The sequence below is a fragment of the Perissodus microlepis genome, chromosome 17 (genome assembly GCF_051167445.1).
Source record: "Perissodus microlepis isolate ML-2025 ecotype Zambia chromosome 17, ASM5116744v1, whole genome shotgun sequence".
NCBI classification, from domain to species: domain Eukaryota; kingdom Metazoa; phylum Chordata; class Actinopteri; order Cichliformes; family Cichlidae; genus Perissodus; species Perissodus microlepis.
In genome coordinates this window covers 14,372,642-14,917,525 of record NC_140477.1, presented here as the reverse complement: position 1 = coordinate 14,917,525, position 544,884 = coordinate 14,372,642, and the positions used below count along the sequence as shown (strand labels likewise).

The window sequence follows — 544,884 nt, the reverse complement described above, 5'->3', positions numbered from 1 at the left end:
CACTGGGACACTTCACTGATCAGATGCATGAAAAAAGAGTTTTCTCTGGTTTTATTAAGCAAAGAACTGTAAGTGTTGTGACATGAAGAAACTACCCAATGCCATACCAAAGGTTTTTCAGGGACAGTCAGGGTGGTCAGGGTTGAGGAAAAGTTGAACTTGACATCAGACTTGCCTCGAACAGAATAACAACCCTGAGCAGATAGTGAAGACAGCAGCTGGGCTTGTTAAGGAGCTGCCCCACGAATGTCTTCGACTGGCCCACTCAAAATCTAATCAACTTTTAGGGAGACCAAAAAGTGTCTTTTCACAGATATACTATCCAACCTGGTGAAAAGTGAAAATCCTATCGTCCCATACCCAAGAAGACTTGAGATAGTAATCAGACTCAGGGGTGTTACAACTAAATACAGAGTCTGAATATTTATTTTTCATTATTAATAGAATTGCAAAGATTTCAAAACAATTATTGTGTTTTATTATGTCATTATGGGTTTTAAAATAAAATAAAGTAATTAATTTAAATAATTCTAGAGCATTATAGGCTGCGTTATAGCAAGACTCAAAGGGGTCTGATCATTTTATGAACACACCTGAAGTTGTGTTTTTTTTGCCTCTGTGTTGTTGTTTTTCTTCCATTCCATTTTTGTTACCTACAGTCTTTTCAAACCCCACGTTTTTCACTCTTTTGTGAATGCTCTTAACTTTGTTATTTTCAGAGACCATTGTCCACACCGGCCATCAATCCCATGTTTGCGTTTAATGCTCATCTGTGGGCTGCTTCAGCCCCAGATGTCTTCAGAACAAATGAACATGTGCAAACACAGAGAGAAGGACGATCAAAAGAAAAATAAACAGGTTTTGACCACAGAACAAAATGGAGCCACAAAAATAGCAGCATGCAGACTGAAAGAATGACGGACCTTGTTTTACTTATTCTAATAAAATAATTATTATAGTGAGAATGCGACGTCTCCATATGTGATTATTTTTATTGTGAGTGTTGAAGCTCAGGGATTACATATGGCTACAATGCAGTTATAATATTGTGGCTTGAACAGTTCCGATTTTACCTAGCTGTAATAAAACATATTCAGTTGTTTAGGCACAAACTATATTTCCAGTGTATTTACAGCGTGACGATAACTGAAAATGTCAATATGATGCAAATTTTTATCCAGTAAATACATCTTATTAAAAAGTTTGTCCAAGGTATCTCAATATAAAGTAAATTGTGCAGCCCTGGACTTTCAAAGCAGTCACTTTGAATAATCCAAAGCCCCATCCTCTTGTTTAAAAGCCGATGCATCTGATTTACATTTAATTTGCATATATCTTTGTTTTAAAACATACTCATTGTGGTTATGGGTGACCAGTCTCAGATTTTCAGTTTTTAGCTATTGTTTTCCTGACACTGTGGTCTCTTCAGCTTCAACATACCGAGTCACCTGACAATAAAACTTAGACCTTGTAAAGGATTTTTTTTTTTTTAAGTGATGGGCTTCTAGGGAGAGGAGTCAACTTGAGTTCCAGATGGCAGCGCTGATATGAGAGTTAAAGACCATTTTTAGGTTGACTGCTTTCAAGAGCAAGTGACCCTAGACAGTGTTTTGCATGAAGAGATGTGCCAGGTTATGTCACATGCAACACACCAGCTGGACTGCAACCTTAATAGGACACCATGAGGGCTCGCCATTGCCTTGAGGTCTGCCTCAGGGCATTGTCTGAGCCTAAAGGGACTTAAGCACTGCACTGACTTTTGTGGCCGTAGCTGTATTAATGCTGAACTCAACTGTTTACTTTTTCGGGCATTTTAGCATTATTTTGATCAGCTAAATTGCAAAGTAGCCCCAAAGGCTTTGGACAAAGTTTTGGTTGGAAAGCACTCTTTCTGCTGCAGTTGTACGATTCAGGAAATAGGTTGTTTTTGTTTTGTTTTTTTACACATACTGAGTCTCCTGACTGTTAAGAATTGACCTATGACAGTGCCCTTATGTGATTAATCTCACCTGTGAATACTCGATCTGCTGTTGTTGCACTAGTTGCATAAATGTCTTTGTAGGTGAAATCGCAAAGCTGTAAACACAGCTCGCTGCAACAGCACAAACCAAATTAGTTAGGGATGCAGCAGAGGAGAGGATTGGAGTTGGGGCGCGGGCTGTTTTCAGTTTAATCAATCATTCCCACTGAAATCCAACTTTGGAAGAGGGGGAGGCGAGCAGTAGAGGCTGGGAATATGTGGTGTTTTGCTAGGAAAAGGAATCTCACTTTTTCCCCTTAAGGAGCTGCACTGAGCCAGCTCATTTTTCACCTGTGTGCGGCTCATTCATTCATTAGGCAGAGAGATAGGGACGTATACAACCGATCTGTGGAGCTGCTTCGTTACTCTCTGAAGCTGGGCAAAATCGGACCACGCTGTGGAATATTTAACCCCCCTCCCCCGCGTGCTTCCTCCTCTTCCTCCTCCCTGCCATGGGAACGACGTGTGTTCAACAGGGTTTGGGTCTCTGCTCATTATAGAGGCATGATCATAACTCAGTGATGGGTGCTTGCTACATGCTGAGAGAGCAGCACTTGCAAAGGCAAAGATATGCTGATCCAGTGAAGGCACTGCTGCCCTGAAGAGATAAATGAGAGATGTGGTTTTGACTGAAACGTGATCACGGAGGAAGACAGAACACCTTTCCATAACGGCATGTATCCACTGAGATGTTCTTTCCAACCCTTTAAAGAACAGATTTATTAAAGTTGGCTCAGTTCCCAGAATATCCCAGAATAAAAATAGAGGATTATTCTTTCCAATGTATTCAGTTTGTATTGATTAGCACACTGAGACAGCTTTATTACTTATGCATTTGGTGGTCAAAGGTCTCTCGATTAGCCTCCAGTGCATTAGAACAATGAACATAGCTGCAATGTGGCTATTAGGCATATCCACATCCATTACAGCGGGTAATATGGATGTCTTTACTGCCTCCTTTGGGAACTTGCACTCAGATTTTATATTGCAGTTTGGTAATTGCCCACTGTTTCTAGATAATTCTTTATAAAAAAAGTAGGAAGCAAAATAATATGAAGTCCCTTCTAACAGGTAGAAATCTCCAGCAGAACCAGGCTCAGGGAGGGGCGGCCATCTGCCGTGATCGGTTAAGGTGAGGGGAGGAAAATGGAACAAAAGACAGAGCCAGAGATTAATAATAACTAATAATTAAATACAGAGAGGTGTATAAACACACACTGGGTGAGAAAAGTGACTGAAGAAGAAATACTCAGTGCATCATGGGAATCCCTTGGCAGCCTACACTTATTGCATCGTAACCAAGGGAGGATTCAGGGTCACCTGATCCAGCCCTAACTATACGCTTTAACATAAAGCAAAGTTTTAAGTAGAAACAGTGTCTGTCACATGTGTTACTACAATCATCATAATTATAGTTCCTACAATTACAATAATTATATACTATAATGTGTACTAGCACATTATAAACTCTTCATTAATGAATGAATGGTAAGTTTATAGTTAAGGAAATGTAACACTGTAATTATAACCATGTTTACTAACAGGTTTATATTTCATTTATGGTTATTATAAAATGTTTGCTTATGAAACTTTGTAAACATTTTAGAAGTGCTGTGTAGTGCAGCCATAAACACATTCATAACCGTATCTGGCATTTAATTTAACAATAGTGCGAGTGGGCTGGTGGGGTAGCGATGGTGTAAAGCAAAAATCTGTGAACCTGTAAACTGACATTTGCTTTTGGTTTCACTGACTGTTTAGTTCTGTTTTCACTATACAAAACTATTTAAATAGATCGAAGAAACGGCAATTTAGCTGAAATATGACAAGTTAGGAATGAGTTCAAGAGGCACTATTTGACTCACAATACTCACAGGAGTGAGGACTTCCTCACTGACGAGTTGTAAAACTCTTATATAAAAGCACAATTGGCAAATAATAAACAGTTATGCTCATGCATGCATTATCACTTACTAGCTCTGGCATAGTTCAAAATACAATATATAATTCATACATTATGTATTCATTAAATTAATATTTTTAATTAACCAACTAAAAACATAAATAAATTATAGTTCATGTGTAAAGCCAGCATGTTCAGTTCAGCACCCAAACTCTAAATATGAAACCATGCTGTTTTAATAGCTGCTGTATTCAAGTTTAGTTTTATCATGCTCAAATAATCAAGGTCTTTCCTGAAAAACATGCTTTCTGAATGGAAGCGTATGTTGTTCTAAAACCTGTATATACCTTTCAGCATTATGTTGCCTTTCCAGATGTGCAAGCTGTCAAATTGCTGAACACTCATGCAGCCTCATACTATCAGAGATGCAGGCTTTTTGAACGGAGCACTGATACCAAGCCAGATGGACCATCTCTCCTTTAGTATGGAGGACGCAGCACCCTTTTTTTTTTCTCAAAAAGAATTTCAAATTTCAGCTCATCTGATGACAGTTTTCACTTTAAATGAGCATTGGCCTAGAGATTTCATGTGTTCTTCTTTGCATACGCACGCTTTAACCTGCATTTTCAAATAGTTCAGTGAACTGTGTACACAGACAGTGATTTCTGAACGATTTCTTGAGCCTGTGTAGTGATTTCCATGAAAGAATCGCGCCTGTTTGTAATGCAGAGCTGTCTGAGGGCCTGAAGATCACAGGCATCCATATTGATTTTTGGCTTTGTCCCTTGCTCACATAGAATTCTCCAGATTCCCACAGTTTAGTTTTTTTTTCTTATTTTGTTTTGCTTTTCAATTATATTATGTAATATGAATGATTAGATATTCCAAGTGTTCACAACTTTATGTCGAGGAGCATTCTGAAATGGTTGACTCAGATTTTTGCAGATTGAACTTCTGTCCATTTTCACTTCTGAGAAACTCTGTCTCTCAGATATGCTCTTACTTAATCATGTTATTGAGCTGTTACGAGTTAACCTACCTAATGTTCACTATATAAATAGCATTCATTTACTCTACATGTTAATGTAATGTTTTATTGATATTTCATCCTCCAGCCCTGCAAACCCTTGGCATTATCTCAATGAACTTGTGCAACTTGTTTAGTCACCTGAAATGGTTTTCACTTCACAGGTGTGCCTTGTCAGGGCTCTTTTATCGAATTCCTTGCCTTCTTAATAGGATTTGGACCATCAGTTGTGTTTCGTCTTGATGCATGCGCAATCATCCAGGTAAGTAAAGACATCAGTTGTGTTGTGCAGAAGTCAGGTTGGTACACAGCTGACAGCCCTATTTGACAACTGTAAGAATTCATATTGTGGCAAGAACCAATCCTAAGAACCTAAGAAAAGAGAAATGACGGTCCAAGAACTAAAGGTCAGCAAGTCTGGAAAATTGCTAAAACTTTGAATGAGTCCCAAAGTGCAGTTGCAAAAACCATCAAGTGCTACAACAAACCTGGCTAACATGACGACCACCCCAGGAAAGGAAGATCATGAATTTTCCCTACTTTGTTTTCTGTTATGATTAATAGACTGTGCATAAATTATACAAGTGTCTAATATTTTTTTCATGAAGTTCCCCAATAAAAGTGTTTGAGTCTTATTAGTCTCTAAAACATTAAAACTTTCTGTGTATATGTGAACGTTTTCATATTTACTTAATTAAAGGCATATGAATAAACCACTGCAGGTGTTGGCTTAGACAGCTCCGACAAGTCTGAACACATTATTTCAAAGAACACATTGTTGTTCAAGTAATACTGGCAAAAACTGGGAGAAAAAGTTCTTTTTTCAAATTTCCACCACTTATTTCAGCAGATAATGGCCATGGAGGATCTCTGCTCTGCAGTGACTGCATATAAGCAGGATGCCAAGGTGAAAGCAGGCTCGTGGCAGGACTGGCTGGTAACTTGTTGACATCTGTCATATGCATTTGTTTGTGGAACAAGGCTTTGCCACAGGAGAGACAGATACTCTCCAGAGAGTGACTGAGCACAAAGCCCACTCTTTTTCTGAAGAATGAGACACAGGTCTGCTGATATACAGACTCTATACCTGCACATATGGCTGACTCGTGGACGGAAAGCGAGGGCAGCTCAGTTATTCTGAGATGGTCTCTTTATCTCCTATTACCGAGTGATTTCTGGGGATTTCATTGTAAACGAAAGCACAGCAATGATTTATCTCTTTAGACTGCCGTGATAAATGATGCTTCGGTGTAAAAATACTATTTGTGTAATTGGATCATTCTTTGGCCCCTGTTCCATAACTCCTCCGTCAGGCTGCTGGTAGAGTTATGTGCACTAGTGGCAGGTAATGTTTTTCATTATATGCCAGGCCAGTTTTATATATAGAAAATGGGTAGGAAGGGACTGCGTCTAGCCTGCAGACATTTGCTTGGTTAGTCCCTGTAGGTGCATTCAATATTGATTGCTTGAGAGTAGAGCGCTATCCTCACAGAAAAGCTGCATATGTACTGTACGCGCAGAGTGGAGATACTTGGTGTTCTCGCTTGGCTAAATTTAGAAGGCAAAGCAATACTCAACATGACAACCTCCAAGCAGAGGTGCCATAGAGTACACTTTATAGCTATGGAGACACAAACAAACACAACTCCATCATAGGCCTTTGAACACAAAGTAAAAAAAACAAACAAAGACTTGAGCTTTGCTTTCATCACACTCAGTATATATTTTAAGTCTAATTGGTTTTCAGCTGCTGTGAAGGTAATGCCCTCTGCAACTACTTCAGCGCGCATGGTGACAGGGTTGGTGAGGTGAATAAATTAAAGCATGAAGATGCACCTCCTAGGAAATGTTTGAGGGTTCCAAGGCTGTTATGTAAACAGCCTGTCGGTTGATTTCAGACGTCTGATAGCAGCTCACTTCCTCAGATAAGATTTCCCCGAGCCTCAAGAGAAAATCGTACCTGCATATTTATCTGTCCATTAGTCTCTGTCTCTCACCTCATCATCTTCCATCTCCAGGTATCAGTTACACCACAGAGCATGGTAAATATTTGAGATTCCCCCCTGCCAATGAATCAAGTCTCATTTTCAGAGTAGGTGGGCATATTCTGGAGGAAAAAATGACAGTGTTTATCTCCATTTTCAGTGCTCTGCTGCATGATGGGCACACTCTATAATCTAACAGATTAATTCAAGGCAAAAGTTCCCGATTTGCATTCCTGAGGTTAACTCTCGTCTCATCCGATTTTCCCTTTGAGCTTTGATGAATCTGCGGCTGAATAGTAATATTTTTTTTTCTTTTTTCACGCAGTTAATGTTGGATTAAATGAAAGAGTTGTCAGTTTTGAAGAGCTGGTAGTTTTTGGCTGTCAAAGTATCCTGCATGGTTACTGCCATGCTCAGCAAGCGATTTTTCTAATCAGCACATCTCACATGAAAATAATTAAACCAATCTCTTCCATATGCACTCAATCGTGAAAAGAAAAGACATGAATGTGAAAAACTTGCTAAGCCCGGTTGGCTCATCTGTGTTACAGAGCTTGAATAAACAATATGGAGTTTGGACAAATCACCACTGATCTCAACGCACAGTATATTTTTGTGTTGTTGTCTTAGGTGACACTAAAACAATACTTTAGAAATGTGTTTGTAAAGACCTTCTTTGAGGTCTTAATTCTTCTGTATTTTTTCTCATCCTCAGATGAAGCCTTTGTAATATTTTTAATTCTTTTTACAGTATGAATGGTGCCATGCAAATACATTTTTGTGAACAATTTTTAGGCACCACAGCTGAATCTGGGTTTGTCCTGGCATGAGATAAGCTGGATACTTACATATAATAAGGATGCTCAGTGGAAACCCACAGAGCAGGCGAGAAAAAAAACCCTGGAGAAATGCATCAAGTCAGAGGAAAAAGTGTTTGGTCAGCAGGAATAAAAACGCCTCTGATTTTCTTCTTTTACACGCTCATTTCCCTCTCCTCAAGACCCAGTTCAGGCAACATTTAGCAAAACCTGTCATTAAGGAAAGCAGGATTTCTAAAGCTGTAACTCACCCAGATTTTGCACGGTGTTTAGACTGGGCAATTTGAGTGATTCACAGTTGAACAAGGAAGATGGGAAGAAAACAGCCTTCATACCTGGGGCAGCAGCCGGTCTTCTGCCCACACAGGTAATTACAATTATGTAAATGAAGCACACAGTCGAGGCCTGGAACAAAAGCAATGCCACATATGCAAACTGAGAGCCTGACGCCGGCTCACCTGTACATGCAGAAGCAGGTACATCCAGCGAGGCAGATTAATTATCATTTTGTCGGAATAAACAATTAGAACAGCCTCTGCAAAATCACGAGCCTTTCTCTGGGATCAAAAATCACTCTGTGAATGGCTTGCAATCTTCTTTTTCTTGTTTCAGTATCCGACTGCAAGATTGCTTTAGCAGGAAACTGAAGGGTGGGAGTGGTGATTAAGAGGAAAAAGAGAAACCTGGCAAGGGGTGATGAGTTTTGGACAGGAACCTGATGAGGCTCAGGTGATGAAAGGATGGTGTTCTCTCTAATTCATTAGTGGGCTAAAGCAAGATGCAATGAGGTGTTCTCTGATGGCACCATTGAGCACGAAGCGTGAACATGCTGAATACAACATTCGGTCACACTACCACTTTTCAGTGCTACATTTGAAGTCTGTTTGTAAAGCACAGCCATTAGGCCTAAATCCCTTTGTTGCATTCACTCCCGCTGAGGCCAGTGCTTATGATGTGAGGTGTGTTCACATGAATTATAAGAAGATGCGTGAAGGTTGCTCTCCCTTTCCTATTGTTTTTGTATGAGTGCACCTGATTGGATGAAAGAGTCCTATGGGCCAACATATATTTTGCTTTAGAACTAATAGAGAACTACAACTTGCATTCATTCTCTGACAGCAAAAAAATGACATTGCCTTCCTGTTTTTACTCCAGTTTGAGTGAACCATCAAGTAGCCATAAAAATGTTTAATGTTTGGTGTTACGACCCGGCTCAAAAGCCGCAACATAAAAAAAGATGAATACCAGAGTGTTAGTGAGAAGAGGTTTTAATCCTAAAATGGCAGAGCAGGCTGGCTGAACACGGCTGGTACCACCAAGGCACAGCTAGTGAGGCTCTTTGAAAGCCTGCCTCAGGTATGTTTTTATCAACACCTGACTAGGTGTGGCCAATTAGCACCAGCTGAACACACTGAGGAGATTAGGGGCTACAGAGGGACGTAACACCTCCCTCAAAAGTGTTCCTCTAGGACCCCTAAATTTCTTATATGCCCCCCTGAAGCCTTCAGGTCCTTGACCCACAAACCTGAAATAAAAGTAAAAGCTAACAGAAGCACAGTGTTCACATTATAGTTGGCATCTTTAAGCATGGATGCCCCTGCATGAGGATTTGAACACACACAAAAAGTAACATGTGACCAACACAAAGGAGCACAACAGTCACAAACTCAAAATGATTACTTGACCTGCTACAACACAAAACCAAAAGTAGCAACAAATAACCACAACCAAGTGATCTGTTGTCTCCACCACACAAATGGTCACATACAAGTGGCCTCATACCACAACAAGTTACTTTAATCCACAAGGTTCAGTAAAGCAAGCATACTAGTGACCAACCACAAAATGGAGAGCTATGGCCACACAATGATCACATCAAGGGTGGCTCAGCACCCCTCAGTGTTATTGCCATCACCTGGCCAACAACACTCACAAGTGATCCAACAAAAGTAGCCATATTCCCCACAACACTAAAGGTCACAGCACAAAACACTCACCTCATGAGGATCTCATTAGCATCCATCAACACTGACATATTAGATGCACACACGGTGTACACACTACGCCAACGTAAAAACGACCTACCTGCCTCAGCTACAGGAGCTTAATTAACGAATGTCTTAATCCCCTGCCAAGTTTGGTGCCGCTGATTCACACGAGCAACTCCCAACCTAAAAACAATAAAGCCCTAACTTCACCTACCTAGTCTTCAGTGGTGTACCAGGCTTTAAACGCAAACTTACACAGAAAGTGAGTGAGACGCACAGAAGTGATGGATCCTATGGACACATAACCCGATTCCTTCAGATTCGGCAACTGTTTGTCACAAACAATGCCTGTTAACTCTATTTTTGACATTAAGCTGCATAAAGAATATAAAGAGGACAGGAAGTCACAGAAACACTGCTGGTGGTTGCTGATTTTCAAAATAAAAGACCATGCACACTGTATGCTGTGCTTCTGAAATTCAGAGTGATTCGAAGCAGAAGGGAACAAAACTACATCAGAGATGCAACATTGGAGGCATGCATCCAGTGTATTCCCACGGTAATAGAGAACATAATGTAGGCCAATTACATCCCAGCAGCTGAGGTACAATATTCCTGGAGCATCTGAAGAGGGAAAAATCATTCAATTATTGTGATATATCATTGTGATATATTATCAGCCCAGCTTTACAGTATCACAGCATTCAAAATATAAATATGACTAAAAACAGCGTCCGTGTAAGCACTAAAGCATTATACTGTGTCTATACAGTAGGTATAACTTTTCTCATTCATTGGAACTGAGGTACACTGAGATGTATTAAATCTGTACTGTCACTTGTTACTATGAGACAGCAAACTCTTATACTGCAGGATCACATTTCATTTCTCTATAACTGATGCCTATTGAAGCTGTCAGGATTTCAGATCCCAAACCAAAATGATTTCTTACACTTTTTGTCCGATGATTTTGTATCATGGTTACTTCTTTAGCGCAACTTCCTGCTGAGACTAACCCTACTGATTTACTGGGTAACAGAAATCAGACACAGGATTTTAGGAAAAATCCCTGCATGAGCTCAAGGCACAGCTTGCTGCGCTCATACACGGGGGCTTTTCAAATTCAAGCTGATGGTTACAAATTGAACATTTATTTTTTTTCTCTCTTAATTGTAAGATTTTCAAATTTAATTAAAGCATTTAAAGCAACTTCTGACAATATACTTTTTCTTAAAAATGTCACAGTTGGAAAAACAGATATTACCATCTGACTGCCTTTCCTGTGTTGCCTATAGTACATAGATTCTTGCTGAGTATTCAGCTGACTGCTAATGAGCCCATCTCCTGTTAATTTAATTTAGAGCGTGGGCTCTTCCATGTAGCCACCACTGTTTCTGCTGCAGGGCCTTTAATCCCTGCACAATTAATCTCTGGTCTGCTGTTGGTGTGGCACCTTTGTTACATCCTGTCTTTCCTGTCTTACATCCTTGTGTTTTCTTGTAACCCAATGCATTAAAATTTACACAATTAAGTGGTCAGGTAACTTCCCCAACAAATACAACAATAGATAACGAGGATCATCAGGCGATCCACACCAAAACTGTTAAAAGAAGCACTGTGTACTACTCGGTGTGTATAATTTCCTGGTAGAGATGCAATAGGATGTTGCGAAAGGCATTTCATTGTTTTTAATGACACTGACTCTTATTGTGAAAGTAATGATCCTTATCTACTGATCATTTTCATTGTCAATGGCATTGTGTCTTCAGCATGCCTGTGGATTGTTGAATAATCAGCCAAAGTGGACTCAATGTGCATCACCTTGAAAAATAACAGCTGAGCTGGAATACGAAAAGAAGGTCAACACGCATTCTCATTTTCCTTCTCATATTAGAGTAAATGATCAAAAATGTGAAATTTAGGTAGTATTATCGATCATAATCTGTCTGCCTGAACCAGAAATCACACATCCATCCTTTTCTCCTCCTTATTTTCAAGGCAGAGCTGTCGCTTTGAAAAAAAAAGCACAAGAATGAAAAGGCAAAATGTAACTGCACTTTTAGAAAATCCCATTTTCTGCATCATTTCCATATATTTCCAAAAACAATCATAACATCACAGATATATCACAGATTTTTTCTGGCAAGGCTTTACTGTTTCCAAACAGGGCAGCTTCATATCCTGAAATTGCTACTATTTCATTTTGCTGCTACATCAGTCGCGCACTGAAAAAACTGAGTTGATATTTCTTTTTGGCGTCATATACTGTTGTGTTCGCAGCCACAAAGGGATTGATGTCTTAACTGATGTGAAACTCGTTGTTTCGTGCAATACAAAGTTCATCCGCTGTGCCGAACAGTGTGGTGGAGATGTGCTTTGTCCTCAAGTGGAGTGCATATCCTAAAGGCGTGTGATAAATCTCTCTTACAAGAATCACTTGAGCCTTGGATACAATTTATGCCTTTTTGTTTTGTTTGTTTGTTTGCTTGTTTTTTTCTGTTTTTAGAGATCAACAATCAAATCCTAAAAACAGAAGATCCCACTTCTGTAGCTGTAGAGGCGACTTTGCCTCTTTTCAGACCTTATACATTCATTTGAATATATGCAAAGAAAAGAAGTGACTTATGGAAATTGTCCGTGCCTTCTGTCTTTCTTTTCTGATCTCCCTTTGGGGTGGGGGACTGTTAACAAAGCCAGAATGAATGCTGCTGAAGTGAGAAGGAAATGTTAATGCATGAAATCCTTTTTCGGCTCCCCTCTCTCCATAATGCTTCTCAATTTGCTCAAACTTTTCTCAAAGAAATTGGGTGATTTTCATTTTGCTCTTGAGTGAGGAGCTTGGGGAACATGCCTGTGTTAATCTCTTCAGGATTCCCTCTGTTTAACCCCTCACTGAGACATACTGACAAATGGGTTTTTCTTCTTCCTCTGTTGCGCTGAAATAAATCATTGCACCCGAGAAAACCAGAGTGGAGTTATTATTTATCCTTGGATTAATTTATTATCTCTAAAGCCAATTGTATTTCATTGCCTTCTCGTATATACCTGTTTCGTTATGGCCAAAAGTATTTTACGGTGAACCGCTACAGTTAGCGTCCTGTGTACTGCATGGTGTGGACAGGCTGATCAGCTATGTCATGTGACTTAATGTGACTTGGCATTAACAATGGTCCAAAGTGACAACTGTGGTTGTTTTTGTCGTGAGCTTGATACTATTCATTAATGACAGGACCAACAATCCAAGCAACAATATGTCCCCTAAAGCTCCTGTAGTAGAGCGCTGAGGGGAGGGAATGATAAAGTGTGAGAAGGACCCAGGGGTTTTGAATAAAAAGAGATAGAGGAAAAAGTGAAAAAGAGAATTCCACCCATGATGAGAACCACAGCTTGGGGCGCACATCGCTCACATGTCCACCAGAGAATGAAAGTGCGGCCGCCTGATTTGTGCCTAATAAAGTTGTCAAATCCTATCAAGACTCACATCTACCATATAAAGCACTGGCCCCCAGTCAGAGCTAGTCAGGGGTGATCAGGGGTAGCCGGTAGTGGACAAAACCTCATAGTGATAGATGATGTGATAGCACTGCCTTATGGAAGTGGAGGCCAGATGATAGAGGGTGAAATGGGTGAACAATTGACAGCCACGGGTGTTTCTGCTCAATTTATTAGGAGCTGTAAGCATCCAAGAATTATAGTGATGATCCTAGTCTCCTGGTAGCAAATTCATCACAGACTCTGTGAAATGAACAAGTCTTGGAATATATTTTCTTCACACCTCAGTGCCTGAAAGCCCACGCTCACAGTGGCTGATAGGTTGGCATGAATGTGGTACACATCAGTGTGCCTCTGCTTGCAGACAGGTCCTGTTCTATGCCTTCCCTATTTCCTCATGCCCACACTCCCATTAAGGAAGGCTGTATCTATGGCCTGACCCCTAGGGGGAGGCAGTGCATGGTGTCAGAAGAAGCAGCACATGTCTGCCCACAGAGGACACACTGACCACTCCCTGTAACAATGACGAGTCAGCCTCAGATAGATCAGACCAAACAGGATATTTAGAGAATTAGCTACTAGTGGTCACCATTTGACCCCGAGGGCATCAGGATCTTAAAAGCTTCAGGTCCTCTTTAAGATCATTCAATCACAGTTCTAAGGTAGACTTTTTTTTAGAAAACCACTGACAGCTGAAGTGAAAATGTTGCTTTTTAATATTAACTTTAACAGTCAAATGTTTCCACAGGTTGCCTGTTGAAAACTACAACCTAGAGCTGTTATGCTATTAACTATCTAGCATGACTACCCATTGCTCATACAGTAATATTACTTTATCTCTGCATTGCAGACTTTGACAGAGATTTAATTTCTCTTGAGATTGCACTCAATAGCTCATGGGTCTACCAGATGGAAAATTATGTACTACTAATGTTTCCTCTGCCCCTAAAACACAACACGCTCTCCCGCAGTTACCAGTTTTTATTAGTCTTCCAAACTGCTTTTTTTCTGCTTCACAAATTCATCCGAAAGAGTTTTGCCTGAACTCCCTTTATCAAAAGTTTTCAAATTGTGAAGCTGAAAAACCAGATGATGCTCACCCTTTCTGTCACAATACATTCCCAGTTTACAAACCCGATTTGCTCCATGTGCAATATCTGAGAACAACAGGGCAGCTGTGATTGAGAGGGTTGTCTGAGGTCTAAATCAGTCTAGGGTGGCACGTTACAGGGAGTTAGGGAAATTGCTTTCATCTCTAACTTGGTGATGGTGTTTTTTTACATTAAATCTGTGATGAGACACACATATTATAACTTCAGATTCACAAAATGAAACAAAAAGTATCCTGAAGTTGGGAGAGTTGTATAAGCTACTGGATCATTATTTTTTTATATATTCATATGTAATATAACTGATAATAAAAAAAATACCCGAAAGCTGTAATAAAACATATAAAAATAGTATACCCTTGAGCTGAAATATGAAGTTTCTGCCTAATCATGTACAGGTCCACTAGTGCTGCCTCAACATCTCTAATCTGTGTAGGCAGGGGAAAGACCTCTGGGGGGATTTCTACATCAGGAAGTCAGCAACAGATCGTTTAGGTGTAGCCCAAAAGCCCATTTGGCTTGATATAGCTTGATTTGATTAGGATATGGTTAGCTTGGAAAGCACGATGACTTTGGTCTTTCTTTCTCAAGCCTTTCCTGAACAGTTTTTGTAATTTGATTGGGTTCAAAGTCATGGTTGAGGGACAAACTTGGTCCAGTGAGATTGCCATGTGGGTTTGCTTGGTAAGCTACAACGTTTACGATCAGTACCCAAGGTTACACAGATGACCATACTGCAGCAGCTTCCAGTGCTATTTATTTCAGCTATCAGTTGTTTTAGTATCTGTTTGGCGCAATGAGTAATCTGTAGATTAACCAAGGAGAATTTTCTCTGGCTCACAATGTAACTGCTTTGGCTGCCTTTTAGCACTCTCATTAACATTGTTTCTAACAGCAGCAGGTTGACTTTTTCAACAAAAACAAAAAAGATCAAATGAACCTAAATACATTTGCAGCACCAACGAACTTTAAACATTATCATTAGCTGGTGATTGAAATCCGTGTGTGAAATTTGACACCATCCCAAGCTTGTTCAATCAAACTAACACACAAATACAAAACTGTTGTCCTAACCGACCTATCACATTGAACACTGAGTTTTCAGATGAATATTATATTTTATAATATATTTAAACATTGAGAAACATTTTTTAGTTTTTAGTTATGTATACCTAAAGCCATCATTATTATTATATTACTATAATATATAGTACATTTTTGAGGAGCATTCAACTTGCAAGGGAATTTCGCAGATCTTACAAGCTTATTCAATTCAGGTTTATTTCTATAGTGCCAAATCACAACAAAAACCACCTCAATGCACTTTATACTTTAAGGTAAAGACCCTTCAGTATTCTGGAGAAAACCCTAGCAATCAAATGGCCCACCAGGAGCAAGCACTTTGTGATAGTGGGAAGGAAAAACTCCCTTTGAACAAGAAGAATCCTCCAGAAAAACAAGAAGGAGCCAGCCATCTTTTACAAGTGAATGAGGATGATGATATGAAGCTGATGCCTAAGTTCAAGAAGGAAGATTTGTCATCACTCATCTGCCTGCTTTCCTGAGTTCAGCTGACTATCGCTTTCCCACGTTGTCAATCTCAACACTGACACCATTACTCTAGTCCCGTCATCTTCTTGCTTGCCTTTCTTGAGCCAATCAGCCTCCACTTTGGTTTAAATCTGTGCTCTCCGTCATTCTCCATTTTCAGATTCTCTTTCGTGCAACCCACTTCCTCTATGAACCACAAGTAAGCCTGCAATCTGAGAGTGAAGTGCTCTGTTAGCCTAATATACTACGGTATGGTGTGGTATGGTCTTTAAGACATGATGGGGCTTGAGCCCTGAGATAGAAATAAACTCATCAATTATATACTACAAGGACTATTGAGGATGAGTGTGACCTAATGTTTAATCATCCACATTTCATTATTTTGCTCTTTGTTACAGTTACAACATTAACATTTTTCTTCCTTTATGATTTTTTGGTAATTCAAATTATTTTTGCTAGTATTTTGTTAATTTTTTGGTGGTTAGGGAGCAAGCACAGTCTCTAGGGGGTTGTTGTCTTGGGAGTTGCGGTGGCCATTCTGTTGGACTGAATAATGAAAATTTCTGATTCTGATTTTAAAGTTGTTATTGAAATGTGTTGCTGGGTTTGTTGGTCAGTGCCTATTGTAAGAAGTAATTAGATTGGAGGAACAATTCTGAGAATAGCTTGGACCTGGAGGACATTAAATACAGTTTTCAAAAAAAGAGAGAAAAAGAGCGAGAAACAAAAATCAGCATGAACTTAAAGTGCCACGCAAAAGTTTTGAGCAACCCATTCTAACACACTTGAAATTCAGTAGTTAGTATGAGCACCTTTATTCTCCAACACAACCAGAAATGTCTTAGACAAGCTTTGTTGTAATTTCCTCCAGAGGTCTTCTGGGATGTTTTCCATGTTTGAAGAACATTCCAAAGCTCCTCTTTGTGTTTTGGTTGCCTGTATTCCAGATGATCACACTCTGGGAAGGTCAATCCATGACAAAATCTGAGGGTACCTTTCAACATTCATAGGTCCATTAGTTTTTACAAGATCCCCCAAATCACTGGCTGAAACCCAGACTTCAAACATGGCAGAGCTTCCACTATGTGGATAGATGGCTGTGGATATTCACTGTACCTCTCTTCTGATTTCATCTGCACATACGACAATTTAAATCAAAATGTAAAATTTGGATTCATCACTTCTTAAGACCTGTTACCACTGATTTTTTACAGTTCTTATGTAATTTGGCACGCCTCCACCCTTTTCCCTGTTACCCTACCTTAAGAAAGGCTTCTTGACAGCCAATATTTCAATGAGACGATTTGTAATGAACCGACGAGCAAACCATAGATGGATGAACTGAAGGGTCACATGCATCTCACAGGTCCTCTGTCAGACATTGCAGTGAAGATGTTGCTATATCTTACGAACATTACCAGAGAAAGTCACAAGGAAACTCTGGCTTCTTGTAAGTAAAATATAAAGAAATGATGGGCAGCTCAAGACTTTTGCACAGAGTGAAAAAGTTATTTCATGGTTTCTAAGAGGTCTCTCAACTCACACCTTGTTGCACTGCCCCCCAGTGTCCAAAAGGTAAATAACTGCAAGCTTAAAGTAGATATGTATATGTGGATGTAATTTTTCATTGATAGATAAACATACACACCAACATAAAACACAACACAAAACCCTCCATCTATTCTGATAAATATGAGGCTACTGATAGTACTGATAGTACTACTGCATTCTAAAGGTACATAAACTTGTATGACTGTGTTTCTTTTCAAATTCTAAATATTTCTCCAAGTAGTTATCTCTTTTTGCTTAAAAGGAAGAACAAAATTAAAAAGAAAAGAATATTTCAAGTGGGAAAAATTACAGTGTAATTAATTGATTCCACTTACAAGCTGTATCTGTGTATATAAAGATTGACATAACGTCTTCATGATAAATCAGAAAAGTCCTTTAAAAAGAGCTACTCAGTGTAACTCTGTTCATTTTCACTCTGCAGAAAAAAAGTCTTCAGTTCTGGGGTTTCTGGGGCTTAGGTATGCTGAGAATTTAAGATGGTATGCATGTATACAACAGATGAAAATATACTATCTTCCATTTGGCAGGTTATAGAATATTATTTTTGCTGCAGCATCTACAGCATAAGCAGTTTTGTATGAGATGCTTCATCAAAATGTCAGAGAACTTTTTTATTTGCCGCTATCTCCAAGCTCTCTGAGCTAAGTGTACATCGTAGTACTCTTTTTTTTTTTTTGTCATGTTTTATGGCTGCAATGTAAGTTTATCTATATGAATACCAGACTGAATAATGTATTGTGGTCAGTGTCACCAAGTAAAATTTTCTAGGGCTGAAATATTAGGCTAATATGGCCAAAAGAGTGGTCACTTGAGCCTGTCTCCTAAAGAAAGTCTATCCCCACAGACCTCCATGTGAAAATAACCAACGTAAAAGCAAAGACTTAAAGTTAGGAGTGAAGCACGGTAACTTTTACAGTCATCAACCACTTGAAAGTGATTAACAATGAGGTAACTGCATCTATGGATGTATGTTGCTAACTAAGCTTGCTAGCCCTAGCTAGATAACTCTCCATCTGATACTGTCACTTTTGGCTTCAAACCACCCAAAATGGTGCTAGCTGAAAAGTTAAGCTTAGTCTTTAAAACTGGGGGTCATAAATTAGTATGTGACATCAGAGTGACTAAATCCATTTTTTACATACAGTCTATGGGTTTTGCACATTGTCATAAATCGTCTGGATTCAGGAGTTCTGCGGAGAAGCTCTTGCAGCTTGTTGCTTTGTCTTCTGGCCATCAACTGCCCCATTACCATTTTTATTTGCTCTCATTTCTCTAATTAACCTTGTTTTGAGCATTGCAGGCAATTATCTATCTGTAAACTCTCTCAGCGTGTCTCTTGTATTTTTTCTACTGAATACTCCTGCTCAAAAAAGTAAGGTTCTAAGAATCGATCACCGTCTTCCTTTATGTTCCTTTATGGTCCTTTATGGTCCTTGCTTTGACAAGTGAAAACTGTCATTATTGGTCTTTTGAGCTGCTTGTACATATAGTGCCCTGATCTTCCTTAATTAATGAACCTTATCTGACTGAAAAGGTGTGACTTTCTAACAGCATACAGATTTGTGTACAATTTAAAGTTATTCTTTAAATTTTGAAATGTGATTGTTGTAGACTGTATGCTCTCCCAAGTCCTGACAATGTTGGAGAAGCAGGTTGCTTTAGCAACTGCTGTCTTTGAAAACATACCTGACATTTGGGTGATTTTCAGTGTGTCCCCAGGATTGTGCTGAGACTTTAGTAGATACCTTGGGTGCCTGTGACAGTGACAGCAGGCCTCACTAATCACATTAGATTTGGCTATGGCAAAGACAAGGCCATGTACAACTAAGATAGATGGATTAAAGCAATTTAGCAAGTATGGATTACCCTTCACTACAGTGATGAGCGTGATAAGGATGGTCTCGAAGCTGGATTCTCAAACTCTCCAGCTGTTAGTTTGTATTGTGTGTGTGTGTGTGTGTGTGTGTGTGTGTGTGTGTGTATGTATATATATATATATATATATATATATATATATATATATATATATTTATTTTTAATTCTTCGTCCATTACATCCTGTTGATGTTAGTACCTGCACTGGCAGAACAAATTAAGATTTTCTGCTCCAATTTTGACAGGTGAGCATTTGGTTATCTGTAATATAAGCATAACTAGTGATCTGCACTACATACTGTACTAGTGCTGAGATTCATTTTTCTTCTCCAACTTAATTGTTGTTCATGCCTTTATTTCATCTTGTGTAGATTATTTTGATTCCTTGTTCACTTGTCTCAACAAAACCTCCCTGGAATGGCTACAAGTTGTTCAGATTGCAAGGCTCCTAACTAAGCTCCTGTGATCAGGGGGTTTTCCACATTGGCCCCAAAATTCTAGAACTTTCTCCCTCTTAGCCTGAGATCCATGGTTTTAAACTGTTTTTTAAATGTAATTTGGGTGGGGGGGTGGGGTTTTTGTTTTTTTTATTTTGCAGCAATTTTATTGAAACATTTTGTGATATTTATCTTCAAAGTTGCTTTATGAATAAAATGTTACTTATGTATGTAGGAACCAGTGTTCCAAAAATATTCAGCGAGACTGTTCGTCCCCAATTTTCTGTCCTGTAGAGGAAGGTGCTGCCTTTATTGGATATCACTGTGGGGAATGAAACTCCAAAAATAGTCAGTTTTGAAGGTTCTCAGACCTTGGTATATGAGGTATGATGACAAAGTTCTAGATGGCAGTTTGGTGTGATAGTTACCACTATCTCTACAAAGCAACAATCTACCAGCCATTGACTAACCAAGTGTGTCTTTCTGTGTGGGGTTGGCATTCTTCTCCCTGTGTCTGTGTGGATTCTCCCTGGGTAATGCACCTTCCTCCCACTGTCCAGAGACATGCATGTGGTTAGGTTAACTGGTGGTTCTAAACTAGCAACAGATTGGTGACCTGTCCAGTGTATAGCCTAGGCTCCAGTCCATCCATGACATGAAGGGGATAAGTGAAATAAATGTACCCCTTCCACTATGGCTGCTACTTCTAGATTGCTGCCTAGAAGCACCTCTCTCCCTTCTGACCATTATCATGTTTGTTTTTGTGATTTCAATATGGACTTCAAACTTGTGAAAAGAGCAGCCATCAACTTCTGTGTCAAATTGACCTGACTGTCATGTCAAGAGAAATCAGTCATAATGAGAGTTGGGTCTCAGGCTATGACCCAGAGAGAGCAATTATTAGTGGAAGAGCTAACGGTGTCCGAACCCGAAGGTCATCCGACCAGGAATGCAAGCAGGATCATGGTTGTTTTTGACATTCATGGGTTTGTGCACTGTGAATTTGTCTCCTGAAGTGAAACTTTCAATGCATATTCTACTGTAACATCCTGGGAGAACATTTGGCACAAACAGCCTAAATTGTGGCTTTTGCCATCACGTGTCTGCTCACAGCCCTTTGAAAATGACTTTTTTGACCACAATGGCAAATTTTGTGCTCACCACCTGATTTATTCTACTAAATATGGTTCTCTGCAATTTTATCCTCTTTATACCAAAATGAAATTCAAGGTTAAAAGTTCAGACTCAACGGACGCAGTACAGCACTGGTGAAGTATCGAGGTTTGTGCAAAGCAGCTGCTCAGTTGTTGGATACACTGGAAAAAGTCGATTTAACGGACTGTTTCAGAAAGATAACTTGTTAGTTTTTGCTGGAAATCAGGGACATTATTGAAAGAAGTACAAGTCTCTTTTCTTCACAAGATCAAGTCTTGTACCACTGAGTCCAAGGACTGGTGAGAATATTCTTTCAGATTCAGGTAAATAGATTCTGATTTCACAGGTTAAGTTCTCATTGATTTCCTCTGTTCTCTCATAGGCTTGGGTTCAGATAAGGGGTATTTTATTTCTATTGGCATTGGCTTGGGTGAGAATTTCTCTACAGGGCAAGAGTGGGTCAAGCCAGTATGTTTGGAAGGCAGACGCACTAGAAAGGACTCTGTGCTGAAAGAGGACGGGCAAGGCAAGTTTGCAAGTTAAACTACATCACTGTTTAACTTAACAATACAACAAGGAGTGGAATGACATACCCACGGTTACATTCTGCATATGATTATAGAAGGGAAACAGGTGTGCCAGTGGATCTGGGGAAGTCACACCCATTGCTGGAAAGATTTAAGCAGAGTTAGACAGAGAGAGATAGTTAGGTAGGTAAAGACATAGAGAAGGTGAAACAGTACCCGAGAAGATTGGGAGGGGGGATAACAAAAAGACTAGTTATAAGTAGGTACCAAATTTAAATCAGGTTTTGACTTTTATGGGGACTGCACTTTATGATACCACAGTCCAGGCTTCGTTAAGCATTTATGCAGGGAATGACACGCATTAATTTGAGACCTACATTAATAAGGTCTACACTAAACTTCTATTAAGATATTTATCATTTTGTATTGAAATTAAACTTCAGGGGACTTAGATGAGGCTGAATATCTAGAACAGACAAGTGAGTGAAATATTCCTTCATCAGTATATGAGTTTCAGTTGAGTCAGTGCCACATACTCTGGCCCATCTGGTGTAATTAAGACTCCACCAGATTTGTATTAATCCACAGATAAAAAATAGTCCACCATTTTACAAATTTACACCCCCCCCCCCCCCCCCCCACACACACACACACACACACACACACACACACACCCTTTTTTAAATTGAAACTCTATATTTATAACCTGATTTGAAAGGCTCATCTTTAGGGCCAGTGCACTTAAAGCCGACACAGGAGTAGACAGAGACTATCCAGAGATAAGTTAAGCATTGCCTGAGCAGTAATGTTTTTCCTGCATCTTACATTTAGATTTAAGGCATTTAATGTGAACCAGTGAACAGCTGGAAACTGGTTTTATGCAACATACTGTCTGGCAGTGTGGTTAAACCTTTTTATGGTTTTATCTTAGGAGAAACATAAATGGAAAATGGGATTGAGGTAGCTGATTTACATTCACATGGTGAGGGGATTTAAATTTGAGATGCTAATCTAGAGTGTCAGTCTGAAGTTAAGTAGAACACATTTTTTTCCAAGCTTGATAGGCTAAAGTGTTATTATTTAAATTAAAAATGTACTTGTGGAAGTTCATGTCTATTCTTTGCTAGATAGCGTTCAACAAAGTGTTCGTGCACAATTAGAGACCCAAAATGTACAATTTCAACTTTAAAGCATCAATTATAATCTCTCGGTGAGGAAAATAGTCCTCATAAAATGGCAGCATTTGATCCATGAAGGAATGTCTAATTGACTTACTGCAGAGGTTATTTGAATTAATTATTATTCAAACTGACTGTAATGGCTGAGTGTTCTTGTAGTTATGGGGAGGTATATGTGCACCATTGACTGAGTATTATCCCCATGAATGTTTTGAAAAGCTAGAGAGGAGGGAGACTGTCTGGACAATTTAATGGACACTGTTGCATAGCATATTTCTGCAGCCTGGGCTGCTAATAGACTGAAAAATGGAGGTGCCATACTGTCATGCCTATGGATAGAATTACTTTAACATTTCTGTCGGGTGGAAAATTCCACTCTGGTGCTTGTACATTAAAGAAATGTGCAGCACTCTCACAAATTTGGGCCTCCCTTTTGACACAGCTAAAGTATGTTTTTATGTTCTCTTTAAGTATTACAAATAATGATTAATCTGAAAACCTGGAGGATTTTATTAATTTTCTATCCAGCTGTGGGTCATATGAATTGAGGATATGTGATGAAATGCTTAAGCAGTACATTCTTCAGCACCATTAGTATGCAGATGTCATCATTATAACCGTGAATACTTGCAACTGACTATAATTAATTTAGACTTCACATGAATTTGTAGCCCATTCTGGGATTAATTTTAGTCAAGTTCTGTGTGTCACATTAGCATGGCAAGCAGGGGAAATCTGGGCAATACTCATCTCTGTCCTTATTAATTATTAGGGTCTAAAATCTGTTGCATAGACTGGAAAAATCTGATTCTTATTGTCACTTAAAACGGTTTTAATAATTGTGTTTCAGCTACAAGGTCTGTAATATATAGATGTACATATTGGAGAGATGATGGATACTATGCGAGGTACAGTGATAAAGGAAAGAGGAAGGCAGAGCACTTAAATTTAACCAGCAGTATTTTAATTCACTATAGCATTTTCTTAGAATTGTATCTTTTACTGGTATCTTTTTCGTCTAGACTAGTTCCAGGGAAGTGATTTCATCAAATGAATGTGTGACAAGACTTTTGTCCTCACCTATATTTCACAAAGATGGTGCATTGGAGATTGGAGATTGGAGATTATACACTTAGTTGGTTTCACTGGAAGAATGAAAGCAGATGTAGGTGTCTCTAGTGGCTTAATAAGCAAAGAGGCGGCTTTGAACTTATTGCTCTGACCTTGAGCCTTTATAGATTAAGGTTATGTAATGATTGATCTTTCTACCCCTTTGGAGTGTTGCTTTCTGCAGCTGACCCTATTCATCAGGAGCTGATGGAGCTGTCCTTAAATGGCATAGGTCAGAATACAGATAAATATGCAACACATGCTGCATTTGTTTTCACCACTGCCTTAAAAAGTAATCATGCACAGCCATGCTCACGTAATAGGAAACATTCCTCAGGGATTTTGATCCATATTGGCATGATAGCATCACACGGTTGCTGCAGATTTGGCTGCTGCACATCCCATTCCACCACATCCCAACGGTGCTCTATTGGAGATAGATGTGGTGACTGTGAAGCCATTTAATTACAGTGAATTATATACTTATATACTTTAATTATTTATTTAAGCCAGGATGGGCCAGTGCGTTCCTATTATTTATGCCAAGCTGACCTGACAACGATTTTACAATCTTTTATTGTTCAGTTCTGCTGAACCCCTGTCAACTGCAGCCTCAGTTTCCTGTTCCTGTTAGCTGACGGCCAGTGTAGTTGTCTGCTCTTCTGTATACTTTGGTTTTAACAAGTAACAGATGTGAGTTACGGTTGCTTTTATATCAGTAGGGCCATTTTCTTGTGATCACTGGCATCAACAAGCCATTTTTGCCCAGAGAACTGCCATCCACTGGATATATTCTCTGTAAGTCCTACACATACTTAGCAATTTCTGAAATACTCACAACAGTTTGTCTGGCATTAAAAATCATGCCATGCTCAAAGTCACTCCAACCACCTTTCTTCCCTATTCTAATGCTTGATTTGAACTTCAGCGGGTCATCTTGAACAAGTCTGTATGTCTAAATGCGCCGAGCTTCTGCCATATAATTGGCAGATTAAATATTTGTGCTAGCAAGCAGATGAACAAGTATACCTAATAAAGTGGCTATTAGGTATATGTGACGTCTTTCTTTTTTATATATCTTCAGGTGTTTTTTGTGTTCTAATAATAAAACCACTTACAGGTGAATAAAAAAAAAAAAAAAAAAAGACTGCTTTAAAGTGGAAATAATGTAGCTCAAACCCAGGCTGTGCTCTGAATAAAAATGAAACTTATGTTGAAGGCCATGTCGGTTCACAGCAATTTTGAGAAAAACGAATATGGTGTTTGGTCATAGCTATTTAAAGACATGTGAAACTATGATTTTAACTTCCCTTGGTTACTGTGGCGCTATGGCTTAACATGACAATGTAAAAAGAATGTAATATAGTTTGCATTTGGATTTTGTAACTAGGCATATGTGTTTGTTTTCTTACATCGTTAACTATAGTGGAGTTGAATGTTTTTTGTCTGTTTATTATTTCTATTATTAAAAATTTTCAGTTAAACATTTCTGAAAAACAGTGAAAAGGTGTATACTCAGTTGTGAAGACAAAGTGCGAAAATACATAAATGCAGAACCAGATAAGGAACGAATTTCCGTTTTACTTTACATGGTAACAAAGAAGCTTATTTAATTATAATTTTTTGTATATGTTTATTCAGGAACTGTAAATAATTGTTACAAATTAGGGATATTCAAAAACCCTGACGAGTCATATGCGTTGCATTAAGTAACTCCTTCTTCTTATCGTCACAGAACAGCATAAACTTCTCCATAAATATTCTCTTCCGGGTAACGGCATCGGAAATATTTCTGGATTGCAGAAAGGCGGATACCTGTTTGCTACTTTGCCGTTTAGAACTTTTCGTGAACCATTTTTCCCCGTCACTCGTCATTGAGTCGCCATATCGAACAAAAATTATTATTCTGAGTATTTTTATTTAACTGAAACTGTGTTAGCCTCGGCGAGAGTAGTAGTTTTCTAGCCTCAGCTAGCTAACTTTTAACACACTAGCAGATAAGTTGTCAAACCCCCGGCAGTACAACACCGAACCGACAACAAAAAGATGTGCGATAAAGATCTGATTTGGACACTGAAGACCGGGGACCTGGATGAGGTCAAAGCCACACTGCAAACGGTAATTTAGCTGTTATTTGACTTGCCCACTGTTGTGCATTTTTGACTACTGGCAGCATAGCTAAGATAATCAACGCTAGTTCGTAGAGCTGCTAGCGAGCTAGCGTTAGCTGGAGTTGGGCAATTTTAAGTTAGGTAATCCAGAATTGAAAAGCTGTTGGGACATTCTGGGTCTGTAACATTAACGGTAATGTGTGCACCTTTAAACTGGCTTTAATTCGTCTTACGGGTAACGAGACGTGTTTAAAGTTAATCCATTATCACTTTCCGCTGAGAGCAACTTGTTGGTTAGCTAACCAACTATGGTATCTGTTGGTACGTGACACGGGTAACGGCTCTTGACACCAGTAACAATGTTACTGTAACTGGGTGTTTTAAGCACAGTATGTACGTTACTAGAAAACGCATATTACAGTCTTCTATAAGCGTGTTGTTAAGAGAGCTGAGGCAAATGTCTAGCTATATGCTAGCGGCTAATCGAGCAGACAGGGCCAGTGTCTAGTCAGCTTTAGTGGGCGGTGGTCTCAGCTGTAGTCTAGGAGATGGAGGCTTGGCTAATAGCAGCAGCAGCGTTCGTTAATGCCAGCATGCTCTTTTTGGAGTAGCCTGATGAGAAGGTTTCTGCCTATGCTTACCACGCAGAGATGTTTCTGTAAAACAGCTACCTTAGGAAACACGCCTGCATTCGGATTTTGTAGTTGGGTAGTAGCTGGATAGTTTTACTGCCACATATGATTTACACTCAGTTGTTTCCCACAAATGACTAACTGAATCTATATTTGCTTCCTCATAAAGTACAGCTCACTAATGTGTTTAAATTGTAAAATGCTAGTTTCCAATGTAAATTTTACAATACGTGAAACTACATATAGTTTTTGATCAAACTCTTAAAGACTGATAATGCTCAGGATGTTGGTGACTTTTGAGAAGACAGAAGCGTTTTCTTTTTTCTTAGTGTCTTATTCTATTTGTTTCATCAACTATTAATCACGTGTTTGTATAAGTGACTGTTTACATACTCATCGTGATCGTCATGGTAATTTGGTACTTTAAACTATTTATTTCAACTGTTCTTTTTCCAGGGTGGAATAATTTTACAGCATACAACTTTCCACACAGGGTCAAAACTATACATACTGTCTCAAAGTATGTGACATATTTTAAGATTCTCTTACATACAGCAAAAGAACAAAAAATTAATTTATTTTTTAGGTTGTCTGAGGTAACGCTGTACTTGTTCAACTTGGCACCATAAAGTGCTTGCCACTGTTTCTATGTAGTCACTGATATTTTTTTTGTTTTGTTTTGTTTTTCACCTTGAGTCTGTGACGTCAAGAAAAACACAAGTTTTTAGACACAAATAACTGTCCTGTTAATAATATGTATTAATCAGAGGAGCTTGCAAAGAAAAGCGTCTGGACTTCTTTAAGTTGCTTGAATACGTTTCACCTCTCATCCGAGAAGCTTCTTCAGTTCTAAGGTCAAATGGCGGAGAGTCCCAGATTTGTCCGCCATTTGACCTTAGAACTGAAGAAGCTTCTCGGATGAGAGGTGAAACGTATTCAAGCAACTTAAAGAAGTCCAGACGCTTTTATTTGCAAGCTCCTTTGACTACGATGACCTTGGATGACTGAGAACCTTCACAGACAATATGTATTAATGTTACAGACAGGCAGGACTGATAATTTTTGCTGCCTAGTTCCCACATTACCATTATTATTATTTTATTAGTAGCCATACCGAATAACCTTCAGTGTTCCTGAAAGGGCAGCTTTAGTGACCTCTTCAAATTCCTGACAAATTGTTGTTCAGTGTTGTGCAGATCAACTACTTGAGCTGCCAGTGTAGGGAGGGACTGTGTGAAGTTTTGTGTGCGTGTGTTAACTGCAGGAGGCGAAGACCGCACTATAAGAACTGTTGATATAAACCACCACTACAAATGATTGACATGAGCTCATGATTACAGTTGGTGACTTCTGAGAAGTGAGGTTTCTTGTGTTCAGCTGTAATTGTGTCATTGACGAAACATGTAGATAAAAATAACTAACCTTTTTCTATAGTATAAATGGAGCTCGTTTAATTTTATCAACCACTGAAAGTAACATTTAAACATTTTTAGAGAAGTTTGAGGTTTGATATCAATCAGCTACAGGACTTAGCAAGATGAGGTGTAAGGTGAAACATTGTGTTCGGTATGTTGAATTTGACCTACAAGGATGTTTTTGATAAGGCAGTGCTGCGGTGTGGATTCTGTTTCAGAAATATCTAGTGGTAATAAAACAGAATTTGTGTGCAACTGACCATGTTCATCTGACCCCAAGAAATGGCAGAGAGTAAAAGGAAATGTGGTGGTTTGTTTTTTTCAAAATGTAACCTTAAAGTTTTAGGTCTACATAAAACTGGATTTATTTTATGTACAAGATTATATTGAGTCCTTTCACAACAGTTATTTCATGAAACTAAATATATATGTGTGACATTACTGCCATATTAATTCAATGTGTCTGCTTCGAAAAATTCATATTTGGAGATCTGTAGCAGGTTGAGTCTTCATTTTATGCTGTCATGGTAAATACTGTAGCAAATTTAATGTAGGAATTAGAGTCAGGAGATGACTATAATATTAATAATAATGTAAAAACTTGAGGTCATATGTAATCTCATACAGTTTTGATATCAATAATGCACAGTATTTGTCGATGCTGTTTGCCTAGTCTGTCCATTTTATTGCTATCTCATTAATGTTGATCTTAGTTGCCCCAGGAGAACCAACACCTGAGCCTTCATCCCCAGCTCAGGTGTTTATAATATGAAGGTCTTGTGTAACAAGATATTAATGCATCTTCTAGGGCTTCCTATGCTTCTATATTCTCGATAGTATACCCATTTTTCTGAGCTGATGAATGCTTTTCTTGCTTCACTTCCCTTCGTCCTTATACAGGCAAGTAATTATTCATATACTTCTGGGGAAAAGTCAGGACTGACAGCCCTCGCTGGGACCGATTTGTGTTTTATTATGGGTCCAAGCAGCAAAAAATGATTTAATAGATGTTACCTTCTTTTGAAGGGCTTTGATTTGTGTTTTCTTTTTTGTTTTTGTTTTGTTTTTTAAACTAAGACACAACATACTGGCTTGTGGCAATGCCACGTTAGGCAATCTCATCCCTGTTAATGTGTACTTTTTCCCCTTCTGTAGGCTGAGCATGTGAACCGGACCCTCGATGGTGGGAGGAAGCCGCTGCATTATGCTGCAGACTTCGGTCAGACAGATGTGGTGGAGTTCCTCATTTCTAAGGGGGCAGATATCAATGTAAGAGTTACAACTATCTCAGCTTCATTCTTTTTGCGTTAATTTTCCTACTGCTCAGCACTACAGTGACCACAAAAATAACAGAGCCTGTGTCTCCTTCCTTTGACTGTCTAATGTTTGGTTAGAAACAAACATTATTTGTTTCTTTAAACAAAAGCAACCTGGCTTTAATAAAACGGGGTTTATCATATACATTTCTACCCACTGTTCATTGGCTGCCAGGCCTCAGCAGGGGTTTTTTATGGGTCATAGTGGGCTTCTCATGAGTGACGCACATAACCACAATTGATCCGCTTGCAGTTAGGGCAGTGAGTCTGTGTTGCCTTACTTAACAGAGGTCTATACATTTCCTGTTATGTTTAGTAAATTAAGCCCCTCTTAAAAAAAGTTCAGTAGTAGTTCAGGTAATCTTTCTTTCGTGTGAGGCTAAAACCTCTTTGAAAGCCCCAAATTTTCTATGCTAGAAAACCCCTTCTCACATTTAACCTTGATGGCCCCTTGAGCCTTGTAGTTTCAGAAGGTGTGGTAGTGGCCTGATTCAACAAAAGTCTTTTAAATTGGTTTTTACCTTGAAAGCATCATGTGTTAGTAATTTACAATAAGACATGGATGCTTTAACTCTAATAATCAGGAGTAGGAAGTCTCTAAATCTTCCTTGCACAGGAAGACACACATCAGCACGGTGCATCTCACCCTTTGCTTAAAATTGGTATCTGCAAATCACAAGACTTTTTTTTTTTTTTAAACAAGATTTTAAAAGTGTAACAATATACAATCTTTGCTTTCCCTCCAAAGACCAAAAGTCTTCTTCTTCTCACTCATTCCTCTCTCATCCTCTTCTTCCACAGGCTCCAGACAAACATGGGTTTACTCCACTGATGACTGCCTGTTTTGAGGGTCATCTCTCATGTGTCAAGCTCCTGCTAGAAAAGGTTGGTGCCCTGATTGCGTTCATGTATGCGTATGCAAGCATCTGGACAAAGGAGTGCACTGGTGTCTTTCACCCACTAGTGCATGCTGACGTATCAGTGGTTCCATGTGAGCCATGAGTGCTGATGAGGTAACTCATTGGACAAAAAGCCCTTTAACACATTTCTATGGAGGCTGTGCTGGAATGTTCATAGAGCATCGCAGACTGTCGCTGCTGTGCACTTGCTTTTTTGTTGTTTGTTTCTTTCATTCATAGGAGCACTGCCGTTGGCTTCATCTAAGTCTCTGCTCCATCCCTCCACATTAGCCTCCCTAAGGTGTTTAGCTCTGGAAGTACCTTAAATGCTACTTAGGTCCAAAAAAATACATGCTGCCATGTGCAGATCTAGTCACAGCTGTGAGGAGAGGCACAGAACAGAGTCAGGCACAGCTGGCATTGGCTATAACACTACAACATAATAACAGGAATACTATAATAAATGTCCAATCTATCCAGCGTCATCTGGCCATAGAATACACATTTCTGCAGTTCCTTCACAGTTAGCTAGACAGACTCATTTGTAAGTGGGGAGCTTTCTTTTACAAAGTCAGTGTTTCTTTTTGCATGTCTTACCCGAATGTTAGACTCAAAAGTATATGCACTCCTGGCATAATGACACATCTTCTACCCATCAGGACAGCTGTAGCTACTGTTTCACTACAGTCCAAATGAGCCCGACTGCAGTTGAATTGATGGCCCTGTGGAGGATGAATGTCACACATTCATTTTAACACACACATTTCTTTTTCTGTGTACCCCTCCACTAGGGGTGGGCGATATAAACGATATACGATAGAAACGATATAAATTTGGCCAACGATAGAGATTTTGGCTATACCGCTCTATCGCGATAGCGCATGTTGATGATGTCATCAAGCTGCGCCTGTTTTGGTCGAAAGCATCCCAGCGGCTATAACCATTATCATCTGCAAATTATGCCGGGCGACAGTCATAGCAAAGAGATGAAGCACTTTCGAAATATGGGGAAAGCGAAAAACTGCGCTTCCTCCACTTCCGTAACATTGATTCATTAATGTTGAATTCTCTCGTAGCTGTTCTATTCCCATGTTGTTGCAATATATTAATAACTAACCTCGTATTGTGGATGAATAATCTTAGTTGTTCTCCTGACTGACGTTTGGCCCGTGTATAGCATCCTGCTATACGATTGCATTTGTCCCCAACCACCAGAATCCCTCACGTTAACTTTTAATGAGTGGAAAAAAAGTTGGTGTTCATCCTCCAGCTTCACTGTGCTAATGTTATGCTAACATAGCTGTGTCGCTAGCAATCACGTAGCACAACATTATATACCAGGTAGTCCAACTTCAGTAACCCTGCAAATGCCACTGCTGTTTAGTTTTCTGTCTTCATTTATGTTGGAAGTGGTAGCAGAGCTGTACGTTTTAATTAGTTTCAAAAATCTCTCAGTCAGAACATGGTATGTCATGTTTAGGTGTAAACTAGCGAGCTAACTTCCTGTTAACTTCTAACTCTGTTAAATGTAATAAATTCTGTTTTCATGGACGCATGGATGTTAAACTTAATTGTTACACCTGATAAAGCAGCAACGCTGATGATTTTATTAAAGATTAAGGAATTTAGACCGTTTTTAACTCTTAGTGCTCGTTTGACTTTGGGACCTGAAGGGGGACGGCGTTTTGGACCCAGATTACTCCGCAAAGCTCCTCACTACGGCAGCCGTAATGCTCTGACAATCCATCAAGCAGTGTGGCTTACCAAAGTTGTACTAAAACATTTAACAGATTTCTGCATGCCAAAATCGGTTCGAGGTCAGTAAGCACAACCAGAATTCACACATAAAGCACACTCTCGATTTTCGAGGAAATTAAAGGATTTTAAGTGTGCCTTATAGTGTGGAAAATACGTTATACAGAAGAAAAGAATATATCGCGATATATATCGTTACCGCACATGCTTCAAATTATATCGCGATATGAATTTTAGGCCATATCGCCCAGCCCTACCCTCCACCTTATAACACTCATGATGTTTAAAAGAAGCAGGTAGGTATGTAGTTGACTGGGTCCTCTATCTCGTTACATGTTTATTATTACATTTAAGTGGGGAAAAAAAGCTTATTTGAACAATGATGCAAAGAACATGGATGTTTCAGTCGGACAGCTTAGCTTTGTAAATGTGCTTCAAACAAATTTGTCAATTTTCATAGTTTGGCTTGAAATTTGGAAAATGACACAAGTACACCACCACTGATTGAGTGGAGTTTACATTGTGGAAGACTGCATCATGTCATGAAAAAGCATCATTCAAAGGCTGCTCCAGACTGTTATGTGTATATGGGAAGAATTCAGAGAGAGAGTGAGAATCAGGGGCCTGAGGGTGAGTGAGCAGCTGTCTGTTTCCAGCCAGGCTTAATGAGGCAGGGTAAATGAAAGCTCCTCTACACAGTTGTTTCACAGTAGCATCAAGTAATGGGAAGTGGGGAGGGGTCACACTACAGAATGGGGAAGTCACTTTTTGCAGTCTTTACAATCTCATTGCCAGCAGCCAAACAGACTTTTTAATAGGTTCACAGGTTGAATGGGACTTTGAAGAAGGCATTTGAAAAGAGGAAACCATAATCTGTATATGGGGAAACAACAGTGTTTTTGGTTAGAGAGGCATGGTTGTGGTATGCTACACCAACTGATTTCAGTTAATCAGCTGTATTAGTCCTGCATTTTTGGCAGCGCAGCTGCAAACTCTGTCCTGCCTATCAACAAAGGCACCAGAATCTTGTAACTAGTCAGCCAAGAGCGGAAGACTGTTGTCAGCTGGCAATCAGCACTAAGATAAACTGAAGGAAATAACGGACAGGAAAAAGAAACTATATACAGCAAGTCATTTGCTATAAAAGTTGCTAGCATGTCAGCACGCATTTGACATTGCATGTTTCTGACTTAAGTATACATTTGACTCAGAACTTTTTATTCCTACCATAGACCATATTTATATCCAATGAGCTATTATTTAAGCATTGAAAGATGACACGTTATAGAATGATTGCTTTGCTGAAACTAAGCGGTGTACTTCAAGTTAAGATCTGAGCTGTCACTAGATGATGCATTTAATGTCCCTAAGAGTGTTAATATCACACAGCCACATTTCACTTTCACATTACAATGAAAAATTTGGGTTTTAAAAGCTCATTTTGTCTCTTTAAAAAAAGACTTCATTATTGGCATTTATTTTCCTTAATTTCTTCTGCTGCCAGTCACAGATCATCCTTCTGAGAGTCGGAAGCTCCTCTGCATTTAAAATAGGCAGCTGTATCATGTAGTGCCTCATCTTTGTAAATCAAAGACCTTTAGGTAAGTTTTGTTTTAGAGAGGGATGAAAGCACAGCAACTTAAGAAAAGGTGTGTGAGTGATTTATTACACAAGAAAAATGAGTTTTGTTATGACAAGGACTATGACGAGGAAATATGAATAATTTTACGTTGATTGTCTTGTTTTCATAGTCATTGTAGATCACAATTGTAAATTTAAACTGAAGTCTCTTGAATTATCCAGCTACTGGTAGACTTTCAAAAAGCTAGTATCATATCAGACAAGACAGGTGGTCCTAATTCATCACAGTTCTTGATTTTATAATAATTCCAACTAAGTACCATCAATAATTAACACTAGATGCTAATAGTTGCCACAGGGAGCAGGTCTCAGTATATCCATATGACAGCTTTGAAAACTTCCCATGTATCCCAACATGAGATTAATAGATATTTCAGAGCTACACCAATGATAGTGCTAGTGTAAATCCACTCTGTCTGGCAGCACCTGTAGCTGTGCACAGCTGCCACATTGCACTGGATAAAAGGAGCCCACTGAGAATACTGAATTGTGACTGTTGGACTGTCAGACATTCTTGTGTTGGCAGATTAAAAATGGCGTGGTTCCCTTGTGCATCATGGAAGCTGACCCCTGCCCCCAACTGTGTGCCGTGTTGTTGTTGTTAATGAATTATGAAAGGCCATTATTACCCCAAAGGTGACCCAGCTGTAAGATCCTGGCCAAGAGTGCTGACTACCGCCTGCAAAGACCAGCCAGTTAATTTTAGGTCAGCAATAAAAGGGCGTACACACAAATACACACACATTTTTCTTTTAATGGAAACTTGCTATTGTCTAGGAAGAAGTACAGTACTGTTTGAAGTCAGTTCCTGTTGTTTTTGTGTCTTTTACATCCCTAAAGGTTTCCTCCTTTTTTCTCTCTGCCCTTTATGCAAAGAATGGATGGAACATTTATCCTAACTGTATAGATAATATATATACACACACTAGTATAAAACATCTTTCACTTGTCACTGAAGTGTTTTTGTTTTTTGAGGGGGGTAAAAGTGCACACTTGCGGTCTTTATTGCTTCATATGTTGAGATTACCATAAATTTATAAAAGGATTTGATTTCCCACCCCCCACCGTATCCAGAGCCTTCCTGGCACATCCTGTCGTAATACATGTATTGATCTTATCCTTATCGCTGGGTGTTAAAAATTTGCCCTTTTAACTGCTCAGTAATGTTTGATTGCAGACAGCAGGTCAATAGTCTGATGAAAATCTTGTGCTTCAAATAGGTTTTGAGTGAGGCTTTGGCTCAATATTTGAAGACTTATGCATTCCATTCACAACAGTCATAATGAAAACTTAATGGACATTTTGGCATGTTGGTGGCATTACTGACCCACTGCTGCTTTGTATAGCTGTATAATCCAGGGTGATTATGTATCTTATTTTGACTGGAGACACGCTGGGAGTCTATTCTTGTTCATTAGTCTGTGTCTCTATTGGCCATCAACGTCTTTGACTGGCTAGTGTTTGGACAGTGAGGTGATCATGTGGCGTCATTATTCAAGTTGAGTAAAGCTCATTACTCTAAGTGGTGTCAGGAGCGTGCCAGTGAGCTGCTTGGCCGTTGGGGGTAGCGTGGTGTATCCTGAAAGGCAAAAAAAGGAAGACTGTGCCAGCACTATTACTGGAACTCGACCATAAATACTGATATTAAGCATTATCTCTGGCATGGTTCCAGTATACACTTTTTCGCAGTATGTTTGGTGATGAGAAGGTAATGATTATGTGAATGGTAGAACCTAAAATATAGTGGTACAAATTATGCAGTTGTGTTTATTATATAGAAGGCTTATTTGTCGCCAAGAAGGCAGTGATTATTAGTCAACATGTAATGCTGTTTTTTGCAATCTTGATGAGGTCTGTAGGGTTGATTAAGTTTGGACTGAACCAACAACTAATGACCTCTCCAGAGCTGGAGAAAAGGGAAGTGATAAAGAGAATCATCTCCATTCCTCTCCTCTTTACTCAGTAGTAAGACTGGGCGATATATCTAGTTTTTTAAAAAGATTGATTGATTTTTATACGAGATATAAGATGTGACAATATCGTTTATATCGATATAGTCTATGTTGCGTTATAATTACACTTGTGGAGCTGCTGGTTTGCCTCTCTTTGGTCCACTTTTGTCTCTACGCAACGTTACTCTGTCCCGCCTCTCTCCTTCACTGAAAACAACTCCCCCTCCCCATCGCTTCACCAGCAGCCAACGTCAAGATGCTAATAATTTTTTTCTGAGTGATTTTTTTTTTTTTTTTTTTTTTTTTTTTTAAAATGTACATCTACACTGTATGTTAATAAAAGTGCCTGTGTGACATCTGCGACACATAGCTTTGACTAAGAACTCCCTTTTTTTCTTACTTTATTGGTTTAAAAAAAATATTGAGGTATATATCGTATATCGCCATCCAGCTAAATAATATCGAAACATGAAGTTTGGGCCATATCGCTCTACCCAGTAGCACATCAGAGTAAGAGATTATGGTAATTGGTTATCAGGTACCTGGTATGCATGAATCTGCATTTTCAGGGAAAGTTAACTGACAAAAGAACAAAAATTGTTTAACTTGTTAGAAGGAGTAGACTTTGAAACTGTGATAAATGAAAAAAGATTAAAACATTATTATCAGAAAAAAAAATGTGTTTTTTGCCTGGCAAGCTGCCCTATCTCTGACAAGATGAATTACATTGAAGAAACCCTTTGTTTATTTGCAGGTAAGGTAGGGGAGGGAAGGATTTTTTTTATTTATTTTTTGGAAATTGAAAGATCTGGCTACCAAAACCATCGTTTTGTTTTGGGGTTTTTTAACACTGCAGGATTTGATTAAAGACTCAATTTCACACAACTTCACTTAAAAAACGTTTGTCATTGTTTATTTTGTAGTTGATAATGTACAGCTTTTGTGTGAGATCAATTCTTCATTATACAATGAAGACTGGCCCCACTTAAATTTTTTTCTGCACAGACAACCAAATCAGTTATCATTTTGTTCATTAGTGAGCTTTATAGAAGCTGGTTGTCAGATTTTGTTCCCCTTGAAGAGAGCTGTTCCACTGTCTCTCCTTGCATCCATGTTTTATGTCCCAGCTAAGACAAGTTAGCTGTCAACCATCATCATTTTTAACAGACATGGGAGTGATGTGAATTTTATTATGTAATCCTTTGCAAGAATGCTTAAAAAAAGACAATTTCATAAATTTAACTTAATATCTCTAACAGACATGTTTGATACAATTAGAATAATCAGATAAAATGTATAAAATTCACATTGAAAAAGTGAGAGAACAGGTCTCACTAGTCTTCATACTGCAAGTGTTGCATAACAGAGCTCTAACATGTTTAACTAGAGTGTTGACAGGAGCATTATGCCAAGAAATGTGAAGTATGTTCCGATGGGGGGGGGGCCCTATCTCTCATTTTGTCTTCCATTTCCTTACCAATTAGAGCTGTAGATGTGACAGGTTACCAACTCAACCCTGGTAAATCCCTCTCCTCGCTTTATGCTCTGTTGCTCTTGTGGCATGGAATTTGCTCCCAGATAACCATCCTCCTGCTACCGGGTACTCGAACTGGGGCACATTGTTTTTGATGCCCTGTTTCTCTATGCAACAATAGCCTCTCTCTGCCTTGGTTCTGTAAGCTCTTTTGCTAAGAGGCTAAACTTGGCAAGCTAAACAAAGGGACGCGTTTCCACTGCAAGGCCTTCCACTCCTACTTTGCCATTAAGTCTGTTGTCACTACAAATGCATTAAAACATGTGGCCTGTTTCTTTCTCTCTCTCTTTGTTTTTGTGTGTGTGTCTGTGTTTTTTGTCCGTATTAATCTAAATGGCTATGTCTTCTCCCATCTCCTTCACATTGATTCTGTTATCCCTCAAAGCTTGAATGGATTTGTGTCTCAGTGTGTGTGACTTCAGCCCCTCTTAGTCATGCACTCCTTTCCATTGATCTGATGGCCTCTGAATGTGGCAGCTTTATGTCTGAATGACCACCCTCACTTTTCTGTAAAGATCTTTCATGCCACAGCCTTTCTGCTTCCCTAAAGCAGTCAACTAAGGGAAAGTCTTGTCCTTGTTGTGTTCATGATTGTCCTACATACCTTTCCTGTGTCCCTGAGTATGCAAGGGTTCGACTAATGTAAAATTCATAATCGGACCGTGAATGCAAGGCTTTGTTTGGACGTCGGCATGCCTGCCAGTTTGTGCTGGTTCTGCACTATAATTGAACCAAATATACATGCCTCCTCCAGGTGGACTACCTGCAGCTTAAAGAAAAGTATAACAATAACTACACAGCCACAGTGTCAGAGTCAGAATACACATATTATCACAGCTCAAATGAGTAAGGGGCTAGTCTAAAGTAAGTCTTGTCTCTCTTCCTTTGGCAACTACCGTAACTTTAGTCTGTGAGTTTTTCACTCGTCTTTCTCAAAAAGTGAAAGATGCATTTGTACACCAGAACAATTGAACCTGTGAGATACTTTATAACTAACTTGGCCTCTTTTCAGTTGAATCTTATCAACTGATTCCTGATTTTAATGATCTTGTTCATTAGGGATGTGTATGCATCTCTTCTCTCCCCCCCTCCCCCCTCCCCCCTCCGACTGAGCTTTTCCCATTTCTGGAACAAACCTCTTCTGATTTCGCTTTAGCTTGGCTTCCAAATGCATCTACTCAAGGCTCAGTGCTCGGCCAACAGTTTTGTTTTTGAGGAGTACACAGTTCATCTCTGAAAACTAAATCACAGCTGGTGCAATTTGTGTCCAAAAACTATGCTTCGATTTTAATCCCTTGTTTTGGTTTCCTTAATCTTCCCAGTTCTTCAGATGTGGGTAAAACGAATAAGAAGTGTGTATGAAAGAGTTTGGGTCTGACTAGTTCTGTATGGCTCTTAAGTAGCCACGCAAGCTTTGGACATTGTTCACGGCGGCGTTATCAATGCAGTATTTGACTGTCACGTTTGAGCAGATGTCACTAAAGTTTGAGGCACCAAGTAAACATTGTGTCCCCTCTCCTCCACAGGGAGCTGACAAAGACCAAAAATCACCAGACGGCATGACTGCCCTTGAAGCTGCTGCTACTGAGCCCATAAAAGCTCTGCTCAAGTAAGACACCACAGTGTGGGAGGTGGCTGGGCAGCTGTATGAACGGGCACTCAAATGGATGCAGTGATCTCCTGAGAGAAGATGGACTTGCCCCTTTGACCCTGATCAACCTCTGTCTCAACAATGCTTTTGTCTGTTTGTTGGAGGTTCATTTTGTCTGTCTGGTGGTCTTCCTTACATTGTAATTTCTCTTTTCCCCAGGTTTTTGGGATAGGATTTTTTTTCCCCTTAGTCCTCTGTTTTTAGCCATTTAACAGAAGGACTCGTCAGTTATGTCTCCCTTAGGGACCAAACACTTGGGGAGTGCTCTTGAACCTGGATCTTAACACTGCTCAGATTAGTAACAGACTCTATAACACAAACACAAAGCTTTCATATACGAGTAAATGCACATCTTTTTTTTTTTTTTTGCAGTTGTGTTGTAAAAACATACTGAAATTAAATTGTAATGGATCAGTAGTGTGTTAATATTTTTACAACTTCACAGTTTAAGTATTTTATGGCCAGGGTTTCTCATGAACATTACTTGCACTGTACTATACTTGATAAGACTAAAAAGATTAAGTTTAATTATGTTAACATTTCATTATGTGTGGCCTCTTCCTGTACTTTAATTTTTTTTATAGATAGATCAAATTGTCCCTCAAATCTAAGCTTAATATTTTAGAGATGTTGGCTGAGGGAGGTGCAAAGGTCAGATTTTTCTTTTCTACTTGGTGATGTATCACTTACATATCAAATGGTGTTTTATCCACAAATTTTACATCATTAAGGTATTCTCTATTCTTTGACCAATCACCATGCTGGCTAACTAGAATGACTTGAATGTTGCAATTTTCAAACGTGTTACTCAATCCCTTTTGAAGCAATGTTAACAGCACATAATAGGATTAGATATTTTAGAACTTTGTTCATTTTGCCGCCCCTGGGTGAGAGTTCAGAGCAAAAATTCCTTTTCCCTTTTTTTTTTTTTTTTCCTTGCAGCTTCTCTGAGTATTTTGTAACTAATGGGCTCTAGGGGTTGTAAGTGATGGGTTAATGGGGGTCAGATTTGAAAGTTGTTGGTAGGGTTTTTTTTTTTTTATTCCCCTTGCCTTGTTCGTTTTTTCGGTTCAAAGCCCTGCCTGTTTTGCTGCATGTCAAAACTGCCTCTGCTTTTATGCTATGAAATGGTCACTGTCCTCTTGGTTGCTTTCAAACAAATTACAACAATGCAATAGACAAAAAAAAGAATGCTCTTGCTGACTTTGTTGTGACAAAAGTCTGTAAAAACAAATAAAAATATAAAAAAAAAACACATCTGTCATCAGTATCCATTTTCCTTGTAAACTGGAGAGGGAAAGGGCAAAGGACTGTCAAAAAGATGTTTAAGATTAATGCTGGGTCAGCTGTGAGAATGCTTTCTTTATTATCTAAAGCAGAAGCACATTTTCTGTGGCAAAACGCATTCCCTTAAATTTGTCATATTTCTGTTGTGCACTGTGGTGACCTTTAAGTTGGATTAGATGAGGGCATTACTGTGATTTTTATGCTGAATTCACTCAAGATGGGATTTGCTGACACCACAGTGCTGCTTGTAACAAAATCTTGTTGAGGTGTTGACTTCAGCAGAATGTTTTACCAAGAGGGATGCTCTTCACAGACTTGTTGATACGAAAACCACATTTATATGTGTGATGCAGCCATCAACACCTCAGCAAACATCAAAGTGATACGGTTCTATATTGGTGTTTTTAGGATTTGAAAGTTAGTATTACATAAAATGCATTATCTTGGGACTTGCAGAAACTTAACGTAATTTACTGATTTGTTCAATCAGCACAAAGAGCTTTCACAGTATAATGCCAAGTAATCAAACAGTCATTGATTGTCCAGGTAAAACTACCTTACCTTAAATATTACCTGCTGCATGTGTTAAAATCCTTGTGGCAGTAGAGTCAGCGCTACACAAGTAATGGCTGTAATAGAGTACAAGCACAGTAGACAGGATGGACTCTAGTTGCACTCATTTCTCTAACTTGTGATAATTGGTTAATAGAATGAATGAAGATCTGTAAACAAAGTGGGATAATTGGAAAATGAGCTAAAAATTTGAAAGAAAGAACTAGTGTGCCTCTCCTTAATAGCTAATGTTAGAGTGCTCATCATCTTAGGCAGCTACACTATATTGTGAAATTATTTATTCACTCACCCAAATCATTGAATTCAGGTATTCCAATCACTTCCATGGCCACAGGTGTATAAAATCAAGCACCTTTGTGAAAGAGTCGATCGCTCTCATAGCCTGAATGCCAGTGTGGTACCATGATAGTATGCTACAGCTGCAACAAGTCCAGTCATGAAATTTTCTCACTACTAAGTATTCTGCAGTAAACTGTTAGTGGTATTTTGACAAACTGGAAGTGACTGGGAATGACAAAGTCAGCTAAGAAGTGGTTGGCCATGTAAAATAACAGTGGGATCAGTGAATGCTGAAGTGTATAGTGCACAGAGGTTGCCAACTCAAAACTTTTGCCAGTGTTCTACTCACATGGTGTATAATGCATGTGTGGTGTTGTTGGCTTCGAATGAGGATATAGACAGGTGGTGAAAGAAATACTCCCAGGGATCTGCTGACACTCCTTTTATAGGGGAAACAAAGTCTAGGACTAAGGGGGATGGCTCGCCCATCACTAGCAGCGAGGTTACCGAGATAGTTAGCCAACTTGCTGGTGGGTCACTGGAGTGGGTGAGATTGGCTCATATTTCCTTAAGGTCTAGGATATTGTCCAAGTGTCTCGGTTGACACACCTCTGCAACACTGCATGGAGATAAATACATAACATAATTAAACAATAATTAGATAATTTCCTCATGGATTAATGAAGTATTCTGATCTGGGGACGGTGCTTCTGGAGTGGCAGACTGGGGTGGTGGTTCCCATCATTAACCTCCTAAGACCCGAACTCTTCCACGACATGCATTTTTAATTTCTCTTTGATATTTGGGAATATTGGGGCCCGATGAATGTAAAAACAAAGAATTACCAGATTTTTTTTTTAACCTTATTTTTGTTTCTAAGAAAAAGAAGATCCACATATGAGGATATTCGTTTAAAATTTTGATAGAACAGTAGCAGCATAATGTCCTCGTAAGTGGATATCAGGCCCATGTAGAGCAAAATTGAGTATTTTAGTCTAAATAACCCAAAATGTGATGTCCACATATGTGGACGCCAGGTCCTAGGAGGTTAAAAGGGAAGTTTGGAGGGTGTATGCTGATTATAGGGGGATCACACTACTCAGCCTGCCTGGAAAGGTCTACAGTAGGGGCATCTGCCTATTAGTTGAACTTAGAGAAGGCATTCAACAGCATCCCTCAAGGTATCCGTGGGATATGTCATAGGAGTATGGGGTTTCTGGCCTGTTGCTATGAGCCTTTTGATCCCTGTACCCCAGACTGAAAGGTTAGTATGCGTTGCCAGCAATAGGTCAGACTTCCTGGTGGGTGTTGAACTTCACCAGGGCTGTCCTTTGTCAGCAGTCCTGTACATATTTTTTATGGGTTGGTCAACAGTTTTCACTTTGGTGTTCTCAAGATCTTGTTTCTACTTTTTTTTTTTTGCTGATGTGGTTCTGTTGGCTTCATCAGGTGGTGGCCTCCAGCTTGCACTGGAGTGGTTCGTAGACTAGTGTCAAAGGGCAGGAATGAGAATTAGCACCTCCAAGTTTGAGGCCATGGTTGTTGTGGTGAAACGTGAGCATAAAAGCAAAGCTATTGATTTACCTGTTGATCTACACAAGTTGGTGAGGGACTCACTAGAGCCAATACTCCTCCATATGGAAAGGAGCCAGCTGAGGTGGTTCCAGTTTAGAATGCCTCCTGGGCAGTGTTCCTAGTATGTCTTATTGGGAGGAGGCCCCAGGGCAGACCCATGCTGACAAGAATATATCTTTTTGCTGGCCTGAGAATACCGTGTTGTTCCCCTGGAGGAGGTGGCTGGGGAGAGGGAGGTCTGGGTTTTTCTGCTTAGATTGCTGCCCCTGCAGCCTGGCCCTGGCAGGAGATGGATTGATGGATGGCAAGCCTCGTATAGGGTTATTAGGTGAGAAAAGGGGTCTTGCCATACTTTAATTTTCCTTTTTCCAGTCTATTTATTTTACATAAACAAAAACTGTCATTCCACTGTTATTTAGTATAATGGGATTATATGAATAACTGCAGTAATTTACTAGTACAAGGAATATCATGCTGTTTGACAAATTTTACCTTTGGTTTTTCTTGTAGCCTTGGGCAATCTAATCAGTATTTGTGAACTTAAGCAACTCTGTCACAAATATAAAAAACTGCACACTCTAATCTTTGTTGCCATACCAATCTATCGCCTCGAGCAATTCCATTATGAATCATGGACTGATTTTGACTCCCACTAGATTTGTCTGAATGTCTGGATTCAAATAAACTCTTTATAATAACAGGACAGTCAGTTCTGATACAGAAAATGCACTCATCCGGTCATCCACCATCAAATTATAGCAATCATACCAACTATTGTCATGGTCAGTTTCATCATTTAGTGTGACAGCCGTATCACAAATTAAATTAACATTTCATCATACCAAAGGCCAAACCATTGTACACAAATGTCAGTGAAATTACCCTTAATTATGATTGAGTACTGCTACATTATTCAGCATCTACCACTGTCTGTAAAACAAAGGTTTTTGGATCACAATCCTTACCCCAACTTGACATAAAACTACTCCAAAAAAGTACTAAGCTGTTGTTCCTACATATAAATTAAGTTCAGCCTTAGTGTGACGTGGCACTGGTGTTCATCTGCCTATCTATAAGCTACTTTCCTAACTCCTCATTATTAACAGCAACCAAAGTGCACGTCGTGGGTTAAATTCCATCTAAGGTATTGTCTGAGTTTACATGTAAATGAAATTCAAACTGTTTACATTCAGTCATTCAGCCAGCAGGATCCTCATATAAAAACAGCTCCATTATGCTACTGGTATCAAAAACTCCCCGGGGTATATTCAAATTAAACATCATCGGCTCTGTATGACAATCTCTCACATTTAAAAAAAATAGTAGCTACTTTTCACAGCACTTGATTGATTTTTTTTAAAGATTACTTGTAGAATAAACTTTAAACTGACATAAATTTTGAAGAAAACCATCACTCATAAAAAATGGACATTTCTAGATGTCTTGTGAGTTATTTCCTACACATTTCCGTCTATATTAATGTGAAACACTTGAGCTCAAGCAGAATTGAAAAGTTATGCAAGGTTAAACACTGCTTGTTTACACGACGAAGGTTAGTAATGATGGACCTGCTGGAAAAACCTCGGGGACAGAGCAAATAAGTATGTAACTGAGTTGTATCCTGAACTGAAGAGTTACAAGAGATCAGGTCCAGTCAAATGAGCACATCTGGAGGGAAGGTGGAGACTGAGAGATGTCACTGAAAGCTGCAATGCTTTATATAACAGGAAAGGCGCATGCCTCTGTAGGCCACTTTCCATGTTTGCATGCTCACGCCTGCGAACAAAGACAAATCAATTATTGCCGTGTGGGCAAACGTCAAGATAAAATGACTTGGCCACATTTTGACAGCCTCATCTCCATGCTTCCACCCTCCAACCCGTACCATCTTATTTCTGCTCATTTAAATCACTTTCAAAGTGAACGACCAGGAAAAACTGAGGTCCGCTCTTGGCTCTGGGCTGACAGTTACATTCTTGTAATTTAAAAGAGCCAATTTTTCCCTTTGTCTTTGTCGCGCCAGCAAATAATATTGAGGGCTGCAAAAGAAAGCATGCGATTCAGGCTCGCAATAAATGTCAAATGAATAAACGGCAATACGTTTTCATTTGATTTTTGAATTGTTCGCTACAGGCTGTACAAGATCCCCGGACAATCCACGGGCTTTCAAAACAACACTAATCCTGTTTAGGGTTATTAGTTTGGCCTTGTCACTCTGTATGTGGCACAGTGCTCCTGTAATGTGTTAATCTGTCACCTTCATTTCATTTTTTGTATTTCTTTATTCTACAAATGTAACTTAAAATTCACACAAGTTTTCCAAAAGTCAGAAAAATCACGAACTCACTTCTTGACCTAGGTTTTTTTAACGTAACCAATAGTGAGATTTTTTTCCACGAATAATTATGCAACCAGTGTTTGCATTTAAATAGAAAGCAACACGTAAGAAATAATTAAAAACATTTGTGATAATGACGGATTGCCAGTCAGGGGAAATTTATACTGTATCAGTCACGTACATTCAGGAATAGAACCTAATTGAAATCCGAGCGTCTTTACAGTAATTACGATAATTAGCATGTGTGCCCACGTATACGCGTGAACAAGTACACACAAAGACACACACAGTCTCTCTGACTGTCATGTGTTTGTTTTTTCCACACACAGAGAATTTATGCAGAGCTACCCTTGTGATCAACCAGCTCAAAATGGTGGTTAATGAAGTGGCAAATCCAAATCATTAGCATAATTAATACAGACTCTGATTGCCTTTTGGGTACCTCTCTCTCTCTTTTTTATAATCTATTATTGACTCCATGCCTCATGCATTATCTTAGCTTTTAACTGATTTTCAGCAAATCTATAAGTTCTTTGTACTTTTTCAGCAGTCACATGGCCTGAAGGCAAGCCAACCATGAAAACAGCTATCAAATCAAAAGGATGCAATAAACTGATGCTCACTCACCAAATGTGTATTTTGATTAAACAACTGAATTGGGGTGATCCTGTGTATGTTGTTTTCGAGAAGACTAGTCTAGCTTTAGGTGCAGTTTTTAATGGACATTTAGGCTTCATAAGGTTTTTGCACTGAGAAGCGGCTTTACCCCCTGGTTGCAAACTAAATTATATTGTAAAGCATGTCGTCTCCAGCAGCCTAAAGATAAAAAGGCAGTATTTCAATTCACGGTTCACTGTCTATTCCCTGTAGCTCCAATTTGTTCTTGTCAGCAATTTGTTGTTTTGTTGAAACAAACTCCTGATTGAAGTCACTTACTTGTTTGCCTTGAATTAAAAGTAATTTCTTAGCTAAGTTTATTAGTAATGGTGGATTCTCGAGTAAAAAAAAAAACTAACAAAGAAAAGCACAAAACAGGAAATACACCAAAGATTGATTTTAATATTAGTTTGTATATATTTAGCTATTAAAAAAAAAGGGTAAAACTTTGCTTGAGAACAAGTTCATCATAGTTAATACAATCAGTTCAGTTGGAAAGGTGACAAAGTATAAACAAATGTGATGCATACACAGACTTTCAGCCATTTGTTAGCAGGTGTATCTTTCTAATATTTCCAAGGTGTACATTTTTCTGGAAATACTGTATGAATAAGTATGTGCAGTAGAAGGAAGACCTGCAGGGATATTCTTTCAACTTAATTTTGGGCAAAGTAAATCACTTTTTTAAAAACATTTGACTAGCAGATCTAGATCCTAAGCTGATGAATATAGCCCCATGTTTACTAGTTGGTTTTAAAGTCTTAATGCTGCATTCTGCCTGCTGCTGTGTTAGTTTTCAAAGCCAGAAATGACCACATTTGGATGAGAAGGTGGAATGCTAATCAGAGCTAATAGGGTTAGCAAAGTTGGTTAGCAAACTGTATTCATAAATTTCACTGCTGCTGAATCTTTATGGCACACAAATAAAATGTAGCAGATCATTCCAATTATTTCAGATGATCTCACTCACCAAAACTGAAGCACAAGTTAGAGACATGTGTTCAGAAAGCTCTAGTAGAAACAAGGCAGAAAGGTCAGTGACGCAAATTAGCAGATGAGTCTTAGGATGGGCTACGTCTCCCCTTGTCTTGACAGTTGACAGTCAAAGCAGTCATACCCCTTAATTTCCGCACCTCACTAGTATTCAAATGGATGTGTTTTTAGAAGAAAGAAACCCTGTTGTTAAAGAGGGAACTTTTATATAGATGCTAAAACCATTTTTGCACCAAGCTGTACAAGCCGTCCACTCAAAATGCTCTAAAGTTGGTCATTTTGGAGTCTATGGGGACTGATTTATGTTTCGAACCTGATTCAAGTGGCCATTAGATTAAGTGCATTTTTTTTGGCACTAATGCATTGGCTTCATTTTTAGGCCCCAAAAGCTGTCATTTGTTCTAGACATTTAATTGTTATGTCCCAGTGACCACTGAAATTGAAGTTGAGGCTCTCCCCCTAATTCATTTAGATAGGGTCTACAAAAACTAAAACGTCCCCCAAAACGGCACTGCCTAAATGACTGCTGAGGCGAAAGACTTGTTCCTAGAAGGTGTGTGAGTAAAAAGTTTAGAGGAGATTCTATTTAAAATATTTAATGCAATACAGACACATTCATATGCTTTTCTCACCATTTATTCTTCTCATTTACACTTTTTCTTTTTAATAACATCTTCTCCAACTAGGGCAGTGGAGCTCAGAGGCAAGGATGCAGGTCACCAGTCCACCACAGGCCTAACAAACTGAGACAATAATTCACACTCACATCCACACCTACGACCAATTTAGAACCACCAATTAACTAACATGCCAGTCTTGGGACTGCTGGAGGAAACTGGAGCACCTGATGGAAAACCCACTCAGCAACAGGAAAAAACATCTTCAGCTGACCAAGTAATAGAAAACTAATCCCCCATATGTTGTTTAGGATAAATCACCCAACAAGAACCCTGTCAATTATGACAATGTGTAACATTAAAAGCAAACAAAGCAAAACCTCTGCAGGAATGTTCTGCAAGCCTTTAGAGCCTACTGAAGCGCTGCATATTCTCCAAACTTTAAGTGGCCACAAGCTGGCAGTAAACTTACGAAACTATAAGTACCAGCTATTTTTATATTTAGAGGAACTTAAAGGAGCTGTGGATAGTGTCATGCAAATTTACTGTGTGCATTTTGTTCTTGCATCTGTATGAAGTGAAACTGAGGAGTAGAGGAACTGATGCGTGGAGGAGAATTTTGTCTTCATTAAAATTTATCTGAAGTCAACTTCTGCATTTTGAATTTTCATTTGTCAGCTGTCAAATGAAAAAGTGGCGTGGGCTTCTCCACAGAAAACCGCAAAAGACGTTTAAAGCAATCAGTAGTGCTCTCATATACATTTGTATAACCATAATTTTGTTACAGACTGTTTAATTATCAGCCCTTCTTTGTTTGTACTCCAGTGAGCAATGAGCTGGATCAAACCCCACAAGATGCGTTGTTGCATATTTTTTTTAGCTGAACAGCCATTTGCAGTAAAATCAATGTAACCACAATGCTTGTAGGAAAGTTTTAATTGGAAATAATAGCAGAGTCATTATTATGTTTTGTCGACTGAACTGTTGATGCTGGTGTAAGTGTGTGGGACATTTACGTTTTTGGCCAATTTGAGCCAACTGAGTAGCTCTTAAATGCCTACGTGAGTATTGTTGCTAACCATGTCCATCCCTTTATGACCACAGTGTACCCATCTTCTGATGGCTGCTTCCAACAGAACGTTGCACCTTGTCACAAAGCTCAAATGATCTCAGACTGGTTTCTTGAACATAATTAATTCACTGTAATCAAATGACCTACACAGTCACCATATCTAAATCCAGTGAACACTTTTGAGATGTAGTGGAACAATATATTTACAGTTCCACTACATATCCAGCCAAATGAATCTGCAATAAAGTGGCCAGTGAATGTAAAAAGGAGTGATATTGTTTTAGTCAGACAGCTTGTACAAGGTAGAGATAAGGAGTCAAGAACCTAGGACACAAGAGTATAAAACACATCACTTTAAACGGTAAAATAAACATTAATACACGATAACTGATACTCTTCTGTATTTAGTTTACCTCTGTTTGCAAATCCAGCTGACTCTCTCCACAGTTCCAGGTAAACATTGATGCAATAAACCTCCGAAGCATTAAGATCCTGTAACAAATACAGGGAGTGCAGAATTATTAGGCAAATGAGTATTTTGTCCACATCATCCTCTTCATGCATGTTGTCTTACTCCAAGCTGTATAGGCTCGAAAGCCTACTACCAATTAAGCATATTAGGTGATGTGCATCTCTGTAATGAGAAGGGGTGTGGTCTAATGACATCAACACCCTATATCAGGTGTGCATAATTATTAGGCAACTTCCTTTCCTTTGGCAAAATGGGTCAAAAGAAGGACTTGACAGGCTCAGAAAAGTCAAAAATAGTGAGATATCTTGCAGAGGGATGCAGCAGTCTCAAAATTGCAAAGCTTCTGAAGCGTGATCATCGAATAATCAAGCGTTTCATTCAAAATAGTCAACAGGGTCGCAAGAAGCGTGTGGAAAAACCAAGGCGCAAAATAACTGCCCATGAACTGACAAAAGTCAAGCGTGCAGCTGCCAAGATGCCACTTGCCACCAGTTTGGCCATATTTCAGAGCTGCAACATCACTGGAGTGCCCAAAAGCACAAGGTGTGCAATACTCAGAGACATGGCCAAGGTAAGAAAGGCTGAAAGACGACCACCACTGAACAAGACACACAAGCTGAAACGTCAAGACTGGGCCAAGAAATATCTCAAGACTGATTTTTCTAAGGTTTTATGGACTGATGAAATGAGAGTGAGTCTTGATGGGCCAGATGGATGGGCCCGTGGCTGGATTGGTAAAGGGCAGAAAGCTCCAGTCCGACTCAGACGCCAGCAAGGTGGAGGTGGAGTACTGGTTTGGGCTGGTATCATCAAAGATGAGCTTGTGGGGCCTTTTCGGGTTGAGGATGGAGTCAAGCTCAACTCCCAGTCCTACTGCCAGTTTCTGGAAGACACCTTCTTCAAGCAGTGGTACAGGAAGAAGTCTGCATCCTTCAAGAAAAACATGATTTTCATGCAGGACAATGCTCCATCACACGCGTCCAAGTACTCCACAGCGTGGCTGGCAAGAAAGGGTATAAAAGAAGAAAAACTAATGACATGGCCTCCTTGTTCACCTGATCTGAACCCCATTGAGAACCTGTGGTCCATCATCAAATGTGAGATTTACAAGGAGGGAAAACAGTACACCTCTCTGAACAGTGTCTGGGAGGCTGTGGTTGCTGCTGCACGCAATGTTGATGGTGAACAGATCAAAACACTGACAGAATCCATGGATGGCAGGCTTTTGAGTGTCCTTGCAAAGAAAGGTGGCTATATTGGTCGCTGATTTGTTTTTGTTTTGTTTTTGAATGTCAGAAATGTATATTTGTGAATGTGGAGATGTTATATTGGTTTCACTGGTAAAAATAAATAATTGAAATGGGTATATATTTGTTTTTTGTTAAGTTGCCTAATAATTATGCACAGTAATAGTCACCTGCACACACAGATATCCCCCTAAAATAGCTAAAACTAAAAACAAACTAAAAACTACTTCCAAAAACATTCAGCTTTGATATTAATGAGTTTTTTGGGTTCATTGAGAACATGGTTGTTGTTCAATAATAAAATTATTCCTCAAAAATACAACTTGCCTAATAATTCTGCACTCCCTGTATAATAAGTACAGGAAAATCTTTTGCAGGGTTCATATTTCAATAAATAAGGTGGTTTAGTGTGCAAGTCCCTTGCCTAGTATTCATTAAAAGCTTTAAAACTCATCTCAAACTCATCTCTTCATCAGATTACATTGGAGTTTTTACATTTCCCTTCAGGCTTTAAAATGGCTTAAATGTAACTTTACACTTCATTAGTATGTGTGAATCATGAATATGCAAATTGATCCCCGCCTCTATCCCCACTCTCCCCTTCACCACTTACCGGAGCTCAATCATACTGCTCAAACTGCCCTAATGCCATTTTCATACATGAACTCCGGACAATGTCATGTTAACCAGGTCACGACCAGTTGACCTTTTACAGATCCTGCACGAAGAGAAGGACATCATCAGCTTCAGTCATGTTATCGTTGCTGGGAATATCATGTAGTAGGGCATGCAGGATGCAGAGCACACTTTCACTTCCACTTGCTTGCAATGAAATGTTACATGCACTTCCTACATCAGGTCAAATCAGCACAATCTGTCATTGCATGGGTTTTGGATCAAGGAGCTGGCAGGTTCAGGATCAGTTCAAGTCCCATCAAGTCTAATTTGATAGCGTCAGACTCGGTTGGGTAGTGCCAAGAAACATTTCTGGCTGCAGTCCATGTGTTAAAATGCCACACAGTAACAATGTGGAGTAATCCATCCGCACATAAGTCAAATATAAGCAAATTTATAGGTTGCTTGTATAGGTTGTGTATCTTAACTACATAATCAAACATCAGGTAATGTCTTAAATAAACATTATTCCTGATCGCAAGGTCTGACAAGGTAGGCTCACCCATTAATTTAAGGCAATTGTTTCCTTACATATGTTACTCTCATAATGTTTCTGTTTAGTCACTTCCTGTTTTATCTTGACATCTCTGTTTCTGTTTGACTTTCTGCCATATGGGTTCAGCCTGTTTATGAAAGCCCCTTGCTGACTTTTCTTGCTTTGGTTGATGACTGATAATCTTTACTGTACATGTATGATTCCTGCTTGTTGTACAGTAGATTGGAGATTTAGATTTTTTTTTGGAACTTCCTCTGCCTCTCTGTGTGTCCTGCATTTGGGTCCAATTCCTCTGTGATTGTCACAGAGGAGTATGAAACGTTGTCTATCTGAAAGTTACTTGTCAAGATAGTGTTTCACTTCCATGGAGGCTGGAGACAGGACCACAATGCTGAATTGCTGTTAAACTGCATTTTAGAATGAGCGGGGCATACGATTTATAGCAATAGTCTGAGAAAAATTTAAAAAGCATTTGCAGAGAGAAGACTCAGACAATCGAACCTCAAGTGCAGAGGCTATAGGCTATAAAAGACTGCTCTGAATCACATTTCTGTCACGTAAAATACAAAAAAATAAAGCCAAAGTGGGTTACTTTTACTCCTGACACCACAATTGGATAGCTGAAGATGAAGCAAAGTGCCACCTGCTCCAAATATTGGTTGCTGTTGTGACAGGTTAATGGCGGAGTGAAAATTAGTCATGAAGAGCATGAATCAATGGGTTTTCTTTGTCTGGTGCATAAACTGTATATAGAAGACAAAAGCAGCCTCTGGTCTGAAAGGATCAATGTGGATGTGCCTTAAACCTGCATTCTTTCTAATGATCAGCAGACACTGATACACAGAAGCCGACACTTTGGTTCACTTGATTTATATCCTTGTGAATACTGTACTAATGAGTTTATCTTCCTGCCGTATCTTATCATAATTCAGCAAGACTTTCATATCATAAATTATGTCCCCTTTGGAGGGTAAACTAGCTGATATAATACGCTATGGCATGTGTTTTTTTATGCTCAGTTTTTTATGAAATAAATGTAAGTTTAAAGAGAAGGCCCACAGGGTCCACAGTAGCTGTACTGGCCTTCGTGAAGAAGAGAGAGCTGAGCATAAAAGCGTATCTGTCGATTTTTCTTGTTTATATATATCCAATACCCTCAACAATGGTCATGAGTTTTGGTTAGTGACCGAAAGAACGAGGTCACGGACACACAGAGCAGAAATGAGCTTTGTCTGAAGGGTGGCTGGCCTTTCCCTTAGAGAGAGGGTGAAGACTTAAGTCATTTGAGAGGGATGCTAGGGTGAGCTGCTCCACCATATCGAAAGGGGCCATTTGAGGTGGTTCAGGTATCTGGCTAGGATGCCTCCTGAGTGCCTCTTGGGTGAGGTTTTCTTATCCAACTGGGAGAAGGCCCAGGGGTAAATCTACAACACTAGAGAGATTATATCTCTGGGCTGGCCTGCAGAACATGGATCGATGAATGGAAATGTAAGCATAAGTTTCCACCTAGCTCTCAAGCTATGATTCGCTCTCACCTAATCATTTCTGTTGTTTCCTGTTTAACTTTTTAAATGTACTTTTTCGTTTCAAGGCCTTTTTGGCTGTGTTGGTTTTGATGACAGATTTAAATGCACACTTCTGTTTCACTGTTCTCATCTGCAGGGTTTTAGGCAGAAAAGCTCACGCCAAGCCTGCCAAGCACCAAACACCAGACATTTGGTGAGCTGGCTCTGCTTCTGTTGGCTTGTTTTAAAGTTTTCTACTTTCTAATGCCCAGAAATCAATAAATGAAACTTCAAAAAGTGGCCATTCCGAGTAATTTACAACGGCTGTGAACTTTCCTGGGCAACTTGCTGTACCATACTCTGTCACAAAGACTTAAGAAGGACTTCGGACTATCAGCCATTCAGCTTAGTCACAATGAGTAAGGACACTCCAGTGGAGTGCTAGTAACTGTAGCCTGTGGTACTGAGAAATCTTTGAAAGATCTTCTTTGGTTTTCCTATTGATTCATTTATTTTCTCAGGGCGCTGGTGTCTGTCCTTGGCACAGTGTTAGAGGGAACTGAGTGACTAATAGTACAGGTAGCACTTGAGGCTGAGACCAAGTCTATAACGACAGGGCTTATGTCTTCACTTGTGTTGTCTAGTTTGACTAATGTTAGCATCTGCCATGCTCTCATCTATTATGATCGTGTCTCTTCTCACCAATAGATGACAGTAAGTCTTCGTCTTCTCCCCCTTCTTACTAAGGAGCAACTAAGGAATAGAGAAACAGAATTCCCGAGGCTCTCTACTCCCTGTTATCCACTGTGTTTAATTATTAGGAATCCACACATATTTCTTCTATTTTAATAGGCGTGTCTGATGTTTGTGGTCCTCACAATGCAAAAAGCACACCAAGAAATTGCTAAGGAACAAAGAAAATACTCGTGCAACACAGAGAGAGAGAGAGAGCGTGAGACAACACTCAGGATATGCAACAATATGACAGAAAGAACTTTCTGGAGCTTAATCATCAAGGACCACTGTGGCCTCCATGGCAGAGTGCTGCCTCATTAAGAGCAGCTCAGTAAGCACATTAATGTCCTTCAGACACTGATACACTTCTTAATAAAGTAGCTCAATTGCAGACTCTTGTAGTGGGACACTCTGACAAACATAACAAAAGCCTGGTCTGGATTTAATTTCTTTCTTTCTTTCTAATGAACACACAGACAACACCATGGAGAATTATCCAAATTTCTCAAGTTTTAAACCTTAGCAATGGATCTTAATGACAGTCTCAGACATCACTTCATGATCAGGTAATTCAGTTGTAAACAGAGGTTTTTGTTAATTATAATTTTTTTTAATCATAGTTATTATGTTAATAAAGTGTTCCAATGTTTCACTTCCTTTTATACTGGCTGGATCAATTAAAGTATGGTGAACTTTGTCTTTGCAGTTGGTTCTCTTATCTTCTTGTGGCACACTCATTCTCTGTATCTGATCACGGTCCAGGTCAGTGATTTCACTTCAAGAAATACTACCAGGGCCATAATAGTGGGGAGAAAACTGACTGTCCAAGGCCCCAGTGGTGGGAGGGGTACTTGCAAGTTTGTAATGAAAAGTTTGTTTTTGCTTTCAGTTTTTTATTCATTAAATTTAATTAAGTCATTAGTGTCATAATTAAATTGCCTAAATAAATCAGCTGGTGGCTGAACTTTGATTCCACACAGTAGTCAAGGCTCTCTGATGCCACTTTCTCTTCTTAAAAAATAAAGTTAAATGGTTTAGTCCACTCTGCACTCTGGCTCGCCTGTAAAAACACAGCTAATTTATTCTATATAGGTGATTGCGCTTGTCTTTGCCTTTTCCCAAGAAAGCAAACTCAGGATATCAAAACAGAAAAGAAATGAGAGGAGGGAGAAGTAAACTGAGGAAAGTCAGTGTTTAAGAAGTTCCTTTCAAAAGCAAAGCACAGCTGACATCAAGTAGCATTATCCTTTGCTGTATGTTGCATCAACTGTTTGGTAAGAAAGGTGTTTTGAGGAAGCCAGTGTGTTTGAGAGCGATAGAATAGGAATTTAAAATACCACCATGACACTGTGTCTTAATTTCAATCACCTAGGCATGCAAAGAACAGGTCGCTCTCAAGACCTCAGTGAATGCCAGCATGGTACCATGATAGGATGCCACCTGTGCATCAAGTCCAGTCGTAAAATTTCCTTGATACCAAATATTCCACAGTCAAGTATTAGCTGTTTTATAAGAAAGTGGAAGCACATTGGAAGGACAGCAATTCATCTGTGGATGCTGAGGAGCATAGTGCACAGAGATTGACAACTTTCTGAAGAGTCAGTTGCTCCAAATCTCCTAATTTTATGTGGCCTTCAGATTAACTTGAGAACAGTGCGTAGAAAGCTTCATGAGATGGGTTTCCATGGGTGAGCAGCTGCTATATTACCAAATGCAATGCAAACTGTTGAATGAATGATGTAAAGCACGCCGCCACTGGATTCTAGAGCAGTGGAGACATGCTCTCTGCAGAGATAAATCACTCGCCTCTGTCTGGCAATCTGATGGATGAGTCTGGGTTTGCCAGGAGAATGATACTTTTGTCTGACTCCACTATGCCAAGTGTAAACTTTGGTGGGGGAGGGATTATGGTTTGCGGTTGTTTTTCAGGAGTTGGGGTTGGCACCTTAGTTCCAGTGAAAGAAAAACTCTTAATGTTTCATTATACCATAAGAGTTTTTGGACAATTTCATGCTCCCAACTTTGTGGGAACAGTTTGGGGATGGCTTCTTTCTGCTCCAACATGACTGCACACTAGTGCGCAACACAAGGTCCATAAAGACATGGATGAGTGGGTTTGGTGTGGAAGAACTATACTGACCTGCACAGGGTCCTGACCTCAACCCGATAGAACAGCTTTGAGATAAATTAGAGCGGAGAATGTGAGCCAGGCCTTCTCATCCAACATCAGTGTCTGACATCACAAATGCACTTCAGGCATAATGGTCAAATCCACCATGAAAGCACTCTTAAACCTTGTGGAAATCCTTCCCAGAAGAGCTGAAGCTCTTTTTATTTAACACTATGGATTAAGAATGGGACATCACTCAAGTTCATATGTGTATGAAGGCAGAAGAGAGTATATTTTTGGCAACATAGTGTCTTATAAATAATATTAAATCTAATGTATTCTGCTGCTTTTAGACCTACTTAACTATGGTAATGTAATTATAGCGTAAAGGTTTTATAAACCTTAAAAATGTTTGGACATGAACTTTCACAAATATAAAGATTATTAAATTATTTACAGGTATTTTGGCGTTTCCTTGGTGACCTGGTTTGACTTCTGATAGGCCTTAGTACCAAAAAGTAGAAAATAGTATTAAACTGTAAGCAAGAGTGTGTCTTTGTAACAGATAGTGATTAAAAACATGTGAGAGAGACTAAAAGAAGAAAAGAGAGTGAGGAAAATGAAGTTACACTGACAGTGGTGGGAAGAATGAGGAAAGCACAGGCGGTGGGAGAAAAAGTGTTAGAAAACTCAGACTGGATCTTAGGCTTTTTTTTCTCCACAGCGTGGGGATTATTAATTTAAAAATGACTGATGACAAAAATATGAAAATAATTCAATCTTAACCTTGATAAACAAGCAAAAGGCATTTAATCATTAATACAAAATCAGAATCTTTATTTTCATTGGAGCAATGACAGGCTTATAAATATGAGGTGAGAGGCAGGGAGCGCCCTGGCTGGTTGTGAACTTAACATGCAAGCTCCACACAGCAGAGTCCTGGGAGCCTTTTTTTTCTGTGAGGTGAAAGTGTAAACCACTACACTAGTTGGCACAGGGTGCACGATAGCTGACTAAATTAGACGTTTGCAGGAAGAGCGTGTTTTTGTCAAGCTCAATCTTGGGAAGATCTCGGTCATGTGGTCCCACTGGGGCCAGTAACAGAAGCTGCTGCTTATAGTAAAACTGAAGCTAGTGTGTGTGTGTGTGTGTGTGTGTGTGTGTGTGTGTGCGTGTGTGTCAAAGGACCAAACCGTCTAAGCTTAGACTATCAATTCCCATATTTTCACATACAAAAAAAGCACAAAGACATGAGGCATAGTTCTATTCCATGTGATTTTTGGAAAAGTGTAGACTTGTTGTCCTCACACTTTTGAGTTAATGCTACCTGCAACACATTAAATCACCACGATAGAAAACCTGTGAAATGCAAGATGAAATTACGAAGAAAAAAAACAACAACAACAACCCCAAAACAGTCCAGTATTTTGATCATAACTGCTCAGATCTCCAGTTGCTCATTGTGCTACAGAAATGAAGACTCCCTTGTGTGGCATATTTGTGTTTGTTGTGGAGTGAAAATGCTTCTAAGACTTTTTCATTTGTACTTCTTCCTTTGCAAAACATATAAAACTGTACACGTAACTATCATTCCAGGGAAAGGAATGCATTTGGAGGAAAATCAAATCTGCCGCATCTTTAAGAGAAGTTGTGCTTCAGGCTAACTTTCTAACTTTTCTAAACAAACAGTCTGACAGGCATATGCTTGATGCCATGAGGTGAAAAAGTGTGCAGATCAACACACATTTTTTGACATTGGCAATTTTTCCAATGCAGCGCCATTAAAGTCTAAAAGGAGATTTTTAGTGTGCACCACCATCCCCATTTGTATGAACTATACTACCCTTCCCTTTTCTGGGAGGCAGTGGGGAGGTAGAGCGTACAGCCCGATCCGGCGGGGAGGTGTGGGAAGCCAGATCGGGCGCCCCTCTTCCGGCTCTCCTCTCTGCTCTCTCCTGTCTTGTCCCTTTTGTCTTACTTCTCTCTATCACTTTTTCTATCCCTTTGAAGAAGTTAGGCCCCATAAATGCTTAAGAGGTAAGTATTTCTCAGTTGCAGTGAATAGATAGAAAATAAACTTTAGGAAACTAAACAGAAGAAAGAAGAAGACAAATAACAATTTAACATAAACCAGTGACACACTCCAGGGCCTGATCAACCCAGGCAGGGCCTCCTTGGATGAGGGTGTCTAGTGATAATAGCCGAAACACCTGATGAATCCAAGGTCCACTACTGATGATGTGTCCCAAATTTAAAATGATAATCTAGATCGATCTCTAATCTCTAAACCTAACCAAGGAAGGAAAATGGCAGATTAGTATGGGTAAAAAAAAAAACGAAAGTTGAGGCACACAATGATGTGAGCTGCTGGCAAAGTTTCTGGGCTGCCTTTCCTCATAACAGCCATCCCTCAAGAGTCTCTCCATCTAAAGCAATGCATTATCACCCACATAGCAAAATTGGTATGGTCCGGATCTGGCCCACACAATGTGCTTACACATGGCCCACATACCGCATTGTTGTTAAATAAATAAACAAATACTTCAAAGAATGACGGCCCTTCGGGGGCCCAGATCTGGTTTGCTAAAGGTGGCCCACACACGGGCCAGCACAAGGCAAGCTGCAGACACACTGGTGGCCTTTTGCTGGCCCATGTGTGGATTACCTCTGGCAAACCTGGTCTGGGCCGCCAAAGGGCCATCATTCTTTCCGGTATGTGGGCCATGAGTAAGTTGTGTGCAGCCACGGGCCAGTTGCAGACACACTGCTGGCCCTGTGCTGGCCCAGAACAGTTTCGGTTCTGGCCCAGAACAGTTTCGGTTCTGGCCCAGAACAGTTTCAGCGCTGGCCCCAGATGTCAGCCTAATGTGTACCTTAATTAAGCCATGTAATAACAACATGTGTATAATAGTGCAAAAGTAACATGACAAAACTCTGTTCAGACAGTGAATGGACTGATTCTTATATAACATTTTTCAACTCTCCGAGATTACTCAAAGTGCTCTATACAACATGCCACATTCACCCAACCACATACTTTCTCTTAACTGAGTGCTTCCTAACTACTTTCTTACACATTCACACTTGCAACATGCAGACTGAAGGAGCCAGGAATCAAACCACTAACCTTCCAATCAGTAGGTGACCTACTCTAACTCCTGAGCTACAGCCAGGCACTGGCAAAGATGAGTAAACTCTCACTAGGTTTTGGATAAAGTGTAAACTCACAAACCTGTCAAAGCTGCATTTGAAACATTGGCTACCATAGCAGTATAGTATTGCAACATGGCATTTGGGTCTTCTAACTAAAAGAGAAAAATAGGAACATAAATAGTGCATCATTGCCAGACCTGGCCCACATCTGGTTGACATACACTCTGCCATGACACCAGTCAGTCAGAAGTGCCAGCTTGATGCCAGATCCCGCCCAGACCTGTTTTCTATGGGCTCAGGCCCATAGAAAACAGGGTGCAAACAAGCATAATCAAGACCAAACCATGCCAGATATGGCATACCATCACATAAACAGTGGCGTAATTGCCAGACCTGGCCCATATCTGGATGACATACGTCTTATCATGCCAGAAGTCAGCCAGCAGTGCCGGCTTGATACCAGATCTGGGCCAGACCTGCTTGCTATGTGGGCAGGGACTGTAACATCTAGTCCTTTTAACTGAACCCCTTTTACGTTATGTTTATTGGATATTTTATTTGGTGTTTGAACAGCTTTCTATTACCTAACTAGAAAAATTTGCATTTCCTGCGAAAATGCAGTGTGGATGCTTTAAAGCTGAAGCTGTCTGCAAAAACTAGCTGAAAAAGCTGAAAAGTTGCAGAAATTGTAAAAACTTTGCAGAAGCAAAGGAACTTTGCTAAAATGGAATAACTTAGCAGAACTGCAATATCTTAGAGGAAACATAATACTTGGCAGAAATGCAATAGCATAGCAGAACTTAGCAGAAATATTGTAACTTGCCAGAAACATGATAACTTCTCAAAAATACAAGAATTTAGGAGAAATAGTATAAGATAACAGAAAGAATATATTTAGCCGAATACTTAATCATTACAGAAACACTATGAGTTAGAAAAATAGTACAACATAGCAGAAATACTGTGATTTACCAGAGACACTGTGATGAACTATGAATATTGTAATTTTTAATTAATACTATGTTTTAGCACAAATACTATCATTCGGCAGAAATACTATAATTTGGCAGAAATACTATGTTTCAGCACAAATACTCTGGTTTAGCACAAATATTATAACATAGCAGAAATACAATTATATAGCAGAAATGCTATATTTAGAAAGAAAAATATAATATAGTAGAAATACTATGATTTAGCAGAAATACTAAAATATAGCATAATAACAATGATTTAGAACAAATACTATGATTGAGCAGAATAGTAATAACTGAAGTAGAAATATTGGAAAAGTAAAATGACAAGATGAAAAAAAAAACGGAACATGATTAAGTTCCCTCAAAACTAATTGTTGTTCACCTGTGAAAAAAATAAAGAAATAAAAATAAATAAAAAAAAACAAGAAGGAACAGCCAACAGATACACAAAAAATCAAATATGTATACACAAATGCACAGAGAGAGAGACACACGGAAGGTCTATGCCAGTCAACCAGTCTGAATATATTATATTTTTTTCCAACAATGAGATGCTGCTCTGAAGAGGGTCTCTCTCTCTCTCTCTCTCTGTAGCACACACACACACACACACACACACAAACACACACACACACACACACACACACACACACACACACACACACACACACAGGGAGAGAGAAGCAAGTTTTCAGTCAAGCAGCCTGGGAGCTGCTGAATTTGAATCCACCAATCAGAGAGGCTGTGCACTTTTTCCCGCCAAAACAGGTGCATGCAGCACAGAGAGACACAGGATTTTTGCAGTCTATTTCTCATAGTGACGACTCCCCTCAAACAAATGACCATAATTTCCTAACCGTAGGGGCTAGAACGGTCATTCTTACACCGTTTTGTTCAGAAGAGATTGGGGAATCTTCAAGTGTTGACAATTTATCATTAAAATATGAATTTTTAGAGATATATGACATGGATGACTTGTTGACTTAGAAGCCACGAGTTCCCCAATATGCAAATTTGAATGCCTCAGCCCACATATATGATTGGCTGGCTGGGAAGCCGTGCAGGCCCTGATTTGTGGATTTGAATTCCTCAGCCCTCAGATATGATTGGCTGGCTTAGAAGCAATGAAGGCCCCAATATTCAAATTTGAATGCCTCAGCCCACATATATGATTGGCTGGGAAGCCGTGCAGGCCCTGATTTGAAAATTTAAATGTCTCAGTCCTCACAGAGGATTGGCTGCCTGGGGACCTGGCAGAAATATATAGAAATAGTATGATTAAGCATAAATACTACATTTAGTAGAAATACTATGTTTTAGCACAAATACTATAAAAAGCAGAAATACTATATTAAGCAATATAAATATCCTATAAAAATCCTATAAAAAGCAAAAATACTGTACTATGATTTGGTAGAAAAATTATAATTAATCAGAAATACTATATTTGGCACAAATCTTATAAAATAGCAGAAATAGTATGATTTAGCACAATAGTAATAACTTAAACAGAAAAATTGGAAAAGCAAAATGGACAGCTGAAAAAAGGGTGAGAGAAGTAAGTTTCTAGCTCAGTCAAGCAGCCTGGGAGCTGCTGAATTTGAATCCACCAATCAGAGAGGCTGTGCACTTTTTCCCGCCAAAACAGGTGCACGCAGCACAGAGAGACACAGGATTTTTACAGTCTATTTCTCATAATGACGACTCCCCTCAAACAAATGACCATAATTTCCTAACCGTAGGGGCTAGAACGGTCATTCTTACACCGTTTTGTTCAGAAGAGATTGGGGAATCTTCAAGTGTTGACAATTTATCATTAAAATATGAATTTTTAGAGATATATGACATGGATGACTTGTTGACTTAGAAGCCACGAATTCCCCAATATGCAAATTTGAATGCCTCAGCCCACATATATGATTGGCTGGCTGGGAAGCCGTGCAGGCCCTGATTTGTGGATTTGAATTCCTCAGCCCTCAGATATGATTGGCTGGCTTAGAAGCCATGAAGGCCCCAATATGCAAATTTGAATGCCTCAGCCCACATATATGATTGGCTGGGAAGCCGTGCAGGCCCTGATTTGAAAATTTGAATGTCTCAGTCCTCACAGAGGATTGGCTGCCTGGGGACCTGGCAGAAATATATAGAAATAGTATGATTAAGCATAAATACTACATTTAGTAGAAATACTATGTTTTAGCACAAATACTATAAAAAGCAGAAATACTATATTAAGCAATATAAATATCCTATAAAAATCCTATAAAAAGCAAAAATACTGTACTATGATTTGGTAGAAAAATTATAATTAATCAGAAATACTATATTTGGCACAAATCTTATAAAATAGCAGAAATAGTATGATTTAGCACAATAGTAATAACTTAAACAGAAAAATTGGAAAAGCAAAATGGACAGCTGAAAAAAGGGTGAGAGAAGTAAGTTTCTAGCTCAGTCAAGCAGCCTGGGAGCTGCTGAATTTGAATCCACCAATCAGAGAGGCTGTGCACTTTTTCCCGCCAAAACAGGTGCACGCAGCACAGAGAGACAAAGGATTTTTGCAGTCTATTTCTCATAATGACGGCTCCCCTCAAACAAATGACCATAATTTCCTAACCGTAGGGGCTAGAACGGTCATTCTTACACCGTTTTGTTCAGAAGAGATGGGGGAATCTTAAAGTGTTGACAATTTATCATTAAAATATGAATTATTAAAGATATTTGACTTCTAATGCACCATAACTGAGTAGAGCAAAGCAAAAACTGCCTTGACTTGCCCTCAAACAACGCTTTCTAACTCTAAATCTATTTGGAGTATCAATATCATTCATTCACCGTAAGAGACAGCAGGCTTTGGTGAACAATCATGGAAATTTTCAGGTCTCTGTGGAAATCCATTAAAAAGATATGACAAGAGAAAAAAGTGGTTCATTTCCAGAGTTTGAAATCTGAAGAAATCTGAGCGAAGGACGAATTTCCTACCCTCAAACAAGTCCAACTCATTTCAGAACGGTAATAGGTGAGAAAATAATTCTTGAATTGTGAGCGTCAGGAGTGTCTGAAGATATACTGGGACAAGCCTTATGTCTTAACTTTGCTTCGTTAAGGAGATATGACGATTCGAATATGCCTCTCATTACAGAAATCAAGCGGTGATTTTGAACAAGCTCTCCATTGACTTTCTATGGAGAGTTTTGCGACTTTGTGTTGGTCTGAGGAGATTTGCCAAAATTCTATAAATCCCACAACAATGATAGTGACATTTTCGGAAAGCCAGCAAAAATACCTACGTTTTGATGTATAATTTGTGGAAGTTGAGTGAAAATTGAGCAAGTAGCAAGAAGTTGTTCGGACATGAAGAGAAGACTGCAAAACCTTCAGTGGCACACTGGAAGCCAAGTGCATAGCAACCATAACAACGCATGTATTTTGTGAAAAATCACAATTTTGCAACTGAAAACTTTAAGAGGCATAAAAGTAAAACGGTAAAAGATTTGAAAAAGCTGATTTATACCTGAATAGCCCAATAATTTGAGAACATTTTAAAGTTTGAATGGTTGTTCTACGTGAAAATATGAGGAAGTAGTTAAGTTTCAAAAACAAGCTAATTTTAGCAGAATTGCAGAAGTTTCCCATTCATTTCAATGGGACAAATTAAGCTTAATATTTTAAAAAGTATAATAGTGAAAAATACCAAAAGACATAGCACACATTAGCAGAAATAGCAGAATAGTTTAAAATTTGAACGGTGAAAATCGGCTGAAAATTGTGGAAGTAGTTAAGTGCCAAAAAGTGTACGGAAGTCCCAAGAGGAACTCAATAGTGTGGATGCTTAAAGCATCTACACAACTAGACAAATTTGCATTTCCTGCGAAAATGCAGTGTGGATGCTTTAAAGCTGAAGCTGTATGCAAAACTAGCTGAAAAAGCTGAAAAGTTGCAGAAATTGTAAAAACTTTGCAGAAGCAAAGGAACTTTGCTAAAATGTAATAACTTAGCAGAACTGCAATATCTTAGAGGAAACATAATACTTGGCAGAAATACAATAGCATAGCAGAACTTAGCAGAAATATTGTAACTTACCAGAAACATGATAACTTCTCAAAAATACAAGAATTTAGGAGAAATAGTATAAGATAACAGAAAGAATATATTTAGCCAAAAATACTTAAACATTACAGAAACACTATGATTTAGAAAAATAGTACAACAGAGCAGAAATACTGTGATTTACCAGAGACACTGTGATGAACTATGAATATTGTAATTTTAAATTAAGACTATGTTTCAGCACAAATACTCTGGTTTAGCACAAATATTATAACATAGCAGAAATACAGTTATATAGCAGAAATGCTATATTTAGAAAGAAAAATATAATATAGTAGAAATACTATGATTTAGCAGAAATACTAAAATATAGCATAATAACAATGATTTAGAACAAATACTATGATTGAGCAGAATAGCAATAACTGAAGTAGAAATATTGGAAAAGTAAAATGACAAGATGAAAAAAAAAAACGGAACATGGTTAAGTTCCCTCAAAACTAATTGTTGTTCACCTGTGAAAAAAAAATAAAGAAATAAAAATAAATTAAAAAAACAAGAAGGACACCCAAATATTAAGCTTAATATTTTAAAAAGTATAATAGTGAAAAATACCAAAAGACATAGCACACATTAGCAGAAATAGCAGAATAGTTTAAAATTTGAACGGTGAAAATCGGCTGAAAATTGTGGAAGTAGTTAAGTGCCAAAAAGTGTACGGAAGTCCCAAGAGGAACTCAATAGTGTGGATGCTTAAAGCATCCACACAATAAAGAATAAAGAGAAACAGGAACTCAATAGTGTGGATGCCTTAAAGCATCCACACAATTAGCATTCCATAACATAATGGGCATTATCCAGCAGCTGAATGCTGCATTAATGTCAGAGTGACCTGCTAGTTTGAAGAAAGGAAGCTGCAGGATCTTGGGAATCACTGAGCTAACAGTGAGCCATTGTGAAGTCAGAGAGAGGGATTTTCACAGGGGCTAGTTATTAATCATTTCCTGCAGTTGTATTTGTTGAGAAAGTGGAACCAGACCTTAAAAGACGCATCGCCACCACTGCACTCCATCTTTCCTCTCAGTCCTCTCAGATCACCTTTACCAGACAGCCTTTCTCTAAGTTTAGAGAACTTGTCGATTAAGTAAGTTTAAGCAAAGGCCATTAGATTTCCAAAATATACCACCTATTCCAGAGGAAGATAGTGAGGTTTCAGGCTCATATCAGGAAGATTCATCGATACAGAGGCCCAAAGGACGTCCACTCAAAGCTGTCAGACAGTTTGCAGCCAATTATAGGGCTTTTTTCAAATTATCTCTGAGTCCTAAACATCCCCATGCACTGTCAGAGCTGGCACTAGCCGCAGTTGCTAATGGCTGCTGGCAGCTGGGGCACTTGTTTAACCCATCACCAAAAGGTTCTCAGGGGGATTGATTATGCTTGTTTGTATCTGTCTCCTTTTTCTTTTACTTGCTGGTGGAATTAGAGGGAACCGCTATGCAGACATGTCACGGGTGTTATAGCAGACAACCAAATGGTGGACCGGAATTACAATGTCAAACCCACCCGATTGGCTTGGGGTGCAGAAATTAAAAAGGAGGAAGTAAAGTATTTACTTGCTCCAGGGGTCACTGTGCACAAAGTGACAGCATTGGAAATACCTGTGCACCAGTTTTCCCTTTTGTTCGGCACTGAGAGTTGAGGTTTTCCTCCCGACTTGGGGGGTAATTCAACTGCAATCTTTAGAGATGAATAGATTACGTGCACTCTATTAACCTTTTCCTTTACCCCAGTCTCTTACCGTACACTTTATGAATATCAGTCCTGCATCTTAGCTCAGTACTAACTTTAATGCAGCTAATAGATGGAGAAAAATTGAGAAAATTGACATAAAAAATCACCTTTCTGTATCAATGACTAATGGAAAAAAGGTCTGCAGGTTAGGAATCTTGTGCTTAGCAATTAAAGTCAGAAGTTTTGCATGTCTGCTTCTTATAAAGCCTCAGGTTTTACGTGATTATAAAAGAGCAAATGTGTTGGTTTGGGCCATTGGATGGGTGTTTAAATTTTTTAAAAGAAATTCCTCTTTTAATCACACAATTTTGCTGTTGTTATCATCACTGAGGCTTAGGAGTGTTATTAGTGCAGGGCTGGTGCGTTACTAAACCGCTAATCACTTTTTAATGGATGATATGCAAATTAGACATGGATTTCTGTGAATTTGTTTGTTCTCCTCACTACAAATATTCCTTAAATGAACCCGAAGAGGCACGCTGAAGCAAAACAGTTTCAGAAACGGAAACTACTTTGTTACAAAAAGGCAATCAACCAAAAAAGTATGTTAAGCAAAATAGTAACGTGAGGAAAAGTTTTTTTGGACAAACTCAGAATAGCATAAAGAAATGATCACCCAGGCGTGGCACAATATATCATCAAGAACCACATTTAAAAAAGAGACTGAAAAAGATTTCACAGGAACGAATAATTTATTTTCCTCGTCTTAAAGTTGCTGAAACTTGATGTCATATGCACCATGAACTTCTGTGGGATCAATAGAAATTAAAGGTTTTCTTTAATGTGTTCTGAATTGTTTTATGCCTAATATTCTAATTGGGTGACAAATATGACTAATAATGCACGGGTGTTTAAAACTTACCGGTTACATTACCGGATTAAGACCATTAAAAAGTAATATGTTACATTTTCTCACTACCTACTGAAGTAAAATTTTAGACTTCCTCTGCATTAGCAAAAGCAAATTAAATAAAGAACTGTGCATGCTTTGTTGCCCCAAGGGTGTTTCGCCTGCTGTACATCTACAGTACTTCTGAATGTATAAACTTCTAGCAAATTGCATAGCTGGTTAATATTGGTATCATCTCCTGCATCACGTAACCATCAATATGTTCATTTCCCTCAGGGTGACAGCTTTAGCCAGCCTCATTAACCTCCTCAGTGGGCCACCAGTGTGCTTAGCTTGCAGGTGCTTCTTCATATTTAAAGTAGACCTCTTAGACTTGGCAGACACACACTTGCCACCCAGGTTCGATTTGCATTTCATTGTGAAACTATTTTTGTCCTTTTCACCCGCAAATTCCTAATAATGTGACTACATAGGCAATGTAAAGACTGTCGCATCTCTGCCATCTTTCTAGCTGAGGACTGACATTAATGTAGATCAGAGCAACCAGGCAAGGTATAAGAGATAATTAGAAACAAATTAGTTGGAAAATTTCTCTTTTTTGTTAGTGTTGCAAAAAAAAAAAGAGAGAAGAAACTGAACTACTGTTACAACAAACCAGAATGTCAATGACGTAGTAGTTCATCTGGCTAGCAATCCATCACAATTCACAGGTTATTGTAATGTGTGAAGTACAGAAAGAAAGTGATAAGTTTTGTTGTCATTCTTTGGCTGAATTGCACAAACTAATGAAAGTTAAAATCCAATGAGAAGTCAAAGAGACTCACACACAGTCATATCCAGGAGAAATGAATGTTGTTCACCATCAAATGAAAGAGTTTGGGTTAAGGAGTATTACTACATGTCAGTATGGTCAGAGGAAGTATGAAAATATATAAATGTATCAAACCATTGACTCTATTTCTGATGTTTGATCTTCATAACGTGGGAGTCAAAAAAGAAAACCAGTTCCTCCATGATCATGACCAATAAGATCACAATCATTTCTTCAGTTTTGTACATGCAAAATATATCAACAAACAGAATCTTGTAAACAAAGCCATGGCCCTAGAACTTGGCCAGCTCTCACCTACCGTATGACATTATTATGCGATGAATAAACCCAATGACAGCATTTAGATGGCAGAGCTGGCCTACATTAAATTCATTTTATAAACATTGAGATCCACATCAATACTCCTAGGAGTAGTGATTCTTTGAAAATGGATGTAATATTAAAAATCTGACCTTGACCTTTAGCACAGTTTGGGTGAAGACCAATCGTGTGATCATTTCGTGTAAGTTTGATTAAATTCGGAGAAATTCTGCAGGAGAAGTAGTGAACTTAACAGATGAAAGACTCCTTTCTTTGGCCTAAGCTCATCAGCTCAGAGCTAGATAAGTCAAAAAGTAAAATTGATACACTATAAAATTTGGTGCTGATGACAAATTATACGAATGTCAATCACAATTTCATTCCGTTTGTGCAGCTGTGATTAACTCTTCTATCTTTACTGGTGTGTTGATGTTATAAATTGTACATTTATCAATTTAGTAAATCTTAGAGTTAATTAACCAAATTTTGAATAGAGCAAAACTGCTATCATACAGGATGACACCAGTTCAGAATGATGATGTAGAAAATGTTGCCAGTGAAGTCCGTAACTTGTTTGACATTACAACAAATTGTGTTTAACAGGCCCTCTGAAGCATCATACCAGGATAATAAAATAAGACGCAACAAGTCAAAATTATGAGTCAGTTTGCCATTTTCATCTAATCAGAGTCTTCGGGTTTGATGATCAAAAGCCTTTCTTTCAGGCTGATGAGAGATTTGAGGAACTTTTAAACAGAGCAAACTTCTGAGCGCTGGTGACAGAAACATCTTCATTTACATTTCCTGTATTGCTATTTGAAGATGCTCCACAGAAAGTAATTGGGTATGACATTTATTTTTCTTAAAAGGACACTTCAAAGGGACTTTCTCACTGTGCTTCACTCTCCATCCTCAACATGGTTTCCTCTTGGTGTTCTGTTAACTTTTATTCACTTTGGTGCAATGACTTTACTCTGAGTGGCACAGACAGAAGGGATGAGACACTGTTTTCCCAACCACCCTTCTCTTTTGAGATTATTAGTTTCTGAAATAACTTCACATTAATTCCTCATGGTCCTGCCATCTGGCTATTATCTTTACAAGTAGTAGACAGAACTGAACAGCAGGCATAGGTTTCTGGCAGGACTTTTTTTTGTTCTCACATTTGTTATCGCTTTTGGATGCCCAGAATTGTCCTCCCATATGGAAAAGAAGTAGAAAAACCATATAGTAAATGCTTAAGGTTTGTGTAAGACTTACATGCCTAATACTATCGTGTACTTGTGGCCCATTTGGCATTTTTTAATAAAAAGTATTGACTCATTTTATACATAAATCTTACATTAATGTTGTATTAAAATGGATTATTAGGAAGCTTTGCACTCCATTTTAATGCAAAATGTGTGCACTGATGGGAAGACGTCAGTATTGCCCAGATTTCTGACCGCTGAGGCCATGACACGTCATCAGGTGTAATTATGGTAAGCAGGCTGTTGAATTTAACACATGATCAGCCTTCTATCCTAGCTGTAAAACTAATGGAGCGCTAATTAGGGCTTATAGCCACGGTGTAGGTCTCTCTGCCCAGACATTTGCCTTACATGTGTCACATTTATCACTACAACTGGTCCATTAAGCTCCACCATTACTTCTCAACATCTGCTATTTCATGTAAAAACAATTTACGCTAAAACCTCGGCATAACTCGGGACAAATGGCAATGGTGCTATAAAGGCAGAAAGTTCCAATGTTGAAGTTTGTATTTGAGGAGTGGGTGGCACAAAGATAAATTTCACTCGTCTATCCTCACTTCAGAAGGCAGTGCTTTTTTTTTTTTTGACGGAAATGGGGACTGGCTTCAATCTCCTGGTGTTGATCACTGCTCTGTGCTTTCAGATGAGATAACATAAGGAAGTAAGGAGAAGAGACCAGCAGGAGGAAGAGGAGGAGGATGTGTCTGCTAAAAATAGAATTTAAGATGACTAAATGGAGAGATAGCATCCGCTAGGAGGACTGAAAATTATGGTAAATTGCACCAGTTGTAGAAAGTGATTAGCTATGAGATTTCTTGTGCTGGGAAACTGCCACAATTTACTGCCCCAACATTACCAAAACATGACAATAATAACATCAGTAGCGCATGTCCTCTAAAGTGTACCTTGGCTGTTTGTTTTAAGTTGGTTTTATTCCTGAAAAGGAATTAAAGACCTGATTAAATGAAAAATACCTAATACCATTTCCTACTTGAAGCATTCCACATGCCCAGCTACATACTGTAGACTAAAAGGTAAAAAGTCTGAACTGCTTTGGGGTCAGTTCTATAGCCCTGTTATTGGCATGGCTAAACATGGCTAAAGCAGAACGGACAGCTGAACCAAATTAGGCTGTGGACATCTCAGTATTGCTATTTGTGAAAAACAATATGATGCAGTTGGCATATATTTCTGCAAAAATACAAATAAAAATAGTATCTGCACCATTTATTTAAAGCTGAACAGATTATAAAAGTATCACTATATGTTGTGACCCAATTTTTTTTTTTTTTGCTGCAAATCTCAACTATTTACACTCCATTTATTCAAAATATGTGCCTTTTCTAGAAAGTTTTAATGGTGGGGAGGAGGTAGGAGTGGGGGTGAGGATGACGCACAGGTTGAAATAGTTTACTTGTACTGCCTGTCCTTGCTCTCATTATATCTGCATCTGGACCTGTCAGAGTTATTTTGCCTATGGTTTATGTTATGCCTTAAAGTTTGTTGACCTATTCAAATATTTCATTAGCAAGCTACTAGCAGAACATATCACAAATATATTTACAAGCTGGGACAGCTCAACTAATGACGCCAATGTTGTTCTGGTAGTCTTTTGAATGCCTATTTTTAACAGTTCTGCAGCACAGGCTTAGAGCACAACATTTCCACAGATGAGAAGTCTGAAAAGTCTTAATCAGATTTCTATTATACTCCCATCTTTCTTTGGTTAATAACAATCACAAAATGCTATTTTTTATTAACTAGAATCAGTCTGACTACAAATAGTGCACTCAACTCAAATTTCTAAATGTGCATTGTCTTGGTTTGTGCACAAGACAACTGCAGAACATACTGGAAAGAGTTTAGTCTTTTATAAGGAACGCTTTCAGTTTAACAACTGCACCAGTTTGAGAAAATACAGAGATTATTATTCAAGGAAGGGACTTCAAGTATGCTTTTAAAATGGGACCTCAGATGATTTACATTACAATCCAGCACCACAGCAAGCAGACTTTTAAAAATGATAACAATTCAATTTGATTTGATTTATATAGCACCAAATCTCAGCAACTGTCCCCTCAAGGCACTTTATGTTGCAAGGCAAAGACTCTACAATAATAAAGAGAAAACCCCAACAATCACATGACTCCCTATGGCCAAGCATTTGGTGACAGTGAGGAGGAAATACTTCCTTTAAACAGGAAGAAGCCTTCAACAGACATGGTACTGTGAGGTCATTAAGACAAGATGGGACCTGATTATTTTAAGATAAGATGGATCCTGTATGGGAGGATATATAATGTATATTAAGAGTAATATCTCAGCCGTTGAGTCTCAGGATGTCTATGTATGAACTTGGGTAGGTATTCTTCAGTGGCTGAGAGTGGGACAGGCAAGATCTTCCAGAAGTGAGCCAGGTTGGCACACCTATGGCGGATTCTGCGACAAAGAAGGGCAAAGGTAAGCACACAGCTAAGGTGAGCAGGGAAATAATAAATCATCAATTGACTAAGTGGCCCAACTAATACTGCCACTTAACGCTCCAGCAAAAAGTGGAGAGTGAGCCTGACAGCATATGACTACTTGCACTCATGCTGAGTGTACTCTAATATTTCTTGATTGTCAAAATGCAAAAGGATCATCTGAATGGGAGGGTTGTGGCTCCTTGAGCAAGCTCCATGTTCCTATTAGCCCTCCACAGGAGTAACCTGCAAATCGGGCTGCTACTACTAAGTAGCTTCCAGGTATCAATACCTGTTAAAGTATGAGTATGATCAGGAAATTTGTTTAGCAAAAATTTACTGTAAAGAAAAAAACTAGTTAAAATATGGAATTGGTTTATGCTTTTGGCAAAAACAATAGCTGTGAAGTGAGATAGATGTAAACAAATAGGGGGCAGTTATAACACTGGCAACGTGCCTTTTTATCTCAGGATGTAAATGTTGTTTCTATGTGACATTTCATCATTTTCAGTTAATACTTTGCATACTACTGGGCTGACCACATTCACCTCTAAGACAATTTCTATTAACTCCAGAGAGCAGGTCACTGGTTGTTGTTTATCACTGCCTCTGGAGTAAACACTGCTAAACTTTCCATTTAAATTATAATAACCTCGGACTGAAGTGGTGAGATCGTCAGTGTTGCTTTGTTGTTAATGCTTTAAAAAAAATAAATCCAAAGTCACCCACTGATTAAAAACTGCATCTAACATACAGGCAATGTGTGAAAATATCAGCTGAGAGTTTTGCTTAGGGAGTGAGCTTTTAAGCTGAGCACATCATCTGTGCTCTTGTTTACAAGATTCTGAAATAGGTATGGAGAAAACAAATATGTCTTCTTTCTCTTTTTTCTTGCAAGTTTGAAAAGTCGTGACAGCTTCAGAAAAAAGGTGTAGTTCAAGAATAGAAGGCCAAATGTCAGGGGCTGGGTCTGTGAGCCAGCATTTTGAGTTTATTTTGTATTTTTTAAATCTTATGTTATATTGGAAATATGTTAAGTTCTTGTGTTGTTATTATTAGTTAGGATTTAGTTGAGTTTTAGTATAGTTTATGTTTCACCTGTCTTTTCTGTTTGTCGTGTGTTTTCTCCTCATCTATGTAGTTCCCCCTTTCATTTCTCTCCTGTGTCCCTCTCTCGCTCCCTCTTTCTGTCTCTTGTGTCAAGCTTGCATGCCCCAGTTCATGTCCCTTCATGTTTCCCGTTTTATTTTGAAAGTCTTGTTTCCATGTTCAGTGAGTTTAGTTTTGCTTCCCCTGTGGTGTCATGTTCATTTGTGTCAGGTGTGTTTCCCCAGGTGTTTCCACTTCCCTCATTGCCTTTCTGTGTATTTTAGTCCTCTGTGTACCTCTGTCCGGTGTCAGGTTGTCTGTTATTCTCACCTCTTGTTTTATGGCTGTCATGTTTCTCTAGTCTTGGTTTTCTCATGTTTAGGTTTATGGTGATCATTAGAACTTTTCCATGTCCTGCGTTAGTTTTTTTCCCAGTTTAGGTTATTGTTTAGTTTTTCACCTTTGTGTGCCTTTGCTTTTCTTTTTGTGGTAGTTATTGGCCAAAATAAACAGCTCGCTTTTTGATCAACTTTAGTCCTGTCCCTTGTGTGTCTGCATTCAGGTTCACGCTCCTCAAACACATCGGCCATTCCCAACGTGACACCAAGGCTCCTCTAAGAAACTTCCTCTGTTGATACAAATACAATAAAGCACCAGCATGCCAGATATTGCAAAACATCTCGTTTTAATGCCTGGCTACCTTTTCATTTCATGAGCTGATTTCCAACCCGAGCTGTAATTCTCGCCTTTTTTATAATTAAACAAATATCATATCTGTCCAAAAGATGCCAATAAACAAACTCACTAATGAAAAATCTACATTTCTTCTTTCTGCATCATGAGCCAGTTCTCAAGGGGTGAAATACTGTGAGCTCACTGCTCACAAAAGTTTAGTTAATAAAAGCTGCCATTATTTCATCTCTCTTATATTTTCTCTTCAGTTCTAAAATATTGTTTAAGGGTTTACAGTTAAATAATTTGTAAAGACTGCCCCTGCTGGCCCAAATCACCTGATTAATCTTTAACTGCGGACTCAGTGGGCAAGGCAGGGAAAAAAATGCAAAGTTTGAAATAGTTGAAAGCAGCAGTACTCAGAGCAGAGCAAGGGCTGACAATTATTGATTACATGTGATGGAGAGCTCATTTGGAAAGGTTGGAGCCACGTTGCCCACCGGGAACTTCGAGTCATTTTGTTTGTCTAACAAGCTGTGCAGCCACAAGTTGGTAATTTTTCTTCATTAAAAAACAAAAACTATATTTGTGATTTATGTTCAGTGCACAGAAGGGTTGCACATATTACCATAAAAATAGATACAGGGACATAATTAGTCAGACTTAACACACATCACAGGTGACAGTTATTTTCCCCTGGCCTTGGATTCGTGCACTCAGGCTCACAGACAAACCTATGTGAGTGTTTGTGTTTCTTTATCTAAATAGCCCCCAAGCCAAGGGACTTTTCTATCTGCTGGTAACAAAGTCATCTGACCTGCAGAATGAATTTCACTGCCCTGCTCTTGTTTTATTAAGGACTCGCATAAGATAGTATATAGATAGATATACTTTCTCAGTAGCCTGAGTGCTTAAATGCTCTTAGTGTCTGCATTTGATCATCGAGGTATGTCCGATTACAAAGACAGAGGTTAGTAAATAGACAATTGGTACAAAATGGAGCAGAATTGGCATACAAACAGAAAAAATTATACACTTTTTTAACTTTGTTTGGGGACCACCAATTTCCTAGCTTAAGCTTTAGCTAAATGGTATCCTGTCCGTCCTCATTTTCATCCTCTAATGCCGTTTCGTGCTGGGCTGGTTGCTAGAATAAGTACAATTTACAAAAACAATAAATAAATGAAGTGGACCAGCATTTCAAATGTTACTGACGGATCCCACAGTTTGGGAGCAGGCACCTATTGTACCATCCTTCTGATAAGCAGACACTCTCTAGCTTCTAAGTCACTTGAAAAAAGTGAAAGGAAAACCAAAAAAGTGAAGTTGACCATAAACAGTGAACTGAAGGGTGGTACGTAGTTCATGGAGACTGCAGAGTTGATTGATAATTCCTTGTACTTGCTTGGGAATGAAGCTGGATTTACAGTCAACACAGTCCCAGGATACATATGTTTAAGCTCGCCACCCACTTTGTTGGATATACCTGCTCAACAATACAGAGTAAATGGTAAATGGCCTGTATTTGTATAGCGCTTTACTTAGTACTTAAGGACCCCAAAGCGCTTTACACTACATTCAGTCATCCACCCATTCACAACCACATTCACACACTGGTGATGGCAAGCTACATTGCTGCCCTGGGGCGCACTGACAGAGGCGAGGCTGCTGGACACTGGCGCCACCGGGCCCTCTGACCACCACCAGTACGCAACGGGTGAAGTGTCTTGCCCAAGGACACAACGACCGAGACTGTCGGAGCCGGGGCTCGAACCGGCAACCTTCCAATTACAAGATGAACTGCCAACTCTTGAGCCACGATCGCCCCATAGCCACAATCGCCACAATCATCCCAGAGCTCTAACCAGCCAATCACATGGCAGCAACACGATGCATTTAGACATGCCTAAGCATGCTATTTGAAGATTTTGAAGTGGGGAGCATCAAAATTGGGGAAAAAAAGGTTATTTAAGTGACTAAAAGTTAAATGGTTATTGGTAAGATGAGCTGGTCATAGTATTTCACAGCGATCTATTGGTTTTAGAGAGAATGGTCTGAACAGATGAGCACAGGCTCAACGCAATTATCACAATTACACAGTAGAAGACTGAAAAATCATTGCGTGGACTCATGAGTCCTGTGAAATTCCAATGGTAGGGACAGACTTTGGTGTAAACAACACAAAACCTTTTTTATTTTCCTGGCACATTCTGGACCTTCAGGAAAAACTGAGCATTGAGAAAACACCATAGTCTACCTGGGCATTGTTGATGACCATGCAGATTCCTTTATAACCACAGTGTACCCATCTTCAGATTGCTGTTTCGAGTACATAACGCATCAAAAAACTCAAATCATCTCAAACTAGTTTCTTGAACATAACAATGAGTTCACTGTACTCAAATGGCCTCCACAGTCATTAGAACACAATCCAGTGGAGCACCTTTGGGACGTGGAAAATAAGAGATTTGCCTCATCGATGTGAAGCTAACAAATCTGTAGCAACTGTGTGATGCTATCATGTGAAGATGGACCCAAATCTCTGAAAAATATTTCTACCAGCTTTTTGAATTTGTGCCACAAAGAATTAAGACAGTTCTGAAGGCCAAAGTGAATGCAACTCTAAAAGCAAGGTGTACCTAATGAAGTGTCCACTGACTGCATGTATGACATGGGTTTATTTACACGTGTGTTTGATTTTGCCCACTGAAATACTAGTTATTAGCATTTCAAAATTCATGATCAAATGCCATTCATCTTCAAGTGGTGGAGTTGTGGTCTGGCCAAGTTGACACTGGGTTTTTGACAGGTCACCAGTTCATCTTCCTGAATGAGGAAAAAACACAAACAGCTCATGTTGAAGCGTCACAGTTCTTGACAATGACCTGACCTCAAGTTGCAGTAATTACAAATGGAGCCGTGTAGTGCAGTTTCCAGGCAATGCTCAATTCACAACATCAGTGCCCGAGGCCAGCATGTAAGTGCAAAATCTTAAAATGTTTGACCTAAAATTAATGAGAGGTGCCTGAATAATTCATTAGTTTAATTCTGTGAGTCTTGACCATCTGCTAATTTGAAAAGTCAATGTTTGTAGGTCATATTATACTGAATAGTGCAAAAAAAGCCAAACCGTTAGAAGCTGCTATTTAAAGCCCCCCAAACTGTTCCTCACTTCCTTCAGCCAGCCTCTTCTCTCAGCACATTCATAAACAAAGTTTATGGTTGGAAGGGCTTTTAATGAATGGAATCTAAATAGTCTGGCAACTAACATCTGTTGCTAAGATGGTAAAACTTTTCTTTGTTTTTCATGATCCTTCCTCTATTACTGTCAGCATTGTCAAAACACTGGGACAGTTGCTATCTTCGAACACCTTTGCTGAGATCTTGACTCATCTTTGCCATGTTCCCTTAACTCAAACCCCCGTTTGTCAGCAGCCACTGGCTTTTAATTGCACAGGGCCTCAGCTTTGGTAATTATGTTGTCAAGTGCAAGAGTAGTGAGTGCAAATAATGTGAATGGTACAGCGGCTGGTCTCTCTCTTTTCTCTCTCTCTCTCCCTCTCTCTGCAAGACTGATCCGTCTTGATCGCAGGGAGACATCGCTGTGAGATGAGGAAAAAAGCAACCCGGGGAGCAATTGAGCATACAAAGAACACTGTCACCTCATTTGCAATCAGGAAACTGTGGAAAATAAAGAAACTATAGTTTCCTCTATGCCAGAAATAGAGCAACACAAAGAAAATGTATATTCTCTGTTGTTTTGTTTCATAACATAAAAGGTTTGCATCATGTTGTCAAGAAAACTGATAGTATACAGCTTAATTACCATATAGTTACCTATAATTATATGGTGTTTTGTTTATGTCTAGTTTGCCTCTAATCATCCAGACAGTTTCACCTTAATGCTACTTCATCATCACAGGTGGAAGTTTTTGCTTTTGTGCTCAAGACAACTTAATATTTATGTGTTGGCATTCAAAGGAAAAACAATTCAAGCTGTCGCATAGCGTCACATGGTGTCTTCCGGGATGTAATTTTCCTAACTGTAGGTATGAAGGTTCTTGAGCAATGGGTACCCAAAGGAGACGCTGTAATGTCAGCATACAGTTAGACCCATAATTTGTTAGACAAAGACAGTTTTTGTACTTTTGCCTAAATACACCACAATAGTGGATTTTAAAGCAAACAATCAATACATGATTGAAGGGCAGATTTTCATCTTTAAACAAAGCTTTACAAAAAACAAAGCTTTAAAATAATTACATCAGCTGTTTAGGAATTACATCCATTTTTATACACAGTCCCCCATTCCCAAAGGCCCCAAAGTAATTAGACAAATATAACTTTAAATATAAGGAATGTTTTGAGTACTTGGAGGGAAATCTCAATTCTAGCACCCATAAATAGAACCAAATGGGTTTTTTTTTATGTTCTGCTAGGCCTTTACTGCAGCAGCCATTAGTTGCTGCAAGTTTGTTAGTTTTTCTGCATTTAGTGTTGTATTTAACCCTTTAAAGCCGGTCTGAGCAGGCACGCTCCGTTTTGCGTAACTATTTTTAAATCCCCATAGAACCGGAACCACATAAGCTAGCACAATAATTTTTTTTGCATATGATAGGAGTTGTACTTACATCTCATGCCATCAGCTTGTCCTAGGTCATGGTTTCCTTCCACATATAGCTTTGCAAAAATTGCATAAAAAGCGCTTGCAGGAACAAAAACATAATATTCCAGAAACACGTTTTGCCGATCCGATCAGCTGTTCATAGCACTTCCTACACTGAAATAGACGTCAGCGCGAACTATCGGATGTCCGCCGTTACCTGTCCGAAACCGGCAGTGACATCATTTTCGCGGAAAATGTAGTTTTTTACTTGTAGGTGTTATAAGCCTATACTGGTGTTTTTAAAAGTCATGTTTGACTTTATGCTTTTCTGAATAGTTTCTAGGATGCTAAGAACTCAAATTGCACTGCTTTAAATAGTTTATTTTGATGCACATGTTGTTTTCTTTGCAAATTTGCATTATAGGATTGTTTTTCGTTTTTTCTGCAGTATATAAAAATTAGTGTATCTGAAAAATAAAACTATGAAGACACTCAAAATAAATTTCCTGTTGTTGTAAACTATTTTTTGCAACTTTTTTGTATTTAAAGTTTTGAGGGATAAACCTCTTAAATTTCTCCAAGTAGAAATATATGTAAAAAAAAAAGACAAAAACGATTTTCAATATTTTTGTAATTCATTGCAATTTTTTGCAATTTATGTAGTTACTATGGACTTAATGCATACATATTATTAAAATTTGGGCTATAACAGTTGTATTGATGTATAGCAACTTGAAATGCTCCCCAAAATGGCACTACAGCATGTAAAAATATAACGTATGCTCTGGCGGATTTGGTTCTATGGTAGGTCTTAAAGGGTTAATACCTGAAAAGCATTGTCAGTTGGGTTGAGATCAGGTGACTGACTAGGCCACTGAAAATGTTCCTGTTATGTTTGGATTTCCAAAAGACAGATGCACTGGAAAAAACACATTTCATTAAAAATTTTGCGAACACAACAGGTAAGAATATTGCTTGGAATTCTAACTCAAACTTTTCTGGAATTAACTCAGGTAGGTTGTACAAAGTTTCAAGGGTTCATAATAAAGTCCTATATAAAGTCCTTTCGCAGGGTGAGCTTCTCCAAAGTCTCTTTATTATACTCACGCGCTGATTCAACTCATTGATCAGTTGAGTTTCTCCAAAACTCCACAATTCCAATTCTTCAATTAGCTCAGCTCAGCTCTCAGTTTAGTCCTGATGGACCAGGATGAGATCTGTGGCAAGATGTGGAGGACACAGGATAGGGAAAGACAGATCGAGCAGGAGAGGAGAGACAGAGAGAAGGTAGGTGTGCACCTGGAGAAGAGGAGGAACCCTAACTATTCAATTTCTTTGCCTTGAGAAACTCTTGGGTTGCTTTAGTAGTATATCAAACACTAGCTAAAGTACACTTAGATGTAGCAGTTAATTTTTAAAATTTAACTAAAAAGTAAAGTTTTTGGTGTTTCTTGAATATAAAGACTTGTTTGAATGAGATATTCATTCTCTGTTTAAAAGATGTATAGCAGGGGTGGCCAACTCCAGGCCTCGAGAGCTGGGGTCCTGCGGGTTTTAGATGTGTCCTTGATCCATCACAGCTGATTTAAATGGCTAAATTACCTCCTAAACATTTCTTGAAGTTCTCCAGAGGCCTGGTAATGAACTAATCATTTGATTCAGGTGTGCTGACCCTGGGTGATATCTAAAACCTGCAGGAGACCGGCTCTCGAGGCCTGGAGTTGGCCACCCCGTGATGTATAGGCTTATTGCTTTACATGTAAGTACAAGGGCTGAAAGTACATTTGTAAGTGCAATGATGTTGTGTATTGCTGGTGAGGGTTTTTTGGGGGGATGGGAGTACACCCACAAACAAGCAAACTTGGTGTTCAGATAGACTGGTTAGTCCAAAATATGTGTGAGCAGAGTTACCTGGAATGGAGTCAAATTAAAAAAGAGACACTTAGCGACCATATGACAACCCTTTCCAAATTCCTATTTTGAAGCCTCAAAACATCATTATGTATGTCACCGTCTTGGCTTTTTCTGAGCCAAAGTGACAATAATTAGACAAGAGCTGAGCATTTAATCATCAGCCAAGGCTAGCAAGCTTAGTTACCAAAGTGCATCCAAAGACTCTATGGGTGGACTTCATGGGCACAAGAAGCTGGTTATAGTTAATAATTGTTATAATTAATCACAGAGCAAGCAATGTTATTTTTCAGTTATTAAATTTAAGATGTTCAAAGAGTAACAAACAGTCTAAATGTATGCAGCCATGTCCCTATTAAATGTGTAATGTTAATCCATATTAAATGTAAATGCCAGAGTTTTACTAGGTTTTGAAAATATGTAATTTTGAGTAAAGATGGGCATTAACTAATGTAGGGGTGACCAACTCCAGGCCTCGAGAGCTGGGGTCCTGCAGGTTTTAGATGTGTCCTTGATCATCACAGCTGATTTAAATGGCTAAATTACCTCCTAAACATTTCTTGAAGTTCTCCAGAGGCTTGGTAATGAACTAATCATTTGATTCAGGTGTGTTGACCCAGGGTGATATCTAAAACCTGCAGGACACCGGCTCTCGAGGCCTGGAGTTGGCCACCCCTGAACTAATGCATAGGGTCTGGTGGCCATTTAAGGAACTGCAGTTTTAGCAATTCTGCATTGCATTTTTTACTAACCAGGTGTTGCCAACACCTGGGTTTGCAACACCAAAGGTCACCTGCCCAGTATCACATCACAAAGAAATAGCTTGAATGTCGTTATCATATGATTTCTACTTTGGTCTTTTGAATCCCAAGGATTGAAGTTTTTTTCTTATTTTTGCCTTTGCCTATAAAATACTTTCAGGTATGCTTAAATGGGTATGTTAACAGTGTGAGAAGTTCACGGTATGAAATGCAATCATTGACCCCATGGGTTTCTTTGGAGAAGAGCATTAAACCCATAGGAAAAACAAATTCACATCTCCAGACACATCATTTAAAATTACCAGCATCATTGATCATAACAGAGTTTTTAATAATATATAAATAAATAAGCTACTCTATTTCTAATCCGATATCTTTTCTCATCTATTGCAAAATAATTCTTTTGGGATTCTGATACTGTGTGTGCTGTAGTCTGTGCTGATAACACCTTTGGATCTAATAAATTTTCTTCATGTGATTTATTTTATCTACGATACGGTAGTAAAGTTTTATCGGCACAAAGTAAACCTCAGCCGGGTAATGCAGGATTATAGGCCCAACGCTGCCAGTCTGTGCCCTGGAGTCTGTTCTGCTCAGAGACACTGCAAGGGATGATGGGAGACTTTGTTTGTTTACTGTGTGAGAAGTGATCAATGGGAGCCTCGGCTTGCCAGCAAACTGTCAGGGTCAGGGTTCCCCTGAGCACTGGGGAGTATCAGCAGAGAAAATAAAATCTATACAACCCCATTGGTGGCCTCATTCTCTTGATTCACAAAAGCATGCATAAATTCATAGGAAATGCCACACAAGCTTGCAAATCCCTTGCCTATGGCAAGATCACACACATGTAGATGAGTTTACTGTATGAGTATGTTAGACTGTGGTGCAGTATCTGCGCCTGTTTGTTGGGGAGAGAACGGTCATTGCCATGGGTCACCAGAACACAACCTGGAGGGCCAAGCAAGAGGCGTGACAGTAGAGGACAAATAATCAGAAACAACTGGCTGGGTCATCCCCACAATCGTCATATCTGTGAGGCATTGTCTGTGATTAGACGTGAAAACTGTCCTTGAAGCTGCAATTGAGAAACCCCGCATCCTAACACCAAGAAGAAGGATTAGAGGGATGGAAATCAACAGAAAATGAAAGAAAAGATAAAGAAAGGAAAGAGGGCAGAGAAACGCTCAGGGGGCTGGGGCGAGGAGGAAACAGAGAAACATAATGGAATAAGTTATGAGTAGGCAAGATGGACAGATAGAGAGCAGGGAGAGATGCTGGGGAGCAGAGACACATTTAGGACAGTGCCTTTTCACTTTCTGGGTTAGTATGCAAGCACAGAAAGATTAAAATGAATCCCAAAGATTATCCTCACAAAAAATGCATGGTTTCAATAGTTTGAGGATTTTAAGCGGGAAAAAAATCGGTGTACAGTTCCTCGGTGTCCAGTGTCTTTATCTTGTTGTTATTTCCTTCACCCGCCCCCGTATAGTAAGGAAACAAAGTGCTTGAAGAAAAGTCAGCTTATGTTTCATAAGTACCATTAAAAACCAATGCAGATCATTTTCAGAAGAAGCAAATCTAGGAAGTAATTTCATAAAGAGGTGGGGAATGAAGATGCAGAGTTGTCATATAGTCTGATTAACAAGTTTTTCTTTTTAAAGGTAATGTCCACTATATGGCAGAATAGAAAAAACATGCAGGTATAATGACTGCAGAAATGTGGAAGACTATAATTAGAGGCAGTAGGCACACACCAAACAGCCACAACCTAAAAGCCATCCAGCTAATAAAGGGTAGATCCTCATGTTGCCACAATAGCTGCGACCCAATGTTGTTACAGAAATTTGTGAGAATAGGTTCACTTCTGCAGCAAGTGTATGCGGGAGAATGTCAGATGTGGGTGGTACATGTCAAAGTAGTATCCAAATGAATTCAATTCAATTCAATTTTATTTATATAGCGCCAAATCACAACAAAAGTCGCCTCAAGGCGCTTTATATTGTACAGTAGATCGCACAATAATAGATACAGAGAAAAACCCAACAATCATATGACCCCCTATGAGCAAGCACTTTGGCGACAGTGGGAAGGAAAAACTCCCTTTTAACAGGAAGAAACCTCCGGCAGAACCAGGCTCAGGGAGGGGCGGGGCCATCTGCTGCGACCGGTTGGGGTGGGAGAAGGAAAACAGGATAAAGACATGCTGTGGAAGAGAGACAGATTAGTAACAGATATGATTCAATGCAGAGAGGTCTATTAACACTTATTGAGAAAGGTGACTGGAAAGGAAAAACTCAATGCATCATGGGAATCCCCGGCAGCCTACGTCTATTGCAGCATAACTAAGGGAGGATTCAGGGTCACCTGGTCCAGCCCTAACTATATGAATATATGAATGCCAGTACCTAAAGTTTTCCAGCTAACATTGGAATATAACAAGACTATTGATGCGCTTCACTTCACTTGTCAATGGTTTAATGATGTGGCTTGTATATAAAAATTGGTTGGGATAATGGAGGCACATCAATATAGTTTAATTTCTTAGATAAGAAGCCGTTAGCACAGTTTTTTATTAAACAGAAGTGCATCACAGTAGGAACAGCTTACTTTGCATTGTCCAAAGTTTTAAAAATGCCTACCAGCTTTTGTAAGCCTTACTAATTAACATAGTTTATGTGCCTGTCAGCCCCATGTTGAGAGAAAGGCTTAATTAAGTCACTTTTACTGGCACCCCCCACCCCCACTGAAGCCAAAACCTGTCATTTTTTTTTGTCTTTGTTTCATGTAGAATTAGACAGAAAGAAAGAAAGAAAGAAAGAAAGAAAGAAAGATTTTGGCTATTTATATAAATGTAAATTAGCTTCCATCATTATTATTTGCATAGTAAGCAATACTGTACATATCCCTGCACTATCACAGTATGTGACCATCTCCCAGCAATCCAACATAACTAACATAACCCTCCGTTTCTGTGCAACAATTGATTAGCTCTGAAGGGTAGGTCATATTAAAAAAGTGGGGATTTAAATGTGGGCTGCTGGTTTTTTTAAACAGAGAAATGTCATCTAGATGTTAATGACATCTTTTAGACCTCTAATCAATGGGAAATTGGCCATTGGAGAAGTCATTTACTTTGGAATTGCTTTCGATTTTTGGACAGTGTTTTCTCAAAATTATTCATGGGTCACACCTGGAGAAAAACAAAAGCAGCTGAAAAAAAATTTACTAGCCCATCACACAGACCTAGAAACCAGTCAGAGACCCTACAAAACCCCATTGCTAGGGAAAAAATATGTATTCTCCAACTAACTGGCATGTGTTTGCTGGAGGTTCCCACACTAATGAAAGCAGCTTTCAAGCTGATTCCCACGGTTTCCTACAGTTTAAAAGGAGGACACCGACCTGCGTAGAAACACTTACCATTTAAATATAGTGACAGTTACTACAAGCCTCATTCACACACATATTTATACAGTGCTCCTATTTGATCCCCAAGAGCCTTGTCTAACATTCATCCACATACTCTATGATGGATTCACTGGGGGCAACTTGCAGTTGAGCATCTTCCCAAGGATGCAGCATGCAGAACGAAGGAACTGCTGGTAAGCAGATGATCCCTTCTACCTCCTGAGTCATAGCCACTCTGGCAGCTGAGTTACCACTATCACTAAGAAGCATATCAAAGATATTACATTTGTGTAAATTAATTGCATGTTGTGTGGTTGAATGTTTGTGCATGTTGGATTTCCTCTCTTTGTTGGGTCACTACTCAAAAAAGTAATGAATTACACATATTGCATAGAACACTTTTATTAAAAGTAAGTGTGTTACTTAATTACTCCAAGGAGAAAATAATTAATTACTCATAACATTACTTTCATCTTACTCTGTAAAATGACCTGCAACACGTCGTCTCATAGTTACCATTTAACAGTCTACTACAATCCACACACAAATCCCTAATGAGAACACACATATGATTTTTTTTCTTAGTATTTAGTTATGAACACAAAGCCAAGAGCGCAAAGAAGAGATGAGAACCAGCACAACGAAACTACAAAGCGATTGCCATGGTGATTCTGTTGTAGAAACATTTGCAGGTAGAAACAAAGACTGCAGCCTGACTGCTCATCCATTTCTTACCTGATGAAGTTCAGTGGTCGGCTGGCTTCACCGCAGCTCACCAATGACTGCTCATTGACCCTGGTGCTGGGCTGGGATCGGCATTCACTCAATGAATTCATTTCACTTTTTGGCTAGCTTAGCATTAGCATGCTGTTTACCTGAGTGCTTGCAATGAGCCAAATTTGTGTTAGCAACATAATGCAGTTGTTTCTGTCCTGGATGCAGTTTGAACATTAACATTACACTCTTGTCCTTTTGTGTAATAAAAATGAAAGCAATGTCGATATCCAGGCTGTAAATTCCACTACTTTTTCCTCCGACGACAACTGAAATCAGCTCGTTATAGCCCAAGTACAAGAACCGATAAGCGTGATCGATAGGCAAGCAGACTAATGATTCCAAGGAATTAGACTACTAGGAATCGGTTCTTGTAGAGAACTGGGTCCCATCCCTAAGAGCCAATTTCATGCTAGAGACTGACAACAGGCTTTTGCATCTGGTCACAAACTTCCTTAGCGACCTGGGGGGTACATGTCTGGTCTCAAGCCCTGCATGATTCTGGCGCGGGCAATTAATTTCACAGAAACTGCCAGCAACCTCCAGTAACCAATCACCTATTGGAAAATTTCAGAGAGTTTATTGATCCCTTTATTTGAAGCGCACCGACAGCCTTAACATGCACAAACTCAATGTAGTGCTCCCTGTTTTCCACAGGCATGTTGTTCTGTGAAAATGGAACAAGTTACGTTTGTCTTAGTGCATTTATTTTTGTGCCCAGAGCAATCACAGTAGCTCTCTAAGGCACTGATTTGTTGGCAAAATCTGTGACTACAGATATAACCGTTAGATCATGACATCTGGACATTTTACTGCTCCACTGGGTGGTCCCAGTTCTTCCTTAACAAGCAAAAAAAAAAAATTCACCTCAAAGGGAATCAAGACCAAGACCTAACTTTGGACATAACAGTGTAATTTCTTTTTATAGCAGAGCGAGGCAGATCCCCGGCTATTTACTGTCACTGACTGCTCCTGAGGATGTGAGGGAATGAGGAAGGCAACCAGAGCAAGTCTGCTCCAGCGGAAAAGCCTTGATGGAGGAAGCTTTGAGAGCTGACTTTACAGTGGTACTGCTAATGAGACGAATGAATGAGCCGGCAGACTAGGGGAAAGGATCGCATTCACAGTAAATAACCTGAAAAGAGAAACCAAAGAGAAGAGAGAAACAGCTCATGAGCACAAAATTGTAAACTAATAACCAGCTTCTTGTATTTCTGATGAGGATACATGCTCCTCCTCTGTATGTGTACATCCAGTGCAGGCGGGCTTCAATTTTTTTTAAGCTGTTGTTCATTTTCATAATTCTGTATGTTGTTTATGCTTTGATGAAGGGCTTAAGCTTTGAAATGCAAAACTGTGGAGTTTAATTGTATAATCCAGACTTAGTAAGCTGGGGATATTGCAGGATAAGCAGCAACAGATCAGATCGAACAAGGCACTTTGCACCGTGGTAGACAGCTTTGAGAGGATTGGAGGGAAAAGGAAGTGTGAGATTTTAACAAGGAAGAGATTTGGATTTGGTTGGCTTTGTGTCTGCTTGACAGTCACAAAGATGCGCGCACAATGAAGAAAGAAAAGCAGGTTCAAGCTGAGCTCCCTCCAGATGTTGTTTTGAAATCAGATAGCCTTCAGAAAGTCGAAGCATGAGCATTGTCAGAGGCTGAAATGACAAAGAGAAAATCCAGTCACAAGCTGAGAGAGGAAACACATTGGAAAGATGTGTTTTTTAGTTTATCAGACTTTGCATTCATAGGTTGTCACAATACCATTTTTTCAGATTTCCTTAAAAAAACATGTTCTCTATCAAAAATATTATCCAGGTCACTTGAAAAAGTGGCACTTAATAGATACAACTTGTGATTGTTGTTGATTGCTCTTCCTTAAAATAGGTTTTAGCTATGTATATGCATGCATATGGGGTGTGGAACTAGGATATATACATATGATTTCTCCAAGCTCACTTTTAAACCCATCTTTAACTTCTGTGTCAAATGGACCCAACTTCTTCTTTAAGTATAAGGATTTTGTGATTCCATCTGAGGCTGAAGCCATAGGTTTCAGAGGGAATAGTCAGCATTATTCGAACATAAAAAGCACAGAATTACTCAGAAAAAACACTAAAACCTCCCTCAGAAACGCAAGAATGCCTTCAACAGGACAGTGTCCTTTTTTACAACAATGGATCTTTAATTACTTGAAAAATGTGGGAATGAATTATGAGCTCAGACCACCGCTGAATCTTTTGTGTTCAAAGCAATCTGACACACGCATACAGTGTTGTGATCTCAGCAGCACAGCCTCTCTGCCTCTCCTCTGATGCAGTGTGCTTGCAGGCAAGTTTATACTAATGGATAAGTCAGAAAGAAAAAGGATGAGGAGGTCTGATATTATAATACATTTTTTCTCAAAGGAAGTTAGCCACTGATTTTTATTATTTTCATTTTTGCTTAAAAAAATTCCTCTGAGATTTTGGTCGGCATTGACATGTTAGAATCACACAGTTGCTGCAGATTTGTTGGCTGCACATCCCTGATGACAATCTCTCATTCCACCGCATCCCAAAGATGCTGTACTGGATTGACATCTGGTGACTGTGGAGGCTTTTTGAGTACAGTCATGTCAACAAGGCAGCCTGAGAGGATTTGAGCTTTGTGACGTCCAATTTTGGTAAACGCATCAGTTTCCTGTTCTTAGCAAAGGAAAGGTTAAATAACCTAAACACTTATGATTCATGTTCCTCTCTGCTTTCCCAAATACTGATTTTTTTTTCTTGTACTGCAAAGTGGTTTTACTTTTTTCTTTATGTTTTTAGTTACTGTCTGTCCTGTCATGTAAATGACAATATAGCACTATAAACACATTTTAAAGTAAAAACTTACTAAAGAATTTTCCTTGTTACGAAGCCTATGAGACATTTTGGAAAGCTGAACTTTAAAAGGATAAAATACCTTGAGCAGTACCTCACACTGTGGCTGCGCATGCTGTTTTTTCCTTGATCAAATACAAGTATTTAAGAATTCATGTGTGCAAAGACTCTTTTTTTTGAATTTCTGGCATCCCAGCAGGAAGTCTGAGTCAAACCATAAACCAAGTACTTTTTGCCAAAGGCCTTATAGGCTTTCGGCATTTATTGAACTTTAATTTTTTTTACTCTCTGTTGACCTTCTTTTACAGCTTTTTCAGCTTCTACCAATAGTTCTGAGTGGATTTGTAGCCATTCAAAAACCCTTTTTGTTTTCCAGTCAGTCTTTGTACTATGTGTTTCCTGGTTGCTCTTCACTCATCTTTTATTATTATTTTTTTCCTCACTTTACAAAATGTTTTTTTTTTTTCACCTTTCTTATTTAGAGGGGTTTTTCAATTAGTCTGAGTCACTTCTTTTCTTTCACTCATCTGAGCCTGTGCTTTTATTTAATTTTATTTAAAAGCATTTTTTGTGACCTGCAGGTTCAGAATCTCCCATCCTTTACAAATCTTCTCATTAAATAAAATAGCTGTCGTGCCATAAGTTCATGTTTTCTATGACGTTCAGTCTATGACGATACATCTTTTCCTTCCTCATCAGACCTATTTAGTGTCTTCCAGGTACAAGTAGCCGAAGCCAGCCCCCCTAACAGTTCCCACTGGAGCAATGCATAATCATCAGAAGGCCACAGACTGCTATCGGCCATCTGGAATCTGGGCTGCACATGCTTTGATGTGTTACACAGCTTTCCATATCGGAGAAAAGAATGAACACCTCATCCCACCTCCCTATACTGACCTCCCACCTCACACTCAAAATATTAATACACACACTACACAGCCCCCTAGACCTCATTTGCTGGGTTCAGTCTGTGTCTACCACTTCCCATCTTTCATTCATACACATGATGTCTCACAGGACTCCAGCTTTGTTCTGTACAGGTGGAGAAACATTTTCATCCACTGAGGTCAAGGAAGCTGCCACAAGAGACACAGGTGTCTAATAGAGACTGATGCAGAGCCTGTCTAGCATGCTGAAAAAGACTCAAATGTTTTATTTCATGCAGATGCACACACCCTAGAAAGAACAAGAAGAAAAGTATAATACTTTTTAACTAGGTTTGCCATAACTGCAGGAAAAGCTCTGTTTTATATTGGAAGATATTACTGTTATTATGTGTTCTACTGGCAGGAAAGCAACGAGACTACTTCTACCTTGTAATAATCACCCACAGAAAAAACAAACATGTAGTAGTGTGTTCAGGGGGAATTTTGACTGTGTGTTTTTCATGAAATTGACCACTAGACTCCTTCTGCAGTCTCTGTTTGTCTGAACAGCTCATTAGCTTGTACTCAAAGTAATATCAGAGCTCACCAGTACCTCAAGTTCTTTCTCATATTTCCCCCTAGCCTTTTCCCTCATCTCTGTCTTCATAATACACGATCATACACCTTCTGGAGTACTGAAGTGTTTGTTCAGGTTGAAATTTCTTTAAATGACATAATAGAATCTTTACTTTAGATACATAAGCCAATCCTACAAAACGTTAAACATTTACTGAAGCATCTTTTACGTACATATAAGTGGGGGACAATATTTAACTGAATCTAACTCTATTAGAACTACTTTACACTGTTTCCTAAGATGAAGTTTTCTCAAGACACTGTGCAGCCCCTACATCAAGTACATCCTTATTGCTTCCACAAGAATTAAAATGGTAAGGATCTGCTAACCAGATGCACTTGATCAACTGATCATCAGCAGGTGTAACCACCAAAACAGAAGTATTGGCAGTTTGCCGGTCAGGAGCATTTAGGTAGAGTATGTGTTAACGTAATGCCACAGGAGTGGACATCGGACCAAATTCACCCCAACATCTGGGAACATCTGGATAGAGAGAGACTGCAAAAAAGCGAATGACTCTACTAGTTAAACAGTTAAGCTTGTTAAATGTTGAAGTTCATTAGAAACTGGGTTTACTGGAAGGACTGCCACGAGAGAACCTCTTCTCTCTAGAAGAGCATGCCATCATGGCGTAAATAGGATAGGTGAAAGGTGAAAAAGAAAAGGATCAAGGTGTTGCAATGGCCCAGTCAAAGTCCAGACCGCGACCTGATTGAAATGCTGTGGTGGGAAATTAAAAGAGCTGTGTATAAAACAAAAAAAGCGGTGGTTCTACATGTTACTGAATAATTGGCTGCACTAACTTTTCTACAGCACTCAATAGAGTCCTAAAAACTTTCTAAAAACAGTATCCTGTTTCCAGACAGAGATCGTTTCAGCTTTTCTCACTGTCAAAATGTTATTAATCTGGAGCATTTGTAGCTCATCAAATCAAATCGTAACAAAGAGAATACCGGGCTTCAATGAATGCAATCTGCTGTATAGTTGCCAACAAGCTTCAGCTGCAGAAGTTGGATTAATCAATTGACTTTATCCACAACCACAGAATAGAGCTTGTATTTGAAAGCTTGCAAATTTCCCTGTTAGGCGGAACAAGAACAAGTTAGCATTAGTCGGAAGAAAGGCAGCCTGAGATCTGTCTTGATCCCTAAACCCAAGTAAATATAAGTAAAGATTCCTCCAAAATCAAATGTTGGCCATACTTTTGCTGTGAGCATATTTTCATTTTGCCAAATGGGCTTTATTACATAAAACTTATTCAGTTCTCCTATTTCTATGATAACATTAGATAAGGTTGATTTATAAGCCCTTTGAAGGTAAAGATTAAAATTGTATTTACAACCAAGTAAAACTTAGAAATACAAACATCAATTTGAATTATTTTTTGAAAACCATTTTAATTGAATTTCCTCATAAGTATCCTCAAGTACTTCCTAAAAACATAACTAAATAAATAAATACACCGGAGCGTTCTCGTTACCTTGTTTTATGTAAGCTTGAGTCAGTCTGTTTCTATGCTTGTGGCTCACATCGTGACTCCCCTCTCTGGAGTGTGTTAATACTGAGGTACTTATAATGAGGCCCAGAAAACTGCTTCCTCATTACTCATGACCAGTTAATAACTGTAACTGGAAATCGTGAGACCAATTCATGCATCGGTCATGATCATGGTGAGTGATGTTGCTCTGCCCATGCGTTTGTCTTTCACCATGACTCAATGAGTACCTTTCATTAACATGCTGAAATCCGCTAACGCACAAGCAAGCATGAGCGGCGCATGATTACAGGAAATGAAGTGTACACATCCATCGTTATTCGAGATACAAGCAACCAGTTGGGCGGCTGTGGGGCACGGGGAGATGGTTGGCTTTCCTTTAAATCCTGTAAACTTTTCCTGATCCTGAATTATTAGCTTTGCTTTACTTTCACATGACAGAAAAGTCCTTACACCACAGTCAGATTTCCATACTATTATTCTGAAGGCAAAAACAAGCAATTAGTGTTGCCTAGTTTGCTAATTAACTTCATAATTTAAGATAAATTTAACTTAGCCCTTTGGTTGCAAAACCTAAATCATTACGTTTAGAAATCTAATGGATATTAAATTTATATGATAAATTAAAGATAGCCCAGCTTTAATTCTGTTGTCATATGAACATGGATCTTTTATTTTGTAAGAACTACAAGCATGCTTAGTCAAACTATATGTTTGATTTCTGTTCTGTGAACATTTTGTTCTTTTCCTCTTGCGTTCCAGAAAGTACACAAGAAGAGGGTTTTTTTCAGCGTATAACATTATTTTATGCATAGACATGATTTTTCATTAGAAACATAATCGGCCGAAGGGCCTTGGGTAAAATGAGCTGTGGGCCCCTGTTGAGCAGCCGCACACATCTTCCCCGGGTGTTTTTTTTTTTTTTTTCTGGGAGCCCGTTAATTTTCCCTTCAGTGGATTATTTCCCTGCCCTACTTTGAGTGCATATCAGTTAGTCAGTGATAATTTGATGAAATGTATTTTTTAAAAGAATATTCACCATGTCAGCATAACACCATCTAAAATATTAAAGGTATTAAAACTAAAGACTGGGGCTGATTTAGTAAAATACAAAAGTTTTTATCTGCAATTTCAGGGGTCCACATTTTGAAGAAATTGTGCAATTATATAAATTATAACAAAGACAGTGATTGTGGCCTTCTGGGCTCATGGGGAGCCCAAAGGCATTAATAGCGTTGCCCATTTTGGTGCAGTTCCAAAGCATAGACTGAATTAACTCTATGAAGATAATCTACATGTGAATGCACAAAACACCTTTTAGGTACCAAAAGCTGTTTGATTTAAGTTTAGCCAATTTGCAGTATCAATTTATTCAGTCACATTTCAGCAGGTTTTTGGTATCATGCTGCTAATGCGGAACATAAAAGATGAAACACATTTGCCTAAATGCCTAAAATGAGTATAATCTGACACCGATCTCGCTTTATGTTAGCTTTTTGAGAGTATTGTGCAAAATTTCTGAGTACGCCTCATTTTATTTAATATATTTTGTTTAAAGATGAATCAATTTATTCGACACACGCAAACATACATGGACACCCCGATATCATGGCAAAGCATACAATAGACACGCCAGTCCACCATGTCCATTTCCCACTTTACCGTGAAATGGACATGCATGCACAAGTTGCGGCAAATTGCAGTACCAGCAGGGGGAGATAATATGTTTAAAGCCAAGTTGCTAGTGACCAAAGAAAGGTATGAAATGCATGAAGTACATTCCAGTGGCATTCAGTGCTGGGAAAAATTATGCTATGTAGCTAATATGCATTTCTATGTGTTCGTAATGTCTCTTTAAACTATTTCCGTGATTATTTTCCTGTTGGCTTGAAATAAAATATCCCTCTCTGCAGCAACTACTGCAACATCTGCATGTGTGTCCCCTCTAAAGCCACCTTCATTCTTCAGCACAGCCTGAACTCTTTTAATCAAGCTTTCTACTAATGTCTTTGAGTAGTTTTCAGAAATAGTTATCCAGGTTTCCCGAAGGACATCCAAACCTTTTCTTTGGATGTTCGCTGCCTTTTGTTACGTTCTCTGTCCAGATGTTCCCACATGTTTCAGTAGTGTTGAAGTCCGGGCTCTTGGTAACCCAAGACTGGTAGTGAGCCACTGTGTGCTTTTCTGTCCAGGTACGTTTTTACTGCATTGGCAATGTGTTTGGGATAATTGTCAAGCTGAAAATTGAAGTTGTTGTCAATCAGATGCTTTCCAGATGGTATTGCATGGTGGATAAAAATCTGATGCTACTTTTCTGTGTTCATAATTCCCCAACACCACTGTCTGAAAGTGGTAGCTTTTATTGAAAAAAAAAAGAAAGAAAAGAATTTAAAATCTATGCTATACATCATGTTAATGAGTGTGTCTGCGGTTTTAAACTGCGAAGACAGTTATTTATGTTGTTTTGCTGTTTTACACTCGTGCATTGTAATAATGGCTGCACAGCTGACTATGAATCAGGCTATTATAAATTAATTGGTCAAACAGGAGAACATAGGAGAAAATTAGCAACATGATTTTTGCAAACACGTTTATTAATTTCTCAAGTGTTACAAAGCTTTGTTTCCTGTCATGGCTAATTGGGATATTGTTTGGTAATAAATACTGCATGCTAAAGTTATGTGACAGGTGGCCTGTTTAGGCTAACATGCTGCTGTAGCTGTCTCCTCTCTAGTGTGTAGGATATATTAGGCAGACAAGTACCTACTTTTTAGGATTTGGAGACACCCGGCACCCACGAGGGCTGATCGTGACGTTCCAAGCTGTCCAAGACATGCTAGCTCCATTTAAAGACTCAGTGCTGTCACTGTGCTTCTGTGCTGACGAGCCCTGATGAAATTGTTTGCAGAGGTGTGATGGACAGTCGAGGTAATTATTCTGCTTGAGGTATAATGATTAGGCATTGTGGTTGAGCACTCACATACTCGCAGTATTTTGTTGAGTTGTTTTGAAGTGTGATGTGCCTCCTGCCAGGTAGGTAGAGATTCTCTAGACAGCCCATTCTCACACTGGCCTCACTTGTTGTGATGGCTGCCATGCTGCCACTAACTATGGTCAATCAATAGATCTTGGTTTTAAACTCTGAGAGTTCATTTCTAACTGTTCTCAAACTTTTCTCACTCTTTCTCTAAAGCCTGGACTTCTAAGTTGTATTTATCCTCATGATGCACTTTTCTCTGCAACCTTGTCTCTGATATTTACTTTCATTTCTTATTTTATTTTAACCTCTTTGCAACCTTGAGCACAAAGCAAGAACCAAATGTCATTTACAGTGAAATAATTAAAAAGGAAGCAGAGCTTTGATTGAGGATTAAAACTAAAAAGAAACATTGAACTGAACAACATTATATGCATGTATATTAACAGTACTGTATATGCTCTGGAAGCATTTTCCCCAGGTAATGTGTTTAAACGTGTATAAGCAGTCGCTTGCTGTGGTCTCCAGGCTTTACTTGCAGCAATATGTCAAACCAACAACTACCTACATCATAAAATGACAAGTTTTTGCTATTCTTCCAAACACTCCCAATGAGTCACAGTCTCTTAGCTGGGCAATGGTACCAAGCCCCAGCGGTCCGAATCTCAGCATTTTCTTTATTTGCACAATCAGATCAGGTGTTTATTTATTATCCTGACTCATTGCATTATAACATAAAACTGCAGCTGCAGACTTTTCGCGTGATAGCAATTCGACTGTTAAGCAAGCCTCATGCAAGTTCAGATGTGCAGTGGCCTCGTGTAAATTTGCATATTTGAGGCATTCCACTGATTTGCAGCATAGAAGCAATTAAACTAAAGGATGTCTCGAGGGTCCCCACCTGGTTTGAACCCAAACAACCTCTTTGATCTCTCTTAAGTGGCTGCATTCACGTTGCCAGACCATATCTGAATAGAATTCAATTATTTTGGAATTCATGCACCATCGTCAAAAGAGTTGGGGAGCAGCAGCAATCACTGCAGGATCTTGGATAAGTTGGGAAATTGTGGATCACTCAGGATCTGTGTCGTAACACTGCCCCCTCATGGTTACAGAGACAAGAGAACTGGTTCTCTTTCACACTGCACATGATTGGACTGTGTTTGTACAACCTCACGCACTCAGGGGTCATTACCATTTTTCTTGTCTTACAGTAGTTAAATCTGTGCACCTGCAGGCAAACACAAAGGACATAAGCAACAGAGAATTATGTTTTGGGCTTTTGTTTTGCCCTTCAGAACGCCATCTGCCTGCGCCTTACGTGTTACTCATGTGAATCGCATGCGGACGAGACTTACAGCTTGCCCACAGAGGCACTCTTCCAGAGTTCTCATCCTTGCAACTGTGTTTTGTGTTGAGTAGGTTAAAGAAAGCTGAGGGCATTATACCTTGGGCGCCCATCTGCTACTAGCAAAGATGCAAACATATGGTGGCAGTAAAGCAAAAGCAGATAAATTCAGAGCTGTGTAGATGAATCAAATTTCTTAATATCACTAAATTACCATTTCTATGCTTTATGTCTCCTAATCAAGCAGGATGAGCTGTTTTCTTTAATATTATTGTTATGCTGCATGCTGTATAATCCTTCCATGCACCTTCTTCACTTTATTTCCCATCAGATTTTTTGGGCACACTAAAATGAAATGCATGAATCCTTCACTGATTGTGTCATTTTTCACACTGTTAAAATCAGTTGAAAGTTTTCCCAAATGTCTCACTGACTTTTCATTTACTACTCAAATGAAATGAGAGAACTATTTGTCTTGTGCGATCATATCTAAATGCATTTATTGACATAAACTACTGATGCTTCTGTCAAATGGTGAAACTTCAGTGGCTTTCCATTCAAAAAGTGGATGTTAACTTCATGCAGATAGTAGACTTCATTGTTTATTCAAATGGCGTAGTGTCGATAAGAAACTAGCTCTTATCACCTTTGTTTTTGTTAAAATAAGCATTTAAGTTTGATATCGTTAGACTCTATTTGAATAATTAATTATTGCTCTCTAATCTACTGCAGGGCCACAAGTGTCTGTCTTTTTAACTGCTTTTACGCAAGACCATCACTGGAATATTATCTCCTTTATTTTAGCAGACACAGCCTTAGAGAATCAGCCAAGAAAGCATACTATCTGAAATCCAAAAGCACCTACACAGGCTATTATATGCCTTGGCACAAGAAGGCGTACTGCGTGTTTATTGCACATATTCTGTGACAACAAAGAGCAGAAGGCACTGTGGAGGAGAGAATATAGACTTGGGGAGAGAGTCTTGACAGCCTTTAATCAAGATGCTCTGAGCGGTCCTCACAGCATTGTTGATGTTGACTAGTTGTTTGTCTCCAGTCTGGTTTTCTTGATGTACTTTCAACTTTTTCAAATCCATTTTTTCACATAGTAGCAAATCACAACAACAGTCATCTCAAGGCGCTTTATATTGTGAGTTAAAGACTCTACAACAATAGACAGAAAACCCCAACAATCAAAAGACCCTCTTTGTTCAAGGACCTGGCGACAGTGGGAAGGAAAAACTCCCTTTTAGCAGGAATACACCTGCGGCAGAACTGGGGTCACTACCTGCAACTAAACAATTCTTTTAAGGCAGGGCTTTGTTTCTTGAAAGTTTAATTTGAAAAATGTAATAAAATAACCAAGAATTTAAGCATATAGCAACAACAAAAATTTTAATCTACTTAAGGGGGACAGTTTCCATTTTTAGTGAGTAAATAGAATCACTAGCATTTATTATAGATTGCAGTAATCAAATGCTGAGATTTGGGATCACAAGTACACAGGCTATGAAGTAGTAGGCCAGTAAGCAAGGGGCTTAAGGAACCCTCAGGTGACCCAGACATACTTAAAGGAAATAAAAGGCAAATACCAGAATTATTCTATTCTAAGCACCTAGCCTGGGTCATTTTCTTATGAAGCTAAAATAAAATCCAAATTCCCTGAAAAAAATATCTCAAATATTGGTTTGATGTCACTTGTGGAAGATAAACTGCACTAACCTCCATCATAGTGTACAGCCAAATAGCATCTGTCACTCTCTGCTATCCAGAAGTTTGGGGGGGGGGGGGGGGGTTAAAAGAACTATTTCTTAGAACTGTTGGCTTATTTACAACCTATTTGGACTTCAGGCTGCTTCTTTCTTGAAATGCTGTGAATAAATGAAAAAAAAAAGCTGTTGTCCCATGTCTGACCTCTGACTACAGTGTGATGGGATAAATGTGGTAAAATTAGTTATTATCCTGAGTAGTCCATCGCTCTCATAACTGGCTTGATTGTGGCTCAGTGGATGTGATTATGTTCAGTTAGCAATTTCGTCAGCCACTCAACCATTTGCTCAGTTGCCTGGTCAACTGAAGAGTCACTCAATGGCTGAACCACTCAGCCAGTAAAGCAGTCATCCAGTAGCTGTATGAAAAGTCCAGCCAAGAGGGCAGGCTTTCCAAAAATTCTGATGAATTCCAGATGAGAGCCCAGACACCCTGGCTTGAGAAGAGAACACACACACGAAAAAAAAGAAATGAAAGTAGATGAAGAAGGGAGGGGACAAAAGAAAAGTGAACACAGTGAAAGGTGATCATATGCACAAAGCCTATGAAGTGGAAAGGAGGGTTCTCATCCATCCTTGAGATGTTCATTTATGACTGAGAGACAGAACTCAGAAAGAAGGGAGTGTGTACTGATTTGTACGAGTGGATCTTGGTTGTGAGCATCAGCATGGCACAGTGGTGGACTTTACTCACTGTTGTTTACCTGTGCAGCTACTGTGCTGCCAGTCAGCACCACAGGAAAGGTATGTTGGCACACAAGCTCTGGTAATTAGGTCTAAATGAGCAATTATTAAGAGTCGGATTAGTGTCTCTCTATTATGAGATAAATGGCAATTTTATCACCATTGAGTATATTTGCATCAAAAATTATTCTGTTTTCATTTGTGGGATCATTTAAAATATTACTAGAAGACAAAGACAGAGTCAAATTGTGATGGCTGAGTCCTGGTACGAGTCTGTGGTTCCAGCTGTGAAAGAATGTGTTTATCCTCTTCAGTTAGCAGGAACATTGCAGTTTGCAGGACATCAGCAGATCGTTTTCCAGCGAAAAACGACTGGCCTGTTGTTACTGGATCTACTCACTGAGGAAATTCCTTTCTCATCACTCGCAGGCCTTGAAATCTGTAGACAAGTCACATGATGCTGAAGCCAGCAAAAACAAAGAAAGTTCAGAATTGTTTACATTTTTATACCATATCACCAAAATCCAGGAAATCATTTTTTAATCATTGTTTTATTAAAAGTTTGTAAGACTTTTTTTCCCCTTCAGCAATAAATCAAAAATCCAAAGTGACACTGTCAATAAAAAGTTTCTGAACATGCATTAATTGTCTGTGTTGTCAACAACTGCCCACTGCTGCTGAAAACAAGAGCAGAAAGAAAGTGAAGCTAATGTTCAGAAATGTTCCTGGAGTTGAGGGAAACAGCAGTTCTCTATTTACAATCTCACTGCAAGCAGCTCAGTTCACACTGGAGTGGATAGCACAACATAGAATCAGTCCAGGACTGCTCTGTTTACATGTACAGCAGCCACTCTTTCAGTGATGAGGATGTGCACATTCAGGACAGTGAGGAGCGCTGATTTGGGCAGCCATCGCTGAACCAAAGAGAGAGCCTAAGAGTATATATTTCATCATTCATCATCTTACAACGATGTGGTTGCAGCCATTCAGCGCTCTGTGAATAGCACTCATGACAATCAGTCATCGGTCATGCCAGTTTGCAGTATGACACCAGTATGACAGTCTAACATTGTCATACATAACTGAAAAGTATTCCCTAACTGGTTGGCAAGTACTGTCTTTAGGTTCGTGGCTGTAGGTGAAATCAACAGCGAAGAGAGTCCTGCACCAAAAATCTCTTTGTGATTTCTTTGGTGATTAGCAGAATTTGCAGTAAAGACATCGGATTGTCTGCAAACACTAGGCACAGCTTTTAACTTGAAAGTAAATGTTTCCTGCTTCTGTCTCACTTTTCAGTTTCAGTACCGCTCGGCCAGCGTTGGTGAGTGTCAGGGACTTTCCATGCAAACTCTACAATCTCTGTCTGGCCTTCAGGTCTGGTTTGGTCTTCAACCAATTACTAAACCACCAACAAGCCACCAAGTTTTAGGAAGTAGTGAGCAACTGATCTGCGATCATTCTGCGAATGGTTAAACAAGTGGACACCCGGTTTTGGACCCAGGGTTTTGAATTTTCAAGTTCAGAATTCTTTGTACTTTTGAAGTTATGTGATCTTTTGGATTAGGTTTCTGTTATTGTTAGTGTTTAATTTTTTTATTCATTAAATCCTTTGTGTTTACAAGTTTTGTCTTTCTAGCCTTGTTGTTTGTTCCTTCAGTTGCTCGCTTTAGTTACTGTTAAAACAGTAACTTTAGGGTTGTTTTTAATTAGTTCCCCTTTTTCTGTTCCTTCTTCTGTCTCATCTGTGTTTGTCTTTGTCATCTTTGTCTTCATGTTCACTCCTTCTTCTTGTCTGTCTTTACTTTAAAGGGTTCTGTTTTTATTCATGTTGAGTGTAGCTTTTGTTCCTGTCCCTGTCCTCACTGATTCCCTGATTGGCTTCAGCTTGGTTTTGGTCCTCACCCGTCTCCTCTTCCTGCATTACCTTTTGTATATATGTTGTCTCAGTATTCCTTTGTCTTTTGTTGCATATAGTTGTGTGTTTCCTTAGCTTTGTGTTCTTTGTGTTGGATTCCCCAGCTAAATGCTTTGTTGACTAAAGGATTTTTGGACTTGATTTTGGACTTTCTGATTCTCTGAAATAAGAAGCATTGAAGCTGTTATTATTTAGACCTGTTTTCCTGTTTTCCTTCATCACATCTACAAAACCTTTAGACACACAGCGGTTCATGACATGACTTCAACTTTAGTAGTTTAGCAGTTGCTGGTTGCAAACCCATCTCTAGGCTATAGTAGGGGCTTTAGTTGGAATAAGACAATAGAGCTATTGAACACTGGTACTGAGAATAGATACCCTCTCTACTTTTAAGATTAAAACTTTCCAATCTGATGGAGCTTAGTTAGAGCTGGATCATGTGACCTTGAATCATCTCTTCCTGCAATAGGTTTTATATGCCTCTTCACAACATTAGCATATTTTGAAAAACAATGTTAAAGGGCAGTGCATGTAAACGTGACACCAACTAATCACAGAAGAAACTAACCAAGTGTTTCTTCTGTGATGAGTTGGGAATGTGCCCAGGCTTGTGTGGGTTATAAAAGGCTAAGCTCACACCTCCATGAGGTGGAGTGTGGGTGATGGGGAACCAGGAGAAACTGCAGATGTATAACCTTTCTCCCATATCGGCAGTTGTCACCACTGTCCCCAGTATATATCAGCTTCCCTGGCACCACTGCATGACTTTATTGCAGCTGGGCTTTACTACTGCTGGCCTCACAGTTATTAGGAGTATTTATGATGATCTGTGTTTACATCATAAATGGTAGAATTTAAATCTGTCTCACTACAATACTGTCATGGATTGGGATTTTACCATTTTCTATTATTTGGAGATATAATGAAATGTAGAAGATGGTCCATTGCAGGGAAGATTTCATTGTATCCTGTGTCCTTTTCACCCTCTTTTATCGTACGCTGGAGGGATCCAGACATTCATTTGGGGTTTTTTTTCTGTTTTAGGTTGTTTTTCCTTCTCTCTCTTTCTGTCTTCGTCAAGACATCCTTCCAGCCAGGAGTACCATTTAGCCCAGCTAATTAATGGATCTTTGTTGTTCCCTCATCTCCTTGCAAGCAGTTAGCGGGAGATTACAAGTTCCCTGCCTCTACATAATGACACTGGGGGGAAGCCTGCCCATCCAAACATTGATTGTTTGGAGCGCCGAAGGAGGGAGGGGAGCATGACGGATGAATGGGCTTAGAACAAGCAGCAGGGAAAGCTGATATGTTGTGATAAAGGACATCAGCAGTATATTAAACATTCAAGCTGAAAATGAGAAAAAAGAAACATTTGCTCATAAGAATGAATCACCTCGTGATGGCTTGTTCGCCTGCATGTTACCCGACCCCTACCTCCCGACCCCCCACCCACCAAAAACAACTTCATGGAAAAGAAGTGCCTGAAAAATCCAGCTCTAACATATATTGACAGCCTACCTTCACCAGCCTCCTCACTTACATGTGATAAAATCGTAGTGATTAAAGCTGAGATGTCACTTTCACATTCATAAATATTGCACATTAACGCGGCATAATCAAAGACATTAGTTTTGCATAGCGGTTGGTAATCAAAAATGACTAAATATCATTATTTCTCCTTCACTATGATAAATTCCTGGATTTTATATGTTGTCACTGCAAAGTTCAGTACATTTTCTGCACCATTAATCATCTGTAGTTGTCTGCCTGTCAACAGCTGTGTCGAAATATTTCTTTCCCATTTACTTTATTATGCACTCTATTTGGTCATCCATTAGGGAATGTGAAATTCCACAATGACATATTTTTGTTCATGCAGTTCCTCAAAGCTAAAATCCACAATGCAAAGATGACTGTCCTGCAGCTGTCCTGCAGTGAGGGCAGACGCTAAATGACAATAATTTATTTATTGCTTGTAACAGAATGAATAATATCTAGAATATCTATCCTGCAGTGGCCTCAATTTCTCACATCTGTTATCTCTACCTGACCTTCACAACCACCTGTGCTCCTTCATTAGCTCCTTTCTACGTATATGTGCCCTTTTTCTTTGTTATTTGCCATATTGTCAGTCACAGTGTCTCAAACTTATTAGCTAGTTCAATTTCATTGTGATCTTTAAGCATGATTAATTTAGATATCCAGTGTTTGCCCCTACCTATCTTTCCTCTAAGTCAGTATCGCTCTCACGATATTGTGCTGGGAGAAATCGAACAATTTAACAGAATGACTAGAATTACTGTTATTGCCTGTGCACATATACACTAATGCAGCTCCAACTATAACAAGCTATAATATTTTTATTCCAAAGTGCTATTGGAGCTGCTATAAACATAAAACACACACTTTCCTACATGCCAAAGGACTATTGTAGTAGTAGCAGAGCCTTTTTATGTAAATTACAGATTATTAATTTTAGATGTAAATCAGCGCTGGGTTGGCCTCCAAGCTGTCATTTCCCCGCATCGCCTCAATCCTTTAACGATATAACCCTTGTTCTAATGAGCACCCTCGGGTGTTGTATTGTTTACTTTAGCAATGGCCCGCTGAAGCTGCAGTATCTATTCGGTAACTAATATGTCTGCACAGGCATCGCTCCTCCACAATACCTGATGCATTTGGGAGCTGCATACTCAATGAGGAGTATACATTTTCACCTACAAGTTGTCATCCACTTAGAGTTGGATGTTAGTACTTGATCTAGGGAAATCTTCTCTCTACTTGTCTTTGGTGTTTGGGGGTTGGAACAACTGTGCATGTTGCATATTATATTGCTTCAGAGTCACTCTTCAACAAGTTCAAACTTCTCCATTGGAGGTGTTTGAACTTTTATTGATTTCTGACATTATGATGAGGGTCGTGAACAGCATTTCATCTGCAGTTGGAATTTACAATAAGTACATATGTTTTGATCCTTGAAACCCAAATTCATATTATAGGAAAAGGTGGAGTTAGACAATGTTTATTTGAGATTTCACAACGTCTGGCTATGGCCCCTGACGGTGGGGCAGGTGGAAGGACTGAGGTAACATGCTAAACATTACACAGATGTGCCAGATTTTTGGAATTCATTACCCCAACATGGAAATGTGGAGCTACACATTTCTTTACATTGAGAGCGGTGGCTGTGCTGCGAAAGGGAGGCCAGAGCTGAGACTGGCAGTCACCCAAGCAGGAAGCAGGTACATGGGGAGCTCTGCCAATTTGTGTGGCTTTGGCTGGCCTGACAATTGCTATAAAGCTAAATGTATCTGGCCAGCGATGCTGCAGGCAGTCAAGCTGATCATTACTGCAGAATTGGTGAAGCAGCAATCCATAGATGCCACTGTAGCAGAGAGGAAGGATGACATCCAAATTCACATGAATGCCAGTGTTTATATACTGTATACCTCATTAAGATCTCTGTGTGTTGGCTTACACGCTGAATGGAGTACTGGACGGCAACAGAATATGGGTAGCAATGGAAAAAGAGAGCTGAACAGCTGTAGAACCCTAGAGGAAGTTTTACCTTAATTCATTATACTGTGAAACCTCCTTCTGTGCAAATCAAATTTGATTTTTAGTTCCTTCTCCTGATGCTACATTAACAAAAAGGGTTCTTGGAGAGATAACAGAGATACATAAAAAAAAGTTTTCAAAGTCTGGGCAGTATTCAAAGTTACATTATTACAAACAGACCCTGCACATTCTCATGTGACTCTTAATCTTTCTTTTAGCCTGGAATAAACTTGCCAGTAGGAATATCTGTTCACTGTCACACAGGACTCCTATCCAAAATATTATAATGCAAATATGTTGCTAGATTAAGGAAGTTCACAAATCATTTCTTAGACACAGCTATGTCATTTAGACAATTTAGACCATAATGTTATTTTTCATTTTAGACCAGTGAACTAATTGACTTGATTTGTAACAAAAGTTGTAAATTGGGATTAACCGTATCAGTTCTTGTGTAATTTAGCTTACCCCAGCCCTTTCTCTCTGTTTCCCTTCCTTCTTGAGAGCCACTCTTCCACTGAGACCATTTCTGATCAGGCTTCAGTGATCGGCAGATGGATCAACTGAAGGACCTGATGAATCTCCTCTAGATCCTGTGCTAGGCTTCTGCTGGATTTTTCTTTCCAATTTCACATCTCTATAGAGCAGCTCACTCTGGTGGTGCAGAATTATGAACTCTGAAGTTTCATCACACTGTACAACGTGCATTTAAAAATAATTTTAAAAACCTCTGAATTAGGGTAAAAACAAAATATTCCAAAATAGCCCCGTGCTTAATTGTTAGTACATCAGATACTTAGGAAATTATGTGAGTAATGTTAGCTGCTGTCCACCTCTAGATGTGAGGTTTAGCCTCTTGTTATCACTTCCAGAAAAATTACGGATTTTGCTCAATTTTATCACAGAAATGAGGCGGCGGCAGCAACTGTTTCTAGCTGAAAGTGAGGGTTTTCATTCCAGCCGTATCAGGACACCTCACATTATGGGATCCCCCGTCTGCTACACATATGGGCTGACACTTTGAAGCCTGACCAAATGAGGTCAGTTACACCTACCCTTCCACGAGTCAATAAGCAGATATCGCACCTCTGGGGGCACCAGGCCGCTGGTGCTTGTAGCAACTGTGGCTCAGGTCAAAGACCAGTTGATCTCTTCACAGCTGGAGCCCAAGTCTCACCCACATACATAATATTTGAACAGTAATGAATATGTGTTTACTCAACCTCTGGACCTCCCACATAAATGTCACAATAAATAATGTCCTGCCTTAATTTTTGAATAGGGAGATTCTATAATCCAATTTTTTCTTCTTGTGTGTTCTAGCGCTGTACCCATCTGCATACAGGATAAAACGGGGAACATATTCACTGATCAACCCCACATTCCAGCACTCAGTGGAGGACATCAAGCTGCTTTTTGAGGTCAGTTAAGTTCTTGCGGCCCCGAAATAGTTCATGAGCTAGTGTTTCTTTACTGGAAACCAGTATGCTTAGAATGTGCACAAGACTTCTAAAAATAACACATTTGTGGCCTCACCCTGCTGATTAGAACACAACACTGTGTACTGCTGCTGTGCTCCTAATCATTAGCAGGAATGTGAGATATTTTGGTGACATTGATGAAAAAGATATTTTACTTTCTTATGCCATCTTAAGCTCATTTCAAAATATTTAGATGATTAGGCTCTTTGGAACAGATTGAAAAAGCCGTTAACAGGACGTGACCTTGCTAGCGACTCCATTTTTCAGTTAGCTGCTTATATATGTGAATGTGAATTTAGTGCATGCCTATCTATCTCCCAGATTCTGCTGGGTGGAATGCAGATACAAGGTGATGGACACACCCTGCTGATTCCAGATGAGGAGTTGGCCTCCCTGAGAAGTGTGGAAAAGCTGGAAGTCATCTGTGAGGAAGTACTGCCTAAAAGGCTCTCCGACATCAGGCGTCTGACGGCTGAGCTCACCCAGCGGCGCCAACCTCTGAGCTGGCAGGACTTTGAGAGGACAGTGCTGACGTTAGTGTACACCACTCAGACCCTGGCTCGAATCACCAACAAGCACCAGAAAGAGATATGGACCGACACCCTAATCCAGCTGTTCCAAGCTCTTCAAAAGGATCTCAAACCCTTTTGAGGAAAGAAGTTGTACATATTTTTTTCAGTAGTGGAGATGCCGTTTATCCATGCCATTTCCAGTGTCCTGCAAAGTTTAAAAACAAATTAGATTATTATATTGCTCTTTATATGAAACTATTTGTATATACAAATACAAATATCAAAAAATGTATATAAAATTATATAAGCAATGTAATTTTTAACCAAAAAATGTAACTAAACTCAGGGTCCAAACTCACTTTTATCAGTGCTTTCAAACTTGACTTCCAGTCTTCCTTAGCTGACTGGGCTAATTCCAATTAAGAGCTCAAACCACAAACTCCTGAAAAGTCTAGAATTCCCCCAAACTATTTTAGAGTGATTTACAGAATAATTAATCATAATCTGCAGCAGTTTGAGTCACAAATATTGTCACAATATAGGCTATTTAGGCTAACTGGATTCCACACGTGATTAATTTAAAGTCATAATACTATTACATTGTAACAAACCATCAGTCTAATATCCAAAATATAAGGTTTAAACCAAAAAAGCCAAGCATACTAATAAAGGTAAACCATTAACTACTATTAAATCTGTTTTTGAGCTAAATAATGAATTACTATCACGTTTCTTAATGAACTAGTTCTGTTTTGTTACTGCATCAGTTGTGTTACGTCTCAGCTCCTGAGTGTGTGTTTGTTTTACGCTCACTAATGCATTATTTCTGAGCCCACTTATTTGTACATCGTGAAGAAATCAAATTAAATCAACAATGCTTTTGAGCCCCGCATATGCATACAAGCCAGAGGATGGCCTCATTAATCAAGTGCGTCCCGGTGTGCTCAAATAAACTTCTCAAACTTAGTTTAATGAAAATACATCACATAAGTACACACATACGCGCAATTACCTCAAAGTTTTTCCTTCTGATTTTTCTGATTATACTGATCTTTGACCTACTTTCAAAAAAAATACTAAATCAAAGTGGTACATTAGTTTGACAACTCCATGGGAAGTCACCTCAAGCCCCCTGCCATGCCTGTGTACATGTTTGATGCCATCAGATAACTTTAGAAGGCGTAAGATGCTTTGCTCTGTCTGGAAAAGATTGCTCAGCTCATTTGATTTGCCACTAAAAGCCCTTTGAATAAAACCCACGGATTTATACTTAAGAGTCTGTGTACATCAATACGCTTGATTGCATTTCTGCAGTCTCTAAAATATCTGATGGATATGTGCTTCAGAGCTCCCCATTTCCCCATTCATTATGGGAAATAGGTACTTAAGCTTTTGTGCAGTTCACTCATCAAGAAGGGGATAGAAAGAAGATATCTGGTTTGTGTTGTTTTCCCTCCAGAGTTGATTAGTTTTACATTTGCTTACACCTTACAGTATTTTGCTCAATTCATACTTTTATGTAACCGTGGAAATGTTCGTCACTCCCTGTCACCCAGATCGCATCTTCAGTTGCAGCTTCTGAAAATGTATATGTTAATCGCAGCATTTTCAGTGTCTTTCTCAGCATGTCGGCATTCATTGGCACTGACTAGAGGGGGCTGATTAATGAGGAAGTCAGGAAGACTGCAGCAAGGAATTTCCTTCCAAGGCGAGGGATCAGCCTTCACCCTCGGCACCACTCTAACTATAATAGTGACCGATGAGTCTTGCATTTGACATGGCTTGTTTTTTGAACTTGGTTTGTCAGTTTACGTTGTTTAACGCAGATGTTATCATTTTCATGTTTCCAGTGACTTTCCAGACTGACTTAGAGAGGAATTGTGAGATTGTAGAATATTTGCCGAGCCTCTAATTAAATTTTGCTCTGTTATCACATTCAATATACAAAATATCGGGGACATGACGTTCCATTTGTGCAATCTAATCCTTAATTGTCATAAAGTTTTAAAATGATCTCACAAAGTGCTCTGCTATGCTTCATTTCCTTCCCCTTTCTCTGTGATTGTGGTGCAGATTTAATAAGAAAAATCAGGCTTTTGCGTGGATTATTGACTTATCAGTCTGCTTCATGAAAAATGAGTCTGCAATATTTTATTCATTTAGAGTATTATCCCTAAATGTCAAGTGGAGCCCTCTGCATGTTGAGAGAGCATCACCAAGTGGCTGCTGACAGAACTGCTCTCCTCATCTGATACTGCATGTCTCTAAAGCAGCGGTCCCCAACCTTTTTTGCGCCACGGACCGGTTTATGCCCGACAATATTTACTCGGACCGGCCTTTAAGGTGTCGCGGATAAATACAACAAATTAAAACTAGTACCGGTACCGAAAAAAATAAGATTTATTCATAACACACGTGAAAAGACCCAGGAAAACTGAGTTAACGATAAAAACGATAACAAAATAACGCTGAAAACCAATAAAAACCCTGAAAACCATACATTTCACACCTGAGCCTCAACTCTCGCGGCCCGGTACCAAACGACTCACGGACCGGTACCGGTCCGAGGCCCGGGGGTTGGGTACCGGTCCGAGGCCCGGGGGTTGGGGACCGCTGCTCTAAAGTGTCCGTAACACCCGTATCATGTCTTCATATAGGATCATTTAGGATATTTCTATACAATCACAGCTTAATATACAAATATCTGGTGTATCATTTCTCATGTTTTAACAGTAGCTGTTTCATGTCTACAGGACATAGGATGCCGTTTAGAATAGTTTGTTCAAGCCAAAACTCATAAAAGGGTTGTAGCATAGATGGTGTTCTAAAGGAATTTAAAATTGTTTCCTATTGCCGATGCATTTTCAGAAATTTGTCAACATTTCAACTGCAGTCTTTCCTAAAATAAAGCAGACTATAACTAGATGGATGGATAGATGGTATAAAATCTTTTTGGATTTTTTTAATTATTATTGCCTCAAGATGCTCACTAGGTGGCAGCATTTCCAATCTGTTCCCCCAGATCTTGGCTCGTGGTATCTGTCACGATGTTTCCTTTTGTTGTTGACTTGTGCAGCAGATATAATGAGGCGTAATGAGTAAAAAGGGAGAACTGAACTATATAATGAAAGCAGCAGCATATCTTGTACTCTCACTTCCTCTTACTCTACAGTCAGTGTTTTGTTATGCATGCTGTAAGGCTTCTCGAAGAGTTCTCGTGTGCATTACAATAAATCTTTTTTTGTTGACACAAAGTGCGGGAGACAGAAAACGACAGCGTGGCATTTCTAATTAGATTTATTTTTCTTCGGAGGACGTGTTTTTGTTGGAGTTCGCTTAATTAGAGCTGAATCTCATCATAACTGGAATGTGTCTTTCCTGGTAGAACTATCCTCTGATCACCTCCAGATGAATACCCAGTTGTTTTAACTCAAGCTTATCAGCTGCATATGTTTCCCCGCAGCTGTCAGGCATATTTTCATGCTTCAAGTCCGCAAGCAGAGCGAGATGGGACTCTACAATGTGTCACATGTATACCCACCGTGCTTTCTCCATCAACTTAAACAACTCAATACCTGAAATGAAAATAAATAAATAAAACAGCGATTCAGGATTTTCAAAATCTACATAAATTAATACCATTTTTTCTTCTTTGAAAAACAGTCCGTCACTTCAAACAATCTTTGACATGTTATGTTCACGAAGACATTTTTTTTTAAAGCAAACAGATTTTATTTGTTGTGCAACAAATTGTCATCCCAAGTGGGAGTAAAAAACACAGTGTGAGCATCCAGATGTAAGACTGCATGACGGGTGGTGATTTGTGGGCTCTGAGGTCATCAGCATCTGCCCATGAGCCCCTGTCATGCCAGTGTCGTCGTCCCTTTTTGTATGGCTAATAGTAGTTAGATCAGCTCCACCCTGCATCGCCTCGAGTCCAAGTTTAAGGTTATGATAGTGCAGCTTCTAAGGATTTAGTATTATAGCAGCTTGTCAACTGAAACCACGAATCTGGAAATAGGTTTGGGGCATTCTTGCAACCCTGTTATTCTCATGCGGCTAATGTTGCTGAGCATAGCGGAAAGATGGCGCCAGGGATGGATGGATAGATAGATGGTTAGACAGAGGTAGGCTGCTTTATTAAGAGATACCTCACTGAGTAGGAGAGCCAATTACACTGCATGGGTGAGAGCAGGCAGCCTGCTCAAAACAACCTCCTGCTTGCTCCGGCTTCCAGTAATGAGCACAGTTTTCCACAAAATCATCACAACAGCTGGGAGAGCGTAACAAAGAAACAATGCTGCGTGGATAATCGCTGTCCTGATACATTTGGATGTAGAATTGAAACCTTTTAAAAACAAAATGCTGAATCAGTATTCTGGTCCACAGTGTTTTATCTTATCATGTCCTTCCAATCACGAGGATCTGCCACTAAGAGCTTGCAAAGCCTTTTTAGTTGTGGGATACATTTCAGCTTTCCCACCAAATATTTTCTTGGGCATTGCGGAATCTTTGATAAGGAAATGGGAGAAAGTTGGCGGGCCTAGAGATAGAGGCTAATGCTCGCTTATCAGCCGCTGTAATGAAGAGGTCTGAGATTCACACGGGAGTTGTGGTATGCTGTGTTTCAACATGGCACTAATTTGATTCGGCACGGTGCAGCCCCGTCACAGGTGGAGCAGTCTCAAAGGGACTCTTCCGATGGCTCAGGAGACACTAAGACTGCTGCTGTATGTGGATGAGGTCTTAGACTCTCCTGAAATATTTGTGAATTGGAGGATTTTCGCATTAACAGTTACATTTAACGATAAGTATAAGTATGATGAGCTATAAAGGAGGCCAGTCACCTTACTCTTATCTGTATAAAGCTGTTGGCAATTTTTAAAAAAGCACTGCACCAACAAAGCTGGTGACTATCCTTTAGATTTTAAACCAAAAACACTTTCAGCACTTTCATCCAACAGAAGTATTTCAGATTAACACCAGTGTTACATCATATATGATACATGCTACAAAACAGTAGCTAGTAGAATTCACCACAAATGTGAAATAGTCCTCTCTTTTCTTCTAGCGGTCAAAACCACTTGGCCGAGCTCCAAGACAGCAGTAAATTCACATTTTAAATCGTCACCCGGCTGGAAATGTTGGTCATGACAAATGGCTTTTTCCATTTCATGTCCTCCACACAGCTCCTTGTCTCAACATCATAGGATTAAGGGGCTCTTTTAACAGGAAAAAAAAGAATAATAGAAGAACGTATTTTTGATGTAATGTGTTTCAGGTGAAACATATTACAACTGCCCTTCATTGCGAACTTGCTGATTATATTCTATGGATTCTCAAAAATATGACCCCACTAATGAAATGTGATTGCAAAGGAAACAGAGGGTGAGACCTAAAATAAGTGGGGCTTAAAGCGCTCTTTGACCCCAGCCACCCAGCAAAAGTCCTCTAATTTACATCACTTTCTTCTGATTCGTTGTAATGAAATCCTGTGCATTTGTGCTCTACAGCCGCATGAGCAGGCATGCTTTCAACACAGAGTGTCATTAAAGGTTTTATAGCACTCTAACGTGCAGAACTTTAGGCCTGCCCCCAAATTCCTCTTAATTGATAAGATCTGCAAGTTTTAAAACTTTGTTGATTTTTTTGAACTAACTGTAGCACAAAGTTAGGCACGTGGCACGGCCCCGGAGCCTGGAGCCTGCCTGTAGTAGCCAGGCAAGGCTTAAACGGTGGACTCACGGGTGCAATCTGTCATGTAAACACAGTTAAATGTATTTTCTTTCAGATTTTCCAAAATTTATTTTTGTTTATGCTCAGCCTCCCTTCCGTTGAACTCAGCGCACAGTGATAAATAATATGGCCACAGCAGGTGTCCAGGAAACGTGACTATAAATTAATTCAGTTCAATAAAGTTTGACTCACATTTTCCTATTTAAAGGAGAATTAATGATTAATTGAGTTGATCAGTCATTTGGTCTGATTGTTTTAATGCCACCCATCCTAGTTTGCTTTTCCTGGACTTTCTGCTTCAGCATAAACACTTTGAGGAAGCACAGTGTCAGAGAGCAGGATAGAAGAGTTTGTTTCTTACAGAACAAACGCTTTTTGTGTGTGTGTGTGTGTGTGTGTGTGTGTGTGTGTGTGTGTGTGTGTGTGTGTGTGTGTGTGTGTGTGTGTGTGTGTGTGTGCGCGCGCCCTGGACAGCTCATCAGCGGCCGCCTGCCTGCCCCATTATGTGTTTGGTGTCAAACTGACTGTGAAGAGGTGTACAGCCCCCATGGGAGTCATATACCAAAGTTAACAGTTTGCTTACACTCTCATTTCTCTTCACATCTGATTTGTATATCATCTGTGTACACTCTCGTGGCATAATAAACTGTGCTGGTAAATGTTTTTGTCCTCAAGCTGACCTCAGAAGAAAGGCCATTGCTTTGAACCCCAACACCATGCAAACTTTTAGAAGAGGCATTGTTTTCCTCTTCAGAAAGGAAACATCTTTAGGAGGAACAAATTATTTTAAAAAAAGATATAAAACAATGATTCACTGACCTCAGATGAATTTTTATAGCAATTCAATTTAAAGAAACAGATGTGTGTTTAGTCGCAAAGTGGCTCAACAGATGCTTTCAGTTTGGGCAACAAAGCTCCACTCACTGCATAGACATTCGCTCTGACACGTGGGACGGTATTCTCATTGCGTTCTCCTTCTCCCCATAATCTGACTTCATTCAAATTCTTTTGTAAAATCAGATATTCTGAACTTTTAACTTGGACATGCGGGATCTTCTCTTTCAGAAAAGCTATGATTGATGTTTTATGCACAAAGAATGTGTTACTTGTTTCAGTATGCAAGAAAATCACTCCAGTCGTCTGCCCCTGCAACAAATTTAGCAGTTTTCACTCAGGAAATCCTTGTCTGGTATCTGTGCCAGGAAAGCATAAAGAAGTGTGCTGACTCCAGTATATATGAACTACAAACATAAGCTTTTCATCTGTATTTTATAATTATAATTTTTTTTTTAAAAGCATAAGGATTAAACTGTGTTAGCGGACTACACAGCTAATGCACATGTTATGGTTTGTTTTCATTATTGACCTCATAATCAATGATTTCATTTAGATTCTTTGTCATATAGTCCATGACTTCTTAGTATGCCGGGAGCAATGCCTCTTATATGAAGAACTACATGAGATAATCTGCCAATATAACTCCTGCTACTATAATAATTATGCAGTTCTTGGTTTGAGGACAGCGTGCCTGTAAATAACACAGCAATCCATTTGAGTTAATTAAATATACACTTTGTACTAAGTCAATAATGCTGCGGCTGCTGTAATGTTGGTTACTGTCGTGTGCTCTGTCAATACGTCTTCACTGTTTTATCTCCTGCGACTGTGCAAATTTACAGGAAGAGCGCACAGTGTTACATACTGTTATCTTGTTTCCTCTGTGTACACGAATGAGGACATTTAAATTGTAAGATTAATATTGTAACCATTATAGAAGTAATGCAAACCCAATATTCCCAAACATTGGGAATATACAGGAAAATGTAGGGATATACAAAAGACATTCACACAAATAAATTGCATCATCATCTTCCTTTGGCCACTGTTTAAAGGATCACCACCGTGGATCATCTTCCTCTATATCATCGCATTCTCTTCTGTCACACCAACCCTCTGCATGTCCTCCTCCACTCCAACCTCTTCTGTGGTGTTCCTGTTTTTCTACTGCCTGGCAGTTCCATCTTCAACATCTTGATTATTGATTTCATTTGGCAAACATTTTACCCCTGGTGCCCTTTGTGACGCAACACTCCCTATTTTTCCAGGCTTGGGACCAGCACGAGGAGTCCACTGGCTTGTGGCCCACCCATAGCTGGGTTGTCATCATCATCATCATCGCTGTCATCATCAAGGACGACTGCTCTGCTTCCACATTTATGTGTGCACATGATTAACTTTTTGTATTAAGGCAGCATTTAAACTTTAATACTCTGGCACACTAAATCTTCCCTTCTCCTTTCGTATGTTTCAGTTTTCCAGCTTAATTTCTAGTTAGTGCAGGCTTTTTCTTCACTTGTTTTCAATTTCACTCTAATATGATTTACTTATGTTGCTCAAAATCTATAGACTGTACTTAAAGGATGGATGTAGCCACGATGACATTATCGGCTAGTCTGTGGACTCTACACTTTAAAGTTTCATATTAGCATCTGTGGGTGCCAAAAGTGAACAAACATGGACAATTGAGTGGGCTACTAAGTTATTGGTTAGCACTAGTATGCTTGTTTGGTCAGTTTTCACATTTCTTATAAATTGGGAAATTAAAGGAGGCAAGAAAAATCATGTTTAGTTTTGGCTAACAGCACTTGAGCAGGGGTAGCGCACAGGCAGTTCACGGGGAGTCACAGACTGGCCGACTTACCTGCAGAGAATGTTTGTTTTCAGATGGAGGCAGTGTCAGAAATATGTGGTACAACTGGCCTGTGGGCTGATGGACCAACCACAGCAGAGAGGAGTGAATTTATAACATACAAACAGCTGAAGTAAAACTGAGTGAAAACAATGAAAACTGCCCGCTGCTGCTGCCTGTGCTCTGTTTTTTTAATCTTGAACAATTCTTCCATGCTTCTCCCATTCCTGGTCAACTCTGCTGTACCTCCATTCCCTGTTCTGGCCCACTTGTCAACCAGCCCTCAACCAAAGGATAGATAATCTGCCTTGTGCAAAGTGCTAGGATTGTGGAGGACTGAACCATGTTTGATTGAAAATCTCTTTCTGAACATAAACCTGTATGCTTTGTTTTTGCAGTCAACCTCAAGTGGCCACTCGAGGAAATGCAGTTTTTAGCACTTCCATAGTGGTTTCTTTTTTCAGTCCTAGAGATAATAAACTACAATAGTTAAATCCCAACTCAAGGCACTTGAGTCAACGAAATTAGAGATGGAAATCCTTCGACTAAACACACAGCAACAAACGTCATGCCCAAAGGATTACTCAAAGTTAAATCTGTAGTTAAACAAGCAAAAACAAACAAAACAAATCATATTTTCCTTCCACTCCCTAGTATTATGGGATCTGTCCTGGGGCCCCTTCTTTTCATTATCTACCTTCTACCGCTCTGACACATTTTTCATAAATACAATATTCAGTTTCACTGTTATGCCGATGACACCCAACTTTATCTGTCCACTAAACCTGATTCTGCTCTTCCCCCATCCTCCCTCACCCTTTGTTTAGCCGAACTAAATTCATGGTTCTCTTCTAATTTTTTTTCAAACTCAATAGTAATAAATCCAAGCTTCTCTTGGTAGGCACTAAATCAACATTATCCAGAACCAACAGTTTCTCTGTTACTATCAATAACTCGCCGGTCTTCGTTTCTTCCTCTGTGAAAAGCTTGAGTGTCATCCTCGACAGTACTTTATCTTTCAATTCACATATTAATAATGTTACTTGGTCTGCATATTTTCAATTGCGCAACATTAATCATCTCCGTCCTTTTCTCACCCCACATGCCACTGCCATTCTTGTCCATAGCCTTGTTACTTCTCGGATTGATTATTGTAATTCAATTCTTTTTGGTCTTACTCAAAAATCCATCCACAAGCTCCAACGTGTCCAGAATTCTGCTGCCCGTATCATCTCCAGGACCCCTTCTACCCACCACATCACTCCTGCCTTGCAGCAGCTTCATTGGCTCCCGGTCAAATACGGTATCAATTTCAAAATACTCTCGTACACATTTAAGGCTATTCATCATCTCTCTCCTCCATATCTCTCTGATCTGGTTCGGATCACCGCCCCATCTCGGTGTCTTAGATCCTCTTCTTCCCTCTCTCTGTTCCCTCCCACCGTCTTGCCACCATGGGGAGCAGGGCTTTCAGCTGCTCTGCTCCTCGACTCTGGAATTCACTACCTCCTGATTTAAGAAATATCTCTTCCTTCTCTCTCTTTAAGTCCCAACTCAAAACTCACTTGTTCAAAATAGCTTATCCCACATAACCTCTCCACTCTGCTATTTTAAATTTGTTTTATGTCTTATGCTTTTATGATTGTGTAAACTGTTTGCTTTTATGTTGCTTTTATTATTCTACCTTGTACAGTGTCCTTGAGTGTTCTGAAAGGCGCTTTCAAATAAAATGTATTATTATTACTGTTGGTGTCGGGCTCAAATTTGCACATAATATAAGCTTCCTGTCCTGCTGTCTGCAGCTACAGACCGCTGCCACTGACATGCATGTCAAAAGTGCATATCCCAGATTGGCTCTGTTGGTTTTTGTGTGCTTGGCAAATGTTAGTATAAGCTGTGAGGCTGCTGGAGACTATAGTTTCTGCCACAGTTATGTTTATGGGTAATTATCTTCCTTGAGAGCAAATATGATTGAAATTATGGTCACTTACTTTTCAAACTACAACTTTTACAGATGCTGTTTTTAAAATGCAGCCCACACTAATATGGTTAAAGCCAATAAGTACAACAATTTTTAGGCACGACAGTTTTTCTCCTGGATTTTGCCACTTATAAACATCATGTTTCTTAAAAATTAGGCTGCAAGCAACTGTGATCTTTGTAAACAACTAACAATTTAACTATTTCCCCCATAAACATTTGACACCTCAGTATATATCAATATAGGTGCAGTTTGACAACCTTTAGAATAGTTTCTGGGTTTTTCCAAGCGTTGTTGAATAGGCAGAGACCACCCTGACTGACTTCTGGTGACCCCATTTTGTCCTACATCAGCCCTGAAATATAACAGAAACCACACAGTTCAGAAAAGAGCTTCAAGGGTTATTCCCAGCAGGCGTTCAAATGGTAAAGAGTTAAAGTAAGAGAGGTTTAATAACTGTCTCAGCATAGTGCTTTTCAAACTGAAACACACCCAAAAAGATGGGTTTTTACATCTCTTTTCTTCTTTATAACCCGCCACCTTTGTCAAAAAAATAAAACTAACTTTTATTGCTGGCTATGAGATTTTGCTGACATGCATGCATGAAATCTCAAGCGTGGTAATTCAAGAAAGTAACTGGTCTCTTTATGGGGATGGCTTCACGTGTACCAGATGGATGTCTAAACCAATCTGCAATTGAGACAAAGATCTCCGCCACACACTCCCCTGGGAAACTGGGTGTACAGGTTAATTCTGACCTAATCAATCAAAGCCTTGAATGGAATTACCTTTGAGTATTCCTGATCTTTCACTCAGCCAATTAGGACTATTCATCTGCTCGGGGTGGAGATGGTCCCGTGGCACTTGCAGGGTCGAACTAATTAAACATCTTGGCTTCTCCCTGCTGTCCTTCAGCTCATTTACTTAAAACATGGGCACTGGTTAAGCAAAAATGCTCTTTTTGTTTTAGACGTGTACTGTTTGATTATTGATTTGGACCTGATGTCATCCCAGGTTAAGTGTAAATCTGTAAGAGGTCACACTGCAGAGGCAATCAAGAAAATGGAGAGTGGCAGGCCTTATTTTAGTTGAATTGTATAGCAGACAAAATGACATGTAGGTGGAGGGGCTGCTAGACTGAGGACATTTGATTAATGATCATGCTAACTTTGGCAAGCCAAACAACAACAATCTGTACTAAAATTTAATGATTGGCAAATGATAGTCTTGCTTGCCTTTGTTTCAAAAGCTAACTTAATTTTTTCTTCCTGCTCACATATGTTCATAATTGTTTGCTGCGGTCCCTTCTCTTTAACTAAGCAGGCTTGTCCTTGGACACAGCAGCTGCCTGCCGTATAAAATGAAGTCATAGCCATATCCTCCCAGCACAATATAATCTTCTCTCCATGCATTTCAAACTTAGCCAGGATTACTCAGACTAGATAAGGAAAGTGGAAAATTTCATTTCTAATGGTTGTACTAAAATACTGCATTACCTTCATGCTATAATCTCTATAATGGTAAAAAAAAAAAAAAAAAAAAAAAAAAAAATTGAACAATTCACACTGGTACTGTGGATTTATTTTCCTGAACTGCTCTATGAGCCATATTCTTTAAAGTAGGGAAAACATGTCGCAGGAGATTGACAGGCAGATCGGTACAGTCTGTAGTGAAGGCAGAGCTGAGGCTGAAGGTGAAGCTGTCAATTTACTGCTTCTTTTCTCACCTCTGACCATGAGCTGTGGATAGTGACCGAAACCATGAGATGCTGGTGACAAGCGGTGCAAATGAGTTTCCACCTAGTGGAGTCTGTACTCTGGAGATTGGGTGAGGAGCTCATTCATCAGGAGGGGCTCAGACTATGCTGTCCTGTGGAAGCCTGGCTGGAGGAATGTTTGGGGCATGAGGACCCAGAAAATAAACCTGGATCGTCACCTTCCTATAAGTGACTGCATATTGCAGCGACACATACCACAACAATGAAAGGTCCACTTATAAGCAGCATAATTAGAGTTCATTGTTTAGCACAAGGACAACGCCTACATCGAAAAAATGTGATAGGCTCCAAGTTGCTTAACTTGCTCACATTGGTAATGCAGGAGCCACTATTCTACCAATATCATCATATATAGCCTCTGACATTTTCTTGCGCGTATTATTTTCATAGCTGTGATAAACCATGTATAGACTAAACTGATTCTGAAGTCATCTCACTTCCCTGCGTTTCAGTAAAAGTACCTTGTTCAAGTGCAGCATGATTACCTCTGCTTTGTAATGGCAGAAAAATGCAGACTTACCAGCACACAAGAATTAATGCAAACAATATGTGGGGATAAGTCAATGTTTTGGAGAGATTCCCAAGTAATCTGGATGCAGATCATCTGTGGATGGATGGATGGATGGATGGATGGATGGATGATGGATGGATATGGATTTGTGGGATTTAGAAAAACATGATTCGATTAATTTATATAAACCAATACGACTCAAAGGAAAGCAACACTTGGCAATCTTTTTCTCTCATTTTATGCCAAAGATGCCCTGAACAGTTCCAGCAAGCAAAGCAGTAGCGCTAATTAAGGCAGTTCTTCAGATGATAACGTCTTAACACTAATCCCGGGCATATTGATTAAACTGTCTGGGCCTCAATCTATGTATCACTTAGGGTTTAAGTGGCCTTTAAAAGCCCCCACACTGAAAGCACAAACAAATAACAGGTACTAAACAGTAAACGATGTTAAGAACGCAGGTCAGCTGCCTGTATGACTTTATTCATCCACTGTAATAAAAGCCTTATTTTAGTCCTGATTAGTTAGAAAAAGCAGAGGTGAAGTGTGTGTGTTTGCAAAGAGCTGACAGATATCAGCAAGACAAAGACAGTTTGGCTACATGCTTTTAGATGCTTCCTAACAACAGGTAGAATTTGTTATGGTGTATTTCTTAAAGGTGATAGAAGCAGGCACCATGAGAACTTAGGGAACGGCACTTTTTACTACTTTCTACTTTTGTTTTTATCTTTATCCAAACCGCAAGTACATGCAAATATCAGCAGAAAGTGAGCACAAAGGACAGAACTGCTCCCAGATAAGATTTTATTACTCTTGTTGCAAGTGAAGTGTGTTTGCCTTTGTTGGTCCTTTTCATTAGAAACAGTTTCATGTTGTTTCAGGAATGCCTACACGGGTAGTTTGTGATGGTAAGACAAACAGCTGGTTTACACTGAAGGACTTTGTGAAAAAGATACATTTAACTTACTGATAGTTACTTAATACTTGACAGTATTTGCTCATTAGTACTAAATGCAAAGTAGTTAATGGGTCTGTCTTTTAGTTTTGTTGAGATTGGACTAACTTCAGTGACATGTTTAAAAACAAAACTTTGATCTAATAATGCTCTAGCGTAAGGTGGAGTGGGGATTTTGCAATTAATTCAAAGTAAGGACAAGATTTCATTGTAATCCAATGACTAATTATTGAGACATTTCACATAGAAAACACTCACGGGCCACTTAATTCAGTTTGCCTGATGACCTCCTTGTTAATGTAAATATTTAAGTAGCCAACCCAATTTAAGGAACTCAATGCATTTGCACATGTAGACATAGTCGAGATGAGTTGATGAAGTTCAAACTGAGAGTCAGAATGCAGAAGAAAGGCGATTTAAGTGACTTTGAATGTGGTTGTATGTGGCTAGTGCGCATATTTCAGAGACTGATAGGAAAGCAAGAGTAAATAACCAATTGCTATAACTAAAATATGCAGAAAAGATGCCAGTCCTGTCAACTAACAACAGGAAACTGGGCCTTTATGACTACAGTGTACCCATCTTCTAATAGTTGCTTCTAGCATAATAATATGCCAATTCACAAAGCCCAAAGCATTTCAAACTGTGAAAAATGGTTCACTGTACTCAAATGGCCTCCACAGTCTCCACTTTAATGTTAATAGAGGACTTTTGGGGTGTGGTGGAACAAGAGTAACTGTGTAATACTATCGTGTCAACATGGACCAAAATCTGGAAGGAGTATTTCCAGCTCCTTGTTAAATCTGTGCCACAAAGAATTAAGGCAGTTCTGAAAGCAAAAGGAAGTCCAAACCAGTACTATCTAACAAAGTGACTGGCGAGAGTACAGATGTCATAATGGGAAGGGATGAGAACAGCGTTCTGGAGGATACCAAAATAAGAGGGACTCATGCTTCTGAGACTATAAATGCCTGAGTGGCTATGAGCAATAGCAAGTTAAGATTTTTTCCACTTGGAAGCCGAAAACAAGCTTAAACCCCTAAAGCCTGAACCATGAACTAATTGCCAGAAAATTTAATTTGTTTTTAAATGTAAATGTCTTGTTGAACCTGCTGACACCACCTGAAAAAGAAATTAAATATCAGTTTACGTAATTAGTTTTAATTTGTATATATTTTTTTACTATATCTGGCTTTTTGTGCAATTTATTGGTTCAAAAAACTCCAAATATAGTTCTTTATAAGAAGAAACTAACATATAGTGCTAGAATAAAGTGCTATCTGCCACAACATGCCTAAGTTCAGTTTTGTACTTGTGTTAGCCAATACACTTTGTGCAGCGTGTGCATGCAAATTCATGGTTAACAACAACATCCATCAAGATGAGTAACAACTGGGCTAATTGAGAACCTTTACAATGAATGAAAGCTAATTCAATTCTACTGTGCCGGTGACAGAATGCTTTCAGATGCTGATTTATTTTGAAATTAGTCATGCTCGTCAGTTCACCCCTGACCTCAGGAAGCATATAAAACAGCAGGAAGTTTACACAAGGCCCAATTTATATGTGGTGGGTGACACGGGGCCAGTATATCCGCCCAGGTCCTGTCGTGCAGGCACTCTAATCTGATAAATGGACCTTGGTTTCACATGAATTTATTTATTACGTGGATTTACAGCAGGTGTGTGCAGTATTTGGTATCTATACTGAGTACATTTTTTTATTGAGAAGCATAATATGGTTGTAAAATAAAGGCATTAAAAAGTATATTGCACTATTAATCACTGAAATCAATAAAAAATTTGACACAATTTATTTTAAACTGGAAATAAAGAAATCACTTGATGCCAGAAAGCAAAACAATATCTTGTATGGAAGTAAAATAAGCCACATTTTTACTGGAAAAAAAAAACAATATCCAGGGCACTTGAGCCTCCAAAGGCTTTCAGTGAAATATATCGTGGTAATCATAGAGATAATAACATAACATCTGCTCAATACAAAAAGGATTTTATCTCTTTAACTGCAACCCATAATGTAACTACTTATTGAATAATTCCTTCCATTTTACTGCTAAAGAATGAAAATGTATCCTGAAGAGAATTTGGCAGAAGGGCAAGAGTGCAGCAGTATTTTATGGGAAGTGTGTCCACTAAAGGGTGTGCCTTGTGTTCAATAAATAATAAAAAAGGAGCTGCTCTGAACCAAGAGTTACAAGGCCAGGACATACAGAGAACGACGACCTACAAAATCACAGATTGAGATATAACTTGAACCTCTTCTTGTATTATGTGCTTCCTTCCACAGGTGAATGGCTTTGGTGGGTGTCTGGGGGCTGACTGGTCTTGGTAATGCAGGGTGAGGGTGAATAACGAAAGTCTATAGGTCCTTTGGGGACAGATAATTTGAGGTTGGTATCTGGCATTTTGAAGGTTCACGGTTCACAGGGGAACTGACGAGATTGCAGCTCCATGGGGAAGTCTTTGGTGTGTCAAAGGGTTTGCAGTCACCTTACCGGTCCCAACACATGGGAACTGACATCATGCATCTGTCTCTAATGCCACGGTCGGGTAAAGGATATGTCTTGACCCTTGGCCTTTGGTGAAATTCAGCCATTCGTCACGGGTCGCTGAATCAGGAGCTCTGGCTTCTGGCACATCTGTTCATAATGCAGGTAGAGTGTGGGGGCTGCAGCTTCCATGAATCCTATCATCCCGTCTGCTGATGTATATAAAATGATCACAGTTGATGTTGATAGGGTTTTTTTGTGCAAAACCTTGAGATTTATTCATACTGGGGTAAAGGGTACTCGATTTTGAACCTAAAAATATATATATAGTTAGATAGTTCAAGATACTGCTATATTTTTTTAATGCTCCATCTATCTTTACACTTCAAACAGTGTCATGCTTGTATTAAAATGCCCCCTTTAGCCGTCCGCTGATGTTTTAAAGGATCATCAAGGGTCTTTAAAGGAACTTGAGCTGTTTACGTTATCCAAGATGAATGGCACTAGCCCCCATTTAGTTAAACATTATTTTTTGAATGGCTTTCTCTACATTTCCATAATCTCAGTGATGGTCGCAGAACAGAATCCATTTGTTACTAAGGAGAAAGTTAATATGTAATAAAATATCAGATTTAAAAAATGACCATATTGGATATTGAAGCTGCAAACTTTTGAACACTGTGAGGCTAAAACAGTCGCTGAAGCAGCGTCTATTGAGTCAGTGCAAGTTGTGGCTAAAAAATTGGATTTTGAAAATGAAAAAACAAACCTGAGCTTGTAATAAAAAAGTAAGCTTAATAGACCTCTTTTTCCATCTCCTTTATCCTGCTTGAGGCTAGGACTCAAAGCTACATTGATTCCTGCCTTCACTGCTACTGGTATAGCACTCCTTGATATCTTGGATTTTAACAATGCACATGTTCTAGATTAAACAAAATTGCATTCAAAGTATGAGCTCTTTGGTTTTAATGTCCACATTTGATGATTGTTAATCTGGAAACCTAACAGTGAAGCATTTCCCTTTGACTTCCAACCGTTTGTTGACCAAACTTTGATCCGCAGTTCAATCCTGTTTTTCTCCAGCCAAACCAATTATGCACTCAATTATGATCATAAACTAGTCAGCTAGTTAACTGATAACCCTTCAGTTCCACCCTCTCATCCAACTGCTACAATCTTTTTCAGAGAACTAAGATAGAGACCTGCATGCTAATTCATGACAGACTTGCAGCAAAAGCAGAACATAAGCAGCTTCTCCCTTTTCACTAATCAGTCAGTCAATATGTGATTGACACCAGGTCAGTGATAGACAGCTGACCCCAACTATTAATTAGGGCTCGACTGGACAATCATGACTGCTGAAAATTGACACTGAGCTTAAAGCTGAGAAGGCCCACAGAGTATAAATGATCGTGATCCACACTGAACGGAGTGACAACTATTGAATGACGTTGTTGCTCTGAAATGATCAAGAAGGAAAATATCCTCTTTACCTGATTGAAATTCCTGTGGATGTGGTACAGAGGGGTCTGAGGTCGCACCAGTGATCCACAGTGACAGCCCAACAGCAGGAATTCAGATGAAAAAAGATAGCAGATACCTCAAGATTTTTATCTCTGTCACCTTCCTATGTGCTGTCTGCTTGTCCTGAATTATGATGAATGGTTCTGGGGTGGACTGTGCTTGCTGCAACAGGCTTTACTTTCACCATCAGAATACTTTCTTCCTTCCAGATGGTGTGTTTTATCTAATTTCTATCAGTGACTGAGGGTGTTTACTATTCAAAGTAATCACTGCAGGGTCTCGTCAAAGTTCATACCACTGGCCAAATCAGGAATACGCTGCTGATTTGAAAGTCTAAATGTAGGTTAAACCAACATGTTCCTAGCATGAGGTATTGCAAAATCAACTAACAGGAAAAGCTACTGTAGCCAGCCATGTACTTAGCCAATCTTACATTTATATATCTTTTCATACTTTATTTTACATATAGGTTTAAAAAATGTAGTCATCATTAAGTTCTTCCAGAGAATTTGCACTTGCAGGGTGCAAGTTTAATATAATTTTACATTGTGTAAAACAAGGAAGTCTGACACAGTGACAGTTCAGGGAAATGAGTGAAGAAATCCAATAAAATGTAGCAGACGACTCGGTAATGAGATGGGAACTGCTTTGGCAAGTTAATGAGCAGGAGCTGACAGACCAACATGGACTCTGTGATTAGGTTTTGTTCCATCGTCCCGTGTTCAATTTTAAAGTTTGTCTTTGTCTCACTGACGCGTTCATCATTACAATAACTTATTAAGCTAATGGCCTCGATTTGAATGAATGTGTGTTCAAACTGCAAATAGCAACCTTTCACTATAAAGGAAAAGAGCAAAAGAGGAATTCATCTATTTCGAGACAATGTCGGATTACCTGTACACGTGCAATATGTTGCCTATTTCCTTAACTTTGAATGATGGAGCACTTGTTACACTGGGTTAAAAACTAGCACCAACTGAGCCTCTTAGTGTCTCTTTAAAGACAAGCAGACATAAAGAATGAGAGTTAATATGCAGGAGGAAGCTGCAGAATCAGTTTCCAAATTTTCAAAACACAATTAAAAGCATTGACTTAACAGGAGCAGCTAGGTAGGGTTTAATATTCGTTGATGATTATAATTATTCGCTATCACTGCAAAGCCTTTACCTACTTTTTCTCTGTTCTTCCAACTGATACACAGTGTCAACGTCTCTGGAGAGACAGAGAAAGAGAATGTGAACCAGAAAAAAATGGCCTTCACCTAATTTTCAGTGTGTTGATGTGATGTAATTATAGCCCATCCTGGGTTTCAGGATTACATGCATTAATAAAATGGAATATATAGCCATTGGAAGTGAAAAGGTCAAAGGTGTATGTAATGATGAAGAGTTGATTTCATTATGACTATCTACAGATCTTTTCACAGTCTATTTTTGCTGAGATTCTTCAAATCAAACCTACTATCAGACATTTAACAAAAACAAATTGGTAAACATTGCTAAACCTGCCCAAAAGACCACTTACATCAATTTGAATGCTGTCTCTCTTATTTATCACATTTGACCCACACCCAGAGTATCTGTGCTGCCTCAGAGTGGCTTAGCTTAATATCCTCAGCACCCTCTTTACGCAGTTTCAACATCTGCCGCCAGAAAGGAGTTAATGCTTCACAAGTAGGGCCAAATTTAAATGCATATCTGGGTAAATGTGTTGCCATTGAAGGATGTAGGACATTCCACTAAACAAGCACTTTCATTTCATGTATCCAGTATGTGTGAATAATTGTTCTGACATAATAAACTCTGTCTTTCCCAAAATGTCAGCCCCAAGCTTTTTGTCAGTGTCTCTTCTTGCTTATATGTGCTGTATTTTATATTTACTGTCACCAGTTTCATTCTGGCTTTCATTAGGGATACATCTCTGCTTTTTCTGTCTGGAGTCTACTGTGAATGTCCCTTACAAGCTCTAGTCTCAGCCCCTTTCTTGAGATACGCTCTTTATTCCAGAGACTGTCTCAGTGGGTATTAGACATCCAATAATCCACCACCTGAATGGTATCCAACACCATCAGCCTTCCAAATATCCAATTTATCCATCCATTTCCTCTGTACTGGCGCTGCCGCTAGTGCATCCCCAGTTCTGTGGCGAATGGCCCTCCCAAACCTATCATTCTTACAACCTCGCCACTCTCCAGTAACTCCATTATTCCAGGATCCACTTCCAGGACTCTCCTCCCAGCAGCTGTCACTTGCACAAGTCCAAGCACTCATTCCAAACACAGAGCCTCTTGGTACAGTGTAATCCCCAAACTATCAGCCTTATCCAGAATATGCGCCAGATATCCATATCATGCTGGCCTCCCACCACTGAACTCTGTTGCGGTTTATTAAAAATCCCTTCTGCTCAAAAAGTTCTGTTATTAAACTGAATGTTGTCTAGCATTACCAGCCTGGTCTTGACAAAAAGCTGCTGCACTGGATTTCAATTAATGTCACCTCATGCCACACAGATTTCATTTAACAATGCCTTATTGTATTTTGCTTTCATCAATGTGTCTCGCAATCTCATACATTTCTCACATACATTTATATGTACAGGTTTTTTTTGTAAATGAATATATTGCTGGCTGAGTTGTCCACTTGATGTATTACATAAAAAGGGCCTGCCAAAGATTTATTCAGTCTCTACAGCAGTGGGTCTATCCTTTACATCCAAGGAGCTTGATTTCCAATTTCAAGTAATACCAAATGTGTCTTGCTAAACCCCAAGAGATACTGATTTGAAATGATAAACAAAAAACAGTTATTAATATTTTTTTCAGTGATGTGCATATAAAAAAAGTGGCATCTTGAATTTGAATAATTCCACACATAAGAGGCACGACATGACTCTAATCATGAGAAAACAGATGTGCAGTCATACAGTGAGAAGATATTTTTTTTCCTACTTGGAAGCCACTTTAGGGGAAATCTAAACCTAAATTCAAGGTAGTCTTTGTAAAATGTTTTCAAATGTGATAGACTGTTTCTGTATCAGAAAATCAGAAAGGATCAAAAAACGACTATTGGATGTCACTTCCAAGTCCTGATAGAGAACTTGAGAATAACCTGAAACTGGCTTACAGACGAGTAAGTGTACATCCCAGTTGAGGCTTCTCGAAGCTGCCCCTGAAAGCCACAATCACTGTAACAGAGGCTGTTCAATATGTAAGCTCATTAAGTTTATTAGAGTGATAAAGATGTGGACTATGAAACTATTAAGATGTGAGGACTGAACTCTGTGCTGCTGTGGAAATGTGTATCACATGCACATGTACAGCAGCTACAAGAAGCAGGAAGTGGGGATAAATCATAGCCAGATTGTATTAGTTCCTCTGTGGAAGTTAATGCCTCGAGTAGAGAACTTTTAATTTGATTCAGTGTTTTCCCCTCCCACTAAGATGGAAAAGTGTGAGACAGGAAATGAAGTGCAGAGATGGGAGAAGAGACATATATGAGAAATTACCCGTGTGCCAGGTAGAACTAGGGCAGAGGGGCTTTAAGCTAATATACTAATAGTTTGATATTGTTGACACATCTTGACGACATTAAGGAACGTAGAATTAAAGTCTTCCAGGCTTTGTTTGCAGGTTATTTTAAAATACTCAGTATGATGCAAAAGTCTTGAGTCACCACTCATTTCTTTATATTTTGCTTCCAAGGAGCCAGACTTTCTTATCATTTTTAAAGTAGTCTTGAGCAACACTTTTCAAGGCTTTCAGAGCAAGTTTTTGTCTTTAAATATTGGTTATGTTATTGATTTTCAGTCCAGTCCATCTACATGACCAGTTGAGGCTTAGCTTAATACCCTGTGTAAACTATCTACAGCAGAAGAACTGTATCACGACATAGGAAATAAGACACAGTCCAACAAAGACCTGACACAAGACCTAAGAGATGCATCTGCCCTTAAGTTCATTCATTTACTGTTCACTGAAACCTCATCAGAAATAGCCTCAGTGAAAGGGTGGGGTCAAGAAGCCACTGTGGAAGGGAAACAGGCAGAAAAGGCTGAGTTATGCTAACAGGTCTGGAGTAATTAATCCAAATGTGACATTTATGGTAAGTAATTGTAAGTATATATGGAAGAAGTCAGGAGAGAAGTAGAACAGTGTCTGTGGCCATCTGTAAAACAAGGTGGAAGCTTTCATGGTTTAGGGCTGCAGTGTCTGATTGCCAGTGGCTTTATTTTTGAGCATAACAATGCAATAAAAGCATGCCTGGATAGTAATAACACCATGGAAAACCATCAATCATGGATCGGTCTACCTAGAGTTCAAAACGCAAAAAAGCAAAGCAGTGTGGGGTCATCTTGACAACAAACAGAGCAAAAGTAAGCCTCCAGATTTATTTCTGAAGACTAGTTGAAGAAACCGTAAGAAAGTTTGGCTAAGAGAGTTTAGGCTGCGTTTTACCTTAGCTTAGCTTACCTTAAGCTTCTCAGATGAGAGGTGAAACATCTTCAAGAAACTTAAAGAAGTCCAGCCACTTTATATACTATGTTTACATGTTTGGAAGTTTCAATAAATTGTTACAAACATCTGTCATTTTCCAAAAAAGTTATGAAGAAATGAGGGATGTCCCAAGACTTTTTAGCCAGGTCCTAACATTCGCAAATCCCAACAAGGTATTGTGGAAAGTAACAACTGATATCTCCAGTGAGATAAGTTAGACCCTGATCAAATATGTGGGTTTCTCACACCCTTACCATTTGATTGAACAGAGCATTGTGGGCATCACAGTAAATCGAATACGTGGTCAGTATTGTTTACTTGAGATAGTTAAGTTAGGACAATTTGTTCTTTGTGAGTGGACAGTAATTAGCATATTTTTTTCCAAGTGAGCAATGGTTTATGATGGCATATATATCAGGTAAATTAATGCACTTATTTTAATTCATAGATTTTACAGTGATCCCTATTTTTCTTTGAGAAATTGTGACTTTATACTGTGAGCACATTATAACACTGGAAAAAATGTAGTGGAGAAACTGAATGAGAGCATCCAGGCTGATTCAAGGTCAGACGGAACAAATAATAATTAGTCAGCGGACACATGAGTCACTTTAATGAGCTCACTAATTGTTTCCTTTCTTTAGCTCATCACCAGTGTTTCTGTCTGTCCTCGCCGTTTTCATCTTTTCTGTGTCAGTCTGTGCTGGATATTATGTTTAATTTGCAATGTGAGCTCATGCACGGCGGACATCTTTCTGTTAAAATCACCCTCTCACAGAGAAAGTCATACTCGAGACTCCCTTTACACCACTGTACTGTAATACATGTATTCCAGTTGATGACTTCAGATGCTGAGAAAGAGGCACTGAGAGATTTCTCTCCAGATGTTTTGACACAGAGCGTGACTCTGGCAGAATTCCTCATCTCTTTTTGCAGGGGTGACTAAACTTCTCGATTAATCTCTCAAAGTGAGCTGTTGAACGTGAAGGACTCTGCATAGTCCTGTTCAGCATTTATCAGATCTGCCCTTTGGTGCTTAGCAGCTAATTAGTGTGCCATTATCTCTGCCTTTTGTTTTTCCTCACTTTCACAGAAGTGTCGGCCGTAAGTATGCCACAGCCCCACAGATGGAAGGAACATATGTAAACTCAGAGCAGCTGCCCTGATGGAGAAAAATAATCTGGTTTGACTTATGCAGAAAAAAATGCGTGTGGCACGGCCAACTGATCAGTTGGAGGTTCAAAAGCAGTGCACAGTATTGCTGTGCTAATGCAAGTTTAATAGGAACTTTCATTACAAGTTCTCAGACAGCATTTGAAGAATTTTGGACAAAATGTCAGAATAGACACTGAGATACTGTCAGCACTAAGAAAGGACTTTTTGTGTGATGAGTTCTTGTGCCCAGCAGCTTTGAAATAGAAATAATTAGAATATTCATAAAGTTTGTGAAAAAGTAGGTCTTTAGATGTCCCAGATATGTCTTAAAGGTAATTTTATCATGCAGGAAAATCTGCCATGTTCACAGTTAGAACTTTATGTTAGTTGTAATTTGTGTAATTTGTGTTTATTTTTTCTTTTTACTTTAGATTAGTAATGAACTTCTCTAAATCAGCTTCCCAGAACCAGAATGAAAGAACAATCCAGGAGGAAATCATAAGCAAATACAAACAATAAAATATAATGTGATTCCAACTGTAATTATTAACTTAAAATTAACCTAAGAATTTAGAAGTTAAGGCACAAAAAATATACACTGGTTTTTTGTTTTTGTTTTTTCAGCCTTTTACATCGCTTTGGAAGAATTTCGGTCTACTTGTTTTTGCAGAATAGTTTTACATTGGAGAATAACGGGCCTGCTAAAGCATCTCAATCTGAGACCTTGTGTAGGCCAGTCAAAAACCTTTGCTTAGCTTCGTGTTTTAAGTCATTCGGAGGTGGACTTGCTGGTCCATTTTGGATAATTGTCCTGCTACATAACCCAACTCTGCTTGACCTTCAGGAGGCGAATCCATGTCCAAACATTCTCCTTCAGGATTTTATGGTAGAGAGTAGAATTCATGCTTCCATCAACTATGGCTGCTCGTGCAATCGTCCTTCCACAGAATATTTTCCCAGTAGTCTCTGGGATCATCAGGATGTTTTTGTGTCAAATACGAGACAAGTCTTTGTGATCTCTCTTTCTTATTGCTGAATCATGAGCCCTGACCTTAAATGAGACAAGCGAGGCCTGCAGTCCTTTAGATGTTGTTCTAGTTTCTTTTTTCCCCTCCTGGATGAGTCATCAATGGGCTCTTGGAGTAGTAGTAGGAGTAATCAGCCTAGTCAAACTAAATTCAGCTTTCCAACACATTTGATTAATCACAGTTAATACATGATTGAATACTAATTACTTTATTTTGGCTAGATAGGTTTGGATAGCTTTTTTCCCCTTAATGAATTAAATCATCATTTAAAAACTGAATTTTTACTTTTTACTTCGATTATCTTTGTGTGATATTAAAATCTACTGAAGATCTGAAACATTTGATAGTAACATAAAAAAAACAAATAGCTCAATATATGCGGGCTTTACTGTGTTCAGTTAACTGTGTTTTTTAAAGGCATCGAATACAAAACTGTAAAAGAAAAAAAAGAAGAAGAAGCTAAAAGAATCAAATATAACACTGGTGCTGACAGTATATTAATGTGTTAGTGCCGACCATGTGAGTTGGCAAGTGTTTAAATGTGCATGTGATAAGGCGAACACCATAGGAGGTCCTCCCCTAACCTTGGTCTGTGCTTTTAACATCAGCATGACAAATGCATAACATCTGCACCGCTAACGAGGGGCAGGTTTTTTTCAAAGGCACATGTGTGCATGGCCGAGAGATTAAGTGAGAAGACCATTTCACGCACAGAAACACAGCACAGCGCTTGTCAGATACAGTCTGTGTAACAGAGACTCTGACTGGACGCTAAGTGGCCAGACTCAAGACACTTATCATAATATTTGGGAATAAAAGATAAAAACATTGGACCAAATTCATCTCTTTTACAATCACTTACTGTAAGACAAAGTCCTCTATAATCATATGTCATGTCAGACAGCACACCTGTCTGCCATTTGTCACCCTCACTTTGGCTCTCCACTCTCATCAAGTTAATTTACTGCTGCGGCTCTGTCACGGGGACCGTAAAAGATACGCCTCATCTCAATTTTGCTCTCACCCACCTCTTTCTATTCTTCTCCTTCTCCACCTATGAGGACCTTGCAATATAGTCTTCATGCACCAATGAAAAACCTGCACCCCTCTAGCGGGCCATCCTGACACTTTAATTGGAAAGGCGTAAATCTGGCTCCATTGTCAAGGAGAGGGGTAATTATTTCCTCCTGTCTGAGCCACCAGTGATCCTCTCTTTCCTCCCCCTGTTTTACTTTTTCTTACCATCAGATGTATTCATCAGAGAGCTGGCTCACACACCACCTTTTATTTTCTGTCTTTCCTGTGCTCTGATTTTTAGCAATCTGCTCAAATATTTCCATGAAACCCCTGCGTTAAAGTGGAAAATCCTTAACATCCTGCCTCATATACCTGCAATGAAGTGACATGTGACACCCAGCTAAGGGGGAAGGGAAAAAAACACCTTTTCACATGAATTTTACAAAAATCGAAACTGCATGGTATCTCTCTGCAGCTTAGTGTGGAAACAAGGTTAAATCAAAGGCTTGCTGTGAGTGGTACCTGATATTACATACTGTAGCACTCGGGTTTTGGGCCAAGTCTTCCTGACGCCTTGAGTTGAAGCTGCAAAATCTGTATTGGAATAAATAATTACGTTGAAGCAGGTTTGGCAGGGTTTACTTACACAATATAGCTTTATAAGCTTCCCATGCTGGCCAAGCTTTCCTCACTGAACTCATTTAAAGTAACTGTGTGTTAACAGTGATTTTTTTTCAATTTATCAGAATCGCTACACATTCAAGTTCAGGTTCAGGTTACTTTATTTGCACCCGCTGGTACATCTGGTCTGCAGTAAAATGAGTCATCCATCCCGACGTGCACTTTTTCAACACAAACACACACAACATAGTGAGAAATAAAAATTCATAAATAATAATGGAGAATCTGGAACAAAGCTGTTTTTAAACCTTGTTGTTCTGCACTTTGGGACTGAAAGGCTGGAAACTGGAGCTCAGTGTGAAAGTGCGAGTGATCAAATATAATAAAGCCAGCCTACTGCTGTGACTGTCTGGTGCTCGGGGACGCTGGGCTCAGCTGTGGCTTCTTTTAACCATTTAACAAGTTGATTGAATCTGTTTTTGTTCTTTACAAATATGTATCCAAACCATGGAACCAAGGAAGAGAATAAAACAGACTCAAAATAAAATTATCAATGTGGATTTTGGAAAGTTTCCTCAAACTCAACATACATTTTTTTTATGCTCAGCTGCACCGTTTGTTCAGTTCAGTTTGGAGTTAAGAGATTTATAAATGTGAGAACATTCCCCTAACATCTTTCCATTAATGATTTAATCTTGTGTATGAGTATATTTTCTAAGAATCAGTGATCATATCTCTTGTCATATATGTTTAACTGAAGATCGTGATATTTAACACAGTAATCAATGACAGGCCGTTGCTGGTCTCATTATCCTGGAGCTAGACTAACAATAACAAGAGTCGTCTGCACACTTTAGAGTGGTTCTGTTTTCCTGCCTGTTGTGAATCATATTTGTGTACTGGATAAATAACAAGGGTAAGAGAAAAATATCACTTTTATACTGCTCTTTGTCTTTTTAAAGACTTTGATGGAAAAAAACAAAGTAATATTCTTTCTTTTTCATCCAAGATAGTCAGTTTGCTCAGAGGGTGGCAATGCTCTTCTGAAGCATGGCACTTATATTGGCTTATAGGTGATCCCCTGATGTCCAGATTTTAGATGAAAACCCCTTAAATTTAGTAAAAACAAAGTAAAATCTTTATTGATGTTGAGATCTTTCTAAAAATCCCACAGTTTCTTTCGTTCATGATCATAATTTTGTTCATGATCTGCAAACTCAATATGTTCCCATCACTTTCAGGCAAGTGCTAAAAGAGATCATCAATACTATTGCTATACTTATTGGGCAATGTGGGTCATATTTAACATAACAGCTGACTACACAGACATCACCTGACTTTAGTGATGTCATGCATAGTGGTGAGCATGACTGTAGTTCATATTTGAACCATCTTCAGAGAGAAAATGCTCCTTATCTGACGATTATTTGATTTGCAAAGTTTCAAGTACCCAGTAATTAAAATAGTTTGTTTCCCAGTGGAAAACAAAAAAGGCCCATAAAAGTGGAAATGAGCAGAAAACATCTGATTTCGTTGGTATCACTGGAGGCAATCTAACTAGTGGATCACCCACAGATTAAAAGCAATGCGATCTGTTTGTGATGCGAGTGTGCCTGACCTTTTCAGGCTTCACCCTCTTACTGTGGTGAGGTAAACGTCCTCTGCCTCTCTGATGTTTTAAGCTGCGCATGTGATCTGTTTGCTGTCTAGTTAACGGAGAGAGGGAGGACGATTGTGGAAAGGAGGGGTGGGGAGGAGGAAGAGGAGGAGGAGGAGGAGGGGGGACTTCAGTGAAGAGTGTGTAATAGGACACCCGCTCTCTCTGTCTTTTCGTTCTCCTCCCTCTCTCCTCTCCTCTCCTCTCTCCTGTGCTCTCTCAGTCAAGTCTGCTCTCTGAGCACTTAGATGGAATAGCAGCATTTTTCTTCTTTGGTGTTATTACAGGATACTAGAAACAGGCGAGAAATACGATCCTGCCTTCCGAAACTTGGACCAGCATCGGAGGAAGCTCCTGAGAGGTGAGTCACTGGCAAAGGTCTGATGTGTTCCTTTTTCTAAAGGTAGAAGGTTTACCTGCCTGTACTGCCTGTACCACACTGTACTTTTTATGCAGTGGAGTGGATCTCGCAGTGGATGCAGAGAGGAGCTGGTAGGCAGCAGGCTAACAGGTGCAGAGTCCCACCAGTGAGAATTAGTTAAAAAACAAAGCTGCAAGTAAACTCAATCTGACTGTGGAAGAGTCTGCCAGATGACTTGGTGCTTCTCTGAGATCATGTGTGGTATTACATCAGACTTCTGTGTCATGCTTTATTTTCCACTCATGTGCTTGGTGAACAATTCCTTTTAAATACACTGTGACTGGTTATTACGCTGCAGCCAGTAAAATGGAAAACATGACTTTATGAACATTTTTTATTTCCTCGTTCATCTAAAAAGGCTTAAATCTTTGGTTTAAGTCTCCACCAGCATCTGTCTATAACTATATAGATTCTTTATTTAGAGCTTTAAAAAAAAGTTGTGGTTAGTCACAGGGTTCGAAATCAGAAGATTAATCTTAGTCAATGTGCTTGTGTGAAGTTTAAGAGTTGAAATATACACTTTTAGCTGTGCCTGCTGGTCATGTGTGCAGGGGAATGTGTGGCTGTAATAGAGCTGCTGACAACCGAATGACAGGGTGTGGTATGAACGCGCACCGTCCTGCTAGGACAAAACTTGTTTATCATTGTGATTTTAATTTTTCCTGTATTGATCAAAATGCCAAATTGATTCCAACCGGGAGGACTCGTCCCCACTCGTCTCATAGCTGATTTGGGTTCATGTGTTTAAAGCATTAATAGGGGCAGATGGGAGCGATAATCCATGCAGTTTTCCACTTTCATCAATATTAGTTTTTGAGCCTCCAAAATGGCAAGATGGAAAATTCATTAGGCTGCCAGCCAAGCAATGAGCACAATAAACACAATTATCGTTACACCTCACTGGAAATATAACTATTCGCTCACTTCACTGACCTGCTTTGTGACAGGACATTTAATTGGTGTTACAGAGATTTCCTGGCACACTGATGGCCTGGAATTTCTCGGCCGAAGAGCTCAGAGAAATTAATTGCAGAATTTATTATTTTTGTTCATGGCAACAAATAGGAAAACATCCTTTACTGTGACACCCTTTCATCGAGGGGAGCGTTACAGTGCTCCACGAGTGTGAGGGAGAGTGAGCTCATTCATGTATTTAGTGTGGCATAGCAAAGTGTCGGAACACAACCTCTTGGGGATATCACAGTATGCACATGAGACTCCCTTGAGGATGAGTTTAGCAGCTGTGAGACCAACATTTCCATACCAGAACCTCTCCGTGGGGAGATCACCAACTCTCTGAAGGGAGCAGGGAGTGGTAGGTGTGGAAGCTTGGCAGCTCAAAAGGTCAGTCCACCTAAAAATATGGGAAAATGTAGTACTGTAGTACTTAAAAAATTAGGGTTGTCTCTAAATTTTATTTTCAAGGATCTTGCTTTCTAAAATATCAACTGTAGTATGCTTTTTTTATGAAAGATGGCACATGGACAAGGTTTGGTACAAAATATTTTTGCACCATTTTTGCACCATCTGTATACTTACAAACATTCAAGTCATACCTAAAGGAAAACTTACCTAAAGCTGGAACGCTGTGAAAAATATTCAAGTTTGATATTTGACCTAATGAAGTCTAGAAGCTATAAATGAAAAAGACAGGGTGCTGCAAAATCTTGAGTCTTTAGACTTAAGTAATTTTACCAATGTTCTGCTTTTAGCACAAAGATGCATTAACTGTTTCATTTTATACTTGATATTCTAAGACTTGGAGGATTTTTGCAAATCCTCCAAGTCTTAGAGGTAATTGTATTATGACGAAGGTGGAAATCTCACTGTGCAATATTTCAGAATTGGAGCACATCAGGCTTTATGTACAAACTGACCAGTTTTTTCAGGGACCAGATCTTTTGGGGACAGAAGCCAGAGCAGGGCAAGTTGTGTGAATGCCTGAGCTTGAAGGGGAGGGTGTGCGTGCATGTGCGAGGCTGTGTGGATGATGCAGCAGGAGAAGGGCTGCAGTTACAGCAGCTGGGGCCGTCTGGTAATGCCCCGTGCTGGCTTATTTCTCTCAAGTGCAGCCAAAGACATCTCATCCCCCAGCAGTCCTCCATATGTTATCCTTATGCACCTGAACACCAGAATTCCACTTAAGCTGTATATCAGTCATGCTGCACTCCACCTCACACGCATATTTTAACCTATTTGTACACCACACCCCCAAACTGAAATTTTCATAGCGAACTTGCAGCTTTCTTATCTCTTGACCATCAATTTTTTATCGCACATCCATAAGGCATGACATCAGAGATTTAGTCTGTGAAATTTTTATTTTGTTTTTGCATGTGAAAGGGTCATTTTTGTTTTATGTCTAGTGCGATGTGGTTTTGCACAGCACAGGTGGTGGTGCGGCCAAATGAGTGGTTAAAAACAGCCCGGCCGTTCTCCAGCAGCGGAGTGTTTCATTGCAGGAGTTAGCGCCCCACAGGCAGTACAGTACCTGCCTCTATCAATTATTGAGCTGCTCTTGTCCCGTTATGGAAAAGGAATGAGAAGAGGCTGTGGCGAGAGTTTCTCCAGCAGCTCTTTTGTGCAGATTTCACTCATCCATATTTAAGAGCCGTACATTTGCGAGGATAAAGCAATGATGGGATTTAACTGACATGTTGTTGTTTTTTTATCTCTTTCTTTATTCAGTGTTGTTTGTTCAGTGCTTCTCTCTGTAACTCAGCATTTCTAGATCAGTGAAGCTGATGAATAAGCTGTTGAAACTAGCAGTGTGCTGTATTCTGTATGGTGTTGTCATCATTTAAAAAAAAAACACATTTCAAATCTTGATCCCATGACTGGGTGGTACCAATTAGCCAGTCTTCATATGTCATATATAGTCACTGTAATTGGACTGCATTAAGCTGAAAATTAAGAGCCATTAAATTGACTAAATTCAATTTAATGGCTTCACTGGTTGTCACAAAGTTCGATGCTGCACTGCTATGTAACCTATACGTCAAATCTGTTCCATTTTGAAATTTACTGCTTGAAATAAGCCATCAACTAACTCTCTGTTGTGCATAAACCCATAATGCATACCAAATCTCAGATAAAAGCTATAAATCATTTCAAGGCCTCAGCTACTTGTATGTTTGCTGTTTAATGAGCCAAATGTTTCTGTCAGGAATTAATGAATACCAAACCAGAGCTAAAACAAGACTATTAGGTTTGTAATCTCTTGTAAACCTCCAGCAACATTTTGGTAACATTGCTAAACTCCCATTCACCAAAATCATACAGATAATCATGCAACACATTCATAAGTGCTTTCTAACATTCACAAACACACTTGTACTCCAATTAATGCATCAGGGGCAACTTAAGGTTCAGTATCTTGTCCAAGGATTCTTCAGCACTGACCAACTAGCTTTACCACTGGAGCAACAGTCATCCACAGCTACTGTATTGATGAACATGTCCACCAGTGGTTTCAGTCAATTTCTTAAGTAGTACTAACTTTCTACTAACCTTCTAGCAACAATTTTTCCATGTGTTGCAAAAAAGCCAAATGATTTATATTTTCTGTGGATTTTTATGGATTTTTTTGATTATACTTCTTTTATTAATTCTTAAGAATTTTCCTGGTCCTTGCATGGTGGTTTCCACTTCCACAAAGTTAGCCGAAAGTGCACATAGTTTTGTAAATCTTTATTGCATATGACCTTGTGGATAACTTGCTAACCTTTAACTTGCTACATCAAAGGCTAATTGCAATGTTCTTCAGAAGCCTCCCCCCAGTTACCACAGTGAAAAGTGTTTTATTCCTAATGATTATATTTGAATATGCACTATGATTGCCCTGGTAAATCCTACTTAAAATAGCATGTAAAAAAATGCTAACTCTATATTGAACCAGGACATCATTTGAGACATATCTTAGGTATGTTTGTGGTACATAAGCCATTTTTGTTACAATACCTGTGGTGGCACATGAATGCCATTAACTTGAAGAAGTATGAGGAAACATGTTCTCAGAATTCACTATTTTCTCTCCAAAACCTCTCTCCAGCAGCAGTGGTGACTGGCTTTGGTTCCTGAGTGGTGCAGTTATGGGCAGGCCGGAGGGGTTGGCCAGGCCACCTCTGGTGTCAGCCATGGCGTTTTCCCTCCTGGCTCTCTCTTTCCTCTGCACCGGGGTCTCCAGCCTCCCGCAGCCTCTGCCAAGAGTCTTCCTTTCCTTTGAAGGTAAGAAAAAAAATACTCATCAACTTAATTGTAATGATTATCTTCTGGTGTAATGAAGTTAAACTGATGCTAAGTCTGTACATTATAACAGAGTGGAATAGGACTCACCTGGGATCTTTAGCAACTATGCTAGAAGATTTATTTAGTTGTTTAGTCTTGTTTGATGGATGAGAGTTTGAAACCTTTTCTTCTATATAATCCAATATGCCCCAGGCCTTAAATTTCCATCTGTGGACAGTCCTTGTCTATCCATTGTCTTCCTGTGTGTCTACCAAAGGGAGGAGGTGGCACCGCCGGTCAGAGCTACCCTGTATCTGTTCCTAGTTAAACTTTAATCATACCACTCTGTGCTGTGGGCATGTGGGCATTGTTGCTGCCTCTGGTTTTGATTCTCCTGTTTTATTCATTTATTTCTCTGGACATAGATTATTTTGGGGATTCTTGAATTCTCTTTTGGTTGGATGGGGAGGTTTGATTTTTGTGCGTGTGTCTGTCTGCATGTTTGCGTGTATCCATGGAAGGGATAGTGGATCACTCATACCCCTGAGCTATGAGTGGTGCCGTAACCTTTTTGCAATAGAGGGATAGTGTGCAGGAGCCGAAGGATACGTTTGATCACTTTTCAGTACCTCTTGATGTGGATTAGGCAGCACAGAGCAGCTGAGGCTGTCCATCAGCAAGGTTCCTGCACTCAGATAGTGACTGAAGCCTCGCAGTGTAAGTCTAAAGCAGGTGTAGTTTTATTTTGTTCCCTTTTTCTAGATTTTTCTTGTTTTGGCCCAGAAACACACTCTTCAAAGTTCAATTTCCTCCTCTTTCATTCTCATTTCTTCTTCTCTATTTCTTTCCCTTTTATGGTTTCATGTTTTTTCCTTTTGCTTATTGCTTCATTCCAAATAAATGAACCAGTCTGTGGTCCAGGTCCAGACTGTCTCTGCTCTGCAACCTCTGAGTTGTTAAATGTGACAGCCATCTTTAAGAAAAGCCAAACTAATGACAGCAAAAAAGCTGACATCGCTATCGTTCGTATCTTTGGTCACATTATTTATTCAACTCTTTTCTCGTTATTGTTTCCAAACAGCCACCTAAAAAGGTCTTAGGTGGCCATGCTGAAAATCAGTCTGCCTTGAATGACTGAGTCTCTTTCCACGTGTGGATTAGATTAGATTTGTTTTGCTTAGTGAAAGAGTTTTTCACTACAGGGAGGACCATAAATGGAGAGGTTCAAGCGCGCTATCTGAAGCACATTAATTCCTAAACCAGCTCAGGACTTGGTCTTTGATGAGTGCTTATCTGTATAATATTCACATGTGCTGCAATTGGACACCTATGTTCATGGCCTAATCGAGTCCCGAAGGGTCATTAAAGCTGGGCTCACATAGCATTTTTTTTTACCATTTTTCTGTGGGTACTCCTCTAATATGCTGCCATATTTTGTCTGTAACAACTTCCAAGCTATGTTTTCCTCTGCTATAACTGCCTTACATCCTTGTGTTACCTAGTTCCAAGCAAAAAAACTCTTTTTGCTTTTGCCATCCTTACTCTGTAGTATTTTCTATTTGCAAGCAACCATCTGTTTCCTGCTTACACTGGCACAAGTATGCCCTGTGTGTCATTTATGTTAGCGTATATGAACCAGAGTAGATCAGTCGCAGTCTCCCAACAATATGTGAAAAAGCTGTGCTAAAAAGTGTCCAGTGTCCTACTTTTACCTTTAGTCTCTGTGTATCGCTGCTCTTTACAAATATGCCTGGAAGTGGGGGACATTCTCTGCAGTACTCAAGTGCTTAAGCAGTTATGACACGGACTTTACAAAGAGCAGTCCTGTCTGAGACAATGCACTTAATATAGGTTCACTGGGAGTGCACAGGACCAAGGTGTTTGCCAGTAATACATTAAAAATAGGGTTTTGATCCAAAGAATAACAACATGGAAGGTTTTGGTCAAAAGCAGTCATGTAAGAGTGTCAGTAAGAGTAAGTCAAGTAACAGTAACACCAAGTCAAAAGTAAACAGCTTTGTTTTTGACTCAGAAAGCATTTTGAACTCTTGGTTACTGGAAGAAAGTTTGGCATGGCTGAACACCAGATGCAAGGAGGGTCTTACAGAGAAGCAAGGTGGAGGCTCATTTTTTACAAAAACACGGGGGAGGAACAAGTCAGGCAGTATGTGCTCAGTCCAAAGCAGCCAGAATCGATAAATGAAGAGTCATGGAAGATGTATAGGAGACTGGTGTCCCAGCGGGGAGGACAGCACAGGTGGTTTGGCACCTGCTGGGTGTTTAAAAGGTCAGTCATTCAGTCTGGGTTCTTCTGCTCCCAGATGTGAGGACCAGTTAATTACTGTGAGCTGGAGCAAACTAAACAAAAAAAATAAACCAGTGGCTAAACTGCACATAGATCATTTCACAACACTTGAATATCCCTTTTCCTCCTCGTGTCACTGCTGAAATCCAATCCGGGGGTAAGGCAGGTTCGTGGGACTCCCGGTGTAGCCTCACGTCCTGCAGAGAAGTTGCTGTCTCCAACATTCCTCTCTCCCGCTCTCCTTTTGCTCTTGCACTCTTCAAGCGAATGCAGCCAGACCGCAATTAAAAACGCATAATAAACAGTGAAAAATGCAGCTAACCCAAATAATAAACTCTCAAGTGGTGCTTTTCTATTCCGTGCCGCGGATAATAAACAGAGGCCTCCTTTGCTTATAGCAAAACTATTTAGGGATACCAAGTGTGATAAAAGATAATTGCTATACTCTCCTTCAATTGCTTTAAGTATCTATTGTTCTCTCAACATTTATTTTGGCCTGCTTTATGCTATGTTTGATGCATGTGCTGTTTCAGAATCAGGCTGAAATGCTGAGAGACTACAGATTTCGACGAGAAACTTAATTACTCTCAGACAAAGAAATCCTCCAACTTTCAGATCAATGTCTGCAGTGTTGTTACTATAGATTTGGTCTCATCGGAACAAAGTTAAAATTGATTTTCGTTTCCAATCCATGACATTAAGTTCTTAGACCTTTTCAAGAAGCCAAGCCTCAGTGCCTTGAGGCCGCAGCTGCAGTAATGCTTGATACTGAGAGGTAAAAGTGCCCTTTCAACAAGCCACAAAGTTAAATATGCACCTTCACCACATTAACCCTGGACAGTGAGAAGTGAAAACTGCCTAGTTTATATAAAGTGCTTTTCTACTCTACCAGAGCGCTCAAACAACCTATTCTCAACCTTTGTTCATTCAAGCACCTTTTTTATGCTTAATTGCTTTCTGTCTAACATTCAGATACATTCATTAGAGAGCAATTTGGAATTGGAGCTAGTACCTTGCCCAAGGATATTTGGCACGAAACCTGAGGTACTCCCACCCTATAATTAAAATCCATTCATTTACTAAAACTGAATGCTGAGCAAGATCAAACATTAGCCATATCTTTAAGCTTTAATACATTTTTAATGCCCCATACATTAAGTGAGCATCATGATCATTCAGCAGCACAGACACCAGACATGGTTTTATGGAGGAAATTGCCTATAAAGCTACAGAGATGTTCTGTAACAGCCTAAAAACATGTTAATTTCTGCTGTAAATCTGGGCTCGTTAGCATGGATGTCTACTGGGAATGATACACTTTTGGAGTCAGCCTCAAGTGGCCGCAAGAGCAACTGTTTTTGGCACATCAACGTCCGCTTAATTTTTCAACCCCTGAGGCTGCTGCGTGGTTGAGCCTACAAAATCAGCATAGGTTTGCTGTGGGTATCTCACAAAATACTACTACTACACTAAAATACTCCTGTGATTCAAAACGTGGTTTAAATATTGGGCAGGCACTGTAAATAGGTTCCTGCATACTTGTGGGAGACATTATTATGCTGTATAAACTTTGAAACTGTAAGGTGTGTTATTTAAAATAAGCTACTATTCAGTAATGTGCCGCTTACTTGTTCTGCTACTGTATCAGAGGTTGGCCTAACTGGTGCCAAATGTCATTCTGGCTCATTTATCTCCCTGGTAGGCAGATGGGGCAGCTGTCTGTGTTTACGATCGGGATCATTTACCCTCATCAACAGTCTCCCGCTGTTCTGGAAAACTTCCATATTAAATACAGTGTTAACTTACAAATCTATACGTTTGGAATGTCAAGCCATGAAGCAATGTTTATTTGAAAGTGAATGGGCCATATGCTTTTGTGTTAAATGTAGATTTTGGTGCACACATGTTTGAGAGCCTGGCTGAGACAAAGGGGAGATTGATTAAAATGATGTCTGCAGTTAAATCGCACTGGTATGAGCCACACGTGCCACGGCCTGAACCAGAACCAGGCACAGAGATCAGGAAGCAGGCGTCGACGAGCGGATACGCTCATTATTGCATCCCCTCACCCCCCATTTGTTCATACAGATATAGTGCTGTTCATGCTGTCTGTTGAGGATGTTTACATGGTGTGAGTGAGCGTGTGCATGTCAGTAAACCTAACAGAGTGAGTGTGTGCTAATGTTAAGTGCCTGATTGTGCATTCTTTGACTTGATTGCATTTAAGTAGCAAACTTTTCAATGAGTCATTGTTAAAGCTATGTGCTTTTCCAGCTTTCTGAACCGCATGCAGCTATGAGACACAGTCTCCAAGCTTTTTAGCTATACCTCAAAACCAAGGCTTTTTCTTGCTTGTCCCAGATGATATTACTGTACATTAACCTCTCATGTGATGTTTTAAATATGAACCTTTTTCGTCTGAGATTTAACCACTCTTGATAAACCTTTTATAAGATTTTTACCTGTTAAGTGAGCATCATGATCATTCAGCAGCACAGACACCAGACACGGACTGAATAACGGCATGCATTTTCTCTTGGGGTCAACAAAAGATCAAACGTTCAAAGGGCAACACTGACAAGTAGCCAGAAGCTGAACAGGATGTATTTGACTGCGACATCGCGCCAACATGCCTCAGCTTTCCTGCCTCTGCTTCACATTTCACCTGCACGTTAGCGTCTTCATTTTTTGAGGAGTAAACGTAATGAAGAAAAATCAGTGATGCTCTGTTGTTGCGAGGAATTCATGACAGGCCAAAGCATGAGCCTGTCAGCACACAGAGAGATACGGTACAAATAGCTATAGGTCAGTGGTGCATATATGAATAGCAGCATATGTGTGGCATATTTCTTAAGGGTGTATGTATGCATTCTCACACAAACCCACACGCGTGTCATTAGACCTCTATGAAATTGCCTGAGTGACATTTTCTTCAGGGCTATTCGGGAATGTGGTGAGCTCCAGCTTGAGGCTGACAGCCCGTGAGATGTTTGACAGCTCCTCTGTCAGCTGGCCTTTCTCTGCCTTCCTCCTCCTGTTTTTAGCCGTTTCCAAGTCTGACCTTGCACACCCTGTTGAATGTTTTATTATTGCCCCTCTGGAACATGTTGAAAGGTAATCAATGGCCATCAATACGAACAGAGACAGAGTCTCTTTAAGGAGAGCCAAGGTCTATGAACAATTCTTTAGTCAAAGATTGGCATTAACACAAAGAAGTAATCCAATTTTATGAAAGGATTATGCTTGTTTGCTTCCATCACTTGTTCTGGTTTATAGTATAGTGTAAGCTCGCCTTACTGAATTGGACAATGGCTACATTCATATGCAAGTTTTTCTGTGTATATGCACAGATTTACTGTCTCTGAAATAAGGTTTAAGATGCATTATTTTTACTTTACTGGAAATATTTTGTGACATGGATTTTCTTCAAGCACATGCAAAATAATGTTTGCGACAGAAATCCGCAACAAAATAAAAAGCAGTCACATGCCTTGTTTCCCCCCTAAACAAGTCGTTTTTTTAAGTCAGCACAACAGAACCACCCAGTTGCTTCATTCCCTCGATGATTTGTTCTGATAAGTGTTTATGCATCAAAACAAATCATTTAGTACTCATCCGGTTCTAAAATTATTTAAATACACACAAATTTAAATGAACAACAGTACAGGACATATTGCACCATGTCATTATTTATTTCACAAAAATTAAGCCAACATACAGAAGCAGGGTTTGCGAGCATTCGTTTATGCACATCTTTCTTAACATCCTGCCACAGCATTTCAATCAGACTGAGTTCTGGACTGACTGGTCCATTGCTACACGATTTTCTTTTTTGGCCATTCTGTTGTATATTGGAGATTATGTATCAGAATTTCAGGAGCAGGACCACGCCTCCAAACACGGTCCTTCCGGCTGGAGCCATCGCCAGTCCCCTTCGAGGCCTTCCCCAAACCGCACCTCAATTCATGTCACAGCATTCACTTTTACCTACTAAAACGCTGTCAAACCTAAAATGAGGACGTGGGCCCAGCTAGTGAATTGGGTGTTGTACTTAGGTTCATTGTCCTGTTGCATGACCTGGTTTTGACTCAGTTTTAGCTGTTGGACTTATCACCTCACATTTGGCTCTAGAATACTTTGGTATTCTAACAAGCCCAAATAATTACTCCTTCACCACCGTACTTGATGGCTGGTATGAGATGTTTGCGCTGATATCCTGTGTTTACTTTTTGCCTTATGTGATTCTGTCTATTCTTGCCAAATATCTCCTTTTTGGACTCATCTGTTAAAGTACGTTGTTCCAGAAATCTTGTGGTTTGTTCAGATACAGCTTTGCAACCTAAGATGTGCTGCTATGTTACTTTTAGACAGAAGATGCTTTATCTTGGCAACCATTCCAAAAAGATCATCATTGTTCAGTCATCTTCTAACTGTACTTTCATGAACGTTAACTTTTAACATACTAACTGTTGAGTCTGAGATGTAGCTCTTGGGTTTCTTGCAGTTTCTCTGAGCATTATACAAACTGAGGTTGGGATGACCTCAGTGGGACTTCCTCTTCTCGGAAGACTGTGAACCATTTTGAATGTTTTCTACTTGTGAAGAATGATGGGCTGCAAACTGCTTAGAGATGGACTAGTAAACTTTTCTACCTGGACAGGCAGCAGCAATTGCTTCTTTAAGATCACTACGGATCTTCTTCTTCCTTGGTTGTATTTAAATTATTTTAGAACTTGCTAAGGACCAGATGACTTTTTATGCCCTGGTGTATAATATAATTTCAATCTTGAAGATGTCTGAAGATGGTTTTCCTATATGCCTTGTAAAAACAACAGCTCTAAAAATCCTCTGACCCATATCTCCTGCAGGCCTCCCCTCCCTCTGAGACTCTCTACAAGATCCTTCCTGACAGTAAAAGCACAGAGATTTACTGTCCACTAGAAGTAACTAAGGACTCCTGATGTGGGCAGGTGAGAGGTCACAGGCTAAAAGTCATGACGACTGCATGAGTTGATTCTGTGTGAAGGATCGACTGTTGGTGACATCTGAGGACGCTGCATAAATACTAATTGAGGCACTGGGATTGCAAGCTAGCTGGCTTGCAGGGCGGATGATGGACAGTTTATCAGCTCAAGTTTCGTCTCTTCGAAATACTAGCTGTCACCTTAACAGGTCAACCACGCACCAGCAGTTGACATCACTCTACACAAACACACGCAGAAAGCCAAGGGAGAAAAATACACTGCGATCTCGTATGTCATGTTTAGATATGGTGTCTGCTTTTGGACGCCAGCGTGAGAGAAGGCATATATTTCAACTCACGCACTCTGTTCAGCCATGTGATTCACATTAAAAATGTCTGGATGTAGATAATTGATGACAGACAACAATCAGGAAATTAATGACACACAGCAGATATAATTCCAACAGGGCTTTTGTCCATGACCAGCAGTTGCATTACAGTAAGGCTGAGAGTGCTGTTCGCATGCTGAGTGCAGCTTTCCTGGGAATTTGGAGTATGTCAGTTACACAGACAACGGGACGACTCTGTCAGCCAGCACAAGATGTCCTGGGTGGTCTTCTTGTACTAGATCGACACTTTAACTTCCCTTCTGCCATATTTATATGCCACCAGCCATTACTGTATACCAGAGGGTAAATCCCCAAGGAAAATGGATGGCTGAATGTTCCAGCACCAGCCATTTTTTATTTCTAAAGAGGCTTGGCAGTTGCCGGGATAAAGTCTTTTGCAGACCCAGTATGTGTGAGTTGGTCAGCACAGTGTTAGGTGAGTGCAGCCATCCAGAAGTGAACCCAAGAGCTCTTTGCATTGTTCCGACAAAGAGCAATGGCATTTGGCACCAGGTTTGAAGTCAGGCCTCTGTGATGAAACCCACTCCTTCTTCTTGTGAGGAGAGATGAATGAAAAGTGGGCGGTATAAGCCCCTGCTTCAATATTTATCAAGATGAGTGATTGGGGTCCTCCCACCAGCTACCCCTGACAACCACAGAACGGGTTCTGCTTTAACTAAATGGAAAGCAAGCCTCATTAGCATGGAGTTAATATATTCATACTGGCCTTTCAGGTAAAAAGCCAATTGATGAGGGCTGATTTGCATAAGAGAAACTAAGGTTGGTTTGTAATTGGCCCACCGTTCAACCTCAAAGTGTGTTTAATTAGGTGCATGGATGTTTTGGCTCATGTTCAGACATTAGCATTAATCAAAAAATCCAACTCTCTAAACACCTAGTCAGTTTGATTAAAGCTGATCTACAAAGACTAAGCTAACATCCTGACAGAATAATCCGATATTGTTCTCCCATGCTGATTTTACCACCTTGTCGTGTGGACATAAAAGTACCTGCCGATGGATTTTTACGACGTAACTCCCTTATCTGATGACTCAAACAAGTTACAGCTGCCGCATTTCCTTTCAAAATGAATCGTGACACTACGCTGTTTCTATTTCCTATCAAACTGGATGAAGATCCCTAAGGCTGCATGAAGCAACACCAGCTGAGTGAGTTGGCACCAGCTCCTAAAATCTGAAACCAGGCGGTCCAACATTACAAATGCCTCTCTCATAAACATCTCACATATTTTCCAGCCACTGTGAAGTTCTAATTTTTATGATGCCACATTACAACAGACCACTTCTTGTATTATTATCCGCAACCAGAACCATGGAAGCATTGTTTTCTTCTGGAGTCACTGCTTTAAAACTCGCATATCTGATATCTCATGCTTGGGGGGCAATTGTATCGGAAAGTCTTGTGGATTTAAAACCTGAGAGAAGATTCATGGTGGCTGTTACATTTCCTCTCCTGGATATGTAATGACAACAGAAGGAAAAAAAATGAATTGTGCAGTACAACTTCCTCTTCTGGGTTTTGATTGCTGCCATACAACAAACAGGGACACAATGGCAGGTCACTTCATTTTACCCACACTTTCTTTCTATTTCTTCTACGTTTTTCACCAGTCACAGAAAAAGGGATGTTCATTTCGTTACCCTGTGGGATACCTATCTGGGTTATTGCACTGGACCCTGTGCCCATGAACAATCAATTCTCTCACAGCTTAGAAGAGGCTGAATTAACTGCCACACTGATCACAGCTTGTAGTTGTTTCAGATATCCTTCAAAGAAAAGGGGGGGGGGGGGGGGAGTCTTCTGGCAAGAAACAAAGTTCTCTATTTTATTTTGAACCTCCAAAAATATGAGCCATATTCTTTTTGGAGTTTCAAAATAAAATGGAGACCTTTGTTTTAGTCCACTAACTCCCTAAAGGTGATGCAAAATCAAATTCTCTTTTAAACAGATAAAGTTAAGCAGTAAAATTAAGTTAATGTAGGTTTTTTTTCTTTTAATTGTAATGCATTAAACCTCATCTATCAATACATGAAGAGTAGGACGTAATCTGTTGTTTAATATTGGAGGACTACTGGGGTTTCTCAACTGAACAAAAGCCTTTTGTTGGGTCTTCTTCTGCTAGGCCACTTCATGAAAAAAAGAGATGTCACAGAGATAGAGTCTCAGCTTTCCCAGTACTAGTTTTCCTTTTCTGCTAACCCCACTGTCCATCTGACCGATCAGGATGGAGTCTATGAAAATTGGTCTTCCATCTAGGCCATAGGGCACTATGGGTCAAAGCTCAAAGTCAAAGCCAGGACACAGGGGGCTGGTGTTACATCCATGGGGAAGTGCATAACCCACCTGCCTACATACATAATAGAAAACCCACCAGCTGTCAGTATTTCCAGACCCAGTTCCTCTGTCTTTGTTTGCTGGTGTCATCATTGCAGATTAAGAGGAAAAGAAAAAAAAATGAGAACAAAAAAAAAAAGATAAAGCCATTTCATCATCATCCCCATTAATTCAGCTTTTTTAAATTTCGTATCATTAAAAGCGTGGTTGACACCCTTAGCCCTTTTCAAGAAATATTTAAAAATGCAGCTCCCCAATCCTTCCAATGTATTCTGTCTCCGTGCATAAACCAGTTAGAAAATGTAAACCTTGAACCTCCAACAAGTGTCTCGGTCATGCTTCAGTAACTGTGTAAACAACCAGTCTTGACACTCTTGCCTCTCAGCATTTGTGTGATCTCAACAACTAAGAACGCCCATAAAACCACAACAGAAGAACCACATGTGATCCAGGGGATTTCGTCATCTTGGACATAGAAAACAATGCAGTTGTCCTCCAACTTCTGTTTTCTGTTTTGATTAAAACAAGAAGAGTCGTGTTGTCAAAAAAAAAAGAACTTGACATAATGCCTCAGTGGACTGAAGGGGTCCTTGGGAGGTCTATGAATGCCTCGTACACAGGTTATGAGCTGGTACTAATTCTGTAAACACTGGGTCCCAATGAATGTACTAAATGACTCTGGAAATCCTTGACTGTTCAGAGCAGCCCTCTCTCCCTGACAGAGCAGGTGCACCATCTGGCAATTTGAACTTTAAATGCTGGTCCACAACGCTGCAGCACTGCAGGCGTGACTCGTGTGTTTATATGAGATTGAAAGCAGAGCACAGAGAAGATACTGGATCCAAAGGTATGCAGGCTCCAGAGGGTTTCAGTTTGTCTCTAGCTGAATAGGCCGGATCCATGTGACACACCCCTGCTGCGTCCCGTCTCAGCACCAGGCTTAACTGGTCCACCACCTTCACGAGGGAACATGAAAGTCTCCCGTTTCCCCCCACTGACAAAACACTACAAAGTTCACCATAATATTAAACAGTTGTTTTACCGAGACCTCGCCCGTCCGAACAATTCGTTCTCTTTGTGGAATGTTCTGGAAAGGTTCTGTCAGAAAGAACAGGAGTTCTTTATCTTATTAGTGTCAATGAGACTTGAGAGTGAAGCAGTGTCAAAAACTGGTCAAACCTGGTTTTCACAGGAGACATTAATAAATAATTTTCGATTAGATGGGGAAGGCATTGTTAAGTTAAAGATATTCTCCAGATTTTATAAAAAAAAATACACTATCAAATAAATCTTTCAATGTAAACTTCGACTGTTCAGCAGTATTAGAATTTTTTAACTTCTGATTTTTTTTTAAAGAAAAAGTGTGGGATACAGTTAAATGTTCCCAAAAACCTAGTAAGCATAGACTAGTTTGTTATTGGTGGTTTTGTTAAATGAGACCATATTTGTTCATGTTGGCTAACATTAGTTTACTTAAGCAAAAATGTGAATGCTCATATAAATGGTGGCATGGTGGTGCAGTAGTTAGAATTCTTGTTTTTATACCATGGAGGTTGTGGGTTTGAACCTCCTGGTGGGTTGTGGATTCTGTGTGTGTGTTTGCTGCCATCTTCTCTCTGTGCTTCCATGTAGTCCGGCTAGCTCCCACGGTCCAAAGACATGGTTAGGTTTATTGGTGAGTCTAAATTGGTACATTGGTAGTCTAACACATTTGTTAGCATACCATATGTGCCACTCATAAGAAAATTACCTTTTGTCCTGAATAAATCAACTTCTATAGCAGTTAAATCTTGTCTTTGTTAGTTATGGCTAGTTTAAATATAATAACCCTGGATTGTCCAAACTTCATATACTTGTCTTTCTTCTTCTCCTCGCCACCTCTACTCTTTTTAAAGGCCACAACTAACATAACTGATCCTTTAGTTTCCACCCACTGAGGTTTAACTCAACCACTGAGATTATTCTTGCCTGGATAGGCTATAATGTATGACTGTAAAACCTAAACCCCTACTTAGTCCCTCCATTGTGAAGAGCTGCATGTTTTAAATACAGCTGCCACTTTTATGCTCCACAAAACTAAGATCTTGAAGAATATTTAGGTCTTTCTAGAATATCATCCAAGAAACTATTTCAGGAGATTAATATAATGTTGTTGTTTTGTTTCTTTTAAATAATCTGGAACCCTGCCTTTTTTTAATTAGCTGTTAATTAGTCTTTCACCCTTGGTGGCTTGCACTGTGCCAGAGCAGAGCGTGTAACATCATTAGCTTTTTCGGCATTAGAAGAATATTACCTCCGCACAGAGCTCACTCTGTGATGCTATCTACGATGCTATCCTTATGGTTGCTTTGAAGCGTGGTCCTAAAAGTTTTTCTTTCATTAAACACAAATCTTCTTGACAGGACACCTTCCCTCCTAATTTGGTTTCTCATAAGTCAGGTAAAAACACTGTCGTGGTCATGTGCCTGTTCTTTATTAGGCACCAGACGATGCTCTCACTCGGATGATACAATGTTTAAAAATACCCAGCTCTCTCACTTCAAGACATTAACCATGTAAGGCAATTTACCTAAACATAGTTGGAGTAGAGAGCGAAGAGTCGTGGGAAACTCGCCTGTGACTGAAGTGGTTAACTCGTCTTTATTTAAAGTTAAATACTCCAGGCTTTACGTGGCCAATGCACCAAACAACAGCCTGGGATGAGAGCGAGGGGTGCCACAGAACAGCCACTCTCCTTTGAGATGAAAGGCTCCAGCCTCAAAAGCATATGTCACACAATAATGAAAATGTGACTTTAGCCGAAGGCAATGGAGCAAAGTATAGACAACCTGTTTGTTGATTAGAGGAGGGAATGCAAAGAGAGCTCAGAAAGGGTCAATAGAAGGAAGGAAATGGAGGGTGTAGATCTACAGTGCCCCCCACCCCCACCCCCATACCCCCTGCTCTCAGTGAAGATTGAAAAAGTGATAAATATGCATGAGTTTGGCTTCGACAGTGAAGGCCTTTGATGGTATGGTTGAGAATTCTTTATCTCTGGAGCAAATAGGCTGAAAATAACTGTCTGAGAAGGTTTACTTTGTGCGCATCTGAACAATGTTCACTTTTAATGAGTAGAAAAGAGTCTGTAGGAAGACTTTTCCATACTCTATGCATTTAAATATACCCGCATGCGGCATCTGCCTTGAACATGTGCACTGTGCTCACAGCTTTCCTTTAACTGTGTTGATTAAAGTTAAGTGAAAAATCATAGATCTTTACTGATACATTATAGTGAGATTCATTTCAGTGGTCATTTGTTCTCCAGTCCTCGATGTTCAGACTAGGGGGGGAAAAGTGATTTCAATTTTGCACCATTTTATGAGCCATAAAATCTAAAACTGTTTTAGAGGAGTGAAAGTGCCAAGTTGTGACCACAGAGTGTACATAAAAGATAGACATAGAGCTACCCTGGTTCTCTGTAGTACTAATGGCCTTCTCCATTTTAAGTGACAGTTGATGATCCAGCAAACTGGGATTGAACTTGTATACAGCAGATTTACAGCGAAACCAACCAAAGACTGCATACAAAAAATAGGAGCCAATATGGAAATGTCCAACAGGAGGCAATTCATTTAATTGCAAAAAACATTCCTCTTGTACAATGATGATTCTACTCCTCATGGGATTTATGACCTCAATAAACACTTTCATGATGACTTCATTCATTCATTCTATTACTTGATTCAAGTTGTTTAATCCAGCCAATTAGAGAAAGCCTTATTGTGGCTATCTGGTGATTCACAAATCCCTAATATTTAAGCTTGCCATATCCTGGATTTGTCAATCAGATCCAGTGCTTGGTTATTGTGTGGATGCTTTAAGCATCCACACTATTGAGTTCCTCTTGGGACTTCCGTACACTTTTTGGCACTTAACTACTTCCACAATTTTCAGCCGATTTTCACCGTTCAAATTTTAAACTATTCTGCTATTTCTGCTAATGATGGCTATGTCTTTTGGTATTTTTCACTATTATACTTTTTAAAATATTAAGCTTAATTTGTCCCATTGAAATGAATGGGAAACTTCTGCAATTCTGCTAAAATTTGCTTTTTTTTGAAACTTAACTACTTCCTCATATTTTCACGTAGAACAACCATTCAAACTTTAAAATGTTCTCAAATTATTGGGCTATTCAGGTATAAATCAGCTTTTTCAAATCTTTTACCGTTTTACTTTTATGCCTCTTAAAGTTTTCAGTTGCAAAATTGTGATTTTTCACAAAATACATGCGTTGTTATGGTTGCTATGCACTTGGCTTCCAGTGTGCCACTGAAGGTTTTGCAGTCTTCTCTTCATGTCCGAACAACTTCTTGCTACTTGCTCAATTTTCACTCAACTTCCACAAATTATACATCAAAACGTAGGTATTTTTGCTGGCTTATCATTGTTGTGGGATTTATAGAATTTTGGCAAATCTCCTCAGACCAACACAAAGTCGCAAAACTCTCCATAGAAAGTCAATGGAGAGCTTGTTCAAAATCACCGCTTGATTTCTGTAATGAGAGGCATATTTGAATCGTCATATCTCCTTAACGAAGCAAAGTTAAGACATGAGGCTTGTCCCAGTATATCTTCAGACACTCCTGACGCTCACAATTCAAGAATTATTTTCTCACCTATTACCGTTCTGAAATGAGTTAGACTTGTTTGAGGGTAGGAAATTCGTCCTTCGCTCAGATTTCTTCAGATTTCAAACTCTGGAAATGAACCACTTTTTCCTCTCGTCATATCTTTTTAATGGATTTCCACAGAGACCTGAAAATTTCCATGATTGTTCACCAAAGCCTGCTGTCTCTTACAGTGAAAGAATGATATTGATACTAAACGGTGTAAGAATGACCGTTCTAGCCCCTACGGTTAGGAAATTATGGTCATTTGTTTGAGGGGAGTCGTCATTATGAGAAATAGACTGCAAAAATCCTGTGTCTCTCTGTGCTGCGTGCACCTGTTTTGGCGGGAAAAAGTGCACAGCCTCTCTGATTGGTGGATTCAAATTCAGCAGCTCCCAGGCTGCTTGACTGAGCTAGAAACTTACTTCTCTCTCCCTGTGTGTGTGTGTGTGTGTGTGTGTGTGTGTGTGTGTGTGTGTGTGTGTGAGACAGAGAGAGAGAGAGAAAGCCTTTTTATGGGATGATCTCATTGTAAGATTGAAATTCAATATATTTAGACTGGTTGACTGAATTGGATCTTGTGTGTTTGTGTGTGTTTGTGTGTGTGTGTGTGACAGAGAGAGAGAGAGAGAGAGAGAGAGAGAGAAAGCCTTTTTATGGGATGATCTCATTGTAAGGTTTAAATTCAATATATTTAGACTGGTTGACTGAATTGGATCTTGTGTGTGTCTCTCTGTGCATGTGTGTTTCCATATGTGTCCATATTTGTGATTGTGTGGCTGTTATATTTTTTTTTTGCCGATTTTTTTCATTTAACAAGTATGTTCAGCATGTTCAGCATTTTTTCAGCTGTCCATTTTGCTTTTCCAATTTTTCTGTTTAAGTTATTACTATTGTGCTAAATCATAGCATTTCTGTTGTTTTATAAGATTTGTGCTAAATATAGTATTTCTGATTAATTATAGTTTTTATACCAAATCATAGTACAGTATTTTTGCTTTTTATAGGATTTTTATAGGATATTTATATTGCTTAATATAGTATTTCTGCTTATTATAGGATTTGTGCTTAATATAGTATTTCTGCTTAATATAGTATTTCTGCTGAATGTAATATTTATGCTTAATCATAGTATTTCTATATATTTCTGCCAGGTCCCCAGGCAGCCAATCCTCTGTGAGGACTGAGGCATTCAAATTTACATATCAGGGCCTGCACGGCTTCCCAGCCAGCCAATCATATATGTGGGCTGAGGCATTCAAATTTGCATATTGGGGCCTTCATGGCTTCTAAGCCAACAAGTCATCGATGTCATATATCTCTAAAAATTCATATTTTAATGATAAATTGTCAACACTTGACGATTCCCCCATCTCTTCTGAACAAAACGGTGTAAGAATGACCGTTCTGGCCAATACAGTTAGGAAATTATGGTCATTTGTTTGAGGAGAATCCTCACTATGAGAAATAGACTACAAAAATCCTGTCTCTGTGCTGCGTGTGTGCACCTGTTTTGGCGGGAAAAAGTACACAGCCTCTGTGGATTCAAATTTAGCAGCTAACAGGCTGCTTGACTGAAAACATGCTTCTCTCTCCCTGTGTGTGTGTGTGTGTGTGTGTGCATGAGAGAGAGAGAGAGAGAGAGAGACCCTCTTTAGGGCAGCATCTCATTGTTGGAAAAAAATATAATATATTCAGACTGGTTGACTGGCATAGACCCTCCGTGTGTCTCTCTCTCTGTGCATTTGTGTATACATATTTGATTTTGTGTGTATCTGTTGGCTATTCCTTCTTGTTTTTTAAATTTATTTTTATTTCTTTATTTTTTTTTCACAGGTGAACAACAATTAGTTTTGAGGGAACTTAACCATGTTCCGTTTTTTTTTCAGCTTGTCATCTTACTTTTCCAGTATTTTCACTTAAGTTATTACTATTCTGCTCAATCATAGTATTTGTTCTAAATCATTGTTATTATGCTATATTGTAGTATTTCTGCCAAATCATACTATTTCTACTATATTATATTTTTCTTTCTAAATATAGCATTTCTGCTATATAATTGTATTTCTGCTATGTTATAATATTTGTGCTAAACCAGAGTATTTGTGCTGAAACATAGTATTTCTATCAAATTATAGTATTTGTGCTAAAACATAGTATTGATTTAAAATTACAATATTCACAGTGTCTCTGGTAAATCACAGTATTTCTGCTCTGTTGTACTATTTTTCTAAATCATAGTGTTTCTGTAATGCTTAAGTATTTTTGGCTAAATATATTCTTTCTGTTATCTTATACTATTTCTCCTAAATTCTTGTATTTTTGAGAAGTTATCATGTTTCTGGTAAGTTACAATATTTTTGCTAAGTTCTGCTATGCTATTATATTTCTGCCAAGTATTATGTTTCCTCTAAGATATTGCAGTTCTGCTAAGTTATTCCATTTTAGCAAAGTTCCTTTGCTTCTGCAAAGTTTTTACAATTTCTGCAACTTTTCAGCTTTTTCAGCTAGTTTTTGCAGACAGCTTCAGCTTTAAAGCATCCACACTGCATTTTCGCAGGAAATGCAAATTTTTCTAGTTGTTATTGGTTTTAAAACCCAATGTGCCAAATTGCTAAACTATGGTTTTCAGAATGGGTGTACATAAACCTCAGGGGTAGGTAACTCCAGGCCTCGAGTGCCGGTGTCCTGCAGGTTTTAGATCTCACCCTGGGTCAACACACCTGAATCAAATGATAAGTTCATTACCAGGCCTCTGGAGAACTTCAAGACATGTTGAGGAGGTAATTTAGCCATTTAAATCAGCTGTGTTGGATCAAGGACATCTAAAACCTGCAGGACACCGGCACTCGAAGCCTGCAGTTGCCTACCCCTGTCATAAACCAACAGGTGGCATTATGGTGGCCGTGTCCACTTTGTATATGTCGTCTGTGGTTGAGGAAGTTAAGGGTTTTTTTTTTTATTCTGATATTATGTAAAGTGAAATCAGTGTAGTGACCTTTAAAAGGAGCTGCTACTCCAGATGTCAAAGGCTGTCTGTGGGGAAGGCAGCGTGTGAAAGCAGGGCTCAGGGAAAAAGGAATAAACTCTGAAAACAGCTTTAATGCTGTTAACATCATAAAGGTTAACTTGCAAGAGTACAAAAAGTTCAAAGCATCTGCAGAGCAGGAAATCTGGATCTAGCAGGAAATAAGGATCTCAGGAACAGAAGCTAAGAACCAAGGACATGAAATAACAACACTAGAAGGAACTTGTATGAAGCATCAGGAAGAGATGTAAAAGAAATAACTGTGGATAGAAAGCTAAATTCCAACAATGCAGAATCCTAATCAAACCAAAAATACATAAAAAAGAACCCAAAAACTCAAAACCCAAAGCACGACAACTGTGGTTTCCCTGAGCTTAGCTTCAACCTCAGGCAGGACTGCTGAAGTAACGTCTTTATTTACACCCAACCACACGGACGTTTGACATTGCTCAACACTTTTAGAGCACATACAGTTCATAAAATTAACAAATGACTAATCCTCAGTAATGCACAGGCCTGGTGTTCCCTCAGCATGGTCGGTATGTGTGGCAGCCCAAGTCCTAGCAGCCCAGCATTTGACTGGATAGATTAGCACAGCATAACAACTCAGCTCATACTGGCCCTGCTCCTTAAACACTCCTTTCCCCAGCTCCCCGTTTGCAGCTGTACAAAACCGCACACTGCTCCCACATACCCTTTCAATGAATATGAACCTCTCCCCCTCTAAGTTAAATCAGTTGATATAGTCACAAAACAGCATCCGTCAGGTTTTGAGACTTTTAAATCCAAAGATCTGAGTGATTTCAGACATCGGGTGTTGCTTTTTCGGCCTCAAGTCTGTTTGGGTCTCCACTGTAAACTTCTGGCATGTGATCTTATCTAGGCGTTACCTTGCGTGGACTTTACTGCAGCCCTCTCTATATCAAGAATTGCCCCTCCTACACATGTTTCTAATACAAAGAAGAGAGATTATGAATGTTAATGTTAAGCAGTTTGATGCTTCTAGCAACTTTCTGTGCTACTTAGAAATGCATTTGAAGCAAATATTTTGCAGCAGCTGTGGTTATCTTTTATAAGGTGTGTTTACGAAACTGATTCCAAATGTTAAAAAGTTTTCTTTTTGGATCCTTGAGGCGCCAGTGTGGACACGAGATCAGTGTGGGCTTGTATGTATCTGTCTCTCTCTGTGTTTAATTTAGTAGAATTGGGAAAAGCTTCTCCTATGACAGTGTTTAAACAAGCTTATTTGTATGTTATACTTAGTCAGCTTTCTCTGTGTGCCTTTTAGACCTGCAGGCCTCTGAGTCATTTGAACATTATAGTATATCAGACAAAGCCATGGACTACAGGCTGCTGCAGATGGATGAGGACCAGGACAGGATGTATGTGGGCTGCAAGGACCATGTTCTCTCCATGGACATCAACAACATCACCCATGGCACACTTAAGGTCAGCAGATGCTTATTGTTACAGTTAAACAGAATTGCTTTATGCCATTGCAGCGTTGGTATCATGGTGCGCTATTTTTTTTTCTCACAGGCACAAAGAAGAAAACATGAATGTTATGTAAAAACACTGTGTAAGAGACAACACAACACCACTGCTGAGGATATTATTCTAATGTGTGTGCAAATTACCATGCATTTGCTATCCTCCGTACACTTTAAGGGTTTTTCAAAATAGCCATAAAAACGCTCATGCTCACTTATAACTAATTCTGCATGCAGCGAAGGAATCATCTTCTGTGTAATTGACAGGCATGAAGTGCATAAACAGATGGGAAAGCATTTAGGTTCCCCCAGAGAGTGCTGCACCGCATCCATTTTTGTCAAGTAAATTGCTTGATATATTCATTGAGAGCGACCTTTAAGCACCTCTCCCAGGTTTGAAAACACACATTTCCACTGATGATAGCTAGCTGTAATCACTGACACCGAGACTTGTGTGGAAACTAAAAATGTCCGAGCATTCATTGTACTCATTTTGCACAGTGTTTTTTTGCCCATGTACTCAGGATATAATGAAACCTCATGAGCATATTGATGTTACGCCTCTTTCAATCTGTTAGTCGCTAATTTAACTGATGTGCCTTTTTTTTTTTTAACCATCAGCTGTTTTGGCCTGCTTCAACAAGCAAAATAGAAGAATGCCAAATGGCAGGCAAGGACCCTACAGTAAGGAGAATAAACCTCTTTGATTTCTTGATTTATTTTAGAGTCCCACTACTGTAATAATACATTACAGCATAGATTGCATGTTGTTCATTTACATGTTTTTAGCATTCAGCTAAACACAAAGACTATATAAAAGATAGTTTTGGTCACCATAACATCACCCTGTGTTTTGAAGCTTTGAGTTTAGTGTTGTGCTTATCACCATGTTGGGTTTTTTGGCGCCAGCAGTGACTAAATTTTAACAACAATACGAAGCGTTAATTTAGCAGTTAGCAACATTAAGTTTGGTTAGCAAGATGTACCTATAGATCAAAGATGGGTCACACACGTCACTGATCTGTTAATCAGGCCTACAGTATGTAAATGAAATTAACGTTACAGCACACCATATTATTTGCCATATTAAGAACTAACACTACAAAAACATTTAAGAACTGGAATTAGTGACCTACAAGAAGCCTAACATTGCTAGCAGACAGCTAGTTAGTACAAGGTAGCCACACCGCTAATAATTCATAACTAAATCCCCAATAATAACTGAAAAAAGGTAGCTTATTTAGAAGTTATTTAGCTTCTTTAGCACCCTTTAGCTTCTTCTTTAGCTTCTTTAGCACCACGTGCTCAGTTTTGAGTAAATCAGAGCATTTTAACATAAGTGTACAGAATTTTTTGAGACAACCTCAAGTAGCCATTAGAGGTCCTGCAGTTCTTAACATTTCCATGTTTGCCATTTTTAACTCTGGACGTTGTTGCTCAAATTTAATTATATCACTATCTAGTTAAACAATAAATGTAATATTTAGTTTTGTTTATCATAATCCCATAACGGTCATTTTTAAACATTTTTGGATCATTCAGCATTAAATCTGTCAGTGTCCCACAATAAGAACAGTTAAAGTATGATTAGAAAAACATACTTTTGCTTATATTTTTCATTAAAAGCTTTATTTCTTTATTTGTCAAATTGAATGTAAATGCACAAATAAAGAAAGAAGAAAGTTGTTTCCCTTTCACAAGAATTAAGGCCAAAAAAAAGCTCCTTATTATTATATTTGGTGGACAAGAATCAATCTAGACCTCCCAAACCCCCTGTTGTCCTACTACCGCTTTGAAAAAAAAAAGGTTTTTTTTCTTGTTTTGTTTTTTCACTACCTGTTGTACAATTTCCTTGGTTTCCTTTGCAGCACTTTTACATATTTTCTTTGTCTGAGTTATGATAATTACAGGACAAAATACAGATAATGAGCTATCCTATTTTACAAAGTTGGGCCCAAAGAGTCAACATGACAGGGTTTCTTTGATTTACTACAGTGTCATTAAAACTGGGACAAATTACTCTTTCTTAAGACATGTGTGGTTAAACTCCTTCACACTAAAAGAATATGAAGAATTTTATAGGTTACTGAGCGATAGTTTTGCTGGCACAGGCTACTTAAGACCAGACTGAGCTGTATGCGGCCCACAACCTAAAATGAGTTTGACACCCCTGATCTTGACTAAAGGTTTAGTCAGCTGTTCCAAGATCCGCTCCTCCAAGTGGGTCTGCAGCGGAAGTTGCCTCCTGGGATTTCCCTCTCGCATCTGTGAGTTTGCGTCAGATCCAACTGTATTTCTATCAAGCAGCAGATGTCTGCAGGGTCACCGGCTGGCCTGGAGTCCTTCTGGCATTGTCACAGTGAGTCAGTGCAAGATCGAGGTGTGGAGGCGATTCAAATGCCACGGATCAGTGTAAAAAAAAAAAAAAAAAAAACAGACTCAAAGCTTACTGACGCAGATATTTCATAAGCCACCCTGGTTCTGAGAAGCACTTGTTAGCTACAACAAGGTTTAATGAAGACATACAGCGAGAGTCAATTTATTCCTCCTCCGCATCTGTTTTCCTCTAATTGGGTTGTTCTGAAACAAGTGCACGCACAGTTGTCTATATATACAGCAGGGCTGAGGACATGAGAATGGAAAGAGAAAAACTAACTTTTTACACAAAAGAAAGGCCTAATTTTTAATGTAACTAAAAAAAAGAGTCAATCTGCTGCCAGTCCTCCATGGTTTCACACATTCTCCACCATCTCTGCATCATCTGACAGGCCCTGGGCTAACAGAGCCAGGGTTTTATTCAACATGCTGTTGCAGATATAGAAAAAAAGCTGTTTCCAGTCATGGAGTGATTTGTGCTGCTCTGACTCATAGCAAGCCTGCTGCAGACAGGCTACCACAAATATTTGGGTGAGCCATCTCTGTGTGGAGCCACTTGATGGCCTCTTCTCCCTTCTGTCATGCCTTTTCTTATTGAATCCCTGCGAGTTTTCCTTTAAAGATTTTACTTTCTGTTTCCATCTTACCATTTTTCCTTGGTCACTTTTTCCAACTCCTTTAACATCTCTCCCTTTCTTTTCTTTTTACACCACACTGCAGTTTTTTTCTCTCTCGTACACAGTCTCCCCTCTCACAAGCTTGTTATTGTTATAAATATAAGGTTTCCCTTCTGCAATACAATCTGTGGTCACGCATGTAGCATCATGGGGGATATTAAGTCTGTTTGCTGCTTTGTCAAATGTATCAACTTTAAAAGAAGGCTGTATTTATATCAGGAAACATGAAATCAAACATGATAGCTCATATATATTTGAGTTTGAAAGGTCTCAGAAGGATTTGATGAGACAGACAGAGAGTTAGATTTAAAAAAAAAAAAAACAACAACAACAACAAAAAAAACAGTACGAAACATGATAGATGTGGGTGCGTGTCAGTAAAAAAGTTTTGTTACTTTGCATTGATCGCTCTCAGTGGAGCCTTGTGCAGTGACCATGCGCCGCAGCAGCTGTCATTCCAGCAGCCTTGGCCAAGTTCCTGACAGCTCCCTGGACATGTGTTCTTCTCCCCACTTCTTTCTCCTCACTTCTCCACTCATTTTCTGCGAACTCAGGCTTAATTAGCCACAAAGTCCAGCACACCTACAGCTGTGGGATTTGGAAAGTGGAAGCAGAGATGAAGAGATGAAGTGAGAGTAGTAGTCAGTCTTACCTAGATATGTCACATATACCGCTGACACGTTTTTTCCACTGCCCTTAATACCAGACCTGTGAGCTCTGGGATCCTTTTATTGTGCAGCATGTGATTTTATAACCGTCACAACAACAGTGAGATAAGTTTGAATTACTCCCGTATATGGGAATGAGATACTTCCAGAGCGATAAACAGGTTCTTTATTTGTGTGTCTCCTTGGCTATATAACACGAATTAGGTCTCTCCTCAGCAGCTGGTCCGGTGCAATCTGTGGGATTTAAAAAAAAAAAAAAGGCAGCAGTAATTATCTTTGTTATTGCTGTAATAACTGTAAAGATTAAATATAGCTTCAAATATGAATACCTGTGGGACTAAGTGCACCATGGCTATAAATGAAAATCAGTTAAAACATTCAACTTTTGTTATGGCACAACCAATCCTGGGCCAGTGCTGTAGGACCTAAAAACTGCAGTTCCTGTCACGGCCACTTGAGGCTGCCTTTGATTAAAGAAAGTACCGTATTAAAATCTCTTTAGTCTACATACCTTTCCTCTGTTTATTGATATAATTAATATAAAATTAAGTAAAGAAGTAAACAGTCTAAAGCATGAATGTCAAACTTATTTTACATCAGGGACCACATACAGCACACTTTGATCTTAAGTTTATCTCCACATTAAAATCACTGTGATTTCTTAATATAAGGAAAGGTGTGATTTCAACAGCACATCTTAGTTTTTGTACATGATAAAGAAACAATAATGCTCTATTTAATGAAATAAATTAGTCAGCATGGCTCTTCGGGCTTAAATTGGAAGAAATATGTTTTGAAATTACAGAAAAAGTTTTGATAGCTCATTTCCCAGACTGCCCTGTAATTATAAAACAAAGTTTTTGTTAAATATTTTTTTGTTTGTTCTTTATTTCACTGTGGACACATTATAAAGGCAGTAGGCAGAATTAAAGTCTTTGCCAGGCTATGTTTTGGCCCTCAGGCCACATGTTTGACACCACTGGTCTAAAGAGTCAGTTCAGTTGTTTCCTTTAGTTTAGTTTATTTGAGGTCTCTCTAAGTAGAGTCATAAAGTCAGTTAGTTCACATTAGCTTACATTTAATACCAGAAAGCCCCTTCTTACTGGATCAGCAAAGGATACAGATGCTAAATCCCTGATTTCATTAAATTAAGCAAGAGCTTATGAATTCAAAATTGAATTTTTTAGAGAAAAAGTGTCTCATTTGTTCTCTTAAATCTACATCACTTACATTAGCATGTGCCTCTCATTGTTAATCCTTATTTTCTAGCACGGCTGTGGGAACTTCATCCGGGTGGTGCAGCCTTATAACAGAACTCATCTGTTCATGTGTGGCAGTGGAGCGTATAGTCCCGTCTGTGTGTACGTCAACAGGGGCCGCAGACCAGAGGTGGGTATAAATGAAGGAAGCACTTCATTAGAAAAGCAAATTCATGAAGGAATAAATGTTTTGGGGGAGCACCGAGTAGGTGATCATTGCAACTGGCACTGTAACAGCTGTTACAGATTAAAATTTTCATTGTGCAGAGTGATTATACACAAACATGATCTCAAGAGTGGAAAAATAAAATATATTCTAGCACGCTTGTAAATCTGTAAATATATTGTAAATGACTGGGTTGTAATGGTGCACAAGTGAGGCTAAGGACACTTTGTAAAGTTTATGGAAGTTTTGGTTTCTCTGTTATTTCCAAAACAAGCTTGTGTCAACTATGTTGAGCAAATATAATTAAAATGATGTAATTTATTTAGCTCCTGAAAACGTTAGTCGACTGTTAATACAATGCGCGATGAGTGAAATTAGTGAGTACTACCACACAGAGAAAATAAGCAAATCTTATTCACTGTGTGACAGTAATCATAAAAAATGCCTCAAGGTCTGTTTACCCCTTTTTTGCAATAAATCAAATTATGTACAATTATTTAGAGGTTTGAACCCAACACGACATGTTTTTGACTGATTGCTATAATAACATGAAAATTGAATTTTCCTTGTATTACTGACTGTTGGAATGAGAACAGCAAAATTCAGAATCGCTAAGTGCGGAAAATACATTAAGCTGATGTCAATTGGTGCATGAGAAAAATGGCTATAATCATACCACAACATTGTTTTCGCAGATCTCCTAGGAGTTGGAAGTGTCAACATATGGTTAAAAAAAAACTTACACATCTCATAACTTTTTTTGAGCACAGTTTTCATGTAGTCAATTTGATGCCACATGAGAGCAGAGATGCTAAGGCTGAGAGAGAGAAAATTGAGGTCTAGTGTCAAGGATGGATGGCTGTTTTCTGAGTTCTAATCTCCAGCCACACAGCCCTGAAAGTAAGAGCGGGGAAGCCCTCCAGGAGAAAAGTGCTCACCGAGTGAGCAGCGTTCAGCCACAGACCGTCAGCTGCTGCCAAACACTAATAAGCAGAGCGAGAGAGCTGCAAACCAGGCTCCTTCCTCACCGCGGGGCCTTTTGTCATTTGGGGTTTTTGTTTGACAGGCAGACTGCTATGTTTGCAACTTCTGAACTCAAACATGTCAGTGTCTCAAAAAAAGTGATCTGTTAAGTGTAACAAGCTGTTGTAGTGGGAAGCTGACAGTGAGCTCTCATCGTGGACCTTTGCTCTAGGTTGTGAACGTGCAGCCTGTTGAATGGATGTAACGAGATTTTTTTGCACTTGTTAGTGTTTTTCGGCCTTAGTTTTTCAAGTACTCCTAAAACACATAGTGAACTACATACTGCGATAAATGTCAGTCTTAGTCGGGGAAATAATCTTTTATTTAATCTTTATATGGTGTCCTAAGTCTGCTTTTTTACGAGTGCACATAGCGTATTTTGAGGTATAAGCATTTTTTATTTGTTGAAAAAAAAATTACTTTATAGATCTCCTTCTAATAAAAGGAAAAAAACAATCTGAACTTAATATCAAATAATTTGTGGATGATGAACTGCACGTTTATCCTTTCATCCTTGTGCAAATTTTTGGAACAACGCTGCTTAACAAAGGTCAATGAGCCAAATGAATTACAAATAAATAAGACATTTTTTCAGATGAGAGGGGCTTTAAAATTAATAAGATGGCTATTTTTTGCAGTGTAGAGGTTAATGACAGGACCTGCCAGATGGAGTCTATCGACTTCCAGAACCTCTTGGCAAACAGGCATATTTTCCTAGAATAACAGTGCTTAGCTGACGTCATCCCCATTCAAGGAAGCTGCACCATCGCCATGGGCAAGATCTAAATAAGATGGGACAGGAAGTGCTATAATTTACCTAGGTTGCTGCGGTGCTTGGACTGTCCAGTCTGCCGCAAGGAGGCTATTGAAACTTGGCAGCATTTCCGCCTGAGAAGAGGAGTTGGCTGTCCAACAAATAAGCAGGGAAATTCCTCCTCTTCTCCTCCCAAACGGAATGTTCTTTTACTATCCCACATGGAGCAGTTAAGGTAGACCAGGGCAGGACAGCCTCTGTGTCTCCTTAAAGGAGGCTCTGAGCAGGGCTACTCTGTGGGACGCAAAATACACTGTTGCACTCAAATATTCAGTTTTATAGCAGTAGAGAGCACAAGACACAAGAACGTATCATATAAAACTGTCTCCAAAATGTCTGACTTCCTCTTTTCTCTGTGGCAGGAACAAGTATTTCACATTGACTCCAGGACAGAGTCAGGAAAAGGGAGGTGCTCCTTCAATCCACAAGTGAATACAGTCTCTGTCATGCTCAGTAGGTGCCTCAATCGCTATCTACAATTTTTTTTCTTGTTTTTTTTATAAAACCCCTGAAAACAACATTATTTTTCACTACAAAATTACATTTCTTTTGTTTTGGAGTGAACTTTTTGAAGCAAAAACAAGAGTATGCATAAGCCACTAGATTTAAAAGATGGCCACTCTGACCTTTTGCCTGGGAAATCTTTTTCTATACCTTTGTTGTGACGTGATGACCAAAGACAGGCTCATTTCGTATGCAGCCGTATGACTATGGTTTACACCCTAAGTTATAATCTGCATTGTTATTTATTTGGCTGTAAATGAAGTTTAAGAGTCCTTGATAAACTTTTCACTTAGGCAATAAATCAAATGAGCCTTGAACAAATAGAACAAATGAACAAATAGAAGTTATACAATGGAAGGTACTTTGAAACTGGTGTCACTTTTTCAAACTGGAGGCTAGCTCATAGAGGCTAGCAAGTATTGAACAAATAATATCAACAATAGATAATTAGTCTCCAAAAGCTAATCAAGATTAGCTAATTAGTCTCCAAAGGTTGATTCTGTTCATCTGGACGTAGCGTTTTAAGTGGGGGAAATATTTTGATCACTGGTTGTTGATCAATGGTCATGAGAATATGCATAATTATGATGAAGGAACTGACCTCCCAGCCCATTGTTCCTTTAGTGGTGCTAGTTTCAGTCATTATGCAAATGTACTGTTTCTAAGATTGGGGAAACCTGCAGTCAGCTGAGACTGAAGAAGTCACTTGGATGAGTGACAAAACATTTCTCCCACTGAAAACGCTATGTCCAGATGAACAGAATCAACTTTTGGAGATTTACGTACCTGGATGATTGAGCATGCATCAAGACATTAGCTAATTAGCTTCCAGTTTATCATTAGCTCTTATGTAGCCAAACTTTGTCATCAGACTGTGAATACCCAACCTTTCTTTAAAGTTTGTATATACATGGCTATGTGCCATGTCACTTACACACTGCTAAAGTTAGCAACGTGTCTTCTGACCTCAAACATCAGTTTGCCATGGGCAGTGTTGGGGACGTTACTCAAATAAAGTAATGTATTTCACATTACTCATCGTTTTTCTTTAAAGGTAATTTGGCTGGAGGAATTAATTGTTACACTACTTGTTACATTACTTTTTTGTTATTTCATAAAATGACCCAAAATGCATTATACATAATTACCAGTTAACCAATTGGGCTACACTCAAACACAGCAAAACAAATGACTGCCCTAAAGAGGACACGCAGTTTTTTTAGTTTTTTCCTATGAAACAAAGCGGACATCAAAAGCAGCCCAAAGAGACTTTAAAATGAACACCACAGTGATTCTACTTTAGAAACATGAACAGGCAAAAACAGATTGTTACCTGTTAAAGACACGATGTGCCTGTATGAGGATGCTCTCTTTGCAGGTGCTTGCAAAGAGCTGATATAATGTGCTTGTTTATATCCAGAATGCAGTTTGCACAATATGAAATGCAATAAAAATAAAATAACGTTTCTCCTTTTATGAAAAATGGGCCTACGAATTCAAATAAACATTGTAGCCTACACCTTCTCACTAGAAAAGTGAAGTGAATTAAAATTGTAGTTTAATTTTAATACACAAGAAATCCCCAGGTTAATACTTCAGTCAAGTCAGGCTAAACCCATCCCTTTCTCCAGTTCTCTTTCCTTTGATCTCTGATTGGCCGAGGGGTGTTTGGTTGCTGTTGACATGTCTAAAGGCGAAACACTCCACCCTCAGCTCTGCTTTCTGACACCTGAGTATTGCCATGTCAGCAGCAGCTTTGCCAGCCAGTGAGCGATGTCAGAGATCACCGGGAGGGAGCCAGAGGGAAGGGTGCAGAATAATCCAAAGCCAGGGTCAAAGGCAGTGCTGTGAAAGCAGTGATGCAGCACGCGGAGCCCCTAAAGATCTGAGGCAGTGTCTGGGCTCAATAAAAAGCTGTGCTTTATTTCCAAATCCTCGTGTTTTGGACCCTGTGTGGCTGTCTGAGTACTGTCAACACTCACCCCTTAGCTAGCTGGCTTGGATACGGGCCACATACCCTTAATCCTCCCCTAACTTGCCCCACATCCTCCAAAACATATGGTCCGAAACTGATAGACGATTAAGTGAGAGAAAAGGAATGATAAAAAGCATGAAGCAGCTGTGAGGAACATGCTTATTAACAGCAGGACACACGCAGAGTGTAAGTGCCGTTAGTGCTATAGGCGTTTGGGTTTGAGTTCATTCTCAAAAAATAATAATGGTATAAATATATTACTAAAGCATCTGAATGTACCAAAGTCATGCAAGGCTGTATGTGTATTGTGGTAATGTTTTCAGGATTGTTGTGTGGGAACGTTGTTGATTGGGCTTGTGTGCATTCTTCTAGATCAGGAGCTGTTCTCAGGCATGTACATTGACTTCATGGGGACAGATGCTGCCATCTTCAGGAGCCTAACCAAGAGAAATGCAGTGCGGACAGATCAGCACAACTCTAAGTGGCTTAGTGGTGAGCACATGTCAGAGCTTCTATGTACAGTATGAATTCACACAAATAAGATCTAGAAGGCCTCTTACCTTTTTTACTGTTTCACTCAGAGCCCATTTTCATCGACGCCCACCTCATACCAGATGGAACAGACCCCAATGACTCCAAATTGTATTTTTTCTTCCGCGAGAGGCTAACAGATAACAGTGGAAATACTAAGAATATCCACACCATGGTGGCCAGAGTGTGTCCGGTAAGTCCCTTTTGCTTTCGCCAAAATAAACCAGCACAGTTTCTTTTGTGTTTTTGCGTTGCTATGTGCGACTTTTGTCGGCAGAATGATATTGGCGGACAGCGCAGCCTGGTCAATAAATGGACCACCTTTCTTAAAGCCAGGATGGTTTGTTCAGTTGTGGAGGAGGATGGCACGGAAACCCATTTTGATGAACTTGGTGAGTTAAACAGAAGAACATACTTGCAGCAATGCACCCTGTTATTATCAATGCATTACTTTTGACACATCATTTCCATGCTCAGGGTCTTCATGGTCTGCGGACCAAGTTTAAACAAATTTTACTGTTTGAAAAATATAATGCCGAGAACCAAAGAGATTGCTAATTTCCAAAAGCTTGCTATTTATGTTCCAAGGTTTCAAACAGATTGCTTTCTCCATAAACAATCCCGGGAACGTCCCATGTTTGGTCTGGATAAGAATTTCAGCCGTTTGTCCAGTTTCAAAACAATTGTTCTGTTGCTTTTGGTTACCTGGTATTCAACTATAAGCACATCCAGGACTTTCTTAGCCTTAGCCTCAAATTTCAAACATCAGCACATAGCATTTGAGACCCAGACTCCATCTGTCAACATGTACATTTATCAGGCATTCATCTCTCTTTGGCCTTTTTATCTGTAGGATGATGTGAAATGAGATTTGGGGAATTTGCTGAAGGTATTAAACTGGAAGGTGTGTGCTTTTCTCTTTGTGTGTTTTCCCTTATAGAAAGTGTGTTTTTGCTGGAAACGGATCTGCCCAAGGGCCTGTTGGTGTTTGGCGTGTTCACTTCCACAAGGTAAGGCCGATGAAGCCAACTGTAACATTCCTGTAGGCCTCAGAGGTATGGTAATCATTCAGGGGATATCAGCAGATGGGGATGTGCTTGTCAAAGGGCCACTTACATATAAATATCATGTGTCATGTAGCAGAACAGCTTATTCAGATGATGAACTATCAATTACAGTGTCCTGGTGGTTTGGCCTTATGGTATTCCTTGATTTTCTTTCCTCAAGATCCTCTGCAGCATTGTGCCATGTTGCAGACCAAGTGCGAGGGATACATTTATAGCACGTGTTAATGTTAGAATTCATATGACATGATGTTGTTGGATGTCTTCCATAAGCATACTCTATAGGATTGTTGAGTGCACAAAGAATTTAGTTATTGCATTTTTTAAATAGCTGAAACCCAGCCATGTTTTTTAGCAACTAGATAAACACACATTATAAAAAAAAATCTGAGAAAAATATTGGAAGACAATAGCCTGATATCACAGAGTATTTTTATAATATCAGAAATTTAAGAAATAACAACATAAAAATCTTTAGATATTTATTTATTTTTTGAAATCCTGGAAATTATTTTTTTCATTTCATTTCATAGCCACAGTATGGTATATATGTCTAACATTTCAGCATTCAGGGTAGCACAGTGGTGCACTATTGCCTCACAGCAAGAAGATCTTGAGTTCATTTGTCCAATGTGGAGGTTATATGTATGTTTTACACTGTCAGCACCTCTGTGACCTTAAAATAGATGAGCAGAAGAGGATGGATGGATGGATGGATTAAAAAAGCATTAAAATTCATTTAAAGCTAATTATGTCATTTTTAATGAAATACAAAGTTAAAGACAGTTTCAAATATGTACAATGAGTTCAGGAGTGAAAGATCATTAGGTTTGTGTTTAAGTTGTTAAAATGGGCCCAAAAAGAACTAAAAAAAGAACAAAAAGAAATAAAATACACTGCAGGAAGGAAGGAAGTTGACCAACAAAAGTCAACGAAGGCAAAAACTGTGAAAATAAATTATAGAAACCAAAACAATGAACACGTACATGGCCCAGGGGACCTCAGTAACTGAAAGAGAGGAAAAGACATGGATGACATAATAGGAAAGAAAATACTAAAAAACACAAAGAAAGAGGATTAAGGAAAAAATCCATGAGCTTTTGTGGTAACTGAAAAAATGTTCTCAACAAACTGATTACTGAAACTGCTCTCCTCCAGCAGAAAGCACAGCCAGCAGGGCAACAAGGCAAATTTGGAAGTTTGAAAAAGTGATCACTCGATACTTCTGGTCAGATCTTTAATTGGGTCTGTTTGTTTAACCAAGTGTGACACTCCCACAACCCTCGATCCACTTGTTACCTCAGGATTGTAGAGCCTGCAGTAGTGTCTCCTGGCTCAAAAAAAACAGCCAAACTAAACACTGAGGTCCTCGAGGTCTCTGAGCTCTGTGTTATTCCTGCTTTCTTCCTCCCTCTCTCCACTTTGCACAATACGCTTCTGTTCGCCTTTTCAACAAAGCCTCTTTTATGTGTTAAGCAGTGTGGTTTTAAATGGCTGAGCCAAACCACATCAGACCATTGAGGAGGAAATAGGTGAGCTGTTGTCAGCGGAGCGTGACAGCAAGTTCACCCAGGCTCAACTCAGAAAAAGAGACCTTAATAAACAACCTCAGAATATTTCATCTGGGAGGGTCTTGAGATGGTGAATACTGGTTCCTGTTGCAGTGTCTCACTCAGGTTGTGCATGTCGTTTCAGCTCCGTGTTTAAAGGCTCAGCAGTGTGCGTGTACAACATGGCGGACATTCTCACAGTCTTCAACGGGCCTTTCGCTCATAGAGAAGGGCCCAACTTTCAGTGGATTGCATTCCAGGGGCGCATCCCCTACCCAAGGCCTGGAACTGTAAGTTACATTTAGGTCACACAGTCATTTTTTATTGCTTTTTCATGATATGATAACCGATAATTAATAACATATGAGCATATGATCTACATATTGAAAAAGTGAACTCATCTCTAAGATTTCTAGAGATCGCCTCTAGAGAAGTATGAAATCTTTTGATACATTCATATTGTTTTATATTCTAAATAACATTTCCAAACAATTTAAAGCCATTAAACAATAAGTAATGTATTTTCTCTGCAGCAGGACTTGCAATACTATTTTCTGTTTATTTAAATTTTCATTAATTGATAAAAAGAAAAAGAACTTGTGGAAATGAATGAATGATATTTTGTTTTTGCACTGTTCAAACCCGCCCTATGTTTCTGCAGTGTCCTGGTGGAGCCTTCACACCTGACATTCAGACAACAAAGGAGTTCCCAGATGATGTGGTGACCTTTGTCCGCAACCATCCTGTAATGTTTAACGCCATCTATCCGGTGGGGAGGAGACCCCTGGTGGTTCGTACGAATGCTGATTATAAATACACGGCAGTGGCTGTGGACCAGGTCATGGCCGCTGACGGCAACTACCAGGTGCTCTTCCTTGGCACAGGTACGCGTTCTGCATTTCAGATACAGAAACACTTTAAATATGGTTTTTGTACACATGTGACAAAAACAATATGACTGCATTCTACAGGCCTCAGCTTTCTGGTATTAGTTCTGGTATTTAAAAAATACCTTAGACAGGTGTCTCATGCAGAATATTTCCGATAGATGTAATTTTGTATTGAAATACGATAGAATAGTCCTTTATTGTCATTGTTCGTGCAACAAAAAACAAATATTTCGTAGCTCTTCAGCTGTTTTGACAGCAAAAGACAACAAGAGACTATACTATAAAGATAAAAGAGCTAAAGGTCAACAGAGCTTTAGGGAGGGAAGAGGGGCTTACTGGTTACTGCCAGTGGGGAGAAACTGTTTATTTTATTTTTTTATCTGTTAGTTTTGGACCTGATTGAGCTTAATCTTTTCCCCAGAGGCTGATGTCTGGGGTGGGTGTGGTCCATTATAATACAACTAGCTTTCTTTTACAGCTGTTGTAAACACAACCAAAGGAAGGTCTTATTTACATTAGACGATAATACACTCTGCTGCCCTCACCACTTGTTTCAGATCTTTCCTGTTTCCTGCTGTGCAACAGCAGGTCAGAAGGTTCTCTACTGCTGACCAGTAGAAGTTCAGGTCAGCAGGTGATGAGGGAGGTGAGTGTGCTTTAACTTCCTTAAGAAGTTAAGCCCCTCTCTGGCTTTTTCCACCTGATGAGAAGATGCATGAGGTCCAAGTGAGGTCAACAAAGCCCTGGTAGTACAGGCATAATAGTCCAGGTATTACAGGATGGGTGTTGGCCTCTTAAAGAGCAGTGGGATGCATTTTCCTTTGTTTCTTCACACAAAAAAATATAAAAACGAACCAGCCAGACTACCAGCATCTCAATATTTTAATTTTACTAGCTCATTTAAATATATTTAATAGAAGTGAGATCAATGTTTGCGGTGAAAAGACACTGTGTATAAAATAAATACAAACTGGATTCCATATAAGACCTACATCATGGCATCAGCACATTCAAATATAGCCATCGTCTTTTCCGAAGACTGTGGCACCACCATATTCCTGTTCTAGGAAGGTGAGCTTTAAGTGCTACTATAAATTCATTTACAATGACATGCAGTACACAGAGGCTGATAGTGACATTTTCTTTCTGAACAGGTTATTGCTTGGAAACTCAATGACACAGCTGGTTATCAGATACACAGATAAGCTGGAGTACTTGTGTTGTTGCCACTCAGCTCAAACAGGTCAACATGGCGCTGCATGCAGTATAAATCAGTGCACAGATAGATCAGAGCAAAAGATAAAGTCCATTAAGAGTAGATTTTTTTCCATTACATAAGGAAGAAGGACCTATGATGGATTGCCACTTTTTTAGAAAGTCGCTACCTCCTGAGTATAAGGTTAAATGAGGGACACCATTGTAAGACATCACTTAAATGTCAAGTCATTGAAAATACTAGAATGACTTGCACTTGGAGAAATAATTTTTATGAACAAATTGTGCTATTAAAAAAAAGGCCTGACAGAAAAAAATGTAATGCTAAAAGTTGCATGTGATCATTGAGATAAAGCAGAGTACATGTGATTATTTTCTAAACAGCCTAAATGTATGAACAACACTTTTCTCATTTTCAACCCATTCACCACCATGATAATACTGTTATCATGGTGGTGAATGGGTACCGTTTTATGGTGCTGCGTGAGTACAAAAGGCTGAGAAAGTGGTGGGCTGATATTTACAGACGACAACATGAATGCCATAAGCAGATATACCAAAATACTGGCTGACAAGATGACACCCAGTCTCCAGAAACCTGTCATGTATCAGAAATATTCCAATGATCCAAAGCTCACTGACAAAGTAAAAAAGTGAAAATGCCAGACCCATTAAATCATTACATCTATGCTGTCAGTGCATCATAAGTGCAAAACCTTCTGAAACGCTACACTGCAGCCTATACCATAATCTAACACCATGACCTGACGTGCACATCCCTAGATATTACACAATATGTGAAACATACATTTTGGTAACAATATCAGTCACTTACATTAGCTGCATGGTAGGCTCTACATAGTTTTGCTGCAGAAGTATAACTTAAGCATTCGAAGTGATGCAGTTCCAAAAAGGTTCTACAGTTCTGATTTAGTTGACAGGCAATATTGTGCAACAGCTTGCTGTGTAGTGAATATTTGTCAAATATATGCCAGTGTGTTTCTGTGCTTAAAAACACCAGATTTCGATAATAGAAAAATGTGTGTTTGTTAGCAGAAGTATGTGTGCATTCATGCTTGTAATTGTCCACGTGTGAACATTGGCATTCAGCAAACTGCTCTGGGAGTCTCTCGCCCAGCTGCCGGTGTTTATCGAGCAGCCTCTCCTTTCTGTTCCTCCTGCCTTGATTTTTGAAGAGTAGCCAGTGCCGCGTACCCATATCTGCTCCTGAAATGGCGCTTTGTCTCAAGGATGAGGGAGACGCTCTTATCAGGCATTTCCAGGAGCTGTTACTGTACCCCCCTCCTCCTTCTCCTCCTCCCTGCTCTGCTGCTCAAATTCCCAGGCCAAAAGAGCAATACTGATGAGGGTAGAGCTGCGTTTTGCCCTTTTTGTGGTCCTTGACCTGCCTTAAGAGCTTCCATTCCCACTCCTGTCACAGCTGATTTTGTTTCTGGAAACTGGTCGTGGCTATCATGCCTAATTCAAAAGCAAACATGGGCAAAGAAAAACAGACTGCTGGTGGAGCTGGTGGTTTTTTTTCCACCAGCAGTCGTGTTCTGCTTTTACTGATGCCTCACAACTCTAGATGTTCATTGCTGCGTAGCCGTATCTGTTTCACACGGTAATTAAATGCATGTGTGTGGTTGGAACTCATGAGACGTGTGCTTTTTTGCCCTTCAGACAAAGGTACAATACAGAAGGTGATTGTGCTACCCAGCAACCATTCCCTGCATGACGATCTGATCCTGGAGGAGCTGGAAGTGTTTAAGGTCTGCTCTCTGTATTTCTCCCTTCTCTCTTTTTTTTCCTCTTTCACTTTAATCCCCTTTCTCCCCTTAAATCAAAGGCTGGGACTGGGAGGAGGGTGTGTTTGGCCACTACACAAAGACCAAGGGCAGACAGACAAAAGGCAGGGTGGCATTTGGGAGATGGATGTTCTGTAGTGCAGAGCAGTGTAGAGTGATGAGAAACATGCTAGCATACTCCAAGTCTGGAAGTCGCCCTCAAGTGAACCTTTGCATATGTTGTTTTATCTTAGGTGATAGACCTGTGATCAGAAGAAAAAGTCTCCTTTGATCTTTCTACCACAAATGGTGCCACACATAGACTTCAATCTAAAGAGAATTTTCTCTTTAGAAGACATAATTTATTTCTCAGGCTACTAAAGACATCTGTCCAGAGTTATTCTAGAATCTAGACTGATTTGTGCTTTTTTGCACCAGCATTGCAGTCCTTGTGATTATGTTTGCTTTGCAAGCTCTTTTTCAAGATCAAGAGGTGTCTTGAAGTCTATAAAGTTAATATCATAAATATCAACATCTATAAAGTAAAGTAAATATCAGGTTATCAGGTCTTATGAAGGGATGAATCCCAATTTTAGTTTTTTTGGTTCACCCCATCATAAATATGTAGGGAAGAGGTCAGGCAAGAGGTACAACAGTTAGTCTACTGCCATTGGCAAATGAGGGTGGAGGCTCTTTCATGACCGATTGTTGGCTTCTTATCTTATCATAATTGATGGAAATATAAATGCAGAAAGTATGCATTAATAATACCATCTGGGAAACATATGACTGGCAACAGCTTCATCTTCCAGCATGACAACAATCACAAACATACTGCCAGTACAGCAAAAGGATACCTGGATAGAAAAACATACAATAGAAAGCTATCAGCCATGGACTGGCCTCCCCAAAGCCCTGACTTCAGCATTATTGAAGCAGTGTGGGATCATCATAACACAGAATAGAAACAAAAGCAGCCAACATCCAACGAAGAGCTTTGAGGTTCCTTCAAGAAGCCTGGAGAACTATTCCTGTAGAACACGCTATAGGCAATAGCTTCATAGGGCCTGATTTATTTTGGACTGTATTTCATGAAACAAGAACTCTGAGAGCGCCCATTCTTTGCTATATAATTACCATAAAGTCTGGTATTTGTATTCTCATCTAAGTGTTATGAATTAAAATGTATATTTTCCAGAAAGTTCTACGTTTATTTCATCAACATACAAGATACAAGCTCTGAACTTTGTTTTTGTCTTTGCTGTTTTTCAGAATAAGGCTCCTGTTACAAACTTAAGAATATCCTCTAAAAAAGTAAGTATTCTGAATATGTTATGTATGCATCTGCTTATCTTAAGTGCACTTATATTGTTTAAAAACATTCACTGTCCAAGGCCACTACGTAATGCATTCAACAGTAATCTCCTGTGCGTGATAAGCCTCCCAAAGGCACGGAAATAATAAGCCGTTGTTTTTTTTTTTCTTGCGCCCTGCCTCATTTTCCTGTCAGCCGGCCACTTATTAAGACAAACAGGGCTGCTGACATTTGAACTGTTTACTTTGCAGCAACAGCTGTACGCCAGCTCGGAGTTCGGGGTCTCGCAGGTCTCCCTGCACCGTTGTCAGGCTTACGGCTCGGCTTGCGCTGACTGCTGCCTCGCCAGAGACCCCTACTGTGCCTGGGATGGACTGAGCTGCTCCCGCTTCTATCCCACTGGCAAAAGGTAGACAAACGTTTCCAGTTTGAGGGTTTATAGCTACAGTTTTCTACTAGTATTAAATTTAATTGTACCCAGTGAGGATTGCTTTCTTGCATTGCATGAAAAAAAATTCTGCAAGCCCCCAAACAAATTATTCAGTGGTAATAAGCACTGATAGGTGTTGACAGGAAACCCATTCATGGAGGCAAAACTTTTACAAGTCTTAAATAAACATTAGCGACTTTTACATTTTTCAATATTAAACACTATTTTTGTTCACTTTGATTATACTTAACATTTTGCAATTTGCAGGATTATTACAGTGAGGTTTACAGTAGCCAATGAAGTTACAGCAAATATCAAACCAATCGACTTTCCAAAGCATGGGAAGCAACTGATGTGCCACACGTTAAACTGGAATAGAAAGTTTTGCTCAAAATTTGTGAAGGCCAAAAGATCACGTGACTGCAATCCATCAGTGCACACTTCTGTGTAAACCAGATTCCACTTTTGTAGTTTCCCTTCCGGCGCCTAGACATAACACAGACGAGGAGGTATGAGCGACACCTCGCCTCTGCTCCGGTGTCTCTCTGGTTCCTTTAAGGACCAGCTGCCTGTCTCCTGACAGTTCAGTCAGACGCAGGCCAAATTTAGTTTGGTCGTAGAACAAAAGGCGCGTCTCTGTTTTTCTGCAGAGAATGTCTCTGAAATGTGTCAGCTGTTTACTTGCTTTTTTCCTCAAGCTGTTATATATGAGTGTTCTCCACCGAGTGGAAGAACATGGTCAGATTTTCCTCATATTGTTTTGGCAGCGACTGCTTCTTCCACCATTTCAATATGACAGACGGACGGTTGTTATGATTGTGTATTTTATTTTGTAAGCCATCGACCGAGTTTTTTTTCCCTCCTTCTTTCAGGAGAAGCAGAAGGCAGGATATTATGCATGGAAATCCACTCACTCAGTGTAGAGGATTCAATTTAAAAGGTAATTAAAGCTCCGGAAATATCCTTTTAAAGGTAACAATGGCTCAAGGCATCATGATTAATGTGAAAGATTCAAAACAGAGCTAAAAGAGGTTTAGTTATTAGACTAATATTTGTATAGGTGGCCAGAAACATGACTCTTCATGAATGCTAATGCTGTTTTGATAAACTAGATTTGTAAGTTTTCTTCCCTAATGTAAGTTCATTTGAGGTTTACACACAGCCTGTGCCTGCAGATATTTCTGTGTGTGTTCTGCTAGCATTTAGGCCTATTTTTGAGTCCGTACTCCAGACTTCATTCTTCATGAATATATATCCAGTCCACTAGCAGGTGCGGTTTAATGAGAGGAGAGAATCGGCTCCCCAGAGTGTTCAATTTCCATGAACACTTTACTTTACTAAATTAACACGAGCGTGGGGAACCAGCCATATGGCCATTACCGCTAATTAGTCGCAAACCTGTCATACACCCGACTGAGTGATGAACCATTTAGATAGAAGAAAAATGACACAGTTAATAAGTGAATTGGTTTGATACATCAAAGTGTATATTGTTAGTGGAAAATGAAGTCTGGGGTGGGGTTCGGTTGTGCCGCAGGTGTCAGACTAAGCTTTGAGTCAACATCTCGCTCTCACTGTCGAGGCTTGAGACAGATTTGAGTCCATCTGTGCTCTTTGTGTCTGTCAGCAAATGACGTACGAATTGCCTTTCTTGACCCTGTGCATGTGTCTGCCTGTGTCTGCGTGTGTGTCTTTGTGTCTGTTAGCCTACAGGAACGCAGTGGAGATGACACAGTACGGCGTAAAAAACAACACCACTTTTCTGGAGTGTCTTCCCAAGTCTCCTCAGGCGTCTATTCGCTGGCTGATTCAGCGAGACAATGACAGAAGGAAAGAGGTCTGTTTGACATTTAAAGCACTTTAATGCATTCATAATTCCATTAACATTGACCTCCAAGAGGTCAATGTTACGGCCCACTTTAGCTGCAGAATTTAACAAGATAAACCCTTCACGATGCAAGCGATTTGATTAGATGTCCTGTTGTCAGCCCGTAGGGGGTTGCTCCAGTGTTTGGTTAAATATTACAGCAAAGATTAAACATGTCGTAACAATCCAGTGAGCTCATATGAGTTATCAGGATGTGCACTGCCTGAGGAATGACACTCTTAATGCTTATTGGCAGGGGAGCATCGTAATAAGTGTTGATACAGATCAAACATGATATGGGCCTTTACTAATGGCTAGACACACTCAATGCTCAGTGGGGAAACATTTTGCAAATGTTTGACGGCACTTAAATAGAGGGAGCATTTTAAAAGGCAGCGAAAGTTTAAACAAAGCTGGCCATGATGAAAACACATCTTTTATGCATTTAGCTCTCACCTCTGTCGAGCAGGGTTGCATGGGGGGGGGGGGTTCTTAAAATAAATCACTTCAGTTTTATGATGTGTAATCACTGGAGCCTTTTCCAAACTGAGGCCAGACTGATTTGGAAGTAGTATGCTGTATGCAGTAGTAGACTGTCCTAAGCTGTAGGACGAGTCTCATGAAGCTTCAAGCGCTTCAAGCACATACACCTAAAATACCTGTCATTGCAGTGACTCCCTGGCAACCTCTAGTCCCTAGGGAAAAATGTGTGTTCCCTAATTGGTTGGCAAGTGGTTGGTGTAGGTTGCTGCCTGTCACTTGGTGAAATCGATTGCAAGGAGAGCACTGCCCCAAAAACTCCCTTATTAGTGCATTGATCGCACAGATTGCCACAGTGGCTTGTAGTTTGCATGGAAGGCCTTGTCTGCAAACACTTGCTAACTAACCTCTGAGTTATAGTGAAACTTCTAACAGTGCGAACCACATCTGAATCAGAGAATGTCTGCCTTCAAATTAAAGGTTGTTCCTTACTGCTGTAACAACACCTTTTTAAATGGAGCAGCTTTTGCTATGAAGACAAATAGTCTCTGTTTCCACTTTAAGTCACACTCTTCACAGTTTTGTTACTGCTTAAGCAAGTAGTTGACAGGGGTTTACAGACAAGTAAGAAGCATTCTATATAAAGTACAGGCAATGACATCAATATCCTGGTGACCAAAGCATTTGCAATGAAGTTTAAGTCTTTAACTTTCAGGTGGCCAAACCAACACTTAAACTTCCCACAGCTCTTAGGGTTAAATTAACATTTCAGGCATACTTTTAGTCATTATTGACTATAATTTTGAGCAGTAAAATATAAAATTTGGGGTACTTCAATTTTTTTCAGAAAAAATTATGCATTCACAGTTTGCCGTCTTCCGATCTTCTAATCAGTAATCATGAATAACTGAGACTTGAATGTCCTAGTCAAGTCTCGCCACTCGCCATCCCTCTTGATAGCACCAAGATATTTATTACAGGCATTTATTTAGCCAGTGGATAAAAGCACATGCATAAATGAATAAACATGTTTCCTAATTTGACTTTTGAGGGTGTGACAAGTCATACAACGATCATCCTTGCCATTGCACAATTTTCTGACAGGCTTCTTATCAGGATTTCTTAAGAGTCTCTCTCCTATAATGTCTCCAATCATGCAATAAATCTGTGCCCTATGTTATTGAGTGACAAATTAAAGTAAAAAATAACCATACTAGAGGAATAAACAACGGTCTTACAAGCTATAGTCCCTTTATTAATGTTAAAAATGTTAGTCTTCTCATAGGTGTTCATTAGCTGATTGCAAAGAGTCCTTATCCTGGCGGTGCACCATAATTTTGCGAAACATTCTTGAATAACGACAATAAAGAATCTTATCTTATTAATCATTAAGTGATCCCTTAAATCTGCATTTTTAGCCAGGATTTTTGTTGTATATTTTTGCAGGTTAAGCTGAGTGACCGCGTCTTCTCCACCGAGCACGGCCTCCTCATCCGCTCTGTGCAGCTGTCCGACCAGGGTCTTTACTACTGCCTGACCTCCGAGAATGGCTTTAAACGCACCGTCGCCAAAATCCGTTTGCATGTGCTGAGTGAAGCCATGGTGAGCATGCTGATAGACAAGCAGCAGTCGCCTTGGGCATGGGCCAGCTCTTTGCACCCCAAGGTCCTTTTGGCAGCCTTCAGTCCCGCAGAGAACCTGGCAGTGCAACAATACTGCAAAGAGAGAAAGGAGCTCAAGAACCTCCAACAGAGGCAGCAGCAGCAGCCATCGGAGCCGCCCGGACCTCTCAGAGGGGATTTGGCCAAACTGAAACCATTGCTGGACCGGAGGAAGAGCCGCAATAGACGCAATCACCCAGAGGACTGACAGAAGGAGCTTGCAGCTGCAAAAACGGACATGCACAACTTCCTATAGTCCCCACAAAACAGTTACAGATCCCCATATTCCAACTTTCATCTCAACCTCAGAGCTCCGTAGTTGATAGACATTAGAGGGAGAAGCATGGGGAAATGTTATATAGCAATAGTCCTTTTTTTTTTGCATGAGGTACTGTGACCAGAAGGCTGTGACATGAGCCATTCTTTTTTTTTCACAGTCACAACACAAATCAAAGCAGCCCTATTATGACTGCCACTAAGAATCTGTTGTCTCTGCTGACATTGCTAACCATAATACATGTCAGGTCGCCGCTATATTTTAAAGCGGGAGTAGAATTTGAACTAGTTGGACAAAAGCTCACAGTCAATTTGTGCTTCTTGAAAGAAGAGGGAAGTCATTTAAAAAGCTCGTGTTAAATGGAGCTGTTTGAAAAGGGACAAGCAATAGGCAGATGCATGTTTATTAGATGCTACTCCTTTTTGAATATTTTATTTTTTAACTAACCAAACGATTAAATTATGGGACACTCTACAGGACTTTGAGAATATATGTAGTTAGCATACTGTTTACAAAAACAATGGTCATGCTAAGAGCCCACGGCAATAAAAAGTGTGGTGTTGGAGGGACGAAAGTTAAAACTCTATTAGTTCAAAGGCCAAGCTTTACGTCCAGTGCTGATGCTACCCAAATGGCAATTCTTGTTGCATACATGTCGTCTATATTTATTCCTACTATTCAGATGTACATGTACTGTATGAATATGTGCCTCATGTGTAATCTGCATATTGTATCACAATTCTCTCATTTCCAACACAGACGCATGTTCATAGAAGATGTCTTAAATCCTCGCCTCGGTTAGATTTTAGCAACCAAGCTAGCAGATACGCACATTTTAATTAGTGTAAAACTACGCAGCTGCTGAAACACGACAGTATCCGTTATTGGATCCACATTTTCTGAGCTATCTCCAGCAACTTGGACATACTTTTAATTCAGAAGTAGTAATTGTCAGTGAGGTAGTCTGTGATTTAGAGCCTTCAACATATGTGAAAAGCCCATTTTTTTCCCCCTAAGCATAGTTAATGTAGATAGCGATTATTTGTTGCTTGTGTACAGAGCTTTTTGTTGTTGTTTCTCTGTTTGTTTGGATGTTTCATTCTTTTAATTTAATGTCGTGCCAGGTATTGTGTTTTAAATGTGTATATAATTTCAACATATTTCGCCAACTAACTGCGACTGTGTCTGCAAATTGTAGAGGCATACAGTATTATTTTGATTTTGAGAAAAAGACTTTCTAGCGTTCTCTCGTACAGATCTCTCCAGCATCATGTCAACAGTGTAATTTTAGTCTTATGAAAAATATGTATTTCTATTTATTAATGTCATGGTAGCCTGAATAAATTTGTTCAGATCACTCCCAGTTTTACCAACAAATCTTAGTGTTTACTGTACAACCACAGCACAAGCCAAACTTCTAATGGTCCTGTACATTTTTAATACTACAGTACTGTACAAAAGTTGGCAACGGGTCTGAATTTTACATTTTTGGTTCAAAGTGTATCAGTATGTACAGAAAAAGGTACAACAATGAGTGTGAGCAGCCATCCATTAAACATGGTGGAGGCTCTGTCTGTCACGGTTTGCCAGGGCAAGCCGTGTGGAATATTTAGGACCAGGACGCGGCAGCTCTGGTGCAGGTGAGTATTTATTAACAAAGGAAAAAACAAACAACAAAGGCACTGGGAACATGAAACTGGAACCTAAACTGGATAAAACTAACAAAACAAACCAGAAACGAAGATGCAGGGAGGTCCGGGGAAATACACATGGAGAGATGCAGGGAGACCGAGGGGAAACAACACAGACGAACCAGCAACTACTATGACAGAAGACACAACTTAAATACACTCAGAGAACACAGGGAGATTACACACAGGTGGGGAACACAGCTGGGAGTGATTAACGTGACGAGACTAGGGAGGCAAACTGAAAACACTCACATAAGACGCAGACCTTCACAATAAAACAGGAACTACGCATGAAAGGACACAAACTCAGAAATGCGGACTAAATACAAGAACACACGGCAGAACAGAGTAAACACTAAACAGAGGAAGAACAGAAAACACCAAACGCTGGGTCAAAAGGACCCAGGATCATGACACTGTCATTGTTTGGGGGTCTGGATTTCAGCTGGTGGTACTGGAGGTCTTGTGAAAGTTAATGGAATTATGAATGCATTAAAGTGCCATCACATTTTGATTCACTATGCAATAGTATACCTGGATAGAAAAACACAATAAAATGCCAACAGTCATGGATTAGCAAGAAAACTTTCAAATAGGACTCCATGCTTTCTTTTTCAAAAGTTTCCACTCCTGTACCAGTACCAGTTTGGAGGCTTTGTCTGAGTGGACAAAATTGCTCGCCTGAGGATTTAGTAGGGAGATTGAGCTTAAATTTTTGTTGAGCCTCTGGTGTGTAACCCTGTGGACTCCACTGAAAACTGCAATTTAGTCTCTGGGTAGTAGCTGGATACCAAATATCATCACCAGTATTCACTGGTGCTTATTTCAAAGATTTGGACAGCCTGACACAGACGTTAAGTTTCACTTTCAATTTAAAGTTCACGGTGAAATCACATGAAACACTCATGCAAGTGGATATAAGAGTAGATCCAAGAGTGATGTAAGCGTAGTAAAAGCACTAACAGCACTGTACTTCACAAACAGACAACATTAAGAGTTGCCAAATATTTAGATCATACCTGGACATGGAAACTTAAAAGGATTCAGACTTTCAAACAGGCCTTGTACACCAAATCTCAAGTATAGGTGCAAAGAGACTTGCCTTTTTTTAATCTCAATAAAACGCTTTACAGTATAAGTGACAAGCAAGATTCTTGTGGAACAGCAGACTCAAAGACACCCATAGGACCTTGCAGAGGGTCATTTAAAACTACTAAAGAGTGGCAGAAATACGGTTTTTCTACCAAGCAATCACAAGTTCCATTCACAACCAGAGTATAGTGATCCCACCAGCTTTATTTTATCACTCTGTCTGATTTATAGGCCACTCAAGGTAAAGCAAGAGATGCAGAGATTTGTTTTAGCCATGGGGGCCATGCAAGCTGTATCCTGACCAAAGGGGATATACAGCAGATCTGCTTTCACATCCTGGTAATTATAAAGAACAATGCAGGAATAGGGTGTCGGATAACAGTCTGTCTTTTCCAGTATTTATTTATTTTAAATACACTAGTTCAGCAAAGCATACATTCACAATAATATTTAAATTCATGTACATTTCTTTCATAGGATGGCAAACTATTCCACATCTCTCTTCTCAGAGGTCTGATGCATTACCTGACAGTTAAGAGTAGTTTCCATGTGCTCTCCCTCTAGAAATCCCTGATACAGTTAATATTACAGTGTTTGCAATTAAAATGATACTTGGCAAATGAGTTCTTTACAGCTTTACAAAATCACAGTATCCCTCCCAGTTATCACAGGAGGTATAATAATTCAAAATAACGCAAAAACTTCCAAAAAAGTGCGAGTCTATATCAAAACGTTTGATGTAGCAGCTTCAATGCACTGTGCTCATACAACAAACAGTAAAATGAATGATTCATTCATCCAAGGTTTGCTTTGCTTTTCCTCCTCACACAGAAGAAGGCAATTAAACACACAAAAAAGATGATCACACCTGCAATCAGCAGGACTTGCTGTACTATCTCCAACATATCAATGCGGGAGAGAAGTTCCCTCTTAAACATGTCAGCAGTTTTATCATCCAGCGTTGCCGTCTGGTTACACAAAGGACACAGAATATGAAAAAAACGACTTATTAAAAAAAAAAGTGAGCAAACAGGCTTTGCACATATTTTTTTACTTTTACGTACCTCATTCATCCAAGCAAGAGGTAATAACGTGTGATCTTTCACTTTGTTTAGCACCCTGCAGGACAAAGAGTTAATTAATTCATATTCACTGCTCTTAAAATGTCTTTCTTCGGCTAGTTTTAAAGATTAGGAAATTTGCTTAGTCACATTCTTATATAAATATAAGAATATAAATAGCTCTTTCATGTAATTTCTCTAAAGCTACAGCTAGCCATAGTTAGCTTATGGCAAGAGATGCATTGAGACAGATAAAAAGCACCTAAATAACTATATTCAATTATTGCTTGGTTGAAACAGTAGTAAAATGCCTCTAACTGTCTAAAAACATTTAATTTTGCTATTTTCGTAATGCCATAAGTCAAATTAACTCCAAGATGGTTAATGCTATGTATTAGCAAACTGATGTTGTTAGCTAAGGCACGTGTAAAGAAAATAGCCGATAGTTTTCTAAATTATTCGCATTCCAGTGCAAGACAAGCTATCCAAATTCTTGAGCTTAACTTAAATAATTGCCTAACACTTGCCAGGATCCCACAGTTATCCCATTTTTCCTTAGCCCAAGTCATTTTCTCCTGATTCAGTAGCTCTATTTTTTTTTGTTTAGTTAGACTGCTTAGTCCTGGGTTCTTTACACTGTTGGTAACTCAAGCCACCACACTGTAGCCTTTTGGACATTTTTCATAATTCTTCAACTGGCATACAAGATTGCAAAAAGGCACCTTCATACTGAAAAAAGTCATGTAAGAGTTACAAATTGCTTTGGAAGGGCATAATTGTGTTCTGTCTGTCTGCATCCTTCCACAGAATTTTTGTTGAATCTACACAAACAGCAAATTTTCACCTCTTAATTCCTTTAAAAAGGTGAACGATAACTTACGTAATGTCTTTTGCTGGTCCATACATCATATTGATTTGAATTCTCTTGGCAAAATTCAGGGTAAAACCAGTAATCTAGTGGAAATATACAATAAATAAAAGTTAGCATCAACAAACTCCTGTTGTTCCTAAAATGTAAAAAAAAATAAAATAAAATAACATTGGTTCATACAGGTTCCACATCCAGGAAAGTTTTATGGTGCTCTTCATCTGGGTGTAGGCCCAACACAACCTCCCGTAGATATTCACTGCCTTGAAGGAAGTGGGGCAAAGAGATGAAGATTGGTCTACCTGTTAAGATGACAAACACAGAATTAAAAGCTGCTGGGCGGACTGATAAATCCTTATAACTTTAGGATGCATGAATTTCCAATTGAGTCATGATATGCTGTATGCTGACTGACCGTCTGAACAGGAACTGATGTCCAGCGCTCCAGCCAAGGTGCAGTTTTTGGTTTTTTCATAATTTCTGCAGAAACATTTATTGTCTGGGTTGTCCACAGGAGAGGCTAGAGTGGATGGTAGGAGGCTGTAGCGGTAGACCTCAATACCTTTAAGATTCATAGTTGCCTCATAGCTAGCTGACACAGACCTGAAGACAAACAGATAAGAAGTCAATTCAGGTTCATCTTTGGCTGCACAGGGCAACTTTATTCACACAGGAGTATATAAGAAAGCTCTGACCCCTAGTGGTTACTGATAGGATGAAGTCCAAAGGTTACAGTAAAGCTCCAACACTTGCCTTTCCAGGAAATATCAAGAGATCTTGATATCAGGCACGATCAAATTAAATTTTACTTACAAATGAAATTCTTTATCACCTGCAGATGTCTGATGAGAAGAAATAGACGGGTACATCCTTATCCATAAACGGAGCAAAGGAAGAACCATCTAAGGAAAAAAATCAGGGAAAAATCTGTTCATAAGGGTAATTCATCTGCATCAGGAGCTGTAGAAATATGTTACATGTACATGAACACATGTTACTTTATCCTACGTACCTGTCCCGTTGATCATGTCACAATATGTATCATTCCAAAAGCTTAATTTCCTGTGGGACAAGATTGAATTTGTCAGAAACATTGACAATTGACAATTGGATTTAACAACAAAAATAAATAAATGATTGTAGTTAAAATACATGTAACATCTAATTATCCATTAAACTAATTTTGATCAAAGATACGGACTTCAAATGCAGTATTTTTAGTCATAATTGTACTCACGTCTCTCCTCTCCATCTGTCAATTACAGACACTTTTGAAATGTCATCCTTTCCAGTGAAGACATTGTAGGGGCCATCAGTGGTACCATTATACTGTGGAAAACATATTTCATTCAAATTTGTTAAATAATTGATTTTTATGCTGCATTTGCCATTTGGTACAAGTGTTTACTTACAGGTAAAAATAGGCCGATGGTGTCTTTCAATATTGGGTCATGGTAACCCCACAACAGCTCCTTAACTGTACGGTGTTGGAATAGGGAAGAATTTGTGCTATTTATGACCATGTCTAGCAAGATATGTGATGCTGGAGGAAGCAATGAATAGGCCCCCTGAAAGAAAATCCAAAACACAAACCCTTACATTTGGAAAATGCTATCATCAATGAAGGTATCACAAAAAAAAGCAATATGCTTCCATATGTACATATATTAAATGTGCAAACAAGAGCAGCCGTTGTGTCAACACTCATAAACTGCTCATAAAGAAAAATTGCCATTGACTTGCCACTTGTCTGTATGTTCCACCCTCAAACACAGTAAGAGATTTGTGTGTGTGTGTGTGTGTGTGTGTAAGTATAAAGGTGAATATCAAACTGAGTTTAGACAATAAATTAAGATGAGCTTAAGCAGCATTATAAAGAAAAGTGGATCAAAAATCTCCCAACACAGCGTGACAGACTGATAAAGTCATACAGAAAACAATTAGTTAAAGGTAGTGATGATAAAGGTGATACTAGATAACACTGAGGTGTCTATAATTTTTCACAAAAGAGAATTCTTGAGAACTTTTTTTTTACGCCTGTATAAAAGGAAGTACCACTAATCTCCTAAAGCTATTCTAAGCATTTCAAAACCTTTTCTCAGAGTGTGAGTGAATATGCAAACATGTTGTATTTTTTGCAAACTTCCAGATCAACTTGGCAGTTAAGCCGCCTATTCATTAAAAGCGTTAAAGTTGTCAGAGTAAGTTGTTGGAGCTGTCAGAGAGATTAGCTTCCCATATTAGCATTTTTGGCTATACCATATACTATCTGCTGGTAAACATCATACTAACCAACCAAGTATATTGGGTAATATATGTATAATGTTAAAATTAAGATTAGTGTAGATTTGCTATTTTAGTGTAGCTAAATGCATTTCAAATTCAGGTCAACTTCTTTGCTAATCAAAGCCCCATTCGTCTAGCAAGTAATATTCTATTTTTCATCCATTCTCTTCCATTTATCCAATAGTCAAGAGGCAAGGAACACCTTAGAGAGGTTGCTAACAGAGAGACAACAACCACCATGCTAACCACTGCACCACCATGCTGCCCTCAATATTCAGTTACCAATTTGTGCACTTGTTCCAGACCTGGAGGTCAGCACCCTGTTCCAGCAGGTGTGTTTAACAAACTCTCAGTCTAACCCTTAGCTCTGAGTTGATTAACTCTGATTTAGGAAACTCAGCTTTTTGGGTTCCAGAATAGCTAGTTTGTTAATTTCAGCACAGTCTGAACAGTCTCTATTTTTGTCCCGTGGACTGAAGAATGTAAATGTGGATCTGTACAGCAGGGGGAAAAGAGGAATTGTAACTTTCAGCATCATCAACTCAGTCATTTTTAACCCAACTTAAATTTCCCCTAAGAGATTAAAGGCTTAAATCCTGTCAAATTTTACCTTCCAGTTTTAAATGTAATGAATAGGCTGTAAAAGGAAAGAGCATAAAGACCTGTTGGTGACCATATGAAACCACCCATTGTGAGGGAAAAATGTGTATTCCCTGACTGGTTGGCAGATGGTTGCTAGCGGTTGCTGGCATTTTCTGTGAAACTAAAGATCTCGTCAAACAGGCCTACAGATCGATCAGTGATCCCATAGTAACAGCTGTTCTCTAGAGCCCCTTTTCCATTAGTACCTACTCGGATCACTCGCCATGGTTTTCAGAGTTTTCAATTTGATCATAGTACCTGGGATAAGGTACTAAAATGAGTACAGGTGATTTCTAGAGGTTGGTGAGAGTCGTACGCATGAAATTGATCCCAAATATGTATACGGTACTGGACCAAAAATCACCCAGAAACTGGTTTGGTCCTAGCAAAAGTGAAGGTGAATGGGTGCAGTGGTCACTTGTAATTTTCATGGAAGACACTGACTTGGCTGCAAACATTCCCAAACTACTCAGAATGACACAAAGAACATTTGCTTTTGAGGTTAAAGTTGTGCCGACACATTTAAAAAGGTGCAACTTTGACTTTGAAGGTCATGGTCACCGTTTTTGGCTTGTATCTACCATCTCAAGGAGGTTTTTGATGCAGCACTGCTTTACTGCTGATTTACTGCATCACCCAGAAACCACTAACCAGCCACCAGTCAGGAAATATACATTTTTCCCCAGCGATTCGAGGTTTCCAGATGTGGTCGCTGACAATCTATGTAACCGAGGCCTTTCTTAACTACTAATTTCATTTTTCATACATCTGTCATACATTTTTAAATGTTGCTCAGCATTACTTATTGACTATATGTGTGAACATTTTCAACATAAAATGCTAACAGACCATCTGCAGCATAGATTCAAGAACTTAGAAGTTATTAGTTATTAGTATATTGCAGGGATTGTTAGAGTAATGTACAGTGAATGTTTCAGTCTAGTGTATAGCTGATGTGCTGTCCATAAAGTCACTGTGCTAACAAAAAGTTGTGGGCTATAGATTTAGTAGTGAATCTCCATGTGGAACCCTGTCTAAATATAACAAGTAACCACCTAACATCTAACTGGTTAGGTTTATAGCAGCTGAACCAGAGTTTAAGATCTCTTTCTGGAATAGAAAGCTCAGGATTTCCATTATGTCAAAGTTAACAAGCTCAGAGTTTGCAATAAATCCGCTTCCTTGAACAGGCCCCGGGTTCTTCAGTGGTATCACAAAAAAAATATAAAATTAATTAATTAATTAGTTCATGAAATAGTAACAAAAAATACACAATTTCTGCAATACATTGATGAGCCCTTTCTTTTATCCTTGCTTTCATTCGTGATTTAAATGAACCATCCTGGAAGATAGAGTGTAACCCTTCTTTCGTTATAAACAAAATGATACGGAGGGTCATAAGACAAAAAAGGTTTGGAATCTAAAATTAATGTTTGAAAAGCAAGCCAGCACAGCTTGCCTTGGCAAGTGCTCGTACTGGCATTAGAAAAGAAAAAAAAAAGGTACGGAAACTGTTAAAAGCAGAGCTGACACAAGTTGGGAATCACTATGCACAGCCCCTGACACTTACGGCCACTGCCAGGTTGAGTGAGGTGACTGTGTCTTCCTCTGGTCCCACTGACATGGATGGTTCGAAGATGGCACCCATGGGCAGCACGAAGGAGGCAGTATTATTGGGGTTGAATGTGACGTTCGCTTTGGGAAGATATCTTGTCCTTAATGAGGAGAGGGTCATGAATGCATGTGGTGTGCCATGAGATAAATGTGATAAAGGACTAAAACAATATTACTATACCAAATGACTTTGAAATTAAAATGATATGCAGGAGGAAAACAAATCCAACTTACTTATATGTGTACGGTCCTTTTTCCTGTACCTCTGGAAATGCACCTTCCTGCACGACCTGCTGTGGGTTTTTCACGTTAAAGAACCAGAACTGCCTGTAAATTGCGATCTCTGAAGATGCCCAGTTGTCATAAGCTGTCGTTCCAGGCTCAATGACAGCTTCCTAAAACCCCACAGACACACACACACACACAATCTATTTTTAACATGCCTCAAGACTGCCAGCAGGCCAGCAGCTCCCCTGATACATGAAAAAGGAGGATGCTCTGTTATTTTAAAAGATCGTTCAGATTTAGACCGTCTCTACAATGTCTAAAAAGAAATCACACATGCTTTTGACAGACGAAAACAAGACGGCACGCCTGGCTTTCTGCACGGCTTCTTGTTTAGTGCTTGGAGCAGCTTTCCACAACATACGCCTCTTCCCTCTCATTTCACCTGATTCACCTTGATCTCCACATACACACACACATACATACACACACTCACACTCTCTATCACTCCCTATCCTAATTCCAAGGGTGAAACATGAGCACCATACCTTCTTGACTGTCCTCTCAATGATCATGTCCCCCACTGGGATAAGGATGCCTCCCAGGATGGCTATCACCGCCCCAAACACAGATCCGGCTAAAAGCCCGCACTTAATGCTAAAGCAGCCCATGGTGGTGTGTGTTGCCTTCCTTCCAACCGTACGTCCGTCTGGCTGCCTGGCTGCTTGTTCTCCTTCTGTCTCTGTGTTTGTGGTGTGTGCTAGTATGTGCAGCTTGCCTGTGTATCAGGAACAGCAGCAGCAGCACAGGCAGGCGGTACTATCAGAGGAGTTGACAGAACAGCAAAGGCCAGGTAAAGGCACACACATATCTTGCAGGTGCCAGATAAATTAAGTTATATAATGACAAGACAGGATTATGGTTCAGCTGATAGGAGTTTTAACCTGGTATGAGTAAGCACTTTCTGGCAAGGTGATAACAGTTTGGCTGAGGAGAAAGGTTGAAACAGGACATGGGGTGCGAGTATAACGTGAGCAGGTTGTTATTGTAAATGATTTTGATTAGAGTTTATTCTTATTGCAAATTTTATAATAAAACCACTGACAAAGATGTATAAGAGTATATAATAGCAGTCCTTTCTTATTCTGATCCTTATTTTATCCATATGTATATCTAGTCATCTCTAGCCTGTTTTACTACTTCTACTCATTTACAGTCCTGGTGAAGACCACACAAGCTCAAAAAGAAGAAATACATAAATCATTAAGAATATTCCCATTATCGCAGTGCATATATAATGCCTTATCTGTATTTGTGTCTGTGTGGCTGAAAATGAATTGCACGTTATCTCGCAAAGATATTTCCCCCCATGCTTATCATGAGTCTATGTTGAAATTATTTTTTATTGTCATTATTTGTTTTGAGCTTGCTCAGCAGCAATATAATATTGATTACAATCATGCAAGGATGGAAAAATCATTTAAAGGTTGTTGTCATCTTTTGTGTTTCTTTAATTACATAGTCTGGCATGGTGAACAGCACTAAAATCGTTCACATTTGTTTTAGTTAATAGATTAATAGATGGGTCTTTCTGGCTATACAGGACTACGTGCTAAAAAAGACTGCATGCCTATTGTGCCATTTCAATATTATAAGCGGTGAGAAAGAAAATTAGCGTGGATTTGTTTTGACATTCATTCTTTATGGGCCTTATTCAAAATCACTGAATACTACACTTCCCATAATGCAACTGCCTTTAGACCCTCCCTGGGAAGCACACAGATTCTAAACATGCTTTCTGCTATGAAGGTCACGCTTCAAGCCGAAACCATAACAGCCCCTATGACATCACCCTGACATGATGAGGTGTAATTTTGTCCGATTACAGAAAGCTCTTCCAGTGTAACAATAGTCATTATAGTACTGCTTTCTACAGGGTGTATTTTACGCAATGTGACAAGCAAATTACTCCTTAGGTGTAAATCTATTGGAGTGCCTCTTTTAAACGTTCTGAATTCGTGCAGCTTGGTGCTGTGCAGAAAAATATCCACTCAGGATTTCCACCACATGCACTCTGAAGTTACGTGTTATTGCCACTAGAGGGCAGCACCACCTTTGCCTCGTTACTCGCTGCACCTTCAGCACAGTGGGCCTGCTTACACAATAATTCCATTACATATCTTTGCCAAAGGCCTGTCTCTGTCTGCTTAAACAAATACAGTTGTCAAACAGTATGAATCTCACCTGACTGACTTCATTGTTTATTGCAAGTGTGACTCCAGGATTTCACTTTGCATGGGCACACACTACACCTACAGGCTTTTTCTTTTCTTTACTTTAATGTCTTTAGTTATTTCTAATTTGAAACATGTAATTTTAATCATAAAATGTCTAAAACTAAGGGAAGAAAAAACTTACTAGCAAACTGTTTGGATGCACACAAAATTGGTCTGTATTTGCTAAAAATGTACACCTTTATAAGGGCTTTATTGATTTAAAAGCCATGTAGTGCTCCCACAGGGTTTTGAGTCTTGTGAGGAGCAGCACAACAAAACAGTAAGCAATGTTTAAAAAGAAGGGCATTAAATATATTCCGTAAGAGTGGCTTACTTCATCTCTCTCAAGAGTCTAGTATGTTTTTCTGTCACCTTCTTCAATTAAACAGAAGCGACTTTCAAAACAGAATGTAACTTTTCTAGCTCTATGGTACTGCTGTTAAATATTTTATTGTTAATTCTGTTCTAGCTCCTTGACTTATGTTTGGTCACCTTACACCTACAAGCAAATTTGTTTGTTTTGGGGGTTTTTTTTAATCTGGAACAGTCAAACATTTTAAAAGTCCATCCATTTATCCATCATCTTCTTCAGGGCAGTTCAGGACTGGGTGTGTCTGTTGGGACGGGTTCCCTAGTCTCATAAGGTGACATGAGGTGGGGTACACCGGTGTTAATTAACAATGCTTTTTTTTCCATTTGGCTGGTTAGAGACACATTACATTGACTTGTTGCACCATCCCGTGGTACAAACTGGTAATGCTTTACAGTAAATGTGTTCAAAGTTGTAGTTTCTTCATATTTTGATGATAATTTCAAGTAGTTTTGGAACATTTTCAGATATTTTAAGCACAGAAAGTTACAGGATTTGTTAAACGAAGAAAAAAAATAGATACAGTGCTTATGGCTGCAAGTAAAACCTGGGAAAGTATTTTATAGCTTCTTCTTTAAAAAAAAAAAAACTGAGGTATATATCTTCACTATGTCTAGTCATCATGTTTTTGAAGAATATGAATGCACCACAGCCATACAGTATTTTATAGGTTACATTTTTTTTAAGTCTTTTTCTTTCAAATTCTCCCTTTAGGGGTCACAAAAGTGGATCATCTGCCTCCATCTCACCCTATCCCCAGCACCCCCTCTGTCACACCAGTCTTCTGTCCTCTTTCATTACATCCATATAACTTTGTTTTCTTGTATAAAATTATATCAGCTTTTAGTAGTACTAGTGGTAGTACTGCTTAGGGTGTACAACCTAAAGTCTACTAGCAAACTGTATGCAGGAGATGAGCTGCATAGCCAATCTCCACATTAAACAGGACTAAAATAGAAAGGTCAATGTTGTATATTTGCATGTACTAGTAAAAAGTCACATTTGTAAATAAAAGTTGTACAGAAAGGCAACGAAATGACGTTTGCTCCGCAGGAATGTGTGCACAAAAGTGCAGTGCTTACTTTGAATGCTCAGACTTTGTCTGACAGGCTAAATTATTTAAGCCACAAACAATGGTTGTGACCGGCTGTGAATGGGTGGGGGATGGGACTGCTATGGTAAGAGGTGTAGTTCCCATGGGAGCAATACATGCTTGTTATGTAGCCTAACCAGTTGCAATAAGTCTAAGCAGATGTGGTGAAATATTGAACTAAAGTGAAACACTGCATAGTACTGTAAACATGTCACGGGTATTTAAAAAATTATATTTATCACATATGGTGAAATAAAAATGTTGTATACTGTTAATCATAACAGTAATAATAATAGTTTTAAGTTAGAAAAAAAAATAATTATTTAGGCAAGCAGTTGTAAGCTATGGGTGTGCTATGGGAATGCTTTTCAATTGATCACGTTTCCAGTTGACGGTGATTGCCTTCAAAATAAAAGTATCATTCAATCGCTTGACATTTATTCTTGCTAAAAGAAAATAATAATGAAATGATTAAAAGAAAGAAACTCTTGTAAAAAATATATAATGATTGATTTTCGATGCACGGAATATGTAAAAGTATAGCATAAAGCTTATTTTAAGGGATTTTGTATGCAGTTTAAAGGTGTTTCTTTTATTGTGGAAAATTAAGCCGGAAGTGTTGATTCCGTTGCTGCTTTCGGAACACAGTACAGCGCTCACCACCCGCAACTGCACACACAGTACTAAGCGCTGCAACGAATGGAGGCGAACGGGTGGGAGAGACATCAGCAAGGAATTGTTTCGCTGTCGAAATAGCTTTCCCTCGGATTTCAACCTGAGGACATTTCAGTCGGGTGAAGAAAAACTGAGTTGTTGTTTTTTTTTTTTAAGAAAAGTCGAATCGCTTTCCCTTTCCCCCTGAAGAGCTCGATTGCCAGTCATTTAAAAAAAGGGCGTGTGTACGGGGTGAAGGCAGCATTAACCAATTAATGTGGGTATATATGATATTTTAGACATTCTTTTACACCAGCTGGGTCTAAAGGACACAGTCGAGGATGGGATGCACACTGAGTACCGAGGACAAGGCTGCGGTGGAGCGCAGTAAAATGATCGACAGAAATCTGCGGGACGACGGGGAGAAGGCAGCCAGGGAGGTCAAGCTTCTGCTGCTCGGTAAGGAAGATTGGGGTGGAGGGGGGCGGTGAACGAAGTTCGCTGTGTGTTCGCCCGCAGAACTGCTAGTTCAAAGGATACGGTTGGGAACACACCCTGCTGTGAAACCCACGTTAACCACGCTGGTTAATGGTCAGTGTTGGGGTTGTGTTAGATTACATTAGTTGTGAAGTGTTGCTGAGTTTCCGCATCGCTAGCTTACACCCCTCCTTGCTAGCTACAGTTAACCGTCCACTCTTCTCACTTTTAACACAACCTGTCCTTTTAAAAGGAAAAACGACACTAGTGTGGCCGAAATACCAGTGATATAATGTCATTTTGCGTTTATTTGGCTTTTTAAGGGGGTTTGTTTTGTAGTTTGGTTACACGTGCCTGGCAGATTTTTCTTTCTTTATTTTGCCAGCTGTTGGCGTTACATCCTTTCAGCCCGTCTCCGTGGAGAATTTATTGACTAAATCCTTTCAACAATGGCACATTTCCTCTCGTCTGGTCCGGTTCAGTGCAGTGAAAATAGGCCTTTGGCTCATTAGGGGCCCAGGCCTGAGTCAGAGTGACTGAAAACTGTTTTTTACTTAATTAGTTTCAGGACGTTTATAGGTTAAATTCCTATTGTTTCCTATTTTATAACAGTGTTTCCTTGTTCTCATCTGAAGACGTAAGCAGGCGTGTTGCATGCAATAGGCACACAGCTTGTGCAACAAATGCAGAAAATTACAGTAATCAAGAGGCCAGAATAAAGGCTGATTCAGTTAGGAGAAGCCACATAAACATTAGCAGAACTCATTTAAACAAAGCTGTAACCGATCAACTTACAACCGAAGTTGTATGAAGTTAGATGCTGATGTAGATATAGTGGCCTCATGCCACTTCTTTGCAGTGATCATTTTTGATTGATCTTCATTTGTGTACCCGAATCCACCTAGTATATGCTGTTGCTGTGTTAAATTGCCACTGACCTCAGATGTAATTTAAATGGCACAGCACACCCACTGATAACTATTACACTTCATAATTATAATTTGTTGCGTTTATTTTATGTGTTTTGTCATTTCCTAGCTCCATCTGACAACCCTGCGTGTACCATTATGTGAACGGTTTCCATTTAGTAGCTAGACGTGTGTGTAGATTAAAAGTGTTGCTGAGATGTGGGGAAGCACTGTTTTGCTTGTAAACAAAGACCACAGGTGAAAAACTTTTCCATCAACCCTTTTTAGGTGGCTCACTTTGGGAAGTGTTGACATGCACACACGTGGTATGTGGGTTAGCAGGACACAAAGTCTGAGGGAAATGCCAGTAGCAGGCAAATACCTAACAGAAGGCACATAATAGGAGCTGTTGGAAGCTTTTGCACAATTCAGAAGAATTACTTCAGAATTACATCTAATTTTCGAATGAAAGTAACTTTTTTTTTTTTTGTCTAACTTGATGGGACACAGTTGGCTTTTACTAGGGTATGGTTTTGTTTGTACAAGCCGGTGCATATTTTCCCATTACAGATCGGTTGCATTCCTTTGGTGTTTGGAGGCCAGATGGGGCTTGCTGAGTAAAAGCAAGCAAGTTAGGTCAAGTTTCTGCTATGTCGCTGTAGGGAAGAATATTAGTTTTAGTTTGATTTTTTAAATATGTATCATACACAAAAACATGTGGCACTGCTTTTGCACTTCTCAGTTTCTGATAGAATAGGTCGGGTGGCGCCACTCGTGGCTGCTTTGGCTCCATCGCCTGTCATCTGTGTTTGATCCATTCAGTGTGGTAGCCAGGTAACCCGCTCGGCCTCTTCAGGTTCCTGCCTGAAGTCACACACACACACACACACTCACACACACACACAGAGTTTGAGATGCCAGGAGAAAAGAAAAAGAGGACCTGTAAGACGAGAACAGTGCTAATGACGAGAGCATTAAAAATGAAAAAAGCTGCGGTGCGGTGAAGCACGAGGACCCGAGTTGGGCTTTTGAATTGTTTACCCTGCAGAAAAACAGTCACTGAGTAGAATTGAGGCTGGTGATTTGCAAGCCACTCATGAGTATACTTTTCTCTAAACACACCCTGTCAACAGTGTATTCAGGGATGCTGTTGTATACCTCTGGATGCACTCGAAGAACATTAAATCTTTTGTGCAGCTTGTGGTGGTGACCTCAACCTGGTGTCGAGATATTTGTATACAACAGGTGGCCACAGTTTGGCCACAATTTGGTGTGATGACCACCTGGTTTTCAAGCGCTGTCCTAAATGTTAATTACAGGCTCATGGTCTCTCCCTGTCAGCAGCAAAGAATAATTGCTTTGACGTAAAAAAACAAAACTCAATTTGCATGAAAAAAAATGATTTGAATCTTTGTAGGGCTTCGCACACACCGTCAAGTCCAAACCAGCTGGCAGGCTCAGGTGTCTCTCGCAGAGTGAGGAAATGTGATCTTTTCTGCGAAACATATTTTTCATTTAGCTCTAGTCTTAATATGGCTCTCATTTTATTTCCATCATCTCCAGGACCCAATTATCCTACTATTCATATCTACATGCTAAAATAGATTACAATCTCCTCAGCCTAATTACTCGTTCTATAGCTGTCGCGCAACTGTGGGAAGATTTTATTAATAAACCTCGGGCTTTTTCTGACTCATGTCATCTGTCTCTCTTTCATTTTTTCCCCCCCATATTTTTGTTCTTTTACTAATTATAAAACCAGGTTTGCAGGATGGCTTGAAGATGGCCCCCATCTCACAATAAACAGAGATGACAAAGTAGTTAAATAACTCTTTTATTGCTGTAAGCACATTAGACATCGAATGGGTCAGTCTGTGCCAGCATGCGTGTGGTAAGCAATCTTTTAGTTGTCGATTTTTCTTTTTTGGCAGATCGATCTCTGTGATTTAGCGTGGTCATTTCCCGCGGCGGGTAGCACCTCTCCGAGGCTCCTGGAATCCTTCACGAGTGACTCATACTTAAATCCCCGAAAGGGGGAGAAGGGGGGGGGAAGAGGAATTGGATAGTGAGTGAGAGGAACATTAAATCATAAAGAGAAAATGACTATAGGAGACTGGGAGAATGTAAAAGAGGAAGAAGCATGCGTGCAGCTGAATAAGAGTGGAAAACTAAAAGAGGGAAGGGTTCCGTGGTGTTGGGCTCATGCTGCTAATGTGGCATCACTAATGTGTTTAGCACATTGTGCCAAACTTCATAAGCTCTCCTTGAGCCCCTGAACTGCTTAAACCCCCTGACCCACACAAATTTATCTTTATGCCATCGATCCAAGCCCAAAGCCAGCACGAATGAAGATAATTTTTACTTCACTTTTAACTGCAATTTTGGTTTGCATGTATCGCATTACTCATTCTCCACAACATTTATCAGCAACATATGGTTAATCTATAAATGAGACAGCCCAGGCACGGCAGCCGTTTTAATCACATTCTTCTAAAATATCCCTCCCTGTCTTCCTACTTGAGGAAAGGACCAACTAGGGTCCAGGAGGGAAGATGTGTTTGCGGTCAGTAGATAGAAACGGCTCTGTTCTCAGTGGAAGAAGTAGAGGGGAGGAAGAAAACCACAATTTTCACTGCAAGGGTTTGCTCGAATTTTCCTAAAATAGTTTGAACCACTAGAAACAGAAACCAGCTGCTCCAGTGGTTCTGACTCTAGCTGTTTTAGGGTGGGTGTATCAAAGCTGTGGGCGTGTAACATGACTCTGCATGAAGAGCGATAGGTCAGGCCCGTGGTTCTAAAGTAACCCTTAAAGGTCTGTGTGTGTGTGTGTGTGTGTGTGAGTGAAGGAGAGAGTGAGTCGGTTCGACTTTCTCTCTATGTTCCTCAAATATTGAGACTTTGACGAAAGCCACACCCTGTTGAGACACCAGGGTCAATTCACTTGTATAAACACGTGGCTTATGTTTCATAGATGTCTTTTTTAACTTTCTTTTGTTTAATAATAAAGAAAGTTCTTCTCGTGATTTGCACTGAATTTAAGCAACAGTTCGCTCAAGAGTCACTGATAATTTGTTGTCTTGAATATGAAGGAATCCCTCTAAAAGGGTACTGAAATATGTTCATTATTAATCCAGAACGATCAGTAATTGCTGATTTAATTAACTGATTCTTCTCAGCTCTGAACTATTTCATGCTTAGTGCAACCTTTCTGTAGGAAAGTACTCCCAGCGACATGTCTGCGGCATTGTCAAAATGGGTCTTGGGCAGGCCGAGGGGTGCAACTGTGCCAGCTCACCAGCAAGCCGTGCCCAGTCAACAGCGGTTGCACCGTCTGTGCGCAAGTCCTGCAGGGCTTCACACAGCCGAGTGGTTTGGCCTTGGAGCACGGGGAGCTGCCACTGCACCGTCAACCCCCTCAGGGGCGCTCCAGCACCCGAGTGGTGACACGTAATTAAAATAATGTGTCCTCAGGTGAATTTCGTCCAATTATACTGAAGGTGAAGTGCCAGTGCTCTGCCAGCATGCAGCTGTTACTGAAGGAAAGTTCACAGGAATGCAGTCACAAGCTGTGTATACTGCAGTAAGTGTATATATATATATATATATATATATATATATATATATATATATATATATATATATATATATATATATATATATAGTATTTATTTTGTTTTCAAGTTTTTATAAATAATGCTGTCTTACTGCATAAGGCAGGCTCGACAAGAAGTGGCACTAAAAATGCAATATGTCCCTTTTTTCTTCTTCTTCTTCTTCTTCTGCTTCTTCTTCTTCGTCGTTTTGTTTTTGCAATCACAAGGAAAGTGGAACTAGATTAGGTGGGTGATTTATTATGCAAGAGCACACCATGTTGTCCCTGCTGACTCCATCACGAGGTAAAAGATTTCATGATATGATTCCACTTCCTCTTATTCTGTTTCTAGGGCTGAGAGAGAGGAGCTGTGGGTGTTTACTTGGGGGAATGGCCACGCTTTAGTGGTTAGGAACGCCTTCCCTACTGGCAGCGGAGTGTTACGTCAACAAGAAGTGGCCAATTGCTTCACTATATATATGTAATATGAGGACACTGATTGTGCATTAGTAGTTCTGATGTAGTTTATGGTAATACCCATTAGAGCACGCAAGTCTAATGAATGTGGTTTGTGAAGATATCGCATATGGGCTTTTATCGGTGAAAGAGAAATATCAGTAAAAGGGCGCACCCACTGGACTGGTGTGGTAGAGGAAAGGGAGCAGAAGGATGTGTTATAAGTGGTGGACTTGCAGTCAAAACCCACATGTGACACACACAGAGCCACATGGTCTCTTCAGGTGACTGTGGCCCAGAAATAACGAGAGGAGTCATCATGACACTGTGAGGTTTTCGAGATCCACAAAAGCCATGCCGACGGTTGCATTCTCTTCATGAGCACCCCCTACTCCACCACTAGTATTGTCTCATCAATCAAGGAAACTGACGTCAATCTGATTAGTGGTCAGCGCCTAGTGTCTTGCCATCCTGAAAAGGCACCTCGCTGCTGCTGTCAATAATTCCTTATCATTAGTTGTGCGCCCACGGCCTTCATACCAAGTGAACAAAATGCTGATAGAAATCCCAGGCGAGCATTCAGCTTACAGAGCAACAGATTCAGTCCCATTTTTGGGGATTTAAGAATCAGGGTATTAGAGGCTGTAACTGCCCGGAGCTGAGAGAGAATCAGAAGTTAAAAGCGTCTTTAACCTAAACGCTAAAGTCATGCACAGACCTCAAAGCGCACTCATACAATCACAGTGTTGTTTAGGAGTTGTCCTTTGGTTGACGTGATCGTGTTCAGATTGCGTTTTCATGGTTTCCCGTCATGCTGTTTGGTCACATTGAATCCTCGTGTAAAGGCATAGAATTCCGTGGGCTGGTTAATATGAGGGTTGGTTTCAGATTTATCTGTCAAAAAAATTCAAGTAAAGTCCAATTTTGTATTTATTTATTTATGTTTGTCTTTTCCAGGTGCTGGCGAATCAGGGAAAAGCACAATTGTCAAGCAGATGAAGTGAGTACATTTCTCTCCTGTACTGAATGAGCAAAATGAACTCCATTCTCTCTTCTATTTTTTTTCTTCTTCCATTGGCTTCTCTGATGAGATGCACAACTGACACCACACTAGATTACACACTGGAAGAGTATTCATTTTCCTCAGCTAAACAGTGTCAAACACCCATCATAGTCTCTATGGGTGGTAATACGCCCTGCGAGTTGCAGTACAAACAGGTGTCATGCATAATGGTCATGAAAACAACCCAGCAGCATACATCAGTGCGTGCGTGCGAGCGAATGTCCTGCATATGAAATACATTTTTGATAAATGTTTTTATGGCTGCATCATCAATCACCAGCCATCCACATCTCAGAAGCACAATATATTTGTACATCCTTTTTTGTTTGTTTTTTACAGCACCTGTCCTACTGTAATATTGCTTTATTTGTTATTGACAAGCAAGAGATCATCATTCACAGTCCCCAGACAGATTTAAACAGTGATTTAAGGAAAGTGTTTACATTGTGTTTAGTGTAGTGTTAATAGAGCTGAATTGTGTGTTTGTAGCTGGTCTAAAGAAATTCAGTTAAAAGACAAAATGAATAATTACATCATCTAATAAGTAAAGCTGGAACAGTTCAAATAACTGGCTGAAGGCTCTTTAGTCATTTGATTAGTTAAATTAAAGCCTTCTAGGAGCAAGTCTTGCCACTGAAGCATTCTTTGTAATGCAACCAGGCAGTTATTTTGAAGCCAGCGTCAGTTTCAGTCAGTCCCAATGTGATCGGCGTCTCTGTCTCCCCCGACCTGCACTCTTTAACAAAGATCATGCTAACGATACAGTCAGAATATAATATCTACACTATAATGAGTAGATGTGACCACCATCACGCGGTTAAGGATGTTATGAACCTTTTCTGTGCTTAGACGTCAGTGCTGTAATACCATTGGTTTGTATTTTTCATGGTTCAGCAACCACCATTCTTCTCTGGGTTTTGTTCGAGGTTCAGCTCCAATTTGTGAAGGTTTGGTGGGTTAATCTGCAAAGCAAAACCAAAAAAATGCTTTAGGAAATGACGATTATCATTTTTAACGATTTTCTATTATTTTATAGACAAAATGATGATGATGATGATGATAATAATAAAATGATATTTAAGAAAATAAAAGGCAGATTAATCTTTCTGCTTGTGGCTTACATCTGCACTACCATGTTTTTAAGCACTTCAAAAACAGACCAAAACACTGGAGCCACATGATTCCAGTGGGTGACATGTTTCAGTGAAAATGGGCACTTTAAGTTAACCGACATTAAAAGAGCTCCCATCTTCAGGAGCAAAAGATGGACTCAGGGCTGAAAGCCAGCGATGGTGTAAGGAAGATGGAATTTGCCGAAAGACTGACTGACTGACACATTGTTGGTTTGGGGCTTTTAGGTGGCTTTGTAGACTGCCAGAAGTATGGCATAAAGCCTTTCCTTCTGAGCAGCAAAACCAAAGCTCTATTCAGCATTTTTGTGCGAAATAAACTGAAAGAACTTCAAGATATTATTTTTACGTAGCATGAATTCAGCTGATGCTTTTGTCTAGTAACCAACACTGAGTGCAACTATAAGAGGGTGAATAAAAGCTTCTTTTCCCTGGATAATCATAATTCCTGCAGCCAGAAATGAGGAGCAAAGAGTTCAGGGCCACTGTGGCCAGGCAGTATTTGTGCAGATGGGGATTTTTTTTTAAGTGGTACTAAATTTGAACTAAAGAGGAAGAATGATTTCTAAAAATGATTAAAAAAAAAATGGTACATCATTCAGCAGGAAGAATTGGTTAGGCCCACTGCTAACCAGTAACCCCCCCCCCCCCACCTCTTCTCTACAGGATCATCCATGAGGCAGGCTACTCAGAAGAGGAATGCAAGCAGTACAAGGCTGTGGTCTACAGCAACACTATCCAGTCCATAATCGCCATCATCAGAGCCATGGGGCGCCTCAAGATCGACTTCGGTGACCCAGCAAGAGCTGTGAGTAGAGAGAAGATTGTAATTTGGTCTGTTTAGAGTAGAAACCCAAAGTAAATTTGTGGCGTTGGGGAAACAAGCAGGTAGTTACATTAAGTGATCACTGTCAATAGGAACAATAGTCTCTGCTTACACACCCTTCAACATAACATTATAAAAATAGTAGGGTCATTTATTTGGGTCTTTTAATTTGTAGCTTTCCCTGCGATGTATTTAAAATGTGACTGGTGTTTTAGCTTGATAGCTCATGTGAATCATAATGGTGGTGTAATGACTTAGATGGCTGATTTCTGATATTGACACCACCCCGACTCCTCTCTCAGGATGATGCACGGCAACTGTTTGTGCTGGCGGGCTCAGCAGAGGAAGGCTTCATGACAGCTGAGCTGGCCGGTGTCATCAAGCGACTCTGGAAGGACGGAGGTGTTCAAGCCTGCTTCAGCCGCTCCCGCGAATATCAGCTCAACGACTCGGCAGCATAGTGAGTCACGCAGTCCAACACATAAGCAACCACGTTAATAATCGCCGGGTTCACCACAGCCGTGAGTCATCCGCAGGAAAGACTGGCGATGACAAAGTCTTTCACGTCAGATGACCAGGAGCCCAAAATGAGCGCGTTTCCACTGTAAACACAGAAGCCAGACACACGCTGCCCCAACCTTCAACCATGCTCAGAGAGCTACTTGTATGGCTGATGTGTCTGGACTTTTAATCTGTCAATATTTACTTTCCTCTACCGTGCCTGAAGAGCGATGGCTGCAAAGACTGTTTAATCTTTGACCTTCTCCTTCAGCGCAGGAACATTTAGCACATGCTTAAAGATTTTAAAAACTCAATAAAAAAAACACAAAAATACATTTCTGTAGCTGAACATGTCTTTACTAGTTGGAACCTAGCATATATTGCCCCTGGCACTTCAACAAATTCTATCACAAGGCAGCTTTTTTTTTCCTTTTATTATTTTTGGGGGTTGGAAAGCCATCTACCTTGTTTTGCTTCTATAGAGCAAACATCAGCAGTTATATTGCAGCAGTTGTCTATTTTCTAATTAGTTCCACTTATCCTGCTGTCCAGGGGCTTTTCTGAATTTTTTTTTTTTTTCACTCCACATAATATCCTGCAGGACAAACAGCAGGCTTGTCTGCATGAAATTGAGATTACTTTGCTTCTGCTAACAACTACAGGTTACTAATCCCCCCTCCTTCCTTTTAAATTATTACCAGTAACCTTGAGGTATCAACTTAAAACGTAATGCATCCGAAGTGTTTTTAGTTTGTCTAATATACTTAACGGTATTGCATATTTTAAAAGATTAAAAATATTTCTACTCTGTTTGCAAAATGTTCTATCTTCATACATGTGTTGCAGCACTACAGTCGGCAGAGAATGTTGTTTTGGTTTGCACTGATGTGCAAGAATTTTGTCGAGAAAGCAAAAACCTACTCGAAGTGATATAGAATAAATTGAATTCCACCCTTCTATTTTCAGTACACAGCTATTCCCATACAAGGTAATGAGAGTCTATCCCAGCAGGTACTTTATTTGACAAAATGTGGGACAGCACCCTGGACAGATGGCTGGTTTATTACAGGGCTAAGGCACAGAGACAATCGCACTCACACGTAGGGAGTTTCCAATTCAGCTGCAAGTTGTTAGGACTGTAGGAGGGATCAAAGCACATAGAAGGGAACCCCGCAACCAGCGAAAACAATGTACACTCCCCACTGAAAAAGAGCAGGGCTTAGATTAAAACCAAGGTCCTGTTTGCTGTGAGGCAACAGCTCTAACCACAAAACCACTGTTAAATTTAGACACAATGGCACGAAGGCAAATGCTCTATACTGTCACTAGCTTCCTCTTTTTTGTTGTTGTTGTTTTGTCTCTACTGAAAAACTGAATTCAAATGTGTAAAACAGGACTGTATTGAAATGTGTACATAAAATGAATAGTTTTAAGACCAGAATATAGAATCTAACCTGGTTTTCACCTCCCTGCACTGGGAGCAGAGACAGGTGACCTTGATCCATTTTCTCCAACCCTCCCCTCCTCATGTCCTTTTCTTTATGTCCTTCTCTCAGCTACTTGAACGATTTGGACAGGATATCCCAGGCCACCTACATCCCAACTCAGCAGGATGTCCTGAGGACCCGAGTGAAAACCACAGGCATTGTTGAGACGCACTTCACATTTAAGGACCTGCACTTCAAGTGAGAATTTTGTTGTAACAACTGGCTCAGAGTGTTTTACAAGATGTCTTAATTAGTTTTCCTTCCTGTTACTGACTCATTCACTCCAAAAGAAATTCCCTTTATGCATTCACAGCTGTAAGTTGTGACAGTCTGCGAAGGTGTTGCGCACATCAGCGATGACTCAGTTGTCACCCTCTTTTAATGTACACAGACAGGAAGTGAGCACAGGAGGTTTGGTGATGTCATGATACCAGGAATGTTTTTAGCCAATTCAGCGTCACATCGTTGTAATTAGCTCCATAAAAGCACACTTCACTTACAAAAGCCAAAGTAGACATTGCTTTATGTAATGTGGGAGTTTACAGGTTTTCTCAAGAACTAAGTATTTATTTAGTTTAGGTACTCATCTGGTTGAATTTGCTTCCAATTTAATCTGAACACCAAGTATGGTTTAATTTCCTTTCAAAAGCCCGCCTCCTGTTCCATCTTTAAAACTAAAGTATTTCCAGATGGGACTTGTGCAGTTTTATACACTAGTAGGAGCTATTACAGAAGCTAAATGAGGCCTTGAATGGTTCCCTTGATATTTCTTATTGCACTACAGCTGTGTGTTTTTGTACATCGGTACACAAAGGTGTCTCACGTAATGTATGCTCAGATTGATTTTCATAAAAATGTGAAAAAAAACTGTAGATATAAAGTGATATCTGTGATGAGCCTTAATTCAAAATCATAGTCCTGTTCATGAATTGAAGTAAGCCCAATTCAGAACCTACATTGCCCTCTCAAGTAAAACCAGTAAAGTGCTTTCCTGATAGCCTGTATATGAAAGATGGAAGTAGCCACCATCATATCTGGCTCAAGCTTGGCATTTTGGCTTTAGCTGTCTTTTTGTTTTTTATTTGTTTTGTTTTGTCAGCCAGATGTTACTATAAGGGTATGTCTGTGGAGTTAAATAACACTAGTCTCATGAAGCTAGCTTAGTTAGCAAGTTGAATGTGTAATTCACTGTAATATTGAATGAAAAGGAAACTTTGAAAAATAGGCTTTAAAAACTTTTAGTACAGCCAAAAGCTAGAAAAAGAAGACTCGCATGTCACTCAGAGCGGCCATGAACCAAATGATGCACACCTTCAAGATCTATAAACATTTAAATAGGTTGAGTTTCTAACCTTTAAGCCTTGTACAGGGTTTGAAAGGTGCAGGCACAATAACAGTATATTGGACCGGAATGTAAACATGTTTATTTATGCTTTAAATTTGGGCTGACGGGCAAAAATCAAGTCTATAGGGACAGAAAAGATTTTTGCAGCCAGCTTCATGTGGCCTTTCAGGAAACTGGTATGAGTTGCCTGGCTTGGTTATTCTCAAGCCCTCTTTGTGTTTATATTTGTTGTATGCCTCAGTGTTTTCTGTAGTAATGGTTTTTAAAGTTCATCTTTCATTTATAACCACAAAGTCATTTGTTTTCTGTACTTTAATCACTACTCGCCATAGTAGTAATTTTTTTTGTAAACCTCTGGATTTCACAAGCACTATCTCTAATGTAAGCTGTCATGTTGAGGAACATGCTCACGTGATCCCACTCCTGTCTTCCACCCAGAATGTTTGATGTAGGAGGTCAGCGGTCTGAGAGGAAGAAGTGGATCCACTGCTTTGAGGGTGTGACGGCCATCATCTTCTGCGTGGCTCTCAGTGATTATGACTTGGTGCTGGCTGAGGATGAAGAGATGGTGAGTGGTTCAGCTGTGTGACTCATGGAACATGACATAATAGCAGGCACTCTATGTTCACACACAGCAGGAACTTTGTCTTTGCGTATTATAATCACGATGGTCATAGAAGTAGAAGCGAAGGATCGGTTCCGCTCGTGACGTTTTCGTGGATCACTGAGCGAAGCACAAAGACCCAGCGTCACTTTCCTTTTTCTCCCCAGAACCGAATGCACGAGAGCATGAAGCTGTTTGACAGCATCTGCAACAACAAGTGGTTCACAGACACCTCCATTATCCTCTTCCTCAATAAGAAGGACCTGTTTGAAGAGAAAATCAAGAAGAGTCCTCTTACCATCTGCTACCCAGAATACGCTGGTGAGTCTGGCAGTAAAAAGCCTTTTTCATCGATTCACATTGTGCTCAGCATACCCTCAGTTGGTGTTTGGTAAAAAACAAAGTCTTACGGCAGATTTTAAAACTATTTACTTTCCTGCTAAATACAAAGTTATAGCTAAGAGATAATCTGCCCACCACTCGATCTTTGAAGCTCAGTAATTAGTCTTAACCCAAATGTTGTTTTTGTGTAGCATCTATGTGTCAGACTACTTGTTGGCCACCACCAGTAACCTTCTCAAATTATTGCTTCAACCCAGCATGTTCGTCTACATAAACCTGCAGAATTTTCTTTTCAATCTCTGCTTTTCATACACAATAATTCAAATGCATCCTAATTAGTGGATTATCAAAGCATTATAGCCATTAGGGATGTCCTGATCATGATATAGGGCCATGCCAGCATTTAGCATAACAATTTAGCCATTTCTTTCTTTTCCTTTTTTTTTTTTCGTACAAAGGAAGCACACTTAGCAGGATAAAGCTCAGCCATGCTATTCATTTCCTAGCGCCGTACAAAAATGACGCTTTCCCTGTCCCTTCCTTACATGGTAACTTCCCGGGCTACTTCACTTCCACCTCCTCGTCTTTCTCAGGCTCCAACACGTACGAGGAAGCAGCTGCCTACATCCAGTGTCAGTTTGAGGACCTGAACAAGAGGAAGGACACCAAGGAGATTTACACCCACTTCACCTGCGCCACAGATACCAAGAACGTGCAGTTTGTCTTTGACGCTGTTACTGACGTCATTATCAAGAACAACCTGAAAGACTGTGGACTCTTCTGAAGATGACAACCTTTTTTTTTTTTATTATTGGTAAGTAAGCCCTCACATGTGGCGCACATGTGTGTCATGGATGAGGGCACATATAAGGAATACAACTGCTTATGTGCTCACCAGGATGGAGTGGGAGTTGAGTAAACCACTGGAGCCTTATTTGAATATTTACATCTTTCCATGATGATTAAAAACTTACTTTTATATAAATATATATGTGTGTGTATTTTTGTTTCCAGAATATAAGTATTCAGAGCATAAAGGAGGAAAATAATCTATCATTTAATCAATGATGTGTGCAAATTTGTGCCTTCTTATTTTCAAAGGCTTGAATTCATTTTCTGCTTAATTTAGATGCATGTGAAACGATAGCGGCAAGGTCGAGGTCTGCAAAGCCTCTCCTTAAACCACCACCCCTCCTCCATCTACTCGTCTTTCATGTTTCTTTATTTCTCCCCTTGTGTCCTCAGGCAGTGGAGCCAGCTTATTGTGCATCTTTAGTGGGGAAGATGAGAAGAATCGGGAAAATCAGTCACGGACCAGTGCTGTACTATATGCCACTTTTAACAGCTTTATTTATGTTTTTTGTCTTGGAACCTTTGGAACTAGCGTTACATTTGTGTAGGATGTTTGTATCATTGTAAAGGCGTCACTGCAAAATTCTTTTTATCTTTTCATCTTTTTTGTTTTTCCGTTTTTGAGAAAGAGATCTTTTTTTTCTTTTTTTTGCTGTTCCTTCTGCCGCTGTCTCTGGAAAATGAAACTTCACTGTTGATGGAAATGCTTCTTTTCTCCCTTCCCCGCAACCAAAAGGGAAGAAAAGGGGTGCAACCTTTGAGTCCAGTTTGTTGGTACTTGTGCCTTCGCATGCCTTTTACTGCGGTCGTAGTACAAATGCTTGTTCATTTGCCTGCTGAATTGTTCTAGTCATTAAGAGGTAAACTGTTTTCATATGTTAGTGTCTCTGCTATCTTCTGTGTGCACACCACTGAGCTTTCAGGAGGATTTACCTCTAGTTTATAAGGTACATGGGTCTCCATTGTGACCAACATGTAGCCTCCACGGTCCCCTAATTCCCACCCACCCTGACAATGGAAGGCCTCGTCAGCCAATCACACAGTACAATACTGCGATCTATATTGTTACATTTACCCCACAAATATGGGGTCCTGGTTTTTAAACGATCTGTAAAATATCCATTCTTCCCAACCATTCAGAAAATGGTTAGCTGAGGCACTGAGCTTATAATATGCTTAAGTGTTTTAAGTACTAAGACCAGAGTAGGCACATTTTACTGTATATTTTAATGTATTTTTTGGGGGGGGGGGGGGGCTATGGAGAATTTGGTGTTGAGAAGAGAAACTAAATCTCAGAATAGATTATGAAGGTGAGGATGAGGTCTGAAATGTTTTAAAATTCAGGCGCTGTTCTTGGATCCTGCCTAATGATGATTTTTGAGAGTAGAGACACTGCTTGAGGATCCTGGAAACTGTGATGGTCAAGGAAGCCTGGTCTGTTATCATAGATCAGCAATACTTTGGCAAGAGAGTGATGTAAAATGTGATCCTGGATCTGTTCATATAAAGAAACTGCCACAACTGTCAGTGTATGTGTATGTTCTCTGTGGAAGGAGAATCTTTGTAGACTCATCTCCCTTATTTTGCTAATAAAAACCATTTACAAACCATGTGGCTGCTGTATCGTGTATATAATGACTTTCTTTGACATCTGTGGGCATTTCTTTTCCTAATGAGTAAAGTTTACAGAGTTACTAAAATGATAAAAACATAAAATCTTTTTTTTTTTTCCAGTCTACCAAAGGTTACACACACTCATGGGCATGAACGTCATGGTAAATTGGGGCTTTTAACATGATCAAACAGCATACATCTTTAATTACTGTAAAAAAAAAAAAACACAGAGTCAAAAATGTATACATACAGGCTCAAATTTAGTTAATGTCCCTTAGCAATTTGCACGTCAACCACATGTTTGGCGGGATGTTGACCACTCTTGGCAGAATTGGTGGAGTTGATTTAAATTGATTTGTTTCTTGCCACAGACCTTTCTTTCAGTAGGGTTGTTGGGTCTTCAGGAAGGTCATTTCAGATGCTTCCCATTCCAAAGAGTTAGGATGTGTGTTTGGGATGATACCACCACCACCATGCTTGACAGCTGGTACTTGGGTTTGAAAGCCTCAGCTTTACTCCTCCTGAAGGCATTTGGCTTGACCCATATGTGCAGCGGCAAATTTCATTGAATCTTGAGGGTGTCGGTTTTGGAACAGGGACTTTTTCCTTAGTCAGCAAATAATCAGTCCATAAAGATCGAAAACTTTATTGTGGACAGTGATGTATTCCTGGTGTTCCAGGAATGTATTGCAGGTTTGAACCTTGGTGGTTCCTGGGTTACTCCTGAACATCCTAACTAATTTCTTTTAATCTTAGGGGAACTATTTGGGTTTTATTTCAGACCTTGGCAAAGTAGTCTGGAATAAAAGTGGTCTGTAGCCAAATAACTCGTATTATTGTGCAGTTGTTGGAACTGATCATCTTGGAACCTGCTGTTTAGAAATGGCTTTAAGAGACCTTCCACCATGTGGGAAGAACCTGACGTTTCTTGAACTTTCTTGATTGTATTGATCAGTTGTCATACAAACCCTGTTTATACTGAAAAAGAGAATCCACCAGTTGTAGTCAATCATGATCATTTATGAGAAAATTATAGGCCTTTGTCTTGTGAAGTTGTATAACACTGTAGAACCACCAGCACCACTTATTAAAAGATAAAGAGTTCAAAGAAATTGTTTCAAAAAATAAATACCATAACAGTCATGCCCACGATCACTGTATGCAATCTTCTGACCCCAACCTTAGACATCACACTCAAGGACAAAAACCTAAAATGATTTTTTTGTGTTTTCTGACCAGATAAACCTTATATGTATGATCAAAAGTGCTTTTATTCATAATGTATCTAAATTGCAGCAAATCTTTGCTTAGATGATTTTCTCAGTATTTGCTCAGGCATTCATTCTTGATATGTCACTATTTCTGTAGTCTGACTGGCAGTTGGAATTTGTATGAATGGTAAGCTTGGGACACAAACTATGTGCACATATATATTCTGTATATATGCCTGATACAAACAGCCTCCGTCTAGCACATTTGTTTTGCTCTGTGGCATTGAATGCTGCGCTACTGCAGTAGAATCTAAAGGTAAGGCTTTGAATAAAAATTGATCATGTTACTATGTGAAACAGGTTGGCGTGTATTTGCTATTATATACACGCTCACTTTGATCTCATTTGCCTATTTGCCTTTGGTGTTGACAGGAATGTAAAGCAGCTGTAGGACTGTCTCGACACATTCGTGGCTGTATGCAATTTTCTCTTGCCTAATGTGTATCTAATTTACATTATGGCTTTTTTTAGCCACCATGGCAGGCTGTGAAGCATAGACTGTGTATTAAACATGAAGGTAGCTTCTAGGTCTAAAATGTGAGGCCTTAAACCTACAAATTTCTTTGGAATGACTCTTCTGAATACAAACATAAGTATGACTACTTATGTGTTTATGATCTGAATGGCTGAATTACATGACGGATAAGTCTCTACTGTGTTAGCAGGAAGTGATCTTGGTTTCCCAGTCAGATCCAGCTCTTTGTCAAGACATCTAAATTTAAAAGACGAAGATGGCACTGACCAAAACTTGAGGCTTTAAATTTATAGTCAGCAAACCAAAGGGTTACATCACAGTGGCTACGGTAGATTTGACTGAAACTGTTCACTAGCTAAGGACTTCAGTAGTTAGTCAATGACCATACCCTGGATAATGCTTGTTTCTAAGTATAATTTAAGATGACTATAATTTACAAAATTGCCTTAATGTTCTGTTAAATGTGACCCCTTGGCTTTCAGGTTAGGAAGGTTTGCTGATATAGAAGGAGGTAGTAACCAGGCACCCTGATCTCCTAATCCCATAATATACACAACTCATCTCCTTTTGAAGAATTATCAACTAAAGAAGAAGCCAGAGGGCCTCTAAGCAGAAAACTTAATGGCAGCAGACTTAACATAACTTGAGTTATGTCCAATAGCTACTGTGTTTTTTTGTTTGTTTGTTGTCCAGTCGCCTTGACTTGTACATGCTGCCTCTGTCTCTATCGCTAGCAATGGGTTTTCATGAATTGCTGCTGTCAATTGCACTCTTTTGGAGTGGCATGAGGCAGATGGGGCCACAGCCTGCCACAGCCTGGTGACTCAGGCAGGAGGAAATAGGCCACATGGAAGTCCAAAGTTGCCAGCATTTATGGAACGTCCATCTTTGTCTTTTCCGATGTTGCTGCAGGGCTCAGATCATATTCACCGATCCTCAGCATGGCCAAGGGCAAAGGGAGGTGAACCGTGTGTGCTGGGGTTTTATAAGGGACCACAGTGGTCTTTCTTAATCTCTCCATGAGAGAAAATATCTAAGGGCAGGGCACTTATGCAACAGAACTGACTCATCAGCTGCTAAAAGATTAAAGCTAAATGGTTCTAGGCTGGTAGGCCATGTTTAAAAACTTCCTACAGGTTATATGCTTTTAGTTAGCCCCAAGTGTTTCTAAATAGTACTGAAAATAGGTATTGGTATTAGCATTAAGTTTATTGTAGTTTTGATTATGTCATAGTTTTATGTCCGTCACATGAATGTGTCTTAAGCTAGCTTAGCTTACTGGATAGAGCAAGTGACCCACATGTTTAATGCAAAGGACCAGGTTCAAATCCTGCCCCACTCTGTCATCCCATAATCTTTTGTCCTGTTTTCACTCTATTGTCATTTTGCAATGAAGGCAAAAAAAAAAATGCATCTTTAATAAAACAAAATAAAATGAACTAAGAGCCTATCACTGTTACAAACAACATGCTAATGGCCATAAGGCTGTAGCAGCAGACCTAAAACCTAATGAACTGAGCAATGAGGTGTGTCAGTGCTACAGTAATGAATCCAGTATGTGTAAGATGTGCAAGTTGAACAGTCTGGCTTCGCAAGAGTTTTTGAAAAACAGTGCAGTGCTTCAAACATCCCTTTGCTTCTCTTGAAGTTAGGGATTCCCTTTTCAAATATGCATTTTAAGAGATCTGGGCGCCCCAAATATTTTGCATGTGTGGTTTGTTTGCACACTGATAAACACTGCTGACTTGCGTGTGTGCTGTCTCGCTCTTTAGCTGCAGTTTGGCATCCCGATGTTTAAACTTCTATTGCAAGTTGGCAGAAAGGTGGAACAAGTCTGAGAGAGATAAATGAGACAAAACAGTGTGAGGCTAGGCTTTGTGTTTGTGGTAGGGTGGCTCCCATGGGTGCTGCCAGTTGGAGGAGTTAGAGTGTGTTTACGTGGGTGCGGGTGCATATGCTGTATTTATAGCACCTTTCAAAGATGAGACGGTGAAGAAGCCAGAGTGAACAAGGGGGCAGCCATGATGAAGCAAAAAGAAAGCAACACTGTTGAGTTTTTTTTTTTCGCAGCAATAAACAGAGGGTGGGGAATGTTTGAAGTGTGTGTGAGGGAGAGGAGGGGGGTGTAAATAGACTGAACAATAGAGGCATTATTTCAGAGTTGTTCCACTGCTGTCTGCTCTCCTCCCGGTCACTTTGTCTGGGGGTAGGAGTTGGCAACAAAGATAAGACAAGCTTATCTGCTCTGCAGCCAAGTCATGGACAGTGTGTAACGTCAAACTGGACACACACTCAGTCTCAGTCTGCACACATTCTTTTACCCACTGGAGTTTCCACAATACAGCAGATGTCTCGCTTGTTTGTGGTCGAGTCTTTTATCGCATAACTCTTTTATCTTTCAAGCGATTTCTATTTTCTGCTGCTTTAGCCTTGCACTCTTAAGTGACCTCTCAGTAGCAGAGAATAGGCCCACCTGTTTACAGTGGGCTGGTTGGGGATTTATAAGGTGAGTTCACTAAAATTAACATATTTTCCTACGCACACTTGGATAGTTGAAAAAACAAAAACAAGATACATTACAACTGGGACCAGTGTTGCCTTCACCTTCCACATCCTCTGGAGTTCTTCTCGATACAGTGGGTAAAATAAACATTGAACATGTCACCAATTTTCAAAGTAAATACAGTGGCTTGCAAAAGTATTCGGCCCCCTTGAACTTTTCCACATTTTGTCACATTACAGCCACAAACATGAACCAATTTTATTGGAATTCCACGTGAAAGACCAATACAAAGTGGTGTACACGTGAAAAGTGGAACGAAAATCATACATGATTCCAAACATTTTTTACAAATAAATAACTGAAAAGTGGAATGTGCGTAATTATTCAGCCCCCTGAGTCAATACTTTGTAGAACCACCTATTGCTGCAATTACAGCTGCCAGTCTTTTAGGGTATGTCTCTACCAACTTTGCACATCTGGCGACTGAAATTCTTGCCCATTCTTCTTTGCAAAACAGCTCCAGCTCAGTCAGATTAGATGGACAGCGTTTGTGAACAGCACTTTTCAGATCTTGCCACAGATTCTCGATTGGATTTAGATCTGGACTTTGACTGGGCCATTCTAACACATGGATATGTTTTGTTTTAAACCATTCCATTGTTGCCCTGGCTTTATGTTTAGGGTCGTCGTCCTGCTGGAAGGTGAACCTCCGCCCCAGTCTCAAGTCTTTTGCAGACTCCAAGAGGTTTTCTTCCAAGATTGCCCTGTATTTGGCTCCATCCATCTTCCCATCAACTCTGACCAGCTTCCCTGTCCCTGCTGAAGAGAAGCACCCCCAGAGCATGATGCTGCCACCACCATATTTGACAGAGGGGATGGTGTGTTCAGAGTGATGTGCAGTGTTAGTTTTCCGCCACACATAGCGTTTTGCATTTTGGCCAAAAAGTTCCATTTTGGTCTCATCTGACCAGAGCACCTTCTTCCACATGTTCGCTGTGTCCCCCACATGGCTTGTGGCAAACTGCAAACGGGACTTCTTATGATTTTCTTTTAACAATGGCTTTCTTCTTGACACTCTTCGATAAAGGCCAAGCTCGTCCAGAGTCACCATGGGCCTCTTGGCTGCATTTCTGATCAGCGCTCTCCTTGTTCGGCCTGTGATTTTAGGTGGACGGCCTTGTCTTGGTAGGTTTACAGTTGTGCCATACTCCTTCCATTTCTGAATGATCGCTTGAACAGTGCTCCGTGTGATGTTCAAGGCTTGGGAAATCTTTTTGTAGCCTAAGCCTGCTTTAAATTTCTCAATAACTTTATCCCTGACCTGTCTGGTGTCTAAATCCAATCACGAATCTGTGGCAAGATCTGACAACTGCTGTTCACAAACGCTGTCCATCTAATCTGACTGAGCTGGAGCTGTTTTGCAAAGAAGAATGGGCAAGAATTTCAGTCTCTAGATGTGCAAATGTGTGCACTTCTCACGTGTACACCACTTTGTATTGGTCTTTCACGTGGAATTCCAATAAAATTGATTCATGTTTGTGGCTGTAATGTGACAAAATGTGGAAAAGTTCAAGGGGGGCGAATACTTTTGCAAGCCACTGTATATTTCTAAAGGCAATGGCATGAAATTCTCACCAGACGTTAGTAGCAACCCATCCAATCCTCACATGCAAAGAAATCAAACCATAGATGTCTGTTAATAAAGTTATGTGTGGTAAAGAGAAATGACACGGGGAAAAAGTATTGAACACTTGAAGAAAGAAAGTCAGCACACCGGCTGAAACCTGGTTCAGTCCCAACTGATAGCCTATAAAAAGGTGTCTCATTACCAAGGTGTCACATGTGAAATATCTCATGATAGGTAAATCCAGTGCTCACTCTCAAGACCATCACAGCTTTATTGTTGCAAAAAATACTGATGGCATTTTTTACAGAAGAATTTCTAAACTACTAAAGAGTCTAGTTAGCAGTGTTGGGGCACTAATCTGGAAGTCGAAAGAAAATAATTTTCCCGTTAACCAGCCACAAGCAAGGGCTCCCTGCAAGATCTGTTCATCTAAATTAAAGAACGTTTAAGGCCATCCATGCCTTAACATCCTCCAAACAATCTAGTAAAACCTTCAGAGAACTCAGATTAACATTTCAGTGGCAGGTAAATCTGTGAGTTGTCTGCATAACAATGAGATGAGATGCCATTTTAAAAAAAAACAGTAAGTAGTGCACTCAACCAGGCAATGCTTGACTCCATTGCTAAAGAAAAACCACGTTCAAGCATGTTTAAAGTTTGCTGAACAACATTTAGACAAGCCCGTGAAATAGGGAGGATATAGTTTGGTCAAATTAGATCAAAACTAAACTCTTCCAAACATACACACTATGTTTGGAGGTCAAAAGGCACTGCATATCACACCATACCAAAAGTTAAGTTTGGAGGTGTGAACATCATGGTGTTGGGCTGTTTTTCAGCATAATTCACATAATTGAAGGAAGTACGAATGGAAAAATGTACCAATACATTCTTGATAAAAATCGTCTGACGTCTACCAGGATCGTGAAGATGAAGTGAGGGCGGATGTTTAAGCAAGGCAATTATTTCAAACAAACAGTCAAGAAAACTCTCAGTTGGTTTCTGAGAAAGAAAAGAAATCTGCTAGAATGGCCCAGGCAATCACCTGATCTGAATCCAACAAAAATGTATGAAAAGATCTAAAACTCAGAGTTCAGACCCACTGAACCTTTAAGACTTGAAGAATGGGCCAAAATCACACCAGAGCAAGTTTCTCCATACACGAGGCACCTTAAAGCTTTCATCACCAACAAAGGCTTTTGTATTGTGTTAGATGTATTAGGTACATCAGTAACCGTATTCAATATTTTTTTTCCTATGTCATTTCTCTTTATTATACAAACCATCATTTATGGACATCTATGGCCTTTGCATATGTGGTTTGGGTGGATCGTTACCTACATCTAGTGAGAATTTAATTAAACTGCCCCTTTAGAAATATACTTACATGTTCAATACTTATTTTACCCACTGTATTATCACATCCCAGACATGAGAGTATTTCAAATACAATAACACATATACTAACTGGACACTTTACTGGGTGCACCTTGTACTCAGTTAACCGCCCCCACCCCCACCCTATCACATTTAAACCGGCCTTAAATCTTCATTCAACAAGGTGCTGTAAACATCATCATAATGATCCTACAGATTCATCACCTGCATATCTATGATACAAATCTGCTGTTCCACCACATCCCAAAGGTGCTCTACTGTGTTGAGATCTGGTAACTGTGGAGGGCATTTCAGCACAGTGAACTCACTGTCATTTTCAAGAAACCAGGTAGAAAGCACTTGAGCTGTGTGACATAGAGAGTTAACCTGCTACAAGCAGGGCAAACTACGGTAATGCCAAAAGTGTGCCAAGAAATCAACCCCCCCAACATTATACTACCACCACCAGTCAGATCAGGCAACATTAAGTCACCTTCCTTCCTGATGCTCAGTTTAATCTCAGGCATGTCTACACGCCTAAAAGCAAATGTTTTTGTTTGTTTGTTTGTTTGTTTGTGCTGATTTTACCTGATTAGATATTTGACTTAACAAGCAATTGAGTAGTCGTCCCTAATAAAATGATCATGATTATATGCTATGCACTATTTAAAAACATGCATAAGCATACATAAATCCAAAAAACAATTACAATGGAATAATTTAAACAGGTAATCACATAAACTGGAATTTGGGATCAGCAGAGACTGGCTTCGAAGTAATTAAGTTAACAACATAGTAAAATGGCCAACTTTACAGCTAAATGCATATCCTGTTACAAGCTGGTAAAACTTTATTAAGAAAGCAGACTAATACAGTTAACACAGTAACGGTGCCACATTCTGTTTGCAGCAATGATTTTTGCCCTTCCCAAACATCCAAATTCACGCACAAGCTTAGATGTAAAATGTAAGTAAATCCAAAATTCATTTTTTTATGTTTTGCCTTTTCCTGTAAGTTCAATAAAACAATGAGTGAATGATTATATTAGATGTCATTAATCTGAGATAGTCGAAATTCAGGTCTTTGATATAAATGTGCAGCCCAGTCTGACTTCTATTTGAAGTTGCATACAGCTAACATAACAGTGCAGGCATTTTGAAAAGCATGAGCAGTTATCATCATTAACCCAATTAGTTTTTCTTGTCCATTTGTTTGGCTGTGTGTCACAGGGTGCGTGACAGATTGGTTGGTTGTGCGTGTGTGGGTTGGCGAGTGGGTGGGTGAAGGGCCGTATGAGCTTGGTGTGTGTGTGTTTGTGTGCACGCTCCAGCTGGATGCCTGCTGTCTGTGCTTCTGCTCGTCACCTGATATTCGCTAGCTGTGTTCATTCAGTCTGCAGATTCCAGCTTTCAGAGCATGCACACACTTGTGATGTCATTGATTCACAGCGCCATGGCAACAGTGAGCGAGGAAGCGAGAGAGGAGAGAGGAGAAAAACAGAGAGATATTCCTTCATATGAGGGGGTGAAGATGTTATAAATAGCTCCTGATGTTTCTACGTGGCCGGCGACGGGGGTGGGAGGGTCTCGGGCGACGAGGGGGACCGGGGGAAGGGGGGTTTTCAACTGGAACATTGTGTCACTGTCAAGTGGCAATTTCAGAGCCCTCAGAGTGACGACAGTCATACGTGGCCTTTAAGAGAAACTTTTTGTCAGAAATGGGTCTGTTATCTCAGGGCTTTATCGGTGTGGTAGGTAGACCAGAAAGCACTGTGAGCTTTATGGGCTAAAACTAGCTTACAGGTCTTATGGATACCATTGTTCACTCATTTAATGTAATAACCTCTTTATTGTTGTTCTCATATATTCCCTTTTCTGCAGCCATGTGGTTACTTTTAATTCCCTCCAACTCTCTCATCCCTGGTTTCTGTATGCACCCATCATTAATTTCAATAATGGATCACTCAGTCTTGAACAAGAATTTGATTGGTGCATCCAGCTCAACTTCAGAGCAGACTTGTAAACCATATAAAACCATCAGATTTGACTGATAAAACTACTTCAGATATGAAGTAGTTTTACATATAAAACTACTTCAGAGTTTTATATGTTTATAAAACATATAAACATATAAAACTTGTTGACCTCGTTGAGTTTCATATAAAAAAGTAGAAAAGAAGCGGCCATGTAAACGTGATGAAACCTTTGCAGCTCAGACAGTGATGTCCTAGCCTAAGTAAGCAAATCCTCTTCATCTAACATTTGTTTTCTATCAACATAACTAAATATCACCATGCAAATCTGCTGTATAGAGGTGGCTGTAGTGCCAAGCAAAAATAGCTTTGCTTTGTATTTACCTAAAGGGCTTTTTATAACAGTACTAAAGGAGGAGATCCACCATAAAGTTAGTAAACTGGTCCAGTAAATGCCCCATGTTCCGCAAAGTCTCTAAAGCCCGCATACGAACGTGAGCCAGCTGGTACCAAACCAAGAAAGCTACACGTGAAACTAGTCTTTAGAAGTGCCTTCTCATTTACCTGTGCTTGGCGTGTCCTGTAAGAGTGACTCCATAATGCAGTGGTTTACATATTTGCCCAACAAGCCAAAGGTCTACAGTTCAACCCTGGGAGGAGACACAGAAAGAGCGTCGAGAGATATCTGCTGTGGCGCCACCTTGTGAATAAGTGAAAAGCTGAAAAGCTTCCAAAATGATGCACCAGAGTACTAACAGAGAGTAGAAATAGATCATGTTTCTCCCATACTCCTTGGTGTCATTTACTGACTTCCTGTAAGATCAAGAGCTGAATTTAAAATGCTTCTCCAAACACATAAAATCGTGAATGATCAGACGCCACCAAACCTTAAAGATCTGATAGTACCCTGTTGATGCTTAGAGTGCAGGGTTACTTTTCGTTCCCAGAGTTTTCAAAAGTTGAATGTTTCTTTTATATGAAACCAGCTCTCTGTTTTTTTCTTGGTAGGCAGAAACCTTCACAGCTTTTAAGATTATGCTTTACACTTTCTTTGATATCTCTTAGTTATGCTGCTGTAGAGTGTCTGTCATTAACTTTGTATTTTCTCTATCCAGTAGTTTGTGCTATGTCATGTTTGTTGGCTTTGTCTTCTTCTTCTTTTCCTCTCTTCTCTTTCCCCTCACCACAAATTACTGTGGCAGATGGCCACTCTCTCTTAGCATATTTATCCTAGAGGTTTCTTTCAGTTAAAAGGGGACTTCCCCGCCCCTCTGTCACTACATGCTCGCCTTTATGGGATTCAAGATGTTACATTTACAAAATTAGCTTCATGACTTTAATCATCCAAGGTCAAGAGTATCATTTCTTGCCTAATTTTGATTTTACCTTTATATTTCACAAAATCACACAAAAACTGTCGATCCTGGCTTTGACCCAGCGTTTTGAGTTTTAATATATCTTTGATCAGTGCTGTCAGCGTTAATCTCGTTAAAATGACGTTAACGGTGGATGGCGTTAACGCATTAACGAGCTAAACGAGCTAACCACGCTGTGCAGCCCCAGCACAGGGTGATCCGTGTTAACACGCTAACGGAGATTTGCTGCGTCATTTTAACAAGATTAATGCTGCCAGCACTAATTTTGATGTTTATGGTTTATGTTGAAGTTCATTAGCTTATCTGAGTTCATTTCTATTTTGCCTATGTTGCTCTGTTATAGTTCGTTGTTTATTAGATTCCTCTTGCGTCTTCACCCCTGTGTTTAAGTCTCCCTTGACCTTCATGTGTTTCACGTCTGCGTGTCTTATGTTGTCAAGCTCGTGTTGTCATGTCTGCGTCTCATGATGTTTCCTGTTTTATTTTGAAGAGGCCTGGTGTCCCATGTTCATTGTGTTTAGTTTCACTTCCCCTGTGGCATCATTATGTTCATTCTAATCAGCTGTTTCCCCACGTGTTTCCACTTCCCCTGATCACCTCCTGTGATTACAGTTAAAACCTCATTCCTTTGTGAGGTTCTCTGGTGAGTTCTCGTCATGTTTCCAGGTTTTTCCATGTTCAGGGTTTATCATGTTTGAGGTTTTGTTCGTTGTCTATTGTGTTTAGCATTTATTTTTTTTCTTAGTTTAGTTCTAGTTAGTTTCACCTCGGTGTGCATCTTCCTTTTGTTTTGTACCTTTTCCCAGCCACAAATAAACAGTTCGCCTTTTGTTAAGTTATAGTTTCGTTCCAAGTGTCTGCATTTTGGGTCCTCTTCCTCCCTCCACACAGTCTGCCAGTGCAAATCATGACAAAAACCATCCAATAGGAAAGTTTGTATTAGTTTTGTTTTTTAATGTGAAACCTCAAACATGTTTTAAAAAATAATTTCCATAGGCTGAAACAGAGATGGGCAGTAACGCGTTACTTGTAACGCGTTACTGCCCATCATCTTACTTTTTTCAAGTAACGAGTAAAGTAAGGGATTACTATTGCAAAAACGGTAATTAGATTACCGTTACTTTCCCGTAGGAACGCTGCGTTACTGCGTTACTAAAACCGTGATTTTTTTGCGAGAATGTCTCATGACAGTGACATAAGCGAGTGCGACGTTCGTGACAACAGCTGTGTGCAGATCAACAATGGATCATATATCGCGTGCGGGAGAGAGTACAAGCGTGCAGCGTTTAAAGCGTGGAAGTACTGACCTTACTTTGAGTTTGATTCCATAAAAAGTGACAAAAACATTAGTGTCCGTTGTGCGTGGGAAGAAAACTTCTTTTTACGCCGAAAACAACCCTAAACAAGCTCCGAGTGCGCAACGACGTACTGGGAAATTCACAGAGAAACTCACGGATTCTTCCACTGACCGCTGCGGCACACCTGCACCAGGGTAAACCTCCGCCTACCCCACTCCTGCTTTACAGGTGAAAATAGAGCAACAGGACCGCTAGTCTTTGATTTTATTTATTTTCTGCTGTGTTTTACTTGCATCTATTTGAAAGACTGAGTGTAAACACAAAAAATATTTTATTTTATGTGCTGGAATGTGCAGAAAATAGGTTTAAATGTTAAACTAATTTCTTCAAGTCAGAGAATGGTGCATATAATTGAATTTATGCTTGATGCATAAAGTTAAAAGATTAAAACGGATAAAACAAGTTTAAAAAAAAGAGACTTTTCCATTTGATTACATTTTGTATGATGGATTATGCAGAAAAAGTAGAATTGGGCTGAAAGATCTATCGCTTTATCACCTATTCAGGTTGTAAATCATGTTTTTAAAAAGTAACTAGGTAATTAATTACTTTTGAAAATAAGTAATCAGTAAAGTAACGGGATTACTTTTTTGGGGAAGTAATCAGTAATTAGTTACTGATTACTTTTTTCAAGTAACTTGACCAACACTGGGCTGAAATGCAAATATAAACTGTAAAATCCAAAAAGGTACGTTGAAACTTTGCAAAACAACAATAGTTATATACAACTATTTACATTAACGTAGAGGAAATGTCTCAGGTGTTTTTGTACTCTATTCAGGATGTATCACAACTGCTGTTGTCGAACTGGAGAAATACGGCACTGAACATGACAGCAATATTGAAGAAAAAGCATTGAAGCAGTATTAATTTACTTGGTCTTTCAACACAATTTGAAATCTACACTTTCGGCACAAGTTGAAACAGAGACTTCGCGATGCTGCAGCCTGCTGCTACGTCGTCTTAAATTGGTCACGGTGCGTTTCCTGACAGCGGGTGGGAGCGATTGGGCTCATAAACTCACCAGGAGAGTATTTAGCATAAGAAGGTCCAGGGGGCTGTTTTCCTGGTGGCCATTAGAAAGGATGCAGTTTTAACACATTTAAACCTGAAGCTGTGTATATCTTTTATATGCAGTCATGGGTCAAAAAGATTGAGGACTGCTTAGAAAATGGCTGTGATTATTCTTTTCTGAAAGCTTGTTGAGTTTCAGAGCAGTGCTACTTTGTTTTCAGTCTCAGTGGCCTGAACAATAGTCCAGTAAGCAGCCCTGCATCCATGGATGAGGATGTTTGGGATTAAACAGTGCGTTTCCTCCCTCTTAACATTCCTGCATGCCCACTGCTGAGGAACATTACAGCCCCAGTGCCAATCACATGAGCTTTTCAGCCAAAACTGTGGACGACGTCTTCCAACAAAATTAATAAATAAATAAGAAATTACAATAGCATTACACAGAACGTTTCCAGACTCAAATTCCAGTATCACATTGCCAGTCCTAAAATAACTTGTTACAGCTTTAATGCTGAGGACTTATCAGACTCAGTGATAATGTGTGATAATGTTTCAAGCAGTGTAAATACAAACACTGGCACGGTGATGTTCTTGCACTTACTTTACTGCAAGCTGCAGTAGCATGACTGGGAATGTTTTCACCTTTTGAGTTTGCCTGTCAGTGTTTTCGAGTGTGTTTGTCATGGGAAAATGTAACTTGAAGGCAGCTACACCTTTGGTGGTTGAAGCATCACAAGCCTGTCGGCCACGACTCAGTCAGCTTTCTCATTGTAACATTAAGCTTCTAAATCTGTTGAAATGTAGGCTGATTCTCAAAAGGCACCAGGCCAGAACTGACTCTACACAGGCACCGTGTTAGTAGAAACCATGTAGTCATGTGGCAGGAAATATAGCAAGTGCAGTCTGGTGAAGTTTTCCTCCAGCCCGTCTTCCTCTTCATAGACTTTTTAATGAACTCGCATGAGTTACTTTTAGCTAGCATCTACTTTCCATGACTGAGAACTCACTGGTGTTGCAGCTGCCGTGATCCTGTCACGTGATTGTCTAGTTAATTATTTTTGTCAAATAGATGATGACAAGGACGAGGGGTAGCAATATTCAGATTTCCTAGATTTATGATTCATTTCTAGGTAATAAAAAAATTCATGTACTCTTGTCATACTGCCGGGCCAATCTGGTTTCTGCTAATTGGACCTCCTCCCCCGCTAACTTAGACTGCATGTGGGAAGGAGCTCCTCCTGTGAGTAAATCACACCTTATTGGTAAGATCATGCCATGCACTTATTATTTTTGGCTGCTTTTGTCAAATAAAACAAAGTTGCATTCATTAGTATGGCCTTCTATAGTGGAACAAAAGAGGTTTTTTTCAGTTTCATCCTCTCAAAAGCACAAATGCCTCTACATATGGTTAATATGCTAATGGGCTGCTTTCGGCCAAATGTATGTTTTCATCTGTATTCATCAGCTGATGTAAAGACAGGTAGTTGTTAATGGAGCAGGGAGTGGGGTTTACTAGGTTTGAAGCATAACTCATCTATATTTAATCCTGTAAATGATCATTTAGAGGCACTTTCAGAGGAATCCGATGCCTAATTACAAAGAGAAACTTTCACAGAGACAAAGCACATAATCAATCGGAGACGTAATTATCAGCCACTCTCCATCTGTGTTCTTTTTAAGCCATGTCTCCTTCCGCATGTTCCATGCTATAAAGCTGGCTTTAATTATTTATCATTTTCTGTTTGTACACCCGCACGTCCACACACCCAACACCCCACCCTCGTGTTTGTATCCGGAAATTGCGGTCAGGGTGGTTAAGGTGAAGCAGGCTGTGATCTAATGGGGAGAAAGGGAGGAGAAGGAGCCGACTGTCAGCAGTAAAGAGTCAGAGTGGATGCATCTACTTAATGGCTTTTTGTGGTCCTGCTGTAATATTATCCAATTTAACCAGTCATCCAATCAGATCCTGGAATTTTTTTTCTTAGCTTTTCCAATGCAGTTTTTCTCCTTTATACAATACTTTCATTCTACAACTTGGAAACACATAAAATGTCTTTCTGTTCATACAAATAATCTTTTTCTACATTGTTCTGACGTAGATCATGCCCTTTTTCATTAAATTCAACTGAAACGTGATTGATTCAAAGACATTTTATTAAAAATCTGCGTTACATTTTTTTTAATGACAAACCTTTCCTACACTGAGCACCATCCTCCTGAGCATCTTTACTCATAGCACCCTCTAGAGATTTTTCAACACCACTGCAACTGTGTGTAAACTAATAGGTCACAGCGTGGTTTAGAGTTAAAGCGAATTTCCTGAGCTGTAATATCATGACTGCGGTCATATTACAGAGGCGTTTGGCTCCTATTGGATTAGACCGTTGTCACTTCCTACATTTCCACTTGCTTGAAGGCTGATGTTGCCACATCTCTGTGCTGACACTGCTCTGACTGAAGTTTCCCACATGAATCAGTCTCCACCTACAACTCACTGATAATTACGTCTGTGACTAAGCAGTGCGTGTTGCCACATCTGTCTGATGCAGAAAATAATATGTACATGACAGTATTTTAATACAGGCTAATGTCTGTACTGTTCTAAAAATGTAATGTTCTGGACAACAACATTTTATTAGACATTTCTATAACAAATTCAAAGACAGTCCAAACTGAAAATTTAGTCGATTTAGTTACATTTCATTGTATATGCTTAAAAAGGAGTTGTTCTTTATTTTGTTATCACTTTTCCGTGTCATATGGCAAGCTTACCTTCATCATGGCAATATTTGTTTTTCCCTAACAAAAGGCATGTAGTGTTGAGACCCTCGCAGTTTTCCCCAAAACAGAGCTACCTCAGTTTGTATCCATTTGAGATCAGATTTCAAATTTGTACAATGAGTGTTTATTCAGTAATTCAAAACTATTCCTGGGGCAATAATCCATTATTAAATTGCCAATTATGGCCACATAAATACCAAAAAAAATGAAGTTAATGGTGTGCAACTTTATATTTTCACTGAATAGACACTAGCTACGTAGTGTCTATTTGATTGTTTGACTAATTTAGGATTCAAAGTAAGACATGTCAGCAAAAACCATCGAAACACATTTTTACAGTAAATCACCAAAACTAAAAGGTAAAAATTCTGGGATAATAAAGAGAGACAAAGGCTGCTACATGGATCACATTTGCATCTTGTACGAGACACAAACCTTTTAAAGATAAAAGGCTTGAGGACATCAACAAGCTCTTTAAGAGCAAGGGACTACTCACTAGGAGACAATCTTTTAATAAACCCCTCCCGCTTTCAGCGGCTTTGAAACGGGCACCAGCTGTGTTTACTCCACTTTTACACAACTAGCAGCTAGATTGGTCAGGTTTAGGGCAAAAGAAAAACTTTCTCCACCTTATTACAAAGAGACATCAGCACACAGTTACATAACCTTTATTTATATTAGCAACCCTCTTGGGAGAAGTATGTTGAGGAAAGAGAGTGCTTCTTTGTGTGAAAATGAAAGGAATCTGCCAGAATACCCAGCAAACATTTGGAAATTGAGTAACAGCTGGCTGAGCGTTCATTCAGTGCTGGTTGAAAACTGTGAAATTTCTGTGATGTCATCCCGTCATCACTTAAATGTTGTCTGGATGTTTTAAGTTGTTTGGGAATTTATAGCAAGAGGTTGCATTACTCTGTTCCTCTGATTTAAAATGTTCTGGTATAATTTACAAATCCCTTTGCCCTATCATTGATGGGCAAGTCATGTTGTCCCAGATGCTGTAAAACAGACCCAATCCATGATACTACCACCACCATGTTTCACACCTGAAATAAGAATCTGATGCTAAAATAAAGCATTTTTCCAAATCTCTCATTCTACCTGAAGAAAAAGTTCTATTTTGGTCTCATCTGTCCACAAACTATTGTTCCAACAGCTTCTGGCTTCTCCAAATGATCTTTACCAAATTGCTGACAGACAGGGGAGTTCTCCTTTGAAAAAGAAGTGAATTTCGCCTTGCAATTGTGCCAAGTATACCATTGTTTAGTGTTTACCCGATCAATGGCTCATGAACATAAATGTGAAAGAGGCTCTTACACATCTCATTCCTCAAGAGATTTTCATTGGTTGACTGTTCTTGAATTTCCTTGATTTGTAAACAGTCTGACTAACTGTTCATAAGATGATTGCAAACTCATTTTCCTGAGGTCATCCAGAAATTCCATTGTGTAAAATGTGAATAACAGAATGCAACAATTGGCATAAACCTATGCTTGAGCAGAGATCCATCAATCTGCAAAAAAAAAAAACTGCATCTACAAACTGTAGGAAAAAAATCCAAATAGAGTTCCTCAACTTTAAATTGGGAAGACTTTCAACAGTATAATCTGAAGAAATCTCTATGAGCAAGAGACAAGGCTGACAATCAATATTAGGTGCATGTAGTGTTCAGGCCCTCAGGCTGCACTGCACTAAAAAAAAAAAAGCATGATTGCATCATAGAAATCACTGCAAGCGGTCATGAACACAGTAAACCATGCCATCCACAAATACAGGTTAAAGCTCTACGATGCAAAAAAAGAAGCCACGTGTGAACATGAGACACTGTTGTCTTGTATGAATTGTATGAACTATTTTCATCTAGTTCTACTTTTAAAACCAGATCATGGCTTAGGTCGTACTTATGTAGAAATACAGAAAATCTCAAAGTGAATGCAAACATTTTCACATGGCAATAACTATTCTTACTATACTGCTTTTTAAATCCATATATCTCCTGGATGCATAAGCTCCACGCGTGCAGTAGATCAACAGGAGATGTATTATTCTTTTCCCAGAGTCTGACTGCCTTCATGATCTGTAGCACATGTGTTTAAAATGAATTAGGACAACAGTGTGCCGCTTCACACAGCATCTCTTCTGTTGTTCTTTTTTTTTTACCTTTTTCACCTTCATTTCACATTTTTTTTAACCATTTACCTTGCTGTTTCTCTTCTTCTGGTATTTTTGAAAATTGTTCTATAAATAAGCGCTATTGTTATCGTAGAGGTGAAAACACTGGCGGTTTGAGAGTTTTCAGACGTTGGCCTAATCATGTGTTGTTGTGAACTGCTGATGGCTATTTAAAGAACTCCTGCTCTGGCGTAACCCGGCTCTCTGTGTGATGACGATAAAGGCTCCATGTTGCTGTGGAAACAGCTCATCAACCAAGGCCACGTGTGGTTGGCATCCATCAGACGATGCATCTTTGTGTCGAGCCCACCCCACCTGCTTCACAAACATAATTTAATCATTGCAACAAAGAAAAAAAAACATGCCCGAGCCAGTCAGGCTTCTCAGTGTTTTTCAGCAGAGAGAGGCAGAGAAAATGAACAGATGTCTCCTGCAACCACTACATTGTTTGTGATGTTCCACCATTCGGCTCCTGTTTGTTAGGCGACCCCCATTGAGCTGACTGTTTGGATAAAGTTTAATGGAGGATTCCCTGTGTCTAAAACAAGCAGTTTCACTCCTGCCCTACAGTGAGATGCAATGAAAAGCAGTGTTATCCGATTATGGCAGATCAGTAAGTCGGCGTTCAGAAATCAATATGTCATCTGTGCCTCTCATCTCAGTATGCAGCAGGGTGTCCCCTAGTGTGTCTTACTCCTCTGAGAAGGGAAATGGATTTGTGTGAGAGACAGTGAAGCGACTGATTGAATAAGTGAAAGTGTAAAATAGGGTTTGTCCCCAACTTCCTGCAGTCCGTCTCCCTTCCCTTCCATCAGTGTGTGGCATGGGGTGTGTTTGCTCCATTCCACCCTAAACTCCCCACTGATGTGATCGTGCCTCAAAACAATACCCTGTTGTTTGCCCACACAGGGGGTCGTGCCTGCCGTTGCACATCATTCCAAACTGATAGGCCAGAAACTCACTGGAAGTCTCATCACGAGAATGCCCACAGGCAGCTGCTGGGAAAGGGAGTGGTGTTGGCGATGGTAGGTGTGTGTGTGTGTGTGGGGGGGTTATTACTCATTTTAATGTGCTAGCCACATCTGAGAGAACATGAATTAAATTATCCTGTGTTATTTTCTGACACACTCCAGTAATTAGAGGAGTAAAAGTGGATTCAGCTGTAGACTGCTCAGGGAGATATGGCTGTGAAATTTATCTTCAATACATTGCCTGTTAGGTCGATCATTGCCGCCGCTTCTGTGCGAGGACAGGGCTCAATAGCAGAAACTAAGGCACAGATGACTGGCAGAGGTGAATCGATAGGACAGTCACTCAGCTTCAAACCATCGCTGCTGTGTGACTGACAAATTCAGTGTACACTGTAGTGTGTGTACTTGCACTTCTGTTGATACAGCAAAAGTTGACTCACAACAATGAGTCTTTTTCCACTGAGAGGCTCAAAGGCATCTCAAAGGGAGTTATCGCAGAGTTACTCAGATGTGGTCCACCTACCCATATTTTCTGACATTGGATTAGTGGATTCACTCCTGCAGTCATCACATCGCTGAGGGTAAAACCACATGTCTTTAACTTGAGTTCATGTACGTGTATCCTGTATTTTTATTCCTCTTCAGCAGATCAGAATACATGTCAAGTTTTTAACTGGCCTTTTCCACCAGCAGATGGCAGCATGACCACTTCACTGCACCCAACACCCAGAGGTATTTTTCTGCTGTGCTCACAGTCACCTTAAATGTCCTCTTATTGAGGCGTTGGAGTTTTTTGTAAACTTATTTATTTATTTATCTGGTTTAAAAAAAAAAAAAAAGGTGTTGCTTCTAATATATTAGACATTAGTGTTGCTGCTGCCCATGCCCAAACTTTCACACACAGCAAATGTGACTTTATCTTTATCACACCTTTCAAAACACGAGTCGCAAACTGCTTTACAAGCAGAGAAAACGACACATTTATAAGGCTTTATCACAATCGAAAGCAAAGAAGAACTCAAGTAGTCCTGCAAGTAGACATTTTTATGTTAGTGACATAATTTTATTCTCATGTGGGAAGTGCTCTGATTCTTTGTGTTATCATGAATTCTTTGTCATACCATTGCGTATCTGCAGTGTTTTAAAATAGTTTCCTATTTATCTCTGACTTTCTTGTCACTACAAGCCTGTCAGCATCCAGCGTGTAGTCACCCTGGGTAGTTTAAATGAACCGGCCCTTTAAATAGCCCAGAAAAGGAGATAGTAGTGTTTATTTCAGAGGAAATGACTCTCCTCTTGTAATATTTAGTGAGGGCACAGTAATGAGACCATAATCACTCCTGCAAATACTGACTTTGAATTTAAAGGGGTGGGAACCTAAAAACGACTATTGCTGGCAAGTAATATAGTTTTGACCTGATCACATCACACCTGTGATGTAACTTCAGTAACGAACAATCAAGAGAACCATCGTGTAACAAATGATTTCACTGCAAAACCTGACTGTCTGATGTGGCCTTGACAGATCCTGTTTGTGTCACAACTAATTGGTAGCTTTGAATAAGTTACAGCTGTTGTGCCAAATACGAACACCATAAGCAACTTGTTACCTGTATTTTTTTTAAAGTACTGAAGATATTAAATGTGTTATGAGTCATTCTCAGTGGCAGGTAGCTTGCACTGTATAATAAGCTACCCCATGGCTTTACTGGAGATTTTTTTAATTTGTACAATACAATGCAAGAGATTTGAAGACTGATTGGAACACTGCACTGCCAATATTGTTTGCAGCTTGAAGAATAATAAGTAGGGATGCATTTCCTTGAAGCACAATTTTATATGTCCTGGCCAGTAACAGCAAATTGCACTAAACTGACTGTCAGCCAGGCACCTCCTTACTGAAAAGAAGAGGATTTAAATTATCTATCTATCCATCCATCCATCCATGCATCCATGCATCGTTGACCCGGAGTTTTGATTTTGCCATTATTTGTTTCTAGTCTTTTGGTTTCTTTGTTAATGTTCTGCTCTCTGGTTTCTGTCTGTGTTCTTTAGTCTGCTCTGTTTTACTTTGAAGTCCATGTCTCAGGTTATTGTATCAGGTTTTGCTTCCTTTGTCTCGTCAGCCCTGATTTGCCCCAGCTGTGTTTCCCTCCTGTTTCCCATTCCCTGATTGCTGCTGACGGCTCTGGTGAGTCCGGTCATCCACCACCTGTGGCTTCCACGCCCTCAACTGGTCCTGCCCCGCGGCCGGCCTCCGGACCTCCTTCGCCTGCAGCGCCGCCGTTGCTTTTCACACTGTCGGCCTCCTGAACTGAAATGTTTTGGACTGTTGTGCTGTCGTCCTCCGGGCCGGCCCCCTGAATTTTTTATTTTTTTTGGAACTGTTTTCCTGGCCGCCTGCACCTTTTGTTTCCTGTTTTACTTTGAAGTCCATGTCCTGGTGACCAGTGATGGACATTAGACCAACTGTAAAAATTGGTCTTTGTCCCTCCTTCAAGGCCACCTGGGTCCACTGGAGACTGTTGACTGACGCTTAACCGGGCGTGGTGACACTTTCTCTCAGCTGAACACAGGATACACACACACACACACATGCACACGCACAAAGCACGTACACTGATACGCCCTCACTATCACCCTCCCTACCCCGGATCCAACCCCTCCTCCCATGCTTACCTCCCATCCGATGTGGACACCGGATCAGCTGGAGGCGCAATTGAAGATTGCAGCGGTCCCAGATCAGCTGTACACACTGGAATACTCTCCCATGTTGCTTGTCTGTGTTTTATTGTGCTATGGTGTGTTGATATCTGTGCATTCCTGTATTATCCTTTGTGTTACACATTTCGATGGGTTTTTTTCCCCTTGCTACCTAGCCTGACCTGTCTCCCCAATGTGATGTTTGTGTATTGTATGTACGGTCGGCAAGGTCTGTCATCTCGGTTGTGGGCAACTGCAACTGACAAATAAAGGCTATCTCATCATCTCTCGTCATCATCATGTCTCAGGTTACTGTATCAGGTTTTGCTTCCTTTGTCTCGTCAGCCCTGATTTGCCCCAGCTGTTTCCCTCCTGTTTCCCATTCCCTGATTGCTCCCTCTGTGTATTTAAGCCCTGTGTTTCTGTTTGTCTGTGTTGCGATCTCCATCATGCTGTGTAGCTCTTCCTACGTGTGTGTGTGTGTGTGTGTGTGTGTGTGTGTGTGTGCGTGTGCGTGCGCGCGCGTGCGTGTGTGTGTGCGTGCGTGCGTGTGCGTGTGTGTGTTGTTAGATTTTGCCCAGTATAGGTTTTGTATGGTTTTTCTGTTCAGTAATAAACCTGTTTTGGAGTTTTGTCTCCGGAGTCTGCACTGTGGGTCTTCCATACCTGCACACAGCCTACACATGACAAATACTGCAGTACGCGTGCAAAGTATAGTGTTCGTTTATGTGACCACTTATGAAGGGTCGTTCCTTTTCTCAAAAATAAAATGAGTTGGAAATTGTGTTGATGATGGCTCTTTGACCAAAACATTATCTTATACAGCGGTTTTTCATAGTGCTGTTAAAAAGTATTTACTGTTCCTGATTTTTTTTTTAAATTAATTCATTAATTAATTTATTTATTTACATATTTTTCACTCTTCTGTGCAGAATAGTTTTAATTCAGCAACAATGGAGGGTTTTTCGAGCATTGAACGCTTCTTTAAGGTCTTGTCAAAGCATCTCAAAAAATCCAGACTTCATTTTTCTTGCTTTATCATTTTTCAGGTGGAGAGCAGAATTCATGGCTCCATCAATTACAGCAAGTTGTGCTGAAGCACCAAAGCAGCTCCAGACCATCACAGACCAGGTCCTCTTGGAGTAATTTAGGTACTCTGGCCACTCCTGGGAAGGTTCACCACTGTCCCAAGCTTTCTCCATTTGTGGATAATGGCTCTCACTTCGCTGGAGTCCTAAAGCCTCAGAAACGGCTTTATAATGCTTTCCATGACTCTGTTAACATCTGCTGTTGAGTTTCTTTAGATTGCAGCATGATGTGTTGCTTCTTTTAGCCTACTTCACTTTGTCAGACAGGTTCTATTTTGTGATTTCATTATTCAACAGGTCTGGCAGTAGTCAAACCTGGATGTGTCTATTGAAACAGAAATCAGCTTTCCAATAAATTACTTTTTCACACAGGGTCAGGTAGGTTTGGAAAGCTGTTTTCCCTTAAGAAATGGAATAGTCGTTTAAAATCTGGGGTTACTACTACAAGGGTTATCTTTGTTAATATTAGAATTTAAGCAACAACCTAATAAATTAGGAAGGTAGTAATTGCTTTTCCACAGCACTGTATATTTGAGCTTTGGAAATAACTTGTGTATCATGGTTTATGCCATCTACAATCACGGTAAAGCAGTCTGTCGATTAAAGTGTTGATGTCATCATCAGGATGAAACATCAGACATGTAACATATTGCTTTGGCAGGATCCCAACACGAGCATGGCATTGCGTGAGTATCATCATATTTTCGTTGGTAATGTCACAACCAAAGACAAAAAGCTGATGAATTAATTTTTTTCTCCATCCCTCTGAGGTCACATCTCAAGGGAAAAAAGGGAGTTTAAAGTCTTCGTCTGGCCAACAGCATGTGTTGATTTGGCTGCCAGCCTGCTTGTCGACTATGTTTTTCATGCTTCAGCGGAGCGTGAGAGGAACACGCATTCTCCTCATTGGAGGAGCTCACTCACAAACTCGCCCTCTATCTCCCGCACAGACTTCTAGACACACACACAGAAGTCGGCGCTGCCCTGTCAAATTCACACCGCTGCGCAGTGAGACCACTGATTCTTATACTCCACACACACTTTGTTGCTTGGGCAGTGCTTGATTTTTATAATCCACCCCAGGCTGTAATGACTTCGTGATAAGCAGGACTAACTTGTATAAACAGTATGGATTGCCCTGTGGAAGCAATTTAGACACCGCAGCGCCTCAATGCCCCATCCCTGCCAACTAATGTGGTGGATGCCAGTTTGAGTGCCAAGACTGAATGATTGGCAATGAATAATCACCCTTGCCTGCAGGTAGTGTTATCTAAAATTATCTCAATAAGTGTCCCACTGAAGACTGCTGAGGTCTTTTTAAACTCTGAGAAATGGTATCCCGGGCAGGAGCACGGGAAAGTTAAAGAAGCAGGTGACAGGTGATGTTCTATAACAGTTCAAAGTTACTTATCACTATTTAATATCCAATCCAGGCTGCAAAACCACTTCTTGTGGCTATTTTTGGTACTCGGTGGCAACAGTTTATTAAAACAATTGTTAACTTGGTGAGAAGTTGTGTGTTTGTAGATAGTCGGGCTGCTTGATAACCCTTAAATGTTGAGCTGCTTCAATTTGCATCAGAATTTGTCGTGTTCAAATCTGATCACACAGACATGATGCATGATTTTTTTTTTCATTCAGTTATGCTTAAATTTCATCATGTTCATCTCCAATATCAATTGCAAGCCCTGCTTATAAGTAATTCACAATGCACTCTTTAAGCCATGAACAAAAAAGGGATAATTCCATGTTATTTTAATCTTTTGCTTTTTGCAAACATGCAACGGGTAAAAGATTTGGTGAGTTCACTGATAAACAGCAAAAACATAAAGGATGGCAGATGGATCCTCTACGGCCTTCCCGCTGTGGGATTCTGAAACACTTCCAGTGTTCCTGCTGTTTTGATTGCTCGCTGGAAATCCTGCTGGGACTGACCACTGGGACTAGTGCACCTGCACTGCTCTCTGGGTCAAATACAATTTGATATTGGAAATGAGGACAAAATATCAGGGAGCCAAATCTGGCGAGCAGGGCAGGCGGTGAGTGATGAATGTACTGGTGTGGATGAAGAAAACTGAGTTTACCATGAGCTGTGTACCTCTTCACAGTGGGATCCACCACAAGGCAGTTTGTTTCCAGTGAGAATTGAGGCCCTGGTGCTGGTGGACAAATTCATGTTTATTTGGTTAGTGGCCAGAGACACAACTCTTATCACAAGTTATGATCCTCAGAATATTGATTTGATATGTTTTATACAGCAGCCGATGTTTGGTGTTTGCACAAAACTGAATAGGTAAAATTGCAGGTTACAGTGGAACCACATGCTGGTGGTTCCTTATCTGACTGAATGTAAATCAGATAAGGTTTTTACTCTTCAGTGTCACAAATCTATTTCATCACACCTCATCCAACCAATCTAAAGCAATTCCAAAACTGAGAGTATTTTTATTAGATAAGTAAAAAGAAAGAGACAACACGTTGTCTAGGAATAATCCTTAGCTTGCACTAAACCTGAAGCGTATTTCTTTACCTTCTGCACCCTGCACCAGCACCAGCCTGTCACAGAAGCGTTTAGAAGAACAGCTTCTGTGATTTTCCAGAGGAAGAATGAGTTCACTGTGAACTATGGTCACCATCAGCAAGACTGATGAGTAATCAGCAATCGCTTCCATGCCAGGACAAAGATTCTTCTTTTCTTTTCTTTTTTAAGTGAACAATATAGAAGAAGGAATTAATAAGTTAGTCGTGCTTGTCATCAAAGTTAGTAACAAAATGAGGAAGAAAGGTGATTTAAGGGAGTTTGGATGTGATATGGTTGCTGGTGCCAGACGGGCTGGTCTGAGTATTTCATTTCACCTGCTGATCTACTGGAATCTTGCCACACAACCATCTGTGGGGTTTTAGTACCAACAAACTACCGGAGTATTACTGACCATATCCATCTATTTATGACCAACGGTCCACGTTTCTTGAACCTGATAATGATTTCACCATACATAAATGGCCTCCACAGTCACCACATCTCAATCCAACACTGCACCTTTGGGATGTGGTGGATTTGCATCACAGATGTGCAGCTGACAAATAAGCAGCAACTGTGTGATGATTTCATGTCAACATGGACTAAAAGCTCTAAGGAATGTTTCAACACCTTCTTCAATACCATGAAGAAGTAAGGTAGTTCTGAAGGCAAAAGAGGGACCCAATCAACTAGTATCACGGTATATCTGATAGGATGGATGGATTTTTTATTTAATACTGTCAATGCACATTAAGCGACACACTGTTCTATAAGCTTGATCCCAGATAGTTAGTCTGCTCTTTGCTTTGTATGATGTCAGAAAGAGTGGATTTTCAGAATATGACTCTCTGAGACTCTGACTGCGTGCCTCTCGCTCCAAAACTTGTGTTTGTGAGAGGCACGCAGTCAGAAGAAACCCGGCCTGTGATAAGCCGAGGCCCATTATAACATAAATAAGTATTATTTTGAACTGTGAATCATACAGTTCCTCTAGAAGAGTCCAAGAATAAATAAAAATGGAACAGGGAAGTGGTTTTAATAGTTCCACATGTAAAACTATGTCTGCAAAACAAACACAAAATGACTACTGCTCTGATGTCGACCCAGCTGCGTTGCATGTCAGTGTATAACCTGATCATTATGACCTCACCTGAGTTTTCCATCTTCCAGAGTGAGTCACACTTTTAATGTCCTCTCTTCTGCGAACTAAATCCCAAATCAGTCTGAAAACAGATTTCCCAATACACGACAAAGTGAGCTTTTATTTAAATTTGACTTCATTGGCACCAATATTTATTCAAGTTAATGAAAGAAGAAAATTGTGCCTGGAGCGTCTGGCAGGAATACAAGGACTTATGTCAACTCAGTCATCGCTATGTGTAAAATGACTCCGATTTAACAAAGAGATGAGCAGTAGGTGGGAAGTGAAAGGTGTGGGGGTGCAATCCCAATCACCATGGAACATCAAACAGTGTCACAAGACCGGGGAAAACAAGACTAGCCCGGAGCAATAATTCTCCCATTACAGCCTTTTATGACAAACTCTATGATGATGACAAAAATTTAATTTGAAGTGATCTTCAGGTCTGTCCTTCAACTTACAGCCAGAGGCCCGAAACTTACAGAGAGAACTTAGATCCTGAAGTGACTTTAGTAGATGGAGGGAATCTTCCACTTTGCCCTTTGAGAATCATTTTAAACTTCAAAACATTATCTCATGCATATTTAAAGAAGCCCATTCATGCTTAATCTCACCGCTAAACTGCTTTCTAAGATGTTCTCATATCTCCAGTTAATTAAGAATTCCAGTTCTCTAACTTCAATTTCTTGCCAGGTTTATTAATTTGGCACTTCCAACAAGGTGACGATTATTTAAAATATAGTGAAGATTTTGAGTTTTACATGATCGCAAGCCTGTAGTAGAACCTCTGTGACTGTGGTTTAGGTTTTTCCCAGTTAAATTCTCATATTCCCAAATTGTTTTGCTTTTTTTTTTGCTTTTTTTTTTGTGGACAGACAATGAAGCAGAAACTGTGTAGTTAAAGAAATCACATTTCCCATGAAAGCCAGCACAGTGGTATGAAAGCTGAAATGTAGTGTAGCAGCCCACAGAGGCTGCCAGTCCTCTCCCTAATGGTCTAGTTTTGTATTATAATGTGGAGGCAGAAGTGCTGTTAAGATGGAAGCTCACGTGGAGACACCAGACGCTACCAAACAACTTTTATCAAACAACTTTCTCCCAAATACTCGGCTTTTAGCTTTGATCTTTATCTCCAAGACCATTAGTGTCTAAAATTCAAAAGTTTTTCTTAGTGCATTTATCATATTTGTCTTAATTAAAGCTTTCCCTGTTAGGCACAGATTTAGGGTTTTTTTTGTTGTTTTTTTATATTCTCAGAATATTCAACTTCCGTTGTAGCATCCAAGTGAACAGTAATGGACCTTTTTCAAAGCATCTTAGCTTGCCAGGGCTGGTAAATCAAAGGCACAATCAATCAGAGTAATGATGGCACAGTTCCATTATGTGTCCCAATAAGCAATGCCACAGAGCCAACTGGAACGACGCCATTGTTAACACGTGCTTTTCCTGCTTTGACAAATGTCTACTGTGGCAACAGCTTATTATAAGGTTTGTACACGGTCATTCTTCCTCTTAAAGAAATTGAATTATTTTGGTGTTTGGTATTATATGTTCTCCATATTCTCCTCCAAAATGATCATAACCTGCATAATCCTGTATTCTGAAGCTTGGATGAAAACATTCAGAAAATGGTCTTACTCATTTATTTGATATGGACCTAAGTCTGAGGGTCATAGTCCCATAGACTTCAATAGGACCAGAAGTCTGGTGGCTTTTTACTTTCTTGTTAAATTTAGCATTCTTCAGCCTTTTTTCTTTGTTTCCTTTCCTTAAGAATGGCTTTTTGACAGCCACCCTTCCACTGAGACCAGTTCTGATAAAGCTTCAGTGAACAGTAGATGGATCAACTTAAGGGGCAGATGTATCTCTCTGGTCATGTCTCAGGTCTTTGATGGATTTTTGTTTTGTTTTGTTTTTAAGGACCTACCTTTCAGATACTGTTCACCTGCTTCAGAATTTTTTTTAGGCTTGACACTTATTCTTTATTCTTTCCACTTGTCCAGTTTCCTAAAAAAAAAAAAAAAATAGGCACAAAGCACACTAAGCCAAGATATGCCAAGTCTTTGGCAAATAGCTCTTTGAGATTTGCTTTGCTGGAGCAAAAATACCTTTATATTTTTCATTGAGTTAACTCATGAAATGGGAAATGTGTTTTTAAGATAGGCTGCTAGTATCAAAGTGCTTAAACATATAGTTTGGTTCTTTGTTATGTGTACAAGAGAACACTGGTCCATACCTTGAGTTTGGTGGTTGGGGGGGGGGGGGTTATGCATGAATGTTAAAGAGACTAAAAAGACCAAAAAGTGGTCTGAAAATGGTCAGATACAAGGACTGGTCTGCAAATGACTAAAATAACAGCCAGTGTCCAAATGAAAAGTTTGAAAGGCCTTTAGAAAGAACTGATGTTCAAGACTACTTGAATCTGGCTCCTTGTATAAAGAAGTGAAGGGTAGCTCAAGACTTATTTGGAGTTGTGTTTCTAGCTGAGTCACTTCGTCCATGTTTCACTTGTACTAGTGTGTAGTCGTCTCCTTGGTTTAGTCATTGAAACCAAGGTTGACAAAAGTGAGAGTTAACCAAAACAGTTTTCATACTTTAAAATTAAAACAGTGAGCTGAGAGATGATTCAGTGTTAAATAAAACTGACAGCAACTCTAGCACTGATTGATGATTTTCTGTTAGTTGAGCAGCTCTCTTAACGTTCAACATCAGTCATCCAGGCTGCTCATATAAAATTATTGAGCTTCAAATACCAGTGAGATGCTGATGTAAAGCCACTTCTTAACATGTCTGTGAAGGTTCTCAATCATCCAGGTCATCGTAGTCAAAGGAGCTTGCAAAGAAAAGCGTCTGGACTTCTTTAAGTTACTTGAAGACGTTTCACCTCTCATCCGAGAAGCTTCTTCAGTTCTAAGGTCAAATGGTGGAGAGTCCCAGATATAAACCTAGTGGGAGTATCCCCCTACAGAGGGACAAAAGGACCCCCTGATGATCCTCTAATCGCCTGAGCCAAGGTGTGAAACTGGGTGTGGGTCCCAATCAGCCAGAGTTTCGGGTGTGTTCATTGTGAAACCTGGCCCCACCTTATCATGCGAATTCCTGAGGTCAGATGGCCCAGGATGTGAGTGGGCGTTAAGGCGTCTGGGAAGGGATCTCAAAACTGGATTATAGATGGCAGAGAGTTGGTGTCGTAAACCCCCGCCTCTGTTCAAAGATGGTCGCTCACAGTGGACATAGATGGCTTCTTTCACTCCTCTTTCAAACCATCTGTCCTCTCTGTCCAAAATGTGAACATTGGCATCCTCGAAAGAGTGTCCTTTATCCTTAAGATGTTTTTGTCTGAGCGTGTTGCTGGGTCTGAAATGCACCGGGATGTCATGCTTGGAGAAAACTCTCCTAAGTTTTTCTGATACACCGGCTACATAGGGGATGACAATGTTGTTGCGTCTGTCCTTCTTATCCTCCCTCGCTGGTGTCTGGTCTTCTTTTCTGTGCCTCTTTGCTGACTTTAAGAACGCCCATTTAGGATAGCCGCACGTTTTGAGTGCTTCCTTTACATGTGTGTTCCTTCACACACATGTAAAGGAAGCACTCAAAAAGCAGACAAAAACTGGTTCACCCGAAAGACAAAACGCCAAAACACAGACTTAACAATGTGGTGTATGCTGTACAGTGCAGCGAGGAATGCCCAGACCTCTACATTGGAGAGACCAAACAGCCACTTCACAAGCGCATGGCACAACACAGAAGAGCCACCTCCACAGGACAAGACTCAGCAGTCCATCTGCATCTTAAGGATAAAGGACACTCTTTCGAGGATGCCAATGTTCACATTTTGGACAGAGAGGACAGATGGTTTGAAAGAGGAGTGAAAGAAGCCATCTATGTCCACTGTGAGCGACCATCTTTGAACAGAGGCGGGGGTTTACGACACCAACTCTCTGCCATCTATAATCCAGTTTTGAGATCCCTTCCCAGACGCCTTAACGCCCACTCACATCCTGGGCCATCTGACCTCAGGAATTCGCATGATAAGGTGGGGCCAGGTTTCACAATGAACACACCCGAAACTCTGGCTGATTGGGACCCACACCCAGTTTCACACCTTGGCTCAGGCGATTAGAGGATCATCAGGGGGTCCTTTTGTCCCTCTGTAGGGGGATACTCCCACTAGGTTTATATCTGGGACTCTCCACCATTTGACCTTAGAACTGAAGAAGCTTCTCGGATGAGAGGTGAAACGTCTTCAAGTAACTTAAAGAAGTCCAGACGCTTTTCTTTGCAAGCTCCTTTGACTTCTTAACATCCACACACGTACTTGTATAGTGTAAAGCTTCCTTTCTTTCCGTAGTTTCTTCAAAAACTATGAATCATGTGCTATTTTTTGCTTTTTTATTCTGAGCTATTTCTATTTTATTGCAGGTTTGTGTTTTCGGGAAGAAGCTGACTTCATGGTTTCTACATTGTAACCTAACCGAGTATCTGCAGGGCATCAGAACGCCACATCCTAAAGGCCACAGCTGTTTGACTGTTATGAACACTTGAGGTAGACGATAAATGCATCAATAGGTAATTAATTAGCAAGCTCCTGCGTTATCGGCCCACACAGAGACCGGAAACACTGACAGTCAAGGGGAAAGAAATCTGTCATCGTCTCCTCTCCTTATGCTTCAGGGAGAATCATAATCCTCTGCATGCACACAGACAGAGGACAGTCGCGTGGATGTTTGTGCGTGTGTGTACACAAACCCAGTCATTCTGCTGTTCCTTTGTGATAGCCATATTGCATCTCCACTTCACCCTTGTCTGTACTTTCACTTAGAGTTCCCTCTGAAGATCAAACTTCATCAGAAACGCTGAACCAAGGTTTTGCCCCTTCTCTCTGTGCATATTACAAACAAAACCTTGATCTTTTGTGAACCCCCTGATCAACCTATTCAATTGTGAAGTGTTGGGAAGATGCAACCTTCTTTTTTTTGTTATTTTATCTCCTCAGTGTTGAGGGAAAGGAGCAGAAAAACGGGAGCAATCATTCATATGCAGTTTCACATTATTTCACGAGTCATCTTTTATGCACGCTCATGTAGCTGCATCACTCTCTATATTTTCGAAAAGACCGAGATGGCACTCAAAAAATATTGGAAAGTTGGTGCTCATTTTTTTTGGCATTCTACAGAAGACTGAAGTGGAAACTAGCGGTGGCACCCGGGCTGTGAGCCTGGCGTCTCCTGACATGTCCATGTAGAATCAGCAGTGTGGTTGACCTCTTGCAGGCCGGTGATGGGGTTTGCAGAATCCTTATGATTTCCAAATGCAGTGCTGGATTTCTTGCCAAGCCTTTTACAGCAGTGGATTAACTGAAGCTACAGACATGAGGAGCTACCAGAAATTCCACAGGAAAAAATGGATGGATGCATGCATGCAATATACTGTATATTCATTCACACTGTTCCAAGTTAATGCCGATCAAATATATGATCAAAAATATGTCATGTCTTAAACACAAGTGGTACGAGTGTTCCCATACGTACACAGCGGGCAAGTACTAAGCTATTCTAAATGTAGGTATGTCTAAATATATTAACACCAAATAAAATAGAATACAAGGAATACTCACATTTACAAATTCCTATAAATAATTTAGTGATACTCTATGTAAGTGCATATATCAGTAGCACTTTTTTTCTGTGGTCCCCGAGCCCACTGCAAGAGACGTTAGTCAGCTGATTGGGCTTTCCTCAATTTTTTGCCACCACAACCAGGCAACCTGCTAATGTCATGTATTAGAAAAAGAACAAAATGAATCACAACAACAGTTGCTTTAACCTCCTTGAACCTGGCGTCCACATATGTGGACATCACATTTTGGGTTATTTAGACCAAAATACTCAATTTTGCTCTACAAGGGCCTGATATCCACTTACGAGGACATTATACTGCTACTATTCTATCAATTTTTTAAACGAATATCCTCATATGTGCCTCTTATTTTTCTTTAAAAAAATATAAGGTAAAAAAAAAAGATCTTCATCGGGCCCCAATATGTCCAAATATCAAAGAGAAATTAAAAATGCATGCCGTGGAAGAGTTCGGGTCTTAGGAGGTTAAGGTGGGTCATATTCTAAGGTGAAGACCCTACAAAAATGCAAATAGAACAGAGAAAACCTCAACAATTAAATGACCCCCCATGAGCAAGCACTTTGGTGACGGTGGGAAGGAAAATCTCAAGAATGGGGCGCAGGGGGGCTGCTGTCTGCCGCCATCAGTCGGGGGTGATTGCAGGAAAGCAGGGCAAAGACATGCAGAGCGGTGTATATACAATACACATACAATAGTGAGTGAAAAAAGTGACTGAAGACGAAGCACTAAGTGCATCATGGGAATTCCCCAACAGCCTAGAAGTATTGCAGTATTACTAAGGGAGGATTCAGGGTCACCTGATCTAACCCTAACTATATGCTTTAACAAAACAGAAAGTTTTAAGCCTAACCTTAAAAGTAAACAGGGTGTCTGTCTCCCGAATTCACCTCATGTTCTACTATTTTTAAGTACTCTAGGAACCACAAGTAAGCCCACAGTCTGAGAGCAAAGTGCTCTAATAGGGTGATACAGTGTTATGCGGATAAAATGGACACTGATTGTTCAAGATATTGTATGTGAGGAGCAGGATTTTCAAATTTGATTCTGGATTTAACAGGGAGCCAATGAGGAGAAGTCAGTATAGGAGAAATATGCTCTCTCTTTCTAGTACCTGTCAGTACTCTACAGCACTTTGGATCAACTGAAGGCTTTTCGGGGAGTTTTTAGGATATCTTGATCATAACTAATTGCCTTCGTCCACCCTAGAAGTAATAAGTGCATAAAATAGTTTTTTAGGGTAATGCCATCCAGAGTAAGCATCTGGCTAGAAACCCCGTTTCTGCGATTTTCAGGGCCGAGTACAATAACCTCAGTTTTATCTGAATTTAGAAGCAGAAAGGCCATCCAGGTCTTTATGTCTTTAAGACATTCCTGCAGTGTAACTAATTGGTGTGTGTTATCTGGCTTCATGAATACCGTAAATGAAGTTGGGTGTCATCTGCATAGCAGTGAAAATGTATGCTATGCCTTCTAATGATACTGCCTAAGGCAAGCATGTATATATATGTAAACACAATTGAGTCCTAGCACTGAACCCTGAGGAACGCGCATGCTCTAATCGCTGTAATAAAATGTTATGATCAGCAGTAACAAACGTTGGACTGAGGTCTAGCAGGACAAGTACAGAGATGTTTCCACTGTCAGAGGCCATAAGATGATCATTTTTAACCTTCACAAAAGCCGTTTCTAGGCTGTGATGAGCTCTAAAACATGAATGAAATTCTTCAAATAAACTATTCCCATCTTGGTGTTTTGAAATCAGATATGATGAATGAAGGGAAGAACTGTAGTCAAACTGTCTGTGAAGGTTGTCAGTCATCCAGATCATTGTAGTCTAAGGAACTTGGGAAAAAAAGCGTCTGGACTTCTTACTATCTGAGTCGCCTGTTCCAGCCTACCTGTGCCACCAACCTCACACCTCACCATGGAAGAACCGCCCAAGAAAACAGGGAAGGCGAGCTGGTACACCCGTCAGAGACAGGGCTTATCTTCTTGCTTCTCGTGGAACTACAGGACCAGCGGAGTACACCCCTAGATGGATCCTGCCTGTTGTCCCTAGAGCTCCTACGACATTTGATCCGCTGCTCCCAAAACTCTACTTCCCTAAGTGGCCTCAGACCCGTGGATGTGGCGTGGATTATAGTAACCTTTGCACGTTTACCCAAGCTGGTACTTCAGACATTAAGATCTGCGCCCATCAAATGGCTTTATTGAATAAAATATCAGTAGCAAACAAGACGCTTCTATTAAACGACTTCTTTAAGCTGGATTTTTTGTTTCTAAGAGAAACATGGCTTCAATGAGTCTGTACCTTTTTTCGAGCTAGTTCTTCCGGATTTTCTGTGTATGCGAGACGTGGCTGAGCGCAGGTGAGTGCAGCATCTTCTAAGAACTTCTACCTGACAATTGCTGCTATTTTAATTGCCTGCCGATGTTGGGCCGAGGAGTAGTAATAGCTATGATTTTTAAAAGTCATTTTAAATGTGAACAGCTATCAACCCCGTCATTCACCAACCTTATTGATTCTTTTAATCTGGTGCAATGTGTGACCGGTCCCACACATGAACGTGGACACACACTTGATCGTGTTTTATCTCATGGTTTTTCTATTTTTAACATAGAGTTTTGTGATGCTGTGTTTTCTGACCACAGTCCTGTGATGTTTGAAGTTCCTCTTACTTGTACCTCAGTTAAACCTCGCGCTGCTGCTCGGCGCTGTCTCCACTGCTGAGCAGTTTTCAGCAGTTTTTAACCAGAACTGTAAAATCCCTGAGTTTTTATGCAGCCAGACCGACACAACCCGAGCTGGCAGATGTGAGTGCCGTCGAGCTCAGCGGAAAAGTGGAAAAAGTTAAAACTACAAGTGTCACTCCATATGCTAAAGGACTGTTGGCATCAATATCAAAAAAATGTAAAAGTTGCCAAAAGAAAAAACTTATTTGACATTATTCTGTCAAACTGTCACAACCCGCATGTTTGGAAATGTGCTATATAAATAAACTTGACCTTGACCTTTTATTTAGAGCACAGAAATGTTCCTTTGTGGTTTTTCCTGGCAGTCAGCTTTGCAGCGTACTCCACACTCATCCCAGGTCCCCAGCGTCACTAAAAGGAAGGAGACCTCATTAACACAATCATCTCCACCTGCCCCATTAGCCTTCCTGGCATAGCCCCTTGAACCCAGTGCAACACCCTTCCACACATTTCCACGGCCTGACTGAGGCTGCCGTCACATCCGGACAAACCAACCTCCCTGTGGTCTGAGCAGAGGGTGAATGAGCAACCCATGATGTAATAGCGTAGTGAATCAACCGCCTGTGGGATCGCCAGACACTCCTTCTCCATTGTACTGTACCGCGTTTCTCGGTCGGTCAGCTTGTGGCTGATCTCAGGCGCTCGACCGCTCTTTCCTGCTAGGACAAAACAGCAGCCCTCTCTTTGAGTCATCCTTCTGCAGAATCAAAGGGAGGGAAAAGTTAGGTCTGTGTAATAGCGACTCCCTATAGAGACCTTTTTTACCTGCACAAACATCACCTGGCACCGCTCCATCCACTGGATCAGATCTGAGGCACCCTTTCGAGCTTTTAATAAATAATTATCCGAATCTTACACCCAAAATTTTAATCTGATGTAAAATGTATAGAAGTCCATTAATGTATATAGTAACTATTAAGTCTAATATACCCTAGTAAGCTATAGTACTTTTTCCTTTGGGAAGGTACCATCTGTGCAGTCTGCAATTCTGTTGAAGAAAGATGTTGAATCTATTTAATTATTCTTGGAAAATAATTTATTTCTGTGCATTTTGTTTCAAACTGCATCAAATTAAAGTTGATTACGTCAATTAAGCATCATGAGGTGGAGGGTGGTTCCCTTTTTTTTTCTTTTTTTTTTGCTGGGAGTTTTAGAGCCCTATTAGTTGTTTACTCTTTAAAATACCAGAATAGGGAGAATGGAGCAGGTTTAAGTTTATTAGATTGATCAGTGTTGCTGAACTATGAAATATTTTGGGTGCAGTGTATTTTTTGCATACAGGTATAACAGAATAGCTTTAGTGTTTTGTTTTGTTTTTAACTTGAGTTTGAACTTATACAAAATGCAGCAAGATATTAAAAAAACTGTTTTATTGATTAAAAAACACACTATATCGGATTCATATCGGTATCGGCAGATATCCAAATTTATGATATCGGTATCGGACATAAAAAAAGTGGTATCGTGCCATCTCTAGTATTTATGCTCTTTTCAATCAAACACAGGACTGAAATGCTCTACAAAATAATTCACACAGTGTCAACATTTTTAGAATTGGATAGTTTGATGCAAGCAGAATTGTGAGGAAAATTTATAATCCACTAACTTCCATTTTTTTTTTCTGTCAAACAGAAAGAAAGTTGGTTACTGTATCACATTTGTATGGTAAAATGTGAATTATGTGTGTGTGTGTGTCAGAGAGGAGTTTATCTGAGCCAGGGGTAAAGCAGGAGGTCCTCCAGCATTGGGCACTTCTCCAGGACTTTGTTAAAACTTGTTTTCAAGACGTCTGGAACAAAAGAAGGACAAGAGAGATCAAGAGGATAATTCCAGTGATCCATGAGATCACCATGATTTACTGCAAAATTTCTTTTTTCCCATAGCCCACACTTTTCCTGATAATTTAGTTGAAACATTCCACCTTTGCCACGATATGGCAGGTTTTCAGCTAATAGCTCTTTGGGAATCACCTTGCTGGTGTAAAAATGTTATTTTTCCTCTTGAACTTTTTAATTTTTAACATTTTTCATAAATTCAAGAAAAGAAATGACTGTTTTGTGACAAGCTCCCAGTAAAGTTTTCTGTTATGTATAGAAAACAGTTGTTCATCTCTTGTGTTAGGTGCCGTTTTTATGTTTGAATGTTTGAATCTCCATTAGCCTTCCTGGCACAGCCCCTTGAGCCCAGTGCACCACCCCTGCCACACATCCCCACTGCCCGACTGAGGCTGGGGTCGCATCCTGCCGAACCTACCCCCCTGTGGTCTGAGCAGGTGAATGAGCATCCCATGAGATAATAGCGTAGTGACACTCCTTCTCCATGGTGCTGTACCACGTTTCTCGTGCGGTCAGCTTCTGGCTGAGGTACACTCTCGGGCGGTCGACCCTCCCTTACCTGCTGGGACAAAACGACAGCCCTCTCTTTGAGGTGTCGGGTCTGCAGAATGAAAGGGAGTGAAAAGTTAGGTGTGTGTAACACCGGCTCCCTATAGAGAGCTTTTTTTACCTGTACAAATGCCACCTGGCCACCGTTCCATCCACTGGACCAGATCTGGGGCACGATTTTCAGGTGAGATCAGTCGACGGGCTCGTCATGGCGGGATCCAATGGCTGCCATCTTCTCCGCCTGTGAACGCACCTGACTGCCCCCCAAGTGGTACTCAAAATACTGTATCTCCCTCCGTCCAACTGCACACTTCTTCAGGTTGGCCGTGAGCCCCGCCTGCCTCAGGGTCTCAAGGACCGCAGCCTCCCACTTGACAGATGTGATCACTGTGGATGATCACATCAAGGTAGTCTGCAGATTATGCAGCATGATGAGGACGCAGCACCTAATGTATGAGGCGATCTGTTAGCTGTTTGACAAGTACTCTTTCAAGCATTTTTGATAGGAAAGGAAAGAGATATATAATTAACTAAGGCAGCTGGCTCTAGAGATGGCTATTTAAGTAAAGGTTTAACTACTGCCAGCTTGAAGGCTTGCAATAAATAACCAATCTCTAATAATTGGCTATTTATTGCAAGCCTTCAAGCTGGCTCTAGAGATGGCTATTTAAGTAAAGGTTTAACTACTGCCAGCTTGAAGGCTTGCAATAAATAGCCAATTATTAGAGATTGGTTGATTACATTTAAGATTAAAGCATTAATTAATGGCAGGACCTCTTTATAGAAAGTTTTGTAGGAATGGGATCTAAAAGACACGTTGATCGTTGGAGAAAAAGAGTCCATATAATTATCAGTGGTGTTAAGAGTACTCATATATATTGTTGCATTTGTGAGATGGTCTGAAGAGAAACCTTTGGTGGTTCTTATTTCCTTCAATCAGTAAATAGGAGGGGTTTTTTTATAGAGTAGCAAACTGGCTTTCCAGGCTATACAATGATCTTCTAAATTAGTGAGATGCAAGTTCCTCACCAGCATAAGAGTTATCTGCTTTAAAGTGAAAATTTTAGAATTATACTAGGGAGTCAAGTACTTCTGATTTAAGGCTTTCTTTTTCAGAGGCGCTACAGTATCCAGAGTTGTAAGCAGTGAAGAAGTAAAAATATTTACAAGATAGTCACCATCAGGTAGCTGCTCTGCACTGTGCTGGCACAAGGCATTGAGGACGATATCAGTGGATGAATTATATTCTTAAACTTAGTTACAGCACTTTCAGAAACACATCTTCTGTGATCGAATCTATTTCCCACTTCTATGAAATCAATTATTGTAAATTTAAATGTTATTACAAAAAATCAGACAAGCGAGGTCCAAGTGGACAATAGATAACAAATAAAACAGTTTTTTGAGTTTTCCAGCTAGGCTAAGGTGGACAAGTGTCAGGCTTTCAAATGTCTTTGATTGATTAACAAGCTGGAGTGGAAGATTGCTGATACACCCTCGCTTCTGACAATAACTCAGGAGTGTTCATCCATTTAAACTAACATAATCATCCTGCCCCCATCCAAATGGATGGGCTTTTGAGAGAATAACAGGAGGAGAGAAGCTGAAGGCTACAATTCTGCTTCCTGGTCCCGACTCTGGATAGTCACATTTTGGGGGGTCTAATAAATTTGGCCAGATTTCTAGAAATGAGAGCTGCTTCATCCAAACTTGGATGGATGTCGTCTCTCCTAACAAGACCAGGTTCCCCCCTGAAAGTTACCCAATTATCTATAAAGCCCACGTCATTTTTTTGGACACCACTCAGACAGCCAGCAATTTAAGGAAAACATGCGGCTAAACATGTCACACCTGGTTCAGTTTTGGCAAAGTTACACACCGATTCAATATTGATTTTGGTGACCGACTCACGTAACCTGGTGTCATTACTGCCGACATGACTTATAATTTTACTGAATTTACGTTTAACCTTAGCCAGCAGTTTTAAATTTCCCTCAGTGTCACCTGCTCCGGCTCCTGGAAGATAATTGGTTATGGTTGCTGGTGTCTCTTGCTTCAAATGTCTCAGAACAGAATCGCCAATTAATAGAGTTTGATTCCCGGTGGGTGTGTCCCCGAAAAGGGAAAAATGGGTTGACACATGAACAGGCTAGTGATGTACAGGAGCTTCTGTTTAAGACTATGCTTTCTCCTCACCGTACCCGGCCATCCTGTTTCCCTGGCTTTTTGGAACAATCTGCCTAGCTATTGGTTTTTCAAGGGTGTGAAGCCAGGTCTCCAATTCAGCGATCCTGGATCATTTAGCTTGAAATAAACATACAGTATGTTTCAATGGAACCAGTGATCACTGTTATATATACCTTAAAGGTCAGCACTTTATCTCATTTTTTTAAACTTTGCATAACATTCAGCCGTTTACAGATTATCTTTACACCTCATCTTTAAGGTGTAATATATATATATATATATATATATATATATATATATATAATAAATACAGTATTTATCAAGGCTGGGAAATTAATGCATTACAGCCAACAAGGAATTAAATATTTTAAAAAGTGATACGCTCAATAAATTACAATCTACATATGATACATTAAGTAGCTCAAATGTAAAATTAATGCAGGTTTTAAATATGAGGTGTAAAGATCTGTATCTGTATTTGTCCTTGAGGCAAACAGAGCTGAAACACAGAGAAATAGAGTTTCTGCAAGTGCTCTGAAACTGGAGTCAGTTTAATTTTTTAATCTATTTTGGATTCTTGTTTTTTTGTATTTTGAGTTTTGCATTCTTTTACCTTCAACAGATATTTCCTATGTGGTTTCTTTATGTTTATATTCTCAGGCGGTTTTCATTTTAGTTCAGCTATCTGATTTTTGCTCATGTTTGCAATTTTAATTTTTGCATTTTTTGTTTCAGTTTTTCTTGCCTTCCCTGTGTTCTTTCATGGTAAATTTTTAGATGTGTATATTTCTCCAGATGTGACTCATTGCCCCTTACCCCTCAATGTGTGTATATTTTATATTAACTCATCTTGCATTTGGCTCCATGTTCCTCACACCATGACATACAGAGGACAGTCTGGATGCATAAATTATCCACATCCATTAACCAGTCATTTGGATCACCTCTGCGTCAGCTGATGGAGGAATCCAAACAGTGTGTTAATTCAGACTGATTTCCACCAGCAATGATGAATTTCCTTGATGAGTAAAATGAAAGCATGAAAACCGCTAGCATTTCAATATCCATGCCACAGAAATGTTCCTTCACAATCAGTGCAATCCCTCCACATTTCTTCTTATTGCTCAGATTAACATCAGTGTCCAACCAAAAAGTCCTTAAATCACAGTTATCAACACATGAACTCTTTAAAAATTAAATAATGTGAGCTGCTGTAATAGGCTGTCCCATACACAGCGCCAGGAAATAATAGATGGGATGCTTCTTCTTCCAGGAGTAAACAGAAATAATGTATTTCCAAAGAAAATGACCATCTGACTCCTTTTGATACAACCAACAGCTAAACAAGACCAAACAGCACCCAGTCACTCAGAGTCGGCACACATCAAACACTGTCTACACATCTTAATACAAAACAAAGGGTGACTTGTGCAGAAATTCACTTCTGATTGAACAAAGGATTTTGCTGGACAGTTTAACATGGTGGTCTATGGTGTTGACTCACTTTTAGAGCCAGCCTAAAGTGGTCAGTTTTTGCCACACATTAGCTTCTCCCAGTTGCACCTCTAAAAAGTACTGTTACTGTTTACAGCACTTAAGTTCTAAAATATTCCATTCATGTCCTATCTTATATTTTATCACACTGATAAGCACATTGCCGGGAGAAGAAAAGAGCATGAAAGAAGAATATGAAGAAGCGAGAGAAAACAAGCACTGTAGGAGAGAGACAGAGAGCGTGCAAAGGGGTCAAGCAAGGAATAAAAGGAAGTTCGAGCAGCACACATTCTGGACAAAGCAATATGGCTCCATTCAAGTGAGAAGCAGGTGAAAGGACAAAGCCCTTCAACATTTCCTTGATAATGAATTGATGCTCGCACACTCTCAAAGCTTTTATTTCTCTTGCTCTTTGCGGCCAGAGTGGCACACACACGCACTGGCCTGGAAAACACCTAGTTCCTGATGCTTGACTAGAGAAAGCAGCAAAGTGCATTTCACTGCTTCCAAAAAGGTATTAGCGACAGGCGAGTCAAATAATGTGCATGAGGAAATGGGGAAACAGTAGGGTACGCAATCAGGAACAAGTGCACTGAAGCACGTTCGACCTCATTGGGTCTTTGTACTGTCAAGACCCTGTCCTATACGGGGAAATAGGATGCAGTACCTTTGCAACTCTGAATCTGAATTGAAATGTTTTACACTGGTTCTTTAACCTCCTAGGACCTGGCATCCACATGGACATCACATTTTGGGTTATTTAGACCAAAATACTCAATTTTGCTCTACAAGGGCCTGATATCCACTTACGAGGACATTATACTGCTACTGTTCTATCGAAATTTTAAATGAATATCCTCATATGTGGCTCTCATTTTTACTAGAAACAAAAATCAGGTAAAAAAAAAAATCTGGTAATTCTTTGTTTTTACATTCATCGGGTCCCAATATGCCCAAATATCAAAGAGAAATTAAAAATGCATGCCGTGGAAGAGTTCAGGTCTTAGGAGGTTAAATACCATAGAGTATATAACAGGTTATGGGAAATGTCACCAACATCTATCAAGTAAACTCAAAAACTGGCTCATGATGACAAAGATACATGTAGTCAAGTATTTATTGAATTGCTTAATGATTATAACATTTAAAAAAATAGGACAGGACATTCAGTATGTCACATTTAAAACTCTTTGTACTAGTTGATCCAGAGATTTGTTACAGCCGCATTTAGTTTATTGTTTGAAGATGCAAGGTTGGCATTTTGGCATCAGCAACTTGTTTTTTTGTTTTGTTTTGTTTTCAGTATGGGACAGCGAGTTATCTACTAATGCTAGGACTGACTAGCTAGCTTTGTTACTAAGGTGCATTCTAATTAAGGTACCTCTTTATTAGGTACACCTATTCGATTGCTTATTAATGCAAATATCTGACCAACCGTGGCAGCAGTTTCGTGCATTTAGGTATGACACATTTCAACGTAGCATGTTATTTTGTGCCAGGCAGGCTGATGTGAGTAGTTGAGAAATTGCTGATCTACTGAAGAAGAGCATCTCTGGATGTACAATAAATTGAACCCAAAGCAGATGGGCTTCAGACCACACTGGGTGGCACTCCAGTCACCCAAGAACAGGAAACTGAGTCAAAATGACACTGGCATTAGCTCACCGAGATTAGAAAAAAAAAATACAAGACTGGAAAACTTTGCCTGGTCTGATGAGCTGATTTCTGTGTGATAACTGGACATCGAGTATCATGCCTCGTATTAATGATTCAGACTGCTGCTGGTGGTGTAATGGTGTGGAGGATATTTTCTTGGCACAGTTGAACCCTTTTGCAGCAACTGAGCATCATTTAAACACCACAGCCTACTTGAGCATTGTTATGCCTGAGTATTCACTTACCATGTCCATCCCATTATGATCAAGGTGTACCCATTTTCTGATTGCTGCACCAGCAGGATAACACGCTATGTCACTGTACCCAAACAGACTCCATAGTCACCAGATCTCAATCCAATAGAGCACCTTTGGGATGTAGTTTGTATCATAAATCTTCAGCAACAGTGTGAAACTGTCATATCAATAAGGAGGAATGTTTCCAGCAGCTTATTAAATTTATGCCATGAAAAATTAAGGCAGTTCTGAATACAAAACAGGGGTCCAATCCACTGCTGTTAAGGTGTGTCCACTGAATGTATATTTGTGGACAGGCAAACCTTTTTCATCAGATCAATTCAAAATTTTGATTAAGATATGTAAACAATACAGAAAGGTGTGAAATAGCTTAAATGGAGTCACTTTTGCATCACCTTCACAAATGCAGAAAAAAAGAAAGTGAGGCACTGATGTGATTTAGCTGTCAATTATTGGAGCCTTGAAAGATCCTGATCAAACTTCAATCCATACTCAGCAGTAATGCCTGTTTACAATAATGACACATTGCCAAGAAGCGCTTTTAGTCTCAAGTGCAACTTCACAGTACATCATAATCATCTCTTTGATCTTTGCCTACAGTAATATACCCACTTAACCCCCATCTACAGTCAGAGTGAGAAATGCAAAGAGGCAGTCCTCCGCTGCAGACTCTCTCTCTCAGCCCCAATACTTAATTTCAACTTCTTATTACTGCACTAAGCAGGGACATCAGAGCCCATCTAGAAAAAAGGCTTTGAGAGCTTGTTTTGGCGGCGGTCCTAGTTATGAATGTCTCATTGGTATTCCTGCTTTGCAGTTTGAAGTAAAAGTAAAAGCCATTCCCACAGAGAGCCAGACTCTGTTCCTTAGCACTGCCGACAAACGGCGAGGGAGCTCACCTCTATTAGCTACAACCACAATTCCTTCATTGAAATTTTATTCTATTTTAAATCATCACCAGGTCAGGCAGGAAACTTGTCCCCTAGGGTGAGATTGTCGGACTCCACGGTTTCCTCCCCATGCATTTTCTGCTGATTTGTGTTTGTAAAGCTCTTAAAGTTGTCACAGTGTGTTTTTAATCATGAGTCGTGTTTGTCCAGACCCAGTTCAATTATTCATGTTTGCTCAAGGAGCTCCTCTGCTGCAGTGACGCAGTGGATGTGAATTACACTCCAACAAACTAAGAAATAAAAACTAGTTGTTGTCATCAATCTCAGTTAGATAGTCTGTAGAGAGATGTGTATTGTGTGTTGTAATATTTTATATCACTCAGAGTTCCATCTGTCAATGACAGGACCAGCACTCAAATTAATTAGATCAATAAAAAAGATTTTAGAAGCTAGGGTTCATCCTCAGGGAGAAATCAGAGGGGAAAGCAGACCAACAGAAAGAATACATGCATGAATGTGATGGTAATTTGGGGGTTTTAACAATTTCTTTGAACTTTACTTTTTCCGGGGTGGAATGATTGTACAGTATGCATCTTTAAATACGTTCTAAATGAATGACTGGGTGCACAAGTTTGAATTTATTTTGGATTTTCTCAGTTCCAGACAGGTTCTGTCAGGATCCGGGTGAGGAGCTGGAAATTTCAACCAGGTCCCCCAAGTTTCTCTGGTCTCGGCCCCTGGGCAGGATTGCAACCTCTCCAGCAGCTCTGTGCACCTGGAGCAATCAGGCTGAGAGATTTAAACTCCACGTTTGCTGTCCAATTCAGGAGCTGCATTATTCAGTGAACCCAACCTTCATGGTCTATGTGGGCCGGTGCCTCCGAAGGATGCAGCCCCTGATTGGGACACAGCTGTTGACTCTCCTTTACCGCCAGTTCGTCAGCTACTTCAAGTTGGGAATCGGCTCCTATGCTCCATGTTCTTGTTACTAAGTGCGTTACTTATCTTGTTTTCCTGTGCCTTAGCTCTCCTGGACTCTCTACGACAAAGCTTTGGCTTCAGCTTCTTGTCTTGAATAATAATCTCATTCTGGAAATCTCTCTGAGCCTCACCTGCCTGCCCTCCAGCCATCACACACTGTCGGATCCTGCGGAACTCAGGTTAGCCATGTCGCACCATTTAACTCACCCAGACACTAACTGCCTCTCCATCAAAGCCTGTTTCACTCCAGCTACAAGAAAGCTAAACATCCAGATATACTCACCTCCTTCAAGTGCTCCTCTCTACTCCACCGTTCTAACACTGTTCTCCTCTCTCCTCAGTACAACCTTTAGACGTACCTGTCACGCTCCAGTCACTCCTCCAAGTCCCATTACCCTCTCTCGGCCCACAACCACGGCGCCACACCATAGTTACGTTCCATGTTGCTCTGTGCCCAGTACGGTTAAGTCCAACCTGTGCTAGTTTAATAAACATTGTTAAACGTTTTTCCGTCTCTGCCTTGGGTTTCTGCATTGGAGTCCAGTTCTGGTACTGGCCTTCGGCTATTGTGACCATTCACAAGAATTCAAAAAGGCCTAAACGTACATACGCTCATTTAAATCTCTTAATGATTGTTGCTGACAGTTCGGCAGTGTCTTGTTACTTGTAAAAGCCAAGAATATTAAATTCTCATTAAACAGAAGAATTTAATTTTGACTTCAACTGGTAGTTTCTCTTTCGTAGCATAAAAAGGGTTTTAGTTTGACAGCAATCAATGGATTTACAAATATACAGAACAATGGGAAAGTCCAAGAATCTCAGTGAAGATCAAAGAGCTGCAGGTTTAAAGAAGTTGGAAAAGTTTCTTGTACTATTTCTAAAGAATTCTGGATTCCAAGATCATCTGTTAAACAATTGTCTAAAAGTTATTCAGATACGTCACCACTTTGCAAGGTCTGGAAGAAGACCCAAACTGTCGTCCTTTTATAAGAGTTGGGATGTTCATAAACAATCTAGGAACCACCAAGGTTTAAGCAAGCAAAGAACTGGAAACTGCTAGAACATCAGTGTCACTGTTCACAGTTTAACAAGTGTAGCATCATAGACTGAGAGGATACAGACCAAGAAAGAAGCCCCTGGTCCAAAAATCATCATCCTCGTGTTATTTATGCATTTTTCCATGTCTTGACGGCTTTTTCTCTTCACTGAGAGAAGTGCAGTTTTACCCAACCCAATATCACACTAAAACATACAGGTAAGAAGTCAGTAGTGAATAAAAATGTATGAAGTACATTCATTGTCAGAAACGATTAAGCTAAGCGGTTAATATGTATATACATGTAAATGTGTTAATAATGTCTGTTTAAACATTTTACCGTGATTATTTTCAAGTTGGCTTGAAATTAAAATTAAAAATCTCCCTGTTATTGTAGCTTAAAGCAGCTTTTGCATGCATGTCTATTTCACGCTTTGGAGAGTCAAAGCGTGAAATAGACACAGTGGATGTGTGTTTCCATTATTATTGAAAAGATCATAAAAGGACATAATCGTGTACATATTTAAATATACATGTTCTTCTTTACTTGTATATTTTCAGTTTGATGTATTGCAACTTGTGGTTTTTAGCATCAGCCTTTCTTATTCTCTGTAAGTCAAAAATGAAGTAATTCTGACTGCTTTTGATAGAAGGGTTTTGCACAGCAGATATTCAGACAAAGACATTTTCGTAATAATATATTCAGCCAACTAATAACGCCCACCAGGGCAGGAGGTAGTGGGGTGCTAATGCTCATAATCCCTTCAAAAATCCCTCTCATCTGCCTCCTGCATTGAGTGCCATGGGGGAGAACTTGGCACTAAATTACTTTCTGTACTTATTTGTAGCTACACAATTATTTTGAGGGCCCAGTTAGGTGTAATTATACATTTGTAAAATGAATTCTTCTTCAGTGGACATTTTAGCTTTCTCTACGGCGGTAATGTAGCGTAATGTATGTGTGTATGTTCAGAAGAATAAATTGTCTTAATAATTTTTACTTTAGATATCACCCACTCCACTAGACATCTTTCTTGGAAATAACTGTTCAGCCATTATGATGTTCTGATGGTATCATGTTTAAAAGAGGCCTAAAATACTTTCCTGATTTTTTTTTTTTGTCTTATATTTAAACTGCCAGAGTTTAAAAATAAGGAGCTGGCCTTAAAGCTCAGGCTCCAGACTGTTCCAAATAATGATTTTCCAACTTTTTTCTACTATTGTGTTAGCTGACATCAGCTAGACACTGATTTCCTTATACAGCATGTGGTGTAGCTTGCACTTACAAGCACTGATTTCTGTTTACAGAAGCCAAGCAAGTAGCAACCAAACAAAAAAAGGTGAGATTTTAAAGTGAGAGGAGCTAAAATAGGTAGCTTTACTGTTTATCGTGCAAAGCTAGTCTAGTAGTATCAGAGAAAATCCATAAACATGATAGGTATTAATGCTACAGTCACATTACAGAAAAGAGTGGCTGCACAGCCAAAGTTTTTAACTTGCAAACTTGTTTTTTTTGTTTTTGTTGCTTCAAAGATTAGAACCAGGTTTGTGTCCACTTGCAGTCGGTCACCATCCTCAAAGTGACTGTGGTGCATCAAGGCCACTATAAAACAGTAAAAAGATGGAATCAGCCTGTGATTGAATGGGTTAAAGCTGGCAATTTCATGATGTCTGTTTATTATACTGCAATTAACTTTGGTAAATGAGCAAAAACCTCAGTTTTTTTGCCAACATACAGAGAAGTTCTCATTAAACTCATATTCACTATTTACATCCGGACTCCATCCAGAAGTTCACAGACTTGAAACAGAATTTCAGATATTCATCCACAAATAATAATAGCATTCCTACAGGATGATGATTTAACTGCCATTGGTACTCAGTAAGCTTATATAGTCAAAGGAGCTTGCAAAGAAAAGCGTCTGGACTTCTTTAAGTTTACTTGAAGACGTTTCACCTCTCATCCGAGAAGCTTCTTCAGTTCTAAGCTTATATAGGTTTATATGGAAATATAAGCAGAATACAACCAGTTGCCTCGAGTCTCCTATTGCAAAGAGACATGTTGCCATCCACCAGATTACCTGTGCATTCAACTACTGATCAAAAGTGGTTGTCCAAAGGTTAAGGGTTTTGCATGATCAACCTCTGAGCAGTTGGTTGCTGGTTGGTTGAAACCACCAGTTATTCCTTGTCAGAAGGAGGTTACCATCCTATTTTTACTCTGTTGTGGCTGAGCTAATAAGGGTTATGCTTAAGGTTATCTTTAAACTAAATACTATGAAATACTCTGCATGACATTTTCCTTCATGTGTTTTCAGTCTGTTTGTTTTCTTGTTTGTTTTTTGCCATCTGTCTGTGTGGGTGCTGTCACCTCATGTTGCACACCTGCCTCTAGGGATGGGTATTGATAAGATTTTCACGATTCCGATTCCATTTTCGATTCTGTTTAACGATTCGATTCTTTATCGATTCTCTTATCAATTCTTTTTTAAAAAAGGAGAACACTAAGGTCGAATAGCTTAGAACTTTGTTTTATATCTTCTCTTTGAACAAGATAGAAATTTAGGAGTAACATGGCCTTACAAACCCAGCAGTGAGATCTTAAGAGATCCACAGCCTACGGCTCTTCAATGGGGTGTCACAGGGTCCCCAGGAAAAAAAAATTGTAAACGTAAAATAATAAAATAAACATTCTTCTGTAGCAATAACAAAGTATAACATAAATTATTCTGTAGCAATTACACAAGACTATCCAGTAATGTCCCTGCCTACAATTAAACACATTCACTTACTGAAAATCGGGGCATCTGCTGTGGCAGCCTTTGACCACAAACTTAGTCACTGCTCGGTGACATTCGTCTATCCTGGCCCGAAAGGAGACGCTAACGGTAGACTGCAGCGAGAACTGCCAGCATCTGAGCCAGACTCTGTCTGTCTCTCTCATCATGGTCACCTAAATGCACAGTAATGGCAGGTTTTGTAATAAGGCAGATCGCGCTAACATAATATGCACTGTTAGTTGATTATTCACCTGCCGCATTAACGGGAGAGGACGTGCAAACGTTACCGCTGCTGCTGCGTTGAGATTCACGAGTCCGGAGCGGAATTAAAAACACGACATTCATTTAAGGTTATCGCGTGTTTTGTGAGCAAATGCTTTTGCATATTCGTAGTGTTTCCTCCCTTAAATGAAATATCTACTTTGCAAGTATTGCAAGTTGCCCTGTTGTCATCCGTTCTCGTAAAGTATAATCAAACTTTTGAGCGTTTGAGCTGCTTAGGCGCCGTGTTTCCTGCCAGGTAAATGACGCTCCGCAATGTGGTGACGTCATTTGGGGCGACTGGAATCGATAAGGGAATCGTTTGCAAAAATGGCAAACAATTCCAAGGAATTGAAACAGTGGGAACCGGTTCTCAACAAGAACCGGTTTTCGATACCCAACCCTACCTGCCTCCCATCTAAAGCAGCTCTTCATCCATTTTTCATCAGATTGTTGTTTCAACTGCAGTGGTCCCAACACTTCAAGGCCAACTAAAGATTTGTTTCTAAGGATTCTGCTCCAGTGTATCTTGTTACTAACCTAACAAGAGAAGCCTCCTGTGTCTCACACTCATTAGCCGCCTGTCCCTCTCATTGCCAGCAAGCAAACAACCTCCCAATCAGCAGCCTACCTCAGACTGACACGCTTTTCCTTCACTCCCTACTACGGAAGCTTTATCCTCCATTACCCCCCTCTTGTCCACTGTCACTGGAATTCCCATTCCGTGTGTACAACCTCTCTCCAGTCTTTTAATGGCAAAATCACTCTGTTTGTAGCCTGCATTTTAGTTATACCTGTGAGGGTTTTTGCCACAATCCTACATCATGTCTTCTAATTTTTTCTCAGGTTTTTAATATCCACCTTTAAAAAAAAAATAAAAAAAAAAAACTATAAGAAAAAACAGATTATCAGAATCATCAGGTTTTCAGATGATAAAATACAGGCCACAACAGCTACGTTTACTCTGCTTGGTATCAATATAAACATGATATATTGATTTGCTTAAAGATGCTATTTATTGTAAACAAAAGAAAATGTAACATCAAATATCTTAGATATTTAATCATCCAGGTAAGGAAATCCCAGAAAGTTTATTCTGTTTATCGAGAAGCTAGTTTTTGAAAAAATAGTCGGATGAGGAAAATTGACTTTCTGTCAACCTTCAGGGTGGCTGTAGCTCGGGAGATAGCACAGGCCACCTCCTAATGGGAAGGTTGGTGGTTTAATTCCAGTCTGCATGCCAAATAACCTTTAGCATGATACTAACCCCAAGTTGCTGAATCCTACCCTAGTTATGCTCCAATAGGCCTAGGCTGCTGGGAGCTTTCCATGACGCGCTGAGTGGTTATCACTTTGCATTTAATCATTAGTCATTATTAATCTTTTGCCCCATGTTCCTCCCTTCACTCACATACTGTTGTGGTAGATGACTGCCCCTCCCTGAGCTGGGTGTTTTTCCTTCCCACGGTTGCCAAGTGTTTGCTCATTAGGGTTTCATCTAAATGTTGGAGTTTTCTCTGTACTATTGTAGGATCTTTACCTTTCAATATAAAGCATCTTATCTGTGTTTGGTTCCTGCCAGACCTGCAAAGAGCCTGCTCTAAGACACTCATCTAGGTCTTACTGAGTTAACTTGTTTTCTTATTTTGAGATTTTTGCTCATTAAACCTTTCAAACATTTTCACTGCCACTGCACTTGACTGCTCAGTGTAAACTATGACAACAGAATATGTTGATCACTTCAACTTCAAGTGTTTACATTGTGCTCTTTGTTCCATTTATCTTCCCAAGTCTTACTTGGTTATGCTTAGCTATCTAACTTCTGTAGGAACTATGCTGTGAGATGCATGACTCTGACATCCAAACAGACGCTCACCTTTCATGGTGTGATGAGGAGCGCGTTCATCACATTGGATACACTGCTGCGGCTGTCATGCGTGATGCTCAGTGGGCACTGACATCACTGCTTGTTTCTGTGCATTTCCCCGCTTCGCTTTGACTGCCCATCACACTGACAGGCATCAGTTGCAGTTCAGCTGTCAGACTATGAGGCTTTTCATGTCTTTTCGGAGGCGGTTTTAGCAGGGGGGGGGGGTGTTAGTGCCTGCAAAAGTGTGTGACGTCTGATAGAATTTGTGATGGAGCAATGAGAGACCATCACTGCTGGTGAGGAAAGCAAATCTGTCAGCATGGCATTAGGAGAGAATATTTCCCTCATAACTGAGACTGCAATACAATCTGTTTTCTTTTATGGAGACTGACTCACTGCAAATAGGAGGGAGGAAAGAGAGAGAGACGCAGAGGGAGTGAGATTGTTTGTTGTATCTCCGTATAAAACAAAGCTTTATGCAAATTTCAACAAAGCAATGTCTGGATCAATATAAAGAAATTCTACATGTGTTTGCAAAGAATTAATATAAGCAGAAAACACAACATCTGTTTTTGTTCCCAGTGCCCTGCCTCCCTCTGATAACAACCACCGTTGTTCTCTGGATGCTCACCATTTAGCCTGCATTCTTCTTTTCCTTATTTTCCAGAACAATTCTGTTTTGTGTCACTAAATGGTTGGACCTCATTTTGAGATAAAACACAAAGACCCCCTAAGGTGTCGTATCTGTGCTCCTGGAATTAGACTGGGTGGTTATGAGCTGGATCAGAGCTTAATCAGTGCTGTGGCACCCAGTGGAGTCGAGGATATTAGCTGCTGGCTGTCAGGCCAGCTCAGGTGTTTTGAACATGAATATGAAATTACGCTAGTCTTCTGTTTCAACGTTCTCGCTGATATTCAATTAACAATATAAATATTTGCTTTTTAGGTGCTAGGAAAGGACTTCAAATCGATTCCTAATCTATATTTTCGGTATTATCCCTACATCCAAAGACTCTAGTTTTAGAGGGATGGGACAAAGACTGCAGGTTTGCCAAGTAAACACAGTATAATTTGTATGTCCAAATCCCTTAAACATGAATTAATTTGCCATTCTGAGTCATTAGAAACAAGTTGCAAACGCCACACTGACACATAATTGGATCTCAATGTGACATGGCAAACAAGTACGCAGCTGCCTCCGCTCATCCAGCAGAACAGCATTCCCATTAATTACAAGCCACAACAATACGATTCATCAAGACCTCCAATTCCCAGAGCTGTGCCTCATCTCCCACATTCATAGTTGTTAATGTATCTGTATTTCCCCATATGAGGTAGCTTTATCCTATGTACAAACAATTGCCCCAACAATCAAATTGCTGCTGCAGGTGATATGATCCATTTAACAAAGTGTTCTCTTGAGTTTCTGGCCATCTGATGCATGTAATTGCAATATTCACCCTTTGTTTTGTTTAGTTTTGCTCCGTGGAAACATCTGAGAAGCATGCCTGACCTTTAAGTTGCTCTCTGCTCCTCTTTGCCACCTATTCACTAAATCTGCGAGCTGCCTGCTGTGGCTAAAAATGACACTGATGAATGGCGTGCCAGTCCATTAAACCAGTAATGTAGCAGGCCAGAAACCAAAACAATGAGCTTAAAGGTGCCAAAAACATTGAGGAGGAACCTTAACAATTTCTCAGTCCTCACTTATCAGATGCCGACACTTGATCACCAATCCTTGTCATTACCTTTTCCATCATTTTTTTTTAGTATGAGGGGCAATACTTCAAAAAGCCATTTTCCCAACTGAGGAAGTGTAACAGCTGACAAAAAAGTATATGAGGTGTTTCCATCTCTTCTGGTACCCCACCTTTATCTTTGGTGGAGATAAAAATCAAAAATCCTCCCTCTCTCTGATTTATAATGCTGCAAAATAGTCCACAGCATAAACAAAAGTCCAGTCAGACACTAAAACTACCTGAGGGAGTGAGGATCTGTGTCTTTCCAGTTGCCATTAAGCCATTATGCATCACATAAGTAAAAGAGACATGAATCGGATTCAGAGCGTCATATTTTACAAACTCACAACAAAAATCCCCGAAATGTTCCCACTGAGTGTCAAACACTGACATCTGAATTCCCCACAGACTGTAGCTTCATACTTGTTGAACTGCAGCTATGCACCAAGGCTACCGTCTGTGAAATCTCACAGTTAGAAAGCTTTTCTATGAAAGTGATGGGGCATTAGAGGAGAGCAGCCCCGCTCCTGTGTAAAAAGATTAATTCTGACCTGACCGTCATTCGCTGCATCATTCACAAGTTACAACCTGTGGTACATTACAAAGCTGAGTAATTTTCCCCTATTTATTGACTCTTAAACTCTGAAAGATCTCGATAAATGGAACAGGGAGTGCCTCAGATCCTCTACAGAGATTTGCAGATGTGGGTTAAAAGAGGCGGTCCACAGGAAAGCAGAAAAGGTCCACTATCAAAGCAAACTGTTTTCTAAGCCTGATACGTAGGAATCCATTTCTGCTGAATATACTGAGAGCTGTTTTCACTGTTGGAAATTTGAGATAATTTCATATTAAATATTGAGGTTAAAGTGGCACAGCTGGCCAAATGGTGCTACATGAAAGGGGAATTTCATTCTCCACGTTAAACTGTTTCTATTGTTAAGTTTGACTGGATCTCCTGCAGAGGAAGCCTGAGCACTTATTTTGCACATGTTAATTTAATTAAAAAGAATACATTAAAATATTCTTGTAAAGCCAGTGCTTAAATGTTTAAGTTCTGAACTTGTTTGGTCATAATTACTGTGCAAGTGTTACATTCAGGATTCTCTTGTAGAGAGCAGAATTCATAGTTCCATCAATTATTTTAAGTCTTCCAGGTCCTGATGCAGCAAAGCAGTCCCAGACCATCATACTACCACCACCATGCTTAGCGACTGGTATGATGTTCTTTCTATAAGAAGCTGTGACTCAAACTTCCAAAAAGTTCACCTTTTGTCTCATCAGTCCACAGAATATTTTACCACAGGTCTTGGAACTCGTCAAAATGCCTCTTTCAGCCCATTCAAGAGCTTTCTATCTAACATTTACACACTTTCATTTCTGATGAATGCATCAAAGAGCAACTTGGGGTTCAGTATCTTACACAAAGATACTAAGCCATGCAGACTGGAGACTAGAGTAGCCAAAGACTAAACCACCAGCCTTTCAATGACCTCCACTAAAGCCACCTCAAACATAAGAGTAGCCTGTGGGTTCTTTTTGGTCAGCAGTGGTTTTCTTCTTGCAACTCTCTCGAGTACGTGATGTACTCTTGGAGTAATTTTTGTAGGCTGACTCCTCGGATGGTTCACTAATGTTCCAAAATTTTCTCTATTCGTGGATAACGGCTCTCACCACGGTCCTCTGGAGTCTCAAACCCTTAGAAATGGTCGTGCAACCCTGTCCAGACTGATAGCTGTCAATGACTTTGTTTTTCAGCTTTTCTTGAGTTCCTTTGGATTGTGACATGATGCACCACTTTCTTTTAGTTAATGAGATTTCATTATTTACTCAGATTATATTTTCTAATGTGTTTGACAATCTGAAACACGTAAGTACGACAAATGTACAAAAAAATGAGAAATCAGAAACTGGGAATAATAGTCTTTCTTGGCATTGAACATGTTCTCATACTTGCAAAATATTTCTCACTATTTTCCTGACAAAAATGAGACACATTACAGGCTAGCCTGTACAATCAAATGTGATGCCTGAAAAAGAGAAGAAGTTGGGTGAGAATTGAGCTGCGGACTGGATTGATCATTCTTGCTGGGTTCTTTGCTACAAGGGCCCTTAAAAGCTCTTCCAGTCAGTTTGAAAAGGAAAATAACTATTGCTGGTAGTCTAGCTTTACCAGAGATAGTAAAATAGATAGTATTGCTACATCTACTGCTATCTTCAAGGTAAAGTACTTAGAGATACAAAGTGTGTCCTCGATAGTGTTTTCTTTCCTTGTTTTCCTGCGCCTGTGATTGCCTGCTCTGGCCTAACTGTTTCCGCCTGCATCCTGTCACCCAATCAAGCTGTTTGTGTGAGAGTTTGTGACCATGTCCTTTCATTTGTTCACCATCCTGTGCTCCTGCCTAACTCTCTATTTGTCCCCTGGTGTTCCTGTGTTTTACCCTCAATTGTTTTCCTGTTTTCCACTCATCTGTTTGTTTTTTCCTCTGGCAGATTATCTCTTGTTTGAACTGATGTTGGCTCGCTCTACAGAAACCTGCCTGCTTCCCTTAAAGGCATTTCATTTTATCTTAGGTAAGTTTTATTAACATTCTCCTTTATTTGCCTTACAAGCGCACCCCTGTGTTCTCCACTGGGGGACTTTTTTATATATATATATCTGAACTAAAGTTGCCAAGTTTCACCCTTCTTTGATTGAGATATGGGAACATTAGGTCTACACTGGATAGCATAAAAATGTAGAAGTTGTGCCAAGGCCACTCTTGAAGTCAAGTCACATTAAAAAGCTGGTCAGGTACAAATAGTGCAGTCAGTGGCTGTAACACCGCCCCAATTTTCCTCCACAATTCATGGAGGTGAAACTGGAGAAGAGAGACACAAACTGACAGGCTTGCACTGCACATCACCCGTCTGTCGACCTGGATGGCGCCATCTCCTCAACAAGCTCATTGGTAAACATAAAGTGTAAGACGATAGCCAGATGGAAAGCACAGGAGGCTATCTGCTCTTCCCCTCACTCACATATCAGCTTGACTAGATAACAGTCGGCACAGGAGCACATTTTAGGAGGGTGATAGCACTGGAGTAATGAGGATCTTTGTAGGAACCTTTCCTGCCATGTCCTCACTTCAACTAACTTTCTGCTACCTTCCTCACTCAAAGTATCACTTCCACAGCTTCACCTCTGATCTTTGAGGCTGTTTCCCTACTGGTTACACAGAAAAATCATCTAAAACCTGCTGGAAAGTCTTGCATTGTTTGCTGCTAACAGTTCCCCAGTGCCCACATTTTGTTTTTCTTCCTTGCTACCTTACAGGAAAAGGTTCTCTAGTCCTATGTCCTCTGCTCCAAACTGAATCTTAATTCAGTTAACACTCAAGGCTCAGGTGAGACAAGGCTATAACTCATCCTGTCTGAATGCTGATGGTAGAGTTTAGCCTCGAATGGAAACAGTATAGTTCAACTCTATCAAATGTTCAAATTATCTGCTAACCTTCAGTCCTGGGTCATATGCAAATTTAATGATACTTTTAATGGACTTTGTAAAAGTCTGACATCTGTCTCACACCATTTCATGTCTGTGCAAGATCCTAAACTAATTTAATGCGGTGTCATTGTTTCACATGCGGACAGTGACGTATTGCGCAATGGTCGCTGAACTTTCGAAAAAGCAATTGTCATGGCAATTTATGAAACTCCATTCAACTGTTTTTGAGAGAGTTCAATTACATCCAGACCAAAATATTCTCATTCTCGGGCATCAAATAATCCTTGTTGGATCCCAGTGATGTCGGAGAGAGATGCACCAAGTAGTGGCGTCCTGAATTCTAGATTTTCAGAGAACATGTCCACATTCATGAGTGTTTCTCTTACACGATTGCAGGAAGTAGCAATGCTTAAAGTTTCAGTTTCATTTTATTGTGTCTTTGTATTTCTAAAGGCAAAATATTTAAACTGAAAAAAAGATTTCTTTGAATATTTGCTTTTTAGGTTCTTTGGTCCTTTTGTGCACTTTAAATTGTTCTTATACGGAGTTCTGGGACTAAGTACTTTGAACTCTGTCTTATCTGTCTGACATAGCCTTTAGAAAATCTTCTTTGGCTTCAGTGCCTTATTCCTAAATATATCGGCGCCTGCAGAAATGAGTCAAATCGTCCTGCTTCTTCAGCTGCTCCTCCACCTGCAGCCACGTCTACCCACAAGTCCCCGGTGTCTGTTTAAACCAACATCCTTATCATTTAACAAATTCATCTGTGAGCAAACACCATGGTGCATCTTTTTGCTTTTTCCTCAGCTCTTTGAGAGGTCTGCATGTGCTTTAGCAGTAGAAACCCCTTTGATCTTGCCATTTCTTTTGATAAATATTCATCAAGATGGTAATCTTGTCAGCTCCTGTGTTTTTTGGTTGATGGATCTCTTAGTTATTTTAATTGCCTTTCATGAATATTTCCCTTTGACACGCTGATTCATAAAGCGTAATAGCAGTTAGCAGCAGGATGAGGATATGATAGGTGGATGATGTATGCTTTCCGTGGCAGCCTCCAGGCAGATGCTCTATCCTGAGTGAGTGACAGTTCAGGCTGAAGGTAAGCAGACAGCTAAATCTCCACCGCTCCTGCAGAAAGTGATTACTCTTCCCTGCAACTGGGGAGCATAAAGCATGCTGCCTGCACTGACAAGGCTGCAGCTGTGGGGACTGCTGTGACTTGGTCAGACATGGTCCCCCTGGCATGGTTTGTATGCCCTCAAATACCCCACGCTCAATCTTCCAAACTCAAGTCTTCCAGTCTTGTAAAGAAAGATTACACCTGTCGCTCAGAGGAGCGGTCAAGGTGAGGATTAGGGCAGGATTAGATGTCCCGTATGAGTGAGTTTTGGGGGAAACTGCATTCCTGACATCTAAAAATAATCATACTGACAGCATTCAAAAAAATAAGGTATTAAAAAAATGAATATTTAAAATTCACAAAATAGTTGTAAAAATGTTGATTAAATCTGTGAGAAATTGTGTTGTAAGTTAGAGGAAATCTAAATTTTTCTTCTGATTCTCCAGTTCAGGGTCAGATCGGAGCTGGAGCCCATGCCAGCTGTCATAAGGTGAGAGGGAGGGCACGCCCTGGACAAATCACCAGGGCTAATGCAGAGAAACTGCCACTCACTGTTGTATTCACACCTACAGCCAAGTTAGAATCACCAGTTAATCTAACCCATGCATGTTTTAGGACTGTGGGAGAAAGACAAAGCGCCCGGAGAGAACATGTGCAAACTCCACAGAGAGAGGATTTGAACCTTGTTGCTGCAGTGCTAACCACCACCCCACCACACTTTCCTAAATATAAATATAACGAATAAAAATCCTTGTGCGCTAGGGACTCACTTCTCTTTCTATGTTACAGTATATGCACTTTACTGTGAATGGAGCTCATACTGATGTATGAACTCAGAGCAAACCCACAAAAGCTGATCATCCAGAATTTTTTTAGCTTGATTTATTGCTTCTTTAAACCAGCAAAGCAACAGTCTGCAGGTCTTGTGTATATATAAGTGGTTAAGTTGACGATTAGTGCAGGATTAGATGTCATGGATACGTGTGTTTTGGGGCAAACTCATTCCAGACATACTCTGAGGATGATCTGTGTGTGTGTGTGTGTGTGTGTGTGTGTGTGTGTGTGTGTGTGTGTGTGTGTGTGTGTGTGTGTGTGTGTGTGTGTGTGTGTGTGTGTGTGTGTGTGTCTGTCTGCAGTGTTATTCCAAGGTTATTCAAGACCTAACAAAGAAAGGAGACCGACACAGCAGGCATTTAATCTAAGTTCAAATTTAAGTAATTGTAACCCAAGAAAGATAAGCCAAGCAGAACAGGTGACCAAAAATACATGTAACTTAAAAGAGGGAAGAAATTGAAATCTAAGCTGGGTGCCTGACAAACCCCATCCATCCAGTGGGAAAGAGAGCCATCTTTGGTGGAAAGCAGCTTATATATGGTCCTGAGCAGGAGAAGTGATTTGTCCAGAGGTAGGAGGCCAAGGATTACCTGAAAGGAGAAAGCATTGAAATAATCAGTCCTGAAAAGGCACAAGGTTGTCACAGATCAGTTAAGGTATGTTTTTAAAATATGTAGAAATTACATAATATTCATCGCTTAAATGCATTCAATCATTTAAAAAACAAATGTTATTAAATTGGTCGTTTTTAAAGAGCCTGTTTGAAAAGCGGTGATTAAAGGTTTCTTTATAGTCGTCAGAAAAGCAACGCTGTTTGCACAGTGATTCATCAAACTCATGAAAAGGCACCCTGGGAGAAAGGTGTAAATGCATCAGTTTGTGCAGCACTCAATGAGGGTTTAGAAGTATAAAAAGATCACGTCATCCCATTTAATCCTGCAGTATTGTTTTGCTTTATAACTTTTGAGTCTGTACAATTACGTTTGAATAGTTGGATAAGGAAGGTCGCACACAGGATGACATGCTTAAAAATGTGCGGGGTTTTTGGCATGGAGGAGATGCCGAACTAAAGGCTGGCCCCCTGAACTGAAGTGTCCTCAAAGCAGTTTGGCCTGAAGGGAGGAAAAGGCAGTCTGCACCCTACAGCAGGGGTCACTGTTGAACTGAAGCATTCATTTAAAATGGCATCCATCTGCCTCACACCCGCTCTACCTTTCTCTCTCTCTCTCTCTCCTTTCCCTTAACTGTCAGAGGAAAATGTAGCATGACAGAGCTGGAACAATAACTTGATTTAATATCTAGGTCATGCAAAAATCTTCTAATCTTAGCAAAGAGAATATTTATTGACTGAGGGTGAGTGACTTGTAGTGTAGGCTCCTGTTAAAGGATAGATTGGGGATGAATAATTAAGCCGTGGGCTGCATCTGCATGACAGAGGATGTGCGCACACACAGTGGAATGCAGTGATGGAGGTGCTACCTTGTCAAAAGGGCTTCGGGGAGAAAATCGGAGAAGAGTGATGAATAAAAATAAGGCATTTGATTAATGTGGAAGGTTTGGAGAAGACGTGGTTGGGAGTTTTGTAGGTCATGGTAGTTAGTCAAAAGGGGATGAGAGGGCCTTTGATGATATCAGAGGTGGAAAGGCTCATTTATGAAGGGAACGTAACCTTCAGGTGAGTTCATGAAGTGACAGGGATTGTTATATTTCATAACGATGCCTCATTCGACTGAAAATCACTCATTTATATACATGAAATACTGCTGCATAATCTGAATAATGTGTAAAAGTGGTAGATTTTTCACTTCCTTTTCTTTCAGAATTTTTCCCTCCGTGTTCAACCGTATAATCAATAGCCAGATTCAAACATCAACAGAGGAGCAAATTTCTTCCCTGGTAAATCATTCAGCATCTTAGTAGATCTACGAAGCCTTAAGCAAACCAGTCCAGTCCCACTGCTTGTATGCAATCCACTGATGGAAGGTATGTAAAGTGGCTGAGAACTATCTGTTAGGACAGTTAACCACACAGCAATCCCTTTATTATTGATCAGATAAGTACATTAAAATTTCCTCAAAAAGCACCAACACCACAAACACAGTCCAGTTACTCCATTTACCTGAAATGATGCTTAGCAGACAAAGCTGCGCCCGCCTGTCAGTGGACGTGCCAAAGCCCTAAAAATGCATGTTTTTAATGCTGATCTTGTCATAAACAAGAATGTTACCTATTACTATGATAACTAATTTTATATGATCAAAAGTTTTTAATGCTTTGGTTTTAAACTGTGGGAAATGCACAAACACCAGAAACTTTTAGCCCATCCCAATTTATGTAAATTCAAAATAAAGAAGTTACATGAATTTATATCCAAACAAATCATCCCCTGTACTGATTTTTTTAATACTATTATTCTAGATTTCAAACGCAACAAATAAGAACATTCACATTTGTAAGATGAGAAACCGCGATCCAGACGTTTCCTCATAAATCACATGATCATTTATTCATTTTCTGTGACAGTGATGTAACAGTTACTCCTCACTAAACGAGAAAAAAGGATCTTAAGGAGCAGCTGATCAATGAGGGTCTTTGAAAAAAGGCTGTGTGAACAGAATACCGAAAAGGCCTTTGGGAAAAGCTCGCTGGGGTCGCGCAATCATTCAGCGGCAGAGACAGCCTCAGTGAGTCCGTTAGCTGGAAGCTAAGATATCTGTCTTGCAACACAAACTCCTTCATGCTGGACAAACAAGGGACTGGGGAAGGCTAAGGGGCACTAGCTTGTATAGCTGCAAGCTCTGAATTTTAATTACACTGATAGTGAAAGCCCCAGCTAACCTCTTTAACACTGCTCTGTTGAATTTTCAAAACATTAGGATAAACTTTGTTCTGGCATTTGGTGGTGTTGGTGTCACTGGTTGCAGGCAATGTGTAACCTTTCAGCCTGCTGCTCAAACTCTGAATGTTCCCTTTGACAGAGCGACTGTAAGGGCATCTTAACTTTAATTTGGGATTATGCACTATGCAAGTGGGTCTGTTGTAGAAAACATGGTATTTAGAGAAGTAAAAAAAAGGCTCAAAAACAGGCCTGACTTTGTTTTACTTAACAATATTTCTGTAATTTGTCGAGATCGTTTCTGTCACGATGAGATTATTATTCCACCCATCCACCTTCTTGTCCAAATACCAGTCGTGGGAGGTGGGAATATGTTGTCAGTCCATTATAGAGCTCACACAGAGAGGCACTTATCTGCACTCACGTTGACACCTACATTTGGGACAAAGTCTGATTAGTGTTTGCATTGACAAACAGGTGTACCTAACAATATTTCCGGTGAGCATATATCATTTGTCAGTTTGGGCAGTTTTTCACAATTTAACATTTTTCAATGCAAGTATACTTTCACACTGACACAATTGGGCCTCATTGCAAAGTTGTCTTTAGTTTTTTCTCATGTGTTCAACTTTTGTAAAAGTCTGGCTGATCAAGGCTTCCTTTTTGCAGCATCATGTCACAGACAAAGTACAATATTCAGTCACTTACCCTACTGCCATAACGGTGGCATTGTGTGCCAGGTTTTATAATGCTAGTCATATGTCTAACAGCATGAATGTGCCTACATGTTAGACTGTGATAAGGAACCTTATGTATAAATGTATGTGGAGACTGGACAAGGTGGAGACGAGGAAACTAAGTAAATCCAACCAGAAGCTGCATGTGATATACTTCAAAGATATGATGATTCTGCTTCAGGAAATCTTTTTAGATGGTGTTGTGTTTTTAACCAGAATGATTCTATGTTGTAGGTGATAGGAAAGTATGGGATTATTTTAAAAAATTCCCTGGGTCTATATTAAAGCACTATTTGATCAGCCCAACTTGTAAAATAAAGTGGGTTCCCAATTTGAACCCTCTGGTTGCCTTTCTTCTACATATGGGTGTATATCTTTAAAGCTTTAAAAATTCTTAAAATTAAATGTAGCAGTCCTTTAGGAATGACAGCCATGCTATTAAAATAGCACACCCATAGCTATTAGCTATAGCTAACAAAATGTTCACTCTCCCACTCATTCACCAATCCTAGACATGATATGCAGACAAATAAATCTTTCATTACTTAACAAATCCGCAATTTCGTGGGAATACAAAGGTGCATTAGTACAAATGTGGATAAAGAGCTGACCAGTTCTATTTGAGAAAGTATTACACCTCATCCCTAATAGGCTGCTGTCGTCTAGTTTGATGACCTGTCTCTGCTGGTTTGTCAGATATGCTTTGTGATGGGATATGAGAGGAGGCTTGTGAAAGTCTATAAAGCTGTCACGCTGTTGATTGCATGCCAACAGTGACACGGCTTCCCTCTCTGATGAACGATGCACCTTGTGAAGGCAGATGACTGACTGTGATAGTGTAAATGCAACTTTTCCCCTGTGAGAGGGTAGGAGAGTCTAGTGTCTACGGGGCTGAGCAATGGGACTCTTTGCAGCCCTAGAGGCAGTTTAAAGCCCTCAGTGAGGTACTTATCTGTCTGAGCTGATAGGGGAGGAGGAATGAGGGAGGAAAAGCAGAGGTGGAGATGCTGGATGTTGTTGCAGAGAGCTGGATTTGTGAAGTAGCGGTCTCGTGAGAACTCAACTGTGCCAGAATGCCGCCTAAATCGCCCTGTGTGAAAGCCAAGAGAGGCCATAAATTAACAGTCAGACAGCAGGGCAGAGAACAGACCATCAAAACACCGGTCACTAGTGAAGGTAAAATACCATAAAAATTATGCAAAGGACAATCAAATCAAATGCGGTGATGGTAGAAGCCCTGAATGCCACCCTGAGGTCTTTTGATTTACCTCTAGTGCTATTATGCATGTACTGACTAATTCATCAGCAACAGAAAGCAGCTGGGGGCCCTGCAATGGAGCTGCACGGGAGAGGCCATTGCCCTGTATCGTGATTTAACAGTGGCTTTTTCACTTTGTACTGAGACGGGGCTCAGCATGCTGCAAAAATCCACAAAAAAGTCACTGTGCATCTATCGTTCATGTTAAAATCCTTTGTTCCTAATCAAAGAATGTGGCTGGGGTGTGCAGGTTTTCTTCAGTTTGTGACCACAACCAATTTCTAGAACACCTGTGATTTAATTCCAGTGAAGAAGTGAGAGTGCAATTGTTGCTTTAATTTAGAGGAACCAGTTTCTGAGCGTCAAATATATTTCTCTAAAATCACAATGGTGCAAACGTTCTCAATTACCGGTAAAAGTTCAACATTACTTACTTACAGTACGTAACATTATGGAGAAAGAATGACGTCTGCCAATTTTATTATTATTATTTTATTTTGTGCTATTATCATAATTTATTATGAAGCATTAGAATGTAAAATATAAAAGAATGAAGTTGAATGAGAACAAGCTAGCTTTAACAACTTGTATTATACTCACTTGCAGTTTTTCAGTACTTTTGTTTGAAACAAACTATCTTTTTAAGCCCCCTCCCTCCTAAAAGCCCAATTCTTTTCTGACTGGCTGCCCCTCACCCGGCTTCCGCAGATAACTCATTGCTTGCTGATATCCTCTTGAGGAGAAAAAAAACCCATCGGGAACCAAGCGTCAAAAATGATCGGAAGCTGCAGCTTTTAGCACACAGGAGTTACTTTTAAATACGTTGACTTCAATACATTAATTTAGCAGGTTTTTTTGTTTTGTTTTTAAACAATATATCATAACATACCTGATTTGGGAAATTTGCAGATGTTCTGTATAGCGGCAACCTTTGGTCCTTCTTTGCCGCTTCTGCAGGACGTAAAGTTTCTGACTCGTGCTCTTGTTAAGTCGCTTGGATGCCTTCCGGTAGCAAAAAACGAGGCGAAGGAAAAAAGGGGCAAAACATTTATTTTCCATACAAATCGAAAGGTACAAAACAAATGCCTCTGGTGGGAGCTCCGTTTACATTCCCTTTATGTTACAACAAAAAATAACATTAAAACGGCGACGGTCAGAAAACTGTTGCTCCACGTCCTGCTTGCTTACCTAACCTTTTACCCACACCCCTCCGCATGCGGGCCAAATACACACCCCCTTTACGACATCTATCAACACTTTACAACAACAACAACAGACTAACAAAGCAGGATTAATTTATGGAGCACAGCATATTACAATATAACATAAAATGATCAAGATTATAATAGAAACTTAAAGATCATGACAAATACTTAAATATGGCATGATGTAACTGAGTAAAATATTGGCCTGGACTTGGCTCCAACATCCTGGCCCCTAATTGTTCTTGTGAGCCACAAAACAATTACTCTTATACATACATTTATATATTGTTCAGAACAACAAATCAAACCTTCCAGATAATGAACAGGCAAATATACAAAGTACTTGAACTGCTCATATGGCACATTAATGTCCTTATTCCAACAGAAACTTCGTTTTGTCTTGTTACAGCAGGAACTCTTCTTAAGCTGGAACATGTCTTCGCGGATGCGTGTATGTGTGTATGTTGGGGAGATTAGGGAATGGAGTCAGAGGTTCAAGCACATGACTCACTGTAGGAGAGCAGCCTTTACCGCTGTCTCTTGAGTAATATGTAGAAGGGGCGCTACATATCACACTCTAGCAGCACACAAAGCTTCGTCACAGGTCGTAGGAGAATGTTTTTGCTGGTTTTCACCTTGGCTTGACGAACCCGACCCTTGGGATCCTCAAACGTCTGAATCACTCGACCCATTAGCCATGAATTTCTTGGAGCGGAATCATCCACGATGAGGACAATATTACCTTGACTGATATTTCTTTGTGGAAGGGCCCACTTTTGTCTCTTTTGCAAGTCCAGCAGATACTCCTTAATCCACCGTCTCCAAAACAAATCCGCCAAGTACTGGACTTGACGCCATCTACGCCTCGAGTACAAGTCGCTCCTGCTGAATACTCCAGGAGGTAGCGAAGTTTTGGCTTTCATCAAAAGCAAATGGTTTGGCGTCAAGGCCTCCAGGTCATTCGGATCGGTAGAGACTCTTGAGATAGGGCGGCATATTGATAATCTCCTCTACCTCACACAGCAGTGTGTGCAGACCCTCCTCATCAAGGATCTACTGCTCCACAACGGAGCTGAGCACTTTGCGTATGGACCGTATCTGCCGCTCCCAAACTCCTCCAAAATGCGAGACAGCTGGGGGGTTGAATATCCATGTGATGCCTTTAACCAACAAGGCTTCTTGAATCTTTGCATTATCCAAAGCACACACTGCTTCCCACAGCTCCCTCTCTGCACTTACAAAGTTTGTTCCATTTTCAGAACGCATCAACTGAACTTGTCCCCTCCTAGCAATGAACCTCCGCAAGGCATGAATACAAGAGTCCGTGTCCAACGAATTTGCCAGCTCAATATGCACAGCCCTCACCGTCAAGCAGGTAAAAACTACGCCATACCTTTTGATCATGGACCAACCCCTTTTGATTTCGAAGGGACCAAAGTAGTCCACACCAACACTTGTGAACGGTGGCTCATCAGGCGTGACCCTTTCAGTAGGAAGATCTGCCATGATCTGACTTGCCGCTTTCCCATGATGCCGTCTGCAGGTGACGCACCGGGACAAAATCTTCCGGACAGCAGCATGAGATCTTAGTATCCAGTACTTCTGCCGTACCTTTGATAGGACATGATTCCTGCCACAATGTCCAAGATCCTCGTGAGTAGATCTGAGAATGAGAGTGGCTATATGCTGATCCTTAGCCAAGATTGCAGGGTGTTTTAACTCCTCTTGCATGCTAGATCTGCTCAATCTGCCACCCACTCTCAGAATGCCATCCTGTACAACTGGCGACAACTGACAAAGAGGGCTATCCTTTGACACTGTCTTTCCTTGTTGCAGCTTGGCAATCTCTTCGCCAAACCGCTGCCCTTGACTGAAGCGCACGATCTCCACTTCCGCCTCAGCCATGTCACTCACAGAAAGTGGCAAGATGGGAAGGTTAGCCTTGAAGTGTGTCATTTGCTTCTCCTGCTCCAACCTTCCATCATAGAGATTCGCTTTTAAATCCTTCCTCTTTTGAGCAAGAAGCTTCAGCACACCTTTTAATCTCAGGACCCATGCAACGGCTCTTTTAACCCGACGCCAGCTTGAGTAATGATGAATGAGCTGAGAGGTGGCGTCTTCTTCAACCACAAGAGCATATACTGATGCTTCTTTGACTTCTGGGTCATTACAGATTGGCTGGCATACACTGTCTGGCATTTCTGGCCACTCCATTTCTGGTTTCAAAATGAAATCTGGACCCGTGATCCATGTCTTTGCCTTGAGAAAGGCACCAACACTGAGCCCTCTCGAAAAGAAAAGTCTGCAGGATTGGCCAAGGTGTTCACATATCTCCACTGAGAGACAGCTGATCTATCCTTAATGGCAGCAACTCGATTGGCAACAAACGTACGAAACCTCGCTGTTTCATTCTTGAGGTACTTAATCACCGACGTGCTGTCCGTCCAAAAGACAGACTCCTCCAACTCCAACTCCAGTTCGGCTCTTACCATCCTGTCCATCTTTGCTGCCACCACTGCAGCAGTAAGCTCGAGTCGTGGTATGGTAACTGGCTTCAATGGTGTAACCCTGGCTTTACCAATAATGAAAGCACTGTGTGGCTGGTTCAGATTGTTTTTTGAAACCAGATATGTGGCTATGCCATACCCCCTTTCACTTGCGTCGGCAAAGTGATGAAGTCGAGCTGAAGAGATCTTGCCAAGGTTGACTGGTCTCACACATCTGTCTACCTCAAACCTAGCTAAGTGGTGCAAACTGCCGACCCATTGTTGCCACTGCAGAGACAGAGCTTCTGGCATGCAATCATCCCATGCATGCTTTGTTCTGCTTAGCTCTTGCAGGATGTGCTTCACTGGCAAGATCAGAGGGGATAAAATCCCAAGTGGGTCATATATAGTGCTTACCATCGAAAGCAGTCCTCTCCTTGTGAGTGGTTTGCTCTCAACCAGAACTCTGAATTTCAGCGTGTCAGACTCCACGCACCACTGAACCCCTAAAGCTCTTTCAATAGGGAGGCAGTCCCTTTCAAGATCGAGCTCCTTGACTTCTTTGGCCCTGTCATCCTCAGGTATAGACGCAAGCACCGCTCTGTTGTTGGAAATCCACTTAGTGAGCTTGAAACCTCCTGCAGCGCACAAAGCCCTGAGGTCCCGAATCAGTGAGATTGCCTGCTCTTCAGCGCCGACAGATTTCAGGCAATCATCCACATAAAAGTTCCTTAGAACAGTGTTCGTTGCAATATGGTTGAACCTCGCCTGATTGTCCTCAGCACACCTTTGCAGCGCGTAGCATGCACAGCTTGGTGAAGAAGTTGCACCGAACAAGTGAACTACCATTCTGTATTCCTTGAGGCCTTTACCAAGATCTCCCTGTGGCCACCACAAGAATCTCAACAGATCAGCATCTTCAGCGGGAACCCTGACTTGATGAAACATGCCTTCAATATCAGACATGAAGGCAACTGGTTCCTGCCTGAACCTCATCAAAACACCTATGAGGGAATTGGTTAAGTCTGGCCCCTGCAACAGCTGTGAGTTCAGTAACATGCCTTGATACGTGGATGCACAGTCAAATACCACTCTCAACTTGTGCTTGGTTGGGTGGTAGACCCCATGATGTGTGAGATACCATATCCTGCTACCACTTTTATAAGTTTCTGCCACGGGAACTTCTTCGGCATAGCCCCTTTCCAGTGTCTCTGACATAAACTTTGTATACTCCTGATGAAACTCACTGTCTCTTAACAGCCTCCGTTTCAGGCCTTCTGCTCTTTGTACCGCCACAACACGGTTGTTTGGAAATGCAGCCCCCTTGTTCTTTAAAGGAAGGCCAATGGTGTAGTGACCGTGAACCTGCTTCACTGACAGTGTCACAGACTCCATAAATTGTCTGTCTCTGGCTGACATTTCCATTTTCTCAGATAACTCATGCTCAGGGAAGTCATACTTCATTTGCTGCTGCGAGAGCTCCTCTAGCTTTGTCACCGATATCCTGTTCACCATCACCAGTGGCCACTCAACAGCTCCTTGAGCAATACCCTCTTCTCTTAGCAGAGGTCCATTAATCGTCCAGCCCAGCGCAGTTTTTACAGCATATGGGCCGTTGCCCTCACTGTTGATAACCTTCCAGGGCTCAAGCACCTTTGGTACATTCGTCCCTATTAACATACCAATTTTTCCATCAATCTGCTTGAGCTGAACCTCCTTCAAATAAGGCCATCTGTCCACATCGCTTTGTTGTGGAATGTTCTCCTTTGTTACTGGAATCTCTGCCTGTGTGAAAACCTGGGGAATCTTCAAAAAGTTGTCCTCATCCAAACCACTGACCTCGAGACCCTTAACGACATGAGTACTGATTGTCGCTTCCTTTCCCAAGGTGCGGAGCAGAATGTTGGACTTTTTTCCTGTGACCTGTAAATCCCTCATCAGCTCATCTGTACAAAAGGTTCCAGTGCTTCCTGGGTCTAAGAACGCGTATGATTCAACTGTTGTGTTGCTCCTTGAACATCTGACCTTCACAGGCACAATTGAAAGCGCACAGACTGCTTCGCCAGCCCCGGTACAACCGCATGTTTCACTGCCTGCTGCCTGAGAAAAACTTGCTGCTGGTTCTCTGATACTTTTACTGTCACTATCAGGAGAAGAGTACTGCTCCTTATGCAGAATGGTGGGATGTTTCTGAGAACAAGTCTCACACGTGTGTCTTTGCTGGCAGCCTTTGCTCAGATGCCCCTGTGACAGGCAACCAAAACACAAACTCTTTGATTTGAGGAAATCAAGCCTTTCTCTGTGAGGCTTTTGCTTGAGGAGTCTGCAGGTACTGAGGTTATGTCCTCCCTTATGACAGAAAAGACACTGTCTTCCACCTGTAGAGCCTACATTTTCCCTTTCCCTCTTTGTCTGCTCTGCACTGTTTGACACAGGTGCCGTATTAGTAACAAAGATGCTTTCCCTCTCCTTGAATTTCAGAGCATTCTCTTTGCATACCTTTGCTTTGCCCTTGTCTCTAGACAAAGTGGTGTCCTGAATGTTACCAAACAATGGGTGAGAAGCGATCTTTGCCTGCTTCTCTACAAAACTGACCAGATCAGCGAATCTAGCTCTCATTGCTGTACGTTCTTGAATGTCACAGGCGAAACCCCTCCACCTTTCCCTTAATTTAAAAGGAAGCTTGGAGATGACTGTTCTCATATTAGTAGGGCTATCCATCTCCTCAATGTACTCCATGCTGTCTACTGTGTTACAGCAACTAGTGAGGAACATAGCAAACTCTGTCAGTGCATCACCATCCTCTGGCTTGATTACAGGCCATTTTAGAGCTCTTTCAATGTAGGCTGAGGCAATAGTATATTCATCCCTAAAATGCTTGCGCAGAAGCCTCTTGGCTTCAGCGTAGCCCCTGTCAGGATACATGTGCGAACAGCTACGAACAAAAACCTTGGGTCTCCCTTGGGTGAACTGCTCCAGGAAGCGCAGCCTATCTCTATTGCTGTCTGTCCTTTCCTCAATCCCATGCTCGAACGCTTTCATAAAAAACCCAAACTCCAGTGGATCCCCACTGAATACTGGAACATCCAAAGGAGGGAGAGTGGATGCTTTCTGTTGTTTTACTAGGAGCTCTGTAATCTCGTTTTGTCGCTTCATGACATCCAATAAGTCTTTAACATCAGCCATCCTGCCTTGACTAGTAATAGACTGGCTATTATCCTTCTTATTCAATGGATGAAGAAGCCTGCTACTCCTTTCTGAGCCCTTCATTGCCTCTGACTCACATTCTCGACCGACATCTCCATGTTCTGGCTGAACCAAACCAAAACTGGCCCCAATACTTTGGCCCGGAGCTCTTTGGCAGGTAGCCATTTTGTTGACCAAGTCAGCAGAAGTGTTATGGGCTGGCTCCTTCACAGTCAGCACCTCAAGCTTTGCGTTAGCTGCAGCAATAGCTGTTTGCAACTCTCATTCCTCCCTTTTTGCCTTAAGAACAGCTTCTTGTCTGTCAATCTCCATCTTTTTCTTTAATGCCTCAGCACGCGCTACCAGAGCAGCCCTTTCTGCCTCAATCTTTAGCCTGGCAGAATATGTGGTCGAAGACACAACAGAAGAGGTTCGACTTCTTCGATGTGCTTTACTGCGTCTGGACGATATCGCTGAAGCACTGTCTGCAGGCTCAACTTCAGCATCAACCATTCTTGCTTCATCTTCTTGCATTTCCACTCTTTTTAACCATCTCTCGACTTTCTCCACAAAACTTCTCAAATAGCTAGCCTTTGGCTCATACCACTGTGTCTGATCATGAAGAAGTTCTGACTCAGTCAAGTGATTTTTAACTGCATCGTTGTTTTCACAAAACTCAATATACATTTTTGAGAAGTCAGTGGCTAATTTAACAGACACTTCCTCAAAATTGCCGTCATCTTCCATAAGCTCCTCAATCTCTTTTATCTTTCTAGTAAGATAACCCAACTTGGTTTTCCTTGTCACTTTAAGATGCTGAAGATGACTTTCACGTCCCGTTTTCCAGTTTTCCCTTGCCGCCCCGCGGGCCGATTAACTCTGTGCGCCGGTGACGTGTGCGTAATCCTCTCACTTTCGGAGCAGTTTTCTGACTATTATAGCGGCAACCTTCGGTCCTTCTTTGCCGCTTCTGCAGGACGTAAAGTTTCTGACTCGTGCTCTTGTTAAGTCGCTTGGATGCCTTCCGGTAGCAAAAAACGAGGCGAAGGAAAAAAGGGGCAAAACATTTATTTTCCATACAAATCGAAAGGTACAAAACAAATGCCTCTGGTGGGAGCTCCGTTTACATTCCCTTTATGTTACAACAAAAAATAACATTAAAACGGCGACGGTCAGAAAACTGTTGCTCCCCGTCCTGCTTGCTTACCTAACCTTTTACCCACACCCCTCCGCATGCGGGCCAAGTACACACCCCCTTTACGACATCTATCAACACTTTACAACAACAACAACAGACTAACAAAGCAGGATTGATTTATGGAGCACAGCATATTACATTATAACATAAAATGATCAAGATTATAATAGAAACTTAAAGATCATGACAAATACTTAAATATGGCATGATGTAACTGAGTAAAATATTGGCCTGGACTTGGCTCCAACAGTTCTGTTTCCCCATGACATCGGCAGTGTATGAGATTCAGCTGAACATCTCTTGGCACTTCTTTTTCAGTTGAGGTCAAGCAACAGGAGACAGAGAGTGACAGACTGAATCTTTTCTGTGCTGCGAGGTAGAACAGATGGCAGCAAAGTAAACAGGTCAGATGCCTGAGATTGACCGGGCTTGAATAAGACAAAGTGGCCACACACACTCATTCCTGTATGGAGTGTGACATTGTAAAACAACCTGCCAAATCACCAAAAATGACTCAGCTGGAGCCGGAACGGCAGCGTTCGCTCGCACAGAGTGGATATTAACTTCCTCTTTCATTGGCAGTGGACGCCATCGTCAGGCAGTTTCACTTTATTCCTGACCAGCTTTAATTATCTTGCAATAAGGCCTGTCATAACCATTACATCATGTAGCAGAGCAGTGTAGCAATCCCAGGGGCAGCATCACTGGCTGAGCCAATGAACTCCCATCTGGTCGTGTAGATGTGACTGATGGCTGAACAGAATGATTTCCTGCAATCTGAATCTGTAGAAAAGACAGGAAGTGTCTGTTTGTGTACTGTGCGTTGTGCTTCCAGGAAAACGATCACATAAACAGGAATTTTGAAAATGCTCTTTTCCAAACATATACATTATTTGTTGTAAAAACCCATTTTCCTCAATCCACTTTTAAAGGCTCAGTGTGGCAGGCGGGAGCCCACCTAGCACATCTTACACATTTTAATCCCACACTGTTTTTCCAGTCCTTTCATTTCCTGGGCTGTTGTTCTCTTCACCTCCCTGGCACTTATTCTGCCACGCGCAGAGCATTCCTCTCCTTGTTCAAACACTGCCTCCAGAATTCCTACCCTTGCTAAAATACTCCCTTTCTCTTTTGCTTGGATTCTTTCTTCTTCTTTTTTTAATTTTCACTCAGCAGTGCTCCCACCTCTGGAATGCAGAGCCACTTCTCCAAATCCCGCTGAGGAGACAACAGAGCATTGTCTGCTGCTTTACTGTCATCATGACTCAAGGACAGCAAAGATTGTTTTGAGCAGAAATTAATTGCAAAACAATGTTGATTTGATGTCCATTGTGCAACTATATCTTCAGATGTGAATTTCCTTATTTTGCTCAACAATTTTGCTCAGCGTGTTTTTGTTCTTGGACTTTGAACCTGGGAAAGTTTAAATGTACATATTTTTATATATTTAGACGATAAAGTATGTGTTTCTGCATCCTTGCTGAAGGTAAGTTGAGTTTGCAGAATAACACATGCTTCAAGGTCTTGTGCTTGCTGCATGTGCCTTCTTGTGTATGGAGATACAGCTATGATGAGTGTCCATGGGTAACATAATCCATGCTAACAACCCTAGCTCAGAAATTATAATGTTATCTGTAGTTCGTTTACACCAAACAGAAAACTGTTCTTTACAGGGAATTACTACATTTGTCTCCGACTGCTTCCAGGATAGTGATTCCAAAGTTGGCTTAGCTTTGACATAAAGATAAGAGTAGTATTAATCTTCTTAGTTACACAGGACTTATGCATCTCATATTTTACATAAAAGCAACTTCTGGACAGCCACTATGCAAGTGTCTTGCACCATCGCTCACAAAAAAGAAAATAGGTGCTGAGATTTATTGGAGGATGTGCAAACAAACATGGAAATAAAAGAACAGAGTCTGTATGATTGTAATGAGCTTGAAAGTGAATATTTAGTATGCCCAGCTTTAATCTTCAACACAGCCTGAACTCTCTTAGGAAAGCTTTCTTTAATTTATTTAAGTAGTCTTCAGGAATAGCTCTCTGGACTTCTTGAAGGACATTCAAAGGTCTTCTTTCTTTGGAGGTCGGATGCCTTGTTTTTCTTCCGTTCTCTGTCAAGATGATCCCACACTGCTTCAGTAACGATTAGGTCCAGGCACTAGAGAGTCCAATCCATGACTGATAGCGGTCCATTATGTGTTTTTCAATCCAGGTATGCTTTTACTACGCTGGCCATGTTTTTGAGGGCATGCTGAAAAAAAGGTTGTTGCCAAACATGTGCTTTCTAGAAAGACTTTGATCCACCAGTACTAAGTGAGAAGATCACAAAGACTGGACTATAAATGAGTGAAAAATCAGACAATGTCCAAAGGAAAACTTTAAAAGATCTTCAGAAAGCCCAGAGAACTCAAGTATGGCTCATTGCAAGCAAATTGTAAAGAAATGAGAGAAATCTAAAAAACTCAGTTTGACTCCTATGACCTTCATGAATTGCTCTTTGTGCAGCTTTGCACTACTTTGAGTGCTCCATCTATTTTTGTTTGTTCCATGAAAGTCCCATTCTTGCACAGGACACGAGTTAATCTGCCTGCTCACGGTGCAATGAAACCCCCTCCAAAAACCCCTGTTTTTGTTTTTATCACTCCCATACAGTTATTGTAGTTATTGCCAGATTTGGCTCATCTTCTTTCCCCAGACTACCAGATTGATGCAGCGGACACCATGCACTGTAACGCTGCCCTGACTCAGTATCCACCTCCAGCTACCAGGGTATTCTTTTTTTAATTAATTTTTTTAATAACAATTAAAATTTCTTACACAACATTTTAATGATCGAGTCCTTTGCTGTCAGTATCAATATCTCCACCAGCTTTTACTGGTATTTTACATGTAGTGGCAATATGGAGAAAACATTATTGAACAGTTAATTGAATGAATGAATTAAAAAAAAGTCTTAAAAACAACCTTTCCTTGAACTGGGTGGAATAAATGACATCATGACACAAGAGGAAGCCGTTTTGTGTTTAAAACAGGGCACTTATCTCACGTCATTACTGGAATGCTTCCTTATGGGGAAAAAATGCTATTTTTAAGGCTTTGAAAAGGATTAAGAATGACTGATAACTCTGCATTGTAGAATAGCAATTATCTTTGCATATCTATACAGTTGTGGCAGCAAAACGGCAAACTATCATTACTGAGAATGGGATCAGTAACTACGTGAGAAAAGGCTTCATCACCAAGCAGACTGGAGGATGTCAGTGCTGTGACGGAGAGACCCACAACACACACTTGTTTGAAGACGGATTATAGTCAGCCAATTCTCCATTTGCTTTATGTCCCTTTCCTCTAGTCGGAGATAAACACAAGGGGATTTTCACTTAAGAGCCATTTTTTTTCTGGTGCATGACAGCACTATTAGGCCTACAACAAACCAACTAAGCGAGCGGATCATAAATGCCGTTAGAGGGAACAAATGATTCTGAAATCTGAGTATCAATATAGAGGAGGAATTCTCAGCTGATAAATACTTGCAGCCTTTGAAAATGCTCCGTAATATAAACGTCACACAAGACCTCGAGGCTGTTCAAGTAAATACAATCTTGCCTTCAACTTCCCCTGGAAATAATGTTAAAAAAAATGTGGTTGGGGCTTCAATTCAAGTAACACACTGAAGTGACCCTCAAAGCTTCTTGTCAAACCAGAAGGAGACTTTAATTGAAGCAGAGTCATGTTTAAGGAGAAAGGAATCGCAATGATGCTGGGGGAGGCAAAAAGAAATTTGAGTAGACTCAGCTGATCACATCTTTAAAGTTATAGTTATGGTCTCACCGGCTACACTGTGGCAGATACTTCGCATTTATTTTAAAACTGTAGTATTAGAAGTGTCTGTAAACAAGTGTCAAACAGAAGAGACATATTTGTGGTTTGAAACCCCCTGTTATTATAGCTCCTTTGCTGCCATGCCAGTGGAAATACCGCTGCTCTGCCTCCCCCTCTTTCCTTTTTCTTTTTTCTTTTTTTTTTCGTGGAAAGCTGGATTTTGGGAAAACCCTTGTCTCTCTCCTCCTCCTTCTTCAGCTTTCACTTCCGGGTCAGTTGGGTTGGTCAAAGCTGGATGTCGCTTTCAAATGACACTGGTAATGTTGTGCATTTCGAAGTTGAGAAGTTTTAAGCGCTTTCTTCTTGGCGCTCAAGATGAACTTCCTTTTTGGAATGTGCGGAATGCAAGGTTTTACAGGTTTTACAACGATCAAATAATGTTTTTAAAAACTGATTTGCCTCATTGATTTATTTAATAAGATGACGTGTTTCTATTGCACATGTCAGCAACGTTTTTAAAGTGAAATAATAACAAAGTATAATCTAGTTTTATCATTAAGAACAAGTACGATATCTCACTGCATATTATTGCATTTCTGCTGGTAGATGCAGTCAGATTGCAATTGGTTTGAGTCTTGTTTTCTACATTTTACTGGTTAATGTCCTACAATAGAAAACAAGAATGCCAAACTTTTTAATTAATAATATAACTTCTTACATCACCACACAAAACCACCTATATTTCTCCAGGAGCAGGTCCTAATCATTATCTACACAGATGTTTTGTTTTTTTAAATCAAATTTTAAGTGTATGTAGTGTTTCTTACAATCATTTACTCTCATAGTGTAAATTCTCCTAAACTGCGTTTTTCTTGTTCGCGATGGTGTTTGCATAAACTGCGATCATGTGAGTTCCGATTTTTAAAATATCCCCTGAAGGCGGCACAAGTTCGGCAGCTCTCAGTTATTGCAAAGGCAGGCTGATGATCCAGCTGCTGTGCGCGTGAGTGTGTGCGAGGACATGGATACAGCTGGCGTTTACCACTGAAACCGATCACTTTACAGTGCTGCTGTGACACTGAGGCACTTCTGAGAGCGACAAAACTTCTTCCACAGCCGCACTCATGTGATTTTCCCTTTCTTCGAGCCATGTCCAAGACCCTGAAGAAGAAGAAGAACCACTGGACAAACAAAGTCCACGAGAGTGTCCTTTGCAGGAATGAGGAGGGGGAACTGGGGCTGGAGTTGAAGGGCGGCGCAGAGAATGGACAGTTCCCGGTTATCGGCGAGCTTCTCCCGGGCGGAGCGGTCTGCCATAGCGGCAAACTCTTCCAGGATGAACTCCTGCTGGAAGTCAATGATACCCCTGTGGCTGGACTCACCACCAGAGACGTCCATGCTGTGGTCAAGCACAGCAAAGACCCCCTCCGACTCAAGTGTGTCAAACAAGGTGAGGTTTGTAAGCTTTCGGCGCAACTTTCTCGCATGTCGCAGTTTTTCTTTCGGTTCTTTTTTGAAAACCGTTAGCTTCCCCCCCCCCTGAACGCGCTTTTCTCTTTTGACAGCACCTATTGTTTCCCAAAACTGATGCGCTTACCCCTAAGGCTCCATACTTACAGCAAACCATGCAAATAAGTCACATACTTGCCACATATATATTATAATTATGCCGTTATTTTGTTGCTACACTTATTAGGCGTATAGAAGCGATTCTCTAAGAGGTGTTTGTGGCGTGTTTTTGTGTTGGTCGTGGTGTGCTCCTGATGTGTTTGGCACTCGTCCGAGTTAGGGGGTGTGTTACAGTTGTGGCAGTCAGAAAACACATTCCAGTGTTATTCATAATTCATAAGAAGTCATTTACAAGTATTGCGCCAACTCCTTCAGCCTTGAACCCAGCTACTAGCTACAGATATGGATTACTTTAGGCATGCTGTACTTGCAGTAGTGTAACAAAGTATTAATCCAATATATTCGGCATGATACCACAGATATAAACAGTGGATTATGTGAGATGCTGGATCAGATTAAATTGGATTGAGCCTTGCACACATATTTATTTCAGCAGAATATTACAGTCATACATGATCTTTCTTATAATTAGAAATCTAAATTACTGAGACATTTTATGTCCTGATTTAAAAACAAAAAAGAGGAAGAAAAATAAGCAATTATTTAATTGACAGAAAATTAATCAGGACTGACTTTGATAAGTTTTAGTCAGTTTTTCTGTAATAGCAAGCTGTTAGGATTGTGTCACTTTTGGGGTAATTTTGCTGGCCATTTATGGACGCCTACATGGAGTTGCGGAGATGATCATAAATGAAGAGAACTGGTCATTTTTGCGTTTAATGCATTCTTGCCAGATTCTTAAATAAAAGAAAATTGCACTATATTTTCAGTTGAACCTTTGAATTACATATAATTTTTCTCTTGTTTTTTTTCTTCAGAGCACACATTTAACTGTGCAATATTTATTATCCAATTTGTGCTTCACTGAGTGGACTAAATTGGATTTGGAAGGGATATTTTATAAATATTAGAGCAAATCCCAGAGTCCCTATTTCAACATTATAGTTGTGTCACAGAAAATGAAAAATATCATAAAGTATGATAAGGTCACCGTTAGCTTGGTATTCGGTGCAATGAAACAGCAAAAGCCCCCCTGCACAGGATTACTACGGGCTTCTTTTTTTTTCTTTTTTTTTACGTGGGAAGTGCTGTGGATTGCTTAAGTGAGTGTAGTAGCTGTGCTGGATACACACGAGGCTGTGATTATGTGGTCCAGAGGCTATATAGTTTGTTGAAGAAATGTTTGGTTTTGCAGTATATGGAGTAGCCAGAACACACATTTTAAAAAGAGCACAAGTCAAAAAGAATTTCCTAACTTGTCCCTGGTTCAGACTCATCTCATTCTTGTCAGCTTTGTCCTCCGGATGTGCAGCTCTTATGTCACGGACACACTCCTCTGGCTGTCTGTGGTTTTGATCTCGACAGCTAATGACTCTCCGTGTCTTGTGTTGTGCGCCGGGACCGGGATCTGTGGGATCTCATTTTGGGGTGAAAAATCAGCGAAACCCTGTAAGAAGCTTTGGATCAAAGTCTTAGCTTGTGTGCTTGCATAAGTGTATCAGTGTGTGTGTGTTCATCGTCACCCCAGGGATTTATTCAAAATGCAGCCAAGCCTATACCAAATTAAAATGTTAACTTTTTTTTCATGAAATATTTATATCCTCCAGCAATTTCCAAGTGATTGATATTTTCCCATAGCTGTGCTCGTGTTTGCGCGATCGGTTGTTTACAGTGTTGAGCTCTTTTTCATTATGATTGATATGTACATTAAGTAAATATTTTGGAGGGAAAAACAGGCTTTTGCAGTGCCCTTGCAGCTGTGTGCTCAATAATAAATATTTTCACTTTCAAGCAGACGCACATAAACTCCTATAATCTGTCTCAGTAGATTCTTTATTGAGCAGAGCGAGTCAGAGAGCACAGTTCAGTCCACTTGTTCTGATGTTATATGGTAATATGACTGCGTAATGAAAGTTTTTTTTATCTTTATGGTTAGTTGTTTGTTTATCACGTGCTGCTTGAAAGTTGGTGAACTCTAGAAATGTCTGTATTTGTGCATAGATATTAATTAAAGTAGTATTAAACAGATGAGAGACAGAAAAGAGGTCAGCTGGTCGTTTAGTCATTGAGGAAATGATTCAGTATTACAAACGTATCTGTACATCAAGATCTAACTGTAAATTTTAGAATGAGCTTGGAGTGAGGTGTGTTCAGTCAGAATCTAGACACTGGTGGTGATGGAGATGAAGCGGGTGGAGACTTGGATGAAGATCTCTCCTTGGCCAGGATGAGATGGAGAGGGAGAGGTTCTGGCTTGCATGAATGAAAGTCTGAAAGGCTGAATGGTAGAAGAGCACTGAGATTTAAGGCGCACTGAGGAGGTTCTGATTGGCTCTCAGAGTGATGAGGACAGAATTGTGTTGGACGGCCTGAAAAAGTGGCAAGGAATGAGCGAATACAGAACTTCTTTATTGAACTTGTGCATAAGTTTGACATTATGTCCAAACTAAGAAAATACAAGAATAATAATGTCCTCTCCAGGAATGTCTAACCAATAAAGAAAAGTCCAAAAGGGAGGTGAGGAGTACTCTAGAAGGTCATGAAGGAGTCCTGGCTGCAGTTTAAGAAAAGGTCACATGGACAACCCATAAGGCTGTTCAAACAATGTTTTTCAGGCTAAAATAGAACTTTTGCAGAAAGGAACTGAAAGCATGGGACAAGAACCTCAGGGTTTCAACCAGGCCTGACATCCCCACTGGCTCTAAGCGCTGGGATTTATTCTTCGTCTTTCTTCTTCTTTTTTTGTTGTTGTAAAACTTTAGCATTTTGGTCTGTTGGCCAACTTCCAGCATTTTTTTTCACACTTTGAAATCTGAGGTCATGTTTGAACATTAAAGATAAAAGCTATTAAGGATAAAAGCTTCACTGAGCTTCTTTCATTTTGAACTGATTTGTCAAAAAATGTCTAAAATACAGAAAATAAGTTAAAGCAGTGATATGTATATATTTTATATTTCACAATAATGCAAAAAAAAAATGTGTAATACTTTTTACCAGGTCACAAAAATGAAGAAAATACTGTTTACATTCAACTTTCATGCTGGATTGAGCAAATATGACAAGTGGTATCGCATAAACAAAAACAAAAATGTCAGTACATAGTTTCCAGATGGTACTCTAATTATAACCGAGAAAATAACTTAGTTAAATTTATGCACTCTTGTCATTTTCAAAACCTACTTTGTAGGCATGCACATCAGAGGAGGTCGAGCAGCTTGAAAAAAAACTTAAGAAGTTTAGAAATGGAATAAAGGACAAGGTAAATATTGTGAGCTTATATCTGCGCACTTACTACTTTAGAAGTGTGAACACTTCCAAAGTGCCCTGCTTCACACTACTTTCAATCAACTAACTAATCCGCCAGGCTGGAAGCATCATTGGTCAAATTTGGAGGCGTTTGAGTCAGTTAGGGACACCAGGTCACTGAACAAACTGCTCTCCATCATGAACAACCCATGACACCCACTCCACACTTGTGAGGCAACGGGAGCTCCTTCTCCCTCAGACTGATTCAACCTCGCTGCCATAAAGAATGCTTAAGGAAATCATTCCTACTGTTCTCTGTAAAGCTGTACAATAACTCTTCATTCTGTGACAGGTGAAGACATCTGAACTGCATCCCGCGTTGGTGGTAATGTCATGGTTTAAGACCTGTTTTGAACCCCCCTGCCATTGATGGAACCATCAATTTGGAAGACACCACTAAATACCATACTAAGATGAAATGTCAGGACACCAATCCATGAAATGAATCTTAAGACAAAGTGGGTCATGCAGGAAGACAGCTACCCTCAGTACACAGGTTGTGCTGCAAAAGAATAGTAAAAAAGAATGTTTTGGAACGACCTAATTCGGACTTTAATCGAATAGAAATGTTTTGGAACTGAAGCAAGCAGTTCATGTAAGGAAAACCAGCAATGTCCCAAAATGGAATAGATTGTGTAAGGAGCGCAGGAAAATTCTCAAAAGGTGACAGGCAAGAGTGACCAAAATCTTCTTGACCCTCACATGTGTCATTTCCATTCATTACAGCTGATAATGTTTTATGCAGAAATATAAAAAAAAATCTAAAGGCATTATGAACATTCAAGCTCCACTGTAGCGTACGTTTATTAATCTCAGAGCCAGCTTTCCTCTAGGGTCTAGAGTTTATTATATAAGACTTGTAATCATAAACGCAACCTTCTTTTTATTTAGATAAATGTGGCAAATCAGGACTAGCTTTTGTGTGTGTGTGATCTGAGATTGTGGCCTTTATATTAAGTATTACAGAAACATTTCTTCTCTGCCTCTTTCTCTCTCCCTCTTTTTAAGCTGCTAAACACATTTAACTTTGAGAAGATTTGTCTTAGTCTGTGGCGCCTCATGGTAACAATGTTTCTATGACAACAGTACATGAAAAGGGACTACTTACCAATTTAGTGTTTTGAGATTTTCACCTGAACTTGCAGGCTTTAGTGCTTCAGTGTGTAGATCTTATCCTCAGATAAAAGTGTTAAAGACGTGTAAATGTGTCTGTTTACAAATTCTTTATTCCATCCATTCCTGGATAGGTTGCCAGTCTATCGCAGAGCCAACAGAGAGACAACTAATTTAGACGCGCTGCAGAGCGTCCCAAATGCCTCTGGATTTTCACTGACTCGGGCAAATTTTAAAGCTGGACTCTGGGAAATTTGAAGGGGTTTCCATTAGACTAAATAATGTATCAGTTGATCAAAAAGTTAACACAAGATCCATCCCGGTTATGAGTAGAATAAGTGTGAGACATTGCCTAAAGTGTTCCTTTCTTACATATAGCATAGAGCAGGAGATGATCTGCTTCTAGGCACACCTGCCAGGTTTACACTGTAAACAGAGCTTTTTCTCTGATGTCCTTGTTCTTAATGTAGTGTGCACCTCACATTCAGAAATGCTTGACAGATTACTTATTGGGTTCTCATTCATTATAGTGTGTTTTTATTTATTTATTAGTTGTTTTTTTACAAAGAAATTTGCATTTATAAACCCAAATATGATTCAAGGATGAGCAACATCCCATAATAATGGGCGGGTAGAATAAGCTTTGAAATTCTGAGCGTTGTTTGTTTTTGCAGTGTACTTGAGGGTAGCTGAAGGTTTTGCTCAAACCCAGCTGTAAACAAAACCTTTGCTCACAGAGAGAAACTCTTGGTATTTGAGGTTTTGAACAAGGGGCAATCTCAGAAGCTGAAAAGTGAAGCCAGAGCGGAAGTGCTAAAAAATTGCAGTCCCTCTAGGTGCCGCATAAAGCTAGCTCCAAAAGTGGATCAGACTCATGTTAGACCCATGAGTGGGGCTTGTATTATAGCTCTTCCACTTAGATACTGTAGTTAAATGACAGGTGTTAAGTTGGACCTCTTTACTGTGTGCCGTTGGTGCATTTTGGAGCATTATGTCTAAAATGTTATGGACCATCCAGGTTTTTGGACGTTGCGTCAAAGTTGTGGTTTGGTTTTGGCAAGGGAAAATCCAATGTGTTATTAGTCTGTTAGTTACACTCCTGTGGAAAAGTGTTAAACTAAGATGTCAGAAAGAAACTGTTGCGGGAACAGTCCCCAGATTTCATTGATGATCTTTCAAGATATCTCTTTGGACATCAGCTGGTCTTTCACTGAATTTTTTAGTCCAGTGTTTGTATATTACAATTTTCAGAGGACTCTTTTTTTTTTTTGTTTAAGCCATTAAAACCTGCATACATCTCACCTTTTATTTGATCCATCTGTGGTTTGCTGAAGCCTCATCAGATACGGTCTCAATAGAAGAGTGACTGTCAAGAAACCATTATTAGGGGAGAGGAAACTGGGGAAAAAGGGCTGAGATATGCCAAATTATTCAAGATCTGCACTGAAAATCAGTGGCAACAGGTATTATGGAGTGATGAATCCAAATTATGAAATTTGTGGTTCAAATCATCTTCAGCATCTACAGAGGAGATCAGGAGAGAGGTACAACAGTGTGTGCTTACAGGCATCTGTAAAGCTCTGTTACGCTTTGGGGCTGCATTTCGGTCAGTGTTGTTGGTGATCTTGTCAAAATTTAAGGAATTATAAATGCAGAAAAATACCGTCAGATTTTGATCCGCCATGCAATAACATCTAGAAGGCATCTGACTGGCAACAGCTTCATTTTTCAGCATGACAATAATTCCAAACACTAGAGAAACATACAATGAACCCCTATCAATCATGGACTGGCCTCCCGAGCTCTGACCTCAACATTACTTTAGCAGTATGGGATCATCTAAAGGCAGCCACCATCCAAAGATGAGCTTTGAATGTCTTTCAAGGGGCCTGGCGAACTATTACTGAAGACTACTTGAAGAAATTAAAAGAAAGCCTGACCTCTTAGACAAGCTATGTTGCCTTATATACTGCATTTACTGTATGTTTGCACATGTTGCACAATTTTCCTAGCTAAATATAAAAAAATGAGAGGTGGCTCAATAATTTTGCACAATCCTGTAGCTAATTAGATGAACTCTGTCAGTATGATGAATCAGTACAGTTTATGGATGCAACTCAAAAACCAAGCAATCTAGCGTTAGCGAATAACCTAGCACTACCTATTTTTTTTTTATCAAAACAGCTCCAAACATTGACAGCACAGTGGCATCTGTTACACTGAATATTTTGAACTGATAACACTACTGTGACTAGTCAAGACTCTGTGGTCTTGAAAAACAATTTTGAAATTGTGTACCTGTCCTTAAGCTCAACTAAAAACAAGCCTCTTTGGCTGACACTGATACTGATAATGAATTTTTTTGTTTTCGTGTTGAATTCTCTTTTGTTATGTAATTATTTCCCATTTGGTGCCAGAGAAACAAAAAACCTTTGTAATGATTTTTAATTTTTTTTTTTTAAAGAACAGTTGTTAAAATCGTTCCACACCTTCTCACACTATCTTTGAATTATTGGAAATAAGTAACACAGTATTACAACTAAGGCATTACAGCAGGTAAACACTATGCACTGCCATTAATTGATTGGCTTTTACACCCTTAAATGTAACTTTTATTGTATGCTTTAAAACGAAGAGCAAGTTGAAGTAGACATACTGCCAGTAATTAAAGTACTTTAATGCAATGTAGCCACCTCATTGTTTTACAATGAGGCCGCTACATTCCAATAAAACAGTAATAAGCTGTGCTTTGTTTAGCTTCTTTCTGCCTCCAGTCACGGAACAGGGTCAATGACTGGCTTACATGCATGGTTGATCTCCAAAAGATGTCCATGGCCTTTCTGAATAATACATCAAGTTCTCTTTTGCAGTGTTCCGCTGCTTCACTAATGCCACAACTCTAAAGGTGTTCTCTCTTTCTCTTGGGATGTCTTGTCTGGATTGTTAGCTTTTACTGTGTTCTTCTCTGTAATTAAAAATGTGGATCTTGATTCTTTTGGCGAACATGAGTACTGTTTATGAGTTTAAGTACTTAATTTCCTACATAATGTAATGCGTCTTTAATTTTTCATGTCAACTGAAATCCTTGGGTATTATCCTTTTTTTTCTCTCTCTCTCTCTCTCACTCACACACACACACACACACACACACACACACACACACACACACACACACACACACACACTATAGCAGGGCTTTTATTAGTCTCTGAGGTGAGGATTAGATTAGTTTGCCATCAGCAATTAGGTGTGCCCTGTAGGACATAATTAGGATGTCTGCAAAACACAAAGAAGAATATTAGAGAAAAGTTACATTCCCAGAGAAATGATGAATTGTGCTTAGAGCAGAACATTATGGATAATGTAAGAGTGGCATTAAGACTACATCATGTGGCTGTTGTGGACCCTGTGGATTAGATGCTAGTAAAGAATAATGATGCACATTTTCAGAGTCTCTCCTGGGTTCAGACATTCATTATGTTGCATTCAATTGTTCACCATGAAGTTTACAGAAGAAAAGGAACGAGTATGCTGGCTGTTTACAGTACAGCTAAGTCACTGAATGAACACCCATGTCTGTCCCCGGAAGATGCACCTTGATATTAGGAAGACTAATGAGTTAATAACTGTCAGGAGTTAATAACAGGGTTGGGAGACTTGCGATGCCTTGAGCAACTGGAATTTGATTTTTGAAATGTGCAATACATGTTGGAATTTTTGCTTGCAGCTTATCAGCTTGTTGTTTCTCTTTTAACACTTCTCCTGATCCCTATTAAGATTGGTGATTTGTGTACACATTAAGTAAGAGGAAAACATAGCAGTGATGCATGCTGAAACAGCTAGCTGTGGTGATGAGGGATTCGCCTATGCAAAGCTCTGTGTGAGAACAAGGGGCAGGATGTTAATACTTTAAATTCGCAGAATTAACACAAAGTGGCAGATGCTGTTGATGCAACTCTAGGCAAGTGTTCTGATAAGCAGAAATTAACACATTGTCGGGCTTCTCATCCCCCACGCTGTAGTTTCTGTCACAATTATGTTAACCTATTTCAGTACGTCTTTTGCTATTTGCTTCTTAGCGAGGAGTCAGGTATATGCTAAGCATGCAGAATGGTTTCTAAGCAGTCACATCCATGGGCAAAAAGAGCTGTCATGAGTGGGAAATCTGCATGAAAATAAAATCATAAATGCTCCTCCTGAAGCATCAAGGTAAATTAGCTTTATATCACATCTACTGCTGCTTTTACTCTATCCTTCCTGCACACTCAAATGTCCCAGTTCAGTTTCCTATTTCAGCTTCCACCAAGGATTAATGCAGCCAGCTATGGAGCCTGTCACTGTATCTTTCACTGCCTCTACAGTGAGAACACACTTACTGTGGCTGTACTCCAGCGTGACTGAGAACCGTATGCTGATTGAGCTTCGCTTAGTGGTGTTGGGGGTGCAGGTAGGAGCGTTTTTAGGTAAGCTGAAGCCAATCAAGTCTGCTAGCTGGGTGTCCACTTTGTGTTAGCTGGTGGCAGTGAAAGTCATTACAGCAACCTGAGCTTGGGGAGCTTTAGCAAGTCAGAAATGGCAGCAGCCATGGTTCTATAGAGACAGCAGTGCTGGTCAGTCTGTCAGCCCAGCACTTTTAATACATGTCACTTTCAATATGCTTTTGCCAAAGTTGTAGCAGACCTGAGTTCCCACAGGATTGGGCACAACTGGCTTTGACGAGTCTCTGATTTTAAATGTGAACTTCTATAATTCAAAGTTCATTTTAGACATTAGAAAAACAACAAGCAGTCTCATCTTCTTGCTCAAGTTGAGCCTCAAACTTTGTCTCATTACTGCCGCCACTGATTAACTTTTTGGGAATTATGTATGAATGTTACAGATCAAATAAAAAACAAAAACTGCAACACCAAGTATTTATTGTAGTATAAGAGTAGTGTTGGGCCTGTATGTGCCCTAAAAGCCACCCTTTAACCTATTGCTAGGGCAATTTGGGAGTTAAAGAAAGCTAGCAGCTTGGGAAATACTGGGGCAAAGAGGGTAGAGAGAGTAGAAAGGGTTATGCTAATGTGACAAATTTCTTTAAATGACAAACCCTTCATGCTTCAAGCGCTTGCAAGGAAAAAACATATTTTTCTCAGATTTGGCTTGGAGGGGGGGGGTAGAGTTTTCCTAACGCTGGAACCTCCCTGGGATTACCCTAAAATTTTTCATGGCTTTAGTGTTGACATTTTAACCAAACCAAAACTGGCTTCCGAGGTTGTCTGCCTGAGGATTTTTTTGAATCTTTGGTAGTAAAGTCTGGGATTTTTATCTACACAGGAGGGGTGGCATTATGCTAGCAGAGCAGCAGCAGCAGCAGCTTAACTGCTCACTCTGTGACTGCATATTTTTCAGGCACTGTAGTTTTGAATAAATAGACTTTATTTGTACAAAAATAAAGTGCATTATTTGTTAGCTTTTGAGTTCTTTTTTTACCAGGATATTTTTTCAACTGCGTTTACAAGGCTACTATGTTTGGGTCACATGTTAACACCACAGCTGCGTATGGCTAATTAGCATAACGAACATGATTGCTTTGCTATTTAGCATATCATGCCCTTTATTAAAACTATTTTAACTTACGTTGAAAAAATATGTCTACAGAAACACTAAAAGTGTAATAAGTCACACTTTCCTCGAGCATCAACATTTGTCTGACTGAGGTCTTTAGCTATAGAGATGAAGCAATCCCTCCATTTCTTGGACATTACTGTCACATAATCCTCCTAATGTGTCTGTGTTTCTGTTCATGCACTGAGGTCCTGCGCTTTCACAGTGTCTCTTCTGCTCAACACCCAGTCTTGCCTCTATTTGCAGTGTAATAATGGTTGAAATTGGGTAACAGCTGTGGCGGCAGTTTGGTTCGTGTCTAGCAGGACACGAAACGTGGATTCAGCCTCAGTTTCTGAATTGTTGCAATCTGCTTTTTACTCTGCATCAGCAAAGATGATTTGTTTCTGACTGACAGCGTGAAGCCAGAGAGGCTAATTTAATAGAGATTCATAAATTAAAAGATACGCTCGTTCATTAAAATCTTGGCATGTCATTTTTTTTCTGAACCTTCCAATTTTATTTACAAGTCTTTGGTTGCATATTGACTTCCATTATTAGGACTGCTCCTGCAATAGTTGAGTCACTGTCTTCAACTATACATATAGCTGTGCATGCTGCATAGCTGACAGCTAAGCAGATTCATACAAAAAGAGCAGGTCTCAGCAGAAACTGTAGGTTAAGATAAAAATGTTTTGCAGACTTGTATCTCAAGCATGGAAATCCATACCAAAGAACAGTCTATAACATGGCACCATGCAGGCTATTCAATAGCTCAAGGGAAAAGTGGTATGTTATGACACTATCAAGTCAATGGTGCATACCCAGCCAATGGAATGAGTGATGTGAGTGATGATGACTTTGGACTGGTGGCAGGTCTGTTGGGCTTTTGAAAGATGGGGCTGGGCAATCCCTGAGAAGTTGTGTTGAGTCAGAGACACACACTGTTGTTGGAAGGTGGTAATGATTGTCAGTGCAGTCAGACTCATCTGTCTTGTTGTCAGAGACCCCACTGAGAGTGTAAAGTAGCACCAGCAAGTTCAACACAGACAGTGTGATACACAAACAGACACATCACATGCACACATAAAGACCTGCTATCCTCCACTGTGTGTGTTTATGTGTTTGTGTCTATGTGTGTGTCTATATATGTGTGTCTCCCTGGAGCCTTAGCACCACTTACCACATCCTGTCCAATCATGCTTGACAGAAGCTTGGTGGAGAGATGCTGTTGTTGTTGTTGCCTCTGTTACACTGTCTGACTGCCAGGCTCACCTCTAGAGACAGGTAATGATAAGGATAACATACTCACAAACTCTCACAAACACGCACGCACGTGCGCACACATGACTGTCTTTCCCTCCTTCTCAACATCAACCATCTGTTGTGGCGAGCTGAAGAATTCCAAGGACTGAGCAATGAGTAGGCTGTAAACACTTGTGTGTGTATAGTGTTCATATGTGGTGCTGTGCATTATTTAAATTTGGATACCAGAGTACACTGGTGTTTTTGTGTGCATTTGTGTCTTTGTGTTATTGAATTACAGTTAACTTGATTTATAGAAGAATGCGTGAAGCTGTCTCTGTGAAAGTAAAATTCTTATTTTCCCTTTAACTCGTGTGAGAGTGCAGGAAACTATTTAAGAGGTCACAGTGACAGTGCAGTTTAACACACTGAATAATATGATTTTGTCAATGGACAGTGCAGGTGAGGATGATGGGAATGTAATTGGTTTTGCAGGTATTTGGTAAAAAGCCAAAGTATTGGACTCTGTAAAAACTAATGGCTTTAGATGAATCCTCAAAGTATCACAAAAATGCAATGTTAATATCTGATATTCAGTCTGATATTTGAAGTGATGCTGACCTTAAAGACAAATAAGCAAACTGAGCAGCCATCATTTACCATGATCAGAGAAATGCCAGTGGCATGTCAAAATTATTTGCAGCTCTTGATTTATCCTGTTTTACTAAAAATTACAATAATGGGAGAGGTGACATTTCATGTTCCATGTTGCCCGTCTTGGGAACCAGGGATCAGACTGTTAGGGTCTCTGCTCTGGCTGCCAAATCCACAAGGCACCAAACCCCCTATGGTGCCTCCTGCAGGTGGTGGGCCCACTGGTGGTTGGGCCCATGTGGCTTCTTTTGGCTTTGCCCAGGCCTGGAGCCTGGTCTGTTTTTCCTCAAGCCACATCCCAAGTCTAACTCCCGAATGGGGCCCTGATAACTGTATCCTGAACACTCCTGTGCCTACAAGGAACAAACTGCTCTTGGGATCACTAGTGCACAAACCCTCAACCATGGTAATGTGGTGATTTATGGAGGGAGCCGGTTTAAGTGGTTCTGGCATCTGATCAGGATGCCTTCTGGGTGTCTCCTAAGTGAGGTATTTTGGCATGTCCTACTGAGAGGAGGCCCCAGGGCAGACCCAGGACATACTGGAGAGATTATATCTCTCAGCTGACTTGGGACCTGGATAAGCAGCAGAAGATGGATGGATGGATGGATGTACAATTAGTCCTAATAAAAGCAAATTATTGTAGCTTACAAGTTAATTGACTAACTTGCAAATCTGCACTTTTGTCCCTCTAAGGAGTAAAGTGGGCCCATAGCTGCAGAATAAAAGAGCACCCAGATTCCCTTTAGGGGTGACTGGTTCAGGATGGTCTCTGACTTACTGTGTTTATGGCTCCGTTACCATTGGCTGTTTCCTCATACATTTATTTAGTGGCTTCATAATAACAGTCCAAATAACTGCCTGGAGGCATTACTGATATGGATACCAAGTGACAAGACTTAGTTCAAGAATGACTTTAGAACTGGTGAGTTTATTAGTCCTGGTTTTCTAAATAAAGATGGGCTAAAAGTCTTGCATGTTAACACACCTACATGCTGTCTAAGTAGGATTTTTATTTATGTGGCAGACACAGGTGAAGTCTGAGCAGGAGGATATCGGTTTACCTGTGCTCATCTGGTGGGAGAGGGAGCTTATGCAGCTTAATAATTGATGAATGATTTTGGTAATCCAGCAATTAGCAAGACTGTTTTTGCAGCAAGTCTGTGAATTTTAATGAACTGTAGACAGAGGAACTGCAACTCTCATCTGTTTCCTAGAGAGCCTGTATTGTGTAGTTGATGTTTTTTCCGGGGGGTTTTTGACAGTAAGTGTAAAAGTACAGTATTTTCAGCTCCAGCCAGTGAATGATTTATTTATTTCACACTGTATATGTACACAGATTTGCTTTGAGAGACACTAGACGTGTTGTTTGTTTGGCAGGAATGCTCACTGATCATAAAATATCTACCTGTCTTATTGTCAAATCTCAGTGACACTTCTTTTGTCCAAAAGATGTGGCGATTCTCCTCATCTTTGCAACAAATCACAGCTATCATATTTACACTTTTTTTCTGCATAGAGCTTATTTTCAGCCTCCTTTGGCCACTTTCTTTATCAAAAGCCACTTAAATTCTGAAAGTGGAATAGTGCAGACCCAGCAGCCCTCTAGGCAGATGATGAACCAAAAGAAAACATCAGATTTTGGTTGTGAAGCCGTGATGAATCACAAAGTTGCTGTTGTGCAACCTGCAAAATTTGATAGATGCCCCCCTGGATACCATAAGATTTTGCAGAGGGAGATATTGTAAGTTTTCATATTTCATGTAGGGAAAAGCTCACATTCGACATCCTCAAACAGCCAGTGGTATGAATATAAATGAGATCTAAATAGGATATTTTGAAGCGTAGACACTGGGGAGGGTGAAATTGGCTGACCTGCTCTCTGAGAGAAGGGAATATTAAGCAAACTCCTCAGCCCTTACCAGTTGTTGCTGATTCACCAAAAAAAGGAACAATCGATATGCAGCGATTAAAGCCTTTCTGAGTGCCTCGGTGGTCATTCTGTCCTTCACTGCCAATCTCTTGGCGAGGATCAAATGCTCTTTTTATTTACCACAAGTGTGTGTGTGTGAGAGAGGATGGTTGCATTTGTATCCATCTGGGGTCGTTCCTTTCCCTTTTGGTTTGGGCACAATAGATTTTTTTCTTTTTTTGAGGATAAGTAGCAGAACTACTTCCTTTTTCTCAGAAAAACATTTTGTCAGGTTCTGTCACCCTGACTTACTACCAAACAGATGTTCATGATACATATACATATACAATATCTCCAAGAATACTTTGGCATGCAATCAGGAATTGAAAACCACCAGCGTTCTGATTAGTAGACACGCTGCTCTACCTCCTGAGCCACAGTCTCCCCGATGTCTGTCTGTCTGTGTGTTCTTCTGCAAAAGATGACTATGCAGTCCTGTGAAAAGTATACACTATGATTCTTTAGCTTGCAGAATCATTTTTATCTGATTTTTTTCTCTTGTGGCTTTTCTCAGTCTTCCAAATCATTATGGAAGAATTTTAGTCTGTTCTTGCTTCAGTTTATTGAGGCATTAATTTAATTTTCCTGCCACAGTATTTCAGTCAGGTTCACTTCTAGACTTGACTGGCTCATTGCAACACCTTGATTCTTTTCTTTTCAGCCATTCTGTTGTAGATTTGCTTTTGTGTGCTTTTGGCCAAGCTGTAGCTGTCGGATAGAGCCTCACATTTGACTCTAGAATACTTTGGTTTGCAGAGGAGTTCATGGTTGACTCAATGACTCCAAAGTGTCCAGGTTAGTGGCTGCAAAATAAGCTATCCAAAGCTATCCAAAAGTGGCCCTGTGCATTATGGCCAGACATTGCAACTTTAGTCTTATCTGTCCAAAGGACATTTATCTGTAAGTCTTGTGTTTTGTTCGTATGCTTTTTCAAACCTAAGCTGTGCTGCCATGTCCGTTGTCCTGGCAACCCTTCTAAAACAAGCCATGCTTTAAGTATGTTTCTACTGTCATGAACTTTGACATTTAACATGCTAACAGAGGTCTTCCTCCTGAAAGTCTAAACTCATTCACTGTTCAGTTTAGCTCGAGCTGAGATGAAGAAAATGGAGCTTTTGGTCTATCTAGATATGGTAGGCATGTTTAAACTTTGGACAGACCTACTGAAGCTGTATGCCAATGTTTCCAGTGATGAAGCTAATTAAGCTTAGACATGAAAATCTGAATCATTCTCATTTGTGCACTAAATCTTGAAAAATAAATTTCTTATTTTGCTGAATTATACCTTAAAATCATTTAAACCAAAGATAACGCTCGTGTTGTATTTTCCACTTCATATCGCTCACTGCTCACATGATGTGATGTTTGCTTGATTAGATGTATAGTTATACAGTTGCAAAAAAAGTTAGCAAAGCCTTTGGAATTACCAGAATTTCTCATTTGATTTGTTATAAAGCACGCTCTCATATTCATCCCAGTCACAATAATAGACTAATCTAAACTTAAAATACGCACTGTTGCATGTTTCATGTCTTCATTTAGCACTTGTCATGTCATGTTTTGCTCCCTCAGGGGCTGAATGTCTTGCAACCATTGAGGGAACAATTACTTGTAAATTGCACACAGGACCTTTATAGAAGAATGTCAGGGTAGAAATATAAGACTTGAAGCTTAGGCAAGACAATGTCCCAAAGTACACAAATAAATCAGTAAATGTTACAAAAAAAGAACATTCAGTAATGTAATGGCTAAGTCATGACCTTAAAACAGTAAACAGTTTATTTTGCGACACCACGAAACAAACGATAGCGTAAAATGCAACGATAGACGTTTTTATATCGTCATGCGATATATATCGTTATATCGAACAGCCCTATATATATATATACATACTAGGGGTGCAACGATACACAAAATTCACGGTTCGGTTCGATACTTTGGTGTCACGGTTCGATATTTTTTCGATACAAAAAAAAATGTTCATGCCTTTTTAATTTGTCATTTATTAAAATTATAAATATATATTTTAACTCAAAAGTACAGTTTTTAAATTTAATGTTGCTGAAACAACAAAGTAATAAAAAAAAAAAATCGCCGCTATAAAAATGATGATCTTGCCAAAAATAAACTATTTTTTTTCAATGATCCCAAATAAGCCATCACAAGATTGGTTCAGATCTCTAGACTCGTACATTTCTAAATTCCTTTGGAAAGATAAACCCCCACGTATCAGCTTAAAAACACTACAAAGGACCAAGGATAAAGGAGGATTAGATCTGCCTAACTTTAATCACTATTTTTTAGCCAACAGGCTTCAGTTCATCTCTAGATGGTTTAAACACACCTTCTTAGATGAACCTTGGATAGATGTAGAACAGGCACTATGTAATAACCTAGAAATTTCAGACCTACCATTTATCAGCTCAAACATCAAACGACATGAATGCTTTAAAAGCATCAATATTAGCTCTTCTCTGACAGCATGGTGGGAGTTTCTAAAAATGACAGAGTCTTCATTAATCCCATGCAAACGTACACCTATCTGGAACAACCCGGACATATTACAAAACAATAATATGATAAACTTTTCAGATTGGAGTTGCAAAGGAATTAAATACTTGGAACATATATTGGAAGGAACAGACTTTATTTCGTTTGACAGACTAGTTATACAATATGGGATCAACAAGAAACGATTTTTGGAATATCAACAAATTAAATCCATAGTAAAAAAGAAATTTAATCCCAGTGAAGCTGAATTACAAACACCACCAAGTGTGGTACAATTTCTTAGTCTAAAACCCCCCAAATTATTGTCTAAAATATACAGAACACTTTCTAAAATAGATGAATCAATATCCCTTCCTATTGCAAAATGGGAAGCAGATTTATCAATCAACTTAGACCCAAACCTTTGGTCTCAGATATGCTTAAAAACCTTTCAATGGATCAGAAATCCCAGTTTGCAATTAATACAATACAAAATATTACACAGAGTGCACTATACTGGTCATAGGATGTTCAAGATGGGCTATACGCCTTCCAACAACTGCTTACACTGCACAGCAAATACACCGGACAATTACATCCACGCTCTTTGGTTCTGTCCACCAGTTCAGAAATTTTGGCGTGAGATATGTGAAGACTTATCAAAGTGTCTGAAATGTAACATTCCAGCCTCCCCTTTAGTATGCTTGCTGGGCAACTTGGATGAGGTCACTGCAGAAATAAACACAGCCCACGTTGTTTTTACGGCCCTATGCATTGCCAAGAAAATGGTCCTCATTAACTGGAAAAATAAAAATAATCTTAATTCTAACCAATATAAAAACCATCTAATAGATCACATTAGTCTTGATACAACCTCTGCCATCACATTTGATCAATCCCTTTGGGCTCCTTTGATCGGCTTCATCACCTAGTGGGGGTGGGGGGTCATGGTTTGGTCCTGCCTTCGCTATTGTGGTTGATGTGGGGGTAGGGACGGCCTTAGGGCGTCTGGGGAGTCCCTAGGGACGTTTCCCTGGAGGGCCTAACCTGGGGGCTGTGGCCATGACCTGGTTAGAAGCTCTGGGGCTCTTGGATGGTGTTTTCCTTGTGGCTGCGTACAGCGGAGATGGGGGAGGGTCTGTGCTGGCGGACGTTGGTTACTGGCCTGGTAGCCTGGCTGCCCCTGGGAGGGTCCGGGACGGGCGTGGAGGCTTGGGGTCTGGGGGTGCTCCGCCCCCCGGTCTGGGGTGCTGGCCGGGCCTTGGGGGCTTGGGTCCTGGCTGTTGTGTCGCCGGAGCAGTGGGCGGGTGGGTGCAGGGGGGCTCAGCCCCAGTGCAGGGGACCTCTGGTGCATCGGCCCAACTAGGGGGCTCTCTAACTGGTGGGGAGGTTGTTACATCTTTGCAGGTGGTCTCCTCACTACAGGAGCTCACTCTGCAGGTGGGGGGAGAGATATAGGAGAGGGGGAGAATGAACTCAACCTGGGTGTCTATTGTCTTGTGTAGTTTGGGAGATGATTGGATGATGGGGTGGGTGCAGTTTTCTCTGGGGTGGAGTCGGGTGGGCTGCCCCGGACTCTGTGGGGCTGGGCAGTGCTGCTGCTGCGGGCCCCGGTCCGGATGGGCCTGGGCCTCCTTGCCCTGGTGGGTTCCAGAGCGTGGGGGTGCCTACTGGGGTCAGCGGGGGAGCTGGCCCCAGGGAGGGGCCGCTTGCTCCTCCCTTTCTTCCCTCCCCATCCTCAGCTGCCTCCCTATTCCCGCTCTACCACACCCACCCACACACGCAGGGCTTGGGGTGCAGGTATGTCACCAGGGTGCAGGGGAGGCACTCCCCCTCTGTCCCCTTCTGGCCGCCTGTGCCTCAATTTTATTCTGCAACCTAGACATCCACATTACTCACACTCTCACATAACACATACATATAGGGCCTTGGGGGTGGGCACGTTTTACAGCATCCAGAGGATGGTCGTTGTACTCCAACCCACCTCTGGCGCTGGTGCCCTACCCTCAATTTTAAATGCATTTAGACACTGAGGGTTTTCGGGAGGAGCCGTGCTGCTCTCTGAGAGGAAGCTAGTACCATGCTCTCCTGAGTTTTAAATGCACTTTAGAACAGCACACAACAACATTACATATGAGCGGGCGTAGGGAGGTTTGAGGTCTTCACTCACCCCGGTTCTGTTAGCCGTCAGGGCTGGGGGGCTGGGAGGAGATGCTGGCCGTCAGACTGGGGTCTGGGATGCGGGGCCTCCCTGCTACTGCAGATAAGGAGGTGGTCCGCTTGCCTCCACCCCAGAGAGAAGGGTTACATCTCCTGGGTCTAGGTGCGGCTTGCCCCTCTGGGGGCGGGGGTACCTGGACCTGGGATATAGAGTATGTTTGGGGAGTGCGACTGTCTGTGCAGTGTCTATTTGTGTCTGTCTACACGTTGGGTGAGTGCCGAGTATTTGGTTGTGCATATGGGGGTGGGAATGCACGTCTGTGTCCGCGTGTGCCTGTTTGTCTGTGTCTATATGTCAGGTTGGGTCTTAGACTCAACCTCTCTGGGTACATCTCAGGCCCTCTAAAGTACGGAGGCCTATCTCCCCTCACCACACTCCCTGCCGGTGGCTGATGCCCTTAGACGTTGGTGTGTTGGTGGTCCTTGTCATCTGGGGCTGGGCGCTCATGCATGTACCGGCTCACTCCTGGTGGCCGATTGGCGGGGCCGGGCGCCTGTGGCCCGGCTGGGCTCCTTCCGGGGGGTGGGATGCCCTCAGACCTCTGGCCTCTGGGCCTGAAGCTCGGTCCTCTCTGGCACAGCTGGCTGCCGGCGGAGCCCGCGGGCACGCCACTGCAACCCCCTCTGGCCTCTGCTCCATAGCTGCGGGGGGACCTCTCGTTTGGGGCTCTACTCAGCTCTTCCCAGGAGGGTGGCACGGTTCCCCCCCCCTTTGGTGGTCCTCCTCGGGTCCTTGTACTCTGGGGCCTCTGGATATCTGGGGCCTGGATCTCCTCCATACCTGCTTCATACCCTGGTGGACGGGGCTATGGCTCCCCACACTCCCTAGCAGATCGTTACATGGAGAAACCTTTGGAATACAAGCATGCTGATCCACACAGGTATGCACACAGGTGTACACACGGGTGTTCACAGACGCGGACTACACCTTTCTTGGCTGCTGCCTCAAAGCACATTGTGCGCTGTCTATCTTGCGTGCTGCACAATATCGTTTATTATTTAGTATCTACTGTTATCTACTGCTAGCTAGTTTATTGTGATGGTGCTGTTTTTATTATGTTGCTCTTTGTTGTTTGCTTTCTCTTCTGTTTTTTTTCTCCATACAGGTGATCCAGGCGTTTTGTTTGTTTTTGTTTGTTTTTTCCTTTCTTCCCCCCCTTCTCACCATCTCTTCTCCCCTTTGGTTTTCTTTCTCTCCCTCTCTTTCTTTCATTCTTTCTCCCTGTCCTATCCCCCAGTCACGTCTGTCCCGTTTGTAGCAACCGAAAATAAAATAAATACATAATTATAATAAAGGTCAATCAAATGGACCAATATGGCAAGGCCATGATGATCCACTTGGTAAAATAAATCCGCTTGGCATCTTTCTTGGCCTTAAGACAACAATTCTGATGGCTAAAGCTCCAAACGGGACACAAAAAAAGAAAAAAAAAAAAAAAAAAATGTTCATGCCTTTTTAATTTGTCATTTATTAAAATTATAAATATATATTTTAACTCAAAAGTACAGTTTTTAAATTTAATGTTGCTGAAACAACAAAGTAATAAAAAAAAAAAATCTATCTGATCGAGAAATCACTCATCTTTGGAAAAGAGAGTTTATTACAGAGAAATGGCTCTTTCCAAAATAAAAGCTATACTATACGCTTCTTCTGGGCTATATTCTCAGCAGCATATTAAACATAGCAGGTCCCCATAAGGAGAATCATGTGCTAACGGCTGTCTAAATGACTCGGGTAAAGTTTGTAGCATGCGTGCTTGTTGTTTTTGTCTGCTTCCACTTGTCTTTGCACTAGGATGATATCGGCGTAAATGTGCAGTCATATTCGTTGTGTTCCCACTAGTGCTGTCAGCGTTAATCTGAAATGACGTTAACGCCACAACACGGCAAATCTCCGTTAACGAGCTACCGCGGATCGCCCCGTGCGTGCGGCTGGACGGCCAACACGTTAACGAGCTAACTGCGCTAACGCACTAGTTCCCACCAATGTAATTGAGCATTGCGTGGCACATCCGACATACTGTTTTACTTTTGTCCATGATGCGCTTACCTTCATACGTCACATGAAAACCAAAATAGTTCCAAACGCCACATCTGAATTAGGGTGGGGGAGGTTCAATTTGCCATGTTGCAAGGAGAGCTTAACTTCTGTCTCGCTAGCTTGCCCTGCGCTCAGTGAATCTGCGTTCGACTACTCCGCCTAGGCTCCACTGTCGAGCGCAGATCCACTGAGCGCTCAACACAGACAGCATCGTCAGAAGGAAAGTTGATAAAATAAATGAAAAATTTTGTATTGTTCGATACATATGCGTACTGAACCGAAAGCACTGTATCGAACGGTTCAATGTCGATACGAGTATCGTTGCACCCCTAATACATACATATTCTTTTTTTCAATTGCCAGTCTACATGTGTAATCTAGCAAAGTAGACTGTATTGTTCGACCAATGATGGCATTTAGCACATATACAATTAAGAAAACAAAAGTGTCTACCTGATATACCTGATATATTGATCTATCTGTGGTGTGTGCAGAAGAATTGCAGTTCAGAACTGACACAGCAGCAGTTTCTGACAACACAAGGAGTCTGCAATAAGACTGTAAACAAGACATTGATTTAATGCCCAGCTGTATAGATTTTACAAGGAGCGATGAGACACATTATTAGCATGTCCATTCAATAACTGTCTCTGTGTTGCAACAAATCTGTGTGCTGACCACATCTGTCTTACTCTCCTCTTCCACACCAGTGGTTCATAAGCTTGAGACCAGCGTTGTCGGAATGTAGTTTTGACTTTTTGGGATTCCTGTCAACTCTCATACTAGCCTTTAGCTTCCCTTTAGCAACATTTCTCTGCCCAACCCATGATGTTAGTTTTGCCTGAAGCGAGGTCACCTCCAGCTGCTTTAAGCCAGCTCACATCAACACTCCTGGGATGTTTTTACATATGCAGCATGGTCTCTCACTGTCACTATTCTATCACCCTTTTTCTCTGTCCCCATCCTTTGCATTCATACACTCATTTCATCCCTTTCTCCACTGGGAGCTGAGGGAGCGAAGCATGTTAAAATAGTTACAGGAGATGAAGAGGCCGTGCTGTCCCTGTGCTCGTAGACATTATTCATGCCTTCCACGGGTCTGCCTGAAAGACAAGGAGGCAATGAGAGAGACACAAACACCTGATGCTCAATTGATGCAGAAAAATCACAAAAAAGAGGGAAGGAAGGAGTGTTGACAGACAGCAAGAGGAGAAGACACTCTGCACTTGTTTTTTTCTCAGCACATCTGATGACAAACACAGCTTTGACCACCAATTTTGCTTCGTTTAACACAAAATCCTTGAGCAGCTTGTTTTTTTTTTTGCTTTTATTTCTTTATTTGCACGTGATTTGAAGTACTAATTTCTACTTAATTGACTTTTACATTATTGTATTAAAAACAGAGCAAAAGAAAAACTCCAAAGGAATTAGTAATGCTGCTGTCTGTTTGAGAGATGGTGCATAGTTCAGTGTGCTGAAAAAACATTAAAACTCTGCTGTTGTCTTTTTGCTTCACTACAAAAAAAAAACTGCAATGAGATTAAATTGTCACCACAGTCTGTTATTGTATTTTCACAGGACACATTTAAAGGAAGCGAGGAGTTATTTTCATCAGTGGCGTCTTCCATTTTTCATTCTTGCAATAAAGTGATTTTGTGTGTCATGAGTGGCATCAATCCCAGATACTGCATATCATTTTAAACAGAGATATTTTTAATTACATCAGATTGTTTTGTACTATGCAAGGAATATAGCGTTTGGCCTTGGCTCAGCCTCAGAGAGAACATCTTTTATTATTTGGCAAGCAGCTGGATGACTAATCTTTAAATGTGTCACAGTTGTACAACAGTCAGGCCCTTTTTTCTAAATGGTAAATGGCCTGTATTTGTATAGCGCTTTACTTGGTCCTAAGAACCCCAAAGCGCTTTACACTGTACACAGTCATCCACCCATTCACACACACATTCACACACTGGTGATGGCAAGCTACAGTGTAGCCACAGCCACCCTGGGGCGCACTAACAAATCTTCAGCTGTGCCCAGTTCCTCTGCACTTGGATGGCACTTAGATTAGATCGTTCATTGGCCGTGGTAGTTTTTCATAATACAAGAAAAACAAGGTGCAGGCTAATAGTAACACACACACAAGAAATTATGTTAAAAAATGCATTGTCAGTGACTCACGCTTGATTGTAATGATCTGTGCCTGAGTAGCTGCAGGATAGTTAATTGCATGCCTCTCTGTCTTCCTGCTTGTCAAGCTAAATAAGCAGCGTGGGTTAGAAAGGGTGTCTTCCATTAAACAAGCTTTATTTGACTAAACCAGCCACTTAAGTATTATTACATTCAAGTGTAAGTGTGGATGTGCAGATATCCTAGAATTTCCAAGTTAGTGAACACCCAGTTTAGTAGTCAAAAAATAAATTTACTATAATTAGGTGATTGCATACTCATTTAATCATTTTTATATCATTAGAATTTCACTGTTTTTGATAGTGATGCAAAGATTGATTGGCCGAAGACCAGAGATTGCCCATTTCCAGGGTTCTTAGCTTTCACCAGCTGATCGTGTATGTCTGATTATAAGCTGGTCTGTTTCACACATGCGCAGCACGTGAGCAGACGCAGGCTAATAGTAACACACAGACGCTAACTTCTAACTTCTTAGCTTGTGGCTGTGAGTTCTTGATTGTGACCAAAGGCAGAAATTTGTCAAAATAAACTTTTTGGGAATCAGTGTGAAAACGTTGACAATTGTTATTGCTCTAAAATTTGATTGCCAATGACATGAATGTTGCATGGATTTGACAAATGTAACAGTTTGCATTAACAGTCTAATCCAAAGTTACGTAAATGCAAACATGTGTGAGTACTTTACTGTACTGCTCCAGGTATTCAGAATGTGAGAAAGCAGTCGCCAGTCCTCTGTGAAATAATGAGCTATCATAGTCTCACATGACTCCACAGTTGCCTAAATTAATACAATAAAGTTCTGTGTTCCTGCAAAAATACATACCTGGGTTTCATTGTCTTGAGCATGTAACAAAAGCCCTCATTTTCCAGAACGCTGTATGAATGCAGGGCTTTACAAATCAAGGAGGTGAAGCTATTTTCTTAGCTCACGCTGAACTGGGAGCTATGTCAAACTAAGGGTGTCCAGTGTTGGTTGGTGTTTCATTGAGCTGATTTAGGGTTGCCTTTGCCATCGTTGGCTAATGTTAGCTCACAATGGTGCCCGGTAAGTTGACACCTCGCGTTCATGGTGTATTTATCAAGTCATAACCGTTGTCTTTGACCTGTCCTTTGCTATTCTAGTACTGAAAAGTTAAATTTGTATTTCAGTACTATTCTGTCTTTTTTTTTCCTCCTAGGGGTTGTTGGTGGAGGAAAGAGCCTGTAACTTGAACTATATTAAAAGTATAAAGGCAGCATTTGGCAAAGCTTTACTAAATATACTGAAGTTATTGTACAAAAAATATCAGCTGATTATTAGAAGTCAAATTCATTAGATTTTATTTTGAATGATCCAACTGTATTGGTTATTGGCCACATAGTGCTACAGCGTTCTAAATAACCCAGGGCTCTTAGCTGTTATATCCTTTTGGCACCTTTGAGTCAGACATTTGGAGCTTGGTGTTTATAATACTAAACAAAAAGTGGAAGATATCTGTTTGGCCAAAATTTCAGTTGGACTTTCTTGTTCCTACATGTTAAGCCAGTACATTTCCAGTTAGTGGAGAATGTAGAGCACAGAGATGTGCAGTCAAAACTTGCTTTCCTCACTAGTTCTCTTTGCCCCTGGGCAGCAGAGCCATGCTGTGCTGCTTTTTGAACCACAGGGAGGTACAAAGGGGGCTAGGCAGCCGTCTGGCATCACAATGTCCTCATGTCTTCGAAACTCTCTACAGAATTGTTTCCACCAAAGGGTATGCAGTAATTAGACTGAGGTCAGGGGAGTGTGTGACCTCTGTGCCTCCTGTACCAACGCAACATACTGTTTAGAAGTGCTGCCCAACTTCCTCTAACAATTAGCAAAAACACCCTAGTTCTTCACTCCTGTTACTGCTGCCCTGCTGTTTATCCTCTGCACTGATTAATATCTAGTTTTCAAACTCCCTCACCTTGTTCTGCCATTCTTTTCGTCTTCTTTTCATTATTATGTTTGTGTATAAAAGTAGAAGAGAAAACAAATTTTATTCCGATGACAATCTCATGAAGCTGAAGGACGGTTAAATGAGTCACAGCAACTTTCACCCAGAAGAGTTTTAAACTTTTTTTTCCTGACTTTTATTTTTAGCTTTGTTTCATTAGGACTAGACACCATAAATATTTTGGTGACTTTAGAGAATGATTATGGTGTGACATTAACCACATCTACAAAAAACTGTCCTTGTTTTTTTATAGCCACTATAATCATGGAACATGGACTGGCATTAGTCTGCTCTGCATGATAAATGCGATGCTGGAGGAGTATCCAGTGGATAAAAGTGAAATGGCAAAATATCTAAACCAAGTGTTAGTATGTGATTAGAGCCTGCTGTGATTATCTAAAACAAAATAATGGACACATTTAAAAATTGACTGAAATGACGATAGAGTTTACTCTGATTAAGAAGCTTTTTTATTATATATTCAGATAATAATTTTTCCTGACTCTGTTGACCTTTTTGTTTAGTTCTTGCAGTTGTGACTTTTTTACTGCCTCAAGGTCCCATGCCGTTATTTCCATACTTCATTTGCAGTGTTCGTTTTCTTGGGATGGCGATAATAGTTGGTGTAATGCATTCTAACACCAAATTTGATGCCACAAAATAATAATTCATGCCAAATTAACATAAAATTTTATTTTAAAAAAATAAACAAAAAGTGCTATGCTAAAACACACGTACTTAGATGTCATTTTACTGTTATAGCAGTAGTCAGCTAACATTATTAACATCACCTAGCTCATGTTATTAACTATTGGTATGCTAGCCTGATATTTGGTGATTTAAAAAATCTGATTCATGAGCCATTATTAATTTTTCTTTTAGACACACAAATAATTTGTTAGCATTTATAAGTCCTTATAAAGATAACAATGCAGTGTAAAAAAACAAAAAAACAAAAATCAAAACAACTTATTTTGTTGCCACAAGTGCCCTCTGGTGGACAAACTACGCAGCATCAACACTTGAAGGGTGTTTCTCTTTTTACTTTCTTTAAATTGAATTTATTGGCTGATAAGTGCCCATACCCATATATTGGCAAATAGTTCATTTAAACATTGTCGATATATTGATTGGGCTTTAGCTAGCCTTGTGTGCTGGATTGCATGCAACTACATCAGCACCCAGTACTATGTACAAGCAAGTACATTTGAGTCTTTGTTTCTAAATGAACTATCAATAAATATATAAAGAAAATATTAATGAAAAAAAACCTGACAATAAAAAAAAGAGTCCAGTTCAAACTGTTTTATACCTCACTATGAAAAAGTCTGACAGCTATGATAATATTTAATGCTGAGATGCTGGCTTCTCTAAGCTCGTTAAATTGTCCAGTTGCCTCTGGCTTCAGTTCAGTGGACCCGAAGAGTTTTTCTATTAGCTGCTCTTTCAGACCACAGGACCACTACAACTCCAATACAAAGTTTTAAATACACTTTGGAAAGAACTGAATTTCTGAACTGATGATTTCCAAATTATTTAGGAATCTTCACCTAACAGTGAAGTTACAGTTACAGACACGCCCAGATAGCGGTTCTTTTTATGTCCTTATTGAATTCAAAGAGTAACCACTCACAGTGACATACTGCAAAAAGCGAATAATCTCTTGGACCTCTTGGACTTTTGCACCTGGTAGAAGTCGTTTTAGCACCAACTCAACCTCCGTGAGGTGCCGCTAGCACAGTGGTGAGGAGGAACTCCTACTATGAAACTGTTCTGTGTTATTTCTGGGATGTTGTGATTGAGCTGTCTTTAGGTCAAGCCTATCAATCAATTTAAGGTTTAATACAAGATTTTCCTCTTTTCTTCCCTACCGCTCTAAGTGTGCATTTACTTGTATGTTTAGAGCCACTGTGCTGTGCAATTCTCCCGTAAAATTTCTTCATACAGTTTGGATTTCATACATATTCACTCTCCCATGGTATTTGAGTGTTCCCATGGATAAGCTGAGATTAGAAGTATTACTTTGTTATAAACGGCATTTTGCTTACTGACAAAATCCATTCTTCTAAAAAAAAAAAAAAAAAGAAAACAAAAAAACAATGGTGTTGATTTAACTCGTATCTTAAATTAAGAACAGTCAGGTTAACACTTCTTGGGAAGCATTTAATGAACTTACAGTAACACAGCTCACCTCAGTATAATTACATTTCACCTGTCGCTTCTCAGCCTCACACACTGTGTGTCAGGAGGTGCACTCAGAGTGAGACAAGCTGAGAGGAGAGAAAAGAGAAACTAGTGAGATTGTAAATGAGAGTGTAGTCTAATGACTCACTAACACGTAATGAGATGAGTGCAATTTTTTTTTTAATTTTATATATCCCGGTCTTATCATCTGTTATTTTTCTAATAAGTAAAAGATCATCTTGAGATGTTTTTCATTTATTTTACAAAGGTGGGGAACCACTTAAGTCGATCCTGCCTAAAACATTAAAAAAATCTCTTTCTCCTCTGAGTAAAGAATACAACCTTTTAAATCTGTCACTGGTGTTCAATTCGTTCTCTGTATTGGCATCATTGCAAATATTATAGAGACACACAGCACTGGAAGGGGTAACAAAAGCATTTTACATTTGTTCTTAAAACTTCATTAAGAGAAGTCATTACCATGTTCTGTGAACAGGTCTTTTGCAAACTTAAGATGTGTTGCAATGTGTGTGTTCTTTTTTTGTCTCCGTAACAGCATTAACACTAGAGATGGCACGATACCAATTTTTTATGTCCGATACCGATATCATAAATTTGGATATAATCGGAAATAAATCCGATTACATTTTTTATTTCTCTCCGATATCCGATCCAGTAATTTAGGTCAGTATCGGACTGATACCGAGACGTAATATCGGATCGGTCCATCTCTAATTAACATCAGTCTTACTGAGGTTTTTTTGCCCTAAGGGACACATAAAGATTTTTCTGCTGTTACCCTTGGGTCCCTTTTTACCTGTTTCAGTATTGCATGTTGTGCTTTTGGTGTGATCTTTGCAGGACACGTACTTCTAGGAAGAGCACTAGCAACAGATTTTCCTTATTTTTTTTAGTAGGATTTACAGCCTTTGTGCATCTCTGCGGCACTTTTTAGGACACATGAAACAAACCAGTCTTTTTGTTGAAAGTGACAGACTTTGTCAGAATCCAGACTATGTTTGCCTTTAGGGAGAGGAACCTCTACGACTCACTTTTTAAATTTCATCTTCTTAATTGGACTTTAAATAGATTTTGAAAAGTCATTAAACAAAATGTTCACTTACTTTTTGAGGCTGTCATATGAATGATTGCTCAGTCTGTTTAATAAAGACAAAACATACAGGTAATTCCAAAGGGATACGAGCCTGCCCTGATTCTTGTGCCTGACTGTATTCATGTACCTCTGGCCAGGCCGAGCTCCAAACCATTATGATGAGCGATGGGTCTCTATTATACTAACATGAAAGCACCCATTGTTATTTTAATTAGGTGAGCCAAACGAGCACTGCATTGCAAAGCTTCCTTTCCACCTCCCTGCTCATTTTTCTACAACTACACTTTCTCATGCTTTCCTACGCTCTCTCACTTTGCTTCCCCGCCTCTCTTCCTGTGCCACTTTGCAATGTAGGTGTCGTTGCGACAGCCAGACCCCATGCAGAGAGGAGTTGTATGGTGTTTTTCTGTATCTGTGACAGAATGCTACAGGAAGGGCCTTGGTGCTGAATGTGTCCCAACTGGAAGAATGTCTTGCCAGCTTTGCCGCCCCTGAAAAGATGCTTTTCCCGACACCGTTTAGAATTACAGAATGCACTAAATAGACTGAAAAACAGCTGTGTTATGATCTAAAATTATTCAGTTATACCACTTGCTTCCCCTGCTTTTGCACTTGTACATTTCTGTCAAGTTTTAATCCCCAGGTGAACTAAAAGATTCAGGATCTTCATAAACTAACAACTCCATTAAGAGGTGTGGAAGTGTCACTGAAATGCACACACTTTCTGTCCAGTGCAGCTCTGCTTGTAAACCTGAGTGAGGCATGTTGTCATGTAATCAGTATTTTCACAGGTCACATACTAAATCACTCACAATTCAGTTTAAGTGTTTTAACAAATTGGGTATTTTTTTCAGAACAGAAATGGGTAAAATGTTAAAGCTGTTTGGTACAATATTAATTATGGACTTGGTTTAGTTGCAGTTAGTAGCAGAGTAGGGTTATTATTCTGCTTAAATGCTATCAACTTAATTGGGTCCAAGAATTAAATTTAGCTCTCATTTGCTGTGCAGTGGCCTTAAATCTGCAGCTGGAACCTCCAAAGTAGCTGGGAGGACATGTACTAGAATACCAGTTGATGGTGACTGCATTGAGAATAATTCTCCAATGCAATCGCTTGGAGCTCAGCATCACTTTACTGTTAACTCACAATACTGTAGTGGAGGTCTTTGATGTAGTTCCAGGTCCTTTACAACCATTAACATTTGGATGCAGATGAATCAGCATAGCTAATTATTCTCTGCCACTTTCAAAGAGGGTCTGTCTTGACTGCTTCATGCTCATGCACATGAAATCTGCTGTATCAAATCCATATATATGATGTATAGCAAATAATTCAGCATTCCTTGCCTACTGTATCTTGATGCCCACTTTCTCTACAATGTCAGAACCAATTTGGCCTTCTCCGTTACACTGACCTCTATCCAGCTGACGTCTCCACGCTGAATGTGCCCACTTTATTTAAGTTGTACATTAACTGCCTGCACAGGAAGGCATTGAGACATTTCTAAACGCTCTCTTCTCTCCGCCTTTCATGAGTGATTGTGTGTCTTGGCCTCTTGTCATCAAGCATTACAGTCTTGTGTCGAGTTTTGTGCACCTGTGCGCCTTTACAGATCCATGCTGGTGGGTGAGGGGAGGTATGGTATGTGCACAGTTTTGCATGAAAAAGAGTGGTGCATGGAAGATTTGATTTTGAGAATTTACACTAGAAGGGGCAAAAAGGAAAGAAATCTTGCCTCTGGAATAATTTGCACTTTGTGTTTTGCACTGCATGCTTTGCCTGAGCAAATTCATTTTTTATTAGTATGCTAGTGAATAACGAATAGCGTCTGCATTTACATGCACGTGTGTGTGTGTGTGTGGTGTGTTTGCTTTCTCATTCTCTGCTAATATCCAAGACCTTTCATGTTACAACGTTGGTGCCCTTATCAACATGCCAACGGTGTAAGTTAATCTCTGTGCAAATAAACAAAAACACTTGTTCTCGTTTCGCAGCAGCCCGGATTCATTCCAACAAACAAGCTATCGTCTAGTGTGTATAAACTAGTGGGGGGTGTAAAGACTTGGCTCATGGACTGTACAGCCTTGGCCCGTGGTACTAATGAGGTCAAACTGATACACACATTCCCCTAAAAAAACTGTCCAAGACATTCCGGTGCAGCCACTGTGCAGCCTGGAGGCATTTCTACTTGTTGCAGAAAGCCATGTTTACTGTGGTTCAGCAAATTATCATAGCAGCTTGGCCCACAGCATGCTGAGATGTTTGCCTTAATGCTGTTGGGAAAGATGGGAATTTCATGTCATTCTGTAACTTATCAGAGCCTCCTCCCACTACATCCACGGGGTAGAGAGATGGCCACAAAAGTCTTTATTCAAGAACCGTACTAAACTGTTTATGGTCAGCTGATGTTCACTACTGCTCCCAGTCATTTATCATCCTCAGCACTACCTTGAAAATATCTAGAGAAGCTTGCTGTTTGGCTGTAGTATTTGCCACATATCTCTGTTGCCAGGTTGTCACTGTAAAATAAAAACCCTTTATATAACATAATTGGCCACAAAACCTTAAGAATTTGTGGTGCTTGTGGAATGCAAAACTAATATTCCAGCACCTAACTCCCATCAAGTCAAACATTATTTATTTACAATATTTACTGATGTTTTGGTTGGTGTTTAATGCGATGAATTTTCCAGGTAATTAATGTGTTAGGAGGCTTAATTCCAAATAAAACAGATACAGACAAGTACCAAGTCATCTTTTTAAGAGTGTAAATGATTGGGGCTAATCCCAGAATACTCTGGTTAAAATGTGAGCTATAATGTGGATAGACAACACAATCATCGGGCAGAAAACTATACAGCAACTCCACACATGGGGAAAAACATTTGTGAAAATCCTGTGCATTTACCCAGGTTATGTATGATGTGCTGACCATGCGGCTTCATGTATGTAGGTAAAACTTTCAGAGACTTAAAACGTAGAATAACCAGACATATGAGTGTGATTCATTGAGAGGATAGAGATTATGTAGTTAGAGCCCACTTGAGAATGGGATACAGGTCAAGACTTTACTTTATAGACATTTTTATGTGATGAATGTAGTGTCATAATTTCTCTTTGATTTAAATGTTCGATCATAAAATAACCAAAAATGTAATTTTAATAAAGAGAAGAAGTTTTCTGAAGGTAGTACGGGGAGTTTAAATGATGCGTCTTCGAAGTCATTTAATGAACATGTTATTTACTTGTTGTGATATTTTCTTTTCATTCTTTAGCAGCTTATATACTTGTTTGGGTGGGAAATACACAAATTTTGTGTAGCGTACTTGCTATTTTGTTTATGCTGAATATGGGATGTCTGGATAGACCAATTTAACCATTGTTCCATTTTTGACCTGTGCGAATGTTTTCGTAGAAGATAGAAAAGCTTGTAAGCCATTAAGTTCTGATTGGATGATTGAAAGTAAACAGTATGGATGCGCGTGTATGTGTGTCTGTATACTTGACTATAAGGATATTCTCTGTTTACGTGGAAAAAAATCAATCAGTCTAAAACATTGTGACTTAATAAACATATTAGCGGTAAGTGAGACAGTGCGTGAGTTATATTTAAGTTCACTGTGGAACAAATACAGAGACCAATTGCGATCGAGCATCACTGCTTCAGCTTTTTTGCAGAGATGTTATTCTTGCAACATTATATTGGAATGGAAAGGCTGATTCGCTGATGTGCCAGTTTACTTGCTTACTTGTTAATGTAGCTTATTTATTGTTTCAGAATGATTTCATTTCAGCCAACAGCAAATTATCTACCGCAAACTTAGATGCCGAGAAAAAGATTTGTACAGTAAGCTGTGCAGCAGGTTTCTGATATTGGCACCTTTGTAACTCTTAAGTCATCCTTTTGTCATACTAATACATGCATATAGTATTTACCCTGGTTTCTAAGTTGTGATGCTACAGACACAGTGCATGCAGCACTGCAGCATGATATGGCAGTCTTCTTTATTCCTCGCCATTGTTTTGGGCGAGTTCACTCAGTGCGCAAACTCCAGCAGCAGGGTGCTAATTGCAGTTCACCTAATGGATGCTGGCATCAATACAACGCTTTTGCCTCTAGGCTCTTGGTGTCTTACTGATTAGTAGTCATCTGTGGTGCACTACACCAGTCGCACACTTAAGTCATGTAGCGACTCCTGTGCCAGCTCTGTTTGCTGAATATTGACTGATATGAAACTGACATTTCTTTTTTTTAAATTTGCCCTCTCAAAAAGTCACAAGATCAAAGACTTTAAAGTAAGAGTATCCTGCCAAGTTTAGTTTTTTGGTAAATGTGATCTAGTGACCACATCCATTTATAAATCATCTTTGTAATAACAGAAAACTGTAACCACCAGATGCCACTGTACAAAGACTTGCTAAACTCACTAAATGACACCTTACAAGGAGTCTTGATGCGAGTTAAACAGAATGAGCCCGCAGGAGTGTCTTATCCCCTCCTCCCTCCTCTCTGGAGTCAACAGGAGGCACAACCTCGGGAATGTAAAGAATGCAGCTGGAACAAAAACAATAGAAAGTAAGGGCTTATGACAGATGTGCAGCCTCATCTAAGCGGTAGATAAAAAGCACTAGGGCAGTATATTGTTTCAGTTGTCTTTCCAAAGAGGAGGTCTGAGGAGAATTTACATGACAGGAGCAGTGCCAAAAGTGCCCGCAGAAAAGATATCTCGAGGTTAAATGACAATTGGTCTGTAATATGTTTGCACAGACCTCCTATTCTTAGAAATAAGCAAAATCCTTCTTCCTGCTTCTAAGGCAGCGTTTATACTTACATCTCCCCGTCTTTAAGTCCTTCATTAATGAATCTCTACAATCATTTCTCTGAGCCAGGAGTTAATGATGAGTCATTTTTAAACAGAATGTTAAGATTTAAAGAGGCTTAACAGATTGCACATCAAGTAAGTTTTTTAAACAAAGCCTGGTCTTTTATAGTAATAGCTCAACCCAGAAAATTACAGCAACAGCTATACACACTGAGCACATTTAACTATTTATGTCAGATATCAGGACCAAATAATTAAGAGGAATATCATCATAACAAGAATAATAATAATGATGATGATGATAAGACATCTTTTAACATTGTAGTGCTGTAGTAGTTCTGTTATTGACCTTGTAAGTAGGGCTGCCACAAACGATTATTTTGATAGTCGACTAGTCACCGATTATTTTTGCGATTAGTCGACTAATCAGATCATCATCCATTAGACGTAAAACGTACAGTTTATTGCACCAGCAGCATCTGCTCTTATATAACTATCATTAGCTTACAGCTTTAAGTGTTTAAGGTATGTGCTAACTAAAAATAAAGACAAAATGATAGTTTATTAAATTTTAATGAAATCTGCAGATTGTTTCGGTGAAGTTTAATAAACTCCTTGCTATCTAAAATATAACAGGACACCGGAGTATATTCTCGAGCATCTCATACTTCTGATAATCAGTTTTCTGCTTGAGGTTTATTCAGCTGTGTAAAAACTATAACTTTAATCTCAGCCAAACCGATTTACTCAGGAACAAATAAAGTACAAAAAAAAAAGCCAAACAATAACATTTTGAAGTTATCTAAGTCAGCGGTCCCCAACCTTTTTTGCACCACGGACCGGTTTATGCCCGACAATATTTTCACGGACCGGCCTTTAATGTGTCGCGGATAAATACAACAAAATAAAACTAGTACCGGTAACGAAAAAAAGAAGATTTATTCATAACACACGTGAAAAGACCCAGGAAAACCAAGTAAACGATAAAAACGATAAAAAAAAATAACGCTGAAAACCGATAAAAACCCTGAAAACTATACATTTCACACCTGAGCCTCAACTCTCGCGGCCCGGTACCAAACGACTCACGGACCGGTACCGGTCCGAGGCCCGGGGGTTGGGGACCGCTGATCTAAGTGACTTAAATATGTTTAACCTGAGTAGCGAAAGACGGCGGTGGGTTTGAAAACGATTTGCCGGGAGTCCGGTGTTCTCACGGCTCTAGTGAGCCTCGCCCCCGGCTAGCTATCGAGTTAGTGGGTAACAGACGTCTCCGAAAACGTAGGAGCACTTTTGAAAACATGTGGTGTCTTGATAAACTGAGCAGATATTTGAGGTTTACACAGCTACATTCTCGCCTGAAAATATGTTAAACATTTATTTTGTGACCCAGAAAGAATAATAAGAGTAACATTAAAACTAACTAGCTGCCGCCATTGTTGGAAACTGAGCTGGGCTGCGCTATGAATTCTGGGACAGAGATACTACTTCTTCGGAGTTTAACGGCAGCTGGCATCCTTGTACATGCAGTGCTGCCATCTTCTGTTTCAGTCCGTTATTACACTCTTAAATCCTACTACTTATTCCTGCGTCTTTTGGGATCTTACAAAGCTTCAAACGACGCGTCGACTATTAAATCAGTCGTCGACGATTTTGATAGTCGACGTAATCGTGACTAGTCGACTAATCGTGGCAGCCCTACTTGTAAGACAAATTAGATCATGCATTTCCTAATGGCGCCACATCATATATAGTGTCTTTGTCGTTTTTTGTTTACTCTTGGCAGACTGTCGATTCTTTTTGCAGCAGCAGCAGCAGGAAAATTTCTTGCACAGTGTTCATAAGTACTTGTATCTGCCAAAACAACAAACTTGCATTTCTCTCACATGCTGACAAAAATAATTCTGATTCAAGTCTGGATGCTTGTGGGTGATCAGGTGGCCACATGGGATAAAGCTTGCGGCTTGCTTATGACTGATTAGCTCTCCTCTGGCCCAGATGGCCTCACCAGGGCAACAAAGTGGCAGAAAGCCCTGAGACCCAAGAATGATCCATTCTGTCTCTAGTCCTCCCCAGATGGGCAGATTAATCACCACAGTCTGACAACAGACTACAAGAGGGTGTAAACTCATAAAAGTGCCGGAAACAACAGATCAGTCTCCGTATTTGCTGTCACCCTGCTTTTGATGGCTTATTTGTATATTTCTGTTAAATTCGGGGACTTTGTTCCCAGAGTCTCGAAGCTCTGCAACGTTTAAGAATGACTTCATTGATTCAGACTGAGCAATTTGCGCCTTGGGAGCAGCTATGTCAAAATGAAAATCTGCTCATTCAACTTATCTCGGCTCTCGCTCTCTTTGCTATGACCTCCCTATCTGCTGTTCTCACTCAGGATCGAAACAATGAGACAGTCTCTGGGATTTAGCTGTGAGGAAATCTGTGTGAGCAGGATGGTTTGCCTTTGCCATTTTGCCTGGGAAGCAGCACATAAGCCATTCATTCGCCGCCTTGGTTTTTCTTATTGGCTTAAAGCAATTAAAATCTCTTTGCAGCAGGGGATGCTCTCTCTCCAATTTAAATCTGGGAGAATAGAGACAAAGCACTTTGTCTTACTGCCTGTAGTAAATAAGGGGAATAAACCTATGCAGAAAGGTAAATAGTGTGAAGGCACTGTAGAAAATTCTCTTTATTTCCCTTCAGAGTTGCTCAGTACTTAGCTTACTTAACTTGATTTCACTTTCTCTTTATGAAATTTTGTTGCTGGTTGTTGATAATAGTTGAACATGCTGAGCCTGTTGAATACTTTGGCCTTGGCATACTGCGTCCATCAGGTTATTGCTTCATTTTTCTGCTCATTAACTTATTTAATGACACAAAGTATCGTGGCCTTTTGGTTGGATATTTTAATCTCAGAACAGGATAAACTGTTCCCGTCAAAAATGACTATACTTCACTGTGGGATGAGGTCAGTCTGTCACAATGTCTTTAGATTGTTAGACGTCATTCCTGTGGAGGGGCTGTACAGGCAGTGCATGAAAAAGCAACCTGAAATTTTCAAAATTATGATTATTATGATGGTTCAGCCTGTTTTGGAGCTCTTTATCCAATGGAACAAAATGCAGACAAAAGCTGCCAAAAGAAATGTTTTGACCTCATGCGCTTATGTAAAAATTACATGTGATTCATTAGAGTTTATAGATAATGGTACCAGCTGTTCCTTCAGTGCAGAAAAGCGTGCAAGTAAATAATGTAATGGAAATAGTGACAGCAGAATTACTTTGTGCATTAGACACTTTCTTAAATCATATCATATATAAGGTGCACATCTTCAATCAATATTTCAGTTTCAAGTAGTTTATGATAAATAATGGAGGTGTTTTTGATCCAGTGAGGCTCTTGATGTCTGCATGATTGTTGTCACAATATTAGCATTTAAATATTGATAAAGATCCCTCAGAAAATTCTCAATACCATTTTCAAGGCCACAGAGCAAAAAATGACAAAATTAACATAAATACTTTAAGATTGTCTTAGAGTTAAAAACAAACAAACAAACAAACAAGAAACAACAATGTTTTCAGGTTATCTGAGGTAGTATTGTACTTCTGGTGCCTTGGCCCCATATTACACATACAAGTCTATGTAACTTCAGTCTTTAAGAGAAGCAAATAATTGTGTTAAAATCTAAAATCAACACTGTCTATTAAAATGTTTCAGATTAGCAGGACAGATAGCATCTGCTTCTGAAAACTACTTAGACCCACATGGAAATACCTTAAAAACTACTGGAAGGATGGCTATTTAAATAATAAAGTACATTAAACCTGCATTCTTTTCTAATGGCCAGTGGGGGTGACGTTTCTGTTGATAAAAACCAAGTCTGACTGTATGAGAAATGTTTTCTCTTAACCTATGAGATTATAAAGTATGATTATAATAGGGAATACTTTGAGTTGTGTCGGCCTTGTGACTAACAAGGTACTATTGTCTTAGGATCCAGTGTATTTGATTTCCTAGACTGAGCTATAAAGCGCTTAGTTTGCAGAAAACAAGAAAAATGGCCACATCAGTATTTTTCTACAGCTTGTGATTATACCTGCAAAATTACTTTCAGTCAACCTAACCTTTGCTTTGTGTTTAGTGCTTATTATAGCATGGTGTCAGGCTAACATGCTAAACAAGGATAATAAACATTATACCCAAACATTATCCTCTCAAACAAAGATCTTTTGTGAGTCACACACAGCTGAAAGCATGGCTGGTGACTTGTTTTACCTCTGTTTATCCAAGGAATGTCAAATGAGCTTGCTCCCTTTTTTCATCAAACCCCGTTTCACATTCACACCTGGGAGCCGGCCAGTAAGGCCACACACTCGGGCTGCCGGCCTCTTTCCATTTGTGGCACAGTTGTGTCCTTTGGAACAAAAAAATTTGGGTTGGGATTCAATCAAGTGGAGGTGCTGCTCTCAGCAAATCCCATTTGGAGAAAGTAGTGCATTCCAAGTTTTCTCTGACACACAGAGAGAAACAGGCAAGAAGGCTGTGGCTCAGAAGAAAGTGAAAATGGAGGTAGTGCTTCTCAGAAGCTTGCAGAGAAGAAAGTTTTATGAATAATGTCAAATGTTTGCAGGCTGTTATCTTTCTATGAATATTGTATTTTTCTAACCTTTGCTGTGGCTACAGTTTTGCCGGGTGGAAGGAAGGTCAAACTTCTAAAAACTCTTTTTGTATGAACTACTTTGTGCACACACACTCACACAAGCACAGTTGCAAATATTTCCCTTGATTCCCTCTGAAACATGGCCAGGGCACCTATCTTACCATTTTTTCCTCTTTCTTTTCTACTCTTTTTCCTTTTCTTTTGAAAGATGACCACACAGACATGCTTATCTTATTGTCTGGTAACTTCTGTTGCCAAAGTGCTCAAAATTTAGCCTATTGAAGAAATTTTTTCTTGATAATTCAAGGCAGCTTCTTTTAAAGGTCAGCGCAATGTTTTAAAAAGTAGTGATGGATACAGATGCCCAAGGTCCATTTGTAAGACTGCATAAGTACTTCTTGACATGATATGCATCACTGACTTTTTTCTAGGGAGCATATATACAAGAGAAGTGAGATTAAATCAAATTATATGCCAAGTATCTATTTTTTTTTATACTGAACCATTCACTTTCTGACTCACCATGCAGCTGGGACTATTACTCAGCTGCTTTTGGCCCATGTTACTGCATGCCAAATGGTTTTAACCCACTGGTAGTTGTAAGTTGTTTTTTTTTTTTTCTTCATGCTGCTTAAACAGATGGTTGTTAGACACATACACACACTTATATAAGGCATGTTGAATATGCAAGCTCACCCTCACCCACTCGTGCTATGTCTGAATAATCACATGGAAGACCTGGGAGCCACAACCTCAGCTCGACCTCCTCTTGACATTACTGGACGCTAGCCTCTGCTCTCAAAAGTCCAAAGGCCTTCACATCAACAGTGATAGGATTATAGATAATAACCTCTCTGTAAGAAAAACATCTTCTTGTTATATATCTTTTAGAACACATACAATCCACTCATTCCCCCATCTCTTGTAAAAGCATAAAAGGGCACATTTACCTGTTTGAGCACTGAAGAAATCTTTTTATGTGCTATAAAGCAATCAGCTTTTCTCAGAAACTAAATGCACTGATAGTCTGGTTTTGCACTATTTGCACTCACCTACTTGATATTCTCCACACATCAGGTTTTCAATACAAATGGAATGTATTTTCATAAGAACCATGTTTTCATATCTTCATGTTGGATATAAATCATTCATTCGCAGATAAGAAATATTGTATAAATGTGCCTTTACAAACTATCTGTATTCAAATTTTGCACTGAGCTGCCCAGAATCTATTTTATTTCCACCCCGGCTAAAGTGTTGTCATCTGTTGTGTTGCATGCAAACATAGCCAAATGCACACAGAGACATTCTTCTGTCCCTTTAGGAGACCATACGCTTACTTAGATTAATTTCATGGGACTTCTCTTAACCATGACCATAAGGCCTGCATTCCTAACCCTAAACTAATTCTGAATTCAACCTAAACCAGTAGAAAATAGTGGGATTTTCAAGCTCTTGTGCAGCCCTGTGTTTACAGATGACATTTCATTTAAAAGTGAACTTGACAAGTGCATTATAACAAATGTTTAGACCCTTTGCGTAAGTAAATATAATAATTCTACTTAACCCCCAGTCACACAGTATTAGAGACCAGTCAGTGAACCAGTGGTAAACACTGGTTGCTAGGGAAAAGTAGGTATTTCAGGACTGGTTGGCAAGAGGTTGCAGGAAGTTGCTGGCAGTTGCTAGAAATTGGTCATAAAGAGGTATACGGTGCTGCACTGAAAACCAGTGTGATTGCTTTCGTGTCTAATAGGTTGCTGTGGTCACCAGTAGTTTGCATGATGCCGTCTTGTCTGCAAACACAGGCAAAAACAGGGAGTTGGTGAGTCCCATGCAAACTACGGGCGACTACAGCAATCTGCTAGCAACCAAAGGAACGTTTCAGGCAGCGTACTGTATACCTCTTTGTGACTGATTTCACCTGGCAACAGCCAGTCAGCGAATACACATTTATCCCTATCAACTAGAGTTTCTAGGTCTGTGAGTAAGGCCTCAATTAATAGGCTTCAATTACACAGACTTAAACTTAGCCCAGTTTTTCACCCTAAATGTAATTGTAATGCCACCAACTCCCACAGCCCCTCCCAAGTCACCCCTGTCTTGAACCTTATCTTAATCTTACCCTAACCTTCAACCAAGTCTTCACCGTGAAATGTAATGATTTACTTTATCTAGAATAGCATTTTGTACCCAAAAGAGAAACACTGTAACTGCATAGAGAGGTAAATGTCCCCACAGCAAGAGTAATACAAATATGCATAAACACACCCAAAAAAGCAACACATGCGTCTGTTAAATTACTATGCTTTCAGTCATAATGTTTTCTTGCTAAACCAACACTTCAATATTTGTTCTGCGCTGCACCATAACTGCTCCCCTGAGCCCCCCTGAGGCATCTGAATCTGAATGTATAATGTCTCACTCCTTGCTGCTGCCTCATGAATACAGCATGGTCAGTCATATCTATTTATTTCCATAATCTTCAGGCTTTGTGTGTCAGCATGTTGGTACATATAACGGCACGTCACCTGCTACAGCTGTGGGTGTTAGAAGTGATAAGCGGCTTGCTTTGCTCCATGACTCTGTAAGTAGTTTGCTACAGAGGTGGGACAAGGTGTCACTCATATACAGTATATCTAGTGGTTATGTACTGTGTATAATATTGTTGTTCATTACAATGTGTGTTAATCTCTAACAGATGTTCCAGATATTTTTATTTGCACATTTTCTAATTGACTGTGTTTGAAAAGTAACACGAGGCTTGTAGCAGAGCCTGGTTTATATTACCGAGACATTTGATGTTCACATTTATACTCAAATTCAGTCGGCTACAGTGGATGTGAATGTATAGTGTTGCACGTTTTTACTGATTTACAGTTTGTGAGTTGACAGAAGTCATTAGCAGAAGTTGTAATTTCTTTGAAGATGGTCTGACCTTGAGGGGAATTTCCTGGGATGTCCACTTACTGGAAGATTGTTGCTATGTATCTCTTCCATGAAGAGATAGCAGGTGTCACCTTAATGCTCCAGACCATCAAACTGCCAAACCTTCTGCTTTTATAGATGTGGTCACACTTACTTTTGATCAGTTGATCAAGTGCTTTGATTAGCTGTGATATACCTACTGATTTCATAGGACTAAGTGAAGTTTTCACATGGCTGCAGGTGCTTGCAGAAAGCCCTTGTCTCAGCAAGTAACATTTCACCTGTAGAAATGGTCAGTGAGAAGAAGAGGAAAAGAAAGAGACCGTTGGTAGATTGGAAGCTAAATGTTCAAAAATAAATGCCAGTCAGTGAGCCGGACAGTCAAAAACATGACCTTAAAGTCTAGCCTTGTACATCTGCTGTACATTACAGGGGTTAACAAATTTATTAGACAACCACTCAGTGTAAGGTTTATGCCTCAGCTGCTCCAATTGATCACTATTGGTAATTACCCAGATTAATTTTTTTTATGTTTCTGTAATGGTTAATCCATCAATGAGCACAAGCTTTTTAATTGAAAATAGCATTTTTAATGGTAATAATTATTGTTATCCATGAATTTTCACTTTTTTAAAATAAAAAGGTAGAAAAAAAGTAGTCAAGCACATCATTTTCGTTTTTTGTTTAAGTGCCAAATTACAGTTATTTACTGGCATTCGTGAACATAAAAATTAGTTTTAGTGGTTGAATGTTATTTTTTATTAATTCCTGATTCAGTGTGCCAACTTAACTGGGTATAAAACACGTATCCAGTTTGTTATTTGCCTTATAATTATAAAGGTAATTATAATTATAACAATATCATTTTTACATTTAAGTTTTTTTTGACAGATTTAATAATGTTGTTGTTGTTGTTGTTGTTGTTGAGCACTGTACGTTTAACTTTAAGTTTTATAAATTCGCTACTTCCTGATAAGCTCCCAATTTTTGTATTTTGTAATCCAAATACATTCCCTACCAAATGAACATAGTGGCCAATTTAGTAACTATCCTGGTAGCCTATATGAATGAGAAAATGTGGGGTTTATTTGTACAGACTGACCTGTAATAAAATCATGTTTTTTCATTTCCTCCTTTAGAGTGCTGAGCAGAAGCATTTGGTGACTTGCTCATTCAAATAGAGCCATGCTCTCTGACTCATGTGGAGATCAGGGAGTTGTTGCATGAAACTGGTCTTATACTGTGTCATCCTGCAGAATGACGTCAAAAACAAGAAGGCGCATCTTTGACGGATAAAAGCCTGAACATCTATTTTTGCACAGTACTTCATGTTAGTTAAAAGGTCAGATTAAGACAGCTTACTGACAGTGTCAACAAGCAGCGTTTGACTGAAAAACATATGCTGTTGACAAAAGCTGTCCTGTGGGCGTTGTCTGCTGCTGCTGTTTTTTTCCTCTCTTTTTTTAATAAGTAAGAGGCTTTTAATGAGTTTGTTTTAGAAATATCTTCATTCTAGTGGAAAACACACATTTCCATGTTTTTATTTTTGTCACGGCTGGGGGCAGTCGTGTGGTGTATTGAAAAAAGGATCCAAAATGCAGGTACTGGCTGGGGTGCGAGTGAGTGTTTATTTACAGCGGTGATAAGGTGACAAAACAGGAAGAGCAGAGCGGGGAGTAAACAAACCTAAACTGGGAAAACTAACGAACAAAACTAAACTAGACACTCACGGGAGGAGGAGCAAAATGCACAAAGAGAGATGGCAGAGAGACGCAGAATGAATACCGGGTAACATAGAATAATGCAGACTGACATGGAATTAAACAGACAACGCGACAGAGAGCACAGGAAAACACAGGGCTTAAATACACGGGGAGTAATCAGGGAATGGGCCACAGGCGAGAGACACAGCTGGGAGAAATTAGGCTAACGAGACGGGGGAGTGGTAAAACTGAACACACTGACATGAGACATGAACTTTCAGAATAAAACAGGAAACTAACAGACAGAACCAGACAGGACACTGAACTTGACAGGCGGACTCATAAGTAGACACAATAACACCATGGACAGACAGAGGGAACACAGAGAAGTGGGAGCAGGCAGGAAAAGAACAGAAACCTAACAAATGGCAGATCACAACAGAATACATACTCGGAAAGAACAAAAGCATAAGGAAACACAAAACACTGAGTCGGCAGGCTCAGGACCATGACAATTTTTAAGGGTGATTTATGTTTTCGAGTTTTTCTTCCACCCCTTCTTTGTTTTATATAATTTTGTTAACATTGTTCAGAGCCCAGCAGCTTTCACAGATTAAATTTTTGTTCTTTGTCTAAATGCTTCATCTCTAAGGGTTTTCAGCTTAAATTTCATTGAGGAATTCAGTTTGCATGTGGAAATGAATGAATGAAGCTTTTATAACCACTGCCTCTGTGATGAAAGACGTCGAATTATACAGTAAAGAATCTTTGGATTTTTTTGTATTAAATCTACTTAAATCACAGGATTAGAAACCTCTTCACTGTTTTTCAAATCAAATTATGGTTTGTGTATCTAAATAAGCTCTTAATGATCGGAGGAACAGATCCACTCACCAATTATTCTCCTCCTACAGACGAGTGTTTGCACCCCTCATATTGCTATGGTTACTACCTGGGTGGTGGTGGGGTTCTCATCATTTTTGTGAGTAATTAATCACCCAGTAGGATGAATCCTGGTCATCTAATTACAGACAAATTAGATGGAAGTAATGCCTGAGAGGAAATATGAAGACAGAAACTGCCCAGTATGGTTTCTTGCTATCTCTGCTGCTCCTGATTTTATGTTTTCCTGATTTCTTCTGTCTTTTAATCCAGTGAGTACAACCCGGTGTGCTTTTCCAAATATCATTTTAGAAGTAATATTGTTTCAAGTTAGAGGGAATTTTATTTTTATGTGATTCAATCAAATAAAGTGGAACCATATTTTTAGAATAATGCTTGCTATTATTGCTCCAGAAAAAAGGTTTAATAATATGGCTAAACAGTAGAGAAATGGCTCTGGGGAGACAAAATGTCATCTCTCAAATGTCTAGACCCAACAGAGGCCACCATTTGCTGCTACTTATACGTATAAGAGGCTGTTTTGGGCATTACTGTGGCATTAGCCATCACATTTTTGTTGTTTTTATCTGCAGGCAGTATTAAATATCGTAAACGCTGCCAAAAGAACAAAAACAATACCCTCCCCCAACCTCACCTCCCTTCCCGGTACTAATCAGTTCTTACGGAAACCCATTCCAAATTCTTATGGATACATTTCTCTCCGTTTATCCGCACAGCAAATGCTTTTAGTCATTCTAACCTTTCTGTCAAAAATGTGAGTAATTCGTATTTCATTTTTGTGACATTTCAAAAGCTGCCCCTAAAATGTGCTCGGCAGTTAGGTGGAAACACAGCTGAAATACGTGAAATAAGTTCCTACTCTCCTTGCAGGTGCTTCTGCCTCGCTTGCACATTTTTCTTTCACACGTACTCGTGAACCATTCCGTTCGCTAATGTTTGTTTTTCCCTTCTCTCTCAGCCAAAGCTCCGGATTCTTGTTTTCTGCTTGCTTTTTGTTAATGTATGTAAAGCTGTCATCTCTCCATGCCAGTATAGAGGCTTTACTGGGAGTACTAAAGAAGGTTTAATAAACCTTTAATAAGCAAATTAGTGCACCAAGGACTAAAGGCTCTTTGTGCAGAAAGGGCACCAGCAACAGTGTGTATGTGTGTGTCTGGGTTTGTGTGAATAGGTGCAATTTGCTGTGCTTTTGTTTGTAGATGTGTGTTTCTGTTAAACTTTGTGTGTGTGTGTGTGTGTGTGTGTGTGTGTGTGTGTGTGTGTGTGTGTGTGTGTGTGTGTGTGTGTGTCATCATACCAGACACACTGTGCTATGCTCATCCCGCTATGAAAGACGCCCACTCACCCACCAAGAATAGTTTGCTGCTTCAGTAATGTGCCATGCATTCTGTGTACCAGTGTTTATCAGTGCACAGAGGACAGAGGAAAAAATATCTTGGTTGGATCTAGACTGATTGGAGAGAAGGATCTTCATGTTACTGGATGCATTCTGGTTTGTCCTGTGGCTCCAGGTTGATAGTGGGATGCAAACCATGTGGTCATTTGTTGAAAAGACTGGTTTTAAATTTACAAACACAGATGTAACTTCTGTGTTTACATCTACTACTATCTGTAATAATATTTTGCGAGGTTAAAATTTATTTTCCAGGTGGGCTAACCCTAAGGTGGGTGTTGCGGACTCCTATGAGCTCCGTTGACTAATTTTCTTTACAGACAGGCCATGTAATAATCTCGTCTGCTGCTGTGGCTCTGAGGTTTACTGCTCTTTGTGAATGTAGCCCGCTGCATGCTTTCTGATCCTTTGCCATTGTATTGATGTGGAATTTGGAAAGTAATAGTGAATAGCACTAAAAATTCCAATATTAAACTTTGGACTAAAAGTGTTCAAGGATATCACAGCCTGCTCTGCACCACGCCAAACTAGTCCATTACTGTGAGGTTTATTGGATAAATGTGCTTCTTTAAAATGTCGAGTATTATCAAACAGCTTCAGTATAACACAAGAATCGGGACAAGTTGTTCTGTCACCAAGCCTCTGCACTACAGTTCTAGATTTCAAGCAAAATTATTATTCAGTGCTTTTACTGGGAATCATTTAGCTAGCACAGTAGTGTGGTGTTTAGTGCCACCAACTAAGAGTAAGAATTCAAAGCCATTGGCTTACAGGGGTCTTCTGTGTGAAGTTTGCATGTTGTCACTTTGCCTGTGTGGGTTCTCTTCAGGCCCTGTGGCTCCACCCCACAGTCCAAAACATATGTTTGGTAATTGGTTGTTCTAAATTGGCTCAGTGTGTTAGTGTGAGCATGAATAGTTGTCTTTCTATCTGTTAGCTCTATGATTGATTAGCAGTCTGTCCGGTGTGTACCCTGCCTTCTGCCCTATGTCAGCTGAGATAGGCTTTAGTCCCCCCACAGCCATTCACCTATTGTTTAAATATCATGCCCTGGCAACCAATACTTGTTTAAGGAGTTCTAAACAAGAAATTGACAGCTGTAGTCATCCTTGGTTATGCATTTTTTTTGTGTTTGTACTTTTCTATCTAATCTTACAATGCAACACATGCCTTAGTAGTCGAGTGCCTCTTAGTTGGTAGCTGCTCTTCTTCTAGCTTTGCGGTTTAATGGCTAGTTAACAAGTTTCTGGTGCATCGTTTTCTGGTGGTAGCAGGATATTGCGTGCTACTAGGCAATGGTAAAAAAGAAGGACATGCTATGTTTTAGGCCCAAAATTGTTACATAAACTATTTTATTGTATTTTTTTGTTTCTCTCTTGCTGTCAGCTAGAGGTGGGAATCACCATACATCCCATGATACGATATTATCACAATACTTAACGCACGATACGATATTATTGCAATTTTTAAAAAATATTTTGCGATATTCAGATTCTGTACATAAAGGTAAACTTTATCAATATTCATTTTATCTAATATCAAAGTCTCGCACTCAGTCTTTCTCTCATTTCAGTCAGTTTTATTGTTGACAAACTGAACGGTTTGTATTACAGTCTAGTCCAATTTAACTGAATGCAACCATCTGGTACAATTATAGCTATTCTGAACTATGCAATTTATGAAAACTATGCAGCCAATTCAGCAACTGAAGAATTTGAAAGTAAATTAAAACAAAATATAATTTTACATTAAATAAAAAAGTTTTAAACTTAATTAAAATAAAACATGTCTTAAATTAAAATAAGTAAACTGTCATGTTTATTGCTGCCCAAAAAAAAGTTAAACACATTTGGACAGTGAAGGAATGTCAGGATTCTTGTTCAGAAAAAGGAGCTGATCAACATGCTCTGAAGTCAGAGCATGTTCCAGTCCACAAAAACTTTTTTTGTAACAAAATATCGATTTCTGCTGTCCCTGTATTGATACATTATTAGCAAACAAAATATCACGATACTACACAGTATCGATTTTTTCCCCCACCCCTACTGTCAGCAGTGGTCATCATCTTTTAGCTTACCCCACTGTTGCGAATGGATTGACATTGTAACACAGAGTCAGCAACTTGTCTTACTTTTCTAGAAGAGTTTTTTTGGTGCCTAGCAAAATATCTGGACAATACTGCTCTGCATTGGAGCTTTTGCTCCCATTGGTTTCTCTTTCCTGTCAGCAACTACACCCACATGGATGTTATGCCTTCAAAGACTTTCAACATTCTCTTGCTTTTCTTTTCTTTTCTTTCCTTTTTTGGTTGGGAAAAATAGTTACAAGTGCATGTAGTTGCCACTCAAAGCTTTTATTTTACTAGTGCACCCATACTTATCATTGCCTGGTGCCAGAATGCATTCAGTCAAAGTTAAACAGGTACCTTTCACAGTAAGAAAAACAGAAAAATGTTCTGGGGCTAGAATCTGAAGCCTAAAAAGAGTGCCTAAATTATGTTTATATTAAAAATAAATCTAAAATAGTATGTTAAAATCCTGTTTTGAAGCCTTTTTTTATATTATATCCAAGAGATACATTTTATTTATATTCTAAATGCTGAATCATGATTACCAGATTTTCTTGAGAGAAAAACACAATTTTACACCCTAATGATACATATTTGTTTAAACTAGCTGTGACACATCCTCTTCCACCTTAAAGTCATAGGTCCTTAAGGTGAAAGTAATATAGTTACCTACATCAGTGAATAAACAAATTAAGAAATAAAAGAAACAACAAATTAAATGTTTAAATACCCTTTCATATCTTAGACATTGCATCACCTTGATGCTGGAAATGAACACTAATTAAATCACCTGATTAAAATTCATTATCAGTCACAACAAAGATCAAGGTAAGATTTAGAGGCGGCTTGAGTGTCTGACAAGTAGAAATTTCAAAAGCCACACCAGAATATCTGACCTCTGTGGTCTCAGCAAATCTAATTGACAAATAGAGTTCATTATTGTGGTAATGCTGTTAGAATCTGGAAAATTGTCTGTCTGAAGGCCGAGGCAGGCGTATCAATGTGTTCCATTAGTCAGGTGAATACGTTGTTATGATTGTTTTTTATTTATTTATTTCTTCTTTTAGATCTGAGAACTCCAGTTGCCTCCAGCATCTGTGTTAGCAGAAATGAATCTGATTTGTTTTTAGTAGAAGAATGCATTTCCTCACTCACTGTTGAACGAGCCTATTTTGAACTTAATGAGAGTTTCATATGAAGTGCTGTCAAACTGAATTTGAAGTGTTATTTATCTTGAATATAGACACTCCTACTTTAGCAACACAACCATAGCACAGCTACAACTCCCTCAAATCGAAAGGCGTGATCCACTCTGCTGAAAATTCTCTCAGGTGGAGACTTTTGAGCCTACAGGGACCTGCTGAAGGTGACCTAGGAATTTAGAAAAAGTACTGCTACTACAACAAAGCCAAACGGGTCGACACCCTGATACAACAGCTCAGAAATAAATGTACCTTCTTGAAAAGCATATGACTCATTTGCTTTATATTTGTCAGTCGCTCCAGTTTCAGCTTTCAGACACTTCTCATGAATCAAACTCTTATCTGATGATGAAAGCTACAATTAGGATTCTGTGCTGATTTCTCTGTCTTTTAAAAACAGCATGTTAAATCCCATATTAAATGTAAATACGAAGAAAACATATCAAACCGTATTTATTTTTATATGTATTAAAAACTGTCCAGCACCTGGAATTTTATATTACACACATGCTGTTGTTTTGCATTTTTTCCTGAAACATGTATGACTGTATATGCTGCTATAAAACCAGTATAAATAGTTTTCTATTAATGTGATCTTCTCAGGTGTGCAGGATGCCCTTTAGCTCTTAAGAAAATGCATATCAACACAGATGCCAGATTTTAAACTGTGCAGTGATAAAAGGCCACACGATTCCCCTATTTTGAATTATGAATAACTGTTGGGGTAAAATAATAGCATTTTGTGCATTCACTTTGCTACAAAGCTCTATTTTCTTCTTATAAGTCAAACACATCTCTTTTAATTACAGCAGCATGCTTTTGCCATTTACTAAAAGCTAAGACTCAGTTGCTGTTTAGTTCAATATGTATGAATAAAAGAGAGAGTTCATTTTGACAGCTAATTTTGGTTTAATTTTAGTCATAGTCTTTGCTTGATGTTTATGCTAATGAATCACCATGTTAAATAATGGGCATTATGATATTAAAGATAAAAATAGTCATGATTATCATTTTTATTATAATCAATTTTACCACTGATGTTAGAAAAAAAAACAACTAATAAACAATCAATCAATAAATAATTATCAGAATATTGTTTGTCCAGGACAAAGAAACACCAAGACCCAGAAAAAAAAAATCATAAACACTACTAGATCTCGTGTTTGTATATGTAACCACATTTCATCTATTATTCTATTTGTTTGTATGAGATGTGCATCATGTTGTGTGTGTAGTGTACACATGCTTGCTCAAACTCAGTGCCACACACTCTAAACTCTTTCTAAATCATGAAATCCCACTGCGTATTTTCTGGTGTTTGTTCAGGTGTGTTTTCTTCCAGGTGTGTTAACCTGTCATGAGTCTGTGCATGCTAAAGTAAAATGTGACAACCATAACAGTAGGATTTCCTTCGTGTTCGTGGAGTGCAGAGGTTATCTGGCTGAGGAGGTGAGTGCTCGAATCTCTCAGCTTTTCTCTGCTCCCTCTGGGAGACGAATAATCTCAATGTTGCAAGGCTACGAATATAAGCTCCTCATTTGTGAACTAATTGTGCCGTCACTGCTGAAAAGCGAGTCTGGGAGAGCCAGGCAGCGTGCGTTTATGAGTAATTAGTATACAGATATCGCACATGCATCAGAAAGCATTCGCTTCAGGTAAAAGTAGCTGACTGGTTTGACACAAAAGGAAATGGAGACTCCAGGCTGAAGAGGTATAGCTTGCAAATATTTTAAAGGTGTCTGTCTGTTTCCAGGGTAGGGGTCTCACACTCGAATCATTATGCCAACTTTGAATTTGAAAGGAAGACACCTGAGATGTGTTCCAAGGAACTACAAGTTGGGAGTTATTTCCGTTCCATATACTGCTTTTTCTCTTATATGCCTGAGCTTGGCTGATATAGCTGAGAAGAGAAGCGTGGTGAGTGATTATACTACTGGAGTGGAGAAATCAATAGCAGACCTTACTTTTGTTAGAACTATTAAGAGATTGACTTTTCAAAGATCAGTATGAAAAAAATCTCCGTTTTTTGGTTTGGCTAAGAAAACAACATCAAAGTCTTTTCCAGGATATAGAGAAGCTCTGTATTATCATGTCTGCTATGTTTGGCTCAATAAATAATTAAGACTACCTATGGCTTAGCAGGTCATCCTGATGGGTATATCTTTTTGTTGGGGTGTACAGATTCGTCGTTTCAGGGTAGCTGTTGTGGTCAAATATTTTTGCAGTGCTTACTGGCAGTTGCTGTGTTTATAAAGTGCGAGACATCGCTTCAGTATTTGACAGCTTGTGATTACCGTCCTAAGCAATGGTCTTATTATAAAGGACTCCAGAGGAAATCTGCAAGTAATGAGAAATGGGCACAGAGTGGCTAAATAAAATGGCATCTTCAACAACATGCTCGCACAAATTTAGTCATCTAAAATCAAGTCACAGCTATGATTTGCTTGCTTATGGATTCAAATAAGTTTTCATTTTTTCCAGGTAGTTGAGAAGTCTGAGAGACTTTTAGTGGGTTTTTCTTTCCCCTCTATCTTTCTTAAAAGCCTCCTGCCAGAAACCCTCATGACTTTGTACATTTGGACTTTCATGTTTGCCTTTGAAGCGCTGATTATTCCTTTCTGTGAAATTCAGGTCTAAAAACTGTATTTCAGATCATGAAGGGGTCTTGCTGGACCTGACTCCGAAAGGATTATCATGAATCTTTGGCTGCAATCCCAAATTGCCATGTGAAGAGCTTAGATTTCTTTGGCACTGTGCTAAAATTATTCATTTTAGTGGTCAACTTACAAATCCAGGGAAATATTGTTTCTTGTTGTAGCGGAATATTATTTTTTATAGTGCCGTGCAAAAGTTTTGATCCACTCCTCATTTCTTTATATGTTGCTTTCAAATAGGCAGACTTTTTTGTGATTTAAAAAAATGGTCTTGAGTAATACTTCTGCAGGCTTTCTGATGGTATCTTAATGTTTTTCTTTGGACATTGGCTGCTTTTTCATTCATTTTCAGCCCAATCCTTGTACCTGATCATTTTCAGAGAAATTTTCTTTTTTAAACACTGACCTATGACGCAAGCGTAAAAAAGCGCTTAACTTGAGGGATGAATCAGTGCTGCGTCTACAAATAACAGACAAACTGGCATTGAAACAATTTTTAATTGCATTCTTGGGCACTTTGTTACTAGCAGCCTGTCACAGAAACAAATGTTCCCATTGGTTTAGCTGAGTCTACAAAAGATCCCAAAGATTACACAGTTTGACAGGCATAAAAAATGTATTTTTTAACCAACAAGGTGATTCCCAAAGAGCTATTAGCTAAAAACCTGGCATATCTCATTATTGCATGCAGTGTGTCCTTAAAAACTGTTCTTTCACCCACCTTTCTGGGACAGAAATGTTACTTTTTTTCCATGAGTGATTTGATAAACTCTTTAGTATTAAAACCGTTTAGTGTTAACAGCAATCTCATACACACAGACACGCACACCTTCATATATCAAGTTACTTTTTGCACAATGCTCAGTCTTTTGCACAATACACTGTCATTGTTGCACTTTTCCTTTGAACTCTTGTGTCTTTGTTTCATTTTTTTGCAATTTTTGCAGACCTGCACTTTATGTAGTCCCGTGTTGATTGTCTATTATATGTCATGGTCTTGGAGGAGCGTTGTCTCGCTCCACTGGGTACTGTACCACTGCACATGGTTGAAATGACAATAAAGCCACTTGACTTCAGTTGACTTGACTTGGAACAGAACTCGCAGTACCTTGTAGTTTGTTTTATCTCCAGGCCGGATCTCCAGCTCTCCATATGAGCTTGTCAGTTCCCATAGATGGCAGTATCGAGCTGTAGCCAGATCGAGGCCCCTTCACCCCTCCCCGGAAAGGAAGACACAGACATGATGTAGACTTTGAACACACAAAAAGCATGCACGCACACATTCCGTGTCTCATACTTACACAGCCCCCCTTCACACAAGCGTACACCTGCATGCAAAAATAGCATTCACCTAAAAAGACCAAGAAATGGGACGTGAAACATGAGGCAGAATATTTGCTTTGCCTCTGCTAAGTCGGTGGCCGGAATAAAAATCAGAGCCAGAGTGCTTAAACAGAGTCTCAGTTACATAAATGTTTAATCTTGTGTGCTTACAATTTGTGTTCAGATCTGATTGGCCACTATAAAAGGAAGTAGTGGTGACAGGCTTAATCAATCCCAGTGGGGGGAAAAAAGTAGGTCTGACTCAAACATACAATGGCGTTTTACAACAAGTAAATGGGTCCTCTGGATAAGAAGAGGTTACATAAATTATCATGACACCAACTAATGACCCTACAACATCTGCACCCTGCTGACTTGTCCTTGAAAATGACATTGAAGCCACAAAACTGACTCTAGGGTGCCGTTCTTCTTTAACGTCTGCTGTGAAGCTGGCCAGGCAAAATAAAAGAAGACAAATCTCCTTCACCAAATCAAAAGTATGTTGCATTTAAGAAAAAAAAGAATTTCACAGGCTTTTTAATATTTGAAACAATTGAGTGGAATGGGTTTGAACTAGAAAAAAGAATCACATAAAAGGTGAATGTGTGGTGAAAGAGGGCATTTCAAATGTACTTTTACAAAAAGCCTTTATTATGTTCTGACCTTTTCTGAGTTTGAGAGTGTGAAGCAGCTGTAATTCAGCTCTAACAGGGAGCAAAAGCTTTTTAACAGCACAGAACAAGTTTCCATATGTGGGTTCAAGCAAAGGAAAAAGCACAAGTTAGTGATCATGCGAGTCAAACATATAAACTTGTATATGTGAATAAATAAAACAATCTGAAAAATAAAAGGACTTACAAAAAGATGGCAATATTTACACCTTTCTCTCTGAAGTATGAAACAGCACTTATTCCTGCACTTCCGAATCACTAACCACTAAATTTGATAAACGGCACCAGTCTTTTCAGCTAGTTGCTTAGCTGTAGCAAGCTTTCATCAGTTAGCTTTCAATATAGCTAACTTTGGTAGCATTAGCTTACCTATCAGAATGCTTTAATGTCTGTTTTTACCTTAGTGTACTTCTGTAGTATTAACTGCTGTATATATACAGTAATGGATAATTGATACCCACGTTGGTCATAAAATTGAAGCCAGGATCAACTGCTCATTATTTCACATTTAGTCTGACAAGAACTACACAAGGTGGAAACAGGTAATAACTAGGCTAAGTTAAAATGGTTGCACTACATGAATAAATTCATGTGTAGAACTAAGTTCAGCATGTACTCACAGTAAGTGCCAGGTGTGACTGTTGCACTGCTGACTGCACCAATTTAAAAGTAAAACATAAAATAGAAATTAAATCTATTTAAACTTGATGAAATGCAGGTGAAAATTTGCTGTTATCACAAACATCTAATTAGACAATCACATGGCAGCAACTCAGTGCATGTTGCCACGTAGATATTCACAGGACGACCTGCTAAAGTTTGAACCGAGCATGGGGAAGAAAGGTGATATAAATGATGCTGAGAGTATGAGCGTACCTTGATAAACTGGGGTTTCCTGCAGAGACTGGAACAAAACAACATTCAGTTAGTAGCAAAAATTCTTTGTTGACTTCAACCAACAACAAGTTATGTAGATCTGCACGTTGAACCTTGAACCAGATGGGCTATAGCAGCAGAAGCAGACGACAGTCCTGCCAAACTGAGTCCACCATCACTCACCAAAATTAGTCAGGAGAGGGTTGCCTGGGCAGAAGAAAATGTTTGGACGACAGAGTGGTAGTTTGGCATGGCATAAACAACATAGAAGCATGGGTCATTCTGCCTTATAAGAATGGTTCAGCCTGGTGGTGTATTTTCTTACCGCACTTTTGTGCCCTTAGTACCAATTAAGCATCATTTAAAAGCCATTGCTTCCCGCCGGATACTCCAGTATGTCACGAACCTGAAATCACTGTTCACTGTACTCAATTGGCCTTCACAGTCACCTGATCTCAGTCCAATAAAGCACCTTTGGGTGTGGTGGAACAGGAGCTTTGCATCATGAACTGTGTGATAGCATCACGCAGCAACTGTGTGATGCTATCATATAAATATAGACCAGAATCGCAGATGACTGTTTTCAGCACATTGTTGAATCTTTACCAGAAAGAGTTAGTGCAGTACTGAAGGCACAAAGGGTCCAGTCAAGTTGACATTGAATGTACAGTACTGTGCAAAAGTTTTAAGCAGGTGTGAAAAAATGCTGCAAACAAAGACTGCTTTCAGAAATATAAATGATTGTTTATTGGTCCCAAATGTATTCTGCAGCAGGACAACAACCCCAAACAGACAGCCATTCAGAACTATCTTCAGCGTAAAGAAGAACAAGAAGTACTAGAAGTGATGGTATGGCCCCCACAGGGCCCTGATCTCAGCATCATCGAGTGTGTCCGGGATTACATGAAGAGACAGAAGGATGTGAGGAAGCCTACATCCACAGAAGATCTGTGGTTAGTTCTCCAAGAGGTTTGGAACAACCTACCAGACGAATTCCTTCAAAAACTGTGTGCAAGTGTACCTAGAAGAAGGCAAAGGGTGGTCACACCAAATACTTATTTGATGTAGATTTCTCTTTTGTTCATTCACTGCATTTTGTTGATTGATGAAAATAAATGATTAACATTTTTGAAATCATTCTTTGTTTACAGCGTTTTTTCTCACCTGCCTAAAACATTTGCACAGTACTGTATGTCCAGTGACTAAATGTTATCTAGAAGCTTAAATGAGTATTTCAATGTATTTAAATGTATTATCTTAATAAAGCCCATAATAAATAAAGCCCATATGAATAAATGATAATATTTTCATTTTCAAAGAATAGGTAGCTTAATGTCTTTGGGGATTTGATTGTGATATTTTTGCAGTGGATGCTGACAGGGATATTTTTGTTGTCTATTAGCAACTGATTCACACATTAATGATGTGTCTACTAGTTAAGACATTTTTAATTTCTCATTATATTTTAAACAAAACAGTCTCCCAGAAAAAAAGGAGGTTGAAAGGTGTTGGGACACTGTGAGCCACAAGATCAGTTACAGTAATCCTTGTATTGATTCTCCAAGCCTGTGGGGGTTGCGGTTGGCTTGGCTTGACAGGTGAGCAGTGGGACCATTACACCATGAATCACGAAATTATCAGCGATCAAGAAAATCCAAAAAAGTCTTTTTCAATTTGTAACTTTTTGGAGATAAATTACCATTTTACTTTTTTTTCTTTTTATACTCTCTTTCATTTGTCTGTCTAAAGTATTACGTGTGTGTTTTTGCATTTTTTTGACTGCTATGTTAACCTTTTGCTGCCTATTGTTTATGCCAGGGCTTTGTTAACCTTAAACACTATCAAGCCAGTGAAGTGTTATTTCCAGCTCTGTAAATGGCCAGCAGTGTTTCCCCTGTCTCTTTAGTTTCGCTTGTTGACAACATGTCTCCCAGAGAGGTGCTTGTATTCCCACTGTGGTGCCATTGCAAGCATGTGTCAATGGCATTTAGACTAATGTAATGTGATTCGTTCCTTCTGATGAGGTGAAATGAGATGACATTTCACTTGACAATCAATCACGAGCCAAATACCCATTTGTAAGGCTGCCCTGAGAGTCCGTGGGTTCATGGTTAACAACAGATGGCTAATTAATGATGCAGTACACAGATGACACATTAAAAAGATTTTTATACGATCTAAAAGTCAGTGCAACATAATAAATAGAAGCATTTTTTTAAAATTAATTGCCATTGCGTGTACTTGTTTGGCCACTTCTTATTACTTTTACTTTGCAAAAATAGCTGAGCATTGTGAAATAGTATTTTCAGAGGTTCATGGCAACATGGCCTTCTACATAATTGGTAGTTAAAAATAAGCAGATAATTCTAGAAGAAAATAAGCAATTTTAGCATTTACTCCAGAGTCTTACGTGCACTCAAAAGATAATTATTTCTTTATGTAATGATTTTTTTCAGTAACATAAATCAATAATTTGTAGTAAAAGCAACTAAAATGTACAAAATTAAAGATTTATTTATTCAAACAATTAATCATTAAGCAAAAAAAATGCTGTTATAAACTGAATGTATACCAATCATGTAAACCTTCACACCAGATTCCATTAAATTGAATGTTTTACATTGTGCTTGTGCAACAAAATACATGAAAAATTGACATGTAATCAAATTACTTAAAGTAAACATTTCAGGCATAAATATTTTTTGGGAGTGTCACTTTTGTTTGTTTACTACAACAAAGTCTTCACTGCTGTCGAGCCTCTAAATAGCATTGAAACCACCAGTTTCAGCCTTATCACTAGTTCTCTTGTTAAATTGTAATAATTAAAATTCAGACACATGTGATGCCGTCATCGTAAACGGCAAATCTGCAATTTTTTACTATCTTGACTCGGCTCAGTTAAAGCTTTCCTATTAAACCCATTCATCCCACGTAATGTGACCACGGTGTTAGTCACCGAAAGGTTCCTCTCTTTTACATATTTTTTTAAGTCATATAGTGAGCACATTTATTAAATATATTATTTGTAGTAACATGTGGTGGGTGGTTTGTAATTGGTTTCCCCTTTCACTTCTGGTTTCTCCCAACATTAACAACATAGTAAGTTCTTTCTGCTGTCAGTGTGCCCTTGACCAAGACATTGGGTTACATCTGGAGTTGGTCCCCAGGTGCTGCACTGTGGCTGGCCATTGCTCAAATACAGGAGAGGTGTTCAATCACGATGTCCTTAAACTCTTATTTTCCTTCAGTAGTATTTTTAAAACGGAAACATTTTTTTTAAAACAAATTCTCACAATTTGTTATCAATGGGTAACGTATATCCTCTGTATTGTTCTGTTAAGAAATATGTAGATGTGCTTCATGACGATTGTTATATTATTTGTGCTGTGTAACGTTGATCAGTGTAATACGTTTCATATTGGCGGCACTGTAAAAAAGCCAAGTCGCGTGCTTGTGTGTTTATGTGTTTGTGTGAAGTGGATCGTGTAGGGTTAAACAGGTCTGGGGTTTGATCCTGTCTGCCCTGAGTTGGCCTGGCTCTCTGCTCTCTTCTGCCTACTGAAGCTGAAAATAGGACTGGGGCTGCAGGCTCTCTCCCTCTGCACAAGTCTCTGCCGGAGAGCACAGCACTGGACAGTTCTCAACATAACAGCACTTCTATCGCTGTAGATGCACGCTATCTACGGATATCGACATTTTAGAGGTGATGCAACCGCCAAGCTCGATCTCATCAGTATGGGTGATGATCCAAGTGTCACTCATTTTTTGTTCTTATATTTAGGTTGCTCAATGTTGTTTTACATAGAATAATGTGCAAAAATAACTACCATTTTTATAAACAGGTGCGCGGCTCTATGGTCACATGACATAGCTATGTAAGTAAAGCATTGCAAGTTTCTATCTAGTTTATCATGTTGACTTTTACTGACCAAAATATGTAGACAGAAGAAGTCAAGGAAGAAGATGAGTTCAAGTATTCAATAAAAAGGAATTTGCAAGTGTTTGCATAATGAAATGCATTGAAGACACTTTTCAGGTATCTCTGGGTTTTTTTGCTTATTAAAACTTAATGAAAAACTCGACTGTCCACAAGACACCTCTGCAGGGTAATTATTAAATTTGTTCCCTGTTGATTTTCTGACAGGCTAATAATTATTGTAACAAATGTCTCATTCTGGACCGGTTTATAGATAAACAGTCGTGCGGTAGGCTCCACACAGCCTATTAAAAATAAATGGCATTCAGCCTGCCTGGCTCATCCTCATTATGCCAGCGACTTTCACAAATAGCAGCTCTTGAGAATTTTCACATGTCAGAAGACATTTTTTGCTCATGCTGAAAAGACTTTTACAGCGGCAGAGTGTGTGGCACTGACGCAACAATATTGTGACAGCTCAGAGGACTGATCCCAATACAAAAGAAGCTCTCTCTCTATTTTGCTGTTGTTTTCTATAGCCGGCTTCTGTGCCGCTTGACTCTATGTAAAACCTCTTAATGCGTGTCTAAATGAAAGCATATATTTCCCCCCTCCACTTGAAATGTACTAACTCCATTTTCACCTGGACAGCAGCCAGCTAGAGTCAAAATAATTACCTTTTTTTTAACTAGCGTGTGCTTGACAATGTTTCTTCAGGTCTGTGAGCTAATGACAATCACCTGCAGGTTGGTAGTGATTTGATCACAAGCCTAATAGCAAGCCTCATTTAAGCACAGCAGACACAGTCCATTGGTATATTAGCTAATTAGGTAATTGAGTTTAATGAAGGGTGGTAATCAAAATGATCTCCTGAAATAATAATAATAAAATGGTAATGGCAAATCTGAAAGTTAATCTTCATTGTGATCATCATTTTGCATTGTAATATTTTGGAATAAGCAATGAGGCTTAAAGTATTCAGCCACAGGCTATGTGAAAGAGGTGGATGAAGCCACTTCTTAGCCACATAATCATTTCATTCATTATTTTTTGTGGGTCTGTTTTGAAATCTAAATTCTGGCTTTTTGGCTCTGAGCATTTTTAAAAAAAAATATATACACAATGCTGCTCAAAAATCTTGAGCCATCCTTTATTTCTTCATATTTTTATAAAATATAGAACATCAGAAATAGGTACAATGATTTACTAAAATGTGCAAACATACATGGAAATACAGTACATAAGGCAAAAAATAGAATTTAAAATTCTAACAAGCTTAACAAGTCAGCATTTGGTATGATCATCTTTATACTTCAACACAGCCAAGCTTTCTTGTTATTTAAGTAGTCTTAAGGAATAGTTCTCCAGGCTTCTTCAAGGACATTGTAAGCTCTTCTTTGGATGTTGGCTGCCTTTGTTCTCCCCTCATTGGCCAATCCACGGTAGTGTTTCACTGTGTTTTTCTGTTGAGGCACTATGCTTTTACTGCATTGGCAGTGTGTTTGGTTAAAAATGGAGCCACTGCCAGTAAGACACTTTCCAGATGGCATTGCACTGTGGATCAAAGACTGACGGTACTTTTCTGCATTAATAATTCCATCAATTTTGACAAGATCCCCAGCAACACGGGCTCAAATGCAGCCCTAACCAAACAGAGGCTTCACCATGTTTTACAGATAACTGTTACCAAAAATGCCATTTTATGTGTATCACACTGTGCTGTCTTTAGTATTTTTTGTAGCTTTCGTTAAAGAAATAGGAACAAATTATGTGGCAGGCTGTTTATAACAAAGTGCCTAAAGATACAATTTAAAATCGGTTCTTTGCTCTAATTGTCTGTTATTTGTAGACCAAACACTGGCTCATCCTTTGAGTTAGGTATTTTTTATGCTTTAGTGGTTCACAGGTCAATGTTAAGTTGTTTTAAAAATGACCAGGTACAAGGACTGGACCTGAAAATGAGTGGAAAAGCCTATGTCCAAAGAAAAGACTTTCAGAAAACCTGGAGAACTGTTCCTCAAGATCACTTAAAGTGGAAGCAGAATGTAAAGGAATGAGGGGTGTCTTGAGACTGCTATGTATTTGGTATAGGAGGCAAATCTTTTAGTTGACTCTTGATTTTGTTGTAAAGTAGGTATTTGTCCTCTCCTTATTTCCAAAAAGACCTCTGACACTGATTAAAGGTAAGTAATTTAACTTATTTTAAATGAATATGTTGTTTTATTTGGTTTTCTTCATGTGAAGTTGAAACTTTTTTTATAATGTTTTTTTGTCCCATGATGTTTTTGAGCCAGCACTGGTGGCCGTTTGTAAGTTTTCACTTTTCCTAATGTGCTAAATCCTCTTTCAAGAGATGAGCACATGCACATGGGTATTCTTCAGGTGTGCTGAAAAAAACAACTGTTTGGTGCATGCCAGGATTCAAACCCAACCTTTCCAGATAAAAAGGAGTGTTTCATGTCCAGTAACACCAAAAATATACCTTACTTAATTTAAGTGAAGAACTCTTGATTGTCATCAAAATGAGTGTGAATGGATCAATGAGAAGCAAGTGACCAAAAAGTATGTATTCAATTTTATTAGCAGTAAAACAAAGTATCAGGCTGATGAAGATGCTGTTGGCTTGGAGGTGGTTGGTTGCTAGGGGTGGGGGAAAAAATCGATACTGTGTAGTATCGTGATATTTTGTTTGCTAATAATGTATCGATACAGGGACAGCAGAAATCGATATTTTGTTACAAAAAAGGTTTTTGTGGACTGGAACATGCTCTGACTTCAGAGCATGTTGATCAGCTCCTTTTTCTGAACAAGAATCCTGACATTCCTTCACTGTCCAAATGTGTTTAACTTTTTTTTTGGCAGCAATAAACATGACAGTTTACTTATTTTAATTTAAGACATGTTTTATTTTAATTAAGTTTAAAACTTTTTTATTTAATGTAAAACTATATTTTGTTTTAATTTACTTTCAAATTCTTCAGTTGCTGAAGAGGCTGCATAGTTTTCACAAATTGCATAGTTCAGAATAGCTATAATTGTACCAGATGGTTGCATTCAGTTAAATTGGACTAGACTGTAATACAAACCGTTCAGTTTGTCAACAATAAAACTGACTGAAATGAGAGAAAGACTGAGTGCGAGACTTTGATATTAGATAAAATGAATATTGATAAAGTTTACCTTTATGTACAGAATCTGAATATCGCAAAATATTTTTAAAAATTGCAATAATATCGTATTGTGCGTTAAGTATTGTGATAATATCGTATCGTGGGATGTATGGTGATTCCCACCTCTATTGGTTGCAAGTCAAAGATTGGACCTCTTGATCGATTCATCATCCAGGACATATAAATGTTTCTTCCAAAGTTCATTTGCAGTACATAAATGAATTGTTGAGATGTCAGACAGACGGTGCCGTCTACCGAGCAAAACCGCTCTTTTTTTTTTCTGGCGCAACCAACAAAATAATTCTAATGTTAAAAGTAGTTGCAGCCCTGAATGCATTCTATTATTTGTGCAATGCTTTATCCATACAGGATGGCTCGGCTTTGATTATCAGTATTCTCCACACACCCACCCATCCATGAATCATCTCAGCCAGTCTCTCTCATTCTCTCTCTCTCTCTCTCGTCTGTGTGTCACTTCACTTCATTTGTTTGCTTTGTTTCCGGGGACTGCGTAGCGCTGTCTGTCTGTCTGCTCACTTTAAGCACTTGCTCTGGCTTTGTTTTGTCTGTGACAAGTCATATCACCAAGCAAGCCTCTTGCCAATAGACATACCTAGCACTAGTGATACAAGAAGGCTGGCATCAATTAGGCAAAACACGACAGGACGGTGGCAGCACATCAATATTTATTTCATCTACATATAAATGAGATTGGGTTTTAGGGAGCCATTTGCTGATGAACCTCTCCCTCTCCAGAGTTCTCTGCTGACACCACTTTGGTTATGACAGGTAGGGGTGGGGCGAGACAGGACGGGAGCAACAGGAGGACGAGAAAAGAGCTGCTGTGTAATAAGATTCAGGAAAGAAGAGATTTCAGGGCTGAAGGTATTTGTTCTCAATGAGTAAACTCAATTTGTAGCTAAGGCTTTATTTAATTTGTAACTGCAACTGACGCCCCACCCCATCTGTAAACATATCTCAAGAAGAGGCTAATTCAGTGAGGTCAGAGGTCAATTCCTGGCAGCTCACTCCAGACAGTCAAAGTAGTCTGAGCGGTTTGACGTTGATGCTGATAAACTGTTGAGCAAGAAGGCACGCTCGTAGAGGGCTTTGAGCCGGAGACTCAATCTCATGCCATTGTGGCGTGTTCCCACTTGGCCCTCGGGGCGACTGGGACTTGGGCTGCAGCCACAGCCTGCATGGGGTGGCTCTGCAAGACTGCGTGAATTTGTGTCCCTGACTGAGACTGCAAGAGGAGTAAAAACAGTCATTTGCTCAGATGGAAATGCGGGTAAACCAGTTGATGGAGCTGTCTGAGGAGGTTTGAGTCCTCTGCAGCCTTCAGCTATTTGAACTACGTCAACCAGCATGCAACAGTGATGGGACATGACAGGTGGCGTTTCCCCTAGTGGCACCTAGAAGAAAACGAAAGAATCATTTGCACTGCAAAATATAAGTAAACATTCTTGAGCACTTCTCAGACATGGAATATGTAGCATTGTTGGTTTCACGCATCTGTTAAAGTGACAGCATTTAGTTGCTCAGACATGAACATCAGCTATGACATTAATGTTTCCCGTGGCTTTATGCAGACATGCCCACAGTACTTGCATGATACTGTGTACTATGTGACTTTAAGGGTCAGTGACATTTGTCTGCACACAGTGGGCTAAGAAACAGAGACTGAAGTGAGTGCCTCACAGTTTTTTCCTAAAGGCAGTCTCCAAAACAGTCATGTTTTAGAGAGCAGAGAAGCTCCAGATGCAGGATAGACACGTGCACACTTTTAAAATAATATTCCTATATAAAGCCAACATGATCAGATGTCATTATATTGACATAAAATAATAGATCTAAAATATGATTAGTTTCATGGCTCATTGCAAGTTTCCTGACCTCATTCATTTCGAATGCGCCCTCACAGTTTCTTAAAGCTCTGCTCAGCTTATAAGTGCCCGTTTTATCTGAACAACAGTGCAAATCCAAAACACATTCACTTTAAATACACGGAGAAGCCGAAAATCCTCAAATACAGCAGCTTGGAGCTACCAAATATTTCATGATTTTCTTCAGTGATACAAGTGATGACAATTAAATGCTTTTATTGTCAAAAAAGCTTCCTGTAGAATATTACCTACTGAAGTAAAGACCTTTCCACTAGTATGAGAGGAAATTATTAGACTTCCAGTTCACAAGCTTCATCAAGCTGGAGATTGATCAGAGGCGTTAAACACAAAGCCCACATATTCAGTGAGATGATTGCTCTAATCACTACAATAATCACAGGAAACAGCATTCATACTTGGTGGTGGTTATATTTGAGGAAAAACTCGCTCCACAGAAAGAGCTTCTGAATGTTTACTTTACCCAAAATCTACATTTAGTCTCATCAGTTTTTGCTTTCTACTTTCCTTTCTACTCTTAACATATCTAGCATGTTATCTGCTCATCATCTACTTGACAGTCCTTTTATTAACTTCTCCACGTTATGCTGAAAGCATTTATTTAGCTTTCACCAGGACTCCCATGTTGGGCTGCCCCCCTCCCAGTTTGTATTATACCATGTGAGTTTGAGAACATGGGAAATATTCCAGGCTCACATCAAGGAGCTTTGAAGCAGCTCTATAGAGAGGCTCTTTTTTGTTCTCTTGAAGTTATGAAAACCTTTATGTGTAGTGCTTTGTACCCACACTGCTAGAACAAACATAAGCACTTAAGGTAGCTCTAGACAGTAAATGGCAAGAACCAGGACATATCAGTAGTTGAAAAGCAGAATTTCTTTTCTCATCCATTGCTCTGCTGAAGCCCTTCAAGCTGAGGTCAATTTCCTGCTAACACGTCACTGAAACTGAAATTGACCTCAGGTTTATGTGATGAACTCTTTTTTGCATTTTCCTATTGCTATGCTAACACACACAGATATAAAGGTCTGTATATGCCGCTGAATGCATGACGTTGACTGCTGTCGAGTTTGTAATTAACCTCTCATGCAGAAAAAATCAATGTGCTGCTTTGCACAGTCATTATTGAGAAAGCAGGCCATGCACTGGCCTTTTTAAATGTTGATTTTCTTTAGTCTGCAACACTCCATTGGATGGCTTTACAGGTAATAGGTTGCACTTAGAATTTAAAAAGCCTTAACCAATCAAGCAGTTGGTCAGTCCTGTTTATCACTTGGATTCATCACAGATTTACAGGAACCTATAAAACTTACAAAATAAGACTTCTAATGCGTCTGGCTTAATTTTCAATTGTTGAATATTTTGACTGGAAAGCAATATGATCAGAGCACGGTACATTTAGAAAGTAAACAAATGTGAGAAGGAAGTTATAGATAAAACTAAAAATAGCAGATTTGACTATGAAAAACCACACACATAGAGATTTGCAAGCTCCAGTGCCATTCCCAAAAGTAAAGGGCAGTTGACAAAAATACCAAATGGCTCTAATGAAATTATAATAAATGTCAGGTGGAGGAAGCATTGAAATGCCACAATTTAGAGAGGCAGGTTAAAGAGCAATAGCTTAGAGAAGCTCTACGAAAAGTCATAAAGGGATGTGATTGTTTGTGTGAAAAAACTTTGAAGAAAAAACTTTGTAATGTTCAGCTTGTGAGAGCAACAGACAAAACTAAGAGGAATAACTGAACCGTGTGTTTGAGTTGTGAGCTGGAGCTCTTTAGCAGCCTTTTATGCGTGCAAGAACCGGTACAGTGCAGATAGCCATGGGCAGCCTGTTACGGGGATGTTTCCGGGGGGGTGACATGGGGGAATTTGAGATGGTTGACCGGTTGCACTGTTGTGGCGGAGTTGAGAGGGCTGACCTGGATGAACCAGTAGCAGTAGTAGATTTGCTCACGGTACATCATGCATATGAAAGCTAGCACAATACAACGACAAAGGTTTGAATCTAAGCTGAGTCCCTCTGAGGGGACCACTAATCCTGGTCACATGGTTTGCTTTAAGGTTTATGATTGTAAGCTGAGATGAAAATCAGAAGGTTTCAGGTCTCCTTTAGGAATAATTGAAAACATTATTTACAATAGATTGGTTAACTGAAGGGCCAGGTGCATTTCTCAGGTCCTATGTCAGCTCTTGAGATTTTATTTTCCTGTTTTTTTCAGATACTTTTAATCTCCTGTAGACGTTTTTTTTATGCTTAACACTTTTTCTTTTGTCCTCTACTTGTCTAGATCCCTTAAACCTTTGAATGACATTCTGCAGAGCTAAAGAGCTATCAGCTCTGTATCACCTAATATAAGCAAAAATACTATTTTGTCTGTCAAACTGTTTTCTTTGACATTTTATAGTTTCAACCAAACAAATGGGAATAAATGATGTTTTTTGCAACAGGGTGCTAGTAAAAAAACATGCAATTTAAATTGGTTTGTTGCTAAATTAGATCAATTAAGTGTTGAGTGGCTTAGCAAACAGAAGAACATTCTACTGAAATTGGTCAGGTACAAAGACTGAATGAAAAATCAGCTAATGTCCAAAGAAAAACATGTAAATCACCTTCAGAACGCCTGGATAACTGTTGCTCAGAACCACTTTAAAAGGCTAAGAAAGTCTGGAAGCAAAATTTCAAGACCTGAACGGTTGTGCACTTTTCCACATTACTAGACATGCTCATTGGATCCAGTGTTTATATGAGTGCAAGTATAAATGAGTGGTGCAGCAGGTTTTAATATTCACGAATGTTACTAAAAACTGTGTCCAAAACAAATCTCGAGCCAAGTTGCGACCAAAATCCAACATTGCTTCATTCGTATGCAAATGTAAAGCAGTTAATATGCATGTTGCATCTTCAAAGTATGCAGATGACCTTTTCTTCAGGACCACGTCCCAGATACTCGGTACTTAATAAGACACTGTAGGGATTCAGACTTCGAAACACATTTCCCTCCAAAAACTTCCTCTGCACACCAAAATCCAAAATACTGCTTGCTGAGTGGTCCCAGTACAGCAGCGAAGAGCTGTGGAGATTCTTGTTGAAAACCTATCGAGATCTGACCTGACAGGGGCCCCCTCTTGGAGTTTGATTACCTCAAATGATCTACTCTTACTTCAGCTTGTAGTCTCCACTGCACACTAAATGGTCTCATCCAGAGGGTGCCGACTTGTGTTGGTTGCTTGTGTATGTGCTGCTTGTATAGTATGTCTGTAAACTCCCTGGTGCATCTCCTTTTCTTTACAATGTATTGGTTTATCCATAAAAGGCATTCTGCTGGGGGACGTTAACTTTGAAACCGTTCTCCTCTTTGCTCAGTAAGCTGTGATCTGGAGCCGAACTGCCAAATGCAATTGGGCGAAAAGGGCTTTGAAGTGTGCCATGATTGGCTGTGTGTGGCGGCTATCCTGACAGCGCAGGTTGTGACGAGGAGGCGAGTGTTGGAGCTACAGTAAGTGTGTAGGTCAGACTGGGCTAGCTTTCGATAAATCTCAGATGTGAACGTGCATGCGCATGTTTGTGTCAGTGAGAAAGACCTACTAAATCACTTCAAACCTATGCGAGTGTGTGCAAGAGCGAGAGAGGAGAGGGAAAAGCGGCGGAGGCTTGATGGATTACATTTTAGCTCTTGTGAAAGCAGGGTGTTTGTGGCTGTGTGTACGAAGTCAAACAGCCAACATTTCTGCATCTTTGCACAGCCCTCCTGCAGTTTCTCCTATTTAATACCCAGCAAATACTTCACCGGCATTTCCCCTCTGAGCCTCACATTGTCACAGTTCATTAAAACATAATTGAATGGAATATTCAGCAGCTCACTTTGCACATAGACCACTTTACCCCATTACACTTGCTAAAGGAACATTTACATACAATATCGTCTCAGCTCTGTTTGCTCTCAGAAAGCTACATGAGCAGCTTACATGGCTCCCTTATCATTTCCCATAATTCAACTCTGCCAGCACAAATAAACATAGCAGGGAACGTGAGATATGCAAAGCGTGATTCAGCAGCAATATTTTTAATCTTTCTTCCATCAGCTTCTATTACCTGCACTGCCGAGCTCTGTAGACCGAAGCGCTTCTGGGCTCTGATTGTGTTAGTTCAATTAAACTGGCCCCAGCAAGGTGTAATGAGAACTGTGCTGTATCAGTGACAGCGTGTTGGAGTAAAGCCCAGTGGTAACCATTATAGCTTTACCTAGCTATTACCTAGTGACCCATCAATACCAAAAAGCTGGTTATATGCAGTTTAAGTTGGAGTCTTGCTGACTAAGCCAGCACTCGGGACAATCAGATACTTCAGTTGCAGTGAGATGCTAATGTGCTGCTACATAAGCTAAGGTGCGACGGGGCTCCATTGTGTATGAGACTTGTCCTCTGCCTCGTTACAATTTAGGCCTTGTTTTCAGAGAGCTGGCGAGTCACATGATCAGACAGGATATAAACAATGTGAAACTTAAGCCTGATTATTGAAACCATTTCATTTGGCAGTAAAAGGGGAGTGTACTCACATTTTATCCATAATCCCCCCCATGCAAAGGAAAGCTGTGTCCACTTAATCGTGGTACAGTGTAGTTGGTCACACTCTTCCCACTGGAGACCTGTGAATACCTTGGTTTTCTCTTCTAATAAATAAATTTGGCAAACTTATGATTTGTGATCATTTCCTGTCTTCTGTTTCTTCTACATCAGCACTGATGTCATTTTGCTTGACACAATCTTTTTATTATACTATATTTAGATTTACTAAATGTAATATAAAGTAACTGCATTGTAAATTGCAAAAAAACCCACAATGAATCTATTTTCTTACGCCCTTCTTTAGCTCTCTTCATTGATTTTTTTTTTCATAGCTCAGTAGACTTGAACGGGTCTATTATGAGAGGACCACGCCACTGATTAGTCGATGTGGATAATGAAAGTCCGGATAAGAAACAAATATTGATCTTTCTTGCTCCCTTCCCTTTTAGGCCTTTGCTACTCTCACTAAGGGGAGAATTCTCTAACTGCTTTATTTCTTCATCTCATCTTCGCAGCACTAATCAGAACCTCGAAGGTCCACAAGATCAGTGAAAGGCTTCTATTTTGCAGCTACATTTTCCTAATTAATACAAATATTAGAAGCTATTACTCTAATCTGTGGAGCTAGCGTGTTATAGATGACAAAACCTATCTCAAATAAATACTTTTGTGATGCCAGACTTGACCAAAAACACATCATCTTTACTGAGCTGAAAGCACTCTGACTTTAGCATGTTTACTCTTTATTAACTATTCAGTCAGTTGACTAAGTTGAGGTCACTTCACCCAGTTCTAAATATCATTTAAGGGCAGCTTGACTGTTTGTCAGCTGATATAAATGCCAGTACCTATATTTAGGTAAATAGCTAATAATGGCTGATAAACTGAAGAAAGTTTTTTGAGAAATTTACAGCTATTGTCTGAAAATTGTACATCATCTTTGTAAGTCAGAATATACAGAGGAGGAAAAAATAAATAATTAATTAAACTCACAGTAAATCTTTAAATAAAGAGATGGATGGATAACCAAATCTAATTTCTTCTCTTGTTTTTAATGAAGGTTATCACTGAAGTGTAACTGGTCGCTGGCAAAAATCACATAAAAGTTCCCCAAACTTGGTGCCAAATTCTCACACAGATTCATTTTGCCCCAGTGCAGTAATTGTATTTTAGTGTGACATTTTGCTGTTTTTAAATAGGCTTTTTAAATGGCCTTTATCTCCTCTCACCCACGTTCCAAGCTAATGTGCCGTGTGTCGAAATGAGCAACCTTTTAGCGTCGAGCATTCATCATGTGTGACAGCAGGACATTTCTCTCAGTCCTTTTAAACAAACTTTCAACAATTTAATGAGGCAAGCGGCGACTTTTAGTTGCTTCTTGAAACTAGTGACCTTACTCATGAATAAATAAACAACACCATTTGAGGATTATTATGTTTCTTCTACAAATATAGAAACCTGGGACAAAGTGGAGAAGAGAGAAAAGGGGGAGGGAGACAGAGGAATCGCCTGAAAGAGGAGAAGGTGAAGAGGGCAGGAGAATAGCAGAGGAGGACTAAAAGGAAGGAGAGAAAAGTGACATGTGAAAGTCATTATAGAGCTGTGTTCAGCTGGTGGCTGCTTTTGAAGTTTTCATTCTGTTTAATGCATTTTAAGCTGGCCACACACGAGTCATTTTTAGACTCCTGGAGACTTTAAAGCAGTTACAAGGTTGGCCTGATGTAGTTCTAAGTGATAAGAATCAGATCCAGGAATTTAAACAAGAGGCTAAGAGATCATTCATGCCTATCCACTAAAACTTACTGGAAAATCAACATTAAACATTTGTAAATAAACAGGGTTTACTTGAATGCTTTTCTTCTGTTTCATAGTTTTGATTTCCAGAGACAACACTTGAAGATAAAGTTATTTGTAACAGTAGAGATGATGGGGGAGGCTGGACTAGTCACTGGGAAGCCCTCAGTCAACAATAGTGTGAAAGGGAAAAACAACAAATTGAGAAATTGCAAGCTAGAAGTGTAGGATATGGGGATAGGCTGTATATCTGTAAAGTTTGGCTCCCATATCCTAAAAGTCATTCGATATGTGCTTGTTGTTTTCAGGCATAGTTTCTCTTTAAGGTGTGAAACAAACCTAGGAAGCAGAACAAAGTGCTTAAGTGCTTTGCAGCAGCGAGTGGTAAATCTGGGTAAATCTGGCTGTCAAGTTAATGTGGGCTGCCAAATTTCACTCAATCTAGCAGCCTGTAGAGGCATTATTGATATGTGGTCAGTTTAATCTGCCAAATATCTCTTCTTTTTAAAGAGTGGGATTGAGAGATATAGCGGCTTAAATTGAGTGACAAGGGAGTAGTGCTACCTGTTTACTGATCTCTGATCACAGTGTGTATTGATTCACTATAATTTCTAGGACTGTTAAAAATGATTAATGAAAACACCTTTAAGGTTCTCCGTACTTGTATTTATTTACAGTTCCAATCAGTGTAAATGCAATATTTATCTAGCATTTCTAGAGTGTTTATAGAGTATTTATTTATCACAAACCCTTTGGGACTGACCCTTTAGGCCTAACCGTAAACAGCACAAACACGCATTGCATGCCAATTCAGCCGTGACGTTACTCATACATGCTGCAGCTGATCAACACATTAAAATCACACCTGGTTTGTATCAAATAAAATTCATGCATGCAGATAATTTGCTCAGTAGAACACTGTGTGTAATCACATCCTTTTTACACAAAATCAGGTTTAAATGAAGCTCAGCCAAACCTTTTTGTTCACCTCTGCCATACCACAAAAATCACATTCATGAATATAAGTAGCTGTCTGATGTGTTTCAGTGTATGGCAGGTTCAAAAATGTTTGTTTGCACAAGTCTGCATAAAAGCCAGAATTAGGTTTGGGCTTCCATGGTCCAACTGGGTGTTGATGCAAGTGAAGGAGGCTATCATCAGGCTGACAGACCTAAATTAATCAGAGAGACAGCAAACATTTAAGGAGTGGGATAAAACTGTCATCATTGTCAAAGTCTGTAATCAAAAGATTACCTCATGAATGGAAATACAGACGCTCTGCAATAAGGTGCAAACCACTGGTTACACTCCAGAACTGAAAGACAAGATTAGAGTTTATTTTAAAAAAAAATGTAAACATCTAAAAGGCTCTGGTAAATAAAATTCTTTGGACAAATGAAACCAAGATTAACTTGTTCCAGAAGGATGGGAAGATAAAAAGTGTGGAGAAGGAGGGAAACAGCCCATGATCTGAAGCACACCAAATTATCTGTCAAGTTTGGTAGAAGCATGGTGTATATATCTGTCTGTGAAATCAGGCCACTAGTGTTTATTGATATTACTGCTGATAGAAGTAGCAGGATTGATTCTGAAGTATACTGACATATATATATTAAATCAATATTGATCAAAAAGTATAAATGAATACTGACCTGAAGAACACTGTAAAAACAACCCAAGAGTTTTAAAGAGGCACCTTTGCTTGTTGCTTTAATCTGATTTAAACCCAAATTAATCCCAAATAGGTGGTTTTGTATTATGAGAAGTGAAGTTTGCTCATGATGTGATGTAAAAACATAAAAGAAGATTAGAGGGGAAAAAGTTATGTTATTTAATAGTGTTTACCTGTTCATCTGATATCCACATGCATATATGTCCACTGCTAGAGACCCTTTCCCAATTCTCCTCTTTAAATTTAGCTATGAGAAGGATTTTCTATCAGATCACTGATTTAAAACAAGAGTGACTTAATTAACTGATTATGCTACAAATAGCAGAGGCAGTGTGTGATCATGTGGGATGATGGTTGTAGTCTTACAGTTATTTTATTCCATGTGTATTTATTTATTTATTTAACCTCTGGCAGGTCGTGTTGTTTTACAATGATAGGGGTGTTGGCACATTTTCTTCCTTTCAGCAGTTTTTGTTCTATTTGTGATTTTAGTGTTGATGGCAGCAAAAAAACTCTTACACTTTCAAATTGCGTTTTTTCTTTACTTTCGATTTCATTCATGTACTGCAATGACATTAAGGAATTATCTGCATCCTTTAAAGGGTGAAGATACTGAATGGAAAGGATTCCTGTCGATAAAATTTAGCAGTTTTGGATATTTATTTTAAAAAATAAACATGTATCCACAGCGATATAAACTGGACAACAAGAATATGTATGCACATTTCTGTTAATGTGCTGAATCTATACAGAATTTTATGCTTCTGGCTCCAGGCTTTCCTTGCCAAGAGACAGATGCTGAGCATCAGGAACGCACACAAATGCTCACATATAAGTCAGCAGCTGGTGGGTTGAATGAATTTCCGTGGCAGTGGATGAGCTGAAATTGGTCAGCATAAAGCAATGGAGGGAAGGCATGCTGTGTAATCACCTGTGGGACTTGGTGAAACTTTGGAGCCATATTTCAGGGTCTTGTCCTGTATTTTCAGAACATGAGTTTTGGTTTTTATGACATCTGTACAAAACATATACTCGACGGTCATATATACACTGAAATTAATATATTAAGGGTTTGTTTCATATATTCAATATGTATAAAAATATATTTTAAAAAAATTAGGGCCGAGTGCCCTCTACTTTTTATTCATTTGTTATCGTACTCCATCTATACTTTAAACTAAATACTTTGTCTATGTATAAATCCTATTTTATGACCTCATAATTTGTATTAATGGTTGACTATGACAGTTTTACACCTCTTACACCCCTTAATTGATAAGATGTATGGTTAATTTTCTACATCATAAAAATGTCAGCAATATTAATTACTATACCACACTGTAAATCTGTCATAACAGGCCATTGCTTCTGACCATATATGCTGACATTAACCATAAACAGGTATGTAATCTGGTAACCTGGTAATGATGAGTATGTAACTGTTTTAAGATTTGGACACAAATTGGAAAATAATTGGTGCCTAAAGTTTGAAACAACCAAGATTTAAAGAGCCACTGTCACGGTCTGTGGAGACAGACCGTGCGGAGGTGTGTGTGGTGGACCCAGGTGCGAACACAGGTGAGGAGATGGGAGTGAACTTAAACTGAAAGTGAGCTTTCATTTGGGCTGATACAGACGGGAGTAGACAAAACATAACAGGGACAGAGACCGCAACTAACCAGAAACCTAAACTGGAAAAACCCTAACATGACTGAAAGGAATAACTATGATCACTGTGAACAGAACGCTGTGCAGATGCATGGAAACTGTAAACCAAATGGCGTGATGAAACAGACATGAACATGACCTGCACGGAACCTCATCGTGCAGATGCGTGAAAAACAACATAAACCAAATGGCATATTCTTGACCAGTGGGAAGATACACAGACTGAATGAAACACAGAGACTAAATACCCACAGGGATGATCAGGGGAAGTGGAAACACATGAGGAAGAACAGCTGACACACATGAACCTAATGACAGGACAGGGGCAGTGAAACTAAATACAATGAACAAAGAACACCAGACTCTTTCAAAATAAAACAGGAAACATGGAGACATAGCCATGACACGAACTTGACAACAAGGACCACACGGACATGAAACATGACAGGTAGACAGTACAGGGGGAGATGACAGAAACAACTAAGACACAAAGGACTAAACTGCAACCTAGAAATTAACTAGATGAGCTAAACTAGAACACAAATGAATACAAAAGATATATAAAAACTCAAACACTGGGTCACACGACCCAATACCGTGACAGCCATACAGGAAAAGAAGGAAGCGCCAGCAGTTCTTTTCTCAATATAAGGGGCATTGGTTACTTTCAGCCTCTGACCTGCATGTGCTTAAGGGCTACTCTCTTTCGGTGCTTCTTGCTTTCCTCTTTGTTTTTGTTGAACCTGCACCTCTGTGGGCGTCCAATAAAAAAGGCTGAATTGAATCTGCTCTCCTCCAGCGATTTTGTATTTTGTTTTTAATATATATTTTGGCTTTAAAAAGGTTCTTAAAAGTCTGACTCTACATCTCTTTGGGCCAAAGATGTTTAACAATTACTTCAAATTTGTGACCCGACTTCAGCAGAATACTTTATAAGAAAATTGCTGTGGGAATACTTTTGTTTCCCATTTCTGATGATTGGTTTTCAAAGTACTGATCTTATAAGGGTTTTCAGTCTTGGCATACTATTTGTCCTCCCGTAAAATATCACTTATCTTTAAGTGTTACCATGTCTGATGCTGCTATCATGTTCCTTCCAATAACGGTTCCATATCCCTGTTGGTTTAGAAAAAACAAGGCATCAGCGATAGGCTATAAAATATAGAGTTAGTTAAAATCTAATCATCCACCACAATTTCTCTTTATGAAAATTAGTGACTCTATAATAACATCACACAGCTTCAATCTTTGTTCATCTAATGGGTGTTGAGAGGATTTTTTTTTCCTAGAGCAAAAAATTATGTACCTCAGCCTGGTATCACCAAAAAAGTGAAAATATGAATTCTGAAAACCCTCACTTGAGTTTTCCAAGGGCTATTTTTAACAGTCCCAGACTTAAATCCACCCAAAGCCTTCCAGACGATATAATATATAACACATTTTCTTCATTACGATAACGTATATCATTCATTTATTTTAATATTGAAAAGATAGCAGACCCCAAAGGCCTTTCAGCCACCTGTACAAAAAAGCCTGTGTAGAGTTTGTCTGTATAGTCATCGAATCAGACCTCCTCATATTAGATGAATGGCATTCATTAAATCATCTTAAGTAGAAACCTGTTTGAATGGAGCCACGCATTCGGCTCGAACAAAGGAAACATGAAGGCTCATATTCCAGATGTATACTTGCTTTCATTCATTTCCTTAACTCTTGAACATTGTTCATTATGTTATCTTTTGAAAGATGAATACAACTGTTTCATGGGACAACTGTTTGTTCCAATTCTGTATTAAATTAGGAGTAAATAACAGCAGCTGTTTGACTGATGGTTAAGAAGCTACGAATTGTAAAAACAGTGCTTTGTTCCTTTTACCCTAAATCATATAAATTGAGGCATAAAGAGTAATGAGGGTTGTCAGTTTTTTTCTCATTTCATGTAAACCTATTTAGGTGGTAGGAGCAAAAAATGTCATCCCAGAACTATTTAAATAATATTTTTGTGTGTATTTGCATGTAGCTCCATCTGAAAGCCAGTTGGCGTTTATGGATTCTAGCGATTCACCACAGAGTTGGCATCGTGCTTTCCTATTGAAGACTAATCAACAGAGCGCAGTGTGTGTCTGGTGAAACTGGCAAGGTTTTAAGCCCATCCTGATCATTTAATTAGTCTGATTATCCAAACAGCTGTCTGCTGGTGCTCTTTCTGACTTCAAGTCGCACACAAACACATGCGTGTACGCTGAGTGATGATGCTACATATGCGCCTGCTCACGGATGCCCTTGGAGCGCGTGTGATAAATAGTGTCATTGAAGCTGTGATGACAGCACTCCAAGCTGACTGACTGTCAGCATGAAATCTTCCATGCTGCACTGTTCTTGACAGTGCAAAAGGTCTTTGGGCAATTGTGGAAGATTTTGTTGAATTCTTAAATTATCAAAAAGGGCAAAAAAGTCTTGAAATAACAATAGGCTCTGCCAATAGACAATATATTGATCCTTATATGCCGGTTGTGTATTTAGTCCATCAAGATGACCATGTGAGGTGGTTTGTCTTTATTTTTACAAGCTTTAGTCACTCAGACGTTTCTGACCAAGGGGTTGTTTTAGAGGTGACGACATCTTTTCAATCACAAATGCAAATATTAGGAAATGGCCATCTCTGGAGCTGAAATACGAGGCTGGTGTGAAAGTCCCGGAAACTGTAGTTCCTTAAATGGCCACTTGAGGCTGTCTCTAAAAATGGACGTCCCATTTTATCAGCAAAGAAGTTTTCCAACTCAGCCTAGATTAGAAGAAAAAAGAGCTTTTCTTTCTTGGGGTAAAACTGATCTTAAAAACAAGCGCTGCTTTGCTCTGATGCAGGAGTAGTTTCGCTGAAGACGTGGTTCAAATGTCTCTTATGTTTATGTTTTAGCTGAGTAAGGAAATCAATTATTATTAAGTAAGTAAGTAAGTAAAGTTTATTTATTAAGCGCTTTTCATAGACAGGTAGTCACAAAGCGCTGCACACAGAGATTAAAATAAACAGTACGATAAATAGCAAAATGCACAATATACACAATATAGAGTTTAAATGTAAATTAAAAATATAAAAATGTAAAAAGCATTGGTCAACAGAAAGCTTGTTTAAACAGTAAAGTTTTTTTTATTAAGAATTTGTCAACAACTTATTTCCAACTGCAAGCCAAGTGCAACCGACCATGAATAATTCATTGCAAGCCTAGTTTAAATTGTTGAAGGCAAATGAACTGAAAGGGCATATGTCATATGCCATGCATTTAAAAACGGACATCTTTTTAGAGCAGACTGCTGTTCTTGAGAGCTTTTCCTCCACCTTAATATCTTGCAGTGGTAGCCAGAACTCCTCTGTGAGCTTGACTGGTTTGTGCCTAGGTATGAGGCAGTTAACTCTTATAACACCTTGATCCCCTGGAGGAACCAGCTGCTCTCTTGTTTTTTGACTCTCCACAGGCTGTTCGCTCTTTCTCTCTCTCCCAGCCTCCCAGGGGATTTACATGACACCTGCTGAGCTTAAACAGGGAATTGTCTTCTTCTGCAGAGCAACAACAATTTTCCTTCATCCATCTGTTTTAGAAACAGTAATAAAAAAAATCTGATTTTGGCTCTAAACACACCAGCAGTGCTCCCTCAACTGCACGGAGGAGTCTTTTCATTTTGCATCGTGCTAAGATGCTTTTTCATGTCTTGCGTGCATGGAGCCTTTTGCTCAAGGTGAAAGTGGAAGCAATAACGGCCTAATAGACGTGAATGCTTGATTCATGTTAAGCTGATAATGCATCAGCGAGTGGATTTTCCTCGGGTACTGTCAATTTGCAGTCATTTTTTTGTACTTCCTCCAGCCCTCTTGTTCTTACGCTCGCTCTGTCATTCACCTTTCCCCATTGGCAGCTTTGTGATGTTATGAGGGCATCTCTGTCAGGAACCACCTTAACAGGAAAAAAACAACAACTTTGCATCACATTAAAAGACCTCCTTCATCCTTATACACCTCATTGACTATAGAGTTGCTACTTGATTTGCACCGTTATGCACTCTTGCCTGCCCACATGCTCACACAATCTATTTTTGGATCTGTGGCCACATATTGGGATGTATTGAGTAGAGACTGTGGTGGTGGTTGCTCTAACCGATTCTTGTTGTTTATGGAAATTTTTGGCCATTCTTCCAGAAGTAGATTTGTGAGATCAGTTTCCGCTGTAATTCACCCCAAAGGTGTTCTATTGGGTTAAGGGTCAGGACTCTGTACAGGCCAGTCATGTTCTTCTACACCAAACCTGCTCATGCATGTCTTTATGGACCTTGCCTTGTGCACTAGTGGGCAACTTGCAACTCCTGAAAAAGTGGCCTACCATTTCCTAGCTGAGTGCCTTTTGTTCCCCTGTCGCTTCCACTTAGCTACCACTAACACTTGACTGTGTAATATTTACTAGCGAGGCAATGTCACGACTAGAGTTGTTGCGCAGGTGGCATCCTATCATGCCACAACGCTGGAATTCACTGAGCTCCTAAGAGCGACCCATTCTTTCACAAATGGTTGTAGAAGGAGTCTGCATGCCTACAGTAGGTGCTTGATTTCATACACCTGTGGCCATGCATGCGATTGGAACCCCTGAAGTCAATGATTTGAATGAGTAATTGAATATTTGGTAATATAGTGTATAATAAAAACCATTCCACTTCACGAGTAATGGAATGAGACTGATTCCTTTAGGGACAATAGCTAAACTGTATGAATATAAACTAGTACACATCTTCCTGTGTAAATCAAAACTCACACCTAGTTTACGGCATTTTATGTAATTTTCTCCCTGCTTTGCTGTCTACGCTCTCAAATAGAAGTTAAATATCTCAAAAACCTTTACCTGGGTTGTCTTCCCTTCAAGGTAGTATCCTTGCTCCAGTATTGCTGCTATTTTTAGCCTGGAAGTCCCATTCAGACCACTTGCAAGTGTTTGATCTCCGCTGTATCACAACAGTGACGCTTCAACTTGAATTTCAGTTTGGTGAAGAGGATTAAGTCACAGGGAGTCAAATCTGGCAAGCTCCAAAAAGCTCCTACATTTTTTATTGCCCTGCGCGCGGCAAGGTAATGGCACGATGGCACGCACAACCGTTTAGGTGATTTGGGACCAGTGTCTTACCTCCAGCGCTTCAGGAAATTGCAGTAGAACTCTGCCCTGACAGTCTGATCCTGAAAGATGAATTCACAGTACACGTCCTTGTGAATGTGGAAAAGGAAAAAAAAAAACCAAGCTCACTCCTGGTCATGCTCCTGAACTCATGCGCCGTCTTCTTTCATTGAAAACTGCTGTTTAGTCTCTGGTTCATAACTAGACATCCAGCTCTGCTTCAAGAAACACATGCAAAAAGATGCATTTCTTATTGCTGATAAACCATTTAAAAAACCAAACCCTTTTTTACATTGTGGGAAGTTTTAGAAAATGGAATATTACATATGTGGGATTTTATATCAGTATCAACATCAGTGTGCTGTAAAGCTTTACAAAGATTCAATTTGAAACAGAGAATAAATGTCATTGCCAAGATGGCACGTATGACGTGACCAGAAATGAAAAAATTGCTATGGGTTTCTAAACACAGAGTAAACAAACAGCAAATTAATTAGTAGGAATACTGTTCTGTGGGAGTGAGACAGCACTGCGTTTGGCTGAAGCATATTATTTAGTTTCGCCACATGGTTTCTGATGGTGGAAGATGGTCATTTCCAAGCCATCTGGATGCTATAAGCCAAGGAAGACGATGTGGCAGAGATTTGCTTTTATTGACTAATAGGCATATAAAAACCCATGTAGTGCACTGTACAGCAGATGGGGGGCGTTGCAGGACCTGCGAATCTGAAGGGAAAACCAGGGATTTCATTGCGATCGGTCCCCACAGCCAAAGCTGTGCTTCAACAGTCGCTCTCCCTCACTTGCAGCATCACACACTTCCCTTCCCCTCCGCTTTGCCACCGTCTCTCACACACACACACACTCTCTCTCTTTGCTTCAGTGTTTCTCAACCACTCATTCTGCTGCGCTCGCCCGTGTCATCTCTCCTCTGTGGAGTGCAGAGAGAGGTGATTCAGCTCGCGGGCTGACTGGCAGTTGCTGGACTGGGCAAACAGAGAGTTGAGGACCTGAGGGACAGGACAGTACTGTTTGAGGGGGGGGATTCCATCGGGAGAGATACAGCGCAAGATTACCTCCAGTGGAGATTATTTGCATCACAAAACCTGTGGAAAGAGGACTGTGACTCTCTCTGTGTAGTGGATGCACAACCGCTGCCTGTGGAAGAGGTGCCATTCACTGTTTTAATTTTTGTGCTTTTGTGTGTGTGTGTGTCACCTTTTCAGTATGCAGATTCACCAGCTTGCCTTCTTTTCTTATGCAAATGTAAATTGGCTGGTTGTACTGCTCTACACCTTTGACAGAGACTCAGATGGAGCCGGTCTCTGTATTTCAGGTTTGCATGATTATAATGCAACGCTGCGTGAAATAGTTTGGGATTTATGCATCTTGCTGTATTTGTGTGTGTGTGTGTTTGTATTTGTGTGTGTGCGTGTGCGTGTGTGTGTGTGTAGTTCAAGAACACAGAAGTGAAGAACCAGAATGTGCTGAATAATTGATCCCCAGTATGACAGAAAACTTCCAAACTAGGTTATTCTTGAATTAATGTGCCACTCATTATATTTGCTGCTATTTCACCCACCTTCCCTCTGAGCTCGTTTACAGTCGATTGTGTGGATACCCCCGTCTCTACATGTGTGCACTGGTGATATGCATGCTCTCCAACATATCATGCGTGGATGTCGTTGCCTCGGGAGCACACGGGGGAAAAGAAGGGGGCAGCTAGGTGGTATGTGGCACTGTGCCAAGTTGCTGCTTCAAACTGGATGTTGAAGGTTAGTCAAATCCACTCGGTCTGCTTCTCTGCTTCTATGCAGAGGAGTAACAAACATGACAAGTATGTTGGCTAAAGCGACACCGTGAGGAATCCCTTAAGTAACATCAGCCGACCATTCCCCCTCCTCCACTTAGCCGTCCTGTCTTGCCTCCATTTCAAATGTGATTATACGAGTGTGTGGCAGAGTAGATAGATGGAGTATTTGCTGCAGAAGGAGGAGGTGGAGGTAAAGCTTGTTTTAGTTTGCTACTTTCTACCCCCCCGCCTCGGATTTGCCTTTGCCTTCCTTCCCGCTTATCCCTTACCTCCATTTGTCTGTGGTCCCTTGATCACTTTTTAACCCCCTCAGTCCTGCTGAGCCAGCAGGATTCACTGGTTTTAAACTGAAGTCCATTTACAGAGCTGGGATTGCTAGAGAGACACAGAGAAAAGAAAAGAAGGGGGAGGTAACCCAGGTCAGGGCAAATAAGAGGGAGTAAAAACAGCCCCTCGGGGAGTTGGTGGCTGATTTATGTGTAGACATATCTCCACACGTGTTTGGCCACAGCTCCAATTAATACCTCCGCCAATCCGTGGCCGCGCTTGACATGCTGGATCTGTGAGTGCCGAGTGTGTTCATTAGTGTTTGGATTGTAGGATTTTCAGCGAATTTAAATTGTTTACTGTGGTCTTGGGAGATTCTGGGTCATTTGATGCTGCAGTGTTTGGATCTTCCTTTGCTTGTTGTTGAGGTTTGCACGAAAAGAAAAAAAAAACGTGTGAGGCAAGCAATTTTCCTTGCCTGGATAATTCACAAACACATCCAGCTGTCCCCATTTCTGATCAAAGGCTGATTAGGCTCTTTCCTTCTATAAATTGACTGGAACAAATTTTGGTATCAGTCTTAGAGCAGTTGCATTTATTTGAATTTGGTGCTTTCGATTATTGATTATTGACCTTTGTGTTCCTCCAGGGGGCGTGATAGACAAGGACCTGTGCCACTACCTCAACCTGCGTTTCCAGAAAGGCTCAGTGGACCACGAGCTGCAGCAGATCATCCGGGACAACCTCTACCTCCGCACCGTCCCCTGTGAGTTACCTTGTGCTCACCTGACCTCCCTTTGTCCATCCTTGTTCCCTTCACTCACCTCCTTGAGTGAGACACTTACATTCAGTGCTTTGCCAAGGGTAGATCATCAATAAAGCCAAGTGTGCAATTTCAAAGGGGGCAGTAAAAGCTCCAGGTTCGCTCTGTGACAGTTTGAATGTGGTAAGTTGCCAAAAAACAAGACAGAAATGAGTGTTTGGCTCACATCTGCAGTTCTCTTTTGGCCACATTGGACCTTGCCTGACATAGGATGACTTTGGCTACCTCAGCTCAACCATAGATCCACCTTGTCAGTTCAGCTGTGTAACAGAGCTGTAAGTAGACCTAATGTCTGCATGTGGATCTCCAGTGTCCCACACTGTTCAATAGCATCTTTCATTGCCCTCTACATGGTGTTTAAATACCCACTTTTTGTGACGAGGTTTCAGACCACAGTGATGTCACTGATGACATCAAGGTTAAGCATGCCTGTAAATTAATTAAAGAGAGAAAAAAATCAGATGACAAGCAGACTAGTCTTACAATATCAAAATATTCAAAATTTGAGCCCAGGATGACGTATTTAAGAGCAATTTAAAGCCAATAATCACATTGTTCAGTGATCAAATCACATTGTAAATTTTGTTGAAAATTGTGACATATTGCATAATGTGTGCATAATATTGCAAACTTATGACGTCGGGTTGGTTTCCAAGTGTTGCTGAAATTAGCACCGCTAGCACCAGCGGCAATCTTTTCCTAATTCCTTTTTTCTTTTTCTTTTGATTGTCCACGCACCTCATCAAACCATGTTTACACGTTGCTCTCCTTCAGAGGTGTATGCCAGGTTATTTGTCAGTTGTTGTAGATTAACAAAATATGAGACTACATCTACATGTACAAACACGGGTATTTTTTTTTTAAGATGGAGATTTTCACATAAAGACACTAAGAGCACTGTCAAGAGCAACATGTGGTGATATAACCCTAACTGTATGAATTGTTAGCCAATCGGAAGGCTGGAGATGATAGCAATGTGCACAATTTAACAATAAAAAAAGAGATAAAGGTGCACACCTTTGACATTGCAAGACAAAAATTCCTTTTCCTCATCTAAACACAGAAGTATTTTTTCAAAAGCTTTGATTTTAGTGGCCCGAAACACCATTTACATGTGGATGAAAGACCAGAGCACATAGAAAAGCTCACTTTACCAAAATACCTGTGCGTGTGTGTGTGTGTATACATATGGATTGAATACTTTGTTTAGCTTGCTAACAGTTCTGTTGCCAACTAGAGACAGCAGCAATGTTTACTCTTCAAGTGGAGTGACTGGAGCCATTTATATGCACTGTTGTGGTATTTTCAGTTGCAAAAATGTTTCCTGCCATGAATTTGGCTGTCTACATTTCCTGCAACTTTTAAAAAAAATATAGGCTGTGATTTTTTTTTTCTTTTTTTGCAATTTTATATTCCTATTGACTGTATTCTAATGTGAAAAAATGTACTGCTGCAGAAGCCTTGAGGGTTATCCCTAACCCTAAACCCTAAACTTTTTTGTATAAAACTCACTGAAAGCCACAACAACCAATTATATAATAACAACAGGTTTGTCTTCTCTCACTTTGTGTTAATGATTCAAAATGCTTTCACATCTTTGGCAGCTGTGCAGTCTGTTGTGTTTTTTTCAAAAGCTCAAGAGCAATGGACTGAATAGATCTAAAGCTGAGGTCAAGTTCAACATATTACCACATTTTCAGGCAATTTTATACATACCCGCTGACAGAGAGCAAGCCTGAGGGCAGGCAGTACTCTTGCAGGTGGTTGGTTTCTGGAGCTGCAGAAAATGTAACAAACTAATAGGTTGTTGTGTATAGTCCGCTGCGTACATTGTCTAGTGCTTGAATGCAGCAGAACTCATACACATGCAGAGAGGGTGGGAGGAACAGGGGGCCAACAGGGGCATCCTGACAGGTCGATCCAGCTTCTTGCTTCGCGTGAACTGTTTCCCCTCTGAGTATTTTTCAAGCGCGGTATGTGCTGAATATACTGAAGTTTCCTTCTGATGTGAGTACGTGATGTGATATTTTCTTTCCCTGTTTGCCATGTCCCTTTGCTTTCAGCCCCAAATCCCCCAAATATCTATCTGTGCGGTGATCGATTGAGCTGCTGGAGTGTTAGTATAGCTGGAATCAGCCTTGTCTGGAAGTTCGACTCTTTAAAATCAAATGTTGACTACAGCTCTGTCTCTAATTAGCTGCATTAACTGCCTCACAAGAACACAGAGCTGCAACCAAGTGCTCTGTAGACAATCAAAGATACGATTTGGAGGGCTTTAAGCTATTGATACTTGGTGTTCTTGGTTCAGGATAGCTTTTTAAACTGAATGCTTATCTAAGTCTTAAATATTGTATGCTGGAAGACATTTTCTTTTATCAGGTTATCGCACAATGTTATATGTGCTAGGGCTAAGAAAACACAATATTTAGTAAGTATTATTCTGATTCCTGTTTGCTTTTTGTTTCCTGGATGTTCAGCCGTCCATTAAAGGACTGTGATATTAAAGGGTGTTTGTCTGTAAACTCTTATCTGTGCACACTGTTTGTTAGCCTAGCTGTGCATTTAGACCCAGCTGTCTAGTGGCTAACTCCCCCCTGAATCCCCTAATGGAGGTGCATTCTTCAAGCCTAGGTGCAGGCAAATATCACTGGAACCACTTTTATGCCTCCCTGAATGCACAGAATGCAGCAGGAGAAACAAAAAGAGACCTATTTATATTACAATACAAGCATCATTTTCTCTGATAACCACTCATAGAGCCACTGCCAGTGAGGCAGTGAAGATAGAGAAGAGGTGAACAGTAAAGGCTGAGGACAAATGGAGGAACAAATAGAGGGAAAGAAATACGAAAAGGAACGGGGGAAAGGGGATGAAGCTTGATGATAGGGACACGGGCTATATACACATAACCACATAGTGAAATTGACTACACATACAGAGAGAGGGAGAGAGAGGGTGGCAAAGAGAGGTTAACTGGTGCATTAATGAAGGTTTAACAATGGGCTTTAGTGCTGCTGACAGGAAGAGGGCTTAGTCATGACTGAACTAGGCTTTTTATATCTGGATGCATAGATGTGTTCTTTTTTTAGATATGGAAAACATATGTTATTGAGAAGAAACAATGCACTATGACTGCGAAGCAGTCAACGTGGACAAGACACATCTGGAGTTGGTCTTCAACTGGAGTGTATTTCAACCAGATTCATTTGTACTTTATTTTCTTATGAGAAAAATCCTTCCAACAGTCTCAAATGTCCTGTGTACGCATCTGTTTTCAAAAAAAAATCGGGATGCTGTGTGAAATGGATTAGCTAAGAATAACCTAGCTAATAACATAGTTGCAAAGACTTTAGTGATATTGTCTCATACAGTTATATCATTAATCAATTCGTGAAGCCAAAGAAATCTGTAGGCAGAAGATAAGGCTGAAAACCAATACTGAAAGCCTCTCAGGTGGCACTGCATTAGAAAATCACTGCATGGGCTGAAGAACAGTTCTGAAAACTCAAATGTATCCTAAGTCTCTACCAAGGAAAAAAACATATACTGTATAATATAAACTAGATCCAGAAACACTATGCCACCTTTTCTGGCCAGAGAGAGGACAACTGGAAAACTGTCATGTGGTCTGATGATTGAACGTTGTCCTCCAATCCTCCAAGTCCAGAGTGGCTTTAGTAGTAGGTTGTAACTTGCACATCTGTGAAGGCACCATTAATACTCAGTGATATCTACAAGTTTTAGAGCAACATGTGCTGCCATTCAGACAATATTTTAAAGTTAAGCGATGCAAGATTATTTTATTGGAAAAAAACAACAACAACAAGTGTCCCTTTGCGACTAAGCATCTGAAATCTTATCCATGGTAAAGAATGGGAAGACAAACAAGTTATTTCAGATTCCAAACAGCAGAAAGTTTAAAGTGAAGAGATGAATCAGGCATAAATGAGCTTATTTTTCTAAAGACAAAATTTCTCTTTTATGTTTTTATACTGGCACCGCTTAGTTGCTTAGCGGTGTACTGGTTAATACAAACCCAGCCTCGGCACGTCACAAGCTAGTGTACTCCCAGTGCCGGTCCCAAGCCCAGAAAAATGAGAGGATCCTAAATCAAACAAGCAGATCCGTTCATTTTGGCAACTCCTATGGAATAACAGAGCAGCCAAAAGTTTGTTTTTCTCTTTGTGCTTGTACTATTTCTAGTAAATAATGGGATTAAAAGACAAGCAAATCATTGGTTTGTGTTTTTATTCATATTTACACACTGTGCAAACCTTTTTTTAGGATACTGATAATATGCCAGGTTTAAACTGAGCATTTGACTTAAATGAGCTAATTGTGGACAAACCACTGGGAGATTCATGAAGTAAAGCCCCCTCTCTCAAACTGATAAAAAAAGAGTTGCACTGAAGACTCCCGAGATGTGTGATGAATCTAAAGGAGGTTGAGGGGTGAGAGAGAAAAGGCATGATGTGAAGTAGTTCATCATCACAATTTACACATAACCCTTGAGTGGTAAAGAAAGGACATTTTTCGTGGGGATGGAGGCTGACGGGCAGACAGTAGGAGACTTACTGCCATTCACACCAATCGTGAGGCTTGGATGGAGTCGGCAAGGGCAGCTAAGGCTGTGCCAGCTCTTAGACAAATTGCCTGGTTGAAATCCAAGGTCAGAGCGTTAATAGCCTGAGCCCATGTGAAATCAGGCCTATCTTCTGGTAATCCATATAGATTTGATGGGAGGGATAGAAAGTGGAGTGAAGCAAGGTGTGTGCAGACTAGTCATGAGACCTAAGTGTGCTATATTGGCTGAGTTATTTAGGTACGAGTGAATTGAAAGAACATGACAATGAGTAAATATATATTTTTAAACAACAGAGTGACTCCTGACTGTGCTTTCATTTAATAACGTCATAGCTGAGCAGAAAGATATTTGAAAGATGCTATAAATATTTGAACTAATTTACAAGTGTTTAGATATTTAGAGTAAATAACTTGAAGTTCAACTGAAAGATTAAAAAAACACAAATGTTACTCTTGTTTCCCCATCGAATACCAAATCAAATATAAATATGCACAGTGCCTCAGTTACAGGGAAACAAAAATGTGTTAAAAATATCAAGGTCATCGGGATAATATGACTCATTTCCCAGAAGCCACTCAGTCTTTCATGTACTTATTATATTTGTTCTTCTCTTGTTGTTTTTCCTTGCCTGGCTGATTTTTCTCTTTTACTTTACTTTCTTCATACAAGAAAGTATTCTTCACACTTCAAGCACTCCTTTTCATCTCAGTGGACACAATAAAGCACTTAGTTATGTGGTGTCATTGATGGTCTCTGAATAATAGAGCTGATGATCAGGAGGCCATCTGGAGGTAGAAAAGGGAGGAGATGCTCAGTTTGTCACTTCCTTTCAACTTCTTAGAAATGTAAGTAACATGTCCTCTTAGAACAAGATCTAGAGTGTCTATTTGTAACAAAATGTTGGTTTAAGCCATCTATACAAAAGCTTAAAATGCCAGAAATGATTCAATAATCCACAAGAAAAAAAAGGCAAAGATCAAAATAGAGTCTGAGTAATATAATTTAATTTATCTGTTCTGTTTCCATTAATGTTAATAATCTTCCACTCTCCCTTTTTTTGTTTTAAATTACTAGACTTTGTAGGGTCCCAGCCCAGAGTCAGGAGCCAGTGGAGCAGACTATTAGTGTTTAATAGTAGGCTATTACTGAATTAATTATAGAAATAGAAAATTTGGTCCTTATAATGGAATAGACCATGATCTGTTTTGAAACCTCCTGTGGCCCCACCTGCCACAGGATGAGCCACTGGGGTTCATATGGTTTGAGGTGTTCCAGTCATTCGTTGTCTTAAGTGAGAACTGGTGGGCAAGGATTGGTATACTTGTATTCCTCTGGTTTTAATGCCTGCGCGATACCTAATGCCACGCTGGGACTTAAACATATACATATAGGATGCCTCTTTGGTGTCTCTTAAGTGAGGTGTTTCCTGTGTCCTAGACATTGTATTGATGGATGGATGGATGGATGGATGGAAGCTGAGCATATCTGCCTTACCATTTTTTTTTAACCTGGACATGACAAGGTTGATCTGACTACGAAAGATACTGCACTCTCACATAGTGGAGACTTATCCTTGGCCTGGTAGCCATGCCAGAAGGCATACCATCCTTCATTATATGTATTATTTCCCACCACTTTGAACATAAATAGGCAAAATAAACATCATGTTGTATTAAAAAAGACTTTATGAGGAAAAAATTTATAATCATAAAGTGCAACGGATAGGTAATTTCCTCCGTCCGTATGGTCGGACTTCTTTTTTACAGTTTGTTGTGGTGACTATCGCACAGTTCAAAGCAGTGATGGCCTCTAGCACTCACAGAAGTGTTAAATTGTATTAAACAGTTTAAATCAGCACAATTTAAACACATTACCTGTTAGGTAAGATTGTCGTAAGCGGCAAATGGTGACATTGTGACAACATTGCTCTATGATCGCAAAATAACCCAACCACAGACTTAGTGTGCTGTATTGTTACAGAACAAATTAATGTAATGTATTTTAGTAACTATGACATTATGTCAAGATGAATTGTATTGTAATCTGCTTTCCAATGTAACTCTTTGGAATATAAAAGCAACATATTTAGAACATTGTTTTATTTTATGTTAATGTTTGAAACACTGAGCAGACGTCACCGGAGACCAACGCAAGACGCTACCGCTGAGCTGCAACACCAAAAGTTTGTTGTAAATGGGAATGACATTAAGTGATAGCTCTTATCCCGTAAATACAATAGCTGCCATTAAATAGCATTTGCAGCATTATCCACAATTCAAACTAAGGGACATGTGTATACCTGTAAGCACGAAATCTATGTTAATATACCAGCTGCTGGACAATTTTTTCCTTGTTACAGAAGCTATTGCCCAATTATAGAACCCCACATTGTGATCCTTTTGGGAACCCTGCCTTCACTGCTAACAGCTTGGCTACCTTGCAAAGAATGCGACAAGCAATTTGATAGCAGAGGTGGGCCTCTTGAAGAAAGAGTGTTTCAGCGAACATCCGCTAATGGAGACGTAAAGTTTATGAACGGTGTGATTGGATACTCCCGCATGTGTTTTTAATGCCCACAAGTTGCCTCTTATGAGTCTTTGCATTAATGTGTGAATGTGTTTGTTTTCTTTGGCCTTTACATGCATGTGCAAACAACATATGCTTAAATAGCAGGAAGTAGAGATTGATACTGTGAGTTAATAGGGAGTTTGACGCCTACAGGGACACTGACTTTGCGTTAATGGCCGGGGCAGCCGTGCACAATATGGATGGTGTTTACTAATGAGAGAGAGAGACATACTCGACGTCCATCTGCCTATCCACAGTTGTCAGTTGGATCATTCTGAAGTCTTGCAGCATAGCAGGAAATATGACTTTCTCTCCGGCTTTCCTTTCCTTTCCTGCTGCTCTGCTGCTCCGTCTTTATCTTTACTTCGTCCCCTCATTATTTTCTCCCTGAGTCCTGTTGTTGTTGTGTTTTGTTTTGTTTTGATTTGGATTTTTTGCTGTGCGTCAGTGTGTGCATTTCATTGCAAAGAAGATTTGCAAGTCCAGTATGTAACTTGTAAGATCAAACAGGTATCTGTGATTGGCCCTGCTTTCTTTTTTGCAGCCTGTCACATGTCATGTTTCTGGTTAATAGCCTGATGTCTGATAGATGACGGCAATAATCAGGATAATAAGAACACCCAGTGCCCCGCCATTCAATATTTAGCATCTCTGTGAGAAACCCAATAAACCGTAGAAGTGTGAGCCTGAATGAGGAGCTCAGAGAGGCCTTGCTTACTCTGGAGCTCTGAGATGAGGCCTGGTGTGGAGATGAATGAAGAGCAGTTTGTGTGTTTTATAAATTTAATTTTATTTATTTTTTTATCCTGGTCATGAAAAACAGGAAAACGTGCTGCTCGTGAGCTTGTTTGCTTGCTTGCATATTATTTTGTCAGTCTTTGTGAAGAAGGTTAAGCAGATCAGACAAATACCTCTAGTCAAAAGCTCACTTTCTTTCATCCATCCATTTACTCCGCTCTCCCTCTCCTCACTTACTCATTGATTCACTGGAGGCAGGGCCGGGTTTCCATGGCAACCGTTTCCACTCCCCATCTGCGTCAGAGGCTCAACTCTTCTTAAAACCTCAGCCCCCTTTCTTTTCCCTTCCTCCCTGTGCCCTTCCTGTCCCACTCCCCTCTACTTCATCCCACTTTCTCCAAGCCAAGACTGTAGGTCAGAAAAACCTGGCAACTCGGGGTCAGCACCAAGTACACCGCTTGCTGGAAATAGGATTTCAAGGTGTAAAATTGAGTGTATAATCCATATGTTAGAGAGGTGTGCGCATTTTCATCTGTGGGCTGAGGGTGAGGGAGTGTGGGAGGGGGTTGACTGACAGGGCAGGACACAGATGTGAATGTGCCGGGTGGCAAGCGTGACGCGGCACTCTCTGCTCGCTGGCAGATGCGGCTTTTAGACGCAAAGGGGAAAAGGTGTGAGATTTGCTCTCTAATTGGCCTTCATCACATAAACCTCCTCAACATCACCACGCCTCATCATCAAGCTCCTGCTGTCTCCTACCCTTGGAAGTGAAGAAACGGTGTCAGATAGACAGATCCATCAGGTGTGCCGCCTGCGGTCACCTCACCATGATGCTGTAATGAGAGCTTCCTCGGTTGTCTTTGGTATAATGATCTGGTGTCTTTGGGGGAATGACGAAGACCTTGATCCTTCTCAGGAGGTTTCATAAAAAAGTATTTACACATTTTTCTTATTCCAAAGCATGAATTATTTTAAATGGGAGCGAAAGCATTAACAGAACGGCGGCACAATCTTAATGGGGCATATTTCCACTGTAGCACATCGCTCCCATGACAGCTTGCTGGAAGCTCCTGGATTATGATTGAAAATGACTGCTTCTTTAAGTTGGACACTGGAGATAATAGAAACTGTTTGGTAAGAGAGTAAAACCTCAACTCGCATAATTGTGTCCACAAGGAGTAGTCTAAGTATGTCTTATTCACAGAGTGCTGTCAACACAGAGCCCTTAGCGCAACATGGCAAATTTAGCTCAGTCAATCAAACACAGGGCATATATTGTTAGGTGGCAGTTTGTTCTGTGAATCAGAGAACAGGCAGACAGTAATAGATTAAAGTTGGTATTATTAAGTAGTTTCACTGCAAAGATTTACTTCATCTTCTCCACATTAGCTTCAAAATTTCACACCATCATCGGATATTTAAAAAGAACAATACTATGCACCATCACAGTAAATGTGCCTCGGGACTGAACTCTTATCAGCACATATCTGGGGCACTTTTCCCGACTCTCCTGTCGACTGACTGCAGTTATTACCTCCATCCTTATTACCCACATGTGGAAAGAACTCGTTGAACCAGCAAGTGTAGAAAGCCTTTTATTTCTTTCTTTCTTACAGTGCTGTGTTTTTCATCTCACCACCACATGCTCACAACCAAACCTCCCATCTATATTTTTCCAAGCCCTTCCCCTAGCACTTTTTCTACTAAATGCTTTGTATCCGTTTTGGCAGGACAGCGCAGACAGGTGCACAGCTCAAGCTGTTGTTCACCATTGAGCTGGCCTTATCACCAACTGCAAAACTCGGGCTATCGTTTTGAATCCAACCCTACTGTGACAAAGCAGTTTTCTGTTCCTTTATAAAAACAATGATGCAACATATGTGAGAAAATTGTATTGATCAGAAGTAGAACGTAACTTCTGGTACCTGTGATAAGTAAAGTTAGAAAACCAGCAGAATTGTGTGCAGTTTTTGGGTGTTGATATGCATAAAAATGTGAAATGCAGAAAGCTTTTTTTTAAAGTGTGTTTCCGATACCATTTTTGTGCCAAACCTAGAATACAGTGTGCGTGCTACACCTGAGAGATAAATGAGAAAATCCTGCAGGTTGATAACAAGGAGAGACGACGACGTCCCTGCACCCTTCTGATTACTGTTATTATCACTGGAACAATGGGTCCTTAATTCCCAGCATAAAAATGAGCGAGCCATGTTTTTTCTGGTTAAAATGAAAACTGTCATTATCAGATTTTATCAGTGGCTAACTAATTAAACTAACATGAATTAGCATATTAAGATACCGCCATTAGTTAAAAACTGCTTTTCCAACTGACTTGTTAACATTTCTAGCTTGATTTAAACAGGAAGGTTGTCTTAGGTATGAGCTTAATGGCTCCATACAATATATATAATAGTAGATTTTTTTTTTAAATGGCATAAAAGAAGAGGCTTTATGCTTAGAACTACAAATTCCAGATATGTATGAGAGTAGTACTTTTTGAAACTTTGGCTGCAGTTGAGCTGCCATGGGCATTGCGGCAGCTCAAGCATTTAAACACAGTTTGACCCATAGCATTTTATCCATTACTTGTTAATTAGGTGGCTGTCTTCAAATAGTCTAGAGGATGCTTCTCCAGAGGCACCACACCCTCCACTCATCAGACATCTGTTTATCACCCTTACTATTGCTGTGAGCTGCCAGTTTGTTTGACTGGCATACCCGAGATAACGTGCAAATAAATTACAGAGCTGCTAATAAGTGTTACTCTAACCAAATTTGGAGTATCGAATTTGTTCAAATGTTGTGACTGGAGCTCGTAAACGTTTCTATTACGGTGCCAGATTTTGTACCAGAGAAAAAGAGTGAACAGGCAGAGAAACTGACTCTGGGGGTTGGGTTAAAATGCGGCGCTCTTGGTTTAATTTGTACATATTAACTGCAAATAAACCGCAAAGGTCTTCAGATTTTGATGTTTTGTGTTTCTTGTCTGGTGTAAATTGTGGTTGTTGGCTGACTTATTCAGGCAGCTCAGGGACTTGGTACCTGTATCATTTGTTTCCAGGGTTTTGCCGTTTATAAAATAATACTTTGTCAGAGATTCTGACTAGAACTCTAATTTAACTGCCTGTGCTCACCAGAGGTTACAGTTGCTAAGCTATGATTGGACAGTTGTTCTGGGGTTAGTTTTAGCTGTCACTTGAATGATGGGTCCTGAGACAGGCCTACAAAATATTCTACTTTCTAGACTTGAACATAAAATCTTCATTCTTTTAAAAACTCAAAAGAGCAATAACTGACCATGTGTGATGTTTGAGATGTCTGTCAACTTTCTTCCACCTCTCTGACTGGTGTTTCAGGTCGCTGCCTGCAGACTGATTCGGTCTAGAGAGCAGCATGGGGACTCACCGACCCACAGTCTTAATATTCGTGGCCAGTGCCTTTGTGGCCAAAAGGGCATTTCTTTGACCAACCATAAGACAAACCCTTCCCTTCTGGAAAGAGCTGCACACGCATAAGGCTGAATAATATTTATTCCATATTTATATTTGCTCTGGTAATTTTATTATGAAAAGGGACAGTAGTAGTCTGATTACAGAGCTATATAAGGATCTTGATCATATTATCTTAGTCATTATGAGGGTACTAATTAGGGGAAGTAAAACTTGATTAGAAAGTCTTTGTTTTCCATCAGTATGTACAGTAGATATACAGCTCTGTTTCAATGTTGAACGAAGGAAGCATTGATGTGTAATTCGGCGTTTGAAAGAGCAACTTAGCAATCAGTACTACATCTTTTTGATGCTTATCTACTGTTTATTTTTTTCACATATAGCTTAAGGAAAGATGTCTTTATTTCAAATGTTTTATCTAAAATTATCTGGCTCAAAAACGATGTTGCTGATATATTTCAATAAGGCCGATACTGAATGTTGGCTCAAACATTGGTGCATAGGGTGTAGCCCTGCCTGTCACCTTGTGACACTTGGCATGAGCTCCAGCCTCCCCATGACGCTGAATTGGATAAGCAAAAGGAAAATATTCGTATTCATTCGTATTATTTTTATTGACATTTACCACTGCTATTACCAATTAATAACTGACACTAGTCAATAACTGACTCTCATCACGTGTAAGAGGAATTAGTGCTCAAGTATGTGTGTCTGTCTGTGTTTTGGCTGATTGAATTTGGCTGATTAAAATGTTGAGCGTTTGACATTCATGGACCAGTTTGTTGTGGAAACATTTTGTCCTTTTTTTCTGAACCATTCTTTCTAAATAGTCGCTTCCATGTAAACTAACTTTATAAAATTATATATTTGCGTTACTGCCTCCCACCTGTTTTTCTGCTTTTTTTAAAAAAAAATCATAGGCTTCAAAGTGACAGCTATGGTATTGTGCCACCACTCATTGTAGAGACGTGAGGAGTCAGTAAGGCCAGAGAAGAGAGAAGAAAATCCCCAAGGCCTGTCTCATTAGAGACAGCTTCTCTGTCATAATTCTCTAGTTGTAGCAGCATTAGGCTTTCCTTTCCCTCATGTTAATTACAGGGGCTGTGTAAGTAATTGGCTCTTTTTTGGATGGTAAAGCTAAGGCAGACAAAAAGAGATCATAGTGTTTTTTATTCGAAGGAAAATTCTGTGCATATTTTTTTGCTCATGAGAGCAAGTTTCAGTGTTTGAGGCTAAGATTAGGGATCATTCTCCGGTATCGGGTATCCCAAATGTTAAAAAAAAAAAACCAACCCTTCTGTCCACCAGCTATTTCTCTTCTTTTATGAAGTTAATGTTTTCTTCATCCGCCACCCCATGTGTTTTTCCATGAAGTGTGCAAAGTAAGTGTGACACTGCAGTTGACAGTAAGGTGCACAGTCACCCAGGCTGATGATCTCCAGAGTGTTGCTACAGGTAGCATCAGCAGGATTTTGACCATCATGTATGTGATAGTCAAGTAATAATTTCCACTGCTCTCTGTGGCTTTAGGTAATAGCAAGACAAATGCTTAGTCTGCTTAGCCTGCCTGCTCCCACAGATATATCAGAGCGGTGATTCTGTTTAGCTCAGATCCTAATGAAATATTCCATCTTTGCCACCTCAGTGGGATGGGGAATTGAATGTGCAGAGGCTGCTACGCTATCTCATATTGTGACCTGCTGAATGAGGGAAAGCTATCAGAATGTCAGATTGTCTGTATCATTATTTGGTACGATCCACGCATATAAGCTTGACACTACAAGTATTCAATTTGGATGGTAATGATATTACGCCGGAAAGTGTATGCACTCAAATCATTCCTAATAGCAGCATTACAGCAGGCATTCAGTTGGACAGATTGAAACATGCTGCAGCCTATTGATGTCGAAGCTCAGGTCACAGCTGATGCAGGTAGAACTTTCATGACGTTTTATGAGAAAGCCACAGACTGTGAACATTTGCAGGTTTCATTTTGTTCCAAAGTGCATGGTGCAATGCAGCAAACGTCTCGGTCAAGCAACCCGCTCGGTGTGTACAAACACATCCCGACACAGAAAAAACGGCACGCTGGTCCCAAATTTGGGTCAATAACATACAGTCAGATAATAAAAGAGATAATAAACATTTTCATTCCCTTTGATTATTTTTTTCTTATGTTATCTCGGGCCTTTTTATTTGTCTTATTATCTAGTACATCCCATTTATTTTTTTGCTGCTGCAATGGCCCACTTCCCCTACAGGGGTGATTAAAGTTTCATCTTATCTTCAAACGAGATTACAGCATGCAGTAGCTCTCCCACAGGTTGAAGAGCTAATTCAGGTACAGCAGATTGACCAACCACAATGCTACCAGCGAAAGGGAATCCTTTTGACTTTTTTTTTGGCACAGTGCAGAGTCTCCAAGGGTAGGATTAGCGTTCAGCCCTTTTTACAGTATGTTTGTTTGTTTGAGTCCCGTTTTCATTTATTTATTAGAGTGACACATAACTCGAGGGATTTTGTAGATGTCCTTATCTGAACAGATGGGCTTAATATTATCACTTCTGATCCATTTCAGAGGGAAAGTGTCAGGCGGGATTTGTATTCAGATGTTTTAAGTTGTCTTTAAGACAGAGCTGTTAATAGAAATAAGGTGTTGGGGATTTTAGTTGAATCTGTTTGAGACACTTGGGGATATTGATAGAGCTTTATGTCCTGTTTTTAGTCTTACCTTGTTCTAAGTGTTGCCATAATATTTCTGAAGCTGATCTGAAGTCTGCTAGGAACATACCACAGCTGTCAAACAATAATATTTGTTGCTTCTTGATATCAAGGAGAACAAACATGAATACACAAATTGTCAAGATATATGAAGGTTGTCCTCCAACAGAGAGTATTTACAATCATAACCATTTCTTCAACCTGCTCTCCGCTTCCAAACAAGGCCAGGACAATAGAGAGTACTGTTCAACACATAAAAATTTAAAACTTCCCTGTCTGAGGATCCATTTTTGTCTAGCATCTCATTCTTGTCAAGGCAACTGATTCTCTGGAGGAGTTTTCCAATGTCTGCTAATTATCTCCGCCAGGATGGTTATGTGATTGTTTCGGTTTGCCTCTGTTTGTTTTCATGCCTTTTAGCAGGAAAAAGTTCTGCATGTATTTGCGTGAACATTTTACTAGAAGTGGGACTTGGCCTAGCATCAGATCTGGATTCAGGAATTTTTGACAGGATTCTTTGCCATCACATATGCAAGCCGAGATATGATGTGATATGTTTTCAAGAATCGATTTCACATTCTGATATTTTTCTGATCCAAGGATTTAGTTTGTGCTTCATGTCGAGGGGATTATCAGCCTTGATGGAGGTAAGGCCCCCGGGACTGGTCAATGACGTCCCCCTGGCAACCTTCTGTCATGTGGATTCCCCGACTGACTGGGGAGTGGTTGCTTGCTGTCACTGGATGGAATAGGATACTGCACCAAACACCTCCTTGATCTTGCTTTGGTTTATAGAACCAGATTGTGAATATTTGCTAACTAGTGGCAAACCAGAGTCAAACACTATTGGCCTTCAAAGTAAAAGCTGCTTCATTTTGAAAAACATATACACAGTATTAGTATATGGAGCTCAATGATATGGTAAATAATCTGATTACAATATATATTTTTTCACATCAATGAATACTAGGGATGGGTACCGGTATCGGTTCTGACATAAACGGTAGTAACCAGACCGAAAAGCAGCGCACATTTCGGTGCTTTATTTCGGTGCTTTTTTTTTCCTGAGCTGTGATACACTTTAGATTCTAGATTTACGTTTCCGAGGATAGTAGGCGGGTCCAGGTACGTACGTTCTTTTAGAGCAAAGCTACAGATTAAAAATGCCCAAGGCGAAGCGGTCAAAAGTCTGGCTGTACTTCACAGCAAAATATGCAAACTCAGCAGCCTGCAACAAGTGCTTTAAGCTGATACTGTGATACTGTCAAAGGAGGTAACACCTCAAATCCGATGAAACACCTGGCGACGCATAGCGTTTTTTTTAAAAGCCGAGAAATGCGCCATATTTGATAGCTTGCTGCGAGACCTCACACCGAGCACATCTACTACGGGTGTGGTGCCTGTTATCGGACACGGAGTTAGCAACATCCCCCAAAAACCAGAAGAGGAGAGTCCTGGCCCCTAGCCCTGCCAGTGTAGCAGAAATGATGACGGATGATGATGGCAGCAGCAGCCGTTCTTCTCTGCGTGAGTAGCTTAATGTTGTTCTGTGTAATTTACGTTGAGTAGGCTAACCACGTTATTACATTAATGCATGTAAGGTGAACTAGCAAACATCATCATAGTTACATGTGGCTGTCTTCTTGTTTGATGGCAGATACTCCCTTCACCCTGGCCAAAAAGGCTAAAATGACCAAAGAAAAAGTGGAAAACAGTTAAACATGAGAGGTTTTTGGACAAAGTTTGTGTTTTTTCCATTGTTTAAGCACTGCTTCCAGCCAAGAGTGATACCATATATGCCCTATAGCTGCAGAAAAGGCTAACATTGTTATCTTTTTACAAAAAAACAGCTGAACATGAGGGGTTTTTGGACAAAGTTGGTGTTCTCCATTCTTTAAGCACCGGTTTGAGCACCGTTTAAGCACCGGCACCGTTTCAAAAGTACCGGTTTGGCACCGGTATCGGATAAAACCTAAACGATACCCATCCCTAATGAATACTGATATAAATATTGCAATATAAATAAAATCACTATTTCTCAAAAGCTTACAGCTTCCTTTGTACTCCTCAGTAAAGTTGTGGGGTTAATTTCAGTTTAAATTTCTGTCAGAAATTGTATTTTCATACTAATAAAAGTTCATCAAATTTATTGTGCAAAACTGATTCTTGGAAAATACTTCTTAACCAGTTATCCCCAGTACGCCAGCAAATCCGATCAAGAGCTCAGTGTGCTACTAGTGAGTTGAACACTGAATACTAAATGAGCATCAAAAGCTGGGGGATCAATTTATCTTACAGGGTAAGACAAATTATCTCTCTTTTGTTTATCTTGGTTTTTTTCTCTCCCTCACACTGTTTCACTGGAATCCTGCCATGCCCCAGAATCGTTTTATTGTACAATATTAAAGAGAAGAAACAGTCAGCTGTTGAATTTTCATATTCTCATCCAATTCGGCAAAATGCAAGGCAGCGCTTACTTGATTCCTTCTCACTCCAGAGAATCTTTTTACCTGGTTGTTCAGATAAACTGCGCTCTGTCACCACAGGCTTTTCGTTTCTTTTCTGCCGATCAGTTCACTGAAGGAAAAACAAAAATATGCATGGCCTTTTTTTTGGCTCACTTCTCCTTTACCTCCCTCCGTTACTTACTCCACCTCTCTCTGTTTCTCAGTTGTGTTTGCTTTGTTTGCAGTGCGCTTCAGTGCGCAGCAAGATGCTTTGGTTGCTCAAGGTTAGATTGCTACACTGATCAACAAAGAGCAAGTGCGCTTTCTTTTGTTTGACACGAGCAGTGCGCCTCCCCAGACAAACATACAATGCATTTACTCACAGACAATCACAAAAATGTGCATTAGACGCATCCACACCCAAGAGGTTGGAGTACAGTGCCAGCAGTTTCAGCACTTTGCCTGGCAAACAGCTTTGTCTTCTGTATTGTCAGATACATATTTAATTGACCTTTCATGTATTAAGCTACTTATGTATTCAGCTTAACTTGGCATTTTAATTAAACCAAGTTTTCTGTTCAGTGTATATTTTTGTGGACAGGAACAGGGTTAGGGTTTAGCATTAAAAATGTTATCGCTATGTCGCTATATTTGTTAGCGATTTTTCTCCCGTGTCGATGTTCTGGGTTATTAAATCTTACTTAAAGCAGCGTCTCTCCAACCATGCAGTATATGGGCTGTGGGAATTGCTACAAACACATACACATCCCAAAATATCTCCTGAGAATAGATGTTAATATTGTTTAAGTGTAAGATAACTGGACGACTATATCACCCTCTGATCTCCCACACTGATGCATTGCCTCCTTGAGAACTCCACTGAGAAAAAAAATCATCTTCTAAAGGACAATTGCCAAATAACACCAAAATGTTGCTCTTCTGACATATTTACCAGGCCAACAAGCTATCTTAAAATGTATGCCAGTGACGCTTGCTGCAACCCTAAAGTGCACACACATAAACATCACCAGTTGTTTGAATGTTAGCTACTGTCCCTGTTGTCCAACATAAAATAGTAAACAGGGTTTTTTGTAATCACATTTTCTGAGTTGGTTCAATTTTAAGTGAAAAAACAAAGCCTTGTCAAATTAGTAGAGCTCATGTCCTGGCCCCCTTAGCACATGCCAGTGATTTTAGGCTGTTGTTAGGAGGTTGCTAGGCATCGTGATGACATCATAAAATATGCATAATGTTTTGTGGTTCCAAATCAGAAGTTGCTGACATAAAATAAAAATTATATGATAGTTTTCTAAGCATAAACGCTACAGATGTTCATTTTAAACCCACTGGTAGGTCGTTGCTAGACAACATGATGATGTCAGATTAGATGCAAAATGAAAGTTTTGTGGATGTAAATTACAGATAACTAATAACTGTTAACTAATAACTTTAATTTAGATCCACAGAACTTGCTGTGAAGTAGATTCTCACTAAGTTTTTTAGGTTCAACAAATAGATCATTTTAATGAATGGTGGTTCGTAGACAATTTAATGATAATATGTCAAGCATGATGAATATTTTGTGCATGTAAATGAGATGTTATCAATGTTGAAATCAAAATGATACAGTGCCTTTATAAGGCATCAAAGGTGCATAAATGTTACATTTTAACCCATTGGTAAGTGGTTGCTAGGCAACGTGATAATGTTATAATATCTGATATAGATAAGAACCTTCATGGTTTCTCAACTGATTACAAGTTAACAAACAGAGATTTGTGTATTTATTTTTTAAAGATCTGACTTACTCGTACTGAATAACTTTAAATTTTATTTCAGTTAGTGGGTTTTTTTTTTTTTGCCAGAATTGGGTTAATATTGCTCATTGTTTTAGAGACGTAACAGCTTGATTGAATTTAAAAAAATGTGTGTGGAGCGCACAAAAAGTGCTGCATACTTTTAATTAGAATTTCACCAACCTTTACAAAGTTAGGTTTGTTTAACTGCTTTTGCCACAGTAGTCGGTTTCCTTTTTTTTTTTTTTAAGTTTACTTGACTTTAAAGACTTCAGGAACATCAGACATAAAAAATACTGTGGTTTGTCTTTCCTGAACAAAAAAAGCCTAACTCCAGATATGAAACGTAGTTGCTTTAGTTATTTATAACTTTTCCAATTCCACAAATGTTGAAAACAGATTTAAAATCTTTTTTTTTATAATTCCAAAACAACTGCATTCTGATGTTTTGTTGTGAAACTGTAAATCCTGTGTCTTTTCTTAAGTGGCCAGCATTTCTGCCTCAGCAGCTGCGTTAGTTCTCAGAAACAGAAAGCCCTTTTCCCCGAGCCATCACACATCTGTCACAGGAGTGAGATGCACACGTCTGGTTTCATTAGTCTTTTGTCACACACCCACCTGCTCACATGTACCTGAACATGTGCACAGGTGATCGGCTCTGCTCATACTGCAAAGTGATTGATTTCTGTCACTGCTGCCAGTCCGCATCTCATTTTTTGGGGATTTGGAGGTAGATGTCTGCTTTTGCTTTTTATGCAGCAAGTCTCGGCGCATTGTTTACACATGGCTGTTTACTGGATAAAAGAGTGACTTTTAGTGAGGCTTGAAGATCATTATTTGTTGTCTGCGCACACTGCTTCTCCAGTGTAACAGCAAAGACCAAACCTGTATCATCTCTGCAGGGAGAGTGAGCCAGTGCTTGAGATGTCTGGCAGTAATGTTGAGGCTTGACTGATGGCATCTGTAGGGACGTGATGAGAGCCAATTATGAGCCAATTATGCTGATTAATGGGATTATAGCTAGTACCTCTCCTGGTAGATAGTACTTACACATGCAAATAGAACCTTTCCTCCTCAAAGTAGAGCGGATAAATTCAATTTCTCTCACAGTTCCACCACTACTCAACAATACAGGCTTTCCTAATTGAGAAGAGATCTGTTGTGAATGAAATAAACATTTTCAGCGATTGTGCACCCATGAAGTCTTTTCCTCTGAATTCGAAAAAAGCTTAAACGATCACTGGCAACCTTATGGCTGTCTTCATTGAGCCGTTTGACTTAGCGACACCTCCGAGTGCTTCAGAAATCTTCAAGGAAGTCTTTTGGTCTGATGGGCATTAGATGCTCAGCTCACGTTTGGAAGCAAAGCTCTCTGTCAGGGAAACAAGGACAGCAGAAAGTGGCCCTGTCCTCACATCTCCTCTATCCACTCCCTCTCCCCGGGGTCTGCTTGAGAGAAATGAACTCTCGATGGTGCTTTGCCTCGCTCACTCTGAGAGACCTCTAGTGGCGTCTTCCCTGTCTGGGTGCAGTTATGGGAGCTTTGGAGAACTCTTTGGTTAAGTCTGTGCTTCATTTATAGCGTATATGCTGTTGAACATCAAATCTTTATATAAACCCTGTTCTCCTGCAAAGCCACAGCAGCTGCCCCAACAATCATGTGACTCTCAGCTAACATCTAAAGCACCGCCTACTCCAATATTTATGAATGATAAAAGCAGCACAAAGACTAAGTAGATTACATTTGAATGGTATCTCGGTGTGCGTGTCTGAATGCTGTTGTTTTTGTGAACAAAGCTGTATACAGTATGTGCACCTATCCCTCATCAAAAAACACGTAGTATCAGCATTGAAAATTCTGAATTTGTAACAACCGAGCAGCTTTTTCATTTTGAGACTTTGGCATGATAACCAGGTGTGCATTTATTCCACTTTTCCCCTTAAAAGTAAACTCACAGTATTGATGGACACAGAGAACCTGTTCAATAGAGCCGCTGTTTCTCTCCCTTTTTAGTATTTGCTGAGCTGATTTGGATCATTAGTGAGGATAATATACATATAGAATAATTTATTCCTCAGTTTAAATAAGGAAGGGTTTGTCATTACAAAGTGACTTAATAACTAACAAATGCATGTAAAGATGGACATTAATAAGATCATAGGTCTGTTTCTTTATTAATTCCTTTATTGATTTTACAATGTTGCGTGTTTAAATTACAAAGAGGTCTAAAAAGGTTTTTAATGACTGTTACGGCAGAAAACTGTGCATGCATTGGTAAAAAGAAGATTGGAGGCATTTAGTTGTAATTGATTTGATTATTAGCATTTTGATCCACTTTCTTATGGACATGGCTATTGCACCTGTCCCGTGTCCATCTGTAATCTGATGTGTGGCATCATGATCCTTTGGGTCCTGTTGGCTGTGGGGTATGGCCTTTGTGAATTAGACTTGCTTGACTGGATCATAAACAAAGGGAATCTGGAGACCAAGTCAGCTCTTTATCATGCTCCATGAGCTCTTTGTGAGTTGTGTTGTCCTTCTGGAGAGTGCTGCCAGTAAAAAGGCGTGTGCTTAGCCTGCAGCAATCTTTAGGTTGAGGGTACCTGTCGAAGAAAATTCAATTCAGAAAACTTTGAGTCTGAGTACCAGTAAGAAAGCAAAGAAAGCATTGAATCATAACAGTTGAAAGGCTGAAACCAGCTAGTGTTTGACGCTTTCCCTCAATGAATAAGTTGATTAACATGAATTGATTGTCAAAATTGTTTCTGATGAATTGTGTGGTGCTTGAATTGAGCTACTGTCATTACTTTACCACCTGCTAAGGAGCATGGATGAATATTAGTTTCAGGTTTTTGCACCATGAGACAGTTTTCCTTGTGGATCAAAGACATCTGGCCAGTATCCAATTTGTTCAATAACACTGGCATAGGCACTGGTACATCACATCTGTGCTTCACTAATTGTAACTACAGTACTTTAGTTTTTTAATTAATCAGTGTCTTCTGATAAATGAAACCTAAGCTAAAAATAACTGGTTTTAAACATTGCAGATGAAGCTGGAGCAGTGGTGTGTTCCTTGGTCTTTAATGCTGCATCTTGAGCCGACAACAGAGCTGTGCAATAGTAGTGTTTCATGTAGCATTCATGAACTGTGAGTATTGTGAACAACATAACTTGAGTGTTTAGCCCCAGGCAACATTCATTATTGATATTTACATGAGAGCAGGGAAAACCTCGGCAGGAATCAGTAGGTAAGCTCAGGTGTGAGAGCGTTGATCTGGCCAGTAAAACATGCAAATTATTACTGGTTCTGTGTTAAAGACATAACACATCATAATCTATACGTGTGTTTTGAGTTTTGGCGATCCTAGCTCAGTAATCTTGTGGCGAGTCCTTACTCTGTGTGTATGTGTGGGCGTGCTCCATCTATCCCTCGGAGAGACATTGTACCCACAGCATGACTCATTTAGGCGCCGGGCAGCAACAAGTACACACTCCCCCTAATCTCCACGCTCCCCAGAGCAGAGAAAATGGCTGCAGTTAGCCAATTAGAGCACTGGGACTGGATTAGGTGGACAAGCATTGTGTCTGGAAGGAAGCAACATTGATAGAAAAGGCACGTCTTACAAGAAGTCTAAAAGCAGACATCTGCACAAGCTTGCTTCAACAGTGATCTAGATAAATGCATATACCATGTGTGCACCCACACAGAGAAAAAAAAAAAAGCATAAAGCTGCCTAAAGTGCAAACAACTCTATAGAGAAGAAGGTGTTATTTTATACAGAAAGGCTAACAAAGCAGCAGAATCAATAGCTCAGTGCTTCCCGAAGTGAACAAGCCTGCAGAGGACACTTTGATGAACCAAGCACTGAACAGAAGTGTTTGGTGTGGTAAACAGGTACAATACAGCCTCCATCTGCTGGATTCAACGCTGTCTATCAGAAATGGAAACATAATGTTCTGTGCCTCTGATTTTGTTAGCAGCCTGCTGGTATTTTCAGGCAAAAAAAAGAAGAAAGACCACATGTTTAAAAAGAAAAAAAAGTAGAGAAGCAAGGGGAATTTGCTGCAGTCAAACAGTACGTGACACCACGCAGACCACCGTTTTCTGTTTGCTTTGCTTCCCCGGCTTGATCTGTGTCTTTGCTAATTAAGCTGTGCGCCTTTATTCCTTTGTCGTGTTCGCCTTGTCTCCTTATTCCCCACCTCTCTTTTTGCGGGGAGAAAACAGATTTAATTCACACTGAGCTCAACCATAAAGTACTTTGATAATTCTGCCTCCTCCTCTTCTCGCCCCCCTGTCTTTCTCAATCCCACCAATGTCTATATTTAGAGGGGTGACTTTACCAAGCAAATAGGTCAAAGCTGTTGAGAAACACACGAGAAGACAAAATTATTCGGGATTCCTCACGACTCCTACAGACACTTAAGCCAACCCTGAATAGATTTCTTGGTTATTAATTTGTTTTATTTGCTGCACAGACTGCGTCACGGTTGTTGTTGTGTTCACGTATCTGTTGAATCCAAGGTCCAAACATAATTCTACTTAGGCTAACAATCTGTCATAAGTTTGTATTTTATTAACAGCTGCCAAAACAAATCCAAATCCATTTAGCATCCTAGAAAGACCCAGCACAAGCCCAGAGGGAAAGTCAGCAGAAGAATCTCAGCACTTCTGTACGTCCCCTCTGTAATTATTGTGGTTTTCCTGCAGTTGATTAATCAGAATTGAATACCTACATAGAGATCCACTGATGTCTTTTTCTTACTTTTATGAAGTAAAACAACATTTTAATTCAGCCTACTCTGCAACAAATGACCTTTTGTTGTTGTTTTATGAGCTTATGCATAATTGAACAGTTACTAAGCCCTGATCAGTCAGTGAGTGTTACTACACCTGCCAAAGTGTCAGACTGTGATTTGAGTCTAATGTAAACCTGTTTGGACACTGAGCTTGCATACTTGGACAAGCATGACGGAGTCAAGATTTAGGCAGCAGAGAACTGCTAAACTCTACCAGCTTCTACACAGGAGAAAATAGCACATCACATTATGCATTGGTTACTATAAGCTCTGATCTAAAAGATTGCCTTTGAAAGTGTACTGTTTAATTAATTTTTGCCAGTTTTGAGTTGAGTCTTTGGTTTTCAGAAAAAAAGGAAGGTCTCTCTAACAGCAGCCCTACACTCGATCTTTTAAAGAACTCCAAGGCTTGACAACCTGCCAGCTATGGCAGGTCTGCCTGTCAAGGTACTGAGGTATAGGTGCTACACTATAGGAGGAGAATACCAATTCAGCAAAGCAGTTTTGCAAATTGTCACTTATTTTGTATAAATTCAGAAAGGTGACTGTTACTTAATTGCTGACATAACTACAGCGCTAAACGTACTTTCTCTCTCTTTCTTGCTATACATATAGTCTCCTAATTATTCAAACCAAAGGCATTATATAAATTTCAGGAAATGGAAAGTTTTCAAAAACCCTAAATCAGAACTGCAATGACCTCAAATTAGAACTGCAATGCTACTGAATCTAATGGCCAGCAGGGGAAAATCCTGTTTTGATTGAGAGGCAATTGCAGAGATTGCCTGGTGTGAGACAGCCTCTCTACAAACTATTACAGTCTGATGTGGGCTGACTGCGATCACTGAGTCGGTGTAGCTTAATCAGTGTAACTCATCTGCAGGGCATTTTTTGAACCCAAAAAACAACCCCATTTAACTCCATTAATTCACTAACCAAAGTAGACCGATGGCAGACTGTGTCTGTCGGCTTTTTATCTCCATTTTGTTGATTGGTTTGAAGATCGCAGCTGACTACAAGCGCTTGCAGACCTGGTCCTTGGCTTGTTTCAAAGGAACAATTTCGGCTGCAAAAGTTTGGTCGTGCCGAAGTCTTCTGCAACTGTTTTATGGTTTACTGTGCCCAATTTTTTGTACATGGTCCATGTGTCTGGAGAAGAGGAGAGAGACAGGTGAATTAAAGCTAACATTAGCAAAATTTCACAGTTCATCAGCTATTCATCGTGAAAAACGAGCTGCAAACTTCTCCAATAAGCAAACTAATATAAAATACCACAAGAGGGATTTGTTAGCCCTTCTTGCAACTTGTGCAACGCTGTTGACGTCAGATGTTGTAACAATTGGACAAGATAAATTTAAATGGCCAACATGGACTGACCTCGATAACGAAGACTAAGTGTTGGATCAGTGCATCCCTAGGTTACATGTTGTGGACTTCCTCCTACATGTCAGAGTCAGACAGCCTGTATTTCAGGGCTGGATCAATATTGTGAATATTATTTAATAAAACTTAGAAGGCTGGTGTCGCTGACACTAATAAAAGAGAAAGAAACCAATATGAGTGTCAGATTTATATTGTTATGCATTTGATTTTGATATTTTTAGCTTACATAAAGGTTGTGCTGCGTCAATAACACAAATCTGTCTCTTAGAGATATTAATATATTGTCAGTTACTAAAAATATAGCATCACATCAGAATCATATCACCCCGTGTTCCTTACTCTGAAGTGTCTGCATGCTGGAAGCAGATAAGAGCAGCTGCTGCTTTCCAGGACACTTCTGCCTATCTGCAGCATTTCCTGTCCTTTATGTACTCACCTCCAACCTGCATGCAGTACAGAGCATGAATCACGAGGACTTCTCAGGGCCGGGGTTATTGTTTCCAAAACTATTAGACTAGACTCAAACAAGAGGCTCTTATATTGAATGAGCTTGAACTTTTCCACAGAGATGAATTGACAAGATTTTCTTGCTGCATTTATCAAAGACAAAACACGGCTCTGCAAAGGCTACGGCTACACTGGCACAAAAACGTACTTTTCAATGTGAAAACATTTTCTTAATGATTGATTTTAACCTAGTGGGTGGTGAAATTCAGGACACTTAAAAGGCTTTGAAGAGTTACGTGGCCCTAACAAAATAGTCACAGCCTTTCAGAGGTCTTTTTATTTCAAGGTGTGAAACTGACAGAAAGAAATACTTTATCAGATGTGAGAACAGGTTTTCATATTTATCTGTTTTTCCATTTTCTTTTGTCTTTCTTCGCTGGCTGTCGGCTCTCTGTGGAGAGAGCAGCCCGAAGCTTTGGTCCAATAGGCTTTAATATCACCGTTGGCTTTGGTGACATTAGTGCTCAAAGGCCATTTTTCACTTGATACTGTCTGACTGTTGACAAAACTGAGAGAGACCGTGTCACTGACTGGTGTGTGTATGTGTGTGAGTTTGGGTGTGCACGTGCTCGCCTGTCCATCTATAGCCTCCTATATTAGTATTCAGAGCGGGTAGCTTCCTGACACTATGTTCCTTCACGCCTCTCCTAGAGGATTTCCGACACTCTCTTTCTCTGTCTGTCTCCCTCTATCTCTGCCTGCCTTCCTCTCCTCACTCGCGTTGCTTCCAGATACCAACAGCCTACGTTTCTTCCACATTGCCATGGAGACAGACGTGATGTCAGCGCTAGTCTGCGGAGGTTTGTCAGACTATAAACTCATTCTCCCTGTGTAATCAGCATCACCCTAAAGATTATTAAAGAGCACATTACATGCCTGCACCACCTGGCGCAAAATTAAAGTGTTTTCTCAAGGACGCGCGATCGATAAACTCATGCATGGAGCAAAGGATCCTGTTTAGCTACTTTCAGCACCAGACATTGGTCACTTATTATTTGGAGACATGGTGTAAAAGGGATGATTTGCAACAAGCACAGGTGGCAGAGGGCTATTATGTTCGATTCTGAAGAACGAGAACAGAACACACACAAGATTGCACCTGCGCTGTTTGACTTTTTCATTTATTTTCATTCTAGGGTGGTGAAGCGACACACACAGCTGATAAGAAGTCGGATTTGGGACACGCACATCAATACAATAATCTTGTACTGATATGTGTGTGGGTGTGTGTTCTAAATATTACTGCTTAATATATAATATGCAAATACTTCCTCTGCCTTTACAAAAAATGCTCCCTATCCCTTCTTAAAAAAATAACATGTTTCTGTGTGTTTATTTATAATAAAGATAATGTTCTTGTAAAGCACCATTTATTTGTGTTAGATTATATACATTAACATCTAACTCCTGGAATGTCTTCAAAGACAAATAGCTTTTCTGGTGTAAAGAATTGCTTTAATCTATTTAAAACTCTTGGCTGCATAAAGTACATTTGTAGTGATTAATAATAATGGCCAAACAGCTATAGGAGCCAAACTTTGTTTTCCCCACAGAGTCAGATTCTGTTTGCTGCTCGAGTGTCATCTTTATGATTAAGTCCAATGTCACTGTCTTAGACTGCAGCTGGCAATAGTAGTCCTTGTTCATAAATGAACAGGTTCTCCACATGCTGCTGGTTTGCCAGACGCAGTCCCAGTCGGTGTAGTTGGAATCCAACTGACTACAGCACAAGAGACAAAGGCTACGTTCACAATGCAGGCGAAAGCGCATCAAATCCGACTTTTTGGACCCTATGCGACCCATATCCAATCATGGTATGACAGTGTGAACAACACAAATCCGATATTTTCAAATCCGACCCAGGTCACTTTCGTATGTGGTACTGAATCCGTTACATATCTGATGTTTTAGAAAGCGACTGCTGTTTGAATATGTTGCATTAAATCTGCCTTTTACGTCACTGACACAAGACAGACGCCAATTATCAGCGCCGGAGAAGCACCCGAGAAGACATCGTGAACGCTTCCTGGCCATCCAATGCAGATGTCAGTGAAACTGTTGGGAAGACAACGTTGGAGAAACGTGAACATTTTATTTGTACTGTATAATCTGCAGATTCTGACAGAAATCTGCAACTATACTTTGAAGCACCACTGCTCTCTAAAACGGCAATAAGGATCACTATTAGGCCATATGAAAATAACAAAATAACTTTATAACTTAAAGCAAAATTTTTGCGCATGTGGGCCGCTTTGAGGGTTCACACTAGAGCGTGTTTGTTGTCACATTTTATTTGTGGTGTAAATGAGCACACAAAAAAATCGGATTTGATCAAAAAATCTGAATTGAGCATTAAGACCTGCAGTGTGAACGTAGCCTAGAAGCTAGAAGAGTGAATGCAAGATGGAAAAGGCTAGGGCTACATTGCTAGCGTTAGCAGTAATTGATTTTGGAAGAGAAAAGGAAGACGATTGTCCACTGGAAAACTGATCACAGATTATGTAGTTCCATCAGACAGGAAATAAAATCACCATATTTTACTTTGATAAGATACCTGCTTCAAGGCAATTTACACAATCACCCGTCCACAACTTCCAGCTCACAGTACCTAAATTACATGATTAAATAACTGGGAAAAAACAGCTACATGACTGATTTACAGTGGTCCCTCGCTTCACCAAAGGGTTGGCGTAATAAGCATATGCTTCAGCCAATACCTTTTGATTAGCCTTGTCTTGTGCTTTCTTGCTTTGTGGTAATCTTCATTCTGTATTGACTGAGATATTTGAATTCAAATCAAATCAACCTTTCTCTGCCTCACTGTTTCACAGATTTTTATTGCTCAATTTTGCATGCTTGTTACAGCCTTGAAACATCTATAATAATAGTAAAAAATAAAGTTGGCTACTTGGCAGATTTCATCAATCGTGGGCTATTTTTAGAATGTAACCACCGCGATAAACGAGGGACCACTGTAATGCAAACATTTATGTTCACCTGAGAGAAAAATAAAAGAAAAGAAAAGAAAGTATTGACACTTCAAAGGAACTTTGTCCTTTCAACAATTTATTGTAGATAGTTGTGTTTTTACATATCATACATATACACATACATATTACTCAATTGTAGAAATTTAATTACAGAAAATACTGTGACAAAACAGACCTTATACACTATATACACTTTATACACATATACACTTTATTTTTTAATGCAGGTTTCAGCTTGTGGCTTTCATCTGGTTTTCTTTGCAGCTTCCCCGCTGTCAGTCTTTTTCAGACAACCTTTACTATAACAGATTATTATATTATGCATTATTTAGAAGATGCTTCTGACTTGGTTACCAAGTTAGTGTCTGGGTAAAAATGCCAGAGGCCAGAGGAGAATGGCCAGACTGATTCAATGTAGATAGTAAGGCAACTGTAATGCCTGAATTATGTATCAACTGGAAAGCCACATCCTAACTTAGGATGTAATAGAAAACCCCTCTTAACTCTACGCCGTAACCTTCCATATAACCTGGCAGCACCTCCCGAGAAATGTAACTCCATGGCGAGTCGACGCAGCCCGCAGTGACCGAACAGCATGGAAAGTTGCATGGTTGGGATAAGAAGGGTTTCCAATTATGTCATAAGTTATGACAAAGATTTCCCACTGAAGCATTTTTGGGGCATAACTCAAATAACCAGTCATTAAAACCAAGGTATGCAGATGATCAGACGTACTTCAGCAGCAGAAGACCACAATAGGTGTCGCTCCTTTAAACTAAGAACAAGAGATTGAGCTTACAATTTGCATAGGTTGGAAAAGATCAGTTTTTGTTCTTGTACCACTAAATCACAAGTAACTGTATTGGTTGGCTTGAAGAGTAAGAGCAAGAGTTGAAGACCTTAACTTTCACACAACTCCTATGATTCTCTGTGTCTGCTCACAAAGCTCCAACGGGTCTGTCTCATCTTGGATATAATCAGCCTTAATGTCATATAATGTCTCCCCAGCCTTAGAGGAGGTAATTGCACACTCTGCTGTTGGGTCTCAGGTGCCAAAGCAGAGATGTTGCTTCAATCAAAAACCAGACGCTCTTCACTCAAAAATAAATTGGAAGACTGCCGCCATATGTAGGGGAAAAAAACTTCAAAAGAAATAAGCTCTTCAGAAAAGAGCTAATTTTGGAAGAACTAGTTCACGTTTTGAGTCTCAATATTTAGAGATGCACTACATTTATTGCTTTTAGGTGCTTTTAGGTGGAGTGTGTTTTCTTCATTTTTAACATTTTCTTTTTAATTGTGATGCTTTTAATTTTGAAATCGCTACTTTTAGTTCATCCTGTACTGATCAACTAAACATGAATGTTACTGAAACAGGAGTAACTGGTAGTTTCTTTATCCCAGTTTTGACCTCTGCGTGGGCTTCGAACACAATATTTATCCTACACACGCCTTTCTCTATTGAGACTGATAAAAGCCGAGCACAGTGTGAAATTGTCCTCAGTCTGCTTGGTGTCAGAGAGCTTTTAGATCAAGCTTCCCGCAACCTTTCAGAGCCCTTTGTAAATGTTTCTGAGGAAAACTAATTAGACAGCAAGTGGTATTTCACTGCTGAAGAATGCATATTGAAATTGTAAATATCCCTCCAAGACACACTTAAAATGTGCATAATATTTAAAGGCGCTGCTGCAATCAATATTAATAACATGCACGGATAATCTAGCTATGGTGTCAGAGATGCTGTTGTTTCTTGTCTTTGTTTAATGGGATCACAGGTTCAAAGCAGCAGCTGCATTGTTAACTAAACAAGAGCGTACACACAATACATACAGAGTATGAACCTGCGCTGCTCACAGTAATGGACTGTTGCTGTTTTCTCTCTGGAGAAACAAGAGCAGTAATAGCTTGTTCAAATGCTAACAATGACATATGCTTCCATTCACGAGCAAAGCTGAAAGTAGAATAGCCCCAATTTGTGCCCTTCATCTATTAATATTCAAACTAGAGCTTAGCTTCTGTTTTTATGAAAACTAGAAGGTCACTAACAGGTGTTCTGAGGCTATTTTCAGACTCTTCAAAGACACCTCGTATCATCAAGATGGGGAAAAAAACCACTCAAATTATAGCAACAATACAAAAGGTTTTATGTCAGAGATTCAAATTCTTTCTCACACCAGAGAAAGATTGTGTTATTAGTAGATTTATGCAATGTGAATTCAGATTTTTATCACTCTGCTTATTAGTTATACTCATTCACAGGAAATCCATTAGTTATAAAAGTATAACATTGAATTTAAAAATCCACATGCTTCCCTCTGTAATAAACTGATATCAGTTAGTTTATCTAAAACCGAATGAACTACTAGGGTTGTACTTGAGTTAAGAAATCATCTTATTTATGCCGTAATGGAAGAACAATACATTGTTTTATGCAAAAACTAGATATTTCCACAATTAATTATTGTCTCATCAATGTAGGATGTGACCAGATGCTTAAAATACAGTTTGACACCAAAATCTTGTAAATGCCACTGTACTTGTAAGTATCATTCACAGCATTGGTACCAAGACTGCAGTTCTTCCAGGAACATCTATAAATGTTTTAGGCTATTCATACATGATAAGGAGGAAGAAGATGTCCACAGGAAAAACTACACATGCTAGATGGTGACAAACACAGCTGCTGTGGTAGCTCAGTCTTGACTTATTTACAAGGTTCAAGGCAGAGGCAAGAGGTGATAACTCACTGACAAAACTCAAACTGCAAAAAAAAAAAAGTCAGGGTGCTTTTCGTGGTTAGTGGCGGATATAGAAAAATTTACGGGGGGCGGGGCAACGGAGGGGCAAGAACTCTGTTGTTACCTAGTCTAGGCAGCTATGTTTTTATAGGCTAAAGTATTTACAACAAGTTATATGCTTAAGCTAATGTAACTAATGGTATACCTTGTAGTAAAGCTAGTAGGCTACTCAGCAGCTATCCTAACATTTAGTGATGGGATTCGAGAATCGGTTTTATGCAACTTGGATATTGCAAGCACCTGCACAGACAACATGCTAACGCGAAGCTAGCCAATAATCTACAGTGACGATAAGGCCGAGTGAACGTCGACCCCAGCCCAGCACCCAGACCCTGAACTTGTGTCCTCATTAGGATAGGGATTTGTGTTGGTGTGTGGGGCTGTAGCATGTAGGTTTATGTTGTTAAACGGTAATTATGAGACAAGGTTTTTCCCGTCATTTTACAGAGAATCATGAAAATGTATGGGTAGTGTAATGAATTACATTCTCCTGGCAGTAATTAAGTACTTTATTACATTTAAGAAACATTTTTTGCGTTATATGTGTAATACAATACTTTTTTTGGGTAACAACTCCAATACTCCTCACAACAAAGATGGGAAATGCATCCAACATGCACAAGCATTTTACCACACAGCATACAATTAATTAGCATGAATGTATTGGCTTTGATATGCTGCTTAGAGATGGTGGTGAGTCTCAAAGCGAGGCTAATGAAAATCGATTAGAGTTGAATCAATAAGTGATATCGATAATCGCTAAATTCTTAGCAATTCCCATCCCAAAAATGTAGTCAGTGTTTTTTCAACAAAATATAAGACAGACATATTTCAAGACATGTGATAATCATCTAATTCTACTGGTATTGGTTCTAACTTCCAAGTTTCTGGTATCATTACAATCAGTATATTACAAGCCCAAAATGGCCTGCCTCTGTAGAATACAATTAAGGTATCTTTTTTTCTTTTACATATAAAACAGCTTAAAAAATCTAAGAGAGTGCTTTTTTAATTAATAAAGAAAAAAAGCTTTTACTTTTTTAGCTAATATCTGACCACTAATGTTCATTCATTGTATATTTAAGAGGAACTGTGATCTGATGTTCTCTGTCAAGTATCTGTGTGGGGTTTTTTTTCTTTTTTTCTGACACATCTGCTTCGTTTCCATAGAAGTGGTGAGATCAGCTAGCTTTAGGCTACCTGTGCACCTTTTCCATTTGTGCCACACAATTAGCATAATAGTAACATTAATCATGTGCAATATTCCACCTCCACCACTCATTCTCCCGTCCCGTGACAGCCACCAGGCTTAACAACATTTTTGGCTGAAACTCTGGTAGTCGAGCCTGTAAATCATGAGACTGGTAGAAAAAAAATAAAATCATTGCACAGTGGATTCAGTGAATGCAACTCCAGACTTTTGACTGCAGGTTTTACAGTCCATAAATCATTTATAAATTTATTAAAATCCAAAGATTTTTGTGAGTTTCTTCCTTATTTAAATTGGGTGAAACTTGTTTTTTTTTGGCCAGCTTGCACTCTCTGTTTGTGATGACAGCTTCTAGAGTGCACACTCTAAAACAAGCTTAGCTGCCAACATGGCTAAAGGTCGCCAACTTGGTGACCTTTTAGTTACTTGTCTGACAAATCTTTGGTTCTGGCTCGCTAAGATTTGCTTTTTTTTTCTCACCTTTTTGCACATCTCTCTCTGCATGTCTTCTCTTCAAAGACAGCAGCACATTAAGCAGACCTACAGTTGCTGAGTTAAAATAAAATAATCATCGCGAGATGTGTCATTACAAGGCACATTTGTGAAACAGTTTGAAATTGAATTTATTTTACAGTACTGTCATGGCTTTTAAACATTCTTCCCCATCCCCTTCCAACAGTCAAGGTTGATTTCTTTTAATCATGAAGACAATTTATTTTAGGCTTTAATCTCACCACATTGCAGTCTTTCTTTCTATTATCCTGCCAATATAGCCTCCAGATCTGCCAGAAACTCATGTCATTTGAAAGTCACTGGCAAGCAGCCTGCAGTATATTATTCCTGTTTTAGTTGTGTGGCTTCACGTGCTTGCTTTTTACATGTTAGACATTCACAGCATTAACATCGATAAAGATAAAACAAACACACATGCATACATTTGCTCACACTTGGAAGAATTTAGGTCATTGCCATAGAGATGTAGATGTCTAGATGACTGATGATGACTCTGAAGGGTCCGTAAGGATTACTGCTCAGAGAAGGTCTCGCCGATGACGTGAAGGAGGTTGGGTAGACGGTGGGGATGCGTGTGTTGTATATATTTGCACGCACGCGCCTGTGTGCGTGTGTGTGTCTGTGTTTGGGGATCATCAAAGAAACAGCAGCAGGTTGAAACAACTCAGAGGAGCTATGAAGAACAGCATATCTTCATCATTAACCACCACACAGACATACACTTGCTCTCTCACCCACACACACACACACACACACACACACACACACACACTTACATACTTTCACTGTTTGTCTCTCCCTGAGAGCCGTTCACTCTCTTTCTCTCTCTCTCATTATTTAAACACTTGAAGAGCTTGCGGCACATTCAGACGTTACACACACATTTTGGCACATCTTCAAACACAGAGTAAAAATGGATGCAGACAGGTGGATGTGACAGGTGTAGAAACCCTTACAAGTAATAGAGAAGAATACAATTTTGTTTTTTTTATTCTACGTGTAATGATTAACAGAGTAACAACTGCACCGCACTACAGCCGTGTGCTGTAGCAAATACCTTAACGATAGAAAAATTTATGTTGTAACACTTAAAACTGACTGAAGAATTCCTAATTTTTTAGATGTAAACTGATATTTGAAAGATCCACACGCTGTATTAGAAATAGCACTGCTTGATCTCCTGCATTGGGGGAATGCATCGTTCCACATAACACGAACCCAAGAGCCGCTTCTCAAACTCTGCAAATCCTAAACCGAGCATCTGCAAGCATCTGATGGATGCACTGGAACTACCTCAGAGTCACCACCAATGTGCCCAAAGTGTGCAGTGCAAACATTCAGAGCCTTTTCAGCCAGGTTGTTTTGATACCGAGGCGGATTCTTGCATGTTTTATATTTGCGGATTAAGATGATTTGTACAGGTAGCTAGGCCGTAACTTGTCAGCTGTGTAAACAAAAGACAGCTGGTGAGTTTTCAGCTCATCAAAGTCATACTGGTGAGTGATCTGATTATTAATAGAGAAGCAAACTTTGCATTACATTTCTATTTTAAATATTGGATGTACACACAAAATAATTTATTTTGTGGGAAATAATTGCAGCAGGATTTGGAATCAAAAGAACAGAAGCAGCCACAGAGAAGTATAAATTCAGTGCAACAAACGCAGCATCAGGCCCTAAGTAATGATTGATTTAGTCCCTCCTCACCATCAGCATTCAGCAGCTCTGCTTTCTTGTTGTGGAAGATCCTGGAAAACAAATTGATATCTTGATGTCCAGTGCTTTCATCAGCCTTTTGATTGATAACATCAAAGTAGCGTGGAGCACATCTGTTCAGAAAAAACAAGCTTTTTTTTTTCCTTTTTTACCAGATCTTCACTAAATAACTCATCAAGCATGGTGAGGAAGAAAGTTTGGAATTTCGAGATCACATCTGAGATTGAAACAGCAGCTTTTCACAACATCTATTACTGTATGTGGTGCTTTTCCTCTGAATCCCAGCCTAGTGTTTCCCTGCTGGCAACATTTTAGAAATTCACTATAATTCCTGCATTAAAATTTCCCCCATCTGATGGAAAATTATTCAGCCCTGCTCTGCTTTCCTTTGCAGAGTCAAGCGTGGTTATGGTTAGGACAGTCTATAATTCAGTCTCCAATTAAAAAGCAGGCTAGCTCCACAGTAGAAGTGATTGCATAAGCGCCTGGCTCTGCCATTATGTAATACAATGCAGATGAAACGAGGCACTTCACTGTTTGACATAATTATTGGCACAGATGTTTCACTCTATCATGGTCATGAGTCCGAGATTACACCAACTTCTCTCCTTTTTTTCTTTTAATCAGGGGTCTTTGCACAGAAAGTAATTCAGGATTTTTTCTAACAGCATGGTTAAATATGTCTTTGTTTTTTGTTTTTTAAATACTCAACCTGGACGCTGCTAAATTGAGACAGAGATTCTTATAGAATCAATAAAATTTTCATTTTCTCTGCTTCTTTTTATTATCACTTCTGTTGAGCATGCTGGGGTTTTTTTTTCAGGGCGATCGATATTGCATCATTGAATCCGCTTTCTAATGTTTTGACATTTGCATTCAGCGGACATATTTTTCTGGAAAGGAACCCACTCTTTTTTGTGGTGGAAAGGTCTGCTTTGAACAGGAAACGAGGCTGAAATAATCAGTAAACCCCCTCCAGCTGCGCTTCACAGAGCTGTTTGACTTTGCGGCACCTCACAGAAACCTTTAAAGAAGTCTTGGTCTTGGTAACATTAGAGGCTCCGCTCACGTTTGGAAGTGAAGCTCTGTGACAGAGAAACAAGGACAGCAGAGAGTGGCCCTGTCCTCACATCTCCTCTATCCACTCCTATCCTCTCCTACTCCCTGGGGTCTGCTTGAGAGAAATGAGCTCTCCACAGTGCAGCGCTTCGTTCATGCAGAGAGACCTCTAGTGGCGTCCGACCTGTCTGTTCGGTGTCTGTCTGAGTTTATGTAGGTTATGCAGACATGTTGGTCAAACCTGTCCTGAATTTCTAATGTATATCTGTGCCAGTGAGAGCATCATACCCTGATACAGACTGGTGATATGTCGCCTGTTCTCCTGCCAAGCCACAGCAGCTCTGCCAACAGTCATGTGTCTGTCAACCACCATCCACAGCTCTCCTGCTCGCACTGCCTACTCCAATATTTATCTGAAAAAGAACCCTTGTTTAAACTGTTTATATTAGCTCTGGCTTATGTGTCCTACAAAACAAAACAGATTGGAAACATTAAACACGGGAGAGCAAATATGAGCGGTCCAGTTATTATTGCAGATTTTTCTGTCTTCCACATCCAGCAATCAGGGGAAATCCTGTTTTTGTTTGCTCTCATGGAGCTGATTGCACCAGCTCTTTGTAAAAAAGAAGCCTGTTGAATTTATTTTGTGCGGCTTAATTCTTGAGATATGATTTCCCAGAATTTGAGAATTGTTGCATAGCTAAGTCATAAAAATAACTTTAAAAAGTCGAGAGAATGAGCCGTTAAAACTATTGGTACAAATTGTTTTTGTCCTATAGGAAGGAACAGGTAGAAGAAAGTTTGTTTGGTGAATGGTAAAAATTCACATCAAATTAGTGCGACAGGGCAACATTGTAGAGAGTTGATGTAAGCGATGTCCAAAAAAAAAAGATAGGAAATAGGAAAGAACCCCGAGAATTTAGACGGTGGGAGTACAGATGGTAGGAAGACACAGGAATGATTGAACATCCAGGATGAGTTGGACAGCTGAAGGGGAGGACCAGTGTTGCTGGTTTGAAAGGCAGAGTTTCATAACAGAAAAGAGTTTTTAAAGAACAGAAAACTAATCAGAACAAAAAGATAACTGGACCAGAGTGATGACATCAGAAGTGAGGATGAGGAGTCAGTAATGTCAGTAATGAAAATCATGAACAGAATACAAAATATTTCCCTTAATAGTCAATCGTAAGAGCTCATCTTCCACCTGCCAAAGACTCAAATGATTATCTGCATGTAATAAATAAATAATGGAAATAATACACCCCATTTTTGTTGTTGTTTTTTTTCAGTTGAGGTCTATATTTCACAAAGAGGGATATTTTAGAGTCTAGTGATGATTGTGTACAGATTTGATTAGTATTTTGCAAATGAACCTATTTCACTCGGAGGAGTCTAAAGAAAATGAATCTCTAGTTCACCAGGCAGTAGAGCGGATTGTTTTCCTTCATCAATAATGTCTCTGTTGTTTTTCTCTGACATTTCTTTCAAATGTCAGAAAATAATGAAAACAGCACATCACAACAGCACCCAAAGTTTTGGCTGGCCTATGTGATTAACTCACTAATCATTCAAGCCCTGCCTGGCATGTTTAAGGTCCCACTGACGCTATGAATCCTTTGTTGAAACTCGGTAATAAACACCTGTATTACCAGGTACACTTAATCAAAGGCTAATGAAATCCAGCTATTTTATGACGAACAACAACCAACACTGTTGTTCCTCTCTACTCTTGCTTGTACTAAGCTTGTTAGGCCCTATTGTTCTGCACTCTCATCAACCTCATTTCCAGCAGCAGCAGCAGGCATTTGTTTTAGTGATAAATTTGTGATAAGCCTGGTGGGCACAAACCTGATTCTTACCAAATCATGCTGTTGTTCTGTATCTGGAAACGGGACTGTTTAAACCCTGATACAGACCTGTTCTCCTACGGTGTTTGACGGTGTTTGCTCCACCCTCATTTGTGTGGCATACCTGTTTGTTATTGGTCTAAATGCCAAATACCTTAATATACCAAAATCATATGGAAACAGTTCATTTCATTTCACTCTAAGGCAGTGATCTGAAGTGGTTGCACTCCAGAGTTAACATTACAAAGTTGCTTTTTCAAACTGGCCATTATTGTAGCAGTATAGAAGAAAATGCCACCCTTTTCCAGTTGAATGAATACAAGGAAAGTTATATTAGTTTTCACAGCGCGGCTGTTGATAACAAGAAGAACAGAAACAAGCTTGTGAACAAAGACCCACACCTCCCTCGCACTTCCCTTTGATGTATCTAGTCGACTGAAAGCGCTCAGAAATGCTGCTGGTTATTGTCGTGATGCGGGGCTTCTTGGGTAATTTCCCGTTTTATAGACAGGTGGATACTTTATTGATCGAAACAATATTCATATGTTTGCCCCACCTTCATCAGTGTTACCTGTGTTTAGTCTGTTACTTCTTGTTAGTTATTCTCAATCTTCTAGACAGATTCTCACACTTTTTGTTTTCTTGAGTCTTAATGTTTTGTCTGCTGTGTTCCTTGTTTTTTACCTTCATTATTTCGTAGACTTTTTAATTTTATTGCTCCTCCGTTGGGTTTTTTAGCCTTTCTGACTGCTTCCTCATGTATGACCATTGCCTGCTTTGTGGATTCAACATTTGGATTTTAGATTTTACCTTGCCTTTGTGTGTGAGTCTTTTTTTATGGCTTGTACAACATTTGAAAACCAAATGCTGTGCCTACAATTTTCTTACACAGGAAGTCTGAACCCCCTCAGATGGTGAGTGAAAATTACATGAAATACAGGACATTTTTGAGGATCTCTTACTGGCAAACCATCCTCTAAGGCAGTTGCTTCCTCTGAAAGCAAACCACAACCCTGACCACAAAGGTACCTGATGGTCTGACTGTTTAATCAGCTCAGCAGGCTGTATAACAAACACACGCTCTCTTGATTGGCAAGGAGCACACAGACGCCAATGTTTCGTTGTGTGATCGTCTTGATGTGCGTTTTGTTTAATGCCTGGCTTGTTAAGGTCCAGCAACTGATGTCATTTTAATTATTATTATTTTTTCATAATTTAGTTGTAGTATAATAAGCTTTGTATGCCTTCATAGGCAGGATTCCTTTTAACAACTTTATGAAGCGATAACACAAATTCATATAGAGCTTTGGTTTTTAGAAGATGGCAATAAAAAAAGTGTTCTTCTTGCGCATGAACTCTCTTTACATTTTGGGTCCTTTTATGGGGCCACATAGGAGCTAAATGACTTTTTGAGTTGAACCATTGCTGCAGTTTATTTTATGGCTGTCTTATGGTAGAGAGCCACTTGAGGAAAGAGAAACGCAGCATTGGTGGGAGCAGGTAATTATGGTGGTGGTAGGTTGAGCTTCGCTGTTGTTTTGCTTCCTCTAATCATTAGATATTCTGCTCCAGACTGAGCTCAGTGACTCCCAAGGTTGGAACGGCGACGTAAAGGGACACCACTGCGAGGACTATAAATACAGTAGCATTATGCTGAAATCTTTTTCTCCTGCCTCCTCTTCATCTGCTTTCATTCTGACTTGACCTAACCATCTTTCACAGTCACACTGAAATGAGAGGAACATCAGTAATCAGGGAAACTCAGAACAAAGTGCAACATGAACATGTGTTCCTGTCCTACAGAGACAAACACACATAAGCAGACTCTCCGACCCTCTGCATCTGGTAAACAGATCTATTTAATAGCAGCTCCCAACTGAAACTCGGGCAGTGACTCATTTGTTTGAGGACCAGGTTGGCTCCCACAAGGTCAGCTGTAGTGCGTAAACCAATACAGTCTGTATTAAGGGACGAAGAACCAGAGCAGAGACACAAATGTGTCTCGATTCCCTGCTGAGGCTCAGAGCCAATAAGCTGCTGCTTGAGATGTATGGGAGCACTACAGCTGCGCTCGGACAAAACAGAGGAGTGCAGTTTGTTTGTCTTTGTAGCTCCTTAGTGGATCTATTTCTGTTCTTGGGGGTATTTGTTTGTGTGTTTGATTCTTTGATGAGAACAATACTTGCGTATTCATGAGAATCCACAAGCGGATAATGCTACGTAATGCAAAGCAGCTGTCAGTGAATGGGTGGGGTAAGCGAGCAAAAAATTGAGAATTTGTATCAGTGTGAAGCGATCAAGAAAGGAGACGACATATCTACCATAAACAGCGGCATTTATGTGTTTCTTCTCCAGCTATTGCTGCTGCAAAGTGTGAAAATTAAATGAGCACACTGAATAGAGTAGTTTACTATCGCTCATTCAGCTTAAAACATGGATAAATATGGCATCGCATTATGGCCTTCTTCTAATCTCTTTGATGACAAACAATATCATTTGGAATGGGATTATATGTACATGTGACAGTAGATGTATAGTGATATGGTAATTTCTGCAGAGGTGTTGACATATAGTAACCGATCTCAGCATCTCAGAAGGGAAAATTGGCAATCTGTGGTCTAATTTAAATCTCTGATATGATTTGGAAAACCTAAGAAGGGAGCATAAAAACATATAAGGAAGACTCTCTGTGTCTCCTACAAAATGTGTAATTCTGTATGCATTTTGTATGACACACATCTTGCAGACGATGTTGCATTAGACACGTACAAGGACAGGCTTAAAAATGATCCTAAAGCAGCACTCATCAAAGTGGTATCTAAGTGTGATGAATTATCACCCATTATCTGCAGCTCCTCGTCGCTGTAAATAACATTTTCGCATCTTTCGGCTAATTTTTTTTTGGTTTTACGGCCCCAGACTTTACTGCTCTTTTCATTGAAAAGCTTCGTACATTGGCAGCCCAGTGGCTAACAGTAAACAAAGTTTGAGTGGAGCATTTAGCAGGTAAAGAATTTGATATTTCCCTAAAGAGTGGCTGGAAACACTAGAAAAAAAGTAGATTAATGTGGGACCTGGCTTTAACTTTTTGAGCTTAAAGTATGACCGCTTATGCTACAAAGTATGCAAGACCTAGAGAGGATGAGCAGAGAAGTGGCAGTTGTTCAGCCATCCTCAGGCTACAGGAAAATGGAAAACGACACAGAATTGCAAGTCACCTCTGCCACAGACTCCCTTTTGAGGTGAAGGGCATTGTTCCCTTCGGAAATCCCTGTAGCGGACTTTAGTGTGGTGGAAGACCATGGTGGTCCCGGGCACTATCAATTAGAGCTGCTGGCTCACGCTCCGGTAGTGCCTGAAGTTGGACCTTGCCCACTCACCATCTCTTTCTCTCGCTTGCTTTCCCTCGTTCTTTGCAATCACTTGACCACCCTGCCAACTGCAACCTTTGCAGAGCAATGAGAGGGTGTAAAGGGAATAACTGTCCCTTCAAGTCCAGTGCAAAGAAGTCTAGCCAAAAAAACAAACAAAAAATATACGTAACCGACACTCTTGTGAAAGATAAATACATCTCAGTTTGATTGTGCCAACCTCTGATTAGAGCTCCTGAAAAAATTGACTGGAAAAAAAGTGGACAGGTTAAAAAAATAAATAAAAAAATTATTACTATTATTTACAAATCCTTGCTATATTCTCTAAATACATTCAGGTAATTTTGCATATTTACATAAACTGCAGTGGGAGTGATAATATATACACGCATATTTTAGCAGGTAACTGTCATGTATGAATTGTACAGTCACCTGCTGTCGGCATGAAGGATCTGCAATAGTGCTCCGCCCTACACTGTGTTTGTAACAGTCTATTGTTGAATGAACACTATCTGTGTGTAGGGCTGCCACGATTAGTCGACTAGTCACGATTACGTCGACTATCAAAATCGTCGACGACTGATTTAATAGTCGACGAGTCGTTTGAAGCTTTGTAAGATCCCAAAACACGCAGGAATAAGTAGTAGGATTTAAGAGTGTAATAACGGACTGAAACAGAAGATGGCAGCACTGCATGTACAAGGATGCCAGCTGCCGTTAAACTCCGAAGAAGTAGTATCTCTGTCCCAGAATTCATAGCGCAGCCCAGCTCAGTTTCCAACAATGGCGGCAGCTAGTTAGTTTTAATATTACTCTTATTATTCTTTCTGGGTCACAAAATAAACGTTTAGGCGAGAATGTAACTGTGTAAACCTCAAATATCTGCTCAGTTTATCAAGACACCACATATTTTCAAAAGCGCTCCGACGTTTTCGGAGATGTCTGTTACCCACTAGCTCGATAGCTAGCCGGGGGCAAGGCTCACTAGAGCCCGTGAGAACACCGGACTCTCACGGGCTCTATACTTAAAGGTATATAAGTCACTTAGATAACTTAAAAATGTTATTGTTTGGCTTTTTTTTTTAGCATTTTATTTGTTCCTGAGTAAATCGGTTTGGCTGAGATTAAAGTTATAGTTTTTACACAGCTAAATAAACGTCAAGCAGACAACTGATTATCAGAAGTGTGAGATGCTCGAGAATATACTCCGGTGTCCTGTTATATTTTAGATAGCAAGGAGTTTATTAAACTTCACCAAAACAATCTGCAAATTTCATTAAAATTTAATAAACTATCATCTTGTCTTTATTTTTAGTTAGCACGTACCTTAAACACTTAAAGCTGTAAGCTAATGATAGTTATATAAGAGCAGATGCGTGCTGGTGCAATAAGCTGTACGTTTTACATCCAATGGATGATGATCTGATTAGTCGACTAATCGCAAAAATAATCGGTGACTAATCGACTATCAAAATAATCGTTTGTGGCAGCCCTATCTGTGTGTGTGTGTGTGTGTGTGTGTGTGTGTGTGTGTGTGTGTGTGTTACCATACCGCAGAAACATGCATATTTTAGACAAAAAGAAAAATTGTTTGGATGATTGCCATTTGAGCTTATACAGCGCGTTGGATTTTAAATGAGAATCCAAGATTTCCCATGTGTGTATGTCTGTGCTGGCTAAATACTGTAGATTTGTACTGTTGTTTGTGTTAGCCTAGATTCTTAAGGGAATATACAATAATGTACACAGTATGTCTAAATGTGTATGTAATTTCATTATTACAGTGTGTTTACATCACATCATCTCAAAAATGTGTCTGTGTAGACAAATGCTTTGTCTCGATGTGACATCATTGGCTTGTGCGTTCTCTCACTAATACTTATCAGTCTACTCACCACTCGCGAACAGCGAATGACTCTACTGCTGAGGTATGTGTCCAGATTTATACTTGTGTGTTTCTTTGGAAAAGTTAAGGGACCAATGTGAGAGAGTTGAATGGAGCTGGAAAAGCAACAAGGGAAAAACCTGGTGGCAAATAAAGTGAGATAAGAGACAGGTTAGTTGGCAGCAGAGGGAAAGAAAAAGGCTGAACGCCCATTGAAGATGAGGATGAAGGAAATGGCAGATGCTTTTACAGAGGTGAAGATGGCCAGAAATATAAACATTTTCAATGCTGGTTACAGGGGGATCCACAGTTAAATGCTCCTTCTTAAATGTTCTTTATGGCTCCTTTACCTGCAGTAGAAGGATAAATGTGAACTCTGCCATCTACAGAGGCAGCTTGGGGATGTTGGTCATGATATACAGAAAACATTGCAGGCACTTTAGACTCCTATCCATCACACAATATTACCGCAATATCGCTGTCATGCATCGGTGATCATCCCAGGTACAGTGTAATAATCTGAGATAGGTATGAAAGCACAGAAAGCTTTTTGTGTCCAAACCTTTGCCTCAGCATAGTGTGTCATAAATGCAAATACACAGCCAGCATCAATGTACCCAACCGATGCTGCTTTCAGTGGGAACGTGTGCTCTATGAAAGGAAAGAGTGGCCCAAAGGTAGAGGATAGAGGACTTGCATTATTTATTGCGAGAGCCCAGGGAACTAGGAACAGTGTGTGAAACAATGTCTAGACGTTCCATACTATAAACGAGCTTGGCCTACTGATTGGCCCAGATAAAGGTGGCTGATTAACACCAGCAGACAGTCTCGGATCAATCGGCTGCACAGAAGAAAAAGCTGGGCACAAATTTTCTCTCGGGCTACTAGATGAAGACATTTTTCTCCAAAAGAAACGAGTCTCTGTAGACTCTGTCCCTTTCTCCAGTGAAGCTTTTTAAAGAATTTTTGGTACATTTTATGTCTTTACCACACAGTGCACAGAGGAAAGAAGCAGGAGGTAGGATTGACATTCACCAAAGGTTAAATTTGGACTAGAATTGGACTTGACTTACTCAAGATTTGACTCCCTGGAGGCTAGACCTGTCACAAGGTGTTATATCAAATCAACTTTTGACCTAAAAATAGCCTTTAACAATAGACACAGCAACAGGTAGACCACACAGAATCACTTCAGAAGTTAAAGTCATATCACCAGTGCATTACCTGCAAAGACTGACTGAATCATTTGTCAAGCAACACACAATTACTGCTGTAACTGTCAGGGTCAAAAAGACAGAACAATGTACGTGACGGTTAAACAAAAAGGTCAACTTAGGTGTTTCATGTTTTTTTCATAACTTTGTGCATCAGTTAGTGTTTTTCCAATAACAGGTGTGGAGAAAGGGAGGTCATCATATATGTAGGGCTCCCCTTTGAACTGTAATCGAGCACAATGCGGAGCTGAATCCCAATCCCATCAGATCCTCTGAACTTTCTGTCCTAATGTTTAAACCAATTTTGGCTTGTGCCTGTATGTGTTGTGTATCCATGTTCTGCTCCAATGTCTTGTTCTGTTGTTGTTCTATTGTTATAAATAAAGGTTATTTTTTAAAAAAAAGGAGGAAACCACCTGAAATCAGTGCCAGCCCACATCAGTTAATGTCCCATTAGCAAATCTTATATCATGTGATTTTAAGGCTGCTTTAGTCCGCTGACAGTTCCTGCTGCATCTGCAAGCTGCTTTGCAACCCACCTCCATTTCAGCCTCTCCTTTATTTATAGACGTAGCAATATGTTTTAGTATCATAATCTGGTGGTTGTGTGGATTGTGGGGGTGAAGAGGAACCACGGTGCAGAACACAGAACGCAAAGTTTAGAACAAAAAAAGCGAGCCCTTAATGCTGATGGCTAAATTCAATGGGCAGATACAACAGACACAGAACAGAGACCGAAACAATAGACCTTTACTCCATCACCATGTACAATAATGAGAAGTAGAACAACAGCAAGCCAAACAAAGAATTTTTCATAATTAACAAAAACACAACCAGTCAAGCTCCTGAGTCCACAACCAGTACCATGATAATTAGGCCTGTTATTGATATAACCCGAAAATGCTTTTAACACAGAGTGAACGTATTGACGATACTTAGCGTGTTGATGGCGAATAGACAATGAGCAATGGCGGCGGATGATGTTTGCACCTGTTGTATCCCATTAACTTTTAGGAATTTGGGGTAATGAAGCACGGAAAGACTTTAGATTAGCTGTATATTGAAAATAGAGATTTCTTTGTTTGCCTGGCACAGAAGAGGGACGAAGACAGAAAAGACATCAGTATTGACATCAGCCCAGCATCAGTTTTAGCCCTGAATTTCTCAGTCACCTCATCCCTGCTGAACACGGCCTTTAAATTGTTGATTTTAAAGGTCAGAATTCAGACCAGAGACTTGTATCTTCAGAAAAATAACTTAAGAAAGAACATGAGGGTTTTAAAACATCAGTTTGCAATCTTGTGTCTCTCATTGGAAGCACATTGTTCATGATTTTCACCTGTCTAGGCCTTTTCTACTTGCTTTCTAATTACCTGTCTAATGACTGTTGTACTGTTTACCTGCTGGTTTTCTCACATTTGATGCAGTGCAGCTGGTTTTGTTGAATCAGGGCTTTTGTGATGAAAGGGTTTGTGAAGTTCTTACAATCGATGTAGACCCCAGCATCTGAACATTTCTGTCTGCAGGGAGAGGGAGAGGGCAGAAGAGAGGATTGAAAAAAGCCAGAAAATAGGAAAAGAGATGAAAAAGTGAGTAAAGGAATGAGACTGAGCTCGGAAAAGCGAGAGGAAGGTTATTACGGTTATTATGACAATCAGCCTTCCATTAAAACATCCAAACAACATGCTTTTGCCTTAATGTTTGTTGATACAGAGATCTGAGGGGCGATCGTGGATCAAGAGTTGGGAGTTCGCCGTGTAATCGGAAGGTTGCCGGTTCGAGCCCCGGCTTGGCAGTCTCGGTCATTGTGTCCTTGGGCAAGACACTTCCCCCGTTGCCTACTGGTGGGGGTCAGAGGGCCCGGTGGCGCCAGTGTCCGGCAGCCTCGCCTCTGTCAGTGCGCCCCAGGACGGCTGTAGCTACAATGTAGCTTACCATCACCAGTGTGTGAATGTGTGTGTGAATGGGTGGATGACTGAATGTGTAAAGCGCTTTGGGTTCCTTAGGGACTAGTAAAGCGCTATACAAATACAGACCATTTACCATAAAATTAGTCTTTCACAAGCGATGATGACAGGAAACCTTCATCAACACGCTACCTGAGCGTCCACCTCCTGTGCTACGCTCTGATTGCGCCCAGGATGAGAGCATTTAGCCGAGGTTTTCCATCCTGTGCGACAGCCTCCCATTCCTCTCTGCCACTACAAAATTGACGCACTCCCCTTAGCTTTCCTTTTCTGCCCACGTCAGGGGCAGCAGGAAGAAAAGTCAAATGTCAAGTAGTTTGTGCTTCTGTGAGAAATCCATGTCGAGTCTCGCCTCTGCTGAATGCGGCACTGGCATTGGTCTCAGCTGTGTCTCCTCAAGACTGAATCCGCTGCACTCTAATGTTCTCTGACTCACGCTCTTTACTGCAGCCCGGGCTCAGTACAGTTTGTGTGTGAGCTGATCACTGAAACACAAGAAGAGTGGGATCATGTCATAAAAACATGAAAGAGGTGGCAAGGTTTCAGGAGGAAGATAGCCTTGATATGTTGGGCTAAGTTCTCCTCTCGTAAATACTCTTAGCAGGACACTGATCCTGATTAAACTTGAAATAGATTTTTGGAGCTTATTGTATGAGAGGTTATGATGCTTTTCTTGTCATATATATATAACAGTGTTTGGTTTCTCGTTTTTAAGCTGAATGACTGACTGTCTAAATGACTTGTGGCATTTTTTAAATAAATCATTTGTGAGGACATTGATTAAAGTAAAGCTAAGTCAGCTTGGAAACCTAAGAATATTGTCCCCGCGTCTTTTTGGACACCGAACTCCATCACAATCCATCATACAAGACTCCAGTGGGAGTAGGAGGATGGGCTCTTTGTTCGTATCGTCAGTGTCTGGTGCTTAAATGCAGTCACTTTAGAAGGACAGTGGTTACCTGATGTGGACTTTAGTAATGTTAACACATCTGCTTTATTATATGATTTTATCAGTACATCTGCCACTGCTGTTACATTTCTCCAGATGCAAATATAAAAAATGCTCTTCAGGAATTTTACGAGATCGCCAGGAGCACAAAGGCTCTACCGAGGGTGACGCTAATCACCCAGAACATCTCTGAACCCTTTTTTCCTGAAGCATATAAAACGTGTTTGTTTTGTTATTTTTTATGAGTAGCAGAAATGACTACATTTAGATTTTGGCATGCATTCCTCTGCTGAAAAATGACAATAAAAAATATGTTGACTTTTGAATCTATATAAAACTGGCAGAATGACTGATTTAGAAATTCTTGTCAGCAGTTTCTACTTTCCTAGACTAGCTCATACTGAGGACTCACTAATAATGCACTCATCTGTTTCTGAGTCCTTCCCTAATGCTCTGTAGCCTTCTTCTGTTGTATATTGTTTGCCTGCATGCCATTATGTTCCTTTTAAGTCAAACCATTTTAGATTCACCCCTTGTATGCTGTAATTTGTTGCCAGATTTTTATCTTTCAGGACAGCAGAAACTCGGCTGTCAGTCTGAGCACTGAAAAGAGTGTTCATCTCCACCACTGCCTCAGTTATTGTCTTCCTTTTAATTCTTTTTAAAAGGCGTGACACTTTTGTTTTTTTAGTTTCCTAATTTTGCTTTATTAGCATGCATAGGCAGTGTCATGTCATCTTTTTGCTTCTACTTGAATATATGTGTGATAAAAGTGGGCACTGCCTTGTCTAATCATGTGAACTTGCCCTTTAATCAAAAGCAGCGTGGCCTTGCCTGTCATTCTGTCTTCTCTTTGTGTAGAGACTTAAGATCTCTTTTATCTAAAGCCCTGATGGTGTACAGTATAAGGCAGCATGTTTATCAGACCGTCACGTAACTCTTAGGAAAACATGGCTTGTTTGATCAGCACTGTCGGGAGGAAGTGAACTGCAACACGCGAGCTAACAGTTCCAGCTCGTGTTGCTTTTAACGTCTGCTTGTGCAGAAAGAAACTGTCTGCCGAAGAGTAATTGTGGTATTAGTTTAACAAGCACTTTTGGCTTTCATCCATTTTAACTTCTGAAGGAAAGAAAAGTAAAGGGCTAATGGAGAAGGAAGCTGTCACCAGAGACTACATTTAAAAAAAAAGTTTGTTTATGAAAGACTGTTTGATCAGCTACAGCTGATTGTTTCTTTTGTTATTTAACAGGATACATGTCTATACCCCGTGGGTTTTTTTTTCCAGCAAACATAATATATCCTTTCTATCTGAGTTGCCCATTATGTTTTAAACCTTAATGCTGGGTCTGAGGCTGAAGTGAGGTCCACTGTTGTGCTTCATTATATTGTTTCTGGTATTCTGTCCATCTCATGAATGTAAATGGTGCCACAGAAGTGTTTAACATTCTGTGCTGATCGAGCCAGCGCTGACTAAGCAAACAGTCTTGGACTAGTCCAGCCATTCGCAAACTTAAGATTGCTACAGCTCATCAAAATCTGAAAATCGTCTGCAGACCATTCAAGCCTTTTATCCCACCTGGATCATCGCCCGAGTCTAAGATGGAGTATTTCCTTCTTTTTGTTTTCATTAATACATTTTAATCTTCTGCTGATTTGCTTCTTGATATCATGGCTCTATTAACCGCTTTCATTTCACCGTATAATTAACATTTTTCCATTTTAGTTCATTGTAATGATAAAATATAAGATGTGCTCAGAGTCAGCAGTCCAAGCAGAATTGCCTGCATCACCCTTGCCCCAGTTACCTCCTGCAGCTCTTCTGGTTGGACACTTAGGTGTTCTCAAGCCAGCTGAGAGACATACAGTATGCCTCTATTCCACTAGTACCTGCTGGACTCAAGGTTTTAGTCGTTTTCTAATGCAGTTGAGTATCATCTCAAAGTGGGTGGGGTTGTTATAGAAACATGGCCCGAAACTCTCATGACATCATTTGTATGTGACACAAACACAACACAAGGAACATTTGCATGTAGTTGCTGGACCATGTTGTTGGTTTTTGTGTATGTTTTTGCTTTACTGGTGGATTTCAAAGATGCTGGGATTGATTCTTGTGAAGGAGTTACTGTCATGACTCCAGTGATGTCACTTCCTGGCCAGTCGGTTTGGCCAGGAAGGCGACGTCTGAACCAGTATGGCTTCAGTTTTATCTCTCCCACTCATTTCCGAGCTAGGCTTGGTTAGCATGTGGAGGTCTAGCCTAGGGACCCTCACTGGATACAGAACCCCTGACTTCAAGTTCTAAAGGCGTGTAGTTTTACTGCAATATATATCTTTGGTTACTGTCTCCTCACAAAATTTCATCTTGTCATCACAGAATTTAAATTCCTTGTACTATGACCAAACAGTTTCAAAACTAATAATACCCCCGTTACTTTAACTTTACCAGTGACTATCTGGAGACCCTGTTCAAATCCCATGAATATCATTATACCATAATTTGTCAAAGATCCCTTTCTAGATGAGTGATTGCAGGAGGACAATTTCTCTTAGTGGCTGTACTATAGCAGGAGAGTGTGGTCGTATCAAAACAGAGGAGATGGATCTGTGTCTCGATTTCTTCTATTAAAAACAACAAACTTTGTCACGTTTGTTCACCGTGTAAATATAGCAATTTACAGATACATCTCCATAGGTGTCCATTCATTCTGGATTATTTTACAGGTACTACCTAAGAAATAAGGACTTCTGGGAAAGCCACTGCTTTGAGGAATCCACCTATGCAAATTAAGCATTAATTCTCACCAAATAGATTAATGTTAATGGCAACAACTGTCACACAAGTAAAAATGCTTTTTTTGCAGTCACATTCACTGCAAAAAAACTTACCCTATACCCTACTCCCAAAACTTTTCACTCTGAAAGGGAAGCTACTACAAATATGTATGCCACACCTTGTAAAAAACGATGTCTTAGCCTTTCAAATACAAAACTGACGCTGGATTTTTTTATTATTTGTCGGCTTTTCTTTAGCACCAGATAAGCGGTTTGCACTGGTACAGGCCATTAGTCAGTCTAGTCTTCAAAGCTGATATGTAACACTGGCTGTGGCTTAGAAAGCAGCAATGATATCTGCAAACCAGATGGGAAGTTATTTTGAGAAAAGTCATTTTTCCCCACTACACCTGAACAAACCTCTGTAAAGAAACCATCTAAATTCCATTTTAGCACTTGCGTCTGATTATTGCTTTTAAATAGACTTGGACAAATGTTAACCTGTTCTAAAACATAGCAATAACACAAAGATAAATGTCTTTTTGTTTGATTTTTGTTGTAGATTGTAAGCATGGGTTCCCAGATTAGTGTCAGTATACACTTGGTAGCACTGAATCTGGACTAAACTGTCACACTGCAATCCACTATTTTACAGCCGCCCGTAGATAACCGTGTGCTATTGATCATTTCCAGTCTTTCACTACACTGTATTACACATCAGGTGGATTGGGACTGGCTAATGTAGGATTTTAATAATAGCTCAACATTTACCTAAGTCCTTTGAGCAGAATGTTGTCAATCAAGCTTATATACCATATAAATAATTACATAATGTATGTAGTGATATTTATCATGTCATCTAACAAGGAACAGAAAGAGCTAAACTGACCACTTAGTTGTCAAAAATAATACATTTAATAAAGACTTTTCTTCATAATAATTTGTTGTTCTTTCAGCTTGGACCAAGCCTGGCAGAAAGATTTACTGCCTCGGGGGTGAAACCATCCATAACACGGGATATCGGTCCTGTCTGGGCTTTGTAATGGGATAGTCATATTTCTTCTCCTGGGGTCTTTTACTTTTCTGACCAACAACTTCACTCCTAGCGATTATGATGAGACTGTTTCAGTGGCAGCGACCTAGTGACAGAGTCAGGTTATATCATACTGAGGCCAAGGGGTGAATCAGTAGCCCAGCAGGTGAATTATTCAGGTGATGAGATGTAGACCTTCAGCTCTGAGACCTGGCCAAGGCTAACATTCATTTAGACCTGTCAGGCTCTATTCAGCTTTGCAGCACTCTCACAAGTTGCTCTCTGCCACTTTTTTTGTACCTTTTTTTCCTGGGGTAGGGAGCTTATTAAATAATTTTTTGCTTTCTCACCTTCTGATCCTCCACCTTACCCCCTGCGCTGTTCTCAAGAGCTGTATTGTAAGTCTGCCAATCGTTCTCTTGAGTTTTTCACAGTAAATTTGGCTGGACTTCAACTTGATGGATGATCAGCAAAAGGAAATGCAAGCCTTCTACAGAGTTTATACTGGCTTGGACCCTGAGGATATCCCTATTACTGTGTCCACATTGCTTTAAATAAACAGACATAGCAGTTAGCTAGTTTATGGCACCAGTGGAACGCTATTTCCTTGCCAAGCCAATTTCGACTTACTATTTCTATCATTTAATCCTCAACACATCTATTATATTTATATACTTTTGCACATTATCAAAATAATACAGATACTTTTAATTTTTTATAAAAAGAGCGTGTGTCCAGAAATGTTTGGTTGGATATTTAAAATCATTTGGTTTAGCACAGCAGAAATCTCATTAGTGCAGAGATTTCAATAATCATTATCAAGTTATATCTGCAGGTGCATAAGGCTGATAATTTTACCTTATCAAATCAGTCACTATTAAGCTTACGGTCCATTTGGGCAAAAGTTTTACAAAAGAGTAGTATGACAGTGTGTCTTTGAATATTGGCCACTGCTTGGTTACTCTGCAAAGCAGCTCTTATTCTTCACCAAGTTACTTTATTGTGTTACTTTGTAAAACTACTATTATTCAAGTAGTTTCGTACTTACTTTGTCTCAGTATTTCCCTGTTCTCTTCATTGCTACAAAACAGCAACAATAAAAATCCCCCACTTGCACTCATTCTGTCTCTCTCGTACTTCTTGGCAGGTAGCTTTGTGCTCGTGGAAGGCATCCAGTCTTTTGTTAATGACAGTGAACGTGTGTAACTCAGCTTGTAAGATGGTACAGAGGACAACCCGTACCTCGATGATTCACATTATTTAGAATTTATAGGTGAAATTGACAAGAGCCGCATCACTATGAACAGCTCTATTAGCTATTTATGTAATCACTTGCTCCAGCAGCTAAAGCTTCACAAAAGGTAATTAATTAGCTTGGTGCTGGTTAAATGGAGTAAGAAATACTACCAAAATCAATTTGCCGTGCAATGAGGTAGCTTCAAAATGTAAAGGTAGGTGTGCAATGGGCTAAATGCCCTATCGAGAATACGACTAGCATGTGCAAGGATATATGAAAGTTTAGGGATAATCCTTTTCTGAACAGTCCGATCATTAAGAAGTGTAGATGTCTGCCTGTGGATGTTTTACCTACATACTAGGATCTTAAAATACACTATATGAAAAAAAACGTACTGCCATGAAGCTCCCAGCACACAGTTTTACTGCTGATGTTAATGCCAGAGGAAGTTGAAACTCTACAGTTGATTGGTGCCACTCAACACTACGAGGTCAGGTTTTAAAACACTTCTCCTGTGCAGTAACACCACTTACAGTTGACCGTTAAATACAACGAAAAATAATCATAGTGGAAAGAGATTGGCAAAACTATCGGAGTGGACGTGAGGGGATGTACAAAGAAGTGGAAAAACTCGAGGGACAAATCCACAAAAACTGACCACAGCAAAGTGTGGGGAAAAAAACATCCCACCATTTTATTTGCTCCTATCGGCTGGCTCCACATATACCACACCAGGATATAACCACAAAGTAATTAACACATAATTCACCGTGCACAAGCATAAATGCTGGTAATGTTGTGTCATAGGCTCCACAAAGCTTCCCAGCAGAAATCTAAATCAGGCCATGCTGCACATAGAGCGGTGGTGCCTCTGTGGGTAGTCACTCCCAGTCGTCCATTCTGAACCAGACAAGACTTTAGTGAGTATTAGAAACATGCTTTAATTTTGATCTAAGAACTAGGATATGCTGTCACCCTGAAGGATTGTAGGACTTATAGTTATATTTTCATTAACCCCATCCTGACTCAGTTTACTCAGCAGGTGGGCTGTGCTGCTGCTCCTGCTGCTGCTGCAGAATAAGAAAAAATAAAAACTATTTTTGTCTGTCAGCTAAATAACTGCTATTGCTACTGCTCTTAATGTCACCTGCAAGCAAAGGTCTGGGATACAGAATATTAAGAGTCTGTCCCGTTGTCAGTTTATTAGCTTTTTATCTATATATGATGGATTCGTACTTTAGCGGCGTTCAACGTGAGAAAGGTTCACCACCACTGTTTCCACAGATGTCACATTTTGCAGTTATTTCATTGGTTTAAGGATTTTCAATCAGCCTGTTTTCTAGCAGAGTTATCACTCGTTTATATATGTAACAACAGTCTTCGCAGTGTCAGAGATAGATGCCAAAGAGACTAACTAATGCAGGGCCTGAATAAAAGATTGAGGATTCTGTAGCTGCAGAGCTTGATAAATCTGGGTATGTTAGATCCAAAATGAGACTGGATATTAAAAACCATTCCTGTCTTTTAATTTACTTCACTGTTTAAAAACCATTTCATTCTTTGCGGCGAGGCGATGATCACTAAAAGTCCTGAAAGGAAGGAATCTTTTCTTTATTACACGGTAACTATGCCATTATGAGTGTGAACAGTGTGCCGCCCTTCAAATTTTCATACTCTTTTGTTTCGTCTACATCAAAAGTTGCAGTTGATGCTGTCCTCTCTCAACTTTCCCTCTACGCGTTTTTCATCCTCATCTCCCTGACATATCTCCTGCAGGGATTGTGGGAAGCTCAGATTGATCTACAGCTCTCGCTGTGTGGTCATCCCCATAGGAAATGTTTGTGTAATGGCTTCTATATGAGCGCTGTCAAAGCAGATGAGGATCCAGCGCTCTCGGCGGCCAGTGTGAACACTGTGTCGACAAGCCCCAGTAGGAAACGTTCAGCCCCCTTTTAACCCCTGCCGTTTAGTCACTTACATTGGGTTTTCTCATTAATTCAACATGACTGTCTGTTTTTTCCGACGGTGAATCATGAGATCCAAGTAGGCAAATTATGTAGTTCTTGACTTAAGCGCAGATGTGACCCATGAAATATGTATTTGAGGGCTCAGGCTATGGTTTATGTATGAGTGCTATGTTTGCAACCGTGTCTATGAATGATTGAGATGTAAAGCTAATAGTTTCTCAGCAGCCGCATTCTTTTCACAAATATGTTTGTTTTCTCGAAGCTGGTGTCTTCTGTTTCTCCTTCCTTCCTCTTTTTTTTAACACCGTGTTCACTACTCGATTCCTTTTCCTTTCTACTCACGTCCCGTGTTCGAATTCAGAAATCTTCAACTGCCGACTGCTTGAAAAAGAGCACAAGTAAAACTGAAAATACTTATTGCAACCAGTGTTTTCTCCTGTCATCCTCATATCTTTGGTGTTTCTCATCTGCTATGCATCTATCTCCAAGACTTTCTCTCTTTTTTGTAATTCCCTCATCGATATTTATTTTCTTCATCTCAGTCTCTTCCTCCTGTTTTCTTTCCTTTTCCTGTCTTTTCAAAAGTTGTTGCTAATATGCCAGTGTAGTCTTGCCTTGGCCCTGTCCATCACTCCACATCAAAGCCTCACTTGTTCTCCAGCTCTGTCTGCTTCATGGTCTATTACTCTACCCTCTCTTGTTGACAGAGTGTGTGTGTGTGTGTGTGTGTGTGCGCATGTGCATACTTAAAGGGTCCTCTCCTCCTTCATTTGCATCCCCAGAAGGACTCGCCGCCGCACTCTAGAGATGTTTTACTTCTATCGCTGACTTGCAAGCATCAGTCAACCTTGCTTTTCACGCTTTCATTAACTTTTCCTGAGCTCATTCACACACACACATGCACACACAAACACACACACACACAAAGAGGAAAGTAATGGAAAAAGGGACAAACAAAGAAGAAGCAGGCAGGTTTAAACCGGGCTGGGGAGCGCTTTGTTGATGTCTTACTTCCAGCATAATTCATGCTTAGCAAAATCTAGGACGTAATCTTTTGCTCCTTCTCAGCATCAGCCGTCCAGATAGCAGCGTATTTACAGCATTACAAAGCAGGAGTTACAACAAGGCGCTACCTCTCTGTCTCTGTCCTGGAGAAAGCAACACTTCTGTAGTCTGACACTTTTTCACGGCAGAAATAAACCTTCAGGGTGTTTTGTTTTTTTCGTAGAGAAACTGAGCTTCATGTCACAAATTATATTATAATCACATTTTTTTCGCAGCCTTCCACACAATATCCTGACTTTGAAACACAATGACAGTTATATTTAATTCACACCGCAAGCCTGGGAGTGGTGGCACAGTGAACTATATACAGAATATATTATGACTAGATTTCCAATATCTCCACAAATTGTGCTTTTAACTTAATGTGGCATATCATTTGTCTCTGGTAATATATTTCTACTATATTTGTGCATATTTACACCCTGGACGTTTGCAATTTCCCACAAGGAGAAGCCAGTGTTATATTTATTTGGTGAGACATTTTCATCACGCGGCGTTGTGAATGGCACATGATGAAAAAGAGATGAAGAGATGAAGACATGAATAATGCGATGTGCTGTGAAGATAAGGCTAGAAATAAAACGGATTCATCTCCACAGCCCTGTGGGTTTTTTTTTTTTCAGTGACTTCACAGCTAAATTTGGTCACATGGTGACTCTTGAGGAAGCCTTATCCATTGTATGTGGTGTGAATTCAATTTACCTGTCAGTGTGTGTTTCAAGGTCACCATATTACCAGGTATTGTAGAACTGCAAAGAAGCTGGGATTTGTGCAGCTTCCTTTAATGCAGTCAAAAGCTCCATTGTAATCTTCCAAAAGAGCCTTGATATTGGAATATTTTACCACAGATATGTGTAGTGACAGTTATGAATAAATATATGGAAAGTTTAATATTGTCACTCTGTAGTGTTGTGTCATAAACTGTAGATGAAACCATATTTGTCAGGTTTGCAGATCAAATATAGATGTTCAAAATGAAGTGTTGTGTTTCACATATGTAATCTGATTTTTAAAATTAGATTCGGTGCCACATCGAGACTGATTTTGGAGTGAGTTTTTGCTGCTTTGGGATAAAACTACTCCTGTTATTGTGGTTGATTTTCAAAATAAATGTATTCTTGTTTTTTAACCAATATAGCAAATCTAATATTGTATTGATCAAACCACTACAATAGTCCACTTATTAAATATGGCTTCATTTATACAGGCCTAGAGATCAGTTGGTAAACTGTATATTCCCCAACCAGCTGGTAAGTTGTTGCTGGCAGTTGCTGAATTTGTTTCAAAGAGGCATACGGTGTTGCATCTTCAATCACCTTCTGGTGATTGCTTTGGTCGCAGTTTTCTGCAGTCACACATTTGCATGAAACACACTGACTTGTTGCAAAAACTAGTCAGTTGCTCACCCCTGAGCAGTAAAACTGAAAACTGCAACGCAAAGCAGAAAGGGAGAGTTTTCATTGAACAGCCATCCAGCCATGTTAGTCTAAGGAGCTTTGAAAGAAAGCAACTGGACTTCTTGAAGACGTTTCACCTGTCATCTGAGTAGTTTCTTCAGTTCTAAAACCAGGTATATAAACCCTAGTGGGGTTTTGTTCCTTATTGCTGCATCCAAGTTTTACTTTGAAATTTTCAGTTTCCTTTTTTGTATCACACTTTTTCAAGCTTTGCTACTCCTCGGCAAGTAGTTGGCCGAGGTCATCCATGGCTTGATGACCACAGTTTGAATGACTGTTATCGGCATCTAGCCAACCAGTAGAAGAATCCACATTTTACCCTAGCAACTGGTGGTTTCCAGGGTTTCCTGACCTGTGTGATTAAATGGTGTCTATTCACACACTCACACTGATTTATTGCACTTCAATATTGTGCCCAAGCATATATTCCTCTAGAGCCACAGCCACCCTATTGTTGCACAAGTTGCCAATCCCAAGTAGCAGTTAGATTTTTTTTAAGAGCAGCTACATTATATTAAATATACACAGACAATATAAATAGCAGTTCAAGTTAAATAAATTCATTTTTCATGCATGTTTAACCTTTTCTGGGGCACTCTATATAATTAATCAAGAATCTCAATGGTTAAAAGTAAAGTATGAGTCAAGACACTAAACCAGATGATTATGAAATGACAGTGACAAACAAAATGACTTATAATATCTTCCCCTTTTCTTTCAAAACCAGGAGATCTATTTATCAACTCCTCTCAGGTGACCACTGGGCATCTCTGATCTCATAAACATTTGTTACTTAACTTCTTCTGCTAAATTCAGTCACATGACACCTGTGTAAGTCTTATGCATCTATTATGCATTTATTCATAGCAGGAGCAGGTTGGGGTTTATCGTACACCTGTGACTGTCTAAAATTGCCCCTCAATGACAGACAAAGCCAAATAACAGATAATGGCGATCCATCTGTCAGACTTCAGACTTTTAGCCCCCACAGAGGTAATGAGCACTTTGAATTTCAACCTAGAGGGCTATAATAAGGTTAAAAAACACGCCTTAGAAAATAACTTCACATGTCATTGTCCCCTGTAGCCCACCGGCGGAAGCTAATTAGCTAATATGGGTCTATTTGCCTCCAGGGTGCATTTCTCTCTGTCTCTCTGTTCTACTGCCACAGATCTCTCTTTGTCCCCCTGTAGTTTGACCCATGTGGGCTGAATGGACACAGTGCTCTGTAATCGCTACTCAGTGGAGCATCAAAGATGGTCCATCAAGACATTTAAAGTGTACCGTCGTTTGTGACGGATCACAAAATAGCCAAAGCACTTTACCTGTCTCCCTCCTTGCTCTCCGCCTAATGCTATAGCAGCTGTGCAGATGCTGTGATCAGAGGTCACTCAGCCCAGTGACTTTGGAAAAATTCACCTGCACTTGATGCTGACTTCATCTGTGCGCTACTTCTTCTCAGAAAAGAGGCACTCTGGAAAATGCCATGCTGGCCCCTTGGCTCCTGGAGTGCTATTGCATAATTTGCTCTCTTCTTTGAAAGCAGATACTCATCAAAGAGAGGCAGATAATGAACAATGGCTTTGTCAACCGTCAAAGCTCAAGCCCACCTTTCTCTTTGATTCCTATTTAATATAGCACAGCAGGGTGGTATGCTGCAAGGGAAGAACATAGTTCCCATCTTCTCTTTTACACGTAAAATACCCAACATACATTCCTTGGCAAGCCGGTGTGATCATCAGCTCACCAAATCACGTGCAGTACTACTGTTGAAGTTTAGTCTCGATATTGTAGGGGAAGAAAAAACTGATTCTTATTCTCAGAATTGCTTTAATCTTCCCTGAAACTTTACAGATCCAATCTAACATTCCTATGTGATGGTAAACCAGATAGCTCCAGGTTTGAAAGTACTATTAAGATAATTGCATTGGGCAGATTCATTGATTTATTAAAGTGATTGTTAGTTCCAACTGCTGACTTTCTTAAGGCTAGTTTTTTGAGTGTGAGTGATCAAATTACGATCATTGGAAAATCTTTGGTGAGTTTCAAACCAAGATTAAATAGGTGAACTTTGGACTTCTTATAACAGTGTTTCTAAAGTCTTTGCCACATTAGTGAGTATATGCATGTGTGGGTGGAAAATGGACATAGTTGACCTTCACTCGTACACTCCCCCTCGACCTGTGGAGGATTTTTTTTAATGTGACGGCGGCATGTGAAATGCCACCATATTTCAATGTCTTTAATGAGACAGGAGCATAGCGGACAGTGGCTGCTCCACTAAATGAAGGACTTAGTGGCACAGGGGCTGTTAGAGAGATGGATTAGCACGACATGATGACGGCGTAATATCAAGGTTTGTTTTTGGGCTTTGGCTAAACATTATTTACTGTATCAATAATCGGCGACATCAGTGATTACTGTAACAAATGTCACATGATAAATGAACAAACTTCCCTAATAAGTTACAGTAAACTGCTGGCTGCTACATTTACTTGAAATCTGTTATTCTGCAGTGTAAAGCTCTGAGTTTAATATTATAAAATATTATGTTATTATATATAAAAAATACTGTGTTTTTTCTGAAGGCATTACAGTGTTCAGCAATCTTTACAAAGAACAGAATATTATTGTATTTTTATTAGTGAGGTGATTACAATAACCACAAAGGTGATATTTGTGCGTTATAGATTGTTGTTGCGTTCAGTGCAAACCTTAATGTTGCCCTTTCAAGTACTTTGGTTTCCTTTTAACTTTTTCTTAAAGCCAGTGAAGGTCAACGTCTGCATTTCTCTCCCTGCTTAATATCTGTAATGAGCAACATCTCCATAGGCCTCAGCTTTACTTAAAGTTTTCCACGGTAAACACTAAATTAAGTTTTTAAAGTTTGTAAAGTAAGTAAAGGCAGACATTTAGCCCTGATTTGCCAATAAATTTCTTCATTTTTTAGTCTGTAAAATATCCAAAAAGTGAACATTTCATATTCCAATACGTCAGCTCTGTGGTTCACACTTTCAGTTTATGTCCTATCCAATCATCTAAACCTCTTAGATGAAACAGCATTAAAAAAAATCGAACAATGTATTCCATCCATTTTGTTCATAATTAATACTCAATAATCAACATTGTTGTCTCCCAATCAAATATATTATCGCTAAAATAAAAAGACAAAAAGAGCACATAACGTGCAGCACTGCCAAATTTAAACAATTACATTTCTAAGTTGCAACTGTGGCTCAGTGATCATGCGGCTGAGATGCCTGCCAAGATGTTCCCAAATGCATACTCTGCATGCTGTTTTTTTCCCCCCTAAAAATCTCATTAACAATCCCATAAAAGTACACAAAAACTCAAACACACGTTTAAGCATTTTCTTCCAAAGCTAAAGGCATCCGCACATCTATGCTGGCACACTCGACAGCAGGAGCAGAAGGATGTGAAGACTTGTTTCACTTTTCTGGAAAAAGCTGCGCAGCACGTCAGAGTGCTTGTATCATGCTTGGACATGAAAGCAGACGCGCTTTACATTTGTTTCCACACACACACGCACGCACATATGAAATAATCACGGAGAAGCAAACCCACGCTGACACTGCATGTAAAATTGTGACAGATGCTCTCCGAGGTGCAGACATCATGGTATAGTGAAAGCACAGCAGTGCCTGCATCATTCGGTTGGGGTAGGGAGTGCACTTGATCATTGTGGTAGGAAAGCTTTAACTAATGAAACTAGGTTGGAATTAAATGTGGGATACTTTTGGAACAGATGGGGTTTCTCTGTCTATGTATGTCTTGTTCACTTGCCCCCCTCTTCCTCGCTTAAATTCATAAACATCTTCTGTTCCATTAGAGATCAAAAAGAGGCGAAGTGGTAATAAACCAGTTCTCCTCCTCTTGTTGCCTCCTTCTCCCCCCTCTCTCTGTCTCCAAGGTTGTTTCTGAGTAGCCTCTCCCTGACACAGAATGTCTCATACAAAGTCTGGAGCAGATTAATGGAAAATAATGAGAAGGGGGTGTTGGGGGGGGGGGGGGGGGGGGGGGGGGAATATGCATCTAGCTGAGATAAGCTTGATGGTTTTTCAGTTTACTTAGGCAAACACAATAATGACCCAATACTCAACTCTAATTATGCAGTAGCTGATTCTTCACGGAAGATGTTCAAAAACTGAGTCAGAGACAGTTTTAATCAATTATTTTCCAGGTTACGATCAAGAATAAATCCCAAGGTTTTGTTTATTCCAGATGCTCAAATGTGATTGTGTAAGTTAAGTACCATTTGGACTGCTGCCTTGGAGAAAAACCTCTCCTCGCAGTTCCAAAATCAGGCTCTTGGAAGTGATGGGCTTTTTTCAGTATTTGCCTACATTTTACAGACCAAAGGATCATTCAATAAGAAAGAAAATCTATGCAGTATATTCCTCTTTTAAATTTCAAGCCTTAATACTTTAGGAGGAATGAGGAGCCGATAATGGATTTGCAAGGTCAGTGAGATGCAGTATAAAAGTTTATAAATTAAACAGACTGATACATTTCTGGACCTCTGGATTTAAATAGTTTGAAGAAACTTCTGAAGAATTGCGTCTTAGTAGTGTGATTAAATGCCCGACACTTCCCAGTGTGTGATCCATCGTTTATCTCTTAACAATAAATGTTGTAGGGAGGTGTTTTGAGACCAGAGGTTCCAGCGGTTTTAATAAATAAACAACAACAACAAAAATGAAGATGAAAACGAACATGTAACTTGAACACTTGGAAGAATTCGATATTTCTCAATGCTCTGTAGCAGTCTAGCTGGTAATAAGCCAGGCCATGTGACCGCAGGACAGGCTCATTGAACACTGACAGAACCAAGTGATTTCATGACAGATTAAGTTTCTAACGGCCCAAAAATAAAACTGCGGGAGTACTAGACACAATATGCTCATACTGTTGATATAAATACTTCAGTCTGTATACATTTATATGGTAGCCTATATAAACACTTACACTCACCACCTGTTCGGTAATACAGTTATCTAATCAGCCAATCACATGGCAGCAACTCAATACATTTAGGCATGTACATAACCTGTTGAAGTTCAAACTGAGCATCAAAATTGTTGGTCTGAGTATTTCAGACCAACAACCATATATCCTGCTGTCTAGTACTTTGTCCAGACCATGTCTTTCTCTTTATGAATGCATTATAAAGAGTTAGCTGTACTCAAATGGCCTTCACAATCACCAGATATCAATTCAACAGAGCATCTTTGGGAAGGAATGGTGTATCATGGAAGCGCACGATCATGTCAGGATGGACCGAAATTTCTAAGGAATGTTTGCAGCACCAACACCAGCCTGGTACTATTAAGGTGTATCTATTAAAGTAGCTGGTGAATGTGCATACAGTGTTAATGATACAGAGTAATTCTGAGCCTTAGATTGTGGGTGAAATGAATTAAAACAGCTTGTTAGACATGCTTTTGTGATTTTATAAACTAAATTATAAATTAATTGGGGAAAAAAAACACATATTGATTGAAAACCATTCCTAACCCTTGCCTACATTCTGCAAACCTGCTGCACTAAAATGTATTACATCATTTGGCTCCACCGATATTGCTGCTATTTTACATTTTGCAGTTGTTCTTCGTGTTCTGTGTTTGGTTTGAATTTGCAATAACCTGAAGCCAACATTTCAGATTCACTGTGCACTTGATTGCAGTGAAAGAGCAGTGACAATTTATATGAATTCGATCGGATCAGATTTAATACCCAGCTCAGCGTTTCCCGAGCTCTCACTTGTTTCCTAAATCTCTTTCATCTGCCTTTGTGTATCCCAGAATTTGTCCTAATTAGTCTCCACTGTTATTTTGCCCTTTTGTCGTATTTTTTGTGTTGGAAAAAGATCAGTGCACCAAAGAGACTGGGAGGCACTCATGGGGAAATAAAAAGAGAGACATAGAAAAAAAACAACATCAAGGCCAAGATTTAGAACATCAAGGGCACAAAATGCTAACAGGGTGAGCACAAAATAGGCCTCATGCACGTTTTCATTAATCTGAGTGCTCATCACGCATGTCGTGTCCTTCTATATAGTTTGTTCATTTTCTTTATGTTGTTCAGTTTTGTTCATTTACATGAGCACCAAAAAAACCAACAAGAAATTAATTGAATAATATAGATAATTTATATATTTTTAAAGGAATTCATTATCATTATTATTAAACTCATTTCTAGCTCCAGTAATATTAGATTCACACTTCAAAATAATTCCAGTTTTGTTGGACTTTGTGGGGCCATGTTGTAATGGTTAATACTTTGGGGTTACATATTCCCAGTTCAATTCTGGGAGGAGACACAAACCCAGCCTCAGGTTGTCACAATCTACTGTCCTGAAAAAAAGGAGAAACCTAAAGTACCTGTCTAGCTTGGGGCAGCCCACCCTTTAAGCTATCTCTCTGCTGATTGGTTGCCCCATGCAAACAAAAGGTTTGAAAAGTAAATGAGTGAATCAGTTGTGCTTTTGGGAGGGGCAAACCTCTACACTACTGTGGGGAGATCGTGGCTCAAGAGTTGGGAGTTCGCCTTGTAATCGGAAGGTTGCCGGTTCGAGCCCCGGCTTGGTCAGTCTCGGTCGTTGTGTCCTTGGGCAAGACACTTCACCCGTTGCCTACTGGTGGGGGTCAGAGGGCCCGGTGGCGCCAGTGTCCGGCAGCCTCGCCTCTGTCAGTGCGCCCCAGGGTGGCTGTGGCTACAATGTAGCTTGCCATCACCAGCGTGTGAATGGGTGGATTTTTTGACGAAAGGTCACGGAAAAGTGTTGAAAGTTCACACTCTGTGTTTGCAGCTGCTTGGAGACAGGTTTCTTCTCACCAGGCAACCTATGCAGTCAACTTGCATTCAAAAGAGATTGAGGATGCTGCATGCTTAACCAACCAGTTGATTGCTACAACTACTTGCAGTTGGTTGCTGAATACAAAAAACTTCGCAGGGGCAACCATCAATTGTTCCTACGATGACAATCTTGGGAGGGGGTTCCATTCTATTTACTCTAGTGTGGCTGAGCCATTACCAACAATGAGAAGAACTTAGAACTTAGATTTACTCCAGAAAGTCCGAGTAGTGTCGGGCCACCAAGATGATAAAGATGATGCCAACTATTCCTACTCAGGTCAAGTCCAGAATTGGAAACCCATTACCTACATCACAAACAAGCAGTGGAGCAGCAACACGAACCACAAAATACTGTCACTGTTGTTTCTGCTGCACTAATTACAATTGATCAAGAGTCTTTAATTTGAGACCTACAAGTAAAAACAATGGACACATATTATGATGGACTGCAACCAGATTCCCCAGTTATGTTCTTCTGTTGCCTTACTGTTCTCATTAAGCTGCACTTCTTATTAGCTTCATTAATTAAAGGTTTTTTATTAATCTCTGAATTAATAGACTTTAATTAAGTGCATCCATTACTGACATGATTTGTGATTCAAGGCCTTTTCTTATTAGATGAACAAGGAGATTTGTGGTTAACCGATCTAACACTTATCAAGTTATATCTTACCGGAACATCATTAATAAAGCTTTCCGACACTATATCTCAGAAGGAGGTTTAAGCATACATTTCATTTGAACTGAACTGTTGTATTTAACTAGTTTCCCTGTGCTTGTCAGCCTGCATGGTCTCTAGGGATGACTGTTCAGCTATTTTTCTCACCTATCCATCAGTTTTTTAGGGCTCTTCCCATCTGTCACTCAAGTAGACAACCTCCCATCATGATGTGCTGTCAGACTCCCACCAACCTGGTTTATATTCCCTGGATAATCGGGCCAGGGGTGCGGGATATATTTTCACGGCCTGCCTGCACCTCTCCATCACTTCCCTGCATCCATCACTGAAGAACTGTCTGGGAGAAGAGCATTTTAGTTCATTTTAACACATCAAAGCATCTTTTTATAGAGATTTTATGGTCTGTTGTGATACAATGAGACAATCAATCGGTTTCTTAATTATTTTTTTTCTGTCAGTAAAAGTCAGAAAAAAGTGACAAATGGTCCCAAAGTAGGTGCCTACTGATGTCTCCAGAGCAGCTTATCAGCTGACTAGAACAGCAGTTAAAGTAGCTTAAATACAAAGTTGCAGCCAGGAGATAACGTAGTTGCAGGCTGTCTAAAGGATAATATATATAGTATTGGTATGGGATCTGGACATCTTTCCTTTTGGGGGGATTTGCAAATATGCCCAGAATACATAGTGTTTCAATGGGAAACAGTATTTTACTGCATGATTTTTCCTGTTTTCTTGGAGTAATTTGTCATATTGTTAACTACCGCTGGTCAGAATGAGGGTAGTTGTTTCTATAAACTCTACAATTGGTCAAGGCCAGAAAGAAATAAGCTAGCTTGGATTTTGTGATCAGAGAAATTGGAGCTCCTAACCTGTGCAGCACAGAAAGTCCCTTTTGCTGTGGCTTAAATGATCACTCACTCAATCTTCAACTCAGTGTTACAGCTTCACCTTTACTGAATGTAATGAACAAGAAAATGTTTGATTCCTGTTCGTTCCTTGCTTTTTTTAATACTCTTGAAACTCTATTACTATTTTTTAAGCCCGGAGACCAGTCATCAAAACTCAGGGATGTTTTATGCCCACGAAATCTTCTCTACTTTTTCCTTTTCTATAATCCAAACCAGCTCTGAGGGGGAAATGAGCTGCCTGGTCTTTAGGGACATGAAGAACACGTCCCATGATTCTCAGCTCTGTTCCACCTAGCCCATGGGATTATTGGAAATATAGAAAATGCCTGGCTGACCCCTCTTTCTCTCTGATGCTCACACATGAGCAAACTGCAGTTTCATCCCTTCACAGTGTTCAAAGCCCATTCTTACATGGAGACGGTCTGTGGATTTTCATTTTCCCGATGACAGACGTTTATCGCAATTTTCTTCCCCTCATTTCTATCATATGAACTTGGCTCTTTTATTCTGTGCCTTTTCAAGTTCCAACTCCTCCTTGGCTTACAAGTACCTTCTATCACCAGCTGGTAATAACTTCATTCTATATCAAAAACCAAGACTTATTATTTCACTCCCACTGCCTCCCTCTCTTCAGCCTTTCTGTCTCTCTATAACCCTCTTTCATTTCTACCCACCCAGGACATTAAGGTCTAGGCAGACACTCTCATAAACAAACACAAATGCATGCCACATCTCTAGGGAAAAAATATCACTTTCTGAGAGGGTTTCTCTTTATTAATTTCCCCCATATTTTATTTATTTTTGCCTCTGCAGGCGGTTTTAGTTAAGGGATGAGGGGGCTCTGAGAGTCAGTGATAAGGGCCTTCCATTGACTCCATGCAGGGACAGGCTAGATAGGTGAACAGTAAGCTGCACAGTGCGTAGTTATCTGAAGACACACACAAACACATGGGCCATGTTTCCATGCACATGAACTTTGAATTTAAACAACTAACATGCTAACATGCGAACCAACATTTAACTAAAATGTGTTGTGTTAAAAACATAACCCTTAAAGAGACCCTTGCTCGTGCAGTCAACAACAGGATATAGGATTGCTAGTAGCTAAGAAACTTTAGGCCCAGCAGCATGCTATCCCTAAATCTCAGAAAAAGCAAGCAGATAAGGGATAATTATGCATACTTTTCTTCTTCTTCTCCTTCACTATCACAGTTTTATGGGACAATTTTCCAGTTTATTAGTGTCTCTGGATACAAGATTCAAGAGCTTCCCTCACCTTATTTCTGTTTATATGACTATAATCCTTCTTCAGATCAATCTCATCTGTGTTAGTGTCCATAAAGTGAAGAGTTTCCACTTCTTAATGGAGACCAAGTCAACATTAGGATTCAGGAGCGCATAATTGAGTGGCATGAATCATTTTGCCACTCACACAAGATACCAGATTTTTCTTTTATACTTAATAGCAGCAAAACTACATGGTTAGGGTCAGAAAGTTCAGACTCAAAAGCAAGATGCAGGCCAAAGAAGCAGCAAAAAGAAAGCAGTTATTGGATGAACAAGGTCCAAAGGGTCCAAACAAGCGATCTAAGAAATACACACATACTATAGGAAGACCACAGTCACACAGGTCTAAAGAGCAGTTGGCGACCCCTTGGCAAACACTAGTTGGTTGGAAAAATTCTATTTCATGACTGGTTGATAGTGGTTGCTGGAGATTTCTGGCAGTCGGTGGGTGAAACTGGTCAGAAAGAGAGTTCTGCACCAAAAACAATGTTGTGACTGCTTTGGTGTCTAGCAGCTTGCCATGGTGGTTGGCAGAAGTTTGGTAGTAGTACAATGAGATCTCTAAAAACAACTGATAATCAACCACCAAGCGCTACTGAAACTTTACTTGACTCAGAGGTTTACTACCACTTCCCAAGCATGTACTTACAGTCTTTAGTTTTTATGGAAGTTGGCATCTTCCATAAAAACTAAAGACTGCAGCAAATCTGCTCGCAGCAAGGAGGTTTTTGGTGCAGCATCCTGCTTGCTTTGGTTGCTAATAGATTGATGTGGTCCCCTATAGTGTAGCTAAAACAGGAGAATTTGTCTGCAAAAACTTGCTAACTACTAGTCCAGCAATAAAACTTGGAGAATGCAGAGGTTGTGCCTTTTGAAACGTGTTGGCACAGTTGCATTGCCATTTAGAAAGTAGTTAAGGTGTGTGCTTGCGGAGAGGTCAGCGTCTTGCATAAATCTGTAGATGACTCTGGCAATCTGCTAGCAATCAACACAACCACAAGTAGTTGTTTGACGCTGTAATGTATACCTTTTTGTGATTAATTTCACGTGGCGACTGCCAGTAATCTTCATCAACCATTTGCCAGCTGATCAGGGAAAACACATTCTTCCCTAGCAACCACTGGTTGTTAAGTGGTCACAGACTGGCGTGGGGCATTAATGAATCACAGGTTGGAACATTTGCACACAAATGAAACCAATAAGGGTGAGGCAGATCGCAAAGAAAGAAACTGAGCAAAAACACACCGACAAGAAGCTATCCTTAAAATGAAACTGTAACTATAAAAGGCAACTAGTAAACACTGAAATATTAAGATTAACTAAATATGAAGACAGGGACAAGGGAAGACAGAAGGCAGGAGGAAAAGGTTTGGGTATATGTTGCCACTTTATCAAAAGTCCATTTTCATGGTTGCCTGGCAAAGAGACCCCCAAAGCTACTTGCTGCATGCATGACACATGCTTCACGTTGAAGTACATTCATTTCTAAATCATGATTACATTTTCATAATTACTTTACATTTTAACCTTGACACCACATTCCACAGTTTTAACTATAAACATTTATGAATATGCGCATATCGTACATTCATTGTACTCCATTCTATTCAACAGCCGGTGTTTCACAGGCTCGACATGCGTGCAGCCTGCTCTCCATTCAGCTGTCATTAACTCCAACACAAGGAGGCAGATTAATTTGTGAGGTTTTCAGCAGGTGGAAGAGGGAGAAAGGTTAACATACCAGGAGTGATGAATGAATCACTTTGAGCGCCATTGTTTCGTTATATTCTGCTATTGTGGTTGTAATGATTTTCTGAGCCACTCAGAAATTGTCCTTTAGTCTTAATCAAAATGGATTTTATTTTTGTCTTTCCCTCCCTGCTAAACTGCTGTGGCATGTGAGTGCGTTGCATATGTTCCAATGTGATTAAGTGTATTTAATTAAGCCTCAGCCAGATGGTCCTGCTGGTGATTTTACACTGCTGCATGTTTTATAGTATACATTATAAACCTATAATGCATTTGAATGTTGTGGCAGAGGGTTGAATATAAATGTTTTGTGTTGTTCAAGAAAGGGTGTAATGATGTCATTTTTTCTTAATTCGGGCCTTCTCATCTTTCTTGTGTTCTTCCAGATTTGTTGTTCCCCCTCTATTACAATTTATTAGGTGAAGTAGACAGGTGATTAAAATTTCTAGTCTTACTTCTAGAGAGATGCATGTTTTGCCTGAGGCACCCCATTCCTTCAGTTATAGCAAAATGCTGCTTTGAAGTTTTTCTGCTTCATATTTTCTGTTTACAATTACTTTCATTTGATCTTCTTGATTATTGGTTAAGAAAATGCCCAACCCTCTTTCAGCATTTCATCGTCGCGTCTCTTGTTATGTCCGATCTACAGTTGAAAGCCAAAAGATATTCACTTTACACTCATATAAGAAAGAGAAAGGCATTACAACTGGAATAAAAATGATATTTAACTGAAAAAAATCTTATTGAAATAGCTTCTAGATGTTTATTTTTCTTAATAGTGTTTAATCATCTGATCATCCCAGTGTTTCAGCTTATATTGCATCATGCCACATTTACCTCTAAGGGGGAAATGATCTGTGGTTACAACCTGCAGGTGCTCATGTCATCAGGCAGCTCAGTGATTCAAAGCATTGTCATCTGAGAGTTTAAAAATACCCAGGATGCTGAATTAAGCACTATATTTATGAGATTAGCATCAAAGTACCTTGAACAACCAGCTTACTCGGCCAGTTGTGTATAATTTAAAGACCATTTTAAAGCCTGTTTTTATTTAGCTTTAACTGTCATTGTTTTAATTGAGCAACTGAAGTGCAGATTTTTCTCTTGGTCACTTGTGCTTTAGTCTGAAGTGGGGCTGACTCTGATTGTTTTGTAAACTGGTGAAAAGAAGAATGCAGTTTGATTGGTGTGGTTAAAAGTGGCAACCATATAACTGTTGTTAGTAATGATACATGCAGCTTTTATGTGAGCAGTCAGTGTTGTATTGATTGCATGTGCACTATGCTGGATAGGGCTGCCACAAACGATTATTTTGATAGTCGACTAGTCACCGATTATTTTTGCGATTAGTCGACTAATCGGATCATGCATCCATTGAACGTAAAACGTACAGCTTATTGCACCAGCATGCATCTGCTCTTATATAACTATCATTAGCTTACAGCTTTAAGTGTTTAAGGTATGCGCTAACTAAAAATAAAGACAAGATGATAGTTTATTAAATTTTAATGAAGTTTGCAGATTGTTTCGGTGGAGTTTAGTAAACTGAGACGTCTGCTCCTTGCTATCTAAAATATAACAGGACACCGCAGTAAATTCTCGAGCATCTCACACTTCTGATAATCAGTTGTCTGCTTGACATTTATTCAGCTGTGTAAAAACTATAACTTTAATCTCAGCCAAACCGATTTACTCAGGAACAAATAAAATACTGAAAAAAGCCAAACAATAACATTTTTAAGTTCTCTAAGTGACTTATATATATTTAACCTGAGTTAGTGAAAGATGGCGGTGGGTTTGAAAACGATTTGCCGGGAGTCTGGTGTTCTCACCGGCTCTAGTGAGCCTGTAACCCCGGCTAGCTAACGAGCTAGTGGGTAACAGACGTCTCCGAAAACGTCAGAGCGCTTTTGAAAATATGTCGTGTCTTGATAAACTGAGCAGATGTTTGAAGTTTACACAGCTACATTCTCGCCTGAAAATATGTTAAACGTTTATTTTGTGACCCAGAAAGAATAATAAGAGTAACATTAAAACTAACTAGCTGCCACCATTGTTGGAAACTGAGCAGGGCCGCGCTATGAATTCTGGGACACAGTTTCTTCTTCTTCGGGGTTTAACGGCAGCTGGCATCCTTGTACATGCAGTGCTGCCATCTTCTGTTTCAGTCCGTTATTACACTCTTAAATCCTACTACTTATCCCTGCGTCTTTTGGGATCTTACAAAGCTTCAAACGACGCGTCGACTATTAAATTAGTCGTCGACGATTTTGATAGTCGACGTAATCGTGACTAGTCGACTAATCGTGGCAGCCCTAATGCTGGACTATGTACTACATATCATTCATCCTGCAACTATATACAGTACATAAGTATAATGGCAACAAAGGTGACTTGGACAAAATAGAATACATAGCTTTTTACTACAAGCCCTTTTCACCCATTCACACACACATCATCCATAACACACTTCATGATGATGGCATTTTACTAAGGCCACAGCCACACAGGTTTCTGGTACCCTTTGATTGCCACAATCGGTGCATGAGGCACTCAGAAAAATGCCAACTCATCTAGAAAAGTCACTAACTACTAGCTGAGAGGTTAAAAAATTATGACGAGATGCCCAAAGTTTGAAAAAGAAAACATTCACCTTCAAAGTAAATTTTAGCCCTTACCAAATTTCAAAAGATGTTTTATTTTGGAGGGGAAAATTCCACAAGCGAACCACCGACTCTCCAGTATGAGCTGAACATTGATGATACGTACTAATGACGGAGAGCACGATCAGACTTCCTTTGGAGAAGTGTTGCCCTGTGGTCTGAGTGGACTGCACTGCTTTTTGTAAGCAGGGAATATTTTTAAGGGCAAGATGATCAGTCTTCATGATGAAAACGGTTTGGAATCGACTTTTGGGTGTAAACAAATGCACTTTTCTGCCTCTGAGGTATGAACTGTCAAACCAGTCACCTAGAGTTATTGAAAGTCCTTTTTCACCTGGACAGGTGGATGACCCATCCATCTATTGTATATCCACAGTGGCTTATATAGCACCATCTCTTTTTTCTTCTTACTTTCTCTACTTTTGTCAGTTCCTTTTCTGTCCCTGGGGGAGTGCCTCTTTGTATTTATTGTTATTAAGCTGCTTATGTTCTCCCATCATCCATTCATCCATCCATCCCTGAGACTGTGCCACTGCCTTTTGATAGAGCGCTTATACATATATTATTCATTTGATTGACTCCCTCTAATCGCCTCACAAGTGGAAGGAATTAATCATTGCAGAAATCCCATCATTTGCATCCCGTTCGGGGAGTTTTGGTGATGCCGTTTTGGGAGCGTTGCATTAGCCAGGGAAGCCAGTTTGGAAAGGTGCGAGCCAAAAAGAGTGCAAAGGAAGGCCACTTTGCTCACAGCCAAAAAAATCAATGAGGCTGGATATTCAACACTAGTCTTTTGTTTTTATGGTGGCCCATAAAAACCCCATTGAAAAAGTATATATGGCATGAGATGATTTCTCTGTGGGTGAAATTGGATTAAGTCTAGTGTAAAACGAAGAGTCTGGCCTTTTTTCCTCTCTTTCTCTGTCTCTTCCGTTCTTTCCCTCATCCACTCTCCCTCTCTCACCCATTCCACAACCATTAAACTCTATAGGATGAGAAACCTAATTACATGGCTGAAAGTGGCCATAGTGAGGACTATTAAAAGGATCCAATTAAAGTTTGTGTGACGCTGGCAGCAGCATTCTGGTGAAGGATTATTTGTGGAGGTGGAATTTGATCTGACGCATGGAGAGTTGTACATTGGCTGAGTATTCGCAGATGGATGGCGGGTGGGAGGGTCTTCGGAGCAGTCCAAGTAATTGGATCCTGTGTTAATGGACACTTGTGTCAAAGAGGGAATGAAATACAGTGACAGTGTAAGAGAGACCAGAAAAGTAAGTAAAAATAAGTGAATGGAAGAGGGGGTGCTCATGAATTCACCGAGAGGACAGAATACAAAAAGTACCCTGTTGTTTGATGTGATTTTAAGTAAGAGAATCTACGCTGTTATTGCAAAGAAGGTCACAGTATGTTTGACTGCGACTGGGTTTGTAGCAGTGCTTTTCAAAGGATTAGCACAAAAGATGCTGGACAATGCAAAGCCAAAAGAAAATAGTTACTTTTGGTGGTGATTCAGACTAGGATATGATATATTATTTTTGCTTTCACCTTGCTAACAGAAGGCTGAATCTGACTGTGAGGTTGCATGCTCACTGGCATCTTGGATAATCCTCCTTTCTAAGGCCTTCTAAGGTCACACAGGCCTACACAAGGATTGCGACTGGTTGTCGCTAGGTGAAATCAGTCTACAAGAATGTATAGCAGCAAAAATCTCCATGCGATGGGTTAGGGTCCTTGCAGATTTCCATGATTACCAGCTGTGTCCAACCAGTAAGGATGTGAATATGACACTAGGCCTAACATTTCAATTGACCAAAATTTTAAAAATGCATTGTTTTATTCATCATGACCCAAAATCAGAAACTGAGCCGATAAACTCATCAGTGAAGTGTTTACAGAGGTCAAATCCGATGGCTCAATAGGAAACTATTGACTTCAAACCAACCAACACCAACAGCTCCAACCACAGGTGTATTCCCCTGGTGGCCATTAAAAAGGATGCAGGTTTAACTTCACTATGCAGGCCCGAAAGCAATGTCCACCTTTTTTACCGCCTGTGAGCCAAAATTTCTTCATGTGAGATTTGAGCTAAAAGGTCTTCTTTAATCAAATTGTCTGACATATTTTAGTTTATTCCTATAAATAGATAATAAATAAGGTGATTTGTCTGTTAGATATGAGTAAAGTCAGAAGATTGGTGCCTTATTAGAGTTCAAGCCAACATTTAAGTGCTGTTATAAAATGTTTTTGTAGCAAATATCCCACAAGGAGTTTCATATTAACCAAGTGCTTGAAAACCATCACATCAATAAAAGTCTGAAACAGGAGTGGGAGGGAAACAGCTACCCTGTCAAATGCATTTGAAAAACTGAAGTGCAGGAATGTAAAGTTTTCATGGGCTTTTTCCGAGTTTATTTCTGTCCTGACAAACCTCTGATATGTTTACTGGCGTCAACAGCTTCTCTTTATCCTTCAGTCCACCTTCAGAGGATCAAGATTATCTAAACACAACCTTCATTATTATTTATAGAAACATCTTCCACAAACCATTATTTATACCAAGTATAGCGCATTATTCTAGAAGCTTCCGCCAACACATTTTTTTAAAACTGTTTTTATTTTTATTTTTTTGCCTTGAGCCAGTAACAGGAAGGAAGATAGAATTCATGAATAACTTTCTGTCACTTTTTTAAAAACCACTATTCATTATTCATGGATTTGTATTAGCTCGGATATTTTAACAATCCTGTGAACAACTTTGGAGTAGATTTTAGTTGAGGCAATGCACCAATGACAGAAATGTCGGTGCTTGTTTTTGAGAAGGTCAGCATTATTCCCCATGATGGCGCTTGGAATTTATCACAAGTGCTGTTATTAGAGCTTCTTTTCTAAAAATCTTCGGTGTGTTAGCACAGATCACACAAACAATAATTCCAGCCCTGGAAGGTTTCTGCAGAAAATATTTTTCACAGTGTGAGGTGCTCTTCACTGTCACAGAGTAATTGCAATGCAGGGGAAAATCTATCAGAATTTGGGTGTTTTCACTCACTTTTGCTGCTGGGTAGAATTATGTATTATAAGCTTGAGTCACTTTTAACATTTAATTTAACTGTAATTTGTACCTATAACTCAGCATAAATGACAGTACAAAAAAATCACACACATACTGCTGTACTCGGCACAGACTAATGTGTCCACTCAATTCCAGCTCTTATAAATGTTTTCTTCTTCATTACAGTTTTATAAAATAGCAAAAGAGTTCATAAAAATTGAATGTTTTTCTACAAGCTGAAGCAACTAGAGGAATTTGTTTATTATTAATCTGCTAGCTAGTTCAGTTTTCAGTGTTTTATGACGTTCGTGAAGGTTCATGAAGGTTTCATATTTGAAGAAACTTCCAAGCACATAGAAAAGGTTTTTTTTTTGTGACAGCATAACAGTGAAAAACCTTTGGGCTTGCCATTAATCCTCACGGTCTACCAGAGGGAGAGCCAGTATTGCACATACTTAGTGAGCTTCACAACATGGACACAAACCAGCCTGTTATCATTCCTAGGGCAACAAATACCACTGTTTTGGCACAGCCGACAGTGATGCCGACACAGATTTTCACAAGTTTGCAGGAGTGTTGCGATGTGTTGGACAACATAAGTCTTCATAAGAATGCAAGAGTGCTGGCAGTGGTGTAAATCATAGTGCTGTCAGCAAACAGGCTGTGGTTTGTGTCGTAGGTGGAAGCTTTTTCTGTCTTTTCTTTGGATTTCTCTGGATTTTTGGGGAAATATCAAAGTTTGGATTACATTATGCCTGCCGTGACAATAAAGAATTATGCTAAGGCTGTCCAGTACGTTAAAATGTGATTCCACAGGTTCTGAAAATTATAAGCGTGTGACGAGTTCAGACTGAGATCAGACTCAAGCGCCAGGTGTAAGGCTTTTAATGCTTTCACTTTATACATGTGTTTAATCAGCTTTGAGTATAGGATCCATCCATGAGCTACATCCAGGAAAATGGCACACACAAATCAGCTAAAATTTAAGATAATATCCAAATGATTAAATATCCAAATGATATCAGCCTGATAGTAAAACAAAAGCCTCCGGCTCAAAAGGATTAAGCAATTTAGAAAAGTCTTGATGCGTCGCGGGGAAACACAACCATGGTTTCAACTTCCTGCCCTTGTAATCGTGAGCTCCTATAGCTTTAACTGAAATGCTTAGGCTTCTCCACATCTCGCTCTCACATGCTGAGCCGCTGTAGGTCCAATAGTGGGAAAGGGGCAGAGGTGACGGCAGGGTGAAACAGCTTAGCCTCCAGTATTAAGGGGTCAGGAGGTCTCCGTATGAGATGATTACCGCCATGTGGAGTGTGATGATTATTCCAGCCTCTGTGGCCCATAGAGCCACTGGCTCAAATCCCTCACCTTATCCAAAGAGGTTACTGGAAACCCTCGAGTTGGCTCTCCTGTCATTGCAGCTGTTGACAGTAGAGAACTGTGAGGGGAGATGGTGTTGAACAGCAAGCAGGGTTAAAATAGGAGCATTGATTGAAAGGTTTTTGAGCTGTTGTTCTGATAGAAATTCATGTCTAAGTCTTATGGCTAAGCAGTCATGACAGGCTTTATAAACTGATCAAAATGGTGTGGGCCATCCTGACGAACAGGATTGTGTCATTGGATGGTAATGTGCTCGAGCCAGAGTGGCCCTTACTGGAGGATTAGCCTGACAAAACAGCACTTTCCCGTCCCTGATCACTGCCTATGCACACTCTGAAAAACACCCACCCAAATGAATGACATCAGCGTTCCCTTAATCTCTATATCTCTGCCCTCTTTTTTCCTTCATGTTCTTTTTCCCCTCTCTTTATACCTCCTCCTCGTCCACTGTGTGTGTGAATGTGATGCACCCGTCCTCGCCGGATTCTGAGAGATATTGAAATAGCTGCAGAGAAAATGAAACGGCCTTCTTGCGTTTTCCGTGATATTTTTGGGGGGCATCTCTCTAGATTAAAGTTCGCTGACACGAACGCTCGCTCAGCTGCTGTCTGTCAGGGGTCTCCTCCGCAGCTCTGAATAATTATAGGAGTGGTTTTTTTTTTTCTTTTATTCTTTTTCATTTCAACTTTGCGCCTGCCGCAATCGTGATGGCTTTGATCCCTGTGGAAGTTGAGATGCTGAGCAAGACCAAAGGAGATCTCTCTTAGCCTATGGAGAAACACGAAGGCTTAGAGGAAGCTTGAGATACAGTTAAAGAATCCATTCACATCTTCTCACAAGAGAAACAGGAGCGAGAATAGAAGAGCATGCTCATCTCTCAATGATAAAAGACTTCATGATGACATCCCTGTGTAGGGGTAGGTTGTTTTTATACTTTGTATATTTATCTTTACTGCATACAGTATTACATTTGTAGGATAGACTTACAAAAAACTTCCATGTGAGTTACACCCTGAATGTCAGTATTGGTACTTGTTGCTGCCAGTTTTGGGGATTCACAGTCATGTCTTGCCTTAAATGAGTTTGTCACAGCACTTAATCAACACCAAGAGGTCTTTTAAATGACTGGATGATCTGTCACTAGTAATTTATCAGTTGTTTGTGTGACAGCTCTGCATGAAGAAACATCTACACTGAGTGGGTGTGGATGTGGACTAATGCGATGAGTGTTACACAGTACAACTCCATGACACTCAGTTTGATTCAAGCTGCAGCCCAGAACTCAAACAAGTCCAATTTACTATCTTATAAGACAATTAAAAATAGCAGATCGTTGGAAAAAGTTAGATCATTAAAGAAGTTAGTGTTTGACATTATGGAGATGAATTTTATGCTCATTTATTAATCATTTCAGCTCCAAATACAGTTGAATCAAATTGCATGCACACTTAATTTTAATCGTAAAATTGTTGACTAAATTATAGTAGCTGCTGCATGTACTGCAGACAGTGCTGAGTTATGATTTGAAAATCCTATATTTATGTTTAGTATATGTTTTTTTATTTTTCATTTTGCTCTATCAAAATATAATATAGGTGCGTATTGGACAATATATAAACCAATGCTTTTATACAGTCATGTAAAAATAAGAGTTTAAGGACAGCAGCCGCTCCATTTCATTGATTTAACAGCTTGTAGAACCCCTTTTAGCAGAAATAACATGTTGTAATCATTTTCTGTTTGTTTTTATCAGTTGTGGAAGACTTTTGGCCCACTATACTTTACAAAGTTGCTTCAGTTCGTTGAAGTTTGCAGGCATTTATTGATGCGCAGCTCTCTTAAGGTTCCGCCACAGCATTTCAATCAGGTTGAGGTCTGGACTTTGACTGGACCATTACCACACCTTCTTTTCTTTTTCTTTTTCTTTTTCAGCCAGTAGATTTGTCGTGCTTCAGGACCCAGTTTCAACCAAGCTTTGGCTGTCGGACACATGGCCTCACATTTGACTTTAGAATACTTTGGTATTCAGAGGAGTTCATATGCAACTTTGCAAATCTTGTGCCCTGCTGCCATGCTCTTTTTAGAGAGAAGAAGCTTTCTCAGGGCAACTCCTCCAAACAGACCATACTTATTCAGTCTTTTTCTAATTGTGCTGTCATGAACTTTAACATTTACAATGCTAACTGAGGCTTGTAGAGTCTGAGATGTAGCTCTTAGATTTTTTGCAGTTTAGCAAAGCAAGTATTGCATGGTCTGATCCTGAATTCTACACCTAGGACGAATGCGGCCTTTTCTGTCATGTGAGTCCTTTTCACATGACAGTATACTGACCAATATGTTGGCTCATATATATTGGTGACACTCTGACTTGAACGTAAAGAAGTCAAGACAAAAATACAAAGAACCTCTCAGCTATTCAGATTGCAGGACTTTTAAATTGCAATAAAAACATTTTTAACTCACAGTTTGACTTACTAATGTTTAGAAGCTCCATTTTTATTGAGTGCAAGTTATTAAACTCTTTCAGATGTCAGCACCGCTCAACGTGTTATGCCATAAAAAGTGAAAAACTCTGCTCAGCTTATGTGTCACATCAGTTAACTGCATTAATACGTGTTCATCCCATCTACGGGTAAATCTTGTCACATTTTGACAGGTTATTGCAGTATCAGATGCTACGACCTGTTCCAACTTCAGTAGTTTGGTAGGATTTTCGGGGCTCTGCTCCAACTTTAAACTGACATGTGGTTGAATAAATTAGATTTCAAGCAGCTCTCATTGGTCTTCACACATGAGCTTGGATCGACTGAGTCTCTGTGAATATATAATTACTTGCATCTTTGCACCAGTAGAATAGTATTTGAAGTATTTATATATGACTTTTATTTTCCTACAATAGGATTCAGAGGAAAGTGCCCTTTTGGATATGTGAGCTGTTGGGAAAATGCCCACTGAGAGTCTTTTTGGTGTAACAGAGTGTTATTTGTGCATTTGTTATGCAGCAAGCATTGGCTACTGTGAGCTGACAAACAGCAAGAAACTGATGCTGAGTAAATATCATGCAAAGTGCTTTGCATAGGAGAAAACCCAAGTGACTGTTTAGTCAGACAAAATACAAATAAAAAAGAAGTGAGCAGATCTCCTGCAATATCTCTCCTGCTGGTTTATCTCTTTAATGTCCATTAAAATTTATAATTTATTTAAGGAATGTTTGTGAATGTCTTGTAGTACTACCTTTAACATAGAAAATTCTGCTCTGCATAATTATTTTCCCTGTTAATCCCCGCTTTTCCCACCTCTTTATCTCTTTATCAGCCCTCTCTTTATCAGGAAGGAAGCAGTCATTAATATCTCTGGCTGCATTACAGGCGGTCCACCTAGCACCTCCTGGAGGGCAGAGCTATTAATGGAATTCAGGGGAGGGCGGCAGAGGGCCAACAGGCAGGGGAGTGTGGTTCAGTGCTTGGCTTTCTCCAATCTATCCCACATTACTGGCTGTCAATAAGCAGGAGAGCAACACACAGTCATTCTCACCGAGCTTGACTGAACTCGAATGAACCTAAAATTTCATTAAGAGGGCTATAGGACAAAAAGAATTACGTATCTTTGGTCAGGAACCAAGAGTGAGGTTTTGTATCTATGAACCAAAGCATTCAATATGATTAGATTTTAAAGGAGCAGAATTAACTTTGATCGTGAAAACAGCAGCATCCTCCACACTCCCAGTTCAGCAGACATTATTGCCACCTAAATGATACGTAATCACAGTTTATTAAGACCCTGCTCTTTATCATCGCTGGAAACGGTGAATAAGCACATTGCTACTCTTGCTGTCTACGAAGGCAAAGTGCAGTGAAAGCAGCTTTCAGTGGCGTGGTACAGCATTTCACTGTCCTCCATCAGTCCATTTGCCCACAGGCAGCTGCTGAATGGGAAACTAATCCATCCCTCTAATGCAAGGGCATTACAGCTGCCCGTCACTTCCTAATTGGCTAATGGTTAGATTTGGATGGTTACAATAGGCCATGCTGACACTGTTTTAGACAGTCAAAACAAAGGGTTTTGGGGCGGAGGAGTTCTGGGTCAGCCTTAAGCACAAAACTGGTCTTTTTTGAGGTTGTAAGGCGTCTAATCCTGTCTTTGACCTCAACATCTTAACACAACTACTTTTTCTTTAATTTGAATAAACATGATGAATATGGTACTGTAGTGTTAAACTTGTAGAGGCATTTTCTTCTTTTCAGTTTCTTTAAAATTTAAAAATGAATTCATGGAGGTAAATTGCACAATGACCTTTATGCTTTGATGCGGTGAGATTATGCAGGGGAGGTTGCAACTCCGTAGCTAAATGAAAATGCTATTACTCTGCCCATAGGAGATTTGTGTGATTAGAATATGAAACATATAAGCGGGAAAATGGAAAGAGAGGAGAGACTTTAGCAAAGAGTAGTAGACATGTGGACACTTTTTTTTCCTTTCCTGCAGTCTGTCACTTCACTATGGCTGTTACCTAGACTGCCTACTTTCTCACACTCACACACAGCATCATATATTCGACACTAAGATGATTCAAGACGAGCACTCACTCTGTGGCTAGCGCCTGTATTTTATTGTGCATGTTTTATTTATTTAAACCAGAGAGAATGAGATGGGCACATTAAAGTAACAATACAAACAAGCTGTTATGTTATGTCCATCCAAAGCTGTTGCAATAACAATAAAATACATGTGGGGCGATTGTTGTTATATTCATTTAAGAATGTTAACAACTGCCATTATCAATTATCAGAAGAAACGTTAAAACAGTGGGCTGCACAGAAAGCAAATAAAATAAACACAACTTGTTTCACTTGTTTCACTTTAACTTTATTGCTAAAATTCATTTCTTTTTGTTGTCAGGAATGTTTTCTCATAGTAAACAATCCAAACAATCATTTGCAGCCAATAAGAGCCAAGGTATGTTTAGTAAGATATTTTCCTTCGACCTTGCCTGGCTTCTTCACCAAGCTGACTGATTTTTCCAACACTGTGAAGGAAACAGATGTTTTTTAATTGAAGAACGGTCCAGTGAGCACCGCAGGAGAACTAACGAATAGCCAATTAGTGCTATAGATATTAACGCCACTATCCAGGGTTGTTTTAAATGACCAGAGCCTGCACCCCAAAGGGCTTGGCCACTTAATGACAAATGGAGGAACTTTGTGAACTGTTTTCACTTTGCTTGTTCCACCGTAAATCCACAGTGGCTATGAATCAGGATCTACTTGAAAAGATGATAGATTTAATTGAATTTACTGGTCTCCAGTGCAATTGTAAAGGACCTGCACGTCCACAATAGCAATTGAAAAATATATAAATGTAAGAAAACTTTAGTTTTGTCAGGCATGGCAAACAGACACATAACAAAATATCTGTACAAAAGCAAATTTTTGATCTCTAAATAAATTAATTAAAAGATCATAATCTAGCAGATCATTATGGGCGTTATGCACCCATTTTACCACACACATATGCACAACCCATAAAATCCAAACAGTTCTTTATGCCTAATGAGTTTGCTGAGGTCCCTATTGCCAGTCTTGGCAGCCGGGGATCAATCCGCCAGGGCCTCCGCTCCTGGCCGCCACCCGGCACACAAGGATCTCGGGGTCTTGTTCGCGAGAAGGGAGCCGGAGATCGACAGACGGATTGGGGCTGCAGCTGCAGTAATGCGGACGCTGCACCGGTCCGTCGTGGTGAAGAGGGAGCTGAGTGTAAAAGCGAAGCTCTCAATTTACCGGTCGATCTACGTCTCTACCCTCACCTATGGCCACGAGCTGTGGGTAGTGACCGAAAGAACGAGATCGCGGATACAAGCGGCAGAAATGAGCTTCCTCCGAAGGGTGGCTGGCCTCTCCCTTAGAGATAGGGAGGGGCTCAGAGTAGAGCCGCTGCTGCTCCACATCGAAAGGAGCCAGCTGAGGTGGTTTGGGCATCTGACGAGGATGCCTCCTGGGCGCCTCCTAGGTGAGGTGTTCCGGGCATGTCCCACCGGGTGGAGGCCCCGGGGCAGACCCAGGACACGCTGGAGAGATTATATCTCTCAGCTGGCCTGGGAACGCCTTGGTGTTCCCACGGATAAGCTGGAGGAGGTGGCTGGGGAGAGGGAGGTCTGGGCCTCTCTGCTTAGGCTGCTACCCCCGCGACCCGGCCACGGATAAAACGGATGAAGATGGATGAATGGATGGATGGAGTTTGCTGAGGTTCATGATTTTATAAGATTTTGGATCACCACTTTTGAGGAGGAGGAGCAGTTTAAATATAAATCTGGCATTTCTAGGTGACGCTCTAATGGGCATCTGTATTCAGATTGGGGCCATTATTAAACACGTACAGTTTGGAGCAGGTCGGACAATACGTTTTTGAGTTACAGCAATTTCGTGCTTCATGGCAAAATATCAAAATGGGCCATGCTGCCAGGGTCACGACAATAGATGAAAAGTCACAGTTTTCAAAATAAAATAACCTAAAGAGGCTGAGCAGATGGCTCTGGTCATTTCCTGTTGTCACTAGGTGGTGCTGTGACTATTATTGAAATTTGGCATACAGAAAGGTTCAGGGGCGGACCTTTATCAAGCATGATGAATCATAAATAACGTTTATGACAAACTGGACAATGTGTCAGCCAATGACAGAAATTTTAAATCCCCACTTTAGCATCAAACTCTTTAGGTTTACTGACCAAAGATTAAGCTGATCCTATTAAAGCCCTTAGGCAGATTTTGAAAAAGTACATCACCTTGAAATTGCAAAAATGAGCATTTTTTTTACCCTAATATTCTGTAAGACGACATTATGCTCAGTTTAAAGCAAAAACATCAAAGATAAACATGCTTTACTTTCCATATTTTTCTTTGCTTTTAGACCACACTGTGTAACTGTATGGAAATGATTTGTTTGAATTCTTATGGTATAATCTTTTCCTCAGGGCCCGTGCGCACGCTTTGATTCCCTATCATAAATACACAGTACAACATCTCTCTGTCATGCTTCAGGACATTCTCTGGATATGAATCTGTTGTTTCAAAATAGAGGCCAATGTTTCTGCTTTCCAGAGACTGTCTGGGTCCCTGTTGCACTTTTTTGTATTGCCTACAGTTAAGTTCAAATTGTGCGCAGGTTACAGTGATTTTATTTTCAATGTGCAACTGTGAGGCAGAACACAGAGGTCATGCATTTCATCTGGTGTATTTGATTAACATACAGATGGGCTCAGAGCTATGTTAATGTATTCTGTAGGAGCACTAGTCCCAGTGTGAAACCACTACAGGTGTTAGCTTTGACAGGGGCATCCGATAATGGTGCTTGGCTGCACAAGTGAGGGCTGGACTCGTGGCTGTGGAGTTGTATCTGGCTTGAGAACTTACTTGAGAGCAGCAGGATGGCTGTAGGCTACGAGGGCCGCAGCCCACGCTACAACTTAAGCTGCTCTCTCATCCGTACCTCTTTTTTTACACCTGTACTCACTTCTCACTCTCACTCAGCATACAAACAGCTCAGTGCGATGTTCTCATTGTTAACTTTCTGCCATTCTATGTTTCTTCTTTTGCATCTCCAGGGAGAAAACAGTAATTTTTTTTTCCCACATGCTAACAACAAGGAAATGAGCTGTTATTTGCTAAAGTACTCAATGGCATTGTCTATCTCTTCCCCTGCCTTTGAAGACTGTCCTAGACTCTAAAGATGTAAAGGTGGATTTATACGTCTGTTTAAGAGCACAACACGTCTGCTGTAGATGCCTCATGTGTAGAAACTAAATGTTCTTTAGAGATGTATTTTATTTTTTCACAGTACCACCAAACTGTGTCATGCATTGTCAGGCCGGATGATTTAGTTTCAGTTTGAAGCTTTTCAGGCTTGCACAATTGCTTTCAGAAAAATAATAGCTTGTAGGTTGAATTAACAACTATTAGTGATTGATTGCAGACATTGAACTACACTAGTGCCCTCTTTTTTTAGAGGCTCGGAAGTAACTGGACAATTGACCGACAAGGAGTTTCCTGTCTGGGTGAGGTCTGCTGCTTTTTTACTTTATGAGCAAGTAATCAGAGAGAAGATCTGAAGCTGAACTGAAATGTAGATGCTCAGGGAAACTCTCAGTGTGAGGTCCAAAGACGTGTTGCTGTAGAGAGAAACCAAAAAACTTTAGGAGGGGCAAAATCAACAATCTGATACATTATTCTCAAAAAGAAGAAATGTGCTGGTCAACTCAGCAACACTAAAAGGCCTGAAAGACCAGGAACACTGTTGAGCAGGTGGGCGTATCATTGTCAAAGTCTAAAGAGATGCCTTCATCAATGGAAATACAGAAGGTTTACAACAAGGTGTAAACCGCAGGTTACACTCAAGAACAGGAAGGTCAGATTAGACTTTACCAAGAAACATCTGAAAGATCTATACCAGGATTTTATTTTGACAGATGAATCCAAGATCAACCGGAGAAGGAGAGAAACAGCTCACGAACTGAAGCGCACACACATCATCTGTGAAACACGGTGGAGGAAATGTTACGTATGGCTGCCAATGGAACTGGGTCACAAGTGCTTATTAATGGTGCGACTGCTGATAGAAGTAGCTGAATGAATCCTGAAGTATTCAAGGCTATACTCTGTGCTCAGACACAGCCAAATGCTGCATAAGTGGTCAGTTGGTGCATCACTGTGCAAACGGATAATGACCCAAAACATTCAGCAAAAGCAACCCAAAACTGAAGGTGTCTGCAGTAAAGCCCTAGCAGACCATCTGAAGGGAGGATAAACACAGCACTTGGTGATGTCTATGAGTTCTAGACATTTCAACTCAAGAGTCTCGGTGCAGTTGTTTTTGTCTGCACCCACGTGAATTTACTGGGTTCGCACCTGCCCTAAATCACACCTGGACCAAGTGGGAAAACCAATCAGAGTCCAAAGTGTAAGTTGGAAGGTGTGAAAATCACTTCTGGTTATCTGCTAAGGTCTATTTCTCTTTCTCTCTATCTTCAGTCATTATTCCAAAATAAAGAAGACCGTAGCAAAAAAGGATGACTGTGATTTAAAAACACACACAAAAACTGAAACTGCTACAATTCGTTTGGTCAAATTGCACCTCCTGTTCATTTTTGAAATGCTAATCAAATGCTAAAAGGGAAGTCTTACTTTCTTTCTTTTTCTAAACTGGTAGAATATTTTTTTGCTGCTAGGGTAGTATTCAGTTTTTCCCACTTCAAACATCAATGAAACATGTTTGTGCTCAAAGTTTTGTATGCATGCCTATTTTTAAGGAGAGCTTCACACACTCCTGAAACACACCTAAAGGGATTGTTTTTAACCCCAGACTCTGGTAAACTAACTAAATTATGAACAAAGTAGTAAATCTTGATAAGTGTCCAAGGCTTTTATACATAATCATGACTTACCTTCCTAAAGAAATACTGCGCACTTGAGCGGGGTGTTTCTATTTTCACAGATCAGCACTAAAGGATCATGACCCACATACAAAGGACTGAAAATCGAGAGGCATTGTGGGTGCTTCCTTTTAGAAATTGTCACCCTAGAGAAGTCCTACCAGAAGATTCGGCTAAATATAGCCCCCCAACATCAAAGGTCCTCTTTGAAATTTGTGTGTATGTGTGTCTGCTGCTCAGTCAGGAGCTCTGCCTGGGAGGGAGGCTAATCTGACGGGTACACAAGCCCCCATGCAGACAGACACAATCAAGAAGCTCTTCTCCTCTGGAGGTGCAGCACAAACAGAAACACAAAAATACTTTTTTACGTAGACCACGGTGTTCCCTGCTGCTCATTTGCTCTTATCAGCTCACATGACTTACTCTCTCAGCAGGTTCCAGCTTGATGTTTTAGTTTTGACAGTAAATTTCTATTTGAGCATCTGAAAAAGTGCATACAGGGTGCCACTTTAGTTCATGAAATAGTCATGTCAGTATCATGTGCTCGAGAAATGAAAGGGTTCCTCTGAGTGAATCTTATGCAAACAAAGTCGGGCGCTGCAGTCCCCAGGACACCAGCTGATCATTGATTCTTTTCAGGGTTTGTTCTCTCCATTTAAGCACCAATAATCAACCTGTTAACAAGAAGAAATGAAAAGGTTTGACACGAAGGTTAACAGCATGCAGCTGGTTTGAAGTAAAGAAGATGTTTTGTTGTTCACAGCAAAAATTTTAAATTAAGTAAAAATTCTGGGATAGTTTTTGCCTTTATTTCAGAGCAAAATATTGAAAAGACAGATAATCTGACAACATAGAGACTGGGAATGACAAGAAACACACACAAAAAATGATTAAAGCGTATATATTTTCAATTGCATATTTTATTTTTGGACTCTATTACCATAGCTCTGCATGATCCACAGTTCAAAATGGTTCGGATTTATCTCATACTAGACCTTGCAGCTCCCGTTCAGTTTATCAGCATTAAAACATTTTAGCTCCTTTTCTTCTCCTGTTAAGCTAGCTTACATCTTACTGGCTATAACTCATCAACAAAAGATTAAGCTTATTCAAACTTCATCATTGACTCTATGAAGAGCATTTATACTTGTGTGTGGTGTGCCTACTTTGCTCCACCGTTTCACTGTCAAAACACTAACGTTTTCTTTTTGAGAGTTCATTTCATTTTGAGCCAATTGAAAAAGCAGTGGCAGAACAAACAGCCAGAAATCAATCGGAGGAAAACAAAGATATGAAACAGGACAATCACAGACGATGTAGGCTAGGGAGGTGCACGTTAGGTTTCAGAAGGGTTTGCAGTTATCTAGATTTAAGGAAGAATTTTAAATTCCACCTTTCTTTTAATATATTTTTGGGCCTTAATGTGATAAGGTAAGATAAAAAAAGCTGGGCAAAAGAGCAGGGCTAACACACACCATAAATTTGAACCCGTGCCTTTGCCTACAATAACAACATAAGGCTGCTCAACAGAGTGAGCTAAACTTACACCCTAAATGCAGCATTTAACACTCGTTGGATGGGGCATCTGTGCACTTATCCAAAGCCAGATCTGTGTGCCTGATTCACCGTGGTGCATTCATGTCCCTTTGGCTACACAAAGTGACATTTGTAGGTAAGCAAACTACGAAGATGTGGTTGTGTGCAGTCCTCCAAAACCCGACAGCATGTAGCCTACCAGGGATGATGCTATACGTAGGTTGAACGCTGACTAGTTGTAATGTGGGCTTGAACAGGGAACAGAGTGACTGACACAGACAGTAGACAGAAGTGTTGACTTTGACAACAAATTTTGATTTAGTTTTAGTCCTAATTTAGGCATCTAAATTATTTTAGTCTAGTTTGAGTCAACTAAATATCATAAGATTATGACAGACTAAATCTAAAGTTGCTTTGTCATTTTTTACCAGCAAGTTGCTCCATACATTTAACAAAGCATCTCAGTTTCCTTGACAACAAAGACAAAATGTGTCTATATGTCAAATCTTCTCTTCCTCCCAAGCGCTGACATTTTGTCACGTTTTCATGAGCATCAGGAAGCATAGGAGCTAGTTGTTGTACTGTACTGCTTCCTGGTGGCAGAGAAAATGTGCCCGTCTAACCTTACAGCACCAGAAGATTACTTCTCATTGGATCACTTCCAAACTCGTTCCGCCTTTCTCTCATCTCTCCAGAACATTTTCTTTAACTTTTTATTTGTTGACGGAAGTGTCAACACATTTCATCATAGTTTTTGTCCTCATGCACACATTTTTATTTAGTTATCGCCTGGAAAAAAAACAGTCGTCGATGAAAACTGACGAAAAAATACTGTAACTTCAGTCTCAGATAGAAGCTGAAGGACCAGCAGCAGATCGGTGGTTTCATATATTTTGACAGTGATGACAGTAAATGGCTACATGTGGATAATGGTCTGCAAAGCTGTGGGTAGGCTCTGCATAGGACCAGTGCACAACAAAGCCTTTCCTTTGACAGGAACATATTAGGGATATTGATTCTCTGAATTTATTAAGAACCAAGAGCAGAAAAAAGTGTTTCAAACACTCTGAACGTGAGCTTTTTGTTTACCTGTTTGCTTTTGTGCAAACTTCACTATTTAAAGCGGTGACCCCTTTTAACCCTTGGGTGCCCTGAAGATTGGGGGGTTTAAAAAAATGTTAATTGGATTGAGATTTTTTCAGTTCCAAACTTTAAAATCTTAAGAAGTTTAAGCTCGGGCTGATGATGTTGATCACACTGTCTAAACGCTGACACATGAAAGAAGCAGACCTCAGTGAGTTCATACACCCCATGTGAGGCTCAGTCACGTCTGATGGCAAAGTTGTTTATACCTGATCCAAGTGGCTGCATTTCAAATGCGAATAGCGTATGCACTTTTTTGGATACTCTCTCCTTCAAAGCATTCAGCCTCACTCTTGTTTGTACATATGAGAAGTGATTGAAGTGATCAGACGGCTTGAGAGAAGATCAAACCCTCTTCTTGCTCTCTCACCTCCACGCGCGTTGCCAAAGAGGGCAAGATTTTCTGATTGTTGTTGCTGAAAAGTTCAAGTATAAAACACAAACCATGCAAATGTCTCTAAACTGCCCGATCTTGATGTTGGCCGACTTGCAGCCTCGAGAACCTCAAGGAGTTTTTCAGCCTTTAATGTAAACCCTTTAGGGGCAGTAAGATGAAGGCTTGGTGATTCTATCCCCTTTCTTCTTATTCATGAAGTGAACCAAGAAAAACTAACAATTTCATCCTCTTGGGCTCTTAAGCGTACCCATTTTTCCCACTTGGTAGTTTTAAGATTAGTTCTTTAACTGATGTAGCTCTGTTTATACAGTTAAAAGTGCAGTAATCTGTGTTTATGGAAACTGAAGCCTGCGTACTTTTGGCTTTTCTTGGCCCACATCTACACAGCACACAAACTTTTACAGGCATTGTTTTAAACTTGTAATGCAGGAGCGATGTCATCTGGCCTCACATAAAGTCAAATCACCCCATGCTGCGTACAAGGGGCGATCGGTGGCACAACGCTCCGCCGTTAACTTTAAAACACACAGTTGGATACTTTATAGTCAGGCTTTAACAAGTGTGGTTTACAGGCTCTGCTTTAGTGTGAGTAACGCTCCCTCAGATGTGAAAACCCATTCAGCACCTCAGGGGTAGAGTGCTGCGTGTTATCACAGCTGGGATCAGTTTTAACTAGTCTAATTAGCACACAGCTATGAGAACGTATTTAGGAAGTCATTTGTACCTCATTTTAACATTGTAAACACTTTGACACACTTTGTTTTAGTAACTGGAGGAGAAATGATGATCGTGACTTGACTTAAAATGTTGCTACCACAGGGTGAAATATTTTCACCGCACCCGTGTTCCTGTCAGCTGGCAGGACCGCTGCTCTTGTCAGGGAGTCCTCGACATGCTGTCAACTCCATGCAAATTGATTTGATTTCTCCTCTTGGTGTCCAAATTGCATCACTTAGCTCCTGAAATCATACCTTGCCACTTCTCCTCTCTGTTAAATATTCAGGCTCAGCTGTACAAAGGATGGGACTAAAAAAGGAATGTAAAGATAGGGAATTTAATGAATAGAGCCGGGCCGCGGTCAGCTTGTGTAAGCTCTGGCTTGTTCTGATCGCCTCGAAAACACTGAAAAAGACTCACCCTTAATCAAAGTCGCCCTCTCATTCAGTAGTTATTCACATTATAGCTATAACTCTTCTTGCTTATCTTCTGCAGGCACAACCAGGCAGCCCAAGGAAGGAGAGGTCCCGGGGGTGGATTATAATTTCGTGACCATTGACCGGTTTATGGAACTGGAGAAAAGTGGAGCTCTGCTAGAGAGTGGAACATATGAAGGTAAGGATTTATTTAAGACACGCTTAATAACGCGTATGATTGCGGCCATTCTTCTTTGTGATATTTCTATATTTTTTTAAGGAATGTATGCTTCAGTGTGGCACTATGGGTAGTTTTCAGCAGCTTAAATGAATGGGGCTCATCACCTCACGTCCACACTTCCCCCACACTTACAAGTCTGCTTCTATTTATCCATCTTTTGGCTCTATGGAGATGAGAGTGAAATCTGACATGAAGGACACTAAAACCAATCTAAAGTAAATTCTCAATGAAACACACACACACACACACACACATACAGTACTTTCATGCTGGCTTTCTCTTGGCTCACTTGAGCCTGAGCTGCAGTGGCTCTTCAGGCTCCTAATCCAGACAAACAGATACTCTCTTCCATCTCTTTCCTGTGGTCAGACAGGCCTGAGGCTTAGATTTTAAACCACTCAAAAAGTCCAGCGCCTAGTTTGCCTGTCCACCTCCAACTCTCAGGAGACCCCTACCATTATATAGATAACACATAGCAGCCGACTTTCTTCTCTCCCACCTGACTCCAGTCTCTGTCAGCCTGCCGCCCCTGCAGGATGGAGCAAAAAAAAAAAAAGGAAATTGCAGATGGCCAATTTAATGGTTGGTTGCCAGAAGCAATGTTAGATCCTTTTGGCGATGGGAGCTGCCTTCCATGGGGAGAGGGAGACAGAGTTCCTTCTTGCGCGGTCGCTCGGCCATCATACAGCCTTTTATACATTTTAATAATTTAATGGCCAATTAGATGTGAAGAAAGGAGGAAGGCATGAATTTTAAAGGAAAGAGCTGCCTGGTAAAAAAGGAGAGAGGTTTGACTTGTTAGTAGGAAAAAAAATAGGAATTTCTCAGGTTCAATTCCTAGAAAACATTTCCCGGAGAAAAGCAAACATCCAAACATCCAAAGTCCAAACATCTTACTGTTTTGCTCTATTTTTTAGCAAATATCTTTAATCAGCTGAGTCACAAAGTGAAAGAAACTCCAGTTTTTCTTCCTCAGTTAATTTCCGCTTACTTTTTCACAGTTGTTATTTTAATTACATCCCTGGTGTTCTTCAACTTATAAAACAGGAGTCTGGGTGGTAATTTAATGATAGCGTAAAAATATGCCATTGCCATTCGTTTTCATTATTCCAGCATAATAAAATAATCTTTTTGTTTTTTCATGTTTTGATTGTGAGCTCTAAATATTACAATAACCGTACACCTTAGGTTATATTTGCTGTAATGATGAAGCTCGTCAGATAGATAAAGCCATCTGTTACACCATGTGAATGCCAGTTAGGGCCAACATTAACTACTAGGTAGTGAGTTCCAACCAAAACCAGCTGCAACATTTCTACATATATTGTTGCACAGAGCGATATGAAATGGACAAAGTTACAATAACTTGTGACTGTAATTTGAAATAGCTTTAGGGTTGGCTGTTATGGAAAGAGATGTTTACATTTACCACTCTTCCCCATTGAGGATACCGCGGGGAGGGGCGTTACCTCTGCAGAATCCGTTGGGTACATGAAAAGTGTAGCTTAAGCTTTAAAAATTGCAAAAACAAATGCATTGGAGTGCGCCTGAACAAGTTTTACCAAAACAGTGACAATAACTAAAAGGCAATGAAAAAGCAAAATGTTATTTGTAAATGATTGATGTGCGGGAGGAGTACTAGCGGATGATTTTGTTCAGCGGTGCAGGAGAGATCCTCACTTATCTGGATATGAACCATCTGAGACCAGAGCGATGGTGATCGACTTCACATGGACTACATAGCCCACGTCTTTTCTTCCACATGTGTCTGCACATCGACAACAGGTGGAACTTGAAAATGCTTCTTGTATATCAAGGCTGATGATTAGGCTCTACTTTCTTTCTGTCAGTTGTAGAGAGTTTGGTGTAGTCTGCTGAAGGAACAGAGATGCCGTGGTGGAGATGAGGTCTCCGAATAAACTGTTATCCGTCGTTTTTTCTTTTCTCTTTTTTTTGCTAAGAAAAAAATCCGTAACAGTATGGATACAAGATAGACATGGCTTTCAGTACCTAAATGCTGCATTATTTTTAATGGCCACCAGGGGGCTGGCTCCCCTGGTTGCACAAAGCTGTCCAGTTGTATAGAAGTCTATAGGAAAATTACTCTCAGCTGCCTTGCTGTGCTCTGTGTTCTGAGGACTTTGTTGGCTAAATCACTAGTTCCAACTCATATTCAATAAAATATGAAGTTCATTTTGTAAATTATGGTTATTGTTAGAGTCAGAAAGGAGGATTATTGCCAATGAGCGTACAGTACCCTGGTTCTGTGTCAGATCCACCCCTTGCATGGCAGGTTTACATAAGGGAAAACCTTCAGTGTGAAGCTTCATAACTGGACACTACCCACTCCGATCGCTGCGTCCATCTATTTATACCGTCTCTGCTTTTATTTCATGATTCTATTTCATGATTTATTTCTGTTTTTTTAAGAAAAGAAGTTACTTTCAGTAACACTGTAGACTTAAATCACCGTGGCTTTTAGATGTGACAGCATTTCCACCACTTACTCAAACTTCAAAGTCCAGGTTCCTGTGATGCTTCGGGTTATTTAAGTTCACACGCGGAGTATACTTTTTCCTCAGCTTCAGCTCATTAAGGCTCCGGGAATCGTGTCTTTGGTTCAGAGGTTCTAATCCCACCAGTCTCCGTAATCTCTTTAGAGCTGCTCGCTTCTATTTCTTATTGTAGCCTTTAGGTTTTTCACAATGTGAACATGATGTTTCAATAGGTGCTTCTTCATGTTTCCCTTGATATATGTGTAAAAGTTTGTCTCAGATGCTTGAGCCTAGTTAATTGCGCATAAGCAGAGCCTTCATGTGCTCTAGCAGGCATACTTGAGTGGATGAGGTCACCGATTTAAAAGGAAGCCTCCAAGGAAAGTAGTGTCTGATCTTTTAAGTGACAGACGAATCTCTCAGACTTTGGATGAATATAATCCAATGTCTCACTCCTACTCTCATCTGTTTGTTGTGCGAAAAACTCGAAAAGAAAAAGTCCGGTCAGTCACATAAAACTTGCAGTTTTTTCACTCTGCGTGAAAATGCTTTTAGAAGCTTGAGACACGCAATGGCTTAAGGAAAGACTGTAACTTTGTGGTTTTATTGGTCACTTCACATCTAAAAATGCCAGCACACTTTTTTTCCCTTAGGTTTTGAGGTATTGGCTCTTCCAGTTACCCTTTGTGTGAGCATTTTATAGCATTTTCCAGCTTTTTGGAAGAAAATGATTTATCAAATCAAATCTCAACAGCACTCATTAAAATAAAAAAATATATAAATCCATAAACATGAGGTTATGAGGTTTTCACATTGACTGATGGAGACTGTCAACGGTACTGGACTGCTGCCAGTACTTAAACTGAATGACAGTAAAATGTAAAATCAACTTAGACGACTGTGGAAGGAGCTGTTGCATCACAGCCAAATGAAAAGCTGCAGTTCCCAGAGGTAGGGAGTTGGTTCTGAGCAGAGCCCGAAACTAAGAGAGCGAGAGAGATGGTTATTATTCAGTCCAAGTCATGCAGAAACCCATAGTTATATTCCACGGAAATCCAGGCACTGGGCTAGTAAGTGATTTATATGCAGAGGAGGTAATGAAAGAACTTCGCAATAATAAATATGCTGTTCTTTAAATGGTTGCGATTAGCTCGCAATTAGATGTGTGCAGGTCAAGATTACTTTGCAAGTGTGCACGTCTTTGTGCAGATGATGGTGAATTAGCTGGAACAACATCTCAAGTGCAGAACTCATCTGACATTACAAGGCTAACATCCTAACCCACTCTCGCTTCTCTCATCCTTACTTTCTTTATTCCGCGCCCGGAATCTCATGTCATCTCCTGGGATTAACAGAAGCAGATATATTTACTTTTAAGACACTTAAAAAAAAAAGGGGGGGGGGGGTCCAACATGTTTCCTTCTGGAGAACTGAGGTTCTTCCCAGTAAAGAGGGAGAGGATAAAATGAGCCAAAATAACAGCTCTTCTAGATGCTTTCTTATATATTAGCAAACCTTTAACTAAACCTGTTCCTTTAAACACTAAGGTAAGCAATGAACCCTGAAACTGTTCAATGGGTCTATATTTTAGAATGTGTGTGTGGTTAGTTTAAAAGGTTTGGGGAGCTCTGAGCACCCCTGATTTGCATAAAATTGGCTAAATGTAAACTTGATTCAAATGGGGAGAAGCCAAATCAAATCCATTCAGTGAAACTGCAACACTTTGGCAACAGAACGCATTTCCCAGCTGCTGTCGTAGTCAGTGATTGGGAAGTGTGGAAATCACAGAAGCTGTGGACGTATACCATCAGAGTGAGGCTGCGCTTTAGCCAAATGTTGCTTTGATCTAAAATGTGCATGTTAAGATGTCCAGAGCTTGTCAGTGATAGCCATCTTTTAGATCCCTTCGTCCTGCTCTCATTTTCACACTGAATTTGACAACTTGGTGATATTATGTGATGTATGAGAATCTAAAGTTCCTTTGCACTCTACTGTACATCTATAGCATTTGTAGAATGTAGAAAGTCTGAAAGCGTGGCCCATAGCAAAGCTTTGATTTAAAACTCTAAACTTTGTTTTCCAGATAACTTTTACGGCACCCCAAAGCCTCCGGCTGAGCCCAGCGCTCTGCTGCTAAATGTAACGGACCAGCTGCTCCCGGGCGCCAGACCCAGCTCAGAGGGCAAGAGGAAACGCAACAAGTCAGTCAGCAACATGGAAAAAGCCAGCATCGAGCCCCCCGAGGAGGAGGAGGAGGAGAGACCCATTGTCAATGGCAACGGTGTTGCTGTCACCCCAGGTCAGTCCCGACAGCAACCTCCACAGACGCACAGAGGCAAAGGTCACTTCTGCCGAAGGCTTCATCATGACAGCAGGGTCTGAGGTCACGCTTGGGCTCAGTCTGATCTGCATGTTACAGCGACAGTCTCTTTAAGGGCGGTTGCCTAGCAACAGATGCAGGAGCAGATTGCTTTTACATGCATTTCTTTGAAAATGATTTTACGGCAGATTATCATTTTTAATTGGTTACACAAATATCTTTATATGTAGTTTAATGACGTGATATATAAACAGTGAACGGCAATTCGCTCTCGCAGTGATTACCTCTGCGGCACAAACAGTTTATGATTAAAGCATTAGCGCTGCTGCTCTCTAGAATTTGATAACATTCATTAGGTACCATTTTTAAACAGTGTCTCAGAACAGATAGCCAAGGGGCAAACACATATTTTGCTCCCCAATTCAACAAAGGCCTGTAGGCTGTTTAAAAATCAACAAGGGCATTTTATTAAGTGCTTTCTCTCATTTGTGAATCAGCCCTGTAGAAAGTGCTGTTATCCTCTTTGTAAATACAGAAAATTGGCAGAAAAGGGGTTTAACATTCTGTGTAACAAGGCCAAACCTCTTGCTTGTTGTTATCCATAAACTGATAGAGAAAGGTGCCATTCTCTGCACTGAAAGACTAGACTAAAAAGACGTATCTAAGTATACCTTCTAGTGTGTGCACTTGTTATAACAAGTAAACACACAAACACAGATACGTGGAGTTGCTCCGTCACGCACTGAAACCCGTGATCACATGAATAGGCGATCATAAAAACACCATTATGAGTTCGAATTTTGTGATTCCAAATCCAGAGCCACGCTTCGGTCCTGTGACTTTCTAAGATGGTTTCATGGCCTCAGGAAAAGACTTTCACTGCACAGCATCAGTCAGAGCAGCACAGAAGCTCAAGGAGTCTGGGTGCTGATTTCAGCTGATCCCTGCACTTACTTTTATATAGTGCTGCAGCTGTATTTTTGGATGTAATTAAGGCTATGTACTATGGAGCTGTTAAGGTGATATTTTGAGAATGGAAGTTTGGTTAAAGGATGCAATATTGGTTTCCTTTTGGCAACGAGGTCAAACAAGGTAAGATTCATGATTTGCGGAAGAAAAACAAACAGAAAATATTCAGATTAAATGTTCTAAAGGTGAAGTGATGATTTTCCTTTAAATATCATATTTGTTTTACTGGATCAGAGACATAAAATACCTGAATTGATTAAAAGAAATCAGAAGCAAAAAAAGTTAAAAAGTAGATTTTTGTGTGTGTTTTTTTGCATGTTATTTATACTTTGACTTTACTTTCATTTTGTCTGGAGCCTGCCGGACATCATTGCTGTGGATGATAAAATAATATAAATCTCTGACATTGTGATCTCATTAAAACCCAGCATGTAAAAGCTAAGACTTTGACACAAGACCTACTGTATGGTAGTCAACGTTTAATGAAGCTGACATGATTTATGTTTTTACCTGCTTATGAACAGTAATCTCAATCTAGTGGTAGTGGGGGTTTCTTAAAAAGGTTTTGTCATCTTTGGAGACCCCAAACTGAAGCAGAGCACCACTTTTATGACCAGAATGCCATCGGTTCAAATTTGTACATGAAGTGTTGAAAAGTTTCTATAAATCAAGAGTGGAAATATCTTCAGCTATAGTGAGATGCTCAAAAACGTCATGCTGAGGCATGTTGTTTGTTAAAGTGGGCAGCTTTTCTCGGCTCAGGAGGAGTTTTGTCTCTGAAAGGGACCGAGTGTGGGCTGACCAGGAGAGCAGAAGGGGAATCAATAGAGCACAGCAGGCTCTGTGATCTAAGCAGATCACTACCTTGCGCTTTCCCTCCCATAGATTATCTCTCAATCCGCTACTTTCATTTGTCCCCTCTTCACTTCCCTCCACCAAACCTCCTCTGGGATGAGCTCACACTTGCCATCTCTTTCTCTGTCTTCCCATTTTTCTCTCGCTAACACTTTCACACACTGCCACAACTCAAAGTAGGGCATCACCGCCTGCTACTTTCTCAATCTCTATTGTCTCCTCTGATTTATTCATCTTTCTGTCTTGTTAACCTCAATCACTCCCTCTGTTCCCTCCTGTCTTTCCCCAATGTCACCACTTCCTCTCACCTTTTTCTAATCACTCTTTCCTCTTTTTTCTGCCTCCACCCTAGCCCCTTCTCTCAATCAGTCCCTTCACATTTTCCACACTTCAGCTCCCTTGTCTTTCACTCTCCTCGCCCTCCCCCGTTCCTCTCCTCTCCGATGATAATGTCATGCCTGACTCATCTTGTCCTGTTGTCACCTCAGAATCAAGTGAACATGAGGACAAGAGCACAGATGCTTCAGGGGACGTCGGCCCGCAGATCAACCCAGCAGAGGCCCAGAGCGAGGTACCCAAAGATGACGGACAGATCCCGAAGATGGCAGTGCCCAAACCAGAGGAGAACGATGAGCTAGGGCCGCTGCCAGACAACTGGGAGATGGCATACACTGAGAAAGGAGAAGTCTACTTCATAGAGTAAGTGTTTGAATGATATATGCATTCAGACTTTTCTCAGATATTCTTGAAATTGATGATGTTTATAAGTGATTTTTAAAGACCTCAGCGGGGTGTAAAGTGACAAAAAAAAACTAAAAGAATTTTCTTCTTTTAAAGTAGGGTCCCTGAAAAATGAGCAAAATATAATTTTCTAGAACTTTCCTTTCCTTCACTTTTGTTTTTGCTGTTTTTGAAGTGTTATGTTAAAAAAAAAAACTTATATCAAGCCTCTTTTGATGACATGTAAACAAAAAAACTTTTAAAATTGGATTTTGAAAGTTGTTTTGCATTCCCGTAGTTATTGGAATATTTTCTTTTACCTTCAGCCATTTCTTGTGTGTAGCTGTGGAAAGAATGTATACCTGTACAAACTCACATCACAATAATTATAAATCCTTTAATACAGCGGTCCCCAACCTTTTTTGTGCCACAGACCGGTATATGTCCGTCAATATTTTCATGGACCGGCCTTTAAGGTGTCGCGGATAAATACAATAAAATAAAACCAGTACTGGTACCAAAAAAAGAAGATTTATTCATAACACACAGGAAAAGGCCCAGGGAAACCAAGTTAACTATAAAAACGATTTTTTTAAAAAACTATAAAAATCGATAAAACCATAAATTTCACACCTGCCTCAACAATCGCGGCCCCGCACCAAACGACTCACAGACCGGTCCGTGGCCCGGTGACTGGGGACCGCTGCTCTAATATATCAGCTGACCATTGATGTCACTTTACCAATAAAAATATCTGCTTGCCAATCATCTGTTTGTGTTGGCTGCATGTTAAAAAATATCATGGCACGAAAAGAAACCAGCAAAAATTATTGGTATCAACTATGAGACAAACTGTTGCTTTAAACATTGGTGCTGGGATTATACAAGAATTTCACTAAAGGCATCGCTCTGTAATAATAAGCAGCTTACCCATTTCTTAAAAACAAAAGTAGAAAAATGAACAAATTGATAATCGATTGAACTGATTGGACAGGTTGACAGGTGAAGTCAGGCATGGACTATAATGCTCAGAAACAACATTGTGATCTGTAGTGAGAGTAGGGACCAGGTGGGAGAGAGTCTGGTGAAGTGGGAGGTATGCTCTGGGGAGAAGAGGAAGGCAGGTGGAAAGGTGAAGATGCAAGGACCACAGGTAGTGAAAGTTGAAGGGGTTTAAATACTTGGGGTCAACCGTCCGAAGGAACGGGCAGTGCCAAACCGAGGTGAGGAAGAGAGCGCAGGCGGGGTGTAGTGGATAGAGACGAGCGTTAGATGATGTATGGTTTGGAAACAGTAGCACTGACATAAAGACGGGAAGCTGAGCTGGAGGCAGCAGAGGTAAAGATGTTAAGATTTTCAATGGGAGTGACCGGGATGGACGGGATTAGAAATGAGTAAGTCAGAGGGACAGCTCTGAATCTGAGCGCCATACTCAGAGATCATGTCATTTGCTTTACATCCTAAGAAGATTGCTAAAGATGTGGTGACTTTATGTTTTCAGCACTGTTTAATTGCCTCTGTGCTCAGCACACACACACAGACTATATGTCATACATGGTGGTTTTAAAGATTTAAAGCTCCCCAGAAATACCTTGCTACGTAGAACTCTTATAAACGCTCTAAAGTTTAATTCATTGGAGTTGTTAGCATTTTACAGCTGCAGTAAAACCATGGGGTGAATTTTTATTACATAAGAATAATTGAGTTGCTGTGTGTTTTTGCAGTGGTGTGGTGGGAATTGTGTGTGCATTTGAGTTCTTGTAAAACATTAACAAATGTAGATATAGCAGAGAGGGGGTTTTGCAATTGCGAAAAAGTTTGGGGGCTTTTCGGCACCAGTTGATCATTTCAGTGATTAGGAGAAATCTCTCCGTAGAATCAGCTGAATCCCAGCCTGCTTGAGCGTACTCTTTTAACTGCTAGAAGCTTTGCAGCAGCACCAAAGTAAGAAACGAGACAGGGTTGTCAGCCAGCCAGGCACATGTTGTCTTTTCATGTCTATTTGCCACAGATGCAAACTTTTAATTCCTATCCTCTGCAGACATCTCGCCATATGTCTCCTACCCCAAACAGAGAAACCTCATGCTCCCACATCCATCAAGCACATTACACAACTAATTCACTTAGCCTACCACATTTATAGCATCAAGGGTTTTTTTTTCTAGGCATAAGTGATGTAGTGCCAAAATGATCTCAGTTGCCAGAAGGATGCTTGTCTTTGATTGGCCTCCATATAAGATCAATTCGTTTACCTACTGCTCTTGAAGTGAGGTGTCTGAGAAGAGGAATAGACGGAGGAAGAGGGAAGGGAAAAAAGGTGATTAAAAATAGCAAAGGCGGAAAAAAGACAGGGTGACAGGGAGGACAAGAAAATGAGTAAGGAGGTAGTACGTTTTATATACTATAGGTAGTAATGGAGAAGAAATGACTGAAAAGCTAAAGTAGAGGAAAGAAAAGAGAATAAAAAGCTCTGATGAAAAAGATTCAACATTTAAGCCAAAGACTTTAACTTGCACTGAAGTTCACTTCATGCTCTTCTGTATTTGGCATGAAGCTTCTTGTTCCTCTTTTATCTGTCCATTTTTTTTCTACTCAGGCTTCTGTTTATAGCTCAAAGGACAGCAATGCACCATTCAATCAGTCTGTTACTTTGGTCCAGACTAAAATACCTCAGTACACTTTGAGAAAAAATCTACCATGAAACAGCTGTGATTTCTGGCAAAGATGCAGTTTAAACCTTGTAAATATATAAAGATCTCTGCTCTGACATGTTTTGCCTATAACTAATTAAACAATTAATTGATTGATCAAGAAAATATATATTTTAATAAAATGTATTTATTTATTTTATTTATTTTCAGTTATTTGTATTTAAAATAACTGATTTTATGACAGAAACGCCTTGTTCTGTGCACCATTTAATACTAATCAGCAAATGTCAACATGTTAACTCAGTTAATTAAGCTACTGAAGTTGGTGAAGATTATACCTGTCACTTTGAGATTTAGCAAAGTAATATAGCTTTTAGTTAGGATCAGTAAAGCACAAACACAATGTTGCAGGGCTATAACAACTATCTGGTTGTTCTACGTAGTTTTTTATATATATTTATTTTAATTATTCTAATATTCCAGCAATTAGTATTCTAGATAAACATCATCATCCAGCAGGTTGTTGGCACTCTTTTGGGGTTAGGATGTATTTTATCCATATAAAAGCAGAAGATTTTCCCTTTCAAATACAATTATATACTTTAACAGCTATACAAGTTAGCCTAACCCTAACCTTGTGTTAAACCCTTAATATTGAGTAAATGACTAATTTGAAAAGACACCGAGAACCAACAACAATTCGGCAGCTGTATAGAGGATGTTCTTATTTTTTAGCTTATTATTTCAGTTTAATATCCTGTAAATTATGCACTTGGCTATCAGATTTACAGTCTTAGCATTGAGCTGTGTGCTGTTTTTGTGGTCTGTGGGCTTTGTTTCTGGATTTTGTTTAGTTTTTTACATCTTGGGAAGTTTTCAGTTCTCATTTAGTCCTAGTATTTTGAATCTTCTTTTCTAGTTGTATTTCATTACTATTTCTAGTATTCTCATGTGTTTCCTTTTGTCTATCCCCCCTATCTTTCCCATGTGGGAAGCTCAGTCTTGCGTCTGATTCCTTGGTTCCTGTCGCTTACTCCGTGTTTTACTTTGGCAGTTAGTTGTCTTTTGTGACTTACTTTTAGTTTTACTACCTCCCCTGTGATAGTGCTGAATCTGTGAACCCGTGTCTTCTTTGCTCCCAGCTGTGTCTTATCTCCTGATTAGCCCTCAGTGTTTTTATATGTATAAATAGCCACAGTTTCCCTCTCTCTTTTGCCTCAGTGTCTAATAACCCTGTTGGTGTGTTTCCTGGTGTTACTCCTGTATGTATGGTACTTCACGGACTCTATGCCAATAAACAGGAGTTGTTGTTTTTTTCTGTTTATCTTGCCTGCTTCCTGACTCTGCATTTGGGTCCTAGCCCCACATTCCTAACAGCGATAAGCTCTATGGAGGTGATAACAGAGACTAAAGGTGTTTTCACATCTGCGCTGTTTAGTCCATTTAAATCCAACTCTGGTTCATTTGTGCTGATGTGACCAGACTTGCACTCAAGTGCATCAAGAGGAGCAGCTCAGCAGTTTGTCTCAGGTCCGTTTCTAAACGAGAATGTTTCCTTTATGTTAACATGATCTACCCATAATCTGACCTGGGTACCAGCTGCATGCTGTAAACTGTAAGAGTAAACAAACTGTAGCCCCTGGCTGTAAAATAAGTCAGGGACTCACTTAGTTGTGTTATCCACCAGGCCGGACAAAAGCAACTACTTCTTGTATTTAATTTTGTTGCTGTGTGGTCTGAGTGTTCTCACGTGGTTTGTTGTGGCACAATTGGGTTTTCTTGGAGTCTGTTTGGAGTTTTATTTTTGTGAAAAGCAACCAAGCCACAGAGAAAAACTACTAGTTCACAAAGCCACCAGCTGATTCAGATGAGAGTGAACAAAGTGTGTCGGTGTGAAAACGCCCTAAAATAAGCTGATTCATTGCACTTCAGTGAATCAGGTGAGAGAAACATGCCAGACTACTTTTTGCTCAGTGATTACTTTTGTGTTTTTTCCCTTTGTCTTCTTTGTCATCAACAGACCATCACTTAACTTAACATTATTATCTCTATATTTTGCATTTTGCATGTTTTCAAGACTGTTGTTCCTCTCTGTAAATCTATATGTGTTTGACGCCTAGCTGCGAAGAAAATATCCTGCGGGAAAACACAAAAGTTAAAAGTATTAAAGAGAAAAAAAGATAAGAAGGTCTCCTCGCTGCATCCTCTTCCTTTATCTTCTCGCTTCCTTTATCTTTTTACTGTAGGCATTTTCTACACCTCCCCTGACTTTTCCCTTCCTACTATTGTTCTGTCATCATGAAGGGAGGCCATTGTGGGTCCAGAGCTTCAGACAAGCCGCGTAGATGCATTGCGCTTCCCTGGCACATCATCATATCTGATCTAGATCCAGCTCTCTGCCTGGGGCTCTGGCTGAATCTGCCAAGCCCACAGCTGTTCCTCTCCATCACTCCCCCAGTCACCCCTCTATCCATTCCTATCCCTTCTCCTCTCCTCCTCCCCCGCCCGCTAATGAGAGACAGTGAGCAAATTAAAAGTATTGATTGCCATTTTGTTAACCTAAAGCATTTTTCATCTCTCTTGTCACCTTTTTTAGACGCAGGCACTCAAGGGAGTCTCATCTTTCCTCTCTGAAATGATTCTCTGGCTGAATTAAGAATCCACCAACCTCCTTCTCTCTCTTTGTGCCAAGTCTCCTCTCTCTCGCCATCTATCACACTGCCTCTCACGCTCTCTCTGTCTTTTCTTCACAGCCACAACACTAAGACAACATCGTGGCTGGACCCGAGGCTAGCCAAGAAAGCAAAGCCGCCCGAGGAATGCAAAGAGGATGGTGAGTACAGCAGCTCCATCGTCTATTCGTTTTTCCTCTTTTATGCTTTTCTGCCTCTTACATTCACTGATGCTAACTACACACTGGAATGTAAGTTGCTCACGGCATTAATTTCAAGAGATTAAAATCTTGCCTGTTGCTCTGATGAGCTGCACAGTGGCATGATTTCCTGCAAGTCGGTGGAAGGACATTTGCTAAATTGTGTACGCTGGTACAGGATTTGTATGTTTTAGGAGTTATGTAGAGGCAGCGCTAATGTGTGTGACAGCCCGCGCTGCAGTTGATAGGAAGCCCCGTGATATGTGTGCTTAAAACCCAGGACCAAAGAGACTGGAGGTTACAAAGACTTCTTTATTCTCAACCGAGCGAGATCTGAAGTGTCCTTTATCCACCCACACACTCGATAAACACACAACAAAAAGAAAGGAGAGAGATGAATGTCAATGCATTTTTATAGACAAATACAAATACACAAGTGAGTTGTATCTTTCTCTTTTTTTCTCACATCCAGCCTTCCTGCTTCCCCTTTCTTTTTGTGCGTGACCAAGAGGGGGTTTATCAACTGAGTTATAGGCGCTGAGGGAGCAGTGCAGTTGAATATGACTGGGGATGGACAGAGATAGAGAAGAGAAGTGACTACCTTGCTTACTTGTTTCTCTTTTCAGTGCATGCTTGTTTATGGTGGGAGGGCAGCAAGGTTTTTTCAGGATGCATATTCCTGGAAGCACATAAATACATTGGACACTGAATGAGTGTTCAGACGGCAAGTCACGTGAGCAAATGACACCTCGCCCCAGGTCAAATTTAACCTGCCCTGTGTTGCCAGTTGTATGACAGACAGTTACATATGTTGGTGTATTGTTTAGTTTTGGAAATGTGGCAAATGATAATTGGAAGTGTACTAATAAACTTTCATGAGGCTACAGTCACAATAGGGAAAATGGTAATTACAGACTTGGCACAAATTATTGCCAAAGTGCGCAATGAACTTGTGATCTCGTTCCCTTTTAGCTCATTGCTTTGAAAACAGAGACCAGCTTTGCGACCACTCGCAGTCAGCTGCCATCTTTAAACTGACTTTGGTGTGTCGAAACAGCAATAACATGGAGTCAGTCTGCTATCGGTCTGTAGCTGTGATTAAATCAGCAGAAATGACAAATCTGTCACCATCTACATTCACAGAAATTCACATTAACCAGTTACTCCAGCCAGAAATGTAGATTTGAAACAGAAGTTCAGAAATTCCTCTACAAATAATGACACAGTTCCTGCAGGATAGCAAGTGAAACAGACACTCACCCAGCTTACGTTTTAATGGAAATATAACCAGAATGCAACAAGTTGGCAGGCAGTTGAGTCCCTTGTTGCAAAGAGTTATTGGCAGTTTTTCTGCATTTGTAAATTCAGAGTGATTGCAGTTGGTCTTAGAGACAGAAGTTTAGAGACAGAAGGTGACATGTGCCATCATCTTTGGACCAGTTGGTCACTATAGCAACTTGCAATCAGAAGCTGAATGCGGATAGAAAATCAGTTGGCTACCACTGATGTTTTCCTAGTTGCAAGGAGGCTGCCATCCTACTTTTACTTTTTTTCTGTTGTCACTGAGCCATAGGCAGATGAGACAACAAGCTTTTGTGAAATAAAGCTGAACAACCACTTCAGTATAAAACATCTTAGCTATTATATAGAGTTTGAAATCATAACAGCTTTGGTGCTCATCTGCCAGCACAAGGAAACTGATATCTGAAATCAGGAAACTGTGATCTTCTTCCTCTCCTGCTGTGTTTTTGACTATACTTACGTTGCATAATTAAGTTACCTGGAATAAAATATACCTTAAGGTCGCCCAAGCCGAGATTCTACACAAGTCCATCATTTAAAAATTAGGTGAACAAATACTCAAATGGTGCAATATTCCTGCACAGCCCTAGAAATTCAATACAGACACTACTGCCTCCTCTCCACCTACAAATGAATTCCAGTGACTCTGACCTTTCATCTCGCACAAACACCTGATCAGAAATCTAATTTTCACAGCTCTTGACCTAACACCAGTCAGATTCCTTAAAAAACTAGAAAACGAATGATATTCATACCAGCTTGCGCTGTTTTTTCTACAACTACTTCCTGCTCAACATGTTTTCATTTTCATAACTGCATAACTACAGCCTCGCAGAGCTGCATGGTTATTGTTTTTCAATCAACTACACATTAAATATTCCCTGGTGTGTACCATGAAGTTAAATAAAATTCACATCCTACATAAAGTACATAAGATGATGAAGGATTCCAGCATGTTTTAAGTGAAAATAGAAATATTTGTATTTGCGGTTTGGTAGCATTAAGCATGAAGACTCATAGACTGTTTTAACCTTCCAAAAAAATTGCCTCTTATTCAAAAGAACCCCCATGTAGTCACTGAAACTCCCCTTTCTCTCTAAATCTTCAGACATTAAAGGGAGAATGATCTCGAAGATGATGAAATGACACAGAAACAAAGACAAAGGCGCCTGTGAGGAATTAGTCCAAATGTGATTGTGCTTTCATCTCCAAGACTTCCAAACCTATTTATCCACCAAGGACACACCACATGAGGAGATGTGCTGATATTTGCAAGGATCGCTGCTGATCTTCTCGGGGCGTCTCATCCACTTAGTTAGTCCCAGCGGTACGAATCAAAGTCAGGCAAGAGAGTCAACTGTATAGCAGTTGATAACAGTGGCTTCAGGTCGGGATCAGCTGAATGAAAAAGTTCAGTGACTGCACCTGTAAAAAAAAAAATTTAAAAAAAAGGTAAAAAACGCACCTGTTTGAAATATAGCTGTTATCTTCTTCAAGGTTTTCTCCTTGTGCACCTTCAGCACTTATCTGCAAGTTCACTATGCGCCTTAAAGGTTTAGAGATCAAACGGCTTCTGTGTTGAAATAACGCAGCTTTAATGTTTAGGATCTCTGGTCATGAGAAACGGGTCTTAGTTTATTTTAACTTCTTGAAGTTTAAGGACGGTCAACGAAGCATAAATTGTGGTTTCTGTGTCATCATCCGCCAGTACACATGATATTGAATATAAGTAGGTTTTTTTCTCACCATCACCTTCCTCCCCAAAGCTAAGTCTTTGCAACTTCTTCCTCTTTCCCATATTGAAATTCACATTTAATGGAGTCCTGGGAAAACAGTGTGGCTCATCAGGGATACAATCTTGAGGGATGCAACAGCCAAATTTAAATTAGTTACAGTTTTTGTTTTTTATAGCTGTAGTCATTGAACTTTGTGACTGCTCAATTCTCAAGTGGAAAACACAGGAGAATTGTTGAGCTCAGTAATAAGTTATAGCTGAATGCTGCACCTCAGTGGGTCAAAATGGGCAAATTTCCTTATAGTTTGGAATATTGAATTTCCTGAAAGAGATTTCTGATTTTGTTACGGTGTTAACTGCAAGCGCACGTTGTTATGTGGGTTAAACCTCGACTTAAAGAATCGTATTTAATTCTGGGATCTTTTTAGCCATCTCACTGCATCAACATCTCAGCCTCACACAGCTTTTGGTTCATTTGACTTTGTGTTCGGGGATTTGTTAATTCCATAATTAAGCTGTTGACCTCTGTATTTATTTAGCTTTCAGATATATTTCTTTTGACGATCCAAGACTTAAAGATCCGCCAGGGAAGATAATACGGTGGTGTGCACTTTGCTCTGCTTTGTAGACTTTAGTAACTCAAAGTGTGTTTCTGTGTCAGCAGCCATACAAGATGTATGTAGTTCAGCCAAACTTCCACAGCCTGGTGACACCAGCCACCCCTGAGAGCTGAGCTCAGCTAGGAGAGAAAAGCTGTCTCTGTAAATTCGGTATTGATTGGGGGAAAGGTGTGGGCGTGTGCGTGTCCATGTTTGAACCCGAGCCATGCTCTGATAAGCACTAACAGGATCGCGGGGTGGAGTCTCTGAGGTGTAACGAGACAACAGGGAGAGAGAAGGAGGAAGAGGAGTACAGTATTAAGTCAGACTTTGAGTGTAGAGGAGAGGAGTGAAAGTGAAGAGCACACATGGAAGAAGTGCTTATACACTGGACTTAAACCGCAATACTTAAGGTTCTTTATTACAAATTTGATAGGAGAATTGTACTGTCACCAGAATATACTTAAGGAGGAAAGCTTTGCTTTGTTGCAAATTATTTTCGTATCTGGTGGTATCATTTCTCTAAGTCAACTGTTATCTAGCAGTTGTGATTAAACAAAAGGCTAACAAGGCAAGAAATAAGGAGCCAGATGATCGAGCTTGTTATCTCCTAATCCTGTGAGATAATCACCAACCTTAGTCAGAGGGACTTGTGTACTTGGAAAAGTGTGAATATGAAAACAATTTTTTAAATAAATGCATATAAAAGAAAGTGATTAAGTGATCGACAAAGCCACTGTGACCATGCCTATGTTACACGGCTCTGAGGTAGGTTTCATTCTGTGGAGGGAGAATTTTCTTTGCTCACAGACGAGCCGAATCTCTTACGTCAACACAAGACTAAGGAATACGAAAGCTGCCTGCATAGGTCATACGTACTGAAATACACAATTCACAATTTGCTTTAAGTACTAGTGACGTGTTTAATCTTAGTATAACGCATGATATTTTAAGTGTTTTGGACATAAAGCCTTTCATCTTTGAAGCAGCTGGTAACTGCAGCTGTCAGATAGATGTTATGGTATTAAAATCTACAGTTTCCCTCCTAAAATGAGGTGAAATAGAGATTTAAAAAACCCCAACTGACTGTTTAGAACCTCAGCGCTGTACCTAACAGCCATATGTGAGTAAATGTTTTCACCTCTGGTGAAGACAACTTGTTCCCTCTCATGTTTAAAGTCAGTTGCAACGCATACAACCAGATTCTGTCAAAATATGCGCAGAAATGTGTGCTCGGATTAGGGTGCTCATTCCTGCATGTTCAAAGGAGTGTCAGCTTCAGTGAAGACAGAGCAGCTGACATCACAGGCGCCTTGTAGTTACATAACTCGCTCTATATTTCTCCCTCACTCTTTCTGCCTATATTTTTTTCTCACCTCCACTCTCTACCTCTATATCTTCTATATCATCCTCTCTCCCTCGTGTCCTCGTGCCTCTTCTTTTTTGTTTTGGTTAAAAAAAAAAACTAGGACAGGCTTTTTACAGAACCTCCCTCTTTGCTTTTATTCCCACTCTCTCACTTAAAATTGCCTGGTTGTGTTTTTTTTTTTCTATCCTGCCAAATATTTGTTGGCCTGGAAAAAAATAAACTGAATGGGCCATACTCTTGTCTCACCTCTTTACTTATTCAGCTGGTTTTCTCCCTTTTATTTGCCTTCACAGGTAAAGACAAAGAGAATTCCCCCGATAAGTAAACTAAAAGCAGTTTGTTCTCACTGTTTCTTCATGTTTAATTAGCTGTCAGTTTGTCCTATCTGGAGAAGATATGCTATATATCAGGGGAAGTTATACTACATACAGTATAACGTAGTGTATGAATAGACGCATAAATTGCAGGGAGGGATTATTACTCTGATCGTGCTTAATCGTATTACAGCGCCTCTTGTCTTTTGCCTCTGTGAATCCCAAAAGACGGGGCTCGTGTATACAGAGGGCAGCAAACGCAGACAAGTAATTACATTCTGGTCATGTGAGGAGCTTCACGGCCAAACACACAAAGTTATTATCGTGTCTCACAGGCTAGCTTTGGGCTCACACTTCCTTCTTGTGCTCTCTCCAGGGGAACTAGCAGGACCAGCGTTTTACTCGTTTTTCTTTGCTTTTCTCACATCTGCAGTTTAAAAAAAAAAAAAAAACGCCATCCAGTGCATGTATTTGCGTGTCCCTCCGATACTTCATCACTTCTGTCCAGATGGGACAGCGCTACTCCAGCCTGGGAAATGCCATCTCTCCTTTCGCTGTGATGTCAATTTAGCCAGCTCAGCGGGACTTTTTAGATAGATTTTGTGATTTTTGTGGGGTGCAGGGTGTTGTTTGTGAATGTGAAGACACACTCACCCTGCAGTGAGTGTGTGTGCACTTCTACAGGTGAGTTATTATAGATGGCGAAACGCAGCGCCCTCCTTCACCTTGAGCCTTTCTGCAGCAGTCGGGAGCGGAGTCGGAGGGGTTGGGGATGGCAGGCGTAGATGTCGACAGCATGATTGATGGGTGTATTTTGAGAACATCCCCAGCAGAGCATGCCTGAGACCTGGAGATTGGATGGAAGGAAGACTGTGTGGCAGGTGTTTGTGTGACATGCAGCTTCTGAATTAAATGTCATTGTGTGAATACTAGTGTGAATACCAGCACTGCACTTTTTTAAAATTAGCATAAATAAACCTAGATGATATATACAATACTGCATTAAGGTAATTTATGTTGATTTATGATGATTTTAAGGATACCTTTAAGCGTTATTATTTATTTTCTTTTGAAAAAATGAGACAAAAAGCAAAATGAACCTAAGACTGTGCCACAGAGCTTCACTGGTGCGAAAAGTTATTAAAGGATAATAACAATCAAAAGGTCACACCGTTATATCCCTCCACACGGGTATTGAAGTTCAGGAAGTAGCAGAATATGACCCACATAATTCTGCTGCCCAGAATAGTCAGTAGTGCATTAAATGTGTACTACTCCACAGCAACGATCCAATGCATTATTTACTTTTGTTTGAGTAATGTTTGCTGCAAACTACACTGCCCGGCTATGATAGGAAAATACTGAGCCTTTTTTAAAAGTGGAGCTATATTTGTGTGCGTTCTATAAAAGATTTACGCCTTCAAAAGGAACTGTTGGGTTTGGGTCTGAGAGCCAAAAAGATGGTAAAGAGCTGAGAGAAAGATTAATTTATAGACTTTTTAAACTCCATTTTCCTTTTTAATTCAAATATTCAGAACCGATTTTAATACTTGAGATCGAGGTGGATGGCTTTGCAAAGTGTGAAAACTACAGAGAAGACCGGCATTGTTTTTGGACTTTCCACTATGATTTAAGGCGGAAAGCACTGTGCTGCAAAGTTATTAATGGTTTTTTTCATTACCCATGGCCTACCATACCACGCCAATGGGTTTCTTTGATTTACAAAAGTAGCATTTCTTTGTAATGACAGTAGACTCACAGTTGCGCTTATTTTTCTTAACACATCTTTTGCTGTTCATCATCTGTATCGGAAATGGATGGTTCATTAAAGTTTAAAGCTTTCCGAGTGTACTTGCACTTTACTGTGTTAAAAGAAGGATATAATTTGTATGGGTTATTATGCAGTGGTGGCACACTTTCTGTGGTCTATGAGGCAAAATAAGAGTGACACCCGTGATTTAGATGTCAAGTAAGCTCACTTTAAAGTGCTTTGTCTGTGACTTTGAAAAAAAGAACAGTACATAATTCTGCTGATTCAGGTCTGTGTTTGTTATGTTCTTCTGTACTTAGGATTCAGTACTGTGACACTGATATCTATCTGTTGTTTCATCTTCTGAATTCTCAGAAAATGTTTGAATACAATAATATGTCACTGATTAGGTCACTTGATTAGGAACCAGTCAGATGCTTATCTGGGCAAATATCCAATCAGCCAATCACACAGCAGCAACTTGTTGCACTTAGTCATGAAGAAATGGTCAACACCTGCTGAAGGTCAGACCGGCCATCAGAATGAGTAAGAATAGCTGGTCTGAGTATTTCAGAAACTGCTCATCTGCTGAGGCATTCTCAGATATTCTTAGATATCTCTAAGTCTGACAAAGAGAAAATATCCAGTGCAGCAGTTCTCTGGGTGAAAATGCCTTGTTGTGTGCCAGAGATCAGAGGAGAATCCTTCAAGCTGATAGGAAGGCTACGGTAACTCAAATTATGTCTCATGACAATGAACGTATGTAGAAGTGTACAGCACATCCAGCCTTGAAGCAGATGGGCTACAGCAGCAGACAACCACACCGGATGGCACTCCTTTCAACTAAGAGCAGGAAACTGAGACTACAATTTGCACTTGCTCACCAGGGGGTCTTGATTTGTGCTGTAGCATTTGGTAGGTGAGATCAGAATTTTTTTTATAATCAGCATAAAAACATGGATCCATCCGTAATGATGTTCTGGATATTTTTTTGGTACACTTTGAGCCCCTTAGTACCAACTGATCATTTTAATGCCACAGCCTACCTGAGTATTGCTGACCAAGTGCATCCCTCTGTGACTGCCGTGTACCCATCGTCTGATGGCTGCATTCATGTCACAAAGCTCAGATCATCTCAACCTGGTTTCATAAACATGAAAGTGTAACGGCTACAGTAGCAAGGTGTGCCTAATAAATGTCTGAGTGGATCATTTGACCTAAATGGAATTAAGCATTTTTATATCAGTTAGTTTATACAAACGTGTTTACAGAGGTATGTGTACTTGCATTTAAAAAAAAGAAAAAAGAAAATGGACATGATAAGGAGACACTTGAGGATTTTTAGTATTCAGTTTATTTTCTTCCAAAAAATTGAAACTCCTGAGTACACTTAAGCTGAATCCTATAATTTGCTGATATTTCAATTTTATGTTTTTATTCATCTATATGGACTGGCAGACTAAACCAGGGCTCGCAAAATTTCAAAATCCCTGGTAGCCCTTCGGGCAGGGACTCTTCAGTTTTTGGTAGCCCAAAATAAATTTAAGTAGCCCGAATAAAAAAGAGAGCAATTTTTTGATTGATGTTTTGTTTCCGTTACAATATTATACATTAAAGTATAATATTGTAATGGAAACAAAACATTAATCAAAAAATTGTTTAAACACAAATTACAACATTGTATAAAAATTACAATCATCAACTCAAATACTTGGTTCTAATTGAACAGAAATTTCTATGAACTTGTAAGAACTGTGTAGGACATGAATCAGTCTGTGTCAGATCCTGAATTTGAAATTTCCACTGAAGTCACGGGAAAGAGGCAAGTGGAACCAAGATCGAGGCCATTTGCTTTTTGAAGTTTGCAAAGACTGCTAAATTGTGCCAGTGGTAGTTCACTCTTTGCAACATAGTACGCTATTCTAAACTGATTTTCAGGTTTATTTTTAGTATGTTATTTGCAATTGGTGTTTGTTCTGGGAAAGATATTGCAGACTGAGCAATAATGCATTTCTTGCATTTCTCATGGGTTCTAATGGGGGCCTTTCTTAAAATGACTGGTCCCAGTAACAAAGGTGCTTGTCGACTCAGAAATCGAGGGAAAAGCAACAACACACCCGGCAGAACATTATGTTATTTACACGGGTGCACATAAGTGGTCCGCATGTGCAAATTCGCTGTCAAAATAAAAGACGCGCACCAGATAAGAAGTTGCAACGCGCGTTTGCGTCCATATAAAAAGGCACTGTTTTTGTCCGCTAGAGTGGGATTTTCACGGCACATTCTGCACCACATGTCTGTGCGTTCATCATTTGTTTGAAGCCAGCTCACCTCCTGCAAACACTTTTCCGAGAATACGTGCTTCTTTTGTGGTTCGGACTCATTCTGACATTTCTTTGGAGGTGGAGGAACACCAAAGTAATTTCTTAAAGGAGTTTGCTTCTTCGACATCTTTAAGAGTTCTAAACAAATGTCTGTCCTCCTCCAGAAAATCTTATGTACGCAAACACGCGCTGCAACTTCTTATCTTGTGCGCGTTTTTTATTTTGACAGCGAATGCGCACCTGCGGACCACTTATGTGCAGCCCTGGTTATATAGCTCATCATATCGCAGCCACAGAAATTCTTTTGTCCATGAAACCATAAAGCTGCACTTTCTTTTTGCCTTATAGTCTGATTTGTCATAACTTTTCCGTTTTGTGGTAAGCTTTTCTTTGGCTGTCACTTCTTCACGCTGACCTGTCTTATTTGGCTCAGCAGAACTAAAATATATATCCTGCTGCTTTTACACACGCACTCACATAACGCTCAGCGATTCTCTGCGCGATCAACCTCTCACATGTTTAAGCTTGCTGCGGGAGATTTCACTTGTCATGTTTGCATAGTAAGCTAACGATTGATAAGACGATGTCAGAGGAATTGGTGCGCAAATTATCATCACTCACCAATCAGTGCTGTCGCTCTCTATAAAACAGTTCGCGCGATTGCAAAGTGAAAGCAAAAAACAAGCGCAAATTCAAACACGATTTCAATATGTCACATATTGACAGTGGCTCACCGATGCCAATGACATAATTACCCAGCTACATTTCCGAAAGAATGCAAAAGCATTGAAATATATTTTCCTATGATAGCCCGACGGGCAGGGCAGAGACAGATTTTGGTAGCCCGACTGGAAAAATCGCTAGCCCCGGGACGTCGGGCTAGCGATTTTGCGAGCCCTGTAAACATAGTCTACCCTAATACATTATTTTATGTTATTCACAGCATCCTGGAGGCTATAATGAAACACTATACTCTACAAAATTACCTTGTTTAACACCTAACAAAAGGATTTCACAAATTTTTCTCTGACCCCAGCAGGATGAAAAAAGAGTGCTTCGGAGGGTAACGCTAGAAACAAAAAATAAAAAGGAGAAAGCATGCGCTTGTCTGTTTGCAGCTGCACGCAGCTGTAAGTGTTTTTCACAAAGAGTTTATCCAAATAAACCCGAACTTTGGAGACAACAGAGGAGGGGATAAGTGCCAGGTCACACTTCAGTACATCTCCTCCTGTCACTGGAATGCCCTGATAAGGTACAAGCTTGTGAATTCTGCTTTTTTTCCTCACTTTTATTCTACTGCTTAACTTAAGTTAGAGACCAGTGAGACACTGAAGTAGAGCAAATGAAAGGAGGGTTTCCACGCCATGCAGGTGCATTTAAAAGGAAAACAAGCTGTGGAAAAAATGGCAGCTCATTGAAATGGAGAAATATACAACAGAGGAAAACACTGCTGCCAGCAAGTGACACAATTAACTGATTTGCTGTCAAAGCCACGGCTGTTGCTTTGACTTTTCCTGTCACAGCGCAGATGTATTGGTTTATTAATCATCTTCTGAAAGACTAAGTAAACAATCTTTGCCCAGTAGGAAAAAAATATGTGTGGTTTATATCTGTTGGACCCGCATGTGACAAATACAGCAGTAAATCATGAGCACATCACTGTGTATCAAACCCTGTCACAGCCTGTGTGGTTTTAAATTACTGTAAGCAGATTCAGCCATATGATTAACTGACAGCTGTTAGAATGACTCAGCTTGTGCAGTTGTCCCCGGGGAGCCATAGCTTGTTGGCCATGTAGTCACAGAAACATATGCACATGCTGAACTACAAGTTTGCTGCACTGATAGTAAAGAGCCGCCAAAATTTAAAAACTACATGAAAGGCAGTGTAGTTGCTGGACTTAAAGTTCATGACTGATAGCAAGAAGATTCATAAAATTTGTGATGGGAGCAGCAGATCGCTTACTTGTGTGGAGCAAAGCACAACTATCCACCAGTGTGACGCACCGACTAAAGAAAAAAGGAGGGGGCGATTTGTCAGTAGATCGGTCTTATGGTCTCAGCTGGAGCTAGGATGTCAACAGCCCCTCAGCCCAAGTGCATCATGTCAAGAGGAGTTAGCTAATGCTAACATGGTGCCAAGCAAGCTGAGGACACATTTAGAAACCAAGCATCCTTTCTGTCAGGAGCACAGGAAGCAGGAGCTTTTTCTGGACCGTGTCAGTGTGTCTGATGAGTTGATGCAGGTGATTTCTCTTCTAGTGGAGCTTATTGCAAAATTTAAGAAAAAGTCATGCAAAGTTAAAAAGTGCAAATGGGGTATCTAAAATGATTTTGTCTTTTAGTATACTGATAAGAAGAACTGCCAACATGTTTGTTGCATTAAAATTTTAGCTTACCCTTTGGTGTTTCTTAAGCATTTAACATTTGAAAACCACAGATCTAACTTCCAAAGCACAGACACTGACGCATTTCAGTTAGATTTTTTTGTTAAAGAAATAAAGTCCTGTAGAACGCACAATTATTTTCTTTCCCTATAAAAACATTTGCGTGACAGTTTTTGCTAAAATCATTTAAACTTACATTGTTTAAATACATTTTTAACTTATTGAACCTAGCATTACCCCACAGTTACAGTACATTGGGTTATAAAATCTGATCTCGACCGCATCATGGGATGACCCAGCTGATACCTTCCCGTACTGGCTGTGCCTCCGCAAGGCGCTTTGTAACCCACCTCCGCCTTAGTCCTTTGCCCATGATTTTGTGTCCAAAGGAAAGTGTACCCCTCTGTTCAAGGACAGACAAAAAAACATTTTTATTACTTCACCTGAAGAAAGCGTGCTTCCACATAATAACTAGGATTTCGATTTTTCTGCTTCTGTGTGCCCCTCTGACAGACAGCACGTCCCTGTCTTTGTTAATATTTTTCATATCTACTATCATCGATGCTTGTTGTTTTCCGTACTGGAGGGTCTGGTTTCTCCCCTTCCAAACAGAAGGGGAGAGCATGTCACCAAATGTAGATTACTGCAGATGGAATAACATCCTTCCCTCTCTTTGTTGACTCATTGTTATATTCCTTGGTGTGATATTCCTACACTTCCTGATCAAGGAAGAATAAGTTAGCAACTCCCACTTTTCCAGCCTCCTTTTTTTAAAATGCCTTCTGTTCTTCTGCTCTAGTGTGACAGAAAATGGTAAACTGCACTTGTCTTGCAGGTGAGGCTTTTTCTGCTACGTCTTGTTTGACCATCAACAAGCCCAGAAAGTCTTAGAAATCATCCGACGGGGCCGGTGAGCAGCTCTCAAAGCGCACAGGCCCCCTTTGATTGCGGTTTTGATTGTGACAGACAGGATAGTCATTATCAGCACAAAACTGTAGAGTATTTTTTTAAGTGCTGATTGGAGAGGCAGCCGAGTTCATGAATTATAGGTTAGACTGACTGAGAAAATATTGAGACTGAGTTCATCATCACTTGCAGGTCCTCTGAAAATATTCAGTTTCAGTCACAACCAAGTAGGTTTAGCTCTTTGTTGTTTGGTGGTTCCTGAGAGAAATAATGATGGCGGCATTATGAAGAAAAAGACTTGAAGAGAGCAGGAAGACCTTCGCTTAGATATATACATTAACATAGACACGGTTCATTATATACTAATGTTTGTGTGTTAAATGTTCCTGAATTTTCCATTCAGGCTTTTAGTACTGCAAATTTCTGCTGAGCTTCACAGTGGGCCGTGGATAATCTTAAAATAAATGGCTCAGTTTTTCTGCAAACACCACTATTTATCATTTTGAACAAAGTGGGTGTTGAATTCACAGGTAGTCTAGTATATTAATGTTCAACTGAGCAAGTGGGCAGCAAGTTCTGTCCCTGCGACAAAAACAAATAATGCTAATACCTTATTTCATCTGCCGAGACATGCTGGCTTTAAATGTGTGCACAATGTGGTTCTTCTTTCTGCAGTAGCTGATGTCTACAGTGGGATTTTTACTAGACAGGCAGAGTTTTTGCCAGGAAAGTTACAAGTCAAGTTGCAGTAGACAGATGCCAGGTAAAGGCTTAAAAAGGTTCAATAAGTTATCATATTTTTCTTTTTTTACACTTCTTTATAGGCTTGACAAGTTGCTTTTTGCTTTTATTGTGAAATAGTCACAGGAAATGCTTTTATCAACCAGGTTAGCCTCACTGTTAAAAATGCATTTAAAAAAAAACAAGATGCTGATTATTTATTGAGGTTTTAAATATTGGAAGAGAATAGCTGTGCAAACAGCTGGCTGATGAGTACTTTTACTTTGCTTTTTACGCTGTAGCTCGGTGACCAAATTTCATGCCAAATTTCATCCTGCTAAGAGGCCAATTTATTGACTGACACCTTTATTAATGTGAGGTTGTTTGTTGAGCTCCACTGCAAACACAGTTGACAAAAAGCCTTGAATGTTGGCTTTAGTATTGAATGAAAGATACAATAAAAAAGTGTTGAAAAAAGAAAGTATTTTTTTTTACAGCTACAGTTAGGATGTGAAAATGTACAAGGCCTCTTTATCTTTAAAAAAAAAAGTTATTTTATCTTAAAATAAAGCAATATGCAGACCAGTGGTTTCTTTGTATCTATAAAATGCTTTAAGGAGAAAATTATTTCTATCCATCATCCTTCTACCGCTTATCCGGGGCCAGGTTGCGGGGAGGGCAGACCTCCCTCTCCCCGGCCACCTCCTGCAGCTTGTCCAGGGGGGGGGGACACCAAGGCATTCCCAATTCCCAGGCCAGCCGAGAGATTTAATCTCTCCAGCGTACCCTGGGTCTGCCCCGGGGCCTCCTCCAGGTGTGACATGCCCGGAACACCTCACCCAGGGGGCATCCTTGTCAGATGCCCAAACCACCTCAACTGGCTCCTTTCGATGTGGAGAAGCAGCGGCTCTACTCTGAGCCCCTCCCGGATGGCTGAACTTCTCACCCTATCTCTAAGGGAGAGGCCAGCCACCCTTCGGAGGAAGCTCATTTCTGCCGCTTGTATCCACGATCTCGTTCTTTCAGTCACTACTGTAGGCACATAGATCGACCAGTAAATTGAGAGCTTCTGCGGCCACAGCACCGATCCGTCTGTCAATCTCACGTTCCCTTCTCCCGTCACTTGTGAACAAGACCCCAAGATACTTAAACTCCTCCACTTGGGGCAGGGACTCATCCCTGATCTCCCTGAGAAAATTATCTGATTGATTTAAATAAGTATTTTATGTGTGTCTGTCTTTAAAACAGCGTGTGATTGGCTTTTTAGATGTTTTCACTAAGCATTAAGCAGTTGAACCTCATACCTAATACAGTTACCTGTTGCTTTTTTAGCTGACAGTTGGTGATGGGTTTCAGGCTCAGTTGTGCAGTTAAACCTAATATTAGAAGTCACTTCAGTCACTGGACATAAAGTTAATTGTCTCTTCACACGTTTGCACATTTGTGACTTCTGCCTGTAATTTAAGGATCTATTACCACTTGTTTCAGACTTCTTCTTGGTCTGACTATATATATATATATATATATATATATATATATACATGGGTTCACTGTTATGTTTAAGAATAAACTTGGGCTTAATCAGATGCCTCCCTTATGTAAAAAGTGTCTTGGATAATCTAGTTGTCTTATTGTGATGGATAAAAATAAAAGTATTAAAAGCTTTCACAGAGCTGCAGGGAATGTGCCTCTGAATACAGACCAGGTGGCAATTCAAAAAGAAGCTGAAATAATTAAGACTGTATTGTAGTATTGAAACAGCTTCTTTGTCGTCCGTGGCCTTTCATGCACTTTTCAGCTTAAATTTGAAGTTTAGAGAATTGATGCTGGGCTGCTACTTACAAAGAATGCAATCTGCAGTAGGTAAGTCTAAGCCTTTGCGGCAACAACGGTCCATTTATTTCTTGTTAGATCTTTATATATTGTATATTTCATTGAATTATAGAGCTGATTTTGTGTTCTCAAATGTGTTTTTCATACCTTCTGTCAGTTAGTGGACTTTGTGCCAGTGTTGATCAGTAGAAACGTACATTAATCAGCTGAGAGAAGTTTCTCCCAGTAGGTTCAGTGATCGAGCCTGAGCCTGAGCCCTCGAGTGGGCTGCATTCAAAGGTGACATGATAGATGAAGCCCTGTGCAGTGCACTATCCGGTAAGACAGAACTTAAATTTTTAGTGACTACAAAAGACTCAGGGCACCTTGTTTGCTTTTCAAAAGGTGGAAAAATGAAAAAATGGGGGGGTGGAGGGGCGAGAAATAAGGTCCTGGTGAATCCCTGCGGTGTTTGAGGGCTGTGTGGTTTGCCACCTTCTTCGTAAGACCAAATTGGAAAAAGTAGAATAAAAAATACACTTGTGAGCGTGAAACCTGACTTCAAAAAGTTTTGGCGAGACTGCATGTGGTAAGGTAATGTAAGATAAAAGGATACTTTTGGAAGGAAGAAAGCGAGAGCAAGAGAAAGAGAGATTATGGAGCATAATAGTGGCAGAAAATATGGGAAGATGCCAGGATACCTCCTGCTGGTAGTAAGAGGCCCTCCACCTGTGACTGCAGGATGAATGTGGTGGCATGACTAGCAGTTGTAAACATTTTTCCACTCACTTCAGGGCTTCATAATAAGAGCTCCTACCTGAAAATTCTACACTGGCTTGACATTTCCTTCCACTGATAAGAAGCATTGGTTTTATATTGCATATACACACACACACATTCGCACATTCTCCCAACTTGTCCCTAGGAGTAAGTGCTTCATTGCAGGCTGCTGACAAAGAGGTTATAGACTACACTCAGCGGAGCCAGACAAAAGAAAGCGAGCAAAGAGACAATCCTCCTAAGTTCAGCATTTATCATCATGCTGCACAGTAACAAAAACAGCACTGCAGTGTGGGCGCATTTGTGTAAAGTATGTAAGGCACTGAGGCCATAATACCACATGAACACATTAAACGAAGACTATGTAAGTAATGCTGAATTATAGCCAGTAATCACAAGTAGCAGCTAGCAAAGACATTAAAACGTTAAAGAAAAGTGTTTAAGTCTGCAAACTGACTTCCACTGTTTCATAAGGTTTATTCGCTAAGAGAGGAGGTAAATAACTATCATTGGAAACGCATGAATCCGTTCCCTTGAATTGATTTGGGAGTAAAATGATTTTGCTGCAAGGAAGTCTTATCAGCAAGAAACATGAGTAATCAGGGAATCAGAGAGATATAAACATTTGTTATCAACAGTTTAGACAATCTACAACCCCAATTCCAAAAAAAAGTTGGGAAGTTGTGCAACATCTAAAATAAAAACTGAACACATTGATTTGCAACTCTCAATATTTTATTCACAATAAAACACAGAAAACATGTCACATTTTTAAACTGAGAAAATGTAGAAGTTTAATAATAAATTTGGTTATTTTGAATGCCTCACTAGTTGGTTACTTGGCACTAAAAAGAAAAAGCTAAAGAAATCTTTTGCAGCTGATTACATTAATTGGCAACATGACTGGGTACAAAAGGAGGATCCTAGAGGCAGAGGTTCACCGATCAGCAAAAAGCTGTATCTACAAATTCAGAAAAATGTTCCTCAAGAGAAAATTGTGAAGAGTTTGAATATCTCATAATATACAGTACATAATTTCATCAAAAGACTCGAGATTCAAGACTCTAGAGAAATCTGTGTCCAAGGGCAAGACAGAAAATCAATGTTGGATGCTTGTTTTCATCTGTCCCTCAGTGGCACTGCATTATTCTGCATGATTTTATTGCTACACGGCTCAGGACTACTTCCAGAAATCACTGTCTGTGAAGACAGTTAACCATGCCATCCACAAATGCAGGTTAAATCTTCTCATAAGAAGCCATATGAGAGCATGATCCAAAAATGTCACCATCTTCTCTGAGCCAAAGCTCGTTTAGAGGAGATGGAGGCAAAGTGGAAAATTGTTCCATGGTCAGACAAATCAAAATTTAAAATTCTTTCTGGAAAACATGGACAGCACTAAAGAGGAACTGGACCATTTAACTCGTTATCTGCGCTCAGTTAAAAAGCCTCTAACGTCTAGCAGCTTGCACATCTAGAAAGGCACCATCAGTGCTGAGTGGTACACTATAGTGCCAAAAGTATTCACTCTGCCGTTCAAATCATTGAATTCAGGTGAATCACTTCCACAGGTGTATAAAATCAAGCAGCTAGTCATGCAGACTGCTTCTACAAACGTTTGTGAAAGAATGGGTCGCTCTCTGGAGTTCAGTGAATTCCAACAAGTCATGAAATTTCCTCACCACTAAATATTCCACAGTAAGCTTTTAGTGGTAGGGGGTTTCTCAACAGCAGTAAACATCGCCATCAGATTCAAATAGTGCTAATTTTTTCTTAACCGTTTATTGCTAAGAGTTTCTCATTTTTTTATGTTTTTCTGAGGTTTTTTGAGACCTTTACATCATTACTGGGATTTTTCTTTCCTGAAAAAAATAATTCGTGTAAATTAATAAATTAATGTAGCAGATGTAGCAAAAATATACAAATGTATATAAAATGATATTTCTTTTTTTTTTAAGTTTCTCAGAAGGTTCAATAAAAAAATTACATTTTCTGGCAATTATTTTGTAGTTCAGGCTTTATAGGTTTCAACTGTTTAAACATTTGATTTGTCAGTTTCATAGTTTGGGTAAAATATTACTTTAGGAGATATTTACTTTCTATTTATATTTTCTGTGCTTTGTAGCTATCTCGTTTCCAGTGACTCCATTATTTTACTACTTGTGTATTTTTACCCTCAGACTTTAGTGCTATGTTGCTGTGTTGCCAGATTTTAGTGTTTGAGAACCGTTGTCAGAAATGACAGTAAAAAGAATAAAAATAAGAGCCAAGTTTTAATAAAATCAAACTATCCTTAACAGAGAATCAATTTGTCTTCTTCTTGTTATTGAAGCCAGGGACTGTTTTTGTTTCTGTAAATATTCTGTGGACGTTTTAATAGAAAAGCTTTTCATTAGAAGAGTGCTGGGATGCATGACTGAGTCCTTTGATCTCCTTTATTTGTCTACGTGTGCGTGTGTGTGTGTGTGTGCATATGGAAAATAACTGAAAGGGTTATACCTCTGAATATGAGTGTAAAGTAAGTAATATAATTTGTATGTACTTTATATACAGGTGTGTAGAACTTAGCAAAGGTCTAGTTTAAAAAAAACAAAAACACTAACTGTAAGATATGTTGCTGTGTTCACAGAAGATATTCCCATGGGCTGTCAACCTGCTCACATCACTGCTGTATCACTCACAACCCTCTGTGTGTGTGTGTGTGTGTGTGTGTGTGTGTGTGTGTGTGTGTGTGTGTGTGTGTGTGTGTGTGTGTGTGTGTGTGTGTGTGTGCAGGAAAAAATAGTGCATCTTATGAAACTTTAATCATTTGTTTGGAGGAGATGGGGGCATGGGCACAGAGAGGCATATGGCACGTGCACTCCTTAGCATTGGTGCAATAGTGCTGTCTGCAACAGAGGAGCAGTATGCACTCAATCGAGTCTGCTAACTAGGTCAAGGGGTGATATTTAACACACTGAACAGAGTGCCCATAGATTGTATCATATCTTCGGTGAATCCCTGTTTATGTGTCTTTGTCACAAGCTGCAGTCGTGCCTACAACAAGCTGCAAAGTCCAGGAGAGCCTGAGGTGCTTTAGTTCTCCCTCTGGTTGCCTCCCTTTCTGATTAGGAAGCATTTTCTCTGCTGTTATCTCTGCTCTCATCCTGATTAACTTTGCATTGTCACTAATCAAAGCTGGTCTGAATCTAAGCCGAGCAGGACCAGAACACACTGTCCCCGAGCTCCACGCTAGATTCAGCTTAGATTCTATTTCAGTACGAGCCTCTAACAGTGAGTACCCAAGCTGGTTTTGAATGATTACAATATTATGCTAAAATTCTGCAGTCTACATGTGGGAATATGTTTTAAATGCTAATTGCTCATATCCTGGAAAGCAAAGGGGGGAACTCCTTCTAGGCATTTTTTAAGAGATGTGTTCTGCCAGTGAGCTGTGGGTATAGAAAAGAGGAGACGGGGCAAAACTTTCAAAGTCCTGTCCGGTATGACTGATAACTGTCAGAGCTGGAAGGAAGATCACCTTTGATCACTGCAGCGTGTTCTGCAGCACATCTCACATATAGAAAGAGGCCAAGGTGGCAGAAACATCGGTGCACTCACTCTGTTCAAAAGTTATACACCACTTTGTGTAAAAAAGTAAAAGTAGTCAATGCCAGCTGTTACAACTGCTATTTTAGGCATTGCCAAAATCTTGTTTTGACATTTATGGATCATTTATCAATTCTAGAAGATTAATCACAAAGGGGATTTTCAGATTTTTCTTTCCTGTGAGGTTACATTTGTTGCTTTGAGTGATATTCCCCAACATGTATTGCATGGATTTCCTCTCGTTATAAAAAGTTATACAGATTATACTTTTCATTTCGAAGTGTTAAATGAAGGTTTTCGTTTGTCAGTGCAACGAGGTCCTCCAAATTGTAGCGTTTCAATTTAATTTTGCTCGTTAACTCATAATGTTCTCATTTAATTAGGTTTTTCTGTGGTAAATCCATCTAATGTTGTTCTGTGGAGGGTTTAGTGGGCATGACTCACATCTGTTGTTTTGGCCTCTGTGGCAGTTTGAGAGTTCAGGTGATTTGGGGGTTTTTTTTAGAAATGGAGATAAATTTTAGATTCAGTTGAAATTAGCTTCCTGCAAATATCATCCCAGAATACATATCATTAAATATATTTGCATATATTTTATGTGCTGTTAACTCATAGTCTGTGACTTACGCCACCTGGTTTGTGAACTTACATTTTGATGCTTTGACTTTATCTTAATGGTCTTGATGGAGCCATTTGCCACCCTGAGATGATGGAGTGCTTAATTATCAAGCAAGCTTGGCTATCCAGGTTCATCTGTAGACTGCGAAGTTTCATCACACAGACATACATATCTGCTAATTAGATTAATTAATGGACTAATAAAATGCTGGAATCTCCTTCACTTAAACTGGGCTGTAAATTAACACATATTACCACAAAGCTCCAGTACACCATAATAATAACAGGAAGGGAAATACAGGAATATTATCTATGGAGACCAAAGGTATTTCATTATACCTGACTCAAACACGTTTCTGTCTTTTACACAGGCATACAGGCTCTATTATAGGCACTGAGGCAGGTATTTCTTGGGCCCTTGCCTGCTTTCATACTGGACGGGCCACAGGCTAATACATAGAAAAAAGCAACCATTCACACTCAAATTCACACCTACGGGCGGTTTAAAATCGTCCATTAGCTTAACCCCATGCATATCTTTGGACTCTGAGGGGAAGTGGAAGTACCACCGGAGTAGTAGAGCAAAGTCCTGCTGACCTGGGGGGAACATGCAAACTCCATACAGAGAGACTGCTGCGAGGCAATAGTGCTAACCACCGCACCACTGTGCTGCCCTATCATACAGCAACAATCAATAATATCAATAGCATCATTCCCACGTTTGATTAGCACCATGGACAGCAACTGCAGTTAGAGGTTGGGGGAATGGACACATTTAGTCAAGCTTCCCAGGCTACATTAACAGAAAGACAACTGTAATGTCTGCAAGCATGGAAGAAAACAGAGAAGCCCATTAACAACGGGTCCTCAGACTGACGAGCTAATCTGTTTATAGAATTCATGATTCAACAATCATTTCTAATGGAGCAGCTTCCACATATATCACACATATATATTACAGTATGAACGCAGCAAGTATATGCCTGCCATGTAATCCAGAGATGCTTGTTGGATATTTATGTCAATCGGGCCTCCCCTACCTTCTGAGCCCTTGGGAAAGTTACATCTTTATGGCACATTTATCCTCCCTGCATTAGTCGCTTCGCACGCTGATGATGACATCGTCAAGCAGCCACAATCATTTAAGCTCGCCGTTATGGCGCTTTTGTCCATTTGTAACCTTCTCCAGACTGCTGCAGAAATCTTCCTCCATGAGTTCCGTCTCATCTGGGAATACTTGTGCTTCCATATGCACGTGTCATATAAATGTCAGTCACAGGGTTTGAATCAATTGTTGTGCCAGCCTCAAGTGGCCACTCATGGAACTGCAGTTTTTTATTAGTTCTGTGCTGGCTGCATTGCTTACACCAGGAGTTTGCTCTTTAATTAATATGTCATTTAGATGCTTATCACAAGTGTTGTATTGTTTGATATGACATTTACAATATCTGTGATGTACTGTTTATTATTGGGAACTTAAGCCAGTCCCTAATTCGTAACATTTGGAGGTGAAATGAGAGTAAAACTTCACTAACATGTTGAGATATAATACCCTGACAGTTTGTGCTCATTCTAGTTTTATTCTGTTAATTTATGGAAAATGTTCCCATATTTTTAAAGTATATTTACAGCGTGGTGAAGATGCAGGACATAAATATTTTACGGATTTAAATTCAGCCACTAGATCTAACAGTGTTTGGTGCAGTTTTACAACTTTTTTCTGAAAGAAGTTTCCATTTGATGCACCTCAATGTGACAAGTTGCAAAGGAAACATAGCTAGATTTTAATCTTGTGTCTTATTGCCATAAGTTTTTTTTATAAAAGATGAAATTTCCAAAATATAGATGAGAAATAATCCTTCCAGTTATCATGCTAATGTACCATCAAATCACTGACGATTACCAAACAGTAAAATGACACTGTAAACTTAATCTGCCACGGACATTTTTTCATGCAACATCAACATGCTGATGCAAGTTCACTGAATAAACAAGTCCTTCATTATCGCTTCTGTTCTTTTTTTTTTTGTTGTTGTTGTTTTTTTAACAGAGCTTCCGTACGGCTGGGAGAAAATCGATGACCCCATTTACGGCAGCTACTATGTCGAGTAAGTTCAGTACATCTTTAATACATAATGACTTGCTTTTGATTTTCAGCATAGCCCGCTGGTGTCGCATTAATCATATTTATTAGGAGCAAACTGGCGATGTAGCCAGAAAAGAGTTACTCTTAATGTCTGCTTGCTGACGGCTCACTGTTTGTTTGCAAGTTTATGTGCTTATCTATAGCCCTGATCGTGCATCTGAATGCTACAGAGGAACTGCTGCAGTGGCCTGTCCTCTGTATTGAACTGCACGTCCCCTCTCTGTTTCAGGGGTGCCTTTTTTTTCTTATTTTTTGTGGCTGGATGCTTTCCACTCTGGGGCACTGGGATGCTGCTCTATTTTTAGACTGGCAGGGGGAATTCATTTGGCTTGAGTTTGCTTTAAAAAACCTGCAGAGTGACACTTGAATACACTCTGCCTTATATACTGCGCATCCCTCTCGAGATGCTCTTTTTGTCTCCCTTTGTCATCATGTAAATATCATTAAAGAAGCTGCAAGACCTTGAAATTATATAACTATATAAAAATAAAGTTAAGCTGTTTTGTAATTAGGACTGTGATAGTGGGGTGTTCATTAAAAGATAAGGAGAGGAGAGAATGTTGCTGTGTGTGTGTGTGTGTGTGTGTGTGTGTGTGTGTGTGTGTGTGTGTGTGTGTGTGTGTGTGTGTGTGTGTGTGTGTGTGTGTGTGTGTGTGTGTGGAGTGTGGAGTCTTAAATATGGAGAGAAGTATCTAATGATGACTAATTATTTCACACTGGCAAATTACAGCATTTGTAGTCAGTGACTATCTCCCCCCTGTACATACTAAATTAAGATCAACGTAGGACATTAAAGGAAATCGCTGTTCCTTGTGCAGGGTTACTCCCAGTCACTGATTCACATAATTCTGGTTACAAGACGAGTTGAATTACGGAAGAAATCAATCGTTTGTTCTTTTTTACTCAGCAGAACTGTTCTGCGGCTGTTACATAATCTCGGAACTGGCCATTCAATTAATCATCATAGTTATGGCTGCTGTAGTGCTACGTTTGTTAGATCTGATCTTTTCCAAGAAGGGGCTGAGGTAGGTGTGCTGGTGTAGTGTGAAATCTAAAATCTCCTCTCTTTTTTTTTCTGGTGTTATCATCTCAGTCATATAAATAGAAGGACCCAGTTTGAGAACCCAGTCCTGGAAGCTAAAAGGAGACTCCAGCAGCAGCAGCAGATGCAAAGCCAGGGCCTGTCCTCACTGCCCCTTCCCACCATCTACAGAGGTAAGAACGGCCTTTGGCTTTATGGGAAATTATTAGTAGGGTATATATATCCATTTATTAATTACTTGTGTAATAAGAGATTAATATTGCACTATAATTAAGGAACATTTATAAAGATATCTGTTAAAAAACTCCATTCTGTGTTTATTATTGTGCTTCAGAAAGCCTCTCAGGAGCTTTAATTATAAAAGCAGATGCAGGAAAATTCTCTTAATACCTTCAATTACACATGCAAATGCTGGGAAGGTGCTTTAATGAATGTGATTCATTCTAATTGTCAAACTAATGATAAACAACATGAAATAAAACAAATTCAGTATTTGAGCCCTAATTCTCCTAGGTCCACTTGCGTGTTAATTTTTGGAGTCCTTTGCAGGTGTTGTTCAAAGCATCTTTAACAACAAAGTTTTGGGGTTGAGTTTTTAAGTTGATTCTGTTAATGTAATCCCAGACTAAGTCCACCATGTTCAGATCAGAGCTCTGTGAAAGCCAGATCCCCTCTTAGAGCACCCCTTGGAGACTGGAGCAGACTTTTCAGGCAATATATAAAGCTAATATATAAACAGTAATTTATCTAATCAGAACAATCTTTGTGTAAATGTAAATATAACTGACAATGACAGGCTTAAAACACCTGTCAGTAAGTGAAAATTCATGTGTGCTGGACACATAAAATACATAAAACCCAGGGTCTGAAATTCAAGTCTCTGCATAGGTGTCTCTTTCCAATGGCCAGGAGGGGGCGAATCCTTCTGGTTGCATAGCCAGTCTAATATATAAAAGTCTATAAGGAATTGACCCTACTTTTAATTTAATTTATGAACTCAGTAAAGAAATTTATAGTCTCGATGGATATATTTAAGTCCTGTTAAAAACAATGTGGAGTTTAATTTGTGAATTATCCTCCCAAATAGATAAATACAGATAATAATAAAGCAGATTATGTTTTAGTATACACTGACCTTAAGACTGATCTTATGTATCACATCCTGTATCAGAAAACTAAGATGTTAATTTCCCAGATATGAATTTCTAGGCTTGAAAATGAAGCAGGGTGGCAACGTAACAAGGTGTTAAGCCCCTCATCCTTGAATATTATGTCCAACAGCGCTGCAATCACTAACACTTTCAAACAACATAAAATTATTTGAATAGATGTAGCAAACTATTTACGCACTGATGCAATTTTATATAGCCATGGCCTTAGAGATACACACAAGGTCATATAATCAGGAAAGCTGCATGTACGAGTAAAAAGCTGTTTGAAAGAAAAAGTAAGAAAAAACATGCATGTTACCAAAAAATAAATACTATGTTAATTTTTTTTCCCCAAAGGCTTTACTCATAAAGATTATTTTTATAGTGATTGACGGTAGGATATATCAGTCAGTTCACACCTATGCCTCATTAAAACGGTGAGTGGAATGCATTTTGGTCAGACTAATAATACTTATTGGCCATATAAATAGACGTCTTCCAAAGTGAACGTGGGTTTCAGGGTGATTCACTGTTTTGTTTAATGACTGGTTACCTGATTCTGCTCTCTATCAGTTTGTTACAGTAGGATGTGTACTGCTAGAAAAAACTGTCTGGATCCGAGAAGTGGAGGTTTGTTTCTGTAGTAATGTTGTTAGTCGCGACACTGAGTGAAGAGCCTGTTTCTTTTGTTCAGTCCAGTGAGGCTCTTTTTCCTCCTCTCTACCCACTTCTGCCTCCTCCTTTCTTCTCCTCCTTCTTTTCCCTTCAAACTTTGACACCAGTGGAGGATGCCAGCCCCTGTGCCACCCTCCCCAGATCCCCCCACGTCCAGGTCGGCCCGGTGCCCGAGCGCTGCCATAGCCTCAGCGACCTCTCCCGCTCGCCAGCTCTGGGCTGCAGGACTGCTTCGTATACCAAATCCTCCTCCGCCGATGTCTCCCCGCTCCGGCGTGTTCTGACTCGGCGGATGAATATGTGCCCCAATCACAAGCAGAAACAGCAGCCCCTTCACACATCCGCCTGCGCTGTAGTGCTAGAGCAGCCAGTCTGTAGCCCCTACTCCCTGTGGCACTTTGTCAGTAAGTAGGCCAAGAAAGATGCACAGGAGGCTGACTCTTCGCTTGTTTGACGCACTGTAAGCATGGTAACTGGCAGGCAAGCTTGTTCCCTTGAGGTAGTTTTTGTGCAGTGACCATGCCCTCTGCACCTGCCCTATCACCTGGGAAGAGCAGGTACAGAGGGGCATCGCTTAGCCTGGACCAGTGACTGCTTACAAAGGATGCAAAGTTGCACGCTAGCCATGTCTCTTTTCTGAGTCAAAAAGATGAGGGACTTGGTTAAGTGTGACTAAGCTTGTTGGCAGAGATCCTCTCATTCCGACTCCAGGCGCTCCTCCATCAGAAAATTTCCCAGTTCTTCCTCCTTCAGAAATCTCCCAGTTCTTCCCTAACCTCCCTGAGCATCTTCTCCTGGAACTGATCCCTGATTGGCAGCATGGCATTTGCTGAATTTTGCTGCTTTCTTTGCAAATTTGGGATGGAACTGAAGAAACTGCACCACTGTGGCTGTCTGCACCTCTTCTGCCCACTGTGTCCCAGCATGGGAGGCGAGGACAGAATGTCAGTTTAGTGTATTTTAGGTGTGCCAAGAGAGACTTGGATTGCACTGGTGCCCTGCACGGGAGGCAAAACGTTTGAACCACACCTGCATCTTTCAACACCGCCTTTGTCCGAGTTTGCTGTTTTGCTACTGTGGTCATACCCTTCCAGTTTTCCTGTGGCTACACCCGTATCTTATTGAATAAGCTTTGCCCTTGCCCCCCACCCTGTGAGCGCTGCCCCTGCACCAGCTTTTAGGGCCTTTTAGTGATTGCAATAAAACCTATAGGGAAAGACATTTTATTTAATTTGCTTGTTTTTATCCTTTTGTAGAGAAGCCGCTGTTCACGCGGGACCCCACCCAGCTGAAAGGCAGTTTCTTGTCCACATCACTCCAAAAGAGCAACATGGGGTTTGGCTTCACTATCATTGGAGGGGATGAGCCCGATGAATTCCTCCAGGTCAAAAGCGTTATCCCCGATGGGCCCGCCGCAGCAGATGGAAAGATGGCTACAGGTAAGCTTCAGGCATGACTGACACACAAACTGAGAGAGAGGCTATTTTCACTGAATCACTTTTCTTTACCTGTAGCTAACCAGGAGCTCTCTTGAGGCAGTGTTAAGTACGTAATCCATAGCCGTATTCACACACAGACACCAAACGATGATCTCTGCTCAATAAACTAGAAGCTGAAGGTCACGTAGATAAGTTATCCTTGCAAATTTAAAATAATGGTATTTCTCATGGCTGGCATGCATTTGCACACGATCGCGCTCACAGATTGTTGCAGAGAAGAGCAATTATATGTGGCCTTTCTGCTTGCAGTATCTATTCTATATATCAGCATGCAGTGAAAGAAATTAGGTCAGCCTTTCTTTCAGAGTGCAGCCTAAACAAAGTCAAATAAAAGCTCATTAAAGCAGCACACAGTATAGTATCTATTTCACAGCAGTGCTTACCTGAGCTCCCCTTGAGTTTTTTTGTTGTATAGAACTTTGTGCTTGTAATGATATTTCAAAGGGAACGCTGCTAATTGCATGCCAGCTTCAAAAACCTGACATTATGAATGATACAGAATTATACTGCCAGTAAAAGGAGCTCTACCCCAGTCGGCTGCAGTTTTTGCTTCTTGCATGTCAGTGCCATCCTTTCATATTCTTCCACTTATTTGATTCAGGGTCACAAGACACACTGAAGCCCATCCCAGCTGTCACAGGGCGAGAGGCAGGGTATGCCACAGATAGGTCACCAGGCTATTGCAGGGCTAGCAGAGAGGGACATACAACCATTCAAACTCACATTCACACCTGATGCTTTATATCCATTTACGCTGTTTTGGTTTGAGTTTTATAGATAGAGATATGTATGCATGTCATTAAATATAATATTATGACCCGGTTACTCGGACAGCGCAGTGGTCAGCATTGCTCCCCCTGAGTTAGACTCCACCATCTGGCCGAGGCTTTCTGTGTGGAGTTTGCATGTTCTGCCCATGTTTGCGTGAGTTCTTTCCAGGTACTCTGGCTTCCTCCCAAAGAGATGCAGTTAGTGGGGTTTGGCTAATTTGTGATTATAAATTTCCCTTAGCTGTGAATGTGAGTGCAAATGGTTACTTTCTGGTGGACACCACTACTCGCCCTGTGGTAGCTGGGATAGGCTAGAGCCCCACTCACAAGGACCCTGATAAGGACAAGTGGAAGAGAAGGGATGGACCCAGTTACTCAACAAAAAAAACACAAAAAAAAACACAAACGTGCGTACCTTTTAAGAAAGGGCAGTTTTACTTCTAGAACTAATCAAATGCAAAAACAAAACAACCTGCTCCTCCCGTTCAGCACATGAAAATCCACATCCTCAAAAAAGTGTTCACCTGAAGACAGAGGACAAGTGGAGCAATGGCAGTGTTCAAGTTCACACAAGCCCTCTCCTTTAAATTACAAAATAAATAAATAGAAAACTGCATGGTTCACAACAAACCACTAATCCAGTTGACTTTCCATTAGATCCACATCCCCTACAGACTTCCAAATAGGGTCCCCAAATCTTTTCAGACATCCTTTGTTTGTCCTTCAGTGTTTATGTTATTCATTCAAGTCTAAAGCTATTGTATTTTAAAAAGAAACTGAGGTTTAATAATTGTGTTGTAATTCTGTTTTCTGGATCCAAGCCAAGTGTTTTTGTTTTTTGTTTTTTTTTTTTTGGGGGGGGGGGGGGGGGGGGGGGGTGTTGTATTTTGTATTATTTACTTTTTTCCAGAATAACTTGGGTACTTTTACTCGAAACCATCCAAGTACGTCTTCCTCCACTTCTTCACACAGAAATATGTGGAGCTTCCTCTTCAAGAGGAAATGGCACTGGGTCCACACTCAAACACACTTACAAGTATTACCCATTTGCATATATTCTTGGCTGGTGCAGCTTGCCAGGCTTGCATTGTCTTAGCTCTCTGTGTGGACATATGCACATGCCCGTGCACCAACTGCAGTTTTGTTCTTTCATTAATCATGAAAGGGACTTTGTAAGCCCTACAACGTTGGGCTGTGGCCACAGGGGGGTCGCACTGCAGCACACTTACACACACGCACACACACACAGAGGCAAACCATCTGTACTGAAAGGTCAAGGGACTAGAGGTAGCCAGCTTGTCATGCTCTCAGTATGCAGTGATGTGTCTGTCTCTATACTCTGCAGCAAATGCAGAGCTTATAGTGGTCATTTATCACATATAAAGCAAGCTGGTCAAGGTGTTTCCTCTGTAGTAATGCTCCTCTCCAAAACACCAATGTTTTAACAGATTTCTGCTGAACACTAGCTCATAATTGTTCTGTTTTCTTTCTTTCTTTCTTTCTTTTTTTTTTTTACAAATGTGTTGGTGCAGCAGCCCAGAATAGATCCCTTGGTGACTAATAAAGCTGGTCCTGATAGTTCTGCATATAAAGCATTTGGGTTTTGTGTCTTCTCGTCCAATCCTCCTGCTTTGTTTTACAATTCCCATTTCTTTTTTATGTATTCTTTCCCCCAAAATAACTAAAATATCCTTCCCACTTCTCTACTACTGTATCACACATCTTTTCTTCATCACTTCCTCTCGTCAGCTCATATCCTTCTGTACTCCCCCACCCGTTCCCCCAACTTTGCCTCCACAGACTTTGTGTCCTACTTCTTCAGGAACAGTGCTAGCTTGCTAACTCAGAGCTTACACGGAGGAAGCCCAGGCCGGCAGAGGTGTGAAATTCCCAATTTCAGATAACTGATTCCTGCTGGTTTTTCCCTATGACACCTCCTGGCTATCTCTATCTACTGTGTGATTGTGCAGCTAGAAAAACATATGTATGATAGTTACATATATTATATTTATATATCTATATATATTACCTATAAGACCAAATGTACTCTAGATCATTTTTTCCATTAAATTGCTTGATATGTAGAGAAAATAATTATTTTTAGCCATAATTTTTTTAATGTAAAAAGAAAAGCTAAGAGGCTTGGTTTGAATGTAGGAGGCATAAAGTGTTTAACGTGAAATGAAATGGGTCTGTAGGTGGAGGATAGTCAACCCTTGTTTTACAGTGTGTGGCCTATTTGGATAAGGCTGCCATATTTGCTTAGTTGTTTTTTATTTAAGAAAAAAAAGATTTATGAAAAACACGAGACAAAGACAGCAATGAAAAAAAAATCTTAACTAATCAGTAAGTTTCAAAAGGTTTAGCAACCTGTTGGCCAAAATCCTGCCCATACAGTGATAGATCATTAGATACACCTTGTTAGTACCAGGTTGGACCCCCCTTTTTGCCTTCAGAGCTGCATTAGTTCTTTGTGGCATTCATCAAGAGATTTTGGATCGTGTTGACAGGATAGTGTCATACAATTGCTGCAGATTTTTCAGCTGCACATCGAGATGAGAATATCCTGTTCCACCACTTCCCAAAGGTGCTCTATTGGATTGAGACTGTGGAGGAAATTGGGAAATTGGGCTCATCAACCTGAAACCTTTTTGTTCATTTGTATAATTTTGGTGAGTCCATAGGAATAATAGCCTCGCTTCCCTGTTTTCAGCTGATAGGAGAGGCACCTGATGTGGTCTTCTGCTCATGTATCCCATCTGCCTGTTTATGACCTGTTATATGTTCAGGGATGCTCTTTTGCTTTCCTTGGTTGTAACAAGTGGATCCCAGCTGATCAGCAATTTCTAAGCTTGTTTGAATTTCAGTGGGTCATCTTGACCATGTTTGCATGACTAAATGCACTGTTCTTGAGTTGTTGCATTGTGATTGGTTGATTAGATATGTGAATTAATGAGCAGTTAACCATTTGTACCTTTATTATCATTAAAGGCATTCAGTCAAAATGGCCATAGTGCGCTTAGAATCACATGTCACCTTACACAGTACAAAAATTATAACTTTAAGCTTACAGTTAGGCTTTTCTCATGTCAAGAAATAATATTTCTCTCTTGCAGTTTCATCCTGATTTTGTGTTATATCTGTTTACAATTAATTTCAATGCATTCTTGCACGAAAAAGTAAGAAAAAAGGGAAAGTACACTACCTCCATAAGATGTTTGATTTCTTTTTATTTGTTTCATCTTTTTTTGTTTTAACATTTAGCCTGACGCACACAGACACTCAGACGACCACAGTCGGTACCACGGCCCACCCTGCTGAGAGTCTTAACTGCTCTGTTATCGTGGCCTCATCTTCTCAGCAGGGCCACAGAGAACTCTCGTTATGTTGACAGACTCTTGAGCACACCATTAGATGGAGATGAATATGTCATAACGAATGTGCAAGGATGGGACAATGAAGATGAAGCAGCTGGGAGCGTGGGCCTTGGTCCCACTGAGCGTGGTGTGTACAGATAAGGTCAATGTGATGTGGACTGTTTAAGGGACCTGCAGGAGCTTTTGTAATGGACCGAGAGAACGAGGGCAGTTTTAATTCGTGTGGGCTGCTGTCTGAGCTCTCATTCTTGATGATTCAATTTTTTCCACTCTCGTGCTCATGGCCATGTTTGTTTATTTGTCCTTGTTTCACCGAAATGGCAAAAATACATAATTTTCTTTGGATCCCCGTGAATAATTTGTTTTATCTGCTGATATTTTGACACTTTTCCCATGGATTTAATTTGTTCTGCTCATGGTGATGGAAAATTGCTCTTTTAGTAAAATGACAGTAGGCTCTTGATGTGTTTAATTAAATAGCAAAAAAGAACAAAAATGAGTTTTGCTCCCTAAAAATGTTAAGTAAATAAATGTTCTTGTCTTTCATTTTTACTGAATGGACATTCCTCTTCAGGGATATGGCTATTCAGTAATAGCACTTACCGAATAATAATTCAAATTAAATATACGGAGGTTAAGTTGTGACAGAATATTTGGTTTCAAAGGTTCATTGGTTTCAGACGGATTTACACAGTGCAACTGCTTCTCATTTCACATTTCCTTTTGCAAAGTTGTACTTATTTCAATACAGTAGCTAGCTTTTTTTGTTTTTGTTAGCTTATTTTAAAACTGAAGCTTTGCATCTTGGCTTTTTTTGTCTCATAAACAGTCATTTCTAATTTATACCATTATACCAACAATATACCAGTTTTCTGTTGTGTCTGTGTGTGTGCAAAACATGGCACACATCTTAAGCCGCTAAAGGCTCTTATCTATATCAGATATTATAATGTAATCATGTTACCTAGCAACCACCAAGCAATGAGCTAAAATGACAATTTTTTTAAAAATTATTAATTTATGTACCGACAACACCTTATGGATGCAAACTGACGTTTTAATTTCTCAACAGTAACATTTGATTTATATTCACAAAAGCTTATTTGTACAGAATGTATGGTAACATCATCATGTTGCCTAGCAACCACCTAGCTATGAGCTAAAATGACCTTTTTTTCTTTTTTTTTTCTTTTTTTACTTATGCACGTGCAACACTTTATCACCTTATGAAAACACAAACAGGCCAATCAAGCTGTAGCATGGGCTTTTTCTTCAGTAGTAGAAAAAATACATGCGGTACTTTTGGTTTTTCCGTTATTTCCCAAGGGGTCACCACAGTGGGTGGATATACATATTTGACTTGGCATAGATTTTACCCCACATGCCCTTCTGATACATCCCTCCTAATTATCCAGGCCTGGGATGGGCAGTAGGAGTACACAGGCTGTGTCTGTTTCCCCACTCAGTGTCAAACTATGCTAACCGCTACTCCATGAAGCCACAAGTAGTTGATGAGTAGATCAAATAAAGCAGGTAAAAATTATTTGTAGAGCTATTTTTGCTTTGTTATCATGCCAGCTGTATCGACCTATGCTCACCTGTGCTTTGTGTAACTGTTTTTCTGAGTACATGAGAGTGTGCACTCTCTGTTTTTGAGAATCATTGAGTGTTTTTCATCATTTTAAAGTATAATGAGCCAAAAAGGTTTGGGGACACAGATTCAGAGTAACAGGGGAACTATTGGAGGAGTTGTTGAGTTGCTCTTATGCAATTTGTAATAAACAAAATTAATGTCACTTCTATATGGATATAGGGAAGGCGGTAGAATTTGGCACACACGTGTCAAGTTGAAATCCATCTTTTAGGAATAAAGATTCCTGGTAAAACATGTGATTATATCACAGTTCCTACCCGCCTGTGTCTGTTGATGGTTTATCTGCATTTCATCTCTGGTTATAAAGAATGAGATACATGTGCAGTTTGAGGGTGCCATGAGGTCACAGCACCATCATTTGTTTTCTGCCAGTGTGCTCAACTATTGATTCTGACACTGATGCTCAAGGCAAATGTCGGCTACATTTACCCGGATTAATTAAAAAGTCCCTCACGTCACATTGCCCAGAGGTGTGAGCTGGCTCTGTCAATACCAGCAGAGCGTTTAAACTCGAAAAGCTTTTGAGACATGGTTTGCAAAGATAGACAGCGTTTCAGTGATATTTTAACTTCCACGTGTGCTGTCACTCAGAGGGGTTAGCTGCTCGGTTGCAGTTCCACAGCCAATCCAGAAAATCAATAAAAAAAATTGCCTTGTTTTTGTAAAAATAAATAAATAAATAAAAGTGTAATTGAACCAGCTATTAGTGCTGTTCACGTTTTATGAGAATTGGGCAGGGTGGTTAGCAAGGTGAGAGCCAATCACTAAAGCACATGCTTTGCTTATTAATCACAAAAGATCGCTGTTTTTTAACGCCTTCTCTTTACAATGCACACTGACAGTGTCACCCTGCCCTCTCTCCAAAGAGCGTGACAATTATGCCTGCAATTAGAATGTAATTGTTTTCATTATCAACCCAGGTAATGCTGTTTGTCAGACTTTAATGTGGATTGTGCTTCTTAGTCCCACTTGCCCAGAGTTTTAAAAAAGCTGCATGGTTCCACCACAGTGGAGCAGAAAACACTATATTTAGTAATCTGGTTGAGAAAAAGATAAGCCTGAATGTTGAGAGCTTTTGTGTGGGAACATTTAATTGTTGGCTTGTTTTTTATCTACAGTGCAGTACACTGCAGCAAGCAAATAAAACCACTTGGAACCATAAAAGGCAAACATTTTAGCCACTTGTCATATGCACTATTTTATACTTAAAAGGCAGCTGAGACATTATCGGTGGTAATGTTTATCTGTAGAAATGGTTTATAGCTGCAAGCCATCTGAGGAGAGACAGCGCAGATGTAGCGTACAGCTGAGAATGTGAATAGCTGTAGAGAGATGAAGCCTTGATATTAAATCCAGGCCAGCTGCTCTTCCGCATATTTGATATTCTACATAATAATGATTTCTGGAGTGACACCGTGGTGGGGTCTGTGTAGAGCGTGCCTGCTTGATTCCAAACTTCCTCTCACAGTAAAGGATATCAGGTAATGCCAAACTGGCTCTAGGAGTAAATTGTCTGGTTACCTGTCCATCCAGGGTGTAGCCTTCCTTTCTCTTTTTTACAGCTGGGATAGGCTCAAGCCCTTCTGTGATGATTGCGTTTCCCATATGTATATTATTAGCCCACAGTATTTCACTATTGTAGCTGTCATTTTTCCTGCTTCCCTCTTTTTTGTATCATGTTATAGTGATTTTCTCCACTATGGTAAGCTGTTTCTGTTCTGTTAAATCACCACTGCCTTTGTAGAAGTGTGATAGATTGTTAGCATTGTTAGGACAGTCTATAGTCCCTGTACATTGGCTACAATCAGCTGAATTCAGTACCAGCCAGGGTCCATCAGCTGATGGGTCTGCTGATACTTTTCTGCACATGATATAAATAAATCTAATTTAAGCTGCTTATGCTGCCATTGAACCAGAGGAAGCAGTGATTGGAGACTGTGGCGTGATGAAAGTTATTATGATCATATGCAATGAACTTGCAGTCTTGTTGCCTTTGGTTGCTTTAAAGATGGGGACCAGTTCTACAACCACTCACACTCAGCTGACGTCCTCAGGGCAGTGAGTAACTGTGATAAATGGGCAAATATCACAAATCTGTTGCCATCTACATCTACAGAGGTTAACCAGAAAATGACATTAACTAATTACATTCAAAGTCCGCACAAAGCCTGATTTGAAACAAAAGTTACTCCGCCAAGGGTGATGTAGTTGTTGCAGGACTGTGAATTACCTGCAAAATGACACAGGCGCTTAGCAACAATGCTTTTACAGAAATATTACCAGAATGCAAACAGTTGGCAGCCAGTCGAGTCCCCTCTACCAAAGAGACACAGATGAACTGGGCTCATTGATGTAGTCTACACTCGGATTGATTTAAACATTGTTGACGACGCATCTGCATTTATAAATTAGACATTTGCAAACTTTTGCCAGTCTTTCTGAGAGTGGTTGCTGTCAGTCTGAGTTGGAGCGCAATTGTATGGAAATAGGTTGCCTTCAATTGCCATCACATTGCAACTGAAGGCAGTTGCCCAGCTGTTTGCCACACCTGCTTGCCAAATGTGAAAAAAAATTCAGTGCAATCAGCAGGCAGCCACCAATTTATCCTATTTGAAAAGAGATTGCATCCTTTCTTTACTCTGGTGTGACTGAGCCATTAGCCCATATACAGTTGCTGGTACCCCTGCAAACTACCTCCACCCCAACACCTGCTTTTTCCTGCTGTTTCTGTTATGTCATAATCAGTACGTCACGTCTGTTGTCACTGACGCCTGTTCTGTGCTGGGGGTCTTTTATTGCTCTGCAGTGAGACAACTAGGACCCAGAACACTGCTGTCAAATTTCTGCAGACTGAATAAGTCTTCTTTTAAATGAAGTGGTTGAAATTCCATTGACCAAGGTTATGATGAAGAGCTGTATTTTTAAATTAGAATTTTAATATTTAATATTTTTTCTTTGTGATTTCTTTTTCTTTCTTTTTTTTAAGAAAAGCACTTAATACTTCGAAGTCACTCTTTAACTTTGCCCAATTAGATTTATGGCAATTTGGTTCAGTTCAGGGTCATTTTGTTTTAATTGTAATTTTATGTGCCATTAAAGTACAATATAAAATTAAAAAGAGCCTGAACGTGGCTTCTGTTTATTACAATTCTTGAGATTAATCGCCTTTAACCACCCACGTCTGTGCCCATTATTTCTAATGTTCCAGCTCCATTATGCCTAACCACTATATTTTTGTCCATGCTTTTTCTCTGCAGGTGATGTTATTGTCTACATCAACGATGTGTGCGTCCTGGGTACCACCCATGCTGATGTGGTGAAACTCTTCCAGTCTGTACCTATTGGCCAAAGCGTGACCCTCGTATTATGTCGCGGTTATCCTTTGCCGTATGAGCCAGAGGAAGCTGCCAACACCAACAACAACACCACCACCATCATCTCCCCACTGGGCATCATGGAGCAGCGGCCCATTATGGTGAACGGCAGGACGGGCTACGATAACTACCTAGATTATCTCACCCGCACGGCACGCTTTGTTACAGACCCCAGTCAGGACCCGGTCAGCGCCCAGCAGCAGCTGCTCACTGGTCATCCAGCGGACACCCACTTAGATGGCTCGCTTCCTCCCACCACGGGTACTACGCCACCAGACAGCGTCTCTATGGCATCATCGGGCGCGACCCAGGGGGAGCTACTAACCCTGACCATGGTGAAGGGCATGGATGGGTTTGGCTTCACGATTGCAGACAGCGCCACAGGTCAGCGTGTTAAACAAGTCCTGGAGCCTCAGGGCTGCCCGGGCCTATGCGAGGGCGACTTGATTGTGGAGATTAACAAGCAGCCCGTGCAGGGATTCGGTCACACACAGGTGGTGGAGCTGCTCAAGGAGTGCCCTGTGGGAGCTGAGACCTGCCTCTTGGTTCAGAGAGGTGGAACAGGTGAGAAGGTGTTAAAGGTGGTGTTGCTGGCTTTGGAGAAGAGCTTGAATCTCTGTCCTTCTTCCTGTCTGCTTGTTCATTTCTGTCGTCTTTTGCTGGTGTGTCTGCATGTGCGGTTTAGTCCAGTGACAGCAGAAATCTGTGCTACAGTCCCTCAGTGCACAGCAATGACTTACTGATCTTCAGCTGCTCTCAGATGTCCTGCTAAGTCCGCTTTACTGTTCGCTGTTCTTTGCTCCTCATTGACAGCAGATTCCACTCCAGCTATACTAGGGGTCCCCTAGTATAGTCTGATTGCGTCTGAAAGCGTAAGCTTTTTCTGTGTTATTTTCAAGCCCACTTTCTGATTTTCTTTTTCTTTTTCTTTTTTTTTCATTTTCACATGTATAGTGAATTTTACCTTTTCTACAAGATCCAAATAAAAGCCCGCAAATCAAAGCATGTCAAAACTGGCACAGTTTTTCCTTGAAACACTGGTAAATGGCTCTGAAGTGCTTTCAACTCTGTGTTTTTCAGAATGGGAGCCCCTCTCACACTCTCTGACAATCATAATTATGCACTGCGCTTTGTCATGAGTCACACACAGGGCTGTTATTTGCCGAATCTACGTGTAGCTGAGTGTGTGTGCGGACTGATGGAGGACATTGAGTGTTAAGTGTGTACAAACGTCCGTATTCTTCTAGAAGGCCAGAAACCTTTATATTGCTGTCTTTTAATGGCAATGTCTATGAGAGAGTTGCTGTCTTGTCTTTGGGAAATATACATATGACTCAAATGACAGAGCATAAGTTGTGTGTAAGCTTCCTGTGATCTGCCTACAAACTGAGATTGCCTTCTTATTGAATTGTGGCGGCGGTGCATCTGTCAGCGATGACTCAGCCGAAGCACCGACGTTGAAGATTAAAACGTTAGAGAGTTTAATTAAATCTAGAAACAGCAACAGTGGCTCTTCATCAACCAAGCAGATAGGATCTGTCTCTGGAACCTTATTGTTAAATGTTGTTAAATGACTCCTCTCTTTGCGTTTACCTGTCCTTGATTTATCTTGGCATCCTCTAAGTGATGATGCATGAACTTTAGCACGCTCTCATTTGCAGAGCGAGCTGGAATCTGAGCCAACTCGTTTGGAAAACTGACACTGCTGTTTCTTTTTGTGTGCAACCAATTTGTAGTTCCGTGTTTTGCCTCTTTGTGTCGTGTAATGTCGCATACCAATCATAATGCCAACCGCCTGGGTGCCACAGACACCACTGAGACTCACGCGCAAAGGTCAGCAGCGGCCACTGAATAGATTTATTCCCATTTATTTCTTTATTAGGCTGAGGTATTATCATGGGAAGATAATGTTTTGGGTTTTTGGGGGGGAAGGGGTTTGTAATCCAAAAAATCTACAAAAAACAGCATCACAAAAAAATCTGAAATCTGGTTGTGTTATGTTAGCGCCAGTAAACTGCAGTACATCAGGGCGTAGTGTCGCATCCGATGGCGTTGATTGCCTGTGACATGACAAGTTGCAAATGTGAAAGGTGGAACAAATGTCAGGGCCACCCAGCTTGCCGTTACTGCAGCACAACTACATACGGCACAAATTTGTGTCAAAGTGAGTAAAGTTAAGAAAATGTACCAGTGGGGTGGAGTTTTTAGACATCGTGCATCTCCTGAGAGTATTTTTGGGATTTAAGCAGGAAAACTCTGCCAGACTTTAAGCTTGTTAAGATCAAAGTACACACTCTTCTGAGAGTAAATGATCACAATAAACTATTTTCAGTTTTGTTAGAAGTCTTTTTTGGTAGAAATTAACATGAGAAATGGGGTTAAAGTAGAAACCTATAGATGGTGAAAAATTTGAAAATGCTTAAACCTTTGACCCCCCCCACCTATAAAGAGTGGGCAGTGGCTCTGTTGTGCTCCAGGGGGCATTTTGCTGGATAGTTGGTCACTGCACATTAAAACAGTTGTTCTGGGTGATCATCCCATCTTCAGGGATTACAAGGGGATAATTTCTTTTGTGTCCCTCCAAAGGTTCTATGGTGAACATACCTGTGGTTGAAATGGGACTTTAACATGGGCCTTCATTTCTCTTTCGACTGAATAAAGTCTGAATAAAGAAGTTGAATTTTTTTCCCATCGAATCCCATATTTAAGGATATAGGAGCTGCGTAGGTGTTGAGGGAAAGAGACAGGATTGTGAGATCAAACGCAGAGCAAGACAGGGCTGCAGCTTCTCCTTCCATGCTTAAATCATTACCATTTCCGACTACGATGTCTGATCCTCTGGGGTTGTGAAATGAATACTTTGCTTATCAAGCCTGTTCACAGTGTTACATGTTTGTTCCTGTTAAGGAAAAAGATGCACTGAATTGCAGAGTAGCAACTGACTACAATGTTGCCAATTTCTGCAAATAAGTAATTGTGATTTCTATTCTTCTCATCCGTAAACTCTCTCCACACTCTTTCACGTGATTCTTGGGTAGGTGGTAGAAGAGGTTTGTCATGTTTGGGGCACGAAACAAGCGATAGCGTATAATATGAAACAATAGGCGTTTTAATTTTGTCATCCAATATATTTCATCATATCGCACAGCTCCATTTTTTGACACACAATTTTCACTGACAGAAACAAGATTTGATCAAGAATTACCAAAGTTTCTGTCCATAAAACTGAAATAATCCATGTGCACCACACCACAGTGTAGTCCACAGTGTTCAGGTTGAAGGTGGCACATCAGGTGAGGAGTGCTATCAGGAACATGATCAACAGTGTTTATATTAGGCTTCAGTCACACAAGCCTGTAGATCATTGGGCGATGCCAACACTCCCCAACTACTACTAGGTGGATGTGAAACTGAGCAGTATGATGTAAAGCAGAGATTGAGAGATTGCTTACCTTCAAGGTAAAAGTTGCGCATTCTGAAACATGTTGGATTTAGCTGCAAGAAACAACTTTTACTTTGAAGGCAAAGGGTCTGTTTCCTGTTTCCGTCAGGCCTGGGTGACTGCAATCTTACTTCTCACATAAGGGAACAGCAGAATTGTATATCTCGGTTAAAAGGTTTTATCTTTTATGGAAAGATTAGATTGCACCGATCTTAACTAACAAATACAATATTTAACAACAAGTTGGATGGCTTTCAATTTTTCGTTTTGATGATGGAACTACCACTTTGTTTCAGGGCAGGGAACAATTGCTTTGACTGCTGTGGCCTTAAAATAAATAAATGTTATTAAAAAAAAACGGGGCAAAATTTGCATCAAAGGTTTAATTGCACATTCACTTGGAGAAGAACAAGCTGGATAAGCTGCACGAATACGAGCTGAAATTGTCTCCACCCAAGCACAAAAAAATAATCTGTTCATCCAGTGCTTGAATTCACACACAGCGACACAGAGAGAGGAAGACTGGGGTCTCTGGTGAATTTTGATAAGAGATCAAATAATTTCTAATGATGTTAATGTTTACCCATCTTTCTACATTTGCTGAAAGCCAACTGTGAGTTGATAAAATTTTTTAAAAATCCTACACGTGGGAGGTATAAAAAAAAAAAAAAGATAAATGCCAAAAGGTGCACACACAGTCAACCATCTGAAACGCATTACGCTACATTTGTTCACCATAAAAAAAGATATCTTTAATTTTACAGTGAGAGGCTAACATTAGCCCTTCAGTTATTTAAACGAGACAACGATAGCACTAGAAATGATGGTAGAGTGTGCAAATGTTTTGGCTCTTTATAAAAATGTATCCTCATATCATGAAGGAGCCTGCCAGCTTCACATCAAAGCTACAGCAGACAACTGATTCTATCCACTTCTATTGAATCAATTGTTTCATGTTGGTCTTGTGTTTTAAAAAAAATCTGCCTCATTGCAGTTGTGTGCAAAACAAAATCATTTTCTAGGTACACGGTTGAATATGCGTGATATTAAAGCAGAATTTATTCAAACACGCTCGTGCAGTCACTGGGTAATCACTCCATCCCATTAAAAGCCAAATAGGAGCGCTTGATTTGTTTAAGAGGCAACCGAGGTCAGTGACTCTACTCCTCCCACAGACAGGAAAGGGATTCAAAGCACAATATAGAGTTCAGTGGTCTAAGTTTGATGGCAATAAGGCTGCCATCGCATTTTCTACTTGATATAATCTCAGCATTTCGCCCTTCATGCACAATACCCCTGGCTCCCTCCCTGTGCCGATAGGAATGGATATTGATCCCTGGCGGGCACCGCCTCGGCTTTGGAACCGGTGGGGACAGAGCTGCAAGTGTGAACATGGCAGACAGACTGTGGCTTACTGGCAGAGAGCCGAACTCATCGCTCTCTTGCTCTTTCCTCCCCTTCTCTTTCTCTCTTTTGTTTCCAACTATTCCATCTTGAACACACACAGCCAATGAATCACTGTCTAGTTACACACTGATTCCCTGGGAGGCTAGAGGAGGCTCACTGAATCAAACCCTTGTTCTTTTCTTCTTTTCCTTTTCTAGAGAGCAGACCTTCACCTGAGGTCCGCATGGTTTCTAAAGCAGCTGGTGGTCACATGAGGCGAAATGTCAAACCAGGCATAATGTACAGTTTACTCATGGTACTACTAGCAAGGGGAGTTTATGTAAGTGTGCGGGGGCTTGCGTGCAAAATTTGCCTGGGGATCTGTGCGGATAAGATGAGGAAAGTGTGTGCCTGGCTGTTGTGTAGGTGTGCGCACAACCTGTGTGAATCAAACCATGTGGCTCGGCGTTTGTGCGAGTGCGTGGGCGGGCAGCAGTGAGGGAGAATGTGGCATGGTAGTGGAAGCTAAATGGTCGAGCGTACATGTGAAAGAGATGATAGTCTCGGCAGCTAATTACAGCCCTGCATCTCTGCTGGTGTTGCAACGAGGACACAGACTGTTAATGGTCTAGATCGCCACTAATGAGCCTGTCTGGCATGCACACACATACACGTGCCACCCATACACACAGGCACAATAATTACTGGTGATGAGAGACAAAGTGGCCATTTGTTGGGCAAAAATGGCTCAGGAGTCAAACTGAAACTTAAGGGATGGATAAATATCATAACTATATTATGAGTGTTGGCTTTTTCAAGGTGATGAGGCTTAATTGACTGGAAGGTTTGATCATAAATGTCCTCATTTGGTCAACAGGCAGCGTGCTTCTATTGTCGGGATTTCAATAACGAGTTCTTTGGGAGTCATGGAAATAACACTTGAGTTAAAAAAGAAGAAAAACCACTAAAACAACAGATTTAACTGAACTCTAAAAGAAAATACTTTGTTATGATTGGTCGCTTTTATGACAAAACTTAAACAAACAAAAGTTAAACAGCCTGCCACGCTGCAAAAACTGATCATGGATCGCACTTTAGGAGCGCAGGCCTCCACAGATCCCAATCTGTTGGTGCACCTGGGAAAACAGCAGGAACAAGCTTGAATCACAAGGGTCTACCCCACAGCCCAGAGGTAGTATCTAAGTATCATCTTAGAAATATAAAGGAAACAAAAGGGGTCTACTATAGTTCATTGTGTATGACCAACTTTAAACTTGAAGACAATAGTGGCAGGATGGATACAAAGGTATTTACTATCTTGCACTAGGAATCTAGCTAATCAGGTGGAGCCCAAGTTAAAGGGCAAAATACAAGAAATTGTATCCTAAATTGCCCAAGATGCAGCGATCGGAGTGTAAGTGTGCATCTGATAGTGTGAATAAAACATTGTATTAATTCTTATCATGAATGGATGAACATGTATTTTAAAAAGTGGTCCGTTTGTAAATTTAAGAGCCAGTCCACTCACCATTTACTATTTAAACTGTACTGACAGCAGATCTTATCATTTCTGACCCTCGTCATTTAAATATGCAGTATTGCAGGAATTGCCACCTTCTCTTGTAACAGCCTCTTTTGTTAGAGGTGAGTAAAACTACTCTATTTCTCTGTGCGACAATGACTTTCCGAAGCCGAGAAGTCATGTGCACTTTGCATTACAGTAGTAAATGTTCGGTTCTGTGTCCATGACAACACCAAGCTGAGCAAGGCAAGGCTTGCTGAACAAAGAGTTGATCATGCTAACTCTCTTTGTTTTTAATTTTTCCTGTGAAGTCGCATTTTTCCTGTGCTCCTTCTGGTTTCTACTTCAGTGAGTTACTTTACTTCTTTCTAGTTTGTACATACAGCTATGGAACTGACACAAACAGGATGCACTGTCTGAGTGTGTGAGGGGAACCTGTAATTGAACCTTCCTCGCCTCACTAGCCATTCTTGATCTTTGATGCTGGACATTAGAAGTGTGTTGTCATAGTAACACCATCATAAAAAAGCCATAACAGTATTGTCGGATTGTGGTTGTGGGAGTTTGTGAAATATGTGGGTGTTATGAAAGCATAAAAGCTGTCAATCTCACTTCCAGTTGACTTTAAGTGTGTGTGTGTGTTTGTGCATATGTGTGTGTTCTTTGTCACAAGGTGGTAGATCTGTCTGCAGGATTAAAGAGTGGCCATTAAAAAATCCAAACATATGCACACATATACACACTATTTAAACTTAAGCTTGTGGTGCTCGTTCAGTCCTCCGCATCAGATTGCCATTTCAGTGAAAGTGATGAGCTGTGTGCCTGGCCCTGAACTGGCAAATATTTGGAGAACGTGTCAGAGACTGAAGCATGACAGTTGTTTGGTGACAGATATCAGTCAGTTCCTCTCATCTCTCTCTCTCTCTCTCCCACTTTCTGTTACTCTGCTGTGGGGCACAAAAAACAGCCAGCTCAATTAGAAAGTGTGGCCAGCCTCCAGTGGGCTAAAGAAGCGAGCCAAATTGCTATATGTTAAGAGGTAGATCATCATTTCAGCAGCATTATGACAGTTTTATTACAATGGATAATAGCTTGGCTAATGTTTACAGCTCGTCTTTTTGAGCACGTTGGGTCAGGGAAGACCTGCAACTCAAATCTCACAGGTGGTGCTGCGAGTCTCACACCGGTCACAGTTTAATGAGCTGTAAGAGGTGATTTTATTGGCAACCACCCTGTTTTGTCTCCTTACACATCTGTGGATATCCTACAGCAATTCTTCTATTTTGAGACCTCTCCCCAGAAGTAATGCTTCAATCACACTGGCCAAGAGACCAGTTGGCAGCCTCTTGGCAAGCTCTGGGTCACTAGGGAAATATGTGCAATTCAGGACCGTTTGGCAAGTGGTAGCTGCAAGTTGTTGGCTGTTGCTGGCTGGGTAAAATCAGTTGGAAAGACAGTGCTTCACCAAAAAAACCCTTGCCCTTTTACTGGGTACCAGCAGATTTCATCAGTCACCCATAGTTAGTGTTAATAGCAACTGCCCAAAACCTTTAAAAACCATTCACCAATCAGTTGAAGAATACACACTTTTCCCTAGCGACCAGCAGTTGCCAGGGGATCACCGACCAGTCTTAAGGCCTGATTCATTCACGTTTTAGGAACAAATTTCATAACAACATCCAGCAACAACTCAGCAACCAGTTGGGGAATGTGCATTGCAATCAGTGGTTGCCAGATATCTGGTCTCTAGGCTTGCATGGCTACGGCTGAGTGAACTGAGAAACCGAAGACCCATCACATTCATAAAAATTAAACATTTACTCAAGCCAAAATCAAGGAAGAAATAGGGTTGTTTTCTGTCAGTTTTTTTTTATTTAATTAGACTACTTTTGGTAACCCAAGGAGCCCCCTAATGGTCACTACATATAATGCAGGTTTTAGGCACTTAAGAACTCTCAATACAGAACTTTAAATACAGTCTATGTTCTGAACAAACAGTAACACAACTGCTGATATTTTTTGCTGTTTTTTTTAATGACATTCACCCATTTTTTTCCCCATTGGAAGCTAATTTTGACAGCAGCAGGTTTTAATGAGCCAACATGTAAGATTTAATTTGGCGCTTTTGAGAACCAGTGCTTTCTGTGAAGTCCCTGCCAGCTCCAGCATCTCTGGAAACATTTCCAGTTCCAAACTCTAATTAAAGAGTTTTGCCCAGAAACCAGGAATTGAAAATGAGGCACAACTTCAACCAAATGCCCTTCACTATTACCTGAAGCTGTGCCATGGCTGGAGTGGAGTCAGACGCAGTCATTACCTGTGCACTTTTACTGATGTGTATTGCTGTTGTTATACTTATATTGGAAAAGGCTGACGCATACAGTAGGACAGGACACCAGTTAGCTCAGAACTTAAGTGCAAGTTGGACGCTGCAGGGTTCATGTAGCTCTCTGTAGCTGAGCTGACAGATCTGATTAGCATTTGGGCTAAGAGCTTTCAGCACCACGGACAGCTCCTTTTGCCCTCCCTCTCTCTCTTGGTGTTCTCTCTCAGTTGCTCACCCCTTCTCAACTTCTAGCCATGGGGCACTTTGACACCTACGCCTGCATAAATGTCTGGTATGCCTGAGCTAACAGTGTCTTTAACCCGTGGATCACCTCCGTCAGTGATGCCAGGTAGTGCACCCTCTTTCTGTCGGTCTGGCTTATCTCAGGTTCTTTTACCCATGTGGAGGACTGCTCTGTTGTTGCCTCTTTTGCTCACTGTACCCTCCACAAAGACTCATATCTCGGTATTCTGGAAAGCTGTTCATTGATTCACCTTCTTTGGGAATAAAAGCAAAAATCCTTCTCTGCCCCTCAAGTTATAACACTTCAAAAGTCTTTCTTGTTTTGCGCTGATAAAAATGCTCCCATGTGCATTGAAAGTGAAATTGTTATTGAGTTTTAGATAAGCTCCTGTAACTGTTTTGTTTCTAAAAATGTTATTTGGCTTGTTTTGCCGGCGCTCTGAAAAACATTGCTGGAGTTCTCTTTGTAGCCTTTGTTAATTTCCATGTTGTCACCATTCCACTAGTGGCTCAGTGAGACGAATGTTTTTACAGTGCGATTGGAGTCTAGCCAGGCCAAGACTGGGAAGGCTGGCGCATAATTCGAGCAGTCACCCTTTAATTTGATCCCTCAATTTGCATGTGCTTGAAGCTTCCCAGAGGGAAGACTGTGGCAGCACTTGAAAGACAAGACAAAGAAAAAGTGAATAAAGAAGATGGAGAATGCACCTTTTCTTAATATGCTCCTGTGAATTGGACTAAAGAAAAGTGCTTCATTACTCTGTGTCTGCATGTATATGAATGCATATATACAAGTGTTTGATGCTTGCTGCATGTCTTGTACTTTTTTACTGATGATTTTCTTTCATCGCTCAACTCAGAATTCTGGTTCTTGTGCTTGGACAACATTGTAAGCAGCTGAAATGTGTGGAATAACATTTTAAAGGTCAAAGCAAGATGAATTGGGAAGTGAAAGGAGAAAGTATGTTCTTAACTTGCTGCACTGCATTGCAAACTAAAACCACTTTATGGTCACCCTGAACTTACTTAAGTGAAAGTCAGAGTTTTATTGCTGTAGGCACTGACAGATCAGTGATATATTCACAAACGTCTCTTTGCCTAGCGTAGTTGCCGTCCTGCTGAGTGCTGATATTGAATGCTTTAATGAAATGTTTGCTGAAGATTGATCAGAGGTATTGAGTGAGGTCAGCCTTTCCTCATTTCACGTGAAAACTGAAACGATGGATTCATGTTGAGTGTTCAGTTCTTTTATACTACCTCTAGATCCCCTAGTTACCTTTAGATGAACAGATTTAGACCTAGGTTAATTTTTTTCATACCTTCCTGGTGTGAAACGTCACCTGGGGTTAGGATATGTGATGGTTTTTATGGTAAATCATTGTAGCTGGGTGGTTATGTAGTTAGACAAATTAGCAACTAGTTGCCTTTAGAAAATTTAGAATTGTTAATTTATTAAGTTGAAAACAATTCATATTATTTAATGTACACCACCGTTTAAATGTTTGGTTACCCAGTAGCCCACACTCACCAGTTACTTCATTGGCTACACCTTGCTAGTATTGGGTTGGGCCAACGTTTCCCTTCAGAACTGCCAGAATTATTCGTGGCATCGATTCATCAAAATGCTGGAAACATTTTTGCTTCATACTGACATGACAGCATTGCACAGCTGCTGCAGATTTGTCAGATGCACATCCACGCTTTATAGGATTTAGATCCGGTTACTGTGGAGACCATTTGAGTACAGCTCAAGAAACAGTTTGAGATGATTTCAGCTTTGTGACACGGCATTTTAACCTGTTGGAAGCATCCATCAGAAGACTGGTACACTGCGGTCATAAAGGGAGGGACATGGTCACAAACAGTACTGGGATAGGCTGTGATGTGCCCAAAGGGTACCAAGAAAATATCCCCTATACCATTACACCACTAGCAGCAGCTTGAATGGTTAACACAAGGCAGGATGGATGCATGTTTTTGTGTTGTTTGTAGTGAGCCCGTGTGAATTGGAGCCTAAGTTTCCTGTTCTTAGCTGTGGTCTTCTGCTGCTGTAGCGTCTCTGCTTTAAGATTTGCGTTCAAAGATCCTCTTCTGCATACCTTGGTTGCAATGAGTGTTTATTTGACAGCTCAAAGCAGTCTGCTCATTCTCCTCTGACCACTGAAGGCCATTTTCACTCAGAACTGGCGCTCAGTGGATATTTGCTCTTTTTTGGAGGATTTTCTGTAAACCCTGCAGATGCACATGTTTCTAAAATAAATCACATTGTCTGGCACCAATAGCTAACCCATATTTGAAGTCACTCAGATCACCTTTCTTCCCCATTCTGATGCTCAATCTGAGCTTAATCTGAATTAAAAGTTTTATTTAATCACAAAGGAATTGAATCTCCACTAAGACCCCCCACCTTTATCTTGATTATTGTTGGATGACTTGCTGACAGCTGTCCATGTGACAGACACTGAAACACTGAAAGTCAGCGAGCTCACTGAAGACTCAGTTTGTAGGATTACATCTGTATCCATGACTTTTTCTCTTGAGGCTAAGTGTTCACATGTTCAAGTGTGTTGGCTGGTGCACATTTATCAGTGAGTCATCTTTATATTTTTTACCTGTCACAGCTGACTGAGCTCTGGAGCCTGTGTCACCAGTAGACTGTCCTCTAGTGGCATTTGATGTGCAGTACATGATGATATAGAACAGTTTGTCTCTGTCACATTAGTAAAACCAGAGTGTCTGTATTTGTGAGGATCGGGATTTGTAATACTACATTTTAATGTTTTTTATTCATGCAGCTGATTTGGATTTATGGCCTAAAATGTTCAGCAAGCATGCAGCTGATTTCTCTAATAATCGCACCTGCTCATAGATGAGCATTTAGCAGCTGAGGAGATTTGAATTTCCTTTCGGAATACTTGTGTAATAATGTAATAATTTGTCAGTGTTGTGTTTACAGCTTGTTTCCGCTGCCCCAAGTGGCTATAAATATAATAACGCAGGTTTAAAATGCATCAGCATAAAGTTTGGCCTCGCTTTCTATTTAACAGAATGCAAACATTATTACCTGATATCCCCAAATCAGAATAAAAATCACGTTTTATCAGTAGCAAATACTCTGTATGTGCAGCAGTGAATTTTCTCAGGTCTTATTTTAATCTCACTTTACATTCACAGTTGGTTTCTGCCTCAATAGAAATGTATTTGCCATTGCTTGCTTTGTGCTTTCATCATGTTTTCAGATGTCCTTTTCTTCGTCCTTTCTACCACTCACACACACTGCTGTCGTGTCCCATTATTGTCTTCATTTGGTTTAAATTTAATTCAGATGTTTTCTTCATTTTATTATCCTCTAAGATATACCCTGGAAACCCTGGCTTCGTTGGGTAAAAATAAGCCTCACATCTCATGATCGGTTTTCATCTTTTTCCGTCTAAACATAAGTTGTTTTTTTGTTCTCTCAACATTACAGGTCACTATTCACCCTGGAAGACCCCTAAGCAGGTAACATGCAACATCCTCAGAAATCCAGACTATCCACATTTCTGCTTTTTTATTCTGTAGATTACCACCAGTGGCTGCAGTGTGCATACGTATGTGCTAACTGGAAAAACTCTAAATTTAGCAGTGACTTGTCTGCTCTTTTGTCCGTCGTACTAACCCCCACTGATGACTCACTATATGTCCGTGTCCCGCTTATGATATTCAGCCCTTCTTTATCGTTATGAGATGGCAGAAAGACCAAATAGCCCACTCATAACATCACTAGACTTGTATCCTCCAAGTCAGGCGTGATTCATAGCCTGGCTGGGTGCCATCAGGGTAATTTACACTCAGGACATTAGGACTATTATGCTACAGCTCTAGTGCTGCTATCCATCTGTGTTCAGTGCTTTGGCATGAGCCAGATATGTTTCATCCCCTTTTTAATCTTCATTTCATAACATTTGTCCATTTGGCAAAATGTTTCAAAAGCTTTTCTGCACATCTATACCCTGCTTTTCTTCCACGGTCATTTATCTTTCACCTTCTTTTTCTTTTTTTTTCACCCAGTAGAGCAAAAACCCGTCATGTGGCATCTCTGCAAACTTGCCTTTAGCTCCGAGTCCTGCCTCCACTGCTGTTATAAATACACTACTACACTGTCATTTGCTGTCCCTACAGGCCTCTAACAACTCTGTCCACCAAACACCCTCTCAGATCAGATTCATTTTGCTTTATCTGTGTCACCCTCATATTCCTTTCATGCCTTGGCATCTTCCCAGCACTGCTCTGACCAGTCCCTGACCCCAGCTAATGTTGTCCCCATTCCAGTTCCCAACTAACATCAGAGGAAACCTCAGTTGTGCAGCTTTTAAGATGCTTTGTCTGCTGAAATCCCCTCATTGTTCAGCGTTTCTCCTTCCATCTCAACACAATCATCGTCTTTCATCTCTCTCAGAATAATTGTAATCCTAAACTCTGAGCTTTTGTAGTGCAGCAGTCAGCATACACAACCTCTCTCTTGTCTTGTTTGTTCACCTTTTTGGATGCCCCACCTGCGCCTGCCCCTCTCTTTTAGCTGCTGAAGCCCCCGACACTAGACTTTAGTACTCGTATAATTAGGTGTAATTTGTTAAAGGAATACTTCTGCAGCAGAGAATGAAATATGGAGGACTTTGGCTAATAAGGGAAGACAGGAAATCTCCTAATTGCCATATTGACCTACAGTCCTGCAAACACTCACCCCACAACTCCCAAGAGTTTTATTTGCAAATGAGCTTATTAAGATTTGCCAATCAAACTCAGCCGATACTGTAGGTAACAGAGAACAGTGCTTAATGTGGCAACACATGCAGGTGTTTTTCATTCAGCAATGCTGTCAGCCTGCAGTGCGCTCTATTCATGTGATCAAGTAGATCATCGCCATAGTGTGCTTGCTTCAGTGTCTTAATCTCAAATAAGAAGAGACAGAGTGAAAGAGAGATCAGGATGCAGAAGTCTACTCCCCGCCTTAACAAGGTCCCCAGTCTCAGCAGCCTGCCCTATGCAGACGTGCTTCACATCAATAGCAGACGCGACTGAAAACTGCAAAGAGCGGAGCTGCTTTTCATTCCTGACCAGAGCTTCCATGAAGTTGATATTTATTCTCGGTACATCTGGAACCAGATGACCTGCATTTCTCAGTATTAAAGTGTGGCACTATGCAGCCAATCTCGCCGTCTCGCTTTCAAAAGGCCTGTTGTTCCCTCCAGATCTGTCGCTCACCCTTTTTTGACATGTCAACATGTCATCTTGGCTATCTGCTTAGTGTCATGCCATGACTCAGGCGGCCCCGCTTATCTGACACATCAAGGCTGACACTTTGACTGGTGATGTCAAAACTGCCTTTGTCACCTCCAAAGCTTGACAGCACATTTTCAGATGTCTTTCTGGATGAAAGTTATCCGATTTCTGATTATATACCACACTCTACCTTACAGATAGAGAATAACTTTTGCTCTGGCCCTTTGAATCCACTATCATTTTTTTTAAATGTCCATCTAGATGTGTTAATCACGTATGTCAGATGCTTTCCTCCCTGCACACATCCCCATAAACACTGTGATCTGAATGCCAAATAGAAACAGCTGGCAGTATTTTGCTTATTTCTACTACTAACCTCACTAACATGCTTAAATTGACAGTTGGCGAAACACTGCCCCCTAACAGGAAATATTGAACCACATCAATTAGGTGCAGCAGGCCTGTCAAGCTTTGTTCTTTCCCAGATGTTAAAATATTTTAGCAGGGCTGCCTATTGTAGTCACATTTGGGGTATTTTCTTTAGTTGTGTCATAGTTATCTCAAAAATACAAGGCAAAGGCTGACTTTGCAAAATGCTGCATTCCTGATGGTTTCAATCAGAGATGTAAAATTATAATTCTGAATACACATCATCATTAAAATAGTTTGAAAAAACAGTAAACGGGGAGTTCAAGTGAGTCTGTAACTGACACACTTTGGTCCTTTTTTTATGCCCAGGGCATCATCATCAGTTTCCTGAGTTGTTTTTTTGCCAAAGCTAAAAGCATCAAGTCTTTTCCAGTATGTTTTTTCTTTCACCACATGTTTTAATCTTAAAATCAGGAGACAGATGTTACGGTTACATAAAAACATGTAAATTGACAGGCACCTTTTTGTGAGTCGAAAGCATAATTTTTTTTGTTAGAAATGAGTAGTTTTCCTTACTTTTCTCTGAAAATAGACATGCATTATTAAGTTGTAAATATGTGCGAGCAGGCAAAGCTTGACGGGTGTAGCAGCCATAAATGGGCGCGGCAGGGTTTAGTGAACTGTTACAGCTCCTTAAACGAAACCGTGCCTAGGAGTTTACGGTTCTTACTGTGATTTTGAGGATGAAATCAATCATCAGGAGTGGGAGAGCAGGAAGGGAAATACTGACCGCTCATGCCGCTGTGCTTTGCAGGTGCTGGAGCAGTGGGAGTCCCAGCAGGGCCAGAGCAGCCCTGCTCAGACCAGCCTGTCGGCTCCTGTTATCCCCCACAGCGCTCCCTTCCCAACACACCATCTTCACAGGGCCTCAGTCCCTGAGTCTGCCTCCGAGGCCTTGGCCCTGGCAAAGCCAGACCCATATGACCTTTATGAGAAGTCCAGGGCTATCTTTGAGAGTAGGCGTAAGTACCAGCGTTGATACTGCAGGTGAAGTGCTGTGAAAACACACTCCTCTCTAGAAATCAAGCAGGCCAGCTTCTACGAGGGAAGGCAGAGGAGTGAAGAGCGATCACTCTTTCTCTCAATCACAGAAGTGATTCATTGTCACTTTTGTTGCTCCACAGAAATCTGAAAAAGTCTTCTAAAATTCGCTGACCTCTTTCTTCAGAGCTGAAGATCTGTGTCTGAACTTTCCACACAATAACCACCAGTATAAAATAAAAATCAGAAGCTGTGCAGATAACTAGAAACACTGATCTTCTTCCAGCTCACATTGTAAACTGAGAAGTGTCCCTGAATAATCAGACAGGTGCTTCTGCACAGTTATATTTCCATCCCGTGACTTGTAAAATTATAAAATTCAACATATTATTGCGATTGTGCATACATCATTCTTTTGCTCAGTTGAGCATTTTAATCAGTAGAAAGTAGGACATGCTTTTTATGCATGTTTGAATTTGCAGAATAAGGATTTTAGTAACATCACAGATCTATGTTATCATAGCACACAGGTACTAGAATTAGTTTTTTATGGTCTTAAATTCTGTAAATAGACATTTACATTAAGTATTATTGTGTTTCTTTCATATTATGCTCTTATTTTGTCATTTAGATTCCTACTTGAAAGTAAAATGTGTTTCTGGGAAACACATAGTGAAATATGGATTATGTTGAGTTGGCTTTTCCACTCTCACAGTGGTGTGTAAGCCAGTTTCTTCACTGATTCTCTTTAGAGGTTAACATCTGCCTTGCATATAACTGATAACAAGTCTCATGGATTCATGGCATGACAGTATCTTTCCTCTGGTTTATTGGAGGATATTGCTATAGTAAAGTTACAGTAAAGTTTTTATTGTTAAGGCTGCTGTATATGAGGTACCTGCTATTCAAGAGGACATGGCTGTCAGAAAGTCTTCTCATCAAATCTTCCTGTTTCGCTCACTGTCGCTTCCTCCTCTTCTGTGGCGGATGCCGTGATCACTGCTGCCTTCCTCTCAGTAAAGGTCAGGGGTTGTGCCTGGTAATGCTCAGTAGGAAAAACACACAGACAGATTTTAGCAGTGCTCCATTTGACCGCCTCACTGGTGTAGGTAAAGCTGGGTGTGACCTTTTATTTAGCATCACAACCTCAGGCCATCCCAGACTCCGTCAGCTCTGGTTAAGTTCAGTCTTCTCTGACCCTTAATAAATTAATGTCAGCGATTACATAAACAGACTGAGGTATAGGATCAGGTATTTCAAACTCTTTAGCATACATTCTCAGCTTTATGAGCCTGTATTAAAAATGGTCACAGTAGGTTTTGTGGATTATTCAGTGTGACAGGGAAAAGCAGGTGTTCCTGTTTTGTTGTGTTTTATTAAATATAATTTGACAGTTTCATACGCATTAAAGTCAAAGACACTTCAAAGACAGACATGTGAGATCCTGAGTGAATAAATCCCAAGCAGGCTGCATTGCTAGAAACCACTCGAGATTTTGTGTGTGTGTGTTTGTATCTTTGAAGAAGATTGTTCGAAGATTGTTTAGACCAGTGCTCCCAACCTTTTTTCATCTGACTACATCTACTACTGCAGCCCTGTCAGACGGACTCTAAAAACCTGTTCACAACATTCTTGATCTTTAAATCTGTTAAACTGAGCTTATTTTAAACTGCATCTGAACACTTTTGGCATAATTTTCAATTGTAGCTAGTTATCTGATCCAGATGTCCTTACCTGTTAGCGTGTTATTTTAGCCATACGTCACTACTGCTCAGTTTAACAGCTGATGACCAATTTCACCACTTTAGAGTTTTGTGTGTACAGTTTCGACCTTTTCTTTATTTTTTCCATTATATTGTTGGCTGCACATCCATGATGAGAATCTTCTGTTACACTATATCCTGAAGTTGCGTGATTGTAGATTGTTGGAGAAATAGATCTGGTGACTGTGGGGTCCAATTGCTCAAGAAACCAATTTGAGATGATTTGAACTTGGAGGCATGCCTGGAAGCAGAAATCAGGAGATGGGTACATTATGGTCATAAAGGGATGAACATGGTCAGCAGCAGTACTCAGGTAGGCTGTCGGGTTTCACTAATGGTCAGTGGGTACAAAGGGACTGAAAAGGCACCAAGAAATTATCCTCCACATCATTACACCACCAGCAGCAGCAGTCTGAGTTTTACGCTAAGTTTTGACCCCAACATCTGAATGCTGCAGCAGAAATCGGGACTGATCAGACCAGGCAGCATTTTTCCAATCTTCTATTGTCAAGTTTTGGTAAGCCCATGTGAAATGTGGCACCAGGTACGGCCTTCTGCTGCTGTAACCCATCTGCTTAAAGGTTCACATGTTGTAGATTCTCCACGTCTACATGCCAACATGTATTGAGGTGCTGCCATGTGATTGGCTGATTAGATATTTGCAAAGTTATTCAAGTCCAGAGGAACAGGTGTACTCCTTATAAAGTGGCCAGTAAGTGCATGTAAAGTTTTGTTAACAGCATTGTTTATTTGTTCATGCTATCTAGTCAGCCAGCCTGATTGACTTTTTTGGGTTTACTCAATTAATTAATTCAAGCTAACAGTGAGCTAATATTATAAACTACCCCCAAAAATACAGATATACTTGAACCTATTTCCTGAATTTGATGTTTTTGAGTGTAGAAATTGACTTTGTAATTTTGATTGTTCTTAGAATATAAAGAAAAAATATAGACATACTGAAGAAATCCACCACTTCTCTATAAACAGAACTGTATATTTTGTGGTAATAGCTGCCTCGCTCTGCTCACCTGTAGTCCTGATTCTCTTTTTCTCATCATTCCTGTGGAGTTGCAGCAGAGCGCTCACTATGATTAAAACACAACTGGAATCAATTTTTCATTCACAGCCACTTGTCTGTGGTTGAGTTCATTTCACTACTTTTGCACATCATGGCGTCGTGCAAAGCTCCTGATTGCAGATCAGTGCTTGCACCCCACCTCACGCTGTAAATAAGGGATGGGTATATTACACGCTGTAAGCACTTCCCGACTTTTATGGATGATGCTGAAATTCTGCAGTGACATAATGCTGAGGCAGGGCCTTTCTGCCTTGTTTCTAGCCTTTATGGGAGTGTCTGTGTTTACTGGTGTACTCTTTGGATGTGTATGAGCATTTTTTTGTGCATTTTGCATTGTTTACAGGGACATCCTGTCCTTTGTCTTCATCTTTTAATCTAGATCCTGGGCAGCCAAGGACTGTTTTTCCTCTGGACTCTTCAGGTAAACACATACTCCTTACAGGGACACTGGAGCTCCGCACACTGTCAGGCCAGGACTTTAATTATTTTCCTCTTGTTTTGCCTCAGGAGGAGAGTACCAGGACATCGAGGTCCACCTGCGCCGACAGAAGTCCGGGTTCGGTTTCCGGGTGCTGGGCGGGGATGAGGCGGGGCAGCCTGTGAGTCCGGAGACGCGTGAGAAGGCTCGTATGGCAGTGGGCGTGGAACCCTGTCATTTTCTCCTCTCTTAACCCACTACACACACTGTGAACACCTAACCTGACCTTTGCCCCCTGAGAGAGTGCTGGCTGTGGCTGCTTTGGTGTTTATTGCTGTTTTTTACTGTAACACAACAATATTTTAGCCATGTAACTGAGTTATTAATGTGTCAGTATAACAACCACTTAACACCCACTTGCATGTGACCCACACAGTCTACACTCCGGAGTCTCGGGGCTTATGAGTCCGAAATCTTTCTGACAGCCTGCGTTTAAAAACAGATTCTCATCGGGGCGATCATCGAGAAGAGTCCAGCGGATCTAGATGGGCGCCTGCGGCCCGGCGATGAGCTGCTGTTTGTTGATGGAATCCCAGTGGTGGGGAAGCCACACAGATATGTCATTGACCTGATGCACGGGGCAGCGCGTACCGGCCAGGTGAATCTGGTTATCAGGAGGAGGGTTCAGGCGGCAGGTGAGGAAACAGCAAAGTCATCAATCTGGGATTCCTTCTTTATAGATTGTTTTAATCCACTGTTTAACACAGCATAAATGTACTGCTCTGGATTATAAAAGTGTGCAGCGTGCCACTCCTCTGTCTGTTCTCGTCCTCCTCTATTACCTCTCCTGGTCTCATTCATGTCCTGTAATGATTCAGGTTTAATCAGTCAGAAAACCGAACCACTAATCTCTGAGTAATTATGCTGAAGCCTCTCTGAAAAACACATTAGCACACCTTCGCTCTCACGCACACACATTTCTCGCTCCCTTTCCTTACTTGAGCTTCTTTACCGTGGAGACTGGGCTGGCGCTTCTTCCTCTGAACTACAGCCTGTCCTGTTCTCATTATTACGCCCTCCACCACACACATGCACATGTTCCTCTCACCAATCCAATTCTTCCCACTCTAGTCCGCCCTGTCTGTCAATTTCTTCTCCACCAAAGGCTACTGTCTGAATCATGCCTGGCCTCTTGTGTGGCCCTTACTTCCATCCTAATTGTCTGACTCCCACTGGCACTTTACGAAGTGTCAGACTCTCTCTACTCCGAGCTCACACTTTAGCCCGCACCCAGTGACCCACATTTTGCACAAATCATTGGCTTTTTTCACTATTTTCCTCCTCATGTGATAATAATTTGTGCACTCATTGGGTAAAGAAATACTAAATGTGGGCTCAAACCTTTTAATGATAACAAAGCTTGTCATAGCCTCACATTTACAGTTTAAATCCTGAACTGTTTAACTACAGAAGAGCGCAGCCCCGCTTACTAGTGAACTATGAAAACAACACTGGGTTCGATCAGTCAGTGTGCCAGAATGCATATGCACACTTTTGTCAGTGTATGCTAGAGGTGCTAGAAGCTACTTTAGCTGTGGTCAGATTGACATAAGGCAGCATTTTAATGATGTGTTTTACCACACTGTGACTGTTCTTTGCTTTTCCTGTTTTGAATTGCTGTCTTATGTTCGCTTCTTGATTCTTCACAGGGATGAGGTCTAGTTCCAGCTTAGGGGGAAGATGAAAAACACTTTGCTGGCAAAACTGTGTAGATTTTCCACATGCAAAATGATCTTTGGATTCTATGAAAGTAACTCTGTATCCTGCTGATATTTTTTTCTAGTTAGGAATCTTTAGTTTCTTTGAAGGGGACTTTTATGCTTTCACTTATTTTATGTCACTTGAACATTTCAAAACTGTGGATGATCATATTAAAGTTGGCCAAAGTTTCAAAAAATACTAGTAAATTATTTGAGGGTTTATATAGGATGTGACGGGGGGATCCTGTGAATCAAGCAAAGCTACTCTAGTATAGTACGAAAGCAATATAGAGATGGACATTTCTGTATTGTACATGGAAAAATGTAACAGTGACACTACTTCAAAGTGTCACAACACTGCTTTACCACTGGATTGTGAGTAGAAGAATTAAGGAAGCAGGAAACAAAGCATTAAACTGTTCCAGGAGCTCCCTGGAATCCACCTGGGAATTTCTATGATCCTCCAACAGCATCTCATGGAAATATATGTAGAGATCGCTCATGCCTCCAGCCTTGTTGCTATGCGCACACCTGGTTACAAAACCTGTAAGGTGCACCAGCTGTTGTAACATCATTTTTGGGATGAGATGCCGTTCTCAAGAGCAGTAGTAGCGAGCATGAACTGCACTGATAGAAGGTAACAAGAGTTTAAAGGTACTTTAATTCATTTAAGAACTTAATATTGTATTATTCAGCGCACCACAATAATTTGACACCTGGAGTCACCTGCAAATAAAGGATTTCACGATCTTATTAAATGCAGAAAATTGTTAAGGATCAAATTACTGGAGAAAAAAATTATTTTTGTTCTTACTGTGTTTCAGAAGTCTAAATTGTAAGCTGCTAACTGCTACACTTTTCTGATGGTTTACTTAAAATAGCAATGTGAGGGCTAGAGGGTTACATCATCAAAAAAAATAAAAAATCCACACACGAAAAAAGCTGCCTTATTTGAATGCTGCGACACAGCAGGGTTGCCGTTGTAGGGGGTCCTGAAAAAAACTCCATCTCAGCTGGCTGCAACAGTAAAATGCTCATTGTGCACTTTTGTATTATGAAGCAATGATGTATTTTTGATATGTTTTAGCTTGTGGCCTTCATCTGGATCATTAATGTATACATTGTAAGTGTTAATAGGGTTTGTAAGTCCTTTCCTCTCCCATTAGGCTCCTTAAGGTCTCCGATGTCTTAAAATATCTTAAATAAGCATTTACATATATATAGCTATAAAACCACTAATTTCTTCAGTGGTTTGCTGGGAAGTGGGAAACAAATGAAAATACAGTATATAAGACAAAAATAGCCCATCCATCCATCCAGCTATCATTGGGGTAGAGGCAGGGTACACCCTGGACAGGTCGCCAGTCTGTCGCAGAGGCAAAACAGAGTTTTTATAATTCTAATGAGCTTGAAAGTCATGTTTGAAATAAAGATATGACCACCTTTATTCTTCAGCACCTCCTGTAAGCCTTCTTGGAATTCCTTTAAGTAGACTTCAGGAATAGTTCTCTAGGCTTCTTGAAGGACATCCAAAGCTCTTCTTTGGATGTTGTCTTTACTTTGTTCTGTTCTCTGTCAAGATGATCCCACACTGCGTCCTCTTAGGTCTCCGTAGAGGTCTGTGCATGACTGATAGTTTCACCTTGTGGTTTTTTTCTATCCAGGTATACTATTACTGCATTGGCAGTGTGTTTGGGATCAGTATTATACTGAAAAATTAAGTCGTTGCCAATTAGATGCTTTCCAGATGGTTTAAAGCTGACAATACTTTTCGTTGTTCGTAATTTCATCAATTTTGACAAAGATTTCCTAACAGGTTTTTCTTCTTTGTTCAGGAGGTGACTTTCAGATCCTTTTCATCTGCTTTACATAGTTTTTTTCTTTTGTCCTCCACTTGTGCAGTTCACTCAACCTTTAAGAATTCACTTAACACCAAGCTGAGATATGTTGAGATGTGAGGTTTAGGGCTAACAGCTCTTTAAGAGTCACCTTGTTGGTGCAAACATACAATTTTATGCCTTTTGACATTAATCTGCACATTTGGGAAGGGTTCTCAAACTCAGCTACATACCTCTGTTCTGATTCCTCTCTGCGACGCCCTACAGGCGAGTCTTGTCCAGAAAACGGCCGCAGCCCAGGTTCTGTCTCCACGCAGCACAGCTCCCCACGTAGTGACTTCACGTATGGCAACAGCACCAGCACACCCCAGGCTCCCAACGCTGGCATGGGCAACGCCGGTGCTACTTCAGACGGGACCTCGAACACACAACCAAGCGATGTCATAATCAGCCGAAAGGAGAGCGAGGGCTTCGGCTTCGTCATCATCAGCTCGCTCAACCGGCCTGAGGCGGCCACAACTAACAGTGAGTCCAGTGATTATTAAAGAGTCAAGTAGGTGCTTAAGCATCATCAGTCATTCTCTGCTTAGCATAACAACTGCTTCGAGTGCTAACCATTGTGGCAAAGCTCATAGATGCTTGTAAATAATCAGGTAGTCTCTTTATAGTGTGAAGAAAACTTATTGGTTAGGGTAGGCAAGGTCACGGCTTGGTAAAAAGTGAAGCGCCTCTCATTCTAGCTCCTCAATTATACATGCCCTCCCACAGCACGTCAGTTACACACATATCTGGCGCACTGCTCTGAGCATCAGTGCATCGCCCACACACACATGAAGAAAAACTGGATGCCTTACGTAAGCCTGAGGTGAATAGCAAAATGAGAGAGGCAGAGACACGTTCAGTCAGTCAGGCAGTGAGTGGTGTGTGAGCACAGACTAGCGTAATCCTCCAATCTGCTGCCGAGCGCGTCTTTACCCGCTGTTGCGTGTGTGAATACTCCAACAGCTGTGCCCCACAAAATTGGCCGCATCATCGAGGGCAGCCCGGCAGACCGCTGCGGGAAGCTGAAAGTGGGAGACAGGATACTGGCGGTGAACAACCAGTCCATCGTCAACATGCCGCACGCTGACATCGTTAAGCTGATCAAAGATGCAGGCCTTAGTGTCACCCTGAGGATCATACCACAGGAAGGTGAGACATGGACACACACGCACACAAAACACCTGCTGACGGTGATTCATGACAGATATTGAATTAGCTTTGTTAAATGAAAGCTGCAAAGCCTTGTGTCACATTCACAAGCCAGTCATACTCTGTTTTTATGACACCTCTGCATGCAGATGCTTGGAACAGAAGTGCACGTCTCTAACAATAACACTAATACAATAATACAATAATACAGAACACACTCCGGCTGTATCACTGAGAAATGTGTTCCCTTCTCCCATTTACCAAGTGATTCTTTTCATTTGTTGCTTTTGAGAAAGATTTCAATTCAACAAGAGACTCTTAACTACTCACAATAAACTTGAATCACAGCAACCAAGGCTGCCGAGAAAGGATTTTCTTTTTGCATCACTTCCCACTGATATTCCACTGACATTTGTATTCCCATTATTTTGAAATACCTGTAGATTTTTGACCACTGTTAGTGGGCCCAATAAGGGATGCACATTACAATGAGGAGTAAGTGAGACTCACTGATGATCAAAACCGGAAAAAAACACACACTTTCACCAAATGATTACACAATAGACTTTGATAAAGCTGCAGTTGTGTTGCTAGATAGATTTAAACCCATTGTACTTCTCCACTGCTGGCCAATCACAGCAAGAAGTAGCTGAGGATATTGTGTAGCCATAGAAATTGCCAACCCTGGCAGTAGTTGTGTTTTATTTAAAATAGAAAATAAAGGTCATACATATCAATATTTTTTATTAAGAATTATTCAAATCAAGAACACTTTCACCACCACTCAGCTTTAATCGGCCACTTGATGTTTTTTTCAGGCCATTGTTTCATTTCTGTCATAGTAAATAAAGTGAAGACTCAAATATGCCCTTAGGCATGTGGTGAAAACCTAAACAGGAATCTCCTTTTCCGCTCAGATTTAGCAGTTGAAAAGAAATAAATAGCGCCGTTACTCCAGCAGATCAACTTTATCAGAGGACAATAGGTTTGCTGTGCTGCCCTCAAGTGGCCAAGACAATCAAGTTATAGTGACAAGATAGCCTTAGCTGATACCTTATGGTTTGATTTTCTTACATCACATTCTGTTTTTCAGAGGTGAGCAATCCTCCATCAGCCCCCAGCTCGGAGAAGCAGAGCCCCATGGCTCACCAGCACAGCCCTAAGGCCCAGCTAAACACTGCAGCCTCCCTGTCTAACCAAGCAGTGACAGAACCGAGCCCCTCTGCCAGCCAGCCCAACCCCATGCCCCACCAGAGCCCTGTGACTCAGCTTCCTGCCCCGACACCTCAGACCTACACCCACGAGAGCAGGTAAGAGTCGGTTTACAAGCAGCTGCCTTGATATTTTTTTTTATGACGCAGTGAAGCATTTTTTATAGACTAGCTCTTTATCTGCCTCTGGGGTGAAACACCGTTCCTCTGAGAATAAAGGTACCCTGAGCGAGTCAGATATCTCCTTTCTCTTTCTCTTCACCTTGCGCTCGAGCCTCTCTCTCTTCTCCCCTTTTCAGTTTCTTTTTCCAGCTTCATCTTTGTCTCTCTTATTGTCCCTTCTCTTTGTTCATCTCTCACGCTCGCTCACTATTTTGTTGTATAACATCACTTAACTCTTATGGAGTGCTAAATTATTTACATAAATTGCTTTTTTATCAAGATCTGTTGAATATTTTACCAAGAACTACAGGGGTCCCAAAATTTACAGCCTCATTTCCTTTCCCTCTGCTTTACACAGTATTCAGATATCTTTGCACTCATCAGCGTGAGAGAGAGTTTGTTTTTATTATAAACATTTTATGTGATGTTTAATTTCCTCACTTAAGTTGTGTTTAATGGTTGTCATTTCAAAACTAAAAACAAGCCATTTCTGTCAGCGCCGGATGACCCAGCAGTTTGTTAGAGATGGGGTTTCTTTTTTTGTTTGCTAAGCACGCTGAAAGATAACACGAGTAATGTTCCATGTCCAAAGGTGGTGATGACAGCTGTAGGAATCCCCCCTGGAAGTTCCTCCTTCATTCTCATTGGTCTGTTAGTTACAGGTCTGAGGTGAAGGCGAGGCAAGATGTTAAACCAGACATCCGACAGCCACCATTCACAGACTACCGACAGCCGCCGGTGGACTACCGGCACCCTCCCGTGGCAGACTATCGGCAGCCGCCAACGTTGGATTACAGACACCCGCCTCTGCTGGACTATCGACAGCTAGCCACAGATGCTAGACAATTTGCCATCCCAGAGTACCGAATGCCACCAGTTCAAGTAAGGAAGGACTTTGCCTTGAGGATGAGAGTGACTCATCCTTCAACAGACTCTTTTCTGAAGGTCAAATCATACAGGATTGTCAATACGAACATTGATATTTGAAATCTAGGACATAATCATATCAGTCCCCTACAGCTCTACGGAGCCTTTTTAGTATCTGTTAACTCTTTTTCTTTAAATTTTATCTCTGCTATCTGTGCACAAATCCAATTAAGAGCCAGACATGAGTTGGTGAAAACCTAAAACTGAGCACAGCGTTGGTTCAGGCAGGTCACAAAGTTGAGCTCAGCCTGCAATCCTGCATGATCAGCTGATGACAGCTGAGCTCAGTGCCAGCTTACAGGAGCTAATGGCTCAGCTGGTACCCCTCTACACATCCAACTGACAAATCTTAGGCCTGCCTACAGATGCAAGTCATTTTGCGGCACACTTACAACACAGCTCCTACTTTTCATGCTGCATATCTGTTCTCTGTGCTCCATTATGTATGGACTGTCTTCCTGCTGCTGTTTGCACTAAGGGGCGACCGTGGCTCAGGGGGTTGGGAAGCGTATCTGTAACCGGAAGATCACCGGTTCGATCCCCGGGCTCTCTGTCCTGGTCGTTGTGTCCTTGGGCAAGACACTTTACCCTACTGGTGTTGGCCAGAGGGGCCGATGGCGCGATATGGCAGCCTCGCTTCTGTCAGTCTGCCCCAGGGCAGCTGTGGCTACAACCGTAGCTTGCCTCCACCAGTGTGTGAATGCGAGAGTGAATGAATAGTGGCATTGTAAAGCACTTTGGGTGCCTTGAAAAGCGCTATATAAATCCAATCCATTATTATTATTATTATTATTATTAATACAAACTCCTCCAAAGAAGGGAAACGGGCTCCCAGCACAGAGCTGTACCACCACTTATAAATGATTGCAGGTGTAAAGAAACCTTCCTTCTCCTTACTGAGCAGGTTAAAGGAGAGCGATAAATGGACTTAAAGTTGTATGGTGGCCATAAATATGACAAAAAATTGCCAATATTTCACCAATGATATTTTGGATGTAAATGGTAAATGGCCTGTATTTGTATAGCGCTTTACTAGCCCCTAAGGACCCCAAAGCGCTTTACACAACCAGTCATCCACACATTCACACACTGGTGATGGCAAGCTACATTGTAGCCACAGCCACCCTGGGGCGCACTGACAGAGGCGAGGCTGCCGGACACTGGCGCCACCAAGCCCTCTGACCACCACCAGTAGGTAACGGGTGAAGTGTCTTGCCCAAGGACACAACGACTGAGACTGTCCAAGCCGGGGCTCGAACTGGCAACCTTTCAATTACAAGGTGAACTCCCACCTCTTAAGCCACGATGTGTAAATAAGAAACTACTTCCTAACAAGTAAACTTAAACTTTGAGCTGTATATCAACCTTGTGTTCACAGCTCAGCTGCCAGTGGCCAATAAATGTATAAATACTTCTAAATTTGGTTGGTGATCAGGGACATGTGGGTATTTGCTGAGAGGAACATTTTAAAGTTACAAATTTAGGGTCTAAAATAATGTTTTAGGGCTCACATGGTGAAAAAGCTGTTATGTGGCACTGAATTACCTCAAACATATTTTTCATTGCACAGTCTCTTGTACAATAATGTAGTAAAATATATTTCCAGAGAGATTGTTTTGCTATTATATTCTAAGCTTATTTCTAGATATTTTGAGTTTTTGTATAAACCCTTTGTTTTTCTATTTAAAGCTGGTTTTGTCTGTCAAAGTAAATGCTGTGTTATTTCTCAAAACCTCATGTATTGAAGCTAAAGTTTTGGACTTATTAGCACCTCCCCCATTGCTTTTGCTCCGTTCTCCTTCAAAAAATGTATTATTGGAGACAATTTTCTACAATCATAGTCTGTTTTGTGCTCAAGTACGACTGCATCTGATCATGCGTGATCTCTGCTTGTCTCAGCTTACACAGGACTTCGACTTCTTCACAGTGGAGCTGGAGAAGAGCGTGAAGGGCTTCGGTTTTAGCATCCGTGGAGGGCGGGAGTACAAAATGGACCTCTTTGTCCTACGACTCGCAGAGGACGGGCCGGCCATTCGCAACGGGAGGATGAGGGTAGGGTTTGATGACATCATTTCCTTTAAGAAAGCGGTTACCCCGTCGTTAAAAGTTAAGCTGCTTTCAATCTTTGCTACATTACACGGTGTTGTCTGTAATTGTCTGATGTTATCAACGCTGCAACTGCAACTTTTTTTTGTGCCAGCTAAGAAATAATCTGTCAAAATAACTTATGAGATGGTTTGTCCTTCTGATGCTGATCGCAAGTTTGCCTCCTCCCAAATTCCCAAAACTTAACTTCTTCCTTATGTTTAGCATCAGGTGATATTCAGCAGGTTAAAGACAGATTTAATCATTTAATGGGGCCATCATGATGTCATGTGTTTGATGGTCTCCTCAGCTACACAGTTATCCTTTTAGCTAAAAAAAAAAGCAAAGCAGCACACACATTTTCTGAATTACATATATATGTAATAACAATAAATCCAGTGCAAATGAAAATAAAACCCTTCCACTTCCCCAGCAGCTTTTCTGTCTTTGACGTTTCCCTCAGTCCTGTTTTCTTTTTCTTGCATGTCCTCCGATTTTTACGTCTGCGGCTGATAGCCTCAGTATGCACTACAGTGCTTATCTGTAATGAACCTGTCAAAGATAATGGTGTAAAATGCCCCTGAGGGAGATATTACTTTTCCTTTTCTGTGTTGTAATCGTTGTAGTCCAGTGGCTCCAGACGGACGTGGAAAAGGAAGAAGGAATACTTGTAGAGCTCTACTTAAAATCAGTAAACAAACTGCTGTGAAGTAGTGATAGTTTCTTTAGTATTTGGTATTAAACAAAGAAAGTGAGAAAGAAAAAGTCAAACTGATTACCAGTAAAGTTTCTGGACATAAAAAAACTCCTATGACAGGTTTCATGTTGTACCAATTAACTGATGTAGCAGTCTACTACAGTAAGTTACATTTTAAGTTGGAAAGAGCTGCATTCAGTTCTCATTAAACATGGAAGTAACTAACACATTAGTTTAGAGTGCTTTGTTGAAGCCTCAAGTTGAGCATTTTGAAGTAGATGTGGACGAGTGACGTGTGGATCTGACAAACAAAAAAAAGGACAAGTTCACATGAATAACTGTGTGTCAGTGAGAAGGTAGGCGCGCCCTACAGCAAACCCTGGTTTGATTGATTTTTTTGACTCTAACTGGAGCCACGCTTTGCACAATTAAATGTGTTTATTAAATACTCGAAACAAAAACAATGCCATGTTCAAAGTCATTTAAATCCCCTTTCTTGCCCATTCTGATGACCATTCAAGCAGGTTGCCTTGATCATGTCTGCATACCTCAGTACACTGAGTCGGTGCCATGTGATTGGCTGATTGGATATTTCGGTTAACAGGTGTACATAATAAACTGGTTAGTTTCATTTGTTACCAAATAAAGCAAAATATAAAATGTACAAAACAGAAGTTTTACAAACACGTAGGCACCTATGCGGTCACCCTCTCGGGTTAATTCTGAACTGTAAAGTTTTATTTTGTGTCCAAATGACATGTACCGTGTAAAATAAGTAAATAAAGCCAATGCCTCAGGATTTTACTTAAGTAGACGCATGTATGCGCTTCAAAATTGTCACCGTTGATTGATCAAACAGTGTAAGCCGTGTGATCCATCCTCCAGCAATCCACGATCCACACCGCTGCATGCGGCGAGGAATCAATCTGCATTTAACTTAAGCAAATGCGAGACAGTAGTTAAAAAGCATGGCTGTCACTGTGGATTTGAGTAGCGCTTTAACACATACTCAGGTGTGGAAACCAAAAAGCCCACATGCTCTGTGACTCCCTGCAGTCACTGACATTTTGAGTTTGAGCCAAGTAGTTTCTACTCAACAGGCTCTTAAAAAGGAGGAAAAAAAACCCTCTTGCGAACAAAATAATCAGCAACAAGGAGCGCTTACAATTTCTAACAGGTTTGGGTTTTTTTTAGGTTAAATGTCACTGTAGATGCTGTCAAGAAAATTGTATGAAGTGATTGATTTTTACAGATAATCATTCAGCACATTTAATTACTTCTCCGAGCTTTGCTCCCATCTCGTGCTTTTTGAGCTCACGTGCTGTCCATTCAGCTTTCTTTCCCTCTTTATTAAAGATGAAAATGGAGATCACTCTCTGCTGCTGTTAGGGGCTGAGGATTAATGAGAACAGTCTTGGCTTCCACCTCTTCAGACCACTGTAATGACATGTAATGACTCCCCCTCTCTTGACTCTAGTCCACTCCTAACTTTAAAATTACCCTCCTACCATTACTGGGAGACTTCTCCATTTGTTAGTGTAATTGGCTCAGCACGTTTTGTCCTGTTCCTCATGATTTCTCCCATTAGTGAACCTCAGGGCCCTCACATGAAGGGCTTTGAAGTGTTTCATATTTGAGCCATCCTCACATACACCAGGGAGTGGTCACATAAAGAAGGGATAGGCCTGGCAATATTGACTTTAGGTTTTAGCTGAGCTGCTGCTGTTATGATTATTTTATACACTTAACAACCAGTGTATTATGTATTCCTCTTCAACTGCTTATTAACACCTCATTAACACAGATATCTAAACAACCAATCAGATGGCAGCAGCCCAATGCATTTAGTTATATAGACATGATCAAAACAAGTCTTGGTTCTAGCTCCTGCTGCTGCTGCTGGTGGTGTAATGACCACAGTGTCCCCAGCAGTAACCAGATGACACACCATGTCACAAAGCTCAAATCATCTCAAACTGGTTTCTTGAATATGAAACTGTACTCAAATGGCCTCCACAGGCACCAGATCTCAAGCGACTATAGCACCTTTGGATGTAGTGGAACGGGAAAGTCACATAATGGATGTGCATTCAACAAACCTGCAGCAACTGTGTGATACAGCTGTCTTAATAAGGATCAAAATCTGTGGAGAATGTTTCCAGTACCTTAAAACAGCTCTGAAGGCAAAAGTTCAGAAATCCAATCCAGTACTATTAAGGCGTAACTAATAAAGGGGCCAGTGATTGTAGATCTGTATTGATCCTTATAAACGCACAAGGAAACATTTCATAGAAATAGCAAGGGTCATCTAATCATTTAGATTTATCTGCTCCATTCCTACTGCTTTGTTTTGGATTGATTGAGGGCAGTTTGGTTTTCCCTTCAGTGGTCATTGAGCTTCATTGATACTCCGTCTAATCGATGCACACAGCTTCAGACTTGTTCCAGTGGTTGCTGTATTTGGCTGTTCTGAACACAGCCAGCAAAGTATTTATCGATCACAGAACAAAGCTGCCCTAAGTTCATGGCTGAAAAAATACTTCTTCTTTCATTCAAACAGAAGCATGTTGACAGTTTCTAGACTGCGTTTGATTTATTCAATTATATTATAGGTGTAGTTGTTACCTTTGTGAGGCCTATGTCTTCAAGCCTAACACTACACTGTTTGATGACTGTAACTAATTTAATGTTCTATGTAATTTTGTTACATTGGTACAATGCAAAATGTTTAATTTAATGGAATCTGATCAAATCAGATTGACTTCACTGATATACATTTAGTTTATACAAAGCACATTTTTCAATGATAAATCATTTCAATGAATGCCTTTGATTTTATATGTTTCAGTTGCATTTTACTCTAAATTACTGCTTCATGTTTATTGATGTTGAAGAGTCATTTCCGAGTGTATGTCATGAAGAAAAATTAAATGACTTGTAAAAAATTGGAAGAAGACAAAAAAGGGCATGATCTGAAAGCAAGGATGGAAAATAAATGTTGTGTATGAATGTTCTGGTCTGTTGCACAGCAAAGATGATGCAAACAATTTAATAACAAGAGACCAAGCAACCCCAAAAGTAGGAAAATAGGGCTATATATCAGACTTGCTTTTTGGTGGCTCGCAGTTACATCAGTGATGTGTCATGTGTGTATCCCTAAATTGTCACTAATCAAATAAAGGCAAAAATGCCTAAAAGCACTATTTAAAAAACATCCATAAGTTTAATCTAAAGCAAATAAACCCCAGTCTACAATCCAGAAAGATTTTGCTTAGCTTTGGTTTAGATTTAGCATGTGACCAAAAGCTGTAAGCATATTGTTATACCTAAAATGTCTTATTGATTTGACCTTGCAAGGAAAGTACAAACAGACTTCTCAGCTTCTTTCTTTGTTTTCTTTGCTAACTTCCTGACATGCAGGTTGGGGACCAGATCATTGAGATCAATGGAGAAAGCACTCGGGACATGACACATGCTAGGGCTATCGAGCTCATCAAGTCTGGGGGCAGGCGGGTTCGTCTCCTCCTAAAGAGGGGTACAGGGCAGGTCCCAGAGTACGGTAAGGTTCTAGACTTTAAATTATTTGTCTCTCAGATCATTTCTTTCTTAACACATTTTTTTTTTTCACTGTTAATCTAGTATCACATCGACTCTGAGTAATATTAATCTGACATGCATTTTTATTCATATTGTATCTTCTGCCTCTGTAGCCGTCATCCTTTTGTATTTAATCTTAGTTCTGTATTTCACTGTTGCTGTAAACTAATTGTCTCTTCTGTCTTAACTAACACTAGTTTATCTTCTGTCCATTTCAGTGATCTATCACTAATTGATTGGTCTAGGTTGTTACTTCCCCTTCTATAGGAATGGTATCTTCCAGTCTCTCCATGTGCATGAAAAGTGACAAGCATGGCTCCCCCTATTTCTTCCTAACGGGCCACTCTAAAGACACGGTTTGTGACCATACGAATGTTTCTTTCTCTTCACTTAACCCTGGCTTTCTGTGCTTTGGTATTGTGCGTTGTTTTCACATCAAAACTTGTTTTATAACTTTGAAAAGCCCCAAACTCTTGAAGATTTTGCTTTTCTTTTCTTTCTTTTTTTTTTGCTCCAGGAGTAATCAACAAAAATCACACCAAGCTGCAGGAGGTTCTAAAATTAGTGAACATAACTCTGTTCCCGACTGAAAGATAAATCAGCCACCAACAGCTACCTACGGGCTCAAAAATAAAGCTATATGAGCATGCATCCTGAGCCAGCCAGGGGAAATGAACGTGAAATATTACAGCAGATTATTTACCCAGTAAAGTTTCAGCGCAGCATGAATTGAGCCTGGAAGGGGACATTTATTTGTATGACACTGCGGGCAATAAAACTCCAATGCGTCACTCACTCCTGTGGCTTCTGCGTCAGCATGATGCTCACTTATCTGTTAACCCCCCTCTCTGTGAGGCTTATTCATCAACAACTGGCCTTGGTGGTCACTCCTGTCGCTCCCCCATGTCTGCCCTTCTCTGCTAGTCCCCTTCCAGCCCAGGTTTTAATCTCTCTGTGTGGAGAGCTTTTTTTACTACTTGCCTTGAGCTACAATCTTGAAATATGCACACAAGGAGTCCCGGTGTGGTCAGCCAGACAACACGGCACCCTATCTGTAGATAGCTACTGTTATCCGAGTTCCCCTGCAGCCTAGAAGCAACATTTTTTAACCCACATGGCCTAATCTGCATGGGTTTGATTCAGCATTTAATCATTCCTAGTTTACAAGCACTTTATTTGCATACTGGAAGGTTATTCAAATCACGTGCTGTGATTAATTTGCCTATTTAAAGCATTAGCATACTAATGTTCAAAGGAGCGAGCTATTTTTGTTTCGGGTTGCTGTGAGATTTTTAAGGGTTATGCAAAATAAAGCACCAAAAATCAAGAGTATAAACTGTGTGATGTAGCTGTGAGTATGAGCACAAATGTTATTTTGTGTTCATCTGCGTGGCGTTGAGATATTGAGTGCGCCCTTTCTAAGGGTATGCGTTTGGGTATGCGTTTATCAAATTTATCAAAACAGGGGAATGTTTTTTTTGTTTGTTTTGCCATTAACACTGACTCATTCTAGCATTAAAAGGCATCTAACTCAAGGGATGAATCAGTGTTGTGTCTACACAGAACAGACTTTGTGAAGATCCAGTTTTAAATTGTAACTTTTGTTACTACCGGCCTGTCAGAAAAACATGATTTGTTGCAATTTCTTTAGCTAAATCTACCAAAACAAAAAGCCAAAATACCACAATTTGACAGGCATAAAACTGTATTACAAGGTTCAAAACTTGGCATATTTCTGCGTGGTGTGCAGCGTATTCTTAAAAGATTTGAGGAAACTGGACAAGTCAAGGACAAAAGAATAAATGGCACGCTTAAAAAACTGTCTACAGTAGAAGTCTGTAAAATACATTGCAGGCTCAGTCATGTTTTTTTAAGTTGGTATTTTTGTATGTGTTTGGTATTTCCCCATTGCATTCCTCCCCTATTTATTTCACCCCAAAATCTTTTGTAAACACGAAAAATGTGTGGAAGTGAGAGTACTGTCACTGAAAGTGTTTTTAAATACATTTATTAATGAATTATAGTTTTTGTGTATTGAGTCAGAGAAGTGATCTTTGGCAGTATCTGACCTCTATCTGATTCTGCTCTTGTTAAACGGTTAAAAATAAGCTTTTATAATTTCAGATGATTTTGATAAGCACAGATCTAGGTATTTATTTTGTAATGTGCTAAAGTGACTCAGCTGAAATTTAGGGAGATTAAGTGATCCGACATCATAACCAGCATACTGTAGGTAAAACACTGTGAAGCTCCAGTTTGCTCAGAAATAACCTCCTGCTCGTCCTGCATTCAAAATGCTCCAGAGCTTCTTATAATTGGGCCTCACGGCGCCGGTGTAGCAAGCCTAGCCTCTGCCCCCTGCCTAGACCACTGAAAATGACTGATGGCCCAGGGACTGAGGCTCATCGGTGCGGAAACAGAAGCTAACAGTCTGTGAGAGTGGAGAGTTGTGGAGGAATGCACCACAGATTCACTGCGGAAGCTACACCGATACCGAGTTCCTCCAGCTTTAGAGAAAAAGAGAGAGAGGCACTCTGCCCCTATGGTTTTCATTCTCACTAAAGCACCACCCTATTGGACACATCATCCATTTCATTAAACCTGTTTTCGATTTTCCGCCAACATTTTAGGTTGGCCAAGGCCTTTAAGAGAGTTATGGGAGGCAGATGGATGTTGTCTAAAAGTAGAGTTGCCCTGTGACACGTCTGAAAGTAGGTTATCGTCCTGTTCTGATATTTACCTCAGTGCTTCCAGCTTGTAGAATAGGCATGATTGCTGTAATGATTAGAGTTTATTTTATTTCATGTTTTTGGGTGAGTGGTGTTGTTATGTTGTTATTGACTGCATCCATATGCATTCCAGACAATGCCGCCCCATGGGATGGTCGCCCTTCAGCCTCCCCAAGCCTGTCGGAAATAGCCCCTCCCATCGAAAGCCTTTCCATGTCATCGCCTTCATCTCATCTAGCCCCAGCCCCCGACCTTCCTCATCTGCCACCTCAGGATGTCCATCGAGACCCGGTGGCACGAGACAGCAGGACGGAGCGTTCGAAGAGCCCCCAGAAAGCCGAGCTGCTAAACCCAGACCCAATCAGCCACGCGAGGAGAGCGGCTGCGACCAGCGGGAGCAGCAGAGCTAAGAAGGAGGGTGGCAGGTCCACCCACAAGGGCCTCAGGATGCAGCCAACTCCTGATGGGGAAGGGGGCAAGGACGGGCAGAGCGGAGAGCCTAAACCTTCCAGAAGCAACAGAGGAAGGTCCAAGGAGAGAAATACTAGGGACAATAGAGAGTCCACTCACTCTCCTAGCAGCTCTAAGCTCCCACACATTAACGGGAACAGCAGGGAAGATGTAGAGCGCTGGAGCGGAGCAAAGCAGGGGGAGCTGGAGCAGAGCAAGCCAAGGCCCAGGGAACTAGAAAGGGGCCAGGGAGAGAGCTGGCCTAGCCTACCCAACAAGAGCACCAGCAGCAGCAGCATCGCAGCGGGGAGGAAGGCCACAGTCTCTCCTGGACCTTGGAAGATCCCTGGATCAGACAAGCTGCCCAGCACCCTGCGCACAGGCACGTCCACTCTGAGCAGATAACCCCGCAGCTTCAGCAGAAAGCAGTGGCCACACTCATCTGAACTAAACCACCCCATCTGGATGAAAGTACCATTCTCACTCCCTCCTGTGCTCCTGCATCCCCTCATCGACCTGTTCTCCCATACAGTCAAAACCAAGAGGAGGGGGGCAGGGTGATCTGGACCACGTGTTTTTAAAGTTTTATTTATGGAACTGTATTTTAAATTATTTTGGAGAAACATATTTTACACCTACCACCTTAAGAACTGGAAAATCATCCAAGTTAACACACACACACAAAAGAAGAGCAAATAGAGTCTTTGTGTAGCGTGGTGGGAATCATTTGTGGAGTAAATGAATTTTGAAGACCTCTATTTTGCTGAACTGAGGGGGGGGTGCAAACATGCAAATATAAACAACATAGCAGGAAGTAAATGTCGGATGGATTTTTTTATATATATCTACACAGTGGAGTCTATTTTATGAAAAGGAATGTTTAACGGATGTTTTTGAGGAGAGTGAATGGATCAAAGAGCGACCGCAGAAATGAAATCGACTCATCAGCAGAAACTTTGCCTTAACAGAGACTGTATTGGGCCTGAACCTGTCTTGAATAATCTATCAGATGATTATAGACATAGATATATTATAACGAATATGAATATGTGGGAACATGTTGTAAATAAGATCATCTTTAAGTGAACATATAGAAATTCTAGTCTACAAATAAATGAGCGAAGCAGCACGACATGCCCCGGATCTTTAGGTAGCTCCTTGCTCCTGCACACTCCTGTTCCGCCCTGCGATCACAGGTCTGGGTCTCAGCAAGCCTGCTGCGATCGACTGCACGGCCTGTTTGAATCACTCGGGCTTCAGTGGGAGTGTCTCTTCAATCTATTTTCCTTTCTTCTGTGCTTAACGATCAAAGCAATCTGCGACAGCGGTGTCCTGTCAGACACTGAGAGAAGGAGCTTGCGTGATACCAACGAAGGGGCAGAGTGCCTTAGACTGAGGACAAAAGGTTCAACCGCGAAAATACTGCAGAGGGTTCAACAGAGGCTGCTATACAACACCCACTCTACAGATATAAATATAAACTGCATTTCTTTAGTGTGACACGGTGAAATATATAATTTATTTCACAAGCTTATGTATGAAAATGAGTCCATTAGCGGAGGTATCCACGGTCCCTTTTTATTTGTGGTTCATCTCGGGTCATGATGCTTTTCATTACTGATTTCTTAATGAGGTCTGACACCAGTAATTTCCATGAAGAATTGCTTATCTGAGATTGTGTAATCAAACGTCGCCACATGGCAGACAGAGCTTTGCACCCTAAACCAAACCAAATTAATAAAATCTGATATTAATTCAGTAGAGAATCAATCTCACCTTCTCAGAAGCTCGCTTGCGTAACAATCTGCATCTCGAAGGAAGGACTGAATGCTCATGTGAACGTGACACTTTGTCAGCTGCTGAATTAAATTTCTTTTAAGAGATTCTGTGTACACTGTGTGATATTGAGACATATATATCCATGCCAAAGCTCTTTTGAGGGTTCCTGTTTTTTTTGTTTTTTTTTAAGCATTCCTGCCCAAGAATCTGACTGACTTTGAAGGCAACGCTTGTATTTCTATACATCAAGCTCGTAACTAGCTAAGCCCTGCCGCCTTTGGTAACTGCCACAGTTCCTGTCAAGCTTTCTATTCTTGCACAATGTTTGATAAAACGGTGACGCTAAGACTTCAAACGGCGCGTTCTTGATTACAGGCAGAGGTACTTGAAAGCAGCTTGACATTTAATGTCACAGGAGGGAAAGATTTTTAGGATGAAGACTGTCAGGTGAAGTTGGACAAAATGTCTCATCTGTCTCAGATAGCATTGCCTGAGGTTGCTGGAACATAAACTACACAAAACTACAAAAGTTACGCTGATACTAATAAAGAGCGTTGGGGAAACTTAATTGAATTAGTAATTTTACAAAACAAACCTGTAAAAAGACAGAATAGGTAACCTAGTAACCTTTGCAGCGCAGAGTCTTATAAATGCACAGCGTGCAATGCTGCTCCTTTATGTTTGCTGACTGCCTCGGTTTTCATATAAGGTGCAATGATGAGTAAGAAAAGAATAAAATTTGATAAAAGTCAGTTCATTTTTTTTACACAGTATTAATATTACTAAAATGTTTCAAAAGAAAAAGCTACTGTACTGAGGTCAAATATGCATATGCTATATGTGTGTGTAAAAAGCTGTTTGCTAGCCTGTTAGCCACAACAGCATTAAAGTCATAATACCAGTATGTCAGTGTTATGTTCAGATAGCTGCACACTCATAAAGTGGCCAGAAAAAAATGTACTGGAGTCTAAAAATAAGCAACGGTAGCTGGTATTCAGTAGATTACAGTAAAAAAAGCTAAAAAGTCCCCTCTTTCCTTTTGACAATAAAAACATCTTGGTTTATTTCCAGACTGCAATAAATTCCCATTTTAAATTGTGCATGCATAAAAGTGTCATCCACACTTTTATAGTCTGGAGAGGTGTTCAGTGTGGGTCTTAAATGTGAGCCTAGTGCGCAGCCAAAGCCGTCACTGTTTATAACAATCAACAGTTCAGTTTTATTTTTCATTTTAAGTTATAACTAAAGTAGGACTAACGTTAATCCTAATCTTGAGTTAATAAGTTAATAAAATCTCAAGATACCTCCATCAAAATATTCAGAAAAGACCTTTGAATTAAAAACTCAGTAATACTAAATGAAACAGAAAAGCCCTACAAAATAACCAAAATCCCTGTGATAAACCCACAGACTGTGACAGAAAAATGGGTGGGACTATTTCATTGCATTTATGGAACATTTATTTGTAGTTTCTGTAGTGAAAAACCCTCATGTAATTGGATTACATGAATCACTGCATCAAAACAAATGTTCAACTGCCAGCAAGCTATAATAATAAAATAATGTTAAAAATACTAATTTAGTTACATGTAGTTCTCTGTTCCCCAACACTGTAAGTCACCCTGCAAAGGATTACAGATAAAGCATTAATTCCTTTTGCTATTGTTTTTAGTTTTGAGGCTAAATAACTGCGCAGAGATATCACCCACCCTTAAACGTGCCAAACAGTAAGCACACCACACAGACAAGCGCATGAATCCAAAGCTTGACAGGGCTGCAGTGCATTCTTTGAGTCACTGAATGGCTGTTGAATGGGAGGAATCTAGCAAACGGTTAATTTTGAGTATTTTTCTCTGAATGAGAATCAGAGAGCCTAAGAAAAAAACAAAAAACCTCATTTCCTTCTTCTGCTGAGGGACATACTGATAGTGTTTGAGTGAGCAGAGGGACACAAGTCATTATGTTTGCCGTTGTAATCCGTAATTACTGACTTAAAAACACAATCCAACACAGAGGGTTTGAAATGGGAGGAATGGAGGAATCACCAGCCGGGAGCAAACAATTGAGCTTTTTCAGTCACTTGTAAAATGCCTCAGTTACACGCCGTCACATCACACCCATTTAGTTGGACTGCTCCTTTATTTTGTGACTTCAGATTTGAGCAGAAGCAGGGAAACGTGTGTCTTTTTTTGCTCTGCCTTTGCACAAATCACTGCTTTCCACATCTGAGCTGTCTCCATCGAGTCAAACTGTAAGTAGTTTTCTAGGGAAATTTAAAAAGAAAAAAAAAAACCTAGGGGCGTGTTAAAGTGTGTGTTTGAGAACAACAAAGACACGCTTTCGCACCACAATATAAACCCCGACAACCTGAGCGGCTCGGTATCACTGTGTAGTGTAATAGCAGTGTGTAGACCCTGAACAAATATCTCTATAAATATGACTCGGTGTACTATTGATGGTCACAAAGACTGTAAGTGGAGCAACTATTTTTATGAAATGCAACACTATGAATATATTAACTTTTGCAAAAATCTTGTTTACCTGTATGATATTCTGAAACGCTGTCAAAATAAACAAAACTCTTGACACAAGATGGGAAATTTCTTAGGATGTGCCGCTGTGTGAGTCCTTGTGGATGTATGGATGCTGTTTTTGTTTGCTGTTATGGCCGCAGAGGTTGCCAAATGCAAGATTTGATTAATCAACAAATAATTTTTGTATGTAAAGTATTTTTAAAAATTGCCCAAAAAGGAGAGGGGAGTCAAGCAGTTAAATAATGCATAAACCAAACCACTAAATAAAGGATAAAGTAGATATGAAGAGTATAAGAGATTCCGCTTTGCCTTAATTCTTAATGGCATGGATTCAACAAGGTGCTGGAAAGGTTCCTCAGAGATTTTGGTCCATGTTGACATGAAAGCATCACACAGTTGAATCTCCTGTTTCACCACATCCCAAAGGTGCCCTACCAGATTCACATCTGGTAACTATACAGGCAATTTGAGTACAATGAACTCATCACGTCATGTTCAAGAAACCATCCTCTGCACCATTACGTCAGTACTGCCAGCCTGAACAGCTGATACAAGCCAAGATGTTTTCCATGTTTTTGTGTTGTTTACCCAAAATTTTCATCCTTCATCCAAATGTACCATCTGAAATTCAAACCTGGATCAGGAAAGATTTTTCCAATCTTGCCAATTGTAGCTTGATTTCTTGTTCACCTGGTGTGATCTTCTGCTGTGGTATCCAATCTGCTTCGAGGCTCAATTTGCTGTAATGAGTGGTTATGTGAGCTGAACTTTAGCAGGTCATCTTGACCATGTCTGCAGGACTAAATGAACTGATTTACTGCCATGTGACTGGTTGAATAGATGTTGTTAATGATCACCTGAACTTACTACTAAATAATGGATCTACAGCGCTGAGCCCATCAGTTTACCAGAACACAACTTTGCATGTGGAAATGTTCTTTTAAAAAAAAAGAAGCTACATTTTCAATGAAAAAGCTGCAGTTAGTGAATTTAAAGTAAACTATTTGAGTCTGCCCTGGTCTAAATCAGCTGACTAAGTGATTTATTACATCGAGTTCTAACTCAAACTGTAAATATAAAACAGCAGTTACTACCTTCACAGCTCTATCTGATACACATTAAAATTGTGACTTTACAGTCTGCTATAAACCATGTATTCATTGTTTGTGTATCATTCATAAATTATTTAAGCAAACTGTTTTGTATTGATTTGCTCTATATTCTGCAGTCTGCCTCTGCTCAACTCTTGCCTATGAAGTGTCTCAGTTTGGCCACATGGAGGCGTCTGGTAACCAGATTGTAATCTAACAACAAAACTACCAAAGGAAACAGTCTGGTGTTAATGGTTTTAACTGTTCATGCTAATATTTTTTTTTTTTTTTTTAATTAGTGATTTCCTTTCATATGCTGGAGAAAAAATGAAATAGAATCTGCTCCTTCTGTTCCCCGTGTGCTCACTCGTCGTGTCTTCACTAGAGGTCAGTGTAGGCCAAGCTTTCATTTTAAAATGCTGCTTGGTTTCATAATTGTAATAACTTACATAAAGTTATTAGTCAGACATCTCCTCTTATAAAATGTTTAGAGGATTTCATCACCCAGTGGGATATTATAGTTTCATAAACGACTGTCTGTCACATCATGTACCACATTCTTGGCTCAGGACAGCATTTTATGGTTTCCTAAAAGCACTACACATCATCCAGGTGATATTTTGGTCTTAAAACATGCACATGCACAATATTTCACTCTCATAGCTTTGCACTTTGGTGTCCAAGGTATAATGATGTCACAAAAAAGTCATACTTTGGTTAATAGGGTGTCTCCAATGCATATATAGATCTTTGCATCTTGCAGGCAGGAAGCGTGTGAGATGATGCACAGCAGGGGCGGGACAATGAGCTCTCCTGCGGAGACAACGTTGGTCGGGTCTTCCTGCTGCCAGCTGGAGGCTGCTGGCTGGTGTGTGTATTCACCGCAGGAGCAAATCAATCCAGAGCTGTAGTCGTGTCTCTGCCGGGAAAACAACAAGCTTAGCACAGACCTTAACAGCCTGCTCAGCTCCATCTAAGGAGGAGGACAGAGATGAAAGACTTCCTTTTAAATGCTTTTCAAACAGTTCATTCCAACTCCATATTATTATTTTCTAAGACTATTTTTCAATGATTTACAGTTCAGAAAAACTCTGCTGCCCTACAGTTCATCCTGTCTAAGAAGAGCTGCTTCAGAGCGAATTAATGACTTTTTTAAGGGAAAATAAACAAGCAAGACTTTACTGATGCTGGGCCTTCAATGAAATTCAGTGATTTTTGTTTTGTTTTTTTGTTAATAGTAAAAAAAAAAAAATTGGCTACCACACACAAACAAAAGGTCTGAACAGCAAGTAGGTGGAGCTTCAGAGCTTTGCGCTTCAGATTACCATATAAGGGCTATCCTCTCTCTCTGACATCATACAGAGCCAAGAGTAGAGAAAGCCATCTGAAGCTGGAGCTTTTGATTCAATAGGATTATGTCTCCATGCGCAGACCTCATTATTTGAAATTTTGGCTCTGTTTAATGTGAGCTTCCACCTTTACAACAATGCATGTATAACAGAAAATAATAGTGCAAGAAGGTCCTCTATTCAAAAGCCTTCTGAGTCCTGGGTGCGTGCATGTTCTTCCTCTGTTTAGTCACTGAGATAATCTGTGATGCTAAACTTACCACAGATGTCAGGTAAAGTGTTTACAGTGCATAGACTAGAGCACCATCCAAATGCATTTACCTATGATTGCATGAGCAAATGTGTTTTATAGTGCTTTGATTGGTTAGTAAGAAAAGAAAAGTGCCATTCAATTTCCTTTTAAAGGAAATCCCATCCATTTATACATGGTTAGGCTCAAATCACAGTAGAACACCTAAATTGTATAAGAAGATAATTTCATGAGTTGAAATTGTTCATTTAAAATGCGCGCGTGCACACACACACATACACTAGTAACACTATGCCTCACAGACTTGGATCTCCACATGATGCCTTAATGGTATCTTTAAAACACACACTAATGCAGTTGCCAGCAGGCATGAGTCAGATATCTGCAGCAGTAGTATTTGATGGATGTCTCCGGTGTTCTCCAATCTTTCTGTAGCTTCTCATCAGTATTAAATATACTGCCAGTAAAATGACTGCAGCGCAATGATAAATCAAAATGACTTTGTCCCTCATTAGAAGTCAGGGTTTCAGGGTGTGGCTCTCAGATTGTTTCACTATAGCCCTGAGCGTCCTAATTGATACTTAGCTGGGAGGTGTGTCAGTAATTGTTTTGGTACCTAAAAGCAGGTTATTCCTTATTTCACAGTATTCACACAGCTCTATGTGAGAGAAGCTGTGAAGCCTTCCAAAACAGAAAAGGTCTATTCCTTCCCTCCCGTAAGTGGACAGATTTTCAGAGAGTTGCAGGAAAAATAATGAAGTCATTTTAGAAAGGGAAAAAAGCTGGGAAGTTCTGTGTGTGCATTATTTCATGCAATCCACCAGCACCATCTGTAAAATGTGTTTAAACCACAGCTTTATATATTGAACATCAGCAAAAATTGACTGCTGAGATCTAAACGATATGTTGCATAACCGGGATAATCTATAGAAAAGGGCTGAGGCAGAAGAAGGCTGTCGTGTTTTGTATCCCTGTTATCAAAAAGGAGAGACTGTCCTGTTACAGCCAGCTCAGCCGCCACATATCCTGCCAGCGTGTGAGAGTCACTTCGAGGTTTGTGGGTCAAAGCCCAGTTTGCAGCCATTCTCTTTATGAATCCTGACACAGTGGTTTTAAGTGGATTTGACTTCACATCGTGAGGAGACACATTAGGGATGAGGCTTCCACTGAATGGAGGTTTCCACTCACAAGCGTACACATGTTCGTGCATACCATACATTCTCATAAGCCAGACCTATTCAGTGCCATAACACCAGTCACATCATCCTGCATTTACTCAAAGATGTAGGATAGGAAATGACAGTATCAGCTGGAGCTTTAAGTATCTTGCTGTGAGAGGTATTTCAGTATTGAGTGATTAGTGGGTTTGTTACGAGGGTTTTTTAAAGGCTCAAAATAGTTTTTTGGTCAGAAGATCACATACACTCACAATGGGCGTGAATATGATGGTAAGTTTGGAGTTTTTATTTGAACTGTTCTTTAACGAGTTTAAAAAACGAAAAAATTGGTTCGACAAGTTTGAATTTATTTCGGTTTTTCTGTCATCGACACATTGTCCAAAGTATACATACATGCTCAAATACATGTCTACACCCCCATTAATATTTGATGAAATCTCCATT

At 40.0% G+C, this 544,884-nt stretch overlaps 6 protein-coding genes and 1 pseudogene across 18 annotated transcripts; 5 read left to right on the top strand and 2 right to left on the bottom strand.

Annotated features, from left to right (window-relative positions):
• The first annotated feature begins 25,503 nt into the window (after positions 1-25,503).
• On the top strand, positions 25,504-39,907 carry mtpn (myotrophin). Its single transcript, XM_084910120.1, has 4 exons — positions 25,504-25,864; positions 29,060-29,173; positions 30,022-30,105; positions 38,528-39,907. Exons 1-4 carry the CDS (start codon positions 25,793-25,795, stop codon positions 38,612-38,614), a joined length of 357 nt encoding a protein of 118 aa, XP_084766246.1. The 5' UTR covers positions 25,504-25,792; the 3' UTR covers positions 38,615-39,907.
• A 56,782-nt stretch (positions 39,908-96,689) lies between these two features.
• On the top strand, positions 96,690-104,453 carry fam180a (family with sequence similarity 180 member A). Its single transcript, XM_084911202.1, has 3 exons — positions 96,690-96,877; positions 103,614-103,711; positions 104,093-104,453. The coding sequence occupies exons 1-3, from the start codon at positions 96,802-96,804 to the stop codon at positions 104,420-104,422; spliced, it is 504 nt and encodes a 167-aa protein (XP_084767328.1). The 5' UTR covers positions 96,690-96,801; the 3' UTR covers positions 104,423-104,453.
• Positions 104,454-132,066: 27,613 nt separating this feature from the next.
• sema3c (sema domain, immunoglobulin domain (Ig), short basic domain, secreted, (semaphorin) 3C) lies at positions 132,067-179,651 on the top strand. 3 transcript variants are annotated; one of them, XM_084909858.1, is made up of 18 exons: positions 132,067-132,296; positions 136,408-136,583; positions 155,564-155,724; positions 156,387-156,449; positions 160,756-160,875; positions 163,111-163,201; positions 165,600-165,719; positions 165,809-165,951; positions 166,036-166,150; positions 166,699-166,768; positions 168,518-168,662; positions 169,034-169,256; positions 172,161-172,249; positions 173,537-173,578; positions 173,831-173,988; positions 174,882-174,949; positions 175,716-175,846; positions 177,803-179,651. In XM_084909858.1, the coding sequence occupies exons 2-18, from the start codon at positions 136,448-136,450 to the stop codon at positions 178,223-178,225; spliced, it is 2,298 nt and encodes a 765-aa protein (XP_084765984.1). In that variant the 5' UTR covers positions 132,067-132,296; positions 136,408-136,447; the 3' UTR covers positions 178,226-179,651. The 3 variants fall into 3 exon arrangements, with proteins under 3 accessions (XP_084765984.1, XP_084765983.1, XP_084765982.1); XM_084909857.1 differs by having other exon boundaries at positions 136,411-136,583; positions 165,809-166,150; XM_084909856.1 differs by having other exon boundaries at positions 165,809-166,150.
• Positions 179,652-181,448: 1,797 nt separating this feature from the next.
• cd36 (CD36 molecule (CD36 blood group)) lies at positions 181,449-188,607 on the bottom strand. Its single transcript, XM_084909859.1, has 12 exons — positions 188,322-188,607; positions 187,783-187,943; positions 187,505-187,649; positions 184,419-184,574; positions 184,244-184,335; positions 184,019-184,068; positions 183,839-183,908; positions 183,422-183,609; positions 183,190-183,308; positions 183,019-183,092; positions 182,142-182,196; positions 181,449-182,045 (listed from the first exon to the last, which is right to left on the bottom strand). Exons 1-12 carry the CDS (start codon positions 188,442-188,444, stop codon positions 181,872-181,874), a joined length of 1,407 nt encoding a protein of 468 aa, XP_084765985.1. The 5' UTR covers positions 188,445-188,607; the 3' UTR covers positions 181,449-181,871.
• A 3,550-nt stretch (positions 188,608-192,157) lies between these two features.
• Positions 192,158-207,359, top strand: gnai1 (guanine nucleotide binding protein (G protein), alpha inhibiting activity polypeptide 1). Its single transcript, XM_084909773.1, has 9 exons — positions 192,158-192,625; positions 198,557-198,599; positions 200,459-200,600; positions 200,921-201,078; positions 202,676-202,804; positions 204,390-204,519; positions 204,723-204,876; positions 205,491-205,711; positions 206,143-207,359. The coding sequence occupies exons 1-8, from the start codon at positions 192,508-192,510 to the stop codon at positions 205,679-205,681; spliced, it is 1,065 nt and encodes a 354-aa protein (XP_084765899.1). The 5' UTR covers positions 192,158-192,507; the 3' UTR covers positions 205,682-205,711; positions 206,143-207,359.
• Positions 207,360-246,136: 38,777 nt separating this feature from the next.
• On the bottom strand, positions 246,137-252,385 carry LOC146369385 (uncharacterized; annotated as a pseudogene).
• A 30,391-nt stretch (positions 252,386-282,776) lies between these two features.
• Positions 282,777-540,642, top strand: magi2a (membrane associated guanylate kinase, WW and PDZ domain containing 2a). Of its 11 annotated transcripts, none has more exons than XM_084910000.1 (23): positions 282,778-283,264; positions 363,300-363,416; positions 451,825-451,944; positions 456,565-456,780; positions 459,114-459,324; positions 464,750-464,829; positions 487,122-487,179; positions 488,311-488,432; positions 491,342-491,524; positions 500,643-501,323; positions 513,148-513,179; positions 516,124-516,331; positions 519,574-519,615; positions 519,702-519,793; positions 520,115-520,307; positions 523,478-523,735; positions 524,216-524,401; positions 525,495-525,711; positions 526,431-526,656; positions 528,601-528,753; positions 532,904-533,042; positions 533,348-533,436; positions 535,943-536,100. In XM_084910000.1, exons 1-23 carry the CDS (start codon positions 282,964-282,966, stop codon positions 535,997-535,999), a joined length of 3,981 nt encoding a protein of 1,326 aa, XP_084766126.1. In that variant the 5' UTR covers positions 282,778-282,963; the 3' UTR covers positions 536,000-536,100. The 11 variants fall into 11 exon arrangements, with proteins under 11 accessions (XP_084766127.1, XP_084766126.1, XP_084766124.1 ...); XM_084909998.1 differs by having other exon boundaries at positions 519,702-519,817; positions 533,326-533,436; positions 535,943-536,049; XM_084909999.1 differs by lacking the exon at positions 533,348-533,436 and adding an exon at positions 490,193-490,489 and having other exon boundaries at positions 282,779-283,264; positions 519,702-519,817; positions 535,943-540,642.
• The last annotated feature ends 4,242 nt before the right edge of the window (positions 540,643-544,884 follow it).

What these genes read in the sequence shown, in the direction of transcription:
- cd36 (XM_084909859.1), bottom strand. Translation starts at nt 188,444, where the DNA reads ATGGGCTGCTTTAGCATTAAGTGCGGGCTTTTAGCCGGATCTGTGTTT. An exon ending in CCATCGGCCTATTTTTACCT is followed by an intron (nt 184,336 to 184,418) that starts GTAAGTAAACAC and finishes TGTTTTCCACAG; the next exon opens with TATAATGGTACCACTGATGG. An exon ending in GACAGATGGAGAGGAGAGAC is followed by an intron (nt 184,069 to 184,243) that starts GTGAGTACAATT and finishes CTTGTCCCACAG; the next exon opens with GAAATTAAGCTTTTGGAATG.
- fam180a (XM_084911202.1), top strand. Translation starts at nt 96,802, where the DNA reads ATGGCACAGTGGTGGACTTTACTCACTGTTGTTTACCTGTGCAGCTAC. An exon ending in CAGTCAGCACCACAGGAAAG is followed by an intron (nt 96,878 to 103,613) that starts GTATGTTGGCAC and finishes TGTGTGTTCTAG; the next exon opens with CGCTGTACCCATCTGCATAC. An exon ending in ACATCAAGCTGCTTTTTGAG is followed by an intron (nt 103,712 to 104,092) that starts GTCAGTTAAGTT and finishes TCTATCTCCCAG; the next exon opens with ATTCTGCTGGGTGGAATGCA.
- mtpn (XM_084910120.1), top strand. Translation starts at nt 25,793, where the DNA reads ATGTGCGATAAAGATCTGATTTGGACACTGAAGACCGGGGACCTGGAT. An exon ending in TCAAAGCCACACTGCAAACG is followed by an intron (nt 25,865 to 29,059) that starts GTAATTTAGCTG and finishes CCCCTTCTGTAG; the next exon opens with GCTGAGCATGTGAACCGGAC. An exon ending in TCAAGCTCCTGCTAGAAAAG is followed by an intron (nt 30,106 to 38,527) that starts GTTGGTGCCCTG and finishes TCTCCTCCACAG; the next exon opens with GGAGCTGACAAAGACCAAAA.
- sema3c (XM_084909857.1), top strand. Translation starts at nt 136,448, where the DNA reads ATGGGCAGGCCGGAGGGGTTGGCCAGGCCACCTCTGGTGTCAGCCATG. An exon ending in GGTGCTCTTCCTTGGCACAG is followed by an intron (nt 169,257 to 172,160) that starts GTACGCGTTCTG and finishes TTTGCCCTTCAG; the next exon opens with ACAAAGGTACAATACAGAAG. An exon ending in ACAATGACAGAAGGAAAGAG is followed by an intron (nt 175,847 to 177,802) that starts GTCTGTTTGACA and finishes ATATTTTTGCAG; the next exon opens with GTTAAGCTGAGTGACCGCGT.
- gnai1 (XM_084909773.1), top strand. Translation starts at nt 192,508, where the DNA reads ATGGGATGCACACTGAGTACCGAGGACAAGGCTGCGGTGGAGCGCAGT. An exon ending in ACAATTGTCAAGCAGATGAA is followed by an intron (nt 198,600 to 200,458) that starts GTGAGTACATTT and finishes TCTTCTCTACAG; the next exon opens with GATCATCCATGAGGCAGGCT. An exon ending in CTGCTACCCAGAATACGCTG is followed by an intron (nt 204,877 to 205,490) that starts GTGAGTCTGGCA and finishes CGTCTTTCTCAG; the next exon opens with GCTCCAACACGTACGAGGAA.
- magi2a (XM_084909999.1), top strand. Translation starts at nt 282,964, where the DNA reads ATGTCCAAGACCCTGAAGAAGAAGAAGAACCACTGGACAAACAAAGTC. An exon ending in CGAGGAATGCAAAGAGGATG is followed by an intron (nt 464,830 to 487,121) that starts GTGAGTACAGCA and finishes TTTTTTTAACAG; the next exon opens with AGCTTCCGTACGGCTGGGAG. An exon ending in GAGGAGGGTTCAGGCGGCAG is followed by an intron (nt 520,308 to 523,477) that starts GTGAGGAAACAG and finishes GACGCCCTACAG; the next exon opens with GCGAGTCTTGTCCAGAAAAC.